This window comes from Cotesia glomerata, linkage group LG10 (genome assembly GCF_020080835.1).
Source record: "Cotesia glomerata isolate CgM1 linkage group LG10, MPM_Cglom_v2.3, whole genome shotgun sequence".
NCBI lineage: Eukaryota > Metazoa > Arthropoda > Insecta > Hymenoptera > Braconidae > Cotesia > Cotesia glomerata.
The window spans coordinates 7,958,036-8,441,773 of NC_058167.1; the positions used below are offsets into that span (position 1 = coordinate 7,958,036).

Below are 483,738 nucleotides of genomic sequence, written 5' to 3' on the forward strand. Positions count from 1 at the left end.
AGACCAGTAATTTTAAATTAATAAAAATAATTGAAGTAATTATAAAATATTCAGAAAAAATAAAAAAAATTCATTGAAAATCAATCAACTTTCTCCAGACATATATAATTTATTTATTAATGTCAGAAGTAAGATTTAAAAAAAAAAAATAAACTCGACACAAATAATCACAAGACATTAATGTTTAACAAACAAATAAATTTTTTTCGACCCAATAATCAACAAAGCCGATAAATTTTCGTCTACAAAAATTCAGATCGTCGATAAATAGCCTGCAATCCAAACATACAGTCATATGATACACATTTATTTGCGTTAGTTTCTTGAGCTGTCATTTGCATGAATGACGCCCGATAATAGCCAGCGTAACCAAATAAATCCGACAAAATCTAAATATATCAATTATAAACGCAAACAGTTAAATAAGGAAATTAACATTGGGCCTACTTTCTCATTACGACTGAAATAATAGACAATAGACGTCATTACACCACGAGTTGATCAAAGATTTAACATAAGAGCATGTGGATTTAATTTATTCTGAAGGGTTCTTCCTTCTCTATGGAAATAAAAAAACTAGTGAAGTTGAAGAATAATATAAATAAAACCAAAAGAGCACTCCAGTATTTTAAAGTGGGTGTGTGCACTGCATTGCGACGACGACACTACGATAATACTTTATACATCTCGACAATATTTCTCTTCTAGCAATTCAATCATCTGTGCATCATACAATATTTATTTATTTTTTTATTTAACATATACAGAAGAATTTATTTGTGTATCTTAATATCAAGCCGTGTAACTCCGGCTGTTGACGTGTCATTGACATTTCGCCGCACACGTGACACGAACCACCCTTCCGATCCAAAACTTCCGGGTCAGAATTTCCATTTTCGAAAAAAATTATTTTTAAAAAATAAAAATTGTCAAAAAAAAATTGATTAAAATTTCTAGTGGAACTTTGCACAAAATTTACCACAAATTCAACTGGCCACTGGAATTAAAAAAAAATATTCTATCAAAGTCAAAACCAGACAAACTCTAATGCACAGAATGAAAATTAATAATTAATGAAAATTAAAAGTAACAAAAGTTAAAAGTGAAATCGCGATAACCGCGGCTGACGAAATCGCGAACGATGCGCGACCATCGACGCCCGGTAGAGAACTGAGTAGGAGTAAGCTGTAGCTCTGGAGCCGCGAGCAGAACTAGTGCTGGTAGCTCGTTGCTGGTTGCTGGAGATGTGCCGCGCGTCGATTTTGCATGCTCTGCACGATTGGAGTGCCGAGCGACCGAGAGAGCCAACTGAGAGAATGGTGAGAGACGAGGAGGCTGGAGAATAGAACCGAGTAAGCACAAACCAGAACACACTCATCTTCATCTTCAGCTCTATTATTATTATGTGTTATGGATGTTGTGTCTCAGTATTTAATTTTAGTTTTAGTCCTATTTGTTAAAAAATATAATATGTATATTTCCGCAGTTTTAGGACCTCAGAATCTACCGCGGCTTATCTGATGTGCAGATCTAGTCTCCTAGATAAATATCGCGGTTCAAAATATTTAAAAAAAAAATTAATTTTAATATTTTGAAATTTTTTTTATTTAATGATTGAAAAATGATAATTTTAAGTGATAATTTAAAATTTTAAAAATGAAGAAATTGTTCCTTCAACGGAGGAATGAGAAAAAAAAATAGAATTCGCGAGGAATTTACCAAATATGTGGAATGCAAAAGATTCATATGAATGTATACAGATATAGGTAAAGATTCATGTGTGGGTAAAAGTATAAGAAAGATAAAAAGTATGGGAAAATAAAAAGGTTTTAAACTCCGATGGACGATGCTGTACCTGTTGAATGCAGACCTGGAGACAGTTTAGCTTGCTAGTCTTAAGATGAAGGGTTTAAGGACGAGGTCGCTCACGAGACGCTTTAAATATATATTTTAGTAGATTGGTAACCCAGGAGTTTATGTACGAGTGAAAAAACTTTTATTTAAGATCTTAAGCTTATATAATTTTAAATTGAAACTTTTTTAGAAAAAAATTTTTGGGAAAATATTTGAAACCTGATCTAAAAATCGGCCATAAAGAATTTTTCCAAGAGAATAAAAGGAAAATATTTAAATATTAAAAAAATGAAGCTGAAAAAAGGGCAGCGGAGAAAGGCAAAAGAAAGTACGTAATACATGAATAAGAGAAGGGAGCGGGGGAGTAAGGAAGAAAACTTAGAAAGCCGAAAAGATCAAAAAGCCCTCGAGCAGGTTCTTGTGGGTGCCAAAGAGAGTGAAGAAGAGTGACGTACTGCAGAGACGAGGAGTACTATGGAGATACAGAGCAGAGCAAATGAACCAAACAGCCGCCGGCAGATCACCCTGGCCTCAAAGGGAGCGCATACTACTGCTAATTTTTCGACACCTGCCTAGAGACTATTGAATTACTTTTTAACTTTACGGAGAACCAACATCAAAGGCCTGTATTTAAATATTTTTTCAGTGTAATTTGGTCTTCCCTTCTCGAGAGTTCCCTTCTGGAAATAATACGGATCTATTTAGGTGGAATTATCAGTCGCAGCCCGCAATCCGTAATTGCAAAATTCGCGAAATTGGATTCGATTTTGATCGCGGGGAGCTGAGTTACAGGTTATGTTACAGGAGTAGCGGTAAGACCGGGTGTTTACTCAGGAACAAGTATATGTGTAAAGCAAGAAGGTATATAGACACAAAGTGAAGGTAAAGCTCGGTACACAGTGTTGTCAGTGTCTGGCCGATCAGGGAACCAATTTCGGGTTTATAGCCGCACGTGCACTTCGTCCAGAACCCACTCAAGAAACTGCATATTGCCCGCGTACGTAATCGATATTTGATTCCTCTCGATACGATATACACTACAGATTCGAGACTGAGCTACATGACTACTAACTACCAACTACTTGCTACAAACTACCGGACAAGACATTCAAAAATAAATAACAGTCACTATCGTTAATTTAGTGATATGATATACGATATTAGGGAGAAAAATTCTTTAGAAATTTCAAAAAAACGAGCACTAAAGAAGAAAAATTAAACTATAAAATATTTATAAAGTTATTTTAGATATTCGAGAGCTTTAATTATTTATCGTACTGAAAGTTTAAACGCGATTTTATCGAAAGTGTATTTTTGAAAAAAATTGCTCGTGCTGTAACTCTTGAAGTTATTGATCGATTTGGGTAAATTTTGTTTTTATTTCTATATCCTCATTGGAAGGATCCACCCAAACTTTTTAAAACTTAAAAATTGTGATTATTTGATCATCTGTAAAATGACTTATCAAAAATTACTTTTAAACCCTCCAAAGGAATCTCTATAATTATAATTGGACCCAATTGTGCTTGAATTGACGAATAACCTCTCGCCGAGAGTATCAAGGGCAAAACGAGTGGTGTAGACTCATAGAGTTGATAAACAAGCCCGAGGCGGTAGCGGGTAGGTCGGGAGCCGAGTCGTCAGGTAAACAGCGCGTCTCTCGGTGATTTTTCAACACTTTAGGGCATTTTCATTGTTATTCTATTGGTTTTGGTTTTATTTTTAGCATACTTATTTTAGTGGGCTCCCGTGCCCAGGTTTGCGACCGCGATCGTGTAAAATCGCAAGCAATAAGCCCCAAATCGTGACCGAAATAGCAATCGCGGTTCATCCTGTTCTAAGCAATCCCGAGGTTCGTGGTTGCTGGTCCAGCTTAACACTTTTTCGCAGCTCGTATCGATGAGCTGCTTTTTACAAACTTTTTTTACGGCTATGGACTTTTCTTTTTCTCCCAATAAATCAATGGGAGCTTGAATTATTCACCGAATTTATTTATATATTTCAAACTTTATCATTATGATCGGTCATTAGTTTCTGATTGTTGTTAATTATTTGACCTGTAACTTGTGGTTATTAAATCCTAATTGTAGAACTTAATAATTTGGTAGTTAATAGTTGGAGTGATATTGAAGCCATTAATGCGGCGACATGAATACGATCGTGAAATTTGATCAAATTCGCTTCATCAATGCTTCTGTATTGTAATTCAAATATCTAATACAATTTATCAATAGTGACTAATATAATTATAATAACTATTACACTTTATAGTTTGGTTTATATTGGCAATCCAGTCTAACACACTATTATTTAATTATTACTTTGCGATATTTCGCCTGTTTTCCTTACAGGCATCATCAGACATTTATTCAATTAATATTTCATACAATTATTTTACATATATCCAACGTCAACTGCAATTTTTACAATTTTTTACAATTAATATTCTAAATTTTTTTATATAATTTTAAAAAACCTTGTTATTTTTTATATATAAAAAAATTACTTGATAAGATGATTACATTTTAAACCTCAATAATAGTTTTTAGATTATTATTGTTTTTGGTTTTTTCTTTTTCTTTTTCGACATTTTATTACCAATTTTTTACTCAATTGACTGTGTATTTATTATATTATATTATATTATATTATATTATATTATATTATATTCAAAAAAATTTTTTTAATTTTTGCTAATTTTGCAAATTGTTGAGGTTTAAAATGTAATCATCTTATCAAGTAAGTTTTTTATATATAAAAAATAACAAAGTTTTTTAAAATTATATAAAAAAATTTAGAATATTAATTGTAAAAAATTGTAAAAATTGCAGTTGACGTTGGATATATGTAAAATAATTGTATGAAATATTAATTGAATAAATGTCTGATGATGCCTGTAAGGAAAACAGGCGAAATATCGCAAAGTAATAATTAAATAATAGTGTGTTAGACTGGATTGCCAATATAAATCAAACTATAAATAAATTAAAACCAGTCATCAGGGAAAAAAACCCATCAAAAAACGTAATAAACTATTACACTATTAAATGTAAACCAATTCAAATAATTACGGAGCTTCGTGATTTTTTCCGAGCGCTTATCATAAATTTTTTATTAAAATTTAAAAATAAATAATTTACCTACTCATGAATAAGTCAAGATAAAATATAAAATATTCTTAACAAAAATATTGTTCACTCCAGGGCAGTCATAAATAACTTTTATCCAAAACTAAATTATCAAATTTAAATTTCCCGCGTATTATTTGTCGCTGACGCTTTGTTTGCTTCAAATATCTTCTCTCATATAAAATGAAATAAAAACTTTAAAACTCTATCGCACATTTATCCTAAAAACATAAATTTAGATAAAATCGATACTAAATCCGTATAAATATTCCTGATGTTTTATGGGCCATCAAAAACTTAAAAAAAGCTCGCTTACTTTTTTTTATAAAAATTGTTAAATAAAAATTTTGGCTTTTTTTAATAAAAAAAGTGGAATCAATTCCGAAGCCCGGGTATTAAACAAAACAGCAAGCAGTAAGAAAATATTTTATTGTCACTCGAAATAGATACTCTCGAAAAATGAGCCTACGTGTCGGATTTACTGGACGCTTTGACCACGTAGAAATGGCGGAGCCCCCAGCCTCGACGAAGGTATTCTTCAGGAGCTTCCATATAGACCCGGGGAATTTATAATGTAAGGTACACGTAGACTTAAGCTCTAGGGAGTACCCATGATATTCTATAGCATACACTCTACACTCTGCAATCTACAACACACAACCTACTACCTACAACCTATCCAACCTTTTTATTTTTTGTCCCGGTGCCTCTTTAGTTTTTTCTAACCTGTGCTGCTTTTTTATCTTTCGGCTTATGAATATTTTAGGGAATCTCCGGGGAGATATAGCGAATAAATGATCACCTTTCATGTTCCGTTTGAAAGCTTTTCCGTTGCGTCATCATTATCATTACCATTATCATTGTTGTTTGTATTTTTATTTATATTATAATTAATTTTTATTAAAAATAAAGTTTAAGGGATAAAAGCTGTTGATATAAATCGAGGATGGATTTTTCAAGTTAATGGAAAAAGCTTTTTTGTTTAGTTTTCCGATCTTACGATTGTCGTTAAAAATGCGGTATACTGCTTTACTTAGGCTCCAAGAGCCTTCAGAGACGGTAATAATGCCGGTAGTTACGCTGCTGAAAGTTTTCTGATGATGGACTAAAAGCAAGTAGTGTTTTAAGTGATTCTACATTAGCTGAATATAATTATTAACTATTTTATGGAAATTGCGCTTTTTTCAATCGCAAGACATGACTATTGAAGAATAATATTAATAATAATAAAAATCCAATCCAAGAGAAAAAGTGTATAATTATATCTTGTAATTAATATTGTTAATAAAAGCATAAATAAATAACAAGAACGTTTCTTTGAAGTTTGTTAAGATCAAAAATGACCTTTGATCTTTGAAGTCTCGAGTTTTCACTAATTTAGAAAAAATTTAATACATGTTCTGTGAATAACCAACGATATTTTTATTTTCAATAATGCTGAAGCGGAATATTGAGCTTGAAGTCAGCAAAATTTATATTTTTCAAAGACTTGTGACCCTTAAAGAAAATAAAATTTAAAAGACGTTGTTAGTATTAAATTGAATAAAAATATATTTACAAAGTACAAAAAAAAAAAAAAAACTAAGCATTTAGAAAACAGTGAAGAGCAATTTAATTTGGAAAACTCTTAAAAATAAACTCCCGAAAGTAAACTATAAATATTATTGACTCACAAAAAATAACAACTGTTATTATCAATAGTAAGTTAATAACAGTAAAACAAAATGGGGACATAAAAGTATGATAGTAAACATAAAGGTGAGAATGTATAATATCTTTCTTCTCTGCTCGGTCCTCGGTCTCGGGAAATATCTTTCCAGACGATTGCGTGTTATCTTAGCAGAGGAAAGTTGAATAGAGAGGTCAGACTAGTCGGTAGTCAGTAGTCGGTAGTCGACGATAAAGTCAAATGGAATTCAGAACTGGGGTGAGTATGAGGATACCCATCCGCCCGCACAATGCCGTGGATTCTTCATTGAAGAACACTCACACTTTAGTCTCTCGAACGACCGCCAAAATCGACCCGGAGTAACGTAATATAAGTTAAGACCAACCACTTGAACAGAAGCTGCGTCAACAAAGACGAATAGCTGATGTCGTTACATTACAATCAAGTAATTTAAGCATTACCAGTCTAGTCAGCGTTTAGTAATTAATTGCTACTGCAGTTGTACCTCTAAGTACAATCAGCTTCTAACTCTCGACGCTTTTATTTGCTCTGTTTTTTACCGGCGACTTATATATAAGTACAAACTTAATGTTTGGGTTAATTTAATTAAATATTAAGTTTAATCAAGACTTTCAACAAGTTATGCTTGTATTGTGCATTTGTCATTGTTTGTGTTTCATTTGTTTAATTGAATTGTTTTGTTTGTTTTCTCTGATCAACGCTTAGATTTACTTATATTCTAATTCTATTTATTAATCTTTAATATTCCTCTATTTATTTATGGAAAGAAAATACTTCAATTTTTTTTTAATAATTATTATTAAAGAGAAAATTTATAAAAAAATTATCTTTAAAAAATTTTTAAATTTTTAAAAGTTTAAATAATATTTTATAATTTTTAAATAATATTTTAATGGTAACTTTTTACGATTAAAAACTGTTAATTTGTTATTGAAGAATAAGCAATAAACTAAAAGCATGAGTATTAAATTTATCGGTCATAAACGGACGTAAAATAAAATTAATTAAATAGTAATTGATATAACAGACCATCAACTGTCGTAATAATCACGATGAAAAAAAAAACAGAACTATTTTAACGCGTCAAGTGAGCGATAAATATTTAAGTACTTTAAACACTTTGGTCAAGGCGAAACATATATATTTATAATAATAACAAGTGTAACTAAGTATGGATTAAAGGGTATAATAAAAAAGGTAAGCTCGATCTATAACAGAAGTAACCGTGGGAATGAGCAGCGGTCCGAAAGTTTTATAGACTCGTCAAGAAAAGTCTTTACATTTGAAGGAACGATTTTTCACGTGACGACTTCACATTCTTATATAATATATATTTTCCATTTTATTCCCTCGAATGTTCAGCGAGCACTCGAACGAGCAAACCAGCGAGTCCATTTGACGTCGAGAATATTAAAGTGAAAAAGTAAAAATGAGTAGCAAATAACTCGGATTTAACCAAGAACTCACGACCCAATAAGTTTTTTTCCATTCTTGGGGTATTTTATTTCATTTTTAGTTCCTTTGAGATTTTCGAGATCTCAAAGTCAACGACGTGTGGTGCTTTGGTGCCGGAGGTGGGATCAAAGCTCTACTCTGGGAAACGCTCCGTAGATAGACCGGCATAAGAAGCACCAGAAGTTTAAGTATAGAAGTAGAATGGAAGCTGTAGCCGTGGCTGTGCTCGTACCAGAGGCAGAGAGTAACATAGTAACAAAGTTCCACATACAAGAACCTCGGAAAACCACTTCTCAACGGATTCCACGGTGCTTTCAGAGACGAACCTCTTTACCAAAGGTTCCTAGTCCTACCTTCCACAAGAACGATCATTCCATGCTATTTCAGACGTAAGAGCCAACCCTTTAACTTATATACCAGCCCCGTACACGGAAAAAACGAGATTTAACTGTTTTCCATGTTGTATGGAACCTAGTTCCATCTATAGTGAAAAAAATTTACAAATGGTTACTACTTTTATGTAGATTGTATTAGGTACAGTTTTCGTTTATTTCAGTTCAATCCGAGATGGGGCTCAGAGCCATCTGAGATTTATTTGTCTCAGATGGTTGTCAGTACCACGCGCATGCTCGTCAGTCCCATCTTACATAGAAGTGGCGTCCATTTGGAATTTAACTAGAATCTATCTGCAGATGTATTTTGATTATCATTTTCAAGTGCATTTTGCAATCAAATATATATGAATAATATGAATGAATAATAAGTATATTATAATGAATAATACAGATTATAATTTTATTCCAAATCAAAAAACTAATCCTTAATAAGTTTAAAAAAAAATAAATTAAAAAAAAAATTTTTAATTTAAAATTAAAAAATTAAAAAAAAAAAATTTTAATTTAAAATTAAAAAAAAAAAAATTTTTTTATTTAAAATTAAAAAATTAAAAAAAAAAAAAATTTTAATTAAAAAATTTTAAAAAAAATTTAATTTCAGTGGTAATATTTTTTAAAATAAGATTTCGATGAATACCAATCTTCATCTTATTTTAAAAAATAGTACCACACTAGAATAAAAAATTTTTTTTTTAATTTCTTAATTTTAATTTTAAATTCAAATTTTTTTAAAAATTTTTTTTTTTTAAAACTTATTAAGAATTAGTTTTTTGATTTGGAATAAAATTATAATCTGTATTATTCATTATAATATACTTATTATTCATTCATATTATTCATATATATTTGATTGCTAAATGCACTTGAAAATGATAATGTAAAAATAGGTACTATCTGCAGATAGATTCTAGTTAAATTCCAAATGGACGCCACTTCTATGTAAGATGGGACTGACGAGCATGCGCGTGGTACTGACAACCATCTGAGACAAATAAATCTCAGACGGCTCTGAGCCCCATCTCGGATTGAACTGAAATAAACGAAAACTGTACCTACTACAATCTACATAGAAGTAGTAACCATTTGTAAATTTTTTTCACTATAGATGGAACTAGGTTCCGTCCAACATGGAAACCAGTTAAATCTCGTTTTTTCCGTGTACCTCCGTTTCTATTCACGCTTCCTTCCCTGCTTACAGCTTACTGCTACCTCTAATGTCGGATTTAATGCTCATATTTTGCATGCCTCTTAGCGCGAAGCGCGTGAGGTTGTGCTTTATACTCGACTCGTCAAGGTCAAGCAATTTTGTGATCTTTAAATATCACAACCATATTACACTTATACAATAATATAAGTAGATGTACACGGAGAAATCATTTAAATCAAACCATCTTTTACTTTCTAAAATCATTTCATGTAGCTATTTTGAAAAAAAAAACGTTTTGAAAAAAATTTTACGTGGACGTCCGGATGTCACCCCATTTTGGATGTACCAATGATTACTCCCGAACAAATTGATATTTCAAGACCGGACCTTTTTTATTAGTTTACGAATGCGATGAACTGGGTCCGTATTTCATATCAGTAGCCTAGTTTACGTATTTTTTTTTAAATTGAATTTTTATTAAAATTTATTACGATATAACCGTACAAAGACAAACGAATTTTTCTTATTTGTCACGTGAAAACTATGGCGCGACTTGATAAAGCTAGATTTTTTTAGACTGCGTACGCATATAACAAGAAAAAAGGGCGCTGATATTTAAAAAAAAAAAAAGTACTCTGTAAGAAATTACTTAATTATAATTTTCTTTTTTTTTATCAGTTACACAATTTATTTTTTCTTAAAAAATGAATGAGCGTTATGAGGCGTGCACTTTTGGATTTTCCAAACTTTTTTTTTATATGAATAAGCATTTATAATTAATACGCTGAAGCAGAGTAAGCCTCTTGAATTAATATTCGGCTTCAATTCATAAACGGCTGCCTACAATCTGGTGAAATCCTTTCAAGTTTTCAAAATTGTATCAGCGTGATAATAATTTTTTATTTAAGGGCTGAAAATATATTTAAAGTTAATTTTTGATAAAAATTTTAATGAAACTCGAATTATTATTGTAGGAAGTTATGGATAGGATTAATAATAAATAAAGTATTTAGGACAATATTATTATCCACATAGAGTGATTCAAACAGAATCTTTATTTTAAAAAGGAATCGTATCGAGAGAAGTGTCGTTACTTGACAGAGTTTAGTCGCAGACTAACTATAATGTCAAAACTATTTTATTGTGAGGTCTAACCCTCTGTATTGTCCTTAGTAAAAAAAAAAAACATTTTTTTCTTCTTAACTAAGACCGTAATATTTGGTTGTACTGTATAGTGTTAAATAAGGAGTCCTTTGTACAACTCAAGTACCTGAGGTCATAAAATCAAGCCTATACAGGCTTTCTTATTTTAGCTGCACAAATGTGCTTTAAATGTGTTTTTCACATTTAAAAACTAATAATAGAAAATACGTTATTTTTCTAAAATAAATATTTCTAAGAACTAAATATCTAAAATATAAAAGTAAAAGTTTGTAACTGGAATTTATTTTTGCTCAGAGAATCCAACAATTATTCTTGTATAAACAAATGAACATGTTAAAAGTCACCCAACTATTTCCGTCACACCTCCCGCGACCCTACCTACTTATCCCCACTCATTAAAACTTCCTATTTCCCCACGCTCTCGCTCGTACTTCCTTAAATGTTGAATATTTAAAAAAAAGTTTTTAATTAAATAATTGAGAACTCTTTAATGAATTTTTAATCGAATATTATCACTCGCTTGGACACAATAATTGTCAAGTTTATGAACTAAAACTTTGTACAAGCTAGCCCGCCCTAGTTTTAAATAAAAAAGGCAATTTTTTGCCTTGACCGCGGTTATACGATAAAAATAGAGACTGTGAAATGTAAATACCTTTGATGGATAGTTTATGAAGCTTAATTTTGAGTGTAAGTGCTTTCTAACCCTTTGGAAGTGGGTTTAATCGATTATGACATTGATCATCAAACGAGGCCACAATGGTCGCTCGGCTATCAGTGGTCGGTGTAGAGGTCCAAGTACAAGTATAACTGTACACAGAGGTAAGTGTACATAGTGTGTGATGTACACGGTGTTTCGGTCGATGAGCTTTAAATTGACTTGATAGTTTCCCGTCTTGGTCGCTCGTTCCCGATGCTCGGGCTATTAAACGCCATGACGCAGATAGTCATAGCCGCATTCGCAATATAAGTACAGGGGCAAAGATGAAGCGATGGAGAGTCCGGTGGCCAAACGGAGAAGAAAATGGACAGAGAAGGTCCCTGGAGTCGCTTTTCGCTTTGCATCCCCATTCCCGCAACGGATTGAGATCGTTGGAGGTGTGATGGCACTTATGATGCACAAAGCAGAGTGTTATTTGCCTTGGATACGTGTCACTCATGTGTGGGTCCATCTGCTGCGTTGGATTTCGACACTCTAAAAGGTAATCCAGTGATGTTGGTGAGAGAAGTAGACCACTGCAAATTCCAGATATCCGTACCTTCATGCCAGACGGTTTGCTGTACTCCCAAAAGCTCCGAAAGCTTTTGCTGTCTCTGACGCTTTCAACCTCAAGTAGAAGCTTTGTTGCGCCACCAGTCGACATATTTTATTTATCCATGTATATTTATATGCTTTAAGTTGGTCTTTGCATTTTTAAGTGCTGAGTAAACGTTTTCACGGTTATTAGTGACCTTGCTCATATTTACGTTTTAACTTTTTTTTGCTAATGCGCTTTTCTTTGCTGAATAATTGTTATTTTGATTAAAAGTTTTGAGATTTACGGATTAAATTTTTATTTTTTTTTAAATTGACTTTTACATTTGATAGAAATTTCAAATTTCGGTCGACTTATATTTTAATAAAATAAGGAGCTGATTTTCAAAAGGGTATCGTTTCATACTTTAAACGACCAGTTTTCTGAACTTATAAATATTAATTACTTCGAGAATAATGAAGATTTATAAATGAAAATCGAATTGCAGCTTCATAACCGATAGCACTTTATAGCTAAATTAAAAAAAGTTCAAAACAAATATTTATAATTGAAGATAACCAGTTTTTTGTCTGGATTAATCAAAAATGAAAAGATACCCTTTTGAAACTCAGCTCCTCAAATATTCTTTTATCTCTGCATTGGACATTTTTAAGGAAAGAAAAAAAAAACAGGATAAAAATTTTACAAGCAATAAAAAGCAGTGAGAGCACATATCGATGGGAGAGAGTATCATTAAAATGCCAATCTCGATTTTGAACTGCGGGTGAGTCTTTTGATGACTCTTCACCCCAGAATATGCAGCCGACCTGGCCATTATGCGAACATGAGAGCCGGGGGATACAGTAACAATTTATGAACGATACGCGGTTCTAGCGGAAACCTGGTCAACAGCACTCTATATGTATCGAAAGGATGTATTTATGCAAAATGTTCCCATGAAAAGCACTTTATCGGTGAACTTTACCAATATATATTTAAAAATTACTTTCATTAAATTTATTGGATCCTCATTAGTATCACACATCATTCAGACAACCTCGAATAAATCGATCATTTATTAATTTAGCTGATAAGTCTTTAGTGAAAAACGAATAAATAAAAATTGTTCTTAAGAATTTTAAATAAAAGGTTTTCTTATAAATAAAAAACAAGAATTTGTTATTTTAAAATTTTCCACGTCGGAAATTAACGTCGACTGTATTAGCATAAAAAAAGGCAGAGTGGTTTCTTTGTAAACTATAGTTATAACGGATTTAATTTTATTTTTATTTTTCCCGCTTTCTTTCCATTCTCTTTACTTTTATTATTTTATTTTTTTTCAACATTCTGTTCTCTGGTTCGGTATAACAGATTGCATTCCCGGTCGAAACCACGTTTGGCCATTACTGTCCATATCCACTAGCCAAGTGCACCCACGGATGCCCCAACAGTCGGAAGAACATTTATATCCGTATGCAAATTTTTGACTGGGTCATTTGCTAAGATGATAAAATCTCGTATAGAGAGAACAGAATAGAGATTTTATAATTTAAACTGCCAGCAGTCGGCATTCTCGTAAAAACACTTAAATAATACGTTTTAATGCCTGAATATTTAATAAGTGAGAACAGTTATGTTATTATTGTTTCCTTTTTTACACTTTTTCGAGGAAATTAAATGTCGAATTAAAAGAATAATATTATAAATTTAATAATTTTATTCCGTGGGATTATTAATTAAGAATAGGCACTGTTAAATAAATAGATTTATTTATTTATTGTCGCGGAAAAATCTAGTCTCCTGTCGAAAAATCGTAAACGTAAATGAGACTACACTGGTAACTTTTAATTAACTTTTACCACGAGTATTACTGTACTCGAGCTCGTTTTACAACAACAACGACAACTTCTTTAACGAGTTCAAAGACACTCGTTTGGATTTAATTTTCTTATTTTGTTGTTTCATTGTACTTTTTATGCACAAGACTCAAACTCCAGCTTCGTGTTTACTTTAATTAAAAATAATTAAACAAATACTTAGTCGCTTTTACTTTTTGGCTACCGGTTGCTCGGATAATTTTATGTTACAGTCTAGAACTTCTATTTGACGTTGATCTACTGAAGCATGGTTTGAATAATAATTTTGAAGCTTTTAATTTGAGTTTATACGCATTTGAAATCCACTCATAATTTAGATGAAAAATATGAAAATATATCATGTAAGCAAACTATTCGTAACGTGATTGGTCAAATATATCAGAAGTATGAAAATATAGATAATTCCATACCAACATTAACACGCGCGCTTGCGCGCGCAACGTAAACTAGTTAAAATAAAAATCAATTTTTTAATAAAAACTTCCGAATATTTAAAAAAAACTTTAAATGCCTTCAGAGCAAAAAAATTTAATTATTTCTGATAAATATTTGATATTTTCATAAATAATCTAAACTTTTGTCTCTCTTTTTATTTGCAAAAAAAAATTTCATTAATAAAATTCAAAGTTGTTATATGTATGAATATTTTTGTGTCAATATATTAAAAAGCTTCTTAAGAAAAATCCCTTTTTTTTCTTTTAATTATTTAATTAACAAAAATATCAGATTTGAATTTCAAGTCTTTATAATTTATAATTTTGATTATTGAATATCAAAAATTTAAAGAATTTATTAAATTTTTCACTTATCAAAAAATGTGCTCGATAAAAATTCCAGCGTAAAAGAGAAAAATTTAGATAAAAAGTATCGAGGATATTTGAAAGAATATTAATGCTTCAATAAATAATTGTTTATATAGAAAACATTTACCAATAGGGTCAGCTCGGCAATAACGTTATTGGTAAAGAATAAAAAAAAATGAGCGTTAATCACATCCTGACATCGATGAGTCGAGCACGGGTGTACCATCCTACCAATAACTGCTTCATAACTTGGACCCAAAATGCACTCGATATCGTGGCAGAAAATAAAAAACAAAAAAATCCAATGTAAAATGATAAAAAAAAAAAAACGGAAGAAGAAAGAAGTAGATATTTTTCAGTCGGGTTAATGGTTCTAGCGATATTGTTCAGTTTTACTTCAGACCCCCAACTCGCTCCAATTTAACCCCAGTATACAATAAAAATAAATCTAATAGTTCTGGTATGAAGATTACCCTCTGAAGAATAATTCCTGAGATGACTGACGTCTATTATTAAATATTTTCATGATATTACACTATATTGAATATCGGAGGTTATTATTCGGTAGATGTAATTTTAAATATGAGATGGAACAAAATTAATAATTCTTTGAACGACACAAAAGAGAATGACAAAGTAATAGTGATAAGTAGTAATAAGTTCCTCCGCGTTCGAGCATAAAATGTCTCCCGAGGTACACAATTTGTTACTTGTACTTAATATTATGTGCAAAATATTCTTACAATGGGGTCAAGTCGTTATAACGCGAAAATCAGGTCGTAGAAAATTTTTAATATAAAAAAAAATGAAATATTCTGGACTTTATTTGTACAACTCAAACTTTTGTGCAATATAAAAAAAAATAATAAAAATCTAATGTTTTTTTTTTTTTCTAATAATCTTGTTAATATATTTTCAGTTTAAATAAAATTTTTTATCAATTTGAGAAGTAATAATAACAATTTAAAAACTCAGCGTTAAAAGCATGTAATAAATAATTTTTTTTTTTAAATGTTTAGTTTTAGATGATAAATTCGCGCTTGTAATCTTGAGCGTCAGGTGGTAGCTGACGGTGTGGTTGATTGCGATATTAATAGTAATGGTTTTGGTCGACGAGACGGCGAAGGGGTAGAAGGTAAAACAGAGCGATGGCACACACATGTCCGCGGTGATAGGCGCGTGCATAGGGGCCGAGTCAGCGGGCAGGATCAACGGAGCATCTCATTAGCGTGAGGAATGGCCCGCAAAGACCACCAACACGGCTAATCCGATCTATTTCATCCACTGTAACTGATGTGTGTTGTGTTTAGTGTGTACAAAATAGTCCAGCCGCAGCCACAGTTGGATGTTGATGCTCTTACAGTCTCAGTTACCAAACACGCGCATCGCGTACTGCCCCTTTATTACCCTTTACACCGATCCGCTGTCTGCTCTACTGGTACCACTTTAACAATTGATTCCCTTTGAGATTATCATACAACGTTTAATTGTAATTTATCTTGTTCATTGATTTCCAACACGCCGATTCTATTTAATTAAACTATTTTGCTATTTATTACTTCGTATTATTTCATTAAAAAATAAATTCATTTCAGAGAAAAAATGTTTAACTTGAAAAATTTTATTATTCTTAATCAAATAAAAAAATTTCTCAATTTCTATTTGTAAATTTATTGTTTACAATTTTGATTTACGGTGCAACCTTGATATAATGAAACTGTAGGGAAATAGAAATTATTCGTTATATCGAGTTATTCGCAACAGCGAGGTTTGTTATATAAAGGTTAGATTAAACTCGATTCGTTATAACAAGGTAAGAAAATTTCCACTAATAAATAACAACTCATTTAAATCAAAACAGAATTATTTATTTAAAAGTCATAAATTGCTGTTTATATATAGGATAATTTGTAGGATACGTTATGTACATGGAGAGAAATTTATAGGAACCTTTTCAAAAATTATGGGAATGGTTCCTATAGTAAAATGATCATTATAGGTATCAATCCTATGCTCATTATGGGAACCATACCCATAGTTTATTGGAAACGTTCCTATACAATAATGGAATAGCTTGAATATATTATGGGAATGGTTCCTATAATATTATAGGAATGGTCCCTATATTATTAAAGTAATGGTTCCTATAATATTATAGGAATGGTTCCTATACTATTAAAGGAATTGTTCCTATAATATTATGGGAATGATGCACATAACAATAGAAAAATGTTTATGTTCATAATAATGAAGCAATCACTTCAAAAATATAAAGTAATTATTATATATATTTTTGCTAATAAATTTTTTTTTGTAAATAAAAATTGATCTTTCACTAAAAATTTCTTTTTCATAATTTTGAATTGTTTTAATCTTAAATTTTTTATTCCAACTCAGTTAGTATTGTGTTAGATAATATTGAAAAATATTGTAGCAATTCTAAAATTTCTCTACTAAAAGGGATATTTTCTCACTATACAATTAGAGAAGCAAAATAGATATGGAAATTCATTGTTTATTTTTACAATTTCATTTTATTTTTAAAACAAATTATTTATTTACAATACAGGCGTATCCTGTAACAATAGAGGCGTAGCCGAGGCCATCATATCACATACGTCAGGGCATCCAACATTCTGGTCGTGTGTTGTGTACTATTTTTCTTGCTCTCCAGCCGAAATGGAGAAAGTACGCAACCCCGGGGAAGGGGTTTTGCAAAACCGAGACGTAGCCGAGGTTTTGCCGGGGGTGAGGGGGGCGCCGCCCGACTTTTGCAAAGCCGAGGTCAAGCCGAGGTTTTGCTGGTCGGGGCGGGCATAATAAAAAAGTAAAAATTAATAAATAAAAAAAAAATAAGTTATTTTAAAGTTTACTAACAAATGCTCTCATTAACCCTTCGTCACTCGCGTCATGAGCAGATCGCCGCCTAACAACTACTCAACCTATAGAGACTCACTATAGTGCGAGCAAGAAACTAAAAAAGACGCGAATGACGAAGGGTTAAGAGAGATAACATGCACAGAACTCGTGACAAATATTTAAATTCGATTTAATAACAAAATTAACTTTTTTAAGTTGATTAAAAATTAGTTTTTGATTAGACGGCTAAGAAAGATTGAAATTAAATTATTAGAAGCTTGTAAAGTACATGAATTGTTTTATAAACATTGCTTTACTAGCTGTCAAAATATAAAAGAAAGCAAATAAAATTTACAAAACTTTTATATTATTTTTAAAAATTTTTATATAAATTATTTTTGCTGTATTATTATTAAATAGTTCATTAACAATAATCTAGTTAGAAATTACCTATTTTTATTTATTTGACATTTTTTGGTTAGTTCCTGCGCTGACACGTTACATACAGACGATGTTGTGACTGTTATATACAATTGAAACTCGCTGTATAGGCCGGTTGCGCCACGAAATGACGAAAGAAAGCGAGGTTCTATGCTGCCGGCCAGAAAATATGCGTAGCCTGCATGCGTTAGAGCAAGCCATAAAAGTTGCTCTTCCTGGAGTAAAGTGCGTCCAGGAAGAACGTACTTTCGGCTAGGAGAGCAAGAAAACAATATTAGTTATTCTACATATTTCAAATGATGTTATTGGGAAGCAAGTAAAATTATCGAAATTACTAATAATTTTAAATGCTTCAAAGAGGTCATCGAAGTCACAAATAACTTGAGTTGTAATGATAAATATCTCAATATTATTAGGCATTATCACTATAATATTATGGGAATGGTTCCCATGATATTATAGGAATGGTTTCTATAATATTATAGAAACTATTCCTATGTATTACGGGAACCATTCCTATATATTATGGGAATCATGCCGATATTACAGTTATAATTATAGGTATCGTTCCTATAATTATAGGAACCATTCCCATAATTATAGTAACATTTCCCACAAATGATGGGTACAATTCCCATAATTTAAATAATCGTTCCTAAAATGGTATAGGAAAACATTTCATTAAAATTATAGGAATGATTTCCACATTTTTCTCTCCGTGTAGAGGTTATAGGCAGATAAATTCGTTATATAAAGGTCAATAATAGTTTCTATATATATTCTGCAATGATTGAATTTTCGTTATAGTGAGGTTGTTTGAAAAATATATTCGTAATGTAATAGTTATTTTCGATACATATGCACAAAGGTAGACATTTTGACGGCTTGAAGTGACGTCACAAGTTTGAGGCTATGGGCGCATTCTTATCAAGACCGGGCTTTTTATCTGAACAAGCGTAGCGAGTCCGGATATAGTACGAGGTCTTGATAAGAATGTATCCATAACCTCAAACGTGTGCCTTCACTTCAAGTTTATCAGGGTCCCTACCATTAATCATAAAGTGTCGAAAAAAATTTTTTGTGATATCAATTCCGGTAGTTGGATTGATAGAACAATCAAAAATGTTTAATTATTTTATTTAAAGGCACAAGAATATGTCCCAAGAGATTAAATAACGACGGATTAAATGTATGTGATGTTAAGGTAGTTGTTGCGTGATAGGCATTTCAACAGAAAATTATGAATTTTTTTTTTATGGAAAGATAAATATATTAATAATTCACTACCAAAATTTCAGATCAATTGACCGCACCGTTTTCGAGTAATTAATTTTCGAAATTGCATCTTTTACACGTAGAGGTATAGAGAGATGGTAAAGTTAGTATGAAATCTTCTGTATCACTCGAGTGGGCCAAAGATTTCATACTAACTTTACCATCTCTCTATACCTCTACGTGTAAAAAATGCAATTTCGAAAATTAATTACTCAAAAACCGTGCGGTCAATTGATCTGAAATTTTGATAGTGAATTATTAATATATTTATCTTTCAATAAAAAAAATTTCATAATTTTCTGTTGAAATGCCTATCACGCAACAACTACCTTAAAGTCGTTTGCAAAATTCGACTGTCATTAAGATTTTTTTTTTATGATTTGTACTCCACCCAGCGTACGTTTATCAAATTAAAAGATAATTCGACTCATCTATAGCGTATTTTAGTAGTCGTGCAGAAATATAAAGACAGATAGAGAGAGAAAAGTTACTTTTCGATACTAGTGCGAGGCAAATTAACTAAACTATAGACTGTCAGAAATCATATTCTTTGCGCCCTGTGTTTGTTGCTCGAAAATCCAACTTTCGCGGTTGATATGACAAAAAGGTACATTTTACATAGACTCTTATGGGCAGTTCTGGGGGATTTTGAAAAATTCGTTAAATCAAGGAATTCATTATTTTGAGGCTACACTGTATTTAGAAATAATTAAAAAACGCAATTATGTAATTTTTATATTAAGGAAATATTTATTTAAGAATTCACTTAACTTAAAAAAAAAATTTGAAAAGAGAAATAAAATTTAAAATATCTTTTATACTAAAAAAAAACGTATTAGCCCATTTTTGTTCATGTTTGTTCTCATTAAGCCTCCGACTAAGTAGAACACATTGTGCAAAAATCCCCGGACTCTAAATATCGGGAAAATAATTCCTAGAACGTTGAAACTCTAAACTTTATTCATACGCTCGCTGCAACATACCCGGAAAAAAAATCGAACCCGTGACAGAAATAAAAGTTGCGATATTTTCCACGGTAATAAGCAAGAAGAGGAGCGTATGAGTGAGCTGAATTTATTGTAATTGGAATTACTTGTCAAGTCATCACAGAGAAAATGAAGTTTGAAATGGGGGTCATATTCGCTCTCGGTCCATTTCACTGTATCTGATTTCCATGATTTAACATTCCGATGAATAGCGGACATTTGAGAATAGCATACACGGCGGCGGTTCATCTGATGGTTCGTTTGTTACGTTTACCATTTGAGATTGCAATGCTCGAATCGAATTTCAATTAGTCCATACATCCACTCTAGAATAACATTCTTCAGTATAGTACGGCGCAACCTCTACCTCTGGCTATTTTTTCCACCAACTCAGCCCAATCCTTTTTTATTTTTGTTTTCGCGTCTTTTCCACGAAACATTAAATAAGCTCTGGCCCTTTGTCCGGATTTTAATGAGGTTGTTTCGTTTATTCTGTTTACCGGGATGATGTATTTCGCATATTTACATCAACTAAGAAGTTTAAATTGTGAATTATAATTTAAATATTTCATTTTAATACAATAATAATAAAATAACAATGAAGTAGGTCCTTTTCAGAGGTGGATTACTTTCCTCACTGTGTTACATCTTTGTTGGTGTTTTTTTCACTCATTCCGCTTCTTTCATCACATTGTTTTACCTTTTGTTTTATTCACAATATTCATCTTGTTTCTAATTATTTTTTCAGCCTGAAAAAATTTATTTTCACCCGACTTTTCATCTTTTATTAACTTATCAAAAACTGAAAGCGGATTTTGTTGAGAGGTTTGTCTCTCAGCGGATTTATCTGTCAAAAATTAATGACAAGAAATTTAAAATTTTGAATCATTATACAGAAAAAAATAACTGGTAGAAAGTAGAAACTATCGATTATTTTTTTTTCTCTACAATAATTAATCAAATAATTAAGTTAACTACTATAATTTATGATTGTTGAAATAATTTAAATTATTAAAAAAATTAATTACGCAAATTTTGAGGCATAGATTATTTAAGGATAAAATTCATGACGATACAGGATGAAAATAAATAAAGGGCTGGATATTTAAATTTCGGGATATTGAAGCTCACCCTTCATTAAATTAAATAAAGCTTTAATTACTTTTACGCAAGAGCCAAAAAACTGAAAATGGGAGACTCGAAATTAGTAAAAATAGTATAATTTACGAACTGAAGACTGATATATATCAAAAGTTAAGTACTTTAAAGTATTGAGGACAACGAGATAAAGATATAAGTACTAAGAGGAAGAATTATTAACATTAAAGTTTTCGACTTGGACATTTTTAAAGGGCAATAAATAAAGCTCTTGGCTGATGGTAAGTACACGCTAATTTATCACCGAGGCTAAATGTTTTAAATTGATGAACTTATTTCTATTTGATAAAGCTTAAGGCTAATATAAATTATAGTGATTTTGAGTTTTCGGTCCTACTTCTAATGGTTCATTCGTTAAACAATTAAACTTTTTTTGTGTTTTGCTCTGTTTGTCGTCACCTCTCTCTATCTTTTAAAAGTTTGTTTTCAATTCGCGCAGTTATAAAAGTTTTAGCTGCACGATATGAAAGTGAAGAAATCTCGGGAATATTTGATGCAAAAACGAGGGCCAATTTTACAAAACGCGTGTGAAAAAGTTTTCTTATGAATATGTTTAATGTTTTGAATAAAAAAATGACAAATTAGTTTTATAGTCAAGAAATTGAGGCTTTAGATTCTCGCTTTTGAAAATTTATTTTCATATATCACTTTAAGGTTTAAATTACTTTGACAATAATTTATATCAAAATATTTGTTGAAAAATAAAAATGATTTTTTAAAAATAAATTAATAATATAAAAAACATAGTGAAAAAATTTTTTATGCGAATTTTTTTTAAAAGAATAAAAAAATGAATTATCTTGGAATATTTTCAACTTGATTCTAATTATCAATTAAGTAATGATTAATAACTATTGTTGCTTAATTACTTGTAAACAATTAACACGTTAATTACAAACATACCTGAACCGCAAAGTTTGGCCATTTACTAAGTGCTAACGAATATAACGAATGCTATTAAAACTCAATCACTAAGCTCTAATTAGACAACACACAACCACAGCAAGTAATTAAAAATTTTTAATTAAATGAATAAAACACGAACAATAATAATAAATAATAACAAAAAAGTATAACAATTTATTCGAAAATGAGAATAATTATTCACGATAAACGAATACAAAGTGATTGGATTTTATCGGTTGTCATTTAAATTCACTTGATGAATGAATCAGTGTTTGCTTCAGAAAATAAATTGCATTTAAATTACGATATATACTAAAGTGAAAAAAAAATTAAATAAATATTAAATACGAGGGAAATCGAACAGCCGACAAAAATAGCACCGGTGAATGCCGGATACGTTGAAAATCCGAATAAGTGACGAGGTTTTACGCACTGATAGCTCTTGAATTTAGACCGATGAATAAATAAATTAATAAATAAATTATTGAATAACAACCAGACCCGGATAGCTAAAATACCACCGAATTTCATTGAACATTATTATCACGACGTATTTTAAGCCCGCGCATTTCATTTTATCAAAAAGTACAAGCAATTTCATTATACGAAATTTGATATATTGTATTTATCACATTCTTGAAAATAAATAATAATTCAATAACATAGTTTGATTTAAAAACTCTAAAGTATAAATTTAAATAAAAAGTTCACTGAGGAGTTTTGTAAAAAATAATTTAGCATTAAGTTTAATAGAAAAAATTTTAAAGTTTTATAGAGGAAAATATTCAAAGTTATTAATCACGAATTCGTTTAGAGTTCAGAACAAAGTGAATATAAATATAAATATAAAATAAGCTGGAATGGGGCTTGATTCCCTGGCCGAAAATCATCTGGCATTATCTTTCACATATATTGTAAATGTACATGGATATATATGAATTATATGGCGGTGTGTAGCATTTATATTATATATATATAGAAAGAGAAAAAGAGAGAAGTTATAGGTTGGATTGTATTCATTGCACGCAGTCGTAGCATACATGGATTGAATAATTGAGAATAATTTGAGAGAAGGTAAATTGCGGGTGACTGGCATGGGTCTGCTGGATTGGATGGGCAGTTCACTGGTCAGTTGATATGAGCGAACCAGAGGTAAAATGAGAACTACGGTATTACGATGTGTATCCTGGGAAAACGTGAGAGATTGCATTAGACAAACTCACCTGCCAGGATCAACACATCATTATCGATTCATTTTGTAATGACTGATATATCCTGGTACTGTATAATTATGCTTTTCTGGATCCTTTGATAATATTGTTACTGTTATTATCACAATTATGCTCATTATTATTATTATTATTATTATTATTATTATGAAAGCGCAGAATTAATTAGTGCGTGAAAATTAGAGGATGTTTTTAAATTAATTTATTGCATACTCAGTGATATTCTGATGATTGACTAGATTCTGATAATTGGCTGCTTGGAGCTGTCATTAAATCGATATTGAATTTACAATTTAGAACAGAGTTACAGAAAATTTATTTACTTTTTATTTAATTAATAATAAAATTAAAAAAAGTTCATTAATGGATTTTTTAAAAAATAAATAATTAAAATGATTAATTTTGTTTGAATAAAAATAAATCCAAAATTTTTAAATGTAATAATTTGCAAACCTGATTCAGAAAATATAAAATGAATTTTGTAAATATTTCAAAGTGATTAATAATTGAATGAATCATAAAGCAAGTAATAAAATGATAAATCCCGGTAATTAGTCGGGCTTAAAACAAGGTAACTCAAACCTAATTAGAAACATCAAACGATAAGGATTAACTCGAAAGTGGAAACACTAAAATTAGTTTACCGGATGTGGTGTAAGAACATGATAGTGAGCGGGAGTAAGAGACGTATAAAAGGGCTAGATTGGATACCGTCCTCCTGATGCAATATTACCGTGAATCCGACTACATTACGACTGGGGCCGGTTAAGTGACAACTGACTTGAGATAATTTTATCAAACTTGCTAATTTCTTTTACTCTTATTTACACTTCTAATTTAACATTTCCCGCTCAAGATTTATTAAAAATATAATTTCAGCGTCAATATAAATTTCACTGTCGCTCAACAATCTGTCATATACATAGCATTCGTTATAACGAGTAATTTAACTAAGCATAAAATTTACGTAACATAGATGTCATAAAAAGTGATTTACTACAATTGTAAGTACTAACGATAAGATAAAAACAGTTGTTTTATTCTAGTCGTCGTATTCGACGATAAGTTGCTCATAAAAATCAAAACTATTTCTTTTTTGTTCTTCAGCGTACGAAACAAAGCTAATAAATAAAATATTAAGCATAAAATTTATAATAAAAATAATTATCGTGCAAAAAAATTACATTCGAGAATTAGAGAGCCGGAGATGTAAAGTGAAGTGTTGAAAAGTATTCAAAAATAATTTGAGCAGATGGGAGGGTAATTGAGACAAAGAGATCCGTCTGATTTCTAAGCTGAATGAGCGTAGAGGGTTGGAGGGTTGGCGGGTGATACGAGAGATGGAGATAAGAATGGAATGATGTCATCTGTTATACTGGCAGTGGATCTTTAGATAAAAGAGTTAAGCAAAGTAAAGGCCAGAATAGGATAGGATTCGGTGGTTCCATTGGCTCGCACCTCGTTTCTAGATCTCTTTGTTTTATCCAGGTTTTTTCGCTCCATATATAGTCTATAGTCTCTTTACTGTGTCTGGGACTTGGAAGCTTGCTTGGTGAATTTTAATGAGTCTTGCGGCCCGCGGCTCTTGCCTAGATAAATGAATCCCGGGTTTTCTCTACTCTCTATTCTCTATGACTTTACGCTTATGACTATCCTTATCTCCACTCACGCTTATTTTTATCGCGTCGGGAATTTTTATATCTCTTCTCTGGTGAACGTACCTCTCATCCGTGATAAAATTTTTTATCAGATCTGCATCTCGGGTACGAAAAATAAGTAAATCTTGTAAAAATGACTCAGACAAAGTTCATGACCTAGTACAGCTTGGAATTTTAATTCGTCATGTCAGTATTGGCTTTGAAAATAACCTACTAGATCATTTATAATCACTTCAAATGAAAAAATTTATTATTGTGTTTCTAAATTATTTGCTTTAAAAATTCTTCAAAGTATTATTCATTTATTTATTATTATTATTATAAGTTATTAAATTGAAGATTAATAAATCTAAAGTTTTTTTTCAAATGCAACAATATCGCATTTCAAAGTAAAAATAAACTGGATTTACCCGCTATTCGACTGACACGTGGCGATTTCAATACGTGAGTATTGTATCAAATAAACTTTTATTAAATACTAATAAAGTTATAGTTGTGACAAAGCTTTCATTCATTCAACTTCCAAACTTTCATTTGTCGTTTATATTTCCATAGAATGTTTATCAATATAAACAAAGTATTTTCTCAAAAAAAAAAATAAACAAAAATTTTGTCGTTCGTAGTATAAAGTTTTAATAAAATAACAAAAATGACTCACCGGATGAAGATAAAGCATATTATTATGATTAATATTTTTCTGCGTCCATTTAACCTTTCGCAATATTTTTTCAGCCTTCAAATCAAAATCATCGTCCGTCGTGATTAACGGATGCTCCTCTGTCTCATTATCATTGTCATGAGTATAATCCGCATAATTATCATCAACAATAACAACACTCGAAGCCATTTTAACTTATCACAACACTAAATTTTCCAGTTAAAATAGCCCAAGTTTCATTTGAGCCGAAAAAATTAAACGCGTATTAGACGACTGACCCAGAACGATAAACACTGATAATACAAAATAATATTATACGTCGATTACTGAAGTCCACATACTCACTTTTACTACACTTCTAATGGATAAATGACCACACATTTATGTTTGAAGTTTTTTTTTTCACTACCGTAATAACATGTTTGTTTTGAATGAACTGTCTCAACGACAATCAACTTTACAATAAATACCATACTGGTAACCAATTACTCGGTAAACAGTAGAAATGAACACACCGGCCGTTGCATAATTTCGTTGTCTGAAAATATAAGAATATAAATTAATGCTTAATAAGAATTTTTTTTCTAATATTTAATAATATATTATATGATATGAAACATCCGTGTCAGTGACCGAAGATTGCTACTTCTTTGACTTCAATATAACTAACGTAAAACGTATAATAAATATGAATATAAATATAAATATATAAAAGATAGACTGAGGAAAACGCTCGAGGAAATAATTAGTATGAATCGTATAGTTTATTGCTTTTGAATTGAGATAAGCCCAAGGTTTTTTTTTTGTTATATAAATAAACACACATGTTTAATTATTACGAGAAAGTTTAAGTTAAGCAAAAATAATAATTTTTAGTTTTTTATTTTATTTTATTGTAATTATTTGTTTTTTGATTAAAATAAAATTAATGTTTGGTGATAAACGTACTCTTAAGATGAAATTAATGAAAGGAATTTTTTTTTTTTTTTATTAGAAAGGCCTGGTCTTGAAACTTTTTGTTATTACATAAATACCTTCGTAATTATTAAAGGTAAAAAAAAAATCATTTTAAAAATGAAAAATATTATTTCTCTGTAAACTTTCATATTTATCAAATAAAACTACATTAAATTCCCAGCAAATTAAATTTTGTATTTATTTAGCAAATGTATATTTGCTAAAAGTTAATTTATTTAATAAAAATATTAATTTATTAAAAATTATAAATATTTTTAATATATTTTAAAAAAGTAATTGATTAATTTTTTTTTGAATCTCGAAAATAATAACTTAGAAGAATTAATTGAAAAAAAATAGCAATTAGATAGGCCTTAACCCGAATCCTCGTTAAAATTTTAATAAAACAAGCTAATGTTCAATAAAAAATGTTTTTCACCAACTAGCAAAAAAAAAAAAACGATTGAAATTCCGCGGTTAAAAAAATGTTATCAAGAATAAAAAATCTAGAGCGTAGAGATGATGACCCGGCATCACTAACGAGAACGAAGAACGAGGATGTGGAGGTATAATATCCGCGGTGGGAGTGGAGGCGATGAATAAAGGATCACTCGCGGGTGTCGGTTGACGCACCATACCATTGAAACCCCAGTAACCAGTAACCGACAAATAGACACGAGCGAGACGACATTTATTTTGACACAACAGATCAGAGAAAGAAGCTCAGCCAGACTCAGACAGAGAACAAGGCGACAGAGCGGAGGAACGAGGGAGGACGACCGATGTATATAACCAGTGTGGTACAAAAAATCGTACATGGGTCATTGGTCGAAAGCTCGGTACGCACGAAGGGGTTGACGCGCTCGACACCCTACCTCAATGCTTCACTCACTCACTCACTCACCCTGCAATCCCTCTAACTCTGTATAGTATCTGGTTTTACATTCACACACATCCACATGACCGTATCAACCGATTATTACTGCCTCACTTGATGCTCTCGTTTTACTCCGCAGATCACTGCTATGATATATACCTATACATAACCGGGCAGGGGAATTCCCTCGTGAAACGCAATAAATATTTACGATATTAAAAATTAGATTGACGTTAAATGATTGGCCGAGATAAAAATATTTATACATATATAGAGAAATTCAGGCTGTAACTGTGTTTAATAATGTTTAAATGACCTCTGAACTCACTATTGATTGATAAAATATACACTACCGACAGAAAGTTTCCGGACAAGATGAAAATTTATTAAAACGATTATTAAAAATAAAATAAACCAAGAAGAAAGTCAATGACACGATTGTACACACTTTGTAAAATAAAATAGCATTTTCTTTATAGATCAAGTTAATTTGTTTATGTATCATATTTAAATTAAAAAGTAAACAAGAAGGTTGTCCGGAAATTTTCCGTCGGTACTGTATAATAATAGTAATAATAATTATCGTCGATTAAATAACTAAAAATGATTGATTCTATTTAATTTTGTTCATATTTTTCATTGAAACTTTAAGAAAAAATTTTTATAGAAAAAAGAAAAATCACTGAGTAGAAAATTTAATATCACAGAGCTTTATACTCGGAAAAATAATTATTTGCTAGCGTTTAATTAATACTTGTGATAATTATTCTGTCTTCCGGGCACTGCACCGAATATTATAGATAAACAGCCGACAATACCGTGGTGGACTGACAAGATGTGAGGATATTGAATCGAAAACTAGGTCGTAAACGTAATGCTAATGCAGGAGAAAGGAACCGAGAGTACAACCAAGTTCCTACTCTAGCAGTACCTGCACTTACTGATGCTACTAGTGAAAGCTAATACTATTTTTTTTCTCAACCGTAGTGACACAGAGACCGCGAGACACCTATTTTCGAAGATTGCTCCAGTTTCAGCTAGCTAAAACTGATGCAAAGGCTTTCACTTATTGTATAGTTAATATAAAAAAAATAAAATATGAATGGACTGTTAACATACCACTTGATGCAGAGAAATTGTGTGAGTGGTACATGAACTTTTTATGCAAAGTTTAAATGATAAAGTTCACTGTCAACGGTTATAGTGTCAAACTTTACTGAAATCCCTGATGATTTCTCGGCAGCGTTATTTTATAACTGACAGTTCAAGTGGAGAAAGGATTTTCCGTTGAATAACACGCTCTGGATGTACACACTCTTTTGTGACATTTTGACGTGACAACCGCATATTGGCACTGCAAAAAATTTATCAGTATTTTAAATTAATTTTTTAGTGAAAAAATATTCTTCATCGTTTAAATTGTCTGAAGTTTGAAATTATTTTAATTGAAATGTTGCATTAGAATTTTACGTTAACGTTTTGACGGTTTAAAAAAAAAATTCGATAAAAAATTAATTGCTTCATTTGTGTAAAATCAATTTTAAAAATTTGGATGAATAATAAATTAAATAATTTTAGGAGGTGCGAATAAGGTGAAAAGACCAAAGTAATCAGTTTCGACTATTTATTTTCATATATACGACATTTCGTCGGTGTTATTCCGATATCATCAGGTATCTTGAAAAAGTCTGTCAAAGAATTGTCAACACTCTGATCATTAGATAGCAGATTCCATATCGACGTTCTAATTAGCAAATTGTCTAACTCCATTTTAGAGAATCTTCCATTTGTACGAAAAAACAATTAGTTCAAAATTTACTATCACTTTATAAAACCATTTAATATCATTAATATCTAATAGAGGTATAATATTTTGGTTTGGATCATTCAAATAATTTATAATTGGACTATTGCTACATCAAAATGTTAAAAAATTACCCTCTAAAAAATAAGGAGTTAGACCAATTGCTAATTAGACCGTTTATATACTAATTTTATTCGTATAAATTTAGTCAAAAACATCGATAAATTACAGATCAACAAATATCCAGTGTTACAGAACTCTATTAATTTAATACAAGTTATTGAAAATTATTAATAGTAAAAAATTATTAATAAATACCAGACAACAACCTCTTTTCCACGCATGTTACTCTCAACTCACCTGATTTGCACTTCCTACAATTATTTATTCACAAAACCTGAAGATTTTCATAATAAATTAAATAAAATTATTTGAGAAAACAAAAAAGGTTATTGACCTCCATCGAGTACTAGAACTACAAAATAGGAACTACGAAATAGTATAGAGTAGTGGAACAGCAAGTGAAGCATGCAAGACGATTTATTCACGTAGCTAAAGCAAAACGTCCACATGAAACACTACTACCTTACATTACGTATAACGCAGAGATAAAGATACGTAAAAACTTTTAAAGTTTATATTTTCTATCCTCATACCATCAACTTCTGGCCACTTTCTTCATCCAGCTCCCGAGTTGTTTTAAATTTATATAGCTATATATATATTTTGTTTTTAAGCTTGAAAAACAATTTGCGAGACGAAAGTGCATACACATAAATGTACTTTGTTTGCTCTAAGGGAGCAATTAGGCAATGTCTATAAAACCTGTTTTTATTCGCTTAATTTACTTGTCGAATACAATAGCTCTTATTATAAGGGCGAAAGCAAGCTAAATCAAGTAATGGTAGAAGAATTTTATTTTATAATTGCTCTGGAACAATATTCCTGAAATGTTGAATTGAATTTTCTTACTTTTTTTTTCTTGTCAAGAGCTAAATAGTAATTAAATTTGTTATTTAAAAAAAAAAAGTTATTATTAAATATTTTATTCACAAAAATTAATTTATATCAATTGTTTTTTAAAAATAATAAAAAAAGAATAAATTATTATTTTAAAAAAAATTAACAATTGACATAAATTATTTTTTTTATAAAAAATATTTAATTATTAACTTATATGCTTACCAAAAAAAAATTATTATCTTCATATTTATTTCTTTAATTAATGACATAGTATTGACCAGTCTCAATACATTTTCATCAAAATTTTAAAATCATTGTCTAGACAAAAGTCTGGTTTTTTATAAATTTTTATCATTAACATCAATATTTTTCCCTATACTTTGGTTATTTTAATAAAATTATAATTACAAGGTAGTAATTACTTGAATAATTAATCAATATCAAGGGACAAATTAATGAATCTGTAACAATGACGCCGGCTTCCAACGGCCTCTGACGCCATCTTGATTTTTAAACTTCTGACATGCGCAGTAACTTTTCCTTCCACTTCTTCCCCGCGGCGCTAGTAGTAACTTCTGCATCTAAAAATGAATGCACTTATTATTATATAAAATATATATTGCAGTTTGTTTTGAAAAGTAACATTTGATTGTGATTAAAATATATTTATTTTTATTAAAATTAATTATTATTTTAACAGTTAAAAAATTTTGCAAATTTAATAAAAAAAAAATTAAAACTGAGTATAATTAAAAAAAAAAAAAAAAAAAATGGCAAACAGTGTCGTAAGGTGTCTAGTAAAAAATTTACTAAAAATTAACCCCAAATCCAGCATCAGGATTGCTACCATTCAAACATCAACAATAATAAATAATAATCGTAAACAAAGCACATCAACAGATTCAACAAAATTGTTACCGCCAGCCCTGGACCCAGATTACCACGACATCAAAGGATTTAGGCAGTTCCTGGACGACCATCATATGGGGCCCAAAGCAGCCTATGTGCTGATGAAAGTCGCCAGAGTTCCCAGAAACACTGCCCAGGAAGTTGTCAAAGACTTTACGTTATTCAAAAAGCTGTCAAAAAATGATATTGTCAAAAATTACGCGGCTTTACTTGCAGCCGGTCTTACCAGCGAGGAGATTAAAAAACATCCTTATGTGCTAGCTGATACTCCAGATGACTTGGCCTTGAAAATTACGATGTTCAATCAGATGAAGCTGGATTTAAATGACGGTATCAGGCTATTCCAAATTCCAGCTCGCAGGTTTTCGCGCTATTTGGTTGTCGTCAGCGATGACAAGAAAATTATTCCTGAGTTCAACAGCCGGATTGAATATTTGGCCAATCAACTTGAGGTATTTATTTATTTATGTATTTATATTGTAATTGTGATTTATTTATTTATTTAATTAATTATTTTCAGACCACTCCTAAAGAAATATGTGACAGATTACCGAGTCGCAGTCAGGTTTTTGGAGTTCCAATGGAAAGAATAGTCAGTCTTACAAAAATTTTTCTAGGTAATTATATATTTACTAGCGGACCTGACAGACGTTGTCCTATACATACGACTTAAATTTAAAAATCGTGAGCTTATTCATTCTTAGTTATTCCTTAATTATTAACATTTTCGTAAATATAAGTCTATTATGATGTTATACTCATCAAGAGCTTTCATTTGAGTACCCACATCAATTTTTCATATATTTTATATATTTATATATATGTATATATGAAAAATATATCAAGAATGCATGTGGGTACTCAAATGAAAGCTCTTGATGAGTGTAACATCGGGATGAGCTTATATCTTTAAAAACGTCAATAGTTAAGAAAGTACAGTGCATTTCAAAAAAATCCATTATTTTATGAATCAAAATTTTAATTAATTGCAATTCTATTTTTATTAAAAAATGACATTATATCTTGTAAAATATTGACATTTTTAAAGATTTATTCTCACCATGACATTACACTCTTCAAGACCTTTCATTTGAGTATCCGGATCAATTTTTTTTATGTATTTTATCTATATGATATTTGTGAAATATAAAAAACTCTAACTGTTACTCGCCTGCTCCGCTGGGCGCTTTATAAAATTGTATTTTTAGATCTAGATTTGAAATTTAATTAGAGTATTGTTTTGACTTGCACAGATTCCCAATTCTATCGAATTGGCATCCACCTTTTATCCACGTAATTATTCTAGCTAATATTCATTGTTACTTTCAATGTGCAATCATTATAACATTTCCGTGTCTTTCTTACGAAAATGAATAATAATTGATATGAAAAAAATAATTTGTAATGAGCATTGAAAGTTTCAGTTAAAGAAATTGCAGGTCTCATAAGTGAAGAAATCTGCTTAGTATATATACATAAACAATAGAATTAAAAAATTTATTTTAAACAAATGACAATCGAATAGAATAAATTTAGTTACAATAAAAATTCATTTTTTCTAAGTCAAAAAAATATAGGTTCCGGATAAGTAATCACCATCATATCATATACTAAAACCTACTCCGAAACACGCTGCATCTTATTATATAAGTATTATTCCGATCGGTTCAGTAGTTTTCGCAGTATAACCGGACAAAAAAACCGGCTCTCCATTTATTAGTATAGATAAGATAGATAAGATATATGAAAAGTGCATGTGGGTACTCAAGGTCAATAACAATTTATAAATAAAAAATCTATTAAATAAACATTTTCCCTTGGACTGAATTGTGAATCTAAACCGTTCTGGAATCTATCTGAAGACACACAAAAAATTTCATTAAAATCGGTCCAGCCGTTTGAGAGGAGTTGAGTGACAAACATACGCACAGAAGAAATATATAATGATTATTATTATTAATATATGCAATAAAAAAAATCATTTTAAATATTTCAATAAAATAATTTTATTTTAATTTAGATGGCGGTATGCCGAAGAGTACATTAAAAGAATATTTACATCTTTACGCGCTTGATTACTCGAGATCTATCAACAGGGCTGCAACGACAAGAGAATTAGGAATTACTCCGCTTACACCATGGTTTGTTCGATGTCCAGACGAAAAATTTGAAGAGTAATATTAAATATCTATTTTTATTTATTAAAAATTATTGTTGATTAATTCTGACTTATTTATTTTCATAGATATGTCACAAAGTATAAAGAAAAAAAAAATATTGAAAAACCTTATGAAAATATTAATGACTACGTGATGACTCTCTTCAAATGCAATGCATCGGATATCGAAAGTCTCTACAGACGAGATCCTCGTCTGCGTAAGATGAACAAGAAAATTTTGACCGACATGTTTAAATTTTTACACCAACTGGGTTATACTTTCGAAGAGCTATTTATATCTCCTCGATGTTTTCATTGCTCACCAGAAAATCTCCGTGAAAAATACGATTTATGGATGGAGAATGACTTGGGGCGACCTCCTTTGGTCGTTATCTCTTCCTCGACTGGGTTGTTCCAAAAGTGGCTGAAAAAAAGGACCAAAAAAGAAATCGTCCAGTCTTCTCCAACATAACTTATGTTTATTTCTTTAAAATAAATTCATTTATCAACATTTTAAATTTGATTGTCTTATAACTTTAATAAATAACAATTAATTTGTAATTAATTTATTTTTTGATTTAATAGTTTCTAAAATTTTTAATTCCGTTGAAACTTGACAGCAACAGTATGAGAAAAATATTCTGGTGCAAATAGTAATCCAGGAATCTGCAAGTAAATATAATTAATATAAATATTTAAATAATTAATAATATTTTTTTATTTTATAAAAAAGGAATTAATTAAAGTAAGAAGAATTTTAATTACCTTGGAAGAATCGGAAGGTGAATAAATTACCAATAGCCATTCCACCGAAGAAATAAAAGTTAGAAATGGCAGACATCGAAAGCAACGGAGAAGCAATCAGGCAATGGAACCTCCTTGCGTTTTTCGGTGACAAGTATTTATTCAAATAATAATTATAGACTGAAGAGGTTCCTATGTAACGAGCTATGCTTTCGATAGTTATTCCAATGAAATTAAGTAGCGACCAAATGAAAACATATTGAGCGAGTCCGTGCCAGACGTAGATGAAGCTGAATGTCAGGAAGGAAGCGAAGAATTTCTTCAAAGGAAAATTATACTGCGCTATTGGTCCGTAAATGTACCTGGAAAATATCAAGAGTATAACTTTGGTAAATAATTTACTGCAAAATATAATTAATAATTAATATTAATTTAAGATTACTTGACGAGAAATTGATATAGTCCACGATCAAAGTGCTTCCACATTTCAGAATACAGATGGACTCTTCCGATACATTTAGGCGGTGGAGGAGCATCAATATCATCAGCACGGCTAAACTCACCAGCGAGTCCGTAAACGACAATGTACTTGTTACAGAAGTATTGGCCCATGGAGTAACCAAACCCGTAGAAGGCCCAGGCGTTGAGCGCACCTACTCGTTCTGGGTAACTCTTCAACGCGCTGGTGTACAGGAAATGCATCATCAGCTCGGTGACCAGCAGCCAGAAAGTGTATCTCAATAAATTGAAAACAGTGACACCCAGGCGATGCACTGTCCACTTTTCTGACCCGCTGAGACTTTTACGGAAGTCTGAGTAGAGGAAAAACGGACCAGTGAACATAGTTGGCAGGTATAGGCAGTACGCGGTGATCTCGATGAAGTTTTTGAAGAAACTACTGAGATTTTTGTGCTGGTACCGCGAGACATTGTCTACAGAGCAGCTGATACTCCGTAACTGAATCCAGAAAATTGTTACTGTTAAGAGGTATTGCCATTCTTGGTCGACCTGCAGCCAGTCGTTCCAGACTAAATTCATCAGAGGATCATATTGGTATAAATACAATGTTCCTAGTTTTACGAAGTAAATTAGGGGTAAGTTGCGGATTGCTATCAGCAGGCATACCACCGAAGGCTGGATTAAGAATAAAAGAACTCCTGAAAATCCAAGTTGTGTCCATAAAAATGTTGCGGTTACTGTAATGTACCAGCCACATAAAACCTGTTAATTTATCATTATTATTATTATTATTATTATTGTCGAAAATTTTAAACTTATAATAATAATAACTAGCAACCTTGCAGTCACTATGTGACTTGTGAACTATAAATAAATAAAATTTTGCTTTGTTAAATTATGACTTTTGTTAAAATGCACTGTACTTTCTTAACTATTGACGTTCTTAAAGATATAAGCTCATCCCGATGTTACACTCATCAAGAGCTTTCATTTGAGTACCCACATGTATTTTGATATATTTTTCATATATACATATATATAAATATATAAAATATATGAAAAATTGATGTGGGTACTCAAATGAAAGATCTCGATGAGTGTAACATCGGGATAAGCTTATATCTTTAAAAATGTCAATATTTCACAAGATAAAAGGTAATTTCTTAATTATGTATCTAGAGATAAAGCATTTTTGAATGCAGCCTAATTACTTATCATATGACTATCCTAGATACAAAATTTTTCTTATTCTCTTAATAATATAAATAATAATTGAAAAAAATTGTTATTTTTATTAATATTATTATCATTTATAAAAAAAAATTAATTGGTATTAAATTTTTTTTTATAATTAAAAATAACTTTAATTACTATTTTGAAATATTTTGTTATCATCTAAAAAATTTCATAGAGTTATAATAATAATTTAATAATACTAACAATACTATCGAACAATTTTTATTTTTACGAGTAAATAAAATTTTATAAAATAAAAATTATTCAGCTCCGAATTTTTAAAAAAATTTTCACATGCAATTTGATGAATAAATTAGATAATTATCTAATATTTAAAAAACTTACTTACCGTACTATTAAATTTTTTATATTTTATAAAATGACTAATTAACAATTGCACAGCAATCCAAGGCACTAGTTTTTTAATAAGCGGTATAAAACTCCACCACTCTCCATCAGAAATATCTTGTCTCCTTTTTATCCAGCTCCATCCTACAGCAAAGTCATAGTAACTCCCGTGGCCAGTACTGATATCTGTAAGCAAGCACCAACAATCAGCAATAATTTACCAATTAATTTTAATGAATGAGATAAAATTAAACTACTTACATCGTCCGGCTAAATACACGTGGTACAGCGAGTACAAAATCCCGCATGTCCAGGCGATGAAATAAAATCTCAGCTCGTTTTTACTAAGTCTTGTCATTATTTAAATTTAGATTTTGAATTCCAAATACGCGGCAATTGTCCGGATGTTTTTACCGGCTTGCTTACATAAATTCCAATGTAAAAATTAATTTTTTATTACTTTGTCATACACTTTTAATTATTTAATGTTTGATGTCAAACATCAGCTTCAATCAGTAAATAGACTAATAGTACTTGTAAATATTTACTCAACATTGCGCTTATAAGTCAAGTGTGCAGAACCATTATTACCATTACCTATTTGCACACGTGGATACTCCGACTTGTGTGAGTAAATTGCTTCGCTATGTGTGATCCTTCGATGTAGATAAACCAAATTGTATTTTACGACACTATACTAATATAAAAAGTCTTACGGGCACGCTTGCTAGTTTTTAAACTGTCTGCAAGTTAAAACTGTTTTTTTTCCGATATTTAATAGATACTTAAAAAGATTAGATTACTAGTCATTAAATTGTTTTTATACTTTAAAAATAGTTTTAACTTTGACTATTCAAAGCCGGTTATAAAATTTTAATTTATAAATTTTTGGAGTACTTTATTTGTAATTACAAAGTATTTAAATATTATACAAAAAATTTTTTAAGTTTGATTTTATAAAATTTTACAAAAACGCTTTTCACTAATTATATAATCTTTTAAAATAACAGCATATTTTATTTTTTTAAAAGTAGGTTTATTTTCTTTAAAAAAATAGAAAAAAAAACCTTGTAGATAATTTTTTATATTAAATAAATTTATAAATTGTAAACTAAAAAAATTTTACTATCTGAAATTTTAAAGATATTTTTTATAACTAAATTGAAAAAAAAAATTCAAGTGGAAAAAAAAATAAATTTATAATTTTTATAAATATTTTTTATCACAATTTTTATTTTATAAAAATTCATAAAATTTTTATTTGTTGATTTTAGTATCATAAATAGAAATTATAAAAAATATTCTAAAAAATTAAGATAATTTTTTCTTGTAATAATTTTTAATTTCCACAGAAATTTGGGATCCGGTGTAAATAATAAGAGATCGAATTATAATTACTGGCAGAGGATCTGAAAAAAAAAATTAATTTTAATAAAATTATATAATATTACAAAAAAAAAATTAATGAAATAAAATGTTACCACAGAAAGCTCGGTAAAGATACAGATTACCGATCTCCATACGCCCAAGAAAATAAAAAGAAGCTGAAGCGGTAATGATAAATAAATGAGTTGTCAGATAACAATTCAACCTTCTGTTCATTTGAGGTGACAAATATTTGTTAATTATTTTATTATAAGCCGGAGATTTTCCGATGGAACGGGCAATGCGTTCGACAGTCACTCCAAAGAAGCTGAGAGCTGACCAGACCAGAACAAAGTCTCGAGGTCCATGCCAGACGTAGACAAAGGAGAACGTCAACATTGAGGCGAATAATTTTGATAGAGATGATTTGTAGCTGATGATCGGGCTGTAGATGTATCTGGAAAAAAGGTCAATTTATTAAATTTTTTTAATAATTAATTAAATAGTACTTTTTTAACTATTGACGTTTTTGAAGATATAAGCTCATCCCGATGTTCCACTCATCAAGAGCCTTTCATTTGAGTACCCACATGTATTTTGATATATTTTTCATACATACATATATATATAAATATATGAAAAATTGATGTGGGTACTCAAATAAAAGGTCTTGATGAGTGTAACATCGGGATGAACTTGTATCTTTAAAAATGTCATTAGTTGACTAGACAGCAATGTCAGTTCTTAATAATTTACGTTTTTGAAGATATAAGCTATAGATAAGATAAGATATAAGCCCACATGCATTTTTATATATTTTTCTTATATAATATATATAAATATATGAAAAATATATCTTTAAAAATATGATACTGAAGTTAACCGACTTTTTTAATAAATTAAATTAGAACAAAAAAATATTTTTTAAAAATTGCACTTAGGTACAGTTTTTCAAGTTTTTTACGAATGAAATTTTTTTTTATTTTTTTTTGTAATAATTTTTTCAATAAAAAAAAATTCTAAAAATTTTCAGATGTCGGTTAACTTAATTTTCATATGAAAATGTCAATAGTTCACAAGATACATGGTAATTTCTTAATTATGTTTCTAGAGATACATTAAGACCTTTGCAATGACACTAAATTTCACTAAAAAAACCGATTTTATCACATGACTATCCTGGAGACAAAATTTTTCTTATTTTCTTAATATTATAATTATAATTAAAAAAATTACTTGACAAGAAATAAATAAAGCCCGCGATCAAATTCTCTCCACAGTTCAGAATACAGAAAAATTCTTCCAATACATTTAGGAGGCGGCGGAGCATTGATATTATCAGCGCGAGTGAATTCTCCAGGAAGGCCGTAGAAAATTACATATTTATTGCACAAGTACTGGCCCATCCAGTAGCCGAACCCGAAGAATGCCCAAGAGTTGAACTTCTCGACTGCTTGCGGCTGGTACTTGAACGCAGTGATGTATAAAAAGTGAGCAAAGATCTCGGTGAAGAGGATCCAGAATGAAAATCTCAGTAAATTTAGGGCAGTAATTATCAGACGACTTAGCGTCCACTTGTTGGGCCTATTGATGCCTTTATGAAAATCCTCGTACAGAAAGAATGGACCCATGAAGAGTGTGGGGAAGTACAGGCAGTACGCAGTCGTTTCGATAAAATTTTTTAAAAATCCTTGGAGGCTTTTATGCCTGTAGATCTTCACATTGTCAATAGCGCAGCTAGTACTGCGTAATTGGACCCAGAAAGTTGAAACAGTCAGTAAATAATCCCAATTAGAGTCCATTTGGAGCCAGTCCTCACGGACCAGGCTCATCAGTGGTTTGTAGTGGTATAAAAATACCAGACCCAGTTCAGCGAAGTAAATTAAAGGAAGATTTCTGATGGATATTAGCAGACAAACTATGCAAGGCTGGATCAGCATGAAAATCACTCCAGGGACTCCAATGTACGTCCAGAGAAATGCGAGGCTTATTGTAATATACCAGCAACATAATATCTGTTGATTTTTTAGAATTTATTATTAATTGAGAAATTTTATTATTGTAAATTAAAAAAAGTTTGGAAAATCCAAAAGTGCACACCTCATAATCTCATTTTCCAGCAAAATAATAAAAAACAGAAAACTCTGCTATGGTTTAGTTTAATTCTGAGGTGAGGAAAAATAGTATATTACACACCTAGGGAAGTAAAGTAAGAAATGTCTCAGATCACATGTAATTGTTGTCCGAGGCGAAGCCGAGGTCAACAAACATGTGATCTGAGGCTTTCTTATTTACTTCCCGTGGAGTGTATACTATTTTTTTGTCCGACGAAGGCGGAAAGCGGCAACTTTGTTTAGCGCAGCGGGACGAAAGTTGCCACTTTCCGCCCGGAGGGCAAAAAAAATACTATAATAAAATGTATAGATAGATTTACAAAAAAATACACAGTCATATATTAGTTTTTTATAAATAATAATTTAACGACAGTGAATTAAGCGCTCATATTAATTGAGAAAGTCTGTCATGTGTTACTTTAGACAATAAAATAGTATATTACACACCTAGGGAAGTAAAGTAAGAAATGTCTCAGATCACCTGTTTGTTGACCTCGGCTTTGCCTCGGCCAAGAATTACATATGACCTGAGACATTTCTTACTTTACTTCCCTAGGTGTGTAATATACTAATTGTTATTGAAATGTTATTATTGAAATAAATTAATAATTAGGGGGGTATTCTGGTCTAGAAGCATGAAATTTCAGGTAATTTTTAAAATGCCGCAAAAAAAAGGCAATCAATATTGTTACTATCCATTTTTTTATAAGTTATTTATGAACACTATAAGAATACAGAAAAAAATAAAAAAAGTTGAAAATTCAAAAAATTAGCAGCTGATGAGGTGGGGGATCTCAAAAAATTGGCACGTGACGATATCCACGATTCCAACTCTTCTACCAATCGAAAAAAAAAAAAAATAAAAAAGATTATTAATCTAGAGTAATGTCGCTTTGTTTGGAACTACGGTCATCCCCAAATTTCAGTTTTTACTGCATTTTTTCGCCATTTTGTGAAAAAATTTTTTTTCAACTTTTCCGTAGTTCCAACCATAGCGACAATACTCTAGATTAATAATCTTTTTTAGTTGTTTATTTCCATTACTAGGAGGGTTGGAATCGTGGGTATCGTCATATGCCATTTTTTTGAGATCCTCACACTTCATCAGCTGCTAATTTTTTGAATTTTCAACTTTTTTTATTTTTTTCTGTATTCTTATAATGTTAATAAATAACTTATAAAAAATGGATGGTAAAAATATTGATTGCCTTTTTTTTACGGCACTTTAAAAATTACTTGAAATTTCATGCTTCTAGACCAGAATACCCCCCTAATTATTAATTTATTTCAATAATAACATTTCAATAACAATTAGTATATTACACACCTAGGGAAGTAAAGTAAGAAATGTCTCAGGTCATATGTAATTCTTGGCCGAGGCAAAGCCGAGGTCAACAAACAGGTGATCTGAGACATTTCTTACTTTACTTCCCTAGGTGTGTAATATACTATTTTATTGTCTAAAGTAACACATAACAGACTTTCTCAATTAATATGAGCGTTTAATTCACTGTCGTTAAATTATTATTTATAAAAAACTAATATATGACTGTGTATTTTTTTGTATATCTATCTATACATTTTATTATAGTATTTTTTTTCCTCACCTCAGAATTAAACTAAACCATAGCAGAGTTTTCTGTTTTTTATTATTTTGCTGGAAAATGAGATTATGAGGTGTGCACTTTTGGATTTTCCAAACTTTTTTTAATTTACAATAATAAAATTTCTCAATTAATAATAAATTCTAAAAAATTCAAAAATGAAATTATTGTTATTGAAAGATATTTTATGTGCCTAGACAAATTATTTGAGTTGATATAAGTACACTCAGATCAACCTGTAAGTGCGATATAAAAAAAAAAAATCAACTTTAGTTTCGAAAAAACTACTTTTTTTTTTTAAATGTCGAGAGTAGAGCACTACCTCAACACTTCGCTTATGAGGTGTGCAATCTATAATTAATTGAATGGTTCGAATTTTTGATATTATGGCAAAAATATTGGTCCTATAAAAAATTTTTTTTAAACAATAGTTCAGAATTTAATTTTGTAAAAAAAATGTCTTATGTTTTTTTGTTAGGATCAATAATTTCGTTGTAATTTCAAAAGTAAGATTCATAAATGTAGGAAAATAAAATTTGAACCTTTTATTTATGAATTTTAATTTTGAAATTATACAGCCAAAATATTGATCCTAAAGAAAAAACATAAGAGACATTTTTTTATAAAATTAAATTCTGAACAAATTTTGTTTGATAAATTTTTTTTATATGACCAATATTTTCGCCGTAATTTAACAAATTTCAACTATTTATTTTAAAATTACGGCAAAAATTTGGGACCTAATTATTATTTTTTTGTAAATACAAAAATTTTCACATAAAAATCGTAAAAAAATTACCGTCCGATTTAGTTGTAGATATTTGATGAAATTGCTGATCAACAAATGTAATATTACCCATGGGATAAATATTCTAAGAAATGGAACCATCGCTGCCCATTCATGATCTGAAACGTCTTTCTTGCGACCTATCCAACTCCAGCCCGTTGAAAAATCATCGTGAATATCATCAAAATAATCGAAAACTAAAAAAAAAAAATTGTAAGTATTATCAATAATGATTAATACCGTTTTTTGTACTTACATGATCCAGCTAAATAAAGTTGGTACGTAGAGTAAAAAATTCCACAAACACAAGTTACAAAATAAAATCCAACTTCAACTTTATGCAAGCTCGGATTATCTTCCATTTTTAAGTAATTAAATTTAACATAAAACTGTTGGGAGTTTTAAAATAGAGACACTGCTCGACTGGTTCTTCAGTTAATTATTCAGGTGGCGATAACATTGTAATTATTAAGCCAACACATTTTTATACGGACAATACTAGGTGGGTAAAACTTACAACATTTTAATATTAATACATATATATAATAATAAATTTATTAATCTCAATATTGTAGTTGTGAAAAAAATACTATTATTTAACAACATTCATCTGCGTCCAGTCGTTGTAAATGTATTAAAATAATAAATTGTTACAATTGATCTAAAAATATTTTATAAAGAAAAATAAGTCTGTATCTTAAAAAATAATTACTTATTTAATTAATATATTCCATTATCAAAAATTCCAGAAAATTATACGGTATATATTAATTAAATAAATATCTATAACATATATAGGACATTATCCTCTAAATTATAATATAAATTTTCCAATTTTTTTTATACATTATTTCAATTGGTTATATTAATTATTTTAATTTACAATTAAAAAATTTAAAGTCGATAGATCTTGTCGAAAATGCTCCACATACATTAAGTAAAATATTATAAGTATAAATAATGCGATAGAGTTCCTATAAGCCCATGAGAACGGTAGCAGAAGAAACTGGAGTCTGAGTGGGAGCGCTGGCTTGTCTGACGCTCATCTCCCAGGTGTCAAGAAGCTGCGAGACGGAGAAACATCGCGGTAACTTAGTAGTTCTGGCAGTGAGAGCTTTCTGGACGGCACTGAGGAACGCGGTGGTGTACTCGTGAGGAGCCATCACGCAGCGAGGAGGCGTCAGAGGGTAATCCGAGGGCACGGTCACCGAGACTGGAGGAACACAGGGAAGATGTCGGTCGTCGAGCCAGCAGATCAATTGGATGCACTTGGAGCCGTTCTGCTGAGCTGGATCCAGACTCACCTACAAAAACATTTATATTTAATCATTCCAAGTAATTATTTAAATATTTCAGCGAGCTTTACCTTGAATCTTTGATCCAAGCGAGCGATCTCGCCTTGGAGAACGTCCGGAATCTCGCTAGCAGACTCTTCGACTTTTTGCTTCTTCAGCGGCGGTGGTAAGTTCCTGGATAAAATTATTTATCAACAATTAACAAGAGTTCTAGCTTTAGGTTCAAAAAGTACTTTTCAAGGCGGCTTACTTTATTTCCGGGCCGAAAAGCGCTTCCAAACAGGGCCCGAAGGTTCGCTGGAGCGTATGATTCGCCATCGGGCTCTGAAGATTCGTCCTCACAGCTTCCAGTAGCGGTGTAAAAATGTGGTGTTCTTTCGTCGGTGGAACAACTGGACCTATACTGCTAACAGCTTCACGCTTTAGGTCCATATTTTTTAGGACTGTTTCACACTTTAGTAGAGTTTCTAATGGAACTCTCCTCGAGGGGTTGCATAAAATATCTAACAAAGTTGTCATCTTGTTACTGCTCGTTTTATCATTATCTAAACACAATAAATAATGATTAATTATTACAACTCTTAAATTTTAATTATCCTAATTAATTATCTAAATAAGATATACTTACTTCCATCACTTTCCGCTTTGGCAATCATTTTTCTCAACGGATCAATGTACCGACTAAGTTGTCGAACTTTTTCTCTGTACGCCTGTTCATCTTGTGGAGAACCAGCTCCAGCACCCAAAGGAGTATTTAAAGACGCACTGGGTGATGGTACCATTCCTAAAATAAATTTATTGTAATTAAAAAAATAAATTTTCATATATTTATATATATTAGATGTATGTATATTTTTTAAATTATAATTATAATATTTTACATAATTAAGAAATGACCTTGTATCTTGTGAACTATTGACATTTTTAAAGATATAAGCTCATCCTGATGTTACACTCATCAAGACCTTTCATTCGAGTACCCACATCAATTTTTCATATATTTCATATATTTATATATATTATATACATGCATATATGAAAAATATAACAAAAATGCATGTGGATACTCAAATGAAAGTTCTTGATAAGTGTAACATCGGGATGAGCTTATATTTTTAGTATATTTATATTATATATGTATACATGGGTGATTCTCTGTAAGGATATTTTTTGCTGTCCCAGGTATTTTCTTATTAGAAAAATTGTTATTTTGTTACTAAAAAAAATTTATTACGAAAGTAAAAAAACATTTCTATTTGGAGCATGGAAAACTAAAATGAAATAAATTTTGGTTTTTTTGCTATAAATTCGTAAACCACCGAAATAACAGTCCCCTGGGCTGTCCCATTCCCAAAATTAAAACTTTAAGATTAAATTTTAAGTTATTCGTCCATAATATATAATTTGGTTCATAATGTTTATAAACTTAATTAATTAACTAACAATCTTCTTCAATAAAAAGTACCGAAAATTAATTTGTTTCATTAAATTCATTAAACCAAAGTTTGTCCCAGGCATTTTAAGAACAGTCCTCTACCAGAAGTTCAAAGCCAAAAGAAGAATCCAGCGTGTTATTTTACCTTTTGTAAGGTTTATAAGAATCTAACTAGCCTTGAGTTAATAACCATAGGGCTGTTAGCGCTTTATCGCCATTTTATTTAGTGTCAAAGCACCGTTTGTGCTGGAAATATGTGTTTGGGCCACTTCAAAACTTAGTCCCCTGGTAACTATTTTTATTTATAATTTATTTATAAAATTGGATCCATAAGTCTTAATATTATTCTAATTAATGTAAACATTCATTGAGAACTTGAAAAGTTAAATGCATTAAAATAGTTTGCTTGATTTTTCTGAATTTGATAAAAAAAAAAGACAGTCCCCTGGCAAACAGTCCCTTTTTTTTTTTTTTGCTTAAAGTTTATTTATTAATTTTTAATAGTACATGTTTTATAGTTCTTAGGTCAAATAAACAAAAAAGAAAACCTTATAGTCGTTAGTTTTAAATAAGTTACAGGCTGTAGTTAGCAGCACTCGGACTTAAACAATCTGTGCGTATTAAAATAAAAAGAAAATTCTTGTGTTATTGTAATAGGATGTTAATTTTTAGATCTTAGACAATATCTGGTATATTGTGCTGTTGGGAAAAAATTATCTATTAAGAGAAAAAAACCCTAGCGTAAATCTTTTAATGGCAAACAGTCCCCTGTCATGTTACATGGCAAAAAATACACAAATATCGAAAAAGCAAAAATTAAATCGGCTGTTTATTTATTATGATTAAGCTGATAGTTTTGTAGCCCTTGTTAATTTTTTTTCTAATAAAATCAAAAATAATTTGGTTTGACAATTTTGTACAGATTTAAGACGTCCTTACAGAGAATCACTCATATATGAAAAATATATAAAAATGCATGTGGGTACTCAAATGAAAGCTCTTGATGAGTGTAACGTCGGGATGAGCTTATATCTTTAAAAATATTAATAGTTAAGAAAGTAAAGTGCACTCACCAACAGAACGAGGACCAGCCATCATAGTGTGCTGAGGGCTAGAAGGCACGAGAGCCGGCGAAGGAATCATTTGGTTGCTCGTCGGAGCAGCAAGCCCGACGGGACTAGGTACCGACGGCGAGGGACTTTGCCTCAGAAATTGATTGGGCGTAACATTCCTCGGTCCAGGAAACCCAGCGTTGATCATTTCGACGGGCTTTCTCTGCATATGCCCCATCTGCTGAGCTTGGTTCATCTGCTGGACCTGCTGCATCTGTTGCTGAGGATTAATCGGGCCAGTGACTTGCCCGCCGCCCATCTGATTAATATTCTGGGATCCACCTTGCATATTTCCAGCCACAGGAGCTCCTCCCATCTGATTCACCATCTGGGGTTGTCTTTGAGCTTGCAATTGTTGCTGGACATTTTGCTGCATCTGGTTGGCCTGCATTTGCTGTCCCATTTGCGCCTGGTTCATATTCATCTGCTGCATGTTCTCCTGACGCATGTGATTCATCTGCTGCTGTTGCTGCTGCATATTAACCTGACCTTGGTTAACTTGGCTCATTTGTTGACCTGGTCCAGGGCCCATTTGGTTCATCTGCTGGTTGATATTTCCTGCTGACATTTGGTTCATCTGGTTCTGCATGTTCATTTGGTTCTGCATGTTCTGCATTTGTCCCATGTTTCCCATGGGGGAACCTTGACCTCCCATCATTCCCATCCCTGGCATCTTATTTTGCATGTTCTGCATGTTCATTCCCACCGCAAGACCACCTGGACGCTGGTTGAAGCTCTGGAGAACTGAAAAAAAATTTTTTGTCAATTGGAACTTAACAGCCGATCCCCTCTTTTTCTCGCGTCACACTCACTGCAAGAAACGGTACTATCCTTGAAGCACTCATGATTATAAAGCTATTGCAGTTTTATGTTTTTCTTTTAAACAAATGAGAATTTCGAAAAATACGCTCTGCTACACGGAAAGAACAAGATGACACTGGATATCATCCCAGACTATACTCAGTGATATCTAAATCGTTTATTTGAAAAAACCCAATAGGTCATATTTTTTTCGAAATCGGGTTTATTGCATTTTTCGGTTCTTTGAATTTCCCCTCACTTATACCAGCACCAAAAAATATTAAATCCGTGTTCAAGACCTAACCAATCGGTCAATATAAATCTCGTTTAGTCGAGAAACCCCATAAGTCAATGACTTGAGGGGTTTTTCGAATAAACATTCTATGTCTAAATTCCAAAAATAAATTTTTTTTTTTCTTTTTCCAAAAAAACTTCTGAGAAAAAAAAATTCAGTTCAATGCAAAATACTTAAATTTTCATAATTTTCGCAGTATGGGCTTAAAAAAATTAAATTAAATTATTGTTTTATTGTTTGATGTGATTTCACTGACTTTAATTTTAAAATGATTGATTATCAGATAATTAGAAACTAAATTTACTGTTAAATACTTGAATTTTAATGAGTTTTACGATATTCGATTGATGGATTAAAATTAAAGATATGTTGTTTTATTGTTGACTCTGATTTAACTGATTTAAATTCTAAAATTAATAATAACCAAATAAAAATATATTATATTTACTGTTAAATACTTTGATTTCAATAATTTTTGCAATTTTAGTTTTATAAAGTAAGATTGTAATAAATTAAAATGTTGTTTTATTGTTGACTCTCAGTTGACTAATTTGAATTTAAAAATAGATGATTTATTATAATTTTCGTTAATTGTAGTTCCAATACATATTTTGTACTTTACTTTATAAATATAATAAATGATTCACGGAGAAAAATTAATATATTAATGATTTTATTACTATTTTATTCGTTTTGGTGAGAAACCCCATAAGTCAATCAATTTCAAATCATTATTATAAATAGTAGTAACAATTAAATTTTTTTCCCCTCCGGGCGTAAAGCGTCAACTTTAGCCCCGCTGCGCGAAACGAAGTTGCCGCATTCCGCCTTCGTCGGGGAAAAAAATATTATACACTCCTCGGGAAGTAAATAAGAAAGCCTCAGATCACATGTTTGTTGACCTCGGCTTCGCCTCGGCCAACAATTACCTGTGATCTGAGACATTTCTTACTTTACTTCCCTTGGAGTGTAATATACTATTTTCATGCTCGAATATTTTTTCGGGATACTAACATTATTATTATTCATCATTGGTTCATGATCTTAATGCAAACTTAACCGAGAAAAATGCTTTTTGCTTCTCCTGAAAAATTTAGTATTTTTGACTTATGGGGTTTCTCAAATAAACGATTCATCTGTGGTGAAAAAAATTTCAGATAGTAGCTAGAAAAATCCAGATTATATTGTGTGATATCTGTATTATAATCATTGTAATCTGGATTATACTAGCTACTATTTGAAATTTTTTTTCACTCAGTATAATCTGAGATGATATCCAGTGTCATCTTGTTCTTTCCATGTACGAAATAGACAATTAAAAAATCTATTACGTAGCAGAGCGTTTTTTTTTTAATTCTTCTTTATCCACGAGAGAAATGTAAAGCTGCAATTGTAGGGACCGGCTGTTAAAAAAAAAAAGAAGGAAAATTAAAAAAAATTTACTCACGATTACTGGCAGCATTTGCGGTTTGTTGTGGAACCATACCTTGGAGATTTGGTCCTCCAGCCATACCCATTACTTGATTATTGTTACCTGTTGCTTGTCTGGTTAAAGTTTGCAATGCTCCCATTGGATCTTGACCACCAGCTGCTCCTCCTCTGGCTACTGCATTTTTTTTGTCTGAAATTATTTTTTAACAATTAATAAAAATAAAAATTTGCTATTTTTTCAAAATTAATTTTTTTTTTATAATAATAATAAAAATAATACTTAAAATCGAAGACTTAATAATTTTTAGAATTGAAAAAAAATTTTTAATATATAATATTTTACATTTATAATTAATATAATTAATATATAAAAATTAATTTTTAATATTAATTATTAAAATAAAATTTTTTATTATTTAAATAAAATAAAAAAATTTTAAGTTGTTTGACTTTAGTATCACTAAAAATGACAGCTCTAAAAATAAATTAATACTCACGATTTTCTGTTACAAATAAAATAACCTTCCCAACATAATTATGATACTCGTCCTGTAAATGGAGTAAAAATAAATAATTTTATTGTTATCCAATTACTTTCAATAAAAACAATTACTCAGAGTTATATTTACCTTAGTCTTAGCTTTCTGGAAGACGTAATTCTCCATCTCAGCGCTATTTCTTATAGGAGATACCCCCGAGTTTTGCAATGCCGAATCTCTAAAAAAATAAAATAATACTGAAATTACCAGACATCTGTCAGTTTTTTAGATTTTTATAATAACTAAATTATTATAAAAAAATTTTAATTACAAAATTTAATGTCTAGAGATTATAGAAAATCACAAGTGCAAATTTTTTTATTAATATTTTTTTTTTTTTATTTAATGAATTTGTAATAAAAATTTAAAAAATTGTCAAATGTCAGCTGATTGGAGTATAATCAAATAAAAATAATTACTTACATTTTGGCAATAATACCCTGGCGATATTGCTGGGTCCTCCACATATTGTCATCAGTAGCCATGGTTATTCACTTGTAATTATTAAATAAATAAATATTGAGAAAAATATTAATTAATTCTTTAATAATATTTTATACACTCTTTACATTAGTTGATATTTGCATTAAATCATATTTAATTGCACAAAATTACGTCGAATTAGGTGACGTATTAAACGGAGCAAACTAATAAGTCAAGGTTCTGCGAGATAACCTCGAATTGTAATTGAGAGCTGAGAAAATCGAGAGAAAGTAAAAGTAAAAAAATAATTGGCGCGAATTAAAGAAATTTCAAATGATTTTTTTTAACTTAATTACTTAGTTAGTTACTAGTAAGGTTAATTAATAATATTAGCAGTAATTTTATAAATAATTTTAAATTTTATTATTATTTATTCATTTACATATAATTTACATGAAGGTTTTTTAATAAATATTAAATAAACATTACAATTTTTGAAAATTTTAAGTAGAAAAAAAAACAATAAATAAATTAAATAATTATTACTTTAGTTTCTTAAATTGAGCAAATTTTGATACGAACACAACGTGAAGAAACAAAAGTTAATAAATATTAACAATATTAAATACTTGAAAATGAGATTCTAAATTTGACAATTGAGATAAATATACAATTAATTGACTAATTTGTAATCACGGTGATGATAATAATAAAAATAATTATAGACCAATAATTTCAGCGTTGGCAGCGACGGAAGTCTGAGTGGGAGCGCTGGCTTGTCTGACGCTCATCTCCCAGGTGTCAAGAAGCTGCGAGACGGAGAACCGTCGCGGTAACTTAGTAATTCTGGTAGTGAGAGCTTTCTGGACGGCACTGAGAAACGCGGTGGTGTACTCGTGAGGAGCCATCACGCAGCGAGGAGGCGTCAGAGGGTAATCCGAGGGCACGGTCACCGAGACTGGAGGAACACAGGGAAGATGTCGGTCGTCGAGCCAGCAGATCAATTGGATGCACTTGGAGCCGTTTTGCTGAGCTGGATCCAGACTCACCTACAAAAATATTTATATTTAATCATTCCAAGTAATTATTTAAATATTTCAGCGAGCTTTACCTTGAATCTTTGATCCAAGCGAGCGATCTCGCCTTGGAGAACGTCCGGAATCTCGCTAGCAGACTCTTCGACTTTTTGCTTCTTCAGCGGCGGTGGTAAGTTCCTGGATAAAATTATTTATCAACAATTAACAAGAGTTCTAGCTTTAGGTTCAAAAAGTACTTTTCAAGGCGACTTACTTTATTTCCGGGCCGAAAAGCGCTTCCAAACAGGGCCCGAAGGTTCGCTGGAGCGTGTGATTCGCCATCGGGCTCTGGAGATTCGCACTCACAGCTTCCAGTAGCGGTGTAAAAATGTGGTGTTCTTTCATCGAAGTCACCACCGGTCCAACACTTCCTTCTCCCCTTTTGAGGTCCATTTTTTCCAGCACTACCTCGCATTTAATTATAGTCTCCAATGGAACTCTTTTTGTAGGGTTCGACAAAATTTCTAGTAATTTTTTCATTTTACTCATCTTATCAATATCTGCAATAAAAATTATTATTCAATTTCTCATATAATAAATAGTCAATTTAAATAAAAATCACTTACTGCCTTCGCTTCCCATTTTAGTGATCATTCTCCTCAAAGGATCAATATATTTACTGAGCTGTCTAATTTTCTCTCTGTACGCCTGATCTTCCTGAGGACTCGGAGTAGCTCCCATACCAGCCGGAGTGTTCAAAGAACTGCTCGGAGAAGGTGCCATACCTGTTCAACCAAATAAATATTAAAATTTTTAAGCCACTATATGACTGCCGTGACTTGTGAACTATAAATAAATAAAATTTTGTTTCATTAAATAATAACTTTTGTTAAATTGTACTGTACTTTTTTAACTATTGATGTTTTTAAAGATATAAGCTCATCCCGATGTTACACTCATTAAGAGCTTTCATTTGAGTACCCACATGCATTTTGATATATATTTTTCATATATACATATATATAATAAATATAAATATATGAAAAATTGATATGAGTACTCAAACAAAAGGTCTTGATAAGTGTAACTCTAGGATGAGCTTATATCGTTAAAAATATCATCAGTGGACAAAATACAACATCATTACTTTATTATTCACATTTTTAGAGATATAAGCTCATCCCGATGTTCCACTCATTAAGAGCTTTCATTTGAGTACCCACATGCATTTTTATATATTATATATATACATATATATATATAATATATATAAATATATGAAAAATTGATGTGGGTACTCAAATGAAAGGTCTTGATGAATGTAACATCAGGATGAGCTTATATCTTTAAAAATGTCATTAGTTGACAAGATAGCAATGTCAGTTCTTAATAATTGACATTTTTAAAGATATAAGCTCATCTCTATGTTACATTCATCAAGACCTTTCATTTGAGTACCCACATGCATTTTCATATATTTTTCATATATACATATGTATATATATAATATACATATAAATATATGAAAAATTGATATGGGTACTCAAATGAAAGGTCTCGGTGAGTGTAATGTCGGTGTGAGCTCACATCTTTAAAAATGTCTGTAGTTCACAAGATACAATAATATAGATAATAAATAATACCAATAGATCTTTGTCCAGCCATCATAGGATGTTGGGGACTCGGCGAAGGAACAAGCGCTGGTGAAGCAACCATCTGATTACTCGTTGGAGCTCCAAGACTGGCAGGACTAGGAGCTGAGGGCGACGGACTCTGTCTCAGAAACTGATTCGGAGTAACGTTCCTTGGACCAGGGAACCCAGCATTCATCATCTCGACAGGCTTTCTTTGCATGTGTCCCATTTGTTGAACCATTTGTGCAGCACCCATTTGATTAATCGCTTGCGGTACTGATTGCATTCCCGTGTTCATCGGCCCGCCAATTTGGTTGGTCATTTGTCCTTGCATCTGTCCTTGCATTTGATTCTGATAAATAATAACTATTATAAGAGCAATTTCTTTCTACTTAACCTTAGACTGATCAACGTATGAGCGTGACGCCGCGCTCAATTATGTTTTTTATTACATCTTCAATATTTACTAAAATTACTCAAAAAAATTTGACTCTGTTCCTTGAACATTTTAGAATATGTTAATAATTTTTTCAAACATCTTCGAAAACGTTAAATTGATGAAAAAAAAATTTCTTAAAAAATTTCGCGGGGCTTTTCTCATCGCTTGACCAGAGTCGTAAGTAGTTTTTTGTCCGCATCGTTGCCAAAAACACCTCTGGTCTCTGCCTGTCAAACGTGTATGAACTGGCAACACTGTCTGCTCTAAAAGCATTGCGGCAAATCCCTCATCACTTGACCAAAGTCGTTAGGCCGCGTTTGTTGACCAGTCTAGGGTTAAAGTAAACTAGATAAAATAATTTAAATTACAGGAATATTTTGCTGCATTTGTCCAACAGTCATCGGTCCAGGTCCCATTTGATTAACCATTTGCCCGGGACCCATTTGATTTATCTGCTGACTAATCCCGCCAGACATCTGACCCATCTGATTGATCATCTGAGCATTTTGCATGCTCTGCATTTGTCCTATGTGTCCCATCGAAGCTTGGCCTCCCATCATTCCCATTCCAGGCATTTTGTTCTGCATATTTTGCATGCTCATCCCTACTCCAGGATTAACTCCTCCTGGTCGTTGGTTCAAACTTTGGAGCACTGAAAATTCGGAGCGTTTATTATCAAGATCTTCGAGGATGTAAATTAAAATACTCACGACTGCTGGCAGCATTGGCAGCTTGCTGTGGAACCATCTGAGGGTTCGGTCCTCCGGCCATACCCATAACCTGGTTATTGTTACCAGTTCCTTGTCTAGCTAGTGTTTGGAGTGCTCCGATTGGATCCGGCATACCTTGCGCTCCAGGTTGCACACCTGCTGCAGCTACTCCCGCATTTTTTCGCGTATCTAATTATTTATAAATTTAATAATAAAATATTTTAATTATTAGTTATAATTATGACACTGAAATCAGCTGACAACTTTCAATTTTTTTATTTTTATAACAAATAAATTACAATAAAAAAAATTTCACTGATAATTTATTTTAATTTTAACATGTAGAATTTTTTTAATTATAATTTAATTGTTATAAAATAATAGAAAAATTTCTAATGTCATTTATTATGACATTTAATTTAAAATTCTTACCCATTTCTCTGACATGTAATATCAACCTGGCAATAAACGCCAAGTACTCTTCCTAATAAAATAATAAAATTATTTATTTATTTATTCATTTTTATTGATAAAAAAATACTTGTTGATAAATTGACTAACCTTTGTTTTTGCTTTTTGGAATACATGATTCTCCATCTCAATGCTATTTTTTGCAGGAGACATTCCACTTTTCTGAACAGCCTCTTCACTTTAATAAATAAATAAATAATTCATTCATTAAATCGCTCCTGTATTACAAATAAACAAATAAAAACTTACATTTTGGCAACAACACTTTGACGGAAAGTCTGAGTTCGCCACGAAGTTTCCTCAGTTGTCATTTTTTATTTATTTTTATTACCTTAAATTAATTATTATTTATTTATTGTTGTTTAATAATTATCGAAGATTATTTATTAATATTTATTTAGATTTATTTTTATTTACACGTATGTCGATAAATCAGACAATACAATTCACTACCATACACTTTGATCACAACTGACAACATATAAATACTCACACCTACAAACACTATACTTATACATTCGCATCTATATTTTATGAACTTCAATATATATACATTACATTCAACGGAAAATGCAACAACTTCATAACCTTGATGATATACTTTCATTTACATATTTATAAAAAATACTTATTGTAAAATAAAAATTTTTTCTAACAAATAAATTGTAAAAATTTATTTTTTCAAAAATAAATTTCGTTTTTTTTTACAATTAATTTTAAAAATTATCATATAAAATTTTTTTGATCAAATTTAGTAATAAAAAAAAATACTCATATTATAATTTTAATTATTTTATATTTAAAATTCAAAAAAAAATTTTAATCCTTTATTGCAACCATAAAAAAGTACTAGCTCAAGAATACCTAGTAAAGATAGTATAATAATAATAATTTTAAAAAAATTTATAAACGCATAATGACAAATGAAAAAATTGCATAAGGCTGATGGACCATTACAAAATACAATAAAATGTATAAATCGAAGTATTTATAAATATCGAATAATAATAAATAATTATAAATATTCCCTGAGCACTTTTGGTCATAGTTCAGCCTTTTACTCAGTAATCTACTTATAAATATACTTAAAATTTATCTATTATAATTCTAATCTCTAAATTTACAGTAATAAAGAAAGGTCTTTCCCTCGACGAATTTCTGTCGTATTTTTAACAAAATCGCTCTCGATAGAAACGGAGGAGTGCTTTAATAACTTTTTGTTCCTCAAAATTAGCATCTTCTTACGGAGGGTCGTCAATCCTAGGACAATCGGCCGGGGTTTTTTAATATCCTTGCCAATGCGTCTGATGGAGTCGACTTCGTTTGGCAGCAAACTAACTTTAACTTCCTTGTTAATAATATTCAAAACGGTTTTTTCTAATTGCAAATAATTACTCTCATTTTCGGGAACTCCATAGATAACCAGGTAGCGTAGCTTGAGTTCCTTCTCAATACGCTCCAGGCGCTTGGTTTGTCGTTTCAGATCCCTACGGACTGTGTCCAGACTGTTTTTATACTGATCGAATTTAACGTTGACATTCCCGTTGACATTGTTTATGATTATCTGCCCCAGGTCGTCGGTGTACAGCTTCATGGTGTTCTCTATAGAATCGAGCTTCTGGTTCATGAAGTCCATTATTCCGTGCTCGTGTTCCATCGGGTTCATGGGATTTTCTTGGTAGCCTGGAGAACCCTCCACTCCGGGATCGATCAATTCTATCTCTTCTATTTCTATCTGAGTGCTGGGGTCTTCTGGAATATTTTCTTGGTCAGTTCTTCTCATATTTTGGTTTTGCTCATGCTCAGATGGAGAAGATTCTCGGGATCGGGACCCGTTGGCAGGCGTTAGAGGTCCTTCTGGTGTAAGAGGATGGAAGTTGTCTTCGTCTGAAGAGTTATAAGATACTCTTGATATTGGAGCATTTATTTCATTTGTTTCTGCGATTTCTGTATACTGTTGTTCATTCCTTGGAGATGCTAAATAAAATTTATTTTATTAATTATATTTTATTTTTTATTTATGACACTGAAATTAAGAGACATTTGATAATTTTTAGAAATTTTTTAATTAATAAATTTTGGAAAGAAAAATTTATTGAAAATATTTTTAGAAATTCTAAAAAATTATAAATACAATTTTATATAATTAAAAAAAACTAGCAACCTTGCAGTCACTATGTAACTGCCCTGACTTGTGAACTATGAATAAATAAAATTTTGCTTTATTAAATAATGGCTTTTTAAAAATTAATATTATTTATTGAAACTATCAGGTTATTTTATACATATATTTATGAGGATTTTTTCGTATTAAACAACAATATAACTTAAAAATTAGCGGAAATATCAGCTGATACACATCGTAGGTTGTCATCCGACTTGACAGTTGGTGTGCAGTATGGAAGCCACAATTTTTATCTGAAGTCACTCGGCACAGAAAAATTACTTTTTTTGTATGTATATATTCTATATGAACCTCAATTCCAAAAAAAAAAAATAAAAATTTGCATTTTTTAGAGGGCTGTGAAATTAAGTCGTGATTTTTCACCATTTTTCCATACATTGTTTATTAAAAAAAAAATAGTTGAAATAATAATATCGCTTATGATGGAGGTTCATACTCAGCGTAATTGTATAAAGAAAAGTAATTTTTCTGTGTCATTGATTTCAGATAAAAATTGTGGTTTCCATAGTGCACACCAACTGCTAAGTCGGAAGACAACCTACGATGTGTATCAGCTGATATATCTGCTATTTTTTGAGTTATATTGTCGTAAAATACGGAAAAATATAAATATATGTATAAAATAACCTGATAGTTTCAATAAATAACATTAATTTTCATGCCTTAAAAAAATTAATAAAAAATCAGCATAAAAACGTCTTTCTACACGTATTTCCCCCCTTAACTATTGACGTTTTTAATGATATAAGCTCATCCCGATGTTACACTCATCAAAAGCCTTCATTTGAGTACCCACATGCATTTTCATATATTTTATATATATATATATATATATATATAATACTAGCTGTTACTCGCCCGCTCCGCTGGGCGCTTTAAAGAATTGCATTTTGAGATCTAGACTTGAAATTTAATTAGAGTATTATTTTGACTTGCACGGATTCCCAATTTTATCGAATTGGCATGCACCTTTTCTCCATGTAATTATTCTAGCTAATATTCATTGTAACTTTTTCAATGTGCAATCATTATAACATTCCCGTGTCTTTCTTACAAAAATGAATAATAATTGATATGAAAAAAAAACTTTATAATGAGCATTGGAAGTTTCAGTTAAAGAAATTGCAGATCTCATAAGTGAAGAAATCTGCCTAGTATATAAACATAACCAATAGAATTAAAAAATTTATTTTAAACAAATGACAATAGAATAGAATAAATTTAATTACAATAAAAATTCATTATTTTTAAGTCAAAAAAATATAGGTTCCGGTTAAGTAATCACCACCATATCATATACTAAAACCTTTTCCGAAACACGCTGCATCTTATGATATAAGTATTATTCCGATCGGTTCAGTAGTTTTCGCAGTATAACTGGACAAAAAAACCGGCTCTCCATTTATTAGTATAGATTTATAAATATATAAAAAATTGATGTGGATACTCAAATCAAAGGTCTCGATGAGTGTAACTCTAGGATGAGCTTATATCGTTAAAAATATCATTAGTGGACAAAATACAACGTCATTGCTTTATTATTCACATTTTTAAAGATATAGGCTCATCCCGATGTTACACTCATCAAGATCTTTCATTTGAGTACCTACATACATTTTTATATATTTTACATATAAACATTTATATAATGTATATAAATATATAAAAAATGGATGTGGGTACTCAAATGAAAGATCTCGATGAGTGTAATGTCAGGGTGAGCTTATGTCTTTAAAAATGTCAATAGTTCTCAAGATACAAGATCATTTTTTAATTATGTATCTAGAAACAACTAAAAAAACCGATTTTATCATATGACTATCCTGGACACATAATTTTTCTTATTCTCTTAACAATACAGATTATCAAGTGTCTGTTAATTTTAATGTACTTTTTAATGATTGGATATTTAAAAAATTTTTATTGTAAAAAAATTATTTTAATAAAATAGCTAACTTACTATTATTTTGGTGATTTACAGAAACTTCAGTACCAAAATCTTGATGACTGGAAGACGCAATAGCTTTTACATTTTCAATAAATGTATCACCTTGAGGGTCATCAAAAAAATCAATGACAATTATTAAATTTTTGATAAAGTCTCTTGTTGCAGAAACAGATAACGATCCACAAGGCTCAGTAATGTCATTAAAATCTAAACAAATAAAAATTTCATTAACCAGCTGTCAGATTGTAACCAAAAAAAGTACTTACTTTTTCTGTTTATACACATGATCAGCAACTCGATAAATTTCGTATACTCATCCTATAAATAAATTTACAATCAATTATCATTAAATAATTGAAATAATTATTAACTTATAAATTATGATAAAATTACTTTAGATGCCGACTGGTTGAAAATTAAATTTTCTGTTTCTAGAGTGGAGTTGGCTAATGTAGCTCCATAGCTCTTCTGTTGAGCTTCATCTCTATGAAAGTAAACAATCATTTATTATTTTACTATCAGTAAATAGTAAATTAATAAATAATTGAATAATAGACAGAAGTACTTACATTTTTATCATCATTCCTTCTCTAAATAGAGGGGTTACCCAGTACCCATCATCATTACTTGACATTTTAAATAAATTCTTTATTTTATTTTGAGGCAATAAAATTTTAAGATTGTTTTTATATTTATTAATTATTGTTTATTATTGAATTTTAATTGAGTCTGACGCTTTACACTTAGATGACGACCATAACCAAGAAAATTCAATCAAAACGTGACGCATGGCGCCAGCTGCCGAAAGTTTGAATTCGCCAACTATTCAGTACAAATAAAGTAATCTTTTAAATTTCAAATTTCAAATAGATAAAAGTATCTTAAGAAATTGTAAATTTTAATTTTGTGTAAATGATAATTAATAATAATCACGTACATGAAATTGAAACCGACATGTGCGGATTTATAAAACAATAGCTAATTAAAGAAATTAAAGTCACACTTATGGAGGGTCGCACTACCTGGCACTACTAACCAGTTAAATCTGACATGCGCAATTATAACAGATTACCAATAACAATAAAAACATAACCTTATAATTTTATCTATCCAAGATTTGTTTTGTTTCTGGAAATAATAGACCATATGTTTTATAAATAAATTATATTAAATATTATACAGTGTTATTTAATTATCAAGATGGATTATCACAAAATATTAAATATATTAGTCACCAAAACAGGTAATGTCATATTTATATTATTTATATATATTAAATTACAATAAAAAAAAAAAAAAATACTTTGCATTTTTTACAAACTTTTTTCAACAAATTTATTCCAACAGTTGTTTTTAAAAAATAGCATTTTTAATTTTTTTAAATTTCTACATGTCAATTTTTTTTTTTTGATGAAAATTAATTTAGCAGATATTTTATAATTTTAAGAATTTTTTTAACAAATAAATTATGGCAAAAAAAAAGTAGAAAAAAAATTGACATGTAGAAATTAAAAAAATTAAAAAATCCAATTTTTTAAAAATAACTTTTTGAAAAAAATCTATTTGTTAAAAAAATTAAAAAATGGTTAAATGACTGCTAACTTTAATGTCATTTTTTTACCATAATTTATTTGTAACAAATAATACTATAAAGTTAACCGACATTTTTAATTTTTTGATTTTTTTTCAATAATTAAATTAGAACAAAAAAATATTTTTTAAAAATTGCACTTATAGTTTTTCAAGTTGTTTACAAATGGATTTTTTTTTTTAATTTTTTCAACAAAAAAAATTCTAAAAATTTTTAGATGACGGCTATCTTAATTATCATTACAAAAATGATTAAAAATTTGCTAAATTAATTTTTATATCTTTTTATTAATAACAATTAAACAAATTTATTAATAATTATTCTAATTTTTCAGACGAATTAAAAGACATTGACGAAAAACTAACTCACATTCTGACAAAGGTCTCAGAGCTTCTGCCAGAAAACATAAAGCTCGACCTAGCCGCTGAAAAGCAAAAGTCCTTGGACGATTCCCCACGTCGTGAGTATTTGTCAACAATTTTGTGCATTCTCCGAACCCTGAACACTGAAGTTCTATCAAAAAGCAAGACCTACATGAGCGTACGCGAATACCGAGGCGTCAAGGCAGCGATCGAGATGTCAATATCCTTAGGAATCCTCCCTTGTCTTCTCCCAGGCATCGGAGTCGGCCTCACTAAATTATCCCGCAACGCTCCAAAACTCCCTCCGGAATCTTTGACATCTTCCCAGAAATACGAGCGTCTGGACCTGACGACCCGAACTTTGACTTCCTGCTACGAAGAAATATCCCTACGCCCAGCAATCCTTGCTCACCTGGGCCCGGTGGTCGGCGCACTATGCCAGCTGGCGTTTGCACCGTTGGTGAAGCCTTCGGAGGACAACTCATCGCTGATGACTAAAGAACAATATTCAAAATTCTCCGCAGACCAGGGAGAGTTTAAAGTACTTCTGAAGAACCTCATCGACAACTGCCCGACTTCCCTCATGATGAAGGAGCTCATGGTGCTCTCAGGCCTGGAGAAAGCCCCCAATTGGCTGAAAAAGACCACCAGGCTCTTCTTGATAGACTTGATCCAGCTTCCGAATGGCGTTATGTCCCTTATCAACGCCACTTGCGAAGACTTTGACCTGGGACTTCATTGGCAGAAACTGGACACCATCTCCAGGTTGGTTGTAAATTCTTCAACTGACCCCAAGTACTTTGACTCAATCTGCAAGCAATTTCTGAGAATTCTAGCTTCTAAAAATATAAAACACGCAGCTGTAATCGCCAATGCTTTAATTTCGACGTTGCACGAAGTTCATCCTGAGATTTGCGCCGAGAAGATAATAAAAGTACTCACCTCAACTTTGTCTGTAACTAAAGAAGATCTGAAAGATAGAACTGACCTTGAGGTTGTTAAAACAGAGAGTCAAGTTGAAGAGTGCATTGAAAATTTGGTTAAATGCTTCGTGCCTCAATCTAAATGCAAGTACTTACCTGTTGAACTAATCAAAAATATCTCACTGCCCCTTTTTTACTTACACGTTGAAATTCACACGAGTCCATTGCTTCTTAAATCCAAAGTTCGCCAATTATTGGTACAGCTGCTGAAAGACGAGACTTTTACAGAAAATTTATTTAAATTGTTTCTTCACAGTGGAGAACCGTCGCTGTTTTATAGACTAGGGTCCAATGGAGGTGTAGAAATTGTCAGTAAAAAAAATAAGGAATTAAAATTAGAGGAAAAAGCTGAAAAAATTGGAGATAGTCTGCTAGATTTGGTAAGACCGGATGAAGAGTTGTCAACAATCCTGCTTAATTATCTGCTAAACTGGCTGACCAACCAGACCAATCAGGCTTCTAACAGGAACGATTATTTGAGAAACGAGGAAGACCTGATAGATGACATCTGCAAGCAGCTGATCGCCGAGAAGCTGCTGATAAGCCTCGCGAGTGTACAGGGGGTACAGCGCGGCTTAGTGAAGGCACCTTTGCCGTTGTTGAATTTTGTTAAAGCCCTGTTCACAGATTCTAGCAACTATGAATTAATTTATGCGAGCTTAATGTTGGTTAAAGTTATTTTAGACGAAAGACCGGAGGACTGGAGCCCGTTTGAGGAGCTGGTGAGCTTCCTCCAGAAGAAGAAGGACCAATTTTCGGGATCGGGGCTCGAGGAGCTGATTGGAGAGCTTTCCAAGCTGGTGAGATTGAAAGGAAAGGCACCGAGGTTCCAGGACTTGAATGTTAATAAAAAAGAGAATTTTGATAAAGCGCTTCAGGACCTCGCAGATCCGTTGTTGCCGGTCCGGGCGCACGGGTTGATGACCCTGACGAAGTTGATAGAGACTTCTGACCCCCAGGCGATGGACAGGAAGGACCTGGTGCTTTGTTTGTTCAGGAAGAATCTTGAAGACGAAGATTCGTTTGTCTACTTGACGGCTATTAATGGATTGTGTGCGATGGCCATGAAATTTCCGAGGGACGTTGTTGAGATTTTGGCCCAGGAGTTCATAGACATGGCAGGTCGCGATATCGCGGCGGAAAATCGGGCAAAGTTGGGAGAAATACTGGTCAAGACTACGAAAGGGCTCGGAGACATGGCGCCGGCGTATAAAAATATTCTGATCAACGGGTTCCTCTGTGGGGTCAGGGACAAAGATAGCATGGTTCGCGCATCCAGCCTTTCGTGTCTCGGGGAACTTTGCAGAGTGCTTGGGTTCAAGCTGGGACACGCAGTCACGGAAGTGCTCTATTGCGTGGGGAAGATCATTGAAACAGACAGGGAGCAAGAGTGCAGGAGAGCTGGGGTCTTGGTTATCAATTTACTGATTCGCGGACTTGGCAAGGATGTACTCACGGACCTAGGCTCCGATTTACTCCCGGTTTACAGAGCGCTTAAGTTTCTGAGGGATAATGATAATGATCAAGTGCTTCGGCTTCATGCCCAATTAGCGCTCGAGGAACTTGATGATATTGTTAGGGAGTTTTTGTACGCTAAACCTTTGCTGCAAAAAAATATTTATTTGATTTCTTAGACTTAGAAATTTTTATGGTACTCTATGTTTATTAATAAATTCATAATTTTCTAAACTTTTCTATTTTATTAATAAATTTTAATGATTGTTAACTTTTTTTTTTTTAATTATTGATTGTTAATTTATTTTATTGGATTAAAAAAAATTCCTCTGTTATTTAAAATAAAAGGCCATTCGGCATCCGCCAAAATGGAAGGTAGATTTCATATAATCCATGATTTTAATAACAATATTTAGATGACATTCAGCTTCTTAAATTTTTGTTTTAATTGTTGAAAAGTAAATTTATTATAGGTTAAATTAAAGAGAATTTCATAAGCTTCGAAATGAAAGTTATTCCCTAGTAAACTCACCAAACACATGATTTTTTAGATTTTCGAAAATTTCAAATGGCTGGGATTTCTAAACTATTTGATGGATTTAGCTCATTTTTTAACTCATTCAAGCTGATTGTCTGTAGAAGTTTACCAAGTTTCATGAAGATTCATTAAGAATTGTGGGAGTTATCGTGTCCACAAGCCGTGCGTTATATATTTATAAATAAACTTCCAACCCAATGACATTTTTAAGCCTTACTCGACTAAATAATTAATATAGGGACGAAATTCTATGTGAATTTTGACACAAGGGCCAATACAATAGATAGATTTTATGAAATCTACCTAAAAACATGATACTGAAGTTAGCAGACATTTGACAACTTTTTTTTTTTTTAAATAAAACAAAGTCTAGAAAATTATTTAAAAAAAATTGCATTTATAATTTTTTTAAACTTTTAAAAATAGAATTTAAAAAAAAATTTTTTTTGCTATAATTTATTTATTCTTAATATTTGAAAAATTATAAAATATCTCGAAATTTCAGTATCATAAAATTAACTGGTTAATTATTAAAAATTTATGTTTAAAAATATAGATATTTTTTTATCAGAGGACAAAAGTGAAATAAAAATTTTGAAAATTGATAATTATCGTGCAATAATGAACCAGTGCATTAATAAAAATTAGTCCTGATAAAAAGACCCGAGGAACCTGCCTCCGAACTTTTGAATTTCTGAACACATCGATGAACTTCAGTCCTCACACTTTCGAAAAGATAATTAGATTTCTCAATAAATCACCGAAGAGTGTGAAGATTGAAAGTCACACGGAAAAAACGAGATTTAACTGGTTTCCATGTTGGACGGAACCTAGTTCTATCTATAGTGAAAAAAATTTACAAATGGTTACTACTTCAATGTAGACTGTAGTAGGTACAGTTTTCGTTTATTTCAGTTCAATCCGAGATGGGGCTCAGAGCCATCTGAGATTTATTTGTCTCAGATGGTTGTCAGTACCACGCGCATGCTCGTCAGTCCCATCTTACATAGAAGTGGCGTCCATTTGGAATTTAACTAGAATCTATCTGCAGATAGTACTTATTTTTACATTATCATTTTCAAGTGTATTTTGCAATAAAATATATATGAATAATATGAATGAATAATAAGTATATTATAATGAATAATACACATTATAATTTTATTCCAAATCAAAAAACTAATCCTTAATAAGTTTAAAAAAAAATAAATTTAAAAAAAAAAATTTAAATTTAAAATTAAAAAATAAAAAAAAAAAAAAATTTTTAATTAAAAAAAAAAAATTTTTAATTGCAAATTAAAAAAAAAATTTCAATTTCAGTGAGGTACTATTTTTTAAAATAAGATGTTGATAAATACCAATCTTCATCTTGTTTTAAAAAATAGTACCACACTGAAATAAAAATTTTTTTTTTAATTTTTTAATTTTAATTTTAATTTTTTAATTTTAAATTTAATTTTTTTTTTTTTTAATTTATTTTTTCTTTAAACTTATTAAGGATTAGTTTTTTGATTTGGAATAAAATTATAATGTGTATTATTCATTATAATATACTTATTATTCATATATATTTGATTGCAAAATGCACTTGAAAATGATAATGTAAAAATAGGTACTATCTGCAGATAGATTCTAGTTAAATTCCAAATGGAAGCCACTTCTATGTAAGATGGGACTGATGAGCATGCGCGTGGTACTGACAACCATCTGAGACAAATAAATCTCAGATGGCTCTGAGCCCCATCTCGGATTGAACTGAAATAAACGAAAACTGTACCTACTACAGTCTACATTGAAGTAGTAACCATTTGTAAATTTTTTTCACTATAGATGGAACTAGGTTCCGTCCAACATGGAAACCAGTTAAATCTCTTTTTTTCCGTGCATTTGGACATCGTGATATCCAACACTTATGCCCATCAATAATGACTAATAACTATTTATAAAAAGGTTGTATCTTCAGAGAAAAATCCCGCGAGTCTGATGGATTCTCTCTTAAGATTGACATACAGCCGCTGAGGTTGCGGTGCTGAGGTCGGAGAAGGCCGGGGTGTCACTCCTCGAAGGATAAATTCCTTGGACGAGGGCTCGGGGAACGTCTTTTGCTTTTCATTTCCAGCTCCAGTCCTACCGGAACCGCTGCTTGGAATGTCCACCATATAAGTAGCCTACAATTATAAACAGCAATTAATCATCGGCATTTATGATTGTTATTTTATATAAATGTCAAGATCGAGACATCATTATTATTATAATTATAAATATAGATGTAATTTATAGTTACTTTTTGGCTATTACGAAACATTTCTGTTATTCTCAATCCTGGAAGACTTCGCGCGCCACCAGAAATTGAAACTTCTTTTCCTTCCATTAGATTTATAATGAAAGCTGTTGTTTCTTCATTTTCTCCCGGGAATTTATTGTTCAGTGAATTGTACTGCGTCAAAAGGGCCTTTATTGTAGATATTTCATCGATGATGTCCTGAAAAAAAATTTTTAATTGCTAAAAAATCAATTTGATTCAATAAAAAAAATTTTGATTCAAAAAATCAATTTTAGCATTGAAAAAAAAAATTAATTTTATTTAAAATGATAAATTTTTAAATCAGGTAAAATTTACTTAAATCAAAAAAAATTTATGAGTTCAAGAATTTTTCAACTTAAACCAAGTTAATTTTTTTTTAATGAAGAATAAAATTATTTTGAATTTATAAAAATATTATTTGATCCGAAAAATAAAAACTTTTTTTTGATTTAATAAAATCTCACTTGATTTTGTAGTTCAGTTTGAAAGAAATTTTGTAGTTTAATAAAAATGAATAATAATTTTTAACTTCCCGCTAAGAAAATTGAAAATTTTCAAAAATTGGGAAGTTATTGGTTTCACCCCGTTTTTCGAAAATCGAGTTTTCAATGGATGTTGACGTTTTGAGTTCAATGTTTCCGCGATGATGTCCGTATGTCTGTATGTATGTGTGCGTGCGTGCGCGCGCGCGCGCGTGTGTGTGTGTGTGTGTAGCCGTATGTAAACCTCTCACAACTTTTGAACGGTTCGACCGATTTCATCGCGGTTGACACCATTCAAAAGGGCTCGACCAAACTTAGATTTTGAATACAATTTGAACCGATTCAAACCGGTAGATTTTAAGAAATATAAAAAAACTACAAAAAAATTTTTTTTCAAATGAGGTTTTTTTGGAATACCTTTTAAACGGGTTTACCGATTGATTCCAAAATCTAATCAGCTCTTAATACCAAAAAACTACGTCAATCGTCACCAGCTCGGTCGAAATCGGTTAATTCTTTCGTGAGCTATCGTTGTCGAAAGAAAACCGAAAAAAGTGTTTTTTCGGAATTACTTCGAAATTCGGTGACACAACAAAATCTCCCCGACAAAATCTCCCTGGGAATTCTCTCCGCGACATTGGCAATTTTCGTATAAATATACACAAAAACCATGATAAAAGGGCACAGCGAGATAACAAGTGCATGTGTTGGCTTTTTATCAGGGAGATTTAGTCCGGGGAGATTTAGCAGTGGAACCCGAAATTCCTATTTCGATCAATTTGAACTTGAAGATTCTTTATGAAGCTTAAAAAACTGCGTCGAATGCCAACCGCGTGAAAATCGCTTCATTCATTCAAAAGTTATTGCGGTTTGAAAATTTTAAAAATAGTGTTTTATCAAACTTCTATCAGATTTTTGAACTCGGAGAGCTCAAAATTATTTGAAAATTATATTTTTGAGCTCGAAGAGCTCAAAAACATAATAAGTGCAATTTTGAGCGCTTAAGTATGGAATTAGCGGGAAGTTGCAGGGATGGCCTTTAGGGTCAACCGTTTTTATAATTTTTTCTCTAGAATCAAGTCAATTTTTTTCATCGAAGTAGCGTTTAAAGACAAAATTCCCGATATTTTATATACTAACATCATAAATATGAGTCTGTAGATGAAAAGACTTGGTGGCGCGTTGTAACTTTGTAGTAATTCCGTTAATTATGTCCGGTAATTTAGCAATTGCCTGTTGCTTATGTTGAGCAAGTGCTTGTAGAGCCGCATGAGCTAGCACAGGCATCAGGAGTTGGCAAATTTCCCCAATGCGCCTGCACGCTAAAAACTGGATAGTCTTCTCAGCTTCCTTGGTGTCATCAAAAAGTCGCTTTTGGCGATGAGCTGGTACAGGTTGGGCCGAGTTCCAGGTGGTCGCCCACGGGTTATTCGGAATCTTCATTCGCGGCGATAAATGTCCTGAAAATAACAAAATAGCGGTATTTAAATCATTTGGAACTGAAAAGTGTTTAGAAAATAAGTTACCATTAATCTGTCCCCATTGATCGGTACCTTCCTCCTCGATCCAGTCTCTCGGCGAGTACCAGCGTATGAAATCTTCGAGTTCCGATCCGGGATTAGCTGCCTGTTATTTTTTATCAATTACTATTTTTATATCGTAGAATAGATAGAAAGTATTTCCGTTTACTGGCGGATACTTTTACACTTTCTCGATAGTTTAATGTCTGACATTATAAAATTGTCATTTAAGTGAATCAGTGTAATTACTGTAAATAATTCCGGGAATTAATTTAATAGAGAGTGAACTCGCCTTGAAGGACTCCATGTCCGACAAAAGTGAAGCGCTCATCAGCCTGGCACGCATTTCAGAGCCTTGTTTGTCAGTTCCTAGCTGCATCATCAGCTGCGCGTCCTCCTCCAGCTGGTCCTCGGTCTTGGGGACCGGGTCCTGGGTCACCGGCAAATACAAAGCGTCCCCAGTTTTCAGCAACTTCAAAGACGGATGCTTCGACAGGCGACCTGTTGGTTTGTTCCACAGTAAGTGCTTAGTTTTTCGGTGAACTTGCACTTCTTGGACCGAAGCTTCTTCTTCGCACTCGAAAAATTCTTCCTCTGATTCTTCTTCTGCTGAAAATTAATTCATGTTATTAGTGTAATAACAGGGTTGGTATTTTTTTTTTTTTTTTTTTTTTTATTTTAATAAATAATCACCGGAGTCAAAATGGTCGACAATATTTAGCGGCTTTAAGTCGAACTCGTTGCGGCGCTTTTTTCGCTCGATGCAGCAGTTAATCATCTGCAATTTCTGGTGTAGCAAACACGTTCGTACAGAGTCCGGAAACCCAGTTCCCACGCTGAAAAAAAATATAATATAAATATAAATATTTCGTAAGGATATAAACAAAGTGTTATTTGCTAAATTAGAGTAAATTATTTATTTAATGCCAGAGAAATCATTCTTTAAGATCTGAATTTTAGATTCGGCGCGATACTTTGTGAGTGTACTTTAATTACTGGGAAATTAACTCTATTGTTTTTATTGCACACATATATGAATGCACTGATTTATATTTGTCATTTATTTTATTTTTTTATTGCAAGCTTTAAAATTTTGCAATTTGAAAAAAAAATTTTGGGCTTTAAAAAATTTTTTTAACAAAAAATTGAATTTTTTTAAATTTTGATTTTTAAAATTTTTAAATTAAAATTGAATTGAAAATAATTATTTAAAGTCCTGATTTTTTTTATTTTATTAAAATTTTTCATGCCCCAAAACAACTTTCCAGCTGAGTAACTTCTAAAAATAAAATCCTGGATAAAAACAAAATTCTTAGACCATGAGGTTAAAAAAAAACACGTAATTCGTACGTTGATCCGATAACACTAAAATGGACTTCAAGGTGTCTTAAAAACATCCTGGTGAGTTGTCAAAGCGGTTAAGTGGAGGCGTAAACCCACCGGCGCGTATCAAGTCCCCTTAAAAAAGCATTGATTGTCTATCTAAAAAAAAAATAAAAAAAATAAAAACTGAGAAAAAATAAAAAACAGGATTCCGTCAATACAAACAATTCAATATATTACACTAATTGACGTCTCCATACTCTCGATCTTGAGAATAAGTACAAGTATTATATGTGTATAGATGAACCGAGCCTTAGAACCGGCCTAAACTCATCCATACTCAGAAATAACAGCCGGTTCGTCGAGATCGGGTCTACTAATAGAAATAAAACTAAAGCAGTTCAGAGTCAGTCCTATTATATTTATCTTCTGGGCAGTACAACTGAATTAAATTAATAAGACTTTACTTGTATTGATAGCGACTCACAATCCAATATACAAGTACATACGTACATACTAAGTTTGTGATACAGCAATATTAAAAAAAATATTTTACTGATTTTAGTTAATTTTTTAATTTAATTAACAGTAATTGCTTACAAAAATATGTAAAATATTATTGTTATTTAATAATATATGTAAAATCATTTTTTATCATTTGTAAAAAAATTAAAACATAAATATTGAAATAAGAAAATAATTTTTTTTGGCTTTTTTGCGAATTTTTGCGGTTTGATATTTTTAACTTATTATTGTTATTATTATTATCGAAAATTTAATAATAATAATAACAATAATAATAATGACAAAATTTTTTATTTTTGAATGAAAAAAACATTGATAAGTTTTAAAAGAGAATTAAAAGATTATATTAAACTATGTATAGATATTAGGGTGTGCCAAAATTCAACTTCCGTGATGGACCTCTCAAAATTGGAATTTTGAGTTCCGCTTTTAACAGGAGTTGTGTTTGAGCATTTCCTCACATATTTTGAGCGTAAGGGATTTATTTGATTTTCATATAATTTTTTAACAGGAGTTTTGTTTGGCCAAATTTTGAAATTTTGAAATTTCAGCAAAAATGCCTAAACAAAACTTCTGTTAAAAAATTCTATGATAATCAAATAAATCCCTTGCGCTCAAAGTAGAAAATATCCAAACACAACTCCTTTTAAAACCGGAACTCAAAATTCCAATTATAAGAGGTCCATCACGAAAGTTGAATTTTGGCACACCCTAATAGATATGTAAGCTATTTATTGTTGATATGTACACTGATAAAAAAATTGACTTGACTCAAGAGTCAAAATCTTGAACCAAGAATACCATTTTGAAGAAATTGTTCTTGATTTAAGTAAATTTTTCTTGTCTCAAGAATTTATTCTCTTAACTCAAAAAAATCATTTTCTTCAAAATAGTATTCTTGGTTCAAGATTTTGGCTCTTGAGTCAAGTTAATTTTTTTATCAATGTATATAAATGTATAATTGATTGTAATATTTCTTTATGATTTTTTAATGTAGTAAAATTGCTAAATAAAACACATTATTATTATTAAATTAAAAAAATTTTTAATTTTCAATAATAATAATACCGGTAATATTGGGTACCCTACTAGCTTACAACAAAGTGGAGTGCAAGATAGGCATAGCAGTACTGTAAGAGTCAGTATAGATCTTGTTGTTCCTCTAGACTACACTCAGTACGGGTTTTGCAGTACACTCAGCCACAACCTGGAGAACTTCCAGTTGTAATAAAAGTTAGAGTCCCTCCATAAGTATCCAGTCCCTCGTGTAGTGTAGAGGAGTGTATACTGAGACGGAGACCACGACTCCTTTTAATTTACAGTGACTCCGAAAGTCCCACCGTGTTTAGTCGCGGCTTTACGGTCTCTCTGTCAAGAGTCTCAGCAGAACAGAAGGCAATACAACTCGAACTGTACCGTACGGGACCCGCCGATTTTACCCGGTCCCACAAACGGTTGCGACAACTGGTCATGATACCGGTTAATTATTTCACTTTTAACTGTTTTTACCTATTTTTCCCGCGTAAATAATTAATTATTCATCAACAAGTGTCCAGTGGTTTTATTTTTTAAAACATTATTATTAATATTATTAATATTGTGACTGTGATGGATGCGTAATTGGAGATTAAGATTTATTAAAATGAGTAAGTACTCTCAATCTTTCCGGGTTCATTTTATTTTATTTTTTTATAATAATAAAAATTAATTGCTGTTGTTATTATTGGTGAATTTATTGGCGGGCAGTCTAATAAATATAAAAGTTGGCTGTGTAACATTCCTGAATAAGTGCAGGCTTGCAGCGAGGCCGCGATATTCTAAGGGGTGAATGCACCTACGCGAAGATCGTCTTCGGATCGTTTTCACTGTACATCCGACCTTGAGGTTCCATACGAGCAATATAAATCTCAAGAACATTCAACTTGCACTTACGTTTAGCTATTACTATGACGTACCCACTTTTTACAATTTAATTAACCCGAGAATTTTTAAAAATCGGCACTCCGGAGCCGAATTCCTGCCTCGAGTTTTTTTCTTTTGCTAGAAATCACATAAATCATCCTCAAGAAGTTTATTGATATTTTTATAATAAAAACACGCTCAGAAAATTTTTTTAAACAAATTTTTCATTAAAAAAAAATTTATCAGTTTATTTTTAATAAATTTTTTTTCAAACACTCTTTATTATTTATTTTATTTGTTAAATTTTTTTTTAGAAAAATTATTAATTTTTCTGATCAATTGTAATTTTTTTTTTTTATAAAAATCTATAAAAAATTTCTAAATAAAATTCAAATTTTTAAATAATTATTCATCAAAAAATTTTTTAATAAATTATTTATCAAGTGTTCACAAAATATTTAATATATTAAAAAATTTTTCTATTAATATAAAAAAATCTTTTTTGTAAAAAATTTATTTCCAAAAAATTTATTTGATATCTTTTATATTTTTATCAAAATATTAATTGAAAAATTAAAACGATATAAATCAAAAAGACGTTTTAATTTTAGTCAATTACATATTATTCGGCAGGTGGCGACCTTGAAGGTGGGTTGTTTCGGTTGGGGAACATTCAGAGACCATAGTGATCCGCTTGCACAGTGTTATAGTTATAGTTAACAAGTTGACTCGACATAAACTTAGCGTTATGCCTAGCGGACCGTAGCTAGATCATGTCTAAGATTTCGAGTTTATTTTATTTATATTTTATAATAGTTACAACCGTTTGCTTTTATTTCTTCTTTTTGTCGACTAGTTAAATAAATATATATAATTGCTGAAGAAAAAGAAACATTTGATGGGCTTGAGCAGAAGCCGAACGAAGTAACTTTTATATAAACTTCGAATTGCTAAAGAAAATATATATTGACAGAGGTTTTTTCCAGAAGTGAGTGGGTCAAGGATTTAATGTCAGTAATTATGAATTATTGAAAAAATTTAATTGAGATATTTGAGGGGAATAGGCGATTGCACTAGACCAGTTCAAGTAAAACCAAACGACCGGAACTCATTTCCGGACTTGCTTCTTGGCATCCGCCCTTCTTCTGCTCCGATAATTGCATCGGCCAATCGCTAATTTTATTCTAACTCAATCCGATTTTATTTTATTTAGATTTCTTCTTTTTTAAATCAGATAAAATTTCTTGCGAAGAAAATTATTTGATGAAAAAAAAAATTAGTTTAAAAGTTTTATTTAATAGAGAGATATTATTATTGTAACTGTTAAAATGTGAAGTGACATTGCATTTAAATTAATAAACAGAATAAGAAAAATAAGAAGAAGTAATAATTGTAAAAAGATGTGTTCTTCTGTACGATAAAGAAGAATATAATATATATTTTTTAACTATTACTTCTAATAGCAATTAAAACGGGTCGTTACTTCCTCTTCATTGTTTTTTCTTTCTCCCTTTTCTTAATTCTCCCATCGCTCGCTTTCTATTGTGTAATGATTTCTCGTGATCATAATAAAAATAGTGTGCGTTACGTGTGTAACAACCACCTGAGCAAAACGTAATGTTAGTTACATTCAGATACACTTGTAATTCAATTTGTTGTTTATTTCCAACTCTAAGAAGAATATTTCTCCAATTTTTTTATTTCAAGAATATTTCTTCTTTTTATTTGTCGCATGAATAATATATAAATATATTTGATCCACTGTTTACTCAACGAGCGAATTTCTCCCGGCAATTCAACCAGAGAAAAGTGTCACACGACGTTATTGTCACAGATTTAATAATTATTATTATTTCACCGCTACACGTGGGGCTTTTCGCGTGTTATTTTCTAAAAATGAAATGTTTACTTTTTTTTTTTAAATTGGAGAACAAGATTTGTTTCTAACCTTGTTGTTACGCTTTCGGTACACCACAGACTCTAATTTTCTAATCTGTTACTCACGCACATTAATTTTTGCATTAATCGCCAATTAAAAAGTCAAATTTCTTTTTATTAAACCTTTTTCTTTTAGATTTATTCTACTTTTGCTATTTAGGACACTAATTATTATTTTTTCCAAAGATAAAGTTACTTTATTTATAAATAATAATTAATTAAAAATTATTAAAATTTTTTTAATAATAAGGAAATAAAATTTTATAGAAAATATAATATTTTCAACAATTAATAATAATAATGTGTTTTATTTAGCAATTTTACTACATTAAAAAATCATAAAGAAATATTACAATCAATTATACATTTATATACATTGATAAAAAAATTAACTTGACTCAAGAGCCAAAATCTTGAACCAAGAATACCATTTTGAAGAAAATGATTTTTTTGAGTTAAGAGAATAAATTCTTGAGACAAGAAAAATTTACTTAAATCAAGAACAATTTCTTCAAAATGGTATTCTTGGTTCAAGATTTTGACTCTTGAGTCAAGTCAATTTTTTTATCAGTGTACATATCAACAATAAATAGCTTACATATCTATTAGGGTGTGCCAAAATTCAACTTACGTGATGGACCTCTTAAAATTGGAATTTTGAGTTCCAGTTTTAAAAGGAGTTGTGTTTGGGGATTTCTTATTTTGAGCATAAGGGATTTATATGATTATCATAGAATTTTTTAACAGGAGTTTTGTTTAGTCATTTTTGCTGAAATTTCAAAATTTCAAAATTTGGCCAAACAAAACTCCTGTTAAAAAATTATATGAAAATCAAATAAATCCCTTACGCTCAAAATATGTGAGGAAATGCTCAAACACAACTCCTGTTAAAAGCGGAACTCAAAATTCCAATTTTGAGAGGTCCATCACGGAAGTTGAATTTTGACACACCCTAATATCTATACATAGTTTATTCAATCTTTTAATTCTCTTTTAAAGCTTATCAATATTTTTTCATTCAAAAATAAAGTTTTTTCAATATTATTATTATTATTATTATTATTAGTAATTTAAAATTTGTAGTGATAATAATAATAAATAAAAAAATAATGTAAGGTGTCCTCAATAGCCTAACCTGGTGGCCCAAAAATAAAAATTATCTAAGACCTAATCCCGAAAAGAATGACCTCAACGGTGAATCCTCAACCTCGATCTCCAGTGGAACAGATTCCTCGACGAGAATGTACCTGCCGAAATAAACGGGCTCTCATCAAAAGTCACTCTACACGGGTGTTTACTTCTTCTCGAGACCTTTTATCTGGCTGGTCATCTCTGATCTCTCTCACCTGAGCCCGGCTCCTCTGTAAGCCCGTATAGTATTCGAGAAACCTGTTCCGATGACATTCCAATCATCTTGTACCTAACCGGCGTTGCGGAATTTTTATCCAATACAAAAAATTGTGAAACCATTACACCTATCCTCTTATTCATTTATTTACTCATATTACCATCGTGTATTTTCATCTAAAATATATTTATCCTCTATTACAATCGTAATCATTATAATTACACCTTGTGTTTCTTGAATAATATAATAATGTAAATTATAAATTCAAATAATGAAATTTAAAGTGTGTCGTAATAGGTAGAATCGTTTAGTTCCCTCATCGATAAATCAATCCCGATATGAAGAAAGTAATCGAACGTTATTAAAATGTCTTTGATATTGCGTAATATTGAGAATCATTTTCGTCATACTCATGAAGAAATTATCATTTATTCCAAGTAAAATGAAATGCCTAGTTAAAATAATTCTTTTTAACTACAACTGATTATTTGTGATTATTTAAAAAATTTAACAGTTAAGTTAAGTGCTTGTAATAATAACGAAAGTTATGTTGATTTCCGACATAACAGGGAGATGAAAAAATTTTATTGGTAGAAATTGTGATATTGCATCATCTCATGAATTAAAAGTAGTGACTGAACTAAACTATGTGACGATTAAAAAGCAAGTATTGCAGTGCGTTTTGTCGGACAAGTAAATATAAGAGTGAATTGAGTCGGTGGTTAAGTTAACTTGATGTAAGTACTGGTAATAGTTTTGCTAGGTCAACCGCATACCAAGGGTGCGTGAAATACCAGTCTTTGTAGACACATGTATTGCCAGCTTATAGTTCTAACATATCAATGAATCCGACCGGATATGTCTCAATATTTTGAAATTTATAATTATTAGTAACTTAGGAAGTCAACTATTTTATCATTTTTTATAGATTATTATTATTAAAAAATTTTTTTCTTAAGTTCAGTAATGAATTAAAAAAAAAAATTTTATTTTATAAATTAAAAAAAATTCTTCAAATAATATTAAAAAAAAATCAAGATTGTACTTTAAAAAAAATTTTTTTTCAATAAAACTAAAATATTTATAATTTTCAGTATTATGGATAAATTTTTGTTAAATATTTACAAGTGGGGTCAACCATTTTAATTTTCATTTTTTTGAACGAAATTACTATTTGATTTTATTGATATATTTTTTTTTGAAAAATACTTAAAAAAATTAACAATTAAAAAAAAAAAAGTTGATTATCACAATTTTAACAAATTTTACAAATTTCCAAAAAAATTTATAAATTTTTTAGAAAACTGTGATAGTCAACTTTTTTTTTATTTGTTCGTTTTTTATGTACTTTTCAAAAAAATATATATAATAAATATCAAAAAAAGATAGAAATTTTATCCAAAAACATTAGAGCCAAAATTTTTTCCAACTTTTGAAGGCAAAAATCTATATTTTTTTCTTTCTAGACATTTTTTATCATAAATCCGCTGTAAAAACAAGCAGAATAAAAAAAAATTGAAAATGTTAATTTTTCACCTAGTTATGGTCCAAAATGGGTTTGACCCTGCTTGTAAATAATTACCAAATTTTTTAATACTGTTAAATAAAATTTTTATTAATACCATTAAACTCCGTTATTATTAATGGAAATAATTTGTCGCAATGTTAGTAATATTAATTCCGAAAGCTTCCTGCTGTGATTTGTTATTTAGTCCAACGTCTATTATTTTTTATTGCTTTATATTTGAAAGTCCATCAAATAAACGCTCAAAAAAAAAATTACAGCTCAAAAATTTATTAAAAATAAAATCCTGAAATTCTCTCCTATAGAAAAAAAAAAATTAATTCATTTAATTAATTAATGACTAAAAATTAAACACACGCTGCTATAAATAGCATAATTAATCCCTCAAACATATGTAGCAGTTATCAACAAATAATTACCGACATATATAAACATAAACCCGTCCAGTTGAATAATAAAATCTAATACCGTAGTTATAATTTAATTTCTATAATGCAAATAGATAAAACTCGACAGAACATGCAATAAAAGAACTAAAAAACAAAATAAATATATACATTTGTACGTGAAGATCGGTATGATATCAAAACTGCATTTCGCCCGGCTGACCCGTGTGCTCGCTCTACTTCCACCGATAAAGACAGCGTGATCTATCGCATTATTTCTACCGGGGAAATGCTATAATAAAATATTCTCTGGCTGGTAAGACAGTGCAGAAAGCCGAGCCTGAACCTGACACACACCAATATTATCCACAATATGCTCTATGTGCACACATAAGCGTATAATATTGCACACAAGTCGTAAGAAGTTGACTGGAAAAAAGAAGATCCCGTAAAAAGAAGGTACCGTAGAGAAAACAGCGTACATGTTCAACCGCGTGTAACAAAATTATCAACAGTGATTTTTGATCCAAGCTCACTTCAAGGTGAGCTCTTTTAATTAAGACTTTAACTCCACGCCTTATCTCGTTATTTATTTATCTTATTTCACTAAATTGGACGGCTGATTTGAGCCGATCCCGAGGTATTAAAGAATTAAATGAAAGTTACAGAGTTGTAAACATTCAATGTGGTTCACGCCTCATTCTCATACTGTTATATTTGTATTAAATGAAACATATATGCATTTATACCTTGAGATCGTTAAATCACATTCGCTTTCAGTAATACTAATACCGATCGTCATTATTATTATTTTTATCGATTTATATTTTATTTTTTTTTTTTTTTTCAACGTTATAATACTCAAAATTTAACAAGACGATTCAATAAATTAATTGCGTAATTATTTTTTAATGAGGAATTTGTAATTCTCTCGAATTTTTATGGATTTATTGAGAAATCGTTTTGATTAAAAAAAATAATAATAAATCTCAGGTATTAGCTGAAAATGATTAGATGTATTTCCCAAGATATAAAGTTTCCGTAAATATGGAGCGGCTTAAAATTAGATCCGATATTTTCACATGAGCATCAAGAAAATTGCATCAGTTTATTAAACTCACGAGTAGAATCAGAATTAAATCAAGAGCTTACATTATTCTTACATTATTTTCTAGACATGGAATTAGAAAATTAAAATTATCATGTGGACTTTTGAGAAATTTAGGAGTTTAATGGAATCACGCTCGCTTTCATCTTTAGCAATTACCGTCTTTGACAGCAAAGACATCAAAACAATTAGAGCAAGTCATTTTATGACAAATTATGAATTAAATGCCCGAAATTACGGACTAATTTAAAAATTTTTTTCTGACAGGTTTCATAACAAAAATTAAGTCAAAAAACTAAACCCGTCTATAAAACAAATCATTAATTCATAAGATCAAAATATTGTTATTGAATGATTTAAAAATATAAATTAATATTCTCGGTGGCCTCTGATAAAGGCGATTAACAAAAACTGTGTCGAACTCGGTCCACGTAAGCTAACGGTGCTCATACAATGTATAAGTATGTATATAATATGACGAGTCTCTATACAACGATTTCGTGGTATCAGCTAATCCGATCATCTGATTCGCGTCTGCGTACGGTACAGGTTACAGATCGGAGATTGATGAATGAATCAGTTGAATGGATGAAAAAAAATGATAACATGACTCGCTCAGCTAAAAGAATTTATTATACTTTATTATTTTCTATCAGCTTTTTATTAGTACGAGTAGCCTTGGCTAGAGTATTGAAAGGAGCTTAGTTCAGAGTATGAATGAAGAGATGAATCAGAAATGAATTCAGAGGTCATAATTTACTATTATCGTCAATAATTACATTGAAAAAAAAAATTAACTTGAATCGAGAAAAAAATTCTTGAACCAAGAAAATAATTTCATTATTTTGAATCAAGACAAAAAATTCTTGAATTGAGTAAAATTTATTAGTTGAAAATTTTTTCTTTTCAAATCAAGACAATAAAATTTTTAAGTATTAATTTAAAAAAATTTATGGTTTTGAATCAAGACAAAAATTTTTTCTTCTTAAATCAAGACAATAAAATTTTTAAAAATTATTTTCTTGATTAAAATTACTTATTTTTGTGACATTGAAAAAAAAATTTTAATGAATCAAGAAAAAAATTCTTGAACCAAAAAATTAATTTTATCATTTTGAATCAAGACAAAAAATTCTTGAATTAATTAAAATTTATTAGTTTAAAATTTCTTCTTCTCAAATTAAGACAATAAAATTCTTAAAAATTATTTTTTTGGCTTAAAAATTAAATTTTTTTTTCTGTGTATTGTGTCAAGAATTAAAATAAGAAATAAATATATTTTGACTTCCTCAGAAGTATTATACAAGAAACAGTAAAAAATTATTCTTCGGGTGCATTAGTATCACAAATGGCGCGAAACTAACAGTAAACCAGTCATCCGCGATAGTATACGGTGAGTTGCCGATTATTTTATTCTATTCGCTGTATTCGATAGTATAGTTGTATAGTAGTAATAAGTGAAGAATCGAGACTCGACTTTTATAACTGAATTGAAGGATAAGTACAAGTATTAGTATTAGTACAAGTGGAAGCGAGTCGTGGCTTGGACCGTTACTGCAGACCATATGGAAAGTTCGGTGGCTCGTAAATAGAAACTTATACGTATACGGCGACTATTCACTTCTATTCACGGACAGTACTTGTGTTATTACACGGGCATGGTGGATAGGGCGCAAAAAGATATACAATCTGTATTATTTTGATACACCTGACTTTTAAGGCACAAGGAAGCACCAGAACACGAGCCGGCTTAATCGAGGGGAAATTATCTGTAATTATAATCAAATATCTTATGTAAATTGTTATTATGCTGTTTTAATAAACTTTTTACTGAATAAATTATTTTAATCGACTTTTTATCTGCTATTCCTGGTGGAGAAATTTTTTAGGTTGGTAAAAATGAGGAAGTGGAATTTTTTTGAGACTGGATTTGAGATATTTTTCTTTGGGGATTCTTTTAAGAGGTAATTTTATTTGTTACAGCGTTTGAAGAGATAAAAAACGTCGTAAATTTGATAAGAGAAAAGATAGAATAGTTTTTAAGAAAAAATAAGAGAGATTTAGAAGATAACTTTTTTTAAAATTAATTTTTTAATAAAATTTTAAAAATATTTTTTTAACGTTGTAATAAATAAAATTCTTACGTTTAAAAATAATTATTTCCAATAAAATTTTATTTTCAACAATAAAAATATTTACCGTGAAAATTAAACAGAACAAAATAATTAAAATGCATAAGTGGTTATTTAAAAAAATTTATGAGATCAAATTGTGAAGAAATTTCCGTGCAAATGACCCTTCTATTATATTGTATGATATTATATATGGTATAAATTTGTTGAATGAGTACTAATGTCTAAAAAAGTTAACACATACATTGAAATGAAAACTTGAATTCTTTTTAAAAACTAACCGTATAAATTACACTGAATGTTATATTGTACCATAAATTCTTAGGATTGTTTTAAACATCAATGCATACCGCGGGATTTACCTGTTCCCCGAACTCCCTGTTAAATTGTAAAAGCCAATAAATAGAAAGAAAGAGGGTTGGAATTATAAATTTTCTAAAAAGAATCTTAGTTTGTCTCGGCGGTAAAGGTCTATCGGGAAAATCGCGGCGCCTAATATAAAAACTTCCGGCTATGCATATCCGTTTTGTTCGAAAAAAATCCAAAGTTGTATTCTTCTTCTCTTCTCGACGCTTTCACAAAACATGTATACAAATATACACAGTGTTTATGAGATGAACTGTGAGATATTTATGCAACAAAGGCCGACACACCATACACGCTAATAATTCCCACAAACAAAGTTACTTAAAAAAAGTAATACAAGAATAAGAGAAAATAAAACAAAATATAACTAAACAAAACAAATAATAAAATAAGACAAATATGCACAACTCGAGAGAAATTTTAAATATTTATTTCTTCCTTTCATATCATACCCCAATAATTACGTCTCATTAAACTTAATTACCCTTTATTCTGCGCTTATACAACAATAAATAACAATTATTATTTATTTATTCATTAAAATAAAAGTCTTTGACCCACGTAAAATTTATTAAACTTTTTTTTATTCTACTCTGTCAACTTCTGTCAACTTAAAAGTGATTACCCGTGAGATTTAAAAGTGACATAAAGATTTAAAATCTCATTTTCCCAGATTGTAACTTTACACTCAACTTTAATATAATATAATTATAATTAATAATGGATACACTCAGCCGGATTAAAAATAACTTTTCAATCCCTGATGAATAATGACCGTCATTACTTTTGTAATTTAAATTGAAACAGGTTGATTGAGAATTTAAGAATAATATGGGTGTGACTGATACTTTAAATTTCATTTATTATTCTCGGTTAGAAAAAAAAATGTAATGGAATTTGGTGATTAATTTAAGATAATTTTTTTTTTTAAACTAAAGCTTAGATTAAAATTTTCACTTTTTTAACTTTATTATACTTACAAGTAATGCAATTCTTTTTTAATAAATTTTTAAACTTGGAGTGATCATTAATTGTTTTTTCTTCACTAATTTTATTATTATTATATTATCTTGAAATTTTAATAATAATAATAATAATAATAATAATAATAATAATAATAATAATAATAATAATAAAATAGTGATATAGTTTTTAATAAATTTTTAAAATTGGAGTTATCATTAATTGTTTTTTCTTCATTAATTTTATTATTATTATTATTATGATTACTATTATTATATTGAAATTTTTTTGAGTAATAATAATAATAAAATAGTGATAGAAATAGTAATAGAATAGCTAAAATAAATAAAGTAATTTTGCGTGTACTTAGATAAAAAAAAATAGATATCAGCAATGAATAATGGCCTGCGTGATTACCTGAGAAATAGGAGCAGGTAGATTGAGAACTGAAGACCGACGACTATATCTGGGACTACTAAAAGAATAAGAAAGATAAAACTAAAAAGAGAGTACTATATAATGTACAGAGTGCTGTCGAACGAGAGCGAAAGTGAAAGGTTTGGATTCCTAAGGCAATAAGTAACAACATCTATTCTACGTGTATATTTAATAAATACATAGATGTGAGTGCGTAGATAGATACAGAGATCTTGATGGAGTTTTTGTTGCTTATTGCGATATAATACTCTCCGGGATTGAGATTCGCGAATCGTTAATCCACGATATTAAGCAATAATAAGCAAAAATTCCTATGATAATTCCAGATATTTATTCAAAACCCCCACTTTTATTTATAAGGAGCTGCTAAATTATTCATTTAATTGTTTGAGTTCATTTTATCGGCGATTATTTAAATCACGGGATAAAATAAGAATTTGTAGGCGATATTAATGCAATGAGAAATCAGGAAAATTCAAGCCTACTGTTTGGCTTTAAAAATCATTATTATTGTATTTTTCTGGGAGGCGCAATAATCAGTTTGTATTGTGTAAATAATGTGTTGTTATAAGTCATAATGTATCCGATTGTATGCGTCACGATTATCCCGTTGTCTATACAACGAAACGTCTATATATGTCTGTCGTTTTGATCCGTTAGGTGTATTCGAAAAAAAAGGAAAAATAAATAATAAAATATTTGAAAAAGTGGCACACGGTGATTATTTCGAGAGGTTTATTACATATACATTGAAGATGCTGGACACTCCATGGGAAGCGGAATTTTTTATGGTAATAGGAAATTCTGGAAATTGATTTTTGTAATAGATAATCGATTTTTCTTTCCTCTATGGGGAGAAATTTATTTATTGGAGTCTTTGAAAATTTAGTACAGAGAAACTTTTCGGTTAAAAGTCATTTTGATCTTTGATTTTTATCGATAAAAAAAATGTTCTTAGGAAGTAATATTGATTGGTTTTAACACCTGAGGTTGCTTTTTTCTCATGATAAAATAAAAGTTTTTTCACAGAAAAACTCTACATTTATAAATTTTAATTAACTTTATTAACTGTTAATAAATTATTTTTTAATTCAATAAATGTTTATTAATAGTTAATAATAAATTAAAAAAATTTTTAACTTCCCGCTAAGAAAATTGAAAATTTTCAAAAGTTGGGAAGTTATTGTTTTCACCCCATTTTTCGAAAATCGAGTTTTCATCAGATCTCGACATTTTGAGGTCCTAGAAAGCTTTTCTGACTATTCCTGCGGTGATGTCACCCTGACTATGTGTGTGTGTGTGTGTGTGTGTGTGTGTGTTTATGTGTAAATCTCTCATAACTTTTGAACGGATCATCCGATTCGATCGAAATAAGCGGCGTTCTGAAGAGTTTCTTTGCCCTTAGAATTATGATACTAATTTACAGAATTTGAGTCGATCAATTTTGAGAAATCTCAAAAATAAAATTTCCAAAAATTCGTTTTTTTGAAATATCTTTTAAACGGCTGAACCGATCAATTCCAAAAACTAATCAGCTCTTAACCTCAAAAAACCACGTCGATTGCCACCAGCCCGGTCAAAATCGGTTGATTTGTTCGTGAGATATCGTTGTCGAAAAAAATTGAAAAAAATGTTTTTTTTATAATTTCTATAAAATTGTTAGTCTGACCAGTTTACGCTTAAAGATTTTCCAAAGAACTCAAAAAACTGCGTTGAATGCCGTAAACCGCAAGAAAATCGGTTAATTGATTCAAAAGTTATTGTGGCTTAAAAATTCAAAAAATAGTGTTCTGTAAAACTTCAATTAGCCTTTTGAGCTTGAAGAGCTCAAAAACACAGAAAAGCGATTTATTTGAGCTCGGAGAGCTCAAAATTACACAAAAATTATATTTTTGAGCTCGAAGAGCTTAAAAAATAAGTGAATTGTTGAGCACTTAGGTATGGAGGTAGCGGGAAGTTGCAGGGATGGCCTTTAGGGTCAACCGTTTTCCTAATTTTTTTAAATAAATTTATTATAAAAAAGCGGAATAGAAGAAAGATGACCTAATGTTATGCAGATAACATTGAAAATAAAGCCTTCAACAATCCGAGTCTCGGCTCAGCTTTGAGCAACCCACGATCCGCGATCCTGCATCCCACAACTAAAAGAAAGACTGTTACACCACTATATTACATGGACTAGAGACTGGAGAGGCCGTCAGCGGATGATCCTGACTGAAGGTCGCGGCAAATAAAACGCAAACTCTATCTCTGTGCTTCAATATATTAATTACAAATAAAAACATTAATCTTCCCACACGAGCTCAAATTGTATACTGCATTCGTCATACATATAATAATTTACTAAAAAGCATAACCGGCTTCCTGATGGCTTAATACAGCAATAATTACCCCATAATTATTAATAGAATCGAAATTAATGAGCGTGGATAAAGTGAGGTGTGAGGTGTGATATTAACAATCTACAACTGTTTATTACTATTAATAATTAACATTTATATACTTTTTACGGTAATACTTGCATGACCGCTACCACTGTTATCAAGTGCAATATTATTATTATTTTTTACAAAAATTTATTTTTTATTTTATTTATCTATTTAATTTTTATGTCAAGGCAAAATAGCCGAATGACAATAATATACGTAATTTTTATAATAAAGTACATGTATAACAATATTAAATATATAAGACTAACATCATCATATTTTAAGGAAGTTAATAATTTTGAATGATTTAATAATATAGTTGCAAAATTCAATAGTACTGTACTATTTATAAGAATGACAACAACAATAGAATCAATGAACAATATTTGAAAGCTAATTTTTTCAATGGTAACATATTAAATACTTTAGTAATTTAGAATGTAAATTCTTTATTTAAAATTTTTAAATGGCCTGTTTGACATTTATAGTACATTTTCTCGTTCTAGTTTCACAAAAAATTCAAAAGCTTTATTTTCGAAGGAGTCTAGGCTGAGTGATTCTATGACTTCAGTGGGTAGCTCTTTCCAGATTCGAATTGCAGAGATTACAAATGAATGTTCGTAGATTGTAGTCGAGAAATTTGGCATTTTGAAAAGAATGTTATCAAATCTCGCTGCAATTCTGTCAGATCTTCTGATATCAGATGGTTCTTCTGTAAAAAGACTCCTAAGGAACTTGGGTTCACCCGAGTTTAGAAGCTTGTAAACATAAAGCAAGCTAAAGCGTAAAGTCTTTTGGATTTAATTGTGAGCCAATTTAATTTATGCCTGTAAGGAGTGATATGTTCATCACGTCTAAGATTGAATATGAATCTGATAGTGTTATTCACGAGACGCTGCAGTTTGTAGTCTAACTTTTTTGGTGAATCAAGAAAGACTAATGAACAATATTCAATAATTGGTATGATAGTGGACATGACTAAGAGCTTGCGAGTGGCCGTAGAGAGAATATTTCTCCTATATTTCAGGCAATTTAACTTAGCGTAGACTTTACGAGTAGTATGGGCAACATGGACATCCCAAGAAAGATTTCTGGTTAGGTGAATTCCCAAGTGCTTGGTTGTATTAACATAGAGTATTACATTTCCATCTATAATAATTGGAGGAAGATCACAGTTGTCTAAGAGCTTGAGTCTTCTGTTACTTCCAAGAATCATAACCTTAGTTTTTGAAAAATTTATTTCAAGGCCAACTTCTTTAGACCAATCAGCTACTGCTTCCCCATCAGTCGTAAGTTTAATTGCAGCTTCATTCAGTTGAAAAATTTTGAAATGGAGATAGGCATACTTGTCATCAGCGAAGAGGCCATGTTTGGAACATTTTAACCTCTTTGTTACTCCATTGATAACTATCAGAAAGAGGATCGGTCCTAAAATAGATCCTTGAGGAACGCCAAGGGTCGTACTGATAGCATTTGATGAAGTGTTATCACAATTTAGTATTGACTGAGACCTACCTGTAAGATAGGACTGAAACCAACAGATCACTTCAATTGTAAATCCCATTTCATACATAGTGATAAACAGGACTTTGGGGTTAACATAATCAAAAGCTTTCGTGAAGTCAAAAAGAAGAAGATATGTTAGTTCATCGTTATCAATGGCCTTGCGAATTATTTATGCACAATTCTTTCTAATTAATTGTTTAAAAATTAAAAAAAAAATTTTTTTTCATGTTTTTTTTATAATTTGCGGTTTTTCGCGAATTAATATTAAAAAATGAATCTAAGCGTGTGAGTACTCATTTTAAAGGGAATTTTATGACCTTCAAGACATTACAATTCAAGTTTATAATTATTATCGTTATTGTTATTATTAAGTCTGAAACTGAGTAACCGAGCGCACATGAGCAAGGATTTTATCCAGTTTACCGTGGAAGAGTGCAGTGTGTTTAGTTGCAGGATCTAGGCCTGGCCCGGTTAGCAAGTGTTCCGCGTCCCACTATTTGTATTTGATATACACAACAGAATAACGGGACCGTGGCTATTAATTAGCCATTCCTTTTCTTAATAACTCCACCTTTTCTCCCTTAAGTGATTAACGCTATCGCTAATAATTCCGCTCTGTAAATTTGCGCTGCTCTTTTCTTCAATCTTAAACTATTATATTACATATGTACGAGTTAATGCACTGCACTCACACATCTATATGAATATAAGTACATAAGTGGTAAATCGTATTTAGCTTACTCATTACTCATCGACGTATGTACCGACACAACGACTAATTTAAATTTACAGGTAATTAATTAACGCTCTCGTGAGTTTAAAGACGATGTTAATAAGTACTTTGTCTAGAGATATATTTACAATTTCTAACTTTTTTTTAGATTCATTTGTTATTCATCAATTGACAGTACTTTTATATTTTTTAAATTAACTATTTTTATAACTAATTTTTTAATAAAAAAAATTTTAGTAAAATTTAATTTTATTATTCTTTTTTTATTTAAAAAATTTTTATTAAAATTGTTTAAACGCTTCCTTGTAGAAAGTCAATTTTTTTATTAACTTTATAATTAAATAAAATTTTAATAAAATAATTTTTCAATTAATATAAATATGGGAATATTTAATAACAATAATTTCTCATTGGATTATTTAAAAGAAAAATAACATAAAAAATTTCTCATTATTAATTGACCTTGGGGATTATGTAAATAATGACAATTAAAAGGTCATTAGCACCTGATGTAAGAATGAAGAATAGTAAGAAGAAATGTAATGCAAGAAGACATAAACTTCCCTTTGCTATTCGTACTGAAGAGTTTATCCGTTGATTACACAATGTAATACAAATGGAAATACATAATATAACATAACAAGTATCTCGCGCTCATAAATAACTCATTTTAGTTGAAAAAACAATGCGCGTGTTTACCCCAACCCGCGAATATGAACTAACAATGAGGAAGGGACAATTCGTGATTCATAACTGAAGATAAAGAATACGCAAACAACTAAATTCCTCTCTGCATGTCGTACTTATACGTATATTACAGTAAGTATGAGTACACTTGTACTTATACATCTAATTCGTATAATGAAAGGGATACTGTGAACCTTTCACTCACGATTTGATTGTATCTTTTACCCCCTTTTTGATGGCTGATTGTTACCTCCCTCAATTTTTAAACACGTTATATTCCCATAAGATATTTTATTACTATTCATTGAGCGTAACGATTAGCTAATAATCGAAAGGCATTTTTTGAGTGTGAGAATTTGTCATTTTGCCCGCCTCATAAGCGAAGCGTTGAGGTAATTCATAATAGTGCTCTACTCTGGACATTTTACAAAAATCAGTTTTCTCGAGACTGAAATTGATTTTTTTTTTAATTTTTATCGCACTTACAGGTTGATCTGAGTGTATTAATATCAAGTCAAATAATTTATCAGGCACATAAAATATATTTCAATAACAATTATTTTGTTTAACATAGTAAATAATATTAAAAATAATCTTTTCTGGAAGTTCGTGTGTCTGTGTTTATGAATCGGTGTATATGGTAGGGAAATTGGTCGAAAAAATGATCGTACCAGAATAATTTTTTTTTTTATTATCTGAAGTAACACACGACGGACTTTATCAATTAATATGAGCATTCAATTAACTGTCGTTAAATTATTATTCATAAAAAACAAATATATAACTGTGTATTTTCTTGTACAATTGTGGTCATTAATTTAAGTATGTTTTTAATATTACTGGAAAATAGTTGTTTGTAAACTAGAACATTTATTAACTCTAAATTTGGAAGTCAGTTGATAATGTCACTTGTGACATTAGCTGAAAATAAAAAATGATATTAATAAAATTCGCGAAAGAGAAATTTCACCAAATTATAAATTCAGTCATTTAAAAAATAGCGAAAAACAAAAATCTGTGGTTACGTGAATTTAGCCAATTCTTACTGCAGAAACTTATAAAATTAGCCGATCGTAAACTTTGTGAACTGTAAAATTAGCCGTTTATAAATCTCTCGTAATCCTTGAACGGATCGACGAATCAAAAAACGATTTGAGATATCTAAAAGGACTTCCATAAATTTAGTTTTTCTAAAAATTATAGCAGATTCGACCGACCCATTCAAAAGTTATAAGAAGTTTAAAAACGGCTAATTTTACGATTCGTAAAGTTTACAATCGCCTAATTTTATAATTTTCTGCAGTAAGAATTGGCTAAATTCACGTAGCCATAGATTTTTGTTTTTCGCTATTTTATAAATAACTAAATTTATATTTGGTGAAATTTCCATTTGGCTAATTTCATTAATATCATTTTTTATTTGCGACTAATTTTACAAATGACATTATCAACTAATTTTCAAATATATAATTTATAAATGTTCGAGTTTACAAATAGCTATTTTCCAGTAAACTTAAAAATATATTTAAATTAATGACCACGATTGTATGTCTATCTATTTATTTTATTATAGTATTTTTTGTTCTCACCTTAGAATAATGGCGTTACTAAACCATGACAAAGTTTTCTTTTTTTTATTATTTTGTTTTTTATATTTTAATTTAATCAATTTTATTGTGAAACATGAGATTATGAGGCGTGCACTTTTGGATTTTCCAAACTTTTTTTTATTTATTTTAATTTTTCAGTTTTACGGTCACTTGATTTTATTTTAAACATTTTTCTCCTAAATTATTATTAAATTTTTTTCAAGTCAATTTTTCTTATAATTAAAAAAAAAATTTTTTATAGAAAAATTAATATTTAAAAAAAATGATTTTCTTTTTAATTATTCTATTTTTGATTAACTTAACCAAATAAAAAATATATTATGATTGGTTAAAAATTCTAAACATCATTTAAATGATAAAATATTGTATAGTCCATAAATCTAACCGATAAATATCTCGCAAATATTTCTAAAAAAAAAAAAAAAAAATAAAAAATCATTGATAGATAATTAAATATCGCGCGTAATAAACTCCAAAGACCGTTACTCGATTCCTGATTCGGTAAACCGATGACAGAAATAATTATAATGATTACCCTTGACGTAAAGCGGTTCGAAAAATATTTAAATTCCACAAGCTGAATTATTAACATTCCATATTAAATATTACATTGCGAATCTTTAGAGAAGGTGTAATGCAGTTCAACATGCGAGAAAAATATTTTACACGTATTAATCTAAACTCCACCTTCGCCGATTCTGTCCATTGGCTTTTGAAGAAGTGTCTAGCGTGTCTACAAAACAGATAATGTAACGGTGGTACGATAAGACGTTTAAATTACACGAGTTACTAAATATCAGCACGATAGATAATTCCTAAAAATAAGTAGCCTATTTTATACATATTATTTATTTAATTCCAATTTTATTTACAGTTATAAAATTTTAATTTCAAGCTTTCAAATAAAATAAAATTCAAAAAAAAAAATACGTACGCTCTATTTATATTTATTTACACTTAATACTTTACTGCATACTAAAATCCCGCATGTGTACTTAAAAAAAAAAAGAATTTGCTATTAATTCAGCTGGATTGGAACGTGAGTTAATGCGGGTACTCCCATTCCTTATGTATTTATATATTTATATATGTGTGAAGTAAGCGAACATGTCCCTTGTGGATAGTTAAAGGTGACTCGCGACTACTTAACTCTCCTAGCTCTAATCCACCAACAAAACGTGGGAATGTTAAACAAGCGAAAATGAAATACGGTAATTGCATTAATTAATCCCCCGCGTCGATCATTTACCGGGTACAGAGGACACAAGATCAAAAGTTTAATTAATTTCCGGATAAATAGACTCATTAAAATACTCTGTTGGTTTGTCTAATTGCCAATTTATTGATTAATTAAATAAAAATGAAATACCGCGGGCAGAAAAGTAAAATCGCTAATTCGAATCAATTTGATACAGATTCAAATGAAAGTACAGCGAATAAAAAAAAGTAAACGGGATGATTAGTTTGAGAAAATGGAGACTGAAAATAAAAGCAAGACAGTGAATTCACTGAATTAACTTAACTTGGAGTTAAGTTGGCTCGAAAGAAAAGTCTTAAACGGTCAGCCGGAATTACTAGGACGGTTTGTCGCGATACCTGTCCCCAAGTGTATCATCGACAGGTAAAGATCTCGCTCGTTCGAGACTCGGGCATTGACTCGTAACGGGTTCAGGCTTGTCCCGAGAGAACATTGCTGTATAATATAATATTATATGTACGCCGTTTATGTTCTTCACGAGTTTATATTTACGTTCTCACTACTTAACGGGCTTCGTGTCTCGTAAGAGCTGTCTTCGCATTATTTAGACGCTGAGGATCTTTCATCTATCATTTCTAATGTTTATTTATCCTTAAATTGCTAAATTATGTTTGCCGTTTTTCAAATATTAGCTAAAGTTTGAAAAAAAAAAAAATTTTTTTTTCTAATATTAATTTTTTAAATTGAAAAATGAGATTTTTAATTTTTAATTATTTTGATTTGCAATTCTTATAATATTTTTTGCTCAATAAATAATATTTTTTGATGAAAATTAATTTAGTAGATATTTAATAATTTTAAGAATTTTTTTATCAAATAAATTATGACAAAAAAAAATGAGAAAAAAAATTGACAAGTAGAAATTCAAAAAAACTAAAAATGCAATTTTTTTAAAATAATTTGTTAGAACAAATTTGTTTGTTAAATAAAACTAATAAATTGTCAAGTGACTACTAACTTTAATTTCATTTTTTTGATGAAAATTAATTTAGCAGATATTTAATCATTTTAAGAATTTTTTTAACAAATAAGTTATGACAAAAAAAAATGAGAAAAAAAATTTTTAAGAAGAAATTTTAAAAAACTAAAAATTCAATATTTTAAAAATAATTTTTCAGAACAAATTTGTTTGTTAAATAAAACTAATAAATTGTCAAGTGACTGCAAACTTTAATGTCATTATTTTTTGTTTTTAGATCCATCATTGGCATTACTGCTAGTCCTAGCGTGTTCACTGTGTATAACAGCGGCAACTTCGCCGTGCCCGTGGGCATCACACATCACGGAGCTAGAAAATTCGTGTATATGCGATTACAATTTAGCCCGAGAGTTATCCGTCCAGTGCGATATAGTAGACTTTAATCAATTATTATCAGCAATAAAGAGGTACGCGGTGCGATCAATAGTCGACTTGTTTTACGTAAACAACAGCACAGTGGGAGTCCTAAAAAATGGATCCTTCTCGACGATACGGATCAACAATATGCAATTGTCTGGTTGCAAAATAACTTCTATTGAGGATAACGCCTTTCGCGGTCAAGAACTTTCTCTAAAGACTCTCAATCTGAAGGACAACGAATTGGAAGAAATACCAACAAGCAGTCTGAGATCTCTAAGAAATCTCACAGTTTTGGACCTTTCGCTGAACAAAATAACAAAGGTCGAAGACAACGCGTTTAGAACTCTCAAGCTGGTGACTTTGAAGCTGGCTGACAATGAGGTAACTCTGGCTCCCGCGGCGTTTCGCGGACTCGAGAAGACGCTGAAGAATCTGAACCTCAAGGGAACCAAGCAGAAGAAAGTTCCCGAGGCTCTCCGCGGTCTGAAAACCCTAGCCTTTCTGGACTTATCGCAGAACAGCATCCGAGAGCTTCCCGGAGCCGCAGGCCAGAAGGGCTTCGAAGGCTTGGACTCGTTGACGGGCTTGAATCTCGAGCGAAACTTGATTCAAAGTATCGGCCCCGTCGCTTTTCACGGGATTAAAAACACTCTTAGCTCGCTGAGTCTTCTCAATAATTTAATTCCGGACTTTCCTACGGCCGCAATCAACAGCATTCACGACCTGCGTGTCTTGGACATCGGGTTCAACCTTATCACCGAGCTGCCGGTCAATGCATTCGCTAATAATCCTTCGGTAACGCTGCTTGCAATCGATGGGAACCCTCTGTCAACTGTACCCGAGGAAGCTCTCGCGAGGCTCAACGGAACTCTCCGTGGCTTAAGTCTCGGCGGACGGTTTCTTGTCTGCGATTGTAAATTACGGTGGATCGCGCAGTGGATAAGGACCAAAGATCTTCAAGTCACGAGTCGGGAGCGTAAGCCGCAATTTTGCGGAAGTCCTCTCAGATTGCAGGACCGTAACTTTTACAGCATTGATCCTGAAGGTAAATTTCATTTTAAATAATCTATATTATTAAGAGATATAAGAAAAATTTTGTGTCCAGGATAGTCATATGATAAAATCAGTTTTTTTAGTAAAATTTAGTGTCATTGCAAAGGTCTTGATTTGAATTTGTGCCTTTTCAAAGTTTCATATCATTCTCAACGATAGTCAATTTATTATGATAAGTATTTAGGCTGCATTCGAAAATGTTCTATCTCTAGATACATAATTAAGAAATTACTTTGTATCTTGTGAACTATTGACATTTTTAAAGATAAAAGCTCATCTCGACATTGCACTCATCGAGACCTTTCATTTGAGTACCCACATCAATTTTTCATATATTTATATATATATATATGAAAAATATATCAAAATGCATGTGGGTACTCAAATGAAAGTTCTTGATGAGTGTAACATGTATATTTTTAAAAACGTGAATAACAAAGCAATGACGTTGTATTTCGTCCACTGATGATATTTTTAACGATATAAGCTCATGCTAGAGTTACACTCATCGAGAACTTTCATTTAAGTACCCACATCAATTTTTTATATATTTATAAATATTATATATATGTATATATAAAAAATATATCAAAATGCATGTGGGTACTCAAATGAAAGCTCTTGATGAGTGTAACATCGGGATGAGCTTATATCTTTAAAAATGTCAATATTTAAGAAAGTACAGTGCAATTTATCAAAAGTCATTATTTAATGAAACAAAATTTTATTTATTTATAGTTCACAAGTCACAGCAGTCTCATAGTGACTGCAAGGTTACTAGTAATATTTAATTTTAAAAAATATTAATAATAAAACCTGGAATAAAAAAAAATTTTTTTAGTATTAATTATTTAAATTAATTTTAAAAAAATGATTACAGAATTAATGTGCGAAAGACCATCAGAAATAATTGGAATAGGAACGGTAGAAAGTGTGGACACAAAAGAGCCAACGGGCCCCGTAACCGGAGTAGTCGATGAATTACTCCTAACAACCCGAGTGTCACCGACGACTCTCTCCTCTCCGTCATCGCCGTCATCAGCCTCCTCGTTATCGTCATTTGCATCGACAATTCCGCAGAAGACAACCCAGAAAATAAATACAACCACCATCGTAACGACTCCCAGCACTACAATCGAGTTTAAATCAACGGAGATAACGACTCCCTCGACTGTCCAGGTGTCCACGACAGTGCGACCTACAGCAAGAACTGGAAACGTTGTGATAGTTCGCACAACCTTGCCTCCGCCGGTTCGGAATTCCGAGCACGGTAGCTTGCCCCAGCACCAGCCGCGTCCTCCTCTTGTCCTCGGATCTCCTTTATATAAATCAAAGGCCGAGAAAGACATCATCGTTAAAGAGGCCTTGAGGCAGGATAATTCGGTGATCATTTCCTGGGACAGCGAGACTACCAATATCCTCGGGTTTCGCGTTGTTTATAGATCTTTCGGCGACACTAGTTTCAAACAAGGTCCGCCGTTAGAAGCCAGCGAGCGCGAGTTCAAAATTAAAAACGTTCCTTCGCAGGTAAATATATTTTTTTTGGTTTTTAATAATGGTGACATGATAAATGCCTGAAAAATTAAATTAAAAATACTTGTTAAATTTTTAACCAATTTTATTTCTTAGCTAAAAAAAATAAAAATTTTTCTAACAGTAAAAAATTCATTTGATTTTGAAAAAAATAATTTTAAATAGACAACTTGCGAATTTTCATCCAAAAAAAATTTAATTTTACGGCTAAGAAATAAAATTATTAAAAATTTTAAACAAATTAATTTTTTACTAAAAAATTGTGGTAATTATTTACAAGTGGGGTCCACCCTATTTTTGGCCATAAATAGATGAAAAATTAACATTTTTTAATTTTTTTTTATTCTGCTTGTTTTTACGTCGCATTTATGACAGAAAAATATCGTGAAAAAAAAAATAAAGATTTCGATAGCTTTTTTGCCTTCAAAAATTGAAAAAAATTTTGGCTTTCATGTTTTTGGATAAAATTTCTATTTTATCTTTATTTGATGTTTTTAATATATATATATATATATTTTTTTTTTAAAAAGTACATAAAAAAACGAATTAAAAAAAAAAAAAGTTGAACATCACAATTTTCTAAAAAATTTATAAATCTTTTTGAAAATTTGTTAAAATTGTGAATTTTTTTTTTAAATTGTTCATTTTTTATGTATTTAAAAAAAAAAATATATCAATAAAATCAAATATAAATTTCGTTCAAAAAAATGAAAATTAAAATTGTTGACTCCACTTGTAAATATTTATCTTAATTTTTTACTAAAAAATTGCTTATTTTTTTCCTCAATACATAAAAAAAAAAAAACAAACTGATATACAAACCAAAGAGTAAAGAGTTAACTGTGTCAGTTTGTAAATTAGCGGTTAAATCGTCATGTCCCAAATAAACAGTTTGGTAATTGGAATTAATTTGAATTTATAAAATTACAGGAGTGCATTGTGGTCTGTGTGGTTTTGCTTGAAGAAACAAACATAACTCCAGCGAACGTGCCGTACAACCAGTGCAAAGAAGTCCGCCGAGAAAATTCACCTACGTCAAACATCGACAAGCTAACGACAATCGTATGCGCGGGAATTTCCATGATACTAATCCTGGCTTTGGTGATAATCTTCATTGTATCGCGAGTGCGCTCTAGAAAGCTGCACACGCTGCACAATATAGACCAGACCAAGATGGGAGGACCTATTTCAGGACTGCCAGTGAATTGCTGCTCTAACGTCGGTCCCACGCCCAGTCCAGCGGGTCCTCTGGCTTCTATGGCTACTCTCAGCGCCTACAATGCTCAGAAAGAGTGGGACCAAGTGTCCGCTTACAGCAACAGAAGCATTCCACGGCCTCGGATCTTCCCTATTGATCGACAAGGTTCATTGCATACATTTAAATAAAATTAATTAATTAAGGGGAAAATCTAGACCCGAGACTCGAAGCTCCCGGGCCCGGGGATTCCCCTTAATTAATTAATTTATTAATTAACAATTCAAATGAGTTAAAAAAACATTTATAGGGTCTATATCACGTGGTCCATGTATAGACGAAGTAAGGTCGCAGGCGAGTCACTACGGAGGTAAAATATCATCACGCTCAGTAGCTGACGGTCAGTCACAACACAGCTTTGGAAATAACTCATCACGTTATTTTGCAAACACTGCTCTTGCTAACAATCTCGTCAATACAAGACCAGGTACTTGATAATGAACCAGGGATAAAAAGAAATAAATCTAAACCTAGATGTAGATCTATTTTTCTAAATGCTTAACATTTCTTCTCTGGCACTATCACCTGAATTCTGAAATCAAATCTGATTGATCTTAAAAATAATAAAATATTTCTGTACTAATTTTATTAATTGAAATTTTATAAATGTAAAAGAAAATATTTATCGCGACAGAATTACGTCAGTCGCGACAGTCACTAGCTGCGGCATCTGATCGTATGTCACGTAATGGTTACCCAGGGAATAATAATATGCCACCACACGCATCGGCGCGTCGCCAGCGCCCAAGATCGAGGAACCGTACGATGGAATCGAGCCACCAGCAACAACAACAGCCACCACCTCCAAGACCGGGCAGCCGGTACAGCTTAGCTGACTCAACTCACACACTTAATAATTACGAAGAAAGTAATTGGACCGATCATGATATGGACATTTACATGTCACGCAATCCAACAACTAGGAGCGGTCTTGTACCGCTTTAAATTTATTATTTTCATTGATAGATTTATTAATTAGGATTTTAATATTATTAGCTGCTGTGTATTGCTTGTGTGTTTAATTAGCCACAAATGGAGTCTTAATCATTAATATCTTAATTATAAATATATAAATATAAATAGCTTTAAATGTATAGGAAATTTTAACTATGTATGTCTCTTATTTTTAAGAGAATTATTTTTATAATTAATTATAGTCGTTTTTATAAAAAAAAAAAAAAAAAAAAAAAAAATTGTAACGAAACTATGTTTGTAATATTTATATTTTTTTTTTATTAATTTTAATTAATTTTAACGCTAGTTTTAAGAAAAAACAATTCAAACCAGTTACATTGAGTAAAAATTAATGGATTTAGATTAATGTGTTGTCCAAAGACTGTAACATGACCGGGAGCATTTGCTTTTAAGATTTATAATGATTTTATTATTAATTTAATTATCTGGTAAGGTAAATGGTAAATTGTAATGTAAATTATTTTAGATCTACAAGGTGCAATCAAATACAATCCATTTTTATTTTTAATTTAAATAATAAATAAATTGTTTTCTTTTGTTTAATTATTTGAAACTTAATAAAAAATTTATCGGGCATTTATAATAAATAAAATAAATGTTCAAACACTTACCCAGGAATGAGAATACTCTCGTCCCATCGATACCGCATTTCTTGAACAAACTCGTGCCAAATTTGAGCTACGGCTTGAATACCTCCGAGATTTTGTCTGCAATGAGCAGTTACAATCGCAAGTCTCCAAACCAGAGAGTCCAGGGCACACGTTTTGATGCCTTTCCATAAATCTTCATCAATATTCGACCCAATCTCATCATACATTGCTTTCTACAAAATTAATAATAAATAATTTATTAAACTAATAACTAGCAACTTTTCAGTCACTATGTGACTGTCGTGACTTGTGAACTAAAAAAAAATAAAAGATTTTGCTTGATTAAATAATGACTTTTGTTAAATTACACTGTACTTTCTTAAATATTGACGTTTTTAAAGATATAAGCTCATCCCAATGATACACTCATCAAGAGCTTTCATTTGAGTACCCACATGCATTTTGATATATTTTTCATATATACATATATATAATATATATAAATATATGAAAAATTAATGTGGGTACTCAAATGAAAGGTCTCGATGAGTGTAATGTCGGGGTGAACTTATACACTGAGAAAAAAAAATACTTTTACTCAATTAACAATTTCTTGGTTCAAGAAATTCGATGACGATCAAATATTCTATTATTATTAATTATTAATTTCTGAAAAGAAGAGCATCAATATTTATCTTTGAATAATAGATAAACAAGAGAATAGCTTTATTTAAATTAAGTAAAAATTATTTTAATCAATTTAACAAGTTATTGAGCTAAGAATATATATTCTTGAAAATTTTCAAGAATATGAATTCTTGTATCAAAAAAATTTTCTTAATAAAAGTATTTTTTTTCTCAGTGTATCTTCAAAAATGTCAATAGTTATCAAGATACAAGGTCATTTCTTAATTATGTATTTAGAGATAGAGAATTTTCGAATGCAGCCTAAATGGACACAAAATTTTTCTTATTCTCTGAATAATATAGATAATAATAAAAATATTTCATTGATAAAAAAAGTATTACCGATTGTTCGTCCGCGTCAGGGAATAAATAGTACAGAATCAGCATCAAAGTGTCATCAGGAATGGGTCCGTCATTTTTGTTACTCTTTTTAGAAGACGCGCGACTCATGACTTTGGATATCGTAGGAATTTTTGACTCCGTGACAATATTGAATGCCGAGCTCAACATTTGGTCGTTGTCGACATACGCGTCTCCCAGTATGTCGACCAGCAATTTCTGGTTATTGCAGAGGTTTAAAAAACCTTTCAGGTGCTCTTCAAGCAAGCTAGGCGGTGTAGCGACCATTTTCACTCTCGCCGACCATTCCGTGGCTAATTGAGGCTCCAAATCCGTAAAACTTTCGCTGTCTACCACGATATTCTCAGACATTTGAGGCCATGTAGCGTAAACTTGAAGTTCTCTATAAATAAAAATTCACTTTTCATAAAGAATAAATATTTAAGTTGTTTATTTATTTGGGTAGTTAACTTACGACACTGGATCTACTTCAGCTCCAAAAGGAAGCTTACCAAGCTCGTTATTAGTCACTGGTTTTCCTTTCATGAAATCAAAATGCGGCTCCGTTAACCAGTCTTTGAGCAAGTATGTAAACCGAATAGATACCATCACTGGATCTAATCTCACTCCAGAACCTTCACCTATCTTTTGCTTAAATAACGCCAATAATCCTTAAAATTAAAATAATTTATTATTGCTTAATTAGTTTAAATTATAAATATTGTTAGTATAAATTTTATTATGATACTTAAGTTATCAGACATCTAATAATTTATTCATTTTATTTGAAAAATAATTTAGCATTAAAAAAATTATTTTTAAAATAAATTTTCAATTAAAAAATTGTCAAATATTTTTTAATTTCAATCTAATATTTTAATCAATAAAAAAAAATTAAAATTAAGTTAACTGACATTTAAAAATTTTTAGTAGTTTTTTTTTATTGAAAAAGTTATTATAAAAAAATAAAAAAAAAATTTCATTTGTAAAAAACTTGAAAAACTACAATGTTTATAAAATATTTTTTTGTGTTAATTTAATTATTGAAAAAAAGTTAAAAACGTCGGCTAACTTTAGTATTATAAAAAAAAAAAAAATACCAGTAAGATGACGACAATGTGGTGGAGTTTTTTTTAAATGAACCATATCCAGGTGAGTAATTGTTCCCTTGCCAACACTGACACCCAAATAATATTTTTGCCATGGTTCTTGTACTTGAACTAAAGCTGGAACTTCACTGTAAAAAATTATTATAAATTAATTAATAATTAATAAAGTAGTAAAAAAAAAATAAATAAATAAAAATTACCTGTTAGAATTGGTGGATGCGATTGTCAACGAACTGACAAGGATTTTAATCCTCGTTTCATCAGAGATAGAAATTTTTTTCGCTGGAGTCAAAAGCACAAACTCACGTATTCCATAATATCGGGCTATCTCCAGATAATCTTGATCGACACGTGCAAAGTCATTGGCGATATTGAGAACATCAATGTGACTTTGAGTGCTAGAATCCTCGTCAGAAGTCTCTGAGTCGATCTTATCAGTAGAATCACTTGTTTTGAGCTTAAAATGCTTGAACAAAAAGGGGTAATTTGCGAAATTCAATTCTTCGGACTTGACTTCCCAAGTTAAATTGACAAAGTCTCCAGATTTCAAGGCTGGTTCGAGTTTTGAGTGAGGAAGTTTCCACTCGTGAATTATTTCTTCCAGACGGGCGATAAATACTTCCCACTCGGAAGCTGTGGTGAAGTCGTGGTGGTAAAAATCTTCTATTTCTACGTTATGCATGTCAACTACCCATTAATTTTCCTAACTAATTATTTTTTATGTTAATAACTATTAATTGACTTTTATTTCAAGCAAGTAAACAGATCACTTACACTTTAACCATATTTCTTTGTTTGACATATTTGTAAACGTTAAATCAGCTGATTGCGCGCATGCGCATTGAAAAATGACATTGCCGGGAAAATTTTTAAATTTAAAAATTGAAATTCACTTTTTTTTTAAATTTAAATTAAAAAAAAATAAAACTAAATCCTATGTTTTTTTTTTTTTTTTACACTTATAAATAATTATTTTTCATCATAATAATAAACTACAAATTAAGTTTATTTTAAAAATTCAATAAATATTTTTTTCTTTAATAAATAAATAGCAAAATTTTCTAAAAAATTATTTTAAAAGAAAATTAAAAATTTTTCTTAATCCGGGTTATAAAAAATTACATAAATATACTGAATGATAAAAATATATACTCCAGATGGAGATAAACCGAACTGACATGCTTACTCAGTGAGTAAACATCGGTCACATGTAATAAGCGTCATTGAAAATATTTTTCACGTATCTTAGGGGCAAGGGGCGGCGAGAGGTGAGTAATAAACGCAAAACGGAAGCCGCTAACCATCATGCATAGGTTATCAGTGTTAGTTTGCTCCAGCATAGGCGCAGCGAGTAATTGTCACCACGGATCTCTAATAACAGCTCCTAAAAATCAAACATCCCGTTTATTTAGGAAGTACGCTCATGCTCAAAAGCCGGTTCATCACCAGAGGGATCTTTCTATTCCTGATATGAGGGCTTCGACACACTATTATGTTTATGTGTACCATGTTCATATAAAATGCTATATATAGATCATACATAATACATACCTAGTTTACTTTACTCCAGTACCCGTCCTACCGTCTATTCAGTAGTTGTTCTCGTTTTCGCGTCTGCAATCAATTATAAATCTAAAAAATTTTACAAAAACTTCCACATTTTAAAAAGTAGTTATTTTATAATACTGAAGTTAGCTAAAAGCTGTCAATTTTTTAAATTTTCATAACAATAAAAAAAAATTCTAAAAATTTTCACTAGTATTTTTTTAAATTTTCACATGTGGATTTTTTTTATTAAATTTTTTTTATTGTTATAAAATAATAAAATTTTTAAATGTCTGTCAATTTTAGTGTTATATTATTAATTTTAAATTATAAAAAAAATTAATTAATATTTACAAGTGACTAATCAATAAATTTAAAATATTTTGATCCAATTTCCTTATTTTCTGATCAACCAGCGGTAATTCAGAAATTTCATTTGATACCTGATGTTACAATTGAATTATTGAATTAGCATACATGCAAACATCTCTATTAAAATACAACAACTAAATATACATAGCGAAATGCACGTGGATGCATATTGATAAGACATAAAAAGTCTAGCTGCTGACGACGACAAAAGTTCACTGAGTGTTTACTCATAAATAAAAATCTGCAATTAAATATTTTATTTAAAATTAAAAAATAATAAAAATAATAACAAGTGTTAAGTACGTATTTAGTAATGAAAAAAAGCCGGTAGCCGGTGAAAAAAAAAGGTGATGGTGAAACGGGATATTTATTCTAATAAAAAGACGCCATATGTGGAGATGATTGACCAAATGAGTTTTAGGGTTCTGGACTAGAGCTTACCACGTGCTGAGTGTGACCTGCAATGAAAGTATACATGTACATGTGTTAAATTTAAAGATAACTATATTTATATATTTGTGTTTGTAGGTTTGGGCTGGCTTGTGTGGGCTTGATGCTTAATCTTCAGTTTAAGAGTTGGTGGTGAGCTTAGCTGGTCTGCGGTTGAAGAAGGAGAGAAGAGAATAAGAAGTGAACGAAATAAACGTTTTGCACCGGCCGGGTGGCTATACTAGGTATTATACGGTCTTATGTATTATGTCTTATGGGTCGTTCCCTCCACGTGTATGTCTACTCACATGTACCGTGTAATGTAAGTAATATAAGCTTCTCTTCCACCAAATCAAAGTAAGCGGACGATGAACGATGAGTGCTGAGACAGTCGTAGGAAAGCAGCCCAGGCAACAAGACACGCGTCGATATTTTAAAAAAACATCTGCTCCATTCATTCATACTCTTTGAGCGGTTCATACTCTCTGATAGTCTTCAGGAGTTTCATTTATTTTTTTTAACTGAGTGATTTAATATTTTACAATGCCGGATAAAGTTGCGCCAGCAGAGCACCAGGTTTTGCCCCCCAAAGCCAAGGAACAGAGTGTTAAGTTAAAAAAGGAACTTGGACTGTTGGATGGAGTTTCTATTATTGTTGGAGTTATTGTTGGTGCTGGAATTTTTGTTTCTCCACATGGTGTTTTAGATAAAAGCGGGAGCATTGGATTTTCTTTGATAATATGGATTTTTTCTGGATTACTTTGTTTGGTTGGTGCTCTTTGCTATGCAGAATTAGGTAAATATTTTTAAATTATTTCTTTTTTCTTTTTATAATAATTAAAATTAAGTTAGCCGACATCTAAAAAATTTTTATAATTTTTTTATTGAAAAAATAATTGCAAAAAAAATTGAAAAACTGTAAGTGCAATTTTTAAAAAATATTTTTTAGTTTTAATAATCAAAAAAAATTTTTTTAATAAATAAATTATAGCAAGAAAAATTTATTTAAAAAATTTTATTTTCAAAAGCTCTGAAAAATTATAAATTAAATTTTTTAAATAAAAATTTTTTAGTTAATTTAATTTTCAAAAAATATTAAAACATTGTCAAGTGTCTTAATTTCAATGTCATTTATTTTTTATTTATTAAATTTTTATTTATATTTGACAGGGTAAATAATCTTTTTTTTAATTATTTAATATTAAATATTGATGTAAAATAAAAAAATATTTAGCCTAAAAATTATGCCATTGTTAAAAAAAAAATATTTTTACCACCTGGAATTTGTTTGTTTAAATGAACTGTGATGGGTATTTAAAAATATTAAACAAACAATAAAAAGCCATGAGTTGCGTCATTGCATCCTTTAAATATTATTTTATTATAATGATAAAACTCAAAATATTTAAATGGCAGTATTTCTTGAGTAGTTTGAATAAATAATTATTTCGCGCCAATTTATAGATATTTAAATGGGAAGCCCTTGTTTAGCTGCTTTGAAATCCTCGATAGTATGATGAAAAACAGCGATAAAGTTTCAGTTACCTTTGAATTGAGCGTCGCTGACGCAACACATCGCGAAATGTACGAGGTGCATCGATCCGGTGGACCATGAGAGAAGCAGAGGTGTTTTTGCTAAAAATAACCCTTTGTAAATTTATTTTTGTAGACCCTTTCAAATTTATCTGCATATTTTCAGATTAATATGGAACAATGCAATATTTCTTCCCAATGCGAGCGACAATGTCAATTAACACTAAATATTTTTATTTTATCTTATCAATAAAAATTTTTCAATTAAGCTACAATTATCTTTATCAGCAATTAATAAATAATTATTTTTTTTAGGAACAATGATACCCAAGTCCGGGGGCGACTATGCGTACATAAGCGATGCATTTGGACCACTACCTGCCTTTTTGTATTTATGGGTCGCATTGTTCATTCTAGTACCTACTGGTAATGCAATAACTGCGCTAACTTTTGCGATATATATTCTAAAACCCTTCTGGCCTGACTGTGAGCCGAATTATGAAGCCGTACGGCTATTAGCCGCTGTTGTAACGTGTATGTATACATTATTATTTAATAACTACAATTTTTCTCACCGTCTACTTACGGAAAAAAAAAATAAAATAAAAATAAACTTACAACCTCTTACTTCCACAAGATAAAATAATTTACACTTTCTAAAAACATTTTAAATTGCACTATCTTTAAATTTTTTTTTTTAATATTTCTCTACTAAATAATTATCGTAATTTTATCTATCAAAAATTTCTCAACGATTCCTTGATATTACATAAGTAAAATTAACAAGTTTTAAATTAGTTCAAAAGTAATCGTACTGATAAAATAACTTCGCTGAATAAATATCAAAAATTTTCAAGATACTTAATAATTAAGACATTAAAAATAAAGATATATATTTTCAGGTTTGCTCACTGCAATAAATTGCTACAATGTCAAATGGGCGACGCGCATCCAAGATATATTTACCGGGACCAAAATATTTGCTTTGATAGTAATAATAGGCGCCGGATTTTGGCATTTATTTGCAATAGGTCCTGAAAATCTGATAAATCCAATGGGAGGAACTAACGCCTCGCCAGGTTACATCGCCGTTGCTGTTTATTCCGGGCTGTTTTCCTACTCCGGATGGAATTACCTTAACTTTGTAACTGAAGAGCTGAAAGATCCCTATCGGTTTGTAAATATTTAATCTATCTAAGAATTTCACCGAGTTAATTTATTTTTAAACTGTGATTTATGACCACAATTACAATCTTATCAATTCTTTAAATATTTTATGTAACTATTATGTACAACAAAGTATTACTTAATTAATTATTTTGTTTTAGAAATTTGCCACGAGCTATTTGCATTTCATTGCCGCTGATAACGATTATTTATGTCCTGGCAAACTTTTCTTACTTTATTGTCCTAACTAAGCAGGAATTTTTGACGTCAACAGCTGTTGCTGTCGTAAGTATTTTTTTTAGGATAACTTTTCATTTTTTAAAAAATTATTAATTTAATTTGTTAAAATTTATTTTATTTTTTTATTTTTTTTTAACAAACAAATTTTTTCCAAAAAATTATTTTAAAAAAATTGAATTTTTAATTTATTAAAATTTTACATGTCAATTTTTTTACTTATATTTTTTTTACATAATTTACTTATTAAAAAAATTCTTAAAATTTTTAATAAATAAATAAATTTTTTAATAAAAAAATTTTTTTAATTTTTAATAAATAAATAAATTTATTAATTTTTTAATAAAAAAATTCTTAAAATTTTTGATGAATAAATTATATAAAAAAAATAATGAGTAAAAAATTTTATAATTTTATCAAATATTTGGTAAATAAATTAAAATATTAAAATTTCAGACTTTTGGTGGAAAATTATTGGGACCAATGTCATGGATAATGCCATTTTTCGTCGCATGCTCAACATTTGGTGCTCTTAACGGCGCAATATTCGCTTCATCAAGGCTATTCTTCGTCGGAGCACGAAACGGACATTTACCGAATGCGATAGCACTTATTAATATTAGAAACTTAACACCAATGCCAGCTCTTATCTTTTTAGTAAGCATTTTTTTTTTGTTATCTCATAAGATATTAACATTATTAAACATAAAATAAGCATTAAACGGTAGACGTTTTTTGTCTTATTTACTGTGCACCGTATAATTTCAAGTGTATCGGCGCCGATAGCTTTCAAATATTTAAATAGTTAAAAAAAAAAACAAATAAAAACGCCTAGAAAACTTATGCGGGCGAGATAATTACTCACGGCTTGACTAGTCACAGCGCATGGATAAGATTAATCACGAAATTCAGATAATTATATTAGAGTACTAAATTGGAATTTCTATTCAGTAGTTTAGCGGCTTTGTCGGTCCATTAACTGAAAAATTAGACTGGCCCGGGATTGTTATTTGAGAATTAGCGTGAGAAGATATTTGTTTTATTTTATTTTTGTTATGGAAATAATTATTTAAAAGTACTTATCGCTAATCGGGCTCGGTGGAGTGCGAGAGTGTAAGTGCCATGGGCGGGTGTGAGGGTTTAAAGAGTGCAATTTGCTAAATTATAATTTCCGTTTTGTAGTGCATTATCACGCTGGCGCTGCTGATACCAAAGGACATTGATGGACTGATCACTTATGTCAGTTTTGTTGAGGCAGTCTTCATTACGATGTCAGTATCGGGTTTGCTCTGGTTGAGGTACAAACGACCCGATCTTCATCGACCTATTAAGGTATTTTTAATCGTCAATTTATTATTATTATTATTATTATTATTACATACCGAGTTTTCAGTTATTTAATTATAAGAAGAAATATTTTTCTTAGAATATTATTTGACCCTATAAAAGAAATTTAATTTTTTTTATTAGATTTAATTTGTCAAGGTTTTTAATTTAACTTATTATTGTAGTTCTAAAAATTTATTGATTTAAGGAGTTACATGGGTTTCCTCCAGGAAAAAATCGCCTATTTTCAACAATTTTTTTTTAATATAAAAAATGAAGTATTTTATTGAAACTTTTTACTGTCTTAAAGATACATGTTTAATAAGAGACTAATGAAATTAAAAAAAAAAAAAATATTAAAAACTCTGCTATTATGACGTCATTTCCGGCGAGCTCTCAGAAAAAAGATGCGTCCGCGTTGACAGCAGAACTCCTAGCAGGATTATTTGGTGAAAAAAAAATATGTGCTTTAGTTAAGACTTCAAACTAGGTCTTGAACGAAGGAAAAAAAAATGAAAATTGGATTTTTGGCAGAGGTTTTTACAAAAAAATTTAAATTTTGGCTAAAATTTCAAATTTTTTTTTTTTAATAGTTATAATTGAAAAAAAAAAATCCTTCGTCCCATACCTTGTAAATTATATCTCGAAGACCTATCTGAAATTTCATCAAGATCGGTTTTGTAGTTCTCGAGAAATCGTGGACACCGTCTTTGAAAACAGTTTTGAGAAAAACGCGTTGAAAGTTTTGAGTGACAATACAACAGTGTCTTGAACACGCAACTTTTTAAAACTGTATTTCCGAAATTATTATTCGGATCGATTTGAAACTTTAGGATATTATTCTAAAGATGTTGTAGAATTTGATAAAACATTTTAAAAAAAATCAATTTTTTGTAACTTCTTAATTATTATGTGACCCCTTAATTTTTATAAAATTTTTATAAAAATCAATAAAATAATAAAATAAAATGAAAAATAAATATTCTTCTTAGAAAAGAATTTGATCCTGTAAAAAAAAATTTCATTTAATTTTTTTTTGTTAGATTTAATTTATCAAGATTTTTAATTTAATTTATTACCTAAAAATTAAATGATTTAATTTATTACCTAAAAACTAAATGATATCATTTATTACCTAAAAATTAAATGATTTAATTTTTAATAAAAATTTAATTTTATAATTTTTAATAAAATTAAATTAAATAATAAATTTTTTTTTCTAGGTATCACTGTGGCTTCCAATATTATTTTTAGTGATATGTATTTTTTTGGTAACTGTACCATGTTATGTAAAACCACTGGAAGTAGGAAGTGCAATTATGATTATTCTTTCCGGAATTCCAGTTTATTGGATTTTTGTTCAGTGGCAAAAGAAACCCAAGTGGCTTGAAAATGCTTCCCGTAAGTGCCTATCTAATTTTTTTTTTACCAATTTTAATTAAAATATTAAATAAATAAATTTTTCAGATAACTTCAATGTAAGCTGCGCAAAACTTTTTATGTGTGTATCAGAAGAAAAAGATGACTGATTAAGAAAATAAAAAAGTAGTTATCAATCATCTACTAACAAAGTTAGAACATAAACTCACACAAAAACTATTTGTTCAATTGCGCAATGAAAAGTGTCTTCGAAGTTCAATTACATTTACACATAAATTTTGTTATCTTTTTCTCGATAGAGCAAGTAAATCGACTTGCGTTTGAGTAAACAGTACGAGTTGTTTCTACAAGTCGATAAAGCGTATTCAGGCTTTTTATTATTATTATTAAATAGTGTTAGATAATTAAGTAATTAATAATAAGCCTGGAGGCCTTCTGTAAAAACATATCAGACAATACAGTTTACTTGTAGATCCAATAATTGTTAATGATAATGACTCGGAAACATTCCGAATTTAATTTAAGGACAATAATATTATTTATATAATAAATAATAATTACAATTAGTCTTTTTTACGCTAGAGCTCAAACTGCAACTATAAACTAGTGCCTAAATATTTATTAAGTCTTAAATAAATAATAATAAAATAATAAGTAAAAATAATGCGAGTGTTGTGTTTATTTGTAATAATGAAATTTTTCATAAATAAATTCACATTAGCTGTAATTAATTATTTTTTATTGTTTATATTTTGGCACAGTACAATAGCATGACTAGCAAATAATTATGTTTTTATTTTATTTTATTTTTTGATTGAAAGACAACGAACATTGTACCAGTGTCGTAAATATTAATTAATGTATATTTAATAATAATTATTATTAATTGTTTCATCGTCAATTTATGAGCGTATGATAATTTTAATTAATCAACATTTATATCACTTTTGAATTTAAATATTATAACAATTAAATAATTACTAAAAAAAATTTATTATTAACAAAATACCGTTTTTAAAATTTCAATCACTTAAAATTTAATGATAACGTGGCTTAAATATTTATTATTATTAACGCTAATGATTATATAGAAATATATATTTATATTTATGTATTGTATAATATGTTTATATTTATATATATACTGGGAATAAAAGTAGCAACGCGTTAATTGGTGATTTAAAAGTTTGCTGATTGTTTTAAAAGTGTATTAATTAACGGGTTACGAGTAAGCTTGGACCAATCGCAGTACTTGCTGCGTTATATATTGTTATTATATATTTAATTATATTTAAATGGGGTGAATGTATAAATTTAGCTTTAACTTCAACCTTCAGCTAGTGGTGGTGTCACCCATCCATATTTTTCATGAGCTTTTACCAAACTTCGGAATGATTCTTCTGCTGAGCGGCGATTGAATTCTTTGTTTGTTTTTGGCTTTCTTGCAATGCGCCCCTAAAAAATATAAATAATTAAATTAATAAAACTATCAAAATTTCAATTAAAAAAATTATTATTCAGTGACCTAATAATAAGTTACTAGAACTATTACAAAGTAAACTTTCAATAAAAAGTGAAGTTAAAAAAAAAAAACTTTTATCTTCTTTTTAATTTTAATAAAATAATTAGTTTTCTTGTTGAAGAAAATAATAATTAGAGCAAATTTATAAATTGAAAATGATAATTAAAGGGAAAAAAAATTTATTAAGTGTCAAATAAAAAAAAAAATAATGATTGATTGAATTAAAGTGCATTTAAATCAAATTATCGAGTACAAAAGCCTTCTTGAGTAGCAAAACAAAGCCAATTGTTATCAATAACAAATCAATAATAACAATAATAATAAAAATTTTTCATTATTATTGTTATTAATTAAAAATTTGTAATAACAATAACTAGCAACCTTGCAGCCACTATATGACTGTCGTGATTTGTGAACTATAAAAAATTAAAATTTTGCTTTATTAGATGACTTTTATTAAATTGCATTGTAAGGTAAAAGACCCAGTTATTGACACTGGCCTAGTTAATGAAAAAATAAAATGTTCTCAAAAAATCGACTCTCAAAATTTATAATTCAAAGATTATATTTATTAATTTATTGGAGTCGATTTGTTTTATTTAATTAAAATAAAATTGCAAGTGTCAATAACTGGGTCTTTTACCCTACTTTTTTAAATATTGACGTTTTTAAAGATATAAGCTCATTCCGATGTTTTACTCATCAAGAGCTTTCATTTGAGTACCTACATTCATTTGAGCTTTCATTTGAGCACCTACATGCATTTTGATATATTTTTCATATATTCATATATATAAATATATAAAATATATGAAAAATTGATGTGGGTACTCAAATGAAAGGTCTCGATGAGAGTAACATCGGGATGAATTTATATCTTTATAAATGTAAATATTCCACAAGATAAAAGATAATTTCTTAATTATGTATCTAGAGATAGAGCATTTTCGAATGCAGCTCTAATACTTATAATAAATTGACTGTCGGTGAGAATGAAACGAATCCTTGAAAAGGCATAAATTCAAATCAAAACCTTTGCAATGACACTAAGTTTTACTAAAAAAAAACCGATTTTATCAAACAAAATTTTTCTTATTCTCCTTATAATATCGATAATAATAATAAATAGTACCTGTCCTTTGACTATACTAGCAGCAAATTGAGTAATAACAGCCTCAATAGTATATGCACTGGCCCACCCCCTGGGAGTGAGTAACTCCATGCAAATAGCACCACCCTCCATGACAAAACCCTTCTCTATTCTGGGAGATATGACCCGCATGAAAGGCGGTGCAAATGGAAAGTTTTCCGGAAATGTAATATGTAACAAAATATAAGGGATATTAAGTTCCCTCATATCAGCAGCTAGCTCACTTTCGGGGTCTATTTTGTGAAGGCGCACGTGCCACTCAAAGAGGTTATCGTTTACGAGTTCAGCGGTGAAGGTCGCGTCTCTCTGATGCTGGGACTTCTGGATCTCGCTAAGCTCCTTCATCAACCTCCTGAGCCTGACTCCCCGTTCGGGAATGCTCGTCTGGGCGGGACAGTTCCCCAGGTGACTCTTCTTGGACTTACACGTGCAGAGTCTGTGAGTGCTGGTACCTGGGTCCTCCTTGAGGTGACTCTCTGCCGGGGTCACCGCGTCAGGCCGATGTCTGCCCAGCAATCTACGCGGGGAATTCGTCGAGCTGCTCGCATCCTCCTGACTGTGGTGGCTTGTTATCTTCTCGGAGGACCGGAAAATTTTTCTGAACGCCGCGACTACTTTTTCCTTTGATCTTGTTGTCATTTTTATTTCTTCTTTGGTAATCGCTTTAATTTAGTCTGGAAAAATAAAATTTTGGTTAGTGAAAAAAAAATATTTTAATTCTATCCATTGTTTTGCGATTAATATATTAATATTGACAAGTTTAATCACAGTTAACTCGTTAATCATTTTTATCATCAGTTAAATATAATTTTTCTTCTTTTTTTTCATTATTTATTTTATTTAATATTTTTTTTTAGCCATTTATTGTATCATATCTTTTATATATTCATTTGTTCACTTTATATGAATCACTATTGACCAAGCTGTTATCCAAACGTTTAAATATATATGTATTAAAATAATGTCAGAAGTTTTTTTTTTATTAAAAATATATTCGCGTTATTTCTTTGTTATTTTATAAATTTTTTAATTTCTTTTATTCTTTTTTTTTTTTTTTTTTCATAAATTTCTTTGTTCACTTGAAAAATTTAAACATCCGCATTCTACAGAATTATAAATACATTTTTTTTTGACATGTCATATTTATTACAAACGTCTTTACAAACGTATTTATTAAACGTCTTAATTATAATTTATAATTTACACTTTTTTTTTTTAATTTAATTTATAAAAAGTTACAAATTTTAAATAATTTTTTTTTTTATTAATAAAATTCTAAATTAAAAATTAATTAAACAAAAAATTATTACAGAGTAAAAATTTACACAGTAGTTCACAACAGATGCCTACGAATAATACTAAAACAAATAATTTCACACTGATAAGAATAAGACCAATATAAAAGTATTTAAAAAATAAAAACTCACCGACAAGAAGAAAATAAATCCATAACTAAAAAAAAATGTGAAACCATAGAATAATAATGAAAAAAATTGAAACTAAAACGAGAGAGAAACTCCAGCAAACAAGAGGAATTGTCACGTACTGGAGCGATGATAAGGCATGAGCAGAAAGCTGAAGAGTCTGTATCTAATGGGTTTGGATGAATAAAGAGCCGCGCAGTCTCCTTACTCATTGAACACAGAGCAAGTACCAGCAGTACCAGCACTAGCACCGGAGTACGCTCACAGACTATACAGATAGACAAAAGAAAGAGACCGGATGTTAATGTATAAGTAAATTACCACTGGCGTGTAAGTAAAAGTACAAGTGTGAGTACATACTCTTCTCCGTGTTGGTATGCTGCGTCTATGCAGATACAGGCTTGACATCAAGTTAATTTTTTTTAAGTTTAAGGGATAACATGTGCACGGTAGCGCCGGAGCTGGAGCTCTGAGCATCAAACTCAAATTCCGTCGAAGCTTTAATTCTATATTCCATGACACGTAACGAGCAAGCTCCACATCACTCACCAGAGGACCACTCGGCTCCGGTGCTCTGGTGGGAGACATAAATATCGATTAACCCGTGTGCTTTCTACGTATTGTTACTTCTGTCTTCTGTCTTTTAAATTGCGATATTTTAATTACAGAACTGAGAATTGAGAACTGAGAACCTTCACCAGCTACTCAACACTCTACAAGATGTTGGATGTGTACGTAACATAAAATATTTTACAAGTCCATGAATTCTTGATCCAAGGTCTTCCTGCTTTTTCCTAGTCGTGTCAAGGACGAGCTTCTGACCACCTCACTGCAAACTACGTCATTTTATAAATACATATGATATCTGTTACCTGAATACCGTTACACTCTACACGATTATTACTCCACTATTGCTATTTCTTCTTTTACTAAATACGACCTTGCTCGTATTAAATTATTTAATTACCAATAGGTCTTGTTTTCTCAAGACCTCAATATAAAATCTACCGCAATTGGATTGTCTGAGGTTCTGACTGATAAGATAAACGACACTAGATATCAGAGAACAATAAAAGTTTCAAATAATTTCTATTTGTCTTCCCAGGGAACGACAATGTAGCTTCTGAGGTGGCCTTTGTTGAATAAATAGCAGAGGAATTTTTTCACCAGGTAACTTAAAGCTAAAAAGAGCGATAAATATTGGATCCAGGCTTGTTTCAGCTCCTCCCAGAGACATGGCTGGTAGTTGAGGTGCTGGTCCAGGTAGAACAGCTCTCCTGATAATGACACTGGCTCACTTGCAGAAAATCCTGTCTCCCAGGTCGCTTGGGTGTTTGTTACTTCCAATGAAACTAAAATTTTAATTAAATTAAATAGGTTTAAAAATAAAAATTTTACTTTTAAACTTTCGATTGATAAGCTAATAATAGTAAATAATTAAAATAATAACTTACACTTTTTCCTTGCATAATAAGATAAAACTTGATCCAAAGAATGATCATGTAGCTCAATAGTTTCATTATTAACGTTATTGTTAATAATATCTTGAAAATTATCGCATTTCAAAAGACCCTTCTGATTTAATTTTAAATCACTTATTATGTTTATTTTCTGTGATTCATGAGGCAAAATATAATTAATCATTGCCAGTGAGTCTATTTTATTGTAAACAGCGTCCTGAAAAAAAAATATTAATTATTATTATAATTATAATTATTGAGAAAGATTATTAAAAATAAATAATTGAAATATTTCTTTACCCTGAGCTTGAGTTGAAAAAAAAATAAAAGCTTGATAGACTTGACAGGCGCTCTGGAATAGAACAAAAAGTTGAATTTAAAAACATCATTGTGCTTATCATTATTTATATCGAGCTGTTGTATTTTCACAAGAGTGCAATCATCTTTAATTGGATTTAGCTGATAAACGCTAAATGTAGAGCAGATGATTGGAGTTGAGTCAAAGTCTCCTTCGGCGATAAGCAAATACTTGTGTGTGAATTGCACGAGTGGGGTTTCAATGTAGACGCGATTACGCACCCAAAAACCGCCACTCTGGTACGCTAGTATTAGTGGTAATATTACTAACGCTGTTGTTAAAATAAATACTACTAGTGAGGCTATTGAACACACTCGGGTTTTATATCTGTACGTAATTGGCGTTGAAAACACATCAAGCGTTGACATGATCATCGTGTCAAACTTACTGACTGTAATTCGGTCTCTGAACTCTCAACACATGGTGTCATGCTTCGCGTTGCCTTGACAACGCTAACAAACATTTTACAATTCTTTTCACCTGTCACAAATATTTTTTATTGAATTAAAAATAAAAATTTCTTAAGTAAATAAATTAAAATAGATTACTATCTATTTTATGTGTCTTTACAAATTTATAACATTAATTTTTTTTTAATAACAATTTTTAAAGTTATATTAAATGATTACTTGTCAATTTTTTTCATTAGTTAATTTTTTTTAACTAGTTAATACTTCAATAAATTTTATATTGAGTAATCTTTTTTTAGTAAACGATATTTATAACAAAATTTTTAAACGCGAATTAATTAATTCATTATATCTTTATACAAATCTGAAAAATTTATATAAAATTCATTTTTTTAACAAAAATATTTTTTAAAAAATTGATAATGAAACAATTAAAAAACAACAACTTATTCATAAAGTTCAAAAAATAAAATATAAATTATCTAATAGTTCTATTGAACGTCTTTTTTTCATATTAATTAATCTGTAAAAAAATAAAATACGTAAAATGAGTATTAATTATTATTTTGCGTAAGAATTTCCGCTGAACTCAACGCAAAATTTTGATTAAAGCCTGCTTTGACCAAAAAGTCATTTTTAGACTCAATTAATTGCAGCAAGTGGTCATCAACAGTCCCATTAGCGATGAGATACTGAATAACCACGGGACTGCGTTGACCAATTCGATAAACTCGATCTTCAGCCTGAACAAGGCTGCCTGGGTTCCAGTAAAGCTCCGCAAAGACACAAAGACTAGCCCGAGTCAAACTAAATCCCGAATTAGACGAAACAATCGATAGAACTGCCACCATTATGTCCTCAGACTCTTGGAACAAATCAACCCGCTGCTGTCTCTGTTTTTTGTCTGTCTGCCCATCGATCCGTACATACTGAATGCCTTTTTTCTCGATTACCTCGCAGATTCCATCCAGGATTTGCTTGTGATGCGCAAAAATAATAAACTTTCGTTTCTTCTCCAATAAATCAGAGACGTAGTTACACACAGCTTTCAATTTTTGCGGTCCAGAGTCGGTGAACAATTGCATCAATTGATTCGCATTTTGTTTGCGATCTCTTAGTGTCATCAGTGCTTCGCTTGATGTCTTCACTAAATTTGGGTCCAGTATAACGAATTGTCTGCAATAAATTTTATTGATTAATAATAAGAATAAATTATTTACAAGTAAAAATAAATTATACCTTATTTTTGAAGGTAATTGGTCTAATACTTCATCTTTCATTCGTCTGATAACGCAGACTTTACTCAATAATAATTGGAGTTCAACTGGATTAGATACTCCGCTGTAATCCCAGACGCGTACGATTCTTCTCACTTGTTTTTCTTTACCAGCGCAGTAACGGAGACCATAATTATGTCGTCTGAAAAAATTTTTAATCATTTTTATTATTTTTACAAAAAACAAAGGTAAATATTTACAAATGGGGTCAACCATTTTAATTTTAATTTTTTAACGAAATTTTTATTTGATTTTATTAATATATATATATTTTTATTAAATAGATTAAAAAAATGAATAATTTAAAAAAAAAAAAAATCACAATTTTAACAAATTTTCAAAAAAATTTATAAATTTTTTAGAAAATTGTAATATTCAACTTTTTTTTTTAAGTTGTTTTTTTATGTGCTTTTCAAAAAAAAAAAAAAAAATATCTTAAAAACATCAAAAAAAGATAAAATAGAAATTTTATCCAACTTTTGAAGGCAAGAAAGCTATCGAAATCTTTATTTTTTTTTCACGACATTTTTTATCATAAATACGCCGTAAAAACAAGGAGACAAAAAAAAATTTAAAGATGTTAATTTTTCATCTAGTCATGGCCCAAAATGGGGTTGACCCCACTTGTAAATAATTACCAAAATAAATTACTAAGAAGAAAACATTTTTAAAACAATAAATTTTTTACACATATACAAGTGAAATGTTTTATAATAATTTATTTATTAAAAAAACCAGCTAACTTCAGCATCAAAATTCATTTAAAAAATTATTAACAATGATTATTTAATTTTTTTTTATACTCACTTGAAAAAAGTCGGTTCAATGAGACGAATTTGTGCGTATAATTCATAAGGTCTCGACAATGCGGGCGTACCACTCAATAGAACAATATGTCGAGTTTCTTTAGCGACAACTTCAACAGCTTTAATTCGCTCTGAACTGTAATTCTTCAAAAAATGTGACTCATCCTAAAAAATAAAACAAATAATTATTATTTACAATTGAATATTCGTAAAAAAAATCAATTACCAAGATTAAAGTTTTGAATTGTTTTCTAACAAATACTTTCTTGCATTTAACCAGCAAGTCATAGGAAACAATGATAATTCTTTCCTCTTCAAAGTAACCTTTGCTGCCATAGAACAGACAGATATCTTCAGCTTCTACTGAAGGAAGAAACTTTCTAATGTTATCAAGCCACATGTGTCTAGAAGAGTAAAAAATTAATAATGGTATTTTGTAAAAATTAAATTAAAAAATACTTTAAAGTAGAAATAAAATAATTACGTCAATGATGCAGGTGAGACGATGAGCAATGGCCAGTCAGCTTGGTAGTAATGAGCAATAGCGAGAGCTTGGAGGGTTTTTCCTAGACCCATATCATCAGCGATCATACAACGACCGTTTCTTGTTATTGCAAAATAAATACCTTCTCTTTGAAAAGGCATCAGTGTTCTTCTCAGCTTGGGATCAATCCTCGAGAAATCAATTTCTTGATTTTCAGAAAATTTATCGCTTGATTTAGCAACAAAAACCCTGTAGACATACTTGGGAAGACCAATAATCAGTACTTGGGGTACTGATCTCAACTCCTGCATGAATTTGTCGTACTCTTTGACGTCAAAACTCCACAATTTTTTCAGAGGATCGTAATAACGGGTGTCAAACTTATGGCAAAAATCAATAAATGCCTGGTGGTAATTAATATTAACCTCAAACCTCGTGTTACTTATCATGGATATTGATCCTTTGACCCGGTATTGCTCGTGGAAAAATGAACACCCAGGAGACGTAGGGCTCAAAGACGATGAAGGTGACGCTGAAGAAGTTGAAGGCGTTGAGGGTGATGCTGACGAGGTTGAAGGGCCTGGTGATGACAATTCACTGCTATAACTGACATTTAATTGTCTTTCTTGAATTGTTCTTTTCAAATTTTGATCTTCTGGACCAGGATTTGATGATTGTTGTTCTTTTCGACGAGCGTTGCGTCTTTTGATCGCCTGCAGACGCTTTTTTTCAATATCTTCAGGCGAGCAAGACATTTTATAATTTATTTAAGTATTGGAAAAATCAAAAATATTTTTTAATTTTTTTAATTAATTAAAATTTTATAGAATATGTCAAAATATTTGACAAGTTATTGCTAAGTTATTTTTAAAAAGTTATTTTAATTTAATTTATTTTTAAAGCAAGTGACAATTTTTTTAATTAAAATTTTTATTTTTTTAGCAGTAACTTTTTTTTTGTGATTATTTCAGTAATGAAAATTTATTATAATTATTTTTTAGCACCGGGAGATTTCATATTCGGCCGTTGCTAAAAATTTAAATAGTTTAAATCAGCCATTTTGTTTGACAGCGCCACCTAGTGAATGAAAATTAAATATCAACTCTGATAAAAACATTACCACATGTTCGTGACATGCTTGAGGTTATAAAATTTATTTTAAATTATTATTTAATAAAAATTGTCGTTAATTATTAATAATTAATAATCATGAGGTTTAAATCTAAAAAATCTTCCAAGAAGCCGGTTGAAAAAACCCGCAAAGAATTGCGTAAAGAAAAGCGACAGCAAAAAAAGGTAAATCGTGCTCAATATTATTTAAATAAAAAAAAAGTGTTTGCAGGTAAAGATACAGATGTAGATGATTCATTAATTAAAAATAAAAATAACAATATTAAAAATGATATTATTGTTGATAAAAAGCCAAAAGTTGTTAAAAAAGTAAAAACTGATGAGGCTTTGATAAAAGAAAAATTAAGACTTAAAAAAAAGCGCGAGAAACGTGCTGAAAAACAACGGCTGAAGCAGAAAAGGGAGCTGCTGCTAGAAGACCAGGAAAAAGAGGACAAGATGATCAGGCAGTTGGAGAAAAAATTGAAGCTGAATAAACGCAAGAGTAAGAGCGTTCCCAAGTCATTTGTTGATGATGGATTGGATTACCTCCTGGACTTTTGCAGTGAAAAAAGTTCTTCAGACAAAAAGGTAGATTACAAGTGTGGCTTGATGAAGAATGCTTTGATGGAATTTGACAGCGATGATAATCTGAGTGATGATGAGCCTCCAGCTAAGAAGAAAAAATTAAAGGTGATTTCTGATGCCGAAGTTGAAGATGAAGAGTTAGAGATTGATTCTGGGAGTGAGGAGGACTTTGGTGATGAGTTTGATGGTTCTGATGAAGAACCAGAAGTTGAAAAAATTAATAAATCTAAATCGAAAGATTTAAAAATTGATAAAAAATCTGTAATTAATTCTGATAGTGATGATGACGATTTTGGTGATTCTGAGGATGAAAAAATTGATAAATCTAAATCTAAAGCTTTGAATGTTGATAAAAAATCTAAAATTATTTCTGAAAGTGACGAAGAAAATTTTGATGATGATGATGATGATGATGATTTAAGTGAAGAAGAAGAAGAAAATATTGAAGACAATAAAAGTAAAAAAAATTCAGATGGAACATGGGAAGATATCTACGGACGTAAGCGAGACAAAGATGGTAATATAATTAACGAAAAAGCTAGTACTGGTAAGTACATACCACCAGCAATTCGTTTAAAGCAGCTGGAAGAGTCGACAGCCCACCAAGAAAAATTACAGCAACTACGAAAGCAAATGAAAGGACTAATCAACCGACTGGCTGAGCATAACATGCATTTTATTTCCACTCAAGTAATTATTAAATTTTTTATTTGTAAATTTTCATAAAAATTAACAATTTATAAATTTATTCATTTTACTTCCAGATTGAGGACATGTACATGTCAAACAGTAGACATGACATGAACGAGATGCTGACAAAATTAATGACAGAGTCCTTGGTGTCCCCGGTGTTGACTCCAGACCGCCTGGTGGCCGAATACATGCTGCTGGTGGCGATTCTCCATGCAAACGTAGGAACTGAAGTTGGAGCCCACTTTCTGCTGTCTCTGGTTAGAAAAATAAATGAGATGCTTGTCGAATCTCAGGATGTGGAGAACAAAACTCTAGACAATTACGTCTTCATGCTGTCGCATTTGTACAATTTTAAAGTCTTTGGATCTCAGCTGATCTTCCAGATTCTACAAAAGTTAGCTGACAAATTCACAGAGAAGGAAATAGAGTGTATTTTGTTAATTTTAAGAACGGTAGGATTTTTGCTGAGGAAAGACGATCCACTTGCTTTGAAAGAGCTGATCATTAATTTACAGCAAAAAGCCTCAGCTGACAAAGGGACAAGCTTGCGAGTCCAGTTTATGTTGGAGGTTTTGATGGCGATTAAAAATAACAACATGAAAAAAATTCCTCAGTACGATACGTCGCATGTAGAACATTTGAAAAAATTACTGAAGAATTTCCTGCACAAGGGAAACAGCGTCACACAGTTTAATATCTCGCTCAGCGACTTGTTGAATGCCAATGAAAAGGGTAAGTGGTGGATTGTTGGTTCTGCTTGGTCGGGAACCATCGACAGCGCGAACAAACCCACCAAAGACAAAAATTCCGATGGTAGTATGCAGTTCAGTCAGCAGATTTTAGAGCTTGCGCGCAAACAGCGAATGAATACTGATGCCAGGCGTAATATCTTTTGTATTTTGATGAGCGCTGAAGATTATTTGGACGCTTTTGAAAAAATTCAACATCTGGGCTTGAAAGATCAGCAAGCCAGGGAAATAATTAACGTTATTATGGATTGCTGTTTGCAGGAAAAGAAATTTAATCCTTACTACGCGGTTCTTGCGCAAAAATTCTGTAATTATGATCGCAAAAATCAGGTAATTTTATTTTCTAACAATTTAATTACAGAGAATGATTGTTTAGATTTGTACAGTAAAAGCTCTTAAAAGTTACCCAGGTTGTCTTTCTTATTAGTGTTTTATGAGAAATTGAGACAGAACTACGGTAACTTTTAACAGCTTTCACTGTAACTAAAATTTTATTTTCCAGATGACACTCCAATACTCACTGTGGGACAAGTTCAGAGAATTGGATGAATTGAACAAGGTACAGTTAAACAATCTGGCCAAGTTCTTGACACATTTGTTTGTCGAAAAAGGCCTGGCTTTGTCGGTTTTGAAAGTTATCTCCTTTGCTGAGCTGGACAAGCAAACAATGAAGCTAGTGCGACAGATAATGCTCGGGATTTTGCTCCACGATGACGTAGAAGCTTGCACCCACGCGTTCGAACGAATATCTCTAGCACCGAAATTGCAGAATTTGAGAGAAGGGCTGCGTTTGTTTATCAGTTATTTCTTGGCCAAGTATGCTGAAGCGCAAAAATTGCCGGAAAAGTCTGTTAAGAGGCTCAAAGAACGTACGGAGCTGGTGGAAAAAATTCTTTATGGTCGGTCTTCTCTTTTGTAGTTTCAATTTTTTAAATTAATTAAATATGTTGTAAAAAATAAATGTAAGTACAAGTTTTGTATTTAAAAATTTATATTAAATTTATTATTAAAATATTTTTTGTATTATAGCTTTAAAAAAACTTCATGTTTGTTATTTTAATTCAACATTTTATAACAAAAAACTCAATTCTTCATTTGAGTAACATTGGAAAAAAACTTCCGTAATACTTGAGAACTTTTTATATTGTCAATCGCATCATCAAATGATACAGTGGCTTTATTTTTTATTAAAAACTCCATCGCTTCGTTTTTCACTTTGTCCATATCATAATTGTCAATTGTTACCAATATTTTAACAATATTATCCACTTGAAAATTATTGACTAATTTCGACTCACAATAATCCTTCAATCTATTTATATGATACATGTGAGCAAAAGATGACAATTTTAGAAGTAAATCAATATCATTTGCCTGAACTTTTCCTCCATACAAAAATTTCAGTACTTCTTTAATACTTTCAGCATCGAATTCACTTAAATCAATACAATTTTCTTGTTTTTCTTTCATTTCGGTAGTGAGCATTTTCTTAAAAACCGCGCTATTACAAGCCAGTACTATTTTGTGAGCTGGAAACTCTTGATCCCCCACTTTTATAGTAATATCACTGAATTCCTGTGACAAAAAAAAATCTTTCACATTAGCCAGTTCTTGAGCAGGATTATCTAATGCTTTGTCATTAATACTATCATCAAGTTTTATTGTGCAAGAAATATTATAAGGTGGTTGACAGGGAGTACCATCAAAAAGAAATTCATCACTAAGTCCAGTCCAATTTATCATGGTGATAGGTCCAAGTGGTTTGTTATTAAACTTAACCTCGATTTTAGCGTTAATATTATTCCCTCCAACTTTGTTTATTTTTACCAGACAATCCCAACCATTCGAATAATTATGTGCAGCAGTGTGTATATAAAAGGTACCAGTATTGCTATTAGGAAACCCAAAAGATTTTGAAATGACCCAGAATGCTCCTATCTCATGAAGCTCCCAGTTGTGTGTAATTTCGCGCGAATCAGAACCTCCCATATTTTTACACTTTTTTATTTCATGTAATGTCTGTACCTGAAAAATTAATCAATTATTTAAATTTTAAATGAATATTTAATATTAAGTAAATTAAGAATACTTACTGTTCTTTAATTGTTTAAACTTAGAAATAATTTTTTTAAATTAGTAAATACAATATTATACGCAATAACTAATAAAACTTCTTTATCTACATCTATGTACTTATCTCAATGTTTTTTACAGATAGTACTGGTAAGTATTGAAAAAAATAATACTAATAAAAACACTGTGTATTATTTTCCGGGATTCCTAAAGCATATAGAGCGGGGTTTTCAAATTAATTTCTGTAAAAGGATTACTAATGCTCATTTAAATTTATTTTATTTTTTTATTAATATAAAAGTTTACTGAGTACAAAATAATTTCGGAAAAAATTTTATTATGAATTTATAAAAATATTTTTAATTATATTTAATTTAAAAAAAAATTAATGTTTGTTTTATTTGTATTTTAAATTTTATCAAAAAAGATTTATTTCTTCATTTCAGCGAGATTGGCTAAAAAGTTCCACAATACTGTGGAATTTTTTATATTATCAATTACATCACTGAATGATACATCAGATTTATTTTTTTTTAGAAACTTCATTGCTTGGTTCTTCACTTTATCCATATCATAATTATCAATTGTTACCAATATTTTAACGATATTATCAACTTGAAAACTGGTGAGTAGTTTCGACTCACAATAATCCTTCAATCTATTAATTTGATACATGTGAGCAAAAGATGACAATTTTAGAAGTAAATCAAGGTCATTTGTCTCAATTTCTCTTCCATATAAAAATCTAATAACTTCTTTAATAGTTTTAGCATCAAATTCACTTAGATCAATACAATTTTCTTGCTTTTCTTTCATTTCTGTATCAAGCATTTTTTTAAAAACCATACTATGACATGCCAGTACTAGTTTGTGAGCGGGATACTCTTCTTCGCCTACTTTTATACTAATATCACTTAATTCCGGTGATAAAAAATAATCTTGGACATTAGCCAATTCTTGAGAAGCTTTGACTAATGCTAAAATATTATTGTCTTTATGAATTTTTATCGTACAAGTAATATTATGAGGCGGTTGAAAATGAGCAGCTTCAAAAATAAATTCTTCACTATAGTTATTCCAATTTATCATATTCATGTGTTTTAACTCACTGTCATTTATTTTTAATGAGATATCAGCTTTATTTTTAATCAATCCGTGTAGTAGTATTTTTACATGATAATTCCAACAATCCCAACCTAACCAACGTTGCGATGTAGTAGCGAATACACAGAAACTAACAAAATCGTCATCAGGAAATCCAAAAGTTTCTGAATTTAACCACTCTGGTTCTATTCCATGTAGATCTTCAATCTTCCAGTTGTATGTCACTTCACGCGAATAATAATTGCCCATATTTTCGTATTATAGATATCAAAGTTCTTAAATATATGATTGCTGTATCTGAAATATTTAATTTTATGCCTATAATTCGATATCATGGTATTAAAGTTAGATGAAAATTAATTTAACATATATTTAATAATTAGTAAAGTGGTTACCTCCTCACGGAAGATGCTGGGGTTTGTAACCAGATCTAGTCGCAACTTAATAACAATCAAGGCTATTAAATCTATTTACTTTTTCCTAGTCAGATCGCGTCTCGAGTATGCTGCAATTCTATACTAAAATTGTTTGATCTCCTATTTATTATGTCTACAGCATCAAAATTGACAAAGTTCAAAACACAAATTTCTCAAGTTCCTATCCTGGAAAATTGATCGAGTGTATCCTAAACCGGGCTTAGACAAGGACGAACTTTGTCGTAGATTTCAATTGCTATCATTAAAAAACCGTCGACTTTGTGCGAGTGCTATATTTATGACGCGACTGATACAGGGAAAGGTGGATTGTCCGAGACTACTAGAATCAATTATTTTCAAAACTCTGACTTGGAGGTACATTGTCTCCTTTCAGCTTCCACTGACAGGTACTAACTTAACTACTTCTGCCTCTCTATACCGATTAACCCTTCAGTACCCACGTTCTTTTTAGTGTCTCACTTTCACTGCAGTGACATCCCTGTTTAAAATTTCCAATAGGATCCTATCAAAAGCGACAAAAGCCACTTAGAAACCCATAAATTTTATTGGTTTCTAAGTGGCTTTTGTCGCTTTTGATGGGATCTTATTGGAGCTTTTTAACAGGGATCCTATAAGTTGAATGTTGTTGCGTAAGAAAAATTCTCATAGCGAGGGTACTGAAGGGTTAATAAATGCCTTTAACGATTTCTATAAAATTGATAACAACCTTGATGTTTATCAGATAAACAATGTTGATTGTTTCTCGAAACTATGTTTATCAAATAGAGACTGAGCCAGAGCATTTTATATATTTACTTATTACACTAAATACAGACTTATTAATATTATTATTATTACTCATAAGTATTATTATTAAATATATTTGTAACTGTTATTTCTTTTTTTTCTAATGGAACCCGCTTAATGGCTTTGCTGTAGGGTTCAGTGTATATTGTTTAAAATCAAAATAAAATAATTTTAAAAATTTTATAACAAATTAATTATGACAAAAAAAATTAGCATGTAGAAATTTTTAAAAATAAAAAATGCAATTTTTTAAAAATAATTTTTTGGAACAAATTTGTTTGTTAAAAAAAAAATTAAAAAATCATCAAGATTGCTAACTTTAATGACATTAACACTAAACAATTTTTTTAACAAACAAATTGTTTTGAAAAATTATTTAAATTATTAAATATCTGCTTAATTAAATTTCATCTGTAATTCAACTTATAAATGAACATTTTTTTAATCCTGGCCAAAATTTTATCCAATTCTGGAATATATCTATACGGATATATATTTTAACATTGATGAAATTTTATCCCAGTTTAAAAAACTGATCCTTAATTTTAAATACATTAAAAATACTTACTTCTTTTTTAATTTATATAATTCAAAAATAATCAAGAAAAAAATTTGCAAATAAAAGGTTAATATGAATAGAATGGAACTTCGTTTTTTTCTGCCTAAAAAAAAAAATCGGTGAGTTTTAAGAAAAACTGAGAACCACTGCATATCTGAGACTAAATACAAAATTATTGTGGGACACATTAGTAGCTACAAAATATAATAGATGGCTGTTAGAGTTTGTCAAGACTGAATTTTTAGTCTTCGTACTATGGAGGGTAGAAGTACTTCTACCCTCCATACTTCGTACAGACACGATATGACATATATAATATAAAAATGGACTTTACTTTCAGAGCTAGCAATAAAAAGAAATTAGAATATTAAAAATCATACGTTAAAAATATGAAAAGAATATACGCCACCTAAAATTAATGTTTTTTATGCTTAAAATAATTATAAAAAAATTACATATGTAATGTAATAATTAATAATAATATGTTCCCTACAGAATTCATCATCTACTGTTCAGCGGCAGTAAAGTCGAAAATTACTGAAAATTTTAATTTGTATTTTTTTGTCTTACGAGTGCAATTTATATTTATATTTATATTTCATAAACGTAAAATTAATTAACGATAAATATAACCAAGAAATAATAAATAGTTATACGATCTCTGTATTTATCAAAAAATTTAATTTGAGTAAAGTATAATTATATTTTTTTATCTCATCACTATGATTAATATTTTCTATGCTTAAAAATAATAAATAAAAAAAAAAAACACAATAACATAATCGATAATTAACGTTCCCTATTGAATTCCTCATCTTCTGTTCGGTAGCAGTAAAACTGAAATTCCTTAAAAATTTAATTTCAGTATCAAATACTGTTTTTCACAGTCTAGATATGCATGATAAATATTTTTTAAGCCTTATTTTATCTCACTCAAAGTTGTAGTTTTAACGAGGAATTAATTTACATTTTTGATATAATTTAATTTTCAGTGTCCATCGGCAGTTAATAGAAAGTCGTTTAATCATTTAAATTTTCATATTATGTCACCTTGAATAATTCAAAGTTCTATGAATTACAGAGGCGGAGTCTTAGGCTTTCATTTTGTCGACTGTCTCATCTGCTTACCGACAACCTTTTACACTAATGTCTTTTTAGATCCAATGCATTGCCGGAACTAATTCTTTTAGGGTACCTGAGGTGTTTACGTTCTCCCTGATTATTTATACTAACTACAGGTAGTACCGCAAATTGGAAAAAAGAGGCTATTTGGTTCTCGAAATGAAAATAGTTTTCTGAAAATCTATAAAAAAATTACAAGATTGTAAAAACTAATGAAATAGTAAAATTCATTAAAATAGCTGTAGATGTGTAGGTAATTTTCGATCCAGGATTATAAAATTACATGAAAATTAGAGCTTGTTCCATGAACTTTTTGATACAACTTGCATACATTTGATAAGTTAGTCTCTAAAACTGAATCAGTAAAATACTATTGATAGATGTTTTATAGTTAGTTTCTCAAAATGTTTGAAATTTACTATGAGAAATAAGTAATTATTAATTTTTTAATTAGTGGAAATGGTCACATTTTGAATTAGTAGATTTTATCCTAATTGGTCGAATAAAAAATTCTTAAAATTTGTAAAAAGTAATTTATCTAAAAGTGTATCTCTTTTACTCACAAACTTTCTAGAAAATTCGTTTTAAAACTACTCATTTTGATTTAGTTTTCATACTTACTATTATCATCATAAGTTAAAATTTAAATAATTTACTTCAAGAGAATAATAAAATAGATCCTACAAAAAAGTTTTAATATGTGTAAGCGATTACATTAACCATTTAAAAGACATCCGAGATCAAAGTTTAAAAAAATTTATCAATAAAAAATTTTTTTTTTTTTTAATTTCCTACCACATTGGAAAATAATAGTTGTCAAATGAATATTCTATATTTTTGTAGACAATTTAATGCTCTACAAAAAATGTCAGATATGTTTAATTGATTACTGCAACCGTTTAAAAGATATTCGTAACTGAACCCCAATGCTTTCTGATTTCAATAATTTTTTAATAACTTTTTCAAATTTATCCATTAAATTCATGAATTGTAGATATTTTCTTAAAAATTGTAGCTCATATTGATAGAATGGAAGTTTTTAACTATTTTTTACCCTATTCATAAATGTAAGGAAGCTTTAATTTTGGAGAAAGAGAATGGGTTATGATTTACACGAAAAATGATATGAAATGTATAGTATACAAATGCGTTTTTAAGACACAATGACTTCTTACACAACAAACAACGAACAATCGCTCAATTTTTCATTCCGGAATTTTACAGTGAATATTACCTCCATCTCCAAACGCAAAATTCACAGGGTTTTGCGTTTGAATCTGAATTTATTTGGTTTTGTCTCAACGTAACTTTTGAACCAAGAATATTGAAATTTTATTATTTTAATTGATTATAAAAATGATTTAAATTTAATTTTTTTAAACGCATTTTTAGAAATTTCTTATCATTTTTTGTGTAGATCATAACCCACTTGGTTGTTTGCAAAAATATTGGCGGCCAGTATATGAAACCTGGAATTGATCCTTTAAGGGGGTCATCTTTAGGGGTTGGTTTTTTCCCCTGAAAATTTTTTTCCTCACATTTATGAATAGGGTAAAAAATTGTAAAAAACTTCCATTCTATGTGTATGATATCTTAATTACACTCGTAAGACAAAAGAAAAAAAAATAGTTTATACTCTAATTAAATTTTTAAATAGTAATTGACTTTACTGTTGCCGAACAGTATGTGACGAATTCTACAGAGACCGTCCCTGATAAAACAGAATGATTTGATATGATAAATAATGATTAAAAAATTAATCATATTCTTAATCATTTCAAATCATGTAAATCATTTTCGAAATTTAACAATTAATCATTATGAATCATTTTTAATAATGGGAAATAGGCAGGATATGAAATGATTAAAAATTTTTAATCATTTCAAATCATTTCTAATTCTGAAATAGTGCTCAAATTTTTGTCACCAGTAATGATTGAAAATGATTAAGCTAGTATTAAAAATTTTAAATCATGTTAAATCATTATTAATCCTAAAATACTTTCTGAATTTTTGCTACAAGTAATGATTAAAAATGATTTGGTCAGTATTAAAAATTGTAAATCATTCCGAATCCTTTTTAATCGTAAAATAATGCTCGAATTATTTGCGCCGGTTATGATTGACTATGATTAGGTTAGTATTTAAAATTTTTAATCATTTCAAATCATTTCTAATTCTGAAATAGTGCTCAAATTTTTGTTACCAGTAATGATTAAAAATGATTCAGCTAGAATTAAAATTTTTGAATCATGTTAAATCATTACTAATCCTAAAATACTTTCTGAATTTTTGTTACTAGTTATGATTGAAAATGATTCGGTCAGTATTAAAAATTTTTTATCATTCCAAATCATTTTCAATCGTGAAAAAATGATCGAATTTTTGTTACCAGTTATCATTGAAAATGATTAGGTTAGTATTAAAAATATTAAATCATTTCAAATCATTGTGAATTGTGAAATAATGCTCGAATTTTTTTCACTAGTTATGATTGAATATGATTGATTAGTATTACAAATTTAGTATAATGTTTAAACATTACTAATCCTAAAATATTTTATATATTTTTGTCACCAATTATCGTTGAAAATGATTTGGTTAGTATTGAAAAATTTTGAATCATTACAAATAATTTTGAATCATGAAATAATGCTAGAATTTTTGTAACCAGTTATAATTGGAAATTATTTGATTAGTATTAAAAATTTGTAATTATGTCAAATAATTCGTCATCGTGAAATAATATTCGAATTTTTATTATCAGTTACGAGTGGAAATGATTCGTTTAGTGTAAAGAAATTTCCAATAATGGTAAATTATTTCTATTGGCGAAATTTCGATTAAACGAAATGGTTTGATAAAATCACCAATGGTTAATATTATAATTATATTTAATGTTATAGAATAGTGTACATCATTTTTAAAATTGATCATTCATCATTTCAAATGGTTGTTAATGCTAATTTCGGCTAGTAGTCCCTTATCTGAACAGGAAAGCCTACATGCGCATTTATGTCCCCGGGTTCTGATAATTGATATTTACGAATTTTTTGCCAAGGATTACGAAAAACTAGGTTATTTTGCTCACAAATGGTAAATTTAATTGTGAACAACAATTTAATTGTTTAAACCACTATAACTGAGGAACGGCTGATTTGACAGTATTATGTAAAGAAATTTTTCTTTACATATTTATTAATTATAAAAAAATCGAGTATGATTTTATTTCATTTTTTAACGATTATAAAAGATAATTCGAGTGTGATCATTAAGTGTCACGTTTGACTCTTGTAAGAGACCCAGGGAAATTTCCGTAATTAGTCTGGGGCCCAGGTACATTAAAGAGATTAAATAGATGAATGGGAGTTTTGTTATATGTAAGCAAACTCACTTATACTTAAAATAAGAAATACTTAAGTAATGATAAAGAACATTAGATAAAAGATTTATTTTACAGAATTTTAGTGTTGAGACAAATATCGAAATAAATTTTAATAATGCACTTTTTGAAATAATTTTTAGATCATGAAAATTAAATATGAAATAAGAAACAAATAACAAAAATAGAACTTGAAAGTTAAATAATTTAAAATAAACAATTAAATTCTAAAATAATACAACAAATTTATAAAACGAAAAAACAGAAATATTTCTACAAATAAATAATTAAATTCAAGAAAACGTAAGAGATGCTAGATTTGAGTACATATTTATTCATACGATTTAAATAAATAAATTAATGTAGACAGTACAAATGTATGTCTTTGTCTATGCGTAAATGCGCTTACGTATACACAAACACAAAGATGAATAATAGAACATAAGACTAAGTAAGAAAGTATGTTGCAATCTGACCCAAGTAGAGGGACTCATACAACATTTGTAGACAAATTTAAGAGAGAGGATAAAGGCCCAAGAAAATAGACAAATAATTGGACATTTGTTTCCCCCAATGAGTGGAAATTAGTAACGCCCTAAAATTCGACACCTCGCAATTGTCACCAAAAAAATCTCTCTCGTTGTCCTGACGTCCTAGTGTTAACATTAACATCGTACATAGTTTAAATAAGTCTCAATAGACCACGTGTAAATCTATTGTATAGAAAGTAAAACATTTGTAAAGGTAAAGTAAAATCGTAAAGTGAAACCAGCTAAAACAAATTAAATCAACAAGGTTCATCAAATTTTTTATCAGGTATATTTTAAATTGTTAATATTTGTGAATTTAGTAATATTGTAAAATAGTTATATGAAAGAAAAAGTTAACTTCAATCACTGTGTAATAATTGTAATTATTGTAAATTAACTAATGATAATAATTTTGGATTTAAACAATATATGTATTAAAACTATTCAACTACATCAATTATTCAAACAAACCTATCATTCTCAATAAATTAAAACTCGAAAGTTCCCGGTCTATTAGTCTAACACGCTAGGGCCGAATATACTTAAACACATTAAATATTTTAAATGTAAAACTAATTAATTACCCTAAAATAATTTTTTTTACATAACAACAGGAAATTTTATTCAAAAAAAAAATGTTTGAAATTAAAAAAACCAACAAAAAGAGTTCTCATTAATTTTTTGATAAAATAAATGTTTTCAGAAATATCACAAAAAACGACAAGTAGCGGTCGGACCTCTCTGTCGCGTGCACGCATTCCACGGACTCGATTGACAAATGACAAGCAAAAAGAAAATCCAAAGACGACAAAAAATTAGAAGTTCGGTATTTAGCAAAAACTATAAGATTAACGCGATGAGTACCTTAAATGGAAACATTTTAAAGTATCGAAAAATCGATGAGTTTAATCCACCCCATGGATACGAAGAAACAGCCCCATAACTAATTATTTTCAGCTAATTTTACATAATTTTCAAATTTTAAAATTCATTTCTCGGTGTTCACTGGAGATTTAGAAAAAAAACTCATGGAAATCATAGAAGAAACTCTATAGAAGATTTTCACGACCATAATCGATCAATTTGATCGTCTCATGGACACCGAGTAACAGCCCTATAAGTGGGGTTTTTTTTGACGAATTTAACAGAAATTTGACTTTTAAAAATTCAATTCTCGGTTTCCACTGGGAATCGAGAGAAGAAACTCATGAAAATAATTAAGTAGACTCTATAGAAGTTTTCCGGACCCATAATCGATCCATCCACCCCATGGACACGAAGAAACAGTCTCATAAGTGCCGTTTTTTGACTAATTTGACAGAAATTTAACATTCAAAAATTCAATTCTCGATGTCCACTGGGAAATAAGAGAAGAAACTCATGAAAATCATAGAGTAGAATCAATAGAAGAATTCTAAACCCATAATGGATCGATTAACCCCATGGACACCGTTTAACAGCCCCATAAATGGAGTTTTTTGACAAAATTGACAGGAATTTGACTGTTAAAAATTCATTTCTTGGTGTCCACTGGAGATTAACGAAGAAAAACAATGTAAATCATAGAGTACACCCTTCAGAAAATTTCCAGACCCATTGTAAATCGATCAACCCCATGGACACCGAGTAACAGCCCAATAAAAGGTGTTTTTTGAATTATTTGTCAGAAATTTGACTTCTAAAAATTCAATTCTCAGTCTCCACCGGAGATTAAGAAAGGAAACTTCTCAAAATTGTATAGTAGACTCTACAGAAGATTTCCAGACCCATAATCAATCGATCAACCCCATGGACATCGAATTACAGCCTCATAAAAGGTGTTTTTTGACTAATTTGACAAAAATTTGACGTCTAAAAATTCATTTCTCGGTTCTCCACTGAAAATTAAGAAAGAAAACTTCTGAAAATCATAGCGTTGACTTTATAAAAGATTTCCATACCCATAATCGATCGATACACCCTATAGGCACCGAGTAACAGCCCTATAAGTGGCGTTTTTTAACTTATTTGACAGATATTTGACTGTTAAAAATTCAATCTTCGGTGTCTACTAGAAATTAAGAAAGTAAACTTCTAAAAATTGTAGAGGAGACTCTAAAGAAGATTTCTAGACCCATAATTAATCGATTAACCCCATAGACACCGAGTATCAGCCCCATAAGTAGCGAATTTTAACTTATTGGACAGAAATTTGATGTTTAAATATTTAATTCTCAAAGTCCACTGGACATTAAGAAAGGAAATCCATGGAAATCATAGTCTAGACTCTATAGAAAATTTTCAGACCCATAGTTGATCGATCCACCCCATGGACACCGAGTAACAGCCCCATATGTGGCGATTTTTGATTTATTCGTCAGAAATTTGATTCTTGAAAATTAGAAAAAGATCGCGATCTCATGAAAATGTCTATTTTATCAATTTTGCGATATGGTGAACTTTAAAATTTTCATAAGTTTTTTTCTTTAATTTTTCAAGAATAACTAAAAATGAATTTTTATAAGTCAAAATTCTATCGGATAAGCTGAATTGAGCATTTTATCAAGTTGTTTTGTCATGTCTATGGATTGTATCGTTCGATTATAGGTTTTAAGATCTTCGGTGGAGTATACTCGTTTTTTCTAAATATCGAGTAGACACCGAGAATCGAATTTCTTAAATTCAAATTTCTGAAAAATGTCAAAATTCGCCTCTTATGGGGCTGTTACTCGGTGTCCATGAGATGGATACACCAACTATGGGTCTGGAAATCTTTTATAGAGTCTACACTATGATTTCCATGAATTTCCTTTCTTAATTCACAGTGGACATCGAGAATTGAATTTTAAAAAGTCAAATTTCTGACAAATAATTCAAGAAACGCCTTTTATGAGGCTGTTCCTCGGTGTCCAAGGGATTGATCGATTGACTATGGGTCTGGAAATATTCTGTAGGGTGAACTTTATGATTTCCATGAGTTTTCTTCCTTAATCTCCAGTGGACACCGAGAAATGAATTTTCAAAGTTAAATTCCTGTCAAATTAGTCAAAATTCGCCGCTCATGGGGCTGTTACTCGGTGTCTTTGGGGTGGGTCGATTGATTATTGGTCTGAAAATCTTTTGTAGAGTCTATTATTCAATTTTCATCAGTTTTTTTTTCGTAATCTTCAGTGGACACCGAAAAATGAATTTTTTAATCTATTATTTCAGTGAAATTAGCTAAAAATTGCCACTTGTGGAGCTGTTTTTTCCGTGTCTATGGGTTCGATTGATCGATCATTGTTCTAGGAATTTTCTGTAGAGTCTCCTTACGATTCTCATGAGTTTCTTTCCTTGACCTTCAGTGGGGTTCAGGGGCTGTTTTTCCGTGTCTAGGGGGTGGATCAATCGATTATGTGTCTGAACATCTTCCGTAGAGTCTACTTAATGATTTTCGTTTGTTTTTTTTCTTAATCCCTAGTAGATACGAAGGAATGAATTTTTGAATGTAAAAATTCTGTAAAATTAGTTGAAAATTTTCAGTTATGTACTATAAATTAAAATTGTTAAATTGTCATATAAATTAAAATTGTTAAATAAATTATGGTTAAAAAAAAGTCGATTTCTTAATAATTTATTTAAATAATCAAAATATGAAAAAAAAAAAAAAAAACGATCATAAACATTAAGATATGGTTTTTCCGAAAAAAAATTTTTTTTCAAAATCATTATTTTCATACACTAACAATAGTGTGAGAAAAAATTTTTCACAAATATATCTATTTAATCCATTTTTAACTTTCTGCTAAGAAAATTGAAAATTTTCAAAAGTTGGGAAGTTATTGGTTTCACCCTGTTTTTCGAAAATCGAGTTTTCACGGATGTTGACGTTTTGGGGTCCTAGGAAGCTTCCCCGAATGTTTCTGCAATGATGTCCGTAAGTCTGTGTGTGTGTGTGTGTGTGTGTGTGTGTGTGTGTGTGTGTGTGTGTGTGTGTGTGTGTGTGTGTATGTGACCCTCTTATAACTTTTGAACGGCTTGACCGATTTCATCGCGGTTGACGCCATTCGAAAGGAATTAACCAAACTTAGATTTTAAATACAATTAGGACCGATTCGAAACGGTAGATTTTGAGAAATCTCGAAAAAACTATAAAAAAAAATTTTTTGAAAGTTGGTTTTTTTAGAATAACTTTTAAACGGCTTCACCCATCAATTTCAAAACCTAATTAGCTTTTAACATAAAAAAAACCACGTCAATCGCTGCCAGCCCGGTCAAAATCGGTTGATTCGTTCGTGAGTTATCGTTGTCGAAAAAAAACCGAAAAAAATGTTTTTTTGGAATTACATCAAAATTCCTACTTCGATCGATTAAAACTTAAAAATTCGTTATGAGGCCTGAAAAACTGCATCGAATGCCACCAACTGCGTGAAAATCGGTTTGTTCATTCAAAAGTTATTGCGGTTTGAAAATTTAAGAAATAGTGTTTTATTAAACTTCTACCAGATTTTTAGCTCGGAGAGCTCAAAGAGCTCAAAGAGCTCAAAAATATAGTAAGTACAATTCTGAGCGCTTAAGTATACAATTAGCGGGAAGTAGCAGGGATGGCCTTTAGGGTCAACCGTTTTTCTAATTTTTTTATAAAAAATTTATAAACCAATGGCATACAAAAATTTGAAAAGTAATCATATAATACCTAACAACAATATTAAATCAGATATCGCTTGAAATTTAAAAAAAAAATTATTTAATAAGGTAAAAGAACCAATAGATGATCATGTACCAGTATATGATCACTCCATGTATTTGTATACCTATATTTGTGAATGTAGGTATACAAATAGATGGAGTGATCATATATTGGTACGTGATCATGTATTTGGACTTTTACCTTATACATTTTTTAAATTAAAAATTTTTTACTTCAAAAATTAATAGTTAATGAAATAAAAATATTTTATAAACTTTCATACCGTCATGAAAGATGTTGTTGAGTATGTTTATCAAAAGGGCTCCAAGAAACAAAAAATTTATAGTTAATTATTCAAACTCTTATGCCGCCTTCTATGATAACACAAACCCTTAAAAAAAATGTTAATTAACAATTGAATAACTTTTTGAAAAATGGTGATACAACTTTCATCATCGCGAAATCATACTTATTTATTACCATTTTATATTATTTTTCTTGCATGTACTAACATGTGTGAAAATAAGAGAAAAGATAAGTGAAGAATGTAAAGTGGAAATGGAGAGGTGGTGGGATGAAACTGAGAAGGAGGAACAGATATGGGAAAGAATTGTAGGGATATTCAAGGGAAAAATAGAGGCAAGGATATGTAAGGTAGTGAGGGAAATAGAAAATGTTTTAAAAGAAAGTGAAAGAGAGATGGGATAATGTAATAGAAAAAGGATAAGAAGGAGTGGAAAGAAATGAATGGAAATGAAAGAATGAGTGAGGAAGTATGGAAAGTATGAAATAAAGGAATGCACTGTACAATAAAGGTATCAGCGAAAATAGAGAATGTAAAAATTCTAAATGCAGAGAGTGCAATAAATAGTAGCTAGTACTTTTTTATTATATAGTAGGATATGGAGAAAACAACATTGTATAAGAAAATGCCTTGTAAAACACAGATTGTAACAGTGATACAAGTAAAAATAAATCTATCTATCTATTATTTTTCTTTTATTCATTCTGAATAATTTTAAAATAATTATAAATTTTTTAATAATTTCAAATCAGTTTTAATCATTTTTTCACAATTAAAAATGATTAAAAAATTTTGATCATTTCAAATAATTTTAAATTATATTTTTATGATTGAAAATGATTTGAAATTCTTAATCATTTTAAATAATTTTTATGATTAAAAATGATTCAGAATGATCAAAATTTTTAATCATTTTAAATCATTTCGTTTTATCAGGGGTATAACTATTTATAATTTCTTGGTCATATTAATCGTTAATTAATTTAACGTGTAGGAAATCTAAATTAGACTTGTAGGACAAAAGAAAACTATTATTTTATACTCTAATTAAATTTTTAAATAATTTTCGACTTTACTGTTGCCGAACAGTAGGTGATGAATCCTACAGAGAATCAAAAACTATTTATTATTTCTTGGTCATATTAATCGTTAATTAATTTTACGTGTATAAAATCTAAATTACACTTGTAGGACAAAAGAAAACAATTATTTTATACTCTAATTAAATTTTTTTATAATTTTCGACTTTACTGTTACCGAACAGTAGGTGATGAATTCTACAGAGAACGAAAAACTTTTTATTATATCTTGGTCATATTAATCGTTAATTAATTATACGTGTATGACATCTTTATTACACTTGTAGGACGAAAGAAAACAATTATTTTATACTCTAATTAAATTTTTTTATTATTTTCGACTTTACTGTTGCCGAACAGTAGGTGACGGATTCTACAGAGATCGTATAACTATTTATTATTTCTCGATCATATTAATCTTTAATTAATTATACATGTATGAAATCTAAATTACACTCGTAGGACAAAAGAAATCAATTATTTTATACTCTAATTAAATTTTTTTATAATTTTCGACTTTACTGTTGCCGAACAGTAGATAATGAATTCTACAGGGAACGAATAATTATTTATTATTTCTTGGTCATATTTATCGTTAATTAATTATACGTGTATGACATCTTTATTACACTTGTAGGACGAAAAAAAATATTTATTTTATACTCTAATTAAATTTTTTTATAATTTTCGACTTTACTGTTGCCAAACAGTAGGTGACGGATTCTACAGAGATCGTATAACTATTTATTATTTCTAAGTCATATTTATCGTTAATTAATCATACATGTATGGCATCTTAATTACACTCGTAAGACAAAAGAAAAACAAATAGTTTATACTCTAATTAAATTTTTTTATTATTTTCGACTTTACTGTTGCCAAACAGTAGGTGACGGATTCTACAGAGATCGTATAACTATTTATTATTTCTGAGTCATATTTATCGTTAATTAATCATACATGTATGGCATCTTAATTACACTCGTAAGACAAAAGAAAAACAAATAGTTTATACTCTAATTAAATTTTTAAATAGTAATTGACTTTACTGTTGCCGAACAGTAGCCGACAAATTCTACTGAGACCGTATAACTATTTATTATTTCTTGGTCATATTTATCGTTAATTAATTTTACGTGTATAACATCTAAATTAGACTCGTATGACAAAAAAAAAAAACGAATAGTTTATACTCTAATTAAATATTTAAATAATTTTCGACTTTACTGTTTCCGAACAGTAGATGATGAACTCTACAGAGAACGAATAACTATTTATTATTTCTTTGTCGTACTTATTGTTAATTAATTTTACGTTTATGAAATATAAATTGCACTCGTAAGACAAAAAAATACTAATTAAAATTTTCAGTAATTTTCGACTTTACTGCCGCTGAACAGTAGATGATGAATTCTATAGGGAACATATTATTATTAATTATTACATTACATATGTAATTTTTTTATAATTATTTTAAGCATAAAAAACATTAATTTTAGGTGGTGTATATTTTTTTCATATTTTTAACGTATGATTTTTAATATTCTAATTTCTTTTTATTGCTAGCTCTGAAAGTAAAGTCCATTTTTATATTATATATAAGTCATATCGTGTCTGTACGAAGACTAAAAATTCAGTCTTGAAGAACTCCAACAGCCATCTATTATATTTTGTAGCTCCTAATGTGTCCCACAATAATTTTGTATTTACCGCTATCTTTTTTAGTTCGCCGCATCGGCGCCACACATCTAGTCTCAGATATGCAGTGGTTCTCAGGTTTTCTTAAAACTCACCGATTTTTTTTTTAGGCAGAAATTCACCCACCCCCTGTTTACGTCCCAGAAGTCTAGATCATATTACTCTGGGATTCCCAAAGCACATAAAGCAGTATTTTCAAATAAATTACAATCTCTAAAACTACATTCAAAGAGAACTTTTTATTACAAATAAAAAAATATGTATTTATATCAATAACATTTATAAATTACATTTAAGTGTATATATTTAAATAAAAAAAAAAAGACATTTAAACATAGATTTTCAAATCGGACATACAAACGATAAATTTACTTCATACTTCCGTGGTAGCCTTAATCTATTAACAAAATTTAGAGTAGTTATAGCCGAACTTAAATCAACGTAAACCTATATTTCTTCCTGAGAAAATTGTTCGATCAATTAACGCTTAATTAACAGAATTAATAAACACTCATTGAAACGCATCAAGATCAATACTAGCTAAATCTTCATCGTCTTCGTCCAGCATCAAATTAAACTTATCCGTTGGGGCATTATCAGCCTTAAAATTCGAACTAGACATCCTAAAATATTCATCAATTTTACCCTGTTTTGAATCGAGACTTTCACTAATAATTTGCTTTGAAACGTCAGCACTATCCAGCGAAAAGTCCTGATTAAGTCCAGCTTTATTAAGAAAATCGAGCTTGGTGCGTAGTAACGGCCAGAGATGATCATCAACTGTTTTCTCAGCAATCAAATATTTGATAACGACCGATTCATTTTGACCTATCCGATGAATTCTGTCTTCTGCTTGGCAGAGGATTCCCGGGTTCCAGTAAAGCTCTGCGAAGATACACAATTTCGCAGCAGTTAAAGTGATTCCAGCGTTAGCCGCAGTGATGGACAGAATTGCTACCAGAATGTTTTGTTGCGTCTGAAATCGATCGACCATCGCCTTGCGGTCTTCTGGACGAGTATTCCCATCGATTCTGATAAATTTAACTTTATTCTTTATCATCAAGTCCGTGATAGCATCGAGTATACACTTATGATGCGCAAAGACGATAAACTTTTGTTGATTTTCCAAAACTTCTTCGAGGTAATTACACACAGCTTTTATTCTCTGAGAGCTAGATTCATTGAAACACTGGATTATCGTGGTGTGCAGATTTCCCTTGTTTTGAGAACATTTTTGGTAAGCTTCATTCATTTCTTCCGTTCTTTTGTCAATTAAATTTGGGTCTAACATTATTACTTGCCTGAAAAAAAAAAAATTATTTTATTTTATTCATTAGTAAAAAAAAAAAAAAAAAAAAAAAAAAAAATTAATCACCTTAATTTTGACGGTAGTTGTGATAAGACATCAGATTTGAGTCGCCTTATACAACAAACTAATTTTAATAATAACTGTAATTCGGTAGCTTGTGACGAACCTTTGTAATTCCATCCAAATTTAGTTTGCTCTGCATTGCAATAACGCACACCGTAATTGTGCATTCTAAAATTATTTTTAAAAATTAAATTAAGTATTATCAATGCTTAAGGTGATTAGTAATTTATAAAATTACTTACGTTAAAAAATTGGGAACAATTAGGGAAATTTGAGAATATAATTCTATGGGACGTGACAAAGCTGGTGTACCAGTGAGTAGAATAATATGATTTGACTGATCAATCATTTTTTTAACCGCCTCTGTTTTTTTAGCTGTCAATGTTTTAATCGTGTGTGATTCATCCTAAAAAAAAAATAAATTATTTATTTATTTATAAGGTAAAGTACCCAGTACTTGAACACTTATGAAAATGGGACCAGTACTTGAACAGACTTTTCGAATTTTTATAATACAAAATCGGTAAATTTATTATGAGTAATATGCGCATATTATAATTATTAAATGATACAGTAATTGATTTCTATAAGTTTTTTCAATTATAAATCAAAACAATTATATTTTTATTAACTTAAAAGTTGACATGTAGAGAATCGCCGATAGATGCTATTTTTTTATGAAAAAGGTACTAAATCGTAAACTGAATAATCAGTAAAAAAAACGGTATATCATCATTTTAAGTAAAAAAAATTGTACCATCTAATGAAATAGTCTTTTCTAAATAACATATATTTTTTGCAAAGACATAAACTATCATTTTTATAGTAAATTTTATCGTTCAACTATACCTCCAAATTTTCAAAGCGATACCCAAAACTTGAACAGGCTGAGGCCGTATAATTTTAACAGCACTATAACCTCTAGTAGGTTTATAGACTTGTAATCAGCATTGTGATTTGTATTAATTACTGCAATTTAAATAAGTTTTATGACTAAAAATTAGTGTAGTTAAAAATTATTAAACGTTTTGAATTGAGTTTTTTTGATTTATAATTGAAAATTTGGTTTGTCATTCATAAAAAATGTAATTAAAAAATTAAATACAAATATTTCTCATTTTTAAATGAACATATTAAATATTCACAGTATTATTTTTAATATCATTCAATAATATGTTATATTTCTTTTGATATTTCAATAAAATGTTAAAAATTTTTGCTGTGCTTATTGCCATATGTTTTATTACTTCAACTAGTGCTCCCGGAGTATTCAATTACTGCGATTTGTCAGAATTGATTGTTCAACTACTACTCCTTTCATAGTCTATTTTAAAAACGTTGTCAAAATATAAATAATCAATTATCTGTGTTATTTTGCACTTCAATCAATTCAAAATTGTTTATATTTTTATGAAAATCACTAATTTGAACTAATAATCATATCTTTATTAATTAAAAGTAGGGTCAAATAAGTTTTACTTTGAAACCTGTTCAATTACTGGGTATTTACCTTAATTAAAAAAATCAACGATAATATTTTAAAACACTTACTACAATAATAGTACCAAATCTTTTGCCAGAAAAAACAGCAATATTCTTCACAAGTAAATCATAAGAAGTAATAGTAACCTTATTATTGTCTAAAAAAAGCTTGCTCGTATAAATTACTATTTCATGTACAAGTACTGAGGGTAAAAACTCTAGAATATTTTGGAACCACTGGTGTCTGTAAAATAAAATTAAATCAATGAAATTCTTCAAAATTATTATTTTAAATTACATAAAAAATAATTACGTAAGTGACGAAGGCGCGATGATAAGTAAAGGCCAGTCTGCTTCATAATAATGAGCAATTCCCAAAGCCTGGATGGTTTTTCCAAGACCCATATCGTCAGCAATCATGCAACGGCCGTTTTTGTTGATCCCAAAGATAATTCCTTCCCTCTGAAAAGGCATCAGCGTCTCCATCAGTTTAGGGTCAATGCGCGATAAGTCTGGCTCTGCTTTCTGAGGCTTTGAGTTGGCGTTCTCTTTGAACACTCTGTAGACGTACTGAGGAAGCGGAGTTATTTCCACTATCGGCACGCTTTTTAAGCCATTCATAAAATCTTTGTACTCATTGATATCAAAACTCCAAAACTTACTCTTCTGGTCGTACATGCTAGTTTTTAAAGTTTTGCAGTACTTAATAAAAGGCTCACAATATTTTATATCCACCTCGAACCTCGTTAAGCTCACCATGGACACCGTACCCTTGATCTGTTGTTCTTGGTGGAAAAATTTAGTCGGGTTGATCGGAGATATTTTGTTGTTTACTAGTCCGATGCTGGTGTTGTTTATCTGCTTGATCAACTTTGACGGAGGCTCTGGCTGCGGGTATGAATTAGTTTTGCGCTTGAGATCGAGGTTCTCGTGAGATTTGTTTAAGAAACTGCCAAGCGTGCTTTGGCTACCTGATGACAGTGATCTATTCAGTCCAGGTCCAGAATTCAAGGGTTTTAAGGGCTTTGATGTTGAGGGCTGCTGATTTGCAGTAATTCCAGCTGCAGTTGACAGTCGAGCATTACGACGCTCCAGGGCTTCACGTCGCTTTCTTTCTATTTCTTCTGGCGAGCAAGACATTTAAGTTTTCTGAAAATATTTTTTAAATTATAAGTAAGTTTTGTAAATTTTATGTTTTCATTTTAATAACTGTAACAATTATTTTTTTTTTTTTAATTGGAATTTAGAAATTTTAATTACATTAAAGTTTAATTGACTATTTTTTAATTTTTTTTAACAAAAAAATTTTTTTTGAAAAATTATTTTTAAAAAATTGCATTTTTTATTTTTTTAAATTTCTACATGTCAATTTTTTGTCATAATTTATTTGTTACAAAGATTATTAAATAAATTTCATTTTTATTATTTATAAAAATTATTTTCAATAAAATGTAAACAAAAAAAAATTTTTTATGAAAATAAATTTAGCAGATATTTAATAATTTTTAGAATTTTTTTTTCTAAATAAATTATGGCAAAAAAATTAGAAAAAAAAAGTTGACATGTAGAAATTTTAAAAAATAAAAAATGCATTTTTTTAAAAGTAATTTTTTTGAACAAATTTGTTTGTTAAAAAAAAAATTAAAAAATTCTCTAGTGACTGCTAACTTTTATGTCATAAAATTTTTAGGTTGACTATTATTTTAAAATACGTATATATACCTTGTTAGAATAGCTAAAAAATTTAGATATTTTAAATTTGTTGTATAAATTATGCGCTTAATTTAAGCGATCCGAAGAAAAATAAATAAATAAATAAATAAATAATAATTATTTTACACCTCAAAATAAATTAATAATGTGTACTAAAAAATTTCTGGAATAGATCGCAACGGTTTCGTTGTTGTTTTGATTCTGTTATTACAAAAGTAACCTCAAAAATAATTCATAACAAAAATGACGTCACGAGACAAAAAACAAGTTGCGCGTAAAATTATTTCTCATATTTTTTTTCATTAATAACTAAATGGTGTACTTCAAATAATTAATTCTTTATAAATTATTTTCGTGAATTAATAATTTTAATTTCTGACTGTCAAGTAAATTACCCGACTTTTTTTTTTATTTATTTAATGGTAAGATTTACAAATTATCAATTGATCAATAAATTATTCACTAACAATTTTTTTAATTCCAGATTAAATTTTTCTTTTTTTATTTTATTTTATTTTATTAAACCAGAAATGTCATCCGCGAATCCAGAAAGTCAAATAGTTGGTACATAAAAATTTTTATCGTTCATTAGTAATTAATTTAACTGAAAATAAGTGTAAATAACTGTCAAAATGTTAGCAGGTGATGACCACGAATTTGTCGTGCCGACAAAATGTATCAAAACACCAGAAAGTATGGCAGTGTGGGAAAAATCGGAGGCCTACTGTGTAAATATCTTTTACTCATCACAAGTAAGCAAATCAATAAACTTAATAATTTTTTAGGAGTACTTAGGGTTTATACTGGCCCTGAATGAAGCAGTCCAAGGAAAAGCTCTGAACGCAGAGTGTACTCAAGGAGATGCTGTCAAAAAAACAGTGACCATGCTGGACACATTTGATCAGTGGCTGACAGAGATACCACCGACTGAACAACCTCAGCGATTTGGGAATAAATCATTTCGTGAGTGGTTTAAAAGACTGCAAGAGGTATAATTAATTTTTATTATTGCTTTATCAGCTGATTGTTGATGATTTATCAATTATTATTGGTGTGGGGATTCAGTTAGGCGAAGAAGAGTTGAAGAAAGTGTTACCAGAAAATTTACACCGAGCATCACAAGAATTATTTCAATATTTATTAGAAGGATTTGGCAATCCAACGCGTATTGACTATGGAACTGGTCATGAAATGGCATTTATTATGTTTTTATGCTGTATGTTTAAAATTGGAGCTTATAAATCTGATGACAAAGTCGCTGTTGTCAATAAAGTATTCAATCGGTGAGTAATTATTATTAATTTTTAATGATACTGAAATCAGCTGACAACTGACATTTTTTAAAATTTTTATTAAAAATTCATTATTTGAAAAAAAAAATATTTATAAAAAATTTTAACTTGTAATTTTATTTTAATTTCTAGACATAGAATTTTTTAATGAAAATTTTTTTATAAAAAATTACTTGCAATAAAAATAAAAAAAAAATGACAGCTGTCTTTTAATTTCAATAAGATTATTTTTCTAATAAATTTCTAAGAACATGATAAGAAAAATAATAAACGCTATTAATTAATTGCTTTAGATATTTAGAATTAGTACGCCGCCTGCAATTAGTTTATCGTATGGAACCAGCAGGTAGTCATGGTGTCTGGAGCCTAGACGATTATCAATTTGTTCCATTTATCTGGGGCAGTTCTCAATTAGTAGGTAAGTTTTTTCCAAAAAAAAATAAATTACATTTAAAAAATTATAAATCAATAAATACTAAAAATTATTTATTCTTTTAAGGACATCCACGCATTGAACCAAGGCATTTCGTAGATCCTGCAATAATGGACAGCTTTAAGAATCATTTTATGTTTTTAGGATCTATTGAATTTATTTCTAAAGTAATTTAAACTCTTTATTTGGTGAGCAAACCTTCAAATTTGATAAATAATAATTTTATTTTTTTTAGGTGAAAGTTGGACCATTTGCTGAACATTCAAACCAACTATGGAACGTCAGCGCTGTTTCTTCCTGGTCAAAAGTAAACGCTGGTTTGATAAGAATGTACAAAGCTGAAGTGCTTGCTAAATTTCCAGTCATCCAGCATGTACTATTTGGGTCTTTGCTGACGACAAAACCGGCTCCTCCAGGTCCTAAACCAGGATCCAGAGACACGAGATTCCCAGCTCCAAAGCCGCCTCTCGTAACTCCTCGACAATAGTTATAATTATTTATTCCAGCTTGAAATTTATTTTTATCGTGTACTTCAATCGCAAGCAATAATTAATAAATAATTTCCTTTATTAAAATTATTCATATCTTTAGATATTTTTAATCATAGATGGGTCGAAAATGATCTGTCTTTTTTTTATAAAAATAAAATTAGCCATTTGAAAATTTTCAGAATTTTTAATTGAAAAAAATTTTTTTTTTAAGAGAGATAGCCACTGTAAAATTAAAAAAAAAAATAATTTTTTTTTTTTGATTAAATCAAAGTTTATACATTCAAAATTATGTATCTAGAGTTTTGTATAAAAATTCCGAATATTTTCCGAGCTAAGTATAGTAATTTTTGTGACAGCGTGTCAAATGACCATTGTACGCACGGTGCTCCGACGAAAATGCGTTTCTCTCGAAACTACTTTTTTAAAACTAGTGGAATCTGTAATTTGCATAAATATGAACCAATTTGCAACTTTTTTTTGCGTATTCGTCTATTCAGAGGCTAAAGCTGCACCTCGGGGATTTTGAAAATTTTGATTTTTAAGATTTTTTAGGGCTATTTGAATACAAAAAAAAAACGAAAAAAATTTTTAATTTGTCGCTTTTTTTTTAAATCCAAATTTTCAAAATCCCCTACGTGGAACGATAACCACATGCATGCAGATTACAACGCAGTTCGGTTTATTTTGTTTTAGATAATCCGTTTTTAAGTTAAAGGTTCACCGTGGTGGGGGAAATTTTTTTGGTGCTCCACAAAAATGCTTACAACTTTGTAACAACATGATATTTTTTGATCAAAATTTAGGAGAATTATCTTCAATGTGTACTTTATGAAACAAAAAAAAAAACCCGATCCTCAAATTCCTTTATTATCCCAGTCAAAAAAATTCCCAAAAATCACCTATTTTTTCAATCCTCACAGTGGCTATCCCCCTTAAATTTGACATGTGGAAGATTTTAAAAGCTCTAAGTGCAATTTAAAGAAAAATATTTTTTTACTTACAATTTTAATTGATTGAAAAAATCCAAAATTTTTACAACACCACTTTATTAAAAAAAGTTAAAAAATTATTCTATCCTAAAAATTATATGCCAGGGGAAACTGTGAAAACTTTCATGTTCTCGCGATTTAACTCATAGCCACAAACAAGACAATTGAAGCTGTCAGCAGCTGTAAAGTGTGCTTGCATACAATAGTAGCAGTAAATATGAGAACAACCCGCGTGTCTCGGTAAAATTGGCGAGAGTTCACAGTAAGGACACTGAGTACTTAGATCCATTTTCGGTGTTTTATTTATCACAGCTTTTGGATCCCCAGGAAAACTAATAAATTTCCTAAACAGCTGTTTTAAATAATGATAATTAATCATCGGTAACCCAGTACCGAATACAGTAATCAGTCCATGCCAGAGCAACTCTCTGATCATGAACGAATATCCAATATCTCGAGAAACATGGTGAGTAACATTGCAGCTGCGGATTCCCAGCAGCCGTTCCTTCAGCAATGGTTGTGTCCCTCGATGTAAAAAAATTAGTAAGTTTATAAAGCTGACCGCGTTTACTACCGTTGATGCCATGTCGAGATACTTAACAAACGGCCTCAATCGTGGGCTGACGAACCTATTAGGGTCCAAAAACTTTTCTTCCAGGTACTGGGGCACTACGCTCAGTATTACTAGCAGCGCTGCTTTATTTTTTGTCAAGTCTGCGTAGATAAGGTTCAATAACTTCTGGCCTACTGTTGATTTTCCTCTCAGCAAAGTCCATACCCAGATGACTGTTCGCAAACTAGCGTTTATTTCTGGACTCCATGCTTCTATGACACCCGGCGTGAAAAATTGAGAAGATTCAAGGATTTTTGATGAAAATATTTTAAATATTTCGTCATCTAATTTTCCAGCGTCCAGTTGATTCACTCGTGATATATATGAACTCATTGTTTACGTTTTTAGTAAACGTAACCTCTCTATAAACTGTAAAATAAATTTTTTTTATTTTTTTAAGTAAATTAAATTTGTATAAATAATTAATTAAGATTATTTTACCGGTCATCTCTATTTTTGGAGCGTTCTGACTATTTTTTGTAATTCATTCTTCCGAGTTATTGAGTTGATTGACATGATGCTGAGGTTAACCAACACCTGTCAATTTTGGATTTTTATAACAATTAAATTACTATGAAAAAATTTAAGTAGAAAAATTCTACATCTAAAAATGCCAAAAAATTACAAGTGCAAACGGTTTTAAAAATTAAAAAAAATGTCAAATGTCAGCTGATTTCAGTATCTTAAAATTGACTGCAAGTTGCAGCTAACCAAGGATTTGGCAAAAAAATCACCGTAGCGCACTCTTGTGGACTAAATTGACAGTTGCGATGACAAGGTAGAAATCTTTTGCAACTTACCTCCAAAATATATTTTTCTTCTTATTTTTATAAATGTCAACGCTAAGTATATTTACTAACAAGACATTACTGAAAACTATTTGAATAATCAAACGTATTTTTATTATTAAGTAATAATAAAATGATAGCTAAAAATTTAATAAGTTTTGATTTGTGACGACAGTTGAAGAGGCTGTGTATTTTTACTTTTAATTTTTAACCTATTTTTGAGTAAACGTGCTTTTTTATAAATTGAGTAAAGTGTTTGTATTTTATTAATTAAACAATAATGTTACAAGTACTCCGAGAACGTTCGCAAAAACGTAAAAAATTATTAGCACAAGCGGTAAATTATTTTTTATTTTGTAATAATTATTTATAATACTGAAATTTGTAAAAAAATTTCACATAAAAAATTTTTTTTTAATCGTGTTTAATTAATGTAATAAAATAAAATTAACATTAGATTTTTGCTAAAAATATTTTCCAAAAATTAAAATTTTCTAGCAATTATTAGAAATATTTTATTTTACAGCTAGGAGTTGCTAATCCTGATGAATTACGACAAGCATTGGGCACGGATGTTGACGGAATCCAAAAAAAGAAGACTAGAGTTAGAATAATCAAGTCTGATCAAGAAAAAACCAAGGATCAAAAAGATAATATAGTTTTAGGTGATGAAATAGTATACAAAGACTCTTCAACATTTTTAAAGGTATTTTAAAGTATCCTAATATTCATTCAATATATTGAATTCAGCAGACATCTAAAAATTTATTAGGCTTTTATAACAATTAAATTATAACGCGAAAAAATTCCACATGTAAAAATTTTGAAAAAGTATTTATTTATTTATTTATTTAGAAACCGCCAATCGCTAATATACATCCATGAAATTACAATAAAAAGAAAATATATAATTTATAATTTCGAGAGAAACGAAGGAAACTACAATTTCACATTTTAAAGATTTGCAAAAATACTACAGTTTATCTGGTGAGATTTATCAGAAACTAAAGAAAAAAATTAAAGAAGAGAGATAATTAATTTATTTAATTAAATTAATTAGTTTAATTAAAAGGAGCTTCTTGGCCATGTTTATGAAGGATCCATAGGTATCACCGTAGAAACTTAGGTCATGATGCAAGATATTCACGAGGCAAAATTATGAGTGCGAATTAAAAAAAATATTGAATTGATTTGTTATAAAAATTCCAAAAATTATTAAATGTCTGCTAATTTCAGTGTCATTAAGGGTCGGCCGTAATAAATGTCTTTTTAGAAATTTTATTTTTCTAATTACGCCTTAAAAAATTTTGAAATCAAATAGAACGGAATTTCCAACAAAATAACATATGACTAGCTATTTCGGAAGCTTCACAATAGTTCATTAAAAAATTTTTTCAAAATGTAACTAGAAAAATAAAATTTCAGAAAATACATTTACTATGGCCGAGTCTTAATTCAATTAGCTGCTCCAAATGTCCAGTCTTTCCAATAAAAACTATTTATTTTCTTTCTAGGGCACCCAGTCGTCTAATCCGCACAATGACTACTGTCAGCATTTTATTGACACTGGCCAGCGTCCGCAAAATTTCATCCGGGACGTAGGCTTGGCAGACAGGTTCGAAGAGTACCCGAAGCTGCGTGAGCTGATAAAGCTCAAGGACGATTTAATTTCGGAAACAGCGACGCCTCCGATGTATTTGAAGACAAACTTGTCGACCTACAACTTGAAAGAACTTAACTGTAAGTTCGACGTTATCTTGATAGAGCCGCCATTGGAGGAGTACCAGAGAACCTGTGGTGCTACCAACGTCGAGCTCTGGAACTGGGACCAGATAATGGAACTAGACATCGGAGAAGTCGCGGCGAATCGCAGCTTCGTCTTCCTTTGGTGTGGAAGCAGCGATGGCTTGGATATGGGACGGTTTTGTCTAAGGAAATGGGGCTTCCGTCGCTGTGAAGACATCTGCTGGATCCGGACAAATATTGATAATCCTGGACACAGCAAGAATCTTGACAGCAAAGCAGTTTTACAACGAACTAAAGAACACTGTCTTATGGGTATTAAAGGAACAGTCAGACGGTCTACGGATGGGGATTTTATTCATGCGAATGTTGATATTGATTTAATTATTTCGGAGGAACCTGAGTATGGTTCTATTGAAAAACCTGTTGAGATTTTTCATATTATTGAACATTTTTGTCTAGGAAGAAGACGGTAAGATTTTTAATTAACTTTTATTTTTATGATACTGAAATTAACAGAGACTTGAAAATTTATTTATTTATTATTTTTTTTAAATAAACTAGGTCTTATTTTTTAGAGATTTTAAAAACGGAATTTTTCATTTATTTATTTATTTATCTGGTGAGGAATTCTATCGAGGTGTAAAAACATCTGTATATAGAACTAGTACAAAAAATGTCAGTTTTATAATACATAGACTTTTTTTTACAAAATATATGTCGATAATACAATGCAAGGAAAAAATAAGTACAAAAAGTAATAAATTTTTAGAGAAAGAAATTCAAAATTATAAAAAATTATCGGAAAAAGAGATATCCAATTAAATACTCGCCTTTTCTAATACATTTTTTAAGCATATTAAACATTAAAGTTTCTTATCCAGTAACTTTTTTTTAATAATTTTTTATTACAATATATAATTTTCATATTAGTAAGGAGTTTGTTATAATATTCTGTGTACTAGTAGTTTTGTTAATTTTTGGTAGTATTATCAATTTAGATCTTGTATTTGTAAGTTTTTTAAATGAATTTTTTTATTTAAAAAAAAATTTTTTTTTAATTTTTAAATGTTTCTCAATTTCAGTATCATTTATTTTATTTTATTAAATAAATTTTGACTATTATTTAATTTTCAGACTTCATTTATTTGGAAGAGACAGCACAATTCGTCCAGGATGGTTGACAGTAGGTCCGGAGCTGACCAATACTAATTTCAATGCCGATTTATACAGCGGATATTTCGCATCTGGTCAAACAACAACAGGTTGTACAGAAAGAATAGAAGCTTTGAGACCAAAATCTCCTCCTCCTAAGGGCAAGGTCGCGGGACGAGGTCGTGGGGCCTTTAATCGTGGAGGTCGTGGAAGAGGAAGATGAAACTCAGATTCCTAATCGACGTCTTCTCAAATCTGGATTTTTAGTTTTTAATTTTCAATTTAATCTTAAATTTTTTAATTATTTTACTACTCAATTTATCGCTTCAACAAAATAATTGAATTTATAACAAATAACAAATAAATATTTGACTTAATTACTTTTAAAATAAATTTAAGAAAATTTATTTTTTAATTATAAAGACATAAATCAAATGTATGATTTATTTTATTAATTTTTTCTTTTTCATTTATGTTCTGTAATAAGTGTATTGACGAAGAATTTTATTTTTTTTTAATTCAAAAATAAGTACGCGAGAAACAAAAAAACAGTTTTTTATAAAATTGTAAATAAATATTGAGTAAATTCATTTATTTACATAAACTAATATTAAGTATAAAAATAAGGAATTTTTTTTTTAAATAAAAAAAATAAATAATGACAATAATTGATTTAAATAATTATTTATTTAATTTAATATAAAACAGTTACATACTTGTTTCCTTAGAATACACTTATATTGCATGTGAAATGTTATACTAAGAAAAAAAAAAAACATTTTAAATTAGATAAATAATTAATAAATTCAATTACTTATTTTTAACGCGAGCGCGTTAAGTAATTTCGTATCTAATTAAAAAAAAAACTAACTGTGATAAATACAATAATAATTGATAAAAAAGTCCTAATAGTCAGTACCGGATTTTTAATTAATATTATAAATATTTACATTTTGGAATATCCAAAAATAGTTAACTAATTGAATTATTATTATTCATCATTGTTTATTGTTATACAATATTCGTGAAGAAGTAATAAAAAAAGTTGTTATTATTATTATATATTTTAGTAATGCAGATTGTTAATTAATAAACCATACGGAGTAATATGCTGATAATTAAATTGCTCGTATTTTTTAGCACAAAGCATTGGCTTTGTTTAATTTAATGGTCATTTTACCGTATTTACACTTAGACTATGTGAGATCAAAATTATATTACAAATTTGTACTTTCTAGGTCAGAAAATATTATTTTTATATTTTTCCAAAATTTATTACAGTAAAAAAAATTGTTTAATCAATTGAAGTTAAAATTAACAAATTTTGTTCGTCTTTGTCTGAAATATTTAATGAAGACTATATCAATAAAAAAAGGTATTAGTCATCCTTTAATACATTTAATGATTAATTTAAATATTTTTTATTTTAATTAATAGAAGATTTATTTATTTACTCGATTTAACTTGCACTTTTTACAACAAAGCAAGTAAGTACTGTCTTCAAAGAAGAAATAATTTAAAATAAATAAACGGCAAGAATTAATTAATTAAAAAAAACTTATTAATTTATTTTATTTTTTTCTTCACAGAATTAACCGGAAAATAAATTTATTTTTTAAAAATAATTTTAGGTAATCCTGTAAGGTACATCAAATAAATAAATAAATCATAACGTGAGTATGATATGTTGCACTATCATTGTGCTTTTTAATTATTATCACTGGTGTCGAATAATTTTTAAAAATAACTAGTATAATATTAATTTAAATATATAATAATAATAATAATAAATAATAATAATAATATAAAATTAAATATAATTTCAGCACAATGATTAAAAATATGTATTAAAAATCGTATAGTTGGAGGACGGGATCAAATTGGCAATGCTGTGGATGAAGAAATAAAAAAACAAACGAAAAACATGCAAAAACTTAGCAGGCGGGATTGCGATCGTTGTTGCAAATAGTCGATTGGTAATTGAACATTCGACAGTAATAGTGTTCAAGTTGTAAGTAGTGGATTGATTTTGTGTTGTAGTTACATTTGATATCACATCGGACATCAAATATGAGAAGAAATAAATTCTCCATTATTCGAATCAGGATATGGCCCAACATCATGCCATAATCATAAATAGGTTGATTCCCCTGTAAGCAAACCCAGTTTATTCAGTAAAATTATAAATAATATGACATGTTATTTCCTCGCTAAATTAATATGTGCATTTGACAGATATTTTTGTTTAAAGATTAATTTTAAAAACACCTTCCCGTTATTGCCGTTCGATAAGCTATTTTAGATTTTTTTTTTTTAAGTACAAAAAATACGCATGCAGTAGGACCAGAGTAAGCAAATAGTATATAAATATATATATTTATATAAATATGTTGATATAAAAGTATATGAAAAATTATAGGATATTCATATTTATATAGATACTCGTTTTTTATTACTTCTAAATTACTTTTTTTATTTTTTATTTTTCTCACTCATCCCTACATTCATTCAATTTATTATTATTATTATTTTAAAATTGCTTTGTCTCAAATACTACTCAACAAAATTTAATCTAGTATGTTTACGTAGATATAACGCAATGTAGTACGAACTTAAGACGTATTAAATGAATTTAAGATTATAAAATGATGCAAAAATAAAAAAAAATTTTTTTTTTTAATTCCGTCCTCTTATTCTTCTGCACTATTTTTTTTTTTCTTTAATCCACATAATTGTAAGCATTTGACTTATTTTATAAACAAATTATAAATGTATGGAGTTAAAAAAAAATAAATAAAAGAAAAAAATAATCATTATATTTTTTTCACTTTATTGAATAAAAATCGAACTTTTTTTTTTTAACTACAGAGCTAATATTACGGACGAGATAGTTAAAAATTCTTAAGGATTTTTAAAAAGCGAATATTTTATTTTTTTCTTTTAATATATATATACATATATATATATATATATATATATATATATATATATATATATATATATATATATATATACCTACTTAAGAATGTTTTATTTGAGATTCATCTCACAATTGTATAGAATTATTTTTCTTACTTATTTTATTGTTGTAATTATTATTCATATTATTTTTTTTGATTAAACATTTATATATTTTCCTACTATTATCTTGCATCCGTTTATCATTACGAAATGCCAGGAAGGTACGTACGCGAATGTACAATAATATATAGCCTCGCACACCGTAAAATAACATTTGTTTTAATTAATTAATTAATTAATTATTACTCATTTCATTAAATCATACAAATACGAGCCAATTAAATATTTCAACAGTTGCTTAATAAATTAATTTCGACTTCAAAAATTATCATTATTAACATTATAATTATAATAGCATTTTTTATGAATAGGACCGCACTATTACAATAAAAATGCTAATTATGGTGCAAAATATAAATATAAATAAATAAATTTATTTAAATAATCTAATATTTTTATTTGCACCGTTTAATTTTCACTAAATCACAATAATTAATTGAATTATATTATTGACAAACGCAACTGGTGAAAATTTAACGGCTTTCGACAGCAGTATTTCAACAGACACTTTAATTAATTTTTTTATTTACTTAATGATTTTTTATATTGAATATTAAATAAAAATATAAAGGGTTAATCGTTGAGGAATTATTTAATTAATATAAATAAAAAATCGTTTGTCAAAACACTGCTATCTTATGTTGATATTTTATAAATATTAAATTATAATTAGTTAATATTCCACTCATGCAGATACGTTGATCGACATTTAATTAAATAAAAAGTATTTTAAAATTTATTTATTATTTTAAAATACTTTTTAATAATTATTTATACTAATAAATTTTAATTTTACAATACATACACATACAAACAAACTTAACATACAATAATCATACATTTACTCTTTCTCACTGTTAATAGGCACTCTCACGTACGCTCGCAATTTTATTTTCTACGCACAATTATTGACTTATAATTTGTCGCTTATGAAAATAGTCTTACTATTTTATATATTTATATATATAATATATTTATACCGTTAATTTTATCGTCGTATATCAGTAAATATTTTTTAAATATTTATAACCGAAATTCTCATCCTGTCATATTTATTCTCTCCAATATTTACATTAAAAATTTTAATAATAAAAAAATTTACAATAATTTACTAAATTAATTAATTAATAATTGTTACGAATGTAATTTAATATTCAAAAATTAATAGACAAAATAAATAATAAATAACTTAATAGGAGAGAAAATCGTTGGGCGTAATACGACGAATTTAAACAACTATTTTTATTATAAATATAATAATCTATTTTTTAAATTAAATTTCAATTCTTTGATGTATTACAATTATTGCATGATATTTCAAGGTTGGAGGGATGAATAGAGTTGATAATATAGAGCATCAAGTTGTTACGGGCTCACAAAACATCAATTATTCCTCCATCAGATAATAGACGATACCGGCCAACACGTTGATCCATGTCCACTGGATGAGAAGACACACACAGATTTTATAATTATAATTAAATATTTATTATTATTTATCTTTCATTAAATAATCCATTACTTTTAATTACGTGTTCGCTGTGTGTCGTTATACAATGTGTGTAACGCGCAATCATGCAGTGAATATTACATGCCATAAATAAACAACAAAATACCAAGGGAAAAAAAATATATAAATATATAAACATAAGTATTTATATATGTATATTAAATACAATCAATCAATCAATTAATTAATATTTAAGACTCAAACATTTCCGACGTGCGTTACTGACAATTACAATAAAAAAAAAAAAAAAAAAAATGCGTAAAAAAAATTTCTTCAATATTAAGTTAATTATCAATAGTAATAATTTTATTTTTTATTACTATAAAATACGTAAATGTATACATTTATATATTCACAAATATGTAAATATATGAATATATGTCTCTATATATAACAGTATTATCACATTGCAATAAATTTACAAATACAATCCTTTAAATATAAATTTTAATTTGTAAATTTCTAACATTTAGTGTATTATTTTAACTTTAATAAATTTATATTATATATACGGTTATAATTAGGAGCGCGTATCCTCGCTATTTAAAAATTTATAAAGCATGCCTACTCATACATAGAAAGACTTTACACTTAACAAATTTTATAATGTACAGATAAAAAAAAGAAAAAAAAAATTAATTAATTAAATTATACAAAAAAGACTATTAAAAAAAAAGATATATATTTTTTTTCGAATAATAATAATAACTATAACCGATAATTCTTTATTAAATTCGATCGATGTTTTTTTCTTCTGGCAAAATATCTCTCGTCTCGTGTGTACTCGTACGAAACTCTCACACATTCATGGTCCATCCAAATTAATTCTTCCTGGCGCTACGGTAAATAAAGACATTCAACTATCTATTAATTATTGTTATTTTATTATTTATTAATAGTTATTAATGTACAGTGCGCGTCATTGATTCATACCGGTTAAAAATTTTTTGGTAAAATAGAAAAATCAAAATTTCGACATCTGTAAATAAAGAAATCAATAAAAGGAAAATCTTTATAAGCATCAATTTAAACAAAATTGAAAAAATAATGCACTGAAAATAAATAACTCTAAATATCAATCACGATTAAAATAGAAATTAAAAATATCAGTAATTAAAATAATTACACTTTACAAAATAAATAATAGTAAATTTATAATATTAAAAAAAAAAAGACAACAATATAATTGGATAATTTTAAAATTTATCAAATATAAATATAAACATTGAATAAAATAAAATGAACTGAATTCAGACAAGTCAGTAAAAATACATTTGAATATTTATATTTATAAAAATATTGACAGTTATTAACATGCGAACTCTTAAACAATAGACATCTATAAATATAAACTAGCAAATTTAGAAACCCGTAATTTTAGACATCTGTAAATTTTGATTTCTATAAATTCATAAATTAAAATAAGATACAATTAAATATATAATTGCTTGCAATTTATGAGGTTATAAAAAATTAAAACAAAACTTCTATAATGCTCGAGAGCCCTTGACTACAACCCTTGGATGCTTACGGAGTCGTTTCTCCAGAAGGTTGCGGATCAGGCAGCGGCGAAATTCTCCGCGCTCCAAAAAATAACCTAGACAATTCTTAAATAACGAGTGTCGTGTTTATCAGAGTTAGCTACTCATAATGGTTTACGGAGTCGCTTCTCCAGGAGGTCGCGGATCAGGCAGCGGTGAGATTCCCCACGCTCCAAAAAATAACCTAGACAATTTTTAAATAGCGAGTGTCGAGCTTATGAGTAGCTAACTCTGATAAACACGACACTTGTTATAGAGCGGAGAATTTCGCCGCTGCCTGATCTGTAACCTTCTGGAGAACCGACTCCGTAAGCATCCAAAGGTTGTAGTCGAGGGCTCTCGAGCATTATAGAAGTTTTGTTTTAATTTTTTATAACCTCATAAATTGCAAGCAATTATATATTTAATTGTATCTTATTTTAATTTATGAATTTATAGAAATCAAAATTTACAGATGTCTAAAATTACGGGTTTCTAAATTTGCTAGTTTATATTTATAGATGTCTATTGTTTAAGAGTTCGCATGTTAATAACTGTCAATATTTTTATAAATATAAATATTCAAATGTATTTTTACTGACTTGTCTGAATTCAGTTCATTTTATTTTATTCAATGTTTATATTTATATTTGATAAATTTTAAAATTATCCAATTATATTATCTTTTTTTTTTAATATTATAAATTTACTATTATTTATTTTTTAAAGTGTAATTATTTTAATTACTGATATTTTTAATTTCTATTTTAATCGTGATTGATATTTAGAGTTATTTATTTTCAGTGCATTATTTTTTCAATTTTGTTTAAATTGATGCTTATAAAGATTTTCCTTTTATTGATTTCTTTATTTACAGATGTCGAAATTTTGATTTTTCTATTTTACCAAAAAATTTTTAACCGGTATGAATCAATGATGCGCACTGTACGTAATGATAATTTTAATTTAAAAAAATAAATAAATAGAAATAATAAAAACAACAAGACGTTACGGATATATATTCACACGATGACACTTTTCTAATATCTATTTGATCGTTATTAAATATTATCTACTAAATGATCGCGTATTTTATTGTTTCTTAAAACATTATATCTATAATTAAGAAAATTTTTTTTAATGATAATAATAATATTATTATTATTAATAATTTTTTTTTGTGAGAAGTATATAGAGGGATAGCGTGCAAATTTTTAAAGTTAAGTTACATGCTTCCGTATGAGCAAAAACTAAATTCCATTTTGATATCCTGGATTTAAAAAACAAATAAATAAATAAATAAATAAATAGCAAGATGCAATTGTGAAAATATTATAACGAAAAAAGAAAAGTAATAAATAAATAAAGTGGAAAAAAAAAAAAAATGCCATGTGATCTTAGTTATCAAAAAAAAAAGCTGTCGATCGGGATGTACGCGCAAATGCAGACAATCTTTTAGCAATAGAATTAGTCTGAACGTTTAAATCATTTTGTACACGCGAAATAGAACCCTCAATACATGGTTTAAAATCACTATTGTGTCGCTGTGATGGTGGTGGTGGTGGTGGAGGTGGTGGTGGTTGTTGTTGTTCTTGTTGTTGATTATTATGAAGGTGATGTTGATGATTCCGGTCATGTGTTGTACAACTAATACTGTGATTAAGCGTCTGAGTTTTCGCCATCAGAAATACTGAAGACTCACCTGATTCCCATCCATCCTCGTCGCCAGTTGTTTCGCACTCGCTGCTTTCTGTGTCACTCGAATCGCTTGGACTTTCTTGTACATCAGTCCTGGGAGTTATTGCTGGGACTGCTTGCGGTATTCCACTGCCGGGTCCATCCCATGGCCGGTTCATTATTAAATTCACCTGAACAAAAATATTAATTGTTAAAAATTTCGCTTTTACTTATTTTATTAAAAGTTTTTTTCTTAATCTTATCTCGGTATTCAAGGATTGATAAAAAACATTATTAGACTTAACGAAAGTATCAATTTTATCAAGAAATGTGATTATATAGGCTGTAAAAATGCTAATAAAGCATTAAGTATCAGCGAGGTATTTTTTTTTTATTTTTAGTTTATCCAATTTCATAAAAACTTTTGTTTTTTTAAATTAAAACTCTATTAATTTTATCAAATTATTTTGTTTAAGATTCATTACTTGAATTAACAAAAATAAAATCGAATAATTTAATTTGGATAAATATTTTTATTTGTATTTTATTGATATTAAAAAATACCTTGAAATCAGAAGCGAATATTTTATGACTTTTGTCTTTATGTGCATCATCCAAGCCCCACTTATCAATTTCAAGAACCAGAGTCGGTGGCATTGGACCGAGACTTGCCAGCGAGCTGGTTCTCGGCTTTGAGTTAGTATTAACCATCGCTGGAAATTCCATCGTTGTTCCATCACAACTCAATGCTCTTGCGGATCGTTCAAATCGCATCTCTTCGCTGTCGTTATTTGACGACGGACTGTCTCGTACGAAGAATGTGTTAAACCAAAAATGAAATAATTTTTCCTGCAATACACAATTATTAATAATTAAATTAATAAAAAATATAATTATTAAAATAAAAAATAATTTATAAACTTACTTTTCTTTTGGGTTTAGGTTTTTTATTAAAAAATTCTATTCGAATATCACCTGTTATAGAAACAGTATGATTCAATGGAATACAAATTGAAGCGGAACCTTTTTTAACTTCAACAGTATCCGAACTAAATATACGTTTATTACCTTCCGATATCACAAAATGCAAATCTGAAAATAAAAAAATTATATAAATAAAATAATGATAAAATATAAAAATAATAAATATGACAGATACTTACATCCTTGATTACCATTAAAAATGGGAGCTGGATCAAGCATAATTTGCCGTAAAAGAAGCGTGACTGGTTGATAGATAAGATTTTTTTGTACAAGTGAGGCATAGTAGCCAACATACCTCCTCTGGGAGGGTATCGTAACTCCTTTGCTATCAGTAGTCCTTTTCGAACCATAAAATTTTAGAGCCTCCAACGCTGTTGTAAACTGCTGTGTGTGAAGTAAATAGCAGGCAACCATTACACCAGTTCTGCCTTTACCAGCTTTGCAGTGTACCGCAGCGATATTTTTGCAGTCCTGTGACAGCCAGTTGTGGACATCTTCACAGAATGGTTTTATTTGTTCAATGTTGGGCGGATTATGGTCGTCAAACGGAAACTCAGCGACTCTATTTTTAAATTTTTTCGGATCATACGATCTTTCTCTGCAGAGATTATAAATTTTGTAATGATCTTTGTGCTTAGATTCTAAAAATTTAACCACATCATCGATGTGATTTCTATAAACTCCTTCGAGTTTCTCAGCCGGAAAACCCATTGCTATTAAGTTATTCTGTATATCTGTAAATATTTTATTTTATTAATTTCATTAATCTATATTATTAAGAGAATAAGAAAAATTTTGTATCCAGAATAGTCATATGATAAAATCGATTTTTTTTTAATGAAATTTAGTGTCATTGCAAAGGTCTTGATTTGAATTTATGCTTTTCAAGGTTTCATATCATTTCTCACCGATAGTCAATTTATTATGATAAGTATTTAGGCTACATTCAAAAATGTTCTATCTCTAGATACATAATTAAGAAATTACTTTGTATCTTGTGAACTATTGACATTTTTAAAGATACAAGCTCATCTCGACATTGCACTCATCGAGACCTTTCATTTGAGTACCCACATCAATTTTTCATATATTTATATATATATATGAAAAATATATCAAAATGCATGTGGGTACTCAAATGAAAGCTCTTGAGAAGTGTAACATCGGGATGAGCTTATATCTTTAAAAACGCCAATAGTTAAAAAAGTACAGTGCAATTTAACAAAAGTCATTTTTAATTAATTATTTAATAAAGTAAAATTTTCTTTATTTATAGTTTAAAGAAAATCAACATACATGTGAGATCAAGGTCAAAGCCATCTTGAGTAAAACGCTTGCGACGTTTACTCACTAACCCCTTGATAGGGTTAGTCATCTTCATATTACTGATTGTATTGGCCATGCTTGGCTGAGTCCACTCTTCCAGCTCAACAGGAGTCGATCCTACCTCTGAACACTCACTGATTGTTTCACCCAAATTATCTCCACTACCCTTAACCTGTCAATAAAATAATTGTTTAGTTCATATTCAATGAATATTTATAATGAATACAATTAAAATGAAAATGAGCAAGTATTATAAATTATAAATGACAACAAAATTACCTGTGCCCTGCTGGCCACGGCGTCACTCGAGCCCAGTTCTGGTCTTCCTTGTTCCTCCAGACAAACATGGAGGGGTGTTACCGATGCCGATATGTGTTCAGAAATTTTATTATTTAGCCGACTGCTAGAGGGTCTTCTACAGGAAAAGCATATACCCATCAATGCGTAGAGCATAGGTCTTTGAAGTTTCCCATTCTGTTATCCGTCATTCAGGGTCCCCATCTCTTCCAAAAACAGCATTAACTAACAATCTAATATTACGGAAGTTTAGTCTTCTTCTATTCACAGCCTTTGTAGTATTAGATATCTAAATCACCTAGTTATTGATACTCGACGATTAAGACACCATTTCAATAATATACACCAAGTTCTTCTTTTATTTTCAATCTTAATACAAACTAACAGCGTAGATACTCACACTCGTTAACTACGGACGGAGCTCATGGTGTATGACTCAGACCTAGACATTCTGCAATCACAAAAACAATAACAAATTTTATAACAACAATAATTATTTATGTTTAACAATTTAATTTAATTTTATAAATAATATTTAACATAAATTAATATTTCAGAGTATATTTTATAAAAATAATAACTATCTATAAATTTAAAAGGGTATATCAGTAAGCTGACTATCTTCATCAATTTAGTGAGCGTCATACTATCAGTAAAGAGATCCGGAGTATTTCGCGCGACATGCATCGTGACACTCCCACTTTTTTTAACGATAACCGCGATGCCATGCGTCTCTCCCTCTCTCCCACACTTTTGCAAATAAAATATACATAAATACACTGACGTACATGTATATATTATATACACACGTATATATATTTATAGTGATATATACACTCAGTACATTATATCAACACAACGTAACTTCAACAGCTTAGTCTCTATCATCAGGCAGAAAAACCACATGCGCGACCACCGAAGTCCCAGAGTAGAGAGTTAGCACGCCAACGGAGGGCGAAAAAAAAATAGAGTCACGGCCTCGAGTATCGCGATATTTTTTTTTATCGCTGAAATAAATCGTCAAGGTACACACGCGTAATCTCATCTCACACAATACTTTTTTTTATTTATTTTATTGTATACTATACACTTTTTTTTTTTTATCCGTATCCGTCACACCACGAGTACTCTTACTCTCGTATCCAACAAATATTATTTATATTTATATTGATATTGAATGTTAGTATTCAATCAAATTGCATGCATATATACTCATTACATTGTTAAGTTGCCGAGTGACTGGCAAAGGTAAGTCAGACGTATAGAATGAACTGTACGAAACGAATGAATACAGGAGACAGGATAACGCCGGTATGTTTTCTGCTCGGATCCTTCTCTTAGGGATAGGAATCAAGTTTGCAAAGACGCTCCGAGGCATCCACACTTAAGCGATCAGGGAACTCGAGCAATCGCCATTCTTTAGCGCTATACTTCGCTCGCTCACTTTTTACTTCACTTACTTACTTACTTACACTAAAACACATTGCATTAACTTACTTACTTACTTACAATCTTAGTATAAGTATTATATCTGTACAACTTAACAATATAGTACCTTAGTTAATTCTCAATCTACTTCTATCCACAGCACACTCTCTTTTATTCTTGTACTTGCATTAATCACGATCACAATCACGACTACTATTACTATGAGCTAGCTACTATGGGACTATAAAATTATGAACTATGAGTATAACTGCGGTGAGACACTCTCTAGCGAAGGTGCACGAGGAAACTGCACGTACACGCACCAAACCGTGAGCAAGAGTTAAGTTAAATAAAGAGAGAAAAGGAGGGAGAGAGAAACTGAGAGCGAGGTATACACGAGAGTACGTAAAGAAAACGCCAGTCTGTGCTATATATATATATATACATATATATTATATACCTGCACACGTGAAAAAACTCACCGACAATGCATCAGAGCGCCGCAGGTGTGTCTCAGTACGGACAACGTCGAGGTTGGGGGACTTTTCTCGACTTAAAACTTAACTGGTATTAAAATTTTAGATAATTATAAATATTTTAATCACCGAAAATACTGTCCTTCGCATTACAACGTGTCTGTCACTCTCTACACATATCTTGACACCCATTAACGTGAGTAGCTTAGCACACATTAACGCCGTACGTGTGTGAGACTCATACACACATTAATCTAATCGGGTCAGCCAGATTTTCGCACTGCCCGTACACAGTACACTCTACACCGTACAGCACACTTAAATCCAGATGTGTATACACGTAAGTACCTACACACAAATATTAAGTGCTGATGTGTGCGTGAAAGAATCATGAAATCAACGATGCCTAGAACGATATAATTCCCAGACTGCGTTTCGCTAGTCGAGTGCCACTCTCGGCGGTCATGAATACGATCCGAACGGAGTTAAAACAAGGAAACGGGATAGTAACCTGAAAAAATAATATTATTAATAATAATAAGGAGTATCAAGATCAACATTTTAAATAAACTACTCTACTCGATAAAAAATAAAAAATAAAAAAAATATTAAGGACTCAGTAGTCCAACGAAAGAGCTAAAAGTCACGCTCAATTAGCGGACGGAAGTACTCCTCATAGCGTCCATCTCGGGTCTCGGGTACATGTTTTTTTATCCTCACACACTGTTCTCAAGCTCTGCTCGTGCTCTAATGTTTGCTTTACTACTTACTACAAGTAAAGTACAAGTACTTTGATTCGCGTTTACGTTATTTCGCTCACGAGGAAATCAGAGTTTACTCCGCTGGTGTTAGTAAACTTTTAATTATTTAGATTTTAGCATTATACTCGTTGATAATTATTCTCGATCATGCGAATACATGTAGAAGCTTTTACCTCAACTCATATCTGCTTGTTTTTTTATTTCACGGGGGTTAAAGAAACTAGCGCGAACACCATGTTCTCATTTCACGTACAGCTTTGTTTTCTCACTCGCTCTCTCGCTCACCCGCTAACTCCGTCGCGTAGCCCCTTTCTTTTTGTAATAAATACACACATATATATATATATAATAAATACACACAGTTACACATATATTTTTTTATGTATATAGGTAGGTATGTGTAGTAGATGGATGGATGGATGGATATGTATATATGTGCTGGTGATCTGAGGGAACAAGAACAGTTGGATTATATATGTATAATGTATAATTTATATTATTTTCTTTTGAATAGTTAAACTTACTTGATATATTTTTATGATTATGATGGAAATTTTACTTACACAGGAACAAGTTCTGGGTTTAATTCTAAATTTAATGAAATGATAAAAGTAAAAATTAAAATTAAAATTAAAGTGTGTATATACCTTCAAACATAAGCACATTTATTCTGGTGTATTTTATCCTTTTTCCAGAGTGAAGTATTTTTTTAATTCTAACCAACTCCGCAAGATCCCAACTCACGTTCCCACTTGCAATGTATTGGTGTGAGTGAGTTTTATGATTTTAAGGCTCAGCGGATCACAACATCACGGCACCAATTCAGTTATTTTTTTAATATCCTCACAAACTTATTTACGCGGCAATGTGTCAGAAATTACGATTAACGATCCGTGGTGATGAAAATTTTAATAATTGCGAATTTAAGTCTGAGAACACCACCGGCCCTATGGCATATACAAGGGAGCAGGGTACCCAGACTTTCTTTTCGGCGCGTAGCCGACCTGTGGCGCTAAAGTCGCCCAAAGTCACCGCGATTAATTCAAATTATAAAAATTAAATGAAAATTTTTTTTTCAAATCTCGTTTATTGAGAATTATAAAATTATTATCATTTAACAAAATTATAAGTTAGAATACAAAATTCAAGTAAATTTTATGAAGTGAAATTTTCATCATAAAATTAGTTTAGATAAATTAACATACATGTTATATTAGGGTGTCTGTTATTTACCAATTTGGTTTTTGACTTTGCAGTGCCCATTAGATTTTTAATTCGTGACCTAATAAAAAATATCAGACCCATATAAGCCCTTAATATTGATATTGAACCGTGCCACAAAGAAGATACATTTCTCATTTAAATAACATGGGGTTTTGGCACGTTTTACAATTAATTTTTTTTGTTTCTATGTATAGAATGTTCAATTTTCTACAAAAATACTTGTTTGCCATTGCCATGTATGGATTGGCATAGAAACAAAAAAATTAATTGTAAAACGTGCCAAAACCCAAAATTATTTAAATCGGAAATGTATCGTCTTTGTGGCACGGTTTAATATCAATATTAAGGGCTTATATGGGTCTGATATTTTTTATTAGATCACGAACTAAAAATCTTAGGGGCGCTGCAAAATCAAAAACCAAATTGGTAAATAACGGACACCCTAATATTATATATACTTTCAATAGTAATGTTGTGATTAAATCACTCAGGTAATCCGTCATCGGCATTGAATAATTATCTTTCTTATTCTAAATTGCGCTATCAAATGTATTGCAACTTAAAATCGTCACCAAGCTTATTAAAATTATTCCCCAAATATTTAAATTAACATAAACATTGACTGAATTTTACGTAGTAATATTCATGAAATATTAAATTAGTTTAGATAAATTAACATATATTTTTATCGTAATATTGTGATTAAATCACTCAGGTAATCACACTCAGTCATCAGCATAAAATTATCTTTCTCATTCTAAAAGAGTGCAATTATACGTATTGCAACTGAAAATCATCATAAAACTTATTAAAATTATTCCACAAATATTGAAATTAACATAAACATGACTAAATTTCAAGTAGTATTCATGAAACATAAAAACTGTGATAAAATTCTTCGTAGTCTTTATTAATTTTTATAAAAATAATAGAAAAAAATTTTCATTCTGTTGTTTAATTTCAAAAGTCGCCTATCGGCGACGAGTCGCCTTCAATAACATTTTAGTCGCCGAGCCTTGTTAAAAGTAGCCTAAATGGCGATAAGTCGCCGCATCTGGCAACCCTGCAAGGGAGGGCAACGGCTTTGTCCTGTTGCGGCTTCAATGCCAGACAACTGCCGCTTCACATAATGGCGGCGCCACTTCCTGAGGCGAGAGTTTCCTGCGCAGAAATTTATTTGCGCAAGCGCCAAGACGGCGCTAAAGTAGCTCCGGGAAAATTTGATGGGTTTTTAGTGAAGAAATGGAGTGCAAATTAATAAAAAAAAAAAAAAAAACTTTAAAATATTTAATATTTATTTTATTTACAATCAAATAATATTTAAAAAATAAATAAATGATATATAAAAGAAGATATTTTTTTTTAAATAATCAAAAGTAAGACTTTTAAAAATCTTAAAAATATATTTTTTATAAAAAAAGAAAGGTTATGAGCAAAGTAAATTTTTTCAAAGAAATATTTGAACAATTATAAAAAATAAATTTTTTTTTTTTAATTAATTAATTTAAGGTAACATTTCATATTCTTTCTTCTTCAGAATACATCAGAAATATGCTCGCGAAACATAACACGCATGGCAGCCAAGGACACGAATGCCGAGCTTGAATTTTACCATTGGTTAGCTAGCAAACGCCATGCTGCTTGCGATTATTAACATCTGTTTTGATTCCATTGAGTTATTTCTTTTCTGGCTCAAACTACACGCCCACATATCTTCAGCGTGTTACCCTTAACAGTTATTTCAATATGAATTATTTTGGAGTACTTATTTTAATTTTAAGTACGAAGCTTTAATTAGGATATTTTTTCATTGAGAAAGTTTGATTTTTTCATTAAAATAATGTGGTGTAGGCCAAATTTTTTTTTGGAGGAAGAAGAAGAGCAACCGGCGTACGACAAAGGTGAGCTGAGGGTAGAATTAATAGAAGCTACGATTATTTCCGAAAAAATATTTACAAAATGGCGGACAGTGAGTTTAAAAAATTTATTATTAATGTTTTTGTTGGTTAATTAATTATTTTTATTTAATTATTGTTAATAAAATTTTTTTACAGCAAAAAATATAAAATTCAGCTGACAGTTGTTAATTTTTATAACAAACTAGGATAAAAAAATGTGCTTATAATTTTTTTTAATTTCTACATGTCAAATTTATTAATCATAAAACTGAAATTATATTACTTTAAATTAACGCGCTTGTCGCAATTGAAACTCGCCCGAAAATAACCGGACTCATCCGACACTCGATAAACACCCATACAAACTCATCTGCCACGGATGTGTAACATCCCGGGATCCCGCATGGCGAGTGGCGAGCTGGCTACCAGAGGGCCAACAGGGAAAATGGCCGTGAATATTCCTTGTGTTGCTGGTAAGTATTTTACATAAAATTTTTAATAATTAACACTTCTTTGATCCTAAGTATTTTATTAAATAATCCTCTCCAAACCTGCCCTCACTATTTTTCCAAAAAATTCCCCCCCCCCCCCCGAGCCTCACACAAATTAGTCACTGATAGGTTAAAATTGTCGAAAAATATCAACACGTTAGTGTGTCGTGTATATTTAATTAATATAACTGTAACGCCTGATATTTTGATAATGTCCACGATGACGGTGTAATAATGAAATGATTATTTTCAGTGAGAGGATCCACCGGCATCAGCGTGAGCTATGGCCCTCCGAGGTACGAGGAAGTGTCTTCCTTCGTCAAAGACGACGGAAGGAATTGTAAGTGTATGACATTCAGTCCAGATGGAAAATATTTCGCCTGGATCTCTGGACCCACTGTTAAAATAGTGTCGTGCAGTACTTGGGCTGTCGTTGCTGTCATTGAAAAGCCCAAAGTATGTGCTCTCCAATTTTCAACACTCGGGACCTATTTAATGACATGGGAGCCTTTCATCGGTAAATTTTTTTATTAAAAATTATTTTATTTTTTTACAAATTCATTAATAATTTTTTTTTTTTTTTAATTATTTTATTAGTATCAGCAGCTAATCCTCAAGGTAACCCTCAGCTCCACATTTGGAAGTCGGAAAACGGCGAGCATGTCCAAAGTTTTACTCAAAAACGTCAAATTGATTGGTGAATATTTTTTAAATTTATGGTTTTTTTTTTTTAATTTTTTTAATAATTTTTATAAAAAATAAATTATGGCAAAAAAATATTAAAAATGCAATTTTTTAAAAATAATTTTTCGGAAAAAATTTGTTAAATTATATAATTTATATTGTAAATATTCTGATTTATATTTTGAACTATTCTTTAAAATATTCATCTTTTAATTTTGAATCTATTTTTGTATTAAGTAAGAGTTAGTGCCCGTTATTATAAATTCACTTATAACTTTTTCTTTTATTCTACTTGTTAAAATTACAATTATTATTTATTTATTTATTTATTCAATTTAAATGCCAAGGCAAGAGCCAAATGGCAAAATTATACATAGTGTGATTAATTAAAGTACATGTAAAACTATAAACATAATCATCATCTAAAAATAAAAAAAAAAATTATAAACCACCATGAAAACCACTCATGGATTTGAGCAATAAAGTTTTGTACATATCAGTTTATCTATAAATTATGTAGAGTGAATGCAGTCTTTGGTTACTATGTATCTCTGAGTTCAAGGTCGTAGAAGAATTCAAATGCTTTGGATTTAAATGCCTCAATGCTAATTGAATTTATAACATCCAATGGTATTTCACGCCAAAGGCGTATTGATGATATTAAGAAAGAGTGTTCATATACTGCTGTTGAGAAGTTTGGAAAGCTAAACGAGACATTGTTATACTTTGAAGCCAGCCTTTCCGAGCGTCTTATATCTTGTGGTTCCTCAACAAAGAGACACCTCAAAAAATTTGGTTCACCAGAACTGAACAGTTTATACAGGAAACAAGCTAGGAGATACAATCTTTTTGATTTTATTGAGAGCCATTTTAAGGAGCGACGATAAGGAGTGATATGGTCATCACGCTTCAGATCGAAAATGAACCTGATGCCGTTGTTCATCAATCGCTGTAATTTATAGTCTAATCTTTTAGAGTTATCTATCAATACCAATGAGCAATAATCAATTATTGGAATAATTAAAGCCGTGATAAGTAATTTGCGGTAGATAGTATGTTCTTCCTATGTTTGAGGCTGTTAAGTGTACCGTAGACCTTACGCGAGGTATGAGCCACATGAACATCCCAGGAGAGATTGTTTGTTATATGCACCCCAAGATGTTTAGTTGAATTAACATATGGAATGACATTTCCATTTACAGTGATTTGAGGAAGATCAAAGTCATCTAGCCATTTCAATTTCCTGCTGCTACCCAATATCATAACCTTAGTTTTTTGAAGATTTAGTTCAAGACCAACATCTTTAGCCCAATCAGCCACAGCCTGAGCATCCATATTAATTTTGTAAGCTGCTTCATTTAGTTGAAAACATTTGAAGTGATAGTAAGCATATTTATCATCTGCAAAGAGACCATATTTTGAGTACTTCATCCTTTATCCTTCATCCTAGTATTAGATAAATTAAATACTAAACTCTTACGTGTACTTTAAATAAACTATCATTGTATATGTTCGCTATTAGGCCAATGCCTTGGCATCACAATATTTTTTAAATAAATAAAATTAAAAAGTGGTCAAGCGACTGCTAACTTTAATCTCATAAAAAAGGAAAGAAAATAACTAAAATAATATTAATTACAGGGAGCCCCAGTGGTCAGACAACGAAAAAATCTGTGCGATCCTGATCAACACGGACATAGTAATCTACGAGAACGCAGATTTCGGAAAAGTCGTTCATCGTATAAACGTCACCAAAGCCGGAAGATTTAAAGTAGCGCCTGGGAATGCTCCGTACTACATTGTAATCTACACGCCAGGTAAAACGGGACAGCCGTCGTTGGCCCGACTGTTCGAATACCCGAAACTGGACAGCGCACAATCCTTGGCGACCAAGAGTTTCTTTCAGTCCGACAGAGTGGACTTTTACTGGAACTCGAAGGGAACCAGTGTGTTGATCATGACAAGCATGGACATCGACAAGACCGGAGCTTCGTATTACGGTAAGCAGACACTACACTACCTCAGTACGAAGGGAGACACGGCGATAGTAACTCTAGGCGAAGAAGGTCCAATCCACGATTTGTCATGGTCACCAAAGGGCAACGAGTTTGCGGTAATTTATGGTTTTATGCCGTCCAAAGCCACCCTGTTCAACTTGAAGTGTAATCCGGTTTTTGAGTTCGGGAAGAAACATCGTAATTGCATTTATTATAATCCTCATGGTAATATTTTATTGCTCGGCGGGTTTGGAAATTTACGAGGAGGCATTGAGCTCTGGGACATGAATCAGAGGAAATTAATTGCTCAAGCTGACGCGGCAGATACTACTTTGCTCCACTGGTCGCCGGACGGTCAGCATTTCATGACTGCTACCACTGCTCCAAGGTTGCGTATGGCTAATGGGTTTAAAATCTGGCACTATTCCGGGACTCTGCTGTATGAGAGACCGTGGAACAAGCAGGAAGAACTCTGGGAAGTCCTCTGGCAGCGATTTTCAGTAAATTCATTCCCGGAACAGGAAATTAGTTACAAGGCTGTTGAGGGTATTGCGCCCAGTGCTCCTCAGGCTTCCAAGCAAGTCTACAGACCTCCTTCGGCCCGTGGTCGCACGATAAACTTCAAACTGCATGACGACATCGACGACAACGACCCCACGAGGAAAAACGCCGGTAATGCACCGTCAAAAACCGCGCTTAAGGCCAAAAAGAAGCGCGAGGCTAAGAAAGCCAAGAAAGAGTTGGAAGCTAACGCGCAGAAAAATAATTCTAACGGACAAGAAAATGATTCAGCGCCCAATCCCACGCCGAAACCCAAACCTACGACACCTGATCCTGATCTCACTGACGATCCTGAGAAAAATAAAAAAATTAAATTTATTAAAAATGTAAGTACAATTTTTAATTAGTTTGTTTTTTTTTTTATTTTTTTTGGAGTAATTTTAATTTTTATTTTAATTTTTTTTTTTACAGAAACTGAAGACTATAAATAAATTAAAAGAGTTGCAAGCTACTGGTAAACGATTAGAAAAAAATCAAGTTGAGAAAATAAATAAAGAAGAAGAACTCCAGCTTGAGCTTGCTGAGCTCACGTTATGATCTAAAGTTATCCTCCCATTAATAATTGTATAATTAAGTCTATGAACTGTAACACTCTGATCTCGAAATTACTTCCAAAATGTTAAATTAATATCAGTGTTATCAAGAAAAAAAAAGTACAGATTGTTTGTAACGATAGCGTAATATTTATGGACTAATTGAGACTGCTTATTATCACAAATGAGTTAAATTAATATTGTACGTGTACAAAACTGTAAAATTATAAACAAAATCTACTGCATAATAAATACTTGGGATAAGGTGCTAGATATTTACTTTCAATTGTTTCATTATTTACTCCACTTTCCAGTTTTAAAAACTTTTGTTATAAAAACTCTTCATTTTTAAAAATGTAAATTATAGAAGTGTAAGTGAATAATAATAAGTGAATTTATTTTCTTTAATGTTTATTCATGATTAATAATAACTTTATCTGACTCATGTGTCTGCAGAGATAAATTCAATGATTTACTGATTAATTATTATGTAAAAAATTTTTATACTTTTATTTTGTTACTTGTTACATTACTCAATTCGTAAAATTATTATAATTTTTTTGGAGTAATTAAATAAATTTCTACTTGAAATATTTTTTTTTACATTTATTTATTTAACATTAACAATTTTTTTAATAAAGCATGCTGAAGTTAGCTGACAATTTTTTAAAGTTTTTATAAAAAATCAATTGAAATTAAAAAAAAAATGCTTTAAAAAATTTCCACAAATAATTTTTTTTAATTTTCACAAGTGAATTTTTTTTCATAATAATTTAGTAGCTATAAAATTATAAAAAAATTTCTAATGTTACTTAACTGGAGTGTCTTGAAAATTTGATAAAAATTAAGTTAGCCGACATCTAAAAATTTTTAGAATTTTTTTTTTTATTAAAAAAAAATTTCATTTGTAAAAAACTTTAAAAACTGTAAGTGCAATTTTTAAAAAATATTTTTTGTTCTAATTTAATTATTAAAAAAAAATCAAAAAATTAAAAACGTCGGCTAACTTTAGTATTATAAAATTTGGCATCTAAGGTAAAAGCCCCAATAGATGATCACGTACCAGTATATGACCACTCCATGTATTTGTATATTTGTATTCATAAGTATAGGTATAAATACATGGAGTGATCATATACTGGTACATGATCATCTATTGGGGCTTTTACCTTATATCTAAAATTCAAATGAAATTTATCTATATTGCGGTAGAAAAATAAAAACAATAGTATAAAATAAAGAATGAAAATATTGGGTTGAGAAAGGGTAGAGAAGTTGGTGGTGGTGGTGGTGGTGGTGCTACTGATGCGATGGTAGCGCCGGTGATAGTCATGTTTACAAGTTAGCCGTGAGTTTTTAACGTCACGTCAAAAAAGTGCAACGCGAGTTATACGAGCATTTACTATGTAAAGGTGCGTTTTATTATTAAATATAACAATATTACTGGGCGTGTGTTGTGTCATCATAAATAACCACACGAAAACAATAACCCACCAGTAATTAAATATATCTATTAGATTATTTAACGCTCCGAATACATTTGCAGTGCTAATCGTTAGGAAGGTCGCCATTTTGTATGAGGAGGCCCGGTTGAACAAACGGCCGACCGACGAAAAATAATAATTAATGACACACCGCCTTATTAAGACCGTTGACAACTCATTACACCAGTAGGATCATCACCCGGTGTACTTACTCACAATCCCGGTCTTTTTAAAATAATTATCAATAAACATTTATTGTCCGAGTGTATGTCTCGAAATACGTCGGTAGACTACGCCACTTTTTTTTGTCATTCTGCTTGTGCTGCAAGTATGTGAAAATTTTTGCATGCTCACGTATTCTCACCGCTTGCTAGTAATTTTAATAATTACCTACAATTTTCCATTAAGTAAATTATTTTTTTTTTTTTTTTAGTGTTTACTTCTCCGTTGCATGGGTGGTTATCATCATTGACAGTAAAAACTCATCAGTAAATGGTAATACTCCACGGGTTTAATATTTAATATCTATTTAAATGTGTACAAAGACGGCCGAGTATGACTACGACAACGATAGCGACGACGTGACACGGCATTGTCTTTTTTATCGTAACAGCTAAGAGGGAAGTCAATCATCTAATCTAATTTGGCTGTTGGCGTAACCGAATCCTGGCACTTTTACATACTTTACTCATTCTAACGCTTTCTCATTCTCATTGTAACAACTCTGTATAAATACGTATACATATACCCATACCTACAATGCATATATATATATATATATATATATATATATATATATATATATATATATATATATATATATATATATATATATATATATATATATATATATATATATATATACTTACCAGTACGCACATATATAGATATATACCGATACATTTCCATCTACGTGTATATATATAAGTACGATTATTATTATTTTATCTATTTAACGACTAAATTGTATGATATATTTGACGGGTACAATTTACACGAGATATTTTCAGAGATTTAGTCATACGTAAATTGGAGTTGTAATTTTAAAAGTAAACTTAAAAATGATACTTTTATTAATTTTTTATTTTTACAAAATTACAATTGGTTTGGGGTTTTATTATTGACATTGTGAGTGACTTTAATATCGAGAGTGTTTGTCTAATAATTTACGATGTTTGACTGTTTCAGATAATGTAGACATAGGTTATTGAAACGAGGCCTCTGGGGTATATCTAATAAAGCAAAGGATACTAAATAAATAATTAAAAAAAAAAAAAAAAAAAAAAAAAACAAAGATACTTAATTAAATGCAAGTGTATGAGCTGAATGGTTGCTGTTGATGGTGTAGCATTGTTGAGACGACTTACAGAAATACGAGTTGGAGTAATAGACCGGAATAAAAAATGACAATCGCTACAAGAGGTCAGGGGGTTGGCATAGATCCACCGGAGAGCCAACAGACGACACAGGTGGCACAAGTAGCACAGGTTGAACAAGATGATGCGCTAAATCGAAGAATAAGGAGCACTGAAACCGAATTGGAAGATATTACACGAAGATTTGCTAGAGAGGTTCTTTTTTAAGTCTGAATTATATTTATTTAATATTGTTAGATATTTTTTATTGATTTTTTTATCATTTTTTAAAGATGACACTGTTTAAATCACAACAAGCGTTAGAGAACTCTAATTCAGAGGTTCATTTGACTGAAAATGTACAAACAGAGTCAACTAATGAGACTGCTACGTCAACTGATGAAAATAATCAGCTTAAAGTTAAGCGGGACTTTCCACATACTAAATTAGCTATGTTAGATGAAAAAATAACAAGTTCACGCTGGGTTGTGCCTGTTCTGCCGGATCAAGAGTTGGAGTGTCTGTTGGAAGCCAGTATAGATTTGTGTAAAAGAGGTTTGTTGTTGTTTATTATTAAACCGTTGATTGATTTATTTATTTGTCGATAAAGTATTTATTTAAATCGGTGACTTGATTTTGTAGGGCTTGATGTACACAGTGAAGCGTGCCAGCGTTTTTTTCGTGAGGGCTGCACTATTTCCTTCACTAAAATTCTCACCGATGACGCTGTCAACAGTTGGAAGCCTCACATACATAATTGTATTAACGCTAACTGTGAGAGATTGATTGAACTGTGTGTCCTCAAGCTAGACCAAGATTGGTTTCCCCTCCTCGATCTCCTGGCCATGGTCTTCAACCCGAACAATAAATTTCATACCTTCAACGCAGCTAGAATTTCCGAATCCGTTCCACCTGGCTCCAGTAATATTCCGGATGAAGAGCTTTATGCTCGGCCGTCGCCAGACCTGAGGAATCCTCGCGGGTGGCTGGTTGATTTAATCAACAGGTACTTTATTAGATAATTAATTAATTATTTTTAAATCTTCTGTTATTTAAAAGAAATTTTTTTAATTATAATATTTATTTATGCTTCACAGATTTGGTAATCTTGGTGGGTTTGATATTTTATTATCGAGATTTCAAAGTGGAGTAAATCTCACAATACCTGTAATATACGCGTTAATACGACCCTTTGGTCTCTGTTATGAACTACTGACTGTTCATACGATAGTTAAATATCTAATGCCCATAACTGTAAGTTATTAATTTATTTAAATAATTTTACTAACGAGATCTGATTGCTGCATAAAGTTTAATGAAGGAAATTAATGTTCAATATTTTAAAAATAAAATTAAAAATTTTAATAAGCAATTAGATCTTAAATTAAAAAAATGATTATTATTTACAAGTAGGGTCAATCCTATTTTCGGCCATAACTAGGTGAAAAATTAACATTTTTTAATTTTTTTTATTTTGCATGTTTTTACGGCGCATTTATGATGTATGAAAAAAAATGTGAAAGAAAAAAATAAAGATTTCGATAGCTTTTTTGCCTTTCATGTTTTTGGATAAAATTTATATTTTATCTTTTTTTGTTATATTTTTTTTTTTTTTTTTTTTGAAAAGTACATAAAAAAAGGAACAATTAAAAAAAATTGATTAATTTGATCGGAAAAAAAAAAAAAAAAAAAAAAAAAAAAAAAAAAAAATTAACATGACCCAGCATGGGTTGATCCCACTTGTAAATAATTACCTAAAAAATAAAGAGCAATTAATTAACAGTATATATGTTTTTAAATTAAATTAGGATATAGTGCCTGTAATATTGGACGAATTAACGGACGAGGAGTTGAAAAAAGAGGCGAAAAATGAATCGAAAAATGACGCTATTTCGGCCATAATAAAAGCCATGAAAAATTTAGTATCACGTGTACCACATCAAGAAGTAATGATAAGAAATTTAGAAGTATTGAGACTGAAAATGATTCTAAGACTTTTACAAATTTCATCATTTAACGGTAAAATGAATGCACTTAATGAAGTAAACAAAGTTATAACAAGTGTTAGTTATTATCCTCACCGTAACCCAACGCTCGAGGACGAGGAGTGGTTGACCGCAGAGCGTATGGCCAAGTGGATAAAGGACAATGACGTATTGGAAATAGTATTACGGGACTCATTGCACCAGCCGCAGTATGTCGAGAAGCTCGAGAAGATCCTACGGTTCATCATAAAGGAGCGCGCGTTGACGCTCGAGGACCTAGACGCAGTCTGGGCTGCCCAGGCAGGCAAACACGAGGCGATAGTCAAAAACATCCACGACTTGCTTGCCAAGTTGGCGTGGGACTTTAGTCCCGAACAGCTGGACCATCTTTTTGAGTGCTTTCAGACCAGTTGGAAGACGGCGAACAAAAAGCAGCGAGAAAAGTTGCTGGAGTTGATTCGTCGGCTGGCTGAAGATGACAAAGACGGTGTGATGGCCCACAAAGTATTGACTTTATTCTGGAATCTAGCTCACTCGGACGAAGTCCCCACAGAGATAATGGACCAGGCGTTGAATGCCCACGTTAAAATTCTAGACTATTCGTGTTCTCAAGACCGAGACGCCCAGAAGACAGTCTGGTTGGACAAGTGTGTGGAGGAATTAAAAAGTGGCGATAAGTGGGCACTGCCTGCGTTGAAGCAAATAAAAGAAATTTGCACATTGTACGAACCAAACCCCAACATGGGAAACAACCAACGCAGTCATCATGTTTATTATCGGCAAGAAGTTATCGATCGATTACAAAATCAACACAGTGTCGTTATACTTGTGACAAATAGTTTAACAAATTATATGGACAAAGTGCGACAACTCGTAAAAGAAAACCCAGATATTGACGCAATGACCTTCATGCCAGATGGACGTTACAATCATATTCTCCAAGTCCAGGAGAGACTTAATTTTTTACGTTTCTTACTTAAAGACGGACAATTGTGGTTGTGCGCCGAGCAGGCCAAGCAAATTTGGCAGTGCTTAGCTGAGCAAGCGGTCTTTGTGTCTGATCGTGAAGCCTGCTTCAGGTGGTTCTCCAAATTGATGGGCGAAGAACCGGATCTCGATCCTGCGATCAATAAAGATTTTTTCGAGAACAATATTCTTCAATTAGACCCTACGTTACTTACCGAAAGTGGCATAAAGTGTTACGAGCGTTTCTTCAAAGCTGTTAATTCCAAGGAAGGAAGGTTGAAAACAAAACGCCGTACCTACCTGATGGACGATGTAGATTTAATCGGAAGTGACTATCTTTGGCGTGTAATCACAAACTGTCCCGAAGAAATAGCTTGTCGGGGTATTGAACTTCTCAAGGAAGTAAACACAAATCTAGGACCAAAGTTACAATCAACAGTGCTGAGTTTCCATGAAACTTTTATAGCCGAATGTATGGATAGATTAAAAGCTCACTACGATACGGTCTCAATACTCACGGGAGTAAGCTCTGAGGACAAAAGCGAGGCTAAAGATGAAAAAGAATACAACAAAATAACAATGGAGGCACTGAAAATGTGCCGGGTTATGAGAGTACTGCAGGAGTATATTAACGAATGTGATACCGCATTCCCAGTAGAACGTAAAATATTGCCTCTGCATCGCGCAGCTCGTGGCAAACACATGTCTCTGATCCTACGTTTGGTAAGTCCGGGAAGAAATATCGACGACATTGACGTTTACACACACAGCAACGACACCCTGGCGTCTCTGAGGCGGCAAATACTGCGTAGGACAAAGGCCAACGGTACGAATGTTAAATTAGATTTGTACATTAATGGTGAGTCTTTGGATCAAGCGGACGACCGCAAGCTGCTTTCCCAAATCCCTTTGAGGGACAAAATGCTGCTGTCTGCCAAGTTAAGCCAGATGCACAGCAACATCCCCAGCTCGCCGGACAGCAGCTCAGACAGCTCAACGAGCTCGCCACACCATCCTTACGACGGTCCTAATGTCGAGGCCGAAAACAGCTTACCAGGGGTCGTGATGTCCCAGCGACCACACTACGTCACCTTTTTCTTTCAGCTAGCAGACCTGGGGTGCACTCTGAAGCACTCACAGCTTCGAGACGCGGCGCGTAACCTCCTGCAGCTGGTCCCACCAGACACTCTCACGGTAGCTCGATTACAGTGGCTCTTTGGCCATTATAAAGAAGAAGAGGGCGCCGTTAACCAGCACTGCAACGAACAAAACACCAGTGTGGACACTCTGTTCTTCGCAGCGAGTCCCAGTCAAGTTTTGTACAATCTCGAGGTATTGTACACGCTGCTGATGCCAGCGCTGGATCCCACATCTGAGAAGGCCTTTGAATTTCAGTACAATTTTATAAAAAGTGGAGAAGCTGGCGTTATCTTGGATATGCTGACTAAAAATAAATTTCTACCGAACGCCGATGAGACAACTAAGCGCTCCGCGTATTTGACTGTTTTAAAACTCTGTAAATTGTTGTTGACTGTCGTTGGAAATGTTGTGGCTTGTGTGCTGGATGACATGCAGCAGTCAGACAATCATGACACTCATTATCACAATAATCGGGGATTTATTGTAATTTTAAAGCAAGCGCTGCAAAATGTACCCAATCAAAACACCGAATACATGTTACGTAGCGTCGCGACAAAGTTGACTCAACATCTAGTGAACCAGATGCCTCCAGGCGGTACCGAGTCTGACCGTTGCTGTCAAATGTTTATGCAAGCTATCAATTTCGAATTGCCGGACATGCCGACAATACGTGCCATAATAAAGATCGCCTGGGCCGCTTCGACCGGTAACCTCAACAACGTCGACGCTTCTACCGATGTACTTCACACGATGCATGAAGCTAATCAGCGAGACCCACGGCCAATAGAAGCCAATGACATTTTAGTGTGTAAAGAAGCCCTTGAAGTGCTGACAATAGCCCTAGTTCTAAATCCAAATGCGTTGACCAACTTAACTCGGGATAAAATGTGGCACACATTTCTCACGGACCTCGTGCTGGTCAGCGTGTCCAGGATAGTGAGGATGGCCGCTGCTGAGCAGTTTCTCCTCATCTCGACCTACTGCAGCAATCACCAGTCATTTCAACTGAACCTGATGGTCCTTTTCAGTGTTCTAAATACAACTGTTACCGAAAATGCGCGTCAAAGCCAAGAATACTTTCAACTTTTGTGCAGATTACTTAACTACGCTCACATATCTTCGTGTCCGCTACCCTCCGCTGAAGCTCTGCTGAACATCGAGATAGCCTGGCTGAAAAAAGTCCGCAACAATGTAATCGAAACCGGCGAGACCCAGGTTGAGGATGCGCTGCTGGAGGGTCACCTAAGTTTCACCAAAGAACTTCTAGCTTTTCTTCCGCCGTCGAAGAAATTTGAGCTCGGCTCGGACGAGAAGCGCGGTGGTACTTTGATAAAAGAACTGGTCAATGACTTTATTTTTCCAGCTTCGAGGTTGATGCTGCAGCTTCGCAGTACTGGAGAACTGAGCTCGCCGCAGGCCAGCCCGGTCTGTACAACCCCTCAGTCAACCAGCGCGGCTTTTGACCTTCTGGTCGGCCTGTGTGTCGGCTGCGTACCGAATATGAAACTTCTAGTCACGATGCTCACAGACATGTTTTACTCCGAGCGAGATGAGCCACTTGTCGAGTGGGACTACTTACCGCCAGTGGGCCCTAGACCTCTCAAAGGATTCGTCGGGCTGAAAAATGCCGGGGCTACTTGTTACATGAATTCTGTTTTACAGCAACTGTACATGGTCGAGAGCATACGGGTAGGACTGCTGACCGCGGAAGGAGCTGCTACGGATTTGAATGAAGACTTTTCCGGGGAAGAACGCGTCGACGGTGAACAGACTATCGAGGCTAGTGATAATGACACAAATGAAGAAAAGTGCGGTGTTGATGAGTCTAGAAAAGAATACAATATTGGAATTCTTAAGCAAGTACAAGCGATATTTGGACACCTGGCTTACAGTAAATTACAGTACTACATACCTCGTGGTCTCTGGAAACACTTTAAGCTACAAGGTGAGCCGGTTAATCTGAGAGAACAACAGGACGCGGTTGAATTTTTCATGAGCTTAGTCGAGAGCTTAGATGAGGCTCTTAAAGCGCTGGGTCACGAACAAATAATGGGAAAAATTCTCGGTGGGTCCTACAGCGATCAAAAAATTTGTAAAGGTTGTCCTCACAGGTATTCCAAGGAAGAGCCCTTTAGTGTTATTAGTGTAGATATTCGGAATCACAGCAATCTCCTTGATTCTCTCGAGCAGTATGTCAAGGGCGAACTTTTGGAAGGAGCAGATGCTTACCACTGCGACAAGTGTAACAAAAAGGTTTGTTATTGTTAAGATTTTATTTTTTTTTATTTTGCTTTGGTTTAATAAAATTTATTATTTCAGGTTGTTACTGTAAAACGTCTGTGTGTCAAAAAACTTCCGCCGGTACTGGCAATTCAATTGAAACGTTTTGAATATGATTTTGAACGAGTCTGTGCAATTAAGTTTAACGATTACTTTGAATTCCCAAGGGATTTAGACATGGAGCCTTACACTGTCAGTGGACTCGCTAAACTCGAAGGGGAAGTTATTGACTGTGATTATGAGGAAATTAATAAAGGTACTTGTACCAAGTATCAGCTTACTGGTATTGTCGTACACAGCGGACAAGCTAGTGGTGGTCATTATTATTCTTATATTCTACACAGGTAAATAATATATTTATTCATTTTTAGTTTTGGGATTAATAATTGGATGTAGAGTAATTTTTAATCATTTTTATAGGCAAAATGATGGTACTGCCAAGTGGTACAAATTCGATGATGGCGATGTAATTGAGTGTAAAATGGAAGAGGAAGAAGAAATGAAGACTCAGTGCTTTGGTGGTGATTATATGGGAGAAGTATTCGATCAAATGTTAAAACGCATGAACTTCCGCCGTCAAAAGAGATGGTGGAATGCGTATATGCTTTTCTATACAAGATTAGACGTTGAAGAAAATTCTCTTATGAAAAGTTTCAATGAATTGTCTTTATGTAAGTTTTTGAAATATTTATTTAATTATATAAAAAAAATAATTACACTGAAATTAATGAACATGTAAAAATTCCACCTGTAGAATTAAAATAATTTTAAATAATCTTAGAAAATAATAAATTTTCAAAAATATTTTTTTTTATCACAATTAATTAGTGATAAAAATTAAAAAAATTGTCATATATCTCCTGATTTCAGTATTTTAAAAAATAGCTTTTAAAATATATATTATCTTAATATAATTTATTATATCTTGAATATTTTAGAATTTATTAATAATTTAATTATGAAAATAATTAAATAAAAAAATTCGGTTATTATTTACAAGTGGGATCAACTTATGCTAGTCCATGTTAAATTTTTTTTTTAAATGCTCCTTTTTTTACTTTTCATAAAAAAAATATATCAAAAAAAGATAAAATAGAAAATTTATCCAAAAAAATGAGAGCCAAAATTTTTTCCAGCTTTTAAAGGCAAAAAAGCTATTGAAATCTTTATTTTTTCCTTTCACGACATTTTTTATCATAAATGCACCATCAAAAACAAGCAGAATAAAAAAAATTAAAAAATGTTAATTTTTTACTTAGTTATGACCCAAAATAGGGTTGACCCCACTTGTAAATAATTATCAAAAATTCCACCTGTAGAATTAAAATAATCTTAAAAAATAATAAATTATCAAAAATATTTTTTTTTTATCATAATTAATCAGTGATAAAAATTTAAAAAATTGTCAGATGCCTCCTGATTTCAGTATCTTAAAAAATAGCTTTTATAATATATATCATAATAATATAATTTATTTATAGATACCAAATTGGGAGTAATGAAAATGCCGCCAGCAATTGAATACAGCGTCCGTAAACAGAATATTAAATTTATGCATAACCGAAATCAATTCAGCGCTGAGTATTTCCAATTTATCAGGAAATTAGTCTCGTGCAACGCACCACACGTATTGAATCGACAGAACCTCAACGATAAAATGCCAGCGGAGGCCGAAGAATTATCGATGTTATCAGTGCAACTGGCATCAAGATTCTTGTTCTACACCGGGCTCCACACGAAGAAAACGCTGCGAGGTACCGCGACCGATTGGTACGACATTCTCAGCCACCATTTACGCTGCAGCAAAGCAGTGCGTTCGTGGTTCGCTCACAACGTGTTGTTCAGCCACCCTCACAGATTCTGCGAGTACTTGCTAAGCTGTCAAACGACCGAAGTAAGAACCACGTTCATGAAGATCCTGGTGTTCCTTGCGCACTACTCTCTGCACGACGGACCTTGTGCTCCTCCGAGTTTCAACGCGCCTTCAATTCTTCTGGACCCAACAGCAACCCTCAGTGACCACCTGCTTCACGCAGTATTGTCTCTCTTGCATCGTGAAATATCTGACCACGGAAGACATCTACCGCACTACTTCTCGCTGTTTCACTCGTACGCAAACCTCGGTCTGGATGAGAAAGCTCAGCTGCTGAAGCTAAATGTCCCGGTGACATTTATGCAAGTCGCGATCGACGAAGGTCCTGGACCGACAATAAAATATCAGTATCCAGAGTTGACGAAGCTTCATCAAGTAGTTAGCATGTTAATCCGCTGCTGCGACGTGTCTTCTAAATGCCAGTCGAGTATGGCGCAAGCTGGCGTTCAAGTTCTACCAAACCCGTATGGAGATCCATCGTGCCAACCCGACTACTTGATGCCCATCCAGTCTCAAGCTGTCGATATTCTCTTCATTCGTACGACTTATATGAAAAAATTAATCGAAGACGCTAATGTCACCGAAGACACTCTTAAATTGCTACAGTATTGCTGTTGGGAAAACCCACATCTCTCACGGACAGTCCTCAGCGAGCTGCTCTGGCAAATAGGGTTCGCGTACACTCACGAGCTGAGACATCACATGGATATTTTGCTGTCCATGCTGCTTATGGAAGACTCGTGGCAAACTCACCGAATTCACAACGCTCTCAAAGGAGTCCCAGACGAAAGGGAAGGACTTTTCGAAACGATAATCAAGAGCAAAAATCATTACCAAAAACGCGCGTATCAGTGCATTAAGTGTATGGTTCAATTGTTCAGTAAGTGCCGAACTGCTCATCATTTGCTATACCAAAATCTTGAGTTGAAGAGAAAGTGGAACCATGCTATCGACTGGTTGCAAGAAGAACTTGAAAAACGGCCGTACACCTCCGCGCCTCCTTATACTCATGCTTATAATAATTGGTCCCCTCCAACCCAATCCAACGAGTCGACTAATGGGTACTTTTTGGAACGCAGTAACAGTGCTAAGAAAACTTTAGAGCGTGCCTTTGAACTTTGCCCTGAAGAAGAGCCCGAAGTTGAGGAGGTTAATGAGGAATATTATAAACGAGGAAGTAATTCACAGTGGGTTCCTGGATCTGAAAGGTAATTTATTTTATTTTTTTTTTTTTATTTATTTTTATTTATTAAGGTCAAAATTTTTGCTAAAATTTTTATATATATGCTTCAAAATTTTAAGATTACGACGAAAACATTTCTCCTAGAAAAAATTTATTGAATAAAAGTTGTTCACAATTTAATTTTGTAAAAAAAATGTTTCTTATGATTTTTTAAAAAAACCAATATTTTTGGAGTAACTCCAAAATTAAGATTCACAATGAAAGGTTCAAATTTTTGTTTTATGATAATTATGAATCTTATTTTTGAAATTATGGTGAAATTATTGATCCTAAGGAAAAAACATAAGGTAAAAGACCCCATTAGTGGCACTATAAGGAAGGGGGTTAACAGAATGATTTTTTTATCATAGTTAAAGTACAAATATTGAGTTTTTTTTGTACTTAATGCCTTCATTCATGTTTAAACTTACATAATTAATTAAAAAAATTTAATTTTTCTAAATTTACCATTATTTATGATTATTTAAAATCCATTATTCAAATGACCCCATTAATGGCAGGGCAAATAATCGCCTGATCCAATTAGTGGCATACTACTGACCCCTTTAGTGGCGGATCTAACTCGTATGCGTAAAATTTTTCAAAAAATATATTATAAACATAAAAATATTATTTACAAATACATTTATTAGAAAAATAATTATAAAATTAATAATAATTGAATTTAAAATTATTTAAGCAAAAATATATTCTTGATCACTTTTAAAAGACTCGTATTGAGATTATAACTGCACAGTCAGACACAATGCTTATGAACGTAAACAGATTTACTATATAAAAAGGTTAGAGCGCCTTTGATTTTAACATTGACGGTAATTGACGCTAGAGAATTTTCATGCCCCTACTGGTGAAATTTTTGTTTTTTTTAAATAATATTTATTTTAAAAAAGGTAAATAAATAATTTTGTGATTCTATAGACTTTTCAAAATCTATAATGATAATTGCTAGTATAATTAAATGAGAAAAATGTTAAAAAATTCGCTTTTAAAAATGTGACCAATCTTAACCAAATTATTAAGAAATTTAAAATTTGCTTGAGGCTTCAGTTCGGTTGAAAAAAAAAAAATTTTTTTTTTACTAAAAAGATTTTCTTTAAAATCAAAATTAAACATTTCTGTGATCTAGAGGTCTTAAAGATTAGAAATAAAATAATCATAATGGAAATTAATTATTAAATTGATTATATAAATAGCAAAATCAATTAAAGTGCCACTAATGGGGTCTTTTACCTTATGTAACGTTCTGGATTTCCAGCTAGTTTATTTAAAGTTTTCCAGGCGGATGTCTTTAGGATATCTATTGATTCCAGGCGCACCCTACTCTTTTGATACTCTATTATAAATTTTTAAAATAATTATTAGGAAATTAACCACTAAAATAAAACACTCAATTTGTATGAAAATTAAATATGTTAAAAAGGTTCAGTAATTCGGGTACCGGACTTAGGTCCGGAGCCGAAAATGGTTGTCGCCTGGTTGCCCAGGGTAGATTGACGTGGATTTTCATCCAGTACAATAGATTTTAATAATTAAATGTAGCAACGCCGCACCTCAGGTTATCCTGGGGAACACCATCGAGGCCCGAGTCTCATGCAGCGTCATGAGTTTTGAATTCGAGTCGCGATGATGTTCACAGAATTTCCTTATCTCCTCGTCACTCCGTTAAAAAATTCTTTTAACGGAATGATCGAGATTTTATTTAATTTAAATAATCTCTTAAATCTGGAGCTCAAATTTAAAATTTGCTAGAACTTTTACACATGAGAGAAATTTTTTTATAAAATTAAATTTTGAAGAATTTTTGTTTGAAAAAAATTTTTATGCTACCAATATTTTTACCATAATATTATTTTTTTTTTTTTAAGGTATGCTGGTCAACCGGATGTAACAGTAACGCAGCAAATGCAAGAAGAAAGTGAACAGCAGCAAGAAAAGCAGCAACCTACGCCGTCACCTGTTCATATACCTCACGTGAGTCAAGTACAGACTTCTCAAAACCCAGAGTCACCTCAAAACAGTAGTCAGGATCCATAATGAACGTCGGTGTCACTCAATCGGTGCTTACGCGATCACGATAACGTTCTGTTGAGTAATAAATTTTTCGTAAGAGCCGGTTGATCATTTCAAATATTTAATCTGACTCGACACTACTATTGTACAGTTGGAGTAAACATTTTTTTAATTTGTTACTGGACGCGCATATTTTTAACGTTATATCAGGTCAACTGGATCGTCGCCGGTCACTGTAGTTTCTAACAAAAAAAAAAAAAAAAAACAATGAAAAACAAAAAAAAATGAATTATTTAATGGTAATGATAATAATAATAATAATATTAATAATAATAATAATAATAATGATAATAATAATAATAATAATAATAATAATAATATTAACGAGCAGAAGAGTGACAGAGAAATTAAGTGTGTAGTTGTGGCCGGTCACACGATTAAGTTGTACAAATGTATAGCGAGAAATAGTGATTTATGGTGGGATCCAGTCTCTTATCAATTATTAAATCGTAAGCGATGGCAATTTTACCGTAATTATTATTCTATGTAAATTTGAACATAATGTTTATTATTAATACTAATAGAAAAAAAAAAAAAAAAAAATAAAAAAAAAGTAATTAAACGAGTGAATTAGAGTTCTTGCATCATGAGACAAAACCAGGACATACAGTATGGAAATACATCAAGTACTCTTTGTACGGTAGAATTTAACATGATAAATAATTAATAAAAAAATAAAACAATCTTGTCGGATCATTTTAATTTTTTATCTTGCTGTTCTATAAAACTGAGTCATTAAATATTAAAATCTAATGAAGTAATGACGATTAAAATAATTAAATAATACAATTTTGTACTTAATCGAACATAATTTATCAGTGACGAATAAAAAACGGAAACGTTTATAATTATAGTAACCAATTCTGGCAGTTGTTTAAATATTAAATTTAGCTTCCCATAAATTATTATTGTTATTATTATTATTTTCTTTTTTATAACGGAAGTGGATGTATAACTGAAGTCGTGCCTTTCCTTTTGCACCCGTATATAAATTAAAAAAGCTTCCGCAACTCTAAAGTAGATGTCACTTCAGTAGCGCTTCTCGCAAGTGCTCCGCTGATTTGATGGTAGACTACATTTAGAACAGAATTCTTACACCGTATGAAATGTATAATAAATTACTCATACATTTTGGGGGCTTTGAAAATATATCTAGCCTTTGCAATGCCGAGTGAAGGTCCCGTATCATCGAAACTTATTTTTATAATTATAATAGAAAAGCCATTCGTAAAAATGTTTTTGCTCCGTATTTACGTTTAAATTAGAGTCACTATAATTCAATAAATAATAAATTTTCGTTCGATTTAAAAGATCTAAAGTGTAACGTACGTTAGTAATTATTAAGATGGTTTATTTATTAATTTAATCATTTAATAAAATTATATATTATTATTTAAATTTACATTATGAACATTAGTTCGAGCCATCGTTTTAGAGTTGTAATCTTACTATTGCACTTTTTGTATTTATATTATTATTATTATTATTATTATTATTATTATTATTATTATTATTATTCTTATTAGTTTTATTATTATTATCACTACTATTGATATCATTATTGTTTGTTGTAAGTTTAGCAATCGATTGCAACTCTAAATAATAATAACGTATGTTAGATAAAATATTTAAAGAAAATAAAGTCATAGATAAGAATGATGAAAAAAAATCGTGTGTGTATAAGAAGTTTAAATAACAAATAAATAAAAAAAATAATGAGACTAAATCAACGACTATCTCCCGACCAGGCCAGGAAATATCATCAATTGTAATTACATTTAATAACTAATTTGTATTGTAACAGTGCGCCAAAATTATAAAAATGAAAATAATTGTAATAACAATTTTAATAATCTTTTACAAAGTGAGCGAGCGAGAGTGAAAACGAGAGTAAGAGTAACAAACTAATAAGTATGTAGATCAGTTCAAGTTAAAATGGGTACCTAATATTATTCAGACATATATATGTACATATATACTGCTTTTTATATGTGATAAAAATTTATTATATTTCTATTATACATTGAGAGTGCAGCGCTGTTGTAAATCCTGGTTTTTTGTACACATTTAAACTCGTATGATAAGTTTTATTATTACTATTATTTTTTTTTTGTTATTGACATTCTAGTTGATAAATATTATTATTATTATTATTATTAATATTAATATTATAGTTATTATTATTTAATATTTAATTGTATTCTCACACGAGTGTAAAACGTTAATCTTTAATTATTTTTCAAACAGTATCGAATAACTGGATTTGAATGAAAATTTATAAATAAAAAAAATAATAATAATAAATAAACGTAATTAATGGCCATTATTATGCGGCATAATGATAGTTTATTGTCTCATACACACGATAATGTTGAATTTATTATTATATAATAATAAAAATAATAACAGAACACGAGTGAGTTGTTGGCTCACTATTTACTCATTTAAAAGTAACAGAATTAAAAAAAAAAAAAAAAATGAAAATAAAAAAAATAAACGGAACAATGCGTAACCCTCGCTGCTCAATTCCATTCTAAGGACTTTAAATAAATCTGCATGGTTAATTATTTATTTATGTATTAGATCATTTCTCATAATGCAGTAATGTAAATTAACACATTAATTAATTAAAAGAAAGTAAATTAATAGTATTTCGTCTAAAATTTAGATTAAAATCAATGAAAATGAAATTTAAAGCCAATTTTATTAACTGGGATTCTAGTCAGTGATGAAGAGCGTAAGAATTGTAATAAATCTCCAGTCGTCCGTTTAATAAAAATATACTTATTAAAATGTATTAATTAGTTGTCAACAATCGCGTCGAGAATAATAAATAAAGTTTGTTAATTATTTATCATGCCACTTAGATTTATTTTATTATTATTTAATTATATAAATTTATTTAAATTTTTAAAATAGATTTTAATTAAAATAAAAATAAAAATAAATAATAATAATAATATTCTGAAGTATATTAAAATAATAATAATAATAAAATAAAATATAAAAAGGATTTTTACCAAAGCCAATAAAACCGTCGTTATTTTCACTAACGCTTCGAATTAAAACTAAAATAATAATAAATAAATAAAATAATTAATAATTGCTGTATGCTGCTTAAAATAAATTTTTTTTTAATCCATAATTTTTATAATTATTTTCTGGCGTTTAGTTAATTATTATTATTATTAATTTAATTGTTTGTTGCGGATCAACGCAGGTTTATTGAACACAAATACAATAACAAAATAAAAAAAATTAAATAAAATGTTACGCTAAGTTTTACGACGAATGATATTTAAAAAAAAATCTAATTGAAGAAAAATAATAATAATAAAAAGAGCGAATTGTAGGAAATCAATTTGTACATAAACTGCATAACAAATACTGAATATTAATACACTGCAGTAATACTAATTATTGTCATTAATAATAATAATTAAACAATTTTATTTAATTCAATATATATATCTTGATTTATTAATTTTAATTATTACTGTTACTAATTTTTATTTGTTGCCAGGCACTGTGTTATGCAAATCATTGCAGGCATGTACTTTTAATCATTGTACTATATTTTATTGATTAATAATAACAATATTTCCTGGACAGCGTCGTTAATATTTAATTAAAGAAACATTCAACTGAACGGTGCTCGTGACTAAAAATTATGTAATTTTTTGCCTATCACTCAAATGCTTTATTATTATAATTATAATAATTATTATTATATATTCTTTAAATTAATAAATCTGTTAATTTTATTAAAACTGAACTATAATAATAATAATAATAATAATAATAATAATGATAATGATAATGATAATAAAAATAACTAAAACAAATGATGATGATAACAAAGAAGAAACAAAACATAGAGATTAACGACTGCAATATTATACAATAACAATAACATTAGTAGAATAAAAGTTAATTAATAAAATAGCCAGACTATTTATTACTATAAATAATAAAAAAAAAGTATGAACTGGCTTGCAGTTTGTTATTTTCTATTTTAAATAAACACAATTACCTTAAATAAATAAAACGGAGTTAATTATCCGTCTCCTGCATTGACCAATTATTCGACATAACCATAAATATTTATATTCATGATCAACTACCTATACTATATTAAATTATATTATTATTATTTTGATTAAGTCTTTAGACAAATTATACAAACCTTAAAGGGCTAATAATTATTATATTATAATAATAATTTTGTAATATTTGTTAATAGCATTTAATGTAAGCATTTTATTTCGCCTGAATATATATTGTACCTGCAACAAAATTTATGATACTGAAGTCAGCTGACAGCTGTCAAATTTTTTTTATTTTTAAAACAATTTAATCACAATAAAAAAAATTGCTTAAAAAATTTCCACTAATAATTTTTTTTATTTTCACACGTGGAAATTTTTTTCATAATAATTTAATTGATATAAAATTATAAAAAAATTTTTGTTGTCAGTTAACTTCAGTGTCTTCAAAATTAAATTAATATTATTTGATCATTTTGAGGTTATACTCACGTTGCAGGTTGTTGCAGGCATTTTTTTTATTTTTTTCTTAACCAAATTGAGATGGACTATTCAGAGAAAAAGTGTATTATTGACGAATGTAATAAAATGTTGAATCATTTTGAATTATACCATAGTTCAATTATATGATCTTCACTTGAGTTACGATAAGATTTCAAGAAAAATAATGCTTTATCAATTGACACGTGATTATTCTTGACTGCCCGCTAAAGAGGGGCGGAAATTAAATAATGGCCGTAAAAAATAAATAACATATTTTTCTTTATAACGCGTGCAACTGCTAATGTTTAATCACTCGATGTTGTTGATTGTACATTTGTACGCCAACATCAGTAAGGGTCCACGTTACATAGTTCAAAATTCCATTGATAAGTTTTAACACTTGAAGATTAATTGCGCTCTTGAGTGGTCGTAGAAATTATTGCTATTTAAAATAAAAAATGGATAATTTTGTTTCTGTTGATGATTTTGAAAAATCAGCGCTTCAAATTTTGCCAAAAGCGATTAAAGATTACTACGCAAGTGGTGCGGGAAAAGAATTTACGCTTGAGTGGAACAAAGATGCGTTTAAAAAGTTTGTTTTTATTATATTTATTATTATTATTATTGTTTATTTTTATTATATTAATTTTATAACTCGATAATTAGATACAAAATTCGCCCGAAAGTCTTGACAAATGTTTTGAAGTGTAAGATAAGTGTGGGGATTCTTGGGGAAGAAATATCGATGCCGTTGGGAATAGCCCCGACGGCTATGCAGGGAATGGCTCACCCAGATGGCGAATGTGCTACTGCTAAAGGTAAGAATGTAAATTAATTTAGGAATTTTTCTTAACTGGATTTTATATTTCTTCTTTTTTTATTTATTTAATCACAGTGAAAATTCTTCTCCATATTTCTTCATTGTACTTTTGTATAAAACTAACCTAAATTTTTTAATAATTATTGCTAATTTAAGCGACTTAAATAATTAAATGAATAAAGAAAATAATAAAATTGATTAAATACTTTATATACAAATAGCTAATTTGATTATACAAAAAATATACTCTTAATAGTTAATAATATTGATTACTCAATACAGGTTATGTCACCTTGTCAGACACTATTTAAATAAAATTAATTTGAGCAATTATAATATTATTATTCTTAATAATAATAATAAAAATAAAAATAATAATTAATTGTCTACTAGATAAAATATTAATGGCAATTTCAATAACCAATTTAAGGCACAACATTCAATATATATTTACAAGAATAAAAAAAAAACTAATTATTCATAATATAAAAGTTGGTTACTTTACTTTTCTGAATTTTTTTTTCTTAATTATTTGTAACAAATAGCCAATGACTAGTCAAAACTGACTTATTAAATATTTCTTCATTAAAAAACTTAAATTATTGGAATGTGATAATTAATGATCCTGAAGTTAGCTGACAATTTTTTTAACAAATTAATTACAATAAAAAAAATGTTTTAAAAAATTTCCACAAATAATTTTTAAAAAATTTTCACTTGTGGAATTTTTGAATAAAAATTTTTTTATAATAATTTAACTGCTATAAAATAATAAAAAAATTTCTAATGTCTGTCAACTTCAGTCTCATGATAATTAAAACTAAAAATAAAAATACAATTATTATAATTTGGGGCCGACGTTCTCCCAGTTGTTGATGGCCTTCATATTGACCTCGTGGATCCTCCACTTCTGGGTGCTGGACGCGGGGTCACAAGCGGAGACGAAGACTTTTTTGGCGGCGGGGTCGGTGTCCAGACACCTGTCGCCCAGCCCGTGAAGCAGCCACTGTTTCTCGACGTCGTACCTCCAGCGTTGATTGCCCTGTTGCCCGTGGCAGGGGTAAAGGGTCACTGGGGCCTTGGCGACCCCACTGGAGACATCCAAGCAGTCTGTTCTCGTCTTGGGACGAATGTCCTTCCTCCACGTCAGCCTGAACTCTTGCTCCCCATTCGCAACTTTCACGTTGTCCTTGACGCAGAGGTCAACAGCTATAGCTTCATTCTTGGCCCTTCGCTTCGCGTCCAGACACAGCTCTGGCACGCCGATGTTCCGGATTTCTCCCAGCGCAAAGTCCTCGGGCTCTACTGGCGGGTATGTATCCACTAAGTCGAAAGCTATGTTCTCCATGAACCACTTGAATGGCTTGCAGTTTAGTTTTTCACGCAACGCTTTTTGGACTGTCAGGTCTCCAGGGTCTAGGGCTCTTAAATGCGGACGTCTTTTGTAGATATATTCTGCGTACTCGTCCATCCATACCTACAAAAAATATTATTAATAATTAATCTTCAATGATTTATTAAACAATAAATAAAACGATAATGATAGTCGAGAAAAGATAAGAAAAATTATTATCAATAATTTTATTTAATTTGAATATTTAAATAAAAGCTGATAAAAATTTTTTTTTTTTTATTTTTCAGAAAAAGGTTTTTAAAGTTATAATCTATATTATTAAAAGAATAAGATAAATTTTATGTCTAGGATAGTCATACGACAAAATCGGCTTTTTTAGTGAAATTTAGTGTCATTGCAAAGGTATTGATTTGAATTTGTACCTTTTCAAGATTTCATATTATTTCTCGCCGATAGTCAATTTATTATAAGTATTTAAGCTGCATTCGAAAATGTTCTATCTCTAGATACATAATTAAGAAATGACCTTGCATCTTGAGAACTATTGATATTTTTAAAGATATAAGTTCATCCCGACATTACACTCATCGAGACCTTTCATTTGAGTACCCGCATCAATTTTTCATATATTTATATATATATATATATATACATATATGTATATATAAAAATATATCAAAATACATGTGGGTATTCAAAGGAAAGCTATTTATGAGTGTAACATCGGAATGTACTTATATCTTTAAAAACGTCAATAGTTAAAAAGTACAGTGCAATTTAAGAAAAGTCATTATTTAATAAAGCAAAATTTTATTTATAGTCCACGAGTCACGGGAGTCACATAGTGACTGCAAGATTGCTAGTACTGAATAATAATCTAATAATTTTTTTAATTTTTCTAACAATCAAAAATTAAAAAAAAAAATTTTATAATTAGAAATTATAAAAAATTATCAGTGCAAAATTTTTTAATTTAAAAATTTTTAAAAATATGATTAAAAAAAAATCTACCTGAGCAACTCTCTTGTAATTTCGTCCCAAAAAGTCACCTTTCCCTGGATTAGGAAAAGGCGCAAATTTTCTATAAATATGAGCGACTCTTGAGCAAGGAGCATCAAACATCTGACCTCCACACTGCCAAATTTTAAAAGACAACTCATACTGTTCTCCTCCCCAGATATCAAGACCAGGATCATAGCCTCCGAGCTCCCAAAAAAATTTAGCACTAATGGCAAAGAGACCTCCAGCCATCACCGGATTCTTGAATGGCTCGGAAGGATTCGCGAGGTCTGCTGAAAGCAGCGGCAACCTTTTGTAGTATAACTCCCAGTCAAAAGCCCCGCGAGCTCCCTCATCCTGAGCCCGGTACTCGAAGGTATCGAAGGCTATGACATCTATAAAGGGACACACACAAGTCTTGTAGTCCTTGGTGATGGGTTCGATCAGCGGCGGGAGCCAGTTGACGTTAGCCTCTGTGTGGGAGTCTAGGAATACTAGAATTTTAGCTTTAGCTTTTTTGGCACCGGCGAGTCTGCCTCGGATGAGGCCCGACCTCTGGGTAAGTCTTATCACCGAGACCTTTGGAAGGTTGCTGGCCAGGTAGCGGTCGAGCTTGTCCTTCAGCTCGACCTTTGTACTTGCATCGTCCACCAAGATTATCTCCTCGAGGAGCTCGGGGGGCGAGCGGTTGATCACGCTCCAGCAGGTGCGCAGCAAGGTGGTGAAGTGCTCGTTGTGGAATGATACTATCACAGAGACAGAGTTGAGGTTCTTCAAATAGGTCTTTTTCTTGCAGTCCGGGTGACGTATGTCCGGAATCGAGCGGTTCAGAGAAATTTCGTCGCTCAGCGCGGCATTGAACCCGTTTACTTTGTATAATTTATCTTCTGTTAGTCGCTTTGATGGTGATAACGTTGCTGGCTTTCCCTGCTCGCCGATCCCCACTCTCGAGGAGTCTTCTTTCATTTTTTTGTAGTCATGCCAATCAATTTTCTCTTCCAGTTGACCCTGAAAATATATAATCATAATAGTTAGACCAGCCACATAACTTGAATAAATATTTTTATACATGTATATATCGACTTGTCATAGATTTATATTTGTGTGCGGATCATTCTTATATTATACTGGACCTTTGAATATTTTATCATTAATTAGTATATTAAAATTCAGACTTTTTAAGAAACGATTTTTTTTTTTTAATGTAAATTGATTGTAAATTTTTTTTTTTAAGATAATTATCTAATATGACAATTTTTTTTTTTTTTATTTTCATTAATATTTTTTTTTTCTAAAAACTATAAAAAATGATAATTATAAAAATTTGCACTTTTTTTATAATAATTTAATTTAATAATATGTCACTTTATTTTATTTTATAAAATTATTTTGAACTTTAATTAAGTATAAAAAATAATAAATTTTTTTTAATATAATTATTAAAAAAAAATTCAATAAATTTCTGTATAATTATTTAATAACTTTAAACAAATTAGAACCTGTCAAATATCAGCTGCTGTCAGTGTCACACAGAAATAAATAAATGTATGAGTATGTATGTGTAATAGGTGTAATAAAAAGATAAATAGTGTACTTACATTTTGATAGTTTTTATCTCCCCCAAAAATATTGAGAGAATGCGGGGAGCCAGCTATCGAAAGACGTGGACCACGCACGTAACGGAACACGACGATTGTCAGCAAGACCGCAAACGTCGCAACAAACAAAAATTTGATTAAGCTAATCACATTGCGCTTCATTATATCTAGTTTGTCATGACTTTGATTGATTAAATATTATTTACACCTGAATAAATAAATAAATAATTGTTAGTAATTTTTTAATGTTGTTAAGTATTTAATAGATATTATTATTTTATTACCGTCATTTGTGTGCCCTGAATGAGGATGTTAGATGTTAGATTGTTACTGATATTAAACTATACTATACTAGGAAAATTTAGTTAATTAGACATTCCAGGATAGTTTTATAAACTGGCTCCTCACTGCCTCACAGCTCACTCGTGTTCGTGTTGTGTGCTGTGTTTATCTCGTAAACTCTCACTGTGAACTCTCGATATGTAATTGGTTGGAGCGGTCGACTGTTTTAGTATCGAAAATACTGACTGGAGACTGGAGAAGGAGTATTAATATCTGGCGATAAATCGATTTATTACAATCTCGATTAATTTTATTTAAGTTATTTTTTTTTTATTTTATATCTTTAATTTAAAATTTAAAAATTTTTTTTGAACTTTTTTTGAATAATTAAATTTTAAATTTTAAGGTTATCATTATTTTGTATTGTAAAATTTAATTTAAGATTTCTTCTTTATTTTTTAAAACTCATATTTTGAATTAATAACTTTAATAATTCTAGATTTTTATTATATTTAATTTTCATAAATTAAAAAAAATTAATATCTTAAATTTTAATATTAGAATAATACTAAAAAATTTTTATTTAATTTCTAACCTTAAAATTAAAATTTTAACTTTTGTCAATATAAATTTTCAGGATAATAAAGTGAACTGACTGAAATTTTTTTATAATTTGATTACAATAAATTATAATAAAAAAATTCCACATGTGAAAATTTTTTAAAGTAACTTTTTGTTATAATTGATTTTTTTATAAAAAAAATTGACAGCTGTCAACTTCACTATCATAAATTTTCTAACCTTTAATTAGTCACTCTTCCAATTTCTTCATAACCTAAAAAAATTTTAAATATTTATGAAAAATAATTTAGCAGATATTTGATAATTTTAAGATTTTTTTTTTTAATTAATAAATTATGGCAAAAAAAATTGACATGTAGAAATTTAAAAAAATTAAGAATGCAATTTTTCAAAAAGTATTTTTTGGAACAAATTTATTTGTTAAAAAAAAACTAAAAAATAACCAAGTGACTGCTAATTTTAATGTCATTAATAATTTTAAGAATTTTATAACAAAAAAAAAAAAAATTAACACGTAGAAATTTAAAATTTAAAAAGTTAAAAATGCAATTTTTTTAAAATAATTTTTTTGGAAAAATTTTTTCGTTAAAAAAAATTAAAAAATTGTCAAGTGACTGCTAACTTTAATGTCATAAAATATATTTTAGCTGCCGAGCACATGAAAACAATATATATCCAGTCAACAATATCGACAAACAGCATTGAAGAAATATCAAAAGCAGCGCCTAACGCGATAAAATGGTTTCAACTCTACGTATTCAGCAATCGCCAAGTGACCATTAATCTAATTAGACGCGTGGAAAGAGCAGGTTACAAGGCTATTGTTCTCACTGTTGATACCCCATTTTTCGGAGTAAGACGCCGAGACGTTAAAAACAGATTCGCTTTGCCGAGACACTTGAAACTGGCGAATTTCGACGGTCACTTGTCTTCAAAAATTAACTCTGCGGACTCTGGCTCCGGGTTGAATGAGTATGCCGTCGATCAGTTCGACCGCTCACTGTCTTGGGACGATATCGACTGGCTCCAAAGGTACGTATCAATCTTATCGATCAGCATGTCTAATATCTAATATTTAATATTGATAATGATTTAGTATCAAGATATGATTAGAAGAAATAATTAAATATTTTATTTTAGTATCACTAACTTGCCGATTATTTTGAAAGGAATTTTAAGAGCCGATGACGCTCTTGCAGCTGTCAAAAAAAGAGTCCAAGGGATCATAGTCTCTAATCATGGAGCTCGGCAACTTGATACCGTCCCTGCGTCGGTTTGGAAATAATAAATTATTAGCGATTGTGAATTATAATTAAACTGTGATTGGATTATGATTAATGATTTGATATTTAAATTGATTTCAGATAGAGGCACTACCTGAAATAGTTAAAGCAGTTGGTGATAAGATAGACGTTTATTTAGATAGCGGGATTAGACAAGGGACTGATGTATTCAAAGCCTTAGCTTTGGGTGCTAAAATGGTAAATTGTATATCTTTATTCATGGAATATAATTACTATTTTTCTTTTTATTGATAATTCATTCAAACTGAACAAACGGGAAATTAAAACTTTAGATAGGACACACTATCGTTAATTTAAAATGCTGATAAAAAATTAATTGTGATTTAATTTTATTTTAAATAGATAATATCTTAAGAGGTATAAATAAGTTTGATTCAAAAAAATTTTATGTTCTTAGAACAAATATTGCATTGTTCAGTTTGAGGTTAGAAAATTAAATTAAACAAATTGTTAAATAAATTAATTTAGAACCTTGATGAGGTATTAATAATAATTTTAAATCAATTATATTTTAAGAATTACAAATAAGTTTGATATAATTTTAAAGTTCTAAGAAGAAATATTACATTATTCAATTTGAGGTTAAGAAGTCAAATTAAACAAATTGTTCAGTAGGACATTATACTATAATTAATTTAGAATTTTAATAACATATTAATTATAGTATTAAGTAAAGAATATTTCAAGAGCTATAAATGAGTTAAAAATAATTTTTAAAGTTCTTAGAACCAAAATTGCATTGTTCAGTTTGAGGTTAGAAAGTCATATTAAACAAATTGTTCAATAGGACATTATACTGTAATTAAGTTAGTACTACTATTATCACAGGTGTCAAATTAGTGCTTTGTGTAATTTAACTTCAGTAGTATTTTTATTTGGCAACGCTGCGTAAAAGCTAAAGAAAGAAATATATTCTGTTCCACTCAACATATGAGTTCACGTGCATTGGTGTATGTTTGAAAATTGCGTGCGTCCTAACCTTTTCTGCGGTGTTGCCACATTATGTTGACTAGTACTTTATTTTCAATTATTTATTAATTATTCTTATCACAAGCTCTGAGTTTATGGTTTTATTTGCACACAATATTCAATAAATTTTTTTCTTTCTATTGATACCAATATTATAGAAATCTGAACGTCCAGTTTTGTGAAATAAAATAAAGTTTGTTATTTTTCATAAAGATCAATGGTAAAGGCAAAAATTAATAAAGATTAATATCTTTTTTTCAGTTCTCTGTAGGCTTCCAAAAATTTTACTGCTTAATTATGATATGATAAAGTACCAATATGCCAAGTTTCATTAAATTCTGAACGTCAATTCTAAAATTGGTAGTACTACCTTAATTTAGAATTTTCATAATATATTAATGATAATATTAAGTAAAAAATATTTCAAGAACTATAAATAAGTTTAAAATAATTTTAAAGTTCTAAGAAGAAATATTGCATTGTTCGATTTGAGGTTAAGAAACCAAACAAAGCAAATTATTATAATATAATTTTAATATAATACTTCTTAAGTTATAATTGGTATAATTATTTTCAGGTATTCTTCGGAAGACCAATATTGTGGGGCTTAACCCACGGAGGAGAAGAAGGAGCCATAGCAATCCTGAAACTGATGAAACAAGAAATCAAGCAGACGCTAGCTCTAGCAGGCAAGTCATTAAAAGTACATACAATTTACAATAATAAACGTTTGTAATAACATAGATAAATATTTATACAGGTTGCCGATCAGTAGATGAAGTAACTGCTGATATGATAGTTCATGAGTCACATTACAGCCGTCTGTAAATAACTTCTTGCGACTAATTATGCCTCCGATCTTCGGTTTTAAATTGATGAAAATTACAATTACAATTACGGGTTTATAAATAAAAGTAAACAAGAAGTTAATATCTTTACAACACATGGTTGGCATTTTATTTTCAATATATATATTTGTATTTATTCATTTTCATTTTTTTTTAAATATTTATATATATATATATATATATATATATATATATATATATATATATATATATATATATATATATACGCGTGTTTGTATATGTGAGTGTGTATTGCCCGCAAGTGTGCAAGACCGAGCAATATATTAGTATATTTACATACACTGGTCTACATAAATACACAATTAGTGTAGACACATTTTCTACAAGAAAATGTACCGTTTATTTTGAAAAGTCTGGTAAAAGGAGTAGAGCATACTGATCAAACAACGTTCACACAACAAAGAGCATTTATTTTTATTTAAATGCTCAATAAAAGACATTATGTTTTTACTTTTAACTATTCTTCAGTACAGAATTATTTTTTTCAATAAACTCTTCTAAATATATTGACTGATCATACAATAGCTGTAAGCTATTAGAATTTTTTTTTGTCATCACTTAGTTTTTTAAAATATATAAGTACCACAAATGGATTTTAGACGCCTTGAATCATCACAACATCACTTGCTTTTGTTAGATTTTATATTAATAAAAATTTATCTCAATAGCCGATCGTCCGCTCATGCTGATTATAATTTATTAGTTATTTATTATCATCATTTTATTTATTCAATTTAATTAAATATAAGTTCTTAGAAGAGACTAGATAGAAATCTATCAAATCAGTGCATTAGAGTCCAGATATTAATTCAAAATTATCATTGTTACTTTTTATAAGAAGAACGTATTATTTATTTATAGAAGTGTAAAATTTATTGGTCCAGAGATTTATTTTAAGTATTTTTTAACTCACGTTTGCTGACCTTGTTTCTATAGTTTCTGGCTTCAAGTTACAAGAAATCATAAGTATGATAAGAACGGGTGTCACATCACCGATCGACTTATTATTCATTATGTTTTATTATTATTATTTTATTTTTATTAGTTTATTAGCAATTATTACGATCGGATTTTAATTAATAAACAAAATTATATGTTCACCCGGGAAGACTCGATTAAGCTAGTATTATTGGTGCCGACAAAATGGCTGCTGATAGAATATTTTGAATATAAAATGGCTGCCTCGATAACCAATTAATTAAAAAAAAAACAAAAAATTTATTGAAGAAACAGTTTGTAGAAATTTTTAAAAATATTCCTTCTTTAATATTTTAAATATTAAATTTAAATAAAATAAAAAAATTATTAAAATTTACAGAAATTTTAAAAGAGATTTCTTCTTTAATAATTAAAAAAAATTATTTAAATAAATTTATAGGTTAATCTATCAGCGACTAATCATGACACCGTATTGTTTTTTCAAACCCTACAAATAATTTTAATTAAATATCCATTTAAAATTTTTTCATTTAATAAAGCTCCAGGTAGACCAGATTATCTAAAAACTTTTTAAATCCTAATTTTTTAAATTCATTTTGTAAACGATTACGACAACAAAACATTATTTTTTTCTTCTTTTTATAATATGTATATATAATTATAATTATAATTTATAATATACGACACGTCTAGCTTGTAATAATATAAACTAGACAAACATACAGTAAAGTGTATATTAAATCCCAGCTATCAGTCTGAATCTAATTGACAATGTACGAAAATCTTCACGATATCTTCAGCGAAGAATATTTTAAAGCAGTTGCTGGTGCTTTCGCGGGATTAACTGCCGATTAATAACTTTTTTCAACAAGTAACTACCAATCGTTACTGTCTACATCATAATTACAGATTATTGTTATTAGTTAGTTTGTTAATAATTATAATTGCAGCATTTCTTCCTGAGTCGCAAGTATAACATTACCAACATAACTGCATTAATTATTCCAACCAGAACCTATCGCTAATAATAACATCGGATTATTTTTGTTTAATGCATCATTTAAATAACAATCTACGTCTACAAGTGTAGAGGCAGTAGCACATTTGTGTTCATTACAATGCTGGTAGGCTTGCAAATTTTATTATTATGTCATTATTATAATTAATTATTATACTTTAATAAATAATATTGTTTTTTGTTTTTTTTTTTTAATAATTTTCATCTATCAAATGATGTTTCATAGGTACATTAGCGTAAAAGCTTCTCTCAAAATTATTTCTTCGAAAAAAATCAAATTTTTTTTTTTCAATTAAAACCGAGAGTCATTAAATAGTATCACAAGAGCCTACATACTATATATTTTTTATTTTAATTGTTTATCAATAATCTAGACAACCGTAATTTGCAACTCTTTTTAAGGTATATTCATCAAAACCTAAGCTAGTGAAGCTGATAGCTACGAAAAAACAGTTAGTACATATTTTTATTATTAGTATATATTATTTATTAATTAATATTATTTTTATCATTAATTGTATTTGTCTTGTTTGATATTAATTCGATCAGTTACAATGAAACGTCAGTATCTAGATACATCGATCGATATGTTTAGTCTCAAAACAATCTAACCTTATTTCTTCTTTCGGACTCTGTAACTAAACTTAATCAAAAAACAATGATATATTTATTTTTCTTACAAAAATTCCTTCACTAAACGGAATTAAATGATATGCACACTAAATAGTTAATTTAATAAACAGTAATTGTTAATTTAAATTGTAGTAATTGTAATATATTAACAAATAAAACTACATTACAATCGTATCTAGATACTAGATTATTTTCGCAGACTATTTTAAAGTTTAAATATAAATGTTACAAGTCTTATTAGCCGAACAAGTGACATGATATTATTATTATTTTATTTTTAAAAATAATTATAACCATTACAATTATTTATAATGAACATGAAGCAAGTGTAGTTAATGACAATGGACTCAATTTAATTTTAAAATTATAAATTAATAAAAATGATGAATGACTATTGAAATGCCTCGAAAAATATTTATTTAATTACTGAGGCACCGACAAATGTTCGTTGTGTGATTGGTGTATTCAATGCGCCGCCGAAATACATTTTTTTGACAAATTACCGTGTTAATTATTTTTTTAATTGATTGATAGATTAATTTTGAGGTGACAATTTATAATGATGACAATTATTTTCTTTGATTAATCAGTACGATTCATACAGGAAATATCTACGGCTAATTCAGATCCTAACAGACAAGCCCATAACCTGTCGAAATTTTAATATGTTCATATTTATTATCTGTTTACATAGTAGGTATATTTATAAGTATTTATAATAATTATTTTAAATCATACGTGATTAAATTACTCTGCAATTTTATTTCAGCATCACTAGTATGATTTTTTTTATTTTATTTATATATTTATATTCATTATTATTATTATATATATGTATAATTATATTTATATGTATAATTATATTATATGTACAGCTATCTACATTATCTACACAACAAACGTATATTTTAGCATCAGTGGCATCTTAATAGAATAATTATGAGGTATAAGCATCGTTAAATGCCACTAGATATCTGCTAATAGCGTCCAAATCCACTGGATCGCTCACACGTTGATTAATTATTTAATTATTGTTATCATTATCTTTACATTAACCAATCATCGCGGTAATCTCATTGGCCTATTTTACAATTCACAAAAATTAAAACCGGTATTGATTTTTTTATACGAAAAAAAATTCATTTAAAATTAATTAATTGACTTAAACAAGTAAAGTAATAATATTTATAATATAAGTAATAATAATAATAATTAATAAATAGTAACATTCAATGAATGAATTAAAAAAATTAAAAATAAAGTAGATTACAATTAAACGGCCGGCTTATCGAATAAAATGAAACTGTCATTGTATTTTCTCTCTCCTTGATCCTTCGCAATACTCTCTTAGTTAAAAGTTATTTGCAGTAGTATTTAATAAAATATAATTTAATAATAAAACTGTTAGATATTTAAAACTATATCTGATCGCTATTTTTCGTGTAGTTAACAAATCTCTAGCCGCCTTGAAACTATCCGTATCACGTCAAAGCATCAACGCTACGGTATTCCAGTGTGTGATCATTAATTGTTTAGCATCTCCGGCAAGTGGATTCAGAGTGATGTTCTCCAGAGTGGAGACCGGCTTATACGAAAAAATTAGTCTGATCTCTCCTGACACTGGGATTGTTGGCTTGATTATAAGTCCTCCAGAAATCACGAGCTCAAGTTAAGTTCGGCTGTGGCAAGAATGTTGACACCGAGCCGGTTATTGGATCCTATATGAATGCCCAGCATTCCAGTGTTTTCACGACAAAGTCTTCGTGAGGAGCCAGTGGTTCGTTTCCGTAGGTACTGCAGGACTGGGTTCTGCCTTGGTATAAATCACCGTCTAACCACAGACCAAATTTACCACTGAAAAAAATATTTAATTTTCAATTAATTTTACATCACAAACAAATCATCAATTCATTTTACAAAAAATTTTATAATGAAACTGAGACACTTGATAATTTTTATTAAATAAATTTTGATAAAAAAAAAATTCTATATGTATAAAAAATAAAAAACGATGAATGTAATTTTTTGAAAATAATTTTTTAGAATTAATTTATTTATTAAATAAAATTAAAAAATTATCAAGAGCTAATTTTATGAATTTTTTTTTATAAAAATTAATTTACTTATGGCAAAAAAAAAAAATTGACACGTAGAATTTTAAAAAAATTAACAATGTAATTTTTTTTAAATAATTTTTTTGAACAAATTTGTTTGTTAAATAAAATAAAAAATAATAAACTTACTCTCCAGCACCAATTGCCAAACTTTCATTATTTCCTTTAATGAAATAAAGATTATCACCAGTCCAATTAAATGCCTGGAACCTTGGAGTGAACCTGAACAGCAAAGATTCTCCAGTTCCGTAGAAATGATCACTGACATGCAATGAACATGACGTGAGGGCTCCAAATACCTGCAAAAAGTAAGAAATTATTATCAATAAATTAAAACTAACTAATTATCATTATAAAAATTAATTTAGCAAATATTTAATAATTTTTTATTTTTTGAACAAATGAAAATTATGAGAATAAATATGAAAATTAAGTTAGCCGACATCTAAAAATTTTTATAATTATTTTTATTGAAAAAATTGTTACAAAAAAATAAGAAAAAAAATTTCATTTGTAAAAAACTTGAAAAGTTTTGAGTGCAATTTTTACAAAATATTTTTTTCTTTCAATATAGTAAATGAAAAAAAAAAAAAATAAAAAAATTAGAAACGTCGGCTAACTTTAGTATTATGAATAAATTGCACTTAGAATTTTTAAAATTTTCTATATGTCAATTTATTCTTTCAATTTTTTTTTATTAATTTTTTTCAATAAAAATTTTCAGATGTCGGCTAAATTAATTTTCATTGATTATTTATTACAAACAAAATAATTAAACTTACATTTCCCTCAGTATCTTCAATGACTAGCAGAATAGGGCTCTCAACTTTTGCCATTTTTCTGTACATACTATTCAAACTGAACCCGTGCTGACTCGTACTGAACACCAGTGTCCAAAGATAACCTTCAGCGCGCGCCGGCAGGTGGCGACAGAGATGTTCTCTGTGTTCGTCGCTGAGAATTTCCGTAGTTCCAACCAAGTCAGGAACAATGACGTCTACATCCAGAGATATGGCACTGTTGGCGTACAAAGCTCTTCTCAGCTCATCGCTCATAGACAAAACCTGGAATAATATTTCCTGTTAGTACTTAATAAATGATAAATAATAAATAGTAGATGGATAACCAATATCTTCATTAGCGCTTGATAATCTAAGAGTCAAGGTTAGGTGTAAAACGAGAATCATGAATTTATTTTTTAAATAATCTGTCATTGCTGTTTATTAAGAATAAAATATTAATTATCCAGCACTCGCTTTACTCCTGACCTACGACTACGAGTAAACAACAGATAGAAGAGGCCTTGGAGTCATTCAGGGATACTAATCATTATCTAGACAGTTAATTCTATTTCTATCCTAGATCTAATACAATGTACAACACTACTACAGTCATATCAAGTGTTTACATGTATATATTTACAGCTAGGTAAGTTTTTTTTTTTTTTTAAATCAAGTTTTTTAAGTGCAAGTCTACGAACAGTGCTGGAAAATATATAAATAAAATAATTGTATGTTTATAAGTTTTATGTTTTAGAGATATTTTTATAATACTGAAGTCAGCTGACACTTGACATTTTCTTTTTTTAATAAAAATATTAATTTTTTTTAAATTTAAACAATTTTTTGTAATAATTTACTCAAAAAAATCTGATGAAAATTAATGTAGCACATATTTAATAATTTTAAAAATTTTATAACAAATAAATTACGACAAAAAAAAAAAAATTGACATTTAGAAATTTAAAAAAATAAAAAATAAAATTTTTTAAAAATAATTTTTTGGAACAAATCTTTTTGGTAAATAAAATTAAAAAATTGTCAAGTGTCAAATTTAAGACACTAGAAATTTTTTAATAATTTTATAGCAATTAAATTATGATAAAAAAAAGTTCTAATTGTGAAAATTCAACAAAAATTACTAGAGAAAATTTTTTAAAGTATTCTTTTTTATTGTGATAGATTTGTTATAAAAATTTATCAGTTGTCAGCTAACTTCAGTATCCTGTCAAGTTTGATAGGTGTCTGATAACTTCAGTTTCATTAAATATTTTGCAGTCTAGTGACAAAACCGGAAGATAAATATTTTTTTCATACAAATTATAGAAAAATCTTACAAAAAAATTAAAAGTGCGAATTTTAAAATATCAGCTGATTTCAGTATAATTACATGAATTATTTTTAGGTTTTATGTAAAATTACATATTATTTATCTTAATAAAAAAAATAATTTTAAAAACATCCGGTTTTGCAACTAGACTAAAATGTATGTAAATATTACATATTAAAACAATAAATTGTTGTTGGTATAGTTGATTGTTTTATTTAGTGTATTGAGGACGGTAAACTCATAACTGTTTCAGCCTTGAAAGACTGTCGGGTGAATAGCCGTTGATGAGAGTGCGCGATTTAAAAGTAAAGAATTAATAATAATTACTGTTGCAACTAATTCATACCTTCAGTTCACGAAAATCAATAAATAAAAACAATAATAAAAAACAAGTAAATTAAACAAACTAATCATAACCTCAATTTTCCGTCAACAAGCGCCACCACTTGTCTTCATGAATTATAATTACAGGTTAAAGAGTTTGTTTGCGCATTGGATAACATTTGTAATTATTATGTATTTTAAATTATAAACAATAAATTTATTAAAAGTTGACACGTAGACTAAGCAAATATAAATAGCGATAAATTATATTATTGTTTCCTTGTTTTTAATATTGGTAGCAGTTTTATTAATAGGTGATGCATCTCTTCGCAAATCGAAATACAAAGAAGTGATATCATATAAGTAAATAATTTTATTAAATAGTGTGAGTTGAATGTAAGTTGCTGTTGATTAAGCAAATAGCTAAGACACTTTACGTACTTAAATTTTAACGCTAACAATTGTTACTGATAGAACATATGCATCAATATGAGTAATTCAAGAGCAGATAATTAAATGAAATGTCTTTTAAATATCCACTCTTTAAAGTACTTTTGTCGGAAACAATTAATTTCGTTTGTTTGAGGTCATCGACGCCTACAAGGCAACTTTGCGATTGTATGACCTCGTTCTCGCTCACTACCATATTTACAATTCCCATAAAGAGATTTCGATTATATTTAGCTATAAATATATGGGTATTTTATTTTTAACTCAGAAACTTGTATAGTATCTTAATACTATATTTTTTTTTTTTTTTTTTTTTTTTTTAATAATAAAGTTGAATAAAGGGTTGTTATTTTATAATTACCAAGGACATGACCGTCGCCTTGGGTTATCAATTATTGCCTTGACTCAAGTTTATGTTTACATCCTTTCAATTCGCTAATTTTAGTGATCTTTGTATTTTATTTCAGCAATTAATTAAAATAATTATTTCGCAATAAATCAAGTTTAGTTTCATAACTAATTTTTAAATTAGTTGTTGAGATAAAATTATTGAAATTTTATTCAGTTTTTAATTATTCGAGACTTAATCACCAATTTTTTATTACAATAACTTGATTTTATTTTTTTGTTTTGCTTGTTATTAATTTTAAATTGTTTACGTTTATAAACATTATTTTTACGCAATAAAGCCAAATTCATCTGGACTATAAATTAGGAATAACTTACGCTAATTACTCATAAGTCATAACAAATATTTTTTACAAACGCTTGTTAATTACTTCTATGACGCATTGATAAGAAGCTATTAAAATTTATCAAAGTTACAATTTTGCGCTTTGGTATAAAAGTATATTAATCTCGGTATTTTTATTACTCGATATTTTGTTTGTAAGATTTAATAATGATATAAAATCTAAATATAGAAATTATAAACATTGTTTTCTTATTATTATCAATAAAATATAAATAAATTTGATCTTTGGCTTGAGATAAAAATATTTGATAAAATTTATTTTAAAAGTACTCGAGAGTACAAAATAAAACAAATATTTTTACGCTAATAATCACGTCCAATTATTTAAAACAACTTGAAGATTTTTATGACGCAAATAAAAATGATTTAGTTATCTTTGTACGTAATCTTAGTTATTTTTGTACGTAATAGTAATTTTTAATTGATTAGAGTAATTATTTGTCATTTTATTTTCTTCTTTAGACAAAACAAAGTGTTTTAACTTAAAAAAATAACTAACAAATAGTTGCGCGCGCATCATTTCTCCAGTAATTAAATTTCTGCTTTGTTTTTAACATTTCTTCTTAAAAAATTATAAATTAATAATTATTCTAATAAAAAATTTACCGCAAAATACAATTTACATAAATAATTTTTTTTCAGACAAAACAAAGTGTTTTTACCTAAAAAAATGACTAAAAAGTAGTTGCACGCGTATAATTTCTCCAGTAATAAAGTTTCTACTTTGTTTCTAACATTTCTTCTTAATAAAAGTGTTTTAACTGAAAAAAATAACTAACAAGTAGTTGCGTACGCATCATTTCTTCAGTAATGAAATTTCTGCTTTGTTTCTAACATTTCTTCTTTAAAAAATGATAAAATAATGATTATTCTAAGAAAAAATTAACAAATCTAAATTTTACATAAAATAATCACCTAAAATTAATCGATGCGATTATAAATTCGTCTTTTATAAAAATAAAAAAAATTTCGCACCACAAAGTACAAACTAAAGTTAGTAAATAATGGCATCAACAATGAATAATAAGCTCACATAAAATTAGCATAATAGTCTTAAGGTAAGAAGCAATATTATCTTGATTTAATGTACTAGATCCGTCGTACAAAATAAAGCCGGCTCGATCTCACGTGTTCCTGGATATCGACGGTCTTATCATTTGAATTACAAATTCTCGGGACCGTACTCAGACGTTAATTACCGAGATAAATGAGCTGAGAGGATAATCAGCACACATGTGACGTTAGCTTCTTTTTCAAGGTTTCTTCTTAAGATTTCATTCGGAAGAAGAAATAAATAAATATGTTTTACATTAAATTTGATAATATTGCTGACCCACATTTTTAAAAGACCATCAAGTTCATTTGAATATCTAAAAATTACAACTTTATTTTAATCGATAAGTCGATAATTATTAGAAGTCTGTATAACCTTTGATCGCGAAATAATAATAAGAGATTGTAATTACAAGAATTTGATATTTCTGACCTTTTATCTCGGGTTATGTTGTTAAATAATTGTTTTCTTACCGATAGCATGCGCGATGAGTGTTGAAACACGTAATTCAGGACTGAGAATGCGTCGGCAGTCATTTTTAGCAGTATTGTAAATTTACGAAATTTTGAAATGGTAAATTTCACTTTTAATATTTTTTTAATTGAAAATGTTGTTTGCAGCGTCAAGACTCGGAGCGAACTGAAGCGAACGTGACTTTATCCCGCGTTATTATTTGAACTTCAGGGTTACAAATAAAAGCAACGAGATTTACTCGCCTTTCAAGCCATCTTTTCCCTACTGGAAGTTTTTAAGCCGCAATCTATGGTGAAAGAAAATACCCGTACACTCCCTTGATATCCGGAGTGCCTCGAAAACGGAGGTTGACCTCGCGCACGAGACGGCGCCATCCAGCTATTGAACTTCCGTAATCTAGATCATTTTTTACGGTATTTATGCTCGATAATTATCCTTTTATCCTGTCGCTTGATTTTTATTTTATAGAATTTATATTTTCATTTTTTTATAAAAATAAAGAAAAATTTTGTTTTAGTTTTTTACAAATTTAAAAATATAATAATAGCGAGAATAATACAAATATACAAAGAATTTACAGTGTTAATATTTTTAAAAAATATTTTGAAGAATAACAAATTTAAATAAATATTTTTTTAATATTTCTGAGTAAAAAAACAAACAAAAAATTGCTTAACAATAATTATCTAAGAGAATAAATATAAAAATATATTTTTTTTTAAATAAATAAATAAACTAAATTTATCATTAATAATTGCAGAGTAAATAATAAATTAAAAATAAATCTTATAAATACTAAAAATTTTTTATAAAAATCAACTTGTTAATAATTTATTGAGTTTCCTCTCAAGCAAAATAAATAAAAAAATATTTACACTAAATTTTTTGCTTTACCAAAAAAAAATTAAATAATTCTGAATTTTAATTTTAAATTTTATTCTCCAATATTTTTTTATTCAACAGGCGTGAACAAAAAATTTCATCATTTTAATGATGCAATTGGTCGTTGAGCACATTGGCATTTATCGTGTTTTCAGAGAACATACCATCATCTTGTATCAAGATGAGATAACGTCTCGATTTCCGATCGATTACAATTCGCATTAATTATAATTATTTTTTGAGCATTATCAATTTAAATTATAATTTACAATAATTCTCAAAAAAAAATCCATTACGTATTTCCTACTTAACAAATCATCAACACTCAACTTAACATAGTTAAATAGACAAAATTGAATAATGTCCAATAAATTACCTAATTTAATAACCTAATAACAAGAACTAGTGCTTAGTAATTTAATATTAAGTAACCTTCGACTTGTCAGCGTTAAAAAATATCCCTGGCAATCTTTCCGTCGAATTTTCTCGAGGTCTAAAATTATTTGTTATTTTTACTAAAACTTTTTCAACTAAAAAATAAATAAATAAAATTGAAATGTCATTTCGTAAAAAAAGATCGTAAAAGTTTATTGTTTTTATTGTAAAATAGTTTTCTTCTTTTTTTAAATTTTTTTTTTATGACGCGCAATTAAAAAAAGTGAATGAAAAAATTATTTTTGCATATAAATTCCTGAAGTATAAATAACAGAATTTAAAATCTGTTGTTTTAAAGATAGCGATCAAAATACAGAATAAAAAAATCTTAAGACTCCCACACATTATTATTACTACTTACTAGAGAGTTTATCTCTAAAAAACAATCCACCAGCATACAAACAACGAAAATTGTTTTTTATTTTTATGTTAATCTAAAACAAATATTAATTTTTATCTCAAAGATATTATTATCGTGTTATTGTGTTATAGATTAACATTAAAAATCTACAAACATAAATTTAAATTACCTAAGCTTCTAATAGAAAAATCAATAAAAATTTATTTAACAGATATTTAATAATTTTTTTATCAAATAAATTATTGCAAAAAAAAATGAGAAAAAAAATTGACAAGTAGAAATTTTAAATAATCATAAATGCAATTTTTTAAAAACAATTATATATTAAATTATAAATTATAAATAAACTATGGCAAAAAAATGAGAAAAAAAAATTGTCATGTAGAAATTTAAAAAAACTACAAATGCAATTTTTTAAAAATAATTTTTCAGCAAAAATTTATTTGTTAAATAGAATAAAAAAAATTATCAACCGACTTAACTTTAATGTTATGAAAAATTATTCAAAAGTAATTTTGTTAAATAAAATAAATATTTAATAAATTTACCTTTGATCTTTGTTTCAAAAATTTAGATATCTTGTTTATCGGGTTCGGCAATTTAACTTTCGGCATTTTCGCCAGAGTTTTAGAGAATTTACTCCGGTCTTCTTGTTCTTCTCGCGTCATCTTACAAAACTTTCCTCTCTTTAATATATTAATATTAATAACTATTTCTGATGACGCAGATGATTTTTCTTTCTCTTTTTGGTACCGTAAATTACCAAAAAAATAAATTCAGACGTCACTATTAAGAGAAAGTTTATTATTCTTCAGAGATATAAATGTCAAACATAAACTGTTTCGCAAGAGCGATCTAAAATATTTATTATCAAACCGGATAAATATTAAATTAGTTTGACAAGTTCAACACAAGTGGAAATAATTATCAGACTTATTCAAGTATGTTAATTGATATCTGATTATTATTATTAATGATATAAATGAATCGATAAAAAATTGAGTTTATTAATAGTCACTGATTAACGAGCTTCACTTCTGGGAGACTAAAGTCGCACTGAGTTTTAGTTTAAACTCTGTGTTTTTATATTACTGCCCGGCTAGTGGATTAGCTACAAACACAATTTACCGTCAACGACTACGCATCGTTTAACGCGCAACACGCTGTATTTTGATCACCATCAACAGAAGAAATATATTTTCTATTTACTTATTACAGTTTCATTGAGATACAATAATCTTAAAATTATTTATTTTATTTATAATTTATAATTTATAATAAATAATAATTATTGTATGTTATTATTCAAATCAGTCATTATATTAATGAATAATAAATAAACGCTGGACAAAGAGCCACTATTAATCGACGCTAAATGTACACAAGTGCATTGCGATAAATTAATATAACAGAGTAAATTCATTTCAATACGGAGGTCACGGTGCCTCGGGATATTTAATAAAAAACGCAAATGCAAATTAGAGAAAAATTCACATTTATAAGTCGGAATTGTCAACAACAGTATTATGTTGTGCAATTTCAGGCTTAGATTAGGTTATATTGATACAAAGTGTGCTTTCGGCTAATTAAAAAGATAAATTTAGAATTTTTTTCATTAAATCACAATAAATATCGCATAAATTAGCTAATACAATAAAAAAAGTGAGTTAAAATTTATATTTGTATGAAAAAAAACCGATTTGTTTCGAAAGATCCCTGAAGTTAGCTTCATGTACGTTTGTAATTACAAATTAGCGCAAAAAAACTTAATTAAAAAGTTTAATTATGATTTTATTTAATTTTTAGGGCCAAAATAAAGGTCCTGACAAAAAATCATCATTAAATTATTGCCGGTTTGTTTGCAATAACGAAAAGAGTTCTAAATATGGGAACAATCAGCGGCGGCCATATTGGACATATTTAAGTACGCAAGTTAGGCATATTTATAGCATAATTGATCAACGGCGAATTATTTAAAATAATTTTTAGCGCTTTAAAATGTTGAAGCCAGTTAAAAAAAAAAAGTTTAACGAAAATATCCTTAGAATTGTGAATAAAAATAGCGCAAACCGCGTCATGCATATAAATTACAAGCAAAAGTTTCCACTTAATACTCGATTTATTTGGATAAATCCTTAAATAAATTATGCATGTTATTTAATTATAATAAATGTAAGAAATAAGATGGATAGTAGTTTTATTATTTGAATTTTCCGAGTTTTTCCCAATGAAATAGAGACGATGCTTATTGAAGCTAAGTGTAATTTACATGTTTATGAGACAGTGACGTGCTGGAGTGCACGTACTCGACTTTCAAGTATGATCAAAGTGTCATATTATTGATTGCCGTACTTGTATCTCTAAGTATTAGAGTTAATATCGTTATTAGTACTAGTAATAGTAATTGCGAGGGCAGTCTGTGTAGTTGTAATCAACAAACGTGACATAAAGTTTACTCGAAGTATATTACACAATATAATGCTGAATTAACGGTAATACTGAAATGTTAATATCGCTATTGCGTATCATATATTGGTATGAATTAGTTACAATTAATTTATCAAGTTAATAACATCGGACTGCGTGAAGACATTTGTATGCTTCTGCAATTGTAATTTGAATTAAATAAAAATTTAGACTAGACTGGATTTTTATTAACAATTGCAACGCACACTCATACTCGAGATGAATATCAACCAAATGTGTCCATTACACGGGATATAAATACAGTCTATCTTCAAGAAGAATATTGGCTGGACGCCAAATTCCAAGCTGCACAGTAACTCGGCCTTGGATTTATTATTAATGAATAAATATTTAAGAAATAATAAAATTTAATTATTTAACTACTCTAAAATTTATTTAAATATTAATTATAAGTTTATTGGCCTAAGTGACAGCTTCCGCACTCGGAAGTCGAGGGCTGATTATTTTTATCGATTAATATTATTTACTTCTCGAGTTTTGCTTCATTATAAGAATAAATAGCCTCTAATTGAATTAAGAGATAATAAAGAGAATTTCATGCCCTGGAACCGTTCCAAGACTCAATTTTAAGCTGGTTCTTTATCACCAACATTCATGTTTTAAGTTTACCAGCTGTTTAAGTTCTTCGATCAAGATTATAAAGAAGAAAGACAGGAGTAGTGAGTCAAGTAGGTAAATAGTTGGAATTTTAATAATGTAGTAAGTTTCGCGGTGAGTATGTTGGGACGGATTGTATTGACACAAATGTCGACAAATTAACGATTAGACATCCGTTGTGTTAATAGAAATTATTAAGGTAGTTTGGTAGCAGCAAATGTCAAAAACATTTTAATTTATCACTTATCAAGATTTTTTTTTCACAAACTCAAAATAACTAGATTTAATTTTTGATATTACGGTGAAAATATTGGTCCTAAAAAAATGTTTTTCAAACACAAGTTGTTGAAAATTTAATTTTATGAAAAAAAATGACTTGTTTTCTTTTTAAGATGAATAATTTCACCGTAATTTTAAAAGTAAGATTCTTAATTATCACAAAACAAAATTTGAACCTTTTCTTATGAATCTTAATTTTGTAATTACACCGAAGAAATTATAAGAAACATTTTTTTTTATAAAATAAAATTTTTCTAGGACTAATATTTTCGCCGTAATATAAAAAATTTGATCTACATATTTTAAAATTGCGGGAAAAATTTTGGCTCTATTAATGAAGTATTTTATAAATAATTATTGTTACTAAATATTTAAATTAAAATTTAAATAATTTAAAACTCAGCAGACACTTAAAAATTTTTTTTATTTAATAAATAAATAATTAAAAAAATTTTTAAATGTCTTTAAATTGCAATACCATTAAAACGACCAAACTACCTCAAGTATAAGCTCTCTATTTACTGAGACAAGCTTGATAAATTCAATTGTCCGCGATGTACGTCAGCGACAGGTATTTTTAATGTTGTTGCCAGTGTGATTGTTTTGTGTTTTCTTTTTTTTTTTTTAAGTAAATAAACAAAAAGTAATAAGAAATAACAGAACAAGACTAGGCACGGACAACGACAAGTGCATATCCTGGGCTCAGTGTCTGAGTGTGACATTTATCTCAAAGACGTTCGAGATTAAGAGTACTGGGGTACCTCTGGGTCCTGGGGCTGTTCTTCCGCAGACGTGCTTGAAGTCTTCAGTATACTGTAGAGCTTTACGTACGGAGCCTTGATCAGCTACGTTATTACATACCAATCATACTCAGTTCATTTATGGTTAATTAATTATCAATAAATATATTAATCAATTGATCAATTGCTCAGATAGTCTTATCATTAAATAGACAGTAGAATTTTGTCTGAGAGCCAAACATTTATCAACTCACCTCCCATGACTCACGAGTCAGATCAGTTATCTCATCGCCATCACGTGCCTCTTTATTTTCTTCGGCTGATTCACCGGGTTCGCCTTCCTGCGGCGACACTTCAGGGGACAGATCTGTATCGGTTTCGAAAAGAATGTATCCTCGTTCGATCCAGTAGTTTTCGTCTAGTTCTCCGTACAGACTTGGCACCCACACGTGAATGAATCGGTACAAGTCGTCGACTCTATAAAAAAAGATAACAATTAATTTTATAAAGAAGAAATGACTAATGATAATTATTATGACTTATGACTAATGACTAATTATTTGGTCTATTAATAATCTAAACCTGTACCTCTGGCTTATAAATGGTAGCGCTCGGTTTCCCAGGCCTACCAGATAAGGTAAATTAAATAAATCAATCACTTTACTAACAGCAGTTGTTACCCTGTCCATCTCGGTAATTTAAAATATCAATTCCGATGCGATAATAATTATATTTAAATACACTTGTGTTGCTACTGATAAAAAATTTTTAATTTTAAAATAAAAATAAATAATTAAGTAACGTTGTTTTCAATGAGATCAACTGTGAGATAACAGATAATAATATTTAATTAAATATTAATTTTCGAAGAATATTAATATTGGATTGTAAATTCACAAAGAAGAAAATTAAAATTTTTTGTCAAAATGTCAGCGTCGCAATAAACTCACGTAGGCGTTACGTACTCTACAGTATATTACAAATGTAATTACACAATTATACAATGTATGTTATAATGTAGATATTTATTTTATCACAACTGTAGGTAAGTCACGTGGAAAAGCATGTGTTTAATCACATGACTGCTTGGAACTTTTATAATTATTATTTTAGATTATATTTACTTATTTAGAGAAGAAATGTAAATATAAATATAAATATTATTGGCTGGTTGGTGATTATCTGATTAAAAACATTACAGCTTTATCGTTTGTTTTATTAAAAATATTCCAATATGATAAGCCCGGTTTTAATTAATCAGATGGTATTGAATAAATAAATACGGAAAATCTACGCATCAATTAATGAATTATTATTTTCGGTCGTATTCACTTTGTATAAGTCAAATCGGGAAGTATATATCTTAATTTAATGTAAAAACAATGTGATGTAATTTTGATAATGGAAGTTTATCTTGAGCACCACTTGGACGTCGTATTCTCACAAAATAGTAGCCATTTTGTCGCAAATTATTATCTCTATCTATTCTTCTTAATTTTTTTATCATTTATGTACTTATTATTCTCGTTATCTCTCAGTTATCTGCCACAACAATTACAATTATAAATGTAATTAAATTTAAAAACTCTTGCACTGGTTTCTGTAAAAAATAAATTAATTATAAATATTTACAGTATAATAGACAACACAGTAATTTAAATAATAAAAATGTCGAGAAGACAATAGATTATTTTAAAATAAATAATCGAGTGATAAATAAAATTACGTAGACAGATTTATCTCCAGATGCTTTCTTTTTCCGGTTATTCTCTGTTATTCCGGTTATTTTTGAAAAAAAAAATTAACTTGAATCAGGACGAAAAATTCTTGAATTAAATAAAATTTACTTAAGAGGGGAAGTCCATGTAAAAGCCTCGAAATCGGTCATTTTTTAAAAATATTTTTAAAGATGATAAAATAATTTTATTGTTTTTAAACTTTAACACAACTTTATTAAACCTTTCTAGAGTACAAAAGTAATTTTAATTTTTTTTCCTTTCAAAACGGCGGCTCAGGATAATTTTTTGCTTACTGCCTCTGACGCGAGGTCCCAAACTGATCTATTTATCACTCATTAACTATTGATTTGAAAAAAAATTTAAGTGTTTTCTTTTTAGAACATATTAACGGAAAGGATAGACCTTTAAAATAAAAAAAAAAAAAAGTATAAAACTCAATATAAAATAATCCTTTGAAGAAAAGTCAGAATTTGGGGCTATTTTTTTTGACATTTTTGACCTCAAAAAAGTATTTTATCAACGCAAAATATTTGAAATTTTAGGTTTATCCTTCCGATAGTAATATAGAGAAAGGCCTCACCAAATTTCAAACAAATCATCAATAACTTTTTGAGTTAAAATACGAGCAGTTTCTCAAAATACAGTTTCGAGATAAACGCGTTTAAAATTATAGTACGCACTACAATACGCACTCCGGCCCGCTCCATTATATTAGCTATAACTTCGTCAATATTCAAGATTTTATTTTTTCCTCTCGTTAGTACACGCTCAACATATTATATTTTCAGATTATCGAAAAAAAAATTGATTTTTTGAAAATTTTATATAGACTTCCTTCCTTAAACCAAGAAAAATTTCTTAGTTTAAAAATTTTTCTACTCAAATCAAGAAGATGAAATTCTTCAAAATTATTTCCCTGATTCAAGTTAATTTTTTTTCTGTGCAGAGATCCAAATAAGATAACAATCATTTTCCGTCGCATCAATGAAAATTCAATATTGTGTAATATATTAAATAAATTGATTTATCTCAATAAGATATGCAAAAAAAAATAAAATAATGCAATAATAAATGTATGTAACACATTTGAGAAATAAATATAATTTCACCTGTTGCGTGGCACACTGAACCAGTACTCAGGTCGGAGTTTTTTCTTCCCGTAGCTCATTATAGGGGTGGAACGGGGTATCTTCTTGTCCTTTGGCCTGCCAGTTCGTAATCTCAGGTACAATGGCGGGTCCTCGCAGCTTCGCGCAGGTCTTGGGATCAGTTCTGTCATACAAAATTATTTATTAGTGACTTAATTCTTAAGATACAGTATTTACAAGTAAAAGTGAGTAATTTGTTAGTTACTTGGTAATTATTTATTAGTAGTTTTATTTTTTATTTTTAATTAAATGAAATAGATTGTTATTACAGGTAAATTTCACACCATTCAAAAGTTTTCACAAAGCTTAGTAGTATCAACACTTGACGCATGCTTAGGATTCGCTGTGACTGCACGGAGAAATTTATTAAGTCTGACAGATTTTTTGGGCAATTTATTTTTTATTATTTAATATTAATATTTATGAGAAAGCTGAGAAATGATTGCAGGGTTCGCGACAGAAAATAAATGTAAAGCTTTAGGTGAGCTTTAATTAAATTATTTCTTCAGGGAAGCACAAAAAGCGTGATAATGATATGAGCAAGAGTGCATGAAAGATAATTTTTTTTTTTAGAACATTTGTGCTTTAAATTGGATGGCTTATTTTTTTTTTTTTTTTACAATTTTAATAATTATTTTTTATAAATAATTTACAAAGTTTTAATAAAAAAAATTATAATAAAGAATTATTTTATTAAGCCAAAATTAATTTTAATTAATAAAGTAATTGGATTTAAAACTGGAGAATTTTTTATTTTAGATTACAGGAGACAGTTGAAGAAGAAGGAAGAGATTTAGAAGAAGAGAAGAAGAAGAAGAAAGTAAGCTAATACAGTATGAACCTACCGAGACCTTCAAGTTCGGGATAATTAGGTGCTTGGACTAGAGGATAAAAAGAAATAGATGAATATTACTGCATTAGTATGACTGTTATTGTTCAATAAATTCTTTTTAAATGTTTATAGATAACGATGTAAGATCTGGAGCCACTGCGACAGTATCAGGGAAGAAATCCACCTAGGAGTTTAAATTGAAAAAAAATACCAGCAAAGTTTAGTAAATTAATTGTCAATTAACAAGGCAATGCGTCAAATGTACAATCAGCAATTGTAAGTATTAATTTAAAATTAGTTTCTATTATTGTAATTATAAATTGATAGCTGCAAATTTGCGAGTTTAAAAGTATAAGTACTGCCGCAATAGCTTTGCTGGTTTAATTATAATGAAATAATATTTAATATTAAATTAGGTAAGGTAATAATGTTCGCTGGTAGAATTGCTTACTGTCAAAGCTAACAAATAGTTCTGGCATATCGTCGACGGAAACCATGCTGCGATAATCCAATCTAGGGGGTGCCGTTGAAGTTTTATTTCCCCGGGTGCTGTCGACGCTGCTGCTGCCTGACGAGGTCAAAGGCTGCTGCCGAATGAAGGTACCCACCGAGGAACGCCTGTAAAGTAATTACAATAGTTTAGTCTTTAGTTTACATTGCTTAACTAATGAGTGTGTATACATATAGAGATTTACAGATTGAGAGAGAGAGAGAGAGAAACAGATAGTATGCAGATTAATATAATAACAGTAAGAACAACAGCATTGAGCAGGAAATTTACATTCAATAGATGCATCAGCTATTTTTTAATAATAATAATAATAATATTAATAATAATAATAATAATAATAATAATAATAATCATATTGAAATTTTTAAAAAAATATTAATTATTTTTATTAATGGCCTAAAATAGTAATGATAATAACTAGCAACCTTGCAGTCACTATGTGACTGCCGTGACTTGTGAACTATAAATAAATAAAATTTTGCTTTATTAAATAATGACTTTTGTTAAATTGCACCGTACTTTCTTAACTATTGATGTTTTTAAAGATATAAGCTCATCCCGATGTTACACTCATCAAGAGCTTTCATTTGAGTACCCACATGTATTTTGATATATTTTTCATATATACATATATATAATACATATAAATATATGAAAAATTGATGTGGGTACTTAAATGAAAGATATCGATAAGTGTAATATTGAAGTGAGCTTATATCTTTAAAAATATCAATAGTTTACAAGATACAAGGTCATTTCTTAATTATGTGTCTATCTGATAGAGTATTTTCGAATGCAGCCTAAATACTTATCATAATAAATTAAATATCAGTGAGAATGATATGAAACCTTGGAAGAGACACAAATTCAAGTCAAGACCTTTGCAATGACACTAAATTTCACTTAAAAAACCCGATTTTATCATATGACTATCCTGGAGACAAAATTTTTCTTATTCTTTTAATAATATCGATAACAATAATCACATAAAAAAATTTTTATAATTTTATTATTATTATTATTATTATTAATGGCCTAAAATAAAAAAAAAATTAGAATAATAATAAATTATTTTGTTAAATGTGATGGTTTTTTTTAGTGTTCTGTTGTTGCTTGTAAGCTGTAGGCGAATCTTGAACATCAAGATAACGCTGGAGATAACCGACCTAAAAGCTAGAGGACCAGTGGTCAGTGATCGACAAGGACAACAATTACATACATAATTCAGGAATTTAATTACGAGTAAAGCAGTTTAGTATTATGAATTATTATTGTTTTATTTTATTTTCATTTTTTATATATGTTTGTATTTAGTCTGTTTTATAAAATAAAAATTAAATGGCCAGACTAGCAGGAGCCGAACTACGAATAATTAAAAAAAAATAAAATGAAACAATAGAACATTGAGTTCAACAATTAAATCGAATAAAATGAAGATAAGCGTTAAGGTCATTGGATAACGTCGTGGACTTGATGAATCAGGACCAGACTCACCCAATGAAACTTGCGGGGCCTGGCGAAAATTGCGAATTGGTAGACTCCTGGGAGAGTGAAGAGGCGGTAAGTGGAGGAGTACCTCCAGGCCTACCGCCTCCGCCGCTCTCTTCGCTTGGTGTTTTAGCAAATAGCCCCGAGCTAAAGTCACTCACCAGGTTGATCGGCGAGCTTTACATTATCCACCGGCACCATTACAAATTTATCATTGTTAGTTTATTGTTAGTATGCATTTTAAACGGCGAGCAATCAATTCAAAATACTTAATCATAAAAAATAATATTATTATTAATATAAACAGTTTTAGTTTTATAACAAGATTAATTAATTGATAAATCTCATGATCGGCTTATCAATCTCGCCAGTTAATATGCCCCAATGAGCTTACACTCTATTGTCCTTTAATAAACCTAAATCATTATTATTTAGTATTAATTAATGCGATAAGCTCAGCTATTCATTGGTAATAAATGTATTTAGTTTGTTTAAATTAAATTAAATACATTTATTGATTTTCTATCAGCAGTAAGTTACTTTTAATAAACAACATTCTTCTATAGCTTTTTTATCTAATTAATAATAACGATTAAAATTTTTTGCCAAAGCCGCTGATTTATTTTCAGAAAAAAAAATATGGAGCTTTGATAAACCAAACGAGATCTAAACAAATAATTAAATAACTCGAAGCAAATTTCAAAAATTTATTATGCAACAAAAACTTTTTTATAACTTCTGCTTTAAAAGTTGATAAATTATTTTTTGACAGAAATTCTTCAGGTAGTCTTTAGAGATTTAATTTTTATTTTTTAAACATTTAAAGCAGTAGTTATAAAAAATATTTATCGATTCATAAGCTTAGACGAGTGACTCAGTGCTTTAATTTTGACAAATCTCGACCAATTGAAGTTCTCTGAGTCTCTCATGAAACATATGCATCAAAAATATCTATTAAATATGCCAAGTACAAATAACTTCTGCTTAACTTTAGCAGTACTTTAATTAAAATTTCGAAAAGTTAATTATTAATTATAAACGTCAATACTCATTGTCAGAGTTGTTAGTTGAGGATTAAAATAATTAATTGGGGTAATTAGCAAATGGGTAACTCACCTTGAGAATACTTTACTGAATACCGATGAGTGGTGACTATCAGCGCTGTTGGGGAGGCTTGGTACTTTTTCAGGTACGGTTTTATTTTCTTCATCTTTGCTGTCGCCGGTAAGACCCTCCATCCAGGACAATGGATATGACAGCCTCTTGAGCATCTGTAAAAGTTGAGAGTCAAGACACTTGTTATTGAAAAAGAGAAAAATTAAATAATTAAGCAAGTACCTTATTTCTGCGAGTCTCTTGTTTGTCATCATCTTTGTGCTCCTCATCTTTCTCCTGTTCCTCGGCGTTACTGTCCAAGCTGAAGGAAACGGAGCTGGCCTTCTTTCTCCCGCCGCCGTTCACCACTGACAGGACGTCCAATGCGCTCCCGGATGAGACGTTGGTAGGTGCGATCGTTATTGGCGGCACCCAATCTGTAGATAAAACTATGTCCGCGTCCGAATATTTTTTTTTTGAAGGGATGGGTTGTACTACGGGAAGGGGAGGATTAGGTTCACGTATGTCGATACCAGAATCATAGCATGACAATTTGACTAGAGATCCGTCTTCACCCTCAGGAATTGCAATTGGCTTTGCTGGCTCCGGTTGGCTCTAGAATAATTTTAAATAATTTTATTATTATAATTTTTTTTTAATTTTACACTATTAATAATAATAATAATTTATATTTTTAGTTTATTGGCTGTCCAGTCTAATACAACAATTTTTTTCTCGAATTTTTCGTAATATTGTTAGCTTGTATTTCTCTCCAGACATAAACAAATTATCCTCAATTCATCTCTAAATTTTTCATTAAAGATATATTTGACTGAAAAAATAATTCGGACGGCCCAGACCAAGACTCCAACTTGGATCTTTTGGTTGAGATGGATTGAGGATAATTTGTTTATGTCTGGAGGGAAATACAGACTAACAATATTACGAAAAATTAGAGAAAAAAATTGTTGTATTAGACTGGACAGCCAATAAACTAAAAATATAAAGTATTATAAAACCAGTCTTTAGAAAAAATAAATATTAAAAATAATAATAATGTTATGTAAATTTATTGAAGAGGCCGTAGAATAAAATCCTCTAACGGCCTAAAGAAAATTAAAAAAAAAAAATAATAATAATAATAAATATTTTTAAAACATTTCAATTTTATTATTATTATTATTATTATTATTATTATTATTATTATATCTTCTTATAAAATTATTTTATATGTATTAATATATCAAAACATTTATATCCAGTAAATTTCTACAAATCTAACTATCTAGTTGTTCGAGACAGGCTTTACTTGATGCTTGAAGCTCTCTGAATTTAATAGTCAGTTGTAAATTAATTCTATTGAATTTCCCTACAGTTGTTTCAAACATGGCCACTGTTACTAATGAACCAATCATGAATTTAATAGCTCAGATATTCTGACCTCAAAGGTCACTACTCAAAACCATAACATTTAGCTGTCTATCATAATTAATTGAAAAACTATTTCAATAAACAATGCAAGATAAATTCCAATTAATTATACTAACAATTACACATGAAAATATACAAAAACTATTTGTAATTAAACTTTCTTACATTGATTAAATATGAATAAATTTAACCTAACGAAAATTTTCCATGTAATAGAGATGTAAAATTACTTTATCAGAATTAATAGAGTCCTGTTGCTCGTCGTCGACAGAAAATGAGCATCTGTCTTTGCTCGGAACGGCCCAGTGATGATCCAGCATGGAACGCCTGCGTTCCTCGAGTGTCCTACTGGATTGTCCGACACAAAGATCTTTCTCAGCGGTCTCATCCAATTTATCTTTATCTTTATCTTTATCTTCTCTGTCTTTGTCTTTATCCTTATCTTTATCTTTTCCAGAAGTAGCTCCCTCGTCCTACAATTGAACATTAATTATTCATCACCTCGCCGATCTTACAATTACTACTACTGAAATTAAAACTAAAACTCGGGCTTTGCCAAAGTTTAATCGTGGCTTCTAACTTGTACCGTTATACAACAGCAGAAATTAATTAAAATTATTACTATTACAGTATAATTATGCTGATAAATTAACGTACGCTCTGTAAATTAGTAGGAGTGACAAGGTCTCGTTCAAAGGCCTTTGGAAAGGCGTCGCCTTCTCTTTCAGCGCAGCTACAAACGCTTTCATTGTCGTCACCGGCAAGTTCCGAAAAGTTATCATCCTTGCCGGGCGATAAACACTTCCGGGCATCACTTCTCTCTGGCTTCTTCATGTAATAAATCTCCGGCTTCTTGTCCGAACTCATGGCGTCTGTATGGCTGACCCGCATGTGGGCAATATCGTAGTAAATCGCAGCGTTAACTACGAACTCCATTGGCGCAATCACACCGTACGATTCTGCTCCGTGCTCTATAACCAACGGGTCTGACACATTTGGATCAAACATTACGGCATTTGGTGTCACCAATAAAACACCCCCGACTACACCCTGGTAAGAGATCAATTTATCATTATAGTTATTTTCTTTTAATGGAATTTTATAGCAAATTTTAATATTCATAAACGTGAAAAAGCTTTTAGTTTGTATGAAACACTACCTGTCCATCAGTGATATGACGAACGTTGATCTTCAAAAATCTCTCTCGGTAGGCTGGTTCATCCTCATCCATAGCTGCTGCATTACCACTGTCAAGCGGGGTTTTAACTCGTTCCATGTGACCTGGTTTTGGTGAAACAGGCCGTAAGTTATCCAATAATTCTGAAAAAAAATATATTTTAATGTTTAAATCGTTCCACATTATTTTTTATCAAATTCACTTTTAAATGATCCTTAAATTAAAGTTAGCAGAAACTTGATTAATTTTTAATTTTTTTTTTTTAATAAACAAATTAAAAAAAAAAACCTATTTAAAAAATTACATTTTTAACTTATTAAAATTTTTACGTCAAATTTTTTTTTGCCATAATTTATTTGTTACAAAAATTATCTAATATCTTCGAAAATAATTCCTATGAAATTAGAAGACATTTAAAAATTTTTTTGATTAATTAAATTTGAAAAAAATATTTATAAAAAATTGCACTTATAGTTTTTTAAATTATCTGAATGCTGAATTTTTCTTTTAATAATTTTTTTAATAAAAAAAAATCCTAAAAATTGTCAGATATCTGCTAATTTAATTTTCGTCAATTTTAGCAACGTATTTATTAAAATTCTAATTATTAATTAATAATCTAATCTACATATAATTAAATTACCCTTTTCTTCAGGCGGCAAATCATCTTGTGAGTCATGATCATGACCAGGATCAGGACTGGGAGCATCCAGGGTAGCTCCATCGCCGCCCAACCGAGCTTCGCCTTTTATCGGCACCCAAAGCTGCTGGCCAGGGTAAATAAAAGTGCTGCCAAGTCGATTTAGTTTGCTCAATTCTGACGGTGTGGTGTCAAATCTTGCTGCTACAGACGTCAGTGTATCTCTGTTACCCACCTGTAATAAATATTTCAATTAGTAATAGTAAAAAAAATAAAATAATTAAAAAAAAAATTTTTTTTAGGCAATAAATTGTGTCAAAAAATTTAGATTGATATTATAATAAATACGTTGTATAATAAATGGGATTATTATGCAAGATGATAATTGAGAGGATAAGTTGAGGTGAATAATTTCACATGAATCATGAATGTCAATGATACTCGTGAATAAACTGAGGCCAAGTTCATTTTATGCAATACCGTCGTTCAGTGTGTTTTAAAAATTTGTTTTACAAATTGGGTGAATTATTTAGAAGTATTTAGTGTTAAATCATTAATAATAAATTTACACAAACTTTTAAAAGAATATTTACACAGAAAAAAAAAATTAACTTGAATTAAGTAATATAAATAATTTTGAAGAACATCTTTTTGATTTGAATAGAAAAATTCTTAAACTAAGAAATTCTTCTTGATTTAAGTAAATTTTACTTAATTCAAGAATTTTTTGTCTTGATTCAAAATAATAAAATTATTTTCTTGATTCAAGAAATTTTCTCTTGAATCAAGTTAATTTTTTTTTCTGTGTATAGATAAATATATCTACTATCGGTAAATGCCGGATAAAAAGTAGTTAAGTGGATTATCAAGCGACAAGATGAACGGTGTGAGATGGAGAGTAAGTTTAAGTTTTAATGCCAACAATTTTACTACCAAGAGTTATAGGTACGTGTGCAATCTATGCAAAATAATAGTATTTTCGATAGATCCTCTCTATCTACTCGTAAATATTACGTAGCGCAGGCAACGTAATTTCACGGGTCGCTAGTTAATGTTACTTTATAAAGCCTTTGGGCTTTTATCAGCCATTTGGTAAGCTGGTACGATCAACCGTGACTACGTGCCCATTGGAAAACAGTCTCTATTTAACGCTTATTAGTATTCTCGGTCGCTGAAGAAATAAAAGCATTTTCACTTTTACTCAAGACCGGGTTATCACCCATATAGGAAAGAACAACGGGCCCAGGCTTGTCCCAACTCTGTGAAACTCTGGCCCAAGCTTGTAAGCCAGAGTTGGCCCAGCCTTGGTCGAAGTCTGGAATGATAACATGGGGCCACGGTTGGTTGCCATGACCGGGCCCAGCTTGGTTGCCAGGGCTGAGCCATAGTTAATTTTCAAAAATTTTTTTAATTTTATTTCTGATGTAAAGCTAACGCAAATTCAGACTGCTTTACTCTTAATTTAAACCTAATTTTCGCAAAGTAAAGAAATAAAGTGAAATTCGCATCAGTCCTAACCGAGATTCGAACCCGAGCCGCGCGCTTGCCAGACCGATAACTAACCCCTACACCACCGTACGACCGATATGTTGAAATACATCATTCTCATAAACTAAATCTATAAGGTGACGGTTTATTTATATAACTTAGGATATTTAATATTGTGTTTTGATGAAAATTAACTATTTTTTACAAATGTTTATTAGGTAAAAAAAATGCAAAAGTCAATTTCTCATATTACTTTAGACTTTGTAAATCGTTCTGTACATTTTTAATATTTTATTATAAATTTTAATGTTTAAAATTATCAACATTAAAAATTCAACTGTAAATTATTATATTTCAATTTTTTTAATACCATATCAATCGTGATGATACATATGTAATTGTTTTTGTTAAATAATAAATTTTCGATTGTAGCATTAGCTATAATAAATATTCGCTAAACAAAGAATATTTACTGTTAAAAATTATATTACTTAATGATTATTTAACTTTAGATTTTCCATTGAATGGCCAAGACTAGGTAACCCATTCTTGGCCCAAGTCTGACGTACCATCAAATGGCCAGAGCTAGGTGAGCCAGTCTTGGTCCAAGACTGGCGCGCCATTGGACGGCCGAGGCTAGTTAACCCAGCTTTGGCCCAAGTCTGGTTCACCAAAGGAACGGCCAAGGCTGAGTTCCCCAGTCATGGCCCAACTCTGGGATGCCAAGCCTGACGCCCCAGTGTTGGCGCAAGCTTGGCCCCGTCGTTCAACTCTGGGGACTCCTACATGGGCAAATCAAAAGATTCTACTGTCTGCTGACAGATCTTAATCAGGTATGGTATCATGTACACAGGTAGAAAGGTTAATTTGATTCAAGACAAAAATTCTTGAGGCAAGAAATTTTTTTTTTAAACCAAGAATTTTCTTGTTAAAAAATTTTTTCTCTTGAGTCGAGCTAATCTTTCTATCTGTGTAGCTCTGTAATATAAATGGAAGCATTCAATTAAGCAATTTTAAAATTTCCGATTGCCCAATTTTCAATTAAATATTGTAATAGCGTTTACTTTTATTAACGTTTAATTGTAATTAAATAATAAATAATCCTTTTATTTATTTAGATTTTTATCGTGGTTAACGAATCTAAGCACGTATAATGAATAGTCAACGCGGAACGTTGTCTGCATGGGTAACTAGCTCAACAGGACAATTATCTTGGGCCGTTCATTTATATTTGACTCGTGGAATGCGTTCATATCTACCAAATATTGCTTTGATAGTTATATTAATACTGCGCAGTTTTTAATTGTGGTAATTTATTAAATTGCAAGAATTAATTGCAAAATAAGACTTGGACAAACAATGAAAATTTACAAAAATTTTAATTGTGTTTTATTAAAATAAATTATTTAAAATTTTGGTAATTATTTACAAGTGGAGTTAATTCCATTTTGGGCCATAATTAAGTAAAAATTTAACATTTAAAAATTTTTTTTTTAGATTCTACTTGTTTTTATGGTGCATTTTTGATAAAAAATGTCGTGAAAGGAAATATAAAAATTTCGATAGCTTTTTTTCTTTTAAAAGTTGGAAAAAATTTTGGCTCCCATGTTTTTGGATAAAATTTCTATTTTATCTGTTTTTGATATATTTTTTTTGAAAAGTACATAAAAAAACGAACAATTTAAAAAAAAAATTGATCAATGTGATTTAAAAAAAAAAAAATTAACATGGGCTAACATGGGTTGACCCCACTTGTAAATAATTACCCAAATTTTAAGTGACAAAATTGAATAACTTTCAAAGATTATTTTTTTACAATAAAAAAAAAATTGTTTCCAACCTCCAACAAAATCGTTCGCTGATAAATTTCGCAGATCCTTTTAAAGCGAGCGTTTTATTAACTATATTATATTTGAAAGCTTTAGTATAGATTAAAAGTATAGATATATATGAAGATACCAAGTAGAAGGTAGACGTATATAGTGTAATATTCTCTTCGGTGAACTTTCTGGCGTTTGAAAATAATCGATTATTTCGTTGTACACCTTTAAAACTTTATAAAGTTGAATTGAGGGAAAGAGAAAAGTTAATTTCCCAGTTAAGTTGTTTGAAAGCACTCAAGGCAGCTGGGAGGGAGAGAGGAACACCAGCTGCAGATGATGAACGCATTGGTATTGGAACCAACCAAAACAGACTCCTGTACATTGAGCTAGAAATGCTAGTCGATTATTTAATTTGATTCTTTGAAACATTACAAAGTCGAATAATACTAAAGTTAGCCGATGTTTTTAATTTTTTTTTTTAATTATTAAATTAGAAAAAATATTTTTTAAAAATTGCACATATAGTTTTACAAGATTTTTACAAATGAAATTTTTTTGAAAATTTTTTAATAGTATATTACACACCTAGGGAAGTAAAGTAAGAAATGTCTCAGATCACATGTAATTGTTGGCCGAGGCGAAGCCGAGGTCAACAAACATGTGATCTGAGGCTTTCTTATTTATTTCCCGTGGAGTGTATACTATTTTTTTGCTCGACGAAGGCAGGAAGCGGCAATTTCGTCTAGCGCAGCGGGCCGAAAGTTGACGCTTTCTGCCCGTCGAGCAAAAATTAATTTTTTCAATAAAAAAAAAATTCTAAAAATTTTTAGATGTTGGCTAACTTAATTTTGATCAAAGTCGAAGACTAATTCTGGCTCAGATCCACATCCAGGGCAATGACGGTCATACACGGAAAAAAGAAAAATCAAAAAATTACATTATAAATAGTAGTAAGTGTCCCATCGTATTTAAAACTAGAAAAATTACAGTTCGAAATAACATATTTTTAAATTCAAAATTTTGAATGTTAATTTTCAGAGCATTCAATGTAATATTTAAATTTTACACTGTAATTCTTACAAAATCTGTAATAATTACAATCTGAAACTGTAATTTTTCCAGTTTTTTACACGGACCGCAACGTTACGTTATATAATGTAATTTTTGTATTTTTCTTTTTTCCGTGTATTGATCGTGATTGTGATCACCGAATTAAATGGGAGTTAAAAGTTGAGATTAAAGAATGAAGAGTCGAGAGTAAAGAGCGCCATTAACGATGTAGCAGGAAGCCGAGGGATAATGCGGTCTCAAAGGCAGAATCTACGAACATAATACTGAGTTGTAAAAAAGGGAACCGGATAGAAGGAACAAATAAGATAAAAAGCCACCTGGATCACACGGAGGAATGAATAGACGAGAGCTACTCGAGATCTTCTCTGGAAACTCCGATGGGAAGGGAACAAACAAAAAATATAATAAAGATAGATTATTCCGGCTTCCGGCGATCTTTCTCGCTTGTTCTTGATGGGTGTAAAGCTGGAGAACAAAGCCAGAAGGAAAGTGGGAGGAAATTCCCAACAAACTGGCCTCTTTTTATTGCTATCGATTGGAAGCTTTATGAATATGTTCATTCCTCCGGTACTTATCACCATTTGTGGTTCCGGGATATTATGCAGACTGGAGCGTTCTGTGTACCCAGATAATGTATTCCAGATTCTGTGAACGTATCGATGATGGACGATAAACCATTAGCCTGCAGTTATGGTTAGCTTCCATTAGGCGATTAATCGATTCACGGCAGCAAGTCAAAGACCATCCAGCATGATATTCCATATTCTATATTCCTTTCCATACAGCTGAGAGCAGATAGTGTTCCACTAACTCAAGAGATTCACCCGGTCTAATCGCGCCGTCAATTATACTGGGACACCCTGGATGTTGAGATGAATTTTCAGATCTTACTAAATGACCATTCAGATCACTCCTTTCCGTTCCGGTTGTCCCAGTTTGGTGAATCCAGGTGTTCTAGTTCTAGTTTGAGTTCTCGAAAGACTAGACCAGACTGCTACATCCTCCCAAAGGGCTTCCGACGGGTGTCTCTGCTTCCTCGAGAGAGAAGAGACTATTTTATAAATATTACCTCTGAACGTGAATCTGAAATATTTCCCCCGAGAGACAGACTGCTCAGATAACTTTAACTCACTCTTCTTTATACTCAAGTGTGAATCATAAAAGATTTACTTTGCTAACATTACACGAGATGTAAAATCATTATTTTATCTTTATTGAGTTTTCGAGATTATATAATTACTTCACTTGATTCACTGGGGTTTGAATTTGATTTTAATTTAATTTTAGAGTCGGAAGAGAAGATAAAATTGATAAGTAAATTTGTGTTGAAATTTTGATTTAGATACAAATTTATTATATTTTATTAAATACTTTAGAGTAGAAAAGTTTTGAATTTGACGTTTCTTCATTTATTCAGAAATATTTAATTTAGTATTGAATAAAATTTAAATAATAAATTATTTTAAATATTTAGCTAAAACTAAGTTATAATTATATGAATTTTTATAATGGTATTTTTATTATTTGATAAGCTGTCATTAAAATACACTCAATTTATTTTTATTTAATGCTGATATAAAATTCCAAATTTGTTTTAGCTAAAATAATTAAAAAATTTCTGCGTTTTTTACCCAATTCCGAAGCGAAGTTCTGAAGAAATGCCTCTCATATATCTTCGAGCTTCACAAAAAATACAGAAAATATCAGTAGAATAGCAATATAACAGAGTTACTGATTCACGCTTGACAATTTACAATTTTGTCGTTGACGTGCCGAGAATCGTCGACATTCAAATGACGTGCTAGTGCTTCAGGAATTAGATGAATTCCTGTATCTGTGTACCTGAGCGTCATATCTGTCTTGAATATTTGGAATTATTGAAATTCCATCAGTTTGCAACAATACTATTGTGTTACTTAAGCATTTCAATTTAGATAGGGAAGATGCAATTTAGTGGCCGGTTATCGATGATATTGTATTTATTCCATATATTGTATCGTGTATATAATCCATATCGTTGATTAGTTAACGAACCCTCCCAACATTTAAACCGCTTCATAATAAATTAGTAACAAATTTACAAACTTGCTTCAATTACATTAGCATACAAGGTATCGGCTTCAGAGTAATTTAATCACCAACTTTATTTAATATTCTCTGATGTTGGTTGCCTCAAAATTAACGTTAACGTTAGCGTTAACTTTTTTTTAATCATTGTTATGCATTACTTTGATGCATTACATTATATAAATAACTTGTTAGCTGTTTTTGAGTTTTAACTTCAAATTTTGGTTAAAGGGTTAAAAATATGAAAAAATTCATAAGGACCTTTTTGTAAACTGTAAAATTCACTCGAATTCCGATTAATTTTTATAGTTTCAAACAGTACAGCGGACATCGGGATAGCAAAAATATAAATATTACAGAACTTAATGTAGAAAGTGTAAAAGCCACAATTTATAATTTAATATCGAAAATAAGTGATTAGTATCTGTCACTATAGTAAATAACGATTCTGTCATCTTAAAAAATTACAGTTTCAAACAGTAAAAATTGCCATTTCAATATATAGTCCATTCTATGAGGAGAAGGGGAACTCGGATGAGGAGAAGGGGGTCCCAATCTAGGAGAATTTAACATTTGAAACAGTAAAAATTCTACTGTTAAAATATAAATTTTACCAGTCCAAGCAAGTCAATAATTATAGTTTGATTTTTAGCGTTGCGTTTAAAATTTACCATTTTACTTTGTTAATATTGACGTTGCTTGTATTGGAAATTTAGTAACTGTATTTTATATTTCTTACACATCATGTGATCATTTTTTAAGTACGAAATGATAAATATCAAAGTCAAAATTCTTAATTATTATACTTTAACATTTTGACATTCACACAGCGAATATTACTGTTTGAAATAGTATTTTCTTCCATGTAAAGTATAAAATGTAGCATTTAAAGGATAAATATTACAAAGTGATTAATAAAATCACGATTTAACTCTTTAAAATGGTAATTTTTTGCAGTTGATCATTATTTATTACAAATCGACTATTATTTATTACAGTTTACTTTTTTCCGTGTATATTTTTTTCATATTTTCAATCCTTTAGCTAGAATTAAAATTTTTTTCTTTAAAAATCATCGATAATTTTTGTGACTTCATTTTTGAGCTTAAAGTTCAAATTTTGGAAAAAGGAAGAGAGATACGGAAAAATTGATAAAAACCTTTTATTTAGGGAATTGAATTCTCTAAAAAAAGCCTTTTATGATTTTTTTGTAACACTTCTAGAATTGTTGGTATTTTTGATAGAAGTTAATTAAAACTATTGTAAAATTTCAAGCCTAGTTTTAAAAAAAAAATTTTTTTTAAGCATACTTATTTATTGACTAGTTAATTACACTTCAATTTTAATAGTTCATTGTTCGTCAATGTTTATGTTGGTCATCATAAAAATTCAAAGAACAAATAGGTCAACGAGAAATACCAATTAATAAAACGATGAATATGACAATGAAGAAAAATAATAGTCAATAATATTGCAGACTATTAAATGAATATTTTGAAATTTTAATAAATGTCAAAAATTTTATCGTTAAATAAGATCTGATTTATAAAATAAAATGAATAATAAAAAAACTTACCGTATAAGCAATAGTGTTTTCAGGCTGTGTAAGCTTGACGTGTTTCTTCTCATTGGAGCTGGATCCGTCTTTGCTTTCGTTGTCTGAATCTGCTGACAAACAAAACTAATTTATTAATAATGTCGCCTTGAGATAATTTACTCAACTTGTATATTGCCTCAGACAAGTTCAAGTACTCAATAAATTTTATAAATGGATGCATTAATCATGTGATTGATCGGCACTTGTGAATATCAGAAGGGACGTTTATATTTATCGATAATAACTAATCATAAACTTGCTAATAACTAAAACATAAACACTTTGTGTACTGTCGCATGCCTTAAGCTCTCTAATTAATACAATAAATTGAAGTTGGTATTAATTAGCGGAAAAAGTGACGTTTGAACTAATTTTTCAGAAAGTATTAAAATAACAATAAAGACAATATTTATGTGCGGGTATGCATCGATTGAAATGAAATGTCAACACAATAAAATGTTGAATAAATAAAAAAAACGTGTTCTGGAGACATAAAGATGTGTATACGATTGGTTTAATGTACACGCACGTGCTAGATATTTTGTGCCGGCTCAATTAAGTGATTCATATTTGTGATTACATACAAATGTCCTCGTATGCCGGTTACGTAATTGATTAACATTAACATTAACGCTATCAGCGATTGATATTGTGTATCTTGATTTTGTCCTATTTTTTCGAGTAACTTTTATCGAATCTTATCAGGACATTTCAATTATTGGAACTGGTTTTTGGGCGTTATCGATAATATAATAAGTAATTAATAATATAGGTATGACGGTCATTAATTTTTTGTTTTTAATTGGTTTAATAATCCTTATTTTTATTAAGTCTACACTGATAGAAGGATTTAGTTCTATTTAATAAGATTTAGTAACAGATACTAAATGATTTAGTAACAAACCTTTCATTACCAAATATTTAGTAATAGGTACTAAATCATTTATTAAAGCTCATTTAGTTTCACCAAATAAATATTTAGTAGTATTTAACAAATGATTTATTGATACTCAATAAATCGTTTATTGGTATCACAGAAATTAATTTTTTAACTAATTTTAGCGTGTAACCTAACTTCTTAACTTAAAATCAATAATTTTAAGTAAAAATATAATGTATTATAAAGAAAAGAATCTCATTAAATTATATTTTTCCGTTTGAGACATTTATAAAATTAAAAATTAAACAAGTTTTTAACACATCAATAATAGACAAATTAAAAAATTTAAACTAAACTCCACTGAGAAAAGACATAAATAGAAGATATTTATTGGGAGTATCTGTGTTTTTAAAGGTTTAATAAATCTCTCAAAATCGAGCTGAATAAAATAATCTAAGTTAGTGAATAGGTTATGTATCACATAAACATTGGAATTAAAGCATACCCATCTACCGATAATACTTGCCAAAGAAATATTTAGTACCTGTTACTAAATATTATTTGGTGGAACTAAATATTTATTTCCATGTAATAAGGCTTTGTTCATATAAAGAAATCATTTATTAAGCTGTAAAAAATAATATTGATGGGTACAAAATATTTGTTTCTCTCAAATAAATGAATAAAAATTTTTTTACTAAATCAATTTAGTACTCTGTACTAAATCCTTCTATCAGTGTATACTATCAAAATTTCTTTTTTACTTCAAGTCGAAAATGATCAATTTTAAATTGATAAAAAATTTATAAATTTCTAATAAATAAATTTATTTATTGTATAATAATATAATTGAGGAGCTGATTTTAAAAAGGGTATCTTTTCGTATTTCAAAAGAGCAGTTTTTTGAACTTTTAAATATTAATTACTTTGAGAATTATAAAGATTTCTAAATGAAAATCGAATTGTAGCTTCATAACCGATAGCACTTTATAGCTAAATTAAAAAAGTTCAATAAAAATATTTATAATTGAAGATAATCAGTTTTTTATCTCGATTAATCAAAAATAAAAAGATACCCTTTTGAAACTCAACTCTTCAATTATAGTCTTTAAATTAAAAAAATAAGATTAATAAGAAACAAATAATAATTTCTTTTAATACTTGTTTTCACGATAAGTTCACGGAAAAAAGAAAACAGGAATAATTACAGTATAAAATATAAAATCGGTCCCGTCGTAATTGAAACTAGAAAAATTACAGTTTGAAATAACATCTTTCTAAATTCAATTTTTGAATTTAATTTTCAGAGATTTCAATGTAAATATTATATTCTATATTGTGATTCTCATAAAAACTGTAATAATTACAATTTGAAATTGTAATTTTGCCAGTTTTCATCACGAAGCGCCACGTTGCATTATATACTGTAATTTTTCGAGTTTTCTTTTTCCCGTGTTGTATTGTTAATTAAATTTTCTCGGACCTATTAACTGTAACACCTCCGTAGGTGCATACTTTGTATGTATATGCTTTTCTATCCTGGTAAATAAATAAATAATTATTTAAAAAAGTTAATAAAAACTGAAAAGCTTCGTGATACCTGATTTAGTTAAAATTTTATATCGCACAATAGGAGTTTCGCGAACAACGTAGACAACGACGTAGTCATGAAACTCCTTTTCACAGATATGAACATTAGTGGGTTCGTATTCAGCGAATTCCCAACTGGACAATGTGTTGTCAAGCTCCATGACTCGATTTACACAATTGTATGTATTCCGGTAGTAAAACTAAAGTGTACCTGCACCAGAATTCGAGCACTAAGCTTAACTCTCTATTAGACAGAAACGTGCTTCATAAACTTTCCGGGTCTTTCTGTTCGAATGTCACGTTAAAACTAAACAACTTTTTTATCCACCTGAGTAGCTCCGCTCACTACACTTTACACTTTAGTTCTTGTGTTCAACTCATATCAATGAAAAATATCAGTATCGTAAAACGTTTTGTTCTTTATCGCAATGGACGCTAAATAGGCCGACATTTTTTTTTTATAATAGTAATAAACTGAGTACTTTTTTTTTTATTCTTGAGTCAATCTACTGTTAATATTGTTCAGTAAGATTCATATAGAATTTTATTTTTATCAACAAATTATGTTATAGAGAAAATATAGTGACACGCGCTGAATGCTGTTTTAACATATGTTGAAATTTTTAAAAGCCCGTATTAATTTTTTTTTATACTAAAATATTTCTTGTAATTTTTTATTTAAAATTATTTAAAAAAAATTCTGAACTTAAAATTTTTTTCAAACTCTCAAAACTTAAAAAAAACGTATCAATAAAAAGAACAACTATAATTAACATGTGACTTTGTTAATTCAACATATCATTAATTAACCCACTAAATTTAAATTAAAAAAAATTATTTGAAAGGATTAAGAAATTAATTATTTTGTTCAATAATTTTATCTAAAAACAATTTATCAAAAAAATTTTCCACAGTACCAAACACAAAAACTCTAAGTCACAATGCCTTGATCCATTATTATATTCTTCACAGAATTTACAGCCACCGGGATTTTAATTACGGAAAAAATAAAAGACGGATTAGTTTTTAATAAAAAACTAGGAACCTTCCTCTGTGCATCATACCGAGTGCTTAACGACTGAAAGTGATCGCTCCATGTCATATCACGCTGAGTGCTGCATATATATGGATAAAATATATAATATTGTATATTCTGGCATACTGATTCAAAAGCAAGACAAAGAAAAAAGACGGAGCGAACTGTGTTAATCATCTCGCTAAATAATCTCTGATAAAATTATTAAGCCTGTGAGAAGAGAATGCGGCGAGCGTTAAATAACAAATTCCACTGGCCCGGATATTGTTTCATAAATACGTGATGTATATATAAACAGTAATATAATATAATATATTATATTATAATAATAAAATCTAAGTATCATTAACCATTACATACAATTTATTCGAGTGATTATCTACAAAGTATGACGTGACCGGCACATACTAGAACATTTTTACACAAAGATATCTCGACGTCAATTATAGTCACGTCAACAGACTATAGACTTTGATTGTTTTTTATTCTTTTTTTTTTTTACGGGTATAAATTCACCCATTATTTTTAATTCTAAATATTTTTAATTGATACAAAGGCGTAGATTGTATTGATTAGTAAGACCGTGTCCTCATACCATAGACTATTTTAATTAATATAACAGTAACAGTTACTAAAAACATTAGATGCCATAAAAAAAATTTTTTTATGGAAAAAAATATATTAGCAAAGATGTAAAAAAATTTATCTGACTAGTTTTTTATCTAAAAAATATTGAAATTTTCTATTAATTTGATTTTAGTATCAATAATTTGTATTTTTAACTTCCCACTAAGAAAATTGAAAATTTTCAAAAATCGGGAAGTTATTGGTTTTACCTCGTTTTGCGAAAATTGAGTTTTCATCACATCTCGACGTTTTAAGGTCACAGGAAGCTTCCCTGACTATTCCCGCGATGGTGTCCGTGCGGCTGTATGTGTGTGTGTGTGTGTATGTATGTATGTATGTAAACCTCTTATAACTTTTTAACGGCTCGGCCGATCAGATCGAAATAGGTGGCGATCTAAAGAGTATCGTTGCCATTAAATTTCGTGAATTTGAATCGATTCGGTTCGCTAGATTTTGAGAAATCTCAAAAATAAAATTTTCAAAAAATCGTTTTTTTGGAATAACTTCTAAACGGCTTCATCGATCAATTCCAAAAACTAATCAACTAAGAACGTGAAAATCAGTTGATTGGTTCATGAGTTATCGTCGAAAAAATTCGGAAAAAGTGAATTTTTCAAATTTCTCTAAGATTTTCGGTTCGATCAGATTGTGTTCAGAATTATATCATAGATTCTGAAAATCTGCATGGATTACTGCCAACCACGTGAAAATCGATTCATTTATTCAGAAATTATTGCAGTTTAAAAATTAAAAAATTACTGTTTTATTAAACTTCTATCAGACTTTTGAGCTCGAAGAGCTCAAAAGCTTAGAACAGTTTACTCTATGAGCTTAGAGAGCTCAAAATAACATATAAATTATATTTTTGAGCTCTAAAAGCTCAAAAACGTCACACAGTAAAAAATTTTGCGTCATTGCGTCAAAAATTATGTGTTAAAAATTTTTGTGTTAAATATTTAACACTTTTATGTGTAAATTTAACATTAATTGTGTTAAATTAACACAGAAAAATGTTAAATTAACACAAAAAAGTGTAAAATATTTAACATAAAAATTTTTAACACAAAATTTTTTGACGCAATATAAAATTTTACTGTGCATAATTGCAATTTTAAGAGCTTATTTATGGAATTATTGGGAAGTTGCAGGAATGGCCTTCAGGGTCAACCGTTTTCCAGATTTTTTTTCTTAAAATATAAAAAAAAATTAAATTAGACATGTATGTAGCATGTTAATTTTTTATACCTTTACTAATGTATTATAAATAAAATTAATTTATTTATAAATAATAATAAATATAGAAATGTTAAAAGAAGCGACGCTTTAGCTTCAATCGTCAATTAACGAGATAAAAATTTTATAAATATACTGGAACTCATATCAAGTGAGTCTTACCATTACTAGTCAACTGTTATAAATGTGATGACGTGATTGTTTGAAGAGTGAAACTCACATATCACATTAGACACAATGTATGAACTCTTAGTCGTTATCTTCTATAGGATATACTCTCCCGAGTCAAAATTAAAAAAATGATTTGAGCCTATTGAGCCTCTTTTCTTTTGTTGTTGGGTTTGCATGGAAATTTAAAACTGTATTTTCACCATCGGCCTAAAAATAGGCTGTTGAGGTCGAAATCACAGGTTAAAACTGTATTTTGAGCCTAAAGAGCCTACCTCGAGGGTCTGTAAGTTGTTTCCATCTTTTTATTTTTTAGAACATATAATATTTTTATAATAGCAAAAATTTTATAATTAAAATACTGGACAGAAAATTTTTAACTTTTATCGTTGCAAAAAATTTTTTAAGTGTAGAGTTGAAATAAAAATTATGACTATTGTAATTAATGTTGCAACAATTGATCAATAATCCATAAAATATACGGACAGTAATAAGCAATAACATCTCAACTTAAACTTTTTCTAATGTTTATCGTTAACATATTCGGGTTTATATATGGGGCATTTCATGCCAAATCGACCACTCTTGACCTCGACGATTTTCGATTTCCTGGAATTTTTGTATCTTTCTCTACCCTACTGAAAACAATTTTAAAAATTTTTTCAAAATTTTTACCAACCAAAAAGTTACGAGTTATTTAAAGAAAAATATGTTTTTTTTGTTAAATAACCATAACTTTTGAAAATTGACTTATTGGGATTTTTCTTTTTTAATTTTTGTTTTAAAATGTACTTTTAGAAAAAAAATTAAAATAATAATTTGGATTCATATTCTAGGTTTTTTAACTTTTGGAAAAAACGAAAATTTGGGGATGATGCTCAGTTTTGATTTCCGATTTATTTTTTATAAAAACCAGTATTTTTGCGAATTTCCTAAAATTTTCAGAGTGGCATTTTTTCTTTCTATTGTCTTTTAGAAATGAAAAAAAAATGTTTTTCAATGTTTGTTTTTCGTTATACCACTGAAAATTTTTCAGCAGACTTAGAAAACTTCAAAATCCGAGAAAAAAAAATTTTAAATGACAATCATCGATAAGATGGATTATTTTTTTTTTTTTCAAAACTATAGTCTGATAGTGAGAAAATACTCAAATTCTCCTGAATTTAGGATATGTAAATTATTTAAACGTGTAAAAAAATGAAATCACATTCCATTCAAGTCTACTGTTTATAAATCATTCAACAAAAATATTTTTTGCTGTGTAAATGAAAATAATTTCAAACAAATTTTGTTTGAAATTAATTGCCTCAAAATTTTTGAAAGTTCATGCGTTGCTCCAAAATGGATCAAACAACAATTTCATTTTTTTGTTGTTGCATGAAGTTTTGGAAAAAAAATGCAAAAAAAAAAATTGAATACTTTTTTTAATTTTTGATCTAACTTCATTGAAAAATAATAATCAAATCTTTTCGATGATTGTTATTTTTAGTTTTTGTTTTTATTTTTTTTTCTCGGATTTTGAAGTTTTCTAAATCTGCTGAAAAATTTTTAGTGCTACAACAAAAAACAAACATTTAAAAAAAAATTTTTTTTTTCATTTCTAAAAAAAAATAGTAAGAAAAAAAATGCCACTCTTAAAATTTCAGGAAATTCGCAGAAAATGCTGAAATATTTTATAAAAAAAAAATCGAAAATCAAAAATGGCATTTATCCCGAAATTTTCGTTTTTTTTCCGAAAGTTTAAAAAAAAACGTTGAATATGGATCCAAATTATTATTTTTATTTTTTTTCTAAAAAGTACATTTAAAAACAAAAATTTTCAAAAAAAAACATCCCAATAAGTCAATTTTCAAAAAAGTTATGGTTATTTAACAAAAAAAAAAAACATATTTTTCTTTAAATAACTTGTAACTTTTTTTTGTTTGGGTAAGAAAATTTGAAAAAATTTTGAAAATTATTTTCAATAGGGTAGAGAAAGATACAAAAATTTCAGAAAAATCGTCACCATATTAATTTAGTTTATGAGAATGATAAGATGTAAATCAACTCATCGGTCGTACGGTGTAGGGGTTAGTTATCGGTCTGGCAAGCGCGTGGCTCGGGTTCGAATCTCGGTTAGAACGGATTTTCATGTTATTTCTATAATTAGCGAATGTTAGGTTTAAATTAAGAGTCACACAGTCTGAATTTGCGATAGCTCTACAATATAAATAAAATATAGATATGACATTGGCAAAATCCTTTTTTTATCATTTTTTTATCAAATGGCATGCGCTGGACATAGCATGCCGCTAACAGCAGCCATTTTTATCTGAATCCATTCCCCTTTCCTTTCTTTCCCCTCGCCTACATCGTATTATTATATTAACCAATAAGGATCTTTTTTACGGTAGAGATGTAGGCTCAGTAGGCTCAATTTATGGTTCTAAAACGGTGATTTCAGCCTAACTTTGGTAAAAGCGGACAAATATACCACTTGTAGGCTGGAATTACAGTTCTGATATACGCGTCATAATAGTCGAAAAAATCTAAAACCATAATTTCAGCCTATAACTCCTCGAGTAGGTTGTGGAGGCTCAAAATATATTTTTAATTTTGACTCGGGCTGTCTGGTATTATATGGAATTCTGATATTTATTCGACTGCGCTTAGATTCATTGCGTACATACAGAGTCTTGATCTGTCGAGTGAGTTTAGCGGAATTTATTGTGATGCATAAAAGTCATTTCTGTTTTAAATATGTTTGACTTTGAAAAAGTAAGTCAATGCGATGCAATTGAGGAGGTTAAGGTCGCGAATGAGTGAAGAAACTAGAGCTCAGATGCATCTTTTTTCTTTGCATCGTTAAAATTCGAAATATTTTTCATACTTTAACAGATATCTTTAAGATAAATTTTTTTTTAATTAAAAGATCTAGAAAATTTTTTAAGGAGGTTCCGTGAAAAATCATTTTTCTTACAATATTCTTCAATTTTTGAATACGCATACTTTTAAGTGTCCTCTATACGAATAAATTTTTTTTTAATAATCCTTGCGGTGCTAATTTTCGAAATATTAGCAATTAAGGGGGAATACCACTGTGACGATCGAAAAAAAGAGGTGATTTTCGGGAATTTTTTTGACAGAGAAAATAAAGGAATTTGGGGATCGGATTTTTTTTATTTTATTAAGGGTACTTTAAAGATTATTACTCTAAATTTTGATTAAAAAATATTTGATTATTACAAAGTTATTAACAATTTCGTAGAGCACTAGAAAAAATTTCCCCCTCCATGGTCGGTTCGATAACTCAAAAACGGATCATCTGAAAATAAAAACCTAAATTGCTTTTTAATCAGTAAGGATGTAGTTATCGTCACACGTACGTAATTTTGAAAATTTTAATTTAAAAAAAAATGGCGACTGATGGAAAATTTTCTCACTATTCTTACTGTTTTTTTTTTTTTTTGTTTTAATCCGGCTAAAAAAAATCTTTAAAATAAAAATTTTCCAAATTCCGTACGTGCGACGATAACTACATCCTTACTGATTAAAAAGCAATTAGCGTTTTTATTTTCAGATGATCCGTTTTTGAGTTATCGAACCGACCATGGAGGGGGAAATTTTTTCTAGTGCTCTACGAAATTGTTAATAACTTTGTAATAATTAAATATTTTTTATTTACCCAAATTCCTTTATTTACCCTTTAAAAAAAGTTCCCGAAAATCAACTCTTTTTTTCGATCGTCACATTGGTGTTCCTCCTTAAAAATCGTACATCTAACATGTATTTCCTATCCTGACCGTAGTTAGAGTGAACAATTTATTGAATAACAACCATACTTTTTTTTTTTTAGGATTTTTTTGAAAAACTGAGAATATTTAATTGAAGTTATAACAAGTATTTTTTATCAAAAATGAAATAAACGAGCAGTATTCATTTTTTTATAAAAAATGTTTGAAGTTAGCGACTATCGATATTTTACGTAAGTGGAAGTAAGTGAGCGATAGTCTGTAAAGAGAGGTAGCACTAGCGCATGAGAAAGAAACCAATAGCCATAATCTATTGGTGTATTTTTCTTGCCGTAGAACCTCCTTAAAATGAAATTATTAAAAATTCTTACCTCTGGATAGTTTATCCACAGACTCAAAGCGACTTTCAACTTTGCTGCGAAGTGATTCCAAGTCGTATGGCGTCGTGAATCCATGATCCACACTGCGGCTCTTACTCCTGGTAAAACAATTAAACTCAATTAATTAAGTAAACTCACCAATTCTTAATTTAACAATTAATAACTTATTGTCAGTTTCTCATAATTTAAACTCAACAATTTTACTCTTAATTAAATGTTTTCTTTACAAATAATTATAATTATAATTTAATATGATGATAGTTGGAAAAGTTTTTAAAAATATAACTACGCTAATTATGAAAAGCTGGTTTTTTTTACATGAAAGCATCTCTGAATAAAGCTTAGCTGTTTAATACGCACCGAAAGAAGGACTTTGCTAGATTCTCAGTTGATCTTGTCAGCGTAACATCTTGCTGCGACATGCGACGTGACCTGGCTCGGCGGCAAACAAAATGAAAATAAAACAAAATAAGGGTGAGTTCATGCAAACTACGTGCCAAGAATAATAAATTACAAATCATAAATCATAAATGATAAATAAATTAATAATCTGGTAAGTTGCTCCGTAAATAAATCTAAAAGTTTGCTTACTCTAACTACACCGGCACACAAAAAAAAAAGTTGTCTGTACTTGGGACGCGCCACATATATTCCCATGTAATTTGACCCGCTGAACCCGAATTTGAGGTCCGTTTGGCCCCTACACCCTAGGATTTTGAGAAAACTGTAAAAACCGAAAAAGGACGGGAAAATTGGGGGTTTTGGTGATTTAAAAGGTTTTTTGGATTCTAACTATGCATGATTTTCATGTATTTCGATCTGCTTTATACTTATCTGAAGTGTACTCAGACCAGCAGCCATTAAAAGTCTAAGTAAATCCCGAAAACCCATGAAAATTGCGAAAAAAACAAAAATTCCCAATATTGTGATAAAAAAATGTATTGAGCTAAATATATGATGATTTTCATGTAGGTTTATCGACGACATATAAATCTCCAACTTTTATAACTCAGACGTCTCGAAAACATCAAACAAATGTGCAAAAACCCCGAAAATTGGAAAAAATCAAATGTAATATAATAAAAATCGAGTTATTATTCAAAATAAATAAAAAATCATATCATTCGATCTGTGGTGCATAAAAAAGTATTTCGTCTTAAGACTTAAAAAATTAATTTTTTCGGAAAATATCATCAAAACCCTTTGGATTTGAATTTTAATTCGTTCTCCGCTTATATCTCACCCTTTTATCTTCAAACGTCCTGCATAAAGGGTTTCTCTTTCGTTTCCTCTCTTCTTCGGGTAAATCTCTCTTCAGAGTCCAACAATGATCTACCATCATATTGACATCCACTCATGTTTTGATGGAATGTTTCTTCTCTTTCTTCACTGAAATTACCAAGATTTTCAGGAAAGTGTGAAAGATGAGATTGTAAATAGTGCAATTTTGTATTCACATTCCCTAAAAATTTCGAGATACTTCCTTAAAACTTCCCCAAGCTGCTCTCTCAATCTTGTGCATCTCATACTCAAGATTAGCATCCTGGAATTGAGTCCGAATTTGGGGTACATAAAAAATTCCTTCTTTCAATTTATTGTCACTTATAGCTGGAAATTTTTCGTCCAAGTACTTAACACAGTTGCCATTTTTATCGAGAGCTTTGACAAAATGCTTCATAAGGTCAAGCTTGATATAAAGTGGTGGCAGCAAGTACTTGTAAGGATTAATGAGAGATTCTCGCATAACGTTGTGAGAACCATGATTCAAATTCTTTCTTGTTGGCCGTTCTTTTCTACTGTAGGGAATTTTCCGATCGTGACTATCCTACAAACATACAAGAAGGGATATATTGTGAACCAGATTGTTGGCTTAACTAGTGTAGCAATTTTCAGATCACCACAAACTTTTCAATGATTTTTGGTCAAATGAGCTACTGGAGTCGGTGCTTTGAGACTTCGCTTAGACAAAGCAATGAAAAACTTTCACTCCTCGTCCTGAAAGTGTTCGGCTTTAACTCATCAATCAAACTTCTTACATCTGAACAGTCCACTAATGAATTTTCGCCGTTTTAAAAATGTTATCAGACATTTTTTTCCCTATCACGATAAAAATAAGCTGTTGTATTTTTAGTTAATAAATTTTTTTTCTTTAAGCTGATGTTTCAGGGTTTTCACTTCTAGGAACTTTTTGGGCTCAGAATCGATTTCTTGCTTAAATGCTTGTGCCTGTAACCAGGGCACCTCCACGTGGTGACGGCGGGCAACAGGACCGTCTGGCATAGTCCCTGGGTTAACGGCTTGAATGCCGTCATGGCAGGCACAAGTAATAAGTGTTTTACGATGCAGGGACCCGGAATCCCAGTATCGGCGTCTGGTCAGAGTGAGAAAGCAGGCTCGCAGGCGTCGTCATCAAGTGACTGCAGCTCTTCATTAGTGGGTGACTTGGCTTCTGAAGCGTTTAATATGACAAGAAGTGTCTCTCACATATGTAACAAAAACTCCAATTGCTTCTGTTACATATGTGGAGAATTTGAAGTAACGAAAAGTCGTAGATCTTTTTCAAACAAATTGGAAAATGTCTACGAAACCTGCTTCGGTATCCAGATTACGAACTGGGAAGCAACTTGGGTACCACATTCACTTTGCAATCGGTGTCACACGATGCTTACTCGTTGGGAGCAGACGAAAAGTAAACAGTGCTTGAAATTTTCAAAACCTGTGATTTGGTCTGCACCAACGAGTCAAAAAACTGCTATTTTTGCACGACGGAAGTTTCAGGTTTTTCTTCGACAACCAAACATAAAATTCAATATGCCAACGTAACATCAGTTGTGCCAGCAGAAAAAGTTTTGAATGTCGAAGAACCTGCAGCTCCTGAACCAGTGAATGAACATGAAGAGATGGAAGTTGAAGATAACTTTGAAGAAATCGATCCTGAACCCGAAGAGATCCATTCTGAGGATGAAGAATACATCCCGAGTGGTGTTCCTAGAAGTAAAGACCCTGAAGTCTTCGATCAACTTGAATTGAATGACCTTGTACGAGACTTAGGACTATCTAAGGTAAAAGCTGAACATTTAGCCTCAGCTTTAAGGAAAAAATTTATTAGCTAAAAATACAACAGCTTATTTTTATCGTGATAGGGAAAAGAGTTCCGGAAGTATTTTACAAAAGACAGCGAAAATTCATTTGTGTACTGTTCAGATGTAAAAGGACTGATCGATGAGTTGAAGCCAAACACTTACAAAGACGAAGAATGGAGGCTTTTTTATTGACTCCTCTAGGCGAAGTCTTAAAGCTGTGCTTCTTCATAATGGAAACTTATTGGCACCGATTCCAGTAGCTCATTCGACTAAACTAAAGGAGACTTATGACAATTTACAGGTTGTATTAGATAAAATAAACTATTCAGAACATCAATGGAAGGTTTGTGGTGATCTGAAAATTGCAACAATATTGTTAGGCCAACAATCAGGGTTCACAAAGTACCCCTGCTTCTTATGTTTGTGGGATAGCCGAGACCGAAAGAATCATTACATTCAAAAAGAATGGCCAACAAGAACAAATTTGAATCCTGGTTCTCACAATGTTACGCGACAATCTCTAATTGATCCTTCCAAGTACTTGCTGCCCCCACTTCATATCAAGCTTGGCCTTATGAAGCAATTTGTCAAAGCTCTGGATAAAGATGGAAACTGTTTTAAGTACTTGGGCGAAAAATTTCCAGCTATAAGTGACGCTAAATTAAAAGAAGGAATTTTTGATGGACCCCAAATTCGGACTCTATTCCAGGATGCTAATCTTGAATATGAGATGAACGAGATTGAGAGAGCAGCTTGGGGAAGTTTTAAGGAAGTATCACAGCAATTTTTAGGGAATACGAAAAGTGATAACTACGCAACTTTAGTTGACGAGTTGTTATACAACTATAATACTTTAGGTTGCTTAATGAATACAAAATTGCACTATTTACATTCTCATCTTTCACACTTTCCTGAAAATCTTGGTGATTTTAGTGAAGAGCAAGGTGAGAGATTCCATCAAGACATTAGTGTGATGGAAAAACGATATCAAGGAACGTGGGATGTAAATATGATGGCAGATCATTGTTGGACTCTGAAGAGAGATTTACCCGAAGAAGAGAGGAAACGAAAGAGAAACCCTTTATGCAGGACGTTTGAAGATAAAAGGGTGAGATATAAGCGGAGAACGAATTAAAATTCAAATCCAAAGGGTTTTGATGATATTTTCCGAAAAAATTAATTTTTTTTAAGTCTTAGGACGAAATACTTTTTTTTTATGCACCACAGATCGAATGATATGATTTTTTTATTTATTTTGAATAATAACTCGATTTTTATTATATTACATTTGATTTTTTTCCAATTTTCGGGGTTTTTTGCACATTTGTTTGATGTTTTCGAGACGTCTGAGTTATAAAAGTTGGAGATTTATATGTCGTCGATAAACCTACATGAAAATCATCATATATTTAGCTCAATACATTTTTTTTTATCACAATATTGGGAATTTTTGTTTTTTTTCGCAATTTTCATGGGTTTTTCGGGATTTACTTAGACTTTTAATGGCTGCTGGTCTGAGTACACTTCAGATAAGTATAAAGCAGATCGAAATACATGAAAATCATGCATAGTTAGAATCTAAAAAATTTTTCAATCACCAAAACCCCCAATTTTCCCGTTTTTTCGGTTTTTACAGTTTTCTCAAAATCCTAGGGTGTAGGGGCCAAACGGACCTCAAATTCGGGTTCAGCGGGTCAAATTACATGGGAATATATGTGGCGCGTCCCAAGTACAGACAACTTTTTTTTTGTGTGCCGGTGTTATGCATGCCAAAATTTTGTGAGCAAGCTTTTGTACTCAATAATAGTGCATATAAATAGTATAATTAAGAATAAAATTAATTAATTAGTATTTTACATGTTTTTCTTAAATTTCTGCCCGAGTCGAAATTTAGAGCGTCCTAAGGTAGGACTCCGGTCGGACCTCTGGGCTCTATTCTAAGTCGGATCTATTCTCATGTTAAATTAAGTCCGACTTTAGACCCCAAAGTGGTACAAATTTCCGTTTTTTCACGGAAAAAAAAATTTCGTTCTGGTAACCTAACTCTAGAGTTACCACAACTATACACAGTTTACTATTCGTTGTAGAGTTACAGTAACATGTTATTTAGTTCTGATAACTCAATGTTGTTGAGCTCTTAAAGCTCTACGGGATTGTTCTCAGAGCAAAACGGTATAGTTGAGAGCGCCCTACGTTGCGCAGTAGTGGAGTACGCTGACATATTTCATAACCTTCTACAATGACAAGCAGAATTATTTTGTTACTCATCCATATTATTAAAAGTATATGAGGACAATTACGTTTCCAGTTTATTTATTTAAGGAAATATTATTATTTTATTTCTATTATAATACTATTCTTATTTGTCATATACAATTATTGTTGGCAATATAAATTCGTTCTGTCGCATTTATTTATTAAATTATCAATGCTAAATCGTAAAAAAAATTACTAAGCAGACTGCCAAAAATTTGTTATAGTCTTAGAACGATCCTGTAGAGTTGTGAGAGGTAAATAACGTTTAGCTCTCAGAGCTCAACGATGTAGAGTTAGCCAGAAGAAATAAATTAAATACGCCCTAACAAAGATTCGAACACACGACCTTACAGACGCGAAGCGGATGCTTAACCGATTACGCTACTACGAACGATCGTACGTAGATTAATTTTGTTTGAATATGAATTATTGACTGTATTGAAATATAGGTGACAAGTTAGAAATGTTGTCAATCATCGTTACTACTATACTAGTAAAGCTACGTACTATAATTAATTAAATTCAAAAGAATTTTTTTTAACTTCCCGCTAAGAAAATTGAAAATTTTCGAAAATCGGGAAGTTAAAAATATTTCGTAAAAATTGAAATAAGTATTTATTAATTTTTACAAAATCTAAATGTACCTTTTCGGCTTTTTAAAATGTTTAAAGAATTTTCAAAAATTTTTAAACATTTTAAAAAGCTGTAAAAAATTTTAAATAAGATTTTAAAATATTTTCTTAAATTTTAAAGAGCTTTAAAGAATTTAAAAAAATTTTCCGTAATTATATAGAAGTGGGACTCAGGTTTTTTTAAATTATGAAATCACTATGAAAAATTGTTTTCAACCAAATGATTTATTTTTTTTTCTTAAATTTCATCGAAAATGGAATAATTTAAAAAAAAATGAAATTAATATTTTTGGAAATTTTTTTTTTAATTGTTTAGTTTTTAATGCGTAACAAGATACAAAGTTCAAATTCAACGAAATTTTAGTGTTTGACCATCAAATTCTTGATCAAAAGTCAAAATTTTTATTTTTTACTTTCAAATGCAATTACTTTAGCTTAAGGGATGATTTTGAACTAAAGTTAAATTTTTATCATAAATCCGCCGCGTAGATAAACAATTTGAAGAAAAAAAAATTCCGAAAAATATTAATTTTTCGATTTTTTATGCTCAAAAAACATGCGAGCCCCACTTCTATATAATTACTAAATTTTCAACATTTTAAAAAGCTTTAAAGAATTTTACAAAATATTTTTCAAAATCTCTTTACTTTCAAGTATAACGTTGTAAGTTTTGCATACAACTATCGCAGCAGGATCATGAGTGTTGTATAATATTCATTAGTAATTGGTTTATGGACTGGATCGCCTATACTAAAAAATAAAAAAATTATTAATATTATTAAAATTAATAATATTAATTTGAAAATAAATTTTTTTTTTTCAATGACGAATTTTCATATGTAATTTCTAAAAATTTTAAGTACGTCTCTGGAAAAATATAAGCAATAAATTTATTCGCTAATATACCTCTGAGAGCTGTCAGTTTGAAAATACGAATTTTCATTAATTAACGGGTACAAATCTTAATAAATAAATAAATTAATTTCGATTGATTAGCTTCTTCTTTACGACCCAACTTAAAAAAATTCTCTCGTATATGTTGTCTAAATAAAAAAAAATTAATTAACAAGTTCACTGATAGATAAATAAATGGTAAAAATAATGATTTCAATTCTGTATCGGACTTCGGGGTTTAAAATCGGACCTCTCGATTAAAAGTCGGACCTGTAGGTCCAATGTCGGTGCTATTCGGACTACTGGGCTCTAAATGGCCTCTAAAAGAAAGGAAAAATTTTTAAGGTAATTCAATAAATTAATTAAAAAAAATTATTTTTCAGTGTGAAGACATGCGAAAAATGTAATTTATATGTACAAAAAAATTAGATTCCAGTATCTCAGTTTATCAACTGGTTAAGATTAATGCAATGTAAATTACACGTCAGTTAAAAGAGTGTTCATTAAAGTCATTGATCCTGGGTCGGAGTTCTTGGCGCTCTATTTAATATCTCCATTTTCAGGATCAACGAATATAGTATAACTCGTAAAAGTAAAGGACACAAGTTTAGTTACACACTCGCAATTTGTATGTAAATCAGTTGCTGGAAAAGTTTCATGCATACGAATGTCTCACATGGTTCACTGTCCATGCTAATATCGAATAGTCGGGTCAGTCTCGCTTCTCATTTTATTAAAACCTTACTAATCCTTTTTTTAATGTAAGTTTAGTTCTGTTGTTACTTTTGAACTATCAACGGGTGTTTTTAATTGGTAGGTTCAAAATTTTTTTTTTTACTTATGGGATTGTCTGCAAAATTACGCTCTTTGATGAAGAATATACTTATAGAAAAATTTTGTATAATTTTATAAATATTTTCTAACAAATGATTTTTTAAAAGAAACTTTTCGAAGTATTTATAATGAAAAAAACTTCTTGAATTAATTTCAACAAGTAAATTTATTAATCTCCGAGAAATTTTTTTATTAAATTGTTTATAAAAATATAATAAAATATTTACAAAATTAAAAGTCTTCTTGATGGATGATTAATATTTAATACAATCGATTTTAAAGTCTATAAGAAAAAAAAAAAATAAGAAAAGAAAATTCTAGGTCTCTAATATTTTTATAAATAAATTTAACGACTAATAAAAAAGATAAACAAATTAAAAATCTTTAAAAGCTAAAATAAAATAAAAAACGTTTAGATATTAATGTCAAAATAAAAAATTACTAGAAAGATATAATGTGGGTTTAATATAGACTCATCATTAATCATAATAAATATAATATTCGGTGTAAAATAATGTATAATGCGTATTTGTTGGTTTCTAAGCGATGTGTGACGTTATTTAATAAGTAATGACGGTTTTTGATTATGAAATGAAACTTGAAATCATGGTCGTTAGAGATTTTCGGAAAGAGGTTTTCCTTGAGCTGTCTTGATTAATATTGAAAGTAACAATTTAAAATTCAAAACTATAGTTCTTTATTAAATATTATATTTATTCTCGAGGATGGCTATTTATATTTTCAGCTTTATAAGTCTACTTTTTGCTGATATTATTATTTAATATTATATTAAATAATATATTGTAGAAATATAAATATAAAATAAAAGAGCATTGCGTAATATTCAAATACTCCTATTGAATCGAATGTGTCAATGAACTCGGGATGGAATGAAGTTGAATTAAATAAATTACCTACTCTCTCAATTTATTACTTTTTTAAGCAACTGACGACTGAATTCTCCGTATATAAACAATATATAAATTAACCAGAGCGATAAACAAAAAATATTCCATTTCGAATTAGATGGCCTTGTAATGGAGAAGAACGAATTTTGAAATTTTCGGCTCCTTTCTCTCGGTCTAATTCTGATGCCTTCAAAGAAGATATTGTTATTTTTTTATAATATAAATTTGCAGTGAATAAATTATTTATACACGGAAAAAAAGGAATTGATCTTATTTCTATGTACACTGATAGAAGGATTTATTTGTATTAAATAATATTTGTTAATAGTTAATAAATCATTTATTAAAGACCACTTTTTAGTATCAAACAAATATTTCTTAGTATTTAAAATGATTTGTTTGTATTTAATAAATCTGATATTCATTTATTAAATATTAATAAATCTTTTTAAATACTAAGAAATATTTGTTAAGGACTAAAAAGTGGGCTCTAATAAATGATTTGTTAAATATTAACAACTATTTTTAACTATAAACAAATCCTTCTATCAGTGTAGAATGGTAGGTAACCACTATACTATGTTACATAGTAATGGAAATTTTTAAGAGAACCCTGTGTAAATTTGTTGATAAAAATCTAAGAAATTGTGATAAAAATATGAACAATCACTCATTCGATGCGGAATTAAATTCTGAAAATAATGTCGTTTTTTTATTTTTTTGATAAAAATTTCAATTTGTTATTAACAAAAAACAAACAAGATAAAAAATCTCAGTTTATCGTAAAAAAACTGAATAACTATAGGTGATATCAAAGATCGAAAAAAAAATCCTTAAAGAGGAAATTTCCGAAAAAAAGTCACGACTCCCGCAGCTCTATACACGGAAAAAAGTACACTGTAGTAAGTAATAGTCGATTTATAATAAGTAATGATCAGCTGCTAAAAATTACCATTTCAAACAGTAAAATCAAGATTTTACTAATCATTTTATATTTATAATTTAAATGCTACAATTTATACTTTACATGGAAGAAAATACTATTTCAAACAGTAATATTCGTTATGTGAATGTCGAAAATGTTAAAGTATAATAATTAAGAATTTTGACTTTGATATTTATTATTTCGTACCTAAAAAATGATCGCATGATATGTAAAAAATATAAAATACAGTTACTAAATTTCAAATACAAGCAACGTTAATATTTACAAAGTAAAGTGGTAAATTTTAAACGCAACGCGAAAAATGAAACTATAATTTTTGACTTGCTTGGACTGGTAAAATATATATTTTAAGAGTAAAATTTTTACTGTTTCAAATGTCAAATTCTCCTAGATTGAAACCCCCTTCTCCTCACCTGAGTTCCCCTTCTTCTCATAGAATGGGATATATATTGAAACGGCAATTTTTTTTACTGTTTGAAACTGTAATTTTTTAAGATGACAGAATCGTTATTCACTATAGTGACAGCTACTAATCATTTATTTTCAATATTAAATTATAAATTGTGGTTTTTACACTTTCTACATTAAGTTCTGTAATATTTATATTTTTGCTATCCCGATGTCCGCTGTACTGTTTGAAACTATAAAAATTAACCGGAATCCGAGTGAATTTTACAGTTTACTTTTTTCCGTGTAGCTTCGAAAACAATAATTTTCATTTAATATTGAAAATAGGGTTATTTTCTCTCCGTGTAGTCAATAATTTGAGTCAATGATTTTCAAATTTTGACAGTCTAATTCTGTGTGAAGGATTACAGACACCGAAAAATTGATAAGGACCTTTTTTTGTAGAGAATTTAATTTTCTACAAGCATTTCATTTTCATATCTTCGATATTTTAGTCAAAATGGCAATTTAAATTTCTATGACTCCATTTTTGATTTTAAAGTTCAAATTCTGAGAAAAGGATCAGAAATATGAAAAAAGTGATTAGGATTTTTTTTTGTAGAGATTTTAATTCCCTACAAAAAAGGTCTCTTATGATTTTTCCATATTCTCAATATTTAACCCAGAATAAGCAATTGAAATATTGCGACACAAAATGAAATTTCCAAAATTTGATATCGATCCTTATCAGAAAGCAAACCCGTTATCGCTTCCAGGTGCTAATAAGGAAGTCGACGTGACACGATTAAGTAAATAAACATCACAGATGTCGCAACGAAGTGATAAAATTACGTAAAATATCTGCACATTCCAATGTGGTGCAACGTCTACACCAAACAGCAGCAACAATACCAACAATAATAATAAAGTAACTAAACTAACAACAGCGTAAGCCGAGACAAACAGTTTCGTATTTCATAGGACTAGAATAACTGAAGGCGACTGTTTGTTATTTTTAATGTTCCACAAGAATTAATTGGCCTATTAAAATTCTAAATGAGATTCTACACGACGGTCGATGGGCCGCATTATCCGGGCGTGTGTGTATCTATGACACTAGACATTAAAAGCTCTATACCCGGTGTCGAGAACGAGGATAGCCCGTATATTCTGGGCTTTAGGGTCACCATTTCGCCATTTCGCTCCTTACTTCAGATTACACGACTAGACTCCGTTCATGGCTAAACATTTAAACCCAATACCGTCTACAGCCTAAACCTCTCTCATTTAACTTCGTTACAGCTCCACTTTCATTTTGTGCTATACCCTCTGATTTCTCCTCCGTCCACCCCCACAGTGAATTAATCCATAATTTTTACGTCAATATTATTCCTTTACTCTTAATTTATAGAGGGGCTAAATTCAATATAATCTTCAAAAGTTTTGATTAGAACTAGAAATTAAAAACTTCTAAAACTGCATTATTTCTATGATATCAGTTTTGAATTAAAAGTTCAAATTTTGGAGAAAGGAACAGAGATCTGGCTAAACTGATAAAGGCCTTATTTTAAAAATTAATTTTTCTAACAAAAATAAAGTGATTTTTTCATATCTTGAATAATTAAGCCAGAATTAAAATTGTAAAGTTTAAAAATCAGAGATCGTCTTTATGGCTTAGTTTTTCAGCTTCAGGTTCAAATTCCGGTGAAAAGAAGAGATAATGCAAAATTGATAAGGTCTTTTTTGTAGATTTTTTATATCTTCAATATTTAATCCAGAATTAGCAATTCTATCTTTAAATAATCTTTGATTATAGATCTTGAAATTTCAAAGACTAATTTTTGGTTTCAAGATTTAAATTCTGAAGAAAAAATGAGCATATATAAATTCTTTTGTAACCAAAAGACTCACTCCAGGCTCTGGTGTCAATTTAAACGTAGCATTTTTATCCATAACGAAATGGGAGAATAAATTTGTCGAGTAAATTTGATATTCGACATCAGGATGACATAAGGGTGTGTTGGGTGACAAAATTGGATATTTTGTCATCTAGAAGCGACGATCTGCAAAGATAAAAGTGGAACAAAGAAGATCCAAGATTGAAGATTGAGGAAAAAACGGAAACCAAGAGCTCACTTTATTATATATTATCCTTGGAAGAGAAGATAGCAGCGAAAATCCACCAGCTGGAGAGAGAGAGAGAGCAGATAAAAGCGTGCAGTTAAGTGCAACAGGGCGGTATGCCAGGTTTTGATACTCCACTTTTGTGCTCTCACTCAATACAATTTAAGTCACCTCCATCGTTATATTAGTTTTCTCGTTTGTACAAAGCCCGAACACTCAATTCACCTCGTTTTATTTCAGATTTCGAGTATGATGTTCCGTTGAGTGCAGCTCAAATGTAACAGTGTTTTTGGTTGGCATGATCGTCTCCAACAGGTGACATGCAATCGCTAAAAAATAACGGACCGTCCAGAAATAGGAGCACTTCTCTTTTCTGCTTTCGCAACTGCTGCTGTTTATTGTAATTTTATTACAACGGTAAATCTTTTGTTAAATTTTGGAACATCATAAAAGTATTCCCGGCGGTTGAAGAAAGGAAACAGTTTGATGGCCGATAAAAGAGCTCGATTTTTCGTGAATTATTACCAGCCGCGTTTGCGGTTGGATATTGATATTTATATTTATATTTAATTGCATTGTTGTACAGAGAAAAATAAAACGTGTTTGTATACTGTGCCAGCTCTTGGGGGTTCGCTATAAATATCCACTGTGACTCATTTACACTCTGTTGTTCCTCGTTCATCATTCGGCAGGGTCGATGCTCGTACCAATTATGTACACATCAATGAAATAAATATAAACTTATTCAGGCATTATTCATTGTTGTTTTTCATTCGCCGACGGTGTTTAGATATCGAGTAGCGAATGTTTTGAACAAGGTTCGCTTGTTTTGCTCCAGATACGCTTGGAGGGAAATTTTGGTCGTCATTAATAAAAAAATTTTATTTTATAATTAAAATTTCTTTAAACATTTCAAATTTACTAATTTTTTAAACATATGGGTCATTCCACCAAGTAAGAACATTTTTGCGGGGCGACCCTCGCGGATTATGTTTAAAATTTATGGAGGTGTTCTCTATAATAAGAAATAAGTTCCATACAAGTTTCAGCCCTTAATATGCAGCGGTTCTGGAGTTATGATTTTTTGAAATTTTGAAAAAAATTTTTTTTTAACTTTTTTATTAATTTTTCTGATGAGGAAAACTTTTTTATTAAAATCCACGAAAAATCTTATCTTGTGGGAAAAATTCTCAGCTTTTGAATGACAATATCCATTTTATCATAAACACATCAGAAGACCCTTTAAAATCCAATTAAAGTGGAAAAATTTATTTTTCTCGGTATGCGGTGCAAGGTACATCTAATTTGACTTTTTTTTTTTCTGAAAGATCAGAGTTTTTTACACAAAATATATGGTTTTCACGATATGCATATTTTTTGTTCAATCACAATTAAATTAAACGTTATATCCGCTAAGTGTTATACGATTATTCGGGAGAGTAAAATAATTTTCTGTTAAATATTTAAAATTTCAAACTGCTCGTTAAAAAATTGAGTTTATACGATGTAGATGGCGCTCACAACTACGATTCCATTTTCTTATTTAGGATGTAATTTTCTAAAATTTGCGAGAAATACTGATTGGATTATGGAAACTCAACCAATTTATAAAAATTTATTGAATAAATTGGTTTGTAATAATCCAACGGAATCGTGCTTCTTCAGAAGTTGTAATAGATGTCCAAACAATGAAGAAATCATTAATTACTTTCATGCATCGTTTAAAGAATCTGATGTAAATGAAATTGAATATAAAATGTGGACATCAACCGATCGATGTACCATTGTAAACGTTATTTCAGATTCCGATGACTTTATTGATTCTGATGCCTTAGCGACGCAACTTGAGAAACTTTTAAAACATGATTTTATAGTGAAAATACAAAGTCGGTTTTTCTCTAATGCGAAATTAAATTTGAAGAGTGGCGAATTAGCGGTAGTTTTTGACTTTGCGGAAAACTGCGTTTGTTGTGCAGAAAGCTGCCAGAATGGTGGTTTATTAAAACGAAAATGATACTATTAAGCATTTAGGCTTAGTTGGTATCTCAGATTGCCTTAAACATGACACAGTTTTGATTTATTTATTTCAAGAACAAGTGATTTCTTTTTTAAGAGAAAAATTGAGCTGTTATTGAAAGGATTTTTTACTTCTCAGATGGAGCACCTCAGCAATTTAAAAATAAAAAAAAATTTACTAATTTATGTTATCATTATGCTGACTATAGAATCATCGCTGAGTGGCATTTTTTTGCGACTGCCCATGGTAAAGGACCATGCGACGGGCTTGCAGGTTCAGTAAAACGACATGCTGCTAGAACTTCATTACAAATGGAAAATTAAAAACATATACTGACACCACAAGATTTGCATTCTTGGGCAATCAAGAATTTTGCGGGCGTTGATTTTACTTTCATAACGAATGATGATTATTTAGACAAAAAAAAATGTGTTAGACGTACGATATTCTTCATCAAAAACGGTAAAGGGTACACAGACATTGCACACTTTTACCGATAAATGATAAAATTGGATATGCTTTTATTAAAACTGTATCAACATCTGAAAAAAGTTAAAAAAAAAAAGTATTTTAATTATAAAGATTTTACGTTTAATTTAATTATGATTGAACAAAAAATATGCATGTTGTGAAAACCATATATTTTGTGTAAAAAACTCTGATCTTTCAGAAAAAAAAAGTCAAATTAGATGTACCTTGCACCGCACACCGAGAAAAATCAATTTTTCCACTTTAATTGGATTTTAAAGGGTCTTCTGATGTGTTTATGATAAAATGTATATTTTCATTCAAAAGCTGAGAATTTTTTCCACAAGATAAGATTTTTCGTGGATTTTAATAAAAAAGTTTTCCTCATCAGAAAAATTAATAAAAAAGTTAAAAAAAATTTTTTTTCAAAATTTCAAAAAATCATAACTCCAGAACCGTTGCATATTAAGGGCTGAAACTTGTAGGGAACTTATTTCTTATTATAGAGAACACCTCCATAAATTTTAAACATAATCCGCGAGGGTCGCCCCGTAAAAATGTTCTTATTTGGTGGAGTGACCCATATATTAATAAAAAAAATTTAACTTGTGTCAGGAGAAAAAATTTTGAACTAAGTAAAATTTTTTTAAGTCGAAAAAAAATTTTTTTTCCTCAATATATGTTTTCAAAATTAGTAAATTTGTAATGTCTAAAGAAATTTTGATTAAATAAAATTTATTTAAACCTAACAAAAAATTCTTGGTTAAAAATTTTTTTTTATTCAATTAAAATTAATTTTTTTATTAATTTAAGAAAAATTTCTATTAGAATTTTAAATTGTCTTCTGTAAATTATTTTTTTTTAATTTTGAAGAAAATTCAAATTTAGAAGCGTCAAAAATTCTTTAAAACATTTAAAAATTCCAACTCGAAAAAATTGAAGGATTGCATAACATTAATCAAATGAAGGCGTTGGAAGGCGCGACTATTATACAAGAGCGTTAATTTCCTGTCTTTTGATGACTAGCGTGCCCTGAAGCCTCAATTGCAATCTCGGATTCGACTCAACGACTGCTTAGTCTGATTCCGGTGGGTTTAGATTAATTTTAGCAGCTCACCTGATAAGTGATCAATGATACGACGTTAAAAACAATAATTAACGCTCGAATATGCTTTTGAAGTGTGAATTTATATTGAGCGTAAATAAGCAATGGCCCGGGTGCGCTAAAGAGCATATAATAACATACATCGAGAAGATCTGTGTGCACTTAAATCGTTGCATGAATGAGGATTTCGATTTCGCATTGATGCCGAGTGCGAGACCGGTATACCATTCGTGAATCGAACGAATTGATGCCAAACGTTTCGCGCGAGTGATTGCTGTCGAGTTTATCAAGCTTATGTGAATGTGCATATGTATGATGTACATTTATGTACGTATGTATGCATATATATGTGGGTGAGTGTGTAAGTATGCCAGGTATGGGTTGGTATTGTGGGAGACGGAAAGCATTGAGTGAATTCCATGCAACCAAACGCTTTTACCTGCAGCCATGGGATTTAATATCGAAACAAAACGCAATCGGGATTCGCTTTGGCTAAATATACGACACTTACTGCAAGCTCTACGAATGTTATTGTTATAATTATTTTTGACTGATCACTTTCCATTTTTACTATTTTTGATATTCTAATAAGAGGGAAGAAGGTATCAAAAAATTGATAATAACTTTTTTTTATAGAGAATTTAACTTTCTATAGAAAAAGTTTTTATAATTTTTTTGTATTTTCAATATTTAACCCAAAATTTTTATTTTAAACTTTCCAAAAATACACAGAAAGAAAAATTTCTTGACTGGAGAACAAAATTCTTGGCTCAAGAAAATTTTCGAGTGCCTGAAGGAAAACCGAAGTTGTGTTGGCCGAAATAAAAATTTTTCTTGAAATTCTATTCTTGGTGGAAGTAATTTTTTCTTAGTTCAAATTATCATAAATACTTGATAAAATAAATTTTTATATTTGATGAAGATTTTTAGAAACTTTAGGGAAGCAGCGTCACCTACTTCAGCTGAGAAAAAAATGTTCTCACCTTGAGAAAATTTTTCTCTTGAATATTTGATACCCATTTTATAATATTTTAGCGTACAATTATACATATTGAATGAAAAAAAATGATTCAATATTATTTGATCTTCCCATTTGACAAGTTAATCAATAAAAATATTAATGAAAATTTACTTCTATCGAGATATTTAATTTTTTGGAGCAAGAGAGAAATTTTCTCGAGACAAGAAAATTAACTTCTATCAAGAACTAAATTTTTTGGAGCAAGAGGCTGAATTTTTTCAAAACAAAAAAATTTTCTTGACTTAAATAAATTTTCTTGGATCAAGATACGTATTTCTTAAAGCAAGAGAGTTAATTTTGTTGGAATAAGTGAAATTTCTTGTGGCAAAAAAAAAATTTTTTTTCGCCCAAGAAAATAATTAGGAAGAAAAATATTTTCTTAGCTCAAGTGAACCTTTTTTTCTGTGTACGAAATATTTCTATCACTTGATTTTTTAATTAAAATTTTAAATTTTTGAAAAAGCAAAAGAGATAGGGCAAATTGATGAGGACCTTTTCGGTAGAACATTAAATTTCCTAAAAAAAAGATTTCTTATAATTTTTTGGTATTTCTAATATTTGACCCAGAATTTCAATTAAAAAATTATCTTTTATAAAAATAGTGTCAACTTTGTATTCGAAATAAAAAATGTAAAACGTAAATATCCAAGCAAATGATCGATTACAATTACATGCGAAAATTACTTCCTGTTATCCTTATCCTGTAGAGAATAAAATGTTTATTAACGTTGTCGATGTGCGTTTAGTTCACCTGATCCGGAAGATAGAGATAAATAAGTATATGAATTTTTATTATTGTCTGTCTTTGGTTGTATTGTACGTGAGTACGAGCTGGAACGAATACAAACGGGTCTCATATCAAACGTCTACCAGTAGTCTCACACTATTTATCTGCTGTATTATATTAAATTCAATAGTGTGTTTACGATAGCAGTGATACGATGTGTAGTCAGTTTAAGTAGTCTTACCAGCTATCACATGACTAAATTCTCGTATCATTCTGTTTAATAAACAATTTTATCAACCAGGGACTGATTAACGTAACAACTCTTAATACCTACGATATTATACCGTCGACGTAATAGAATCCCACTATATCTAACCGCGATTAATGTCTTTGAGCACGCGCTACTTTTATAGCAAACAAAGTCATATTTTTTTGAACAATTTAAACTCAAATTTTCCTGGATAAAAATTGGATCAATTACTAATGACCATTTACATGTTAGTGATTAAATGCTGCACCCTATTACGCAACATCCGTACTGTCATTAGCTTAGTGTAAAAATACCTTCCTTAATCCGCTTTTACAAAAGCATAATCCCAAAATCCTTGATAAGGATTTCTGTACAATGCAATCGCAACAGAAGAGAACATAAGAAACCGGTCATTAGCACGGAAATTCCGATTTGGTTTACATGTTATTAATTCATGCAAAACGTGTTTCGATGCATAATAAGAATAACGATAAAAATGATGAAAATAATACTACTGAAACTCGGAAGGAAACGAGTTTAATTGTTGCATTAATATTGAGGAAAACCCGCTTATGATTTTTCAACCAATAATAATTCTCTGGAATTCTCGAGAGGAAAAGTTACCTTCCCACGCAAATATTTTATAGTAAACTTGTTAATAATCGCACTGTTAGTCATCTTAAACTTTTAGATGTGTTGTCCTTTCTAAAATCAATATTTTTGGAAAATTTTTAAACTTCTGAAAATTCTATCATGAAATTTGTGAGTCGTTGTTTTTCTAATTGGGATGATAACCAAATTCTGTTTAAAGGATAAGAGATATAAAAAAAGTGATAAGTATCTTCAATATTTAATTTAATTTAATTTAAAGATATTCAATTTATAAGTGATCCGTATCATCAATATTTAAGTCAGAATTATCAAGTTAAACTTTTGAAAATCATTAATCATAAATCACAACGTTTTTATCACTTTATTTTTGGTTTTTAAAGTTCGAATTCGGTCAAAGGAAGAGATATAGGAAAAAATTGATAAGGACCTTTTTTGCAGAAAATATAATTCTCTATAAAAAAGATACCTTATGATTTTTCGTATCTTCAATATTAAACTCAGAATTGATAGTCAAAATTAAAGAATTAAAAATTCAACCAATAGATGGGTTTTCGATTAATATTCCTAACATCCTGCCACTTAATCCATCAGATCACGTAGCACTTAGCTTATAGTTCGTCAGTCGGGATATTTACGTCGCAGGAATGTCTATGATCTAGCCAATCAAACGTAATTTATCATCATCCATAAACATCTAGTCGTCCGCGAACATCGCAATAATACAATACCGCAAATACGTTTGTTGTTTTTCATCTCCTTGATCCACAATTTTTCTCAATCAATTCAATAACTGGATAAATAAACAACAAACAATGCAAATATTTACATCAAACCGAGTAACTGTGAAAAAATTCTACCTGGACACTGATTCAGGCACGAAGATATTCCACCAAGAAAATCGCTTCTGGCGCCCACTGTAGAGGGCTTCAGCGCTACCAACTTCAGAAGATATTTCCGCAGAGCCTTTCTTGCGTTTGCGGTCAGATTTCGGCGGTTTCACCAAAGGATGCCAGGATTTCCGGCGGCCCTTTTTCTTCTCACGTTCCCGGATAACATTCTCGTTCGCCAAAACCTCTAAGTTCTCCTCGAGGAGATCTTCTGAGACGTAGAATACCGAGCCGCGCCTGGCTCCCTCGCTGCTACGCCGCTTTTCCTTCTGCTTATCTTTATTTTCTTTGTCCTTGTCCTTGTTTTTCTCCTTATCTTTGTCTTTGTCTTTGCACTTATCCTTTTCCTCGAAGATACTGGCACGTCTCGCTCGCTGGAATAAACTGTCGCGACGTGCTTTCAAGTCCTCCAGGACGCTATGGCGTCTTCCCTTGGCATCCCGTAAAATAGCAGGGCTTAGAGGCACGCTCGCCTCTTCCAGGCTTAGAGGTATTGAATTCGTCGAGGCGAATTTTCCCGGCGCTGGGCCATTCGGGGAGTCTGTTATGAACATTTCCATGCTATCTTTCATTTAAATTATTATTATTTCTTATCAAGAGCTTTTCTTGATTGTTATAGTTTTGTTATGACACTATTTGCGCACTTTTGCAAAACTCAATTTTTTTTTCTAAGAATCAAAATTTCTTGAAAATGGCTTGAGATATTGAAAAATTAATCAGGATATTTCTTGTAGAGTTAAATTTCCTACAAATAAAAATTCTTATGATTTTTTTATAGCTTCAATATTTCTCCATAAAATTCCACTTTTCTCCAAAGTTACCCAATCAATAAATCTTCACATCTGAATTTTTTGAAATTCACCAAATTATTTTTGATTAAAAACTTCTGTAATTGTTCAAGTATAAAATACTGACACAATTTACGCACTTTTATAAAATTGTTACCGTAAAAATAAAAATTTAACTTTAAAACTTGGGAAAAACTCTCAATTTTTCTCTTTCAATAACTTTTTCTCCCAAAAATCAAAATTCCTTCAAAAGAACTTGAGATAGCAAAAACTTGAAAAGAAACTTTTTTATAGAGAATCAAATTTCCTACAAAAAAAGCTTTCTATTGATCTCCAATCGTTATCTTCAATATTTCTCGAAAAAACTCTACTTTTGTGTCAATAAATAATTTTAACACTTAAATTCACGGGTAAATTTTGAAATCCATTTTGTCTGAAAACTTCCTGACCACAGCTATCGCAACTTCAGTCAGTAGCAACTAAAAACTCAGTACATAGAGAATAATCCAGCGTTAATATATAATATAAATCCTCGACTCTTGTTCCATTCGGTGAAAGCCGCGGCCTCTACGACCGCCTTTTCACTTTGCACACCGCTAGGTCGAGTGCGTTGGCCCGATCGCGAGTTCCCGACACGACCCGGAGGTATAATATATTTATCATACAATAATATAATATAATTTTTATTCATAAGCAGTCTCTTATTAATATTGACACTTTGTTACTTCCTAGGGTCGAAAATTTAATGCCTGGCAAATGAGCCCAAAAAATCGGCAACTCTTCTTCTTTACTGTCACAATTCTTCCAATGTAATACGAGGTGAACAGACGATACCAGTCGGCCTTGAAGAGGCCAATGTTTCTTTCTTCACAACCGGATCTAAATCATCACGAATTCTTCTCCACTTTTATTGAGACTCTCTTCCCTTCTCCTCCAAACATCAAACGATTGATGGTAAAAATAATTGATAAATTATTTTTTTCAGATTCTAGAACAGTCTGAAACTTTTATACTCAGTCATATAATATATAATATAATAAATATATAGACGTTAATGATAATGGTCTCGTTTCTCTACCGGTTTCTTAGCAGCTCGGTGCTTGAAATAATTTCACTGAATGAATTTCGAACACTCGCCTCGAGAAATTCACTTGAGTTTAAGTCGATCATTTTTACGGCGAATAAAACACTAGATTTTTTTTTAATTAGAACTTTGTTTAAAGTTTACAACCGTAGTGGATTAATTCGTAGAACTGAGTCACTAAAGTTATGTGAATATGCCAGAAGTATGGTAATCCAAAAATTAGTTCGACGTAGTACTAGAAGAATATTATTATATTCTTTGATTATTTTTTGAAATATGGTAGGTGGTATATTATATGGTGTGCAGTATTATACTGCGTATAAGTATGGAAGAATAAAACGGTCCGTGGCGGTTCGAGCATAAAATACAGCGGTACTAAGCGCGAGCGAACATGCCGGCGTTTATTTATACGTCGAGACCAGACTACTGTCTCTCTCAGAGGCTTATTATGTATCGGTATATGCCCTCTCCTCTCTTTAAATTTTTATTTCACTGCTAGAGTTTGTTTTACTTGAGAAAAACTCACATGTGAGTATCAAAAATTTTTTGTTTTTTGCTAAAAAAATTCATTCAAATTTTTAATATTTTTTCAGTTGAAAAAAATAAACAATAAATAATAAGAAAAATTAAATTTTTTGTCAATGTTATTATTATTATTATTAATATTATAAAAAAAATTGACTTAATAATTTGGCAAATTTCCCAAAAAACTTTTTGACTTGATAAATTATGATTAATTTCTTGTTTACAAAATAATTATTCTATTTTTATTACAAAAAAAAATATTGTAAATAATTTTAATAATAATGAAAAAATCAAAGTAAATAATAAACAATAAACATTAATAAATGTAATTTTATAAAAAGAAAAAAAATCTAAAAAGAATTTATATCTGATAATTTATTAAAAATAAATAATTAAACGTATTTATAATTAATAGATAAATAATTTTTTTCACTTAAAATATTTGTCTACCGATAGTATATTTTCCACCGAGGTCAATTGGATTTAATTCAATTAATCATCCACGGACAGATGATAATATTTTCATTTGTGCAATTCTTTAATTGCACTATGATAATTGAATAATTGTTTCTATTATTTAGCATCGAGCGATTTTAGCTTTTAAATATTACGCGTGCCTCAAAATAAGTTGACTTTACTAATGAAGTATAATTAAATCGTGCAAAAGATGAAATATTTTTTTTTTATTTTCACCCGCCGGGAATCGAAATCAAGACCTGGTTTTTAAATTTTAAGTACGCGATCACCTTCATAAGTTAAATATTTAAAATTCCAGAGGTTATATAGATCGACGATTATCTAAATCCATTGAGCTTGAATCTATTTAATTAGATATAGAAAAAGTAATTATTTTCACCGAGATAAGTCGATAAAATCTTCATTATCTGTCAATTAAGAATAAAAGTATTTAGTTTTATAATTGAATATTTAAAAAAAATATTTTTACAATTCGTGTGAAAAAAGTGATCTCTAACTAACTTCCAACTGTTAAATTGTGGGCGTTACTTGTATCACAGAAACACATTAATTGAAGTCCAAGATCAAGCGGGGTTCAATTGCTTGCATTAATTCTCATTACTATCGCTCTAAAAACCAAATTTAACTGTTTCATCACGAAAAAACTTCTTGGAAAGGCGAAAAAGATTATTAGTATTAATAAAAATTGTGAAAATTATGGATAAAATTTAAATACATTAGCGAAGAGTTTGAGTTAGAGACTAAAGACCTGAAGGAACAGAGTTCGAATCCCGGCGTTATTAAAATCTCTTTTTTTTTTTGGTTTTCTGAATAATATTTACAATCTTGTGGAAAATATTATTCAATAAAAATGTTAAATTCGGCATAATAAATTACGTAATACAAAACAAATAAAAAGGTATAAACATAATAAATTTTTTGTAGAAAGAATTATATTAGTTTTAGATCATAAAACACGAGTTTATCTCCGTTATAAAAGCATGATAAGCAAAATATCTATTTTAGTAAATGTAAAAGAATATATTATCTTTATATTTTTGATCAAAATTAAATCAATAAATTTATGATGAAAATAATTCATGAAATTTAAAATTAAAATTATATTTTGATAAAAATAGAATTAACAATAATAATAATACTAAATTAATTACTCTGGGTATTAAAGTTTTATTGTTATGTGAAATGAAAGCGGGATTGTGTTCATAGCTTGAAATAATAAATTTATTAACAGAGACAAGGATTAAAATAAAAAAGTTAAATTCTGAGAATTAGCGGAAAAAAATAATGAAATTTATAATAAAATGTCAGAAAAGTTTTAAAAAAATATTTAATCAACCGCGGAATAAAAAAAAAGATTGTCTAAAAAGTAAAACGAAAAGGTGAGGTGTAAAATACAAAAAGTCAATAAAACAAATCTGTTTTCAACTTTTGAACGTTTACCAGTAAAAAGTTTTAAGTAAATAGTAATAAAAAAGTGAGAGGACTGAAATGTAATATAATGTACTATAAAATACAGCGTAATACCAATGATTTATCATTATATATCAAGACTAGCACGGTTATCTTTGCTTTAGATAATAATCTTACCGTCACTTAAACAATGCGAGACAGGAAAATATTTGTACGGTGATTATATTATTAACTTATTTATTTTTTAATTTTAATCATTGTTTTATGTTTTATTCAGCGTCAGGCCAATAAATAAAATTAAGAGATGGCTTTTCACGGCAGCTTTTCTCAGGCAATTATCACCGAATAATTAACTACATACAACACTTTGGAAGGCTGTACCAGGTGCCTGTCATTTTTTTCGGGTCAAAGTGTTGGGCTTTTTGTGATACAATTTTGATAAGTATTTTATCATTATTATTTAATCAAATTTAATAATAACAATAATAATTTGACAAATTTTTATAAAAATTATTATTATTGTTAATTTTTAAAAATAATAATATGATCTAAAAAATTGCTTAATGTGTAAAAAGTAATTAATTAATAAAAATTACTTTAAGGCAGAAAGACACTTAGTAATAATTATATTGTTATAATTATAATCTACTATTTCAAGCTTTGATTGATAGAAAATTTTCAAGTATGAAAAAAATTTTTTAACTAATTAAATAACTTTTAATTTAATAGATATATAAACGAGGTCATTTCGATAAAGATATTATTATTTGAAGCGATGAATTTATTCAAATCAAATATTTAAGTATATTTAATTAAAAAGAAATAAAAGTTATAATTTCTGTAGAATTAGCATTAATATCCATATTAATGAAGCTTAGGAATAATTTTAGTAGAATCAATTATTTTATTAATCTAATATAACCAGTAATTAAAATAATTAAATAATCCGCGGATCGTTTTCAGTTAATTTTATTATTTTTTGTCGATTGGTTCTTTGCATTGAAATTTATTTTACAAAAAAATAAAAAAGATCAAAAGTGATTTTGATTTTTATGACTTGTTTTAAATTGATACTTTTTCCGGATCAAATATTAAGACATCTGTACATAATAGATTTCCGTCTTCTCTTCGAAGATTTTATGTCAACAATTTCGACTCCTATGACTATAATAACCCTGAATCATAAATCTCAAGGCCGGAAAGAAACAAATTTTTGTTAAATAAAACTTATTGACACACCAGGAAGTTTTAAAAATTAAATTACTGTACCGTCGATCGTAAAATTCCTAAACACTTTAAATTTAAAACGCTAATGAGAGAAGCAAATGTATCGATAATAGTATTACATGTATTTTTTTTTATTGCTGTAGGAAAATTGCCAAAGAATAAACAGAATTGCTAAAACTCTTGACACATTTCCTTCCGCCGTACTGTAGAGCACAGTCGAAAAAATATTGATATTCACATTAATATTGTGTATCCGCAGATGCGATGATTTATGTGAACTAAATTTATCACACGTAACACACGGCGCAGAATATATTTGTACATACAAATATATATTTATTGTAGTTTGAGGTTATATTTTACACAATGTGTACCGAGTGTGTACAGGAGTGTCAGCTATGTCAATTCAAGCATTACGTAATTATCTAAATTATATTCAAATTAGGTAATGTGCACGCCGGTGTAATCAATAATATTTGTCTTCCTAGCCGAAGGATTTAATAAGTATTTTAAAGTTTCCTGTCAGATTCTTCGGAAAGAAAATTTGACTGTTTTTAGTTGATTTCATAGAAATCTAACTATTGCATTGGTCCTCATGACGGAACTTTTGAAAAATTTTACTATATTTCGACTCAGCTCGTCAAGCGGATTCAGAAAATGCATATCGTTCAAAAGTTTATATATATGTATATATTTAAATATATACGATATAATCGGCCTTGTCTCATCTCTAACTCCCGCAATTCTATACGGATCTCAATAAAACGTAACATACTTATTCTTAGGACGATTTCTGAGGTTAAATTCTAAGATGAGCCAAATCTGTCGATTAGTTTAGAAATGAGAGCAATTCAAAAATCTTCAAAAATCGCAAAAATTTTCACTTTTACCGTATTTACGTGCAATAACAATTAAATGCGATATCCTATCGAATTTCTGTAAATTGCATCTGAAAGCTTATCAAGCAAGCTTTATAATTTGCATACTTATATATATTTTTTAAATTAAATAGTTTAGGAATGGCAGAACTATAAATTCTTCAAAATCTTTTAAAATGGGAAATTTTACTGTTTCTTTTCGAAATAACTTATGAACACGATAACTTGTAAAATTTTTGTGAATTGCATCTGAAAGCTTATTAAATAAACTTGAATTTGCATACCTCACTATCAGTCTAGCCCAAAAATTACCTACTTTCTCAGACAGATTCAATGAAATTTTACTTTTGCATTCGTTTTGATGGAAATGTTTTATTCTAACAGAAATTGTATTTTATTATTAATATTATTTTATAAAAAATATGTTTTTTTATTAAAGAAATCTACTTCCATTTCGGCTGCCGAATGGTCTTTTTTTATTTAAAGTTCAAATTTTGAAAATAGAGCGAAATTGATAAGGACATTTTCGGTAGAGACTAATTTTCTACAGAAAAAATCTCTTATGATTTTTCCATATCTTCAATTAATAAGTCAGAATTACCAATTTTTCCTTTAAAAAATCATGGATCATAAGTTGTAATATTTCTAACTTTATTTTTGGATGTAAAGTTTAAATTATGGACAAAGGACGAGAGATAGAAAATAATTGATAAGGGTCTTTTTTGCAGAAAATTAAATTTTCTATAAAAAAAAATGTTTCTTATGATTTTACGGTATTTCTGAAATTTGACCCAAAATTTGAATTTGAAAATTATTTACTAATCGTGAATATTAAGAATTATGGCTTAGTAAAAATATTCACAAGAGCAGGTTTTTCTTCTTCTCCAGTCTGGAACGCGAAGTGTAAATAAGTAATGCAAAAAGAAAAAGTATGAATACTAATGCATGCTAAAAACTAAACTTACGAAACTGGAAGATGCAAATACTGCTGTGACAATAAAACTTACCTAAAACAGAAAAAAAAATATAAATTAGACGGATGACAATAAAGAAGGAAGTAAATATCCAGCATAAATACAAGGTTAAATGAAAATAAAAATGAATCTCTCTTAAAATTCGAATTCCGTCGGGCAATAAGAAAATAACATCGGATAATAAAGTAAATAATAAGAGTTGTTGAAGTATTTTAATGATTGCGCAGAGTATTGTTCCCCAGCTAACACGTGGAATGAATGTTTAATCGTGAAAATTAACCAAGATTCTTTCACCATCAGATTTATTATACGGTGCATAAAGCATCTGTTTTAAATCTTTGTTTCCTGTCACTGCCAAGTTCATTGGAATTTTATGCATCTGCGTGAACGGCGATATACATTTAAATTTAAATTGATAAATATTTTCCGTAATAATGGAATCCCAAGTGGAAATAATTGGATGGCTTTTTAAAATAGACGCCCTGAGGCGGGATCGAATCCGGTACCTTGCGCTGGGAGTCTGCGTTATCTGTTTCCAACCAGAAACGGTTGTTTAGACGCCGGAATTTATAAGGGGAGTGGATACATGGCTAGAGTACTGTAAAAATTTATAACAAGTACATTATTGGCGCTTTATACGAACATATTTGCGTTTTTTTAGTTTAAAGAAGTCAAGATGCGCTGCAGATGGAGAAACCTGTTTCTCTTTCGAATTCTCGTCGGGACATAAGTGTACAAGTGCACTCATGGTTTTCATTCATTGTGGTTGCGAGGCTTAGAATAGAATTCCCGGAAGGCTCATTTGAGAAAAATACTTCAAGCATTGTCATAAAAGTCTTTCATTTTTCCTTTTTCATTTATTGATGTTTATTTACATTGATAGAAAAATTTGCAGAAATTTAATCATTTTTTTAACAGCCGAGACCAGTGATTACAGTTTCAATCGGCTTAGCGAAACGAATGGAAATTTTGAAAAAACGTTTTTAGAGATAATAGATAATTTAATGAACTATTTCACCACAAAGCGTTTTTTTCAAAAATTTCATTCGTTTCGTGAAACCAATCGAAACTGCAATTGCTCTGCTGTTGGGAGTGCGACAGAGATAGTTCCGTTGAACTCCGTGAGAGTAAAGCGAGAAAAAGATGGTCTCTCCTGTTAAACGTAAATATTTAACACAATATCTGTTGATAGATAGAAAAAAAATTAACTATTAAATCATCATAAATCTATTTAAAATAATTTTCTTGGTTTCAGAATTTTTCTCTTGAACTTTATTCATTTTTTTTTTTCAATGTAAATTTTTATGAACTCTTAATTAATTTTTATTTAAAAATTTTTAATAAACTCATAATTTAAATAAATAAGAAACTTAATTAAATTAATATTTTTTTTTCCATAAAAAAAAATTCACCAAATAAAATAAATAATAAAGATTTTATGAAAATTAATTATATTTATAAAATAAATATGATTTGTTTCTCAAAAAATATATTTTTAAAAGTTAAAAAATAATTTTTTGTACTTGATAAATTGTTTTCAACTAAATTAATTTATAAACAGTTAAATAACTTCTTGCATCCGTGTGTCTTAGAAAATTTAAGCTAATAATTATACTTCAAAACTGTATTATCTCTCATTGAGTAAACTATTGTATCGTAAAAGTAAAACTTGGTTGTTTACACTTTTATTTATATTTTATTTTCTCAGACAGTCCAACGAAGCTAGCCCCTAAGTTCACCTTCTTGGCTCTACTAGCTCCCTTTGTGTGATATGTGAAAAAACTAAATAACCCGTAAAGTTAGTAACAATGGTGAAACCTTTACTTCAAAGTCCGTCCGAGTAGAGTCTTGTTTGAAAAGTTTATCACGAGTGGTTTTATTTCTGCGTAAAACTTTTCGAGACCGGGTAGAATAAAAGTGGCTATGGCTCTCGATGCCAATCTTTATGATTGAGTAAATATTCTTACCAGAATTTAGCCGCAAAAATTGCCTTTAGATAAATTTATTTATTTATTTATCGGGAAAATATATTGGAGTAAAAATAAATACTTTTGATATTTTTGCTTTCGATATCAGACGATGATAAAATATAAGTCCGAGAGTAGTCGGGATTCGGGATTGAGGATAAGAAGTGCTTTTATTCTGCTCGTAACTTTCAATTGATATTATTCAAACTAAAACTGCAACCTATTTTTTAATGCCTCTTTTATTTTTATGTAATCCATTGATATTTTTTTCAGTAAATTTTTTTGCAACATCGAAATTTTTGTTTCTATCCGATTAGATTTTTTATTAAATATTCAAATTTATAAATTTTTTAAAATTTGCTCTAGAATTATTGAAGATAATTTTTGCCACTTGGAATTTTTTATTTTTACAAACTTTAATAATAATTATATAATTTCAAACCTTGGAGATTTTTTCTAAATGTTACACAAGCTTCCAAATTTAAAGTTTCCGGCCGCTGATCCAATTAAAAATGATTAAAATTAATTGAAACTAAACTCATTAAATGATACTTTTTATATTCAACATTATAAATCGTTTAAGTCAAATTTTCTAATCAACACTCTGATAACAACCAATTATAAAATCATTCTAAATAATTTCTCCTTCACGGGCTTTAAGTAAATAAGAAAATTACAAACTTTAATTCGAATTTAGTATTGAAACGTTTTATCCCAATAGTTTTCAAGGTTTGTAATTAGAAATTCTTCACAAGTTTCTGTTTCGTAAAGTTTTATCATAAAAACTGAAACAGAATAATTGTTTAGTTTCAGGGCCCACCATAATTCAATCCGTAAAAATATCATTTAGAATTTTTAACTTCCCGCTAAGAAAATCGAAGATTTTCAAAAATCGGGAAGTTATTGCTTTCACCCCGTTTTGCAAAAATCGAGTTTTCATCAGATCTCGACGTTTGAAGGTCATAGGAAGCTTCCCTGACTATCCCCGCGAGGTTGTCACGGCGTCTGTATGTGTGTGTGTGTGTGTGTGTGTGTGTGTGTGTGTGTGTGTGTGTGTGTGTGTGTGTGTGTGTGTGTGTGTGTGTGTGTGTGTGTGTGTGTGTGTGTGTGTGTGTGTGTGTGTGTGTGTGAAAGTATGTGAACCGCTTATAACTTTTGAATGGCTTGACCGATTTCATCGCGGTTGGTGCCATTCGAAAGGGCTTGACCAAACTTAGATTTTGAAAACCATTTGGACCGATTCAGATCAATAGATTTTGAGAAATCTTCAAAAAACTGAAAAAAAAAATTTTTTCAAATGTGGTTTTTTTGGAATAACTTTTAAACGGCTTAATAGTTCAATTCCAAAAACTAATCAGCTCTTAACCTCAAAAAACCACGTCGATCGCCACCAGTCTAGTCAAAATCGGTTGATTCCTTCGAGAGATATCGTGAACGAAAGAAAACCGAAAAAAGTGTTATTTCGGAATAACTCCAAAATTCCTAGCGCGATCAATTCAAAATTTGAGATTATTTGTGAGGCTTGAAAAACTGCGTCGAATGCTGCCAACCACGTGAAAATCGGTTTATTCATTCAAAAGTTATTGCGGTTTAAAAATTCAAAAAATAGTGTCTTATCAAATCTCTATCAGACTTTTGAGCTCGAAGAGCTCAAAAGCATAGGAAAGCAATCTCTTTGAGCTCGGAGAGCTCAAAATAACCCATAAATTTTATTTTTAAGCTCGAAGAGCTCAAAAACGTCATTGGTGCAATTTTAAGCGCCTAAGTATGGAATTAGCGGGAAGTAGCAGGGATGGCCTTCAGGGTCAACCGTTTTCCTAATTTTTTTTTTTTAAGTTTGTAAAAAGTAAAAAAATTTTTTAGACGTCAATTTTTAGATGAAAAATAATTATTGAAAAAATTATAATTAAAAAAAAAAGTCTTTATAAGTTTGATTATAATTAAATCAATTTTGATACCTTACATAATTTTTTAATTAATATCAATACAAGTTAAGTTATTTCACAGATTTATTTTAGTGATCAATCATAAATTCACAATGAATCAAAACGAAGGAGTCTTAATATTAATAATATTATTATTATTATTATTATTATTATTATTAATAATAAGCTAAAATTCAAAGAAATATTTTCGGTGATCCTTCCATAAAACCAAGCTAGTAATTAAACCTCAGCAAAGACAAGCTGGTATTAAATTTGGTAGACTAACGGGCGTATTAAGCCTCGCCTTCGAATAAATATCTCAGATTATTGTTTTGTCAATATATATTATCTAATAGACTAGACCGCGTGTTGCGTGTACAAAGGCACTTAGATATTTTATGAATCCATCCCTTAAGCATTTAACAATAATTCTTTGGAATTAAAGGTGTTGCTATTATGTAACATAATAATAAATAATAAATAACAACATTTGTATTATTTACATTACATTAATAAATTTTTTCGTTTTTTATGATTATGAATTATTTAAATCCAGAATTCAACCGCAGGATTTCATTATGTATACTACATTTTTCATTTCTATAATTGGAGTGAATAAATTTGAAATAGCTTTTAATCATACACTATTTTATACTTTAAATAAATAATAATAGTTGTTGTTATTTTTAATGGAAATAGTTTCTAGTCTTCCGTCGAATAAAAGCTTTTCAAGGATTAGTCATTTTTAAATTTAAAATAATAATAATAATAATAATAATAATAATAATAATAATAATAATAATAATAATAATAATAATCATCATCATCACATTAATTTTTTAAATAATAATAATAATAATAATAATAATAATTATTATTATTATTATTATTGAAAACAAAAAATTTTTAAATAATAATAATATGTTGCATTATTGTAAATGTAAATGAAAATGTCAACATTATTAATGAAGATGATCTAAAGCAATTAAATTTTTTATTTCTCACTTAATGCGAACATCATAATGCACATATGCATTGACAAAGCTGCAAATTAATGATGAATAATGAAGTTATATTTTCAGCACGTTTCTCCGTAATGTTATGCCGACATTATTGCCAACTCACATGTGTTGTGTATCGTATATCCTATATCGGTAACTATACATATATATATATATATATATATATATATATATATATATATATATATATATATATATATATATATATGACTGTAATAATAATAATAGTAATAATAATAATAATCATAATCATAACAGTCACAAGTTATGTTGTCCGCTACCGGATGTAATTCGATGATCGCTTGACAACCAGATGTCTCAGAGACACACGATGCATTATTGAAACCAGTGACACCGAATACGCAAGAAATACTGTTAGTTGTTACACTTTGTTTATAAATCAATTTATGAAATCAAAATTAATATCTAAATTTTTCTTTCCCCACTGGGTTGAAGCATCAATTATTTTCTGCTATCGATTGGTTGAAGGTTCGTACACTGACTTGTAGAATTTATAACTTTGGAATGTTCCAATTCAATTGTTTTGTTGTATGACTTCTAGATTTATTTATTTGCCCCTTCAGGTTTGCACAGTAAATTTTGGATTTCGATTTGGATCGAAGAATGTGAGTACAGGACAGTTGATGACAAATCACTGAAAGAGGGAAGAGCTTTTACTTTGCAATCGAGAAGTTAGCAATCCTGTTTTAAGTCAAGTCAACTTATTCGGCCTAATTAATTGATTACAAAATGTCGAGTTTTAATGAGGTTGTGAGGCAAGTAATAGACCAAAATGGTTTAATTATTCGAGCAAAACCTCAAATGCGGTAAAGTATCTTTTTTGCAATTTTAAAAAAATTAACTTCATTCAATGAAAAAATTTCAAACCAAAGAAATCATTTCAATTGAAATGAAACGCATACTAAAAGTCACATGAATGTTTCCGTGACACTTCTCTGCAACTATTCAAGCCAATCCCTATCGCTCATACTTCTTTAATTAAATTATTAAGTTGGTACCAAAGTAGTTTGAAGACACTGTAGTCAAAATTGAGTTACTTTATTTAATTTAACAACCGTACTCAAAATTCTACAAGTTGAACAATTTCCATAATTTTGACTAATCAATTTCAAAAAGATTAATTTAAAGTTTTGGCAAAAATTTTCATATTTTAAAAGTTAAAGTCGATTTTTTAAGTAATGTTTGCTTTAATCGAGATTTTTCGTCCTTTTGATCAAAAATAATTCTCTTGGAATCAAGATCCTCATCTTGTTAAAGAAAAAAGAATCGCAGATGATTAAAAATTATTGATTTATCTCGTCGGGTGTATTGTCGCAAAACTCGGGATAATCAAAGTTTCTTAATAAGGATACAAGTTGAGACGCAAAACGTCGACGGCAAGATACTTGAGAGAAGATTTTAAGTTCCGCCGAGGATACAGATTACTTCATTATATACATTTATATAAAATATATAGAATATTAAACGTGACATTGTGGAAAATAGGTCAAATGCATATTATCTGTATCTACATCAGCGTGCATTTGAAAAGGTATACCTGTGACAGAAAAGTCCTCAACGTCATATAAATCAAAATGTTTAGCGAACTCTTTTTGCAATTAAATCCCGTTTGACATTGACCTTTTCCGACAACAACAATACAATCGTCGATGCTTTTTTCCAGCTTTTAGTTTGCTGCTACAATAGGCTTCATTTTTTTCCTTTTTTTTTTTCAAAGGTTGATCGAAATGAAAAATAACTTCGACGATGCGTAACTCTAATCTCTGCACATTTCGGCTTAAGCTTATTCCATCCCCTAAACCTTTTTTTTTTTATTTATACCCATCTACTCGGTTGATGATATAATAACGGCGGGCATTTAAAATCTGAGGATGGGTTTTATGTAATAAAATCCCGGTTAGATCCTATTTACCCGGCTGAACAGTATGTCATTGTTATGGCTGCTCTACACTCCACTAATAGTCTAATGAGTTTAATTATCCTGAGATATTAAACCACCGGTAAATATATTGCATATAAATATAAAGTATACTTTAATTAAGTTTTGTGTTGCTTTATATAGTATTTTATATTTATAACATAATTTGTCGCGATGAAAAATTTTTTCTATTTATTTATTTTTATACAATAGTATATTACACTACAAGGGCAGAAAGTTGAGATTCCTGCACTGCGCGCCATGTGCCCGAGGCGAAGCCGAGGGCATCATGGCGCGCAGTTCAGGGCTCTCAAATTTCTGCCCTCATAGTGTATACTAGTTTTCTTGCCATCCGGTCGAAATTACGTAAAAAATTGCGTTGAAAAAAATTGATGCCTGCCCCCGACACTTGCGGCACGAGCGAAGCGAGTGCTACTGGTCCGGGGGCAGGCATCGAATACACCTGTCAATAAAGATATTAATTTATAATATATCATATTACTACTTTCTTTTAAAAAAAGATCTTAATTTAATTAAATAAATTAAAAATTATAAATTAACTCTGATTTCAAAAATAAAAAAAAATAGAAAAATGAAATAATAATCGTAAAATGCATAGAAAAAAAAAATTAAGAAAAAAATCTGTGTATTTTTTCAAATAATTATTTGTTCAATAATGAATTTATTTATTTGAAAATATCTATCAGAATAAAAAATATTTCTCGTTTTTTTTTTTGTAATTTAAATATTTAATAAGTCTCATTTCATTAAAATAAATATTTATTTTCTTTAATTAACTTAGTTTCAACCTAAAATCATCGACACATAACAAGACAGATACATTCATAACAATCACAAGTAAGGTTAGGCTTATAAACATAAGTAATAAAGTGAGCGCGACTACCGACTTTCGGATTTTCTGCCGCCTCGTGTCTCGTTGTCAGTGCATGAATACATTATTTCGGCTCCCCGTCGAAGGGTGCATGCGTGACTTGATTACGGCATAAAACTGAGGCTTTCTGCCGTGAAATCGCAGCGGGAACCCCGTACTTTCGACCGGCGTAGTAAGAATAGTATATTACACACCTAGGGAAGTAAAGTAAGAAATGTCTCAGATCACATGTAATTGTTGGCCGAGGCGAAGCCGAGGTCAACAAACATGTGATCTGAGGCTTTCTTATTTACTTCCCGAGGAGTGTATACTATTTTTTTGTCCGACGAAGGCGGAAAGCGGCAACTTAGTTTAGCGTAGTGGGACGAAAGTTGCCACTTTCCGCCCGGAGGGCAAAAAAAATATTTTTCTCCCCTCCGGGCGGAAAGCGTCAATTTTCCGCCCGCTGCGCTAAATGAAAATGCCGCTTTCCGCCTCCGTCGAGGAGAAAAATAGTATTCTCACCACGGGCAGGAAATAAGAAAGCCTCAGATCACATGTTTGTCGACCTCGGCTTCGCCTCGGTCAACAATTACATGTAATCTGAGACATTTCTTATTTTCCTGCCCTAGGTAAGAAAAATACTATTTCTTTACTCACAAAAAATGTTTAAGAAAGTTTCCACTAGAAAATAGCAGTGGTGCCATCTATTAGTTGTCACCCAAACTACTTGTAACTTCCAAAATCGGTAAAAAAGAACCAACGTAAGATTAAAAACTGATCAAGAAGACCTTTGCCAGTTCTTTTAGTTTCTCAACATAAAAAATCATCGATGAATTTGAATATCAGCGCCGCAAAATTGCACCCAAGGTTATTCGAACCTCTCGAGCAGATGAATAGGTCTTTATCCTCAAAATTAATTCAAGAGGACGAATAAGCAATTTTCGAAGGTCAATTCCGAAGATATAGACCATAGAGTGTGTACAAAACACTGACATCTCAAGGAATGAGTTATTTGTTGCCTGAAAAAAATTCTGCACAAGCTAGCATCGAGTTGATAAAGTTGAAGGGAGTTTCTGACGGACGTGTCTAATGTCTTGAGAAATTAATCCTCCGCAACGAGAATCAGAAGCAATTCTGTTACAGACAGCCCAGTAAAATTCAGAAAGTACCTTACCTCGAGAGTTAATTTCTTCCGGCGAGAAAACGTCCCAGGGCCGGAAGGTCGCGACTTGATTGCTTCTGGTATTCTTTATTCCATACCTCTGACACGAAAAGTTTATTTTCACTCTCTCATTTGATTTAACTACCCCCAAGCTCGAGGAATCTTGTTTATCCGATCGAACCAGAAGCCTTTCAATCAGCGGATCCCGGCAGCAATTCCAGCCCCGAGTTGCTCCTAGTTGCTAGTTACGACACCAGTTACGTGAGTTGTGTAAACAAATGCCGTTGCTACCCGGAAAATTTATTTAAATCACCGACCTTTCTGGCTGTCCCATAGTTTGTGCGGCGGATAAATCCATAACTCGATTACGCAAATACCCAAAAAACTCTTCGGGCGGCCTAACACGATCGAAGGTACGATATAGCAAAACTTTACGACTTATAGTCGATCTGGTGGAGGTTCCACGGTCTATAGTCTAGATCGAGGGTAACGATGCGATGAATATTCGGACATTATCCTTGATGCCGATGCTATCGTTGAATGACTGTATTAGGCGACCTAAATTACGCAGTGTGGCTTCAAGTCATTTCCTTCCTCTCTTGTTAAACTCTATGTGGATCTAAATAAATATATATATCTATAGGTGGAGTACACATATTTAGTCTATGTTCACATTAAATATGTGCAAATATCTCTTAACCTCCTATTCTGTTATACACACGCTTAGCAGACCGCTAAAACCAGTCGACCTTTATAAATTTAACGAGATCAAATTGAAGAACTCAACCCTGCTTTCATTTCTTTCTATAATTTTATTATTATTATTTTTATAAAGTTGATCAATTTTCAAAAATATACAAAAGTTGTCGTAAAAAAGGCAATAAATTTACGACAGTACAACCAGCTATACACAAACTTCTTTATATCCGCCGTAACATAAAATGTAATAAGAACTAGGAAAATTTAGTTGCGCTCGTTTTATTTACTACCGACAAAATACTGTTTTGTATGATAACTAGATTGTATTTCACGTTACACAATTTTGCATAAATTTGTCCTTCACATTTCTGATACAATACTATGCAATTTCTAGCATAACTAAGAAAAACACTCCAACTCGATCTTAAATTTTCAGGCGGTAATAAAGTTACATCTTCAGAAGGTTAACCTCAAAATTGACACACTTATTTAGTTTAAATTAAGAATAACTTGATATTATCGCCCGTGATGAAAGAATAATAAATTACGAATATTAAATAAATATTAATTACGAATATTAAATAAATTAATATCAAGAATAAATAAATAAATTTCATTTTTTTTTTTTCAATTTTTCAAGAGGTTAGACAGTTTGACATATTTTGGGAAGACCCGGGTTCGATTCCCCGGCGGATCATTCCGGCGATTTTTATTACTTATGATATATCAACATCTGTCAACATATATCTAAGCAAAAAATGGCCGGCAAAAAAGCAAATCGTCTCGAAATGAACAATCAATCCAATCAAAGCGAAAATAATTTATTAGGCCGATTGTTATCATTAAAAAAAGGATATGGACAGGAATTAATGGATGACTGTTGATCACGCGATCATCACTCAGTCAGAGTAAATGCGTTAGGATATGCGTGAGTAATCCAGCGGAGAAGATTATAGCCAAGTTGAGTCAAAGTATATATCTGTATAATCGTTATTATAAACTTGGGCGAAAGTGTATCTCTGTTGTGCTCTCAAATGGGAATGGAAGGTAATAATCCAGGCCAAGGTCTTGAATTCGTGCTCGCAAACTATTATACATAACAGCCAAATGTCTGATTTATAAACTTTGATAAAACGTTCCTGGAGTTGAGAGCAAGGCCTCATTTACCTTTTTCCATTTACCCTTTCCTCGAGAGTTTTGCTTCTTAGCAATCAATTATAAACGAGATCACTACGCTAGTTACACTTTACATCGACATTCTACATCAAATGATTAATAAGTTCTCTGCCACTAATTTATTATCTGATAAATAATCATTTTTTTTTGCATCTCCAACATTCGACACAGTGATACAAAATTCAGCCCGCTTTTTGGATTATTTTTTACGTTTGCTCCAACCGGTTTAATATTTTATGCCAAGTACCTACTACATCTTATGTTTGTACGCAATTATCGTAACTTTAATCATTAAAGTGCACTTATTTTATTTAACGGCCGTTTCGAACATTGCCAGTGATCTTAATAAATTTTAGCAGCGTTCAAAGTTATTAGTGCGAATAATAATTATTATTGCTTTTAAATGGCATTTTATTGATTTTAATAAACAAACTCAATGCTAAATAACATTGTGTTATTTTATTTATTATTTATTCTTGTTACTCTGAAGCAGCAATTCAAAAATGCTTATCATTTATTATAATTGAAATGCCTGCCTTGATACATTTATTTTCTTTTTATTTGCATTAGCACAATCTTGAGAGATAAAAAATCTGTCGGCTGTAGTTGTATTTAATTTTATATATATATATGTATGGGACGTATTGTAAATTTTTCGATCTTAATTTAACCGAGAACTGGCAAAGATGCACTTGAGTATTAAATATTAATATTCTTCCAGCTCTTTCAAGAGACGCCCGTCCTTGGTTCGATAACGACCGAGATAAAATCTAAATCCTCATTCGTACGTCGTACGTGAAAATAGCAAATTCAGCAAAACATAAATCCACTTTCTTCTTTCTTCGATAATTTAATCATGAAAAATTTTTACCCCTATTACGAGTTACTAGAAACGTCAATAATGCTTCAACATTAATGTTATCCGCTCTTAAGCCACATATTTTTATCTGTGTAATAAAAATTTGCGAAACTCTTTGTTGTGTTCATAAATATGTTGAGAAATCTTTTTAAATATGGAAGTTGATGAAATTATGACTTATTAGGCATCAAAAGCGCTCTTAGAATGTTTTGTAGGCGTCATCTTGCGTTTTATTTTTAAATTCTAGGCAAAGGAAGCGAGATAGGAAAAAACCGATCAGGATTGTTTTGCAGCGAATTTTATGCCCTAAAAAAAAAGTTCCCTTGTCATTTTTTCATGTCTTCAATATTTAACCCAGAATTATAAATTTAAGTTGTCAAAGCCATGGATAACTCCGACGACTTTCTTTTTGAGTTTCAAATCTAAATTTTCGTAAAAGGAAGCAAGATAGGGTGAATTTAGTAAGGACCATTTTGAAAGAAAATTAAAGTTCTCACAAAAAATGTCTCTTATAATTTTCTTGTATCTTCGATATTTAATTTATTATTCTCAAATAAGAAACAAATAACCACATTTATCTATATGTTCCATAAGAATAATATGGGTCGTCATATTCATGCTTACATTGTCAGTTAGCAGCAACAATAAAATGAAAATTGATAAAACGAACAATAACCATGTTATCAATCCCAACAAAAGACTCAAGTCATTCTTTTCGTCCGTCAATACACTCTACCAGCGTTGTCCTCATAAATGCTGGATAGACATAGGCATAAATGTCGACATGTTCTGCATTGTCAAAAGACAAACTAAAAGTTTTGTTTACAGTTAACATTTTTACAACAAATAAAAATGGAAAGAGCAAAGTAGTCGATACGTTTGGTCTATCAGATACATCAAGACTTGTCGCGTGTCGCTTTGTTTCGTTAGAGCTGGTGGCAAGGTCGCTATTAGTTGGGATCTACTTCAGAACGTTTATAGGTGAACGGTGAACTACACAACTACAAGTTCTTCTGGTAGACCGCCTAACCACCAACGTGTCCTCGAAATGCCACAAAAGGTCTCCGTTATATCCTTCTCTTACGACGCAACTTCATTCCATACCTTTACCCTTTCCAGCAGCACCAGGACCAGAAGAACCCTCTCCGCCTCTTCCCAGATATTTCCAAGTGATTCCATTGGGCCAGATCCTTTGACGTCAATTTCAGGGCTACACCTACTGTAACAGCGCGTACTAAAAACGACGTCTCTAATCACGGAGCTTAAGACAAAACACATGCCCAATAAATTTAATTTATTCATTTTAAATCTCCTACCTTACTATGAATAACAATGAGGACTTGATACATTTCATTTGCATTGATTACTATTAATCAAAACAGTCAACTACCTTTATCTCTGTTCTATCACTTCCTCGAGTTATTGCCCGCAGTTTCTTTTTATTACTCCTTACGCAGTTGGTTTTTAATTGAAGGAGATTGCCATTGTAGTTTCGATGCTTTCACTTCGTTCGATACCTTTAGCTAGTAGATTTTTAGCTAAATCAAGGCTCTAGCGCTATCTAGCAGTTTATGGACTAATTAACTTTCGAATCGTAGGTAATACAGTTTTTTAGACTAACTTAATCCAAAAATAATTTTTTTAAGTATGTTTTACTCGATTTAAGAATTTTTCTACTATATAAAAGATGACTTAATTTTCAAGAATGATGATCTTGGTTGAAGAATTTTTATCTTGAATTAAATTAAATTTTTTTTGTGCAAAACCCACAAAATTTACAAATTCACATCGAAATATTTATTAAATTTATTCCAAGTCTAACTTTATGTTAATTTTCCACATTTCAGTATTTTAAAAGTTACTAAGTGAATTTATAATCATAAATACGGGTTAAAGCTAATTATTACCCCTGAACCTATAAATTTTTAACTAACTAAAGACACTAGCGCCATCTAGTGATCCTTAAACTCACCAATTTTTATTCCTCGGGTAAAAAAGTTCCCTAGACTTCCCACTCCAAAAACAACATTTACAACTTCAAAATAAAAAAAAAAAATAAACAGAAACAAAAAGAAAATGTGAGAATACTCACTGCCAATTAAATCCAGTGGTGATTCCATCCCGAAGCCGGTCTTTGAGACTCCTTTGTCTTGATGGCGTACTAGTTGGCCCAGGACTGTTTTGGGAGGTCCTCGGTGAACCATTACCCCCCGAAAACAGCGCCATTATTCCTTTTTATTTTTATTACCTAATTTATTTCACCGGGTTTTATCTCCTGGGTTTTTACTAAAACTACCGGGGAGCTTTTTCGAGGACCACCAGCTCCCTATTTTATTTTTATATTTTTTGCAACTCCTATTTTATAGAAAAAAAGATAAAGTTCTATCTAGAGAACTATCGATCACTCTCGAAGGAGCTCGACGATCTGACATGCCAGCGTCGATACAAACGTTCAATCACCTAAGCCTTTAGCTTTGTAATTATGATTACTGTTATTATTATTTCATCCGCTTAGGCTTCTTACGGATATTAAATATTGTTTTTAATTATTTTCACTTTGTTTTGTTTGCACACGCACTTGACCACACCATCAACTCCTCTCTTTTGTTTCGCGTTTGCAAGTATGTTTGTCTAGAACAGATATCATACGCTGCTGGCCATAATGTTGATTCACCTTTTCTCAATCGTTTAATTTTAATTAATTGACACACTGCCAGTTACACTATTTTTAAATTATCATTATTATTTTATTATCAAAATACAGCGACCGGTAAATCGCGATTTGGTTTAATTTTATATTAGACAAGTTTAAGGAAGCTTTTTACTAATATAATTTCATTATTATCAATTGTTTCGTGTTTTATTTGATAACACCGACAGCCAGAATATTTTATTAAGATTCTGAAATAAATATTTAATGCGTGTTAGTTATTTAAGACGCTTACGATCACGGGCTATGGTAATCTCAACACTGATGTGACTCGAGGAAATTTCTGGCACGTCTCACTTTATAAATAGACTTTATGGATGCTCGATTATTTAATGTTTTAAATTTATTGTTTGTTGTTAAAATTGATGTTTGTTTTTTCTACTTGCCAAATAATTCATTTTTATAAAGATAAAAAGTATAAATTTAACAAGTAAATAATATGCTGGAAATATTTTACTTTTATATTTGAGGAAAAAATTTTAGAGACATTTTTTATAGTACTTAAAGTTTGAATATTCAAGAAAAGAGCTTTAAGATATATAAAGATATATATATATATATATATATATATATATATATATATATATATTTTTTAAATGACGCAAAAAGAATTAAGTGACTTGAGGAAGAAATAAAAGTACTTTTTTTTCTGTCACGGTTTTTTAAAGAAGAAAAATTGAGCTCTCAATAGAGCGGAAACGAATTAATGCTAGAAATTCAAGAAAGCGGATATTGAAATTTAAAAAATGAGCTTTTAGTATTGGATTTTTTCCCGGTAATATAACGCTTTTAAAAGGGTGAATTAAAGCTACTTTTTTTATTAATTTTAATACTTTCTAATATTTATTTTGTTATTTTTTTACAAATTATCATCCAAATAGATTAAATTCACGTTCTTAATTTTGCTGTACAGAATTCTTACTTATGCTTCACATTTATAAAACAGAAAGTTTTTTTCTGATGAATAAAAAAAGTTTGTTTAATCTTGAGAATGGTTATTTTAAAAGTTTGGTAACTATTTTTAAGAAAAAATATTAATAAGAGATTACCGAATTTTTTGTTAAAAATTAACGACAAATTAGATACTAATCCTAACGAGAAAATAAAAGTTTGACTTTTATACTCCGCTTAATTCTGAATTAATTACTAAGAAAATTTCAAAGCCGATAATTGCTAAGCTCTAAAGTAGAAAATTTCTCACCTAAACTTGAAATCAAAATTCTGGACTGAATATTAAAGATAAAGCAAAATCATAAGAAATCTTTTTTATAAGAAATTTCACCCGTATGGAGAAATATATATGTCGCATATATAATATATATGCCGCATATCGAGGGTTTTCTAACGCAACCACGTATCTCGATTTTTGAAGATGAAAAGGTTCAACTGAAAAATTAATAATTAATTATAAACGCGTTACTGAAAAAAAATATTAACCAGATTAATAATAAATACGATAGTATTTTTAGAAAATACAATTGATAAATATTTTTTTTAGATGAATATTAATTTTTTATAAGCTATTTTTTACCTCATCTCCAAAATCTTTATTTTTGAGATACGAGGTTGCGTCAGAAAACCATCGATATATGTGCGCAAAAAAAAATATGTCAACATATATTTTTCACATAGATGCTGACATATATGCAGAGATATGTGCTAAAATATATGTAGACATATATGTAAGCATACACTGAAAAAAAAATTTCTTTATTTGATTCAAGTTAAATTTTTTTCTGTGTATCTCTAGACATATATATTGCATTTATATGCGTGCATATATGTGAACATATATGCGCGTATATATGTAAACATTAGGGTGTGCCAAAATGTAACTTCCGTGGAGAACCTTTTAAAATTGGAATTTTGAGTTCCGCTTTTAACAGGGGCTGCGTTTGGGCATTTCCTGAGATATTTTGATGTGAGACGATGTATTTGATTTTCATAGAATTTTTTAACAGGAGATTTAATTGGGTACTTCCGGCCAAATTTTGAATTTTCACCAGAAATGCCCAAACTAAGCTTCTGTTAAAAAATTCTATGAAAATCAAATACATCGTCTCACACCAAAATATCTCAGGAAATGCCCAAACACAGTCCCTGTCAAAAGCGGAACTCAAAATTCCAATTTTAAAAGGTCCTCCACGGTAGTTACATTTTGGCACACCCTAGTAAACATATATACGGACATATATGTGAATATAAATGCGGACATATTTTTAGCGCAAAAAAAATATATTTATTTATTTATTTATTAAATTTTGATCCTAGAGCAAGTGCTCCCTAAGGACCATCAGAATTAAGTACATTACATAATGAGTACATATAAATTAATGTAATATTAGGATAATAGAATATAATAGATTAATTATAGAAATTATAACATGATAAGTAAAATGATAAATAACATAATATAATAAGTGTTAATGAATATAATAATGATGAATATATATGTGAAAATATATACTCGCATATATTTTTCGCATACATATTTTTCCATGCGGGCATTTATTACAAGAAAACTCTTTATCAATTTTACTCTCTTTCTCTTCTTTTCCCCGAAATTCCCGTCTAAGTAAAATTTTCATAAAATTAAAAAAAAAAAAAAAACACAACAAAGTCAATAAAAAAAGTAAATTTTCTTCTGAATAAAAAAGCCCCGCGGCCAACTATCCAGAAGCAGGTAATAAAAATTTTTAATTAACTCATAGAATCTTTACCAAGTTCTTCAATAATTTTCAAGCTCTTTAACTTTTCTCAGCTATAAATAAAAATAATAAAAATGTTAAGCAACTGATCGAAGAGCGAATAAATCTTACTAAGTTTAATAATTTATTTTTTTCTCAAAAGTAATCCAATAAATCTTTATAGCATGAAAACGTGACATTGAAGATTTAAAAGAAATAACCCTGAAAGTTTAGCTATATTTTCGAGTGGTTTAAAGATAAGAGTACAACAAGTATTGACGAGGAGAAGCATAATAGAGGACACTGAATGCCTTTGAGCTCTGAAGATTACCGTGGTATGACATTTATGTCGATGAAAATCAAATGAAGATGCAAATACGCATCAGAACTTAAACGGAGGTTTCCTCTGATGACATCCATCCTGGAGATCTCAAAGAGAGTGCAGAATATAACCTCTATATTTCTTCCTAAGCTATTATACCCTCGATGGGTATTAGTACGAGCTTACAGCAAGCACACATGATACGAATACAAGGTCAAGCTCGAGGCTTATATTACCAACTCGGAGTATTCAACATTATAGCTCCTCTACTTTTACACCCGTGTTGTATCCTCCTCTTTGTAATACCTTCGAGTAAGCGAAGAGGCAGTACCTACTAATGCTAATAGCAAGGAAAGTAAGAAGAGGGAATCCTCATCTTGTTCGCTCTCGAATGCGAAAGCTTACCTTTTCTCGTCAGTAAACCACCACAGAGTTCCCTCTCTTTCTGTTCAGGGGCTGAAAGGCCTGTATTGATCCTCATTCAAACCGAAACTCATCCAATCCTCGTCTTCACCCTTCTGTACTTATCAACCACCTTACCTTACATTACCTACTTTGCCGAATACCTATTCCAAATAAATAAATACCACGGAGTTTATTCAACACATTTAACCACCTGATATATTTTGACTAAAAAATCTGCTCCTCAAGACTATCTGTGAAGTTTCTAGCTTAAAAATTTACAAAATTATTAATTTTTAAGACCTAAAGCTCGAAATTGGAAAAGTTATCTCAAAAAAACTTGAAATATTTTCTTACGAAATATAAAATATAGAAGATTTTGTAAAAAAGGGAGGAGATGAAAATTAAAAAAAATGCCATTCGGCCTCACCCGAAATGGAAGGTAGATTTCATGGGTTCCGTGACAATTGATCCCGCGACATTACATTCCGCGATGTTGTATCAGCGTCATAATGTCCACGGCAAATTTGGGAATTGGGTGAATAAGGATAAAGGGGGGGAAGGGGGGACCTTTTTTTTTTTACTCAGTACGAATTTTTCGGTAACTGAAAAAATATAATTCGGACAGCCCGGACCGGGACTTGAACCCGGATCGTTCGGTTACGCGCCAAAGGCTCTACCAGTTAAGCTATCCGAGACACTGTCCGTAACTACTATTCAGTCACCTATTAAGACCTGACTTGAGTAAACACCACCGTCCATCTTACGGTAAATAACAAATATTAATTTGTAGTTAAATTTGTCGTATAGACAAGTCAGCGACACAATCAGGGATACAATGTCGCAGGATCAATTGTCGCGGAACCGATTTCATGTGATATGAGATTTTCTTTATTTATGTTATTTAATTTGTTCAATAACAAATGTTTATGTGATTTTTTAATTTTCAATTCGCAATAACTTTTAAACGATTTTGAAAATTTTAAATAGCCGCCATTTCTAAACTAATTGACCGATTTTACTCATCTTCGAACACGACCTCGGTAATTACCCAAAGAATATGTGTACCAAGTTTCATCAAGATCGGTTAAAAACTTTTCGAGATATTCTGATGACAAGGCTGGTTATATTACATATATATATATACTGGTATTTTTGGAACCTACTCGACTAATTATAACATATGATAGCAAAATCAGGTGAAAATTTCACCTTGAGGACTAATGCAATAGTTAGATTTCTAAAGAAATCTACCTAAAAAGCCATTCGGCAGCCGAAATGAAAGTAGATTTCATACTTCAATAAAAATAATAAGTTTAAAGGCGTTTAATCAATTAAAAGTTTTAAAATTTCAGTAATTTCGAGAAAAAATAAACCAATGCAACAGCAAATTTCATAAAAAGATAGCAGATTTGAATGTAATTTTTATTGGACGTATACAACAAAATATGAAAATTGAAGCTTATTTGAAGAGATTTCAGGTACATTTTGCAGAAATTTAATACAATGTCACATTCAAAAATTATTCGATAAATAAACTGTAAAAAAGTGTATTTTTAAGATTTTGAAAATTTCTAAATCCTGTAATTTGAGAACTACATGACCGATTAAGCTAATATTTGAACTTGACCTTTGTATTTATGAGTAGAATAAATATACTGAATTTCGTAAAGATCCGTTGCGAATTGTAGACACCATCGTCGTGACAAGCCGCGTTCTATCCCATATATAAACTTTTTTATTTATTTTTATTTATTTATTCATAACAAACACTGAACCCAACAGCAGAGCCATTAACAGGGTTCCTTAATTATAATCATTATCATAGTATAGAACAGTAAAAAAAAACAATACTTCAGAAATACAATACTTTAGGAGAAATACTTCATTAGACTTTCAAATTGAAAATAGACTTAATTAATCTTTTATAGAGAGAAGCACATGGAATGTTAGGTTCACCTGGCGGAAGGATCTAGTACCGCTCTATTCAAACTAATTCATCAATGAAATGATCAGTATTATGCTTATTAAAATTAACTATCCAACTAAGGCAACTGTGCAATGTAAGATAGTGATTGTTAGAATTCGTATTATGGTAAATATTGTATTTGTAACAATTGTTATGTTATGTTGTTGGTTATTAACATGTGAAATTTTCAGATGCCTGAGGAAGGTCAAATAAATGACCGAAACGCCGCAGAAATAATAATGTAATTTGTTATTATGATCCTATCTTGTCCACATTCCTGAGATAAAAAATTTATTTATGATAACTATGGACGATAATATTAACTGTAATTAAAATTAACATTATATTTTATTTTTGTGAGTATTATTTAATTAGAGTGTGATAATAAGGACAGGATGATGATTTTTGAACTTTTGAACTATATGTATTTTCTGACTCAATTCGTCGAGTTAAATCAAAACATAGCAAAATTTTTTAAAAGTTGCGTCATGAGGACCAATGAAATAGTTAGATTTCTACGAAATCTACTAAAAAGTTGAAATAAAAGTTGTAGAGTACAAAATTTTGCATCAAAATGATCTATTGACTTTTTTTTTGCTAGCATTAAAATTGACAGAGTTAAAGTGGTTACAAGTAAAAGAAATTAGACTAAAATAATTTTTTATTTATAAAAATTAGCTAGAAGTTTAAAAGATTGAAATCTCAAAAACTAAAATCCTTGATTAAAAAATTGTATAAGAAAAACTTTTCATCAGAATCCCTTAATTAGTTTAAAAATATTTCTTAATTAAAAAACAGAAGTACCTCAGAGCATTAATTTAAAACAAAAAGGATTTTTATATAAAAAAAAAAAAAGGAATGTTTTCATAAAAGCGCCTATTGCCCGGGTTCTGAAATAATTTTCAATATAAAAAAGTAAAACACTCGTCCTTTGTTTATTTAACTCTCTCCTGTTTGTATCGTAGCAATTATGTGCCTTGGAATAAAGGTTAAATAGAAAGTGAAAGACCTTGGGATTTTCTTGAGGAGAAAATATTATCGTGAAATATCACTCTCTGAGTAAACTAAGCAATATATAACATCAACAACAACAATAACAGCAGTAACAATGAATAAAAAATAACAAGAGTTACATATATACTCATAGAAACATTTATAATACACGAATAGAGGTCTTATAGCTCTCAGTCTAATATTTACTCCGTCAATCAACGCCCACGTCTATCGTATTTACGGTAAAAAATATAAAACAAGCTCACGCCCAATATTTATCACTTTTCCTTTCATATAAATTATTCTATCAGGTGGAAAGGAAAATTGAAGTTCGGATAATATATAAGATGGGTTTTAATAATTAATCGAGTAGTAGTTAAATTTCTATAAATAGATTTATAAATTTATAAATATCCTAATGGGTGTCTGATAAAAGAGCTGCCATTACTACTGATTGTCTGACGTAAAACACGGTGCCTACTGGTTGGGCAATCCTCGGGGCTGCACGCACATCTGCAGCAAAGAATAGAACGGAAGTAGGTCGAGATAGGGTAATCTGTGCTATAGTAGCAATAGCAAGGTGTCCTTTGCTTTGGGTAATAAAAAATGAAATGGGCAAATAGGCACAGCAAGTTGCTTTAACCTCCGTGATGTCGATCGGGAATTTGCAAATATTTAAATAATATCACTCGTTTTTAAGTTATAAAATTGTAATTAATATCAAGAGTTTGCTAATGAGTTATTTCAAGTTTTAAGTTTCTCTTAAAGCCACACCTTGGTGAAGATTAATTCACTGGTTGGAATTTTCTATTTAGAAAAATGGAAACAAAGTTTTGATTAAAAGATTAAATTACTTGCAAGAAATGGGTTGATTGAAGTTGTTTAATAATTTTTAGGATTATTATAAATTTTAAGTCAAATTGGAAATTTACAATGGAGGATTTAGACAAATATTAATTATAGTGAAATATTAAATTTAAAAAGTAAGATTTTTATTGAATACAAAAGTACTCGAAAAAATATCTAAAATTTATTTTTATTTCTAGCAAAAATATAATTTAAGTAAATTCATAAGAAAATGTTCTTTAAAACTTAATCAATCATTAAAATGTCGAACTGAATGTAAAACATTATTTAATTTCTAAAATCTAACTTTCTGTAATGGAAAACTGTGAGCTACCTTTCGCCACCTATCGATCGCAGCGGAACTATTCACAACATTTTTTTCATTGGTCTTAAACATATTTTTCACCCTGTCTACCTTTTTTCCAAAAAATCAGAAGCACGAATCAAAAAAAGCGAATTGTCTGGGCACCCTCTTGTTGCGCGCGCAGAAGAGTAAAAGCGTGATAAGGACACTCGGATATTTTTCCGATATTTTAACCGTCAAGTGAGTGAACAAAGCGAAAAAGGTGGACGTATGGCAGAGTAAGAGGGTCTGCGGGAATATTCGCAGTTGATGTCACCAGGAGGAAAAAGAAGAAAAACAGCAAAGCGAGAGGCGAAAATAGCAATGGAACATATCCAGGCGATTGCAAAGCCTGATTGTGACCGTGATGACGGCCTACTTTCTATCCCGAGCAGAGATAATTGTATTCTATGACGACGGGGTGTTTCGTCTACTTTGTTGCTGGGGGGACTCGAGACAAGCAAAACAAATTCTGGGGTGTGTAGCATGAGTTTAAGAGCCACTGTGAGTGTGTGGGCGGAGGTTGACGTCAAGGTCAACGGAAAAAATCCGGAGATTAGCTGACCCCATGTTTCACCTTTTTTTCGCCTATGTAGTGTTTGCTGTTGATGTTGGAAGTTGTGTTTTTTACGGTGATTAATGAATGGCAAATAGTTAATGTTAATTTATACGATAACTTTGTAAGTGTGAATTGAAAAAAATAGGCGTTAAGTAAATAACAAATGCTAAGGTAATGATGATAAAATTCTAGAGGTTTGAAAATGTTTGCTTTGTAAAGAGAAGAGGTAAATACATTTTTAAGCAGAACTGTGATAATTATCTTTAATTTTATGTTTCTTAAATTGCGTTTTAAATATTTAAGTTGATAATTAATTTCGAGATGCGTTTGGAAAAAAAATTATTTTCCTTGAAAAGCTTAATAAAAAAGAATTTTAAGAACTAAAAATTAATCTTGATTAAAGAAATTTCTATTTAATAATTTTTAGTGATTTTTTTCCGCATAAAAATTTTCCGAGTGAAATAAAACCGACGATACTTGCACAAGAGCATAAGCTAGTTAAACTCGGATTTTTCCCTCAAGTGTATTTTCTCCATGAGTTTCACACTCATTACCCAGGAAACGTCAGAGCCGAGCGTGTTAAAAGCCAGCAGGGCATACGGAAAAGTACCCAAGGATCGGTGAGGGAAAAAGGTAAGCAAAGCGAGAGGATTCATTTGCAGACTGACCTATCGCGCCATCTCCGAGCACACTATCAGCAGGACATATAAAATAACAACGTGTCCTATCATACGTATCCACTGCAATCCACTGCAACTGGGTTTTCTCTTTCACGTGGGTGATATTGAATTTCACATGGATCCTGAGCACAGTTTAACTATAAAGGACACTCCAAGGAGTCTGCTCGAATTCCGGATCCTGCTACTGTTACGACCCTTTTTATTTCCCAGTTTATCTACATATCAACAGACTCGATAGAGTCTGGCACCAAGTTCCGTTCTCAAGCCAGACTACCGAGTGTGTATATACCGTAAGCAGAACCGTTGTTTGAGGTTACAAATTTTTTTTCAAATTTATTTTGATTTTTTCTTTATATGATATTTTATAATAGTAGTTCATGCTTTTTATTACACGTATTACTTGATTATTATCAATTATCTTTATAATTTCTATTTAAAATTATTAAAAATAATTAGCACAAACTATAGCGACCCAGATTTTTAGATTTTAACTTTTTTTTTATGTAAAAAGCGGACGGCCAGAGACTAAATAATATAAGAATGCATGCCAATCTTACAATAGATGGAAAACTACAGTGAAAAAAGACATTTAACAGTTTACAATTACATACGCCAAGCGGCGGAAGAATAACTTTTACATGAACTATAGCTTAAAGGGGATAGTTTGCCACCGGAAATGTATTAAATTAAAATTGTAAATTTTTATTATAATTACAAAAAATACTGAAATCCGAGCAAAAACAGTTTCACTGTAAAAAAAAATCGCGCTAAGTCCACGTTCATAAGACTATTAAGAAAAAAAAATTTTATTTCTTTACAAAAAGATATAAAATAAAAAATTAAAAAATCCAAGTAACCGATATGGTTGTATATGATTTTCGGAAATTAAAAAAAAATTTTTTGTAAATTTAAAAATTAAAAGAAACAATTTTGGAACGTACTTGGTGTGTATGATTGTGTACTTTAATTTTTTTTAAAAGTCCTAGTAGATAGATTTTAGGAATTTCATAAAAAGTGAAATATTTTGTAACCACGTACACTAAAGACGTTCCAAAATTGTTTCTTTTAATTTTTAAATTAACAAAAAAAATTTTTTTAATTTCCGAAAATCATATACAACCATATCGGTTACTTGGATTTTTTAATTTTTTATTTTATATCTTTTTGTAAAGAAACAAAATTTGTTTTTCTTAATAGTCTTATGAACGTGGACTTGGCGCGATTTTTTTACAGTGAAACTGTTTTTGCTCGGATTTACTTTGTTTCCGTCTGTTAAACTATTCCAATAGATGTCGGTACATTCAAACTAACTTCTATTCAATTCTACATGATTAATTTAGCTTCAACTACAGTTTGACTTTTGTTTTTTTACGACCTTTTGCATTTTTACCCATTTTTTTTATGAAACCACTTGCGGTTATTTTCACCGAAATGAAATGGAAAAAAGTGATCAGTTGTTAAATTTTTATTGTTGATTTTTTTTTTATAATTTATTTTCAAATAAACTTGAAAAAATGTGAATAAAATGAAAAAAATAACAAATTTTTTTAATAATGATATTAATTTTGCGTTTAAAATTCGTAAATTATCGAATTTTAGGCCTAGAAACCCGGCAGTGCCTAGCGCGAAGCACATTCGAGCGAGAGTGGGGATAAGTGACGTCACATATCCCCACTCACGCCCGAAGTAAATGACAATATCGAAAGCGTGACTGTTTTAAATAAATGAAGACTGATTAAATGTTTTTTGGTGTTAGATGAGTAAATTATTTTTATAAATGTTTTAAAGAAAGTTTTTTATTAAGAAAAGATAATTATTTGTTGAAATTGGAAGCTTTAAAAATAAGTTTGAGAAAAATTGAATTTTTTTGTATGAATAATAGTGAAAATAAATATTTGCACTACCAATTAATACTGACCGTAAAACCAGATCCATGTAAATTAACGATTGCGTTGTATTAGTACATTTGATAAACAGACGATAAAATTTTTATAGTCTCCGGTGGATGGAAATAGTGAGTTATCCGAGCTTTTAAAGTAGTAACATCTATTTTTATCTGGGTATCTTCAAAAATACAGTTACGCCAGCGACATTAATGACTGAACGAGAGTTCAATTGATTACCTTACTAGAGAATAAAAATAAACGTCAGCGTAAAAAATAACAATGATACGGCTTTTACATTCAATTACATCTTTCGAAACAATAAGTCCGAAAGAAAATCCAGTTTTATATTAGCCTAAAAAAGACGAGAATTTTTCATTTTCCTCGGAATTTAATTACTATAGGATACAAAGAAAAATAGAACTTTATATACAATGTTGAAGTATAAAAAGAAATTTTTGAATCTGAAAAGGCGTAAGCAAAGAACTCCGACCCTCGACAGGGTTACAAAAGACGCTTTGATCTCCGATCTTGTCAACTGACTGGCAAGTGATACCAGATATTGAATAACATTTACCAAAGCGACCCTAAGTGTTGATTGATGCCCGATACAAACTTCTGGCTGCTGGCCACTGGGCCAGGGTGTGGTCATGGCCAACTGTTACAGTCTAATTAATCCAACGCAATTATAAATTACCATATTAATGATAAACACTTATCATTATTATCAAATTTCGGTTTACGTACTACAGTACTGAGGAATTACATCAATTCTCATTTTAGTGCGCATATTTTGTATGTACAATTCAACCCTTAATCAATTATCGGGTTAAATAATTATTTGTTGTGTATTATTGATATTTTGTGCTATTCTGCGCTACGATAATTAATCAGTGCTTCGATTTTCGACTTTGCTTTTAATTGGATATCTCTAACAGTTGCATGCTAATGGTTTTTTGCTTTAATTAATCTTTTATTTCTTTTTTTAAATTACAATTATTATTTTTATTGACTTGAAATGTTTTACAGAATTAAATTATCCGTGATTGAAGGAAATTAATGCGCAATTCATAATCTAAAAAAAAATTTATTGAAGTAAAATTAGAGATTTTCAGAGATGTCTAGCAATCATGGAATTAAATTTTTAATCAAAAAATGCTTGTTCAAGGAAATTTTTTTTTTTTTTTTCATTCTAAGTATGTTCTGATTAAAAATATATTTCATCCAAAAATTGTTGAAATAAATTTAATATAAATAAATAAAATAAATCACGTGCATAATAAAAGCACTCTGAAATACCAACGTGTAATTTAACTTAAACAAACATATTTATTTTTCAGAAATTATTAATATGAAAAAAAATTTATATCATGTTCGTACTCACTCGGATATTAAATTTTAATATAAAAATGATTTAATCTCATAAATAAATTTATAAAATCAACCGCCCTTGAAAGTACCAACACGCTGGATTTTATTCAAATATTTATAAACGCGTTCATCTTCAAAGCCAATAAATATATAGTTTATCGTATACTCATTTAAAAAGATTTAATTTTTTAGCAAACCAGTACGAAAAAAATGAATAAATAATTAAAAAAATAATAATACAATTAAAAACTTGAATATTTATTGTCTCTCGAATCAATACTCGTGTAACACTGGAGTTTAAATTGCTCACTAACAACATCATTTAAACCAGTTTCTCTTCAGTGCGTTTACACATGTGTGACAAAATTCCATTTAACGAAATTGAGTCCTCGATAAATTACCAGTAAAACCCGGGAATTATACTAAACCGTGTTCGAATCTCAAAATTATCTTCATATATTTGCACTGTCAGTTGAATTGCGGTTCAATTTTCTCAACTGAAAGCGATAGATGGAAATTCTATTGCTATTTATATTTTATTATTTTTTAGCCGTAGAAGTAGATACTTGCATTTCAAACTAAACGAATTGTTTTATCAACCGATTTGAGATTAATCCGCACTGTTTGTCCACTTTTATTTGTGAGACATGAAAGAGAATTATATTTGACATTTATCTTTATTTTTTTTAATAAATATCCATTTTTATTAAAAAGACACAATTTTTATTTTTATTTTTATGCAAACAACCCCGTGTGTGTTTAATGAGAAAAACAAACATTTTTTTCATTTTGGACATTAATATGTCATATTATTCGCTGTTAATAAAAACGAGTTGATGAATTTATTAATAAATCGTCTACCTTATAAATTTTATTAATATCGAACGTTGCTGTTTGCTTTTATAATTAAAAATCAATTAATAAAACTATGATTTTTTAATCATAAGAATTTGAAATTTAATAAAAAATTCTTTTAACATGATTTGTTGATCTTTTAATCAATATAATATTATTAAATCCACTGATTGATAATAAATATTAATATGAACATCGCTAATAACGTCTTTACCGTAAAAATACGAAGGGGATCGGTAAAGTTTGGAAGAGGGGAAAATGTTGAGGGCTGAGGGTTAGGGCAAAACTGAAATTTCATTAGCAAGGTAGCCGGAACACCGTGAAAATTGCTGAGCCGACGCTCATGTGGTTCAACCACGATCCTAACCACGATAAAATTGATCACCCTCCCGCAAAAAAGTTCAAAAATTGTAAATTTTTTTTTTTACGACCAAACAAACAGAGTACAAAATTAATATAAAAAAATAATGAAAAGAAAAAAATCACGAGGGCTTGAAAAAAAAATAATTTTCAATGCACCAGCGACTCTTTTGTTATTAAAATTCACCCGGAAATATTGAAGATATTTTTAATATTACAAGTAGCAGAGGGAGATGAAAACTAGGTTTTATTTTTATATATAAGAAAATTCTAACACTTTTTATACGCATAAATATAAAATTATTATTATTATTGTCATTGATTTAAAAATTTTTTAAAAATAATTTTTATAATAATAATAATAATAATAATAAAACATTTATTTCTGAAAAATATTATTAAAATCAAATTATACATAATTTAATTAAATGAATGATTGATTTAAAATAAATAAAATTATAAATTTAATAATAATTATAACTTGAAATTTTATTATTATTATTATTATTTCTGTTAAAATAAGCCCGTATCGCTGTTTAATTTATAAAAAAAATATTTTTTAGTATTTTAAAGTGTCTCTACGCGTCAAGAGCTGAGGGTGAAGGTTATCATCCCTCGCTGGCACGATTCCAGCAGCAGACGGCATTCAAGGAGTTTTACCTCTTTCTCTTCCCTTTCCCTTTTACTCAACTTGAGAGTAGAGAGTATAGAATACAGAGAGTAGAGAGTGCAGAGTATATATATATATATATATATATATATATATATATATATATATATCTACCTAGGGTGAGCATAACCAACCCCAGCTCTCAGCTCTTATCACTAATACATACAACGAAAACTCAGTACTAACGAGACGCATTTAACTGGGAATTCAAACCCGATAAAACTTGTCAAACTCTTTATCTCTTTTTATTTCTCTGGTATTCGTTCTTTCATTGTTTACACAGAAAATGCCAAGTACAGTTATTACTTTTATTTATTAATGATGAGTTTGTTGTTTTCATTTTTTTAATAGATTTCTCAAAAGATTTTAATCTGTCAGCTAGAGCTAAAGTGACAAACAGCTTGTATGACTTATATAAGCGACCCCTTATAATCTTTTATCACCCTACACCTAATTATGTAAACATGACGTTATCAAATAATCGTTAACGGGAATCACGCGTGTAATCAAACGATACTGGGTATTTAAATAAATAACTTAACGCCAATTGTCGCTCAGGGATCGCTCTATTATCATTTTTTTAATTTTTTTTCTTTTAATAGGCCACTAAATATTCATTTTTTTAAAAGTTTTCGAGAAAAAAAAATTCTTTGTAATGCTTGATAATGGATTAATATATTACACGGAAAAAAGTAAACTGTAATATTCACTCGGATTCCGGTTAATTTTTATAGTTTCAAACAGTAAAGCGGACATCAGGGTGGCAAAAATATAAATATTACAGAACTTAATGCAGAAAGTATGAAAGCCACAATTTATAATTTAATATCGAAAATAAGTGATTAGTAGCTGTCACTATAGTAAATAACGACTCTGTCATCTTAAAAAATTACAGTTTCAAACAGTAAAAATTGCCGTTTCAATATATAGTCCATTTTATGAGGAGAAGGGAAATTAGATGAAAGAAGAAGGGGTCTCACTCTGGGAGAATTTAACATTTGAAACAGTAAAATTATACTTTTTAAAATATACATTTTACCAGTCCAAGCAAGTTAATAATTACAGTTTGATTTTTAGCGTTGCGTTTGAAAATTTACCATTTTACTTTGTAAATATTGACGTTGCTTGTATTTGAAATTTACTAACTTTATTTTATACTTTTTACATATCATAAGATCATTTTTTAGGTACGAAATGATAAATATCAAAGTCTGAATTGTTAATTATTATACTTTAACATTTTAGACATTTACATAGCGAATATTACTGTTTGAAATAGTATTTTTTTCCATGTAAAGAGTAAATTGTAACGTTTAAATGGTAAATATCATAAAGTGAATAGTAAAATCACGACTTTACTGTTTGAAATGGTAATTTTTAACAGTTGATCATTACTTATTATAAATCGACTGTTATTTATTACAGTTTACTTTTTTCCGTGAACAAATTATTTTTTCTTTTAATAATTATATTTTAAAAATTGATTTTAATTTTAAAAAGAATTTTTTTAACTTTATATTTATAAAGAAATATCAAAATTTTTATTGAAAAAATACAATTAATATATATTATTTTTAATTACAAATGAAAGTAATTTTTAAATTTTTAAAAAATTTTTCTTTTAAAAATTTATTTAATTAATAAAAAGCTCAATTCTCTTTGTAAAAATTTCAATAAAAATTTTTCAATTAAAAAAAAAGAAAAATTTTTCTTTGTAAAAATTTCAATAAAAATTCCTTACTAAAAATTTATTCAATTAAAAAAAAAGTCAATTTTTCTGATAAAAAAAATTCTAAAAAGTTTTCGAACAACAAATTTTCATAAAATACCTATCCCAAAAATTTTTCCACCCAGAAAAAAAAATCCCCACACAAAAAAAAATATCAACTTGTCAAAAATTTCCTCAAGTCACCCCGAACTAAAAATCACCCCATATCTCACCTGTCGACGTAAAACCAAAACAAAGGTATTAAAAACTCGGTAAAAAAATCTACAATTCAATACAATAGAAAACAATACTCGTGGAATAAAATAGTCTAAAATATTCTAATAGAGGTTGAGCGCGAATAGATAAACAACAATAAAGTTGAATTTATCTTGGGGTGGTCAGCCCCCGGAATACCGTGAGTGCGATGATACTGTGAGAATTGTCGCGAGGTAACTGACGTTTGTTTGGAGCCCTCGGTGGTGATATTCCTCCCGTAGAAGCGCACACCTACACACCTACATTATAATTCTCGACACTACACCCCTCACCTCAACGGAGAACGAAAGCGCGCAACCCCCGAACGGTCAGAACGGCCTCATTCTGCCGCGCGTCGCTCCACCCTCACTTTGCTCCACCTTCGTGAATAACACTAGCTTCTACCTTCATCCCCATCCCTCTGGTCCTCACAGCTGATTCCTCTCTCTCTGCTCCACTAAGAAATAAGCGAACAAACTCGACTCGTTTGATGACACAAATGTGCGAAATCTATGCAGAGACAGAGCTATCTTTTTTCCTCCCTCTTTATCCTTTTATTTTTATTTTATTTATACTTTTATCTTCCGATAGAATCGCTTCACATAAATGCATTTTATTTTTCTATTCGTAAAGCACCTGCACACTCGCACTTTTTCCCGTTCTGTGTCCTGGATTTTATCTACAATGTATCAATCATTTTCTATTACTCCCACCCTGGACACCCTGACACACCGACACACCGACACTCTACCACCCCCTGCCCTTCCTTGACTTCCTCTGGCTCATTCTCCTCTAGTCTTATCCTCATGACCGGAAATTTTGTCTGACCTAGTTATGTCAGAGAATTAATTAAGCTCATCAATATCGATATGTATTTTTTTAATTTTCATTTTTACTTTTTTAATTTTGTAATGTTTGGTAACAACTTTTAATATCTTTTATTTTATTATTTAATTATAGTGTGGAAATTTTTTGTGGTATTAATTGTCTATTAGTAATTTTACATTGATTTTATTTAATTAAAAAAAAAAAAAAAAAACTTATATTTCATATTTAATGGAAATTTTTTTAATATGTTTTTTTATTAATATTTTAACGGAATAAAATTTATTATTGTTATAGAAAAAAATTTTTAAATAATTATTTTATTAAATAAATTAAAAAGATAATTTCATAAAAACAAAAATTCAATTAATAAATATGATTACATTGATTATATATTTTTAAAATATCTTTATAAATGAATCAACGTGTTTCAAAGTGAATTTCAGCAATATGAAGATAATAAATATGATCATGATTACATTACAATCGATCGCTCGGCGAATATTTTTACAGGAAAATAAATAAGCCTGTAAATTATCGGGAAAAAATAAGAATAAGAATAAAAATAAAATGAGAAATATTAAGTAGTGAGAGTTTGATAAAATTAATGAAGAAAAAAAAACGGTGAGAAATAGGGATAGTAACAGTATTGGTCGATCTTGCAAGGTCGCGTACTGTGTAATATCGACAGTCTTGAAGCGGCCTCTTCCTACACCCTACACCCCACACTACCCTCTCTTGTTCTGGAGTGCTATATACATCCACATTGAGAGGGAGGCCCGCCTCATAATGTATACACCTCCCGGTGGATCGAATAATTCATCCCTCTGTTCCTCGCGGGAATTGCAGAAAAACAGAGCAAGAATAAGCGAAAGTACCGATCATCAAATAGTAAAAAACTGTTAACTCGGTTAATAAACAGGTCTATTTATAATTTTTGCAGTTTATTCGCGGCGGGAGTAAAGTGATTACAGTCTTAAGGTGTATTTTTAAGTAATAAAATTATTAAAAAAAATTTTTTTAATTTTTCCAGTCGAAATTTAGAAAAAAAAACTATCACTGCAGTTTTTAAAAATATTTTTTGTTTTTTATTTATTACTCAAATTAAGATAAAAAATTATGTTCTAAATAAAAAAAAAATATTTTTTTTTTTGGTAAAAAAAAACCCAAAACTAAAAAAAAATAAATAAAGAAAATTAAAGAGGTGATTGTTTGGTATTTGTATTTTTAGTGATATGATGAAAAGTCTATTTGGAAGTATTAATAGAACACGATACTTGAGACACGCTCAGAAGCGATTAACCACGTGGATTACGTGACTGTTGATGAGATATCCGGATTTACGACACAACTGAGCCAAGAGAATTGCCAAAACAATCGTTGAGGGGAAGAATATTACAGAGCCTAATTAAGCCAAGAAATAATGTTTATCATCCAAAAACATTTCCCCTAGATCAATCACGTCGCTCATTACACCACTTATTAAGGAAGTTCGAGCGTAACTAATGAGTCAAAATAATGTTAAAATTTTTTTTTAATTTTAGTCTTCCTAATATTCGTCAAAATTCTTTATTGTAATTTAAAATAATTTAAACAATTTAATAATTGATGATTTTTACTTATTTAATAAAGTAAAGTAATAAAATGACTTTCGTATTTATTACTTGCCGGAATAAATACACAGATTTGGCAATAGTGCGCTTGATTATACCCATAATAGAGACGTGGATGAGTGTGTGAGTTAAACATTTCTCTCTCTGTAACTATACTTCTATCCTTTTCTTTTTTCTCAGCTGTTGACGCGATGTTGTCAAATCTTTATTCGAATAAATAGCTGACGGTAAACGAGTTACAAACATAAAATTTGACTTTAAATATTTCAAAAATTATATCGGTAATGTACTATTATTAAATTGTTTTTATATTTTGTAATAATTCAAGTTTCTTGTGTATAGTTTTTTATCCGTTAAAGTTGGGAGGTTAATATTGAAAAAAATAATTAAAGTCTCGACAAAAGTTTGTCCGCCATAAGAGCCCGTGTATAAGGAGATAAAATATGTGATTTTTAAAATTTAATATCTAAGTAACTAAACGGTGAATCTTTTTTAAATTTTGGGATTAGATAAATGACGTATTTATCTATACGTATACTTAATTTCAAAACTCAAAGTTGGAAATTATTTTTTACATTAGATTCGCTCGAACTTCCTTAACACGATACGATAAGACTAACCACCATGACTGGGTACAAACATTCATTTGAATCTTAGATTAAAATACAAGTCTATTAAACTCCTTACTGCTCTGTTATAATTTATAGTTAATTGTCATCTCAATGAAAAGGCAATAAATGATTGCGAATAAAAAGGATGTCAAGTGTTTGATAAGATAAAAAAAAAACCCAGCTAAATATTTAACTGTTTTATCACCTGAAACACATCACATAAATAGCTGAATCCACGAGGCAAGGAGAGGAGGCTACGAACCGCGATGGGCGATGGCAAATGCACTCTAATCTATGATCTGGTAAATGCCACCTGGTAATCTTCCTTTTTTTTTTTTTTTTTTTTTTTTTAATATGTAACTTAAATATCCGACGTGTCTTATCAAGGTTTGGTTATCCGTGATGACGGTTCGAGTATGAGAGGATTTTTAAATTTTAATTCTGTTGCTCAAATTTACATTTTATAAATTATTAAATAATTTATATTGCATTAATATTTTTTTATGTAATTAATATTCGGCTTTATTATTATTATTCGGATTTTTTAATAATAATAAATAAGAAAAAAGTTAATTATTATTGAGTTAAAAATAATTCTAATAAAAAATTTTAGGATAAAATAAATGATTAATTTTAATTAATTTCATTATAATCTATAAAAAGTACCAATAAAAATTTTTTTTTTTTTTTTCAAATTTCTACCTCAAATCTTCCAAAATAATTTTAAATAAAAATTAATACTCAAAATTAAATTAAAAGTATTTTTTTTTTCATACAAAAAATCTAAACTTAAAATTTTAGATCCGAAAAAACTGAATTTATGTTCACACATTATTTCCCGCCACCGGCAAATAAATATAAGAATATATTTTTATATTTATTTCCGTCCTCGAGGCTTTCAACACATTGACATCCCTTTCCTTCTCTATCAATCTACATAGATCACATCATACATCACATTGCATAACATAATATATACATTGATATACATATCTATCTATACCTTACGTCCCTCTTTAAAAGCTAACACTCAAATCAATAATCATTGAATTCTTCCCCTAGTTTCCATTTGTAACAGTTTCATGCCTTACTAACTTTGACAATTTATTCATAGGCGTATGCAATCGAATAACCACTTTTATATGAATTATTACTGCTACCATTACCATCATCAGTTAATAAACGATCATATTAATAAATCATCAACCAGGATTTCAATTAATCACAGACAAATTTTACCTCTCTGCTCGTTTAATTTCAAATTAAATATACAATATCTAACAGAAAAGTACATTATTCAAAATTAGCAATTAGTAATTGACATAAATATGAATAATAAATTAATTCGGGTCAACCAAATGTCCAACGTGAAATGAACAAAACCGACATAAATATAACGTGTAACCCAGTTAGAGACAATGTTGGAAGAAAGATGACAACCGCATGGACTAGTCCAACACTATTATATATAAATATACATTTCAATGGTATTAAATTCACATATGTATAACACAATTCATCACATATGCTGAATAAGGTGAGCGATACTCGGAATACGCTTACAGACTCGATAATGCATACGTGACATCTCAAACTCGGACTAAAACTAAAACTCTATAACTAAATCCACGATATTATATATTATAACAGAACATATACACTAACATAAATATAAAGGTATGCACGTTCGGAGACCGAACGTCTGCAACTAAATTAAACACTTGATGAAACTCATAACTCAAATAATTATTTATAACTTACATTGCGATTTGCGATACAGAGTGTGCATTGTTGTCAATAAAATTTATTGGTAAATCTTATCGGTTCGCCCAACAGGAAAAAGTAATGTTAATAAATTTATTTCATTAAATGATTAATTTATGTTATTTTTAAAATTTTTAATTTTTTAAAAACTTATCAATTATTTTTGTTTAATTAAATTTTCTTTTAACTTAAAAAATTTTATGAAAATTTAATTAGTTAACATTTGAAAATTTTTGTAATTTTTTTTATTGAAAAAATTATTGGAAAAAAAATTTCACGTGTACATGGAAAGAACAAGATGACACTGGATATCATCTCAAATTATACTGAGTGAAGAAAAAAATTTTAGATAGTAGCTGGTATAATCCAGATTAGAATGAATATAATCCAGATATCATGCGTTATAATCTGGATTTTTCTAGCTACTATCTGAAATTTTTTTTCACCATAGATATCACTGAGAGTAATCTGGGATGATATCCGTGTAGAAATTTGAAAAATTATCCATGCAATTTTTTTTTAAGTATTTTTTTATTTGTAATTTAATTATTGGAAACATTCAAAAATTGTTGAACGTCGGCTAATTTTAGTATCATAAAATTTCGGAGATTTGATAAAAAAATAACAAAGTCCTGCAATCAGCCCTCAGCCTCAGAGATTTGCCAGTAGTACAAATAATTACCCAGAATAATCAATAGCAGCTGTCTTACACATGTTTACATAAACAATCAATATCTTAATAACGTGTTGTCATGTCATAGACCGTGGTGGTATAATAATAAAGTTGATCTGGGTTTAGCTCATTCCGTTTAGACAGAGTGTATAGTAGCAGTCCACCATTAAAACCATTACCGCGTCGATTCCTCCAGTAACAGTGTATGCGAACGTGCATTGTATTGCACTGACAATAGCAATTGCACAAACCCATCGGGGATTTACCCGTGGTTGTTATACCTCTTGACGTTTCCCGCGCCAGAGAATGTGAAACTTCTCTTGACCTTGACCTGCGCACTCTCGCGACCGATAAAATGGATACAAAATCAATGCGAACAGCCGACCGACCAGATAGTGTGACGCACGTTGTTGTACTTGTCTATGTTATTTTTCACATAAATAATAATTATTATTATTATTCCTAGCGAGCGCTCCAATTCTTGATCTCCAACCCTAAACTTCAACTTCTATTTCAATGGTAAATCCTCGTCATAATTAATCTCAATGAAAGTAAGCTCTTTAATGAAAATTAAAAAGCTCACTCAACTACCAATCGTCAAATAAAAATTCACTTGGCAAATAATTAAGCTTATTAATTTAAAAAATCCAAATCAGTCGGCAAGGTCGGTGTCTAGAAATTATTTTCGCTCATAATTACACGTAATGTAATCTATTATGAAAACGCATCAGAATCCTGCCAAGAATAAAAAAATTAAATTTGAATATAAATGAAAATGCAAATTTAAAAATAAATAAATATAAAATAAAAAAAAAAAGTTTGTACTTGCATGTAGTGTAGAATTGAGTCTACTTAAATTTTCATTGCAACTTAAATAGGACAGCCGATTACAGTGATGATAAAAAGCCTGGCGTTTAACTGAAGACAAAATTCATAAGCGCATCAAGAGGGTCAAAGGACAACTGCTCATTTAACCACTACATGCCTTATAAACTACCGAGGACTGAGGACTGGAAACTTTAGCTAAAACTCTGGCTCAGAATTAATTACTAGGACCCAATATTTATTGTTATTGAATTCGCTATCGCTATCGCTAATTCTTACGGCTAAAAATTACATCTGATAACTCAGCGAGTAACAATACTTATATATGGTTAAAAATAAGGAAAAAAAAACTTACATTTTTCCTTGGTCAGCCATTCGTTTTCACTGGTGTTACTTTTGCCTTGTCCTCGTTCGCGTCGTCGCGTTCTTTGATGATGGTGATGTTGCTGCTGCCGATAATTATGATGATACTATACGGTTGATGTTGATACTGATGACGTTGATGACGATGGTGATACAGCTGACTGGTTATCAGATGACACAGGTGACTTGACTCGATATTTAGGCCGCTCAATTTTTATTATTTTAATTGCAATGCCAATAAAATAATAACGAGTATGATGAAGATGTTGGCGGTGATGATGAAAACACCGCGAAACTCAAACGTCACTTGATAACAAAGCCTGGCAAATGGAACACAGCATGTTACAAAGTTTACTGAGTACAGTCGACAACCGGTACACAGGTGACAGGAAACAGCGTGCACGGTTATTTACTCGTTATAATTATAAATATAAGTAGATCTATAACTATAGTTATTATTAGTAAGGTAGATCGTAGGCGATGGTGACAATTGTTAAATTATAAAATAAAATAAAATAAATATATAATTACAGTAGGCCTTGATTACTCGGACAATTTTTTAGGCGACAGGTTTATTTCATTTAGTTTGTATTTACTGATTTACTCGTTACTCGTTACACTAGCACATATGAGGACACTAGATCAATACTCGAGACGTGGGGGCAAGACTCGCTACGAGTCAACCCGAAAAAAATTTTTTATTTTTATTACTCTCTTATTATTTTTCTTCAAGTGTTGGTGTGTCTCATTGATTGTTGACGACAACGACGTCCTACGACCAGCACTAACGATTCTACAACCTCAAATATGGCCGAAATGTCATCTAACGGAGAAAACAAGAAATATTTTAGTGGCGCGAAAATTTTAATTTTAATTATTTAAAAATTTTAAGGGGAATCCATGAAAATAAATGACAATAAAGTTAGCCGACATATACAAATTTTTAGAATTTTTTTTATTGAAAAAATTATTAGAAAAAAATTAATTGAAAAAATTTCACATGTAGATACAGTCGTCGTCATTGATTTGTAACGGTTGGCAATGATTCGAGTAAAATAAAAAATTCTCAATTTGGACATCTCTCACTAAAAATTTCAATTAATAATATGTTTGGAAAATAAAAAAAATAAACAATATCAAATAACTATAGCTAAATATAAAGACATTTACTAAAATATTAGATCATATCATTATACAAAATTAAAATTGAAAAGGCCTAAAATTAGAAAATAGACCATTAAAGCAATTAAAATTTTTTAAAAATGGAAATATAAACAGAAGAAACAGAGGAAATTAAAAAAAAATGACAAACCTAAATTCAGACAATTCGAATAAAAGACATCAAGGTTATTTGACATATACACAAATGAACAACTCTGAATATAGAAAAGCTTTACAAATGAACATCTCTAATTATGGACAAGAAAATTCGGAAATCTCTCAATATGGACATCTCTCATTAAAGAAAATAAAAGAAAAAAAAAATACAATATTTATAAATTAAAAAATAAGTAATAGTTCAAAAAAATACGCTTTAACATAACACCAAACTAAAAAGTAAGAATACATTTTTCGGAAAATTTAAAATTAAGTTAAAGTGATTTAAAAAAAAAAAAAAAATCATTTTTATGTAAATAAGTGTGGGGATCAGATAAAAACAATTATTCAAGGATAATATACTTTGCACCAAGACATCTTCTTCGGAAAACTTTCCTGAAAAATTAATTTTTATTAATCATAGGTAATGTACGATTTTTTTATTTTTAGGTAGATTTTTTAGAAAGCTATCTATTGAACGGATCATTATGAATTCTATTATAGTATCACGTTAGTAGTCAAGAAAGAAAAGTTTGATATAAATAACCCTCGTCATTGACTCTAGTCATCAGCGATAAACGCAGCATCAACCGCGTACTCCTATGACCTGGACAATTTGAGCGACGACGAGATGGCGGGCGATTCGTCTCAATCATCAAATTCAGCGTATCATCAAAACGGATCATCGTGTACCGGCGTAATGGTAATTACAACCGCGCAATTAGCCGCGACTCTGGCACGTGCCGGTTCTGATACTTAATCGGCACTAACCCCTCAAAAATCTACCTAAAAATTAAAGAATCGTACATTACCTATAATTAATAAAAATTAATTTTTCAGCAAAGTTCTCCGAAGAAGATGTCTTGGTGCAGAGTATATTACCCTTGAATAAATGTTTTTTTTGCCCTCTGGGCGGAAAGTGGCAACTTTGGTCTCACTGCGCTAAACAAAGTTGCCGCTTTCCTCCTTCCTCGGACAAAAAAATATTATACAGCCCTTGGGAAGTAAAAAAGAAAACCTCAGATCACATGTAATTGTTGGCCGAGGCGAAGCCGAGGTCAATAAACATGTGATCAGGCTTTTCTTATTTTCCTTCCCAAGGGGTGTAATATACTATTATCTGATCCCCACACTTATATACATAAAAATGATTTTTTTTTTTTTTAATCACTTTAACTTAATTTTGAATTATCCAAAAAATTTAATCTTACTTTTTAGTTTAGTTATAGGTCAAAGCATGTTTTTTTGAACTATTACTTATTTTTTAATTTATAAATATTGTATTTTTTTTTCTTTTATTTTCTTTAATGAGAGATGTCCATATTGAGAGATTTCCGAATTTTCTTGTCCATAATTAGAGGTGTTCATTTGTAAAGCTTTTCTATATTCAGAGTTGTTCATTTGTGTATATGTCAAATAACCTTGATGTCTTTTATTCGAATTGTCTGAATTTAGGTTTGTCATTTTTTTTTAATTTCCTTTGTTTCTTCTGTTTATATTTCCATTTTTAAAAATTTTTAATTGCTTTAATGGTCTATTTTCTAATTTTAGGCCTTTTCAATTTTAATTTTGTATAATGATATGATCTAATATTTTAGTAAATGTCTTTATATTTAGCTATAGTTATTTGATATTGTTTATTTTTTTTATTTTCCAAACATATTATTAATTGAAATTTTTAGTGAGAGATGTCCAAATTGAGAATTTTTTATTTTACTCGAATCATTGCCAACCGTTACAAATCAATGACGACGACTGTAGTTTTAAAAATTATACGTGCAATTCTGTAAAAATATTTTTTTTGTTCTAACTTAATTAATAAAAAAAAATCAAAAATTGTTGAACGTCGGTTAATTTTATAATAGTTGAAAATAAAGTTAGCTGACATCTAAAAATTTTTATGGTTTTTTTTATTTATTTATTTATTTATTTATTTAACAGTACATTGAACCCTACAGCAATGCCAATGATTGGGTTCCATAGAAAAAGAAATGAATATAACAATTGTTTTATTATCGTAAAGCTTAAATATAAAATTAATAGTAGTAAGTCTATGCTTTATCTGATAAATTGATCATATATTATTTGATAGTAATTAACAATTAGATAGGATGCACTAAGTCAGTGTTCAATTGAGGAACAAAGTTTTGCAAGAGAGCCAACATTATTTATCGTGTGGATGTCAAGGCTGTTATCAATTTTATAAAACAAGTTAAAAGCATACATTAAACGATAAATAGGAGCAGATGCAGCGAAGTTAGTACTCGTTAGTGGAAGTTGAAAGGGAACATTACTTCTCCAGGTCGGAGTTCTGAAAGTAATTGATTCTAGAAGTCTCGGACAATCAACCTTGCCCTGTATCAGTCGCGTCAAGAAAATTTTTATTAAAAAATTATTACAAAAAAGCAAAAAAAAAATTTTTTTATTTGTTAGAAACTTCAAAAATTATAAATGCAATTTTTTAAAAATATTTTTTAGTTATAATTTAATAAATTAAGTAAAATAAAAAAATCAAAAATGTCGGCTAACTTTATTAATATGGAGAATCCATGTGAAATTTTGAAAAAATAATTTTTTTTTTTTAGATAATCTGAAAATATAGTATATTGAGCATGAAAATTAAGCTAGCCGACATCTAAAAATTTTTAGAATTTTTTTTTATTGAAAAAATTATTATGAAAAAAATAAAAAAAAATTTCATTTGTAAAAAACTTGAAAAAACTAAAAAAGTGCAATTTTTAAAAAATATTTTTTTGTTCTAATTGAATTATTGAATAAAAATCAAAAAATTAAAAACGTCGGCTAACTTTAGTATTATACATTGAGCTTGTACTGACGAGAGAAAAATATAAAATCTCGAATATTGACGGTTATAGCTAATATAATGAAGCGGGCCGGAATGCGTATTGTAGTGCGTATTATAACTTTAAACGCGATTATCTCGAAACTGTATTTTGAAAAACTGCTTGTGTTGTAACTCAAAAAGTTATTGACCGATTTGTTTGAAATTTGGTGAAGCCTTTCTCTATATTACTATCGGAAGAATAAACTTAAAATTTCAAATATTTTGCGTTGATAAAATATTTTTTTATGGTCAAAAATGTCAAATAAATAGCCCCAAATTCTGACTTTTTTTTCAAAGGATTATTTTATATTGAATTTTATACTTTTTTTTTTTAATTTTAAAGGTTTATCCTCTCCGTTAATATGTTCTAAAAATAAAACACTAATTTTTTTTTTTTTCAAATCAACGGTTAATGATAAATAGAACAGGTTAGTGATAAATAGAGCAGTTTAGGACTTCGCGTCAGAGGCAGCAAACAAAAAATTATCCTGAGCCGCTATTTTGAAAAGAAAAAAAAAAATTACTTTTGTACTCTAAAAAGCTTTAATAAAGCTGTGTTAAAGTTTAAAACCAATAAAATTATTTTATCACCTTTAAAAATATTTTTAAAAAATGACCGATTTCAAGGCTTTTTCATGAACTTCCCCCCGTAAAACTTTAAATTTTTATAATAAAAAAAGTTATTAAAATTTTATTTTAAAAATAAAAATATCTTTTTAAAAATCTTGTTTGTAAATTTAAAATTTTTTTATTAAAAATTTTTTAAATATTGAAATTTAGTTTTAATTCCCACCACTAGCAGCGCGCACTTCAAATTTCTAATTTCACGTGTAGTAACTTCTAACCTTCCACATAAATAAACACAAAAAATATGTTACTGATAAAATATAAATTTTTTAATATACAGATAAATAAAATATAGATAAATAGATAAATATAGATTAATAGATAAAACTATGCAAGTGTTGAACCGCTGTGTAAATATTAACAACCAATTAAATTTTCCAATCTTGATCAACATAAAAACTTTATTTGTGCGACAACTGTCTACAAAAGGTGTAGTGGGTCCAGGCAACACCAAAACTTTTTACAAAATGCATGAAGCTTACATTCGTTACACCTCCGGAACCGAAGTATTCGACTTTACGTTTCGCTTCTCAAGACCAGATCTAAATATTGACAAGCAGTTGAATTTTTCCAGAAAAGTTTCTGAGAACGTCGAGACTTTTCTCCACAGAGTCAGCAGCAACGTCATCAAACAAATGACCACCAAGGCCAAGAGGAAGGCAAAAAAAGCTAAAGTGGCTCCTGGGGAAGAAGAAATAAAAGTGGACCATGTCAAGGAAGGGAATATTTACTTGTCAAAAGGTGACAACAAAATTAATTTAGACGAACCTTGCAGTAATTTTCTTACAGATCCGTCGGAGCTGAAGCTGGTTGTCTTCGATCAGAAATACGATGTCAAGCTCAACGCGCCCTGGATAATCAAGATGAAGCTGCCTTCGTGTTTGCTGGCGAATTTTCCAGTTTACCCAAGTGAGTTCGAGTCAATGTACGTGGACAGAGGCTTGTCAGTTTTCACGTGGCACAAATCAGTGTACGATGAAAAAATGAAGCTGTCATGGAAGTTCATCGGAGAAGGCTTTCTGTACAAACCTAGTGCTGAAGATATAGGCTCCAAGCTGAAACTCAAATGTCTGCCTCGCAATGACCGGCTTGAAGGGTCAGAAACTGAAGTTGACTCGGATACTCTTGTCGAAGCTGGTCCTGGAGAGTGTCCGTTTGAAACACGACACAAGTTCACCAGCAATAAATTGTCTGGAGATTCTTTCAGGGTTACTTCTTACAATCTTTTAGCTGATACGTACGCGGATTCGGAGTACTCAAGGGCTGTTTTGTTTCCTTATTGCCCACCTTATGCTCTGAATATTGATTACCGCAAGCTTTTAATTATCAAAGAGTTGATAGGTAATTCATTTATTTTATTTTTTAAACAATACACTGAACCCTACATCAAAGCCAATAAGCGGGTTCTATTAGAAAAAAAAATAACAGTTACATAATGTTTGAAAATAGTGCTTATAAGTAATAGTAATAGTAATAAGTCCATAATTGAAGAATAATATATAATAATTAATGATACACTGAAAAAAAAATACAAGTCGTATCGCAATACGTTTAACAACCGGTCCTTATGATTGCAGTTTTATATTTCTCTTCTAGACAAAGAAGAATTTTGAAATAAAAAAACGCGCTGGTACGTAATAGATTTCTAATCATCTATTTCGTAGCAGAGCGTTTTTTTCAAAATTTTCATTTGATTAGAAGAAAAACATAAAACTACAATAGCTTCATAATCATGAGTGCTATAAGGATAGTACCATTTATTGCAGTGAGAATCCGCTGTTATTAAGCGTATAGCTTATACGGTAATCGGAAAAAATAGACCCGAAAAAAAATCTTAAAATTATGAAAAATTCATATTATTTCATTAAAATTATTATAAAATAAAAATTACAATAATAATAATTTAATAAATCTGAAATAATATGAATTTTTCATAACTTCTAAAATTTTTTCCAGGTCTATTTTCTTCGGTTTATTTTTTCCGGGATTCAGCTTATACAAATGGTGCATTTAACATGGGTATAAGCTATACGCTTAAACGTATTGCGATAGGACTTATACTTTTTTTTCAGCGTAATGAAAATTAAATTAGCAGACATCTAAAAATTTTTTTAATTGAAAAAATTATTACAAAATTTAATTTTTAAAAAATTTGAAAAACTGTAAGTGCAATTGAAAAAAAATATTTTTTAATTCTAATTTAATAAAATGAAGCAAAATCAAAAAATTAAAATCGTCGGCTCTCTAGTATTATTTAATGATATTGAAATTAGCAATCTGACAATTTTTTTAACAAATTAATTGTAATAAAACAAAATATTTTTTTTAATTCTCACTTTTAATTTTTTTTAATTTCTTTATGTGAAATTTTTTTCATAATAATTTAATTGTTATATAAATCTAAAAAATTGTAATGAATTTTAGTTTATTAAAATTTAAATATTAATTTTTTTTTGCAGGATATAATTCAGATATAATGTGTCTTCAAGAAGTAGACAAAAAAATCTACGATAATGATTTCCTGCCATCTCTGTCATCGGTGAATTTTGACGGAGTTTTCAATGCCAAGGGAACGACTAGTGAGGGACAGGCTACTTTGTATGACACCAAAAGATTCGAAATGTTGAGTTATAAAGGAATTTCAATGGCTGATGGCATAGAAAAGAATTTAATTTTTAAAAAGACTTGGGATAAAATAACTAATGAAAATGCGCGAGTGAGATTCAAGGATCGAAGTACCTCAGTGTTGGTAAGGAATTTTTTTCTTGGTCTATTTCATGACTCTTATTAAAATCTAAGTATTGATGACCGAAAATTATTACTCAGATAGTCACATTGAGATCTCGGGATAATCCTAAAGAAATTCTGGTGGTGGGAAACACCCATCTTTACTTCCATCCAGACGCAGATCACATTAGATTACTGCAGGCTTACTTCGCCTTGACTTCGTGCCAAGCCACTGCAGATGAAATTCGCCAGCAGGTATAGTATAAATTATCTGGAAGAAATTCACCCATTGTTAGTGGTTATATAAAGCTCATATCAGTATTTTATTTAAAATAAAAAATTTATATCAGTATCCCGAGCACAATGTGACCATAATGCTCTGCGGGGACTTCAATAGCACTCCCGTTGATGGAGTTTACGAGTTTATAACGAAAAACGCTATACCAGAAACTCACAAAGATTGGACTTCAAGTAAGATTATTAATTTATAAAAATATTAATCTTAAAAATTTATAATAAAATATTTTAACAAATTATCAAAAAAATTCAATTTTTTTTTGATAAAATTTTAAATTATTGAAAGTAAAAGTATTAAAATAAAATTAAAAAATTTCAGATTCTGAACAGATAGTAGAAAACGTCTCAATTTCTCACGATTTGGCTCTGAAAAGCGCTTGTGGAACTCCGGAGTACACAAACTTCACAGTAGAATTCGCAGATTGTTTAGATTACATTTTCTACGAGACAAATAAATTGGAAGTGAGCCAAGTAATTCCCATGCCAAGTAAAGAAGAACTTTTATTAAACCAAGCAATTCCATCCGTAGTATTTCCCAGTGACCACATTGCTATTTGTGCCGATTTAAAGTGGCATTCACCATCATCGTCTGTATCATAATAATAATAAAAATACTTATAAATAATGTAATGATAATATATTTAATAACTTTTTTATCTGTCTTTTAGAAACAGTACCTAAAAAGATTAGTATGAAAATTAATAAATACATTTGTAAATTTTATTTGTCCATCGTTGATAATTGCATTTAATGTGGTTTATAATTATAATAATTGAGTTTACATCCACTTGAATTTTTAATTAAATATAAGAAGTTAAAATACAATGTAATCAACGTGTACTCTCTTCTTGTTAAACTAATTCGAATTAATTTACATATCTTATTTACAAACCATTCGTTCTTTTAGATTTAATTTTCGATTGTAATGGAGACTGCTTATAAATGTCGCGTGTTTTTATTTCATTGATTAATTCAATAATATTGATAATAATAAATAACAATAAAAAATAAAAAAGAAAAAAACAAAATTTGATTATCGTCAAACTTAAGTAGATAAAAAAAAAACATTAAATCTCCATTACTTGTTAATATAGATGAAAAAAAAAAATATATATATATTAACTTTTTTTTAATGATTTAGTATATTAAAAAAAATATAACGCGTTTTTTTAATAATGAAAAGCTAATTGTACGAAATTAGTTAAAAGTTTATCTAAATACACTTACGCATTATCGATAAAAATAATGATTAATATTAATAATTAATAATTACATACTGATAACATTTGATAATCATACTGACCCGGTGCGTACCAAATCAACTATCGCAATTAAATATCTTTTAAAGATAATTCATGTGAACGATTAAGATTCACAGTCAAGAGGACAGTAATTTAAGGAAAATCATAAAATAAAAGAAAAGAATATCAATTATAATATAAAACAGTGCCTAAAAAGGCATTTAAAGAATTTAAGCTCCAAATTAAATGCCTCTTCTCGGCGCGCTAGGGGTCAGCAGCTGAATCGCTGTCATTGCGTCGGGGAACAATGAATGGTAGTTTATGAGAGGCACGTAAGCAGCGGTTATGACTCGCCCGGCGAACCATCGCCCGTGGAGAGAATTAACTGCTGCGACTGCTGTGGCGATTGACGGACATTTTACGTAGACATTGCCTTGAGGTGAGGCCTGGTCCAGGTACACATGAAATACTCCTCCGTGTTTATTACACTCTTCTATCACGTCGTCGCGAATTTCTCGCGCCCAATTTGGATTTGACTCACTGTAAAATAAAATTTTTTTATTAGGATTTATTTTTTATTAGTAAAAATTAAATTGAAAAATGTTTTAAAATGTCACGTTATCATCGTTCGTAGATAAGATAATTAAAACGATTAGTAGATAGTAACGTAGTTTTATTTTGCATAGTTGTCCCCCTAGCATGATATGGCGTTTCATCATACCAGGTTTTTTTTAACATGCTAATTATGAATGAAAATTAATTTAGCATATATTTGATAATTTTATAACAAATAAATTATGGCAAAAAAAATTGACTTGTAAAAATTTTTTAAAATTAAAAATGCAATTTTTTGGAACAAATTTTTTTGTTAAATCAAATTAAAAAATTGTAAAGTGACAGCTAACTTTAATTTCATTAATTATGATATTAAAAAATTATTAAAAACCATTATATATACATATTTTTTTTTAATTTGGAAAAAATACTCTTGTAGATTTTTTTTATTTTCTACTTGAGTGTATTTTCCATAAAAAAAATTTTTTTCTAATTTTAATTTTTTAAAGTTAGAAATCACTTGACCATTTTTTAATTTTTTTTTTTAACAAACAAATTTTTTCTAAAAAATTATTAAAGAAAAGTTTTTTTCTCATTTTTTTTTGCCATAATTTATTTGTTAAAAAAATTATTAAATATCTGCTCAATTAATTTTTATTCTTCTAGCTTTCAATAAAAATAAATAAAAAAAAAAAAAACTTACTTTTGTGGATCGAACATATTAGAGAGCATGAAACACTGGGTAGCAATAGGCGGAGCTGGTTGCTGAGCCGGCTGAGGAGCAGCAAGTGTCGGAGCCATATTCAACGCATTAGCAGCAGCTGGTGGTATCTCTAACCCGGTTCCTTCAGCTAACTTAAACATCAATTGCAGCCTTCCAGTGGCACCAAGGTCAATGCCACTGCGATCAAGTTCATCAGTATCGAGAAGGGAGTTTCCTTGCATAAGGTCAGTCCTTTCCGTGACATTACCAACTTTCATCGGTCTGCCAGCCAGCTCGAACCCGTTCAGCTGCTCAAGTGCTTTTTTGGCGTCGTCAGAGTTTCTAAATGTCAAAAAGCCGTAGCCTTTGCTGCGACCAGTTTCAGGATCCATGATCAACTGGATGTTGTCAATTTTGCCAAATGGCTCGAAGATACCGCGGAGCATGTCTTCGGTGATATTGAAATGCAGCGAGCCAACGTAGAGTCTCATAGGCCCGGTTTGTCCTTTAGGCATTAAATTTGGCATTGAATTGCCCATGCGATTTTTTTCGGCTTGTGTGTGCTGTACGACAATGGGAACTCCCAAAAGCTTTTGACCAGACAACCCGAGAGCCAGAGTTACACTCTCTGGATCTTTGAATTCTACATAAGCGATACCTTTGAACCGCCGGGTCTTGTTACACGTGATCAATCGAACGTCCTGGACTTTCCCGACGCTCGAGAAGAATTCTTCCAGATCACGCGCTCTAATACGTTGGCTCAACTGCATACAGAACACTGTACGTGCATCGCGTTCTTCTGGAGTCAACTCATCATTTCGTCTGATGAAAAAAAAAATTTATTTTAATTAATATCAAATCCAAAATTTTATTAAAAAAAATTTTTTAAATCACATTAAAATAAATTAAATTAAGATAAATTTTAAAAATAAAATTAAAATAAATTTAAAAAATAAAATTAAAATAAATTTAAAAAATTAAATTAAAATAAATTTAAAAAATTAAATTAAAATAAATTTAAAAAATTAAATTAAAATAAATTTAAAAAATTAAATTAAAATAAATTTAAAAAATTAAATTAAAATAAATTTAAAAAATTAAATTAAAATAAATTTGAAAAATTGAATTAAATTAAATTAAAAAAATTAAATTAAAAAACTAAATAAAAAAAATACTTACAATCCCAAAGGACTGACACCTTTTCCAAAAGGCCGAGCTCTAGGCAATGTAAGTGGCGTCAAGGACCTTTTCCTTCTGCGATCTCGCGCATCTCTGTCCCGGCGATCACGATCACGATCTCGTTCGCGGTCTTTTTCCTTATCCTTCTCCTTATCTTTATCCTTATCATCGAGATCCCGATCCTTCTTGTCCTTAGACCTGGACCTGCGTTTCCTGTCTCTGTCACGATCACGCTCGCGGTCTCTTTCTCGCTCCTTCTCCCGCTCACGTTCTCGTTCTCGTTCGCGCTCTCTGTCCCTGTCTCTGTCCCTGTCTCTGTCTCTGTCGCGGTCACGATCTCGGTCCCGGTCCTTGGTCCTGTCCCGATCTTTTTCTCGATCGCGGCGGTCTCGCCGGTCCCTCGATCGGGAGCGCGACCTCGATCTGTGTTTGTTTTTCCTGAAAAAATACAGCTAATTAGTATACCAGTAATACAGTTAAAAAAATTTAATATATATAAATATATAATTAGATTTTTTTTTTTTTTTTTTTTTTTTTTTTTTAATGGACTAAACTCCCAGCTGGTTTTATAAACTCATATCACTTCGAGTCCAGTCAGTTAACCGTGAGCCGGCTATTTTAAAATAACATAAGATCGGCCCATTTTTAAATACAAACTCGATACAAATTCGAGTTCATCGGCAATACTCACCATCACTTGGTAATACCGTTTGGAATTATCGAAATAAAGCGGCAATTACACTAACTGTACGGTGTCTATAACAAAGAGAATATAAACTTTCGAGTGACTGTCACGTCAAAACTTTTTTTTTTTTTGTCTTTTTATAAATTAAATTTTAAACGCGAGGACTTTTAAAAAATTGTTAGATCAAAATAAATTTTATCTTTAATTTTTTTTTTTTGAATAAATAAAAATAAAATAAACGAAAAAAAACTTACCGAGATGATGTTCTGCTTGACCCATTCTCCTTGGACCTGTCTTTGGATGAGGAGTCCTGCTCCTACGAACAGCAAACAGTTGAATGCCATACCGCCAGCCAAGTTGGCAGGGACGCGCGAACAAGGGGACAAAAAGCAAATCAATTCAAGTTAGTTATTTAAATCAAATATAAATGTATAACTTTAATTAAACTGGTAATATTTTTTTTTCTTTCATCAAAATAAAGATTGATTTTTAATGACTGAAATATGTTTTGATAATTATCAAGACTTAAGACTCCTTAAGCCGTGAAAGAAAAAAACGCAGGTGACTTCTTAAATTAACGGACATGATAATAATAATAATAATAATAATATATATATATATATATATATATATATATATATATATATATATATATATATATATATATATATATATATATATATATATATATATATTTATAAAAATATATCTCTTAGTAGTACAGTTGTTTTGCGTGTTGTCGGGGAAGAGGAGCGGCAGATTACCCGTATCGTTTGCACGTTTGTATTTGCACCATGCAAAACCCGGCTAAAACTTACCAATCAATCTGTTTATTCGGGTATTAGGAAAGCATTGCAATCTTGGGTTGAGCATGCCTTGGTCTTAAACTACCAATGGCCAACCACACATCCTTTTTCTTCTGCAAAAGAGAGCCCTCGTCAAAGAACAGTAATATATATGTGTCTATGTAACTCCTGATGGATCCTAACTTTATTCCTACTCAATCTGACCCTGTCTCATACAAACTCGATCACTTGATTACTAATTCAATCATAAATAATATATAATATAATATATATTTTATTCCCTTACATACGTATTATCAAAAAGTTATCATCGACTTCCGCTCAACTCATTTTAAATATTTATTCTTTCAGATTTTTTTTTTAAGTCTTATCTCTCATCTGCAAATTGATAAAAAATTAATTATAAATTTTTAAGTTTATAAATCAAAAATAAACAAATTTATTTAATTAAACTTATGATTTTACTTCCAACGCTGCTTTAAAATTTAATAATGAACCTAGATTTTTTATAAATAAAAAATCCCAACCACCTTCGACCACCATGGAACAAAAATTCTCCGACTGTAAACAAAAAAATAAAAAAATTTTTTTATCAATTTATAGATTTAAGACTTTTTAAAAAATCTGATAAAAATCTAGTCACTTACTTCGAGCTCCGAGTATTATTATTATTAATAGCGATTTAATAGAAAAAAAAAACCCTTGAAAAATTGATAAATCCCTAAATAAAATTTATTCCAACGATTGTTACTTTTATGTGAACAATGTACAAGAAAAATAATTAAAAAAAAAAAAAGTAAGAATAAATAATGAAAGTGATGACTTGTCTTAGTACCTCGTTATTCAAGTGCAATCAAGGAACTCGTTGTAGAACATCGTACGAGCGCGAGGGTACATGTTACGTACCATCTATAAGTACAGAAAATGGAGGTATTGATCAATAGACAGCGACAGTGTGGATCGTTCTACTTTTATATTATTTTTTAGCATATATATAATAAATATAACAATAATCATCAAACAATTTATGATTACCACTATAATTACTACTACAATTATGACTATGATTATGATTGCCATTATCATTGATTAAATATTAAGATGGCGATGATGATAAAAAAAAACTTAACCCGGACCACGGGTTGGTAAATAAAAAAAAAAAAAATAATAATAATAATATATATAATATAAAATGAAATAACTTTGCACTGAGCGTGCGTACTAAGCATTACTATATAATGAATAATGTATTCAACAAAAGGAAAATAGAACGACTAGTACAATGTCGAGAGTGTAAATTGAGCAAAAAAAAAATGAATTAAAAATAAATAATAATATTAAATAAAAAATGAGATTATCTTACCCCTTTTCGATAGGGAGCCTCCAGCATCGCTTCGACGTCCAAGTCATCGGCCATTGTGCGACTTGGAGAACTTTCTGAAATGCCACGCATTAGCACTCGGCGATACTGCGTTATTTGTGACAAACTTTATCACGTACGACTCGATAATTATAATTATGGTTAATAATGTACTTTAAGATTAATTAATAGTTACGAGGCTGGCCCTTGCTGCTGATTAAATTCACTCTTGATTGCTGGGTGCTCGAGATTAGGCTTTTAATTTGTTATTTTGTGCTAGGACTCACCAGGGATCCACGCAGAGCGACCAAGAAAATGGCGCTTGGACAACTCGGACTCTCGCTCCCAATTTCTTTAAAGACCGAACTGAAGCGCCCTCTTTTTTTTAGTTTAGCTAGGAAGCGACGTCATTCCCCGCGGAATAAATGCACTAAGCTGACATCTTCCGGTCTTTTAATAATACAGAACATACTGAAGTTAGCCGATATCTAAAAATTTTTAGAATTTTTTTTATTGAAAAAATTATTAAAAAAAAAAATTGATTAAAAAATGTCACATGTAGAAAGTTTTAAAAATTATACGTGCAATTTTGCAAAAGTGATTTTTTGTTCTAATTTAATTGATAAAAAAAAATCTCTAATTGTTGGCTAATTTTAATGTCATGCTGACAACTGTCAATTTTTTAAAAGTTTTTATAACAATTCAATTACAATAATAAAAATTTTCTACTAATAATTTTTTTATTTTTAACATGAAAATTAATTTAGCAGATATTTATTAATTTAAGAAATTTTTGTAACAAATAAATTATGGCAAAAAAAATAGAGAAAAAAATTGACACATAGAAATTTAAAAAAATTAAAAATGCAATTTTTTGGAACAAATTTGTTTGTTAAAAAAAAAATTTTAACTTGTCAAGTGACTTCTAACTTTAATGTCATATTTTTTACATGTGCAATTTTTTAATTAAATTTTTTTTTTCATAATTGCAGTTGACACATTTTTCTACACAGATGGAGACACGTGCTCCTGTCAGAATATAAAACAGTAAAATGCAAGCTCAAGTGTGTGTTTAATTCCAAGAATAAATAAACAGTTGTGACGTTAATGTATGTATTAAAATATTTTTTCCAATTTAAAAACAAAAAATATTAATAGTAAAATATATAAAAAAAAAAAATTTATCTGTAATGTGTTCTCGAAATAATTAACAAGCTAATTTTCAGGTACATCCATTATTAATTAACACCAAGCACAATTCCATCCAAACACCTCATCAGCGCCATAACCTCAAACCCTAACCTCGTTCCTCAATCAGAATTTTGTTTACATAAAATTCAGAACGAATTGCTTATCGTAGCTGGCTGATAGAATGGCTGCTATGTGTTTAGATATGCGACGAGCACGTGAAAATGACCTCCGGTCGCGGTACGCGAGCAGTCAACCCTCCGGATCTGGGCATCACTCCTCAGATTACTCTGAGGAGGAGAAACAACGCCGAAGACAGGAGTGGGTGCTCGAGCAAGAGAAGAAGCGCGAGCACGAACGTCGCAAGCAGATTATGATCCAGCAGTACGAAGCGCGTCGGGCTCGTGAGCTGGCTTTAAAGAACGCTCACAGATCCTCGCACCGGGCTCGCACTAGAAGCCGTAGCCGAAGCCGTAGTTTCTCCAGCAGCAGAAGTCGCGAAAGAAAACACACTCCCAGTCGCAGCAGAAGTCGCAATAAAAGTACCCGGAATCGCGACAGGAGCAGAAGTAGAAGCAGTAGAAGCAGGTCTTCCGATCACTCACGCAAGCAGCGTGTTCGCTGTAATGTTGCTAAAACTTTAGTTATGGCCAAAAGGTATTATTTTTATTTATTTATGATACTGAAATTGAGAGAGATCATTTTTAGAATTTTTTTTTTTAAATAATTTATGGAAATTAATTTAGCATCTATTTAATAATTTTAAGAATTTTGTAACAAATAAATTATAACAAGAAGAATTTATTTAAAAAATTCCATCTTTTGGAGCTCTAAAAAATTATAAATGCATATTTTTTAAAATAAATTATAATAATAATAATATTTATTAGCATTTAATTGAATATTTGTACAGAATTCTTAACAGGCGAGACCATCTTTTTCTCGCTTTGCTCTCACGAAGTTCAACGGAACTATCTCTGTCGCACTCCTAACAGCAGAGCAATTGCAGTTTCGATTGGTTTGACGAAGCGAATGAAATTTTTGAAAAAACCGCTTTGTGGTGAAATAGTTTATTAAATTATCTATTATCTCTAAAAACGTTTTTTCAAAATTTCCATTCGTTTCGCTAAGCCGATTGAAACTGCAATCACTGGTCTCGGCTGTTAAGGTAGTTAGGCCCAAAAAGCAAAAATTCAAGAAATCTCCCAAACTCCGTATAGAAGTAGTTAAATACATAATGCACACGCTGTTAAAATTTAGAGACGACTTACAACGTCTAACCGAAGATAATTGCAATTGAAAATGATATTTTCATACAGGTGATATGGAAAAAGAAAGAGAAAACCGCGAGTTTCATTATTTTTTTATTGAAGAAATTTTAAGAATTTCACGAAAAACTAACATTACTTAGATTTATACATGTATAATTACCCTACAAAATTCTGGAATTCCCTACCACATAGTTTTTGAGAAATCATTGATAAACTAGTAAAGTAAACAAATAAAGTCATGCGTGGAAGTGAGCAATAGCCCGTAAGAGAGGCGTTTGGTTACATTTAGTTATCGAAAAGCATATACTAACATGAATCAAGCTGAATACTGACTTATTTTTTGGAAGCACTTTTTCAAAAATAAATAAAATTTGACTAGGTTGGGGGAATTGTTTGCATCAATGATTCGCCCTAATAGGGCTAGATATTTTTGAAAATAAACTATCGAAATTAATTTACCATTTATTTAATAATTTTAAGAATTTTATAACAAATAAATTATGGCAAAAAAAAAAATTTTTTTAAATTGATGTGAAAATTAAAAAAAATAAAAAATGAAATTTTTTAGAACAAATTTGTTTGTTAAAAAAAAATTTTAAAGTTATATAGTGACTGCTAACTTTAATCTCATGAATAATTTTATAGACAGTTTATTTAAAAAAAAAATGTCTGCTAATTTTAGTCTCATATTTCTTTTGTTAGATAATTTTTTAGTTTTTCATCAGGAATTTTAAAAATTGACTTTTTTATTATCCAGCGCTCCAGTGTTTAAAGGATCAGAAATATCGCCGATACCTTTGGCAGATTTGAAGAAAATAAAGATTGATATTCACCGGCAGATCCCGACGACTGAACCACAACCTGAAAAACTTGAACGGGATATCTTAAATCCCGAGGATATTGTAGTTGCACGCAAAGACGGTAATTTTATATTATCAAGTGTATTAATTATATTTCCTGCAGATTTTTTATTGAGGTAATGTTTGAAATATGTATCAACACTGAAGATTTTGAAAGTACTCTGGACGACAACTGGAAGATAAATATGTTAAAGACTTTAAGATTTTGTTATTAATGACTTTGAATAATACTATTACTTTCTGATGTAGGATACGAATTATCCGAGATCACAACTACTAGACCACTACGTGGCGTCGGAGTTTGATCACACGAATTAGTAACAGCAATTTTTGTAAGCGGTATTTATTATTACTTCGATTATAATGTGCTTTGCTGTATTTTTAGTTAACATCCACATTATTTATTATTTTGCACTGCATTTAGATTTAAAAAAATTTTTTTTTTATTTTTTCCATTTCATTTTTAATTATCTGCTGCATGATTGGTCTTTGAAATATTTAAGATAATATTATTTTTTAGTAGTAAGTAGTTGAATAATCTCATCACTGAAGACATCAGCTGGAAGATCATCACTGAAGATAAAAAAAATTACGCGAAAAAAATTATTTTTCATTAAATTAGCACAATTATTAAATAATCTATCAAATTATTTTTACTTAAAGTTTGCTTACTAATGATTATTTAGAAAAAAAAAAAAAAAAAAAAAAAAAACTATTAGCACATCATTGAAGCTCGCATGTCTTCCAACAGGTGAAGGAATAATCCCAATATTCGATCGCCCAGAACTCAAGACCACTGGAATATCAACACCCGAAGTTAAAGAGCTCCGTACGATAATTTCGGTGCAAAATGGCAAGAGACGCTCCTCTAGAAGATGCTCATCCTCGTCATCTTCAAGCCGACACCGTCGATCACCGAGTTCTCATCGCCGTTCGTCGAGCTCAAGCCCTAGGCGCCGTCGATCCCGAAGTCCTCGTCGGGAGTCTAGGTTCGTTTTAGTTATTTACAAACCAAAAATTTTTTATTTTATGGGTATATTATATGAATATTACATAGATATATCATTTCTATGGAGCCTTTACTCGTGATAACTCGTCGAGTGTTTGACGATCCAATAGGCGAGATAATTGCTAATTGCTAATTGTGATCTCAATACTCCGAGTGGTCACTTGAAGTTACAGGCTCTGTGAAATTGAATATTTGCTGTGAGTATTTAAATTAATGCTTTTTTTAATTTAGTTTTTAATCCAGTGTCATTCTCTAGACTTGATATGTTTACTACTAATTTTATTACCGAGTTTTTGTTCCAGCATTTCATCAACTTTTCATCAGCACAGCATCTCTGGATCACTTTAAATGATGGTCGCGAAAAAAAATCAAGCATGATACGTAACAAACTAAGCTACGTGATTTATGTCCGTTTTCTCAAGCTGTACAGAGAAAAATGAACATTATTAATTTTATTTTATTTTAAAAATGTCCTGTAAGATTTTTTTTTTTTTATTTGAATGTAGTATAGTTATCACTTTTTAATTTAAAATTAATATTTATATTGAGGTAAAGTCGTAAAATAATTTATAAAATAATTAAATATTATATAAAATATTAAAATGATATATAAACATAAAATAAATGAATCAATAGTTGGATGGAATTGATATTAGTATTTAATATTTGTTATTAAGATATTAATTTCAATGAAGACTCAAACTATTGATTTATTTATTTTGTTATATGGATAAATTATAAAACAATAGTTTTCAAATTGAATATTGTGTTAATAATTAAAAAAACAAAAGGATTATTGCTAACTAAAAAATTTTAAATAGGTATAAAAGCTCAAGGTACGAAAAAGAATCTCACCATAATTCGAAATATAGGTAATTGATTTTTAAATTATTTCATGGCTTTTATTCTTATAATTTTATATTGATTATAAATGCTAAATAATTAATAATTTTCATAGGAAACATAGTCGAGATCGTAGAAATGATGACAGGCCAAGAAGTCGAGACCGTCATCGTTTAAGTGAAGCTGGTTCTCGAGACGACAGACGCCACGGATCATCGTCTAGAGGACATAGTTCTCGTCATCGTTCAACCTCCAGAGACAGAGATAGCCGTCATAGTTCACATAGAATCGCTCACAGTTATGATAGATATGAGTCTCATAGTTCTAGACGTGTCCCTCCTTATATGGAACCGCTGCAATTTCCTTATTATTTCACCGTAAGTTCAGGATAATAATAATAATAATAATAATAATAATAATAATAATAATAATAATAATAATAGAAATCAAATTGATAATTTTTAATTATTATTATTATTATTATTATTATTATTATTATTATTATTATTATTATTTTTATTATTATTATTATTGTTAGTTTTTGGAAAGTTTAGACATAATAATAATAATAATAATAATAATAATAATAAATAAATAAATAAATAAATAATCAGTATTTATGAGAATATGCATAAAGATTGAATTAATTAATGGTTAATTTTTTACAGGATTATATGAGACCGATAGTGATAGACGCGGCGATGGCTATGCGAGCTCCAATGCCTTATGTTCGCGGAAGAATGCCACCGATGATGGGAATGGGAGGTCCAATTCGTCCGAATTTTCCACGATTCGGGCCACCTGAAATGATAAGACCTTATGGTCCACCTGGCCCACCTCATTCGCGTAAGTTTGAAATATCTAATGTATAAAATATTTTTATTGATTTACTAACAGATGTATGAAATAAAAATAATTAATTATTTATGTTTTATCTGTTTCAGGACCTGGAAGACTTTGACTGTTGCTCATTTAGAATAAGCTTATAATAATTATGCGGCTATTTATCGAATTATGCCTTGCTTAGATAATTTTTTATTGCTATGGTAAACCTCATAAATATTATGGAATTTTTGTAATAAGAAATGTGATTTTTTAAAATCTTGTATAATTTTAAATACAATTCATCATTTTGAAACAATTACTTTTTTTTTTTTTTTTTTTTTTTTTTTTTTTTTTTCATAGTTTCTACTATTTTATTTGTCTATTCCATGAATTTTTGTTACGTATTTTAAAATCGAGTAAATTGAATAGTTTGAAAAAAAGAAAAAAAAAGTTTTAATTAAAAAGGATTAAAATGAAATTTTTATTATTATTAAAAAATAAGTAGTTACTAAAATAAAACTAACAGATAATAGTGAGAATAATATCATGAGGAATTCAAAAATTTAGAATAAACTCTCAAGTAAAATTAGTACATCAAGTAAAGGCCACGACTAGACGTATACGTATCACGGCTAGTGGTAGTAGGGATATTTGACTGTACAATTTTACTCCCTCCAACAAAACTGTTAAGACATTCAACATCGAATGTAAATAGCATGTTATTCCGACCTCCAACCAACAACCAACGTATTCTCACGCAATTATTCTGAAAAAATGTTTAGCAACGATTTTAAGTGATATATTTATTTAATTAAATAGTTTTTTTTTAATTGAATAAAATAGTGAAATATTAATTTATTTACTAAGCGCATCTAGTCAAAAATTAAATTTCATTTATAAAACTATATCCGGTGAGAACTTAACCTCTAAACGTATTAATTACTTTGCAATAAGCGTATTATTAATTAAACTGTGTTTTTTTTTATCGCAGATGTTAACGTACCTGGTAATTGATAAATATTAATTCAAACAAATAGCTATGGAACACGAAGGAAGCCCCGTTGAACATCGGCGTCCAGACAAGGACCGCAAAGAGAGAAGGAGGCGAGACGATGAACACGTGCACAAGAGGTACTGGGACAACGACTGGAGCCATGAAAAAAGAACTGACAGGTCCCCAGATGACCAAGAGGAAAGACACTATCGGAGACGTAGGGAACGAAGTCCCGGTGAGTGTGAAGACAGGAATAGGCGAGGAAGAAGTCCGCACATGACTGAAAGACACAGGCGAGACCGAAATTCTCCTTTTAGATACGAGAGGAACCGACGAGACAGAAGCCCATACGAGAGCAGGAGAGACAAAAAAGACAGAAATCCTCGTGAGGAAAACGAGCGGTCTGATAGGAGGGATCGCAAGCGCACCAGGAATTCACCCAGTGAGATGCCAGAAGAGGGAGAAATTCCTGACGGAGCTAAAAAAGACGAGAAAAATAAAATCCAGGATGAGGAACTAGGTAATATTACTCGTGCTCAAAAAAGAACTGTAGACTTATTAACTTCCAAGACGGGAGGTGCTTATATACCACCTGCTAAGCTCAAGCTGATGCAGGCGGAGATAACAGATAAATCATCAGCAGCTTATCAACGTATTGCGTGGGAAGCTTTAAAAAAATCTATCCATGGTCATATTAATAAGGTCAATACTTCGAACATCGGTCTCATAACCAGGGAGTTGCTGAGGGAGAATGTTATTCGAGGAAGAGGACTCTTGGCTAGGTCGATAATCCAAGCCCAAGTTGCTTCTCCGACGTTCACACCTATTTATGCGGCTCTGACGGCGATTCTTAACTCGAAATTCCCAAATATTGGAGAACTGATCATCCACAGACTGGTTAAACAGTTCATACGAGGATACAAAACTAATAATAAATCTTTGTGTATTTCTTCAGGAAGTTTCATTGCACACTTAATTAACCAGCGTGTTGTTCACGAGATTATCGTGTTGGAACTGTGGCACGTGTTGTTGAAAAATCCCACTGATGACTCCGTGGAAGTAGCTATTGCTTTGTTAAAAGAATGTGGTCAGAAGTTAACCGAAGTTTCCAAAGCTGGTATTGTGGAAATTTTTGATCTATTGAGGAATATTTTACACGAGGGAAAACTCGATAAAAGAATCCAGTATATGATTGAAGTTATGTTCCAGATACGTAAGGATGGGTTCAAAGACCACGTGGCTGTCCCCAAGGAACTAGATCTTGTGGAAGAGAATGATCAGATAATCCACGTCATTCAGCTCCAAGATAAGCACGACTCTGAAGATATTCTCAACGTATTTAGATTTGATAGCGAATATATTAGAAATGAAGAGAAATATAAAGAGTTGCAGAAAGAAATATTGGGCTCTGACAACAGCGATGCCAGTGGCGAGGATGAGGATAGTTCTGAGGAAGATGACAGTGGTGACGAGGAAGACGCCGAGAAGAAAGACGTTATATTGGATAATACTGAGACTAATTTGAAGGCTCTCAGGAGGACAATTTATTTGACGATTCATTCTTCTTTGGACTTTGAAGAGTGCGCGCACAAACTGATGAAGATGCAGCTGAAGCCCGGACAGGAGCGCGAGCTCTGTTACATGTTCCTAGACTGCTGCAAGGAGAATAGGACATATGAAAAATTTTACGGATTATTAGCTGGTCGTTTCTGTGCAATAAATAAAATTTACGTCACTCCTTTTGAGGAGATTTTTAAAGAATCTTACGACACAATTCACAGGCTGGACATGAATAAGCTGAGGAATGTCGCCAAGTTCTTTGCCCATCTGCTAATTACAGATTCTATTTCGTGGGTGGTGCTCAGCTGCATCAAGTTGAACGAAGAAGACACAACTCCTAGTAGCCGTGTGTTTATAAAAATTTTGTTCCAAGAGTTGTCTGAGTACATGGGCGTGCCCAAATTGAACAACAGAATTAAAGACATCACATTGCAAGAAGCCTTCGAAGGACTCTTTCCAAGGGATACAGATAAGAAGACGAGGTTTGCTGTCAATTTCTTTACTACCATCGGGCTGGGAGGATTGACAGATGATTTGAGAGAGCATTTGAAGTCTCGGCCCAAGGTCTTGGCTGCTCCTCCGCCTGAAATATTGGAGACTTTGAAGACGCCTAGTTCCTCTAGCTCATCGTCATCCTCGACGTCGTCTTCGTCCTCTGATTCAGGGTCCAGCTCAGATTCTTCATCGTCGTCGTCATCATCATCGTCATCGTCATCAGAGGAGGAAAAGAAGAAAAAAAAAAGGAAGGCAAAATTTCGGGAAAAGGCAAAGAATATGAAAAAAAAATCAGAGAAGAAAATCAAAAAGAAAAGACAGGAAAAAGATAAAAAATCTTTAAAAAAGAAAAAAAGTAGAAAATAAAAAGTTGTTAATACTTTGTATAATACTATTTTTTTTTATTTATAAATAATGTAAGTCTATATTTTAATAAAATAATTTTTTTAATAAAAAAAAAATTTTTTTTTAGCATTAAATTTATAATAAAAATTATCAAAATTTTCTGAATAAAATAATATAAAAACTTTTTTTAGAAAATTTTAGCGCTACAATTTCGAAAGTATTATTTCTTCTCAATGGCACATTTTTTTTTCCTCTTCAATAAAAAATTTAAAAAATCCAGTGGGTCTTACCCAGAATATTAATCATGTGTATACATAACGACAAAACAATAAACTTTCGTAACTCTTCGATTAAAGAATCCAATAATAACTTTACGCATTTCTGCATTCTGTATTTAAAAAAATTGCATAAGCTGAATTGCCCAATTTTTCGCTTCTCTGCCAAATGTGTAAAACGTATTATTTAAATTTATTGATTGTCATAAAAATCACTTGTTGTCTAAAATGAAATAATTTATTAGTACTTAATATTTATTTAATGATTCATAATAATAATAATATAAATAATAACAAATTATGACAAAAAAACATAAAAATACAAAAACTGCAAGCAAAACAATAAATTTTTCACAATAAAATTTAATAACAACGACCCACAGTATTTACAACATTACACAATAAATTGATAATTATAATTACTTAATAAATTAATAGTTTTACTCAAGGCCTACTAGCTTTCCACCGATTTGATTAAGCGCAGCAGTAATTCCTCGAGAAGTTTTTTTTGCAGCATCTACTGGCAGCTGGATCATTTTTAAAAATAATTAGATATAATTATGATAATTATTATTCTAGTCTACAAACTGAGAACTGATGAAATTATGAATACTTACATCGACAATAGTGTTTAGAAAATTACTAAATCCCTCGAACCCTTTAATAAGAGCTCTTCCAATGCCTATGAATTTATCACCGGTGTTTCCATACTTGTCTTCTTCTCTTATTCTGTCTACCAGAGGAACAGGGGAGAGAAGATTCTCGAGAAATCCTTGAACTGGTTTAGGTTTTTTAAATTCAAAGAGTGACTGTCCAGTTTCACTCTCTAATCGTGACGTTTCTCTAGTCTTGGCAGGCAAAAAACTGTCCAGAGGACCTATTTTAATGGGCGTGCTGACAGTTGTAATGGTCTCGCTTCTGGGGCTGATGGCGTTCCGCTTCTCAGTCTTGTTCTGGATGATCTTCCTCGCGTCCCTCGCCGCTAGAAGTGAGACCAATTTGTTGGCAGTCTCGCTGGTGAATTCCTTAAACATAAAATTAATAATAAATTTAAAATCTGATATTTTAATCCAACAATTGTTTATAAATTATATTAATATTCCAACAGAGTAACGACTCTGTACGTGATTTACTAAATTGGCAATCACTGTTACGTTGTTGTGAAACTTTTCCTTGTTAAACTATTTTCACAACTCATTTTCACTCTTATTAAAAATTAAACATTTATTTAACTCCCTTATAGTCTTCATTCATAATCATTCCATAAGATACAAGTGCGGTGACTTTTGGTACGTGATCCAGGTATAAATGGTTTGTTAGCGATTAATTTTATTGAAAGATTATTTTAATTTAAAACAATTACCTCCGCGCGCTCAGCAATCTCGTTTCTAGCCATCATCACAAAATTTACAAATCTCCCTCTGCCAAATCTCAGTGAATCCATAATTTGGCCTAACAGTTCCTACAAGGGACAGTCTATCTTCAATTCTAGTAATTTTTTTTTTTTCACACACTCGGTTTTTATTATCTAAATATTAACTCTTACAAAATTTTTAATGGCATAAAAAAAAATTCACTAACTTGTAAAATTTAGTTTATTAAAAAAATAATTTATTTACAATAAATAAATTTTTTAAAATTTTATTTTGGAATTACTAATCTATCACTAAACTTTTTTAAGGTAAAAAAAAATTTCTAAGCTTTTACAAACTTTCTAAACTTTAAAAAGAAAAAAATTTACTAACTTGTAAAATTTAAATTATTAAAAATAAATAGATTTTTTTAATTTTATTTTGTAATTACAAATCTATCACTTAACTTTTTTAAGGTAAAAAAAATTGCTAAGCTTTTAAAAACTTTCTAAACATAAAAAAGAAAAAAATTTACCAACTTGTAAAATTTAAATTATTAAAAATATAATTTATTTAAAATAAATAAATTTTAAAAATTTTATTTTATAATTACTAATCTACCACTAAACTTTTTAAGATAAAAAAAAATTTCTAAGCTTTTACAAACTTTCTATACATTAAAAAAAAAAATTAAATTTCACTACTCGTTTTTAATTAAATTAAAAATCTTTTACATAAAAAACTAAAGGTAAAGATTGAAAATAAATTTTTTTTTTACCCCAAACAAATTGTTTAAAAATTATAAAAAAAAAAAACAATAAATTTTTTATTTCATTAAAATTAAAAAAAAACTCTAAAATTTTGTAAGAGTTAATTAAAAATAATCTAAAAAATTCAAACAGAAAAAAAAACATACCATGCCACGATCCCAGCGATTAGGTACTTTAATAATGGTACTGTTAATTATTTCTTTAGGAGTTTCTAAAGTTAATTCCACAGTTTCAGTCGTAGAAGTAGGCTTTGATAACACGTGTTTATCAACATTTGCAACAAGTAATAGTACCAGGAGTTTCCCGAACATATTGCATTGATCTAAAATAAAAAACACATAATTAATTATCAAGAGAATTTACAGCCTAGTGGTGATGGATAAATAAACAAAAAGTAAATAAATAAAAAACAAACAAGTAAACTAATGGAATACTCAAATAATCATACACAACCATTCGATGCGATAAACAGACAGCAACTGATTCTTTCTTCACCTCCACTTGACGCTGGACGACGTTGCGTATTGCGACATCTCCCCTTTACTTTCTCTTTCAATTCGCCGTCCGTACAAGTTCAAAGTATCGGAGACCGGGGATATTTGGTCATCTTTTTATCCTCCTGTGTCTCAGCCCATGATAATCGGCCCAACATAATGGGCCATCATCATCTTGGTTATCGTGGCCAATTGACAAAGTCCGGACAGAATCACTCTGCTTCTATGTACTTAGTAATATTTTTTTAACATACTTTCGCTTTCAAGTTTCATCATCTACGTCACTTGTAGTGTTTTAACAATTTGTTGAAACGAAATAACAAATTTAATGATAAACAATTACGATTATCGCAATAATCATTTTAAATAACAGCAACATTGTTGTTTCTATAACATGTATTTTTAAATTTTAACATATATTGATGTTAGAACATAACAAGCTAATACTAAATAATTAGATGTAATAATGAGTATCTAGAGTTTAATTATATAAAATAGTAACAGCTATTAACATTAGCATTAGTCTCGCTGATAAATTTCATAACTCAAGGTCTAGATACTAATTTTAATTATAATTATTAGACGATATAAGACACTACTTTTAAATTCTCAGTTTTTTAACATTTAATGAGTATAATATTCATATTAGTTTTATAATTATTTGGATTTAATTAATTAGTCTTAATAATATTGACAACTATTTTTATTTATTCTTTTTTGCTAATTACAATTTTTGAGCTATTAAAAAATTTTTTGCTAAAAAAATTTGAATTTTTTTTTTTATTAATAAAAATAAAAATTTTTTAATTTTTGATGGAAAAAAAAAATTTAATTTTGTTAAAAATAAAAAATTTAAAAGTTTAATTTTTTTCAATTTCACAAAAAGAAATTGAAATTTATAAAATTTTAATCAATGTTTTTGTATTTAATTTCAAAGTACGTGAATATTGATTACAACCACTCACTCCTATAATTTAGCGATCGCTAAAAATGTAACCAACATCAAAAACTGTATAATCAGCTAAAAAAAGAAATAAATGAACATGTTAATTTAACATAATAATAAACGGTAATAAAAAAAGTAATAACAGTGGTACATTGATCGTGAATCTTTGGACGCAATAAAAGTGTTCACTGACACGCAGTGATGTTAAATAATACAAGTATTAATTAATGACAGATCATGGATCGTAAATCATACGTACAAAACGTCATCTCAATTAAAGGTAATTCTGGATTTTTCCGCGCCTCTGAACAAAGACGCATAAACAGGTTGATGATGCATTACACTAATGTAAAAAATAAGAATAAATATTAAATTGAGAAAAGAGCGTCCTTGGTACGCGATGACTCCAAGTCCAGATCATCCCACTTTGCTGTTCAGCAACTGGTTTACGGCGTGCAAAGTTGATATGGGAATCTGAAAAACAATTGCTCATTATTAAAACTATCACGCTTACTTTTGTTTTATTACCTTAATTTAAATGTATTTTGTATATTCAAATAGAATAAATTTCAATTTTTTTATTTAACTCAAGGTACTGAAGTTAGCTGACAGTTGTCAATTTTTAAATTTTCATAACAAATCAATTATAATAAAAAAAAAAAATTTCTAAAAATTTCCACCGAAGGGCCAGTTTTTCAATCCGAGATAAAATTTTATCCGAGATATAATTATTATTATCAGTATATCTATGTACTTAAAATACATAAATATATTTTAGCAATGAATAAAATTTTATCTCGGATTAAAAAACTGGCCCTAACAAAATTTTTTTTTAATTTTCACATGCGGAATTTTTCTCATAGTAATTTTATTGTTCTAATATCAGTTAACTTTAGCGTCTTTAAAATTTATATTGACAAAAATTATAATTTTAATTTAAAAGTTAGAAATAAAATAAAAATTTTTTAATATAATTCTAACATATTAAAATTTAAGACATTAATTTTTTTAATTTATGAAAATTAAAAATTAATAATTATTAAATTGAAAAATTAAAAATAGTTTTTAAAAATAAAGAATAAATCTTAAATAAAAATTTTCTTATGCCTGTCATATTTAACTTACATTAAAAATGTCATCAAAAAGAGTTTTGGGTCTAGCTGGTCCATAAGCAGGAGCGGGAATTGACGAAGCGACAGCTGGCGCGGGTCCTGGCGCTAGTGCGACATCTGTTCCAGAACTTTGGGGAACAATTTTAGTACTGCGGGCGTCTAGCGGCAAGGGTTGAGGTTGAGTCAACAACTCGGGTTGAACAAAATCTGCAGGTACTTGTGCAAGAGGAAGTTGTTGTTGAATTATTGTCTTGGTGAGTCTGTTGCAAATTTGCCTCCTCTTCTTGCGACAGCGCGAGTTTGCGTAAGCGTATGCTGGTTGTTGACAGAAAAAATCAATTCATTATTTATAGTTATCAATTATTTATCAATAATCAATTAAAAAAATATATATATATACAAGAAGGTAATTAAAATATTACCGGATTGTGGCACTGGTGCGGGTACGGGCAAAGGTTCGACGATATTGACCCCTTCGGGTGAGTCGATCTCGCGTCTGACTAAGCCGTCACTCTGGACATTTGAACTCAGTTTCTAAGTAAGTAATTTTTATTTTTATTTTTATTTAATTACTGAGTACTAATTAGTGATTCATCAGCATGATGACTAATCAGTAATTACCTGATTTCTAGAAATTAATTGAATGTTGCTTTCGTTGGGAACCGAAGGAACTGAAGGAACATCACCGCTAGGAGCGCCACCAATGCTCTTGGAGATAATCCTAGTTCTTCCTCTGTTGCTGGTCGCTGTGTAAAGAACTCCTCCGTTCTTGGAACCGTCAGATCCGTCCAAATTCCCACCGAGACCCGCAGCTGCTTCTGGACCGCCATTTCCTAGTCCAGCTCGTGCGTGCAAGCCTCCGCCTGGAAAATTTTTAGTTATTGGACAAATAAAAATGATTTTTTGAAGAGGAAATTTAGTATTAAGTACCAGCGTTGCCTCCTTTGTTGCCGTTAACCGAACCGCCGAGTTCTGCTGATGCGTGCGCGCCAAATGGCGTTCCTGCTCCAGCAAAAAGACCGCCTCCGTTACCGTTTCCGGTTAACAAACCTCCGAGACCGGCTTCCGCGTGGTAGCCAGCGAAATTTACTCGAACTCCGCCGTTTTTGAACTCCAAAAATGGAAGCTGGAAAAATTTGAGGTTGAATATTTTTTATTTGTGAAAAATTTTTTTTAATTATTTTTATTTCTTCTTTTTTAGGTAATTTAATTTAATTTAAATTTTTGGATAATTTTCTGAAGAAATTTCACAAAAATCACTTTAAAAGTCTGATTTCGAAATTTAGTATAAAAAATTCTTTTTTTTAAAATTCTACGGTTTAAAATTGAAAAATAAATAGGTAAAAAATGAAACATAATCTGCCAAGCGGCATAACTTTTTTTTGTTAATGTTTTATTGAATTTAAGTTGATAATTATTAATTTTTCAACTTCTTGTTGAGTGAAATCTATCAAAAAGTCAACATTTTTTTTGTCCCGCTTGAACTTCTGAGGTTTAGTATTATTTATTTAATTCTTATTTTTTAGATAATTTAATTTAATAAAAATTTTCGGTAATTTTCAAAAAAGAAATTACTTTAAAAAGCTAATTTCAAAATTTGGTATTAAAAATTCTTTTGTTAAAAATTCTATAGTTTATAATTGAAGACAAATTTAAAAATGAAATATAATCTTTTTTTTTAAATTCTACTATTCTAATCAAAATACGACCTAAAAAAAGTGTATTTGTTATTGAAATATTTTTTAGAATAATAATTAAAAGAATAGAATGAATAATTGAGGTTAAAAAGCGAGAAGAAATAAAAAGTTATTTAAAAGGGTCGGTCTTCTGTAAAAGGAATACTTATTGACGGGTTGTGTTATTTAATTGGGTATTTAAATATCCATTACATGGTTTTGCAACAGTGAGGTAATTTTAGAGAGTCAACGGAAGTAATTGTATATGAAAAGTATTTTTAAAAATAATGAAGAAGTAATTTTAAATGATAGTAAACGCAAAAGTTTCAAGTACTTATATTTTAAATTTCTTCACAACAATGAAATTGTTAAATTAAAGTATAAATATAAAATAAACAACCCGTGGGAATAACTAATGACGAGGATAATGAACTTATTAAATCTAACTTACGCCAAACAGAGAGTCTTGCTTGGTGTCTGTTTTCTTGGTGGTGTCCTCGGGGGACGGCATGCCTTTTGATATAGTTATTGTTAGTAACAAAATCACGACACATTTACTATTAACCATCTTATCGAGTGGCGGAAACAGAATGACTCGGCGATGTCGACAAGTAGCTACTCGCACTTTCAATGCACTCGTTCAGAGAAGGGATTTGCTCGAGTGGGGCTTGGGTCCAATCAAAGTAGCTGCGGATTAGATGATGGAGCTCACTATCATAATAATAATAGTAATAATAATAATATATAACAGCAAAAATAATATTATTAGTGAAGAAGAAAATGAAGAAGACTTTGACACGGTCACGGATTTAAAGTGACTTATAATAAAAAAAAAGCATTTAATTATGATGGGTCATTGACGTACAGACATTTGCAATGGTAATTTAAATGTTACGTTTCGACGGAAGTTTATCTATTAATTTTTTTTATGTATTGACCATTGTCGTGATTTATTATTCTTGTCACGTGTATTACAGATTTATTTTAAATTTTTTATGCGGTATGTTGTAAACAAGTTTAGGTGATTTATTTTTAGTTCCGTGAAGAAATATACATATTATTTTTTTTAGTACAAAAAATAATTTAATTAAAAGAAAAAAAAATTAATAAATAAAAACATTACTCACATTTTCCTACAAAATAATAAATTACAAGGATTTATTTCCGTCTAATTTAAATAATTGTTCCACGCTTTTTATAAATTATTTATTGTTAAGTTCTAGTATTATAATTACTTAGCGATAATTAAAATCGAAAGCGCGAATCAGGCGCTATTTTATTTTGTATAATTCCAGAGTAAGGTTTCCAAAGACCAATCTGAACAGCGTCATCCAGTGTCTCTGTGACATGATAAATATTACCATCTCCACCCAGAATAGGCTGACCTATATTATTACTATTGCTATTACGATTTCCAAAGAGTCCATGGTGGCTCAAGTGTCCATGACTTCCGTGGTTTCCGAAATGGCCGTTGAGATTGTGCGGCTTGCGTTTTTTCTTCTTGTGACCATGGCCATGGAAGCCTTGGTCGTGTCCAAAAAACAGGTCAGTTAGCGGCCAGTCCCAGCCAAGGTACGCGTGTCTTTTTCTGGTTGTAAAGTCTTCGTTTTCTGGTTCTACATTTTCTTCACTTATTTTTTTCTTCAAAGACTTGACTTCTTCTTCATTTATCGGCTTAGCTTCTTGAGTTAGTCGGTCTTTTACCAGGTTACTTATGGCTTGCAAAGTTTGCACGGGGATCTAAAATAAATTAATTTTACATATATATTGATGATATAATAATCGAAAACTATTTATTACATAATTTTATTACATCGAATACTTTATTAATTGTGTCACTGTTTTCAGGGTACCAGGATTGCGCTGCAGTGGAGGTTCCTTCTATGACCGAGATTGGTATCTATGTTCAAAAAAATTAATTAATAATAATAATTATTATTATAATAACAATAATAATAATAATAATAATAATAAATGTTGATTAATAAATAATAATAATAATAATAATAACAAAAAAAAATTAATTTTAATCTTTATTATTATTATCATTATTATTATTATTATTGCTTTTTTTTTTTAAACAATATTTTAATTAATTTACCTGAAAAATATTATCGACTGTATTAGGACTAACACCAGATTTTATAACCGGCTTATCCGTAGTGCCGTAAACCACTCGTCGTCTTCCTGTTTCTTCAATCAAAAAATTTTCACCTACTACCCAATTAACGACTAAAAATAATCCAATTATTCGAAACATTTCCTTGGAACTTAAATCACTTTAACAACCAGCCATAAAACATGACATTTATTATAATTATAATTGTTGAATTTGCGAATGGCATCGATGCCAGATTAATATTAAAGCAGATCGCCGGTGGACCATCCTCTATATAAGCTCTCTTGGATGACATGACCCACAGGCAGTATTGACCAATCATCAGCGACGGCTTTCTCTTTTTACAAATTTGTTTTTATTTCGCGGGACCTCACGAATACGTGGGCGTTAGCAGGACGCGTAATAAACCATAAACTATAAAAATATTTATAAAAAATAGTATTACGTAAAAATGAATGTACATTAAATGGTTACTATGACGTGAGCTACAGAATTCCCTTTTAGAGATTTAAGAATTTTGATTTATGTGTTGTATAACAATCTTTTTATAAATACAGTAATTAACTATATACATTTGTAGGATTTAAAGATGAGTTTCTAGCTACTTTTTGTGAGTTTTAATAAAGTAATATTAATTATCATCATTAATAAGCATCCGGGTTGTCCAATAGGAATGGCTCAGCGCTTTTCGACAATTCTTTCCTGAACTTTTTTATGTTTACCCGTGACTGCTGCAATTTAAAAATTATATTTTAGTTTTTTTGTTGGATTAAGAAAATAACAATGAAAAAATTATTTATTAATTCTATAGTTGTAAATAAAAATTCAATTTTATTAAATGAATGCAAGTTTAATTTTATAAAAAAATTTTTTTTGTCGGTTAAAAATAATATTTTTAAAAAATTCAATTAAAAAACTTACACTAATTTAATAAAGTTGAATTTCATATTAAAAAAAAAAATTCACAATAATAATAAAATTAAAAGTAAAACTTACAGTAATAGCATCTTTCCATTCGATATTAAAAAGCCGAACTAATCCGCGTACATTTCTTCTTACAATATTTTCCAAGGTAGATCTAGTTAACTTAAATGGCGCTTCGGTTGTCGAAATTTGATTAGTAGCTGATATAGTTACATCAGCGGGAGCAGTTACCGCTGTGTGTTTACCTTGCGGCGATATTTTTGGCGCTTTAGTAGTTGTGTCAGACACAATATTTTCTGCCAAGACATCTCCTACTTGCTGGATTGTTGATCTTGTGTCATTAATAGTCTACGAAGAAATAAATAATTAGTACTATCATTATTTTCATAACTTCAACATTTAAAATTATTATTATTATTAATCATACTGAAGTCAGTTGAAACCTGTCAATTTTTTAAATTCTTATAACAAATCAATTACAATAAAAAAAATTCTTCAAAGAATTTCCACTAATAATTTTTATTAATTTTCACATGTGGAATTTTTTTATTAAATTTTTTATGAAAATAAAATTAGCGAACATCTGACGATTTTTTAAAGATTTTTCTTATTAAGAAAATAAAAAGAAAAATTTGACATGTTAAAAATTTGAAAAACTACAAGTGCAATTTTTAAATAATATTTTTTTTTGATAATAATAAAGTTAGCCGACATTGTTAATTTTTTTATTTTGCTTAATTTATTAAATTATAGCTAAAAAATATTTTTAAAAAAATGCACTTATAGTTTTTAAAGTTTTTAACAAATGAAAAAAATTTTTTTTTTATTTTTTTGTAATGATTCTTTAATAAAAAAAATCATAAAAATTTTTAAATGTCGGCTAACTTTATTTTCATATTTTTTTGTTCTAATTAAATTAATTAAAAAAATAAAAAAAATTTTTAATGTCAGCTGATTTTAGTGTCATAAATTTTTTTCAAAATAATTTAATTGCAATAATATTCGAAAAAAATTTTAATGTCAGTCAACTTCAGTGTCATTATTATTAAAAATAATTAAATATTAATCATAACCTCAAAAAAGACGCGAAATAAAGTCCAGAAAAATCCCGGCCTCTGTTTTTTGACTTGTCTAACGACACGCTTAGTTTCTTCGGTGACATTCGCCCTAGAAATAACCCGTTCGCCAATGGAGTCCCATTTCTCGAAATCAATAGGCCCAGCCTCTGAGAGCATCTTCACCAAAGCAACCTCGTCCTCTTGAGCAGCCTTATCAGCCCGGAATTCCTGACCTACATACTCTGACTGAATTTCACCGTAAATATTGTTTGGCCTTCTTTCATATCTTTGGTTGTCTATCGAGCGCGGCCATTTTTGACCGGCAGCTTGGAGGCCCAAAAACAGCACACAGATGCTCAAAGTTAATTTATTCATAACTGTAAGTAAATGAAATTAAATTATTAATAATATTAAAAATAGAATAAAAATTATATTCTCACGCACAGGGAAATAATCAGCGGTTTTAAAACCACAGTCGGTAATTGACTGAGAATTTAATTTCATACATTTAATAAATTTATTTTAATGACATTACTTCATTTTAGAGGGGATTAATATTTGGCCACCAGCTCCATGTGTCATGTACGTGATCAAGTGCATAGTGTAACGTATTTAAATAATTATTAAACTAGAACAGGTTGCAAATACCGACGAAATTGGATCTTAAAGGTTGGTAAATATATTTACGTTAAATATATAATTTTTTAATGTAACTGTCTATTAAATCAAACATATTTACATACAGAGATAACGTTCCAGAGTTTACTTTCTATGGACAACTTCCGCGACCGAGATTTCCATCGATTATGAATTTGCTTTTATTCTATATGAACATTTACTGGTATTTATTAAAAAAATTATTTATTAATTTTTTAATAATAATTATTGCATTTTTAATTCTTCAATCAGGTCATTTTTTACTCTTCTAGAATATTAATAATTTATTAATGTTAATAAGTACAATTAATGAACAGAATTTTTTACTACTGATGTAAGTAACAGATGATTCTCGATATCCTTGTAACAATTTCACAGAAGAAATGTTTGTTTTTTAGATTAAAACTAAAAATTAATCGATTGAATCATCCGGAATTTCCATTTCTAACATTTCGTAGAAGAAAGTGATGAAATAAAATAACAAACGTAAGGCTTGGACCACATTATACTTAATTTACATAATAGTTTTCTCGTGAATACTTCTCTCGTGTATCATGAGTGTTATGAAAGTAATGCCATAATGAGTTAGATAAACGTAATTTTATTAATACTCAGTATTTATAATCTCAGTAAAGTAAAGAAACTTTTCTTCTTTTTTTCTAAACTATTTGTTTTTCTATAGAGCTTTATTTTTAAAATGATAACGAGTTTGTCCTCAGATTCATTATTAGTAATTACCGTGTATTATATGTGCATTACATTTATTTAACATTGCAATAGTGAAAAGAGAAACTCGAGGTCAGTGTGCACTCGAAATAATTAAGACGAATTTAAAATAATATTTTTTACGTAATTTTATTTATTTGCGCTCTATAAAAATTTTTATAAATTCGCCTTTAGATGTTATTTCATTATTATGTAACTTTATCTCACGTAACGCAATTTTTTATTTATTTAAATTTACTTTCAAAATATTCATTAAATGCTAATAAAAGGCACATTACCTGAGTGATTAACCGGCATGTCGATCGCCTAAAAAATAAAAATAAAAATTATTAAAAATTTTTATGATTTATCACTAAAATATTGATCGACTTACCTTGCAGTGAGATAAATAATAAATGACATATACTTCTCATGTATCGAGTATAAAATACAAAAATTAGGCAATAAAACACTTGGGTACTATTATCGTGATTTGTCAACTGGAGCGAGACTCGAACACGCGATCTTGAGAGGCGTGTGCATCGTGAAAGACAGCGGGACTATGACTGATAGCGAGATGAGTTTTTCGAATCCCATACATATAATCTTCAAGGCCAGCATTTTTTATTTCAAAATATCGGGTCCAAGTTCCTAGGTCCCCACCTAAGGCACCTGTTACTCGCTTCTCTTCGTCCTTGAGGGAAAAAATCGGTATTATATGTAAGTAATGTAATAACAATCATAATATTAATAATTATAATAATATTCATATATGTATAATAATATAACACAACAGTTTACTAGATTTGTAATCAAAGTTTTTGTTACTCACGTGTTACATGCTCCGCGAACTCCATCAAGTCTACTGCTCCCTTTTCAGTGTACCGATCTCGGTTAGGTGGAAAGTACCGAGACCTGTAACCCGGACTTTGATTCGTCAGATGGCGACACAGCTCGTTAATTATTTATTAACATATAATTATTAATAATTATAATTATATTTTACAGATAAGTTTAAAAAAGCAAGCGAATTTTTATAAATTTTATAAATCAACTATTTATTTAAATAAAATTACATTGAGCTATTGAACCTGAACTCGGAGATCCGATACATGACTTTAAATCATGTAAAATTGCTGAAGCAATTAATAACAATTATTCATTGAGCTTTATTTTATTTCGTTGAGCGATTGCCTTTTTTTGTAGGATTCTTTGTCGGATGGCAGGCCCTTGATTGCGAAAGCACCGCGGAACAGCGGCTTGAACACCTCCAGGACATTTTCTGTCCTATGAGCAGAGTTCTAAAAAAATTAGTAAATTTATTATATTATCATTCTGATAAAAAAGGTGGTTTTTATTTAAATCGTTATTTTTTAGGATTTCTTTAACATAACCTAGGACTGGTTAATTTATTTAGAACAATGTGACTTACGAGGATAAAGTTGCCGATTAGTTTACTGATATTCGTCACCAAAGTAAATCCGGCTCCAAAAGCTTTTGAAGGGACCTCCAGTGACACTTTGTTCCTATCAAATATCGGGGTGTTGTCAGTGGTCGCCGAGACCTACCATTAGAAGAAAAAAAATTTATTTCTTCTTTCAATAAAATTACAGTCATCTGACTTATTAATTGTCAAAAATCTAGCTTAATTATCTAAGCTGTTAATAAAATCAGTGCTTCCATAGCTAAAAAAAACAAAAAAACTGTGCAACAAAACCCAAAAAAGGTAACCCTTAATAAAATGGAACAGGAACAACGGAAGTAAAGGAACTTAGTAAAAAGAAAAAGCACTACTCAATTTTCACTCACATAATTATTATTATAATAAATCATTACTTAACAATTTATATATAATTATTACTCAATAATAATTATATATTTATATTTAATATTATATTTATAATTATTAATAATGTATAAACGTTTTTTTATTTGTTTTCATATAAAATCTGCTATTTACATCAAGTGCCAGGGTAATGAAGCATTTCACCAAGACACTAGTAATTTACAAAGAAGATAAACGCATGGCAAATTACAACACAATATACAGAACAGGAAGAAAAAAAAACAATATGAAACGGCGCTGAAAGCTCGAAGCGGTTCCGAACCCACAACGCCATCTAGATATTTGGTGTTACGGATTGAGTATTTTCTGTGGAGTTAATTAATTAATCAGCAGCGGCTATTTCGAATATCCTACCCCGCCACCAATGCTCGGGAAATCGCCGATTGAAATTCCCGTTCCTGAACTCGAACCTTCGGAACTTTCCTTTTCATCGTGGGAACCACCGCCACTCAGTCCTCCTAGTCCTCCGAGACCGCTGCTGCTGCTTCCGCTGAGGCTGGTTACCAAGCTCAAGATACTCCCTAGGCCACCTCCGGATCCACCGCCGTCTCCTCCAGAACCACCTGAAGAAAAGTTAGGTCAGTTCCAGGAACAAGTTAGTAATTATTTTAAGTGTTAATTGAATTTTACCTGACAATCCGCCGGAAAGAGAACTCAGTGGCGCTAGTTTAGAGGTTACTGCGCCTATTAGGCCCTGAGATTTTGTGGAAATAAATGTGGTGGCACTGTTTATCAGCGGACCAATACCAGCAGTGCTAGCTTGGATTTTTTTACCAACAATGTCGCTTATAAATTCTTTTGTCGCTGATTGTTTTGGGTCTATTCCGTAAATGGCGTTTTTTGCTTTGTTTGCTTCATCAAGCGCGCCCAGGGCTTTTGTTTTGGCATCTAAAAATGAATCTAATTTCTGAAAAATTAAGAATTTTATTTTTTAATTTTTTATTTTAAGATTTAATGATAAAAAAAATTATTAAATTATTTTTAATGATATTAAGAGGATTTTTAGAACAGAAATTTTTATAAATTAAAATTATGGGAAGAAATTTTAAACAATTTTAATAATTTTTTTAACTAACAAAAATAATTGAAATTTTATTATAGTTTATAAATTTTTTTTCCCGTAAGATTGAAACTTAATTTTTTTTTGTAAAAATTTGAAGGAACTATATGGAACCTTTAATTTCAATGCTTCAGTAGTTCAATCTATTAACCCTGACCCGAAAAAAAAAACTGATCGGATAAAAACAAAATAATCTATTCGATTTTTCCTCGATTAAAATAAAGATTGTGAAATTTTTCATAATCATGCGTTTCGCTTGCCAATGACTTGATTACCGAGAAAGTACTAAGTAGGCTTTAAAAAATAATAAATTTAATGCTTTATGATCTTCAAAACACATTTAAATGTGTGTTTATACCGTATTAGGCACACTCAGAGCTTTCCTTACTCAATAACGCGGTTATAATGTTTATTATAATCCTAATGGCTTGATAAAAGTATAAATAAATAAATAAATACTTACACCAAATACAAAGTTGATAATACCATTGGAAACTCCCAATTTAATGACACCTATTTTTCTCTTTTCTCTGTCTCCATGCGGCTCCTCGTCCAGCGCCTGCTCGTTTTCGTTCTGAAACACATACACCTAAAGAAAATATTAAATCTAATTAGAAAATTAATTTTTTTTTGTTTCAGAAGCAGTTAATTTTGAAAAAGCATGCAGAAAAAAAAATTTTTAAAATACTTGCACTAAAACTCTTCAGCTCTACTCATTTTGATAAAATTTTATTAACAAGGAATTATTCAACTACAATCAATATTAAGAGTACCTTGACACTATTTATTCACATATTTAAATAAAAACTTCAAGTTTACGTATAAACATTTGTACAAAACGCTTAATTGATCATTACTCATTCAGAAAGTAAGTAAAATATTTTACGTAATAATCGTAGCTAATAGTTTTTGAAAAGTTAAGTTTGAAAAACATTTTTTTTATTTCGGTAAATTAATATCAATTTGAAAGTATTAAGCTGACGAAACTTTTAATTTTACAGACTACTTTTACTTGTAATTTTTATCGATTTTATAGAGACTTTTAATAATTGCAATAATTTTGATATTAAATATGTTGAAATACGCCTGTAATTTTTATTAGATCTTTTAAACTTATTATTAATTTTATTAACAAACTTTTCATGTCTAAAGCAAATTTTTTTTTTTTAATTAAAATTTGAAAAAATCTAAGAAATAATTATATTCTAAAATTTATTTTTCATTTAATATTTCTTTTTATAATTTTAATTTAAAAAATAATCTCAAACTTTTAAAAGCGACACTAACATAGTAATTTTTTTTCAAAGAAAAAAATTTTTCTGTAAATAAAACTATTAATTTACCAAAATTATCAATATCAATTGTTCAAAAATTCCAATAGATAATAAAATGAAAACTAAAATCACGTGGACATCACACATTGTAGGAAACGTACGGCAGTTCGAAAGGTGGACCAAACATACTTTCACTCTCAACTCGCTCTTTAATGCTCGTTGGGTATAACTCTCGTTACATCCGATTGGTATAATAGCAAAATAATTATTTATAAAAATCCGTGGCACGTGGCATTGCAACAATGCAAAAAAATATTTCTTCATAATAATAATTAATAAAAATAAAATATCAAATAATCACTCACCTCATTTAAAGGACTTAGATCATCAGTTTCTCTTTTAAAAACAGGACTGCATTTAACGAGACTGACAGCTATAAGTCCGATAATAATTAATTTCATTTTTCCTCAGAATTCAATACAAAATTACCTAGAAAAAAAAAATAATCAATTAATTAAATCATTGCGTAGGATTCAGTCCTTGAAGAAACGGCCGGAGAATGTCACCATTAAAGGGCATTTAATTTATTTTAAGTAAAAAAATTTATAATCAATAATTAATTATTTAGATAGTATTGAAATAGATTATTAATTAAAAAATTAATTATTACTTACAGGTGAAGAAAGTGCAGCTGAATCGCGAACCTGCCGGAGAGTTCGATGCGTGCCAGACGAGGTGCGAGACTCGTTTGCGGTCGACGGCGAACAGACCCGGTCGAGATGGCCTGAGTCGTTACAAGGGGATTGGATATGATAGGAATAGTATTATATCGTTCGCTGAAGAAAAAGATCCTCGTTCAGTTCCAAAGAAGTATAGACCTCTGCGTAAGTATATCTGTATGTTGATACTTATACATATATGTAATGTGTGTTTACCAGTTCTAGGTTCAATAAATTTGTTGATTGAAGGCCGTATTAATAATATTTATAATATAAATTTGAATAATACAAGAGTTGCTTAATAGCGATAGAGAAGATGAAGAAGGCTCATAGATTAATAGCAGAGATTTTATGGGAGATCGTCGAGCCGACACGACACAAGACAGAAGACAGAATGTGAGATTGCTTTTGCCGCGGGTTTTAATAAACGCCTGGATGAATAAATTAAGAAGGAGATGGTTTGCCTTAGGCTTCTTTTTATTATTATTAAATTAATAAAATCTTTGTTTTAACTACAGATGTTAGCTAGGTCTAGGCTATTATTTTCGCTTAGGTTTTATTTTAAATCGTGTAGATTCAACTAGTAGACGAGATTGCGTAATAGCAATTTATTTATTTAGTTTTTATAAATATGGTTTTATGTTTTCGTTTGTTTTATTCGACGGAGTATTATGTTTTATATTGCAGATTATGTATGACAATTTATATTGTGTAAGAGATATGTTGACAGACGTTCTAGTATTTAGTATTATGGTCTTTGAATATGTTACTTTTTTTTTTGTGTTTATAGTTATTAATGCTGCGCACGGTTCATCGTGGAAAGGATCAAGGATTGTTGTAGTTGCATAATTATCAGACGAAAATATGCTTGGTTGTTTAATGGGTGATTGGAGATTTTTTTTTGGAAAATTTAGAGTTTACAATTAATTTTTTTTTATTTTATGAAGTTTACATTTTTAATTTTTATATAGATTATTAATTTTTTTTTTTTAATAATTTTAGAAATTTAAAGTTAAAATAATATTTTTAAAATTATTAAGATTTTTTTTTAAGCCGATATTTAAACTTAAATTTTTTTTTAAATATTATTAAAGTAAAATTATTAAATTAATAATTTGAAAAATTTTTTAATACTTTAAAATTAAAATTTATTTTAAAAAAATAAAATTTTTAATTAAAACTAATTTTTTCAAATTTTAAATTTCATTAAAAAATAAAAAATTTTTCTAATTTTTTGACAAAAATAAATTTTGTAAAAAAATTTTTCTCCAAATCAAAACACAATAATTCATTACCGATAAAACTGATTGATTAGTGATGCCTCCATATAAAAGCATAGAACAGATTGATACCAAACTCGCGCGGTAACTTTCCAGAAAAAAAAGTAATAATAAAACAAACGATAACAATAAAATAAAAATACATAAAATGAAGATAGAGAAGGAGAAGCTTGAACTAAGCGAAAGCAACTTATTTTTAAATCTCAACTTTCCAATAAGTTTTAAAAAAGGCTACTCTTATATTACAAGAGCAAGGATTGAGATTAAGATTGAGGATCTAGGACACTTTGCCGATAATCTTACATAAGACAATAGGAAATACCATATACATACAAATACTGAAAATCATTTCTTACCTCACGGGATTTTCCACTCGTTGGTTCGCTAATTTATTATCACTTCTTATTCAATATCAATTTTACAGCTTGCACTCGTTTGTTTTATAAATTATATATATTTTTTATTCTTATAATTATTTACACTTAATTAAGCTCTGAAATGTTTTTTTTAGTTTTTATTTATCAACTTTTATCTACTGTGTACGCACAACACACATGTTTGACACTCGCTCTAAGACTGCCGTTGAATAAAGAAAGTGGAAATTCGATAGCCGGAAATACTATCATAAGTAAAAGACGTCACTGGCAAATCATAAGATTTAAAAAGTAACCCATCGAATAAAACAACTCCAAGCAAATCTATCATAAAATTATCTCAGTTATTATTTAAATTGCATAAATATTAATTAGAGACGCGTGTAAATATATTTTTGAAATTGCGCAAAAGAGAGCGTGATCAATCAATCGCGGTTTATTTTTATTTCCCAGCTACAGAAGTAATAATAATAATAATTAAACATATAATATAATAGTTCATTTCATAATAACGTTTAATTATTGCAATAAAAAAAATTAATTAACAGCACCGACAAATTTATAAATATTTTTAGTTTTTTACATAACACGTGCGAGTGTGTTACGATGCATAATATAATACTTTTTACCTCATCTGTTGACGATCCAAGTACTTTCTCCGATTGAATGCTTCTGATTAGTCTCCATTGATTCGATTAAGTCTGAAAAGTATTTATTTATATTATAAATGAAGTAATGTAACACTATTGATTAATCCTCGGTATGATTTAATCACTACCTTTCACCTTTTTCAGAAAAGAAGTTACCAAGCGTACTTTAGGACGAAGCACATCATCTTCTTGTTTTCGAAACTAAAAATGTCCCGGTGTGGTAGATGCAAATAGAAAGTTCCTGATATCAGGGCGACTTATGCAATTTGCCTGCATGAATATTAATTAAAACTATTGAGCGTGCAGCGATTAAATAGAAAAAACAAATAAATAAATGGATGTAGGATGCCCAAGACCTTCGACCTTGTCGAGTTACCAACGACCTTACTGAGTTATGTCGACCTTTCACTTGTTGATCCGAATCATCCTTTAGATCCCAGATGTTATAAAAAGGTCAGTTAACTTGTTTGATTTATCTTGATCAATTGATTGTCTATTATTATCATTTTATTTTATATAATCATTTATTATTTTATTTCAAAGATTTTTCTTTGATGATTTATTGAAGAAATAATTAATTTATGATTTTATTAATGAACTTTGTATTTAACGCAGATTCTAGATCACATTCTGGTATTTTTTTTTTTTTTTTTTTTTTTTTTTTATAAAATTGACCTAAATCTTGAGAAAAATTTCAGTTTTTTAATTTTTAATTAAATAATTAATATAAATAATTAAGTATTTATTTAATTTAATAAAAAATTTTTAACTTGAGTTATAAAAATCAGTTTAAAAAAAATTTTTCATTAATTTTTAGCGAAAAAATTTAAGCAAAAAATAGAATAAATTTAAGTCTTGTTAGCTTTATGGACCGAGTAATAAAACAAAGTATAATGTAAAATAATAATATTTAGTATGGTAATGTTAACAAGTGATTTTCTAATCCTAGTGCCCAAAGGTGTTTGTAGTTTATGATATTGTACTATTATTGTGCATGCGTGAGCCGCGTTCTAGTTATTACAGTTATGATCTCGCAATCTTGGTTGGGCATAAGCCACAGAAGCCTTTCAATGTCCGTCTGAAGTGTATTATATTATATGGACATACACGTGGATGTAAAGTAGCTTGCTTGGTACATTACAACGTATTATTGCATCGAGAAAAAGCTGCCGAGATTTTATAATTGATGCAAGTCAATGACCCGGGATTGAGACCCGGATTGCTACAGAATTTAGAGAAAGGAATTATATTTTGATTTTTTTTTTTATTATTAATATTGCTGACCGGTCAAGTAAAAATCTTTTCCTTTCAATTTTTATTAAAAAAAAAAATATTAATTTTTACTTAAAATTTAATTAAATAAAAAAAAAATTTTTTTTTGCTTGATTAAAAAACAATTCTTCAAATTGATTTTTTTTATTTAAAAAAAAATATAAAAAATTAATATTTTATAATAAAAAAAATAATAAGTATTGTTTTTTTAAAACTAAAATATAAAAATCGCTAATTTCAAAATATGTTCAAAGAATTCCACACTTATTAATTTAATTACTGCCATTAATACAATTATTAAATTTTTTAATAAAAAAAATTATCAAAGACTCGGGGAATTTTTTACATTAAAGAATAAATATTCATGAAAGAATAATAAATAATCCGCAAAAAATAACGAGGTCAGTGAATCGTCTCTAGTTCGCCTTCAAAGACAGACACGATTATTATTACATATTAATATATTTAACCTCAAGCCATTAGATGGATGATTCGCGATCTTCGATTTCGAAATAACGATATAACGATACAAATAGATTGGATGCATAATTAAAATTAAAACCCGGTAAAAAGCAATTTCTTAATAATAAAATAAGACATAACTAACGAATAACTAATAAAATCAGCATATCTGCCAAATTAATGGCGTGTTTAGATAATTTACTGCCGTCTAGATTTAAATATTAATCTATTGCACAATATAATTTTAATGTAAATAAATTAACTGCTTTCACGTGTGATGAACAGATCTCAAATTTTATAACCCGTAATTTATTTTTTTCTATTCATTTATTATAATTTATTTTTTTTATTTTTATTGCAAAAGATGTTTACTCGCAGATAATATAATTTCGCAATTTATTAATATTTTTGCTAATAATAAATATGTTTTTTATTTTCAGATTCAGATACTTAATTGAGTGGCAAAACGAAGAAATGTTTGTTCCACTTAGTGGGATTAACTATTAATTATAATTGATGTAAAAATATAAATTTGGTGGTCTTAAAAATTACCGACTGTTTAAAAGCAATAAAACAATAAAATAAGCAACAACAATTAGAATAAATGTTAAGAGACGTGATGAGTGAAAAGAAAGTATAATGGCTTGATAAATATTAAATAAATATGTCCGTGAGAAAGTCAAAAGATCAAGAATCAAGATGCTGTTGATGAAAGTGGTAGCAATATTTATTTTATTTATTTACCATATTACTTAAAATATTCATTATTTTTTCATTATTTTAAATTATAGAGATATATATAATGTATAATAAATTATAAATAGTGTAAAGTATATTATACATGCAGTATAAGATTAACACGTAACATGTTGATAAACGTAATGATAGGCGTGGTTGAGAATCTATTGCTCGGACGTGATACCACCGAATGCAAGATACATAAGAGTTTGCCTAATGTACCACCGTTACTATTACTCTTATTCTTATTATTACAATCACTACTTCCGTGTCACCCGGACATGGTATGTTGCTTTACACGTCAGTGGTCACGCGACACATTCTGTTATATATATTTACATTTAACTCATAATTCTAAGAATCGATTTCTTCTTTTGTAAAAAATTTAATTTTATATTTTTCAATTTTAAAAAAATATTTATCAAATTTTTTTATCTAATTTAAGGACAACTAACCAGAAGCTTGGGTATAGTGACCTGTTGGCGGTCCGTAAGAAGGAGCAGGTGGAGAATCGCTGGACGCTGAAGAAGCTCCTACGATTCCAAAGACCGCGTTGATCACTGTAGATACCAGGGAAATTCCACCTCCTAGAAGCTCCTTCACTGTGTTTCCTATTAAACTCAGAGGATTTACTGTATTTGCAGGTACTCCGTACTAAAACAAAATTTTTTATTAAAATTAAAATTTTATTTTTAATTTTTTATTAAAATTAAAAATTTTTTTTTAATTTTAATTTTTAATTTTTTATTAAAATTTCAAATAATTTTTTATGATAAAGAAGATATTACATTTCCATTATTATTCGCTGCAGCTGGAACTAATCCTGTGTGTTGATTATAAGGGCTCGGTGGAGTAGGACCAGGCCTGAATTGCTGAGTTTGACTCGCGGGTCGCGACGGAGCCGCGAATTGTTGGTACTGAGGCCGGTATTGTTGGTACTGGGGGTAATTTGAAGCTGATTGTTGGTACTGCGGGTAGTTAGAAGTAGGCTGCTGATTTTGAGGGTACTGTGCTGGGGGTTGTTGATGCTGATATTGCGGAGGAGATACGTAAGGTCTTACTGTTGATCCTATATTCACTGTCGCTGCTTGATTGTTTGGTCGTCTCTGAAATTTTTTGATAATTTTCATTTATCAAATTTTCTTTAAAATTTAAACTTATAAAAAAATTTTCAAATACTTTATAAAATTTATTAACTGTTAGTAATTTTTTATTCGATAATTTAATAAATATTTATTAATAATTAATTAATAAATATTTAGAATAAAAAAAAAAATTAATTTATTAATAGTTAATAAATTCTTTTAGTGCATAAAAAATTACTGAAGAAATGTTTTTAAATAAATTATTGTCGAATTTATTATAAAATAAATCTTACAATAATAAAAGGACTATTTAAAGGCGGTCCTGGTGATGGTCTTCCAGGAAAAATAACATTATCATTTATTGAAGAAGCTGGTCGTTGAAGATTCTAAAAATAAAATTAACAAATTAATTAATTATTAATAATCAAATCATGAAAAATACCTACAGCACCGTAAGGTTGAGCTTGATCATGAGGAGTATTTGAATCCGAAGAGCCGCCACTCAATCCTGCGCTAGTTCCTGAGATTACTCCGGTCAAGACAGCTCCAACAAGAGCTCCAACATCTAATCCTCCCGGCAGACCGGGTTTTAACTCCTAAAAAGCCGTATAATAATAAAAACATTAAAATACATCAATTAAAGGATAAAAGTCTGGCATTTTAAAAGTTTAAAAGAGATTAAATAATAATAAAAGTTAACCCGTAATAGCGCGGCGGCTGTTCCGGCGATTACTATGGCAAGAGGAGACATCCCGCTGGGCTCTTGTGGCTGAAAAATATAATAATACAATATTCTAATGTCACCTGGTGAAATACTATCATAAAAATGTCGCTATAAAATTATGAAAGAGCGATATTGGAGTTTATTAGCATGGCAGGTGAATTTCATACTTTGATAGTTTAGACCTTGAGCAATCGTTTATTATTTTTATAGATACTTATGGATATATTACCGTACTAAGAGGTCCTGTGATTGCCGCAAGCAATGCACCCAAGGAAGATCCTTCGGTCGGAGGCTACAAACGGTTTTAATTATTTGTTTTTATGAGTTATCTTTTTTTTTAGTGTGAGTTTATATTTACATTACTGATTGCTCGCACGAGGGGTCCGATTACCGGAGCGAGTACTGGCCCGATAAATGGCGCAAGGAGACTGAATATTGGTCCGATTAATGCGCTAAGATCTATTCCTTGGCCATCTGGTCCCTGAAATTATTAAAAAGGAATTAATTTTTTTCAATATTGAAAGAAGAAATAAAAATTTAGGTGATGTATAATTTAATTTAATTTTTAAAAATTATCATAAATTTTCTATTGATAGAAAAATTTATCAGAAAAAATAACAATTTTAATTAATTTTTGTATCAAGAAGTTTTTTTTAATAAAATTTTATTTTTTTTTTTATCAAAATAAAAAAATTTTAAATGAAGAGCAAAAAATTATTTAATTTTTAATTTTAAAATATTTTGATACAAAAATTTATTTTTTATCAAAAATTTTTTCATTTTGAAATTTTTTGAGCTGAAAAAAAAATTAATTTTTTTATCAGAGTCTGTTAAATACAAAATAATTATTATGGGAAGTAAAGTAATAAAATAATAATGATAATAATTGAATAAATTTTTCACAACTTTTACATTCTAAATTCCTGAACTTCCTAAAAAAATAATCTAAAATTACGTTACTTTCACTAGCATTGGCAAGTTCATCAGAACTTATACTCACATTAACAATTTTAGTAACCACAGGAACGATCATATCAATTAATTCCTTCGCCCCGCCATTCCCGTCTTCGTCAGGCTGGAATCCAAAGTAAATATAATCATTAGAATAATCACCAGAATCATGCATGGGATAATGAGCAAGTTACCTCGGAAAGACCTGCAAGAATCGGAATACCAGCTTGGAGAATTTCAATTAAGTCTGCATCGCTCTCAGGCTGCAATTGTAATTAGTAAATCAATCAATCAATCAACAGATAGTGTGAGAATAAATAATGATTTATCATCAACTTACATCACTGAGATCTTCGAGAATGGGCAGCGCAAGGGGCAGCAAGTCTGCGACGGAGCCCAGAGATCCTCCATCTTCTTCCTCGTCATCATCATCCAGCTCATTTTCAAACTCCTGTCGCTGGAAGGAATCTTCGCTCGACGGCCGGGGAGGCACCTACGACAAAGTAAGTCTAAACTATAACATCAGGAATATAATGAAAAGAAAGTATGAATTGTGACTAGTGATAATATTATTTAATCAACCGCGACAGCTTCGGAGACTATAATAAAGAAAATCTTTATTGTATGTAGAATGCGGCCCGGATTACGTATGCATGAGTGCCGTCTAAAGTCCAATAGCTCGTTGCATAATTTGTGCTTCTGCCCTCAGTCTTCTTGATTGATCTTCCTTGAGTAATGGATCAATAACTTCTATGTCAACGTTCAAATTATAAATTGAAAGTTTTCTTTGGAAATTATTATAGACAAGGAAGACTATTTTTTTTAATATGTATAATTTAGATTTGGAATTTTAAATTAGAAATATTTTACGTCGTTGTTATAAGAATAAAAATTATTTTATTTGAACTACTTTACTTTTAAAAAATAGAAGAAAACTTGGATTTTTAATTTGAAATTTTTGTATTATTTATATTGTTAATTTTATGGAAATTTTAAGATAAATTGAAAAAATTTTTAATAATTTATTATCTATATAATCTAAAATAAAATTATTTGAATTTTTTTACTCAAAAAAAAAATAGAAGAAAACTTGAATTTTTAATTTGAAACTTTTTTATTATTTAAATTGTTAATTTTATGGAAGTTTTAAGATAAATTGAAAAAATTTTTAATAATTTATTATCTATACAATCTAAAATAAAAGTATTTGAATTTTTTTACTCAAAAAAAATAGAAGAAAACTTGGATTTTTAATTCGAAATTTTTTTATTATTTTAACTGTTAATTTTAAAATAAATTGAAAATATTTTTAATAATTTTTATATTTTTGCATAGCAGTAAAATAATTTTTTTTATTTGAATTTTTTAACTCTAAAAAAAAGAAGAAAGCTAAATTTTTGAACTTGAATTTTCATATTCTCCCTTAAGTAATTTTTTCAACAAAATTTAAACTAATTTATTTAAAATGCTCCAAAAAAATTTATTTAACAAAGACTATCAGAATATTTTTACTTTAAATTTAATTTACGACTTAAAAAACATCCCAAATTAGCCATATGATCTTCCAACAAGCTTCTCAAATAATTTTCAAATCCAAAATTTCGACTAATTAAAACTCCAAGTAATCAATCAAACCAAAAAAATCATCAGGTATACAAAAAAAATTCAAAAAACTCCATAATAATCTCAATAATCTTTATTTATTCAACATTATTCAATACAATTCAACTTATCTTCTTCTTATCCACTAAACTAACAACAAACTTAATACAAATCACAAACTTACTTCGCCAAACGCAATGGGTGGTCTCAAAGGTTCTTCCCTAGGCCTTTTGGACTTGGTCCCGGCGGTGGTAGTAGCTGCTCCTTCAATCTTGTGCTTGTCAGGTCTCTTGGTCAAGCCTAGGGCCTCCAACAAGTCTCCAAGAACGGCGATTTGCCTCTTGCGAGCACTCTCTTTCTTCTTGCCATCATTCTTAACATTCGTCGAAACTTCAACTTCTTTCTTCGCGTTAGATTCTTCATGCTCATCCGAATTTTCTTTCTGGACAATTTCTTCGTCTCTAGTTATCGTGATGAATGCTTCAAAGGGAATGGCAAAGGGAATAGCACCCGAATCTCCATTATTGGAATCGTTTCTCTCCGTAGAGCTTCTGTTCTCAATCTTCACAGCTCTCGGAGCCGGAGTGGTAGTACTTGTCGTCGTAGTAACTTCCTGGCGGATGTTCTGGAAGAAATTCTTCCTTACATCGAACCCAGCAGTGGGCAACGCGTACCTGCTGCCCAAATCCCCGACAAAGAGCGGCAAATAAGCATCCGCATTGATGACCGGAGGAAAGACATCATTCCCGTAGGGGAACCAGGGATTTTCAAACCCTGGAACTGGAAGACTTCTGGTGATGGGCAACTTCTGCACGTTCTTCTCAACTTCTTCTTCTGGCTTGAGCACCATTTTGCTCTCGCTGACTTGGCTAACTTGGGGCTTGCTTTCCGAGTTCTTCTGATCAGCAACCGCTGAAGAATCTGCGGCCAATGTGATGTCAATTCTTGAGGCCATTGTCTGCATCGCGTTTTTCACCCACGCGACCAAATCCTCCATTGAAGTTATCTTAACTGGCAATTTTATCTCGACATACTTGGAACCCGTCCTTTGGTCCTTTTCACGCGTCCTGCTGATGTTCGCAGGCACTGCTGTTACTAGAAACACATTTACTGTCACTAACAAAAACACCCACTTAGATTTTAGCCAATTCATTTTATTTTTTTGTTAATCCCAAGGCACAACGCTAGTACTATCGAAATCGAACAGTGTCTGAAAGTAGTGTATTTTTTCCTCGGGTTTTATATCAATCTGGTATCGAATTGAAGGATAGAGGTGGTTAATAAGGACCTTTGGGTCTTCCTCGAACATCACGCTTGAAAACGCTTATTTTCCATTTACCAACGTAACATACAGCCCAGGGATTGTACAACTACTTCCGTCGTCATATTTCACTGGTTTCACTGATGTTATGTTTTTTTATATATTATATTGTAGCGATATATTGATAGAAAATTCGATTACGCACGAAAAAAATTAAACTGTAATATTCACTCGGATTCCGGTTAATTTTTATAGTTTCAAACAGTAAAGCGGACATCGGGGTGGCAAAAATATAAATATTACAGAACTTAATGTAGAAAGTATAAAAGCCACAATTTATAATTTAATATCCAAAATAAGTGATTAGTAGCTGTCACTATAGTAAATAACGACTCTTTCATCTTAAAAAATTACAGTTTCCAACAGTAAAAATTGCCATTTCAATATATAGTCCATATTATGAGGAGAAGGGGAACTTAGATGAAAGAGAAGGGGGTCTCACTCTGGGAGAATTTAACATTTGAAACAGTAAAAATTATACTTTTAAAATATACATTTTACCAGTCCAAGCAAGTCAATAATTACAGTTTGATTTTTAGCGTTGCGTTTAAAATTTACCATTTTTCTTTGTAAATATTGACATTGCTTGTATTAGAAATTTACTAACTTTATTTTATACTTTTTACATATCATAAGATCATTTTTTAGGTACGAAATGATAAATATCAAAGTCTGAATTGTTAATTATTATACTTTAACATTTTAGACATTTACATAGCGAATATTACTGTTTGAAATAGTTTTTTTTTCCATGTAAAGAGTAAATTGTAACGTTTAAATGGTAAATATTATAAAGTGAATAGTAAAATTACGATTTTACTGTTTGAAATGGTAATTTTTAGCAGTTGATCATTACTTATTATAAATCGACTGTTATTTATTACAGTTTACTTTTTTCCGTGCGGAAATGAACGAAATTTTCAGTTTTTAAATTAGTATGATGAATCATTTATCGGCGATTTTTTTACCCAGTTGGTTTCTATTTTTATAAGAGATTTTAATGAAGTTAATCATGAGAATGTTGCGAGTATATTTTACATTATTTAGTTTGTCACACAATTGTCAACTAGGTTTTGCTTGTGTTTAAATGACTGTGACTAATTGGTCTGGTTGGGTAGTTACTTAACTGACAGTTACAATTTTCCTGTTCATCATAGTAAAATAGGATTAATTGTGAGAGTTTCGCGTTCGACAATTTGTTTAGTATATGAAATTTTTGAGCTTAACAATCATTTGTCGATGAATCATCTTCTTTGTAAATGAACATTTGGTGAAGAAATATAAGTATAAATATTAAAATTTTTTTAATAAATAAATTACAGGAAAAAAAATTTATTAAATAAATTTTATATTTAGAAGCTCTAAAAAATTATAAATGCAACTTTTTTAAAATAATTTTATAGACTTAGATAATTTTTAAATAAAAATCAAAAAATTGTCAAGGGTCTGCTAATTTCAGTGTCATTTATTAAAAAAGAAATTATTCAAAAATCCCCGGTAATTATTTACAAGTAGAGCCAACCATTTTAATTTTTATTTTTTTGAACGAAATTTCTATTTGATTTTATTGATATATATTTTTTTTTGAAAAATTCATAAAAAATGAACAATAAAAAAAAAAAAAAGTTGATTATCACAATTTTAACAAATTTTCAAAAAAATTTATAAATTTTTTTGAAAATTGTGATATTCAACTTTTTTCTTTTTAATTGCTCGTTTTTTATTTACTTTTAAAAAAAATATCAAAAACATCAAAAAAAGATAAAATAGAAATTTTATCCAAAAACGTGAGAGCCAAAATTTTTTCAAACTTTTGAAGGCAAAAAAATGATCGAAATCTTTATTTTTTTCTTTTTTAACATTTTTTATCATAAATATGCCGTAAAAACAAGCAGAATCAAAAAAAATTTGAAAATGTTAATTTTTGACCTAGATATGGCCAAAAATAGGGTAGACTCCATTTATAAATAATTATCAAATCCCTTTTGAAGTTATATTTCTTCTCAAAACTCCAAAATTACTGCTTATAATTCAGGATCTCTCTCTTGAATAAATTATAAAAAAGTTATCATCCTAAGAATGAAAAAAGCATTATTAAAAAACGTAATTTTCTTCTTACTAAAAATTAATATTAATTACCAGAAGAGATGAAATATTTCCTGGTGATCTGATACGTAAGATCGTATTATGATTAATAATCAATTGACATGATATTTCCTGCAACCATTATTTCTCAAAACATATATTTATAATAATAATTATAACATTAAATAACTACCACATAATTTCCTTATTAACTCGTTAAAAAGTGTTGTATAATTGAATAAAGAAAAAGTATATCAAATAAAACGGGCAATCATGACCGTTTAGAAAAACTACTTGCATAAATTAATCGATTTGAAATAAAAACCCAATGACACTACTGATACTACATTAATTACGATATCACATCTTTCGTAATATCTCATACTTGCGATAACTGATTTCCTAATAAATCTTTCGTGGTTTTTTTCCTTGCTTGAGGTTATAGTTAAGTCTACAGTAAGTGGCGCCGTCTGTACTTTGGTGACAGCTAGGTGAATCACAGCTGACATATCCTTGGTCCTCGTAAATCGCTCCCTGAATGAGATTCACTACTTCCAAAAATGTCAATCCTACGAAAAATTAATAGCTTCTCTACTTTGTTCTGATAGCGAATAAATTCATCTGATATATTGTTCAATTTATCCTTTGAATACTAAGCAGCTGCAAGGTCGACAACAATCTCAACAGTTATTTTTAAACTTCAGAGTTAATAATTGTAATTATCCTGCATTAGACACTTATCAATCTCAGTTATTATTTTTATATTCTTCTTTGTATTAACTATAGCCGGCTTTCTCATTTTTAACCTAAAAATTAGAATAGATGTTTTTGTTCTGCAAAGTGCTCTGAGAAACAGGAAGATGACAATTTTAGTGCACGCAAAGTAACATTAAATGACAAATGATTGACTATGTAATTATTTTATCCAATTGCGTGAGTTTTACATACATTTTATTCAATAACAATTACACGAACCTTGATTTTTATTAATTTTTTCTGGCTTTTGGAAAATTTTTTCTAACCTTTTTTTATCGCACCTTACATTACATTTTTTTTTTGCGATAAAATAAGTAACAAATTTGTTTTCTGGATCATAAAATACATTAAAATTAATGAAAATTAAGTTAGCCGAAATTTAAAAATTGAATAATAGAAAAAATTTTTAACATGTAATTATGTAAAAATTATTGAAGATTTATAAGTGCAGTTTTTAAAAAATATTTTTTAGTTATAATTTAATAAATGTAAAGAAATCAAAAAAATAAAAACGTCGACTAACTTTAGTATTATTAAAATAAATTTATCAGGTATTTAATAATTTGTTTTAACAAATAAATTATGACCAAAAAAACTTGACATGTAGAAATTTAAAAAAACTAAAAATGCAATTAAAAAAAAAAAATATTTTTGTTAAATAAAATTGATAAATTGCTAACTTAAACGTCTTATAAAATAAAGATAACCTAAATGGGTGAAGAATTTTCATTAAGGATTTTTTCAACTATAATAAAAATTTTTTTACCACAAAGCCTCGATCTATTTACTAGAAAAAAATGAATCTGCAATTGCGGATAAGTATAAACAATTTATAATCGGTATATATTAATTATTAATGATACGCTGTTTTATATTTATGTTCTTTTAGGAATGTCGATATAGCGTAAAAGTGCGGTCCTTCTAAAATAAAAAGTGTAAGTGTTTACTGTTTTATATTTTTATTTAGTATCTAAGTCTTGAAATGTTCCTTTCTTCCTTCTCAGATCTGGAGTTAAAGCTACTGTGGATATATCGTATAGTAGAGGTGGTGGTTAAAGACTCCTCCTGCTAATAAAAGCCGCTCACTAGGCGCCTTCACATACAAACAGTCACAGACAGCCAGAGCACGTGAGCTTCATTACACTAACTGTTAATTAATTAACTATTTATTTATTTATAAAATTAACCAAAAATTATTAACAGAATATTCGGCAATTTCTAAATTATAATTCATAAAAATTATTTTAAATTGGCTAATTTATCTCGAAATTTAAATACCAGTGAGTGAATATCAGTGAGTGGCCATGAGGCTGTTAATGCTAATTCCGTGTCTAATTGTTGCGGTTAATTGCCACCCTTTGGCGCAGGATGAGTACAACTCCCAGGTAAGCGCAATTTTTAGTGAAATATTAATCTAAGATAATGATTTAATTTTATTTAATTGATAGTGAGATTTAAATCATAGCATATTAGTGTCATATACTTTCACTTGCGTTAAATATTTTTGCTGGACACTTTCTTCTAGACTCTTCGCAGTGGAAAGTAAACCCAGCATCTTTATGATTCTTTATTCTTTTTATGACCTAGTTTGTAATTTACATGTTTTATTGCTTGGAAACTGGAATTTTATATTATAAATTATTATTACTTATACTTGCATCTCTAATTTTCGTTTTCTTTTTAGGCATCTGGTTTGGCGCTGATCGAGGAGAACAATGATGCTGCGTTGAGGAGTAAGAGAACTGTTGGTGTTCTGAGACAGTTTTTCCCCGAAATTACTGAGGTAATGTTTCTGTAAATAATAATTAAATTATTTAAAATTAATGATACTGAATTTAGCCGAAATTTTTTTCAACAAATAAATTATTATAAAGTACAGTTGACTCTTGAAAACTCGAACTTCAAGGGAAGTGATAAAAACTTCGAGTTAACGAGTTTTCGGTTTAACAAAATGTTCAAAATTTGCAAGTAGACCAAAAAAATTAAAAAAACACTTTATTTGCAAGAAAATAACTTAGGGAGAAAATATACATTACAAACAAGAATATAAGAAGAATTGAAAATTACTATAAGAATTTAGCTTTGATTACTATAAGCTTGGACAGTTTGGAGAAAAACGTCTTTATATTTTACTAATCGACTTAGAGAGTTTTAATTTTAAAATTCGAGTTATAGAGTATAAATATCCCTTATCGATATTAGAAGGGAAACGATACTAAGTTCGAGTTACAGAGTCTAAATTAATTTGAGATATCGCGTATTTAAGAGTTCAGCGAAAGGGAATACAAATTTTTTTCGACTTACTGAGGATTTCGATTTAACAAAGTTCGAGTTACCGAGAATCCACTGTAGTAATTTATTATTTTTTTTTTCAAAGTCTAAAAAATAATAAATGTTTGCTAATTTCAGTTTCATTTAAATTCAGACTTCAGGGTTGTAATTTATTTATTTCTTCTTTTCACTAATAATTAAATTTTAGAATAAAATTTCTAATTTATAAAAAAAAATTATTAAATTTGCATTTAATTAATTATTAATATTTTACTAAATATTAATCATTAACCATATTTTTATATTAATAACTTTACAACCCTGCTAGACGATAGTTGACCTAAAAATGAAGTAAAAAAATAGGTTATATGTAGATATAATAAAAAATTTTAGATGATTGATAATATAGTCAACAAGATAGTCTCCGAGGTGATAAAAGTAGTGGGTCCAACCGTAATACAGGACGTACTTGGCGGAAACCGAAGACAAAATAACGGAAATTCAAAAACAGAAAGCGAAGGCAGTGAAGTAACAATAGAAGTGCCAGCCGATTTCTTCGGAGACTCCGAAAGCGATTCTGACGTAGCGGACATTAATAACAAGGATAATTTTGGTAAAGTTAATATCCCGTTGCCGACCTTCGAGACCACCCAAGTTACCGGCAAGGGAATCGGTAACGTGGAGGAAGGACTTACCACTGAAGGTCGAGTTCAGTTAAATTACCTAGATCACTACACGGCATCGGTCATTAAAGAGTCATTACTTTTTCTCTACTTATTTTTTCTATCACCTCGGAGAACCTGTGTTTAACAACTAAGTCATTATTAACCATCTGAAGCCATGCAGATTCAGTGTCATTTTGTGTTTTCTGTATTAACTTTTTTATTTTTTTATTATTGATCATCAGATCGTTGTTTATTATTTACTAATATTAAGTTTTGATTTTAGAACCGACGGGTACTCCATCAGGATATGGATATAGCCGAGTCAGAGAACAAGGAAGTAAGAGTAGCGTTCGACGATTCAGATCTCGCGACAAACGAAGCTGGAGCGGATCTCACCTCTCTGGACGATATCGAAATCGGAGACGACGAGAATCGAAACAAAAGATTTAGTGGCGGAAATGGAGAGTCTGGAGGCAGTAGCGGGGGATCTGGAAATTTTATTTTTGATATTATTAGAGTAAGAATTATTATTATTTTTATAACAAGTAATTATTTTATTTTGTGAAAGACATTTTATGTGAAACATATTTTTTTCCAAGTAATATTTTTTTTTGAAACTGTAGTTTCTAAAGAACAGAAAAATATCTTAATCGTCAATTACAATAAACAAAAATTTAATTAAAAAATTCCACTTGTGAAAATTAAATAAAATTATTAGTGGAAATTTTTTTTATTGTAATTGATTTTTTGTAAAAATTTAAAGTTGTCAACTAACTTTACTCTCATATTTTTATTAATTAATTTTACTATTCAATTTTATATAAAAAATTTCTGTTATATGTTCTTTAAAAAGTGAAATTTTTTAAACCTGTATTTTTTATAATTAAGAAAAAGATATTAATAGCAATTTTTTTTTCAGTTGATCGCAGGCAGTGGGTCATCATCACCACCAAGTGAAGATCATACCCATGGAAAACACGAACCCGATGAAGCAGTTCCCGGACCAGCGACACGATTTTTAGTGATCGCAAACCGAGGGATTGCAAATCTGATCCAAGATCTTATTCTTGTAAGTTTCGCAACCAGGAGGATTGAATTAGTTAATTTTATAATTAAATGATTTAATTCATACGATGATACTTTATCAATAGTTTCGCAATAGATTATGATTTATTTAGAAATTTCGCTCGCGGGTACAATTATAAAGAACGATATAATTTGAAATTCATGATTAGATTCCTCTTGCGGTGACATATTTTTAATTATGTATAAAATTTAGTCTTGGTATTTCCTATAATTTTTTGTCTTGTCTTGTAATTACTAAATTATAAATTAATATATAGAATTGTTGAGTATGAACAACCGGGTCGACAGCCGTTCTACATATATTAAACGTGAATTGTGCAATGGCGGTAGGTCGAATCGATGGAAAGCAAAAATGTTGCCGTACAGACTTTCTCTATTAAATAGCGTCTGACTTGTGTATGACCACCAGTACAGATCTGGAGGGGTGCGTTACGCAATAAAGCTAGTCTCCAGTTAGAGCTTAGGTGGGTCGAGAGTAGGAGACAGGGGGTAGCATTTATATGTGATAATGATAACAGAAATTAATTAAATCTATGAGTAAGAATTAAATGAAAGTGAGTAACTGTGAGGTAATTTATATTTATATTTATGTACTAATTAAAAATTTATTTTTCAGCGCATTGCGGCTACGAGCGAGCGATTCGTCAACTTCAAAGCGCGACTGATTACTTCGATTATCTGAGGAAGTCTAGGAGCTGTTGTTAGACAGCTAAACCGGATTAAAAATAGATAATATTTTTTTACTGATGGATCCACTGTCAGATCGCAGGTACGACGTTGACTGCTCCTCCTCGTCCCTTGTTCCTGGGATCTCCTGCTGTCTTAGTCCATCGCTTATGAATAAATACAATTGATTAGCTTAATAAATGATGATTAAATGCCTGCCATTTTTTATACGGTTATAAACTACAGAAAATATGTTAGAAAGATAAGAGATTGAATAATGTACATATATAGAAATTCACACGTCACTGCCTTTCTCTTCTTTATTTTTTTTTAAATGACTATTTTACGGCTATGACCTCTGAGTTTCGTTGATATCATTTTTTAATTATTAATTAATTAAATTTATTTTTTGAATATATGCTCAATATCATATTATATTATTTTATGTTATATTTTATATTTTTTTTTTTTTTGTTGATTTATATAAATTTTATTTTTTATGTTTGCCATCGGGACTTTTCCGAAGACATAAATTGTATTATAATAAATGGATGGTTTTTATTTTATTTTATTGTAATATATATATACATTTTTATATTGGATTAAATTAAGTGTAATAATGGAAATAAATTTTCTTATAAACATTATTGTTACTATATTTTTAAAAATAAAAATTTTTTATTTTATTTTAAAGAATCAGCTATCTGAAAATTTTTTCAGATTTTTATAAAAAATTATTTTTAATAATTATCATGAAAAAATTATTTATAATTATTATTATCATAAAAATTAAAAAAAATTCAAAAGTCTTAATTTTATTTTTATAAATTTTGTAAAAAAAATTTTTCCCGCATAAAAAAAAACAAAATTCAGCGCGCAGCGCCACCTGTCACATAAACTAAGAACTTCTTCCAAGTTCAGTTTCGCCGCGAGTTCTCAACAAGTATCCACCATACTAACCACCTTATCATCAACAAATAATAAATTTTCACACATTTCTTCACTCCAAGATATTCAAACTCTGAAAAAAGGCCAAAAGCAATTAACCTGAATATAAAATCAATGGAGATCTTTAAAAATTGACCTCAATGAACCCGTTTCCTTGAAATGAAAAAAAAAACAACTGATTTTTTTATCAACTACAAAAGCAAGATCCACCTGGACAAACAACTCGAGCAGCATTGACGTTAATTATTTATTTATCGACGCATTCAATTGAAAACTGATCTATCTAAGGTAGGTGACCTCAATAAGTTACATAACAGATTGGAAGTTGGATTGATAAACACAGTGAAGAAAGGAGAAAGCGGGAGGGGCTATGGGTGACTTGGAGCCGCGTCCTTGTAGATCGGTTAGTTCTAAGCGCATTCAGTTCCCATCATCCACATTCTTACGCTTTTATTATTTCTTCTTTTACAGATTCTTGTTGTTCTATTCTCCGTCGCCGCAGCCCACAAAAAAGTGCTTTGACGGTCTTTGTGGACCAGTCACACGTGCTTGCCGGTCAGTGACCCATTAATGCCTCTTTTTCTCTAATATTCTTTTGGACTGGAAGCGATTCCGCTCCCTATTTAATTCTACGGCTTATTCTACATCTCAACCTCAACCGGGATGTTTTAGTTGTTTGGGGGCTTCTACTATTACATACTAAACTTTATGTTGCTACAACTCCGACTCATACCTCGGCACACAATGCCAATGACTTACTCAAGGTCTCCTTTCATCAACACAATAATATTATTGATATTTCCTATTTCTTCTTTGTCCTACTATAAGTGGGCCGTTGAATTTTCCCGTATAGTACGAATATGCGTACTTTACTTTGTAAGTAATCCATTTATCTGATTAGATTAAAACAAATAAAAATAAAATATAAGTACATATAAAAAAAGCCATATACGGGCTTATTTATTGACTTTTTTAAAAGCAAAATCACATAAATTCTTTATACTTTTAAATTTACATATTAAAAACTCCATATTATACATATAAGCATGTGTATGACGTTTTTTTTTTCTTCATTATGGCTCTGAAGAATTAAAAAATTTCACACGTTTTATTTACGTGATAAAAAAATTAAATTATTTTTATTATTCATTTACAGGCAGGCTGATTTTATTATAAATTATAATACATGACACATACACAACTGCATCGTGAAAGTGACGAGAATATTCGAAAATTGACTCTCACACCCAAGACTTGACCTAAATATGTTCGGTTCACATGTTAAAAGTTTGTGTCTCTGCATGTATCTAACGCGGTCGATGTGTAAGGCGACCAACACAAGTAAGTATACCTACGATAGAAACTTTTATTTCTAATTGGATAAATCTCGACCGAAAAAAAAACCCAACTTGTCTTTATTTTACCGATTACGTCATGGGTCATGGTGTTTATCAATAATAAAAATTCCGAAATAAATTAGTGAGATATCTGATGATTTTAAATCTAGGAATATTATTATTGAATTTTTCGAGGCCGAAAAGTTAAGTATTATTTTTTTTAATATTAAATATTCTAATAATTAATGGTCATTAAAATTCACAAATAGATACAAGATTCTACTGAACTAATATTTATATTTGTGGATTTTGTAAGAAGGTATAATTCACTAGATTTTAAAATGATTAGTAAATTAAAATTTAAGATTGATTTATTAATGATACAAAATTAATAAAAAATCAATTTAAATTTTTCAATCAAAAAAAAATTATTCAAAAAATTAGAAAATTAAAAAATATAAAAATTTTAAATTACCTTTTTTTTTTTAATAATTTAATAATTTTAAATAAAAATAAAAATAAATTTTGATTTTAAAAATTTTAATCACTTGTAAAATTTCAATGGATTAAATTTTTTTTATCAAAAGGAACTAAATCGACTAGTAAATATAAAGTGCGATTCTACAATGGTATTCACAAAGATAACCACATCCGTAAACAGAGTAGTCAAGTCATTCATACATGTTATATATATCACGAATAAATATGTTTACGAGTATACAATATAATAACCGGAGCGTGCTTTTCTGTGACCATACCACTTACGTAATAAATATCTCAGATATTTTTTCGAGGGATCCACGTTAGGTCACAAATCGAAAACACATTTATTTGTAAACACATCAATTATAAATAAACGCTCGTTAATTTTATTGGGGTAAAAATAATTTAATTACACGCGCAATAAATAAAATAGATAGTTTTTTTGTTTGAAATAATTGGAGTATAAAAAATTCTTACCACAATAATTGAAAATATAAATATATATTTATAAAAATAATATGTATGTCAGATAATGCTGATAAGACTTCCGGTAGGTAAATACACAACTTGTTAGTAGTTGATCCGGGTTTAACATTAATTTTAAATTATAAATAAACGTCTTATTTAATATTTTTAAAATTTTATTTTTTGTCGAAAATTTTTAATCAAGTTCATTGCTCTTTTTAAAATTTTAATTATAATTTTATTAAATAATTCTTTGATAATTTTTTAATTACAAGGTCATTTTTTTTTTTTAATAAGAATTGAAGTCATCATTTTTAAAAATTTTATTTTTTTGAATAATAATAATAAAAACAATTTTTTCAATTAGTTTTAAAATTTTTTATGATATAAAAAAATATTCTATGTTAAAAAAAAATGTTTATAATTTTTTTTTATCAAAAATATTATTCACAGAAAAATTCCATCTTTAGTTGTTTGTTATTTTCGTTAAATTTCAAGTAAACAAAATTAATAATAAAATATTTAAAATTCTACGGAATTGAATTGATTATAAATTTATCGTAATGTTTTCAAGTTTAAATATGTAATTATTCCATAAGTTTAAAGTTTACTATACAGAACATTGATAAAATAATAATTCACACTCAAAACATTGAAAAGATAACAAATTGTTTTCATAAGTACCTTAAAATAATTATTCTTAAATTAACAATAAATTTTCCATCAATCTTTCAGTCAACCAGTTTAATTATAAAAAAAAAATTTCTCGGATTTTTAAGAAATAAAAACCGACAAAATGGCGTAAAAATATTGTAAAAATTGAAAAATTCGGCACTCCAATATCTAAAAATACTCAAGAAACTCTAAACTCAATAAAGCAAAAATAGCCGTAGCCTTTGGCATTTAAGTTTCAATACAACTCCGATTGCGAGTTCTAAGGTCGTTGCGGCATAGCTTAAAACAAGTCTCGTTGAGATTGGTCAAGGTACGACACCGCTCTAGACCGTTTTTCCCCACTACGCTCTATCTACCCCCACTAGACACTTACTAACTCAATCTCTCACTCCATTCTGCCGCGCATTATACTTACATACATCCATCTATCCGTACATACATTTATATACATACTATACGTACTAATACATTATACCAACCATACAAATACACCCGCGTATCCCCAACTCGCGGCTGCGACCCCGACCCGTCATCTCTATTTCTAAATAAAAAGTCTAGTGTTATTACTCATACACCCACGGTACTCGCGTTTTCTATCATTTTTTATGATATATTTTACCCCCTTCAATTTTCACCCTTATTCGTCTTCATTTTATTTTATTAAAATTTTTTTTATCAAATTAAATCAAATAATTATTACAATTAAAATTATACAAAATTTTAAAAGTGGGAAAATTAATTTTTCTATAAATTTTATATTAATAGTTGTGAAAAAAAAAATATTTTTTTTATTCCTTAGAATTATTTTTAAATTTTTTCTTTATTATTATTATTACTATTTTTGCAATAAATTAATTTTATAAATATTTTTTCATGTTTACTATAATAATAATAATAATAATAATAATAATAATAATAATATTAATAATAAAGAAATGATTTAAAAATTATTATATGGAATAAAATAATAATACTAATAATAATAAGAATGGTGTAAAATTTTATTATTATTATTAAAAATGTAAATAATAACAAAAAATAGCACGATTCTAATAAAATTTAATTTCTTCTTCAACTTGTTCCGAATGAACTTATATCTTACCACGCGCGTCTTATTAACAATTAACATATGTACATGTATCATATATAATATATAATATAAAATATATACAATAAGCAATCGTTAATAATCCAGGACAGTTAATCTTCGAATTAATGAATGATAAGTCTTAAATGTTTAGCATACGCAGACCTGGGCCTACCATAGTTGGACACACGTCATCATGACGGTCTGACGGACTATTATCACCAGATATGTACACACGTAAATATCTTCAACTCAACTCAACTTTACACATGTATATATAAAAATGTAAATATATATAAAAGTATTGAAGACCGAAGACTGAAGGAAGAAGAAAGAAGAAAGAGGAGGAAGAATTGGTTGCCGAGAAAAAGACAAAGAAGAGAAGACACGCGCATGCAGGCCTGGCAGTCCAATGCCCCCTTGTGGGAGGTTGTCGACGTGGTTTCGACCGTCTACACGTGCAACCGCTCCACTGGGTCATTGCTCCTCATGTTCTGGCTCTCTATATCTCTTACCTTACTGTCAAACTCCGAAAGTGTATAGTATGTATTAACCCCACTCACCACTCACATACAATAATATTATATACATATATATAAAATGCTTATTGTTATTGTTATACGCCGACACTTGTCCGCGGGTTTTACTTTTTTTTTCGTCTAGTATTATGAGTTTGAATTTTATTTTAAAACTAGCCCCTTACCTAGGTTTTAAATTTTTGAGTTAACGGTTCCAGTTGCTCACTAAATTCTTCTATTCGTAGTGTTACAAAGAACTTAATTTCTTTATGTATGAGCTTTCAGCTATGCATCAGAGGCTCCTAGAGGTCTTTCAAGGCCGGACGTTTGATAATTTATAATTTAGTTTTAGTTTTAAAGCTACTTAACTAGTTAAGTCCACTATCTATTTAATTTTATTTTTTATAAACAACTTAAAATATTTTCTTCTGTCTTTAAAAAATAATAAAATCTTAAAAGACTTTTTCCTTGAAAGACCTTTTTAAAAATAAATTTTTTTATTAAAATTATTAAAAAAATTTTAATTTTCTTATTGGATTAAAAAAAAATTTTTTTTTTTGTCATTTAAGAAGAAAATAAGTGCATAATATCTGACAAGTGGATAAAACTTTTGACAAATAATTATATTTTCAAAATATTTGACATTTTTCGTTAAATTAGTATTGAAATAGTAATTTTAATAACTTTTTACTCGAGGGACGCGTGTCACCCTTGATAGCATGCACGCGCAGCTCGAGAAATAACGGGGGATGGAATCCTCCCTTTTCTGGATCCGGTATACGACAAGACATGTACAGCGACGCAATAAAACAGTGAGGGTAGATAAGAATAGCGACTTACTTATGGGATTATGAAGAAGAAAGAAGAAAAAAACAAAAAGAAGAAAAAGGATGGACGGAAGAATAAGAAAAGAAAAGAAAAGAAAAGAAATAAAGATAATAAACATTGCAGTATGCAGAGAATGAAAAGTGTGAAAGCATTAAAAAACGGCTTTATATAAACTCAAATATCAGTAATTGTAGGTAAATATTTTTATGCCCGCGATAATGTATTCTGACGATAACGAACTGGTTAATTGTATGGATATTAAATATTAATTAAATAATATTTTAATTTAAAATATTATTATACTGTTCAAACATCTAAATAATTATGTACATTTTTATCTTGTTATTAATGTGTTGTACGTTGATTTTATTTTGAGTTTATGTGTTGATATGATAGTCCGTATTATATTTAAGTTTCGGTGTTTAAATATTTTATAAATATAAAATAGATATATTATATTTATCTATATTAATATAATAAAATATAATATAATATATAGGCCAGTGCGTAAGCTCGGTCATGGACATAGAAAATAACAAGGGAGTACCGACCGCACGTGTCAGATTTTGCTTCTCTTATTTTCTTCTTTCAATTATTTGTATCTAGATATTGTTTTACTACTTAAATTGTATACATTACATTTAATTACGTTCATATATTTAGTATGTAAGAATATTTTGGAGTATTTTAAATTTGTTATTCCTAAAAATTTTAATTTTTTATTTAAATTTGTTAATCAATAATTGAAAAGAAATTTTTAAGTCTTAAAAATTTTTTTAATTTATTACTGTAATACTTTTAGATATTTTATAACAAAATGATTATTTTGTTGTTTTAACACACTGTTAATTTCCAAAGATTGTAATTATTATTTTAATCAGGTTATTGAATCTGCTTATTTTATATTTTAACATAACCGCTTTGTCAAAATATTGTAACTTGACTGTTTTTTCAACAGTATGTATATTTTTTTTTTTTTGTATTATTTTTATCTTCTGCATGTACAATTATGTGGGACAAAGCAGAAGAAGATATTAAATTTGACGCTTCCCAGAGGCACCAATAAAATTTTAAATTTTATCTACAAACATTTCAAATGATTTATAATAAAACTGTTTTTTATAGTTTGAAAATATTCATTTGATTTTTAAAAAATTACTCCGTTTCGAAACTTAATGAACGGTACTTTTATAATTATTTTATCAATAAGCGTGTATCTCATTTCTCAATAAGATTTAATATCAACATAATTCTCTCAAAACTCTTTAATTATAAATTTGAAGATTAAATTTATGATTTTGGATGTTTTTACTGAAATTCACCTGATAAAAACTTATGTATTGTTTTTCTTCCACCTCAAGTGTGGCTTACATTAAATATTATTACAATTATACAACTCAAAGTAATCAGGTCGATTTCAATGAAAAAACAAAAAAATAAATTAATAATTTACAAACCAAACACTTTTTAATTCCAACCAACATCTATAAATTATAAAAGTAATATTTTCCAAAAGAAGAAATAAAAAATTTCTTCCAAATATTTTGACTCAAAATTTAGTAATACTGAAATTATAAGACATCTGATAATTTTTTAATTAACAAATTACAGCAAGAAAAATTTATTTAAAAATTTTTCGAAGCTCTAAAAAATTGTAAGTCCAATTTTTTATAATTTTCTAGACCTAAATTATTGTTAAAGAAAAATTGTCAATTTCAATGCCTCATAAAATTGAAAATATTTATTTTACAAGACTTTTTTAACGCCCTGCAAAAAAAAAATAGTATTTTTCTAAAAACATTAATGAGTCTAAAGTTAGAAGTTACTTGATCATTTTTTTAATTTATTTAATAAATAAATTTGTTTTTAATTTTTAAAAAATTTCTAAAATTTAATGATACTGAAGTTAGCTGACAGCTGTCAATTTTTTAAATTCTTACAAAAAATCAATTACAATACTAAAAGTGATTCTAAAAATTTTCACCGATAATTTTCTTTAATTTTTACATGTGGAATTTTTTTACGGAAATTAATTTAGCATACATTTATTAATTTAAAAAATTTTTTTAATAAATTAATTATAGCAAAAAAAATTAGAAGAAAAAATTGACATGTAGAAATTTTGAAAAATTAAAAATGCAATTTTTTTTTAAATAATTTTTTGGAACAAATTTGTTTGTTAAAAAAAAAAATTAAAAAATTGTCAAGTGACTGCTAACTTTAATGTCATAATTTTTTTTCATAATAATTTAATTGTTATAAAATTTTATAAAAATTTCGAATGTCTGTCAATTTTAGCGTTATGATTTTTTTTTAATTTGCTATAATTTATTTGTTAAAAAAATTCTAAAAATAATAAAAATCTGTAAAATTAATTATCTAAAAACATAAAAATATAAATTTCCATGTGCAAACATAAAGAAGAAAATAAAAATGCACTGAAGAAATGCTTGCTAGGTGAAAGCGAAAAATGTAAAGACTTTTATTCTTAACGTAAAAAGTAAAACAAGCATGAGCATAGTATGTATCAATGATCTGGTTGGTACACATTTATACATAAATACATACGACACAACACATTGATACCTAAAAAACTCGCATCCTTATCACCTAACACAGATCCAACAAAATATACACACATTGAGTGCATGTATGTTGAATGCACGCGTCAAAGCCAATCCGCAGGTCACCGCGTCCTCTGCACTCTTTCGCCCCTTCTTTTTATTCCTTTCCTCTTGCTCTTGTCCCCCCGGTCCGTGGTGCTAGTGCGGTAGTGAACGTACTCTTGTAAACTGTAAATGTAAATGTGAATGTATGTGCACTGCAAGTTATATACTATATACTACATACTATATATATATATATATATATATATATATATATATATATATTATGTACTATACTATATACACTACATACCATATAGCAGATAGAGGTGGAGTGGTAGATATTCTCCGTCCTCGTCTTGCTCACCCATCCCCTCGGAGCGTACACGCGCGTGCAAGTCGGAAACCACTCCGGCAGCCTCCACGTGCTGGATTTCGGTGGCTCGGGCGCCCTAAATTGTAGGTCGCGTGGAGTGAAGTTCATTGGCGAGGGCTGCGCGGGACGCCGAGAGCGCGGCTCGAGAGGAAGAGGGGATCGCCGGCTAGGGACTACTTCGGGAAGCCTCGAGTAACTCCGGCAAGGCTACACTCCTGAGTAGGAGGTAAACATTGTATAGTGTGATTGGTCATCCTCACCGGGTTCTCGAGTTTTTCTTGTTTTCGATCTCAGTTAGGTCCCAGTGAATCTACCAAACGCCATACTATTATTTTTTCTCCGGCGCAACTGTTTTATCGTGATCTCTCGATACTTGGACATTTAAAGTATCTTAAATAAAATAAAATAAAATATAATTATTTAAAAGAAGACTACTGTCACTAATAATAGCAATATTAATAATAATTATTAATAATAAAAATATTTAATTACCAGATAAATACTTACATTTATTTATCACAAGTTATATATTATGGACCAGTGGAGTTTTGTGGACTAGTGACAGTGTAATTTAAAAATCAACTAATTTTACAACCAATAAAAAGGTTAGTATTTTATCATTTTTTTTAACTTATAATTTTTTGTCAATATTAATTTTTTTAACTTGTAGGTACTTGGTATATAATATTTATTACAATCAGTTAACACGTGATTTAAAATTGTGCATGGTCATGACTGTGTTCTTTTTTTTTTTTTTTTTTTTTTTTTATCACGCTTATTTAATTATTTAAAAGATATCATTTAAAGTAAAAATAATAACAATAACAACAACAAAGGAAGAAATCTAAATACGACGTAATATTTATATTTACATGGATATCGATCGAATTTTTGGCCGTCGGGACGTGGATTAATTCGTAGCTGTGGGCATTAGATGTTTTTTTTCTAATACTAAGTGCGCATCTACACAGCGCAGTAATGTTCTTCTTCCCCCATGACATGAGACATCAGAACCCTCGTTTGTATTGTATATATAGTCAAAACTACTGAGTGAGGTTGCTGGTGTAAGTATGTGTATGTATGTTGGGCTTGTCTATACCCATACTAACTGAACTACTTCAGTGAGCGTTTTTGGGGACGATCGATAATATTTTCGGGGCTCGCGCGTGTCCTTACGCACCGCGAATCCCATGGAGAGAGTATAAATAACAGGAGAGAAAGAAGAAAAGTAACGGGCTCGGTGATATGAGTTGAGGCACGAGGAAGGACGCACGACCTCGGGGTAAGCGACGATTTTTCTCCCGGATAATTTTTATTTTAGTTGATAAAAATTTCTTGTCTAGGCTTAATGTATGTTTATGAGCATGTAAATAATAATTGTACGTCATTGTAGGTTGGACATACGCTCGTAGTGTCAGAGGTACTATTTCAATGATGTAACTCGACGTCCTTACCGCACGGCGAGTTGCACGAGGTCGGTGATCGCTATAAAAAAATGCGAATAGCACACGTGGAGGCTGCTGATTCGGGTTTCCGACTCGGGTAACCGGGTATATACATGTATACTGGGTGGCATAATATGCCCGTGACCGCAACTTTAAGCCGCCGACCCTAAGAATCAACTGGCTGCCTCCAAGCGCGTTTCTTCGACAACAACCAGTGCGCGTGCAAGCCCCCGGCATAAATAAAATTGTGGTACAAGCGATTGTATCGGCTAGACGAGGGCTTATGTGTGTGTACACCATCCACATCCACATCCGCACCTACTTGTCCATGCAATTGCAGTTTCAATAACTGCATCTTGCTTGTATAGTCTACAAGTACGCTACGGTATTTACCGTCAGGCGAAAACACACTGCATTAAAGATAATTACTGGAAAGAAGATGATCATTATGATCATCCAGGATTATAGACGTAAACAAGATAATTAAGGATTAATAGTTTCTTGTTATCGATTTAATTTCGAGATATTGCGGAGATCATTGTTAGTAATTGGGTAATTGGTATTGATTAGACTGGAGATTGGTGTTAGGCATAAGTTATTGATAGAGCGCTTGCGTGGCATTTGGTCTTTTGTAGGTGGGCGGTTTTCGCCCAAAAATTTATACCTTGTGGGCAGTATGTAATACCAGAATATCTATATGTACAAGGTTTCAAGGGGGAATAAATGAAAGCGCAGTCGCATCTTGCTATCAAGTGATGCGTTGTAACCACCTGTACCTGTTTTTTTTACTTCCTCATTTCACTTTGTCTTTAGCGGCCTTATTTTCGTTTGGGGAAAGAGATTGGGATGGAAAAAAATTATTTTCCAATTTTTTAAATCATTCATTTTAAAGTTTCTTTTTTAGAGGATTAATTTTTAAGGAATATTTTGATAAATAAAATTGTTTTTATTAAATTGATAAATATTACGAAATCTAAAATAAAAATTGGGTTTTTCGAATTTTTAAAATCAATTTTAATCATGACTATTAAAAATGACAATAAAGATTTCTATTTATAAAACTAATTCACATTGTTTTTTTTTTTATTTTTTTTTTTTTAAACAGAACAATTATTAGTAATTATTTTCAAATTATTAAACCTATATTTATTTATATTTAACAGCCGAAATGAAAATATTCCACCAGTAGAATTAAAAAAAAAAATATTTCTTCCTTGTTATTGTTATTAAAAATTTTCCTGATTTTAAATAACTAACTAACTAACAAAAAAAAATATATTTTTTATTTCAGAAAAAAAATGGTCGGCTACTACCCAACAGAATCAATCTCCCGGACGCAGCCATCCCAAATGACGATGGCGACTTTGCAAGTAGTAAAACCAGTGAAAAGTCTTGTCTGCAGCCCAGATCTAACAGTGTTCACGCCGCAGCCGGTGGACCGATTGACGGAGGCCTCGGACGACAAATCCTTCCACTGCCTGCTGTGCCAGAAGACGTTCGAGCAGAAGAGTGTCTACCAAAGCCACCTGCGGTCCCACGGTAAGGAAGGTGAGGACCCTTACCGTTGCAATATCTGCAACAAAACGTTCGCGGTCCCCGCGCGGCTGACCCGGCACTACCGTACCCACACCGGGGAAAAACCGTACCAGTGTGAGTATTGCAACAAGTCATTTTCGGTGAAGGAGAATCTGAGCGTGCACCGGCGAATTCACACCAAGGAGCGCCCGTACAAGTGCGACGTATGTGAGCGTGCGTTTGAGCACAGCGGTAAATTGCACCGACACATGAGGATACACACAGGCGAGCGTCCCCACAAATGCTCGGTCTGCGCAAAAACTTTTATACAAAGCGGGCAGCTGGTTATTCACATGCGTACCCACACCGGCGAAAAGCCCTACGTCTGTAAGGCCTGCGGCAAGGGATTCACCTGCTCCAAGCAACTCAAAGTCCACACTCGGACTCACACCGGCGAAAAGCCCTATACCTGCGACATTTGCGGCAAATCCTTCGGGTACAACCACGTTCTCAAGCTCCACCAGGTCGCCCACTACGGGGAGAAGGTCTACAAGTGCACGCTCTGCCACGAGACTTTCAACTCCAAGAAGATAATGGAGATGCACATCAAGACCCACTCAGACTCCGGGACGACTTCGCCCAGAGACTCCCCCGTGGAGCCCGTCGTCGAGATATCCCACAACGGGAACTCGAACCCCGCGAACTCGATCAGCGACTCCAGCAGCGTGATCAGCAGCGGGAACAGCAGCGACAAAGAGAACAAGACTGAAGACACTCAGGCTTACATGTACTCCCGAGACTTATCCTACTACCTCTACCCCAGGGATCAGTATCAGGCGCCGAGTCCGACGGGTGTCAACCCAGCTCTGCTGGCCGCTGCCGCTGCGGCTGCTGCTGAAGATCGCTCGCTGTTCCAGCCTCCTATCGTTCCTACCAACCAGCCAGAATCTCAGCACATGTTTCTTTATCCTGAATCGACGGCCTACTCGTCCTACGGACTCCAGATCAACGATATCAGTGGCAGTGATTGCTCTTCCTTGCTCAATCTCCCGGGAAACGATGCCAGAAGAAGAGTCGAAGCAGCTCTTGAAGCTGTTGAAGAAGAACGCCAGAGAGAATATCATGGCGGCATTGTCGGCGTGAATAGAAGTCAGCAAATTCTCACGCCGCCAAGCAGCAATCCGGTCAGTCCTGCGCCCTCGCCAGATCCTTTAGATCTAGCGGTGCCCGTCGTTGCGAGACAGACTCTCATTTTGCCGCCCAGGAAGCGCTGCAAAGCCATCTTGGAGTCCATGGAGACCGAGAGAACGGAACTCATGGTTGCTCAAAGACACAGCTCTGTTATTCAATTTGCTCGCGCTTCTTAGTAAGCTTCAGTTTTTAAATAATTAATTGATTTTCATTGATTAATTATTATTTGTCTTGATAGTCTGAAACGTTTTAATTAATTATTATTAATTATATTATATATTTGCGTGAGATTTCCCGTGGAAAAATTGGTCGCTTAAAGTTTTTTTTTTTTTTTTTGGAGTAGTTTAAAAAATTTAGGGTTTTTTTTTTTTTAATTTTAACAAAAATACATCAAGTGTATGAAAGTTTATTTATTATTAATTTGAGGGAAAAAAAATCATTCCAGAAAAATTTGGTTAAACTTTTTGCAAGCAATTTTTTGTACGGGTCTGTCACCAATTTTCTGCCGAGGTTCATAGTATTAGGTCTATTGAATATATACCGGATTATATAAATTATGAATGATTATATATTATAAGTATATATATTATATAAATATAAATATTGAAAAAAATTATTAGGATTAATATAAATTCCGTTTGACTTTATAAATATATTAAATAATATAAGAAGAAAAAATAACGGAAATGGTTACAAATTAAATTAGATAATTAAGAGTCATTTTCTAAAGTTATTTATTGTAACTTCTCTATTGAGAGGTATTTATCATCTTGTAACTCTAATTATTTTATTATTTGTTTAGTTTATATTGATATCTTGCGTTAATAACGCACTACCCGACATATTCCAGCCAATGTGTAATTTGTGCTGTGCGTATAATGGCACGAGTATGAACGTAAATGCTACTATAGTTAATAATAATAATTGATTATTAATATAATTATAATTATTAATATTATTATCATTATTATTAATTATTATTATTGAGCTATAAATAAAATGTTTTGTTTTAATAACCGAGGACAAAATTATTTAAGCACCAAACAATTGATATCTCTGTGATACAACTCCGTACTACCAGAATACTATAAAAAAAAAAAAAAATATGAGGGTAGTTGAGCCCACTGCCAGTACAAGAGTAATTATAGTAGAGTAATACATTATTAAATGAGTAATTTATGTAAACACACATGTTTTTTATTTGGTAACTTGCATTTTAATCGCCAGATCAAAACGACAATTGCTAGGATTAATCAGTTGAGTATTTATTTTAAACAAAGTACTTTATGTAACGATTTGTTATTACTCTAAAGAACACCGTGTGTTTACATAATTGTATTTATCATCAATGGTCATAACGTAACGGACTTATTACGTGATACACTTAAAACACACACACCCACACACATAAATCCACAAGCACATGTAGTTAATTAATAAATACATATATTGTCATTATTATCGATTACATACATTCTTAGATATATATGTATATATATATTTATTTAACATTTACACTCTGTTGAAAATATTTTAAGACTTTAATAACTTGAAATTTTTTTCATAGGAAAATTTAAAGAAGAAATTAAATTCTAATTAGCGCATATTAAAAATAACAATTCTAATTTTTGATATTATGCACTGAGAAAAAAAAAATTTTTGTCCAGAAAAAAATTTCTTGGTTCAAAAATCATTTAAAATAAATTTTGGTTTTTTGACAAATAAAAAGAATATCAATATCTATCATGATAATAAAATATTAACACTAATTTTGATAGATTAATAAACGAATAGGTTCACTTGAATTAAACAAAAAATAATTCGATTAATTTGATCAATTCTTGAAGCAAGAAAATTTTCTCAAGAGTAGTACTTTTTTTTCTCAGTGTGGCGAAAATATTAGTCATATAAAAAATTTTTTAAATAAAAGTTGTTGAAAATTTAATTTTATTAAAAAAATGTCATATTTTTTCCTTAGGATCAATAATTTCACCGTAATTTCAAAAGTAAGATTCATAATTATCACAAAACAAAATTTGAACTTTTAATTAAGAATCTTAATTTTGGAATTACACCAAAAATATTGGTTTTTTGAAAAAATCATTAACATTTTTTTTAAATAATTAAATTCTGAACAATTTTTGTTTGATACATTTTTTGTATGACCAATATTTTCGCCGTAACATCAAAAATTTGAATAATTTATTTTAAAATTTCGGCCCTAATTATAATGTATAAAAATTAGCGAAAATAAAAAAATAATGTTAATGAATATTCTCAAAAAATTTTTACCAGTAGCACGAGTTTCATAAGAAAGAAGAAACATCTAGCATCCTCGATCATCGTACCGCGTCGTGCCTCATCTCCGATTCGAGGGGATTGCTATTATTAAAAATATGTTTCTTTCTTCTATTCTATATTTATTAAAAAATATAAAATAAAATAAATAAATATGTAAATCACTTAATGAAAACAAAGTTTTCCAAAGTCTCAGGATACAGCCCCGACCAAGGGGTTCATAGTATATTATAACGTTGAATAAAGTGCCACGGCCGATCTCTTCTCATCCAGTCGTTGAACTCTCTAATACCGACAATGCCTTAAAATCATAACTTACATCACCTAATTCCTGTTCATAGTAGTCTAACAGTTACAGTTATATTTATTATAATAATTATTATTATTTTATTGGTAGAAATATTGTAATTATTTCATCTGTCCATCGAAGTGAGAGGATGGTCGTGGCATTTAACAAGTTTACTAAAAATTCTAAGGTTCGAGTTTCGCGATAAATAAATTTTTCATCTAACATTCTCTAGTGTACAAAGACTGGCTTACTCTATTTACAGTAAACTTCGAAAATATGACATGTTAAGGCTTCTAAGTCTGATGTTCGATTAAACTTTTTTACGTTCCGCAACACTACTTAAGGCTATTACAATTAATTTATTTATAACATTTAAAAGTAATGTTTAAGCCAGTTTTACAAAAAATCGCCTGCCATAATCTATCGTATAATCAATATAATCTAGTAATTATAATAATTAATAAAATTAATAACATTAAAAACTATAAATATAAGCGTAAAATACAAATTGTGCGACTTTTCAGCGTGTATGTAAATATATATAGAAAAAAAATACAAAAAAAAAAGCAAAAAAAAATATTTATAAATAACTATCGATGAACGTATGTTATGTATTCATATAATTGTAAGTTTATCTAATTACGAGAGCATTGTGGAGCATAATGTACTAGTTAATTACCTAACACATTAATTTGTAACCTTATAAACTTTTTTTTTCACATTATTTAAAAAGCTTGTGAGCGCACAAAAAAATTGTGCCGTTGTTTTTTTTTTTTATTATTATTAATAATTATTTCTTATTTTTTGTAAATAGCTTCAAAACAAATTTATTATTATATATATATTTAAATTTAAAAGGTTGTCTGTTGTACATGATTTATGGTAAGCCACGTTTTATTATTATTATATTAATTATTATTATTATTATTATTTAATTTGATTTAACGAAGAAATGTTATATTAAGCAACCACCATGGTTAACTAAAATGCAACTCGTAACTGAAAAGAAAGGAAAAAATAAACATTTAAAAAAATATATATATATATAAAAAAAAGTTATATTTATTTAATATTACCTCACCCATTTCTTCTTGATAGTTAAGTATAATATATTTAATTTACTCCTGAGCAAAATCGTACGACGTCGTAGTCATTCATAACATGTAGACGGTAGATTACAAAAAAAAAAAAAAAAAAAAAAATATATATAAAAATAAGTTGGTAAACAAATCTATAGATCAATATATTACGAGCCAACGACATTATATTACATTACCATCTTATTTGGTGTGCTACAAGGTCATAGACACACTTATAAAGGGGCTAATGATCTCTTATGCTGATGATCCTCAAACTAATCCCGTATTCGATGTCGTAACTCCTTACATTGAATCGAATTATTTTATAAGTATTTATACTTAAACATTGGTTGGTCTCTGACGAATAAAAAGTGGGGAGGGTGGTGCGATAGACCTGAAATAATATTGATTTAATTGTGCTTGGTAAGGGCTAGTCACTTCTACTACGCATTTAACAAAGTATCTGTTGCGTGTAGGTAAAATATATAAATATACTCCAGCAGTTAAGTATTATATGTTACATTAGGAGCGGTTAAGTATAGCGATACCTACCTGGGCAGTCCTATAGCATGCTGAGCCCATACCTTGGCCAGTTGTTTATTTGGTTGGGTTTTTTCGGTGACCATCGAATAATCATTTGGGAGCAACGACCTCAGCTGAAGAAAGGTGGGCCAATCGCCCGGGTTCACCAACTTTCCCTTATCCCTCTCACACAATCGACACACGCATACCTCACCAACACCAGCAACAAGCTGGATTCCTCTTACCTGTTGGTGTGCTAAGTGTCTGCTGGTTGAGGATGGTATTTGGACTGGTGTAGGTTTATGTTGATGTATAAGTCTATATACTGTATCCAAGCTTACACCTTCAAGCGATTCGTTTCTTTGTAACTCCCCCGTACTCCTGCACCGTCAAAAATTCCCTTGTCAAGGCCTACCATCTCGGATTATATACCTCTGGCACATTACCCACACCGGCATGCCGTTCCGCAGTTCAAGTTGAGAGGAAAGGGAACACAAGGTTCGGTTCTTCCCAGTGATGTGACTGTAACTGGGTCCTCCCGGATACCCGGCCACCCTAATACACTTACGCACAAACCCTCACCGGAGTCTGTTTGGAAATAAGAAGCTGAGGCTGAGGAGAGACCAAGAACAAGATGACGACCCAGCGACCTACTTTGGGTCGTTGAACCCACATTAAGGTTTAGCACACGCACTTACTTCCTATCCGAGTCAGCCGGGACGAGCCCCGGGAAAACTCGAGGAACTTTGTGATCGAGGGCTCAACCACGCCTTACAGGTCTATCGAATTATTTTTGGACGTCTCAAAGCGTGACCTCTTTTTTCTTACCCTCTCAACTTCTAGCTACGCACTTTTTTATTGTTTGTCTCGGTCTTTGATGAGGATGATAAAGCTCCTGTAATTATTTTTAGATGTCATATTATTCTATAGGGAACTATTTTTTAATATCACTTACTTTTTTGGGGTCTTTCATCGGTGGTCAATCTACGCATTGTGGTTTATCAATTGTCATGGTTCTGGCATGCAAGTCATTATTTGGAAATTGGATTATCTTTGAAAGCTTTTTGATTAATTGATTCATCAGTTTTTTGTTTTATATTCTAGATTTTGAGATGTAAGGTGGATTGACTGCTAACGTCTGAAACAGATGTTGAAAATATTATTTTCATAATTTTATACTGCAGGTGAAATAAATATTATACTAAAGTTAGCTGACAACTGAATGAAAATTAATTGAGCAGATATTTAATAATTTTTAAAATTTTTTTAACAAATAAATTATAGCAAAAAAATTATAAAAAAAATTGACATGTAGAAATTTTAGAAAATTATAAATGCAATTTTTTAAAAATGATTTTTCGGAACAAATTTTTTTGTTTAATAAAATTAAAAAATTATTAAGTGATTGTTAACTTTTATGTCATGACAACTGACAATACTAAAAACTTTTTATACAAATTAATTTTAATAAAAAAATGCTTCTAAAAATTTTTACAAATAATTTTTTTTAATTTTGACATGTGGAATTTTTTTTCATAATAATTTTATTGTTATAAAATTATAAAAAAATTTTTGTCTGTCAACTTCAGTGTCATGTGAAAAATATGTATCATTTATCAGATCAAGCTGACAATTGATTGAAATTGCTGAGTAATAATTTTTTTTTTTGAAATTTTATAATTTTTAATGAAAAAATTTTTTTCTATAATTTTTTGTGCCGTTACTTTTTTAAAGAAGAAAAATGAAGGAGAACCAATTTATCGCCAGTTGAAAATTAATCATATAAAGGTAAAATGTCTCGTATCTTTTGTTTTCACCGTCAGAGGCGCTGAAACTCAAGTTTTTATCACACAACTGAAGTGACATCTGTGAAAATATATTTTTCTGAAACTAACCTAAAGAGAGTCGTCGAACGTTTTTAGGCGTTTGTACGCCGGTGAGAAATTCAGGCAATTTAATTACTATTTTTATAATTATAAATAATTATATCCACTAAAGAAAATAAAAATCCGTCAAAATGGTAAGTCAGCTGATTATAAATCACCTTTTAATAATTTTATTATTGTTTGTTGTTATTATTAAAATTTCTAAATACTTGTCAGAAAGCGCGGGTGGACTAACCTATAATTAACGTTGACGAATGTTTACTAATAAAAATTTTTTTATCGCTCCAGACTATCGGAAAAAATAACAAGATGTTGCAACACATCAACTACCGGGTGAGAATAATTCTCCAAGACAGTAGGACCTTCATCGGGACATTCAAAGCCTTCGATAAGCACATGAACCTGATCCTCGGGGACTGCGAGGAGTTTTGCAAAATAAAGCCGAAAAACACCAAGCAGCCCGAGCGAGAGAAAAAGCGTGTCCTAGGTTTCGTTTTACTCCGCGGAGAAAACATTGTTTCTTTGACAGTAGAAGGACCTCCGCCTCCAGAAGAGGGTCTTCCTCGAGTACCGATTCCCGGTGCAGCTCCAGGTCCAGGAATGGGCCGCGCAGTCGGTCGTGGCATGCCCGCAAACGTTGCCGGAGTACCTGCTGGGCTCCAAGGACCCGTTCGCGGTGTTGGTGGACCTTCTCAGCAAATAATGACGCCAGCAGGCCGCGGGCAAGTTTCTGCTCCGCCACAGATGCACCCTGGAGCTCCACCCAGGATGCCTGTCAGTGGACCTCCTCCTGGTATGATGGGACCACCTCCAGGAATGATGGGTAAGAGTATAATTTTTATACATTATCATTAAGGGGTTACATGGGTTTCCTCCGGGAAAAGATGGTCTATTTTCAACAATTTTTTTTTAATAGAAAAAATGAAATGTTTCATTCAAAATTTTTACTGTCTTAAAGATACATGTTTAATAAAGGATTACTGAAATTAAAAAAAAAAAATATTAAAAACTCTGCTAATTTGACGTCATTTCCGGCGAGCTCTCGTAAAGATGAGTCCGCATGATCAGCAGAACTCTTAGCAGGATTATTTGAAATGGACAAAAAAAAAAATATGTGTTTTAGTTAAGACTTCTAACTAGGTCTTGAACGAAGAAAAGAAAAACAAAATGAAAATTGGATTTTTGGCAGAGGTTTTTACAACAAAATTTAAAATTTTAAAATTTGGCTAAAATTTCGCGGGATTTTTTTTTTAAATTAGTTATAATTGAAAAAAAAAAAAATCCTTCATTCCAGACCTTGTTAATTATATCTCGAAGACCTGTCTAAAATTTCATCAAGATCGGTTGAGTAGTTCTCGAGAAATCTTGGGTACCGTCTTTGAAAACATAGTTTTGAGAAAAACGCGTTTAAAGTTTTGAGTGACAATACAACAGCGCCTTGAGTGCAAACCTTTTTAAAACTATATCACCGAAACTATTATTCGGATCGATTTTAAACTTTAGCACAATATTCTACAGATGTAGAATTTAATAAAACATTGAAAAAAAAAATCGATTTTTTGAAACCGTGAAACCCATGTAACCCCTTAAGGCTAAAATTTTAAAATAAATGGTTCAAATTTTTAATATTACAACGAAAATATCGGCCATATAGAAAAATGTATCAAACAAAAGTTGTTTTGTTCATTATATTCGGTGTAATTCCAAAATTATGATTCTTAATTAAAGGTTCAAATTTTGTTTTGTGATAATTATGAATCTTACTTTTGAAATTACGGTGAAATTATTGATCCTAAGGAAAAAACATGAAACATTTGTTTTATAAAATTCAATTTTTAACAACTTTTATTTGAAAAATTTTTTTTATAGGACCAATATTTTCGCCATAATATAAAAAATTAGAATTGTTACTTTTAATTTGCGGTGAAAATCTTGGCGCTAATTATTATTACAAAATAATAAATTAGATTTTTAATGAAAAAAATTATTTTAGGTATGCCACCAGGAATGCCTCCAGGTATGGGTCGTGGTGGACCACCAATTGGACCACCAGGAATGCGAGGACCTCCTCCGGGAATGATGCGTGGCGGGCCACCCCCACGTCCTTACTAAATGTAATTCCACTTCAACTTATATTTTAACCTTATGGTTCTTTACACAATTTTTAAATTAATATTAATCCACATACAAATTGATGTTTCAGTATGCATCAATAATTTGTAATACCAATCAATTGTAATAATAAGACAGTAATTAAATATAAATACTTCTTTATTTCTTTCACATTAAAGTACTCCATGCAATAAAACCTAGTGATAATATATATCCTATTTTCGTTCTAATTTTAATAAATTTTACATTTCATTGTCATTCATTTTTAATAATGTCTGATAACAATTAAATAAATAATTTATGATTTTTCGTTATATTTTATCAAACACTCTGTTTCTGTACAAATTTTGAAAGGTTTTCATTTTTACAATTAATGATTTAAATAAAATCGTGATGTCACCGTATAAAAAATTAAACTTAGCTATACAGTAAAAAATATATTTATACATATTTTTTTTTTTTTTTTTTTTTTTTTTTTAGTTAAAAATCTAATTAAACATGCTCTTCACTGTCAGTGAAGTCAACACTTTCAATTACTTCCGTCGATTCAAGCACCGTATTAAATATCTCAGCTGCCTCAGAATTGTCTTCAGTTTGAATTTCGCAGACGCTGTCTTCTAAATAATCGAATATAATATAATTAATTATTAATTAAAGCTTTTATTTTATAGAAAATAAATTACCCGTCGACTCAAAATTGTAAATTTCCGTTTGACCATCGAGGACTTGCGTCTCAACCAATTCCTCCGTAATCATAACGATTTCTTGACATGAATCTTGTAAAATATTTGACGGCTCTACACTTTCACTAAAAATGATAAAATATTAATTAAATAAGAAATTGAGTCAAAAGTACATACTGATAAATTAATATGGAAATTACCTATTCTCAGTAACATTTTTAAGACTATCAAATTCACTATGATTGTCTAGGCTACTATTAACCTGACTGGTTAATAAAACAGTCTTGTCTGAGGTAAGTGTGTCAGGAGTATCATTAACTTTATGATTTTGATCACTCTCAAGAGCATTAGATATCGATTTTTCTTCAGGTACATCCTGGGGAATATCCAGCACAACCATACTACCTAACTTGCTATTTGATTTAATGTCTATGTGTGATGAATTTTTAATTGGCACTATATTTAATTTTTTATCACCGTTGCTAGCCAGTCTGTGTGGTAATAACGCGGCTGCTGTTTTAGCTGCTAGACTAAGATTCTCACTTCCCATTATAACTTTACCTATCGCAGCCTACAAATTAAAACAACGTATTTATTATTATAATTATTTCTCTAATTAACTTCTAATTTTTTAATTAATTTTATATCTTCTTTTTGATGTATAATGCCGATAGGCATAAATTGATAAATTATTATTATTATTATTATTATTATTATTATTATTATTATTATTATTATTATTATTATCGTTATTACTGTCTAAAATCTTCAAAAACTAATAATAATAATAATGTGTTCAATATATGACTTAAAGATCGATGTTTTTACTTAATAAAGAGTGATAGTTATTATTCAGCCTAGATACCCGATCCGATTTTTAAAGAATATTCAATTTTTTATCATTATTATTTCACCATAATATTTTTCAGTATGAGATCTTATACCATCAGAAGAAATCTCAGCTGAAAATACAACAATTAAAATTTTGAATTTTTTAAGACAAATTATAATTAGAATGTGTAAAGATCTAATTTTTTACTCAGTGTAACTTTTTCGGTAACTGAAAATGGTGAAAGAATAATAATAAAAAATTGAACATCCTTCAAGAATTGGATTGGGTATCTAAGCTGAAAATAATAACTACCTTTCTTCATTAAATAATAATAATAAAGTTTTATTTTTTTTATATGATTATCAAATAAATATAAAAAAAAAAAGTCAATAAAAAATTTTACCTTCCCACCGCGAGTTATTTTAACATCTTGAGCAGAACCTTTTTGTACAATAACATTTGTCTTGGAGCCTAATCTTGCATTCGGAAATGCACTTATATTAATTGTATTATTAGAATTTAAAGTAATACCCTAAAAAAAGTTTTCAACAAAATTAATTAAGTCAATTAAACAATTAAATGAAAAAAAAATAGTAATAATAAAATTACCACTTTTGTAATAGATTGATGATTGAGCATATCAATTGGCAGTTTCTTAAACGCAACCTTAGAGTTAACCTGTGGCGGACCAGGACCACTTAAAGAAGCCGTATTTTCTACAACATTAGTGACTCGCTTAGCATTACCAATAGAATTTATAGGAGAACTATCCTTCGAGTTAGCTAACGTCTCAGGTTTCTCAACTACAGGTTCAGCTAGACAGTAAAAAACAATAAAAAAAAAATAAACATCAATGACCATTAAAATATACATACTTTTATCAATGGTCGGAGGGTCGTTCGATTTATCATAATTAATACATTCGTCTACTTTTAATTCTACATCACACTTATCAATAGCAGTTTTAGTTTGAGGTATCTCGTTAACATTACTCGAGCTTGAAATAACATTATTCTCTTCGCTACTCGTCACCGGAGTATCAGTACACGTTGTTAGACTGGAATTTACTAGGCATTCTTTTGTTAATAGCGGCTGAGTGTTTTCAGTTACTTCTACCTACACAGATTATTGATTTATTAGTAACTACATCGAGATTAATTTAATTAATTAAACGATCAATTTTTTTTTAATTACCTTGGAAGTAGCTGGCAATGGCGGTGATTGTCTCAAGCAATTAACATTATTATCATTAACACAGGCTTCACTTTGTAATTTTTTACTGGGTGGAGGATCAATGAGAGGTTTTTTTCTTTTTCTTCCTCGGGTTTTAGGTAAATTTGTCGTTGAATTTTCTAAAGGCAAATCATCTTTTTTAACTTCTTTACATTCTTCTGTTTTATTAACTGAAATAAAATTTGTAGAATTAATTAGATAGTAAATTTACATAGAATCATTTAGTCTGATAGCAAAGTCGTATAGATAAATTTATCTAACTAACATACTTGTTAAGAATCATAATTAAAAAATTAAACAAACCTATTATATTAGTATTGACTATCGACTCGTTTTTTTGAACAGGTGCTTTTTTTTCATTAGCAGCTGCCAGCACCAGAGATAAACTATTCGCTAGTTCAGTAAACGCCGTATACGCTTTTAATCTTGGCAACAATGGTATCATCCTTCTTCCCTCGATGGCCCAGTCCGTCCACGTGTTTGGACCATTTAATCTAAAATTAAAAAATAATAATACATTAAATTAAAAATTATAAAAAAAAATTAACAGGTACATACTGCTCTGCGATGCAAGACAATTTTTCATCATTAACAGCTCGTCTCACTTCGGCCCGATGTCTTTCATTAGAAATATGAAGTACTTTAGCCAATTCTTCAAGCAGCCGTTTTTTATCCTCCGTAAACGAACCTTGTGCTCTCAAAACCGACACCATGTTACCGTAAGCATCCAATTCTGCAATAAATAATTATTATACCATTATCCTCCATTTCATTTTCACTGCAAACAAAAAAAAACCTGAGGCCGGGATTGCCATCACCAAATTTAGAATTAAATAAAATTGAAGATGACTTAATTAATTATTTATAAAAGATTGAAGAGTTAAAAAATGAATTAATTAGCGGACAAATTGTGCAAAGCGAATAAATATGTAAAATGATAAATTCATAACCTTACCTAAACATCTTAAACATTTTCTGCATTCATCTCTAGACATGTCCATTCTTACTGACCTCATTATTCAAAAAATATATATTAATTAATTCATTGTATTTTATTAATACCGATAAATATTTATACGTAATTCCCGCATCTCTATTTATTTGAAATGTTGACAGTAACCAACGGTAAGTTGATGATGAAGTTAGCCAAAGTTTATTTTTATTTTTTTAATTTTTTAAATCTACACTATCGACCTCGGTTGTAAATTATTCATCAAATTATTGTAATAACATTGTTAAATAATTAAATTTTAATTAAAATATAAAAACAGTAATTAATTAACTGAGAATTAAAAAAAAATTTAATTAGAAAAAAAAAATAGAACGAAAAATATTAAAAATAAAATTTGTATTATAAAAAAATAATGATAAAGACGTTTTCTCACTTTAATTTATTTGTCTTGTGACAGATGTCATTAGCGGGAAATTAGTAATTAAAATTTGCAAACCCGCCTTAAAACTGTCGCAAAGTTTTCAGCCAATGGAAAAAGAGCATTAATTCTGGAAAGTTCTGAGAAGTAATTTTCATGAAATATTTCGGATGGAGTTTCGAGTTTAATAGAACAGTGGGGGAGTGCACTGGGACAACGAAGTGAACGAAGACCGTCGAACGGCAGACGACGACTGACGACGGATGTAGATAATGAGAGACTAGAAGGAGATAATAAAGCGCTTGGAGCTGAAGAAAGAAGAAAAGAACAAGGATAAAGATAGTGTGAGTGTAGTATTTGATTTGGCTATCGGAGAGGTTGTGTATATGCGTAGAGTGGGACTGGGAGGTGAATCAACACAAGCAAACTACAGTATACAATACAACAGTAGTCCTTGCACTGGCCGTCTTGGCCATGGACAACTAGCATAGGCAGCAGTATCACACACACCAGTAGTCTAGTGAATATGGCCGCAAACAATGGTAATGGTTATTGAAATCAACTTTGCGCGTTTATCTATCCTTAAAAATTAACTTGTCAACAAAGTTTTGTTGCTAATAAAACAATCTAATAGATTATTGTGTATGCCTTGTAATAATGTAAGTCTCATTTACTCAATCGCTGTTAATAATTACAGCTAATATACTTATATTTAATAATTATTTTCAATGAGAGGTGATGTCCAAATATTTCTCAGGACTTGGGTGTTAGCGGTGACTCGTTAACTTACAATAAAATATTTATCTTAAATATTCGCGCTGTTTCTATGTTTATTTATTCATTTAATTAATTATTTTATTTTAATTCATTAATTCGTATTGCTGTTTATTTAATTAAATGTTAGATAATAAATTTCTTTTTATTGAAATCAATGATCAATCAAAAATTATGTTTATAATTTTATTTATTTATTTATTTTGTTTTCAGTGATTAGTTAATACAAAATCAAAAAGTTATTTTATTGCTATCTACTTCCCATGCTGGACAGGACGGTAATCATCAAATTATTGAGATAGCTGGTGTTTTATCATCGAAATTGGTGTGGGAGTAATTTAATATATTTTTGTTCCAGCTACAGGAGCATAGTATTATGGCAACTGCTGTTCAACAGAATGGCATGCAACCACTGACCAATGGAAATATCAATGTCGAGAACCATGAGGCTCTGGACGACAAAAACGACACACGGAACAACGCTGAGGAAAATAACCCCTACAATCATCAGCCAGATATTCCCATTCCTATGGAAGAGCCAGAAGCCCAACCCGAGATAGACATTCTCATCAGAAATGTCGTCTGTAGTTTTAGCGTGAGATGTCATCTCAATTTACGTGAAATTGCTCTCAATGGGTCTAACGTTGAATACAGGAAGGAAAATGGGGTGAGTTTTTGTAGCAATAATTCGGTGATTAGCGAAACTATGGATTATTGATGGAATATTTTGTCAGATGATCACCATGAAGCTGAGAAGGCCATATACTACGGCATCTATTTGGTCTTCGGGTAAAGTTACTTGCACCGGTGCTGAGACAGAACACGAGGCCAAAGTCGCTGCTCGTAGAATCGCAAGATCTTTACAGAAGCTCGGATTTAAAGTTAGGTTCAATAACTTTCGGGTTGTTAATGTTTTGGGGACTTGTTTAATGCCATGGGCTATTAAAATTACAAACTTCTCACAGCGCCATAAAGAAAATGCTGAGTAAGTTTATTGATAAGTTATTTAATATTTATTTTTTTTTAACAAGTTATATGATACTAAAATTTATAGACATTTAATAATTTTTTAATAAATAAATTATAGCAAAAAAAAATTATTTAAAAAAATTCAATCTTTAGAAGCTTTAAAAAATTATAAATTTTTTAAAATCAATTTTCTAAATCTTGTTTATTTAATGACATTAAAGTTAGCCGTAACTTGACCACTTTTTAAATTTTTTTAACAAATTTTATTCAAAAAAAATTATTTTTAAAAAATTGCATTTTTAATTTATTTTAATTTTTACATCTTAATTTTTTTGCCATAATTTATTGATTGGAAAAATTATTAAATATCTGCCAAAAAATTTTCATGTTTATTTTGAAAGAAGAATTATTATTTAAAGAAGTTATATCGATGGTCTAATTAGCAATTTGTCTAACTCCTTATTTTTTAGAGGGTGATTTTTTAACATTTTTGATGTAGCAATAATTCAATTATAAATTATTTGAATCATTCAAACTTAAATATTGAATCTCTATTAGATATTAATGATCTTAAATGGTTTTTTGAAGTGATAATAAATTTTGAACTAATTGTTTTTTTTCGTACAAATAGAAGATTCTCTAAAATGGAGTTAGACAATTTGCTAATTAGAACGTCGATATGATATTAAAATTTATAGAAATCTGATAATTTTTAGAAAATTTTTAGTCAATAAATTATAGCAAGAAAAATTTATTTTAAAAAATTCAATCTTTAAAAGCTTCAAAAAATTATAAATGCAATTTTTTTATTTATTTTCCAGATTTTTAATTTTTTTTTTAACAAATAAATTTATTCCGAAAAATTATTTTTAAAAAATTGCATTTTTAATTTATTTAAATTTCTCCATCTCAATTTATTTTTTGAATTTTTTTGCCATAATTTATTGGTTGGAAAAATTAATAAATATCTGCTAAATAAATTTTCACATTCATTTTGAAAGACAAATTAAAAAATTTTTAAGTGTTTGCTAATTTCAGTGTCATGCAAGTGATTAGGAAAAATATTTATTTAATTTTATAATTTATTAAAAAATAAAAAATAAAAAGATGATATTGTTATAAATATATAAACTAATAAAATTATTTAAAATACAGCTACGAACCAGAATTACATCCAGGTGTAACATATAAGCTAAAAGATCCAAAAGCTACGTTAAAAATATTTTCAACGGGCAGTGTTACTATCACAGGTATTAGAACCTTTTAAATACTCTTTTATTTACTTAGGATGCTTGAGATTAAGATTAAAATATATTTGTCACAAAACTAAATATTTACTCGAGAGATAAATAAAGTAAAAATAATTTTTCAGCACCTAATGTCGCGGCAGTTGGAGCGGCCATTGAGCAAATATTTCCGCTAGTCTACGAATTTCGTAAGAAACGTTCACCCGAAGACGAACAGGCATTAGCTGCTAAGAAACTGAAAAACGCAGCGAGATATAGAAGAGATTTAATTGAAGATCAAGATCTATTACCTGCAGTGATCGGTAGCGACGATGAAGAAGAGATGCCGATTGAAAGCGATGCCAGTGGAGACTGATTTATTTAAATTAAATGTTAAATAACTAATCTTTTCTCTTCACGTTAGTGTTTTTAAATCTGTTAATATTTTTCTCTATTTCCGTTTCTCTCTTTTCAATTTCGACAATTAATGTTTAGTGTTATGACAAATGATACCGAGGGGGGGGGGGGTGATTGCATTAGTGAAGTGACGGTACTAGCTGCTGATTTTGCTTGATATTTTTTAGTTAATTTTTTTGTTGAGGGTCAAGAGTGTCAGGTGTAGATTTTATTACTGAGCAAGAGGACTACTGAGCTACCAGCTCTAATTCATTTTTCATTTAAAATTATAATTAAATATATCATCGTAATATCAGCATGTATGTTAAAAAAAAAAAAAAAATATTTAAAAACGAATGCGTTAATCGTGCTAGCAATACTGAACTTTTATTAAATAAAGTTATAAGTAATTAACTTTAGTAAGTTTAAGGAGATTTGTCAGTAAACAAAAAGCTTCTTTTGGAATTCGTTTACATATTTATCACTTAATTGATAATAATTTATCTAGTAACAATAAATATGTTAATATCAATAACAATTAAAATTGTTGATTATTTTATTAATATGACACAAAAGTAAATAAATTTCAAAAGTAGCTTTTTAAAAATTTTTTTCTGACGAATTTCCTGTTAAATAAAATTAAAAAATCATTGAAAAAAAAAAATTAATGTAACTGCATATTTACATTAATATGTAGATAAAAAAAAAAATAATCTGGCTATTTTAATGTTTACAGTGCCGCCTTCGATCAAAATAATTGTAATACGTGCGCGTCTTCACTTTGCTTTTTCTCTGTTTCATTTCTGTCTTCTCTTTACTTCATTTTTTTTTTGTTTTTTAATTGTATTGTGCCAAAGATGGATGTTCTAAATTCAAAGCAGAGTGATTATTAGCAAACTTGCTTAGCGTGCACTTTTGTTGAATTTAAATCCTGAAGTGATTACTTTTATTCATATTCAAAATCTTCGTATCTTCGTAACTGATTAATTAAAAAATTGTCAATTATTTAATGAAGATTATTAGTACGGAACAGTATTTTTTGTTCTACCATAATTTAATAATGCAGCTTAGTTTAATTAAAAAAAAAAAAACACTTAATTTATTGAAATACGAGTTTGCTGTTCGTTGAATACAGGCGGAAAATTATTAAGTTAAATAATTTAAACAAACAATACGAAAGAGTGGTCCATCCCTACTCTAGCATTTGTAGTAATAATTATTAATTAACCGATTGATTATTTATATTTTTTAATTAATCGATTAATTGAACATTATTATTGTATCTCTGATAGATAGTTTTAGTCTTAATTAATAGTACGAGACTTTATTTTTTTTTTTTATTTTAAATTAATGTCTCGTTGATTGACTGTTTGAAAAAAAAAAATTTACTGCTAAATTAACAGATGAAAAATAACGATCTCAACCACGAGGTAAATAAAAAAGTATCAGCGACTCATTGCCGAGTGAAATAGACTACTTGTATCTTAAATATCTTGCACAATTAACAAAAACAAAACAATGTAATTGTTTAATAATCAAATAGACTAAAACGAATAATGTTCAATACTATAACTGTTAAATATTTATGTCAGTTTCGTATGAATCTGCTCATTAAAATAATTATTTATCTATCGATTTATACTGAGCGCTATGCATCCAACTCTCAATCTATTTATCTATTATTTATTCGTCGTTCATCTTTTCGTCTACTAACTATTACAATTATAATTATAATTATAATTATTATTATTTTATAAGTTATTTTTACAAAAATACACTTTTTTTTTTTATTTATTTTTTTTTTTTTTTTTTTATAGGCAAATGACTAGATTTAATTTGTATGTGATGTATGAATGTAACTCTGAATTTATTTTTGTTAAACAAATTCAACAATTTGAGGCGGTTAGATAAAAACAAATAAAGATTAATAAAAAAAAAATTAAAATTGTAGAATTACATTACACAGCTTGCCTTTATCAGTATCGTTTATTATATTAAATATCAATATCATTATCATTACTATGTTTTATATTTTAATAATTATCTACGAAAGTACTGTCTCTCTTTTTAAATTAATATTTTGAATTTTTTGATCAGTACCATAGCGAGCTTATTTTTTTAACGGGCAGTCTAAGCTTTATTTTTTTCACAAATTTATTTATTAATTAAAAAATTTATTATTTAAAAGCTAAGTCACTGCCTTTGGCTCGTAAAATTGGCACACCAATGTGAATATAACGCGCTAATTAAAATAATTAATAAATAATAATAATAAGCAATACTGATTACATTGCAATGCTAATACTTAAAATAAAATAAACTATTTACTCTTATAAATAACTATTGATATACTAAACAATAAATTTTATTTTTTAAATCTTATTTTACAAATAAAAAACAATAAAAGTTAGGGAATTGTATTAAATGTACTTTCGTTTTTTAATTAAAAAAATTGATAAATATTAAATACAGCGACCGCATAGCGATGAATTCAAAACAATAAATCGTAATGCGGTAATAAATTATAAATAAAACTAATACGTATAGTCACGTGTCTCACTCTTATTTTGAGGTGATGATTTACGATAATAATAATAATTGATTAATTATTATTATAACAATACTAATGTTAAAACAATAAGTTTTGACGAAGCAATTGCACTAAATAATGAGTAAGGGCGCATTAAATAATTTTAAGAGTAGAAAAGTACATTTATAGACGTAGATTGTGACATACACATTTAAATTGACATTCTGGTCTGATCACTCAGATTATTCGCGAATAAAATAAATTAACATTAGTTTAGAGATAATTAATATTAATAATAATAATAATAAATATATTTAATGATTATTAAATTAACGGTGCCTGAGAAAGATCAGCCAGTCATTATTTCTGTCAACATATATTAATATATAACACATAGTTCTTTATGTGCAAGAAGACTGCTGTGAGATGTAAATGAAATAATAAAATTTGTATGTAAATTGGAGGTAATAAAAAATTTAACTCTGATTAATTTCAACTCTACTTTTTTTTCGTATACAAAATATTTAATTATTTCATTTATTTCGTCTATAATTTTTTTAATTTATTTACGTTTCATTTTCACTCTCATAATCATCTAATGATCGTATAAAATTACTAATTGCCGGCAAATAATTTTCAGCGAGACACAACGCTAGATCTTTTGGTCCAATAGCAAAGTTACTATTAATTAACGTTGATCTGTACGGCAAAAAAGCGATATGATTGCTGATATTTAATGAATATTCTTTGTTTTTTGGTAAATTGATAATCATTTTATTTGGCAGTGACCTTAAAAATTGCCCTTCGTGCCTTATAGAAAATATCTGAAAAAAAAAAAAAAAAATAAAATAAAATAAAATAAATAAGTTTATAGGTAGTAATGAAAAAAAAAAAATTAGATGGAAATAACCAAACCTGATCATTCCACAAGGCGTTGCCCAAATCAGAGGTATAAATTTTCAAAGCCTTTACCTCGGCTTCGTAAATTTCTCTCACTCTTGAGTCATTAATTTGACTATATATCTTACGATAATTGATGAGTAAATCACAGATCTGCGATATGATTGCAGCACTCTTGGACACAAATCCTCCGTAAATCAAACTTGGAGGCGCGATAATCAGCCATGGAGGTTCGCAGTGACTCGCTAATCTGTTAATGGTTTCATAAAACTCGATTCCTTTGTCGAGAAGCAGCGCAGAGTTGTTGTGAATGCTCAGACCGTTGGTCATAAAGTGGTCGACGGTCTTGAGAATTGCCGGAATCAGATCAGTTAATTTATTTGTTGGAACTTGTCCTAAGAACGGCGAAGGCTTGAATTTCTCTTTTCCAAACCTTTGGTTGATAAACTGCAAACATAAACATTAAATTATTTACTATTAAAAATAAGGTAAAAGCTCTAATTATTGACAGGGGTCTAAATATTGACACCCTAAATTATTTTTAAATATATTTATTCATCTGTAATAAGAATAACTATCATATAAATTTTTATTAAATTTTAATTTATTAAAAAATTGAAAAAAATTACTGTTAGTTCAAAGTATTAAGTATTAATTATTAAAAAAAAAATAAAGTTAGCACCAGTTCGTTAAACCAGTTTACAAACGTTCATTTTCTTAACAACTTTGATTAGAAAAGCATTTTTTTAAATGCTGAGTTTAAATTAATTTTTTCATCTAATAATAAGATCTTTTTTTTTAATTAAGAATTTATGAAAAATCTATATAATTAAATAATAGAAATTAATTGTATCCTTTATAATATTTAAATAATGAGTGTCAATAACTAGTTCACAATTTTTAAGTTAAATCTCATATTGACAGCCATTCGACAGCGCTATGACGCCTTTTTTTTATTTAAACCTACAAAATTTACTTTAAGAGTTTGAACTTTTCTGATTCAATAAGTTATTTTTAAATAAATTTTTATATTTTTAAAAGTAATTAATGATTTATGGAAATTATTATCAATAAACTTCAATAAAATTGATTACTTAATAATTTCAAAAAGTTTCGATAAATAAGAATAAGCAGATGATTCCATGCATGCGCAATATAGGTGTCAATAATTGGGGTGAAGGTATGTCAATAATTAGATCAATCAGTTTTTAATCTTCCAATAATTGGTGTATCCAGATAATCTATTTAATTATTCAAAATTAATTAGTAAAAACATTACTTGATTGAAAAAAAATCAAATTATAATTTTGTCTCTAATAGTTTCAATAATTAGGGCTTTTACCTTAATTGATACTGCTTGTCAATTTTTTTAATTTTTATAACAAATTAATTACACTAAAAAAGTGCTTTAAAATATTTCCACTCATAATTTTTTTTAATTTTCACAAGTGGAATATTTTTATTAAATTTTTTTAATTGCTATAAAATTATAAAAAAATTTCTAACGTCTGTAAACTTCAGTGTCATAAAATAATAAAATAATTTGTTATTTAAAAAACTTACTAAATTAGTAGCAAGTCGTTCAAAGCATCCAATCAACTCGCACTTTTCCTCCAAAGAAGACTCCAAAAATACCGAGTCAAAATAATTAGCAAGATCTTCCAGCTCAGTTACGGAAATAGTCGTCGACCATTCGAATAAATTCAACAATTTGCTTCTGAATTCACCAGAGTCATAAGCGGCGTACTCCATGAAGAATCTTAGAACCACGGGAATACCTTGCTTCATATATTTACAAAACTCAGTAGTCATATCAAGCAACTGCGCTTTTTGTTCAGACGAAAACGCATTGTTCTCAATGATAAACGCTCTTCTTAGTGCTAAATATAAATTAAAGGAAAACCTACTCTGGAATTCATAGTTCGCAAATGTCAAGCAGTGATAGCCAGCGTTGTTTGCCAACAACGATATGGCATTCGAAGGCAGCTCTAATTGAAAGTGATACTTTCCTATATCTTGAAAACTATTAATATCAAACAAAGTTTTCGTGTCTTGGTCTTTGTAAATGCTGGAGCCCATTTGGAAGTACCTCATCGACGGCAGCAGAGGTACAGATTGATTTTTAACAGGCATTTTTACCGGATTCCAGTCAAAAATCTCCATTACCCGGGACTCAATTCCACTGCAGCGGTTCTTTGCATCTTCAAATCCGGCTCTTAGGACTTCCGGTATCGGCTTCCAGACGCTCTCGACATTCAGCGAGGGAATTTTCTCAGGGACTAATTCAGGCTTGTATGATTTAAATAGAGACAATAACGCAGAAATGTGCTTGGGAGCCTTCGGATACTGTTCTTGGAGTTTGATCAGCCTTCTCACTTGTCTACGAGTCACGTCTTGTGGCTTTGTTAATAAATAAACCAGCCTTGCAATCACAGATTCCTAAAATCGCGTAAAATAAAATTTTGATAAAATTAATTATTTAATTAAAAAAGTAAAATATTTAATCTACCTACAGTTTTTTCACGCTTCAGCAACTGGTAAAAGAAGCAGTCATAATAACTATTTATTATCTCTCTATCTGATAACTGGTACTCCCATAGCCCGATGAACCACTGGAGAATGTGTACTGAGACAGTTATTGGTAAAAGTTTATGATCTGCCAGCCAGTATACTATCATTGCTTCCAGTTCTTTATTATCTATTTTTTGTTTTGGAATTAAACATTTTATCAGAGGAATACATAAGCCGGCTCCTAAAAAATGTAATGAATTATTTAATGCCGTAAGATGGACGGTGGAGTTCCTGATGGTCCACCTTTACAAGCATGGAATGTAAGTGTAATCCATATATGCTTGTAAATTAAAATAAAATTATAATTTTTAAAATATCATTATAATTATAAAAAATATAATTATAATTATAAAAATAAAAAATAATTATCATAAAAATAAATATGATTTATTTTTTTTAATATTGTTGATATTGTTAATATTGTTGGTATAAATAATGAAAATTAAGTTAGCCGACATCTAAAACTTTTTATAATTTTTTTTATCGAAAAAATTATCACAAAATAATAATAAAAAATTTTAATTTGTAAAAAACTATAATTACAATTTTTTTTTTAATATTTTTTAGTTCTAATTTAATGAATGAAAAAAATTAAAAACATCGGCTAACTTTAGTATTATGTCTCAATAGAATAAATAAAACTTCAAAGGTTAAAATTGATAAGTAAATAAAAATAAAACTCACGTAATTCATTTCTCCTAATGACATGAGCAATTACTTTGATACATAAATTATCTAGGCCGTTTTTTTGAGCTTCTTGTTCTAAAACAGCTAAATTTTCATCAAAACCATCTGGAGATTTGCCTTTGCCTAAAAAAACCATATAAATTATCAGTAAATGCATGTGAAGATTGAAAATTACATACCTTTAAGCTCGCGAAAATATTCAATACACTTTTCCATATTTTCAGTGTTCCTAATTGCTCATTATTGAAATATTATTTCTATTATTTAATTAGCTTATTTTATTTATAATTAACGCAATGATGTTATTGTTTACTGGCTTTCCCGCTTTGAAATATTCTCCCAAAAAAACAAGTTTTGTTTTCATGATTCAAGTTTCAATGAAAATTATTGTTACAGACAGATGTCGCCTAAGTCTTCGATCAGCCAATGAAAACATTTTTTACATTGCGCATGCTCGCTAAAGAATAACAGTCAGCAATTTGAAATTTTAACAGACAAAACGTTGTGCCTGAAGTACTATTGTTGATTTCATCATTTATACTTTTTACACTCATCTAAAAAATTTACATTTAATTAAAACAAAGCTTAAAAAAATGAAAATAATGACTGACAAATGAAAACATCAATGGCATGTAAATTTTGTATTTTTTAATGATACTTAAGTTAGCTGTCAGCTGTAAATTTTAAGAATTTTTGTAAAAAATCAATCACAATGATAAAAATACTTTTAAAAATTACTACTAATAATTTTTTTTAATTTTCACATGTAGAATTTTTTAATTAAATTTTTTTTCATAATAATTTTATAATTATAGAATTTTAAAAAATTTTCTTATGTCAGTTATCATCAGTGTCTTTTTTTAAGTCTTCTTTATACTTTATAATAATAAAGTTAGCCGACATTTTTGATTTTTTTTATTTTGCTTAATTTATTAAATTATAACTAAAAAATATTTTTAAAAAATTGCACTTATAGTTTTTGAAGTTTATAACAAATGAAAATAATTTTTTTTAGTTTTTTGTAATAATTCTTTAATAAAAAAAATCATAAAAATTTTTAGATGTCGTCGACTAACTTTATTTTCATTCATACTTTTCTTTATTATTATTTTCTTGATCAAAAGAAGAAACTTTCATTAGCTAAATTTTAGAATACTTAGTATATCCAACTTATTATTTATTTATTTAGAAAACGCGTTTTGGCGCGCCAATCGGCAATATACATTCATGAAATTACAATAAAAAGAAAATATATAATTTATATAATTTCGAGAAAAATGAAGGAAATAACAATTTCACATTTTTAAGATTTGAAAAAATACTACAATTAATCCGGTGAGATTTATCAGGATACTAAAAAAAAAAAAAAAAAAAAAAAAGGAAAAGGAGAGGTAATTAATTTATTTAATTAAATTGATTAGTTTGATTAATTCGATCCCAAAAGGAGCTTCTTGGCCATGTTTATGAAGGATCCATATTTATTATGAATTTTATTACCAAAATTATATCCATTAAAAAAATCGTGAATAAAACCACAGAAATATTCAACACATCAATTAGAATATTTTTTCATCGTGACAATACAAAAGATTAGTTTCATAACCGAATATCTCAGTAAGGCAATATAGAAGCTGATAATAATTATTGAAGATCGATGGTTAGTTATTATTTTGTTATAAATAATTAAAATTAGATCTTCACTTTAAGTAATGATAATGATTTTTTTTAATTACTCGTTTTAGAAATGATTTTTAAAATAAAATTAACAAGTAAGTAACACTAATTATAAATTTTGATAAGTTTTTCTCCAAGATAAAATGAATGAGCTGAGTAAAAATTAATAATCAATTGAGAATACTCCAACAAAAATGAAAAGCATTGAAATCACCAGGTAATTTATAATAAACAATAAGCTATTCAACAGCAACTGAAATAACAATAAATAATTGACATTACAATAATAATAAATACTATCATCTTTTAGCTTGGGTCCGGCTTTAGTAGTCAGCACCAGTCATCACACAAAAGTAAATGATGTTAACGGTACAGTTTTCTCATATATAATACCCGAGAGATAGTCTACAGTCTACAGGTGGGCATTAAGAGAGAATACTCTGGAAATATAATAATAATAATAATAACAACAATAAATAACCGAGGAGAAGGGATTCTCGAAGACTTGTTTTCTCAGTCCCCACAGACAACTACGGCCCGGCCCCGACTTGATGCCTTGATTGGTAGTGTTTGGCTAGTAAGTTTCAGTATATCGCCAGTGATAGAGCTCACGAGCTCGCTAGAACACCTGTGTGTATTTTTTATTACTATCATCATCAACTTAGTTGAGTGCGTTCAAATATTATCTTCCTTATTATACTTAATTTATGTGTTTACATTCATAATAACACTAATAAAAATTTTATTTCTGACGAATTCATCAACAGGTTGTTATTTTTCGTTCAACTACTGACACAGTTTTGCCAAAGGAAGCCGTCGTGCTGATCGGCTTTAAAGTGCGTCTTGAACTGCACAGGTGAGTCATCTTCTTAAAATAATAATCCTTTAAATAACTGCTAATAAAATTTATCACTTTATTTACAACTTAGAAACTTAGGTGTTAAAAATCTTACCATTTAAGTTGATGATCTTCACGGTTAATTCCTGAAAATTTTATTCTTCAATGTTTAAATTTTGCTCTGCTTCCAAATCAGGCACCGTGATTAGTTTTTAAAGAGTAAGCCTCCAGCCTCCATGAATATAATGCTTCTGAAAATTTCATTGACTCATTCCGTGGGAAGAATACTCAAGCACATTTTTTTCATGGCTATAAAACCATTGAAATAATTATTTATTATGATTTGTAAAAAAAAAACCGGTTAGGTTGTTACACCTACACTTACCCTTGAAGATTAAAATACTATGACTACACCGAGGATTAAAAATTTATTGGCATTACGTCATGCCTTTAAACTTCTACAGCGTCATATCAACTCAAAATATTTATATTTTATTCATTTAATCAGCAATAATAGTAATAATTACTGATGATTAATTACATTCCTGACTTGAAGAGCATAGCTAGAAAAAAATAAGAAGAAATAATTAAAACCCGTAAATTATTGAAACACGTGTAGTATAAATATGTACCAATAATAAAGTTTTGTAAAATAGGTCAAAAGTATGTGAAGATGCGAACAATACCTAGCCGACGACCTCATTATTATACGGAATTACTCTTGCAACAAGGTCATTGATCCTTGAAGCACCTGTTGTGGTACTTTTAAATGCCATTTTAATAATCTTCGACTAGTCTTCCGTACATATTGTATATATTGTACATATTTACGCTTAAATATACTTGATTTGTATATAATAATGGTAATAAGGTGGCACACTTATTGGTAACGTGAAAATATGCTTTCACGACAAAAAGAAACGAGTTTTGATTAATATCGCAAGGTATCACATAACTCAATCCGGTAATTAAAAATAAAATAACACCTGGTTATGTAATATTTAATAATTGTTATTTATAGCTGATAAAATATGTCGTGTGGAAATAATAGGATATATATTGATGGACCATGTATACAGCAGATTGCGCTTCTAGGAAATCGGGTTTTCCCATCCGGATGTATTTTTATCGAAAGGTCGCGTAATGAGGAAAGAACGAAATCACGAACCGTGCACAATAAAAGACAGCCGGATGTTTTCAATACTGTGATGGCTATTTATTATTTTATAATTTACACGAAAAACTCCTGGGAATTGATAATTGATTTTGCTGATTAGAAAAGATAATTATAAATTACTGATGATGTTAATATTGATTTTTTAAATCAGGATTGTAATGTATTAATTATTTTTTTTAAATACGAAGAAATAATAATAGAATAAAATTGTTTGGTATGGTGAGAATTCAATTATACGTAATTCAGAGACTTGATCACGTCAAATACTTGCGGTTATTTTCACTGGCTAACGTCGATTGTGATGATCAGTGAATAGAAAGTAGGCAGTAGTTCTTCTAGTTGTTATAAAAGCAAATAATGTCTACCGAGTGCTCAGAGCTGAGACCGTAAAATATAAATTGTAAATGTTTTTGCTACTGAATTTTTCATCGCTGTACATTGCAATTGCATTGCAAATTGACAGTCTTTTTTATAGTAATTTCCAATCTGGAATAATAATAAAAATATTACAATAAATAAATTGAATCGTTCTCACAGAGAAAGAAGAAAAAAAATGATATTTAAATAAATAAAAGAGTGAAAAGTTATTTAATGAATAATTTTTCTTTTACAGAAACTAGGCGTGAAGATGACGATGCTTACAACTGTCTCTTTGCTCCTGTGTAGCTTCGTTGTGGTAACAACAGCGGAACCGTAAGTGTAAAACATTTTTAAAGTAACCGTATTTGTATACTTACACTTATTACTTCAATTATTGCTACATATATACAATGTATATTATGGAGATATTAAGTGTGTGGTCTATTGTCATCTTGAGCGTAAACAACAATCACTAAAAACATTATGATGGGCTTTGCCTGCAGATACTACACGGTCGTTGCTCCAAAAGTTGTCCGCCCTAATTCAGATTACCACGTAGCTGTATCAACCAGTGGAATATCAACGCCGGTGACCATTTCCGTAGAGTTAGATGGAGATTTAGATAACAATGAAAAGTTTAAGGTCTTCCACGAAAATGTTGTTGAGCCTTATACAACTCAAGTCTTTAAATTAGAGGTAAAATACAAATAAAATAATGGTAATATTTATACACACTAAGGAAAAAAATTTATTTTTAAAAAAATTTATTTGAAAAAAAATTAATATTCTTGTAACAAGAAATTATTTTGTTAGAAATTTTAAATAATTTTATTTCTTAGCTGAAGAAATAAAAATTTTTCTTACAGTATATCTTTCTTATTGAAAAAAAATTTTTATTCATTTGAGAAAGAATAATTTTGAATGAATATTCTCGTTTTTTTTTTTCTTTTTTTTTTTTTCAAATCTAGAAAACTTTTCCAGCAAAAAAGTTACTGTAAAAAATTTTTTATTTCTTCAGTGAAGAAATTAAATTTTTTTAAATTTCCAAAAAAATAATTTGTCACAAAAATACCCATATTTAAAAAAAAACAAAATTTTTCTCTCAGTGTAATAAATCCACTAATGATAAACATGATGATAGTGATAATCAAAAAATAATTCCAATAACAGACCGGCGATACAAGTCCTGGAAGATACAAATTAACGGCCCGTGGAACCTCCGGCTTGCTGTTCTCCAATACAACCTCGCTGCAATACATTCACAAGAGTTTCACGGTTTTCATACAAACAGATCGAGCGATCTACAAACCCGGCAGTGAAGTTTTATTCCGATGCGTAGTTCTAGATTCCAGGTTAAGACCAGCTCCTACTCGGCAACTGGATGTCTATATCACGGCAAGTTTAGACTTTTTTATCCTACTCTATTTAATCTTGTTGCTTTTTCTCCCAAGTCGTTTATTTTTTTGTTTACTCAACCTGGTAACTGAGTCTTAACATCAGGCTTTATTTAATGGATTAATTTACGGATTAGGACGGCAATGGGAACAGAATAAAGCAGTGGAGTCGTCCGCCGATAATCCGCGGGATATTCAGCGGCGAGCTTACGCTATCTGAGTCACCGGTACTCGGCGATTGGAAGATTGTCGCTAATGTTGGCGACCAGACCTTCGAGAAGGAATTCCAGGTTGCTGAGTACGTGCTTCCTAAATTCGAAGTCGCTATTAACGCGCCTAAGCACGCGACTTTCAAGGAAGGAAAGATTGTTGCTACGGTATCTGCTAAGTATGCGTTTTATTTATTTAATCTATATTATTGAGAAATGACCTTGTATCTTGTGAACTATTGATATTTTCAAAGATATAAGCTCATCCCGATGTTACACTCATCGAGACCTTTTATTTGAGTACCCACATCAATTTTTGATATATTTTATATATTTATATATATGAATATATGAAAAATATATAAAAATGCATGTGGGTACTCAAATGAAAGCTCTTGATGAGTGTAATATCGGGATGAGCTTATATCTTTAAAAACGTCAATAGTTAAAAAAGTACAGTGCAATTTAATAAACGTTATTACATATCTAATAAAGCAAAATTTTATTTATTTATAGTTCACAAGTCACAGAATGACTGCAAAGTTACTAGTTTTAATTAAATTGAATTGCTGAAGAATAAAATAAGACTAATTTTACTATTAATAATTCAGATATACCTACGGCAAGCCAGTAAAAGGTGAAGCAACAATAACGGCGTACCCCGACATATTTTCCGGAGTGCTCCAGCCGATTTTCCAGGCCCCGATCAGAAAAGTCGTGCCCATCGACGGCAAGGTCACCGTAGATTTTGACATCGCCAGCGAACTGCGACTCACTGATGAATACGAACGCCCAATTGAGTTGGAGGTTGCTGTGGAGGAAGCGCTCACTGGAAGGAGACAAAATGTCTCGATGCAAATGACATTGCACAAGCACAAATATACCATGGAGTTGATAAAGACCTCGGAATATTACAAGCCCGGATTAAAATACACCGCTTTTGTATTTAATTTATTTAATTAATTAACTTTGACCTAGACCTGCTATGAACTCGGAGTTTATTAATCTAATTTATATTTTATCAGATCAAATTGAGTTATCACGACGGCTCGCCTGTGAGAGATAACAACAACCCAGTTAAAATAAGTTACGGCTACACATACAATCAGTCGGCTTACACCAACATCACAAGAATGTTGGACAGTAACGGAATGATTCAACTGGATTTCTACCCGCCGAACGATTCTTCGGAGAACGCCTCGCCCTTGAACATCGAAGCCGAGTACTTGAACTTGCACGAATGGTTCCCGGCTACCAATCAAGCCATGTCTCCAAGCAATACCTTCATCCAGGCTACGGTTAAAACTGACAAGCCATCAGTTAACCGGGAAATTGAGATCGAAGTTAATTCTACTGTTCCGTTGAAATATTTGAATTATGAAATTCTCGGTCGCGGGGATATTCTAAATGCTGGATCTATTTCGGTGTCTGATAAACACATCGCTTCTTTTAGGTAATTTATAATTATTTAGATCAATTTATTAAATATATTGATGGTAAAAATTTTTATTTTTATCTTTGTATTAAAAATATTTTAAATATCTTTACCTAAATTTTTTTTATTTTTTATTTATTTAATTCAATCGACCCTAGAACAAATGTTCTCTAAGGGCCGTAAAGTACAGAGTATTACATTAAAAGCGAGTAATTTTATATAAATTGAAGTAAAACATTTTAAAGTTAGCTAATATTAATGATAATAGAATTATAATATGATTATAATAATTATAATATGAATTAGATTAACGAATTAGATGAGGTAGGATTAAGGTAAAGCTATTTATTTATTTAATTTTGTTGCATACAAATGCAAATTTAAAATTGCACAATAATTGTAAAATTTTATGTATATTCTATTATTGCTATTTAACCTTGGCTTTGACATAAATATAAAATAAATTTATTTAAACTAAACTAAAAATTAAATTTCAGATTTTTGGCGACTTATATTATGGCACCAACCGCTCACGTTCTTGTGTACTACACCCGCGAAGACGGCGAGATAGTCGCCGATGCCTCAGATGTTGAGCTAGACAACACTCTGGAGAACTTTGTGAATATTAAGATGTCAGCTGAAGAAACTCAACCCGGAGAAACTGTTGAAGTAACCATGTCCGCAAAACCTAATTCTTACATCGGTGTTTTGGGAGTTGATCAAAGATCTTTGCTGTTGAAATCAGGAAATGATATTTCTTGGGTGTGCTTTATTTTTATAAAAAAGTTTTAATTCATTTTACGGATAAAAACAATTAATTAAAAATTTTTTTGTTAATTAGGAGCAAGTAAAGAAGGAATTAAAGTCGTATGATATGACGGAAGAATCTCCGTACTCGGATATGCCTTTCGAGCGGTCGTTCTGGAGACCTGGATCCGCAACTGCAGATGACGTTTTTAATGTAAATATTTTAATTAATAGATATTAAATATTAGATGTTAGATTATGACTGAATTTAATTAAGATTATTAAACGTGATAATTATTATTGCAGAAAATGGGAACAGTAGTGTTGACAAACGGGTACATTCAGGAGAACTATCCGATCCGTAAGTAGAAAGCTAATTAAAAAAATTACCCGACTAACTCTTTGATTGCATCTTGCATCGAGACTAACTCAGTCACTCATAATCGCAGCATTAAATATTAAAACTTAAATAAGAAAATTATAATAATAGCAATGATGATGATAATAATAAAATGTCCTATTGTTTTGAAAGACATGTTTAGCCGTGCAAGTTCTGAGCACGGTTGAACGGATCTAGAGCAGATATAATTTATATTTTAACAATGGTTTATACTCTGTGTATGCGTAGTATACTACCGAACTAATTTTATGGAAGAATCAGTGTTGGCGTACCCCGCGAGCAGTTTTGATTCCGTCGCATTTCCATCTGAGAAGCCAAAAGTACGCAAGAATTTCCCTGAAACGTGGCTTTGGCAAACGCTTGATGCTGGGTAATTCCAATTATAATAATAATTATTATAAATAATTCTTCAATATATTTCTTCTTTCTCCCATATTTTTCTTCAAGTCACCTGCCAGCTTGATCTTATTTATCTATTTGTTTTCTATTTCCATACACGTTGCTTTAGAATATTTAGTTGAGCTTATTAAATTCATCATCACCATACTAATAAATAAATAATTAAATATGAAAATAAAATTAGCAGACATCTGACGATTTTTCTTATTAAAAGAATATAAATTTTCCATGTAAAAAATTTAAAAAACTATATGTGCAGTTTTTAAAAAATATTTTATTTAGTTGCAATGAAATTAATTGAAAAAATTTTAATCGTCTGCTGATTTTAGTGTCATTAATTAAATTAATTAATCAGCTTATTACTAACAAGTGGCTGCGGTCTAGAGAGAAACAATTATTTAAATTTATAAAAAAATCTCAATATAAAAAATTATAATTTTTCTTATCAAAAAAATGAAATATTTAAAAGTAATTTTTTCTCTCAATGTTTATTAATTAATTAAACAATTAATATAATTAACAATGAGACTTTTTACCATATAATAGATTTAACAATTATAATGACTTGAGACGGTGTGAGAATAAATATAATAACGTGTAAATATACAAGTAAAAGAATTGGATTGCAGGACAGCCGGGATATCAGGAGGGTAGAGTACGAGGTTCGGCTCACGGTGCGTCTACCTTGAGACCAGACATTGGTCCCCCAGTCACACACAGACTAGTGACAAGACCGCCACTGGCTGGTCCTTACGCATTTTCACGCATCCCAACTCCTGTATGGAATAAGCCCCGTGTTTTCCTTATGCATGACATCTCGAACACTTGGCTTTTTACAAACTCTTCCTCAGGGTATTTATTTCTATACAATGTACATTATTTATATATATATATATATATATGTGTCTTTTATACTGTACCTATGTCATCATTACGTCTTTGCATGCACGAATCACCCTGTAACTTTCTCTGCGGCGTTTGTTGATTCAATAGAAAATAATAATTAAAGGTGATTAATTATCTAGGTACAAAGGAGAAGCTGTAATAAGACGGACGGTTCCCGACTCAATAACTTCCTGGGTTCTGACTGCGTTCTCAGTGGATTCAACTTATGGACTGGGTCTCATCGATGCGCCTCGGAAGCTCAAAGTCTTCAAGCCGTTCTTCATTTCTCTCGATTTACCGTACTCGGTAATGAGAGGCGAAATAGTTGCAATACCTATTGTTGTCTTTAATTACATGGATAAAGATGTAACGGCTGATGTTGTACTCGAGCACGCTGGACAGTTTGAATTTGCGGAAGTATCTAATGAAGTTCACGACACTCCTAGTAAGTATTTTTATTTTTATTTTTATTACTTATTCTTAAAATTATTTTTATTATTTTATTTCACAGAACTAGAACTTTTCCGCAAGAAGCGCATCGACATAAAAGCTAACTCTGGCTCCAGTGTTTCATTCATGATTATTCCCAGAGACTTGGGCTACATCACCATCAAAGCGACTGCTACCAGCAAAATCGCCGGAGACAGCGTCGAGCACAAATTACTCGTGAAAGCTGAGGGAGAGACACAGTACAGAAACAAAGCTGTATTTTTGGATCTCCGTGATACGAGAAATATCCAGATGAACTTAACTGTTGACATACCCAAGAATTTTGTTCCCGGGTCAGAGTTTGTTGAAATTTCAGCTGTAGGAGATATTCTGGGACCTAGTATTCCCAACCTAGCTAATTTGATAAAAATGCCTTTTGGATGTGGAGAACAAAATATGTTAAACTTGGTCCCTAATATTGTTATCTTGAATTATTTAAAGGTACTTAAAATTTATTTAAAAAAATAACTTTTATTTATTTTAAAAAAAGTACACTAAAAAAAATTTAACTTTAATTAAGATGAAAGTTCTTGAATCAAGAAAATAATTATGAAAAGTTTCATTATTTTTAACCAAGAAAAATTTATTATTTTAAGAATTTTTCTACTTAAATAAAAAAGATCAAGTTCTTCAAAATTATTTACTTGATTCAAGTTAAATTTTTTTTTCTGTGTATTAATATAAATATTTATTTTTAGAAACTCTAAATTATTTTATTAAATTAATTTCTAGAATACAAACCAGTTGACTCAAGCAATCCAGGGTAAAGCTTTGAGGTACCTTGAAGTTGGATACCAGCAAGAATTAACTTACCGTCATAAAGACGGATCATTTAGCGCCTTTGGAGAGTCTGATGCTAGTGGAAGTACCTGGCTTACGGCATTCGTAGCAAGATCATTCAAGCAAGCGGCTGAATACATTCCTGTTGAAAATAGAATTATTAATGAAGCATTGTCGTGGCTGGCTGAAGTTCAGGCGCCCAATGGAAGCTTCCCGGAAGTTGGTCATGTCAGTCATCGAGATATGCAAGGTGGAGCTTCTAAAGGATTGGCCTTGACTGCTTTTACTCTCATTGCTTTCCTGGAAAATCCTGTAAGAAAGTTAAAATATAATTTTGTCAAAACTGAATCGGTTTTGTTGATGATTTTTTTTCGTTTCAGGATGAAGGCGGAAAATACAGGAATACTATCAATAAAGGTGTTGATTATATAGTTACAAATATGGAAGGTCTTGATGATACATACGCGCTGAGTTTGTGTACGTATGTACTAAATTTAGCGCGACATCCTTATGAAGATGCGGCGTTCAACGCTTTGGAGTCTAGAGCTTCTACAAAAGATGATTTAAAATGGTGGAGCAAGCCTATCCCCGTGGGTGATAAAAATCCATGGTTTGATGCTCTACCACGTTCGGTGGATGTTGAAATGACTTCTTACACTCTGATGACTTATCTTAGGAAGAATCTAGTCACTGATTCAATCGCTGTTATGAAATGGCTCGTAAAACAGAGGAATCCCGAAGGAGGTTTCTCTTCAACCCAGGTACTTTAATTTAAAAAAAAAAATAATTTTTATTTTGACACTAAAGTTGAGAAATATTTGATTATTTTTTTTAATTTTCTAATAAAAAAAATTGTCGCAATAATTTAATTAGAAAAAAAATATTCTACATGTAGAAATTGTAAAAAAAAATAAGTACTATTTTTTAAAAGTAGTTTTTTAGAATTAATTTATTTTTTAAATAAAATCCAAATGAAACATTAATTTTCAAAATTTTTTTCAACAAATAAATTATAGAAAAAAAAATTTCACATTTAAAACTTGTAAAAAATTATAAATATAATTTTTAAAAAATAATTTTCTAGATCTAATTTATTTAAAAAAAAAAAATGATCAAGTGTCTGATAATTACAGTGTTATTTTTTATTAACAATAAAAATAATTCAGTGGTAAATTTTTCTAGGACACGGTGGTAGGTTTATTGGCACTTTCAAAACTCGCCGAGAAATTATCAACGCGAAGTAATAACATCGCGATAACGATCCACTACGAAGGAGGTGGGCAAAGTCAGATGAATATCAACGCTGACAATGCTATGATTCTCCAGAAGCACATTCTGCCGCGTAAAACTCGCGTTGTAAATATCACCGCTACGGGACAAGGCTTTGCCATTATCCAGGTTTCCACTCACTACAACTTGAATGTCACCGGTGCTTGGCCGCTGTTTACTCTAGATCCTCAGGTCGATAGGATTTCCAACGAAAACCATCTGCAGTTATCTATCTGCTCTGGCTTTGTGCCTACTAAAGAATCCAATGAAAGTAACATGGCTGTCATGGAAGTTAGTCTTCCCTCTGGTTTCACCATTGACATGGACTCGCTTCCCAGCCTGCAGGTATCCCAACATGTTAAGCGCGTCGAGACTAAAAATGGTAATACCATGGTTGTGTTGTACTTTGATAAGGTAAATTTTATTTCATTTTTATGCAATTATTTTTTATTACTAAATTTACTAACAAATTTTTTTTCATTTTATTTATTCTCCAGATGGTCCAAAAAGAATACTGTCCTACCATATCTGCATACAGAACTCACAAGGTTGCTAAACAGAAGCCAGTACCTGTATCTATTTACGATTATTATGATTCATGTAATTATTTTTATTATTATTTATTTTATTGATATTATTAATGATGTTGAAATTTGTCAGATTTTAGAATTTTAGAATTTTTATAACTAATCAATTCTTATAAAAAAAAAAAATACTTTTAAAAATTCATGAAAATTAAAGTAGCAGATATTTAATAATAAGTGCAAAAAAAAATTAGATAAAAAGATTGACATATAGAAATTTAAAAAAATTAAAAATGCAATTTTTTAAAAACTATTTTTTAGAACAAATTTTTTTTTATTAAATAAAATAAAAAAATTGTTAAATACCAGCTGACTTTAATGTCATAAAAATTCTCATTTATAATTTTATAAAATTTTTACATATAGAATTTTTTAGTTAAATTTTTTTCGTTGCAATTTAACTACTATAAAAATCTAAAAAATTTTTAGATATCTGTTAAATTCAGTATCATTAATGTTAACATTTTATTAATTGTTGATATATTTATTTTATTATGTCATTTTAGCGAGGAGAGCTCGTGTGTTTTACGAACCTCACGTTTCTACTCTCTGTGACATCTGCAAAGACGAAGATTGTGAGAACTTGTGCGTTGGACAGCCAGGAAATGAGAAATACAATACGCCTGGCTCAGCTTCACAGTCATTTTTCTGTATATACAATTACCTTGTATTATTTTTTGGCTTTTTGTTACTCCAAAAAGTGTAATTAATTTTATTTATATTATTAATGAATTAAAATTCTTATACATTAGGAATAGAATTATATATAGTTCCGTAGGAAGATATAAGTAAGATAATCAAAGTCATAAGTATTTACATTTATATAAAAAAAAAAATTTATTAAGATACTTATTCAACAATGATATTACTTTGTACTACTATTTTCATGTAAATTACAACAAAATTAAGATAAATATTTTATACTATTTATAAGAGCTAATAAATATTTTTTGTTGTTATTTAAATTATTTTATAACTTGAATTTTTATAAAACAAAATTATTCAATTCTTCCCGCAAAAAATGAAAAAATCAACGTCAGAGGCGCCACTGACTCTTTCGAAAAATCTAAAATGTCTGATATCTGATTACCTTCACAGTCGCCATAGTTTTGGTTTAATTTTCACAAGACAAGTGAAATTTTTTGCACAGTTGTACGTGAAGCGTCTTTCTATTTAATAATTAAAAATAATAAATAATCACTAAAGGTGCGAAGCAATAAATATATTAATAACCTACAGTTAATTATTCTTCACAAGTAAGTAATTTTTCATAAATATTAACACAACATCATCACTCTGAATAACCACAAACTTTTTTCCTCACTATGTACATACACGAATCATAAATACGCCGCTCGTTTATAATAAAGCTAACCTAATCACTAATTATTAATTTCAACATTCAATATAATTGTATTTAAAATTCACACTTTTACATCTTCAATTTAATTGTCAGAATTTTATGATTTGGTGCTACATGATAATTGAATTTTTAAGTTAAAAATTATTGTTGTAAAAAAATTAAAAAGAAAATGAAGTCTGTAATAATAAGCTAGCAGTTATATCACAATAAATTAATAATAATTATTTATTTATAGATTACAAAAATGAGGCGTAAAAGTGAAAGAAATAAATCAAAATCGTCGCCAGAAAAAAAAGTGGAGAAACCGACACGAAAATCTACACGGAGACGTGCCAAAAGATCACCATCGTCGTCCCCAGAGCGCGAAAACAGCAACGACGTAGATACATTGACGAGCAGTGATAAGGAACCAACAATGGCTTACAAAACGCGGCTACATGCCAGCGCAAAAGACCGCGATAACGTAGAGAACGTTGTCGAAGAACCGGAGAAAGTATCCTCAACGGACACATCAGTGGTAGCCAAGCAGCAGCAGCAGGTCGATGAAGAGATTGAAGACGGCGGGTCTGTCTGGAAAGCAGCTCGTGCTGACGCGTCCCCCGGTGAGATACCAAAGCTTAAATTATGCAGACAGAGAAACTTGTCCGAGACCTCGGACGTGTCGTTAAGCAGGAAAAGATCGAGCAAGTGGCAGGAGAGCGGCAGTGAGGGTATTGCTGAGGAGGCTGATTCGGCTGATGAAAAGCCAGCAACGTCGTCGTCGTCCTCTTCTCACAAGACGATGACAACGACAACGCTTGGTGGCGATGAACCAGCTGATGATCCCTCGTCAACGATTCCTGCTCGGGACTCCGGCGAAGAGGTAAGTGATTGCAAGGAGTTCCCGTCTGAAAATGCTTCGACCGAATTGTCTGACGATAAACAAAACATAGATAGACCACCGCTTGGTGACACGGTTCACGATCAGACCAATGATGAGTCTACGAATACCAGTTGTATCAATAACGATACCATTGTCAGTGAGGCCAGTATTCCTGCTGATGACACTACAACGGATCATTCCAAGACTGATTGTTGCGTCGAGACAACAACTACTGAGGAAGTTATTCAATCTCAAGAAGAAAAAGTTCCTGAGGAGAATCAAGATGTAGCTCCAAATCCGGAAAATCCAGAAGTTGAGGTTAAAGTTGAAGAAGCCGAGGTTAAAATTGAAGAAGCCGAGGCTAAAGTAGAAGAAGCCGAGATTAAAGTAGAAGCATGTACAGAAGTTGAAAAGTTGTCTACAGACAAAGAATTAGATGAGGAAAAAGTAACAGAGAGTGAAGAAACTATTACAGAGGTTGAAAAACCTGTTGAAGAAATTAAACCAGTTGAAGAAATTGATGTTAAAAAAGAAAATGAAAAAATTGTTACTGAAGAAGAGGTAGAAAGTAAAGAAGTTGATAATGATAAAAAAGAATCTGGAGAGGAGAAGGAGAAGGAGAAGGAAAAGGAAGAGGATAAGGAAAAAAATGAGTTGGTAAAGGAAGAAGCTCGGAAAGATACCAGCAGTGAAGATGAGCGAGAGAAGAAAAAAGATAGGTCCAGGTCAACGTCTAATGACGAGGAGTCGAAAGAAAATGTCAAGAGGATGCGAAGAACTACTCGTAGGAAGCATCGCGACAAGTACCGGGACTCGTCGAACTCTGACACAGCGGAATCTGACGATGAAGGTGTGAGGAAGAGTGATAAGGAAGAGGAGGGACTTAAATTAGAAGCTACTCCGGAGAAGTCGCCGTTTGCTCAAGAAGCGACTGAGGCTACGGATCGTTCTTCCGAGACTGAGATCGTTTTGACTCATCAAAATGACAGCATTGCTGAAATGGATATTGATGAGGTACAGAATGATGCTAATGAGCCTAACACTCCTCCACCAGAGAAGTCTCAAGTCAGCGCAGCGCCGGCTTCTGTAAAACCGAACAAAGTTAATTTAAAACGATCATTGTAAGTTTTTTTTTTTTCATGTATTAGATGTTTTTTTCATTTGAAATTTATTTATAATGGTTATTTTTTAGTACCCGCGTTGTGGGAGAGAAAACAGAGAAAAAAGAAGTTGATAAAAATGATGCCAGTCATAATAAGGTAGTTTTTTTTTTTATTTGATAATTATAATTGTAGGAAAATTTATTAATAATTTATTTATTTTTCCAGGAAAATCACGTTAGCGGTGATCAAGTGGAGGGATCTATCATTCCAAAAAGACGTCGCTGGGGTACACTAAGTACTGATACACCACCTACTCTTTCAATATCCACAGATTCTCTTAAGGTATTTTTATAATTGTTTAATTTTTAATTGTTTGTTATTTATAATCTTAGCATAATGTAATTTTTAAATTTTAATTTAAAAGGCTTTAGTACCTGGAGCGAAACCACTGCCTATGAGTGAAGTACGTTTGTCCAAAGATGACGATGAGGAACGTGACCGCCGTAAGGAGAAGGAAAAGCGTCATAGCGCGAACGAGGGGCCTGTGGAGAAGAAGAAGGACGATGCAGAGACAACAAAAGTTGAACCCGCTAAATCTGATAATCACATAGGTAATTTTACTTTTATAAATATCATCTAGTGAAAAAAGTTTTTAAAAATTTTTTTTATTATAAATTAAATATTTTATAAATTTTCAGCTGCTAGACGAAAAATTTCAATTGTCAAGGATTTACCAACAAAATCACCTAGTCCATTACCCGCACAGCCGACTAATGTATTATTGATTAAAAATTTAGTAAGACCATTTACATTGAACCAAATAAGAGAATTGTTGTCACGTACCGGAACTATAGTTGAAAATGGTTTTTGGATGGATAGAATTAAATCTAAATGTTTTGTAGAGGTTTGTTTTTTTTTTTTCATTGATTTATATTTAAAATTTTAATAAATTAAAAAAATTTTTTTAATTTATTAAATTTGCCAAATTTTATTTTATTATTTTAATTTCAGTATTCAAATGAAGATCAAGCATTTGAGACCAGACAAGCACTTCACGGAATTTCCTGGCCTCTTTCAAACCCTAAAAAGCTCCAAGTAGAGTACGCGACAAAAGAAGACATGGAACAGGCGCGAGAATCATCAAAAGATCAAGTTCCGCCGCGTAAAACAGAAGCGATGACCGCGGCAGACGCTTGGCAACCAGAATGGGGTCGCGAGGAAAAAACCAATTCCGCGGCTAAGGTAAGAACTCAAATAAATTTATTTAACATAAAACAAGTACTTACATTTATATTTTAAAAACAGGTAACAGTAGTGCGAGAATGGGACTTAGGTAAGGAGGATGGACATCATCTGATGAAGGAAAAGGACCGTGAAAAGAAGGAAATTGAGAAGAAAAGACGACAGAGGAGTCACAGTCCAGCAGCTAATCAACACTTACCCGCCCCAGCGAGGAAGTTTAAGAAAAAAGAAGACGACCCGCCTCCAGCGAAATTGCTCGATGATCTTTTTAGGAAGACTAAGGCTACACCGTGCATATATTGGCTACCGCTCACTAATGAGCAGGTTTGTCGAAATATTTCAAATTAAATACTTGATAAATAATAATTTAAAAAAATAAATAATAACAATTAATTAAAAATAAATAATAATAACTAATTAAAAATAAATAATAATAACTAATTAAAATTAAATACTTATAATTAATTAAAAATAAATAATAATTATTGAAAAATAAATTTTTCAGATTGTTGTGAAAGAAGAAATGCGACGGCAACACATGGCTGAGCACGCGCGTAGATTGGAAGAGATGAGACGCGCTGAGAGAAATCGCGATAGTCGCCGTCGACGTAGCCCAAGAAAATAAATATACCCTTCCTTATCTTACTCTTTCCTATTTTCTCTTTCACTCAATTAATCTGTCTATTTTTACTATTATTATTTTTCATCGACATCTTGCTAATTTATCTATAATATCTAATATATAATCAGTAATCAATAATTATCAGTACGCGCTTAAAAAATTAATAAATAAAAGCTTATTTTTTTTTTTTAAATTAATATTTTTTAATTAACGCGGTCTAAAAGCATCCTTGCCTTACTTGTTTAAAAATACCCGTTTTAATTAACTGCTTTCATTGAAAATTAATTACCCGTGCAATAATCAAATTTACTTTTCCAGTTAATTATTTCCTCCTTATGGATACTTAAAAAATTAAATAATTACAACAGTCGGGTACTGGTCGTTGAAATAGTGGGAGTTGCAAGCACATGTCTGCATGCGGTTTAACACACCATCCTGAACGTCCCTGAACTAATATCCTGTCCTGAGTTTCTTTAGCATTAAATCGTGATTCTTACAGGTCCACAAACGTTCACTGAACTCACATCGGGCCGGTAGTTAAGTGATTGATTGATTCATTCATTCAAATGTTTGCGATTATTCGCAATAAGGATTGCAGATATTGATTTTGGCGATTCTCGTCATGAAGTCAGGACACAACGTGGGACTTTTTAATAATGACAATGTTGATGAATATATTTAGCACGTAGCATCATTGTTTTGTGCTATAAATAATGATTAAATTAACAATTACAAATAGCAATTAAGCTAGATAATTATACTGAGTTTTATAAAATCAAATCAAAGTTTTCTTTGATGATGTCATTATAAATATAAATATATAATTATTTAAGCTGATAAATATTAAGTAAAACTCAAGGTTTATACAATTTTTAATCAGCAGGAATTTATAACTGGCAATAACTTAAAAAAAAAAAATAGTAGTAATATAAAATAAAATATAAAAGAAGTCAACAATTATTTTATTTACGACTTCAATGGATTAATTTAATTGTTTTTGTTTCTTAACATTGGACAGCGAATAAAATTCTGAATTTATAAATATTATTGCTCGTAGTGGTAAATAAACAATAAGTTAGTTTGTATCAAGTGTAAATTAATATCATTGTTTTTTCACTATTTTATCGTTGAATTAATTTTTGTTACACTAAATCTTATATTATTTGAAAATAATAATAAAATTCTCGTTAATAATTAAGTGGTACATAACCTGCTGTACATAACTGTCCGATGTACTGAAAAATGTGTAGAATTATCTATCAATGAATAAACAAAAAAAAAATTAAATTTATTGATCAGCATTTATTTATATTAACACTCTTATTTTAAATGATAATATTAATTTATTAAATTATTTTACAAAATTTTTATGTGCTCAGTATTTTATATCAATCACTTCTAGTAAATTTTTTAATAATATCATGGACAAATTATAATAATAATAATAATATAATAGAATGTTTTAGTCACCAATTTGTACACGTGATTTATCAGACCTCAAAGGTCAATTATAAAAAAAAAATTATAATTGTAATTTTAGTGGTTAAGATTAAGCTTAATAAAATTAATTAATTAATTAATCATTAAGTCGCACTCCATTTACGCGTTCACTCGTTTTAACACTCAAATTTGTGCGTTAACGTCGTTGACATCAGTTTCAAACGCGTAAAAAATTTATCGTGTAAAAAATATATTTATATTTATTATAAGAGTGATGTTATAATAAAATAATTTGAATACTGATTTAATAATAATAATTTATTACAAATTTTTTTTATAATTACTGGCAAAATTGAAGCTGATGTCAACTTCGAAAACGACTTTATTTTATTCTCACAAGTTTAACTTAAAGTTACCACGGCTTCTAAATACTTAAATATTTTCAATCGACCTTAACTACACTGTAAATTTTTCTTACAAACCAGAAACACGCGAGAAATCCGATTGAACCTTAAACAAAATTTTAAAACAGTTATTAACTAATGTCAAAAAATTAAATAAAGTATAAAGAATAATGTGTCAAACTTACCCGTCAAAAGGAAGAACAAAAATACCATTATTAGAGTGTATCCAAAGTATAAAAATGTTGAAGTTCCATCTTCGATATTTAATTTTTTTACAAAGAAGTGAATACAATAAATTAATAAATAGACTGCTGTAAATCCTGATGTTAAGAAGCTTCTCCACCACCAATGGTAATCCTATAATATTAAATAATTATTTTATATTATGTTTTATTAAATAAATGGCAATTAAGGGAGAACACCACTGTGACGGTCGAAAAAAAGGTGATTTTCGGGAATTTTTTTGACAGGGAAAATAAAGGAATTTGGGGATCTGATTTTTTTTTTATTTTATTAAGGGTAAGGTAAAAGCCCCAATATATGATCATGTACCAGTATATGATCACTCCATGTATTTGTATACCTATATTTGCGAATATAGATATACAAATACATGGAGTGATCATATACTGGTACATGATCATATACTGGGGCTTTTACCTTATATTAAAGATTATTATCTTAAATTTTTATTAAAAAATATTTAATTATTAAAAAGTTATTAACAATCTCGTAGAGCACTAGAAAAAATTCCCCCCTCTATGGTCGCATTGATAACTCAAAAACGGATCATTTGAAAATAAAAACCCAAATTGCTTTTTAATCAGTACGGATGTAGTTATCGTAGCACGTAAGAAATTTTGAAAAATTTAATTTAAAAAAAATGGCGACTGGTTTAAAATTTTCTCATTATTTTTACTGTTTCTTTTTTGTTTTAACCCACCTAAAAAAATCTTTAGAATCCAAATTATTAAAATTCCGTACGTACAACGATAACTACATCCTTATCGATGCGACCATGGAGGGGGGAATTTTTTCTAGTGCTCTACGAGATTGTTAATAACTTTGTAATAATTAAATATTTTTTAATAAAAATTTAGGGTAATAATCGTTAATGTACCCTTAATAAAATAAAAAAATCCGATCCTCAAATTCCTTTATTTTCTCTGTCAAAAAAATTCCCGAAAATCACCTTTTTTTTTACCTCCACAGTGGTGTTACCCCTTAATATTGTAGTAAATGGTAAATAATAATCAATTAGTATTTTAAAATAATAATAATAATAATAATAATAATAATAATAATAATAATAATAGTAATAATAATAAATTTACCTCGGCACATAAATGGAAATAACAGAGAAGTATCGTAGTTTCTGAGCATGTTATAATGAGTATCAAGAAAACCAAAAATAGAAATCCAAACATATAGTACATTTGACTTGACCATATAGAATTGAGAATAAAGAATAATTGGATAAATATGCAGCCAAATGGTAGAACACCACCCATAACAACTCCAGGTATTGCCTGCGTGTAGAAACTTTGCTCGGGAATTTGACGCGGAATTTGATTTGTCCTCACGGGGTGTTCCAATGACTAAAATAATACAATTAATTAATAAATAAATTTTTTCTTACTCAGATACAACTTTAGGATTATAACTTACTCGTTTTCTGAATCCAAAATAGGCACCAACAAATGTTAGTGGTACCGAAACTCCAAACCACAGAGCCAGAAGAGCAACAAGTGTGCTGAAAGGCACTGCTGCCGAGCTTCCTTTTGCCCGGAAGATCAAATTCATTATAAAGAATAAACTGAAGATGATTCTGTAATAAAAATTATAAAAATAACATGTATAATAAAAATGTAACAAAATATTATTTGATTCTATATATCTAATAAATTTAATTTTATATCTTTAATGTATATTGCCGCTTGGCGTAAAATGAATAAATAAATAAATAATAATTCGATATTCATGCTCTATTAATAAATTAGTTATTATCAAAAACAAATCATACCCGGGACTGAGCATCGCTGTCAGCAAAACATTGGTCTTCCATTTCTCACCACCGAAACTCTTGTAGATCCTTGCAGAGACGTAACCAGCCGGTGTACCAAGGCAAACATACAGCACCATGGCACAGGTCATCAACGCTCCACGGTTTGCCGGTGAAAGAAAACCGAGACACGCGAATGCTGTTAATTAAATAAATAATTAATTTTTCGGCTTGAATAAACATAAACAATAATCATAAATAAATAAATATAATAATCTTTTTTCTTTTAATTCTGCTATTTCCCCACCTAGTACTTGCAATTATATATTAGAATTTTAGAATTTTTTATTTTTATCTACTCTCTTTACCATCATGTAATGTAATATCACTTGATTAAATTTATTTGATAAATTTAATACTCTATATTTTATATTCTTATGTATACTGCCGCTTGGCGTTAAATAAAATAAAATAAATATAAATAATAAAGAATAAATACAAACCTAGAGTTACAAGAGTCATGAAAAATACTTGAACACCTGAGCCAAGAAAAACAGCAAGCAACATTCCTTTTCTTGGTGGCCTAAATACATCACCGTGAACCAGCTTCCAGCCAAACTCTTCTTGCGCGTCTTCACCAGACTCAATCTGAAAATAAGCCTGCGTTATCGCAACACAGACATGGAAAAATCACAATTCCTGTAGCAAAATTCTTTTAACATATTTTTTATTTAATAAATATATAAATTAATAAATATAAATATTGACAGCCAGTACCCAACCCGTTAAATAATTTATTATTGCATCTGGTTAGTAAAAGATGTAAAAGAATTTTGTCATATAAAATTGTGATAGAGAGATCTAAGCGGAAAGATAAAAGAAGTTTTCATTTCTTGAATATCCATTTAATTAAAATTACCTGATTGTAACGCGCAATGTCTTTGTGTAAAGTTCTTAGCATAATCATCGCGACCATTCCAGATAAGAACAAAACAATAACCAGGGAGTTGAGAATACTGAACCACTGGATATTTGTGTGCGGCATTGACTCGAGAATGTAGTCCCACCGAGACGACCACTTTATAGTGTTGTTCTTAACATAGTTCACGGAGTAGGTGTAGGTGATTGATAGCTTTTGGTCTTTGCCCAATTTTTCCGCAGGAATGTCCAGCAGGTACTTTGAAGTGCAGTCTTCTCCATTCGGTGGATGCTTGATACTACGAGGTGTCACTTTCACGGCGATAATACGACCTCCATTATCTCGGAATCCAGCTCCCCAGTCTTCTTTTTCTCCACTGTGGTACGTTATTTCCAAGTCCACGTGGTTGTATAAGTAAAGAGTGTTTGCCTTGTCGTACATTGACTGAAATTATGTAATAAGTAAATTTATCGATGAATATATAATAGATAGATATTTATTTAGCATTGTACAACAGTAAGAACTGCTTTTTACAATTTTTCATCACAGTATTTTAAATTAATTCTACATCTTAATAAATACTTAAAGCTCTGGTTCTAGCACCACATTTACTTAAATATTTTATTTGATGAATATATTATAATAACTATTTATTATTATTTTAAATAAAAATTATTTATTACATTAAAAAATACTTACGTTTGGATTGCAACCTTCCTGAGAGGATCTAGCTTCATGCAAGAAACATCCCATTGGGAACCCGGTGCTGCAATATTGTTTTTTTTCTGAGTCACTCGGGACATTTGGTAATGGGTAGCACCATGTTACAGGCATATTGTCTAAATAAATAATATTTAATTAGTTAATTATTGAAATAGCATTTTTTTTTTTTTTAATAAAGTAAGGTAAAAGCCCCAATAGATGATCATGTACCAGTATATGATCACTCCATGTGAATATAGATATCCAAATACATGGAGTGATCATATACTGGTACGTGATCATCTATTGGGGCTTTTACCTTAGGTCGAGAAAATTATTTTGAAAAAATTTCATTTATAATTTTTTAGAGTTTATAAAGATGAAATTTTTCTAATAAATTTTTTTTTTGAATGAAAATTAAGTTAGCTGACTTCTAAAATGTTTTAAAATTTTTTGTTATTGAAAAAATTACAAAAAAATTTGTATTTGTGAAAATCTTAAAAAACTACAAGTAAAATTAAAAAAAAATATTTTTTAGCTCTAATTTAATAAATAAAAAAAACTTTAATATTGTTTTCTTCGAAAAAATTATCAGATGTCTTTAAATTTAAGTATCATTGTAAGAACAATGATTTTTTGATCACCAAAATTTTTTACAGTATAAAAAAATAAAAATACAAACCAACAATCCAATGATGTTGATAATTCAGCCGGATTCCTTCACGCAATTTGTCTAATTCGTCTTCCGAGTTTTTATCACCTCCGGTGTACGATTTTGTACAAACTTTTTGACAGGTGACATTTTTCATAAACGTCAGTTCATAATTCGATGGCCTTATTCTTTCGCCAAACACAACCTGACCCAAGTTTTCAACCGGAGACTGTGTATCGTCGCTCACACAAAAGTCGAAGCTAAATCACAAAAATTAAAAAGGATAATTAATAATTTATTACTAATATTATTATTTTACTGTATTTTACAGGAATAATTTTTAATAAATAAAATACTATCACTTACAACGAATATTCATAAGGTATAACCGACTCTTCTGTATTTAATCGATTGACATATAATTTAATATCAGACTGAAACGAGATTAAAAAATTTTATTATCATTTTATAACGATGACATATTTTTATAATTCAATGATGCGTGACTAATTCACAATGCAGGTAAATAAAAATCGCTGTAAATCAAATAAAATTATAGGACAACTTTAAAAAGCAATAATAATAATAATAATAATAAATGAAACGTACTTTGCAGAGCTCAGATCCTTCACCAATTTTACAGTAATTAACCGGTGCCAAACCCGGCAAATAAAACGTCCATACAGTATTTATTATTGAAAAAATCCACAACAGCCGAAAAGACATCGTGTAATCTTGGTATATTACATCAAATGATAATAATACAGGTAAGTATGTACGAATATATATAAATGCTGTATTGTGTTAATATTATTCCTTGCAGGTATTTACGCAGTGTCTCTTTAAAACAGCGTAAAAGTTAAAACAGTTGATTTAACAGTCTTCTGGTCAGATAATAAATATTTATCTGTGTGTTGTCAGGTTAAAAAATTTTATCCCCACAAAAGGTCGTAGACGACTGCATATCACACCGCACTACTCAATTGTACAGCCCAATATCGCTGCCATGACACGTCATGGACTGTAGAACACCAACATATCACACAGTCAAGTATATATACTTCGGAATATGAGATAAGAGCAACTCTATATATATGTATATATATATATAAACACAATTTACATACGTTTAAATTTTTGTACTCACTCTAGTCAAAATTTTATCAGAATTGTTTCTCCTGTTTTAGGGCTGGAAATAGCAGACAAGTGACAGTTGTGATAATTTTTAAGGAAATGAATGAAATATATATGAGAAAAAAAAATTATGACAGTAAGGTTTAAATATATTTGAATATTTTTAAACTTTATTTAACATTAAAATGATTTAAAAAAAATTAATGCCATTAAAGTTAGCCGACGTTTTTAATTTTTTTAATTTTTTTTTATCTATTAAATTAGAACTAAAAAATATTTTTAAAGAATAGCACTTATAGTTTTTCAAGTTTTTTCCAAATGAAATTTTTTTTTAATTTTTTTGTAATACTTTTTTCAATAAAAAAAAATTCTAAGTTTTTAACTTAATTTTCATAAAAAATTATATGTTCTCACATTTTTTTTATGAAAATTAAATTAGCTATCTGAAAATTTTTTTTATTAAAAAAATTAAAAGAAAAAATTTCACGTGTAGGAATTTTAAAAAATTGTACGTGCAATTTTTTTACTTGTTATTTAATTGTTGGAAAAAAAATAAAAAATTGTTGAGCTTCAATTAATTTTAGCATCATTTTTTTGTTACACAATTTATTTGTTAGAAAAATTAATGAAAATAAATTTAGCATATATTTAATAATTTTTAGAATTTTTTTTTCTAAATATATTATGGCAAAAAAATTGACATATAGAAATTTTAAAAAATAAAAAATGCAATTTTTTAAAAGTAATTTTTATGAAGAAATTTGTTTGTTAAAAAAAAATTAAAAAATTCTCTAGTGACTGCTAACTTTTGTCATAAAAATTATCAAATATCTGCTACATACATTTTTAGATTTCTGCATGAAGATATTTTAAAATTTTCTATTAAAAAAATTATGACATTAAAATTAGCTAGCACTTGACCAATTTTTAATTTTATTTTAACAATAAAATTAATTCAAAAAAATTGCATTTTTAATTTTTAAAAATTTCTACATGTCAATTTCTTAATCTTATTTTTTTGCCATAATTTATTTGTCAAAAGTTCTAAAAATTATTAAATATCTGCTAAATTAATTTTCATAAAAAACTAAAAATACCAACAAAACAAATTATTGACAGCTAATCACTATGAAGTCACTAATAAGTAATAAAATTATAAAATTCAATTTTAAATAAAGATAATCAATAATTGACAGTTAGTAAAATCAGCTGATCGAATTAAAATTTGATTGAAAGATGAGCGACAGTGAAGACGATGCAGATGATAATTTTCTGTTTCGACTATTCCGTAGACTATTTCCTAGAAGAACACGTAGAGTATCATTTGCCGGTTGCATGAACAACGAATATGAGTATATAATCGAAAAGCTGGCGATAAAACGTGTTCGCGGTTCTTTGATCTCTACGTCCTTTGACATCGAGTGCAGAAGACGCTACGAAGAAATGAATTCCGCTGTGGTACCGCCGGTTAATGAGTCTGCAGAAGCTCCTAAAAGTAAAGTACCAAGTTTGCGTAAAAAATTGAGATTCACCAGAGTCGATGACGAGTCCGGAGGTGAAGGAACCTCCGGAGAAACTTTTCACTCGAATCATATCATCAACAGGTTGACTGCTTTCCATCCGCATCTGAAAGAATCGGAGCGACCTCCTAAAGACCCTCTGACCACAAAAAGGACTAAGAGTATCAGATCTTTCGCTGAAGAGTTAACAGAGTTTGCTTCAAAAAAAGATCCGTCTCCTGGTACTTCGAAACAAAAATAATTTATCAATATAAACTTAAGAATATAAATTTTTATTAAAAAATATTAATTAAATTATTTCAATTAATTTTACAAACTCTTTTTATGATAATTATAAAAGTTAATCATTTTTCAACAATAATTGAGATAATTAAATAATTCTACTTGTCTAATAACAATATCGTAGTAATCTTAAATTTAAAAATATTTTATCACAAGTTATAATATATTGTTTTTAATATTAATTAATTACAAGATACGATGAAAGATTAATTTTAATTAGTATTACAGACATCGTAATAGGTCAATAATAAAAAAAAAAATTAGCTAGGTCTAACAATATGTTCATTAATTGATCATTGATGCTTGCTCATCAACCCTCATCAACCCTCTGCATCGATCCTGAAACAAACAATTTTAATTAGTATTACAGACATCGTAATAGGTCAGTAATAAAAAAAAAATTAGCTAGGTCTAACAATATGTTCATTAATTGATCATTGATGCTTGCTCATCAACCCTCTGCATCAATCCTGAAACAAACAAACAAACAAAAGAAATAATTAAATAAAAAATTCACAAATAAAAGAAATAAAAAAATGAATAAAAAATTTACTTTGATCGCTTGGCATCGTTTGATTCGACCTTATCTGGGAAAAATAGCTGACCGGTCTTATCAGGATCTCTATTTTCGCAAGAATCGTCGCAGCCACACTTGGGTCCGCAAACACCAGCATTTTTTCTACATGAACATAACCGCGACTTGCACTTTGTTTTCGAGCAGCTACATTTGATATCACCGTTAGAAGACCTTTTAATCGGCAGAAAGCTTTCTTCGAGAGAACCATTGTTGATAACATTGAAAGTAGTCCTAGTACGTTTGTACAAAGGTGTTTTGGACCAATCCGGGTCCTTGACAATATCATCTTCGTAATCAACTACACTCTCGTCCAGTGAAATGTTCTGATAATCATAAGCATTTGAATCCCATTCCTGTAGGGCTTTTCTATTACCAGTGCTGACTTTTTTTACCGGCCCAGCCTTTTGGAGTTCCTCGTTTGCTTGTTTCAGCTCCTCCATTTGCCTTTTCATATTTTCTTCTCGGAGCTGTAACTGTCGGTTCTCCATAAGAACTTGGTCATGCTTCTTTTCAAGATCATTGAACTTGGGAAGAAGCGAATCGTGTTCGGCTAATTTGATCCAGTGTTTGCGAAAATTATCAGTCACCACTTCGATCGCCGTTTTCAAAGCCAACTTGGCGTCTCCCATCGAACTAATTTCTTTAAACTTGCCACTGGACTTTTTTTTATCCGCCTCCATCAGCTGTTGCTGTAACTGGCCGATTTGAACGTTTAGCAGATCAATAACGTCCTGCAGGTCTTTCATTTCTTCTATCAAATTCTCTGCTGAGTCAATAGCGTGCTGCTTCTCGCGCTTCTGGAGCAGCTGTGAGTAACTTGAGCGCTCTTTCATGTATTTATCTAGCATACATTCACAATTGATGCGCTCTAGAGCTTCTTCGATCTCCCTCGAGACGAATGCTTGAATACCTAAGAAAAAAAAATATTGTTTATACAAAAAAACATTAATAAATACTAGCAACCTTGCAGTCACTAAATAATGACTTTTGTTAAATTACACTGTACTTTTTTAACTATTGACGTTTTTAAAGATATAAGCTCACCCCAATGTTACACTCATCAAGAGCTTTCATTTGAGTACCCGCATGCATTTTTATATACTTTTCATATATTCATATATATAAATATATGAAAAATTGATGTGGGTACTCAAATGAAAGGTCTCGATGAGTGTAATGTCGAGATGAGCTTATATCTTTAAAAATATCATTAGTTGACAAGATACAATCTTATTTTTTAATTATTGACGTTTTTAAAGACACAAGCTCATCTCGATGTTACACCCATCGAGATCTTTCATTTGAGTATCCACGTAGCATTTTTTATATATTTTATATATATATGGAATTTATGAAATATATAAATATATGAAAAATTGATGTGAGTACTCAAATGAAAGGTCTCGATGAGTGTAACAGCGTGATGAGCTTATATCATTAAAAATGTCAATAGTTTACAAAATAAAAGGTCATTTCTTAATTATGTATCTAGAGATAGAGCATTTTCGAATGTAGCCTAAATACTTATTACAATAAATTGACTATCGGTGAGAATGAAATGAAACCTTGAAAAGGCATAAATTCAAGTCAAGACCTTTGCAATTATGACTATCCTGGATACAAAATTTTTCTTATTCCTTAATATAGATAATATTTGAAAATTAATAATTTACCTTCTTTCGAGCTGCTATTTTTTTCTCTTCGCTGTTGTGCCTTTATCTGCAATTCAAGCGTTTCTTTCAATCGTTTATTCATCGCAGCATACTCTTCAATCTTTCTCTTATAAACATTCTGTTGCTTGCTGTGCTGATTTTGCATCCGCGCCATCTGATTCTGCCTCTTGCGATCTTGATCCTTCAGCTTGTAGAGCTCTTTTTCTCGCTGCTGTTTGTACTGCGTGAATCTATCCGACTCCTTGCGCATCTCCCGAATCAATTTCACCCTCGTTTGCTTCAGAGCCTGAATTTCAGAAGTCAAATTTTTGATCTGCTGATCTGACTTTTCTTTCCCCTTAATAATGCGATTCTGTTCCGTACATTTACGAGTCAACTCAGAAATTTTCTTCTCAAATTCCTGGAGCTTTTTACGACGAGACTCAGCCAATTTCGCACTTGCCGAATTATGTTGCACATTTTCTAGAGTCTTCAATAATTTATCCCTTTCTGCCTGCAAATTTTTTATTTCCAGCTCCATTTCCTGGACTTCTTTAGTCTGCTCCGCGATTTGCGACGTATTGCTCAATAGCCGATTAATAAGTTCTTCTTTTACTGCAAGCTCACGGTTGATATTCTGGACCTCATTATTTCTGTCAGCTTGCCTCAGAGTGTGCTCTGCATGTTCTTCGTCTAAATGAACGCTGTCATCAAAGCTCCGTTGGTCTTCCTCAGTATCATCTGTCGAATTCTGAGACCTAGGAATCTGCTCCAACGACATTTGCTGATAAATTTCAGCGTCCATTTTTTTCTGCTGATTCAACAATTCGTGTATCCTTATTCTTATACTGCACAAAGTTTCCTTGTAGAAGTTTTCCAAGGACTGATCCTCCAGGATTTTGTCAAACTCTTCAAGGATTTTCATCAATCCCGAGTAAATCTTCTCCTTGGCGCTCTCAGCCAACTCAGCCCTTTCGTTCATGCACATTGTCTCAAACATATTTGCATTGAACTTCTCAGTGAGCTCGCGCAGTTTTTTCTGCAAAGACTTGTTCCTTTCAGCTAGCTCAGCGTGCTCCGGAGGACATCCTTGAAGCGGTCCTTTAACAGCCAGTGCCAGTTGTAAGTTAACAATCTCCGCTTGCAAAGAATTTATCTTCGCAGTCTTCGGATCTTGGTTCACAATTGGTTTGTTCTTGATTTTTTTGGCTCTGTCAGCGTACCGGAGAGTGCTGAGGGTCTCTTCTAAGTTGTAGTCAGCCGGACTCACGCAGGCAATCATTAAAGTGATTGAGTTTCCTCCAAGAGAATCTTGAAGGAGCCTCGTAAGTTTGCTGTCTCGATAAACAACAAAAGAGTTGGAATTATTGTCTCCCAGCTGTGATATGACATTCCCCAAAGCCAAAAGACCTTTATTAATATTGACACCCTCCTTGAAGCGCTCACCAGTGGCCTGAGTCTTCTTGCTTCTTTCAGAACCAGCCAAGTCGACCAAATGGAATTTTGCAGTTGTGGCATTTGCTGGATTGTCCTTAGGCTCCTGGAAAATAATCATCGAGAATATTGCGTGGCTTCTGCTACTTTGGTCATTCATGGCCGTAGACCCAGTGGCACGACCCTGTGACCCGTGGATAAGTAACTGTAAAGTCTCGTCTGCATTGCTCACTTCTTTTTCTGTTACTCCAGTTATTTTGATCTCTTTATTACTGTATTCCCTTATGTCGACGACGCAATCCTTTCGATTCTTATCCGCCAGGAGGTCATATAATTGTTCATTGTACAGCTCCATGAAAGACACTGTCACTCGGTAGTTGTATTTATGAGATTCGTCATTGATACACTTAAATATATCATTGACAGCTCGCGGAATCACACCCATGGATTCGCCGGCTGAGTAGTTGGTTCCCATTGAATGGGTTTTTCCACTCCCCGTCTGACCATAGGCGAGGATTGTGACATTGTAACCTATTAAATAAATAAAGCGAAAATCAATTGGTGAATTCATAATTTAAATGAAAATTAAATTAGCCGACATTTAAAAATTTTTAGAATTTTTTTTATTAAAAAATAATTACAAAAAAATTTTTAAAAAATTTCATTTGTGAAAAACTTCAAGTGAAATTTAAAAAAAATATTTTTTTTGGTTTGATTTAATTTAAAAAAAAAATCCAAAAAATTAAATATGTCGGCTAACTTTAGTATTATAAATTAATTTAGCAAATATTTATTAAATTTTAATAGTTTTTTTAAGAAATTAATTGTGGAAAAAAATGAAAAAAAAATTTGACATGTAGAAATTTTAAAAAATTAAAAATGCAATTTTTCAAGTTATTTTCAGAAACAAATTTGTTTGTTAAAAAAAATAAAAAAATTATTTAGTGACTGCTAACTTTAATCTCATTAAATAATAAATTCTAAAATAAGGCTTACCTTTAAACAACTTGCTGATCATACCCGAAACAGCGGTCTCATAGAACTCATCTTGGGTACATTTTGGTCCAAATACGTGGTTAAATGTGAATGCTTTATCATTTCGAACTTGGACCTGATTTTCTGGCTGGATCACGTTCAGGATATCCTGGCAACCTCGATCGATCTCTGATGACACCAAAGGTCTAACTCTGACAGCAACCCGCACTGTGTCGTCTGCCATTGCTGATTTCATTGTATTTTATGACGACAATTTTTATAAAATTGATAAACTGAATTATTTTTTACAAGTGTTGATGAAAAAATAAATTTATTTAAAGTGCGTTAGTCATTATTGTCAGAGTAGAAAATAAAACTTTAACACTAACTCCAAGAATAGGGGACGCAGCTTGTTGTCGGTTAAAATTTAAAATGAATGATGACTTTCAACGGTTGTTTAGCGAGCATGCGCATAGTTCAACTTCCGGCACTGGTTTTTATTTTTTATATATTTTCATTAATTAATTAATAATTATGAAGCACGTATTTTATAGCAGATAAATTTTAGTGATACATTTTTTTTGAAGTGTCATAATTATAATTTAGAACTTTTTGATTTTTTTAATTTCAATTTCCGTTGACTAAAGCTATACTTTCATGAATATTGACTGCGAGTTTCCAATAATTCATACAAAATTCCCATTGGTTGGCCAAAGACCAAAGTGACATCTATATTTAAAATAATTAATAAATTTCATTTATGGAGGGAAAAACGGGAAAAATACTTTTTATGTATACTTATCCCCTACATGAGAATCTCTTAACTATGGCCGCCATATGTTCATCAGTTTATTCTATATAGAGTGTGGTGAGCAAACACAAGCTTGTATATATTATTCCGATCTCCAACCAAAAACTAACGTATTCGTACGTTATTATTCTGAAAAAAAGTTTATCAACGATTTAAAGTGATATATTTATTTAATTAAATAGTTTTTATTTTATATTAAATACAATAGTGAAACATTAATTTATTTTCTAAGTGAATCTAGTTAAAAATCAAATTTCATTTATAAAACTATTTTTGGTGAGAACTTAACCTCTACACATACTAATTACTTTGCAATAAGCACGGTATCAATTAACCTGTGTTTTTTTTTTTTTATCGCAGATATTAACGTACCTGGTAGTTAATAAATATTAATCCAAACAAATAGCTATGGAACACGAAGGAAGCCCCGTTGAACATCGGCGTTCTGACAAGGACCGCAAAGAGAGGAGAAGGAGGCGAGACGATGAACACGTTCACAAGAGATACTGGGACAACGACTGGAGCCATGAAAAAAGAACTGACAGGTCCCCGGATGACCAAGAGGAAAGACACAAACGGAGACGTAGGGAACGAAGTCCCGGTGAGTGTGAAGACAGGAATAGGCGAGAAAGAAGTCCGCACATGACTGAAAGACACCGGCGAGACCGGAATTCTCCCTTTAGTCGGTCTGATAGGAGAAATCGCAAGCGTACCAAGAGTTCACCCAGTGAGATGCCAGAAGAGGGAGAAATTCCTGACGGAGCTAAAAAGGACGAAAAGAATAAAATCCAGGATGAGGAACTAGGTAATATTACTCGTGCTCAAAAAAGGACTGTAGACTTATTAACTTCCAAGACCGGAGGTGCCTATATACCACCTGCGAAGCTGAAGCTGATGCAGGCGGAGATAACTGATAAGTCATCAGCAGCTTATCAACGCATTGCGTGGGAAGCTTTAAAAAAATCTATCCATGGTCATATTAATAAGGTCAATACGTCTAACATCGGTCTCATCACCAGGGAGTTGCTGAGAGAGAATGTTATTCGAGGAAGAGGACTCTTAGCTAGGTCAATAATCCAAGCCCAAGTTGCTTCTCCGACATTCACACCTATTTATGCGGCTCTGACGGCGATTCTTAACTCGAAATTCCCAAATATTGGAGAACTGATCATCCACAGACTGGTTAAACAGTTCATACGAGGATACAAAACTAATAATAAATCTTTGTGTATTTCTTCAGGAAGTTTCATTGCACACTTAATCAACCAGCGTGTTGTTCACGAGATTATCGTGTTGGAACTGTGGCACGTGTTGTTGAAAAATCCCACTGATGACTCCGTGGAAGTAGCTATTGCTTTGTTAAAAGAATGTGGTCAGAAGTTAACCGAAGTTTCCAAAGCTGGTATTGTGGAAATTTTTGATCTATTGAGGAATATTTTACACGAGGGAAAACTCGATAAAAGAATCCAGTACATGATTGAAGTTATGTTCCAGATACGTAAGGATGGGTTCAAAGACCACGTGGCTGTCCCCAAGGAACTAGATCTTGTGGAAGAGAATGATCAGATAATCCACGTCATTCAGCTTCAAGATAAGCACGACTCTGAAGATATTCTCAACGTATTTAGATTTGATAGCGAATATATTAGAAATGAAGAGAAATATAAAGAGTTGCAGAAAGAAATATTGGGCTCTGACAACAGCGATGCCAGTGGCGAGGATGAGGATAGTTCTGAGGAAGATGACAGTGGTGACGAGGAAGACGCCGAGAAGAAAGACGTTATATTGGATAATACTGAGACTAATTTGAAGGCTCTCAGGAGGACAATTTATTTGACGATTCATTCTTCTTTGGACTTTGAAGAGTGCGCGCACAAACTGATGAAGATGCAGCTGAAGCCCGGACAGGAGCGCGAGCTCTGTTACATGTTCCTAGACTGCTGCAAAGAGAATAGGACATATGAAAAATTTTACGGATTATTAGCTGGTCGTTTCTGTGCAATAAACAAAATTTACGTCACTCCTTTTGAGGAGATTTTTAAAGAATCTTACGACACAATTCACAGGCTGGACATGAATAAGCTGAGGAATGTCGCCAAGTTCTTTGCCCATCTGCTAATTACAGATTCTATTTCGTGGGTGGTGCTCAGCTGCATCAAGTTGAACGAAGAAGACACAACTCCTAGTAGCCGTGTGTTTATAAAAATTTTGTTCCAAGAGTTGTCTGAGTACATGGGCGTGCCCAAATTGAACAACAGAATTAAAGATGTCACATTGCAAGAAGCCTTCGAAGGACTCTTTCCAAGGGATACAGACAAGAAGACGAGGTTTGCTGTCAATTTTTTTACTACCATCGGGCTGGGAGGATTGACAGATGATTTGAGAGAGCATTTGAAGTCTCGGCCCAAGGTCTTGGCTGCTCCTCCGCCTGAAATATTGGAGACTTTGAAGACGCCTAGTTCCTCTAGCTCATCGTCATCCTCGACGTCGTCTTCGTCCTCTGACTCAGGGTCCAGTTCAGATTCTTCATCGTCGTCGTCATCATCATCGTCATCGTCATCAGAGGAGGAAAAGAAGAAAAAAAAAAAGAAGGCAAAACGTCGGGAGAAGGCGAAAGAGATGGAAAAAAAATCAGAGAAAAAAATAAAAAAAAAAAAACAAGAAAAAGAAAAAAAATTATTAAAAAAGAAAAAAAGTAGAAAGTAACAAGTTGTTAATAATTTGGTATGTTGTATATATAGTACTATTTTTTTTTTATTTATAACTAAGTTATTTATAAATAATGTAAGTCTATATTTGAATAAAATAATTTTTTTAATAAAATAAAATTTTTTTCCATTTAGTATTAAATTTAGAATAGAATTTATTTATTAAGTTTATAATAAAAATTTCTTTTGATTTGGCAAGTACACTTTAATATAACTATAGTTAAAAACAATTTCAGGATAGCGCCCTCTATGTGTTCATCGAAATAAATAAAGGATTTATAAATAGTCAGAGGACAACAACAAGCTTTGAATCATTACAAAGCATTTTATTATTTATATTTAATTTATAGTAAATTTATTCTTAACTCAAAATTTATTAATGGTTAAATTATTTTGTCACTTGCAATTTTATTAAAAAAATCAAAATGGTAAGTTTAATAAATAATATTTAATCAAGAAAATATATTTTTGTAGGTTAGAACTAAGTAACATTTGTGTTATTATTTTCTAGTTTGCATTTAACATGTTCCCGAGACCCTTCAACACCCAATACAAATGTTTTTCAGTCTCAATGTTCCCAGGAAACGAGAGACAAGATGTAGAACGTGGAGGAAAAAGTATGTTAATCTAATTATCAATCTTAAAATGATTTTTTTTTGCTAACTAATGTTCATTTTTTTAGTAATTATGCCACCTTCAGCATTGGAGCAGCTCACTCGATTAAATATAGTCTATCCGATGTTATTTAAGTTAACTAATAAAAAGACTAATCGTGTGACCCACTGTGGTGTCTTGGAGTTCGTAGCAGATGAGGGAAAAGTTTACCTTCCATATTGGGTAATTTTTAATTTTATTTCTTTACTAAAACAAAGAATTATTTTTATTAGATTAATTTTACGAATGATACTGACATCAGCAGACATCTAAATATTTTTTTTAATTTTTATAACAAATCAATTATTATAAAAAAAAAAAAATTTTTTTTAATTAGAACTTAAAATTTTATAAAATTTCTACATGTGGAATTTTTTGCTAAATTTTTTTCATTATTATTTAATTGTTATAAAAATCTAAAAGACTGTTAGATGTCTGCTAAATTCATGAAAATAGAATCGACACCTAAAAATTTTTAGAATTTTTTTTATTGAAAAAATTATTACTAAAGAAAAAAAAAATTAATTTGTAAAAAACTTGAAAAACTATGAGTGAAATTAAAAAAAAATATTTTTTAGTTCTAATTTAATAAATGGAAAAAAAAAAAAAATCAAAAACGTCGACTAATTTTAGTATTTTTTTAAATTCAATACCACATGTTACGACAGATGATGCACAACTTATTGCTGGAAGAGAGTGAAATAATAAACATCGAGAGCGTATCATTGCCAGTGGCGACTTACGCACGCTTCCAGCCTCAGTCTGAAGATTTCCTGGACATTACAAACCCGAAAGCAGTTTTAGAAAATGGACTGCGTAGCTTCGCGTGCTTGACTACCGGAGATATCGTTGCCATTCAGTATAATCAGAGGATCTACGAGATGTGTGTCTTGGAAACTAAGCCTGGACCAGCGGTTTCTATCATTGAGTGCGATATGAACGTTGAATTTGCTCCGCCAGTTGGTTACAAAGAGCCTCAGCGAGAAGAGAAGAAGCCACAGGAGGACCAAATTGATCCTACTGATTTAATGCCTGAGTCGACTGGATTTTTTGCTTTTCAGGGTCAGGGCAATAGGCTGGATGGTAAAAAACGCAAAGATTCCGGTCCATCAGAAATCCAAGTTCCTAAACCAGTTTATGTTCGGGGAATTCCTGATTACGATTATAAAATTGGAACACTTAACTTTTTACGTAATATCAAGTCCATCAACACTAATAAAGATGTGAGTTTTAATTTTATTTATATAACTTTTTTAAAAATATAATTAATTATTTATTTCATTAATAATTTTTTTTTTTACAGGAAAAAAATACTGATGAATTCAAAGCCTTTACTGGTGAAGGTTTTTCACTTCGCAAATCAAGGAAATAATTATTAGTTTAATTTTCTAATAATAAGTAATAAATAAAAATTATTTAAGGTATTTTTTAAAGTAAATTAAATTTTCATTAAATAGTCACTTGGTTTTATTTTTATAAAAGCTCTACAGTTGTGTATTGGTAGGTGATATTTTTGTCTATTGTTACTAATCAATTTTTTTTTTTTTTTTTTTTTTTTTTATTCAAAGAATATGAGCTTCTGCAGATGTTTCAGGTACTTTAGCTGAAGCACTTGAGGAGGTACTGGAAAGCAGTACGTTCCCCAAAGTTTTAGCGAGTAGTCCTTCGGGGTCGGTATTTTTTTTCAAATTATGAACGGAGTAACGATTGTACAGTCCCCAGATACTGTTCATTAGCTTGCTGTTGTACTTTAAGGGAGTTAGTTCTTGTTCTAGAAAAAAGAAAAAATTTTTTTAAATTTCAGTATGAAATTAATCGAAAAAAAAGAAAAATTAGTTATCTATATTATTAAGAGAATAAGAAAAATTTTGTTTCCAGGATAGTCATATGATAAAATCGCCTTTTTTAGTAAAATTTAGTGTCATTGTAAAGGTCTTGACTTGAATTTGTGCCTTTTCAAGGTTTCATTTCATTCTCACCGATAGTCAATTTATGATGATGAGTATTTAGGCTGCATTCATAAATGCTTTATCTCTAGATACATAATTAAGAAATGAACTGTTATCTTGTGGAATATCGACATTTTTTAAGATATAAGCTCATCTCGATGTTACATTCATCAAGACCTTTCATTTGAGTACCCACATCAATTTTTCATATATTTTATATATTTATATATATATCAAAATGTATGTGTGTACTCAAATGAAAGCTCTTGATGAGTGTATCATTGGGATGAGCTTATATCTTTAAAAACGTAAATAATTAAGAAATTACCTTTTATCTTGTGAAATATTGACATTTTTGAAGATATAAGCTCACCCCGACAATACACTCATCGAGACCTTTCGTTTGAGTACCCACATGCATTTTGATATATTTTTCATATATACATATATATGGGTGATTCTCTGTAAGGACGTCCTAAATCTGTACAAAATTGTCCGACCAAATTATTTTTGATTTTATTAGAAAAAAAAAATTAACAAGGGCTACAAAACTATCAGCTTAATTATAATAAATAAACATCCGAATTAATTTTTGCTTTTTCGATATTTGTGTATGTTTTGCCATATAACATGACAGGAGACTGATTGCCAGGGGACTGATTTTTTTTATCAAATTGAGAAAAATCAAGCAAACTATTTCAATGCATTCAACTTTTCAAGTTCTCAATGAATGTTTACATTAATTAGAATAATATTAAGACTTATGGATCCAATTTTATAAATAAAAATAGCTGCCAGGGGGCTGAGTTTTGAAGTGGCCCAGACACATATTTCCAGCACAAACGGTGCTTTGACACTAAATAAAATGGCGATAAAGCGCTAACAGCCCTATGGTTATTAACTCAAGGCTAGTTAGATCCTTATAAACTTTAAAAAAAGTAAAATAATACGCTGGATTTTTTTTTTGGCTTTGAACTTCTGGCAGGGGACTGATCTTAAAATGCCTGGGACAAACTTTGGTTTAATGAATTTAATGAAACAAATTAATTTTCGGTACTTTTTATTGAAGAAGATTGTTAGTTAACTAATTAAGTTTATAAACATTATGGACCAAATTATATATTATAGACGAATAACTTAAAATTTAATCTTAAAGTTTTAATTTTGGGAATGGGACAGCCCAGGGGATTGACATTTCGGTGGTTTACGAATTTATAGCAAAAAAACCATAATTTATTTCATTTTAGTTTTCAATGCTCCAAATAGAAATGTTTTTTTACTTTCGTAATAAATTTTTTTTAGTAACAGAATAACAATTTTTCTAATAAAAAAATGCCTGGGACAGCAAAAAACATCCTTACAGAGAATCACCCATATTTTAATATATAAAATATATGAAAAATTGATGTGGGTACTCAAATGAAAGCTCTCGATGAATGTAACATCAGGATGAGCTTATATCTTTAAAAACGTCAATATTTAAGAAAGTACAGTGCAATTTAACAAAAGTCATTATTTAATAAAGCAAAATTTTAATTTTTTATAGTTCACAAGTTACGACAGTCACATAGTGACTGCAAGGTTGCTAGTTATACTTACTTTCAGATAAATTCTTCTTGAAAAATCCACCCAAGTTTTCTTCTTCAATATTATCAGGCTTTTGCATTAGAGCTCTACGCTCCATAAGTTCTTGAACTTTGCAAACTGCAAATGCACCCTGAGGTACCGCTGCCATGTTACGGCAATCTAAAAAAAAAATTATTAATTATATATCCGTTTTTATTTTAATTTAAATGAGGTGGAAAATTTTAAAATAACTCACCAGTACAGCTGTCGAAAATAAATTCGTAAATCTGTCGCCGACAGAAAATTTTTCCAACAGCTACGGGTTCTTGTAATGAGTTCAACGGAACTTCGGGTTCAGATGTATAAAATCTCATACAGATACTCTTATTATTAACTATGAAGATCATAAAATATCTCAATAACAGAACAATACTTTCTCTTTATTAAAAACAATAAAACAAATGTTTAGAATCACGTCAGGCTATAAATATTAATTGTAATACTAAATACTAACTAAGAATAAATATTAAAACAAAGCAAATAGCTGTCAAGTAGTCACTTGAACTTTACAAAGATCTCGGGTAAACTGATCAATATTACTCGACGTTGTTTATATAAGTTAATCGCAAGTTAACAAGAGGGGAGAAATGAAAACTAATAAGATCATTGACGGTCTCGAATCTCAGACGACCCCCCGGTTTATTAAACAATACAAAATTACAAATATCTTATCACTTTTTTCATTTTTAAATGTACTAATGACATTTAATTCACTTTTGATAGGTTTTAAGCTGCACTATTGGAAATTTTGGTTCGTTTGAATGTCAGTCCGGTCGACAGTTTTTCGATAAGATAGTTATTATTTTTACAACAAATATCCGGTTCATTAAAATACGCTGGAGGCCTGATAATAAATGAAAAAAAAAAAATTAGTAATCGACTATGTGCTAATTAATCAATCAAATACCTAAAAAAATAATCTCAATATAGTATTTATGATCAGTAAATATTTTAAAAATAATTCTATTTTTAAAAATCCGATAGCGAGGTCAGAATAAAAATAAAAGATATAAATTAGATTAAAATATTTTAATTAGATAATATATTAACTATCACAAATTATTACACAATAAGTATTAATTTTTTTTTAAAGATTTCAGTACAAAATTCAAGGCCATTTTTATTTTCCTAGAACACAGCATAATATTTTTATTTATTTGTTGCGTAATTGGTATTTTTTATTGACAGGGTTATCAGACGGCAATAATAAACTCCCGATACTCAGCGACCACCAAAGGATTTCTAAACCTCTAAGTTCCTGTTTTGCTTTTTTAATATTATCAATATCGGGTTTTTACGCAAATGAGGAACATTAATTTGGGGTCATGCATTTCCATACGCAGTCTAAGTGAGGGATTTATCGCTCTACTTATCGCTGCACTTCGGACAGAATGAAAATCCATCTTCAAGTTTTAATTAGAGTATAAATATATTATTATACAGTTGTTAGAGAATATAAGTATCAGTTTAGTCTTCGAAACTATTATTAATTTATTCATCTTAATTAACTCCAATGAAAATACTTAAATTTTCGATTGAATCATCGGATATTTTTAATCGACAATCTTTGACCTAAGAAAATAATTTTTAATCTTGACTTTGTTTGACGTCAAACATCTCCCCCGTGAACTTTTTAACAATAAACAAATTGCAATAATTATTTATATAAATTATCCAGAAATATCAATATTTTATTTATTTATCTCACGTTTATCAAGACTTTTTAAGTATTGAAAATAATTTTTAAATTCCTGATAAATTACTCAGAAATTTTGTATATTTTTATTCTAAACCTTCATCTTTTTCGAATTTATTGTTCCAAACAGGCTTACGTTTTTCTACAAAGCTCTTGATTCCTTCCTGAGCGTCCTTCAACTCCAAATTCTGCAACATAATTTCGGTGCCATAGTAATAGGCCGAGGAAAGGTCAAGCTCTTGTTGCTCGAACAAGAATTTCTTTCCTAGTTGAACGACAGCTCGGCTTTTGGCTTTAATTGCGTCCGTTATTTCTTTCACTCCTTCATCTATAAAAAATTGTTTTAATTATCAATAAATAAATAAATTAATTAATTATTTATAGGTACACTTACAAAGTCTGTCATTAGGCACAACTTTACTGACGAGTCCAGCATTTAAAGCTTCTTGGGCAGTTAAGGGAAGACCAGTATACAGCATGTAAGATGCTATTTTTTGAGGTACGTTGCGTACCAGAGGAATTCCTGGAGTTGAACAAAATATTCCAAAGTTTGCTCTGGAATATATATGAAAAATTATGATGGCAAAAATAATTTAAGAAAAAATAATTACCCAGGAGTAGAGAAGCTACTTCTTTCCGTACAAATAACAATATCACAAGAGCTGATTAGTTGACATCCAGCTGCTGCAGCAAGACCATCAACAGCAGCAATTACAGGAACTGGAGAATTAGTTATTGTCTTCATTAAATTGGCAGCTGTTTCAAAGACTTCATAATGATGTTTGTTACCTTTTGCCGTTGTCTGAATATTAAAATTAATTTAGCAGATATTTGATAATTTAAAAATTTTGGTAACAAATAAGTTATGCCAAAAAAAAAAATTGACATGTAGAAATTGTAAAAAATAAAAAATGCAATTTTTTAAGAATGATTTTTCGGAATAAATTTGTTTGGTAAAAAAAAAAATTAAAAAGTGACCAAATGACGTAACTTTAAGTGAAACTAAAATTTGCCGACAGCGAAAAATTTATTTTTTTTTTTTTTATTAATTGAATTAGTAATAAAAAAATTTTAAAAATTGCACGTATAACTTTTCAAATTTTTTGCATGTGGAATTTTTTTTTTTTAATTTTTTTGAAATAATTTTATTAATAAAAAAAATTCTGAAAATTGTCAACTGTCTACTAATTTATGTCATTAAAGTAAGCCAACGTTTTTAATTTTTTGATTATTTTTCATTTACTAAATTAGAACTAAAAAATATTTTTTAAAAATTGCACTTATAGTTTTTCAAGTTTTTTACAAATTAAAATTTTTTTTTATTTTTTTGTAATGATTTTTTCAATAAAAGAAAAATTCTAAAAATTTTTAATTGTCGGCTAACTTAATTTTCATTGCTAATTTTATTTTCATTAACTTTAATGTCATTGTCTGGATGATAAACACAACCTAATTAATTTAAAGTCTGTGATTGAAAATAATTATACTAACCAGTTCTTTCAGATTATGACCGGCTGAAAATACTTTCCCAGGTGCTGCAGCTATTACAATCGCTCTCAATGATTCTTTATCATCGTCTCGTTCTAAATTCCAGGTTAATATTTTCATCATCTCCAGTGACAGGGAATTTCTCGATGCTTCATGGCTCAGAGTAATTGTTTTCACCTATTAACATAATTTATTATAATTAATATTGTAAGAAAAATAATTGCTTAGAATAGACTTAAAATTGTATATTAAAAAAAAAATTTTACCCCATTGCTGTCGTCACTCTCGATATACTTCTCGCTCTCAAAAGTCGTGTTGGTGACATATGATCTCACGAAGAGTTTTCCCGCCTAAACATAAATGATTTAAAATACAACCGCGTATTTTCGCGCAAGCGCAAAAACAACTGCGCACAATCAGCTGTCACGCGTCAAATAAACACAAATAATATTTGTTTATTTATAGCTTCTAATGCACAATAATAAGGATGATAAATTATTCATAAGCATGTTTATATAATGTCTATAGAGACAATTGAAGATTTTGTTGTGAATAACTCGCAAAATTACCTTGAATATCGACAAATAATTGCGTCCTGTCAACAAATTGCACGTCCGTGACATCTCGAAACTCCGTTACTTTATCGCCACCTATAAATATATTTTACTCTTTGCTCCTAGTTCAATTGTTTTTTTCACCGATAAAATTTTATATACAACTACCAGCTTCACTTAAGTATTAAATCTCACTGTAATTACAAAATTATTACTAAATAATTTTGCAATAATTAATTATTTATTTATAATTTTTCTGCGCAAGTCAAAAATCACATTACAAAAATAATTTAATATCCTTATTTTTTTTTTAAAATATTAATTTAAAATAAATAATTATTAAAAAAAAAAATTGATTAATATTGACAGAAAGTCTCTAAATAAAAAGGTAATTAATGAATCATTAATAAAATCGAATGTTACTCGGCTGAGTAAATACTGCCTTAGGGTTGTCATGGTAACCAGTGTTTTGGTTTACAACAGACATGGCAGATGAAGGTAAAATGTCAAAAATAATTTATTAAAATTAATAAAACCCCTAGAAATATTTATTAACTTGAATAATTAAATTAATTAATTAATAACTTTATTTACAATAAAACCCTTAGAAAAGAACTTTTTCTTCTGACCGCGAAGAGTAATCTAATAATAAATAATAGTATCTTAAGGTATCTTTAGTTGAACGGTTTTACAAAAAAAGTAAAAGCTGGTTACGAAAATAACCAGACGTTAATCGTGAGCAGAAGCAGCAGCAGCAGGTTACGTAGACAAGAATCCACAATGCAACGTGATGGCTAGTGTCGCTTAGAGCACGTTTCTTCTCAGTTACTACTGTGCGTTTGGTATCAATCAGACGTTCAATCGCGCTTCGTCCAGATACTGCCTCGATGTTGTGCTGCGTGTCGAAAAAGGCCGCCGAGGGATCTGTTCTGAAGAAACCTCCTTTGTCGCGGTCGTCTTCTTCATCTTCGACGTCGACTTTGACTTCCTTGAAATTGCCAGCCAGCCAGCTGATTATCAACGACCTCAAATCGTACGGTAAGATATTAAAAAAATAAATTACTTATGCGTAATAAATTGACGGAATGAATATTTAGTTGCAGTTTCCTGGCATTAACATCTAACACTAACACGCTTGCTGGACTAATCAGTATTGTAAGAAGGCTGTGAAGAAATGGTGTGTTAACAAACGGTTATTAGCAATTGAGCGACTGGAGAATGAGTATATAGTTTTATAAACTGGTTACGCTTAAATATCTATATGGACATTGTGAATGTAAATATAACGTGAGTAAACAGTGTCTCTTGCTACGTAATATAACAGAGCACGATAGTATTGAAGGTGAATCTGGTCTGGCCATATACGAGAGCATCGTCATCTTAATCTGTATTTTATCCAGTATTAATTTATGTGCTGTAATGATACTCGTCTTTTATTTGCTTATTATTATATTGATATAAACGACGTTGTTAATGAGGGTAATTAATACTTGATGTGTGTAAGCCGAAAGGAAAAGGAAACTGCGTTATTGTTGGTGCTGGTGCATAAAGACAAGGTGCATGGGATGAGAGTACAACATCAAGGCGTATCTGGCCGTAACTCGGTCGACAAATCACCCGAAAAGGAAGCTTGCTCACGTAGGCGATACTGAACACTATGACTTTTAGTTTTTTAATGTCATTATTGTTATTATTTATTTAATCTTAAGTGTGTGTTGGTAAAGTTGTTGTTGTTGAAGGCAACCGAGGCCTTATTGAAATTCAGGTGCTTGTCCACTCGGTTTTATTTATATTTTTATTCTGCTGGTAAAAGAAACTCGGAGTAACTTCAGTCAGTCTTAATAACTTTATCGGTTTAAAACAACCAGATAATCAATTGCTAATTTTATTCACTAATTCTTTTAATTAACCAGAGTGTTACTAGTTTTTTCATTTCTTGAGTTGAGTGTTTATTATTTCGTAATGTGTAATTAATTTTTTTGAATAACGTGGCGTTTAACATGCGATTATTATAATAAGAAAGAAATATTATGGAAATTAACTTGGGTTTTATGTAAATTAAGTTGACAAGTTTGTTTTTATTTTTATATGTAATATTATTATTATAATATCGTCGGAAAGTTACTTAATTGTTTATTTATTAATATTAAGTGTTAAATAATAAATAAATGGCAACAGATGAGGTACTGGAACTGCTGCCCTGTTTGATATGCGGCAGAACATTCAAGCCCCAGTCGTTGGAGAAGCACACGAAAATTTGCGAGCGAGCGGCGATAAAAAAACGCAAGCCTTTTGACTCTTTTAAGCAGCGACTTCAGGGAACTGAGCTGGAGGAATACTTGCCGAAAGTTATCACTAAAAAAGATGTGCGCCCGGAAGATAAATTTCGAAATAGAAATACCTGGAAGCAGACTCATGATGAATTTTTGAAAACTATTCGCGCTGCTCGAGGAGATACTGTAAGATATTTTGTAAATTTTTTTTAAGAATTAATTTTTAATTAGGTAATTAATTAATTTATTTATTTATTCAAAAATTAATTAATTAATTAATTAAAAATTTTATTTTTAATTAATTGATTAATTTTTTTATTTATTTATTAATTTATTTATTTAAGGTTGCAACGAGCTCGCAGTATCGGCAAGTAACAACTGTAGCTCCCGGAGCTCCAACACGTGCCAACGAAAAAGGACTCTGTCCAACATGCAATCGCCAATTTGGAATCAAGGCTTACGATCGTCATGTCGCTTGGTGCAAGGAACGAATAATGAGAGCTCCGGCGAGTCAGGCTACAAATGTTGCGAAAGAACGTCTCGATGCGAGGATGAAGTACCGGGCGCCGTTGCTCAAGAGTCGCCGGATGACAAACAGGGAAAAATATGCTCCGAGGAAAAATAATATTACTCAAAACATCAATAATAATAACAATAACAATTTTATTAGTAATAATAATCGTAATAGCAACAATACGAACTCGATAAATTTAGAGCTTAAAAAGGATGCGAGTGGATTGAAAACGACGGATCCTGTGAACATAAAACAGCCAGCAGTTACTGAGTAAGTATAATTTTTGTTGGCTCATTGCCTAGTTTTCTTTTTCTTACTGCACTCGTATGTTGTCTCATAAGTCGTAATTAAAACTGTCAAACGCGGGACTTCCGCTCCAGCTGGATACATCACGTATTATTTTTGTCTGCTCTACTTAACCATCTGCATTAATGACTTTGTAATAGTAATAATTTTAAAAGCTATACTTGATGGTTAATAGTTGTAGTTACAACCGATAAATTTTATTAAAATAACAATAAACAAGCAACCTTGCAGTCACTATGTGACTGCCGAGACTTGTGAACTATAAATAAATAAAATTTTGCTTTATTAAATAATGATTTTTGTTAAATTGTACTGTACTTTTTTAACTATTGACGTTTTTAAATTTATCAGCTCATCCTGATGTTACACTCATCAAAAGCTTTCATTTGAGTACCCACATGCATTTTTATATACTTTTCATATATTCATATATATAAATATATGAAAAATTGATGTGGATACTCAAATGAAAGGTCTTGATGAATGTAACATCGGGATGAGCTTATATCTTTAAAAATCTCAATAGTTCACAAAATATTTGTTAAATTGCACTGTACTTTCTTAACTATTGACGTTTTTAAAGATATAAGCTCATTCCGATGTTACACTGATCAAGAGCTTTCATTTGAGTACCCACATGCATTTTGATATATTTTTCATATATACATATATATATAATATATATAAATATATGAAAAATTGATGTGGGTATTCAAATGAAAGATTTCGATGAGTGTAACATCAGGATGAGCTTATATCTTTAAAAATGTCAATAGTTCACAAGATAACAGGTCATTTCATAATTATGTATCTAGAGATAGAGAATTTTCAAATGTACCCTAGATACTTATCATAATATGACTATCCTAGACATAAAATTTTTCTTATTCTCTTAATAATATAGATTACATAAAATATTTAAATTTAATTATAGAAGAAGAAGCGGACATGGAAAAAGCGACGGAGTCATTGCACCCGGGCCTGTGAAATCGCGACCGTCTGACCGATCTACTAAGTAAGTATATTTATTTTTATTTTATTTTTTAATAGTTTAATAGTTTGTAATAAATAAATTATAATTGGAGTCGCGAGTAGAGCACACGCTAGTAAATATTTATACAAAACATCTCTCCTTAGACACGATCCTGATTTATTAATCCTAACTCCACCTGACTACCCACGAAGTAATAACTTTCAGGAATCTCCCACGTCGCTCCGAAAATGTCAATCTTCGGTTCCACCACTGACGTCAGCCTCGCTAGAAGAGGATAACGTCAATAAAAAATTAATAGTTACTAAAACTAGTAGAAGAAATAAAAAAAAATCCAAGTGTATTGTATCTGCGAGAAGCCTCGGCGACCTCAAGGTCAATGATGTCACGGTAAATGATGACGTGATAGGCATGACGGTAAGACCTTGTCATGCCCATAGGGAGGAGTTGACCACTTGGAAACAAATAAGATCTGATAAAGCCAAAGTTTGTGATTCGAGTTTAAATAATAGTTATAATAATAATATTAATAATAATAATGATGATAATTTAGCTGATGAATTAGACCAAACATATTTGATTAAAGAAGCTGATTGCGATGTTGACAATGATGTAATCGAAGGCATTGACTCTATTTTAAAGCAGCTGGACAACGATTTGATGGAGGAAGAAAAGTTTAATAAATTTAAATCGACTCCGTCGAGCCCGACTAAATTTATTATCGATGTTACTTGCGCCAGTACACCAGTGTCTTTTAGAAATGAAAATTTAAGCAGTCATAGAGACAACACCGAGGTGATGATTAACGATGACGAGTGTGAAAGCAAAGACAGACCGAACAGTCAGTCTAAAAAAAGATATAGCACTTATGTCATTCGAGAAACTAGTGACACTAATTGCCTCAAGATTGACAACGAGAACCATAACAAATTTAATAACACTAATTCTGGTTTTGATGATATTGTTTTGAAAGACCCGTTGTTTGAAACTGATACTAAATTTCTTGACGTTAATCAAAATAGAGTGATCAGTGAAAAAGTAACTCCTTTGAAGATTCATCAAGGCCGAGACAAGGACAATGATACTGATTACTCGTTACCGTCGATTAATTTTACGAGTGACTCGCTGGACTCTGCAAGGTCTAACAGGATCATGAGGAAAAAATTGAGGAAGAAAATGAATATCTTGAGAGACAGCACAGACTCGTTGGTTTCTTCGGTAGAGGCTGATGCGCATTTAGAAGGAAAAAATGAATCAAGGTCTGCGAAAAAGTCGTTGATGTTTCCAGAGATTGTCACCAAAGTCAACCAGAGGCTGGAGAAGAGCTTTCAGGACAGAGAAATTCCCTACTGGAAGCGCATGATGAGGACTTCAAGAAGTAGACTTTTTTATCACTTAATGAAAAATCCCAAAAATTTCCTACCTCCTGTCCCCTTCGATTCCAGGTAAATTGCTTTTTAATTTAATTCCTGAGTCATTGTCCTCTTTCCAATTTCCTGAAGGTAGAAATAAATAGTTAGTGATTCGCTATAATAATTACGATTAGGATACAGGATTTGTAGTCTGGTATGACATAAATTCTAGGAGCTGTGGCCAAGATTTTCACCCAGCGTGGACGAATTACGTACGCAGACATCCGGACTTTAATCTTGTGCTAACAAGTAGAACGTAAGTTTTTGTTCTAGGCTACGGCTAGCAAAACAGCTATCATAAAAATGAAATGCAGAACCGAGAGTATAAAATATACGTTCCTGGGCAGAATATTCATCACGCTTCACTCGGTTTTTCTACATCGATCGTCACTTAATTAAAACTTTTATTTTACCATTAACATGCAAGTATGAAAAATTAACGACACGCGATCATCGATTTTGACATCCTCAATTTTTTTAATTATTTACAGCTCCTGGATTTAGTTCATCTTAATCTATAAAATTTTTTAAATAATTAATCATTTTAAAAAATTAAATGAAAAATTTTTTTGAAAAATTAAAAATTAAGTAAAAAAAATGCCATTCAGACTCACCCGAAATGGAAGGTAGATTTCCTTTGATATAAAATTCTCTTTATTTTCGCTATTATAATTTGTTGAAAATCAAATTTTTAAATTAATTACAATAAAGAAGTTCTGCAAAAGTTTTCTTGGTGTATTTTCTATTTGGATAATTATCTTGGACTAGTTCGAAGATGAGCAAAATCTATATATGATTTTTTAATAATGAGTTTTTTTTTTAATCAATCGTTATGTCTACTAGATTCACGTTGATATGAATATTTGATCATTAATAAGTAAAAAAAATTAAGTTAATAAAAAATATTTAATTTTAGTTATAATATCGAAGGTAACAAAGAAAAAAAAATCAATGTTATGTGCATTAAATCAAAGGCAATTTCATGAGCTTTCACAGGAACTTTTCGAAAATTAGCTATCTTTTTTCAATCGAAATTTATTCATCAATGAAGCCACAAAAAAACGTGATTTTCACTATTTTGATAATTTTGAAGGGCTACTACTTCGAAACTAATTTACTGATATCGTCGATCCTAGGACTCATGTGAGCTTATTGTCCAAGGAATGTGTGTACCAAATTTCATTAGGATCTGTTGAGGATTTTCGATAGAATAACATTCATAAGTCGGTTATACTACACATTGCCTGAAAATGGGTCAATAGACCTCTTAACTTTCATAAAATAACTAAAAATTGACAAAAAGTCAATGCTATATACGTCAAACTAAAGGCAATTTCATGAGCTATCACATGAATTTTTCAAAAATCAGCTATCTCTTTTCAATCAAAAGTTATAAACTAAATGACCGGTTTTGCTCATCTTTGAACTTGTTCAAGGTAATTACCCAAAGAATATGTATATCAAATTTCATCAAGATCGGTTGAAAACTTTTGCAGATATCCTAATGACAAAGTCGGTTATATCACACTTATATAAATACACATTTATACATACATAAATTTTTTAATCAATGGTATTTTCGGAACTTACTTGACTAATTATGACATATGATAGTAAAATCAGGTGAAAATTTCACCATGAGGACTAAAGCAATAGTTAGATTTCCTACGAAATCTACCTAAAAAAAATTAATTTTTTGCAACTCTTATTAAGTCATTCATCTTATAATTTAATTAAAAAAATTTTTTTTTCTAATTTATCAATTTATAAACAACTATTATTATTATTGTTATTATTAAAATGAATATTATTTATAGCATGAATTAATTACAGCAGCTATTGCACCTGCAGAATGACGTTATGCACGAGTGTTTCATAATAATAAATAATAAATATTAATTAGCATCAATGAAAATAAATTGTACTAATTTAAATATATATTTTTTTACAGAGGAATATGTCAGGACTACGATCCATATTTATTAGCAGAGCAGCAACTTACTGACCTTCTGTCAGACACATGCAGTGACAAATCATATATGGACTCCCCGTTGAATCGCTACGGCATTAAACCCACATCCTCACAGTCCACTTCATCATCATCACCACTCTATCCTCTAACCCACTCATCAGCATTCGTTAAATACCCCAATTCTCTTAATTTAGACAACGCGAGCAGTCCAGAGAAGCGAGGCTCGGTGGTGGCTCCGCCGTCAGAGTTCGACGACCTGTCAATAGGTTTCTCGTCCTCGGACTCCACGGAAGCAAACTCGATATCCCGAGAATTATTCGCCGAGCTCGAGTCGGCCTGTCGCCGTGAAGACCAGGCCAACAAAAACAAAACGAGCCATTCTGGCACGAATCATGTTCTGGGTCGGCGAATGATCATCGACAAAGCGAGAGCTCTGGGGACGACGACTGACGACTCTCTGGACCCAAATTCGAACAGACGAGTAGTGACCTCGACTGACAAATCGCGCAAGGTCGTCGAAAAAACTACCGTGAAACCCATAAGACCAATGGTCACCAGGTCAAACTCCGTACGCGCTGCCTCTGCGCCGAAAATCCCCGAGCGCAAAGAGACGGCCAAGGCCAACTCGAGGTCGAGCCCGGGCACGAGGTTTAATAATCAAAGGAATAATTTCAGCAATCTCAGTGGAAGCAATTTGAGCTTAAGCTCGATCGTTTCTTCTGAGATTGATGTAAAGAGGTCGAACTCGATGTTCGACGACCTTGTAAGCTCCTTCGACGATGACTCAGGTTCGTATCCTTCCTTGAGATCCTTTTTAAAAAACGATCCTTTGTCCATGTCCAGTCCTGTCCAGCCCAGTCGGACCCGCAATGGCCAGATCAGTGATGAAGATTTGTCCTCGCCTGATAGCTTCAAGAAACAGGAATGCAGCAAATTGAGCGCTGACTCTGCTTACAGCAGGTATAATATTTTTATATTTATTTATTTTGTTAAAAATTTATTGCACGACTCATGGTGCGAAGCATCAAAGAGAGCTTTACGATCTAAAAATTTGTTTTGCCTTAATTTCGCAACTATTTAATTAATTACACGATTTGTAATTTACGTAGTCTAATTAATTTGTACATCATTCGATAGATAATTTAATGGAGATTAATTCTGTCACGTAAAAATCAATTTAAGATAATAGAACCAGAAAAAAATATCAAAATAGTTAAAAGAAAATTTCTGTTAATCAACACAATTTTCTGTTTGAAACACGATAACTTGCGTAAAAATTCACGGATTCAATCAGTTTTTTTTTATTAGCTTGGCATCCACTTTGCGGAAATTATCATTGAAGATGGTTATCTTATTTAGTATTGTTTAATTGTTATTAATGAAAAAAATACACTCAGTGCCCATGATCAGTTTACAACACCGCGTAATATTTAAAATGAAAAAATAAATGAAATAAAAATCGAAATTGTATTTAAAAGTAATAAAAAAAATGGAAAATAAACAAAAAATAGTAAATTGCAAAAGTAATATTTAAATAAAAGGGTAGGTGTCGTTTACGCATATCCCGATGATACATATGTATCAGTTACTCAAGTCCCGATGATACATATCCCAATTTTTCATATTTCGATTACACATATACCCAATGATACATATGTGCAATGATACATATCCCGATGATACATATTATAAAACAAAACAAAATCACTGATAAAAAAATAGCTGGCGTCTTATTTTTTACCGGGGATTATAATTATAATTTTAATTACATGTATCATCGGGATATGTATCATTGCACATATGTATCATTGGGTATATGTGTAATCGAAATTTGAAAAATTGGGATATGTATCATCGGAACTTGGGTAACCGACACATATGTATCATCGGGATATGCGTAAACGACACCTACCCAAATAAAATAGAAAAAAATATTTTTTTAGAACATTAACTATTTTTTTTTTTTATTTATCGAACGAATGAGCATTATGAGTCGTGTACTTTTGGATTTGCCAAACTTTTTTATTTATTTTGTTAAAAATTTATTGCACGACTTATGATGCAAAGCATCAGAGAGTGCTTTACGATCGGAAAATTTTTTTCGCCTCATTTCGGCAACTATTTTCATTATTATAGTCTAGTTAGTTAAATAGTGTGTAAAATCAATATATTTTGCATACTATTGTCAAGATAATTTAATGAAGAATAATTTGAAACGTTTCAAAAATTTATTTAGTAAAATAAAAACGGAAAAAAACATCAAAATAGGTCAAAAAATTTTCCTGTCCGTCATGTATGAAACTCCGGAAACACTGTAACTTGTAAAAAAATGTATTAATTGAGTTAAATTTTTTTTTTTAAATTCTTTGAAAGAATTGTAGGTCACTGAATGCGAATGGCTAGTTAATTCAGTGTCGTTTATAAAAAATTAATGAAATAAAACAAAATCCAGAAGACTGGTATAATTATCTTGTGCACTATCGTGCTATTTGAGTTGTTTTATATATTTTTTTTTTCACATTCTTTATTTTATTAAGATTTCATAATTAAATGAGCATTATGAGTCGTGCGCTTTAGAATTTTCCAAACTTTTTTTTTATTTTATTAAAAATTTATTTATGATTTTATTTTTATAGCTTGAATCGAAAATATTCAAATGGCCGCAGTGAAACAACAGGAAGATTGGAGGAAGAAACATCGCTGCTGCGTCGCCGTGAAAATGAAATAATCTCGAATTTAAAATCAAAAATGTCTAAATTTTGCCATGAATGCGGCACTAAATTTCCTGAAACTGCCAAATTCTGCTGTGAGTGCGGTATCCAGAGACTCGCTCTGTGACAATCGATTATTTTATCACAGAAAAAAATTTCCACTATTAAAATTACAAATTAAAACGATAATTTGGTTTTAAATAACGCACATTTTAATTATTATTTTTTTTTTTATTTGTTGTTATACATATATACATTTATCTTCCGTTGTTATTATCATTATATTATTATATATTATTTACCATTAAGAATGCTTTTATTGATTTATCCACTAATCTTGTGCTTTTACTCATTATATTGATTTTTTTTAATTATTTTAAGAAGCACTTGATTTAAACTCTGATATTGTGAAGAAATGACTGAGCTAAATGAATGGGTGATTTTTTACAAACTATCTTTTATATAAAAATTGAGATGTAGACTTTAGACTTTATTAATTATTATTATAATTAAATAATTGTATCACTTCCTCTAGATTTTGAGTGAGAGTATTTTAAAATTAGATTTTATTGAGCGAGTGTGATATATAAGTATACTTTGATGGTTTATTCAACATGTAGTGCGCTAGTCTCTCTTGTCAATTTTTTATAAGAGAATGCATAGTAGAAGCCATATTTAAATTCTAGACTAATATAAATAAATTTTAGAATATAATTTTTGCTGTTTTTTTTTTTTAATTATCCTTCTCAGCCAGTTCTAAAAAAAAAAAAGCATCGATATTTACATGAATATTGACTGTTTATCTGAATTAATAACCAATTAAAATGTTTACTACCAAAGTTCCAAGCTTATGTAAAAAAATTCTCAAGCGTAATTTCAGCTTCAAATCATCTGAGATCAGATGTGTGAGTATTTAATTAAAATTAATTTATCAATATAAATAAAAAAATTGTAATTAAAAAATAGAATAAAATGAATGCATTTATTTTACAGACTTATCCGATGATTGACCATTGCTATGACGTAGCAATAGTAGGAGCCGGCGGAGCAGGATTACGAGCCGCAGTTGGTCTGGGAAGTAAAGGCTACCGAGTAGCAGTAGTCACAAAATTATTTCCCACTAGATCTCATACAGTTTCAGCTCAGGGAGGAATAAATGCTGCAATAAATAATTCTGAGCAAGACAACTGGCTGTTTCATATGTACGACACCGTGAAAGGCTCAGATTGGCTTGGAGATCAAGACGCTATTCATTACTTGACCCGCGAGGCTCCTCGAGCTGTTAATGAACTAGAAAATTATGGTGAGTTATTTTAAAATCATAAATAAATTTAATAATTAATTATTAAAAACTAGCAACCTTGCAGTCACTACCGTGACTTGTAAACGATAAATAAATAAAATTTTGCTTTATTAAATAATAACTTTTGTTAAATTGCACTGTATTTTTTTAACTATTAACGTTTTTAAAGATATAAGCTCATCTTGATGTTACACTCATCAAGAGCTTTCATTTGAGTACCCACATGCATTTTTATATATTTTTCATATATTCATATATATAAATATATAAAATATATCAAAAATTGATGTGGGTACTCAAATGAAAGGTCTCGATGAGTGTAACATCGGGATGAACTTATATCTTTAAAAGTGTCAATATTTCACAAGATAAAAGGTCATTTATTAATTATATATCTAGAGATAGAGCATTTTCAAATACAGCCTAAATATTTATTATAAATTGATTATCAGTGAAAATAATATGAAACATTATAGTTAATATTATCGTCCATAGTTATCATAAATAGATTTTCTTATCTCAGGAATGTGGACAAGATAGGATCATAATAACAAATTACATTATTATTTCAGCAGAAATAATAATGTAATTTGTTATTATGATCCTATCTTGTCCACATTCCTGAGATAAAAAATTTATTTATAATATGAAACCTTGAAAAGGCACAAATTCATCGAAACTTTTCCAATGATACCAAATTTAACCATAAAAACCCATTTTATCATATAACTACACTGGCCACAAAATTTTGCTTATTCTCTTAATAATATAGATAATTTATTTTCAACTTAAAGGTTGTCCTTTCAGTCGTACAGCAGACGGCAAGATTTATCAACGAGCATTCGGAGGGCAGTCTCTGAACTTTGGCAAAGGAGGTCAAGCACTTAGAACTTGTGCAGTAGCAGATCGGACGGGTCATGCACTTTTGCACACTCTTTATGGCGAGAGTTTAAAGTATGACATTGATTATTTTGTCGAGTTCTTTGCTCTTGACTTGCTGATGGATGGAAGGACTTGCCGAGGTGTTATCGCTTGGGAGTTGGAAACTGGAGAGATTCATCGCTTTCGAGCTCATCACACGGTAAATATTTATCAATTAAATTTAATTTAAAAAATTTAATTTAATTAATTTGAAAGGTGATAGCGACTGGTGGAGCAGGTAGATGTTTTTTTTCATGCACCAGCGCTCATACTTGCACTGGAGACGGAGCGGCGATGGTCTCGCGAGCAGGTATTCCCTTGCAAGACATGGAGTTCATCCAGTTTCACCCAACAGGAATCTACGGAAGCGGAGTTTTAATTACTGAGGGGTGTAGAGGCGAAGGTGGAAAGCTGGTTAATTCAGAGGGAGAATTTTTCATGGATAAATACGCACCCAAAGCCAAAGATTTGGCTTCTCGAGACATTGTTTCAAGAGCGATTATGATTGAAATTCTCGAGGGGAGGTATTTAATTTTTTAATTTTTTTTTTCTTGTTTCATCTTCTTGAAATTTAGTGATCAAATTTTAGAGGAGTAGGTGATAAAAAAGATCATGTGTATTTAAAACTGAATCACTTGCCTGCTGAATTAATAAGATCAAAATTACCCGGGATTTCACACCTGGCTTGGGTGTTTGCCGGTGTAAATTGTGAAGAAGAACCGATACCAGTTGTCCCTACCGCGCATTATAATATGGGCGGAATTCCAACCAACTGGCGTGGCCAGGTAATGTTAAATCACCTGAAAAATATAAAAAAAATTAAATTTGAATTTTTAAGGTACTGACAAGAGATAATGAAGAAGACAAACTTGTACAAGGTCTCTGGGCAGTTGGAGAGGCTGCTTGTACTTCAGTTCACGGAGCGAATCGACTCGGGGCCAATAGTCTTCTGGAGATAATTGTTTTTGGTCGCGCTGTTGCTGAAAATATTGGAGCTGTTCTTAACTTCGGACAAAAACATCCGGATATTAACCTAGTTAATTTTTTAATTATTAATTTTGGTTTAATAATTAAAATTACAATAAATTGTAATAAATAATTAGGAACTAGGAAATGAAACTCTGCATCGTTTTGACGCAACTCGGTACTCCAAAGGGTCAGTTTCAGTTTCAAGCTTGCGGGAAGAAATGCAGAGAACTATGCTTAAATATTGCGGAGTTTTTAGAACTTGCTCTATTTTGCAGCTAGGTTGTAAAGAAATTACAAGACTTTATAATCAAGAATTGCCGAATATTAAAGTAAGTATCTAAAAAATTAATGACATTAAAGTTAGCAGTCACTTGATAATTTTTTCATTTTATTTTACGAATAAATCTTATCTAAAAAATCTGGAAATTAGTTGACCGCACAGGCCAACTAATTAGCAACGAAATTAGAACGCACAGGCCAACTAAAATTAGCAACGAAATTATTATGAAAAAAATTTAATAAAAAAATTCCACATGTGAAAATTACAAAAAAATTTTTGGTAATAATTTTTAGAAGCATTTTTTTTATTGTTATTGATTTGTAATAAAAATTAAAAAAATTGACAATTGTCAGCTAACCAGTATCATCCTAAAATGTGTTTTTTGGTTAAAATTTGAGCTTTTCAAGCTCAAAGCACCGTATTTCACATTTTGAACTCTCCGAGCCTAAAATGTATTTATTAAACGACTATAACTTTTGAATGTGTCGTTCGATTTTGATTTTTAAAAAAGCATTCGACAGTTTTTAAAGCACAAAAATAAAATGTACAGGTTTGTATTGATTCTTTGAGAAATCTCGAAGATATCTTAAAAAAATCCTGCAAAAAAAACATTTTGTGAATTTTTAAACAACTATAACTTTGGAATGCGTCGTCCGATTTTGATTTTTCAAAATGCATTCGACACAGTTTTTAAGCACAAAAACGTATACATGGTTTTATTATGATTTTTCTCATGCTTTGAAGTTATTTAAAAAAAAAACATAAAAATTCAATTTTTTATTTTTTTAAATATCTTTGGAATGGCTCGATGGATTAAATCTCAAATCTAATCAGATCTAAGTTTTGATAAGCCACGTACGACAAAAATTATTAAATATCTGCATAAAAAATTCGGCTGTACTTTAATTTTTATAATTTTAATTATTTAATTTATTTTCAGATGCCTGATAGCTCTCTAATTTGGAATACAGAATTGCTAGAAGCATTAGAATTACAAAATATGATGCTCTTTAATATGCACACTGTTTACGCTGCTGAGAATCGTAAAGAATCACGAGGCGCTCATGCTCGTGATGATTTTCCCGTAATTATAATGAAATATTATTACAATTTATAATTAATTAATAATTAATAATCATTGACAGGAACGAATTGATGAATATGATTACAAGCTACCGTTAGAAGGCCAAAAAAGAAGGTCCTTGACAGAGCACTGGAGAAAACATTCCCTGACTTGGGTTCTACCCAATGGATCTGTAAGCAAATTAATATGATTGACAGCGATATGTCATAACTAATAAATACTTATTTGTTGCTTTTATAATTAATAGATTTGCATTTCTTATCGGGCGGTCATTGACACAACACTCGACCAGTCAGAAGCTCGGCATGTGCCCCCAGCTGTACGAGTTTATTAATTTTATTCAATCATGTATTAAATACGTCTGGCAAATGTCTCAGTGTGTACATACATAACTCAATTGTAATATTTAAATTACTGTCACTATTTTATTTATTTAAATTGACTTGTGGATTGTCTATTATATTCTGTCGGTAATCATAATCAAGGTTTTGTATATACATATATACTTAGTTATATTTATTGTTACGCTTGAGTATACCGGCAATCTACTTCATTGATTATGAAGAATACATCCATGACCTACTAGAATTATCTTTTCATTGATAATCTAAGTAATTAATCATTTTTAGCAATAATTTTTTTTTTACTTCTAATTGCAAATTTCAAGAATGTTTATTTTTAATTTATAAGTAAATTAACTCAGTTAATTAAATAACTAATTTTTCATTGATAAATTTCAGAGGGAATTTTTTTTTATGGTAAAAAATATTGGATAAATAATTTTTTAATTATTTTATAAACTAATTACATAATAAAAACAATTATGAGATAAAAAATAAAATTAACACAAATTTTATAAAATTATTTGGTGATATACTAAAATTAGCCGGCGTTAAAAAATTTTTGGTTTTTTTTTATTAATTAAATTAGAACTAAAAAAATATTTTTGAAAAATTGCACGTATAGTTTTTAAAATTATGTACATTTGAAATTTTTTCTTTTAATTTTTTTAAATAATTTTTCAAAAATATAAATTACAAAAATTTTCAGATGTCGGCTAATTTAATTTTCATAATTATTTGACACTAAAATTAGTTCACGACCATTTTTTTATTTTTCTTTAAAAATAAACTAGGTTTAGAAAATTATTTTTTAAATAATTGCATTTATAATTTTTTAGAGCTTCCAAAGATAAAATTTTTCTTGCTATAATTTATTTGTTAAAAAAATTTTAAAAGTTATAAAATTTTTATGAATTAATAATAATTTAATTAGAGTGAAATAATCAAAAAGTAAAGAGATGCCAGTTTTATATAAAAAAAAAAATAATACTGAAGTTAGCTGACAGCTGTCAATTTTTTAAAATTTTGATAACTAATCAATTACAATTAAAAAATACTTAAAAAAAATTCCACTAATAATTTTTTTAATTTTCACATTCGGAATTTTTTTATTAAATTTTTTTCACTGCCACAAAATTCTAAAAAAATTTGTAATATCTGTCAACTTCAGTGTCATAAAAAAAAAAAGTCTATAAAAATGTTAATAAATAATAATCGTCTTTTCTACACGCTTTTTATTAATTATTAATTATTAATAAGTAAAATTATGAAAGTAAATGTCAGTTGACAGCTTACAGTTGAACGTAAAAAAAAATTTGGTTGGTTATGTTGGTAAGCTCTGAATTCCACATGACCACCTGAGTTGCTGAGTAGACCTCTCATTACACCACGAAAGGTACATGAGCCAGACTGTGCGACATATATATCACACATCAGCATTGATCACAAATATATACATAGACGTACATACATTATCAAGCTAATAAATCTAATCTGAAGACACAGTGCTTGCGGTGTATTGTTTAGTCGTTTTTAAAAGCTTCGCCGTACAAGAAGTACGCGAGTTAAAAAACGAACTTATTTTTAATAACTAGGGTTAGAGGTACCGTGTTAAAGTGGATTGTTCAGTGTTTACCGTTCTATAATATTTTCTGGAGTTAAATAATTATAAATAAGTAATATTGAAGGATTAATTATAAAATATGAGTGGATTATTAAAGCTCTCGTCTCTTCTCTCGGGACAACCCGCTAGAGTTCTGGTATGGATATTATTTTTTAAGTTATATAATAATTTTTATTTATTGAACGACAAGTCTTGCGCATTTTCTTGCAAGACTTAACTTCACTCTGGGACTAACTTTGTCGAATGTTACGTAACTTAATCCTGATCTTCCTTATTTATTTTTTTATTTTTTAGATTTATTATTGATGGATTTGCTTGTGAAGACATATTGTGCAATTTTCACCCTCGTTTTTTACCCGCCTGGATATAATATGGAGTTTCTCTAATTTAGAATTTTATTTTTGATACTTTGGAGTTTTTAGGAAGTCATTTAGAAATAACGGATATTTTTAATTAGAGATCTTAATTTTTTGATGATGAAATTTAGAAAGTTACATTTTATTATTTATCGAGTTAATAAAAATGAAAAAATTATTTTTCAGATGTCATCGTTTCGAATTTGTTGAATAAACAATTTTATTGATAAGAATTTTTTAAGTTCCAAAAAGCCATATTTTATGAGAATTCAACGCTACAGCATAAATTATATATATATATATATATATATATATATATATATATATATATATATATATATTTTTATATTCTTGTACCTAGTAGCCCACAAATGATTTATGGAATTATAGAACGAAATACTGGGTGTGATAAATATGATATAAAAACTAGCTGATATCTAATTTTTTTTTTTAATTACATTTGCTATATAAATTTAAAAGAAATTAAATTTATAAAATTTCTACAAGCAAACTTTTTTTTTTAATTTTCTTTATAATAATTTAAAAAAATTATCACACTAAAATTAGCAGACACTTGATAATTTTTTTTCTTAAAAAATAAACTAGGCCTAGAAAATTATTTTTAAAAAATTGCATTTATAATTTTTTTTGGAGCTTTTAAAAATAAAATTTTTTTTGCTATAATTTATTTTAAAAAATTTATCTAACTTTTTTTTTTTTTTTTTAATTAAATTTGCTATGGAATATTTAAAAGAAATTATATTTATAAAATTTCTACAAGCAAGTTTTTTAAAAATTTTCTTTATAATTAAAAAAAAATTATCATAGTAAAATTAACAGACACTTGATAATTTTCTTTCTTAAAAAATAAACTAAGCCTAGAAAATTATTTAAAAAAAATTGCATTTATAATTTTTTAGAGCTTTGAAAAAGAAAATTAAAAAATTTTTTTTTTGCTATAACTTATTTTAAAAAATTTATCTAATTTTTTTTTTTTTTTAATGAAATTTGCTATAGAATATTTAAAAGAAATTAAATTTATAAATTTCTACAAGTAAATTTTTAAAAAATTTTCTTTATAATAATTAAAAAAAATTATTACTAAAATTAGCAGACACGATAATTTTTTTTCTTAAAAAATAAACTAGGCCTAGAAAATTATTTAAAAAAAAAATTTCATTTATAATTTTTTAGAGCTTTTAAAAATACAATTTTTTAATTTTTTTTTGCTATGATTTGTTAAAAAAAAAAATTCTAAAAATGATCAAATGACTCAATTTTAATTACACTATAATTGATATAATTTATATACTTAAAATATTTTGTAGTTATATTTCACGTTAAAACGTCACGTTATATTAATTTACGCAGTCACGTCTCAAAATAAAAATATTTATATTGCTATTAATGACACAAATCATTTAATCACATGTTAGAACTATGTTTGCCCAACTTTAAAAACAAAATAAATTTTTCTAGTCCATATTTAAATCAAAAAAAAAAAAATTAACATACTTACATATTTGCTATTTAATTAAAGTAATTGAAATAACTCAAATATTTACAATAAATTTAAATACCAAAGATAAAACTAAAAAGATAAAGAAATAAATTTTTAACGATTGTAATTTTTTTTTAATATAACTTTATTGGCTATCAAAGTATTTATAAATGTCACTGTTAATCTATCATTAGAGTAATTAAAGCTTAATAAATTTTTAAATAGCTTATCAGTGGCTCGAGTAATTTAATCTAAAAACTTTCCAATTGCAGAATAAACTGGGATTGCCGGTGGTATCGAACCGAAGCTTCCATCACACACCAAACGGCAATGCAAAATCATCGGACGCTATCTCCAAGCAGTACCCAGTAGTGGATCACTCGTATGACGCCGTGGTAGTGGGAGCGGGAGGCGCTGGCCTGAGAGCGGCTTATGGTCTGGTAGCAGAAGGATTTAAAACAGCAGTAATCACTAAATTATTCCCTACAAGATCCCACACCGTCGCGGCCCAGGGTGGAATCAATGCAGCTCTGGGTAATATGGAAGAAGACAACTGGCAGTGGCATATGTACGACACTGTCAAGGGGTCAGATTGGCTTGGAGATCAAGATGCCATCCACTATATGACCCGCGAGGCCCCCAAAGCTGTAATTGAGTTGGAGAATTGCGGAATGCCTTTCAGCCGAACCCAAGATGGTAATTTTTATTTTATTTTATTAATCAATAATATTGAAAATAATACAAGTTGGATTTTTAAATTTAGATGCTTGTGTCGCTTCTTTTTGATCCATAACGATCATCAGAGTCACTGCTGGAGTCGGAAATATTTTTAATTATCACGTTTTTGTAATGAATATCCTTATTCTTCTTTTTCTTCTTGGGTTTAGCTTCATCATCCTCCTAAATTAATAAAATTTAATTAATACTTTTTAATTGATATTTTATAAAAAAAAAAAAAAAAAAAATACTTACGCGATAGCTTTTATTCTTAGTCGCTTTTCTAGGTCTCTTCATTTTCAATTGTGGTGCTTCTTTTTCTTCATGTTGATGACTCTTTTTTCGTCGTTCCACAGCTTTCAACTTTCGTATTCTCTTAGCACCATCGATATACGGCTGCTTTTGTTCCTGAGACATTTGCTTCCATTTTTCTCCAGCTTGTTTCAAAAAATTTTGTCGGTTTGTTTTACTGGGAGTTTCATTTTGATTCTGGAAAATATTAATACAATTATTCTTACTAGCAACCTTGCAGTCACTATATGACTACCGTGATTTGTGAACTATAAATAATCAAAATTTTACTTCATTAAATAATGACTTTTGTTAAATTGCACTGTATTTTCTTAAATATTGACGTTTATAAAGATATAAGCTCATCCCGATGTTACACTCATCAAGAGCTTTCATTTGAGTACCCATATGCATTTTGGTATATTTTTCATATATTTATATACATAATATATATAAATATATAAAATATATGAAAAAGTGATGTGGCTACTTAAACGAAAGGTCTTGATGAGTATAACATCGGGATGAGCTTAGATCTTTAAAAATGTCAATAATTCACAAAATATTTTTTAAATTGCACTGTACTTTCTTAACTATTGACGTTTTTAAGATATAAGCTAATTCTGATATTATACTCATCAAGAACTTTCATTTGAGTATCCACATGCATTTTTGATATATTTTTCATATATTCATATATATATATATATACATATATAAATATATAAAATATATGAAAAATTGATGTGGGTACTCAAATGAAAGGTCTCGATGAGTGTAAGATCGGGATGAGCTTATATCTTTAAAAATGTCAATATTTCACGAGATACAAGGTCATTTCTTAATTATGTATCTAGAGATAGAGCATTTTCGAATGCAGCCTAAATATTTATCATAATAAATTGACTATCGGTGAGAATGATATGAAACCTTGAAAAAGCACAAATTCATGTCAAGACCTTTGCAATGACACTAAATTTCACTAAAAAAACTGATTTTATCATATGAGTATCCTGGATACAAAATTTTTCTTATTATCTTAATAGTATAGATTATACGTATTATTTAAATGATTAAATAGAAGAATATATAAAATAAATTACTTCAGTATAAACCTTCCTGAAGTCACTTGTATAATTAATAAATGCATTGACACTCTTCCATGAGTGATCTCTGATAGGGACAATCGGTGATCTTGATCGCGTTCTTCCCTCATTGGATTGAGTCGCATTATAATCAATTATCTCCTGTCTTCCACCGTCATTCTGTACCGGAGTACCATTGTTAGTTCTTTCGTCATCGCTTCCTGTTTCTTCATAGCTATCCATTTTATAAGCTCAATTATAATTACAAATTTTGTTATTAAAAGTTATTTAATAAAAAGATAAAAATTGTATACATTAAAAGTTTATCTATAAAAATTTGTTTGTCTCGTTAAAATGACACAAACAAATGACTGAAATTAAATTATCCGAATTTAGCAACTAAATGATTATCAAAAATTATTTTATTTTTAATATTAAATACTTTTTCATCATCTATATTATTAAGAGAATAAGAAAAATTTTGTTTCCAGGATAGTCATATGGATAAAATCGGTTTTTTTAGTGAAATTTAGGGCCAGTTTAATCCAGGATAAAATTATTATTGCCAATATGGCATATATATATATATATATATATATATATATATATATATATATATATATATATATATATATATATATATATGCTGCCTATTGGCAATAATAATTTTATCCTGGATAAAATTTTATCTCGGATTGAAAAACTGGCCCTTGAAAATTTAATGTCATTGCAAAGGTCTTGACTTGAGTTTGTGCCTTTTCAAGGTTTCATATTAATCTCACTGATAGTTAAGTTATGATGATAAGTATTTAGGCTGCATTCGAAAATGCTCTATCTCTAGATATATAATTAAGAAATGACCTTGTATCTTGTGAACTATTGACATTTTTAAAGATATAAGCTCATTCTGATGTTACACTCATGGAGACCTTTCATTTGAGTACCCACATCAATTTTTCATATATTTATATATATTATATCTATACTAATAAATGGAGAGCCGGTTTTTTTGTTCGGTTATACTGTGAAAACTACTGAACCGATCGCAATAATACTTATACCATAAGATGCAGAGTGTTTCGGAGAAGGTTTTAGTATATGATATGGTGGTGATTATTTATTCGGAACCTATATTTTTGTGACTTAGAAATAATGAATTTTTATTGTAACTAAATTTATTCTATTCGATTGTCATTTGTTTAGAATAAATTTTTTAATTCTATTGGTTATGTTTATACTCTAGACAGATTTCTTCACTTATGAGACCTGCAATTTCTTTAACTGAAACTTTCAAAGCTCATTAAAAATTTTTTTTTTTCATATTAATTATTATTCATTTTTGTAAGAAAGACACGGGAATGTTATAATGATTGCATGATAAAAGGTGCATGCCAATTCGATAGAATTGGGAATCTGTGCAAGTAAAAAAAATACTCTAATTAAATTTCAAGTCTAGATCTAAAAATGCAATTCTATAAAGCGCCCAGCGTAGCGTGCGAGTAACAGCTAGTATATGTATATATGAAAAATATATAAAAATGCATGTGGGTACTCAAATGAAAGCTCTTGATGAGCGTAACATCGGGATGAGCTTATATCTTTAAAATCGTCAATAATTAAGAAAGTACACTGCAATTTAACATAATTAAGAAATGACCTTGTATCTTGTCAACTATTGACATTTTTAAAGATATAAGCTCATCCCGACATTACACTCATCGAGACCTTTCATATGAGTACCCACATCAATTTTCCATATATTTATATATATTATATATATGTATAAATGAAAAATATATCAAAATGCATGTGGGTACTCAAATGAAAGCTCTTGATGAGTGTAACGTCGGGATGAGCTTATATCTTTAAAAACGTCAATAGTTAAGAAATTACAGTGCAATGTAACAAAAGTCATTATTTAACTAAGCAAAATTTTATTTATTAATAGTTCACAAGTCACAGCAGTCACAACATGACTGCAAGGTTGCTAGGTAATTACTATTATATTGATTTAAAAATAATAATAATAAAAAAATATTGTGTGGTTTTATGAAACCACGATGCAAGTAATACTTTTTTTTGATCGTTGACATTCAACTAAAGATTTTCGGAAAATTAATCAATTTAGGGTATTAAAATCGTGTTTGTAATCTTAACTAAGGAGCACAACCAGTGTGAAATTTTCAAAAAATCGATTTATTTTTTTTTTCATATTTCAATAGGTTATACCTTTAAAATTAACATATTAAAATTTCAAATTGATGTTTCAAATAGTTTTTGAATTACAGCCATTTACAGAGTAGCCGCTCGGCAGTTAGAATAGGATCATTTTATCTTTAAAATCCGCGTTTTTCTCGAAACAGCTTTTTTTAAATTTGTTGGAGTGATTAATCAAAGACAAATGATCTGATCACTACCAATTTTTTTTCTGCATGTTCTATATATAGTTCTCCATACAATGACCCTCCAGTTTTTTGATCTGATCAAAATCGAATTTTGGCAGGCCGAAAACGACCAAATTTTTGGGCAAAATTCAATTTTTTTTTTTAAACGCCGCCATTTTGTCAATTTTTGATATTTTTTTTGACTGAGGGTCATTGTACAGACAATTTCTAGTTTAACGGGATTTTTTTTTTTTCGGTTTCATTTATGAAGAAGGCCGGAATCACTGCAGCAGTGGAGGACTTTTTTTTTAGAGCTGTCGGAAATCGCGTGTAACTCGGAAAATATTTAATTTTTTTATTCAAAAATTTTACTATATATTCTTCAAATATGTATTAATATACCCTTAAAATAATTCATACATTTAACGAGTTTTTTTTATTTTAATTCCCAAAAATCGCCTTTTTTAGGCTGTCACACTAGTTGTGCCCCTTGATAATTAGTAAATGAAGGGACAGCCCAGGGTATGTTGCCGCGATTGTGCTTATAGTTATTAACGGATCTTAATGAAATTTAGTACACATGTTTTTCAGACGATTACCTCAAATAAGTTTGAAGATGAGCTAAGTCGTCGGTCCATAAGTTTAGAAATAATAGCCATTTGAATTTTTCTGAAGATAGTGAAAATTATCTTTTCTGTCTTTTTATTTCTAAAGAACATTTAATTGAAGTAAGATAGCTTATTTCTTGAAAATTTATCTTAAGGCTGATAAAATTTCGTCGTTAATTTGATCTATAAAAAATTTCCCGAATGATGATTTTATTAAGATTAAGAATTTCAATTTCTGCCAGTTTTTTTGGCACGCGGGTTATATTAGTCCGTGTAATAGAACTAATTGATAGAACTAACGGTGGTTTGATTAAAAATTAATTGTGATTTTTCACTGATAATTTAAGAATTTATTGTTTGATATCATTTTTTTTAACTATTAATTAGGGCTATACATTTAAACCGGTTAAGCCGGTTAAAAAAATTAACCAGGTTAACTAATTAGCTAACCATCAGCTTAGCCGGTTAACTTAAATTAGCTAAGCTAATAAGCTAATTTTTTAACCGGCTAAAAAGTTAAATTAATTTTTCGATCAATCACTTTATCAACGAACTTGATTGCTATAGTAAGATTTTATTTAAGGCCTTTTTTAAATTTTTCGCCAAAAGTTGATGTGTGTACAATAGAAAATTTTGAAAATATTTAGGTCAGGGTTTGCCCGATAGGAGGTAAGGATAGTAATCCATTGTTTACGATCATCTGTTTCTGTTTGTAAACACTAACTACTTGTTGATAAACACACTTTAACATAAAAAATACGGAGTCAAATTGTTATTTATTATGTCGTCGTTATGAAAACATTTTATTCGACTTACTAGTGGATATGCAAAGTGTAAATATTGTGAAGTTCAATATAATGTTAAAAAAAACTACTTCATCATTGCGACACCACATACAAAATAAGCATACTGACAAACTCCAAGCTGCTACTTCATTTAATGAATGTGATTCCAAGTCTCAGTACGTAAATTCTCATTTTTTTTTTTATGTTATATTTTTTTTTTTTATTTCGATTTTTACTTGTATACCGTTCTTGGTTTTTACAAGGCTGGGTAGATGGTAGCTGCCGCATTCCGCGAGTGCGCCACCGTCCTGTGTTTTTTTTTATACTGTCCTTGTTTTATTCAACGCTTTTTTGGACCCCAGCACGTCCTCTTTTCACTCCTGTATTTTCACTACATAATCAACCTTATTTTTTCACACATTTATATACTCAACTCTTTATTATTATCACTGCGGCTGTGGACCTTGTGCTTTCTGTATACTGTACAGTCAACGCTCTCTGTATTTGACTCACCCGTACAGGACCATTCTCTGTATTTGACTCGTCCTTGTCCATAAGAGCTGTGTAAAATCGTCAAATACAGAGGAAAAATGTGGTCAAATACAGAGAGCGGTCAAATACAGAGAGCGTCGACTGTATTTACCCTATTCCTCACCCCTTTCTATCGGTTGTTGGAATAGTGGCGATGGGGAAACCACGGAGAAAACCCATGCCAGTACAGTTCGGCTACCGGACCGACCCCCGACGGTTGGTGTTGGAACTATTCGAACAACCGTCGGGGCTCGAACCCTCGCCTCACGGCATGATGTGCGTGCGAACTAACGGGATAATGACTTAACCCGCTCGGCCATCATGCCGCTTTTTTTTTATGTTATAAATTGAATGCTTTTAATTTTATAAAAAAAATAAGTATTTTTATTTTCATTTACCACTATTATCAATAATTAAACTAAAATTTATGAATGTAATAGATCTGAAGATGAAATTGAATTGAGTTCTACTACAAATAAACGAAGAAGACTAACTACGAATAATCTAGATCCTAAACCAGGCTCAAGCACTGAAAATAATGATGACTAGGATGAGAAACGTCGCAAATTACCTATTAGAATAGTATATTACACACCTAGGGAAGTAAAATAAGAAATGTCTCAGATCACATGTAATTGTCTGCCGAGGCGAAGCCGAGGTTGACAAACATGTGATCTGAGGCTTTCTTATTTACTTCCCGTGGAGTGTATATTATTTTTTTGTCCGACGAAGGCGGAACGCGGCAACTTTGTTTAGCGCAGCGAGACGAAAGTTGCCACTTTCCGCCCGGAGGGCAAAAAAATATTATGCTCGCAACGTAAGTAATTTTGTTGAAAAATTAAGTTAATTGTCAAAATTCTATGTATTTTGTCAGCTTACGATTTTTATTCATGTATTTATAAATTATATCAAGTCCATTGATATTTTTTTTTTTTTAAGAATCCAAAGTCTGAAGCTATAACTATTTCTTTGGTTAAAATGATCGCTATGGATATGCTTCCATTATCGTTTGCCGAAAGACCCGGAATCGAGCAGTTTCTAAGGACTGTTTGTCCTGAGTATACTAAACCAAGCGGATCAGTTATTAGAAATCGTCTGCAGGGCATTTATGACGTTGTTTGGAACAAATTGATTTCGACTTTGAATAATTTTCCACATATTTCGATTACAACCGATGGTTGGTCTTCACGTGCCAATCATTCATTTGTCACAATCACTGCACACGGCATTGATGACCAATGGAACCTCCGTTCATTTACACTGGATACATTAGAGATGTCCGAAAGTCACACAGCGAGAAATACGTACAATCATTTAAAAGAAGGACTATCAAGTTGGAATCTATATGAAAAAGTTATAGCTGTTGTCCACGATAATGCACCGTACATAGTTGCTGCCATCCGAGATTATTGGAGCAATGACAGTGAAATAGATGTGAGCGTTCGCTGTTTCTGTCATTCCTTACAACGTGTTGTTGAGCGGACTTTAAAAAATGACGTGTTATCAGAATGCTTACGCAAAGTTTCTGCTGTAGTAGGGCATTTCAAGCACTCAAATAAAGCGAGTACAGCTCTAACTTCAGCTCAAAAAAAATACCGTTTGCCAAATCATCGATTAATAAGTCACTGTCCTACTCGCTGGAATTCTGCTTTCGCAATGATCGAATGTGTTATTGAACAACGGGAAGCAATAACATGTGTTTTGTTAGATAAAGAAGTGACAACCCCAGAATCAGTGAAAAAATTGCTGCTGAGCAATGATGATTGGGATTACATAATTGATGTTAAAAAGATCTTAGAACCTTTTGATGTTACTACTAGAATAATGTCCTCGGAATCACAATCAACAATTGCGATGGTGCGACCAATCGTTCATTCAACTTTGAAAAAATTTTTACAACCCAAAGATGACGACAGCGGAGAAATTCACTTATTGAAGGATATATTGAAAGAAGAGTTAAGAACTAGGTTCTTAAAAACTACAAGTGTTGCTTTGTGTGGGCTCGCATGCTACTTAGATCCTCGGTATTTATTACATTCACATTTAATTCGAAGTCAATGAGAAGTCTTACACACTTGTGTGCATGCAAAATCGCTCTTGTTTCAACAAATTTTTATTTTATAATGTTTTCACTATATTAATTAACTATAGTTAATTATACTTTTTATAATTTTTATTCTTCAGATATAAAGATTTGCGTGATGAATCTCAATCGTATCGACAAAAAGTTAAAGATGCATTGTTAGAAGTAATATCAATTGAGAATACTCATCATGAGTTTCAAACTTCGGCCAAAGATCAAAGGGAAAAAGATCTGGAGTACCTCTTCGATCTTGAACGAGGTTTATCAGGGGACCTTGAGCGAGCACTAAGTTTTGAAAATAAGACTACTATTGAGAAAGAAATTGACAAGTATGACAGATAATTAATTATCCCAAAAGGAGATAATCCTTTGCTGTGGTGGAATTCGAAGCGGCATAAATATCCAATCTTAGCTACTTATGCAAGAAGATATTTGGGCGTCCCATCCTCGAGTACACCGTCCGAGCGAGTGTTTTCAACAGCAGGAAATGTTATTTCCACGAAAAGAAGTTGTTTATTATCTGAAAACGCTAATTTGTTGATATTCTTGTATCAAAATCGAGAAATTATAGAAGAAATTGATTAAAAGTTGTTGATAGACAATCAGGCCTGTTAATTTAATATTAATTCAAATTGTTTATATTAGACATTACGTAATAAATTGATCTAAAAATGAGCATCATTTAATTTTATTGAACTCAGAATTGAATTTTACCATTGCGTCACAATTGTAATTATATATACATATATCTATTTTGAAAATTAATTTAACTTTTTAGCCGGTTAAAAAATTAGCTGATTAACTTATTAGCTTAGCTAATTTAGGTTAACCGGTTAAAAAATTAGCTAATTAGTTAACCTGGTTAACTTTTTTAACCGGCTTAACCGGTTTAAATGTATAGCCCTACTATTAATTATCTTGAAATCTACTTTCCAATTGAACTTATTCCATCAATAACTTTATTTTCACCATAAGTCGAAATTTATGAATGTAACTAATATTTCATAGTAACAAAAACAAGCTCTGATTAAACAAAAGGATTAAAAAGTATTTTAAAGCATTGAACTTTTAATATTTCAAATTTTTTTAAATACTACCTCTTATAAAAGTTCAGTATATAAAGAATCATTTTTGATCCTTTTGTTTTTTTAGGGACTAAACAACATCTAACATTGTATTAAAATATAAATGCTACCCTGTCAGCTGATGCGAGCTATAGGCACCGCCATATTGGCCTTGGCTGCTTTATCCCTACTCCGTGGCCAGCTGTAATGCGACATGCGATAGATGAACGAAAAATTTTGGGGCGATAGAAAAAATGTTTCACTTTAATAATAATAATAATAATTAATTGCTTATAATTTAAAAAAGTAATTAATATCCTATTATTATAGGAAAAATATATCAACGTGCATTTGGAGGTCAATCTTTAAAATTCGGAAAAGGCGGCCAAGCTCACCGATGCTGTTGTGTAGCAGATAGAACAGGGCATTCCTTGCTCCACACTCTCTACGGTCAATCATTAAGTTATGACTGCAACTACTTCGTTGAGTACTTCGCCCTAGATTTATTAATGGAAGGCGGAGAATGTCGTGGAGTGATCGCATTGTGCCTCGAAGACGGTACTATCCACCGGTTTCACGCAAAGAACACAGTCTTGGCGACTGGAGGCTACGGCCGAGCTTACTTTTCGTGTACGTCGGCTCACACCTGCACCGGAGACGGCACTGCGATGGTCACCCGGGCTGGTCTGCCAAACCAAGACCTAGAATTTATCCAGTTCCACCCCACAGGAATCTACGGCGCGGGATGTCTGATCACCGAGGGAAGTCGAGGAGAGGGTGGTTACCTGGTAAACAGCGAGGGCGAGCGGTTCATGGAGCGATACGCCCCAGTAGCCAAAGACTTGGCCTCGCGAGACGTAGTTTCGAGATCTATGACCATCGAGATCCGTGAGGGACGTGGAGTAGGTCCTGAGAAGGATCACATTTTCTTGCAATTGCACCACTTACCCCCAGAGCAGCTCGCAGCCAGGCTCCCGGGTATCTCCGAAACCGCAATGATCTTCGCCGGAGTCGACGTCACTCGTGAGCCCATCCCCGTGCTGCCCACGGTGCACTACAACATGGGTGGAGTTCCTACGAATTACAAAGGACAGGTTCTGACGACCACGAACGGCGAAGACGCGGTCGTTCCTGGGCTTTACGCCTGCGGAGAAGCTGCTTCTGCCTCTGTACACGGTGCTAATCGGCTAGGTGCTAATTCTCTGCTAGATTTGGTAGTTTTTGGACGCGCTTGTGCTATTACCATCTCCCAGGAGAACAAACCTGGTGAAAAAGTCGGGCCACTTAGTCCGGTAAGTTTTTTTGTTCGTAAATTTGTTTTAAAGGGTTACATGGATTTCCTCCGGGAAAAAATGGCCTATTTTCAACAATTTTTTTTTAATAGAAAAAATGAAATATTTTATTCAAACTTTTTACTGTCTTAAAGATATATCGCGTGCCTAAAGGTAAAAAGGCGTATAAAAATTTATGCGCCTTTTTAATTTTGCAAAGGTAAAAGGGCGCACATTTTTTTTTGCTTATCGAGTAGTAGACACATTCTACGCTTAAAATTCAAAAAAAAAATCGCAAAGGTAAAAGGGCGTATGTATTTAATTACACGTCCTTTTACTTTTAAAAATTCAAAATTTTGGTGATTTAAAGGTGAAAGGGTGTATAATTTTTTTTTCGGCCAGTTTACAAAAGAACATATTCGTAGTTTAAAAATGTGAAAAAAAAACTTTCTGTGGTTTAATAGCGGCATAAAACCACAATTATACAATTTTTTAAAGTTAAAAAAGAAAATTCATCCAAAAATCAATAAAATACGCGTGATTATTTTCTCGTTTTTTATTTTAAGAAATAGTTATTATAAAATTTGGATTCTGGATTCTTGATCATGATGAAAGGCAAAGAGCAAATAAAGCGGGAAATTTCAAAATATTTGAATGTTATTTGTCATTGTGATTTTTTTTATTACTTAATTTTTACGTAATTTGTTTTTGATTGATTTATTTTCTATTTGTTTATATCAAACTTTGTATATGAGGCTATTATTTTAGTATAACTTGTCTTGTGAAATTATTATTTGACATTTTTAATCAAAACTACATTTTTTTTTATGCGCCCTTTTACCTTTAACATACCAACTTTTTTTTACAAAGATTTTTACGTTTCAGACAATTTCAGACCGAATGGCGAAAAAAAATTTTTTTATACGCTCTTTCAGCACAAATCCTTATTAACCCTTAGTGATACACCCTTTTACCTCTAGGCACGCGATATGTTTAGTAAGGTATTACTGAAATTAAAAAAAAAATATTAAAAACTTTACTAATGCGACGTTATTTCCGGCGAGCCCTTGGAAAAAAGATGCATCCGCGTAGACAGCAGAACTCCTAGCAGGATCACTTGAAGTGAAATAAAAAAAATATGTGCTTTAGTTAAGACTTTAAACTAGGACTTGAACAAAGGAAAAAAAAATTAAAATTGGATTTTTGACGAAGGTTTTTACAAAAAAATTAAAAATTTGGCTAAAATTTCGCGGCATTTTTTTTTTAAATAGTTGTAATTGAAAAAAAAAATCCTTCGTTCCAGACCTTGTAAATTATATCTCGAAGATCTGTCTAAAATTTCATCAAGATCGGTTGAGTAGTTCTTGAGAAATCTTGACCACCGTTTTTGAAAACATAGTTTTAAGAAAAACGCGTTTAAAGTTTTGAGTGACAATGAAATGACGCCTTAAGGGCGCAACTTTTTAAAACTATCTCCGAAACTATTATTCGGATCGATTTGAAACTTTAGGACAATATTCTAGAGATGTTGTAGAATTTAATAAAAAAAAAAAAAATCGATTTTTTGAAACCGTGAAATCCGTGTATCCCCTTAAAGTCATGCTGAAAATAATTAGTTAAATTTTTTTTAGAATGCTGGAGAAGCGTCAATCGCAAACTTGGACCATGTTAGACACGCAAGTGGGTCTATCTCGACAGCGACTCTGAGATTGCAGATGCAAAAATCTATGCAAACTCATGCTGCTGTTTTCAGAGAAGAAAAAACTCTTAAAGATGGTAATTAATTTAATTTTTATCAATAAAAATCTATTAATTAATGGATTTTTATGGTTGAAAAATTTAATTTTAACAATTTACAGGATGCCGCAAGATGTCTGATATCTACAAAAAATTAGACGACCTTCAATTAAGCGACCGATCACTTATTTGGAACTCTGATTTGATTGAAGCCTTGGAGCTTCAGAATCTTATGTTGAACGCCATGCAAACTATTTATGCGGCTGAAAACAGAAAGGAAAGTCGCGGAGCTCACGCAAGAGAGGACTACAAGGATAGGATTGATGAGTATGATTACAGCAAGCCTTTGGAAGGCCAACAAGCTAAACCTATGGACCAACACTGGAGAAAGCACACGCTGACGAACATGGATCCCAAATCTGGAAAGGTAGTTTTTTTTTTTTTTTTTTTTTTAAATTATTTATTAGCCGGATGGTAATTATTTTTTATTTTTTGTTCAGGTATCCATCGACTATCGGCCAGTGATTGACTCGACTTTGGATAGTCAGGAATGTGCATCGGTACCTCCTGCAATTAGATCGTACTAGAATATTTACTAGTAATTCTTAGACCGCACATTTTGATTTAATTTTAAAATAATTTTCCATCAATATTATTATACATCTGAAAGAATAATTCACTTGAAAACTGAAAGTTTTTCGTATTACAAATTCATTAAAAATTAAAAAAATATCTACATCACAAAAGATCGCCAAAGTTTAATACTGTAAGTCTACTCTGAAGTAAAGTCTGCTAATGTTATTAAATAAATACGGTTTATTTATAATATAATGGTGCTGATTATTGTGTTAATCAAAAAAGAAATGGTAGATCTTATAATTTGTTCAATTCTTAGCACTAAATTTTTATTGTATGACAATGTTGTTTTATACGCGGCGCTTTACTTAACAACGACAAGATAACGAAGACATTGATAATTTAAAGCAATACTTTGGGAATGAATTTATTTAAATGAGTATTGATGGTTACGATCATTAATTACTTTTACCTCTATTTAATTAATAGACTATTTTGTTTGTCAGTATTTTTAGTCATTTGAATAAAAAGTCGACATTGAATAGTCGGAAAAAATGTGTCAAGATCTGGTAATCACTTACGACAATTTATTAGGAATCAAATTAAATGGTTAATATTGATAAATTTTATTTTTAGTTATTAAAAATTAATTGAAATTTTTTATCGAAATATTCTATTAAATTTATAAATTGTAATGTCGTACGTTGCATAAGACTGTAAATATTGTAAACGAATAAAAAACAAATTATTACAGCTCTTACTATAACAATTTAATAATAAATTTATTTATTATTTTTCGAGATAAAATTAGACAGCTTAAGAATTTAACTTAAAAAAAAAAAAAAAAAAAAAAAACGGGAGTAAAATTTTTCATCTTTTAGCGCTCTTGTTTTTATAACAATATACACTTTTTTCTACAAAGTAAAATTTTTCTAAATTTTTATTTACAAATTTTACAAAAAAAAATCATTCATCAATTCAATTTAAATTATTTTAATTTCCACAGTTCGTGACTAAAATTTTATTTCTACAAATTTATAAGACAAAATTACCAAGTAATTAATTGACATAAAATAAAACATTATTTAAGTGTTCAGTCAAAATAATAATTCATTTAAAAATTTCATTAATAAAAATTGTGAACAATTGAATTCACGCAGCAAAAGTCTACAATAGCCCAATGTGCTTATAAATTACCAACAAATTTTATTAATTTATTACATATATTTATCCTCCAAATTTTTAGCGTCGCCGCGTAACAATTTTTGTTGCTCCAGCAATCGCTCCAGCGGAGAAGGTCCGGGGCCAGACCAGAGGGAACGTTGTTGCTGCTGATTATTATCAACCGAAGTGCTATTAGGAAAATTATTATGTCCACTCGATCCCCATGAGTTTTCACTAAATAACGAGTACACGTTTTCTTCATTATTAACCGTTCGTTGCTGAAAAAAAACACAAAATTAATTTTTTTTCACACTGAGAGAAAAAATTTATTAAAAAAAATGGGCATTGTGACAAGAAATTAATTTGTCTAAAATTTTAAACAATTTTATTTCTTAGCTGAAAAAATGTAAATTTTTCAACAAATTAAGGGGAAACACCACTGAGACGGTCGAAAAAAAAGGTGATTTTGGGGAATTTTTTGACGAAAATAAAGGAATTTGGGGATCGGATTTTTTTTCATCAAGGGTACACTAAAGATTATTACCCTAAATTTTTATTAAAAAATATTTAATCATTGCAAAGTTTTTAACAGTCTCTTAGAGCACTAGAAAAAATATCCCCTTCCATGGTCGCATTGATAACTCAAAAATGAATCATCTGAAAATAAAACCTTAATTGCTTTTTAATCAGTAAGGATGTAGTTATCGTTACACGTACGGAATTTTAAAAATTTTGATTTTAAAGATTTTTTTAGCCGGGTTAAAACAAAAAAGAAACAGTAAAAATAATGAGAAAATTTTCAATCAGTCACCATCTTTTTAAAAATTAAAATTTTCAAAATTCTGTACGTACAACGATAACTACATCCTTATAGATTAAAAAGCAATTTGGGTTTTTATTTTCAGATGATCCGTTTTTGAGTTATTGATGCGACCATGGAGGGGGGGGGGAATTTTTTCTAGTGCTCTACGAGATTGTTAATAATTTTGTAATAATTAAATATTTTTTAATAAAAATTTCGGTTAATAATCTTTAATGTACTCTTAATAAAATAAAAAAAATCCGATCCCCAAATTCCTTTATTTTCCCCGTCAAAAAAATTCCCCAAAATCACCTTTTTTTTTTGACCGTCACAGTGATATTCTCCCTTTAGGTAGTACCTCCACGAAAAGTATATTTCAAGAAACTTATGGAATTTTTCTTATCGAAAGATAAATATATTAATAATTCACCACCAAAATTTCAGATCAATTTACCGCACCGTTTTTGAGTAATTAATTTTCGAAATTGCATCTTTTACACGCATACGTTGTATTTCTTGTTGTATTGTGCGCGAATGCGCTGAAGCATTCAGTATTCCACTAACAATTATTATACAATCTTCAATTATTCATGGAACTTTTCCTGATATCTGGAAACAGTCCAAAGTATGCCCCATACCTAAGACTGGAAACTTGACAGATGTTACTCTGTCCAGACCCATAGCAATACTTTGCTCGTTCTCCAAAGTACTGGAGATGTATATCTATGAAACAGTCTTCAGTGAGTTTCAGCCCATTGTCTCTCCACTTCAGCATGGCTTTATGCCCAAACGCTCAACAGTAACTAATTTAGTATATTTCACTCAGCTTGCTAATGAAACTCTTACTGCTGGGGAACAACTTGACGTATTTTGTGCAGATTTTGCTAAAGCATTTGATAAGGTTGACATCAGAATATTGCTTAATAGACTGCGTGAACTAGGATTAACTACTCACTTCATGTGCTTATTAACTTCATACCTAGTCAGCAGGGAAAATATTGTATATTATATGGGATATAGGTCTAAACCCTATATTTCTACTTCGGGAGTTCCTCAAGGATCCAACCTTGGTCCTCTCTTATTTCTTGTCTTTATCAATAATCTAGCACAGCATACTTCCTGTTTCTTTGATTTATTTGCTGATGACTCTAAGCTGTATATGAGAATACATAATTTAAATGATTGCATATTTTTACAACGTAACATTGAATGTATGGTGCAATGGTGTAAGGACAATGGGCTGCAACTCAATACTGACAAATGTTGCATATTAACACTCACTCGGAGGAAAAATATTATCAACTTTGACTACAACATATCTGGAAAAATTTTAGATAAGAGTACTACAGTCAAAATACTTGGGGTAACATTTGACAGTAAACTTACTTTTGCAACGCACATTAATAATATTATGTCTGAAGCCTGGAAAACGCTAGGGTTCATTACTCGAGTTTCAAAAAACTTTAATAATCTTAATGCCATTAAATTGTTATATAATACATTTGTTAGACCAAAACTTGAGTATGCTTCGCTAGTATGGTCTCCTACTCAATCAGGACAGTCCACTAAGATTGAAAGAGTTCAAAGAAGGTTTTTAAAATTTTTAATTTGGAAAAAAACTGGACTTTATCCGGCTCGGGGAATTGCAGATCTCACGCTATGGAAAGAATGCGAATATCTTACTCTCGATGAAAGACGCATCTGTGCGGAATTCTCCTTTGCAACTAAATTATTTAACAACTTGGTGGATTGTCCTCAATTGCTATCACTGTTTAAATTTAAGATACCAGTCTTAGGTATGAGAAATCAAACTCCAATGTACATACCTATTGCTAAATCTAACTTATCTCAGGCAGCGCCAATATATCGCATCTCTAATACAGTGAATCGCTTTTATCAATGGGAACCTGCACTTGATATGTTGAATTGTCCTAATGGCTATGTAACTGCGTTACTTGGCAAACTAGCAACTAAGTGGCGTTAAAGATGTGCAATTATGAATTAATAGTTAATAAGTCATTTTTAATAGGTAATAATTAATAAGTAATAAGCAATAATTACTCAGCAATTTTTATGAGTGGAAATGAATGAAATCACTATGCTAGCTATAAGTCATCTTGTTATACATCAAAAATTTATTTTTCTTATGTACTAACGATTGTATTATTAACCCTGTTAATGGCCTAGGCTGTTGGGTTTGTTTATTGAAATAAAATAAAATACGTGTGGTGCAAATTTTGGTGGTGAACTATTAATATATTTATCTTTCGATAAAAAAAATTCCATAAGTTTCTTGAAATATGCTTTTCGTGGACGTACTACCTTAAATTCTAATTACAAAATTCCCCATTAAAAAAAAATTTTTTTTTTTTTAACTAAAAAATACTTACTTGCGCATTAGACGTAGCCGGTAAGCCACCAGGAGGATAAGACCAATTAGCATAAGAGTTAACATCATAATCACAATTTTTGGGAGCTTCGGTGTTCGACCACCAGGAGTTAGGCATCGTGTTCTGAGGGTTCCACATATTAAAGCTCCGTTCTTCATTCATAAGTCTGTAGTCAACATTAGTCGGTTGGTTCATGAACAGGCCAAGCCGGTCTTGCTCCAAATTATTGCACTGAATGCTCTTCCCTAGGACACTACTCTCAACGTCTTCCACCGAGAGCATCCGATTTTTCAAGCCCTCGCATGGATTAACATTGACCTGGTGCATTCCTACATTCAGCTGAGGCATAACAACGGGGTTTGGTACAAAGTACGGAGGAATATTAACCGGGACGTTTATCAGTTCCGGGCTTGGAACTATTGGAACACTTGGAACGGTATCCGCTAGAGGGCCAGAAACTTTAGGCACAGGCTCAAGATTAACCTTAGACTCAGAATTATTATCAAGAGGCTTGTCCAAAGTCTGAGAACTCTCCTGAGGCACCTGGTCCATCTCAGCGCGCCTCATGATTGCCTGGATCGCGATATTCTGCCTGATTTTTCTAGCCAGTGGTGCTGGATTCCTCTTAACAAAAACATTCTGCTGCGTGTGGTTCCTAGTGTGCTTCCCATTATCTTTCTTCCTATCAGCAGCGCCATCTGCAATCTCCTGAAGTTCTATCCTCAGTGTAAACTCCTTCAGCTCCTTAAGTAGTTTATTATTTATCGAATTGTTCGTCGTGGAAACAAATTCTCCGGAGTCCAGCGTGATCAAGTTGGATCCACTCACCTGATACTCTGTCAGCAATCTTCCTAATTCAATAATTCTTACAGCGCGCAATTTCTTAAGGTCATCTCCGCTCACAAACTCATCAGTGAATTTTAACTTTTCGAAGCTTTGTTCCAGTGGCAAAAAACCCTGGAGCTCCCAGTCTTCTGGCAGAGGAATTTTTATAAATTTATCAGCGTCAAAGTCTCCTAGCTCTTTGCTAAGACCATTCAGGAGTGCGCATAAACTAGGCCAGATTTGGAGCCGGGATGAAAAGGCTGGTTCTTCTAGAAGTGATTTTGCCGAGGGTTGACTCATCAGCCACTCCAGGTACAGTTTTATCGTTGGAAGGGCAAAGTAGTCCGTGACACTTGTCTTGAGAGTGTAGACTGGCAGCAATAAAGCTGATAGACTTCCTGCAATTACGTCAAGAATATAACTACGCGCCAATTGCTCATCAGAACTCAGCTGGTCGGGTTTAAGTAACTCTTGGAAGGATGAATTTCCAGACACGTGGTGCAGCGCGTACAAATTTATCACCAACATTTGAACGAGCTTCCAGGAGTTGAACCCATCAGTCGCGATCAAGCCTGTAAAATTGCTGTCAGTTAATGACTTTTTATACTCAGCAGCGCTTTTTCCAGAGTCGGCTTCCTTGAGGTGATTGTGATGAATCGCGCTGTGGAACTTAAGGAAAAACGCTGTGTACTCAGTGGCATTTAATTTAGCAAAGTGTCGATGAGAGGGAACATCTTCGTCCAGAGTCTCCAGAGTCTTGGCCAGGTTGCTGGCAGCCACGTGGAACGGGTGCTTAACTGCAACCGAGCGAGCGTAGTAGTAAACCGTGGCAAGCTTGTCGACTTTGGAGGCCTCCAGAAGCGCCAGCTGGTTGTACGGCTGTCCGCTCCAAGGCGCTAAAGAAACAGCGTGTCTGTAAAAAAGTTCTGCTTGCTTGTTCTCGTTCCGGTAACGGGCTATGTCACCCAGGTGGACTAGACAGTACTGGCAGACGTAGAAGCACGAGGAACGGTGTCTTGAAGACTGCTTGTTGATCTTCTGGACACGCTGGACCGCCTCCCAGGGACTTGACAGTCCATATATGTCCCCTTTTCGGCGAAACGCCAGGTCTAGATTGAATGCCGCGCATATTTCCTGGAGAAGACTTTGGTAAAAACCGCTGGCTGCTTCCAAGCACCAGCTCAGCATGGCCTGGGACTCTGCTCGGTGGACATTCTTGCGATCTTTTACCTGCGCTTGGAGTATTGCTATGTAGTTCTTGAAACCCAGGTTCCAGAGCTCTTGCTCGACCTTTTTGTCCAGAGCGTATTCAAGGTCTAGGATTAATACTTGCTGGTAAATTTTTTGGAGCTCTTGCTGGGTTATCCAGGCTTCATTGTCGTTTAGTAAGTCTTTGGATTGCTGGACTTTGTCTTTTAGGATTTGAGCTTTCCTGAAAATTTATTTTATTTTGTCAATATTTTTTGTTTTTAAATAATTGAAAAATTTTTTTAATCACTTTTTTGATAATTAAAAATTTTAAAAGCCACATGTCATATTTTTTTAATAAAATTCTTTTATTATTAAATAATTATTTGTTTAGAAAAAATAATATAAATTACCTGAGAGCTTGAGCAGCAGCATTGATATTCATCGTCAACTAATTACAAACAGTGTCATTGATATTTTAATAACTAGTTATATTTTATTCACATATTTACTGTCTTTCTAGGTGGTTCCCGATTATTGATCAATCATCTCCACCAGGCTGGCTCGTTATGATCACCAACATGATGAAAACCAACTCTGACTCTGATTAATTTTATTATTTTTATTTGTGTGGATTAACCTAGAAATTTTTTCACTAAATAATATTTTCCCCAGTCGGTAACTTGGCGCTCTAGTCGCTCTGGATTTTATTGACAAAAATTGTATATGTGTTACTTTATATTTATATTTATAAATGCGTTTATTTATTTTTTTACTTGTTCAGTATTAGTTAACTCATAATCTAACAAATAGCCATGACTTGGCCCTGAATTATTTATCTAGGTATTTAATTGTTTACTTTATAAAAACTCCCTTTATTTTTTTTTATAAAAATACTCATGTTGAGTATTTATAAATTATTTTATTTACATGTTTGGTTTAGTGATTACTAATTATAATTAGTGATTACTGAGAAAATATAGAACACCTGTTATTGTGAAAATACTGTATATATTTCCGCTCGGTTTTAAATATAGTCTTCTGAGAAAGTATAAGGTGAGTGATTTTATTCTGATAATAAATTATTTATTTTATGAAAATTTTCTTAATAAATAAATTATGGCAAAAAAAAAATTAAAAAATAAAATTGACATGTAGAAATTTTAAAAAATTAAAAATGCAATTTTTTTAAAATAATTTTTCAGGACTAATTTATTTGTTAAATAATTCAAGTGACAGCTAACTTTAATGTAATTTTATTTGAAAAAAATTTAATCATTAATTTTCTTTTATATTTTTTCAGGTCTAGAAGAAATTAATCAAAAAACCAAAGCCGCTAAAATGAATTTGCATGTGATTGCTGATACACTTAGTATCATTACAATAACTATTTGTTTTATACTCAAGGTTCCTCAAATTTTAAATTTATTAGCTGTCAAATCAGCTAAAGGAATGTCTATTTTAGGATTAATGTTAGAACTTACTAGGTAAAATTATTTTTTTATTATTATTAATTTTGTATAAATATTCGTTTTATTTATGATACTTAAATTGAGACATCTGATAATTTTTAGAATTTCTTTTTTAAATAAATTATAGCAAGAAAAATTTATTTAAAAATTCCATCTTTAGAAGCTTTAAAAAATTATAAGTGCAATTTTTTATAAATAATTTTTTAGACCTAGTTTGTTTTCAAAGAAAAATAAAAAAATTGTCAAGTATCTGCTAATTTTAGTGATAATAAAAAAGTTAGCCGACGTTTTTAATTTTTTGATTTTTTATTTCTTATTAAATTAATACTAAACAATATTTTTTTAAAATTCCAGTTATAGTTTTTCAAGTTATTTACAAATGAAATTTTTTTTTTATTTTTTTGTAATAATTTTTTTAATAAAAAAAATTAATGAAACTTATGTTAGCCGACATTTAAAAATTTTTCGAATTTTTTTTTTTTATCGAAAAAATCACTACAGAAAAATAAAAGAAATTTTCATTCGTAAAAAACTTAAAAAACTATAAGTGCAATTTTTTAAAAATATTTTTAAAAATAGTCAAAAAATTTAAAACGCCGGATAACTTTAGATTATAAATAATACTAAAAATTTTTGGATGTAGGCTAACTTAGTTTTTATATTTAAGTGTTATATTAATTTTAAATATTTATATATAAAATTAATTATTAGGTAAACTGTTTTCATATATATTTTTTTATTTTCAGTTACACAGTAACGACATGTTACAATTACACCAATGGATATTCATTATTATCTTACCTAGAATATCCAATTATTTTAATTCAAGAATACATACTCATATATCTAGTATTAAAATATCTGAAAATGATAAATAAATTAACGATAGCCATTGCTTCATGCTACTTCGTCGTTGGTACCTGTATTTTAGTGGGAATTATCCCAAAAGTTATTCTTACATTTTTAACAGTAAGTATTAGAAAAAAAATCAAACAAAATAACTAGTACTGAAATTAGCAAACATTTTGTAATTAAAAAAAAATTTTTTTATAAAATAAATTATTGAAAAAACAACTCAACTTTTGAAAATTAAATAAAAAAAAATTCTTTAATAATAATTTATATTTTTTAAGTAAAAAAAAATTGTAAAGTGTCTGCTAATTTTAGTGTAACGAAAAATTATAATATAAAAACTGATGATAATAATTAATATTAACATTAATTAGCCAATGGGTACTCCAATATCCGCGTCCAGTAAAATAGTCCAACTGCTAGCAATCGTGAGATCAAAAAACTCAGAGTCTGTCTCCATACTAACGTGGTTTATATCAGCCTTCACCAACATGAGTAAGTTAATAATAAAATTCTAAAATTCACAATATTAATATTATGGTTCATCAGAGATTATTGGAGCGGGCAAATAATTAATACTTCTTGTTTATCGCGATAAACAAGATAAACAAGAAGTATTAATTTATTGGCCCGCTCCAATAATTATCCTCTGATGAACCATAATATTTATTAATGAAGAGCCGATACACTAACATGATGTGGAATATTAAATTATAAAACTAAAGAATGATTTTTTAATTAATTTTCAGCGAGGATATTCACCATCTGGGTCGACTCTGCAGATTTATTATTGCTAGGAAACTTTATAATTTCAACAGTATTAAGTTTGAGTGTAATGCTGGCTGTTTATTACAAGCCTTCTAAAAAGAATTTAAGTTAGTAAAATAATAATAATAGGTATGTATATTTATTTTTCATTGTTAATAAATTTGTTGATTGTTTAGTTTTAAACCAAAGAAATATTTTTTAATGGATTTATTAATGGTCCCATTAAAATAGGTACATCTTATAATATTAACGATAAATTTAAATAATAAAAAAAAAATTTTTTTTAATAAAATTATAATAATTTAAAACTATTAAGATTATATACAGGGATTTTTCGCATTAATATATATTAATATAATAACAATATATATTTATTATAAATATTAAGTCGAACAATTAAGTATTTATCCATCAATATATGATAACTATATATAATTTCCACGCGATATATTAAAGCGACGGACAATATTCAATAATTTTCCATAACTTTATTATTGTCACTGCAGCTCTATGATGTGCAATTACAAGTGTTCCGGGTACAAGTTAATTCCATTAAAACTTGTACATAGATGTAATTTCATTGTAAAAGGCAATCAATATCATTGTTTTGCCTTTTAGTTATTCTACATTAATATAATTCATTTAAATCAACAATAATTTATCAGCAAGTCAAGTGGAAATTAAAATAAATCAACTACTGCATGCAGAGATATTTACATAAGCACATATATTAATATTAATTTAACTTTTAAACGCGTTCAATCACTCTTGATTGATTATTATCTATGATTATGTGTCGTTGGTCCAGAGAACGTTAACAATTTAAGCGACTACGATTGTTATTTAAATAAGATACTAGATCACGCGAAACTTTAACATTGATTATTTTATTTAAATTAATTCAAGGCAATTCTTTGTTAGCTTCCTCTATTTTTAATAATAATAAAAAAAAATACTGAAAAAAAATGGAGGTCACTGACAAAGAATATCCTTTAAGCGAGTATTATTCATGATTTTGCCGCAAATTAAAAATAATAATTCAAATTTTTGATATTATGACAAAAATATTGGTTCTATAAAAATTTTTTCAAACAAAAGTTGTTCAAAATTTAATTTTATAAAAAAAATGTCTCATATGTTGTTTTCTTGGGATCAATAATTTCACCGTAATTTCAAAAGTAAGGTTCATATAATTATCACAAAATAAAATTTGAACCTTTAATTTTGAATCTTAATTGCACGCCTCACGCGTTAAAAAATTCCAAATCGTTGATATGTCCCAATTTAGGTACTAAGTCAATAAAAAAAAATATGTTTTGAAAACTAGAAATATTAAATTATAACGTCAGCGTATTTTTTTATTTATTTTTGTTTAATATATTAACAAATACTGTAGTTGAAAAATTATAAGTACGGCTGTCAGTTAGTCCTCGCGTTTCTTGTCGTCGCCTTTTAGAAAAATATACATTGAGAAAAAAAAAAATTTTGCCCAGAAAAAAATTTCTTGGCTCAAGAATCGTTTAAAATAAATTTTGGTTTTTTGACAAAAGAATATCAATATCTATCATAATAATAAAATATTGGCATTAATTTTGATAGATTAACAAACGAATAGATTCACTTGAATTAAACAAAAAATAATTCGATCAATTCTTGTGACAAGAAAATATATTCTTGAAAATTATATTCTTGAAAATTATCAAGAATATATATTCTTGTGACAAGAAAATTTTCTCAAGAGTAGTACTTTTTTTTTCTCAGTGTACGCCATGAAATGAAATAAATCTTTTTCCTTAAGTTTCCATTCACCCTTATAACGATTCCTATTGTAGGACGTTATCAAACTCGCAATCGTTTAAAAGATATTAATGAAAGTTTATAAAATTTCATACTATTTTTTTTTCTATCTTAATAATTTCTTAAGCAGCATCACGATAGCAATATTAATTACGTAGAGAATCATATTCGATATTGACCGT

General features: G+C 30.0%; 56 protein-coding genes and 13 long non-coding RNA genes across 147 annotated transcripts in view; 33 read left to right on the forward strand and 36 right to left on the reverse strand.

Annotated features, from left to right (window-relative positions):
• Positions 1-26,436, reverse strand: part of LOC123273198 (venom dipeptidyl peptidase 4-like) — a 158,043-nt gene extending 131,607 nt beyond the window's left edge. For 2 of the 4 annotated variants that reach the window (XM_044740522.1, XM_044740521.1), the window contains exon 1: positions 980-1,207. Coding sequence is in view for 2 of the 4 variants with exons in the window: in XM_044740518.1 (XP_044596453.1) it covers positions 25,919-26,107 (189 nt within the window). In the remaining 2 variants the exon portion in view is untranslated. Of the gene's footprint in view, positions 1-979; positions 1,208-25,918 lie in introns of those variants that run through there. The other 2 variants (XM_044740518.1, XM_044740519.1) reach the window with 2 other exon arrangements.
• Positions 26,437-31,233: 4,797 nt separating this feature from the next.
• On the forward strand, positions 31,234-34,104 carry LOC123273234. Its single transcript, XM_044740580.1, has 4 exons — positions 31,234-31,880; positions 31,949-32,045; positions 33,449-33,602; positions 33,674-34,104. The coding sequence occupies exons 1-4, from the start codon at positions 31,290-31,292 to the stop codon at positions 34,056-34,058; spliced, it is 1,227 nt and encodes a 408-aa protein (XP_044596515.1). The 5' UTR covers positions 31,234-31,289; the 3' UTR covers positions 34,059-34,104.
• LOC123273227 (protein-cysteine N-palmitoyltransferase Rasp-like) lies at positions 34,044-37,097 on the reverse strand. The gene is made up of 5 exons (XM_044740568.1): positions 36,635-37,097; positions 36,375-36,559; positions 34,773-35,551; positions 34,352-34,692; positions 34,044-34,252 (listed from the first exon to the last, which is right to left on the reverse strand). Exons 1-5 carry the CDS (start codon positions 36,729-36,731, stop codon positions 34,137-34,139), a joined length of 1,518 nt encoding a protein of 505 aa, XP_044596503.1. The 5' UTR covers positions 36,732-37,097; the 3' UTR covers positions 34,044-34,136.
• A 561-nt stretch (positions 37,098-37,658) lies between these two features.
• Positions 37,659-42,788, reverse strand: LOC123273225 (protein-cysteine N-palmitoyltransferase HHAT-like). 2 transcript variants are annotated; one of them, XM_044740566.1, is made up of 6 exons: positions 42,500-42,788; positions 42,256-42,440; positions 41,681-41,692; positions 38,975-39,753; positions 37,855-38,195; positions 37,659-37,782 (listed from the first exon to the last, which is right to left on the reverse strand). In XM_044740566.1, the coding sequence occupies exons 1-6, from the start codon at positions 42,603-42,605 to the stop codon at positions 37,685-37,687; spliced, it is 1,521 nt and encodes a 506-aa protein (XP_044596501.1). In that variant the 5' UTR covers positions 42,606-42,788; the 3' UTR covers positions 37,659-37,684. The 2 variants fall into 2 exon arrangements, with proteins under 2 accessions (XP_044596501.1, XP_044596502.1); XM_044740567.1 differs by lacking the exon at positions 41,681-41,692.
• A 314-nt stretch (positions 42,789-43,102) lies between these two features.
• Positions 43,103-49,831, reverse strand: LOC123273205 (mediator of RNA polymerase II transcription subunit 15-like). The gene is made up of 9 exons (XM_044740540.1): positions 49,575-49,831; positions 49,242-49,329; positions 49,110-49,161; positions 48,629-48,802; positions 46,047-46,829; positions 44,167-44,322; positions 43,789-44,083; positions 43,610-43,712; positions 43,103-43,547 (listed from the first exon to the last, which is right to left on the reverse strand). The coding sequence occupies exons 1-9, from the start codon at positions 49,634-49,636 to the stop codon at positions 43,218-43,220; spliced, it is 2,043 nt and encodes a 680-aa protein (XP_044596475.1). The 5' UTR covers positions 49,637-49,831; the 3' UTR covers positions 43,103-43,217.
• A 310-nt stretch (positions 49,832-50,141) lies between these two features.
• Positions 50,142-54,465, reverse strand: LOC123273213 (mediator of RNA polymerase II transcription subunit 15-like). The gene is made up of 10 exons (XM_044740551.1): positions 54,094-54,465; positions 53,935-54,022; positions 53,806-53,857; positions 53,374-53,562; positions 53,032-53,315; positions 52,234-52,576; positions 51,217-51,375; positions 50,865-51,150; positions 50,686-50,788; positions 50,142-50,623 (listed from the first exon to the last, which is right to left on the reverse strand). The coding sequence occupies exons 1-10, from the start codon at positions 54,153-54,155 to the stop codon at positions 50,294-50,296; spliced, it is 1,896 nt and encodes a 631-aa protein (XP_044596486.1). The 5' UTR covers positions 54,156-54,465; the 3' UTR covers positions 50,142-50,293.
• Positions 54,466-54,656: 191 nt separating this feature from the next.
• On the reverse strand, positions 54,657-58,869 carry LOC123273232. Its single transcript, XM_044740577.1, has 5 exons — positions 58,547-58,869; positions 58,371-58,461; positions 58,244-58,295; positions 57,990-58,184; positions 54,657-55,821 (listed from the first exon to the last, which is right to left on the reverse strand). The coding sequence occupies exons 1-5, from the start codon at positions 58,609-58,611 to the stop codon at positions 54,965-54,967; spliced, it is 1,260 nt and encodes a 419-aa protein (XP_044596512.1). The 5' UTR covers positions 58,612-58,869; the 3' UTR covers positions 54,657-54,964.
• Positions 58,870-59,029: 160 nt separating this feature from the next.
• Positions 59,030-62,585, forward strand: LOC123273196 (transport and Golgi organization protein 6 homolog). The gene is made up of 2 exons (XM_044740516.1): positions 59,030-59,220; positions 59,903-62,585. The coding sequence occupies exons 1-2, from the start codon at positions 59,178-59,180 to the stop codon at positions 62,545-62,547; spliced, it is 2,688 nt and encodes an 895-aa protein (XP_044596451.1). The 5' UTR covers positions 59,030-59,177; the 3' UTR covers positions 62,548-62,585.
• An 866-nt stretch (positions 62,586-63,451) lies between these two features.
• On the reverse strand, positions 63,452-99,168 carry LOC123273194 (rab3 GTPase-activating protein catalytic subunit). 5 transcript variants are annotated; one of them, XM_044740512.1, is made up of 12 exons: positions 98,471-99,083; positions 98,262-98,398; positions 97,637-97,832; positions 97,165-97,564; positions 96,157-96,368; positions 67,907-68,049; positions 67,506-67,822; positions 67,220-67,319; positions 66,834-67,153; positions 65,191-65,388; positions 64,826-65,074; positions 63,452-63,692 (listed from the first exon to the last, which is right to left on the reverse strand). In XM_044740512.1, exons 1-11 carry the CDS (start codon positions 98,950-98,952, stop codon positions 64,847-64,849), a joined length of 2,733 nt encoding a protein of 910 aa, XP_044596447.1. In that variant the 5' UTR covers positions 98,953-99,083; the 3' UTR covers positions 63,452-63,692; positions 64,826-64,846. The 5 variants fall into 5 exon arrangements, 4 of the variants coding, with proteins under 4 accessions (XP_044596447.1, XP_044596448.1, XP_044596446.1 ...); XR_006511272.1 differs by having other exon boundaries at positions 64,793-65,074; XM_044740513.1 differs by lacking the exon at positions 63,452-63,692 and having other exon boundaries at positions 64,496-65,074; positions 98,471-98,977; positions 99,045-99,168.
• On the forward strand, positions 70,224-96,091 carry LOC123273193 (leucine-rich repeat and fibronectin type-III domain-containing protein 3). Of its 2 annotated transcripts, none has more exons than XM_044740509.1 (6): positions 70,224-70,707; positions 90,587-91,774; positions 92,663-93,309; positions 94,246-94,678; positions 94,821-94,997; positions 95,205-96,091. In XM_044740509.1, exons 1-6 carry the CDS (start codon positions 70,674-70,676, stop codon positions 95,513-95,515), a joined length of 2,790 nt encoding a protein of 929 aa, XP_044596444.1. In that variant the 5' UTR covers positions 70,224-70,673; the 3' UTR covers positions 95,516-96,091. The 2 variants fall into 2 exon arrangements, with proteins under 2 accessions (XP_044596444.1, XP_044596445.1); XM_044740510.1 differs by having other exon boundaries at positions 94,848-94,997.
• A 204-nt stretch (positions 99,169-99,372) lies between the features above and the next one.
• Positions 99,373-100,261, reverse strand: LOC123273282. Its single transcript, XR_006511284.1, has 3 exons — positions 100,170-100,261; positions 99,822-99,884; positions 99,373-99,654 (listed from the first exon to the last, which is right to left on the reverse strand). It is a non-coding gene; the product is annotated as an uncharacterized LOC123273282 (long non-coding RNA).
• LOC123273229 (large neutral amino acids transporter small subunit 1) lies at positions 99,852-106,412 on the forward strand. Of its 4 annotated transcripts, XM_044740574.1 has the most exons (10): positions 100,527-100,656; positions 100,716-100,861; positions 100,975-101,412; positions 102,465-102,683; positions 103,052-103,322; positions 103,478-103,601; positions 104,010-104,210; positions 104,736-104,885; positions 106,103-106,280; positions 106,347-106,412. In XM_044740574.1, exons 3-10 carry the CDS (start codon positions 101,160-101,162, stop codon positions 106,406-106,408), a joined length of 1,458 nt encoding a protein of 485 aa, XP_044596509.1. In that variant the 5' UTR covers positions 100,527-100,656; positions 100,716-100,861; positions 100,975-101,159; the 3' UTR covers positions 106,409-106,412. The 4 variants fall into 4 exon arrangements, with proteins under 4 accessions (XP_044596508.1, XP_044596509.1, XP_044596506.1 ...); XM_044740573.1 differs by lacking the exon at positions 100,527-100,656 and adding an exon at positions 99,852-99,938 and having other exon boundaries at positions 100,716-101,412; XM_044740571.1 differs by having other exon boundaries at positions 100,716-101,412.
• Positions 106,413-107,309: 897 nt separating this feature from the next.
• LOC123273397 (transmembrane protein 231-like) lies at positions 107,310-112,579 on the reverse strand. The gene is made up of 5 exons (XM_044740796.1): positions 112,116-112,579; positions 111,810-112,032; positions 111,448-111,707; positions 108,914-109,600; positions 107,310-107,714 (listed from the first exon to the last, which is right to left on the reverse strand). The coding sequence occupies exons 1-5, from the start codon at positions 112,545-112,547 to the stop codon at positions 107,586-107,588; spliced, it is 1,731 nt and encodes a 576-aa protein (XP_044596731.1). The 5' UTR covers positions 112,548-112,579; the 3' UTR covers positions 107,310-107,585.
• A 513-nt stretch (positions 112,580-113,092) lies between these two features.
• On the reverse strand, positions 113,093-115,916 carry LOC123273214 (SWI/SNF-related matrix-associated actin-dependent regulator of chromatin subfamily A-like protein 1). Its single transcript, XM_044740552.1, has 6 exons — positions 115,717-115,916; positions 115,151-115,686; positions 114,893-115,070; positions 114,668-114,831; positions 113,823-114,002; positions 113,093-113,759 (listed from the first exon to the last, which is right to left on the reverse strand). The coding sequence occupies exons 1-6, from the start codon at positions 115,903-115,905 to the stop codon at positions 113,138-113,140; spliced, it is 1,869 nt and encodes a 622-aa protein (XP_044596487.1). The 5' UTR covers positions 115,906-115,916; the 3' UTR covers positions 113,093-113,137.
• A 368-nt stretch (positions 115,917-116,284) lies between these two features.
• On the forward strand, positions 116,285-119,282 carry LOC123273197 (nucleolar MIF4G domain-containing protein 1). The gene is made up of 3 exons (XM_044740517.1): positions 116,285-117,538; positions 117,613-118,620; positions 118,793-119,282. The coding sequence occupies exons 1-3, from the start codon at positions 116,360-116,362 to the stop codon at positions 119,207-119,209; spliced, it is 2,604 nt and encodes an 867-aa protein (XP_044596452.1). The 5' UTR covers positions 116,285-116,359; the 3' UTR covers positions 119,210-119,282.
• Positions 119,283-119,300: 18 nt separating this feature from the next.
• On the reverse strand, positions 119,301-120,494 carry LOC123273251 (speckle-type POZ protein-like A). Of its 2 annotated transcripts, none has more exons than XM_044740610.1 (2): positions 120,384-120,494; positions 119,301-120,309 (listed from the first exon to the last, which is right to left on the reverse strand). In XM_044740610.1, the coding sequence occupies exon 2, from the start codon at positions 120,277-120,279 to the stop codon at positions 119,374-119,376; it is 906 nt and encodes a 301-aa protein (XP_044596545.1). In that variant the 5' UTR covers positions 120,280-120,309; positions 120,384-120,494; the 3' UTR covers positions 119,301-119,373. The 2 variants fall into 2 exon arrangements, with proteins under 2 accessions (XP_044596545.1, XP_044596544.1); XM_044740609.1 differs by having other exon boundaries at positions 119,301-120,314.
• Positions 120,495-120,757: 263 nt separating this feature from the next.
• Positions 120,758-130,173, reverse strand: LOC123273249 (BTB/POZ and MATH domain-containing protein 3-like). Of its 6 annotated transcripts, none has more exons than XM_044740603.1 (4): positions 123,259-123,290; positions 121,942-122,069; positions 121,863-121,907; positions 120,758-121,764 (listed from the first exon to the last, which is right to left on the reverse strand). In XM_044740603.1, the coding sequence occupies exon 4, from the start codon at positions 121,714-121,716 to the stop codon at positions 120,793-120,795; it is 924 nt and encodes a 307-aa protein (XP_044596538.1). In that variant the 5' UTR covers positions 121,717-121,764; positions 121,863-121,907; positions 121,942-122,069; positions 123,259-123,290; the 3' UTR covers positions 120,758-120,792. The 6 variants fall into 6 exon arrangements, with proteins under 6 accessions (XP_044596538.1, XP_044596537.1, XP_044596541.1 ...); XM_044740602.1 differs by having other exon boundaries at positions 121,942-122,139; positions 123,259-123,275; XM_044740606.1 differs by lacking the exon at positions 123,259-123,290 and adding an exon at positions 130,162-130,173 and having other exon boundaries at positions 121,863-121,947.
• A 6,177-nt stretch (positions 130,174-136,350) lies between these two features.
• On the reverse strand, positions 136,351-143,813 carry LOC123273204 (SWI/SNF-related matrix-associated actin-dependent regulator of chromatin subfamily A-like protein 1). Of its 2 annotated transcripts, none has more exons than XM_044740539.1 (6): positions 143,797-143,813; positions 139,180-140,015; positions 138,936-139,110; positions 137,627-137,790; positions 137,388-137,552; positions 136,351-137,313 (listed from the first exon to the last, which is right to left on the reverse strand). In XM_044740539.1, the coding sequence occupies exons 2-6, from the start codon at positions 140,004-140,006 to the stop codon at positions 136,524-136,526; spliced, it is 2,121 nt and encodes a 706-aa protein (XP_044596474.1). In that variant the 5' UTR covers positions 140,007-140,015; positions 143,797-143,813; the 3' UTR covers positions 136,351-136,523. The 2 variants fall into 2 exon arrangements, with proteins under 2 accessions (XP_044596474.1, XP_044596473.1); XM_044740538.1 differs by lacking the exon at positions 143,797-143,813 and adding an exon at positions 140,589-140,843.
• On the forward strand, positions 140,974-142,864 carry LOC123273243 (serine/threonine-protein phosphatase 2A activator-like). 2 transcript variants are annotated; one of them, XM_044740590.1, is made up of 8 exons: positions 140,974-141,001; positions 141,064-141,143; positions 141,219-141,307; positions 141,365-141,568; positions 141,645-141,862; positions 142,165-142,289; positions 142,371-142,471; positions 142,540-142,864. In XM_044740590.1, the coding sequence occupies exons 2-8, from the start codon at positions 141,110-141,112 to the stop codon at positions 142,789-142,791; spliced, it is 1,023 nt and encodes a 340-aa protein (XP_044596525.1). In that variant the 5' UTR covers positions 140,974-141,001; positions 141,064-141,109; the 3' UTR covers positions 142,792-142,864. The 2 variants fall into 2 exon arrangements, with proteins under 2 accessions (XP_044596525.1, XP_044596527.1); XM_044740592.1 differs by having other exon boundaries at positions 140,975-141,001; positions 141,222-141,307.
• A 9-nt stretch (positions 143,814-143,822) lies between the features above and the next one.
• Positions 143,823-145,033, reverse strand: LOC123273255 (peroxisome biogenesis factor 2). Of its 2 annotated transcripts, none has more exons than XM_044740617.1 (2): positions 144,869-145,033; positions 143,823-144,766 (listed from the first exon to the last, which is right to left on the reverse strand). In XM_044740617.1, exon 2 carries the CDS (start codon positions 144,728-144,730, stop codon positions 143,879-143,881), a length of 852 nt encoding a protein of 283 aa, XP_044596552.1. In that variant the 5' UTR covers positions 144,731-144,766; positions 144,869-145,033; the 3' UTR covers positions 143,823-143,878. The 2 variants fall into 2 exon arrangements, with proteins under 2 accessions (XP_044596552.1, XP_044596551.1); XM_044740616.1 differs by having other exon boundaries at positions 144,839-145,033.
• A 200-nt stretch (positions 145,034-145,233) lies between these two features.
• On the forward strand, positions 145,234-148,438 carry LOC123273235 (N6-adenosine-methyltransferase non-catalytic subunit). Its single transcript, XM_044740581.1, has 4 exons — positions 145,234-145,522; positions 145,712-145,891; positions 146,700-147,400; positions 148,066-148,438. Exons 1-4 carry the CDS (start codon positions 145,466-145,468, stop codon positions 148,304-148,306), a joined length of 1,179 nt encoding a protein of 392 aa, XP_044596516.1. The 5' UTR covers positions 145,234-145,465; the 3' UTR covers positions 148,307-148,438.
• Positions 148,439-151,581: 3,143 nt separating this feature from the next.
• On the reverse strand, positions 151,582-162,109 carry LOC123273223 (phosphatidylinositol 3,4,5-trisphosphate 3-phosphatase and dual-specificity protein phosphatase PTEN). The gene is made up of 8 exons (XM_044740563.1): positions 161,791-162,109; positions 158,461-158,929; positions 158,152-158,353; positions 157,035-157,589; positions 156,797-156,963; positions 156,436-156,720; positions 155,897-156,062; positions 151,582-152,605 (listed from the first exon to the last, which is right to left on the reverse strand). The coding sequence occupies exons 2-8, from the start codon at positions 158,632-158,634 to the stop codon at positions 152,538-152,540; spliced, it is 1,617 nt and encodes a 538-aa protein (XP_044596498.1). The 5' UTR covers positions 158,635-158,929; positions 161,791-162,109; the 3' UTR covers positions 151,582-152,537.
• On the forward strand, positions 159,814-164,460 carry LOC123273288. 3 transcript variants are annotated; one of them, XR_006511291.1, is made up of 4 exons: positions 159,814-161,229; positions 163,905-164,147; positions 164,219-164,336; positions 164,422-164,460. It is a non-coding gene; the product is annotated as an uncharacterized LOC123273288 (long non-coding RNA). The 3 variants fall into 3 exon arrangements; XR_006511290.1 differs by having other exon boundaries at positions 159,814-160,722; XR_006511292.1 differs by having other exon boundaries at positions 160,410-160,473.
• Positions 164,461-164,596: 136 nt separating this feature from the next.
• On the forward strand, positions 164,597-168,810 carry LOC123273218 (eukaryotic translation initiation factor 2A). Its single transcript, XM_044740557.1, has 5 exons — positions 164,597-164,738; positions 165,010-165,273; positions 165,354-165,453; positions 167,082-168,324; positions 168,410-168,810. The coding sequence occupies exons 1-5, from the start codon at positions 164,645-164,647 to the stop codon at positions 168,533-168,535; spliced, it is 1,827 nt and encodes a 608-aa protein (XP_044596492.1). The 5' UTR covers positions 164,597-164,644; the 3' UTR covers positions 168,536-168,810.
• Positions 168,811-169,821: 1,011 nt separating this feature from the next.
• Positions 169,822-185,701, forward strand: LOC123273182 (probable ubiquitin carboxyl-terminal hydrolase FAF-X). 5 transcript variants are annotated; one of them, XM_044740468.1, is made up of 13 exons: positions 169,837-169,943; positions 170,078-170,343; positions 170,449-170,510; positions 171,204-171,586; positions 171,664-171,925; positions 172,013-172,376; positions 172,468-172,624; positions 173,179-173,261; positions 173,433-177,714; positions 177,781-178,085; positions 178,162-178,412; positions 179,223-180,822; positions 182,723-185,701. In XM_044740468.1, exons 4-13 carry the CDS (start codon positions 171,419-171,421, stop codon positions 182,889-182,891), a joined length of 7,641 nt encoding a protein of 2,546 aa, XP_044596403.1. In that variant the 5' UTR covers positions 169,837-169,943; positions 170,078-170,343; positions 170,449-170,510; positions 171,204-171,418; the 3' UTR covers positions 182,892-185,701. The 5 variants fall into 5 exon arrangements, with proteins under 5 accessions (XP_044596399.1, XP_044596401.1, XP_044596403.1 ...); XM_044740463.1 differs by having other exon boundaries at positions 173,179-177,714; XM_044740466.1 differs by lacking the exon at positions 170,078-170,343 and having other exon boundaries at positions 169,834-169,943; positions 173,179-177,714.
• LOC123273283 lies at positions 183,047-187,762 on the reverse strand. The gene is made up of 4 exons (XR_006511285.1): positions 187,466-187,762; positions 187,114-187,213; positions 186,961-187,056; positions 183,047-183,109 (listed from the first exon to the last, which is right to left on the reverse strand). It is a non-coding gene; the product is annotated as an uncharacterized LOC123273283 (long non-coding RNA).
• On the forward strand, positions 187,758-196,307 carry LOC123273237 (peroxisomal (S)-2-hydroxy-acid oxidase GLO3). Its single transcript, XM_044740586.1, has 7 exons — positions 187,758-188,048; positions 188,123-188,274; positions 193,739-194,123; positions 194,232-194,364; positions 194,456-194,572; positions 195,942-196,053; positions 196,125-196,307. Exons 1-7 carry the CDS (start codon positions 187,915-187,917, stop codon positions 196,190-196,192), a joined length of 1,101 nt encoding a protein of 366 aa, XP_044596521.1. The 5' UTR covers positions 187,758-187,914; the 3' UTR covers positions 196,193-196,307.
• Positions 189,040-192,780, reverse strand: LOC123273220 (N-acetylgalactosaminyltransferase 6-like). Its single transcript, XM_044740560.1, has 4 exons — positions 192,512-192,780; positions 192,228-192,435; positions 190,642-191,637; positions 189,040-189,753 (listed from the first exon to the last, which is right to left on the reverse strand). Exons 2-4 carry the CDS (start codon positions 192,387-192,389, stop codon positions 189,118-189,120), a joined length of 1,794 nt encoding a protein of 597 aa, XP_044596495.1. The 5' UTR covers positions 192,390-192,435; positions 192,512-192,780; the 3' UTR covers positions 189,040-189,117.
• Positions 196,308-197,814: 1,507 nt separating the features above from the next.
• Positions 197,815-303,818, reverse strand: LOC123273186 (TLD domain-containing protein 2). 23 transcript variants are annotated; one of them, XM_044740491.1, is made up of 20 exons: positions 303,591-303,818; positions 303,052-303,379; positions 239,996-240,067; positions 239,627-239,733; positions 229,970-230,061; positions 221,948-222,179; positions 221,287-221,447; positions 220,785-221,177; positions 220,358-220,600; positions 218,940-219,311; positions 218,718-218,872; positions 217,608-217,778; positions 216,054-216,220; positions 215,616-215,651; positions 214,732-214,894; positions 212,138-212,360; positions 211,905-211,988; positions 201,720-202,001; positions 201,067-201,236; positions 197,815-200,677 (listed from the first exon to the last, which is right to left on the reverse strand). In XM_044740491.1, the coding sequence occupies exons 2-20, from the start codon at positions 303,069-303,071 to the stop codon at positions 200,542-200,544; spliced, it is 3,279 nt and encodes a 1,092-aa protein (XP_044596426.1). In that variant the 5' UTR covers positions 303,072-303,379; positions 303,591-303,818; the 3' UTR covers positions 197,815-200,541. The 23 variants fall into 23 exon arrangements, with proteins under 23 accessions (XP_044596426.1, XP_044596425.1, XP_044596422.1 ...); XM_044740490.1 differs by having other exon boundaries at positions 303,052-303,499; XM_044740487.1 differs by lacking the exons at positions 303,052-303,379; positions 303,591-303,818 and adding exons at positions 279,865-280,403; positions 296,364-296,586.
• LOC123273285 lies at positions 214,865-216,111 on the forward strand. Of its 2 annotated transcripts, XR_006511287.1 has the most exons (5): positions 214,865-214,955; positions 215,042-215,251; positions 215,530-215,642; positions 215,735-215,878; positions 216,019-216,111. It is a non-coding gene; the product is annotated as an uncharacterized LOC123273285 (long non-coding RNA). The 2 variants fall into 2 exon arrangements; XR_006511286.1 differs by lacking the exon at positions 214,865-214,955 and having other exon boundaries at positions 214,991-215,251.
• On the forward strand, positions 271,304-272,865 carry LOC123273292. The gene is made up of 3 exons (XR_006511298.1): positions 271,304-271,552; positions 271,648-271,890; positions 272,357-272,865. It is a non-coding gene; the product is annotated as an uncharacterized LOC123273292 (long non-coding RNA).
• A 4,271-nt stretch (positions 303,819-308,089) lies between the features above and the next one.
• Positions 308,090-311,502, forward strand: LOC123273215 (2',5'-phosphodiesterase 12). Of its 2 annotated transcripts, XM_044740554.1 has the most exons (6): positions 308,090-308,354; positions 308,423-309,189; positions 310,308-310,597; positions 310,675-310,830; positions 310,926-311,046; positions 311,192-311,502. In XM_044740554.1, exons 1-6 carry the CDS (start codon positions 308,320-308,322, stop codon positions 311,470-311,472), a joined length of 1,650 nt encoding a protein of 549 aa, XP_044596489.1. In that variant the 5' UTR covers positions 308,090-308,319; the 3' UTR covers positions 311,473-311,502. The 2 variants fall into 2 exon arrangements, with proteins under 2 accessions (XP_044596489.1, XP_044596488.1); XM_044740553.1 differs by having other exon boundaries at positions 308,091-309,189.
• Positions 311,503-311,720: 218 nt separating this feature from the next.
• Positions 311,721-317,760, reverse strand: LOC123273221 (RNA-binding protein 39). Its single transcript, XM_044740561.1, has 5 exons — positions 317,405-317,760; positions 315,490-315,551; positions 314,551-314,988; positions 313,372-314,193; positions 311,721-312,653 (listed from the first exon to the last, which is right to left on the reverse strand). Exons 1-5 carry the CDS (start codon positions 317,492-317,494, stop codon positions 312,356-312,358), a joined length of 1,710 nt encoding a protein of 569 aa, XP_044596496.1. The 5' UTR covers positions 317,495-317,760; the 3' UTR covers positions 311,721-312,355.
• A 778-nt stretch (positions 317,761-318,538) lies between these two features.
• LOC123273398 (pre-mRNA-splicing factor CWC22 homolog) lies at positions 318,539-326,812 on the forward strand. Its single transcript, XM_044740797.1, has 7 exons — positions 318,539-319,246; positions 320,618-320,781; positions 321,472-321,709; positions 322,551-322,601; positions 322,688-322,949; positions 323,241-323,418; positions 324,420-326,812. Exons 1-7 carry the CDS (start codon positions 318,774-318,776, stop codon positions 326,810-326,812), a joined length of 3,759 nt encoding a protein of 1,252 aa, XP_044596732.1. The 5' UTR covers positions 318,539-318,773.
• Positions 326,813-327,413: 601 nt separating this feature from the next.
• LOC123273258 lies at positions 327,414-330,321 on the reverse strand. 4 transcript variants are annotated; one of them, XM_044740633.1, is made up of 5 exons: positions 329,642-330,319; positions 329,335-329,510; positions 328,430-328,528; positions 327,684-328,091; positions 327,414-327,593 (listed from the first exon to the last, which is right to left on the reverse strand). In XM_044740633.1, the coding sequence occupies exons 2-5, from the start codon at positions 329,497-329,499 to the stop codon at positions 327,507-327,509; spliced, it is 759 nt and encodes a 252-aa protein (XP_044596568.1). In that variant the 5' UTR covers positions 329,500-329,510; positions 329,642-330,319; the 3' UTR covers positions 327,414-327,506. The 4 variants fall into 4 exon arrangements, with proteins under 4 accessions (XP_044596568.1, XP_044596566.1, XP_044596567.1 ...); XM_044740631.1 differs by having other exon boundaries at positions 329,637-330,318; XM_044740632.1 differs by having other exon boundaries at positions 329,604-330,318.
• A 262-nt stretch (positions 330,322-330,583) lies between these two features.
• LOC123273242 lies at positions 330,584-334,029 on the reverse strand. The gene is made up of 6 exons (XM_044740589.1): positions 333,868-334,029; positions 332,671-332,866; positions 332,362-332,603; positions 332,163-332,274; positions 331,754-332,055; positions 330,584-331,102 (listed from the first exon to the last, which is right to left on the reverse strand). Exons 1-6 carry the CDS (start codon positions 333,982-333,984, stop codon positions 331,046-331,048), a joined length of 1,026 nt encoding a protein of 341 aa, XP_044596524.1. The 5' UTR covers positions 333,985-334,029; the 3' UTR covers positions 330,584-331,045.
• A 537-nt stretch (positions 334,030-334,566) lies between these two features.
• Positions 334,567-335,867, reverse strand: LOC123273260. 4 transcript variants are annotated; one of them, XM_044740640.1, is made up of 3 exons: positions 335,551-335,867; positions 335,239-335,316; positions 334,567-335,156 (listed from the first exon to the last, which is right to left on the reverse strand). In XM_044740640.1, the coding sequence occupies exons 1-3, from the start codon at positions 335,674-335,676 to the stop codon at positions 334,662-334,664; spliced, it is 699 nt and encodes a 232-aa protein (XP_044596575.1). In that variant the 5' UTR covers positions 335,677-335,867; the 3' UTR covers positions 334,567-334,661. The 4 variants fall into 4 exon arrangements, with proteins under 4 accessions (XP_044596575.1, XP_044596574.1, XP_044596573.1 ...); XM_044740639.1 differs by having other exon boundaries at positions 335,230-335,316; XM_044740638.1 differs by having other exon boundaries at positions 335,518-335,867.
• Positions 335,868-335,958: 91 nt separating this feature from the next.
• Positions 335,959-339,811, reverse strand: LOC123273259. Its single transcript, XM_044740636.1, has 6 exons — positions 339,712-339,811; positions 339,274-339,573; positions 339,179-339,206; positions 337,533-337,894; positions 336,532-336,807; positions 335,959-336,266 (listed from the first exon to the last, which is right to left on the reverse strand). The coding sequence occupies exons 3-6, from the start codon at positions 339,195-339,197 to the stop codon at positions 336,180-336,182; spliced, it is 744 nt and encodes a 247-aa protein (XP_044596571.1). The 5' UTR covers positions 339,198-339,206; positions 339,274-339,573; positions 339,712-339,811; the 3' UTR covers positions 335,959-336,179.
• A 237-nt stretch (positions 339,812-340,048) lies between these two features.
• Positions 340,049-343,864, reverse strand: LOC123273278 (rho GTPase-activating protein 100F). Its single transcript, XM_044740680.1, has 7 exons — positions 343,734-343,864; positions 343,425-343,548; positions 342,249-342,374; positions 341,356-341,632; positions 341,080-341,288; positions 340,312-340,443; positions 340,049-340,180 (listed from the first exon to the last, which is right to left on the reverse strand). The coding sequence occupies exons 2-7, from the start codon at positions 343,518-343,520 to the stop codon at positions 340,049-340,051; spliced, it is 972 nt and encodes a 323-aa protein (XP_044596615.1). The 5' UTR covers positions 343,521-343,548; positions 343,734-343,864.
• Positions 340,101-340,927, forward strand: LOC123273298. Its single transcript, XR_006511304.1, has 3 exons — positions 340,101-340,192; positions 340,257-340,605; positions 340,846-340,927. It is a non-coding gene; the product is annotated as an uncharacterized LOC123273298 (long non-coding RNA).
• Positions 342,383-343,816, forward strand: LOC123273294. The gene is made up of 3 exons (XR_006511301.1): positions 342,383-342,653; positions 343,590-343,652; positions 343,736-343,816. It is a non-coding gene; the product is annotated as an uncharacterized LOC123273294 (long non-coding RNA).
• A 2,186-nt stretch (positions 343,865-346,050) lies between the features above and the next one.
• On the forward strand, positions 346,051-349,493 carry LOC123273281. The gene is made up of 5 exons (XR_006511283.1): positions 346,051-346,140; positions 346,227-346,535; positions 348,257-348,533; positions 349,000-349,198; positions 349,366-349,493. It is a non-coding gene; the product is annotated as an uncharacterized LOC123273281 (long non-coding RNA).
• LOC123273200 lies at positions 346,063-354,398 on the reverse strand. Its single transcript, XM_044740526.1, has 12 exons — positions 353,101-354,398; positions 351,655-351,807; positions 351,509-351,577; positions 351,364-351,438; positions 350,722-350,844; positions 350,593-350,655; positions 350,340-350,408; positions 350,086-350,235; positions 349,933-350,025; positions 349,343-349,660; positions 349,010-349,208; positions 346,063-346,133 (listed from the first exon to the last, which is right to left on the reverse strand). Exons 1-12 carry the CDS (start codon positions 354,067-354,069, stop codon positions 346,063-346,065), a joined length of 2,352 nt encoding a protein of 783 aa, XP_044596461.1. The 5' UTR covers positions 354,070-354,398.
• LOC123273264 lies at positions 351,705-362,255 on the forward strand. Of its 4 annotated transcripts, XR_006511275.1 has the most exons (9): positions 351,705-351,817; positions 357,968-358,013; positions 358,083-358,206; positions 358,282-358,463; positions 358,763-358,861; positions 359,743-360,052; positions 360,298-360,531; positions 360,934-361,083; positions 361,717-361,998. XR_006511275.1 is itself a non-coding variant. In XM_044740644.1 (7 exons), exons 3-7 carry the CDS (start codon positions 358,383-358,385, stop codon positions 361,780-361,782), a joined length of 630 nt encoding a protein of 209 aa, XP_044596579.1. In that variant the 5' UTR covers positions 351,705-351,817; positions 357,968-358,013; positions 358,083-358,382; the 3' UTR covers positions 361,783-362,255. The 4 variants fall into 4 exon arrangements, 1 of the variants encoding a protein (XP_044596579.1); XR_006511273.1 differs by having other exon boundaries at positions 358,083-358,463; XR_006511274.1 differs by lacking the exon at positions 351,705-351,817 and adding an exon at positions 357,105-357,255 and having other exon boundaries at positions 358,083-358,463.
• LOC123273299 lies at positions 355,160-356,746 on the reverse strand. The gene is made up of 2 exons (XR_006511305.1): positions 356,516-356,746; positions 355,160-355,381 (listed from the first exon to the last, which is right to left on the reverse strand). It is a non-coding gene; the product is annotated as an uncharacterized LOC123273299 (long non-coding RNA).
• Positions 362,256-362,709: 454 nt separating the features above from the next.
• Positions 362,710-367,657, forward strand: LOC123273290. 3 transcript variants are annotated; one of them, XR_006511296.1, is made up of 4 exons: positions 362,710-363,117; positions 363,186-363,269; positions 363,871-364,055; positions 366,902-367,657. It is a non-coding gene; the product is annotated as an uncharacterized LOC123273290 (long non-coding RNA). The 3 variants fall into 3 exon arrangements; XR_006511294.1 differs by having other exon boundaries at positions 366,916-367,657; XR_006511295.1 differs by having other exon boundaries at positions 362,710-363,002; positions 366,916-367,657.
• Positions 367,658-370,478: 2,821 nt separating this feature from the next.
• On the reverse strand, positions 370,479-371,683 carry LOC123273286. Its single transcript, XR_006511288.1, has 3 exons — positions 371,597-371,683; positions 371,027-371,479; positions 370,479-370,899 (listed from the first exon to the last, which is right to left on the reverse strand). It is a non-coding gene; the product is annotated as an uncharacterized LOC123273286 (long non-coding RNA).
• LOC123273224 (Krueppel homolog 1-like) lies at positions 371,352-376,256 on the forward strand. Of its 2 annotated transcripts, none has more exons than XM_044740564.1 (2): positions 371,352-371,694; positions 373,826-376,256. In XM_044740564.1, the coding sequence occupies exon 2, from the start codon at positions 373,833-373,835 to the stop codon at positions 375,414-375,416; it is 1,584 nt and encodes a 527-aa protein (XP_044596499.1). In that variant the 5' UTR covers positions 371,352-371,694; positions 373,826-373,832; the 3' UTR covers positions 375,417-376,256. The 2 variants fall into 2 exon arrangements, with proteins under 2 accessions (XP_044596499.1, XP_044596500.1); XM_044740565.1 differs by lacking the exon at positions 371,352-371,694 and adding an exon at positions 372,177-372,371.
• A 2,619-nt stretch (positions 376,257-378,875) lies between these two features.
• LOC123273287 lies at positions 378,876-380,564 on the reverse strand. The gene is made up of 3 exons (XR_006511289.1): positions 380,384-380,564; positions 379,459-380,323; positions 378,876-379,300 (listed from the first exon to the last, which is right to left on the reverse strand). It is a non-coding gene; the product is annotated as an uncharacterized LOC123273287 (long non-coding RNA).
• A 722-nt stretch (positions 380,565-381,286) lies between these two features.
• Positions 381,287-383,595, forward strand: LOC123273263 (small nuclear ribonucleoprotein-associated protein B). The gene is made up of 3 exons (XM_044740642.1): positions 381,287-381,448; positions 381,603-382,137; positions 383,308-383,595. Exons 1-3 carry the CDS (start codon positions 381,446-381,448, stop codon positions 383,424-383,426), a joined length of 657 nt encoding a protein of 218 aa, XP_044596577.1. The 5' UTR covers positions 381,287-381,445; the 3' UTR covers positions 383,427-383,595.
• On the reverse strand, positions 383,568-387,400 carry LOC123273217 (BRCA2-interacting transcriptional repressor EMSY). 2 transcript variants are annotated; one of them, XM_044740555.1, is made up of 10 exons: positions 387,130-387,399; positions 386,733-386,907; positions 386,478-386,668; positions 386,136-386,344; positions 385,817-386,057; positions 385,551-385,756; positions 385,345-385,473; positions 384,310-384,680; positions 384,110-384,234; positions 383,568-384,043 (listed from the first exon to the last, which is right to left on the reverse strand). In XM_044740555.1, exons 1-10 carry the CDS (start codon positions 387,188-387,190, stop codon positions 383,919-383,921), a joined length of 1,833 nt encoding a protein of 610 aa, XP_044596490.1. In that variant the 5' UTR covers positions 387,191-387,399; the 3' UTR covers positions 383,568-383,918. The 2 variants fall into 2 exon arrangements, with proteins under 2 accessions (XP_044596490.1, XP_044596491.1); XM_044740556.1 differs by having other exon boundaries at positions 383,907-384,040; positions 387,130-387,400.
• Positions 387,401-387,701: 301 nt separating this feature from the next.
• On the forward strand, positions 387,702-391,202 carry LOC123273252 (TATA box-binding protein-like 1). Of its 4 annotated transcripts, none has more exons than XM_044740612.1 (6): positions 387,714-388,203; positions 388,532-388,596; positions 388,677-388,985; positions 389,053-389,303; positions 390,443-390,537; positions 390,660-391,202. In XM_044740612.1, the coding sequence occupies exons 2-6, from the start codon at positions 388,582-388,584 to the stop codon at positions 390,887-390,889; spliced, it is 900 nt and encodes a 299-aa protein (XP_044596547.1). In that variant the 5' UTR covers positions 387,714-388,203; positions 388,532-388,581; the 3' UTR covers positions 390,890-391,202. The 4 variants fall into 4 exon arrangements, with proteins under 4 accessions (XP_044596548.1, XP_044596549.1, XP_044596547.1 ...); XM_044740611.1 differs by having other exon boundaries at positions 387,714-388,086; XM_044740613.1 differs by lacking the exon at positions 388,532-388,596 and having other exon boundaries at positions 387,702-388,203.
• Positions 391,203-393,252: 2,050 nt separating this feature from the next.
• On the reverse strand, positions 393,253-398,129 carry LOC123273210 (centromere protein I-like). 2 transcript variants are annotated; one of them, XM_044740545.1, is made up of 6 exons: positions 397,777-398,126; positions 397,595-397,720; positions 396,853-397,091; positions 395,903-396,778; positions 394,355-394,786; positions 393,253-394,263 (listed from the first exon to the last, which is right to left on the reverse strand). In XM_044740545.1, the coding sequence occupies exons 1-6, from the start codon at positions 397,811-397,813 to the stop codon at positions 394,006-394,008; spliced, it is 1,968 nt and encodes a 655-aa protein (XP_044596480.1). In that variant the 5' UTR covers positions 397,814-398,126; the 3' UTR covers positions 393,253-394,005. The 2 variants fall into 2 exon arrangements, with proteins under 2 accessions (XP_044596480.1, XP_044596481.1); XM_044740546.1 differs by having other exon boundaries at positions 394,079-394,263; positions 394,468-394,786; positions 397,777-398,129.
• A 1,650-nt stretch (positions 398,130-399,779) lies between these two features.
• LOC123273185 (CD109 antigen-like) lies at positions 399,780-411,064 on the forward strand. 2 transcript variants are annotated; one of them, XM_044740473.1, is made up of 19 exons: positions 399,780-399,940; positions 400,039-400,127; positions 401,900-401,979; positions 402,150-402,342; positions 402,817-403,041; positions 403,178-403,428; positions 403,861-404,191; positions 404,275-404,702; positions 405,182-405,446; positions 405,526-405,645; positions 405,738-405,792; positions 406,860-407,082; positions 407,256-407,560; positions 407,627-408,045; positions 408,337-408,696; positions 408,765-409,145; positions 409,567-410,067; positions 410,151-410,253; positions 410,744-411,064. In XM_044740473.1, the coding sequence occupies exons 3-19, from the start codon at positions 401,915-401,917 to the stop codon at positions 410,941-410,943; spliced, it is 4,425 nt and encodes a 1,474-aa protein (XP_044596408.1). In that variant the 5' UTR covers positions 399,780-399,940; positions 400,039-400,127; positions 401,900-401,914; the 3' UTR covers positions 410,944-411,064. The 2 variants fall into 2 exon arrangements, with proteins under 2 accessions (XP_044596408.1, XP_044596409.1); XM_044740474.1 differs by lacking the exon at positions 406,860-407,082 and adding an exon at positions 406,060-406,201 and having other exon boundaries at positions 410,744-411,061.
• Positions 411,065-411,328: 264 nt separating this feature from the next.
• Positions 411,329-416,720, forward strand: LOC123273192 (apoptotic chromatin condensation inducer in the nucleus-like). Of its 2 annotated transcripts, XM_044740508.1 has the most exons (10): positions 411,329-411,493; positions 411,836-412,801; positions 412,844-413,583; positions 413,655-413,721; positions 413,791-413,907; positions 413,990-414,176; positions 414,264-414,469; positions 414,577-414,807; positions 414,871-415,131; positions 415,313-416,720. In XM_044740508.1, the coding sequence occupies exons 2-10, from the start codon at positions 411,845-411,847 to the stop codon at positions 415,430-415,432; spliced, it is 2,886 nt and encodes a 961-aa protein (XP_044596443.1). In that variant the 5' UTR covers positions 411,329-411,493; positions 411,836-411,844; the 3' UTR covers positions 415,433-416,720. The 2 variants fall into 2 exon arrangements, with proteins under 2 accessions (XP_044596443.1, XP_044596442.1); XM_044740507.1 differs by having other exon boundaries at positions 411,836-413,583.
• Positions 416,721-416,900: 180 nt separating this feature from the next.
• On the reverse strand, positions 416,901-422,335 carry LOC123273207 (transmembrane 9 superfamily member 2). Of its 2 annotated transcripts, none has more exons than XM_044740543.1 (11): positions 422,158-422,335; positions 421,915-421,982; positions 421,579-421,808; positions 420,894-421,033; positions 420,195-420,638; positions 419,779-419,923; positions 419,297-419,474; positions 418,942-419,101; positions 418,608-418,871; positions 417,459-417,630; positions 416,901-417,379 (listed from the first exon to the last, which is right to left on the reverse strand). In XM_044740543.1, exons 1-11 carry the CDS (start codon positions 422,272-422,274, stop codon positions 417,312-417,314), a joined length of 1,986 nt encoding a protein of 661 aa, XP_044596478.1. In that variant the 5' UTR covers positions 422,275-422,335; the 3' UTR covers positions 416,901-417,311. The 2 variants fall into 2 exon arrangements, with proteins under 2 accessions (XP_044596478.1, XP_044596477.1); XM_044740542.1 differs by having other exon boundaries at positions 419,779-419,935.
• A 1,433-nt stretch (positions 422,336-423,768) lies between these two features.
• LOC123273270 lies at positions 423,769-424,489 on the forward strand. Of its 2 annotated transcripts, XM_044740653.1 has the most exons (2): positions 423,769-423,822; positions 423,975-424,489. In XM_044740653.1, exon 2 carries the CDS (start codon positions 424,018-424,020, stop codon positions 424,441-424,443), a length of 426 nt encoding a protein of 141 aa, XP_044596588.1. In that variant the 5' UTR covers positions 423,769-423,822; positions 423,975-424,017; the 3' UTR covers positions 424,444-424,489. The 2 variants fall into 2 exon arrangements, with proteins under 2 accessions (XP_044596588.1, XP_044596587.1); XM_044740652.1 differs by lacking the exon at positions 423,769-423,822 and having other exon boundaries at positions 423,838-424,489.
• Positions 424,490-424,678: 189 nt separating this feature from the next.
• Positions 424,679-429,630, reverse strand: LOC123273189 (chromosome-associated kinesin KIF4). Of its 2 annotated transcripts, none has more exons than XM_044740501.1 (4): positions 429,144-429,630; positions 426,735-428,678; positions 425,038-425,971; positions 424,679-424,823 (listed from the first exon to the last, which is right to left on the reverse strand). In XM_044740501.1, the coding sequence occupies exons 1-4, from the start codon at positions 429,376-429,378 to the stop codon at positions 424,805-424,807; spliced, it is 3,132 nt and encodes a 1,043-aa protein (XP_044596436.1). In that variant the 5' UTR covers positions 429,379-429,630; the 3' UTR covers positions 424,679-424,804. The 2 variants fall into 2 exon arrangements, with proteins under 2 accessions (XP_044596436.1, XP_044596439.1); XM_044740504.1 differs by lacking the exon at positions 424,679-424,823 and adding an exon at positions 424,847-424,954.
• Positions 429,631-430,168: 538 nt separating this feature from the next.
• Positions 430,169-432,654, forward strand: LOC123273201 (pre-mRNA-splicing factor CWC22 homolog). Its single transcript, XM_044740527.1, has 2 exons — positions 430,169-430,209; positions 430,294-432,654. The coding sequence occupies exon 2, from the start codon at positions 430,342-430,344 to the stop codon at positions 432,637-432,639; it is 2,298 nt and encodes a 765-aa protein (XP_044596462.1). The 5' UTR covers positions 430,169-430,209; positions 430,294-430,341; the 3' UTR covers positions 432,640-432,654.
• A 250-nt stretch (positions 432,655-432,904) lies between these two features.
• Positions 432,905-434,850, forward strand: LOC123273254 (ubiquitin recognition factor in ER-associated degradation protein 1). The gene is made up of 5 exons (XM_044740615.1): positions 432,905-433,069; positions 433,153-433,258; positions 433,324-433,478; positions 433,964-434,518; positions 434,599-434,850. The coding sequence occupies exons 1-5, from the start codon at positions 433,067-433,069 to the stop codon at positions 434,665-434,667; spliced, it is 888 nt and encodes a 295-aa protein (XP_044596550.1). The 5' UTR covers positions 432,905-433,066; the 3' UTR covers positions 434,668-434,850.
• On the reverse strand, positions 434,822-437,406 carry LOC123273272. The gene is made up of 3 exons (XM_044740667.1): positions 437,067-437,406; positions 436,844-436,990; positions 434,822-435,066 (listed from the first exon to the last, which is right to left on the reverse strand). The coding sequence occupies exons 1-3, from the start codon at positions 437,215-437,217 to the stop codon at positions 434,858-434,860; spliced, it is 507 nt and encodes a 168-aa protein (XP_044596602.1). The 5' UTR covers positions 437,218-437,406; the 3' UTR covers positions 434,822-434,857.
• A 478-nt stretch (positions 437,407-437,884) lies between these two features.
• On the reverse strand, positions 437,885-440,805 carry LOC123273250 (enoyl-CoA hydratase domain-containing protein 3, mitochondrial). The gene is made up of 6 exons (XM_044740608.1): positions 440,624-440,805; positions 440,321-440,404; positions 440,058-440,231; positions 439,178-439,368; positions 438,961-439,121; positions 437,885-438,894 (listed from the first exon to the last, which is right to left on the reverse strand). Exons 1-6 carry the CDS (start codon positions 440,675-440,677, stop codon positions 438,653-438,655), a joined length of 906 nt encoding a protein of 301 aa, XP_044596543.1. The 5' UTR covers positions 440,678-440,805; the 3' UTR covers positions 437,885-438,652.
• Positions 440,806-440,946: 141 nt separating this feature from the next.
• LOC123273202 (histone-lysine N-methyltransferase, H3 lysine-79 specific-like) lies at positions 440,947-451,501 on the forward strand. Of its 6 annotated transcripts, XM_044740531.1 has the most exons (7): positions 441,232-441,646; positions 442,787-443,067; positions 443,226-443,665; positions 444,636-444,716; positions 446,277-446,360; positions 448,056-449,036; positions 450,713-451,501. In XM_044740531.1, exons 1-7 carry the CDS (start codon positions 441,496-441,498, stop codon positions 450,912-450,914), a joined length of 2,220 nt encoding a protein of 739 aa, XP_044596466.1. In that variant the 5' UTR covers positions 441,232-441,495; the 3' UTR covers positions 450,915-451,501. The 6 variants fall into 6 exon arrangements, with proteins under 6 accessions (XP_044596468.1, XP_044596464.1, XP_044596463.1 ...); XM_044740529.1 differs by lacking the exons at positions 446,277-446,360; positions 448,056-449,036; positions 450,713-451,501 and adding exons at positions 440,952-441,106; positions 444,839-446,270 and having other exon boundaries at positions 441,268-441,646; XM_044740532.1 differs by lacking the exon at positions 446,277-446,360 and having other exon boundaries at positions 441,235-441,646.
• A 37-nt stretch (positions 451,502-451,538) lies between these two features.
• On the forward strand, positions 451,539-455,829 carry LOC123273212 (succinate dehydrogenase [ubiquinone] flavoprotein subunit, mitochondrial-like). Its single transcript, XM_044740550.1, has 10 exons — positions 451,539-451,692; positions 451,781-452,090; positions 452,885-453,171; positions 453,228-453,535; positions 453,601-453,796; positions 453,850-454,047; positions 454,115-454,309; positions 455,201-455,344; positions 455,406-455,516; positions 455,592-455,829. The coding sequence occupies exons 1-10, from the start codon at positions 451,612-451,614 to the stop codon at positions 455,676-455,678; spliced, it is 1,917 nt and encodes a 638-aa protein (XP_044596485.1). The 5' UTR covers positions 451,539-451,611; the 3' UTR covers positions 455,679-455,829.
• Positions 453,450-457,064, reverse strand: LOC123273289. Its single transcript, XR_006511293.1, has 5 exons — positions 456,982-457,064; positions 455,437-455,514; positions 453,881-453,991; positions 453,678-453,811; positions 453,450-453,574 (listed from the first exon to the last, which is right to left on the reverse strand). It is a non-coding gene; the product is annotated as an uncharacterized LOC123273289 (long non-coding RNA).
• A 45-nt stretch (positions 457,065-457,109) lies between these two features.
• LOC123273209 (succinate dehydrogenase [ubiquinone] flavoprotein subunit, mitochondrial-like) lies at positions 457,110-473,051 on the forward strand. Its single transcript, XM_044740544.1, has 6 exons — positions 457,110-457,445; positions 459,439-459,862; positions 469,045-470,006; positions 471,617-471,761; positions 471,845-472,149; positions 472,223-473,051. Exons 1-6 carry the CDS (start codon positions 457,389-457,391, stop codon positions 472,307-472,309), a joined length of 1,980 nt encoding a protein of 659 aa, XP_044596479.1. The 5' UTR covers positions 457,110-457,388; the 3' UTR covers positions 472,310-473,051.
• LOC123273238 (E3 SUMO-protein ligase ZBED1-like) lies at positions 466,386-468,314 on the forward strand. Its single transcript, XM_044740587.1, has one exon. The coding sequence runs from the start codon at positions 466,546-466,548 to the stop codon at positions 467,626-467,628; it is 1,083 nt and encodes a 360-aa protein (XP_044596522.1). The 5' UTR covers positions 466,386-466,545; the 3' UTR covers positions 467,629-468,314.
• Positions 473,052-473,390: 339 nt separating the features above from the next.
• LOC123273199 (protein SMG7-like) lies at positions 473,391-479,316 on the reverse strand. The gene is made up of 3 exons (XM_044740524.1): positions 479,081-479,316; positions 476,655-478,911; positions 473,391-473,740 (listed from the first exon to the last, which is right to left on the reverse strand). Exons 1-3 carry the CDS (start codon positions 479,110-479,112, stop codon positions 473,516-473,518), a joined length of 2,514 nt encoding a protein of 837 aa, XP_044596459.1. The 5' UTR covers positions 479,113-479,316; the 3' UTR covers positions 473,391-473,515.
• A 90-nt stretch (positions 479,317-479,406) lies between these two features.
• Positions 479,407-481,886, forward strand: LOC123273265 (solute carrier family 66 member 3-like). The gene is made up of 6 exons (XM_044740645.1): positions 479,407-479,510; positions 479,611-479,723; positions 479,971-480,154; positions 480,886-481,108; positions 481,366-481,486; positions 481,741-481,886. The coding sequence occupies exons 3-6, from the start codon at positions 480,009-480,011 to the stop codon at positions 481,869-481,871; spliced, it is 621 nt and encodes a 206-aa protein (XP_044596580.1). The 5' UTR covers positions 479,407-479,510; positions 479,611-479,723; positions 479,971-480,008; the 3' UTR covers positions 481,872-481,886.
• Positions 481,887-483,738: the final 1,852 nt, after the last annotated feature.

Coding starts and splice junctions, on each gene's coding strand:
- LOC123273234 (XM_044740580.1), top strand. CDS start 31,290: ATGGCAAACAGTGTCGTAAGGTGTCTAGTAAAAAATTTACTAAAAATT. Junction 32,046..33,448: donor TCTTACAAAAATTTTTCTAG/GTAATTATATAT, acceptor ATTTTAATTTAG/ATGGCGGTATGCCGAAGAGT. Junction 33,603..33,673: donor CCAGACGAAAAATTTGAAGA/GTAATATTAAAT, acceptor TTATTTTCATAG/ATATGTCACAAAGTATAAAG.
- LOC123273227 (XM_044740568.1), bottom strand. CDS start 36,731: ATGACAAGACTTAGTAAAAACGAGCTGAGATTTTATTTCATCGCCTGG. Junction 34,693..34,772: donor CTATATCAATTTCTCGTCAA/GTAATCTTAAAT, acceptor GATATTTTCCAG/GTACATTTACGGACCAATAG. Junction 34,253..34,351: donor CACCTTCCGATTCTTCCAAG/GTAATTAAAATT, acceptor ATTTACTTGCAG/ATTCCTGGATTACTATTTGC.
- LOC123273225 (XM_044740566.1), bottom strand. CDS start 42,605: ATGGAAGATAATCCGAGCTTGCATAAAGTTGAAGTTGGATTTTATTTT. Junction 42,441..42,499: donor ACTTTATTTAGCTGGATCAT/GTAAGTACAAAA, acceptor TTTTTTTTTTAG/TTTTCGATTATTTTGATGAT. Junction 37,783..37,854: donor TCTTTACCGAGCTTTCTGTG/GTAACATTTTAT, acceptor TTTTTTTTTCAG/ATCCTCTGCCAGTAATTATA.
- LOC123273205 (XM_044740540.1), bottom strand. CDS start 49,636: ATGGCTACTGATGACAATATGTGGAGGACCCAGCAATATCGCCAGGGT. Junction 48,803..49,109: donor TTTATTTGTAACAGAAAATC/GTGAGTATTAAT, acceptor AAATAATTTCAG/ACAAAAAAAATGCAGTAGCC. Junction 43,713..43,788: donor CTTTTCGGCCCGGAAATAAA/GTAAGCCGCCTT, acceptor AATTTTATCCAG/GAACTTACCACCGCCGCTGA.
- LOC123273213 (XM_044740551.1), bottom strand. CDS start 54,155: ATGACAACTGAGGAAACTTCGTGGCGAACTCAGACTTTCCGTCAAAGT. Junction 54,023..54,093: donor CAAAGTGTTGTTGCCAAAAT/GTAAGTTTTTAT, acceptor TATTTATTAAAG/TGAAGAGGCTGTTCAGAAAA. Junction 50,789..50,864: donor CTTTTCGGCCCGGAAATAAA/GTAAGTCGCCTT, acceptor AATTTTATCCAG/GAACTTACCACCGCCGCTGA.
- LOC123273232 (XM_044740577.1), bottom strand. CDS start 58,611: ATGTCAAGTAATGATGATGGGTACTGGGTAACCCCTCTATTTAGAGAA. Junction 58,462..58,546: donor GAAGGAATGATGATAAAAAT/GTAAGTACTTCT, acceptor TTACTTTCATAG/AGATGAAGCTCAACAGAAGA. Junction 55,822..57,989: donor TGTAAATCACCAAAATAATA/GTAAGTTAGCTA, acceptor AATTTTATTTAG/CATCTCCAAGGAATGAACAA.
- LOC123273196 (XM_044740516.1), top strand. CDS start 59,178: ATGGATTATCACAAAATATTAAATATATTAGTCACCAAAACAG. Junction 59,221..59,902: donor TATATTAGTCACCAAAACAG/GTAATGTCATAT, acceptor CTAATTTTTCAG/ACGAATTAAAAGACATTGAC.
- LOC123273193 (XM_044740509.1), top strand. CDS start 70,674: ATGCGTAATTGGAGATTAAGATTTATTAAAATGA. Junction 70,708..90,586: donor ATTAAGATTTATTAAAATGA/GTAAGTACTCTC, acceptor TTTTGTTTTTAG/ATCCATCATTGGCATTACTG. Junction 93,310..94,245: donor TTAAAAACGTTCCTTCGCAG/GTAAATATATTT, acceptor ATAAAATTACAG/GAGTGCATTGTGGTCTGTGT.
- LOC123273194 (XM_044740512.1), bottom strand. CDS start 98,952: ATGCATAACGTAGAAATAGAAGATTTTTACCACCACGACTTCACCACA. Junction 98,399..98,470: donor GCATCCACCAATTCTAACAG/GTAATTTTTATT, acceptor AATTTTTTACAG/TGAAGTTCCAGCTTTAGTTC. Junction 65,389..66,833: donor TACAGACTCATATTTATGAT/GTTAGTATATAA, acceptor ATTTTTTTTCAG/GACATCATCGATGAAATATC.
- LOC123273229 (XM_044740573.1), top strand. CDS start 101,160: ATGCCGGATAAAGTTGCGCCAGCAGAGCACCAGGTTTTGCCCCCCAAA. Junction 104,211..104,735: donor TGCCAGCTCTTATCTTTTTA/GTAAGCATTTTT, acceptor TCCGTTTTGTAG/TGCATTATCACGCTGGCGCT. Junction 106,281..106,346: donor GTGGCTTGAAAATGCTTCCC/GTAAGTGCCTAT, acceptor TAAATTTTTCAG/ATAACTTCAATGTAAGCTGC.
- LOC123273397 (XM_044740796.1), bottom strand. CDS start 112,547: ATGATCATGTCAACGCTTGATGTGTTTTCAACGCCAATTACGTACAGA. Junction 112,033..112,115: donor TTTTTCAACTCAAGCTCAGG/GTAAAGAAATAT, acceptor TTTTTTTTTCAG/GACGCTGTTTACAATAAAAT. Junction 111,708..111,809: donor TTATTATGCAAGGAAAAAGT/GTAAGTTATTAT, acceptor TTAAAATTTTAG/TTTCATTGGAAGTAACAAAC.
- LOC123273214 (XM_044740552.1), bottom strand. CDS start 115,905: ATGTCTTGCTCGCCTGAAGATATTGAAAAAAAGCGTCTGCAGGCGATC. Junction 115,687..115,716: donor CACCAGGCCCTTCAACCTCG/TCAGCATCACCC, acceptor CCTTCAACTTCT/TCAGCGTCACCTTCATCGTC. Junction 114,003..114,667: donor ATTGAACCGACTTTTTTCAA/GTGAGTATAAAA, acceptor AAATTTTTTCAG/ACGACATAATTATGGTCTCC.
- LOC123273197 (XM_044740517.1), top strand. CDS start 116,360: ATGAGGTTTAAATCTAAAAAATCTTCCAAGAAGCCGGTTGAAAAAACC. Junction 117,539..117,612: donor TGCATTTTATTTCCACTCAA/GTAATTATTAAA, acceptor TTTTACTTCCAG/ATTGAGGACATGTACATGTC. Junction 118,621..118,792: donor ATTATGATCGCAAAAATCAG/GTAATTTTATTT, acceptor TTTATTTTCCAG/ATGACACTCCAATACTCACT.
- LOC123273251 (XM_044740610.1), bottom strand. CDS start 120,279: ATGGGAGGTTCTGATTCGCGCGAAATTACACACAACTGGGAGCTTCAT.
- LOC123273249 (XM_044740606.1), bottom strand. CDS start 121,716: ATGGGCAATTATTATTCGCGTGAAGTGACATACAACTGGAAGATTGAA.
- LOC123273204 (XM_044740539.1), bottom strand. CDS start 140,006: ATGTCTTGCTCGCCAGAAGAAATAGAAAGAAAGCGACGTGAAGCCCTG. Junction 137,553..137,626: donor ATTGTTCCCAATTTTTTAAC/GTAAGTAATTTT, acceptor AAATAATTTTAG/AATGCACAATTACGGTGTGC. Junction 137,314..137,387: donor CAACTACCGTCAAAATTAAG/GTGATTAATTTT, acceptor TTTTTTTTTCAG/GCAAGTAATAATGTTAGACC.
- LOC123273243 (XM_044740590.1), top strand. CDS start 141,110: ATGTCATCCGCGAATCCAGAAAGTCAAATAGTTG. Junction 141,308..141,364: donor AAAAATCGGAGGCCTACTGT/GTAAATATCTTT, acceptor ATAATTTTTTAG/GAGTACTTAGGGTTTATACT. Junction 141,863..142,164: donor GTCAATAAAGTATTCAATCG/GTGAGTAATTAT, acceptor TAATTGCTTTAG/ATATTTAGAATTAGTACGCC.
- LOC123273255 (XM_044740617.1), bottom strand. CDS start 144,730: ATGAGTTCATATATATCACGAGTGAATCAACTGGACGCTGGAAAATTA.
- LOC123273235 (XM_044740581.1), top strand. CDS start 145,466: ATGTTACAAGTACTCCGAGAACGTTCGCAAAAACGTAAAAAATTATTA. Junction 145,892..146,699: donor ACTCTTCAACATTTTTAAAG/GTATTTTAAAGT, acceptor TTTTCTTTCTAG/GGCACCCAGTCGTCTAATCC. Junction 147,401..148,065: donor TTTTGTCTAGGAAGAAGACG/GTAAGATTTTTA, acceptor TTTAATTTTCAG/ACTTCATTTATTTGGAAGAG.
- LOC123273223 (XM_044740563.1), bottom strand. CDS start 158,634: ATGCTCTACGCATTGATGGGTATATGCTTTTCCTGTAGAAGACCCTCT. Junction 156,964..157,034: donor TTTTAATGGTAATCAAGGAT/GTAAGTATCTGT, acceptor TTTTATTTTCAG/ATTTGCATTTTGTGATATCG. Junction 156,063..156,435: donor TATTCGCTTCTGATTTCAAG/GTATTTTTTAAT, acceptor ATTTTTGTTCAG/GTGAATTTAATAATGAACCG.
- LOC123273218 (XM_044740557.1), top strand. CDS start 164,645: ATGTGTAACATCCCGGGATCCCGCATGGCGAGTGGCGAGCTGGCTACC. Junction 165,274..165,353: donor GACATGGGAGCCTTTCATCG/GTAAATTTTTTT, acceptor TTATTTTATTAG/TATCAGCAGCTAATCCTCAA. Junction 165,454..167,081: donor CAAAAACGTCAAATTGATTG/GTGAATATTTTT, acceptor TATTAATTACAG/GGAGCCCCAGTGGTCAGACA.
- LOC123273182 (XM_044740464.1), top strand. CDS start 171,419: ATGACAATCGCTACAAGAGGTCAGGGGGTTGGCATAGATCCACCGGAG. Junction 172,377..172,467: donor CTGGTTGATTTAATCAACAG/GTACTTTATTAG, acceptor TATGCTTCACAG/ATTTGGTAATCTTGGTGGGT. Junction 178,086..178,161: donor TATTCTTATATTCTACACAG/GTAAATAATATA, acceptor TCATTTTTATAG/GCAAAATGATGGTACTGCCA.
- LOC123273237 (XM_044740586.1), top strand. CDS start 187,915: ATGGATAATTTTGTTTCTGTTGATGATTTTGAAAAATCAGCGCTTCAA. Junction 188,049..188,122: donor AACAAAGATGCGTTTAAAAA/GTTTGTTTTTAT, acceptor CTCGATAATTAG/ATACAAAATTCGCCCGAAAG. Junction 194,124..194,231: donor GATATCGACTGGCTCCAAAG/GTACGTATCAAT, acceptor ATTTTATTTTAG/TATCACTAACTTGCCGATTA.
- LOC123273220 (XM_044740560.1), bottom strand. CDS start 192,389: ATGAAGCGCAATGTGATTAGCTTAATCAAATTTTTGTTTGTTGCGACG. Junction 191,638..192,227: donor GAGATAAAAACTATCAAAAT/GTAAGTACACTA, acceptor ATATATTTTCAG/GGTCAACTGGAAGAGAAAAT. Junction 189,754..190,641: donor ATTACAAGAGAGTTGCTCAG/GTAGATTTTTTT, acceptor TATTTTTTGTAG/GTATGGATGGACGAGTACGC.
- LOC123273186 (XM_044740475.1), bottom strand. CDS start 259,358: ATGAAAGATAGCATGGAAATGTTCATAACAGACTCCCCGAATGGCCCA. Junction 218,873..218,939: donor AAGAGACTCGCAGAAATAAG/GTACTTGCTTAA, acceptor CAACTTTTACAG/ATGCTCAAGAGGCTGTCATA. Junction 212,361..214,731: donor TTCAGTGTGCCACGCAACAG/GTGAAATTATAT, acceptor CTTTTTTTATAG/AGTCGACGACTTGTACCGAT.
- LOC123273215 (XM_044740553.1), top strand. CDS start 308,178: ATGCAAGTGTTGAACCGCTGTGTAAATATTAACAACCAATTAAATTTT. Junction 310,598..310,674: donor ATCGAAGTACCTCAGTGTTG/GTAAGGAATTTT, acceptor ATTATTACTCAG/ATAGTCACATTGAGATCTCG. Junction 311,047..311,191: donor TCACAAAGATTGGACTTCAA/GTAAGATTATTA, acceptor AAAAAATTTCAG/ATTCTGAACAGATAGTAGAA.
- LOC123273221 (XM_044740561.1), bottom strand. CDS start 317,494: ATGCGTGGCATTTCAGAAAGTTCTCCAAGTCGCACAATGGCCGATGAC. Junction 314,989..315,489: donor TCAAGCAGAACATCATCTCG/GTAAGTTTTTTT, acceptor GTATTTTTTCAG/GAAAAACAAACACAGATCGA. Junction 312,654..313,371: donor AATATGTTCGATCCACAAAA/GTAAGTTTTTTT, acceptor TTTATTTTACAG/TGAGTCAAATCCAAATTGGG.
- LOC123273398 (XM_044740797.1), top strand. CDS start 318,774: ATGGCTGCTATGTGTTTAGATATGCGACGAGCACGTGAAAATGACCTC. Junction 320,782..321,471: donor TGTAGTTGCACGCAAAGACG/GTAATTTTATAT, acceptor GTCTTCCAACAG/GTGAAGGAATAATCCCAATA. Junction 322,950..323,240: donor AATTTCCTTATTATTTCACC/GTAAGTTCAGGA, acceptor AATTTTTTACAG/GATTATATGAGACCGATAGT.
- LOC123273258 (XM_044740633.1), bottom strand. CDS start 329,499: ATGTTCGGGAAACTCCTGGTACTATTACTTGTTGCAAATGTTGATAAA. Junction 328,529..329,334: donor ATCGCTGGGATCGTGGCATG/GTATGTTTTTTT, acceptor TGTCCCTTGTAG/GAACTGTTAGGCCAAATTAT. Junction 327,594..327,683: donor TTCTAAACACTATTGTCGAT/GTAAGTATTCAT, acceptor AAAATGATCCAG/CTGCCAGTAGATGCTGCAAA.
- LOC123273242 (XM_044740589.1), bottom strand. CDS start 333,984: ATGGTTAATAGTAAATGTGTCGTGATTTTGTTACTAACAATAACTATA. Junction 332,867..333,867: donor AGCAAGACTCTCTGTTTGGC/GTAAGTTAGATT, acceptor AAATTTTTCCAG/CTTCCATTTTTGGAGTTCAA. Junction 332,056..332,162: donor CGCACCAGTGCCACAATCCG/GTAATATTTTAA, acceptor GTCAACAACCAG/CATACGCTTACGCAAACTCG.
- LOC123273260 (XM_044740637.1), bottom strand. CDS start 335,676: ATGTTTCGAATAATTGGATTATTTTTAGTCGTTAATTGGGTAGTAGGT. Junction 335,317..335,517: donor CAGTCGATAATATTTTTCAG/GTAAATTAATTA, acceptor TTTTGAACATAG/ATACCAATCTCGGTCATAGA. Junction 335,157..335,229: donor CAATTAATAAAGTATTCGAT/GTAATAAAATTA, acceptor AATTTATTTTAG/ATCCCCGTGCAAACTTTGCA.
- LOC123273259 (XM_044740636.1), bottom strand. Junction 336,808..337,532: donor TATTTCGCGTCTTTTTTGAG/GTTATGATTAAT, acceptor ATTTCTTCGTAG/ACTATTAATGACACAAGATC. Junction 336,267..336,531: donor AATGGAAAGATGCTATTACT/GTAAGTTTTACT, acceptor TTTAAATTGCAG/CAGTCACGGGTAAACATAAA.
- LOC123273278 (XM_044740680.1), bottom strand. CDS start 343,520: ATGAAATTAATTATTATCGGACTTATAGCTGTCAGTCTCGTTAAATGC. Junction 342,375..343,424: donor ATCTAAGTCCTTTAAATGAG/GTGAGTGATTAT, acceptor TATTTTCTTTAG/GTGTATGTGTTTCAGAACGA. Junction 340,444..341,079: donor TCCCGAGCATTGGTGGCGGG/GTAGGATATTCG, acceptor TTCTAATGGTAG/GTCTCGGCGACCACTGACAA.
- LOC123273200 (XM_044740526.1), bottom strand. CDS start 354,069: ATGAATTGGCTAAAATCTAAGTGGGTGTTTTTGTTAGTGACAGTAAAT. Junction 351,808..353,100: donor CACCCATTGCGTTTGGCGAA/GTAAGTTTGTGA, acceptor ACTTTGTCGTAG/GTGCCTCCCCGGCCGTCGAG. Junction 351,578..351,654: donor TTCTCGAAGATCTCAGTGAT/GTAAGTTGATGA, acceptor TTACAATTGCAG/CCTGAGAGCGATGCAGACTT.
- LOC123273264 (XM_044740644.1), top strand. CDS start 358,383: ATGAGGCTGTTAATGCTAATTCCGTGTCTAATTGTTGCGGTTAATTGC. Junction 358,862..360,297: donor TTTTCCCCGAAATTACTGAG/GTAATGTTTCTG, acceptor TTTTGATTTTAG/AACCGACGGGTACTCCATCA. Junction 361,084..361,716: donor TGATCCAAGATCTTATTCTT/GTAAGTTTCGCA, acceptor TTTATTTTTCAG/CGCATTGCGGCTACGAGCGA.
- LOC123273224 (XM_044740564.1), top strand. CDS start 373,833: ATGGTCGGCTACTACCCAACAGAATCAATCTCCCGGACGCAGCCATCC.
- LOC123273263 (XM_044740642.1), top strand. Junction 382,138..383,307: donor ACCACCTCCAGGAATGATGG/GTAAGAGTATAA, acceptor AAATTATTTTAG/GTATGCCACCAGGAATGCCT.
- LOC123273217 (XM_044740555.1), bottom strand. CDS start 387,190: ATGAGGTCAGTAAGAATGGACATGTCTAGAGATGAATGCAGAAAATGT. Junction 386,345..386,477: donor AGTCAATACTAATATAATAG/GTTTGTTTAATT, acceptor ATTTTATTTCAG/TTAATAAAACAGAAGAATGT. Junction 385,757..385,816: donor CCCTCCGACCATTGATAAAA/GTATGTATATTT, acceptor TTTACTGTCTAG/CTGAACCTGTAGTTGAGAAA.
- LOC123273252 (XM_044740613.1), top strand. Junction 388,986..389,052: donor AATACAGGAAGGAAAATGGG/GTGAGTTTTTGT, acceptor ATATTTTGTCAG/ATGATCACCATGAAGCTGAG. Junction 389,304..390,442: donor CGCCATAAAGAAAATGCTGA/GTAAGTTTATTG, acceptor TTTAAAATACAG/CTACGAACCAGAATTACATC.
- LOC123273210 (XM_044740545.1), bottom strand. CDS start 397,813: ATGGAAAAGTGTATTGAATATTTTCGCGAGCTTAAAG. Junction 396,779..396,852: donor TGCTGAAGCGTGAAAAAACT/GTAGGTAGATTA, acceptor ACGCGATTTTAG/GAATCTGTGATTGCAAGGCT. Junction 394,264..394,354: donor ACGCCTTGTGGAATGATCAG/GTTTGGTTATTT, acceptor TTTTTTTTTCAG/ATATTTTCTATAAGGCACGA.
- LOC123273185 (XM_044740473.1), top strand. CDS start 401,915: ATGACGATGCTTACAACTGTCTCTTTGCTCCTGTGTAGCTTCGTTGTG. Junction 404,703..405,181: donor AAACACATCGCTTCTTTTAG/GTAATTTATAAT, acceptor ATTAAATTTCAG/ATTTTTGGCGACTTATATTA. Junction 408,697..408,764: donor TTGCTTTCCTGGAAAATCCT/GTAAGAAAGTTA, acceptor TTTTCGTTTCAG/GATGAAGGCGGAAAATACAG.
- LOC123273192 (XM_044740507.1), top strand. CDS start 411,845: ATGAGGCGTAAAAGTGAAAGAAATAAATCAAAATCGTCGCCAGAAAAA. Junction 413,908..413,989: donor TATCCACAGATTCTCTTAAG/GTATTTTTATAA, acceptor TTAATTTAAAAG/GCTTTAGTACCTGGAGCGAA. Junction 414,470..414,576: donor AATCTAAATGTTTTGTAGAG/GTTTGTTTTTTT, acceptor TTTTAATTTCAG/TATTCAAATGAAGATCAAGC.
- LOC123273207 (XM_044740542.1), bottom strand. CDS start 422,274: ATGTCTTTTCGGCTGTTGTGGATTTTTTCAATAATAAATACTGTATGG. Junction 421,809..421,914: donor ATACCTTATGAATATTCGTT/GTAAGTGATAGT, acceptor TTTGTGATTTAG/CTTCGACTTTTGTGTGAGCG. Junction 419,475..419,778: donor CATGACTCTTGTAACTCTAG/GTTTGTATTTAT, acceptor TTTAATTAACAG/CATTCGCGTGTCTCGGTTTT.
- LOC123273270 (XM_044740652.1), top strand. CDS start 423,919: ATGAGCGACAGTGAAGACGATGCAGATGATAATTTTCTGTTTCGACTA.
- LOC123273189 (XM_044740501.1), bottom strand. CDS start 429,378: ATGAAATCAGCAATGGCAGACGACACAGTGCGGGTTGCTGTCAGAGTT. Junction 428,679..429,143: donor GATCAGCAAGTTGTTTAAAG/GTAAGCCTTATT, acceptor TTTATTTAATAG/GTTACAATGTCACAATCCTC. Junction 425,972..426,734: donor AAATAGCAGCTCGAAAGAAG/GTAAATTATTAA, acceptor TTTTTTTCTTAG/GTATTCAAGCATTCGTCTCG.
- LOC123273201 (XM_044740527.1), top strand. CDS start 430,342: ATGGAACACGAAGGAAGCCCCGTTGAACATCGGCGTTCTGACAAGGAC.
- LOC123273254 (XM_044740615.1), top strand. Junction 433,259..433,323: donor TGTAGAACGTGGAGGAAAAA/GTATGTTAATCT, acceptor TCATTTTTTTAG/TAATTATGCCACCTTCAGCA. Junction 434,519..434,598: donor CCATCAACACTAATAAAGAT/GTGAGTTTTAAT, acceptor TTTTTTTTACAG/GAAAAAAATACTGATGAATT.
- LOC123273272 (XM_044740667.1), bottom strand. CDS start 437,217: ATGATCTTCATAGTTAATAATAAGAGTATCTGTATGAGATTTTATACA. Junction 436,991..437,066: donor TATTTTCGACAGCTGTACTG/GTGAGTTATTTT, acceptor TTTTTTTTTTAG/ATTGCCGTAACATGGCAGCG. Junction 435,067..436,843: donor CAAGAAGAATTTATCTGAAA/GTAAGTATAACT, acceptor TCTTTTTTCTAG/AACAAGAACTAACTCCCTTA.
- LOC123273250 (XM_044740608.1), bottom strand. CDS start 440,677: ATGTCACGGACGTGCAATTTGTTGACAGGACGCAATTATTTGTCGATA. Junction 440,232..440,320: donor AGAGTGACGACAGCAATGGG/GTAAAATTTTTT, acceptor TTATGTTAATAG/GTGAAAACAATTACTCTGAG. Junction 439,369..440,057: donor GTCATAATCTGAAAGAACTG/GTTAGTATAATT, acceptor TTTAATATTCAG/ACAACGGCAAAAGGTAACAA.
- LOC123273202 (XM_044740529.1), top strand. CDS start 441,496: ATGTTGTGCTGCGTGTCGAAAAAGGCCGCCGAGGGATCTGTTCTGAAG. Junction 443,068..443,225: donor GCGCTGCTCGAGGAGATACT/GTAAGATATTTT, acceptor TATTTATTTAAG/GTTGCAACGAGCTCGCAGTA. Junction 444,717..444,838: donor CCGTCTGACCGATCTACTAA/GTAAGTATATTT, acceptor ATCTCTCCTTAG/ACACGATCCTGATTTATTAA.
- LOC123273212 (XM_044740550.1), top strand. CDS start 451,612: ATGTTTACTACCAAAGTTCCAAGCTTATGTAAAAAAATTCTCAAGCGT. Junction 453,797..453,849: donor CAACCAACTGGCGTGGCCAG/GTAATGTTAAAT, acceptor TGAATTTTTAAG/GTACTGACAAGAGATAATGA. Junction 454,048..454,114: donor AACATCCGGATATTAACCTA/GTTAATTTTTTA, acceptor ATAAATAATTAG/GAACTAGGAAATGAAACTCT.
- LOC123273209 (XM_044740544.1), top strand. CDS start 457,389: ATGAGTGGATTATTAAAGCTCTCGTCTCTTCTCTCGGGACAACCCGCT. Junction 471,762..471,844: donor AGAAAAAACTCTTAAAGATG/GTAATTAATTTA, acceptor AACAATTTACAG/GATGCCGCAAGATGTCTGAT. Junction 472,150..472,222: donor TGGATCCCAAATCTGGAAAG/GTAGTTTTTTTT, acceptor TTTTTTGTTCAG/GTATCCATCGACTATCGGCC.
- LOC123273238 (XM_044740587.1), top strand. CDS start 466,546: ATGATCGCTATGGATATGCTTCCATTATCGTTTGCCGAAAGACCCGGA.
- LOC123273199 (XM_044740524.1), bottom strand. CDS start 479,112: ATGAATATCAATGCTGCTGCTCAAGCTCTCAG. Junction 478,912..479,080: donor GCTGCTGCTCAAGCTCTCAG/GTAATTTATATT, acceptor ATAAATTTTCAG/GAAAGCTCAAATCCTAAAAG. Junction 473,741..476,654: donor CGGCTACGTCTAATGCGCAA/GTAAGTATTTTT, acceptor GTTTTTTTTCAG/CAACGAACGGTTAATAATGA.
- LOC123273265 (XM_044740645.1), top strand. CDS start 480,009: ATGAATTTGCATGTGATTGCTGATACACTTAGTATCATTACAATAACT. Junction 480,155..480,885: donor TTAATGTTAGAACTTACTAG/GTAAAATTATTT, acceptor TTTTATTTTCAG/TTACACAGTAACGACATGTT. Junction 481,487..481,740: donor ATCAGCCTTCACCAACATGA/GTAAGTTAATAA, acceptor ATTAATTTTCAG/CGAGGATATTCACCATCTGG.